Consider the following 576,716-nt stretch of genomic DNA (forward strand, 5'->3'; position numbering starts at 1 on the left):
CTGTCTGGAATAAATAAAGCATGTGATGGTTTGTTTTGATGGACCCACTTTTTTATCTGAAACTGCTGAAAGTTGAGTTGTTTTGGCTGCATAATTGTCAGACATTTACACAGCTTTGATTGTACCATGATTGTATCATAGATAGAATAAGATGTGGTGGGTATATAGTTCTGATTGTTATTGCATTGTGTAGGATTGGATCTGATAGATGTTGCATCTTTTGATGGAGTTTTTCTTTTCCATTGCAATATACTTAGTATGATATATAGTATGATATATAATGTATATTTTATATTAATAAATACATAATACATGCATATCTGTCAATCTATGCCTACTTATCTATCTATCTATCTATTTGTGTTGAATACAAAGCCATAGAGTGGATCCTCACCATGAACTGAAATATCACATCAATTTGAAGAGTTTGTTCGCAAAAACCGATAAGTCCATATTTGCCAAATGGAGATATTTGCGATTAAAGGTCAAGAAAAATAAAGTGAATAATAAGAAAATTTTTGCTTCTTTTGACCATAACTTCAAAAATGTACCTTTATATGTAGTGACAATATATCATTTAAAAGGCATTATTTTGTACTTTATGACAGAGACTGTACTTCAAAATCTTCAAAAATGGACTAATCGGTTTTTGCGAATAAACTCTTCATTTGCTAAGCTGTCCCTGACAAGAAGTATAAAGAAAAAGAAAAAATAATGACTAAGAAAACTGCATGTGTGACAATGGTATGTATCTGTGTGTTTCAACTGACATTCATTTTTGTCTTTCTGAGTCTTCAGAATACACCTTGATAAATTATGCCTTTACCAGAATGACTACCTGTATGGTCTGATTCCATCAATTTAATGGCAAAATGCATACCTGTGAATGCTCTTGGCCTGTGGGTATGAACAGGTGAAGGAGTACTCTCCTTAACATGCAATTTGATATATTTCTGAACTCTCATGGATGCAGACATATATTGTAGTGAGATATAAAACTTGTAATTCAAAACCCAGACTTGAAAGAACGGTGACTTATGGATTTACTCAACAAAGTCTTCAAAATGCTTTGTATCTTCTCCGAAGGGAATATAAAATATATCCAGACTTGTTTCTAAAACATGTAAAATATCAAATACCATGTATTGGAAATAACCTGGGAATGTTTAGCGGGAAATATGTGCACCTTTCTCGGGAGTCATAACAAAAAGCTGGAATGTCAAAATACTTATCTACCAGTTTATCAACAATGTTCAACCCTTCTCTGGATAGTTGGGATATTAGGAAATAGTAAATCAGAAAGAGGTAATTTTTCCAATTGATCCAACACTATGATCTTTTGGAATAAAGATGCAAGTGATACATTTGATTATGAAAAACAACAACAACAGCAGCAATACAACAACAGCAACAACAATAGCAACTACAACAGCAACAACAACAACAACAACAACAACAACAACTACAACAACAACAACAGCAAAACCAACCCAACAGCTGGGAATCTTTGTAGACAGTTTGTAAGTCATTCATTTTCCCCATTATCTAAATTGCTTGTTCAATATCAAACTCATTTGGTATCTACTATCATAATGTGTCACACACCCAGCTAGCTGTAAGGTAGAAAAAAAAAGAGTATATATGAATTTAATACTTGATGATAAGGCATTCTAGTCAATAGTTCAATCAATGGGAAGCTGTGTGTTGGTACTATTGGTGTAGCAGCACTGTCGTGTACATGGATGTGTTTTACAATGGTGATATAACAACCTTCTACTCACTGGGAGGATACTGTGTTATAATCCATCTCAAGGCCAAAGTTTGATTCATCATGTGTACCAAATGGAGGTAATCTAATCAATGATTCAAAGGAGAACAGTCAAATGAATTGATGCAGATGGAACAAGGTAGCCATTATTAATGATGACCATGCATCACCTCCCCCCCCCCCCAAAAAAAGAGAGCAAAAAACAAACACCCCCCAAAAAAACAAACAAAAAACAAACAAAAAACAAAAACAAAAACAAAAAAAAAAACAAAAATAAAAACAAAAACAAACAAAAACAAAAACAAAAACAAAACAAAAACAAAAACCAAAACCAAAAACACAAAAACACAACACACAAAACAAATACAAAACAGAAGAAAATTTGCTCAAGTTGAAGGCCCTGAAATATATGCTGTGGGTAACCATGGTCCTTTTTTAGTCACTTTTCATAGTTTTTTGTCTGAAACTATTCTACAGAGCTCAAATTTAATAAGTGGTAATATTATGATCAGTTTGTGTCAAGCAGTATTATAAAACTTTAATGTTTTTCTTCATATTTTCTACCAGGGCCCTGTTTTATGAAGAGTTATAATTTATTATATAGTTGATTTCTATCATAATATTACAAGCCTACTTTGTGCTTCTCATGATTCCGCCACTATCATATTTGACACCATGTATTTTTGTTTGTTTGTTTGTCTGTCTGTTTGTTTTAAATGCAAAGTTTGTAAACCAATTATGAAAGTGGAAATAAATGAAATGAAATGAAATGAAATAAGTCTATGGCAGCCTGTGTGTTAAGGAAATTCATAATCTATTATATCTTTTGATAAAATGGGGTCCAGATATTGTTTGGAGGTTTGCATGAACTTCATATAAATTTTTGCCAGATGGTCATCTGTTCTGCAGCAATGAAAGCTAAAAATAATCTAGTAGAATAATATTCTTTGAAATGACTATACCAAGTAGTTTAAGGAAAACCTGACCTTTTCTGCCCATGCAATGATTTTTGTAGTTTCAAATCCCTTTCTGTGTATATCATAGCAGAGAAGAAGTGATTATTGATATTCATTGATCATACATCTGGAGCCCTTTGGCTCACTGTATGATACTTTTCTGGTGCTTGGATTTTCCATATCTCATTTTTTTTTTTAAATTAGAAACATCTAATTTGGATAAGTTGTACATCATTTTAAGCTGAAAATCTTCTTGTCCAATGCTTAATCTAACATGAGAGAGAGGAGAAAAAAACACACAACCAAATGTTGTTTCCTTGTTTTGCAGTGAAGGTCACAATTTATCAAAAAGAAAATAATAGCTTATGCCATTTAGGAATGAATACATATTGCTTGGATATAGGATAAATTAATTTAACAAGGAAATCTAGTAGAGAATCAAGTCATATCCATTGGATGTGAGGCAGCAACATTATCTTGAAGAGTTGCTATGCTTTTGATAAATGGTAATTTTTCTTTGACATATTTATAAAAAATAATGTTCTGTGATTTTTTTTCCGTGTATTTGTGTAATTCTAATGGTTGTAATATGTGATTGTCAAGGAAACAGGGAGTCTGCCGTGATATCCTGGAGTAATTCTGCAACTATGAATTTTACTGCGTATCCATAACTGTTTTATGATCTGATATTACTGGTGAAATTCATAAAATCTAAAACAAAAATGAATAAAATCAGTTTGAGACAGAAACATGGACCTCATCTGTCTAAATGACCATTGAAATATCAGTCACAATTCCAGGAATAAAGGAGTTCTCTAAAAATGCTGCAATTGAAACAAAACAGTTGAGTATCACTACGAGTATGAGTATAGTAAAGTTCAATTCCATGAGAATTCCCTCTACTGTATGAAAACATTAAAAAAAAAAATAACACAATTTAAGTATGGTTCCTAGAAATTGAAAGAGTTACTCTAATATGAATATAACCCACAAGTAATGAGACATGATTTGGTAAATCCATCATGTGTGATGAACCCTGTCAAACACACTATATTCAGTTCATATTCCTGTATGATTATTTGCACATTCAATAGCAATATATTGATGTATAATCATATAATAAATACATGTATATAGGCCTATTCATACAATATTATGTTCATGTAGGTATATTCACATAATTCAACCATAATTTAATTCACATTATGTATCACTTTGTATGTAGTTTTAATGTACCTTTCAGCACCAAATTTGGAATAGTGTTTAACAGTGTTTTGGACCTGTCTGCTTGTGGAAATGATGAAAATGGCAAGAGCACTCTGCTATTATGGATAAAATGTTAAACAGCCAGCACCCCCCCCCCCCCATCCATCAAGTGTGTGTGTGTGTGTGTGTGTGTGTGTGTGTGTGTGTGTGTGTGTGTGTGTGTGTGTGTGTGTGTGTGTGTGTGTGTCTCAGGTTTCAGTGGAATTTAGTGGATGGAAACCATTGCTTGTTTTGTCTGCCAAAAAGGTGAGAACTATTCATAACACTCTTCAGTTGAAATCAAACTCTAAATTTCTTTTCCCCACCATTGATTTCTTTCATCTTTTTTTCTTTCAATGAATTAGAGAAGTAACTCAATCAGCATGTTTTTTTTTTTTTTTTCAACCATAGGAGATACTAAAGTAGATTGGGGAAAATCAGATGAACTAAGCAATGTCAGTGATAAGTGATGAGGGTGCACTCTACAAAAGGGCATCTCACCTTGAGACTGGGTATGTTTTGGCTGAAATGAACACATCAGATAAGCAATTCTTTTATTACACTCTAGTTTCCATTCAAGGCCCTAAAAGATAGCAAAACTTGCATATTTCAGGACTGATGTGAAACAAGATGGTGTGCTTGGAAGCCAACATGACAGACACTGAATCCTTTGTGTATTTTGTACAATTTTTAGGTCTTACATTTGTATTTTCAACACACATTGAGAGTATGCAAGAACCTTGAGTTTGAGTTTGAGTTTGAGTGTATTTTGTTTAACAGCAATAACAATAACAATGTTGAAACAGCAATAGCAATAACAATGTATCACATCAGAGAACAACTTCACATTTCTAGTATAAAATGTACAAATGTAACTTCTAACATTATAATATGAGGTGACATTTGAGGCGCTTCATTATTTAGAATAGTAGATATTAAAGGACAAGTTCACCTTCATAAACATAAGGATTGAGAGAATGTAGCAATATTAGTAGAACACATCATTGAAAGTTTGAGGAAAATCAGACAATCCATTCAAAAGTTATGAATTTTTGAAGTTTTTTTGCAGTAACCGCTGGATGAGAAGACTACTGCAGTGTATGAATAACTGAGATGTCACATGCGTACAACAATATAAGGAAAATATAAAGAGAATTTCACAAAATTCCATCTTTTGAAAAAAGTACACATTCCCCTGACTCGTTACCGACAAATGTTATGGGTAATATTATTCCCCCTGCCTTTAGAAAGAGGCAAGTCAAGTGCTCTTTTATTATGCGAGAAAAGTGAAAATATGTTGAATTTTCTTTTACATTTTCTTTATACTGTTGTACGCATATGACTCACAAGCTTTAGTAGTCTCCTCATCCAGCGGTTCCAACACAAAAATTTTTAAAATTCATAACTTTTGCATCGATTGTCCAATTTTCCTCAAACTTTCGCTGATGTGTTCTACTAATATTGTTGCATTCTCTCAATCCTTATGTGTATGAAGGTGAACTTGTCCTTTAATCATGACAAGGAAGAGTAACAGTTTTAAATCAGACATGATAAATCAGGCTATCTGAAAGATAAAACCATTCTCTGTCTATAAAGAAATGTGTGTGAAAATCACATCCTGTCAGGTATGAAATACATATTCACCTACCTCTGAAAGTTTTTTTTTTCTCTTTTCACTCTACTTCCGTTACGTCCCAGGCACGGATATCTGCGTGCCTAAAGTTTATCAGCCAGTCATTTCATCGGAAATCATTTTGCCATCTGTCACTCGCTGTAAGGCAGCACAAGTTCATGATGTGTGTCGTCAGACAACAATGACAACAGCAATGAGCATTAGGGAATCAGATGGCCAGAAGTAATAAAAAGAATTGCGATTGCTATCTGTAGCTGCAGATCACCCGATTTATCTTACCCCCCCCCCCCCCTTCGCTGTCTTACTTTAATATGTGTTAGGAAGTTTTTCACCATGCTTGAAGTTGAAGGTGACTTCAAAGGCCACATTTTGGGCATGCTTTCATGCCGAAGTGATGTTGTACATCCCCCTGTGCTATCCCTCCTTTGGTATGCAGTGTTGTATGGAGTGTGACAGATAATCAATAATACAGTGTCGTTCTTTTCTCCACTGACTGCAATTTGTTATTCATTGATCACATTGCCATTTTGCTATAGGGTGAGTCCACAACTTGAAAATTTTGCGTACTGCATGGAAAAAATAGTCTTAATATCGTACATGAATATAGTGCTCATCACAAGTGCAGAGTGTAAAGTCCCTGCAATACAGTACCGCGTAGGGTGTCCTGGGTTAAGGTCCTGAAATCTTAATGGGTCAGTGAAACTTACTCATCATCTATAGCATAATAACCCATTTATACACAAAGTTTGGCACAGGAGTGCTCTTTGAATACTTGGAGTTCGTTCATGATCCATTCCTGTGCATTCACTCTAGGTCCCACATTGGGGGAAAAATTCCTACTCCACAGACTTTCCCCTCCAAAGCCATACTGTGGACACCCACTCTGGGGACATCTCCCATGTCCCCATAAAGTTTGTCTGGTCAAGGGACAGCCGAAATTGTGAGCATGATCTTAACCCGTTGAAGACGAGGCCCGAGTATACTCGGGCAGATGTCTATGGGAAATGTGTGTTGTAGCAAAATCAGTCCATCCTCAACGGGTTAATTGAAAGCACCCATTTGAGTCAAATGTATGCATGTGAATCGTGCAGGACGTGCCTCAAACTGTGATTGCCCCCGCGCAGCTTGGAGACAAACGATAGCACTTAGTGCAGACGGTCAGTCGTAAAATAAATCAGATCTCTTCTCACTGTCCCTGTGACGCGGAACCGACTGTGAACGTGGGGTCTACCAAGTCACAGCCCGCAGAAACCACATACAATGTGGCTGAGTGTAGCATAACTAATACATGGTAACTTTAACACATGCAGTTGAACTTTGAACCCATGCATAGCATGTAACATGCTGCATCTCAAGTTTTTTAAATGGTGGTGTCCACGTATGTAGAAGTTAGAGTGCTTCAGGAACACTTTTGAACATACCCTCAAGGGGGCACAACTTTATAACACTGTGGACCTATGTTGTCTGTTCATACAGAGTTTAGAGCACTTGATGAGTGCTGCTGGTGTGTCCTAAATGCCCTGTAAAAATGGGTTAATATGAGTTTTCATTGTTCCAATATAAAGAGTGTTAACCAGACTTTTGTAAATTTGTGGACACATTTGACTCATTTGTAATTCCTCATTTCCCCACATGTCCTCAATTTTTAGGATGGCGCTTTAAATGTTTACACAGAAATTTTAGCATGTTACTACAACACTTTGATATCCTTTGGGAACCTTCTTGCTACCATTATGAGGACTGTAAACATGACCTTTATGGCTATAGATCCTAATCTCTGGTACTAAATATCTTCATTTTCTCATTTGTGTACCCACCTCACCATGATCATCTATTCATAACTTGCTGGAGGATCTCGTTTAATGATGCTTCTGCTGCTAATGGTGGTGATTGTAAAACAGGTCTGGCACCTGTGTCGTTGTCCGTTGAATAATAGGAAATGGAGGGAAAAGTCTGTACTTTGCTGACTGTTTGTCTGTTTTTTTTACGGGCATATTGCAGTGGCGGATCCAGAGGGGGGCACACCAGGCGCACGTCCCCTCTTTATCTTTTGTTTATAAAACAAAAGAAATAAAAAGAAAAGAATGGGGGGGGGGCACATGCGCCCCCTTAAATTTTGTAAAGGCGCCTCCGCTTTACGGAACTCATGGATCTGCCCCTGTATTGTGATAACAGTTTTGATGTAGTTCTGTTTGGGATATTAGTTTGTATGAAATAAACTCAAGAAATTTTATTGCCAGTTCCCTGCATACAGACAATTACAGCAAGACAGAAGGATTCAAAGAATTAAATGTAATGACTTTCAAAAAATTGTAATTGTCTTTTTTGAGCTTTAACCCGTTGAGCACGAGTCCCAAGTGTACTCGGGTAGGGATCTATGGGAAATGCGTGTTGTAGCAAAATCAGTCAATCCTCAATAGGTTAATAAATTGCACATGTGGTTATAGCAAGCATTTTAGGTGAAAGTATGTGTCAAAACATGGAAAGCATAATATGGAATAAAATTTACAGACATTATGAACTTCCGAAGTTTATAATAGATTTCTAAAAATCTGTAAGCTTGTATAAAATCTGTGAGCTTGTATACAACATATGTGGCTGTCACACAAACTTTTGTAAAAAGTTTGCTCTGGTGCAGAAGGTCGCAGCTGGAATCCTGCAAATTGCAATTTTCTAACTTTTTAGAGATTCAGCTCAGAAGATGCCTGTTTCCGAATTGGGAAGCTGTGAAAGTTTGAAGAGAGGGAACCCTCTACTTTCATTTCCTTCCTCACTGAGAAGCGGATACCCTGAGATAACAACTCTACTGTTGATATTGCAAAAAAAAAGAAGAAGAGAGAAATAGAGTGTTAAAACAGCGTTTGAAAACTACAGTAATAGGAGTGGGTTTAGGAAAGTTTAAGACAGCTGCAACTTGATTAGGCTGTTCATGTTTGCGGGGGTTTATCTAGTGGTCATCTAGTTTAACAACTCCTAAGTACTTCCTTTGATTATCTTTCCCTGGATTCTCGGAGCTGAATGTAGGACTCCTCTCTCTTCCTGTCAGATCGATTTGCATTTACGCTTCAACTGATGATGCAGGAACGAGGCTGGGTTCATTGCATGTGATGAAATATATTTTGGATTCATTTGAAAAGAAAGGGTGCCAGTTGAAATTGGCAGAGGTGTTCTACAAGTCAGGGTTAAAAAGGGTCAGTGGAATTCATAAGTACATATCAGTTCAAATATTGTATGTAAAATATCACTACTAACTGCATGTAGCTGTAATACTAATTTGATCTTAGGTTGAAACCTTATGCACCCAGACTCTTTGTTTTAAAACTTGCCAAACTTTTCCATCCGCATTGTGATCCGTCCAAAGTTGACCTAGTTTGAAAGTCAGCAACTCCACTCAGGTGAAGCAATGTGCCTCAATCTAACAGGAAAGTCATTTGAGTGACACAATAGGCAAGGCTCAACATTAGCACTTGCCCACTCACTAGGGGCAAGTCGAATTGTAAGTTGGGCAAGTAAAACTTTATATAAAATGCTAAAAATTACTTGCCCCATCGGTCAAATAAAATGTTGACTCTTTGAAAATCAGAAGTTCCTCACAGCAAATAATAATACACAAACAACTTTCATGGGCAAGTGCTTTTTCCTTTCAGGCAAGTACAAACTTCAGCTGTAATATGAATATGCAAATTATTTAACTGATGATATCATCACCTCACAATTTTCCATCGATTGTGCACAAAACAAAACAAAAAAACCTGACAGAAATTGAATTTTTCAGTTATGAAAGTGTAAAACACGATATTATTCCTGGCTGAATAACTTCAAAATAGTGATCAGTCAGATGAGACTGTTATGGGGCATATAATTGATTTGGATGAAAAATAGGAAATTTCAAGATTTTGTGTACAAACTGTATGGCAAGTTTTGAGGTGAGGGGATGACATCATCAACTCACTCATTTGCATATTCGTATTGACCGTTCAAGAACTGTTTTGTGAAAATTAGTGAAAATTCACAATTTCATGCCTCCCTGAATTTTGATCTGATTTTGATCAAATTTTCATTGTTGTGCTTGATATGGGATTTCACTCATCAGAATAACTGTCAACTGGTCTGGAATTCCCCTTTAAGACACAGGTGTGCCATTTGTGAAATTGCCATTTTGTTGTTCTTAATGACCCATACAAGCAGGGGTTAGCAACGTACTGATCTATGTAGCATAATCTAGGAGTGGTGTGTGTCTCAGAGGGTCAACCCTGCAGAAGAGAGCACAGAAATGTCCTTTGTTTTGGAGTTGATAAGAATTTGTCAAATGAAAATAGTTGTGATATGTTTTTAAATGAGTTATATGTCTGTCATATGATGTAGTTTTTGGTACCCTGGGTACCAAACAGAAATTTGCCATTTTGTTGAATCATTGCTTTTAGCACTGTACACTTGGTTACCACTAAATGGGTGACAGCAATTTTTTGGTGATTTATGGAAGAAAATTTTGTAATTTATACCTTAGCTCAGCAGTGCTGTAGCATCGTAACATCAGCTTTCATCTGACACACTAGCTTATACACCAGTGAAATAATCATGAGATGAATTCATGGATAAAAGGGATGATATAGTATTGGTGGAGATGAGGATTGGGCTTTTAACTTCTTGCGAGATACCAAGAAACCACTTATGACATAGTACAGAGCATACCATTCTAAGAGGAATTCAAAGTTTATTTGATGAAAATCAGTTTTGGAATGGCCAAGACATCCAAAAACAAAGCAAATAAAGCAATCATGATAAAAGATGGGTCACACCTTTTATTAGGATTGCTCTGTTTTGGATATTTTAGCCATTTCAAATCCAGTTTTTATCAAATAAATGTTGAATTCTTCACGGAATTAGATGCTCTTTTACATTTCATAAGAGGTTGAAATCTCAGTGTCTCACCAGAAATGTTAGAAACCTGAAGTTTGCTCAACCAAAACTATACAATCTCTTTAAAATGTTCTCATTCTAAATTACTCTTCAAAATTGTAATAACATGTTTTGAAAAAGAAAAAGTTACAAAAGAGAATCATTATTATTAGTGTGATATTGATGGAAAAGGTCATTTAAACAGGGTTGAATTGGCATCAGGATCATTATTACCAACTGCTATTGGCTGCCATGCTGGCAGAGTGACTACATTTCCTCTAGTAATTTTTCCTCTAAAGAGCAACAGCTATTCTATTCACCTGTATACACCCAGTCATTTCAGTGTTGACTTTGTTCTTTCAAAATTCTGAGTGAACTTGTCTTACACAGCTAGCTAACTAAGCTCTGCTTTTCTCAAATGAAGGGTTTGAAAGCTTTACTCTGCATTTCTCATTGTGTAAAATTGATGTCGGAAGCAATTATTCCTGCTAGACAAGATGAACATGATTTTTTTCTTCTTCTCCTCTTTACTTCCAACCACAGCCTGTAGAGTGATCAGGTGCGTGATATGAAATTTTAACAAGAATTTATCTAGGCTGTAATTATGCCAAAATTGTAAGTTGTCACCTCGTGTTTGGTGCACGCAGCTCTGAATCATGAAACATGTCAGCCTCAATAAAAGTGTGTTCACCTCTTTCCATCCATCTGCACTATCTCTATCCTTCAACATTCCCCACTTGGCATAAAGATTGCCTTTTTCTTGCAGAAAAATTAAACATTGTGAATAACTAGGTAGAACTTCAATATCTGTAACTTACCTTTTAACCCAAGTTGGATATTGACAACCATTAGAACACATTTTTCAGCACAATTTCAAGCAGGATAAGGTGAAATCCATTTTATATAAGAGAAAATATTAATCCATTGTGATCATATTTTGTTTTAAAATAGAAACTGAGTAAAAAATTTGATAGACTGCAGACATCTCCTACATCTGAAATTGGTGACTTATTACTATTATCAGTATTGTTATGATGATGATGATTATAATAGTAATGATAATAATCATCATCATCGTCATCATCATCTGTCTTCTTCTTCTTCTTCTTCTTCTTCTTCTTCTTCTTATTATTATTATTATTATCATTATTATTGTTATTATTATTGTTATTAAGTGTTCAGGAAAGCAACTATTCATGCCATTGTATTGAATCTCTAGCAACTTTTTTTTTCTTCTCCTGCTCTGGCCCCACCCATATACACATTTATGTAAACATGGCACGACTTGCCCCATTTTCTCAAGATGTGATGGTATCCCAGCTCATATATGGTCAATTAAAATGGATATCATGCAACTTTTACTGTCAATTCAGTTTTGAAAGATCTTGTCACTTTCTTGCCAGGGCATGTTAAATTCACTTGCTCGAGTAATAAGAAACTCCAAATGTCTGTTTAAAAGAATTAGGGCTCTTGCTCAAGTGCCCTATCATGAACTAGGCAAGTGGGAAGATAATGTCTTTAACCTTTAGACTGTGCTTTGTTCGTTGAGTGGCGTGAATAATGGAGCGCTTTCTTTGCCTCCTCATCAATTTCCGAGGCACTCATGATGATTGGCACAGATGTTTGTAAAATAATCGTGGATGAATAGAGATTACCTAATCCCTTAATCTCCAAATCCCTATTATGTCAGCAAAGGCCCTCCAGTTGGACAAAGACACATTGCATTTTTTATGAGGCTTGCTAATCTAGATAATTAGGTCAAGATTGATAAATGGGTGCTGATGAAAGATCCTAGCAAGCTCAGCTACAAATGCTTTGGCACTGACAGGGTTAATGCTCTAGAACACTTGTAATACTGTAAAAGTGGAAATTTTCATGCATTTCATGCAACCAGAAACAAGTGCAAAAATAAAAGCACGCAAATATCTTTGCTTGCCATAAGTTCCAATAGTTGATGTCTTGATTCACCATTCGGAGCATTGAGAATTTAGGGTTTCTGGGACGAACACTGAACTAGGGCTTTCTATAGCTCAGTCGGTAGAGCACCGGGCTAGCAATCCGGAGGTCTCGGGTTCGAATCCCGATGGAATCCCATGTTCTTTGCTCATTTTTCCACTAATGAATTAAAAACATGTGAAACTCTTCTCACCCAGCCAAGCGCGAAAAATTAGTCATGCGAAAATATCCTGTTTCACAGTACTGCAGGCGATAGATTGTAGTCTTTGATAGCAAACAGCCAGTCACCATTGTGGATGGGCCATCTGGTGGCATTTCAATGTGGACACCTTGATATGTTTTCATCTCTGAAATCTATAAAACTTGATTTGCAGGCGACTCCTGTTATAACCTGTTGAGGACGGTTTGATTTTGCTACAACATGCATTACCCATAGACACCTACCCAAGTATACTTGGGACTCGTCCTCAATGGGTTTGAATAATGAAGTTTTCGTGACCAGCAGTTTTCATTCATTATATTGAAATTTCATTATAAAGCTTAACAAATGAAATATTATACATGTTTATGATAACTTTGGGAACTGAATTTTTGATAATTTGTTGCAATGAAATTTTGTTGTAACCACATATTTGTGAAAACGGGAATGCACTGTATTGTAACTTCTGCTCTGTTGGGTGATTCTAAATCGCATTACACATACACCGTGACTATGTTCAAAACTTAAATGGTATCGGTACTGCGGCCACATACTGTCAGTGTATATCTCCAGCTTGATGTGTTTGTATGAACAAGCAGGCAGGAACCCCAGGGCAGGCAGAACATGATCGGAAGCTGATGATTGAGTGCAAGCAGTGCAGGTATATGGACCTGGCAGGAAGTTTTAGACATTTGGCCCAGTCACACACACCTAAAAGTAATGATTTTAAAAGTTGATTTTTGCATTGTGATGCAACACTTGATAATACTTGCATGTTGACACTCTTAAATAACCCATTGAGGACGGTTTGATTTTGCTACAACACGCATTTCCCATATCATAGACCCCTGCCCGAGTACTTACTCGGGACTCATCCTCCACGGGTTGGGTTAAAAAAAAAATCTGTTACTATCATGCTCTGCCCCTGTGATGGTGAAATTGGTCCATCTTGATTTTTGTTTTGAATCCTGTTATGATGATTTGCCTCGATTAGAGAGTGTGGATGGAATGTGAAAGCAAGGTGGATTTCTTATTTTCTCCTTATTAGTGAAATTCTCTACACTGAGCCTGATGAGGGGTGACCGAGGTCATCATATTTCATTGTTTTTACTATGTGCAGATCTGAGATTTAAATATTCTCATGTGCAGCGAAGTGATTTTTTTAATCATTTTTTTTTGCTGATATGTAAATGTGATGGATACAGTCAATTGTTTTGATTGTGATCCAAATGGGGATAATTTTGTGTGTGTGTGTATGTGTGTGTGAATGGGTCTGTTGAATTAGTAAAACTTGGATGATTTACAATATCAAAACTCCTGAGTGAAAACTTTTGTGATCAAGATCTAAAAAAATTCATAGAAATTTGCAATTGTTTTTGTTTTGTTCTTGTTTTTTATCTACATTAGAAAATCTCAGAGTTTTAATGCTTGGAAATTAGAAAACATGCTACAGCGTACCATTTGTATTTTACTTCACTTGTGAATAACCCCTACTTTGGGCTGGGCAGGATATAGGTATGGGGCATGACAGGGAGAGCTAGGAAAGCAAACAATTATGTTCAGCTCAGCAGCCCCAAACTGTGAAAGCTATTTCTACGTTTCAAGGTCTTTGTTTATATTCCCACTGTGATGCTGTTATTGTCTGGACTTTTCACAGAGTTTGTTGGGCGAGTTGGACCATACTGATCCCAGTTCTGATCAGCAAAAGGACTCATTTGTGAATGTGTATTTCAACACATTACATGCTTGTGGACCTGGCCAATCTATGGTCCAGAGCTAATTAGAGGCATTATCTAAATTTTGAGTTTAGCTGAGTTGTATGTGTGCATCGATCAGTTCTTGGAATGGCATGACCCATGCAACTTGATTAGAGGAGGCAGAGATACTGTAAAACATGATATATTCGCGAATTGGAGCTGACAGCCTTTTTTCGTGGCATGAAATTTTCGCGAAGTGCCACTGGCGTTCAATGCATATAGTGTAAACAAGAACTTTCGTGTGCATTTCAATTTCGCGAATCTTGGCGCTCGCGAAATTTGCGAAATTAAAGTGCACGTGAAAATTCCTCGTTTTACAGTAAGCCTCATCTTTATTTCCCTCTGTGGATGAACCAACTAACTTGGATTATGTGAGTATGGTGCATGCATCCATAGTGCATGCATTTATATTTACTGACTCTTGTGTACATGGGATTCTTGAAACTGTGTTTGGGACTGATGGAGTTTGCCATACAACTGTAGAATGGAATGTGTTTTGCTATAAGCCAGTTCACAGTTCCAATCTGAGCACGTAGGCCTACAGATATTTAAGTCTTTATTTCTATTTTTTCTTAAAGATATGACATTTAATGCGTATGTGTAGGTCTGTTGTACCACAAAACATCCTGTCATATAAAATTTTCATGATAAGGCCTAAAATGTAAGGAGATATCTGTATTTTTCTCAATAAACTGTAACTGTAGACGGTTTAGTCTGGAAACACTTTTATTATAGCAATTGTTCACATTTACTATAATCTTAATAACGATGTTCCATTTTACTGATTCAAATTGTTACAGTGGTTGTTTCTATCCCTAACGGACATTTTAGAACTATTTTAAAGCATTAATGCTGGGTTTTTGTTTCATCTGCAAATGGTAAATTATGCCTTTAACTAAAAATCCTTGTCTGGCGACTTTTTGTTGGTTTTGGGATCAGAATAGATGTCAATTTATGCTACAGTCACACACGGCCAGATTTTGAACCGGGTCCGTAAGGAATTAAAACCGTATTGACCCGCTTCGAGCCATAGAGACCCGCATTGACCCGCATCGTAACCGTGTCAATTCCTGATGGATTCCGGGGGTTACGATACGGCGGTGAAATTTTTTTTGTCATGTTCAAAATTTTCTCACAGATTAATTCCGTATTGATATCCGAATTGACCCCGGTTTGAACCGCATTGACTCGCATTGACCCGCTGCAACCCGCAGCGTAAAACCGCATGGACCCTTGCCGTATACCGCATTGCCTTCATGCAACGGATGATGACAAGGTTTACATCCGGGTCGAAGCGGATCGAAGCGGGTTGACACCCGGGTCGAAAGGGGTCGAAAAGGATTCAGTGAAGGATTTAAAGGGGATTTTTATACAATTCGATACGGGTCAATACGGGTCTCTACGGCTCGAGCCGGGTTGATACGGTTTTAATTCTTCGTGGACCTGGTTCGAAATCTGGCCGTGTGTGACTGTAGCATAAATTACCCTCCATTCTGGGACTAGTCCAGCTCATTTGCACCCGGATCAAATCCATTTTGTGACCCAGCCATGTGTGACTGTAGCATAAGAGTCCCAAGGACAAACAGGTTCTGGGAATGGGGATGTCAGAACGGCATTATTCACAGAAAGATTGTCAATTCAATGTTTCTCCTAAACCAAAAATGTTCACATGCATTTTAATTTCATGAATTTTGTGAGAGCCAAGATGCGCAAATTTAAAATGTATGCAAATGTGAACGTGCACCTCAAAACGAACATAAAGTCGCACACACTGATTTTGCGCGAGAACTGAAAACAAGTGAATTGGGTCAACCTAGCCGAACTTGACTTTTTCATATTTTCTGAAAGAGTGGGTCTTCTTTTACATTGTGCTAAAATTTGGTATCATAAAACGGGCAGGAAAGTGGTTTTTTTTAGCAGTTTGTCTCGAACATTTTTGGTAGAATAGTGTGATTAGGTGAGCCTTTAGAATCCCTTTTTCATTTCTGAAAAACCTTGTCCATACTCTTCACTTTCAACTCTAATAACTTTTGAAAGGATAGTGCTACTGCTTTGAAAGTTGGCATTGATTATAGACAGAATGTGTTAATGAGGCATGCTTAATTTCAGTTTAATTTAATAATCCCTTCATTGTTGTTACTCTGGTGGTTTACTCCTGTTTTTTGTCCCATTCATCGCACGGCCAGCATGGCTTGGTAAAGATTAAGCGCTTGAATAGACACTGCACTTCAGAGCCTCTTTTCTCAGTTCACACTTTTCCTGAGTTTGTGCTTTCTTTCCAATATTTAGATGGTTAGGAGAGTCTATTTGATTTGAGTTATACATCATTTTAAAGCTTAAAGTCTGCTCTTTTCAGAATATGGTCTTAACTAAAAATTCATGTCTGGCGACTTTTTGTTTGTTTTGAGGTGCAGGGTCACAAATGTTCTTGTCTACACCGTGCTTTGAGTGCCAGTGGCAATTCACAAAAATTTCATGCCACAAAAAAGGCCATCCGCTCTAATCCACGAAAATTTCATACTGCAAAAATATTGTGCCTTACAGTAGGGCCTACATGCAAACCACAATATAGTTTGCTGCAATTGTTGCTTTGCTTGTTTCTGTCAACAAGTCTGATGCGTTATGAAGTATATCCTACCATATTTCTTTATGTGATGTTTTCTCACTCATATAGGACGCTTCTTCCATAACATATATTTTTGTGTAGGGCTGGCATTAGCATGCAGCTCTATCCCTCTCTATTTTTTCCTGTCTAAAGTTCAGACCGGTTATCCCTCTCCGATGTAATAGAGGAACCAAGGGAAGATGGTAATCAGAGGAGGCACTCCCAATCGGCCAGGTCATCATTCATTTACGTTACAGACTGTCTCCCTCTTTATCTTAGCCTGTTCACACCAAACACTTTCCAAGTTATTGTTCTGGCTCAGTGGAGGAGAAACGTTCTGTTTTTAATAGGTTTTTTTTTTCCTCTTTTTGATCTCTTCTGTTTTGTTTTGTTTTGTTTTGTATAGTTTTTAACCTGTTGAGGACAGGCTGATTTTGTTACATCATGCATTTCCCATAGACACTTGTCCGAGTATACTCGTGACTCGTCCTCAACGGGTTAAAGCAGAACAGTTTTTGTTGCCACAGTGGAAAAAAGAGCTGGAGTTTGGAGTGCTGCATATGACATACAATGTATCATTTTGATTTTATTTTCTTGTGAATTTCAACCTTTAAGAACTTGGGCAACTTTTATATCAGTTTTGATTTATTAGTGTTATTAGCATAGTCATCTAATGTAAAATATAATAAGTTGTTAATTTTAATTCAGGAAGCCTTATAGCATGGATAACAAAATATGATTGTTTGTTTTTTTTTTGAGGATCTTGCAAGGAATGCATTTGTGACAACTTGAAACATGTTAGAGGACCAGTTGTAAATGGCTTATAAAAACAGATCAGGTATGGGAAATTGCTGAAGACTTAGTGCACATTTTATTTTTGAATTAGAAAGAGAGAAGTGGAACAGAGCTGAGAAGGAATTCAAAAAGGTGGCAAAAAAATAGATACATGTCAACAAGTGTGTCTTCTTTTAATTGTTGGTAGTATCTTTGTCATAAAAACTGTGTTGATAACAAATTCTACTCCTACAGGTCAAACTTCCCCTAATGATAATGAATACTATAAAGAAATTTACTATCATATCAATATTTTTCTCTCAAACTGCTGCTGCTACAACTATATTTATAATATATAATTATACAATTATACAATTATATAACTACAATTGTATTTCCAATACCCCTGTTTCTTTTTTTTTTCATTTTTTATTCAACATATATCAATGGAAGAAAGTATAAAGGTTCCTCACAATTGATACCAAGAGAAGGGGAAAGTCTTGATTTGGTTCTTTTCCCCTCCCCCTTACAAAAACAACAACAACAACAAACAACACAGAAAAGAAATTAATATCCTCCTTTGATTATTCTCGGTAGCTATTGAACGTACACTTTTTCCTTTAAAAAAAAAAAAAGAAGATTCCATCTAATGTGAACCAACACATGTGAACAATCCTGTTTTTATCTAATACTGTGGTCAACAGATAAAAGCTGGTCATGGTGTGTCAGAGTAGAATGCAGAAGTTGATGTAAGTGAACTTGAAGTTATGACGCATGGCGCTTGGGCTGTATTGTTTTGGCAAAGATTTATGAGTTTCGGGATCCAATATGAATTGTTATGTTGGTTTCCTGTTGGTTGTGTATACTGGGATATGAGAAATGGTGCAATATAGGATTGGATCCACGCATCACGCCGCTTGTAAATCGGAAGGTATTCAGTTCGGCATTTATGGCAGAGCAAAGGTACAGCGACTGGGCAACCAACCGTCTGGGCCCTGATTCAATATCGGGCCGCTCACAGAGCTCGTGATAAATTAGAGTGAATTAGGGGGATCGGATCAATAGAAACTGTGGCATGGTATTGCAAATTAGAATCTTTCCCTTTTCATTGTGTACGTGCAAAAGGTGAACGGGGGATGTTGAGAGGAGTTGTCCTTTGTGGTTGTAATGTATATTTTGTTGGTAGCTTGTAACCTGTACTGGTAGATTCAATGGTGAGAGTTTTTGTAAACTTTGGCCTCTATTGAAATGGAGTTACCAAAACTCTGGTGAAGATCTCCATCAGCAAAGCCAACTTGTCATTCAAGTATAAGCTGATGCATATCTGTAGCAGTGTTATTGACCCACCCACACAGTATGGTGTGTAATGACTTGATAAGATCACTTCAGGTCAATTCAAATGATTTTATTTCCATATAAAGTAATACAAAACAATGTACATAATGCTTACATGATTACATAATATTTTAAGGAACTTTGAATCACATAAGTTTCAACAAAACGTGGATACAATGTTATGATAATATCATCTTTGTTTTTTTAGATAAATAAACAAGTAAGCAATACAATACCATTATATTGAAAAGAGGAATTCACAAGAGAAGCATAGCTTGTAAATTTTGTGAATTACAAATTACTCTAGGAGATGAGGGCATCTCAAGATCCGTCAAGGAGTCCATGTATGAAAATTTTGATATCGTGATGTCCGGTTACTGCTCTTCAACAGTTAGTTTGATTTACTTAGTTTTTATTGATGGTGTAGCGCAATTGCAATGTGCATGTATTGTGTTTCAGAACACTGTTTTGTTTTGTTGATGATGCCCATTAATAACCCACACAATATGTGACAGTGCACCTCAAAACGAACATAAAGTCGCACACACTGATTTTGCGTGAGGACTGAAAATAAGTGAAATGGGTCAACCTAGCCGAACTTGACTTTTTCATATTTTCTGAAAGAGCGGGTCTTCTTTTACATTATGCTAAAATTCGGTATCATAAAACGGGCAGGAAAGTGTGTTTTTTTAGCATTTTATCTCGAACATTTTTGGTAGAATAGTGTGATTAGGTGTGTCTTTAGAATCCCTTTTTCATTTCTGAAAAACCTTGTCCACACTCTTCACTTTCAACTCTAATAACTTTTGAAAGGATAGTGCTACTGCTTTGAAAATTAGCATTGATTATGGACAGAATGTGTTAATGAGGCACGCTTAATTTCAATTTAATCTGATAATCCCTTCATTGTTGTTACTCTGGTGGTTTACTTCCTGTTTTTTGTCCCATTCATCGCACAGCCAGCACGGTTTGGTAAAGATTAAGCGCTTGAATACACACTGTACTTCAGAGCCTCTTTTCTCAGTTCACACTTTTCCTGAGTTTGTGCTTTCTTTCCAATATTTAGATAGGTTAGGAGAGTCCATTTGATTTGAGTTATACATCATTTTAAAGCTTAAAATCTGCTCTTTCAGAATGTGGTCTTAATTAAAAATTCATGTCTGGCGACTTTTTGTTTGTTTTGAGGTGCAGAGTCACATATGGTGTATAAAGTTGTGATAAATTAATTAAGTACTGTTGTGTAGTCAGTTTTTTCCCCATTTCATTTGTTTAGATTAGAATCAGTAGTTGGAGAAGAGATTGGGGTTAACATATCAGCTGTTGAGCCCATACTGGTCAAGTAAAAACTCTATAGGGGATGTGAGAATCTTATAGGGACCGGGTTTACTTCTCCATAAGATTGCAAAATAATGTATCTACATGCAACATCTTTTCCAGTAAATTGAATTTATTTTTTTTTTTGCAAACATACAGCTCTTTTGGTGTTTTTGTAGTCTAATAGTTCATATTTTGCCTTAGATGGACCAGCATCAATAATATGTTCAATGCAAATTGATTTTCATGGAACCTTTATTTTTGGAATAATATGCCTAAAGTGAAACATATGTGACACTGCACCTCAAAACAAACAAAAAGTCGCCAGACATGAATTTTTAGTTAAGACCATATTCTGAAAGAGCAGATTTAAGCTTTAAAATGATGTATAACTCAAATCAGATGAACTCCCCTAACTTATCTAAATATTGCAAAGAAAGCACAAACTCAGGAAAAGTGTGAACTGAGAAAAGAGGCTCTGAAGTACAGTGTGTATTCAAGCGCTTAATCTTTACCAAACCGTGCTGGCTGTGCGATGAATGGGACAAAAAACAGCAAGTAAACCACCAGAGTAACAACAATGAAGGGATTATCAGATTAAAATGAAATTGAGCATGCCTCACTAACACATTCTGTCAATAATCAATGCAAACTTTCAAAGCAGTAGCACTATCCTTTCAAAAGTTATTAGAGTTGAAAGTGAAGAGTGTGGACGAGGTTTTTCAGAATTGAAAAGGGGATTCTAAAGACACACCTAATCACACTATTCTACCAAAAATGTTCGAGATAAACTGCTAAAAAAACACACTTTTCTGCCCGTTTTATGATGCCAAATTTTAGCATAATGTAAAGGAAGACCCGCTCTTTCAGAAAATATGAAAAAGTTCAGTTCGGCTAGGTTGACCCATTTCACTTATTTTCAGTCCTCACGCAAAATCAGTGTGTGCGACTTAATGTTCATTTTGAGGTGCACGGTCACATATGTTGTTTTACTGCACTAACCTAGCCAAGCTATTGCTAGGCATTATTAGTCTTGATCAATGACTATGTTGATACAGCAACATTTTGTATAAAGTATCAATTTCAGTGTAGATCTAAATCCATAATGTACCATACTTTAATGAAATTAAACTTACCTACTGAAATTTTACTTCATTTATGCAGTGCCAGAGCAAGTATTCCTCAGCCTCTGGCGGCCAAGTTTTCAACAATAACAGGGCATATACATACAATTGGTACATGTTCACTTAACGCTGCAGCATAAAAAATGTGCACGATGAATGAATGACGTGTATGTGTCCCACAATGTCTGTTTCTGTTTGACACTTTGCCATTTGATTCTAACAAATTAAAGTCTTTCTACCTTTCTGATTCTAGTCATCTCTATGCATTCCCTCAAATAGAAATTCTCAAAATCGCATAGACTTTTTCAGAGGCCCTCTGGATTACTCATTTGCGTAGCTTCGTTAGAGCCCTGGATGACTTCATTGTATTGTAAAATTCTAGCCCAAAATATAGAGAACAACTTGGCGCATTACGACCAATTGCCGTATGCCCTCATTTGGGATATTTTGTAAGAAAAATCATATACCAAACCTGTTAATATGCAAATAAATTGAAATTCAAAACTATAGAATGCTCCCATGCCATGACAGACACCACATGGATTCATGTTCATAGTAATTCTGTTAATGTCTTCTCACATTAATTTGATGAATGAGCAAAATAAATGCTGTCATTGACATTTTCCGGAATGATCTCGGTCTGAAGGTCGCAAGGTTTTTTTCCAGCACACAGCCAAGTGGCTGTTCAGCAAATGGATGGGTAGGCCCCTACGTATGTAGCTAGTGGTACAGTATTTGCAGAATTGTACGCATCATATTTTCCACGCTTCATCATTTGGTACATCATAATTGAACTTCAAAAGTCCTCTCCATAGTGCTTTGTGCAACAGCTGCAAATGCCCTACCTTATCAAGCTGCTTGTGATGAATTTGCTGTATGCTGCAAGGCGTGAATAGAATGTGGTATGATATGAGGTGGTTTTACAGCTTGTGTTCTTCATATATAAGAAGCGTAGCAATAATCTGCAGCAAAGTGCAGATAAATGTTACCATAGGGATACAATTTATGAGAACTACTGATAAGCACATTGATGTGTGTGTGTATATGAATGCAACACACACACATGCACATATATGCATACATTTGTGCATATGTGTGTGCATGTGTATGTCTATCTATATGTTTATATATCTGTTATGGAATAGATGTATCTATCTATCTGTCTGTCTATTCCTGTTTATTTTGATTGATGCATGTCTAAAATATATTGGTGTAACATGTTTGTGTACATTGTGGAAATTATGCCATACAGAGCACAGGCACATGGGTAGCAGCAGCTGTACTAAATCAAGAACCAGTAGTTGATGTACAACCAGCATGTAATTGCCCACCCAAACATTTACACTAGAGAGATATCTTATCAGATGAATTGCTTCATTCCACCCAAATAATTCACTTTTAATCATGAGCAAATAACAAACAAGAGATTGCAGTAGATGCATCACTTAAGTATCACCCAAATGTAATCACTTTTCATCATGATCAAATAACAAACAAGGGACCTCAATATCTCAGGTGATGGAGTTGAAATCTCTGCAATGATAAGCTGGGGGGGGGGGGGTATATCTTCTGATAGATTCAATTGCACGGAATATCTTCCGCTGGCTCCATCGAAGACATTTTTTAATGAACAGAGTGCAGACTGGCATCAATATATGACGTTATTATGTTTCCCAGCTTGATGATATGAAATATATTACTTAAAGTTCTTCCGCTCCAATATGGTGTTTCGAATATGTGTCAAAATGGATGATTCGTTTCTGCCTGTTTCTGTGCAAGTGAATGGTATTTGTGAGTGTGTGTGTGTGTGTATGTGTGTATGTTTGTGTATTTGGGAGAGGAGAATATATTTTGTTTACGATATTAAAGGGATGGTATCAGGTTGGTTGAGATGGGGGATTCAGATTTTAACTTTTTTTGTGAGATAATTAGAAACCACTTATGAACTACGAAAGAGCATAATTCTAAGAGGAATTCAAAGTTTTTTCAATGAAAAATTGGTTTTGAAATGGCTGAGATATCCAAAAACAAAGTGGTCCTACCAAAATATGGGTCTCACCTCTTATTAGGACCTCTTTATTTTGGATATCACAGCCGTTTCAAAACCAGTTTTCATCAAGTAAACTTTGAAAATTATCTTTAGAATTGTATGCTCTTTCATATATCATACGAGGTTTCATAGAGGTTTCTCATTATCTCACCAAAAGAAACTGGAATCCCCATCTCAACCAGAACTATATTAACCCTTTCACTACCTTTGCAGCTTCTGTCATGACATATGGGCAAGTTTCTTCAGTGTACAAACTGTAGTTGTGTGTCACATGACAAGTGATCAGATTCTCAGCCTCAGAGGCTGATGTTAGAAGAGATGAATTATTATTATTATTTTTTTTTGTCAACTAGAAGCAGGATTTCCTGAAATACATGTAGATTCCACCGTGACTTTTCCATTGTATGGGGGCAAGAAAACAGATTTAGGAGAAGGTTTGTTGTATTTGAATACTTGGAGGAGTGATGGTGGTGATGATAGTTAGGGATGAAAATAATGACATTGATTTTCCTTTATTATAATGATGGTGATCAAGATGATAAAAATTGGGACAAAGGTGATAATATGGTGATGACTGATTGTGATGATGATGATGATGGTGATGGTGGTGATGATGATGGTGGTGGTGATGCTGATAGTGGTAATGATCAGGATGAATGTGATTATTTATGGTTAAAGTGGTAATATGGTTAGTGATGATAATGACGAAGATTGTAACCATGGTGACGATGATGATGGTGATGGTGATGATAATCCTGATGATAGTGGCCATGGTGAGTACATTCATCATGATTTTAATAACGACAATGATGGTGATGATGACAGTGATGATGAAGATGAAAGAATTGGTGATACGATGTTGGTGCCACTCCTGGAAAATCAGTCATAATCGCTGCAGGAAGAATAGCTCTTGATTGCCTGCCTGCATTAATAGGCACTGTATATTCTGAATGAAACAGGAAAAACTCAGTGGTAGATGAATCTGCTTTGCATTGGAAGTCAAGTGGAAATTGTGGCGGTGAAAACAGCTTCATTAATTCTTAAAACTGGTGGTGCCTCAAATATTGCTATTTTATGCATCCATGCTTCTGAGATGTTATGCAATGCCACAAGGGCAGAAACTTCTTTTGACGGAGAGAGGAATTAGGGGTAGCCTCGTACATGATCGCATGCTTTATACGAATCGAACAAGGGGAGAAATCCTATCCGGTGGTATTTTTGAATATCGATGCATTATTGAAACATTGTGAAAAAAAACACTGCACTGCTCATGGAACTTTTGCATTCTCAGTAGGGAAGGAACAGTCTTAGTAAATGATTACCAAGGTAGTGGTCCAACTCTATTGCTCTCTTATTGGTTGCTGATGTTGTTTTGTAGATTTTATATATATCCAGCCATATTCTGCTCAGGCCAAATGACATCCAGTACACATTTTTTTTTCTTGAGGGACATAATTTGCAGGTGGTGGGTCTTCTGCATTGTAAAAGTGCCAAAGTGCAGGAGAAAGGTCAGCAAGAAGCCAAATTTGAACCGACAGCGGATGTAGCACGGTGGACGTGTTGGTGGTGGACGGTGGTGGTGGACGGTGTGCATCATGAATAAATCCCGCAATCCCGACTTTGGAGGGGATGGAAGTGTGTGCGTGAGACCACACACTCGCGCTGCATAACTGTACGTGCATGAATTAAGGGTTTCCTCTCCACACCCACCCCCCCCCCAAAAAAAAAAGACCACCACCCCATCACACAGCTGGTCCATTCTCCCCACTAGCATTATCATGATGTGATGCAGCTCATCTCATGCATTCATGCTGGTCACTGTGTTAAAAAACAAAACAAAACAAAACAAACAACAACAACAACAACAACAACAACAACAACAACAACAAACTTGCTACTTAACCCATTATCAACCAACAGGAATTTTATGCAGAGTCTGCCGGCATTTCTTTATTGAGTATGCAGGGATAGGAATGGGGTTCAATGAAATTTTGGTCCTGGTACTGGGTCTAGGGCAATTACCCACTGGGCAATTACCCTGCACCTTTCCCCTGGCCCTAATCCTAATCCTAATCCTGAACCTAACCTTAACCCTAACCCGAACTCCTAACGCTAAACCTAACCCTAATCCTAATCTTAACTCTAACCTTAACACTAACCAGTATTTAGCCGGGGGTAATTGCCCTGATATGCTGGTACAAAGTACTAGATGTACTGCCTGAAAATTGAAGAAAAATGCATTGCATATATTGCAAGAAGATATTTGAACTGAAAATTTCAAGATTGTGACTAATCCTAGACACAAAGACAGTTTAAAAGTTACCAGTTTGTACTTGTGATGAGAGAAGAACTATAAAGAGAATATGTATTTGTTTTTTGTTTTGATCACAGAAGAAGTTAGTATCATGATGCAAAACAGAAATGATATGAAATTCCTTTGTTCTTGTATTGTACGTTGTTATTTCACAAATGTGGTGAGGATATTATGTGTTAAGATCACACTTTTAGACTGTGTTTTATGCAAGTCTCCTAGCGATCAGACCCAGTTTTCCTGCATGACATATTCTTTTTGCCTTATCTGAAAACTGCCTGAATTCCTTCTAGCTCTATCTTTCTAAAGCAGGGCAAAAACGGCTGCACTTTTGAGATGTGACCCCTTGATAACTATCTTCAGAACACTTGAGTTGTGTTGTCTAAGTGTAAATGGACAGTCTCTGATAACTGAGTGGGCAGCAGTAATAGCTCTAGCATTTCATGGCACGTTATCTCAACTCTTAAACTGTGGCTATACCCGTGATGGAGTGTTTTTCTGCAAAATGGTGCAGATATTTAAAAACTTACTTGCCTATGAATAGAGACTACCTATTGATGTCACTCATTGATTCATGGGGTTTTTCATTGTAATTACATGCCACCCCTTTGTCTCTGGTAAGAAGGGATTGAGACAAAACATTACTCACATACACGTATACACATAGAGAGAACACCTTCTTCAGTAAGCCCTGCCCTCTACCCCTCCCTCCCCAGCCTCTTCCCACCTTTACCCCCCTGCCCCCCCCCCCCCCAAAAAAAAGAACCCCCAAAAAGAAAGAAAGAATAACAGAAAGAAAGAAAAAAATTGCTACCTACATTGTAGTTAGTAAGAAAAGCCACCCCTGGAGGACGAAAATGTTCAAACTTTTTCAAAACTCAATAGGCATATACAATGTAGGCCTACATGTATTTAGGAGAACCTGTAGTATATCATTAACCCGTTGAGGAAGAGTCCCGAGTCTACTTGGGCAGGTGTCTAAAGAAAATGCATGTTGTAGCAAAATCAAACCTTCTTCAATGGATTAAAATACTTGCTATATTTCATCGAAACAGTCATGTTCATAACTATCCCACGCGACGATCCGACGAATTCCATCTTCCGTTAATGAGAACCGCACATGCCCAAAATACATTTCTTTATACCGGACCCAAACTTTGGAATAATTTAGATAATACAGTCAGACCATTATGTTATGTTACTCCCGCACGCAGTGCGCACGGGGCTGCTTCGTGCGGTTTCGCACGGGTGCGTGCGGCTCCGTGCCATTTCGTACGGCCTCGTGCGGGTGCGTGCGCTTCTGTACGCCCCCGTGCGACCCCGTGCGACCTCGTGCGCCTTCGTGCGCCCTCGTGCGCCTCCGTGCGGCTGCGTGCCAGTCAGTGCGCCTCCGTGCAGCTGCGTGCCACCGTCGAGTGCGTGGCACGGTACCGTGCGAGGTGTTGGCACGGTACCGTGCGTGGTGTTGGCACGCTACCGTGCGAATCCGTGCGAATCCAGCATCCTGCTAGTCCCGATGCGGGACTCTTTTCTTTTTTCTCATTCTCTCATACGCCATCATTGGCGGTAGCGCGAGGTCTTCTCGATCGCGACAGTCCTCGCATCGCGCGAGTCCACTAAGGCCCCCCCCCCCCCCCCCCAAAAAAAAAAAGAGAGAGAGAGAGAGAGAGAGAGAGAGAGAGAGAGAAAAGTTGTATTGGCGTAACATGAGATTTTCAAATAGGGTCGGGCGGGCTGATTTTTTTTTTACGTGCATTTTACGTGTACAACTCGTGCTCAGTAAACAGTCACAACTGCCGCACCGAATGTGCTGCGTTCCTCTATTCTACAAATCATTTATGGGGCCGATTTTACTGGAATTATACCCCTTCACAGAATTAAAAGATGTTGAAATCCCTATCCTGAATGTTATCACTTCATATTTTACTATTTTGAATGAGATAAGATAGGTGCAAATTGACCTCATGTGTACGATCTTTTCATCGCACACGGCGATCTCTATACAGTCCCACATATAGAGATGCGCGTAAGTTCTCCACAGAAGAACCTATGGCGAAACGCTGCACAATACTAGTACATTGCAGTCTGAATGCAAAGTATACACTGTATAAATCTTGATAGAACTAGCAGCACCCGTGGAAAACCACGGGTCTTAGGGGTTTTATTATTTTTTCCCCTCATAATAAGGATTATATACGATTTTGGACATTTCTATTGATGAAATAAAAGAAAAGTTTTCTCATCCTTTCGTTGGTAAAGTGTGCTCTCTTCTACCCATGACCACCACCCCCACACACACATTTCCACCCCCCCCCCGAACAAAATACAAAAACAAATATTCAGAGAAAAATAACCAAAACGACAAAAGCAAAACGGTATAGCTGAGCTGAGCAGGACCTCATATATAGACCCCTAGTGTTTTTGTTGCTATTGTACTGAGAGAAATAAAATATATTCGTCTTCATTTGCTCTCTTCTTTTTGTCATATTGAAAACTTTCGGTCATCTGCGAAGCCGCGCTTCCGCGCGAACGCTACAACACGTAAAACGGGTCAAAAATCGACGCATTTTTCCACAAAATCTGCCATAACTTTTAAACTATTTAAGAAGCAAACTTGGGGCGCCCGGATTCTGAATGTAGACACTTTAGGGATTATTTATGTGTTTATATCATTATTGTAACATTTGTAGTCGTGACGCAAATTTGATCAGAAAAGTACCTTATGAGTAGATTTGTCTATGGCGAACAGTCCAAATTTGACGAATTTGAGCACATTTTGCCGTCTTGCAATTCTTCCACACGGGATATCTCGAGAACGGAAAGTCGTACGAACTTGGGGCGCACGGTTTTAGAAAGTAGAGATTCTGCCCATTTTTGTGATATAAGAATCGTGTTCATTGGTTGAGCAGTCCTGACGCAAATAAGCAGTAAAGCTAGACTACCCAGTCACAATTGCTGTCATAGGGAACGTGTACAATCCACACAGAGCTATTACGTGACGAGACTACCAACGAAAATTTGAGCCGTTGACCTTCACTGTCTGCCGTCGTCAGCAGTGTGAATTCCTGTGATTTCAAGCTTTTATTTCTCGCTAAATATCATTTTCAATGCAATAACAAGATACAGTTGTATGTGAGACATTATCTAGATACGTAGCAGCCTTATGAGCAACATAACTGCTAAGTTTGGGAGCAAAAACAACCAAATATATTTCACATTCCTTCTCATTTTTCGATGATGGCTCTAGTCGGACTGGTGCATTTTCTTCGGAGGTGGTAATAACGTAAGTAGGTGCAACGGTCGCTTGCCACCTGCTGTCTGCAATCGGGTGCTTATATACACGTGTTGTGCACAGGTAATCAACTGAAATAATGTTGTGAAGGAGTGATAAGGTCCTAGATTATATCTCAACTGTAGATTTAACCCGATTTCTGCCGCCTACACACAACACACTACGCGTGAAATTATGTGAACATGATGTCCCTCCACGCACGGTGCTGCAGGCCACCCCCATTAATGTGTCGACTAGCCACTCGCCCCACACGCACTCACTTTCTCCAGCGTCTGCTACGTCGGATTTTCTGCGTGAATTAGGGCGAAAGTTTTCAATATGTTTTATCACCAAACCTTGGTTTAATAGATCATAGAACACCCCCCTTTTTTCCCCACGTCCGCACATGTCTTATGAATATGTATGTCTACATATTCTAACCCGTTTATCTCCTTCACCCTGTACATTATCATTACTGTAATTATTATTATTATTGTTACGATTTATATTATTATTATTGTTGTTATTATTATCATTATTGTTATTATTATTATTATTGTTATTATTATTATTATTATTATTATTATTATTATTATAGCAGCACCCGTGGAAATCCTCGGGTCTGAGTGGTTTTATTCTTTTTTCTCATGATACGATTTTGTACATTTTTATTGAAGAAATTGAAAAAGGAAAGTTTTCTCATTTCGTTAATTGTGACGCGCTGTCCTCTAAATGACCACCCTTCCCAAAAATTTAATATTACATTTGTAGTACGTGCCCTGCGATCCAGTCCATTGGTTGGGATCGTTCCCGCCATCATTATCATAGTTATCATTATTATTATTATTGTTCTTGTTATTGCTATTGTTATTTTGTGGGAGGGGAGATCATAGTCATTCGGTTTTATCATTTTATATTATTCATTGACATGGGGATGAATCAAGGGAATTAAGGAAAAAAGTTTATCGGTCAAGGATAGTGAATATCTTTTTTTCCGTCATGTCAAGGTTACTCTACGACTGATATACATTTCAAATAGCTTCATTATCATTGCAAATTCATTTTAAACATCAAAACAATCCTGTACCTGTTTGTGTCTCTTCCGCCCACTCTTAAGTTATAGATCATAGCATCCCCTCCCCATTCATTTGCATTGGCCTATTGTTTTATCATCATTATTTCAGTGTATTATTGTCATTGTTATTATCATTATTATTACTAAAATTATTAATATTATTTAGGGGAGAGGAGAGAGTAGACAGATGGTAGAGTCATAACATAGGAATGATCAACCAAAGGAGGCGGAAATGTTAATTTGTTAAGAATTGTAAAAATCTGTATCCCCCATTTTTCTGCTCTTGATAAAAAGCTTTTCTGAAGACAGTCCTGCGCAAACTGTCCAAAACTGCTCACTGCACTAACATACGTAATCTTGTGCTGAGGACTACTTCATATATAGACCCCTAGTGTTTTTGTTACTATTGTGCTGAGAGAAATGAAATATTTTCGTCTTCGTTTGCTCTCTTCTTTTTGTTTTTATCACCAAACCTTTGTTTGATGGATCATAGAACCACCCGCGTATCTGCTTCAGACTGTACATTTTTGTTATCATTATTATCATAATCATGAATGTCCTTCTTCTTCTGCTTCAGACTGTACATTATCATCATTATTATCATCATTATTGTTATTATTAGTATTATAACTATCACTATTATCATTTTTTTTATTATTATGATAATTATCATCATTATAATCATCATTGTTATATTTGAGGAGGGAGAGATCATTGTCATTGGAATCCGTGGGTCTCAGGGCCTCATATTTTTTCTTTAATATTTCTTTTCCCACGTTATGGGAGAAAGAAGAATATTTTTGTCGTCATTTGCTCCCTCTTTTTTATTTTTGTCACCAAAACTTGGTTTGATGCACCATAGAACCACACATTTGATGTCCACTTGTAACTTCAAAAATTGGCGGTCAGCAAAGCGAGGGTTTCCCCCGCGTCCGCTTGTCTCATGAATATTCATGTTTACAGCAGCCATGCATGCATGCAGTAAACGAAAGAACAGCGGCGCGTGTACTCTGATATGGAAGGGTACGATCGGCAAGGACAAAATTTAAGTGGATATTTAGCCGTCCTGAACAGTCTGAGTACAATGATACCCGACTTGAGAGTGAACAAAATGACATACCTGAGCTGCATAGTATCCTGCAGTTGTGCAAAATACAATAAAATAACAGCGTTCGTTGTTTTCATTTGGGCACGCCAATAATGGCGAACGTCGCTGTACGTAAATGCCCTTGTACTTGTATGACCGCGCCGTGTATTATACCATAATGAGTGTACATATCACGCGCACCCAGATAGTGTTTCGTGTGACCATCGTCAATACATACACAGGCGCAGGCCACACACTGGCATACCGTACCCACCCGAGAGTACATTGTGTGCATGCCTGCGTGTCCGCCGGAAGATGTCAGAAATTTCGCTGCACCCATTATCTTTAGTATCCCACTGTCTCTGCAAGCTAAAAGATGCACTACTGTGTATCGAGAAAGTAGGAGTCCAGCGCAGGATTGGTGAATATTAAAACATTCGGCTCTTTCGTCACGCACAAAAATGCATTATGCATCTATCTGATTAATTTTTCTTTTTCATCCTCGACGTCGACACGGAGGCTGAGAGGGGACGAAACCCGCGCCATTCGATGCAGGATACTCTCCTGCGGCCGACGGCACCGGTCGCAGCTGCCCGGAGCCGACGGCTCGGGAGGAGATAGACAAACCAGCAACGCCGGAATAAAACAGGAAATACAATGTACATAAGGTCGCGACAACAACAACAACTTCGCGTATTATATATATAGATACGCGTCCGTGTGGGAAACAGATGACATACTAGTACTTAGTACTGATCAAGCGAGGCTATGCGAGTCGAGTCGCAAGCTAGATCTCTTCCTCGTACATCCGATGTCCCCAGAGCCTTTTCCACTTCCGGGTTTTTGCGATCGTGATCGCAATCAACAAGATACTTGATATCGATAGCAAAAAAAAATAATAATAAAGAAAGTAGGGTCGGGTGTGTTACGCCAATACAACAATTTTTTTTTTTTTTTTTTTTTTTTTTGGGGGGGGGGGGGGGGGCCTAATTGCTGCCCTCGAAAAAAAAAAGATCTGCACGGGGTCTCTCCTTATACTACACGCCCTCAACGACGGTATTTCCGTGTGCGATATTGCTCATACCATACACACCATACTAGTACACACCGTATACGAAGGCAGTCCAGGTACTGGTAGTGGACTAGCATCCTGCGTGCGAATCCATTGGGGGCCGTGCGTGCATGCATTGTACATAAATATCCCCTTTGTAAGTGTGTGCTCATGATCATGACTACTACTACTAATAATAATAATAATAGTGGCTACTTGTATAGCGCACAGGTCCACTTTTCAGTGCTCATGGCGCTTCAAAAATGAAAAGATATCATATATTTACATGCATATACATATTCAAACATTTCAACAAATAAGAAAATGGTAAACAAAAACAATCCCATATATACCAAATAAAGAATACAACATATACCAATTAAAAATACAATATTGATCCAATATTAATGACATACAGCAATTACAGTCCTCAGTATGAAAGGAACAGATAAGTTTTAAGTTTGGATTTGAATGACTCTGTCGATGACAGTTCCCTTAACTGAAGAGGTAACTGATTCCACAATTTTGGTCCCATAACGGAAAAAGCACGATCACCATACCCATGTTTTACTCTGGGTGTTTGGAGTAAGAATGCATCTGCATCTGCATCTGCATTACTAGTATGTGTGCGCCTGCGTGTGGCTCCGTGCCCATGCCTGTTTGCCTGCAAGCGATCGCGAGAAGACGATACTGCAAATATATATATATATATATATATATATATATATAGATATATATATATATATATATATATATATATATATATATATACGTATGCAACAATATGTGTACATGTATGCATATATGTATATATATGTATACATACATATATATATACATATATATATATATATATATATATATATATATATACTATATATACTCCACGTGTTGGCAAAATTTTTAAATTTGTTTATATGAAATTGTCATATAATATGCTTTGGCCGGAAATGAAATAAAAATGAAATGAAATGAAATGAAGATGAAAAGATAATTAATAAAATTGCAACAGAGTTCATGCTGTATTCACCGATGGTTTATTTTTTGACACAAATTTTGACCTTTCTAGCACTCAAGTATCAACACTTGAGAAAGGGCGGCGAGACGCTCGAAAATTTGTGTCAAGAAATAAACCGTAGGGGAATATAGCATGAACTTTGTTGCAATTTTGTTACTCATCTTTATTTATATATATATATATATATATATATATATATATATATATATATTTGGGTGAGAATTTTGTATGTAAATACCTATAGTGTATTCATATATGACTGTGTATGCGTATACTCTGCTTTATATATATATGTATCGATATATATATGTATATATATATATATTCATATATATATATATATATATATATATATATATATATATATATATAACGTTCAGCGGTATGTTAACCTTCATTGTTAACCATAGATGAAGCATTCCCCCATCTTGCCTCAACACACACACACACACACACACACACAACACATCAGACATTCAGTGCATGCGACCTTACACCCAACAGACTCAGAGATGTATACTCGTAATTATTAAACCTTCTTCTTGGCTCCACCAATTTAGTTGATTGGTATTTATTTTTCTCATATCATTTCATAATGAATTCGAAATGTGCCTGAAATCTCAAATGCACATATTATCATTTCGACTTGTACATGTAGGCTACATACATGTATGTACTTGCATGTTAATTTTCTGTTCATGTTTTCTTCATAAAACGTCCATTAAACAACTACAGTGTAATAAAGAAAAGTATATAGAACATGTTTTCAAAGGACTTCTGTCTAAGTCACCCACTAGTAAGAATTGTGAGTATCTACATGTACACAAACATTAACTCAGGAACAACCATTGCGATTCACAGGTTACTTTATACGAAAGAGGTTTCGAATTATATCTCAAATTTATATCGATATTGTTAAAGAAAGGTTTGCTTCATTTTCAAAGTGAGGATACATAATTATATACAATATGCAGCACAGGTCTCTCATCCAAAGTAAGAAAAAGTTTCGTAATGAAGGATATGATTTAAGTGACATAGGCAATTCCAATACTTATCACAAGTAAATACAAGTACGGGCAACATCCCAACCTCGTCTCTCAAACCCGCACGTGCTACTTTATCTAATAATACATGTGAATTTCAGTGTCATAGCGAACAGATATCCACGATAAATGTACAGTAGTTTTGTTATATACATGTCATGTGTAGCCTCAGTGCTCGTGCGCAGATGAACAGTGTACAATGTAGAAACACACAAGACTAATGCTAAATAACTTGATTTCGTGAAAGCAATTTCGTTGGCTTTTCCATGTACACAAAGGTACTTCTTCTTAACTCATGTGCACCTTTACTATTGTGAATGTACTTGTGTATAATGCGATGAGTCTTTGCAGTAGTTTGTGCATTGATGTTTACCTTAGCAATTTCTTGTCATTCATTGCATGTATACGTAAACATAACAGTTTGCAGTTGTGAAACTTCTACATGTACAGTACTTCCGCCTGTCAATGGCTAAAGTCTTGTAACATGCCGACAGAAATGTTCTGTATTTTGATGGACTAAACGTTGGGTACTCATGCAAACACAGCTACCCTGGTCAGCCTGATACTGAGTTTCCCGGGCATGAACGTACAGAAATGTAAACAATCCACACATTCATCAATCGCATGCGAAATAAATTGTATCAAAGTTTCATTATGTTTCACTGAAAATTACGTTCATAACAGATTCGAAAGTGCAAAAGCAGCATTGTAAAATTCAACAGACAATTATGCCAAATTTTCGAGGAGTGATGGAAGAATGCTACATAAATGATAACACGTTCATGTACACAGTATACTACATTTTACTCATCGTAAGCTGTATAAAGTCAACAATCCACAATGAACATCTTATTGTACACTATAGTACAGGCTTACACTGCACGTCATACGTCGTAGTTTAGTTTACAACTCAACAAAACGCTTTTCCTGGTCAGTCAACAGGTTCGAAAGCAGAAGTATATCGTAGGCCTACATGTACATTGTAAAGTACACTTGAAATTCATATTGCACTACACGTGTACATGAATTTCCTAATCAGGTTCAAGACATACAGCTACATGTGTATCTGTCTATACATTATGTCTTTCTATCTATCCATCTATGGAGCCACCTCCCTACAACAACAAATATGTTTCATTACACTGTATAACAATATACGTCTACAAACACTGTTGGACGCACCCTTCGTTGCTGGTATCGTACATGTAATGCATACTGCGAATGAAGTTTGAATCACGTCATAAAAGTATATTACAGTTCATTAAAAGTACAGGAGAACAGTAATGAAAACTCGTAAGATACACATCGTCTTTCAATGGCAATAATAAGAATAATAAAGATTAGAATCAAAATTACCATAAACGTGATAAGAATACTAATAATTTGATGATAAAAATTGCATAAAATCACAATGTCATAACTACTGACATCAATTTCAACAATAACAATTATAATAAAGAAAAAAACTAGAAGATTCCTTGCAACTCGACGGAGTTTTCTCACATCAGCCTTTTGACTGCGTACAAAGTTACAATGCGGTAACACGTCATGACAAAGTGTATGCAAAAAATCATACATTCCACAAGAAAAATTCACGAAAAGTATAAATGATTCACGTCAGTTAATGTGTGCAAAGTACAATTGTGTAGATGCGTTTAACTACGCGAATTGTCCCTTAGAATTGAAAATGAGGACACCCCCTCCCCCGTCAATATTCTCAAGGAACAATGAAGGAAAAAACACTCCTAGTAGTGGGTGGAATCCCCACCACATCGTATTACCTCGGGAATTACATGACGTAAATTCCCGATCTGCCGATCGATGAGTTCTTGGGTGAGTACCTGCTGCCAGTACCTCTCCAGGCCAACTTTCAGTTCCTCCTCTGTTGTCGCCTTGACGTGTCTCCGCACAAACCACTTCATGTGGGCCCAAACATGCTCAATTGGATTGAGGTCAGGAGATTCGGGTGGGGTAGGGAACCATGAAATGTGGTTTGTGCGGAGAAATTCGACGGACTTTTTGCTCCGATGTTTCGGATCGTTGTCCTGGACGAGACGGAAATTCCCGTCAGGGAATGTTGCCTCGGTGAATGGCAGCAGGTACTCACTATATAACTTCTCGATGAGAAATTCCTTCCTCATTATCCCTGTGAAGATTGCCAGTCGCGTCGCCCCATGGTACGATATTCCTGCCCATATGTTCACCTTGCCCATGTGCTTTGGACGATCAAATTTCCTTGGGGCCTCTGTACCCCTGCGCCAGTAAAATCCCGACCCGGGGCGATTCCTCTCAATGTACACAGTACATTCGTCTGTAAACACAACGTTGCTGAAAGTTTCCTGCGTCTCCACCATTCTCAGGCAGTATGACAATCTCGCAGCCTTGTTCTTCTGGCGGATCAATTGACCATAACATGGGCGGGTCCTCTTCCAGCCAAGTTTCTTTCTGGCCTCGTTAATTGTCTGTTCAGCGACACGAACCCCGAAATCAACTTCCAACTTACGCTGAATTTCCTTAGCGGAAGTTTCGTGATCTTTTCCCATCATTTCGTCGATGAGCATCCTGTGCACCTCCGTCAACTTTGAGGGTGCACCGGATTTTGGACGGTCACCAGTTGACCCGGTCGCGAGGTACCTCTTGATGGTTCTCCGCACTGTCATTGAGCTCACTTCGACCAGGGATTCTCTTAGTTTTTGAAAAATCTCTTTGGCCGTCAATCCTTCGTGCCACCAGTGTATGACCTTCTCACGGTCGGCATTGTTCAGACGTGGCATGGCGGTGCCACGTATAAAAGTAGAGTATGTTTATAACATAGAAACGACAGAGTACACGTCACTCGCCCTGCGTTTTTCGATGAGCAAGGAAAAATAATCCACGAGGCACGCTGACTTCCAGATAATAAAAAAGAGTCACGCCGGCTTTTTCTTTACAAGTTGAGAAAATTATACACGAGTCGCGTTAGCTTTTACAAGCTGAGAAAATGAAACACGTGTCACGCTGGCTGAAACAAGCTGAGAAAATGATACACGAGTCACGTTGGCTTAAACAAGCTGAGAAAATAATACACGAGTCACGCTGGCTTAAACAAGCTGAGCCAATAATAAAAGAGTCACGATGGTTTTTACAAGCTGAGCAAATGATACACGTGTTACGCTGGCTTAAACAAGATACACGAGTCACTTTGGGCGACAAGCTGAGAAAATGATACACGAGTCACTTTGGGCGACAAGCTGAGAAAATGATACACGAGTCACTCTGGCTTAAGCAAGCTGAGTAAATAATAAACGAGTCACGATGGCTTTTACAAGCTGAGCAAAATCCCGGTAATTATACACTTGTCACGCTGGCTTAAACAAGCTGAGAAAATGACACATATTATAGTCACACTGGCTTTTACAAGCTGGCCAATTAGCGCTGTCCCTCGAATACAGTAAAAGGGCAATTGACTTTGAAAACGCTGTTTATAAGGTGTGCGAGATCACGAGAAAAATCCATTGTTAAAAGGTGGATAAAGCAGAGATGAAGAATCAATAGCGTCTTACGTGTAAGACGGCCAACAATTAGCTGGACAATGAGCGCTTTGAAGCTCCACTTTTTATACTCCGTCATACTAATACACTGAATGGGCCATTGATTTTGAATACGCTCTTAGGTGTCCGACATCACTATAAAAGTTCATTGGTGAGTGGTTGGTGAAACAAAGCAAAAAAAAAAAAAGTCAAAAGCGTCTTAGTTTAAGTCGGTCCCAAAGCTGGTCAATTAGCGCTGTACTTAAGATGCTGCACCTTTATTTCTCCCTTTAATACACTGAAATGGTAAGTGATTCGGAATACGTTCTTCGGTGTCCGACATCAGTATAAGAGCCTAAGCGAGTAAAACAAAAATAAATCAATTATCGCGTCTTACGTGTACTCGCGAGAAGGTAGCACGCTTTACCGTCCTCACAATGGAGGTGAACGTACACGTGTATCTACAGCGTCCGGCAATTCAACTGCTTATTTATATAATCGGTACTTATGTCCGGACGCCAAAAGCAAAAGAAAAACAAACAAACGAACAAACAAAATAGAACAAAACAAACAAACAAACATAGAGGACTGAATCTTGGGAACATGTACCATTTAATAATTGAATGATTCGAACTACAAATTTTGTTCGCTAATGTACGTTCATACTGCCTAATGAACACTTTTGATATACTATTATAAAGAGAAACAAAATGTTCGTTAACGTTTATCAAAGTCATGAATGGATAAGTGTTAAAGTTACACGTGATGAGAATTTCCACTCGAAATACTAATTCTATTCAGGGGCGGATCCAGGAATTTCATACAGGGGATCACGCCTTTGCAAAATTAAAGGGGCGCGGTCGCATCGGTCCTTCGTGTTTATTTCTTTTGTTTAAACCAAAAATAAGAGGAGTGTCCGCCCGGTGCACCCACAGCACTGAGTTCTGTGTGCGCACTTACTCTAGATCCACCACTGCTATGAGTAATGGAACAATAACACTGGACTACTCAGCCCGTCTGTCTTTTTCTTCTCATTTGTCCTTTTTTTATATTTGTGTATGCCTGTTCTTTGTTCTTCATTTTTTCTCCTTGATGTTCCCAATCTTCTTGTGGGTTGCTTATCCACTTATCCAACTTACCTGCCGGCGATGTATGCACTGCAGTCATGATTAGGGTGACTACAGGCTATCCGCAAAAATAAAATTCTTTCATGATTGAATGATATCAATAGCCACTATAACCCACTCGGCTGGGCTCGCTACACCATACAGCGAGAGGGCCTTGACAAAAGGCTACCGTGCGTGGTGCTGGCTAGCCTTTTGGCAAGGCCTCGTGGCTGTGAAAGAGACTAGTTGCGAGAGAACCGGTGAATGCGAGACTTTTTGGCAAGGCCTTGTGGCTGTGAATAACAGCGAGACAACGGATGAACGTGAGACCAGGGAGGTGGAACCCACCTCCCTGGTGAGACCGAGCGCTACTCTCTCTTGCGTTCATCCGTTTTCTCGCAGTTCTCGGTGTGCCGAATTAGACTCGATCTTCAGCCACGAGACCTTGTCAACACGCTAGGTGCTGGCCAAAGAGGTTCTAGCTGGCACGCTACTGTGCGGGTCGCGATTTTTGTTTTCCCCAGTATGGGAAAAGAATTTATTAGTCTTGGTGACTTGGATAGAGAATAACTATCAAGTCTTTGACTTTATTACTCTCTCTAAGCCTGACGGAATACAGCGTTACAAACTTAGCAAAAACGAAAACAAGATGTTGTGCAAAACCCAAACTGGGGTTCGAACCACCGTCCATCTTTTATTCAGTGGTAACTCCATGATCAGAGCCCTAACACAGGGCTCCACACTAACTTTTTTTTTATTTGGTGGCCCGATGGGGCCACCAAAATCATCAATGTCAAATTTTTGGTGGACAGAGAGAAAATTTGGTAGCCCCCAAAAAACAATGAAAAACATTAAAATTCCTGCCCCCCCCCCTTTTTTTTTTTTTTTTTTTTGATGTGTAGAATATTGAGTTTTATCATAGTAAGAATTGGAAGCTGGACATATCTACTCATAAATAAACCTTAACAAACTCGCAACACTCACTCTCACCTCCCTGCTCTCAGGCACTCATTCAGTCCTTTTCATCCATCCTTCTGCTGAATGAATCTAGTATACGTAACTTTTTTTTTTTCCTCGGGCAGGTCATCTTTTCAGGGAAGAATAACTGGAACCTGGTAAGGCAGGTTCCCGAGGGAGCAACTGATACCAGGTTCCCAAAATGAAGACAAGGGTGCCTGCTTTAGTGGCCTAAAGTCATGTTTCTTTGTGTTTTAATGCTCAGAAAAGTGGGTTTAATAAAAAAAATTAGAGTTAATTCTATTAGCATTTGTTCTCTTTCTGTTTGAAAATTGCGTGTTTCACAGTATTATGTGCCTTTTCCTGATTTAGTTTTTTGCTTGTTCTGATGTGAACTCGTACGAACATGCACATAGCGATCAAGGCTGAGATCAGTTAGATATGTGGGTTCGCTTTTAGTTCCCCAGTCACCTCTTTCAGGTACCTGGTTTTGTGTAGAACAAAAGATTCTGTGGGCTCATCAGCGCACGCTCTATTCATACCTCGCACCCGGTCGATATTTCCATCGTTCATTGGCACATGTTATAGTTGACCGTGGATAGGGGGATGCCATGTACCGCTTGACTACCTTCACAGCTGGATTACCAACCTGTCTGCCTCTTATCGACGGGCAAAAAGGTCTCGTTTCATGCAGGGAGGTGAGAGGAAATCGCCTCCCTGTTTCATGTAAGCACCCAGAGAATTGCGGAAGGAATGACGGCCCTCTGCATAACCGCTTCCTAGCTACATTGTTATTGTAATCACCGCTACATAGGATTGCATACTGTATAGTAAATCAAATCATTAATTTTCTTTTATTACCATTGTTTATGCAAGTCAAACGACTCTGTATTAAATTTACTTTGTATAATCATTTATTTCCAATATGTTACTGCTTATGTAAGTTAGGTATGCTGATTTGCAGAAAATAAATAGTATTATATCAAACAATCAAACAAAGATCACCTTACAAGCCTACATCCTTATCCTACAGACGTACGTATGTAGGTTATTAGCACTTTCATCATTATACAGATTGATTCAAACTTGAAGTTTTTAAAATGTCAGCAAAATACTTGCAAATGGGCCCATCAAGGAGCTTAGACACATGATCAACTATAACCTGCAAGGGTCGATGAATTCAATTAAAAATTAGCTTACGCAAGATTTAGATTTCAGTCGTTCTGGAAAATGTGCACTTTTATTCAAAATGTTTAATAGCTCAATGAATCAATAAACATTCATGCCTATTATCATGTTTACCGTGCATTGTATCTTATCTCTTTCTTGTTGGGAGCGGCTGCAGTGCAGTGGAGCGTGTAATAGTCTTGGCGCACACAGACTTTACTACACACAAGGGTTTCTGCCTAGTGCGCCTGTCGTGCCTGTAATACATTGGAAACTTGTACTAGGTGTTTCAGAAAACATCTTCCACTCGTGATTCTTAATAATTCATAAACTATATATCAGATAACACTAGGCGTTTTCACATCAGCCCGATGTTTCGAGATAGCGCGCTATTTTCTGACTTGGGAAATTTTCCCGCTAGCGGTATAGCGCACCAGTTGATACACATACACACACACACACACACAAGCACATTCACAAATTTTAAAATGAAAGAGCAAGCTTTATGGCACACTACAAAACGATGTAATCCTGTACAGTGGAACGCGGAACGGCAAACCCAAAAGTGTCAAAATTGGTAAAACAAGAATAAGAAAACACCAACACAACAACAACGCAACACATGCATTTGCCATTATATGCGGAGATGACGCTGTTCACGTCTGTCAGTGTTCCACACTCTTTCATAAGCTCATTCAATAAGGTAATGGCATACAAATATTAACTGCAGTTTTAGTTTTTAGTTTTGGATACATGACACTTCAGCTAGGAACCGAGTTTTTCAGTTTCTTATGCATATCATAATCACACACAGAACAAGCGTTCTCATTTCGGAATTGCGCGTAGACATCCCTATCTGCCTATAGTCTATACGTCACCCACATTGTTCATTGTAATTTGTTAGGGTTTGTTTTGTTTTTGTTTTTCCAAGTATAGGCTCATCTGCTCAAGGGTCACATTGATCTGTTCATTTATGTACATACATGATGTGAAATTGAAAAAATTGTCAGGACTGCCCCTCTAAAAAATGAGAGGAAACAAGAATCTCTCTTATACACTCCGTTCCGTCGAGAAGTTACATGTACAGTCCAACGTATACGTGCGCTTTGTCCAAGACAATACTTCCATTTGAACATGAATCCTTCTTGAAATACAATATGCCTAGCCAGCACAAGTATTCATCAATGATTTCGACAGATATGACAATGTTCAGTGTGCACAAATGAAAAAAAGGGGGGCATACATTATATACGCAAATTATTTTTCTTTGAAACCTTCTTTACTTTGTTCGCTTTTCGTGAGACTGGATCTCATCTTATTCTCTTGACTTGACTCTGCCACTAATCTTGATATTTTTATACCTTTTTTGCCAATTACATATACCCAAACTTAATCATGAATATGAATAAAGAAATGTTCTATCACGTGCTGCAAGTAACAATTATTCAATGAGTTACCCATTTGTATTCAAAAAGCCTCCTCATTGCAAACATTTATGAATCGTGTACGCCAACATCAATCTCTCAAGTCTCATTTGATATGAACCCTTTGCACTAGCAAAGTGTATGAACTTTGAATACATCTTTTTCCTCTGCTCGTTTTATGTTCTTTCCTATGTGTTTTATGTTCTTACAAACCGATTGCTATTTAGCCGTATCCCATTTACTATAGTGTGTTCGTTTTGTTAAATTTACCCACGTGTGTGCACATGTAATGATGCGATGTACAGCGACACAGGACTCCCTTGTAAAGCAGGCCTTTGTGGCACTGAATGGGACTACTTGACCTGCTTTTAAAGAAGACTTAATAAATGAATAAATAAATAAATAAATGACACAATCTTAATGATATTACCTAACCCTCACTAAAAGAACGCCCTGTGCGATACATTGTATGAAGGCGGGTTTACGCCTCTGAAAGCCGTCATTCGCGTCCAGCCTTCTAGAAAGTTTTGTTATTGGAAACTTTTCTGGAACTACAAAATTAATGCCTTACTCGAGATTTCCTCTTCTTATAAAGCTATTCCAAGTCCAACACAATGGACGATGTACACATACATGTATAGTAATACATATGCATATACGAGTACATACACATACATTATTTCAAGTGCTTTATAGTAAGTGTGAGCCAAATCGGCTTTGGGTGAAAACCAGCGTTGATTTTTAATAGTGCATACACTTATTGCTGGTGCGAACACTGCCTATGGCCTTATTCTGATACTTAGCCTCTAGCGAAATAACTAGGCCTACAATCTTCAACTCTCTATACTAATGCCATAATATTATGTTACCCTGATCGATTACATGTCTAAATGACTTCAGTTATTCTTCGAACTTAGGAGACGAACACTGACGACAACAACACACGAACACACAGCTGGGGAATATACATTGTGCGTGTGGTACCACCTCACTGGCGGCATAGTTCAAGGGTCCTTTTCTTACATCCCTGTGTATGAAGCTAAGGAGACCTTAAAATACTATTGATTGTTCATAACTCAAAATGTCTGATTAATTTTGTCCAAATTTTTCAGTATACAGCTGCATAGGGAATGGTTCTATTGGTATCATTTTGGGGGGCACAAGCATTTTTCATCTTTATGTTTATATGTTTTTTGTTGTTTTTCTTTTTTCAAATTAGCATCAGATTGATTGTATTTTGTGTTGGAGAAGACAGGCATTGATATTATGGTACAAGTTATCGTGTTTGTGGCTCACAGTTAATGCATTAATAAGTGTCTGTAATGGAAAAGCCTCAACATTCCTTAATCCTTAAACAAAAAGAGTTACCATTTACTATTTTTATGAAATATTTGTGTGTTCTTGAGAATATGTGGGATAATGACTGTTCAGTTTCAATTTGTATGAAAAATTGACATGGTGTTCCTGTCTTGCAGCAGCGAGGAGAGCATTGATCTGTCAAATGATATTGTCATGAAGAAGATTATTTTACAGATTTCAATAATGTGTGAACTTTTGTAACACTTTTCATCGCTTAAGTCTCTGCCCTAACAATAAATTTGAGACATTGCAGCCAACCAATTTGGAGTAATGTTGTAATTTTGATTGAGATTGTAACACCTGCTATGTACATTTTGTTTTGTGTGTTGTCTCTATGCGTGTGTGTATGTGTTTCAGCATGGATTTTTCGCATGTGTGTATGTGTTTCAGCATGGATTTTTTCGCATGTGTGTGTGTGTATGTGTGTGTGTGTGTGTGTGTGTGTGTGTGTGTGTGTGTGTGTGTGTGTGTGTGTGTGTGTGTGTGTGTGTATGTGGTGGACCTAAAACATGTGATCGGGGATCCACATAAACAGCAGTCCATCAATTATTGGTACATACATGTATTTACTCAACATATTGTAGATCTGCAATGGTATTGTTCAAACTACCTGGTACAAGCATTTACTTTTGTCTTGATACTGGGCTGCACTAGAAGAACTATCTTTTGAAATGTTTACTATACATTACTCAGTACTATTGTAGTTGAGACACACTGTCCTATTCACCAGACCGCTGACAGTTGTACCTTTCATAGGTCTTTTACATGTCCCTTGACCAGAGACTGAGCCCCAAACCACCACCAAACATAAATGAGTAAATGAGAATGAATGAATGAATGAATGAATGAATCAATCAATCAATCAATGAATCAATGAATCAATCACCAATCAATCAATCATCTATCAATCAATCAATCAATCAATAAAAACAGTTTAAACCACACTTGGTTATACTGCTAAAAAAAAAAATAGATAAAACTGTGGAATGCTTATACAGCTCTTACTTTCAGTAGTGTACGTATTATTCTTGTTATGTGTGTGATACATTGCCATGAAGATTGATGGATAGACTCTAGTACCGGGTACCTTGAAACTAAACTGCACTGTATTTCTGTCAACACCTACATGTATTAGATAATTGTTGTTATTAATGAAAAAAGAAGGTAACGGTATGGAAGTTACTAATTTATGAGAATATGGCATGTGTAGTAATGTATCTAGAGTTCTTGCCTGTAGTAGAAAAGAGAAAGTGTACAATGGCCTCCCATTGTAAAGGGGTGCTGTTCGTTATTCCGAAGGTTCGTTATTCTGAAGATTGGTTAATCCGAAAATGAAATTCGGAACAATGAACCTTTGGAATAACGAATTTTAGGAATAAAGAGCCTTTGGAATAACAAGCTGTAACCTTGTAAAGGAGTCCTTCGGATCATGGACCTGTAGGTCCATGTTGGGATCAACAGTTTTCTGTTCTTACATCAACTGCTCTAAGCCGAGTGAGGGCGCATAGCTAGCCAGTGATTGCGACAAGGACAAAAAAAAAAAAGAGAAAAAAAAAAGAAAAAAACGGTTCACTGGGTACCACTGTTGTGTGTACAGTAGTAGTCTTATAATGCGCAGACCTTTTTTTCGAACAATAAGATCTTGATCTTGTCGCTTCTAAGTGGACTGTAAAATTTCATGAACACCATAATTTGGAATCACATACTGCCTACGGGTGTTCCAGAGGGTCCAACCGACCACCCCATGCAGTCAAACCATTTCTGCGGGTACCGGGTTGGATCGAACGAAGGCATTTTTTCTGTGTCCCGCCTGCTTTTTTTTTTTTTTTTTTTTCCCCTAGACGGCACAGATTGGGGCATGGCGCATATTAGACCTATGGGAAATACGTTGGGTTATGGTTAGCGTTTAGGGTTAAGGGTTAGGGCCTAAGAGTCTGAGTGTTAGGGTTAGGGTTATGGCCAGGGTTAGGATAAGGGTTAGGGTTAGGGTTTGATGGTTAGGGTTAGGTTTAGAGTTAGGGTCCCCAATCTGTACCGTCTAAAACAAAAGGCGGGTCGACTTTAGGACTGACCGCAAATGCACCGTTAGCAAACCATACGGGACTCTGGATCAGATCTGCCCTTTGCTATGATACATCAATGCCATCCACAGATAAATTCAAAGCCGCTTAAAATAAGTTGTAAGTCAAATCTCCACCTGACCACAGCGTAATGGAACTTTCGTTCTGTTGCTGTGTATTGTAGTTATCCGTGCTGCTGCTGATGATGACGATTTGTGCGGAGGTAGTCCCATACATTGAAATTAGCGTTGCTAATTCGTCAAATGAAACTCCGTGGCCGGCGATGGCCGTGGCCCGTGGTGCCATGCCCGTGATCATTTACCTACTAAACCTTTACCGAAGATACTGGAAGATTGCTGTATAGCAGCAGTCGAGCTTCCAGGTCTATCCTCATCTACACTGTATCGTCAGTTCAAAAAAAAAAAAAAAAAAAAAAGGCAAGGCAGACAGGCTGGTACGCCTAATTACTGCTCATCCCACATCCAGACATCAGAATTGACTATTGCCAGTATTGGGAATAGGGGGAGAGGATGTGGGAATAGGGGGACAGGGGACATCATGTGTGATATTTGCATACATGTGTAATCTATGTGGCGATGGCATGACCGAACATCTAATTTACAATTACTTTAGCGCTGCTCATTAGCCGTACAGTGTGCAAAGATGTACTAGAATCTAGTACTAGTAGTAGTAGGTTAGATTTCATGCCAACTGCAACTCTCACTCACATTGAGAGTGAGACTCGCTCAACTCTGCTCATTTTGGTCCTTTCTCACAGCTCACTCACCTCATCATCCTCAGACTGACTGCTCAGTTTACACGTCTAAAGCTTCATTTCATTTGCATGCATTTCTATTGATCTCACTCATTTTGACACCCAAATTATAGCATGGGAGTCTAACACTGAACTACAACTAGATCTACTACTAGTTTCCAATGTTGGCGGCCCTGAGATTATGGATTGGATTTTACGGCTCATCGGGATCACCTATACTAAGAAAGAATGATCAGAATTACGCTGCCGCTGTATACTAGTATACAGCTAGGGTGCCAGTTTTCGTAACTGCAACCGGCAGCCCATTCTATCATGCACAGCGTAGATGCGTATGGGGCTGCTTGTCGTAGTTAGTTTTCGACACTTTAGCACATTTCCTTGTTTACCATCAAAACTGCACCGTTTTACCTGAGAATTTCGATATGAAATTGAGCTATTTAAAAGGCCAATAATGATATGCCTTAAACAAATTCCCATTTGAATGCGCTCCTGTTCAATTTTAAGCGATTTTTCGCACAATCATGCAGCACGCATCACACATAAAACACATGGTGCATACAGTACGCATACACTACATTGTAAACGCAAACCAGCAATCACACCAGCGCAAGAACTTGTTGTTTCATTGTCGAAATCTGGTGCCACATTCTCAAAGCCAACGCCTTCTACAAGTTTGCTCATTAATTACGAATTTCAGTCATGCAATTGCTTAAGGCGATTACAGAAATCAAACATCAGGATATGGCAAACAAATTGATACTAAAGTAAAATAATGGTCATGAGTGAATTTCATTTTACGGCGTTGTCATACAAAATGCATCATATTGTTTTGAACCCCTAAAAATGGCTGATATCAGCATTTCTGCTGACACTGTGTTGCTTTTCCCCTAAATATTCCACCATCAGATTAGGATGACAAGTGACAAACAGGGTTTATAAAAACTAGAAATGTGATTGATAACTTTGTTGATTGTTGAAGTCAGACGTTTGTATTGAGTATAAAATTTAATAAGAATTATCTGCTGGGCGTCGAAACCTGGGTCCTACCTGTAGATGTGGCAAGCTGGTGCCCTGACTAACGGTATAGATAATTTTCAGGAAATCATCGAGTGCTGTCCCTGTTGCAATGGACGTATAGTGACTGAGAACTGGGTGGGCTTTTTTAATTTTTCATATTTTAATTTTTAAGTACCCGGTATATTTGCAGTAAATCATAGAGATGTAGAGTCTTCCACACTTGTGACAATTAGGTTTAAGAGAGTGTAGTCTGAATTATTCTGGTAGAGGTTTCAATTACAAGGCGTGTGAGCTGAGTTATCAATTATTACTTTTGTTTGTTTGATTGTTTTTTTGCTGTCAATGACACTGAGATAAAAAAAAAAAATATGTTATGATTGATAATTCTCAGATCACACTCCTTGTAGGTAAATGTGTGTATAGTACGTGTACATGTTTAGTACATGTACATTGTACAATGTCTGTCTGTAGTTGCCTCTGCTTGAATTGGGGTTTACTCCAACATAATGTTAGGGACATGTTATTATGAATAATGGTTTAGAATATCATCTAATTATGATTAATTTTGAGTAATGGTTGGAAAAATTGTTATGCATTTTCTAATCCTTTCTCTATTTGTGTCGCATTGTACACTTGCATGTAGGTATCCCCAGTACTAACCCCGGCGCGGGGCGTCGTAACCAGTAGCGTTGGGGTCGCTGCTGCGGTTACCACAGTACAGTACCGGTACCTGACCGTGCATATTTATGATGATTCTCCTCTTTATGGCCTCCAGGATAACCTGCAGGACATAAACGAGAAGATCTACTTATCATATTGCACACTGCTATATTTTGTTTCCCTGGATGAACACCATTCAATCTCTGACAGATTTTATCAAGTACCGTAGAGCACTGTTGTTGCAAGCGCTTAATGACTTTCTAACAAGAACAGAAACATTGATTAAGAGACTTTGTCAGTTCATTGAAAAACCTAGAACAGCATGGCCGGCACAGCATTTTCAAAAAAGTGTGGGGGCCCACTTCCGGGTTTCATGAGCTAGCAAGCAGGAAAAAAAAAAAAACAACCAACAACAAGATGACAAAAAAAACACACAATATCTTTTCTTACCATCCACTTCCGGTTTTTTCGGCTGACAAGCGAAAAAAAAAAAAAAGGTCCTCGGCTCACCTCTACCAGTCCACTTCCAGGTGTTTTCGCCTGACAAGCAAGAAAAAGCTATTCAGAGAAAGAACATAACCTTACCACCACCATACTTCAAGGTGTATCTATATTTTTCTTAGTGCCACTTACCGGTACCTATTTCCGGGTTGAAAAAAGTGTGGGGCCCAAAGTGCTGACACCTTCTGTATGGTGCACAAAAACTGAGCCCCCACGGCCCCCATGGCTGCACCGGCCATGAACAGTATGTGATCACGATAATCTACCTCACAAAGGTGCTAAATATGTGGTATGATACAACAAGAAGAATGAAATTGATAAAACATATATGTTCTATCAACTTAATTCTTCATTCATCTTTACAAGAACATTTATTTTACTTTTTTTTTCAAATTTTTAGTAAAGACGATGGTACATTTATGTCCTTTGAAAAGCAAAAGGGTGTTGTAGTAAATGTGAAGTTCGACCATTACAGATATTCAATGCATGGAACTATGATATCCTTGATAAACGTTATGAAAGCGAGTACATTACTGTATATGAAGTAGTAGCTGCACTTCCAGCCAATACTCAACAGGGGGCATGTCTTAATTGCCGCTGAAGGTATGTTTGTACATCACCAATGAAGCACTATAAGAGGTTTAGTGAGTATTCATCTTGTATTGTTGATATCTGGGTTCTGACCCATTTCAGAAGAGGTTTCAAAGATGTAAGAATTCTGTTTTTTAACAGGTAAATACACAAGGTCTGTCACCAAAAGGAATTGAACGGTCAAGAAGGGATAAGGAAAATGAAGATTCTGACACAGCAGTTAGACAGATGATAATACATTACATGTGCAAATGTGTACAAAAAGTTTCCACCAAATCTGCCTGTATGTTCGCATGAACGAACTTGTTCTTATCAGTTATGTAGGCCAATTAATACTCCACAAGTCGAGTGTTGTTACTGGTAACGGGGTCAAATATCATTCACTTATTCATAAGGTCCATGAAAAAATGACACACATTCATTGTGTACATGTATACATGTATTTTAAATGTGTCTGATACTGCTTGTCCACATGTACTGATACTGTAAAAGTGGATATATATTTTTTAGCGACATATTGTTCGCATTTGGCCGGATAAGAAGAGCTTCACGTGTTTTTAAATCTGTGGAATCAGGACATCAGGCACAGAAACATATGGCAAGCAAAAATATTTGCATGCTTTTATTTTCGCGCTAGTTTCTGGTTGCGCGGAAAGCGTGTACATTTCGAACCACAAAATTTTCACTTTAACAGTACATGTGTATTCAGTTAATACAGATGTTTGGACGATTAGATTGCCTATGGACATTTCAGATAAGATTGTGTACAGTATAATGGTAAAGTTGGGATGAAAGATCTCTTCACATAAATATTTTGCCAGGTGCTACACGTATAAGGGTCACTTGTACTGAAATTTTTCTCCTTTGATTTCTAGTAATTATCGATGTTTTGAAGTGTATTCAAAGTTATATCCGTTTTGTTTCCAATAAGCATGCTTCATATTACAGACAACACCTTCAAAAATTCTTTGCTGTTTGGACTGTTGATGAAGTTCATATTTTTTGAACATGTTTTATTTTTTTTACAGTAAATACACTTCATATGTAGTCATGCACATCTTCAAATTTCTTTTGCAGCTGTTGGTTTATGTGACCCTCTATTTGATGTATATGTGTAACCTTGGGGGTGTGAATACACTGTACTAGTAGATACACATACCTGCCTTCAGAGTACTCAAGGGCATTTTTACCCCCTCAAACCTTTATGCAGTTTGGACTGTTATTGAAGTTATCTCTGTCTCAATTAAGTAAAACCTTGCCAAAAGTGCAGATGGCATGTACAATGTTGTAATTTACATGGTATTGCCTCAAAAGCATTTGTGATATTCTAGCTTTATTTTTCACTTACAAATATTCAAGCAATATTCAGAATCCTGTTTGTGTAACATGATATAGTGTAGTTTATTGCCAGTGTGAAAACTTGATGGCAAATTATTTGCATAGATCTGCTTGACACAGTGTAGCTCTGCAATTGTTCAAACTAGCTGGTACATGCCTTTGCCTTTGACATGAGCTGCACCAGACGAATATATACACGGTGTATATATATATATATATATATATATATATATATATATATATTTTTTTTTTTTTTTATGTTCACTGTACATCACTGTCGTAGTCGAGACAGACTGTTCCTACTCGCATTCCTACTCACAAGATCGCCGACAGTTGTACCTTAATTGCATAAGGGTCTTACATGTGACTTAGCTGGAGACTGAGACCAAGGCCACCACCAAAAAATTAATCAACAAAAATAAATGAATGAATAAATACATAGATGAGTAAATCAATTAATGAATAAAATAGTATAAACCACATTTGACTATGCTGCTAAAGAGTAAGAAAAACTGCTTATACAGCTCTTACTTTTGGTAACATACTATACATATTTTTGTTATGTGTACTGGTATGATACATTGCCATGAAGATTGATGGATACCTTGAAACTTTACTACAATGTAGTTCTTTCAACACCTACATGTAATAAATATATGGATACACGTGTATGTATATACATTTATAAAGGAAAACAACTCGTCGATTGTGCTCCTTTCTCTGTTATTAATAATAATAATGAAAAAGAATGTACTGGTATTTTACTAAATAATGATAAAGGTATGTGTAATGATGTATCAAAGGTTCTTTGCCTAGTTTCATATGTAGGCCTACTAATGTAGTGAGAATAGATACAATGGCCTCCCATAGTACCAGTCCTTGGGATCAGCAGTTTTCTTTTGCTACGTCAAAATGTTGTTTTCACCGAGAAAAAACAAACAAAACAAAAAACAATAACAGAGTGGATAATGTAAGCGGAATTTCGATATACGGGTAATGTAACTGTGTTCACGGAAGTGAACGGTATAACTAGTAGTTATAGTATACTGGTAATTGAGTGTATGCCTAGGATGCTTTGAATTGAGAGAGGGTGGACTGAATGATTGGTGGCATTATTTTCAGTGGGAATTCAATTGGATTTTCACCGTGGAGAAAGAAACTGAGAATCAGACAGCACTTCCAGTCGAAGAAATCATCAGGATTGACAAAAACAAACCAAATAAACATACAATGTATTATGAATTACAAGATCAAGGGAAGACAAACAATCGAAGAAAGAGAGAGAGAGAGAAAGAGAGAGAGAGAGGCCAAGAAAGAGGCAGTAGGCTACTTGTACATAATGCCCAACCACAGACACAAGTACAGTATATCACAGCTAGTAGACGCTTATAACTGACCATGTCAGTTACGCTGGGGTCGCTCATAACACACAAACAAGGGCATCCAGAAAACGTCAATTTCTATATGTGGGACAGTACGATATTTTCGCGATTTCGTGCAGAGTAAAGGCATGATATCCCGATATCCCTATGATTTCAGCTGGCTGTTGACCCATCTAATCATCACGCACGTCACACCTTGTAGGTATCATCTTACATAATCTTCCGTTTACATGTTACTATATACGTTCGTTGGTGCCCTACGATGAAAAAGAAGACTTGTGGGAGAATTTTAGACGAGTACGAGAACCCATAATTTCCGGTGCCGTACATCGGTAATGAATACAATGTAATTGCCATGCTCGAAGTTGATGGTCTTTCATGTCGTTCGTGGAAAATTTGAACAGTATTGCATTCAGGTTCTAACCGTAACCTGTCAAATCAAAAAAAAAAAAAAAAAAAAATCATGTGAAAACGTAATTCACTGATCATCTTCTGCGGGGTCAACTCGTGGTCACGCGTGCGAGAACTTGGATATTCTAGACGGGGTTTTCGGCTTGCCAACTGACTGGCAATGCGCAAATAACAACCCTTGTACGCACATATTGTCGGGAATCGTCTCATTTCATAATTATGCCGACCGAGGGGAATGGCGCATGGACTCGCACGCGGTACACGCCTGATAACACACACGTACTGTACATGTACCATGTAAGCACTGCGCGGGAACCAGGGAGGTTGGGATGGGATCATGCGGGAACCAAGCACTGGCGGCACGGGGCCGTGCGAAATCGCACCCCAAAGCCGCACGGGTCCGTGCGGCAGAGCTGCACGGGTCCGTGCGCCACACTCGCACGGGCCCGTGCGAGGGAGTATGGATCCGCACGCGGGCGTACAGATTCGCACGCAGGCGTGCGGATCTGCACGGGGGCGTGCAGATCCGCACGGAGGTGCACGACTACGCACGGGCGCGGGTACAGGGGCGCACGGAGCCATACGCTCCCGTGCGAGATCGCACGAACCTGCACGCAGCCGCACGAAGCAGCCCCGTGCGCACTGCGTGCGGGAGTAACATAACATAATGGTCTGACTGTATTACTTTTAAACTAATTTCACGTGTATAATGAAATGGTAGATCCACCAAAATGCTGGAAGAGTTACAACATTTAAAATGTTGATTTACCACTTCAATATTAAGAGTGTATATTGCTCTTGCTGTTTCTATTTTTATGACTTATTCTGTTGAATAATGTTGAATTTAACAATTAAAATGTTGGACTCACATATACCATCTTACTTTTAAACTAAATAAGTATAATGAAATGGTAAATCCAACATTTTAAGTGATGAATTTAACATTTGACAAAATATTGGAGGAGTGACAACATTTGAAATGCTGATGTACCATTTCATTCTTATAAGCAAAGTGTATATTGCCTTTGATGTGTCTATTTTAAGATCACTTATTCTGTTGTAAGGTTTCATTTCAAAATAAACTCTGCAAACCTTCATTAATATCCATGGGAAATTTTACATGCTGCAAGAAACATCTTCATCGAGTACAACGGGAGAAACGGGCATTTATCATTCTGAAATAGAGAAGCATGAAGGAAGAAGTTTGAAGTCACACCAACGGATTTTGCCGAGGAGATCGAGGTCTAAAACGCCGTGCTTTCAACTTACATCACGTCTTTCGATTGCCCATGACCGGCATAGTCGTATACATGTATCACAGGCGATCGGATGACTGAGGAAGCCCTATATCTGACAGCGAAATAGACCGGCGTTGACACCTCGGTGAAAGTGAGATAGGGGCGACTTGTCGATGTGTGGGGGACATCAAAATCAATAGCTGTTTACTTTGACGAGAATTGGAACGTTATTAGAGAGCCGATTTCTTTTCATTTCTTTTCTACAACTCTCACCCCCCCCCCCCCCTTCTAAGCGGTCTCGAACGGACAATGGTATATACTAAGAATTCACGGATCCGCGAAATTAGCAGTAACACCAACTGAAAGAAACTTCTGATTGCCAAGTCTCGAATCACCTTTATAGCTACTCACTGAGACACGTAACTTGATCAATAGTTCGCATACGTTACTTTACCATTGAGGCAAACAAAACAACAAAGGGTCCACGAGGTCATCAGTGCCGTTATGGCAATTCACATTTTATTCATTCGTTCATTCTTGAATTCATCAATCTATACATACATGTATTCTGATATCCATCAATTTATACGGACTTGTGTATTTTCTCTAGTCATCATTATAGTCATGATGCAATTATGCATTATTTCCTACAACTAATATTGATCGATTAATTCACTCACTCACTCATTCATTCATTCATTCATTCATTCATTCATTTATCCAACAGTGAATATACAGCTGCTTGCTTATGGAGAGCCTTTGCATGATCAACCATCGTTCCATATTTTAAGTAAAAAGAATTTACAAAGAAACAAGTAGAGAAGACTTCGTCCAGTCATCGTCCCTGCTGTCGCTCTTCATTCTAGCCCGACCAGACGCTGTTACGCTATGTACAGCGACTGGGCTGTGTATAGTTATCTTCATTCATGAGTTATTCATGCTTTATTATTCGTTCACTCATTCATCACCAACCGCTATTCATTTATTTATTCATTAATACGGCAATCATTATTCTGACAAAATTAATATGCATCGATTTATTCATCCGTTTCTTCAATAGTTCCGTTTTATTTCTAATCCTCAATATGAAATGAAATGGCGTAAACAATTTAAACATTATATATAAGGGAAGTACAATTGCATTTCTTTTATTTTTACAAAAAAAAAACAAACAACAACCACTACTTCGTTTAGCATTGACATCATTTACGTCGACTTTGAATAGCTACGTCAGTAAATAATGTGTACTAAAATGTATCCGTAAGAAATCAGGTAGGCCTACTCTCCCTGCTTAGCCTGGTCCAGGTCTCATGAATAAGGAATTACCTCATCAGTATTTCAAAACAAAGTTTCGTATTTCTCCTGCGAGGTCACTATAGATTATGCCTTCCGACGTAGCTGAGAAACGAATGTTTTGTTTTGGCCCTGATTTTAAGTTACTTTGAACCTGTTCTGAGACCTAACCCACATTTCTTTCCATTCTTCCTTCGAGTAAAGATGTTTCTGTACCTAATATCAGGGAGATAGATTCGTAAGACTGGAAATGGAGGTGACAGACTTTCCGCCAAAGAAGATGCATGTATAAGACAAATAAAAATGGCTTGTCAGTGTACGCCATATATTATTATAAGCAGGAGAGAGTGATACGGGCACATATTCTTATGAACAATACATGTCATATTATAAGAGTCCACGTCTGTAGGTCCTATAGGTGGCATTATCATCTTTCTGAAACACTATCACGAATCAGCTGACCCACTCCGTCTCCAATCTAATCCGGAACACGTTCCTCCGGGCGACGAAACTCTCAATAATTCAAGTCGTCCCAATTACTGCGAGAAAGAGAGAGAGAGGGGAAAAAAATACCTTGATCTTCAAAACTTTCATCCAAAAGGAATCGAGATGGGGATGAATGTATAATATGGGAAGACAGAATGGATGACAGGGAGGGGGGGGGGGGTATAGTGCGAAGCGAGGGCGTGAGGAAAAGCAAGATGGTTTGGATGTTGTATACGTGAGGGGTGAGATAATGACCGGGACCAAGAGGCGCTTCCGTATGCTATCCTGCCGGACACTGGAGACCACTTCGTGGAAGTAGTTTGCACAAACTGTTTGCTTGCTCCACCTCCAAAAGGGCCGACGTCGTTAGGATGTGATACATTTCACGAGAGTGTGAACATCCGACGCACCAAGAATCGCCCATGAGCCTAAATTTCTTTCGTATCTCAGCCGTCCCGCTTGCCAGTCAAGAAAGAAAAGATGAGATCAGCCTATAAAAAAGGGGGAAAATAGAGTCATTGAGAAAGTCCCGAAACACAAAAGAAACCGCACTTGTCTTCTTGCACGCTGTTTCGCGGCAAATAACAAAGTGTAAAGTCGCACAATTTCGCACTCTCTCGTGCTATTCGCATAGTCACGTTACGCTATATGAACGACACAACCCGTACATCAACCGGTATACAAGCAGTGACAAACTTTAAAAAAAACAACCAAAAACCAAAACAAAACAAAACACACACACACATACACACACACATACACACAACAAAAAACACGTATTTCACAAAACAAAACCTATACAGCATAATGGCAAAATGTGTTTTATTCATTCTCCCTCATCCAGGGGACATTAAATCTCAATTTTGAAGTAAGGATGACATCATGACTATAAGTTTTAGCGAAAGATCATTGCGTTGAACAGCGCAGTAAGTTTCAATAAAGTATATTATTCGATATCTATCACCATTATTTCGAACCACACAAAATAGTCAACGCAAATTAGTGACAAGTATTCTATATCGTGACCATTATGTTCCCCATTTATTATTATTTTTATTATTATTATCATTATTATCATTATTATTATCATTATTATCATCATTATGATCTATCATCATTATCATTATAATTGTTGTTATCAATATTATTATTATCTATTTATTTTTCAGTCAAAATTGCGTTTTCGTCAGACTCAATATTTATATCATTCTGTTTTCGGTGGTGATTAACAAGTCCCTTTATCTGGCGGAACACGGCAGGTAGTATTTTAGAAGATGGTGCTATCTACCCTCGATAGGAACTCAGGCGAAAGAGAATCATAACTTTTTGATCTAGCTGTAATATTGCGTCACAGTATCTCATAGGCACTTCAATTAGCAAATCAAATTGCAGAGAACCTGAATTGTCTACGTTTTATCTCTACTTTGTTCACAGGTACCTCAATGGAAATAACATCACAAGAATAAGCAGAAAAGATTTTGAAGGAATGGATTCTCTTCGAACATTGTAAGTGATATTTTCCTTTAGATAACTTTTGATGTTTTATCTTAAACCCAGCCCTTCAGTCACTTTCATTATTTTATTGTTTTATGCATTTTGTGTAAGGCATTTGTGTAAATTGCGGTTGATATCAATTTTTATGAGATGGATTTGAAATCAATTGCAAACTCTTTGCAATTGATTTGGGGAATTTGATTCCAATCAATCGCTATAATATAATATATTATTTTGTTATGCAGTCGTTGTACAATGTCTGCAAGAAGATATGAAAGACCGAAATGCATGTAATACGATCACTATAAAATGTTCGGTGAATATTACCTTTCATGTATTTGATATCTCGATCTCGTCGTCTTTTTCTATCTCTCTCAACAGACAGCTCATGGATAACCAAATCGTACATATTGAACGGAGAGCCTTCAAAGACTTGGTCAACGTTGAACGAATGTAAGTTTACTGTAAATTTGGAATGGCGATAAGATAACAAATTGATATCGATTGTAACCAGACTATCGTTTGCCTGCTGTCAAGCTCCTCAGCGTGTATTAAACTTTCGGCGGTTGTAGTTACTGCCGTTACTCCCTTTACTTAGTCCGACGAACTGCACACTAAGATCTAGCAAACTTAACATGTTCCTAATAGTGAATGTTTCACTCGGTTGAAGGAAATGACGATTCAATCAGTAAGCCTATTGATGTACCTATCAAGGATCCGGCGGTCAGGCCGATGAATATTACAGAATTTAGGACAAGGGCTAAATGTCAGTTTCACTCCGTCGAAAAGAAAAGAACATTTTCTTTCCGAGGTAAGTGGCAGAACTAAGTAATACATTAACTTGCACTTGAAATTCTATTTACCTCCCTTGATGATGTATAATGAGGGAGTGGTGAGAGAGAGTCCAGGGAGACAAAGAACTGTAGAATACTACGTATTTCTAACCCCTTAGGTATAGAGAATAAGACTATTTTTGTCCTTGCATTTTTTTGAATACGAGAGATTTGCATATTATGTAGAACTGGACCATCTCGATCAATGTGAGGTTTATCTGTTGTGATTGTATTACTATTATACCTGTTGTGATTAATTCAGTTCTCATGAACTGAGGAGTTCGTGGGTAATCTTGAGGGAGAAGTAAACTTTGATATTTCATGCAGTGGGCCAACACTGTCAATATATAATCTATCCTCATTAATCCAGCTTCAGTTCAATTCAATTCATTTCAATAGTTTCTTTATTTCCATCATCAAAAAAGAAAAAGAGAACATGATTCCAAGTGTTACAAGTTGTCGATCTGTCTTTCATTCGTCTGATAAGGGCAGTTGTTTTTTTTTTTCAAATACAATATAAAGTATATATGCACGAATGATGTCATAAAAAAAAGAAACAATGCACATTGTCATGGCAACAAAAAAAGTAAATAATCATAATGATGGAAAACTTCTGTCACAGAGATATCATGAATCAGTATAGGCTCCTATAGACCCTCTACTGATTTTGATTTTAAATGCTTCAGATTCAATAGCATATTGAAATATCACCAATTGCTTAATTGCAACTGGATTCTAGTTTGTTTAAATGACTAACTTGGCAGTGAAATGAATGACCTTTCTGAAATACATGATTATTAAAATGCCAAAAAAAGACGAGAAATTGGTACAAAGATAGAGAATCTTTGCTTCTATGCATTGATATTTCTGTAGGCTGTTTGATTTGTAATATGAACTGTCCTATAATTTGTGACCCAAATGTAATGCCCCCCTTTATTGGAAGAACTTTGATTGTGTCCCAGTGATAAACATATTTTCCCAGGGTACATTGTCATGGTAATCAAAGCAAAATTCATTCTGCTTAAAAGTGAAAATAACTTCACACACTTTGAAGAAAGAAAAACACGGACCACAACTGTATTTTAGGTTCCTTGAACATCTTTCCAGACATAAAAAAAGGTTGCCATGCTTGTTGAGGATTTACGTGCTTGGATTACAAGTCTTGCTTGATTTTTTTTCTCCCCCCCCCCCTTCTTTTTTTTCAATGGGTGAGCTCAAACTAAGATTGAAGAACTGACACAAAGCAAGAGAAAGAAAGCAGAGGTAAAGGCAAACCACAAACAGGTTACAGTGCAACAGTTTGCGGAGCCTTTCACGTTATTCAAGACTGCGTTTACATTGTCATGTTTACTGCTCTTAGGGGATTTGCATTGCAAGTCTGACGAGCGAAGTCATCAGCATACCTCAGGAATGCGCCCACAAAAGCTGAAATTGAATACCAAATTCTCATTGAGAGAAGTATTACAGTCAGAAGGGATGTCTGCGGATTTTATAGGGAGGTTTTGAATTAAAAGACACTTAATACTTCAAATATGTAAATCCTCATGGTAAATACATACTTGTGTGCCAGAGAGAATGTCAAACATGGTGAGTGTACTGTAGAACACACAGAAAATCCCAAGAACTTAGACAAGTGTGGGGAGCCGAGGTGTGTTGACTTGATTGACATTGGGTTACATTCCAGGCATTTATTCCTTTAGCCAACAGTTTCAATTACAACATTGGTATGTCAAAATCAAGCATGTGTAGGCCAGGATGATAGAACATATCATTGTACAAATCTACCCATTTTGTTGTTTCTATTAGAAGCTGTGCAGAAGATGCTCATACTTGGAATTATAATGAGATGTGATCGCGCAAACTTTGGTGTGTAAACCAAAATGTATAGACACACAATGTTTGTGTTGTTTTCTTTTTGTTGCACAAACTGATGGTGGATCCAGTTTCTGTATCACACAAAGGGTTCAGTGCCATGGGAGATAGAGTTTTCACCTTTTCTATCATATAACTTCACAGAAAAGTGACAATAAAATAAGTTAAATGGGAATGAAACCCTATATATTTGTGTGTGGACTGAGTGAATGCAGCAATTCTAGTAAAACACATCAGCAAAGTTTTGAGGAAAATCCATCAAAAAGTTATGAACCTCAAAAATTCATAACTTTTGAATGGAATGTCATATTTTTCTCAAACTTGGCAGATGTGTTCTACTACAGTAATACTGCTGCATTCATGCTGTCTACATCATTATCAAGGTTTCATTTCTCTTTAAGCCAGTCTAAAGCATAAAAGAGATGCTAATTTTGAAATCTTATTTACATGTTTTTATATTTTACTTTGAACTATGTATTGTATAAGCCTTTGAAAAAAAAAAAGAGAAAGATATTGGACATACTGGTACACTGTAACTATGCTAAGTACACTGTCAGACATTAATTGAGCTGGGATAAATATTATTGTTCAAATCATTTCCAAATCTTTAAAATGCAAGGGCTCTGGTTTTGTAGTCAATGATCAGCCTATGTGTTATCGTAGTCTGCAGAGAAGGACATAGTAGATTTTGTCACCCCTTTTCATCTCATTCTGAATCATATTTGTCATGTGTGGAAGAGCATGTGTCAGAAATATTCCCAAGACCAGTTTCCAATTACACAGAAAAGACTGTCATTTTAAATTGGAAGGGGGGGGGGGGGGAGGGAGGGTTTGGAGGTCATGGAAATGCAACTTATTTTTGCGGCTCACGAACTGGCCACGGTGTAAAATTGCAGTTGTCTCCAGGAGAAAGCGGAGCAAACCCATGCTGAGTCTCAAACCACCTCCCGCTCTCAGTTGGGGGAGATTTGGATAAAAGGGAAGCGGACATTCTCGCAGGGCGCGGGTAATGGACACATGCATTGACGCTATTAACGTATCCGTGGAAGTGACTGGCGAGTCGGCGATCAATAGTCATCTAGCGCCTAATTTCATTAGGAGAACTGCTATGAGAGAACCATGCTTTGGTAAATCAGGTTAGGAGCTGGGGACCGCTTTGAGTAAATACTGAGGTTACAGAGGCCACTTGGCCGTGTAGCATCTTGGGAGTTGCCTCGGTAAAAGGCGACACTTAGGTCGTTCACTTTGAATCACATGGAGATAATTCCCTGTTACTCATTCAAGGAATGCTCTCTGAAGAAAAATGACGAACATGATCCTCTGGTGCCTTCAACCCCCCCCCCCCCCCCTTCCCCAAGTGAATAATTTGATTTTACCCCCCATTAGTGGGCTGAGCAGCCCTAGTCGACCCCTGTCAATGGTTGTCAAAGGTAGGCTATCACCGACATGGACTATAAATCATGAATTGGTTTGAATTGAAATGCCTCAAAGCAACAATGCAAATGATAGGTCTCATCATTTGAGTATATTTAGAGATCACACACTTTTTATAAAACTTCTGTCATGAGATGCTGCAGCTCTCGAGTTATCTGTCAAAATGAGGTGTTTTTTTTACCCAAAGACTAAACAGTGTGCTCAAATCTTCTTTCCAACCCTTCTGTCTCCTCTCCCATCAATGAAGACACACTGGAACCAAAATTGACATGGGTGTGGTGCTATCTTCATATCAGAGACAGTGTAGCGCTAGCTCACTAGATCTCCAGTGTGTATTTAAGGTCATTATGCAGTTCTAATCTGTGTGCATGGGGACTTCTCTGCTTAATAGTTTAAAGGTGTCAAGCATCACATACAAGTAACCACCTATCAACCAGTTAGTTCTGGGCAGAAATCACTTGTAGTTATCATCTCTTAGAAATTATCAATAATGAATGTTACTTAATGGTTTAAAATGTAGGCCTACTTAGTTTATATCTAATAAAGATATCAGTTAACAATACTAGCTTGGTAGGTGCATATTTCCTATGGATATATTCACAGTATCGAAGTATAAATGACAGCAGTTAACCCCGAAATCTTTATACATTGTATACAGGCTGCATTAAAAATGCTGCCCATCAACACTGACTGCCACATGTCACCTCCCATGCATTAAAAAAAAAGTGATAAAATCTGTTCTTCTTATTCGAAGCAACTGCTAAAGCAACAAGAAAACTGGACACATGTGTCTGCTTTGAGGCTTGTGTTTTGAAAGATTTATATTTGTGTTCCCACAACTTCATTCCCAACAACAGGCATTTATTCTAATGAAAAATTATACAGGCTGGCTTTCAGAGTCCAAGTAAGTTATATATCTATTAACCTTAAAGCTCATTATATTGAATTTTTAACTGCTGCTGTACATGAGATATATAATCAAGAACATAAGATGCCTATTTCAGCTGCAGCTACTGCATATGGTCATCTGTGATATCAACATTACAAAGATATCATACAGAACAAAGACTGAATTACTGCAATATGCACTTGCATTGCAATTTTGATGACAGCAAAAGTCTTTTGTTTATAGATGGCACAAGGAAGGTGCTTTCCATTCAAATGAGGGAACAGGATTGAAGAGTTAGATTTCCCAAGAAATTTTAATCCATTTTTCATTTTCATGACCTCTTTTGAGAGTAGTTGTGGTGGTAATGCCATTTTCACACACTTAACAGTGGTTCAGTAGATCTCAGGCTTTTCTGTTTTCTTAGCATTGCCTAAGCACTGAATATGATACTTAGCCACAAATTGGTACAAATTCTTCCTGCGGTGCGATTGGTGAAATGTATATCGCAGTAAATGTCTGAAGGCCTGGGATCAATCAAGGTGATATGAAACAGAATTTTATGTCAGATGTCTTTTACTCTTTCGGTTAGGTTTTTGTCTACTGGTACCAGTTATACAATAAATGTGGCTCCATGTACATCAGAGGGTTGTAAATAATTATACCACACTCTGCAATATCCAGCCATTTATCTATCTATAATGTCATGTGCTATATATATATTTTTTTCAATACAAAAGTCTTTTTGACTTTTATTACATTTTTACTTTCTAATGATGGCCTGGTCTGTGTGATAATACATGTAGATATTTGATGAGATATTTTCTTCTTTTTTTTTCTTAGTAGATGGACCTCATGCATTACAAGAAAAATGAATAAAAAACAAACAGATGTTTACCTGACCTGTTACATGTACTGCAATTTAAATAGCAACTAAAGGCAAAGGCAAACAAGTTTATGAAATACTGTTTTCCTTGAAAGATTATCCTTCCTTATATTTCTCTATGAAAGTAATGGAGGTCAACTTTCTGCAGAGTTCTGTTTAGGAATATATGTAAAGGATAACTCTGAATGTGGCACATTTTTACTCCTAAACTTAGTGATGGAAAAAATGTGGGGGTGGGGAGGGGTTGTAGGAAAAATTAACTTTGACATTCGATGCATCAGAGGGAAATAGGATTTGTCTTTCAGAGTCCACCTGCAAGTTGTCACTTTAAATGATTTCTGGCTCCTTTGTATGGAGTTTGATATCATCAGCAGGGAATCACAAGAGTGAGAAGCAAAACTTGACTTGTTTCTCAAGGGATAATTGATAGCAACTCTCTTTCTATTGAGTTACAACTGGAGGGAGAAAAGATCTGATGAAAACCCTCTCGCACAATTAATGAGAGTTCAGCGTCTTTGGCCCAGTTGGTGCATGGCTCTCTGTTGATTCCCTCATGGAATCACAGCTTCTGGCGCTGTTTTAGTTCAGTTGTAACTTCGTTTTAAATGCTGCAAGATTTTAGTAAAACAGTGTCCCACCCAGCCCCCTGGATGATGATCGTAACATTGATAACAGTGGAGCTTGATGACTGTCAAGTGTCATTATTCATGTAAATTTTGCAGATTTTGATTGGAGTCATGTTGGAACATACTTGACAGGCAATAATCAGTAATTGATTCACACTAATCCATGTTATCCAAGTCAATCCCAAAGAGACTGTTTTATATGTAAGATAAATTTTAACAACTATAGTCTTTCTTTTCTGATTGTTATTCATCTCAAATGTGAAAATGTCTTTTATTCCATTAAGGGTAAGTTTGCAAGAAGATTAATATCCTATGATTTTGTTCTTTTGCAGGCGCCTGAATAACAACAAAATCCAGAGTTTGCCGGAATTATCCTTTGCAAGGATGGAGAGCCTGTATAAACTGTAAGTACCGTAATATATCTTACTTATACTTTTAGGAGCATTTGCAGTAGTTAATTGATGCTTCCCAAATGCGAACCATTCAGAAGAATACAGACACAAGTGAACCATGAGCGTCAGCTGATGGAAAGGTACAATAGGCCTCATGTAGGGTTTGATCACTGAGAAATGAGGTCTGTGTGCAGAATGTAAAGAAAGACATTTAGGCATCTGTCTGTGGGGGTTATCTGTATCACTTAAATGCGGTCCCTAGCTAAATGATAGAAACCTACCGCATGTATAAAGGTTCCTTGTTTGAAGGCCTTATATGTGTGTCTTTGTACAGTTTTATATGCATTTGTGTGAGTTTGTGTGTGTTCTTTGGTTGTCCTTGAGAGTTGTGTGGCTTTACTGCAAACGCCAGACTGACTGACAGTACAACTCCATGGATGTTACTTATATTTTGTGTAAATCAAACAAACAAACAAACAAACAAACAAGTCAGCAGACAAACAAACAAATTATCAGAGGTTCTTCCAATTCTGCTGGAAAATGGAGATTAATGATTTGGGACTGATCTTCCATAATCGGGTACTTTGAATTTTGGTCAGAATTCTCAAAAAAGAAGCTCCATTTTCATTATAACGTTTTGTGTTCCTTTCAGACAGAAGTAGATGTTCTAGGATCAGTTGCGATCTATAGGACAGAAGGATGTGAGTCAACACTGTGAAAAGCATCTTTTAAACGCCAGTCACATGGCATTCCATTAAAATGGAGATTATCGGGATGCCATATAAATGGACTGCTTCATCCTATAATCTTCCTGCTTTAATAGGGAATGTTTCCAGTCCTTGAGGAATAGAAGTCCACATCTGCAATTAGATGATTAAAGAGCTTATCCCTCGTGTAAGCCCTTTTTTATGTTCCCCAGATCAATCGGGGGGTGTTGATCTGGTTGACGAGACAGTGCCAATGACTACAAATGAGAACAGTGAATGCAAAGTCAGGAGATCAGATCCCTTTGTGCAAGTCACAGGCCAAACATCTTCATGTTGCTATCCCAGACATATCCACCTCAAAAAAGTAAATAAATAAAATACAGGAGAAAATCTTCTGGTGTGATATCTTCCTTTAACTTCAAATATTATGTAAAGTTCATTCTCTATACATGGAATTTTTTTGTTACTATTAAAACTTTTGATGTGTAGAAGAATGTCACAAATGTAATATGTGGATAACCTGATAAATGAAATGAAATCCAGTGAAATCAAATCAAATCATATTTACCACATTTGGTGTATGGATATCTTAAGACCATAATGAAGAAATGACTAAATCATTTGTTTCCTCCTGGGCCTGGCTAAAGTGGTACCCTTTGCTCTCAAACCTTTGGCATCTATCATTTGATTCAGCTGAAGCAAAAAAAAAAAAAAAAAAAAAAACACCCAAAAACACAAAACAAAAGAAGACAAAACAAAACAAAACAATACTTTCGATACTTTGAAAACCAGATCAATATGGCAGTGCATCTCACGAACAATGAAAAAAAAATTAAAGATGTGAAAATTTTATTTTTTCAAGCAAAAGTATTACTTCTTTTTAACCAAAGTTCTTAATTAAAGTTGTGCTACTTCTATTGTAATCATCACCTCATATGATCCTATGTAGTTTATGTTATTTTTTTTAAATTTTCAGTTCATGAAAAGAATACTGCATTTTGGGTTTTCTTGTTCTTTTGCATTTCATTTTTGGAATGTATCTGTAAAAAAAATAAGTTTTTGTTGTTCATGGAAATAAAATGAATTCAATTCAATGCTCCTTGACTTCAACTAGGGAAGAACGTCAAGCGATATCAGAGGTAGGTTGGTACGATGCCTTTGAAGTGTTTTCTGACTAGTTTAGTCTTGGCTGATACTTGCGAGGTTTCCTTTTGCTAGAATTGATTGTCTGTCGGAGCCATTAGTCTAGACGGATTTTATGTACCATCTCGCATGAACCATGGGGGACGTTAAGGAAAATAGCAGCGTATACACTGCTCTAAAGTTGTTTCAACAACAACAGCAAAGTACAGCCTTTTGGGCTTTATTCAGCCGTTTAACAACCAGTGTTTGTGTTTGCCATGTAGAGACACAAAATTAGTGGCTCAGCGGTTAATGGCTGGTCTTAAACTTGTCTGTCCATGTGTCTCTCTGAACTCGTTTTGTGGTGGAGACAAATCAGCTTGAAAGCACTGCGTGCTTTTGATGTCGAGCCTGAACACTGACAAATAAAATAGGCCAGAGAGACTCGCTTTCTTGAGCTAGGATGAGGATGAGTCACTCCCGTTCAATATGAATATCCTGCCCAAGACAAACACTACTGTTGTTTTCTTATCTCCCCTTACATAATATTTGTTTAAAGAACATAAAATGCATTGCAGGACGATATCATCTAGATAATTTACACAGCGTGAGAAGTTTTTTTCTGATTACCTGTAGGCCCTAGTGAATGAATCCTTATGAGTACAACAGCAGGAGATTTGTTATTTTTGTCCATATTGTTTTCAAGGAGAACACAGCTAATGACTCCATTGTACATACAAATGTACCTGGTATATCACTCTTCTTACAAGACATTTTTATGCACTTTGTGTTTTGGATGTATCAGAAAGTATATTGTACTTGATCAATGTGATGTCTTTAAACCTCTCAAGAGTCGGTGTGCTGAAAAATTCAGATGTTCAAAGTTTCCTTCAGAGTAGCATTTTTCGTGTATTGGTAATCAAGAAATCTGTTGAAATGTTTGATTAACATAAATTAAATTGTAGATCACTTACATATTTTAGTCAGGAGTTTTATGTTTTGTAAAGAAAGCTAACTATATATCATGAAGGATGCATTTTGTAAACTGATGTGGTGTTCTGTAGCAGTTCAAGCCAACTGTCCATATATGTCAGTAATTTGTCATGGTCAATGATTGTGGTGTGATCAGTTGTGTAGCGATCATGCTAGCTCATCAGTGTGATAAAAACAGTCATCATGATTGGAGGAAAAAAAATATAAATCTCCTCAAAGAACATGTCTTTTAGATCACCCACAGTGAAACTTTGCACAAAAGACTGTGCCGCCATTCCCTCAATCAGCTTATCGGGTGGACTTATTGATTTCCTTCTTCGATGCGAATCGTCGTCGTTCCAGATAAATCAATGTAATTACACTATTTTTACCCCCTTGGGGAATGTTAATGACTAAAAGTAGGACAGAAGCAGACAGGTTGTCTAGAAATAGGGATTTACATTCCAGAAAATTGTCCCCGCATGTTTTGTTTATCTTATAAAAAAAGGCAGTCATTGGCACATTGTATGTTGCAGCTATGAAGTATGTACCCGGTATTCACAGTGGGATACTCTTACCTGTGAAATTCACACTATACTGGCTGAAAGAAGGGCATGACAAATAATAAAGACATAAGATGATGTAAGAGTCAACACTGGTGAAAGTGTGTGTCAATAGGCGATGTTTTCATTACATTGCAAATTGTGACAAATGATCAATATCTCATTACTCACACCTGTTTTGTGTTGTCTTTTCATGTGAACTGCTATAGGAAACACTCTGATACATGTGGTAGAAGATAATTGATAAATGCTCTGTTTTAAAAATACTTTTCATTTGTCAGTGACCATCTGCTCCAAGTCAGTCAGAAGCAGATATCCTGTTGTCGACTTCTTGCAAATTGTTAACTTACATTAGTTATTTGTAAAATGCATGCTTTATGAAGTGGGAGGATGATGGAAGTGTTGACCAGGTACTCGTAATAGTCAACCAAAGGTTGAAGGTTTGCATCTGTAGTACATTGAGAACTCAGATGTAGACCTCCATGGAATTATTTGGACATGGTATGAACAAGTGGCCCAGGAGGATTTCGGGCTTCATTTTTATCAATCTGACCCCCAAGAAGTGGGTTTACATGCTATACACTTAACCACGTACAGGGTCCTCCATGAAGCTAGATGGGCTCCAGGTGACATTTTAAGATGATGTCCTCATCCCATCCCTGCCATAGGTCACTTGCTATAGAGTTGCAGACCACTGCCTCTGGCACTGTACATTTTTGAGATATCACTGGTTATGACTGATAAGTAATTCTCTGAAAGAACTCTTTGAAAGAACAGAAATTGACTCCTCCTGAAATGGATGAATGGTTGCATCTCTCCTGCACACGCAGGACCTCCATTGAAGTCACATCCTATCTGTTTCACAGGATTCTTATCTCTGAACATGGATCAGCCTTCATGAGCAGAAGCATCAGAGAGTTTGCAGTTTATGTGGGTAGCTGCTGGTCTCATGCACAACCAGTGCATCCTTACCAGTGCATCCTTAAATAAATTTCAGTTTAATCTATTTGATTCACTTTGTTTTCAGGCCTTTTCAATTTTATAGCAACCTTGAACTAAAAGACAATGTTACTGGACAGGACAGAAAGATTTACCATTTTGCATTGATATCTTTTTTTTTGACAATTTCAATTCTATAAATACCCATGAAAACATTGAACTTTTGATAAAATCCATGATGCTGACAAAAGTTCAGGAGTACATTCTGGAAAGTGTACACCATCAAATTGTAGGTGTGAGTGCATGTTCTCTTTTGTCTCACTACTGACTTCAAAATTTGGTTTACTGCTGGGCAACTTGATATTGAAATTTAAATTGTTTTAATATTGCCTGGTACTTTGTTGTATACTTTCCCAACAATCAACAGAGTACTCATATTATATTTTGATCCAGGGCTGAGTAAGAGGGTTCTGGCAACTACTGTAAAAGTGGAAATTTTCGCGGTGTTGAAATTTTCGCGCATTTCGCGCAACCAGAAGTTAGCGCGAAAATAAAAGCAAACAAATATTTTTGCATGTCATATGTTCCAGTAGTCGATGTCTTGATTCCGCAGAATTAAAAACAAGCAAAACTCTTCTTACCTGGCCAAGCGTGAAAAATTAGTCGCGCGAAAATATCCACTTTTACAGTACTTGCATCATAATGTGCAGTGTGAAGGTTTGCTAGAGATGGACATGGTTCAAAGAGGTACATTATACAATGCTTTATGATTACCATAGGAACATCATCCTGGCCTGCAGGTCTCTAAAGAATGTCTTCCCAAACATGTATATTACTGTCAGATATATTTTGGATGAAGAGAACCCTCCAGTTACAGAAACAAATTGTAGGTAGCAGGACTTCGACAAGTTCCAAGCTAGTCAATGTTCACTATACAAAGTGTTGTCCTTCTCCTATGCTTTATTTCAACTGCTAGAACAGCAACATGGTTGGGGGGGGGGGGTGTTAGAATCAGAAAGAAAGATCCAGTTTGACATCGCTGGCACTTGGAGGGGGAAAAAAGTTTTGCACTGAATAGATGAAAGGAGAAGCTAGACCCATTAGTTATCTCCCAGGTGTCAAGCAGGACAAAAGAGGACCAGAAAATCTCCGGAGATTACCAAACTCATTGGGCCGCACTCCTCCGCATCGAATGGCAGGACTATTTGAAAATCAGGCACCCCATTCAATCATGGGGTCTCTCCCTTCCTTTGTCCCACTCTGAGCCACCCTTTGCTTGTGTAAAGCTCCCATGAAACACCCTCCCTTCCCCCCTCATGTAGATCCTGTTACTCCCAATTGGTCAAAGGATTTATTTGGACTTATTCAACGAAGTGGAGAAATACCTAGGAATTTACTGTGAGAAATTTCGTATTTGTACTTTATTGTTTACTTTGGAAGACAAAAGATGGAGAAGACAAAGTTTGTTCCCAAAGCTGGAAATCTTGGATGTCAGATTCATTCCTTTTTCTCCCTTTCTTTTAATGAAGTGTTTGTGAGAATAATCTTAAGGCTGCACCTAAATTTTGATGCTTTGATGGAAATAAGGAAATGTTAACAGCGTGATTAGCGGTATTGTTGAATCTTTAAGTGTTGGATATTTACAACAGAATTAAATTAAAACTTATTCACAAAGTTAGCAATTTGTTTTAAAAAAAAAAAGAAGAAAAAAGAAAGAGTCTTTAAAGTTGATCCCTCCCTCTCCTCCTGCCCTGTCAATCCCATCCAAGTTTCTTCTCAACGTGGCTAGAACTTGATATATCAGAAGAAGTGTAACTTTTCACCTTGTATGAAACAACAAGAAATACAATTTCATGTTTTGATTTAATTCAAATCTTTCTTGGATGGTTGAGGTATGTTCTAGTATTCGAGGGATGCAGTATGTTTTCTAAAGCAACTGATTCATCCATGGATGTTGAGCATGTTAACTAGATGAGTTTACTAGATTGAGTTTCAATGTAGAAAGTTTTTTATGAAGATATGCCTCATACCAAAGTGTTTTAGAGGAGAGGACCACTTCCTCTGAGACAGAAAAATATGGTTTTACTTTTTTATTAAGACAAAGCACAAAAAACAAAAACAAAATGCTATCAAAACAAGACATAAGTAATAGATGATCTTATGATGAAATACACAAATGTGTCTAACATCCTGAGTCATTGGGTATACAAAAACTTTCTACTCCAAGAAAATATGTTTTATATATTTCTATGAATTGTACCTCAATTTAAACAATATGTCAGTACAAATACATACAATGTATTTGTAATTCCCATCTGCAAGGTATTTTTTTGGAGATTTTTATCAAGCAAACACCAGTACACAAGAAAACGAAAACCTGTGCAAAAACAAGAAAGAAAAGTATGTCCTTGCTAAAGTAATATACTGTATATAGTCACTTACAAATGTCAATGTTTTGATAGTGGGTTGTAGAAATATACACGTTATGTACATAATTTTCACTTTATAGTAAGTATGAAGAGCATCTGTTAGATGTAATGTGTAGTACCCTCCTTATACCCCCATACCAAACCTCCCGTTTGTTGAAGTGGCCTCATTATGTACATGAAGGGAGGTGTACCGTCTCACCTCCCTGGTACATGAAAGTTACATGGAGACTCTCTTCGTAATGGCCATCCGTTTGTGTAACAACAATCACTTATAATGATTCCAAAATTGAGAAAAACATTTTGGGGATCTTCCTCCTTGTGTTACCCCAAATGAGCAATAGAATAACCAGCAAGCAAAACACCTGTGTCTACATGACAGGGCAGACACTCTATGAGGGTGAATCGGCTGAGCAAACATTGGCTTCAATAGATCCGTGTTTAAAAGTCACTGTCCCTTACACATACCAGTAATGTCCAGCCACCCCTACTCCACCCCCTTTAGTAAACTTACATATTTCTCGCGAGTGGAGTAGGCAGATATACAGCCCGCTGGCGGCAGGGGGACTAGTAAGGAGGAAGATCTCTGCTGCAAACAATCCAAACAATTGTCAACTGATGAGTGTCAATTGTGCCCATCCTGGCTTAGTCCCATTGTATTGGTTTAAGAGTGGGTTGAAGAAGGGGAGTTAGAAAGCCTGCTCCTGCATAGCCTGGTGAAGTGACAGGAAGCAGCAGGGAGATCGTATAAATGACTTTGTTGCGGTTCTGAAGATCTTTTGGAGGGTACCTCAACATCAGATCAATATCCCTTCTTCAAGACATGCCAATCATGGCTAAATGAATGCTGTCACTTTGTTTCCGGTGAATTGTTTGGCAAACAATATATGAAAATAGATGCTGCATACAAAAGAAGATGGTAGTTAGAAAGGAGTGAAGAGGTATCATGCAGAAAGAAGTGTTTTTGACAGCTATGTAGTATCAAGACGAATGGCATTGATCCAGCGAAAATATCAGTTGTGAAGAAATACCACTCCTTTTTATTTCTGCTGTTTTCTCTCCATCTCCCATGATGCCATTTTTGACTCAACACTATTAACCCGTTGAGGATAATAGGCTGATTTTGCTACAACACGCATTTCCCATCCGCATAGACACCACTTGGGACTACTCTTCAAGGGGTTAAAGGGATAGTACAGTATTGGTGAAGATGAGAATTGGGCTTTTAACTTTTTACGAGATACCAAGAAAACACTTATGATATAGTGCAGAACAAATCATTTTAAGAGGAATTCAAAGTTTATTTGATGAAAATCAGGTTTGGAATGACTGAAACATCCAAAAACAAAGTAAAATAAAGCGATCGTAATAAAGTCTGGGTCCCACTTTTTATTAGAATCGCTATTTTTTTTGATATCTCGGCCATTTCATAACCAATTTTCATCAAATAAACGTTGAATTCCTCATAGAATTATAGGATCTTTTATATTTCATAAGAGGTTTCTCATTATCCCATCAAAAAATGTTAGAAACCTGAAATTAAGTCTCAACCAAAACTATACAATCCCTTTAAGAGGAACTTCAAAAGAAATGGCGTGTTATTAAACATGTTTGTGATGAGTCAGATGCTGAGAGCAAGCTTGAAATCCTGTGTTCCTACAGAATACTGGAACCCAAATCAGACCATGACGAGGCAAGAATGTTTACTGTGTATACTAAAGTGTGTGTAACTTGACGTTATGATATGTAAATCATGAATTTGAGCTTTCAGAATCTGTTTGGGTTATGGTGGTATTTCTGGAGATATGGTCAACTTTCATTTCTAAATGTTGACCATGAAGTATTCTGCTTCATATTTTGCACCTGATGAAAATGAAAATGGAGCCTCTGAAAAAGAGATGGAGGGGGGGGGGGGGGGGGGCTAAGGCATGAGGGAAGGAAAATTTCATTTTTTTTTTTCTTTTTGCCTTATAACCATGTGGCTTTTGTTTGGGAGAAGTTGAATGAATAAGAAATTGGAACACCCCAGAGGAGCATGCCTTACCTTGACCGTATTGACTTATAGATGGGCCATATTTCCCAGCTGAATGCAGGCATCCACTACAAAAACATGGGGGAAAAGTTATACATAGAAATTTGGATTGTGGATGGGGGTTACAGGGTGTGGAAGGAAAGTTTTGATGCCTTTGAGTTTCCTGTGGAATACCAAATCAGAGATTTCTGGGGGCTACGCCTTGTGGGAATTAGACTGTATCAAGCGTCAGCTCCCACCCAAAGGCTTCTCGGCTAAGCAGGATGGAAACTGAAATTTTTTATATTAGTTTGTATACAGCAGAGAGTTGAAGAGGAGTTTTGCAGAGAGAGGGAGAGGGAATGGGGTGGGGGGGGGGGGGAGAAAAATGCCAGGTAAGATGAATAACCAAGTGTGAAAAGGCACACCTTTTGAGAGTAATACATCATTTTTGTGCGTGACGGTATGAAGTCTTGGATGTTGGAGTGCCCAGCCAGCAGGGACACAGAAACGGAAAGATGAAAGTGAACCGAAGGAAAGATCATTAGAAAATTCTCCATGCAGATCATTGTCTTTGAGATGCTTCAGGTTGAATAAAAATAGAGTACTGGTACTGGTACATCAACTCTCAAGTTTGCTAATTACAATATGCAAAAATGCCAAAATGTGGGAACTGTGCATCACAGAACAAAAGCTGGTGATTTTCTTCTAGATTTGCAGTGTGGTGAAACCATTGCATCTGCAAGAAAGAAATCCTCATTCACAGCCACTAGAAAGTGATGTAGGAAATTACTGAATTTCTCATTCTAGCCAAGATGAAACAATACAGTTCTATGATGAGAAAAGTAACAGCATGTTACAGAATAATAAAAATTACTCTTTTTGCAGATGTGCACTATGCACAAATATGTATTAAATTGTGACATTTTCACAAAGTTGCTTGGGCTTGGAGTGCCTGCATCCAGTTTTGTTTTTTAATTATAAAAAAGGAAACCCTGAATGCAAGCATTACCTGAACTCTGCAACAGTGTCAGGAACTGAGTGGTGGTTTTACACATCTGGAACATGCCTCGGAGGAAATGATATGGCAGTCATAAATACCAGTGCCCATTGTCCGACCAGCGATGATGAATTTATTGCATGGACGTGGCATTGATCAGAGGTCATTTCATGATGTCGTGCTACCAATTGCAGAGAGAGGTGCAGTTCGAGAGAAAGGGGAGATTTAGTAGCTCTTGTTGCATGCACTTGTTTCTGGGTCACTACTCTAATGGTTTGATATCTGCTGTCATACACACACACACACACACACACACACACACACACACACATACATACAAAATTATTTTTTCTTAAAGATGAGTATCAAGAGAGGTGACCTTGTAATATTTATTCATAAATTCATCCTAGGACATTCTTTTTTTACAAATATGGTATTCAATCAATCATTAAGAATTGAAAAAAAAAACCACGCCATATGTGAAAAAAACTTGTTTATATTTCCACTTCAGTTTTTCCTTGCCATAGGCATCAATTTACCATGTGGCAATGGACACTTGGACACTATTGTATGATACGATTAACGGATGCATACTATTACCTTATTGTTGGAACAGTAGGGCCTACCTACTATTGATTGCTTTGGCTTGACATGTCCTTGGCATGGCGGGTTCACATTGTGAGATTAAATTTATTAATTCAGTTTTCATTGCCAGTGTTTGTTCACATATATTAATTTGTAGCTGGACCTAGAATAGATGGAATGCCAATGTTTTCCTGTTTTAGGGTGAAATTGTAGTGATTGCTCCTACCATATAAACAGGGACGAAAATTCTTTTGTCAAGTAAGACCTTGGACTATTTTTTCTCTCTTTAGCGAATGATGCAAAAATATCAGGGATTTGGCCTGTGCTACATGTACATTAGTAAGACTCAGGAATGATAGTATAATTGTTTGAAGGAATGGGAAAAGCCCTTCTAAACTTTCCTTGGGTAAGCTACAGCTAGAGCTCAAATAGTTTTGAGATCTTATATTTTGGCAATATTTTGGATCTTCAAGAATGCATGAGTTAAGGCATATTAAACATACTCACCAAAGGCTTGTAGTCAGATTTAGAAAAAGAGAAGAAGGGGAAAGGGGAGAAGAAGAAATGAATGGAAGAGAAGAGTATTCTCAAACTTAAAGTTACTTCAGTTATCAATGTAAGTCCTTCATGATGATGTACTACAAGATCAATTTGAATTATTTGCCTCATCAATCAGACATTCTCCATCATCCCTCCACAACAAGTGACTTTTGCAATGCTGCACAATGGCAAACAATCACACTGGGTTATTACCCTCCTCACCTTTACAGTGAGTTAGCCGCAAAGAAACTGTTCTTTTACCGATCAGGTATAGTGGTTTAAAGCAATCAATCTCTGCGTTGTATAGGAGACTCCTCCAGCATGGCTTTTGTTCAAGTCAGTTTTCTTTTGTGCACGAAGTCCGCATAAGACGATAATATCAACCAGCTAAATAAAAGAAACCCATCGCCTGTCAAGGACTACATGCGGGTCTAACTCCATCTCATAACCATCATTTTAAAGTGGTAGTGTGCCTGAATATCCTAAGTAAATTGATTAAAGCGCAAGAGGTGTATGATTTGAGGTTACACAGCCGAACACCATCACATGTACTTTAATATACAGCTAAGGGATGTTGATATCAGGGAGGTGGGACCACCTCCCTGTTGATATGGTTGCCATGGTTTTGTTCCTGTTTTAGAGAAAAATAGATAGACCTTTACTTGTGTTGTTTTAAGTCTGTATGTTGTAAATAGGATGGAACATCTCATCAGCTGGGAACCAGAAGGGCGCTACTGCATTCTAAGATTTGAGCATAAATAAAAATGAAACAATCAATTTTCAAGAAATAAAGAGTTCACTCAATCATAAGTGGGTAGATGCATTGTTCGAAATATTGGGTGAAATCAGTGCCTTTGTAGTTTTGATTTTTAACATTTTACTAAAAATGAAAATGATTTAAAATGGATACCATAATGTAGAGAGATGAAGCTCTACAATGTGATACCAATAATTCAATACCCCCTCCCCCCTCCAAAAAAAAAAAAAAAAAAAAATGCAGTAACACCCTTCTCTGCTGATGATGTTTACATGAGAGATATGTCTTGTGTATTGAAGAAGAACAAACAACTTTCTAGGGTATTGGAAGTGAAAATAAGGAGTTTCAGGCTTTTTATGAAAATAAACACTATGCTTGAGTTATTTCACAAGTTGTATTAATTATATAATCATAGATGAAATATAATTATTTGAGAAACAGAAGGAGGTTAATCTTGGTGATGTTGTATTAGGAATTTAATACTCTCCTGCATGTCAGGGCGATAATATAAGCATACATAATGTGCAGTAGGACCCATCATTAGAAAACAAGGTTAGAGGAGGTATAAAAGTGGTCCTTTAAGTTATCTGAGCCAATTGACTGTCATAGTCACTGGATAGCATGAGGTTATTGGCTCCTTTTATTACTGAAGTGTGTTGATTTATCGCACAAAAAATGTGTCTCGTGTTGCTACTCACAAGAGCCTTTGTATATTACACATGCTGGCGAAATCCAATTTATTAATGCAGCGGTGAATTCCAGGTTGTTCATCTGCATCACTGTACACAATGAGACGCCGAGAAATGGATTAGTACATCGAAGGGAAGTTGTAGCTTTTGCCTAGATCCTCTTTTTAGATGGAGACCATTATAGCACATCTGAGTGACTCAACGAAAGCAGGAAAAAAAAAAGCTTTTGGAAATCTTGAGATTTATTTGACAAAATTGTCGTAAATCTCTCTACCAGTCCATACAAACGTCAGTATTCCTTTCTCCAAAGCCACCTCAGCACTTCATTGTACTCCATATAATTTTAGGGGAAAAAAAGAAAATAGCTCCAGGAATTTGATCTTCCTGAAATCCATCATTTCTGGAGTTTCGTTTCCATTTAATTGCTTGTTGCAATTGTGAAGGAGAGGTGATCTGAAACATCTGAGGGAAGGGTATGCCAAAGACAGATCTGGGAATCTCTCGGGGGATCACATATTGAAGTGGTGGTAAAGGTGATACTAGTGATGAAAAATTATTCGTTTCTCACTCTGAAAGCTCCCTGTCACAGTTATCATAGAGCACTGGATTCTAGACAGAAGGTGTGCTCTAATTTCACAGGTACAATGTATATCATGAAGGAAGTGATACAGGATATGTAGGCAGGGAAAATTAAAGTGGAAATATTGCTTGAAGGCCAAATTTGTTTTGATGATACAGTTAAATCGTGCTGTTGTAAATATAATATGAATTCATTTTCTCTTGAGAGCTTGGTGTTCACGATCTTTAGCAATGTTATGATCTAAAGTTTCCCTGAAATTCACTGTTGCACATACCCCAAGAACATGGGTCATGAGAAAATCAATTGCTTAAATTGAGATTTTTTGTGTTTCTCAAACTTGTATCATGTTTCCTCAAAACTGTCTGTGAGTTCTATCTCCTTATGAGGAGAAGTGCAAAGGAGGAGCTAAGGTAAAGTTTTGAAAGTGTATCGCATTGAAACTACCATGCCTAGTGTTTCATCATCAGCTAGTGAGCGACCTGAGACTTGAATGCAGGGTGGATTTTCCCCTCTCTCCTCACTCGAGTTCCACGTTCGTCGTTGCCCACATTCTCTTGGTTCCTTTCTTAGATTTTCTGAAAGCTGCTTGCCAACCCTACATCTCTCCAAGTTTGTTTTTACTATTCCAAAAATGAAAGGGACTTGTAAACCAAGAGTAGTTTATTTAGATTCACTTGTGGATTCTTTGTGAGTGCCTTTCCATGGTTGAAAGAGTGACCTTTGACCTATAGACTGCTAACAAAAAAAGAAAGAAAGGAGTCCCACCCCGGAATCTGTCGTGGGCATCACCTGACATGGTAGATTTTCTACCTGAACTGCACACCTGTAAAGCTTGGAATGGGGCATGTGTGCTTGTGTTTGTATGTACAGCTTATTAGTTGTAAACATGGTAGATCTCAATAACACTTGACCAATAATTCTTTTTTCTTGCTCCCTCCCTGTGATTATTCTCTTGCACGTTAAAGTTGCGTGTGTTTTATAGATTGGGAGGGGGATCTCAGGTGGGTGGGGATGGCTTGGTCTAGAGGTCTGAACAGTTTTTTGAGTTAGTGAATGCATTTTATATGCGAAGTCCACCTACAAAAACGTGTGTGCAGTGGTGCTTAAATGCCTCATTTACCACGAATAGGGTAAGACATGTGATTGTATATTTAATTAGCAGTGTTCACAGTAGATAGGCCCATACATTTCTAGTTGTAAATTTCTGTGACAAAAATAAACATATTCAAGTAAAAAGTGATAATAATAATTATACTAGAGCAAATGCATTCAATTCATTTTGTTGTGGTGGTTACATCAATGTTGTCAGTGAATGATAGAAATCAAATTATTGATGTTTCCTATGAACTGGTATTTAGAGTGCACATTGTCAAGCAAACTATTAGATTAGTAGATTTTATGTGACCACAAAGAATTTCATCGCTAAAGAGATGCAGGGATGCCAAGTTCAAACAAATTTTATGAGTGAGATTTTCATGACTCGGCATCTCAGCATGCGAATGTGTGCGCGAGTGAGGGTGTGGGAGGGGTTTCCCCCCTGTGGCCTCCTACGGTAGGGAGCTTTTTCAATTTTTAGCTCTTGATGGTGCGATCAGGTGCATACTTAAGTGACTATTTTTTACTTATTTTGAAAGAAAAAAGGGAAATATACCTTCAATTACAACTATCACTTTAATCTTTTGAGCTATGCTCATTATCATAGGCCCAAGTTGCAGACTTCGCCCGATGCGTGAGAAAAATGGGCGTCATGGGTGAGATCGTGAGATGGCCCCTAAATGCTTGAGTCTCACGCAGAATGCATGAGACTTGGTAGCTCTGGAGATGAGAAAATGATCTTAAATACAACACTATGAACTAGAAATTTCTGTTTACTGTCGTTTTGCCAACTTATGTATACAACCTATTGTACTTTGAATATGAAATTACACTTTTCAGTAACAGGCTGTTCTTAAGAATCATGTCTTTGCTGATGTCAAATTTCTGTGGTAAAGTTTATGCATGGATAGATAACATATATCAGTACATCTTTACATGTTTTGTGTTCAATGAAAATATTAATTTACATTTGTAGATCTAAACCAAACATTACACAAGACATGGATGTCTAAGTTCATCTATCTCTGTTGTGGATTGTGGTTTACCAGTTAGGAATGCTGTGGTAGATAGATTTTTTCCCCCTAATTTTAGGATGTAGTGCAGTCTTCAATGTATAGTGGCATCAAAATGTACAGTGAACTGAAATGTGATATGAAATTGCTGTTCTTGGCTGTTCAGAGACAATATTAAACTACATCTAATGTGTGTCTTTCCCCATGCATTGTAGTCAGTATGCTGTTGTGGACTACATTCTTATGCTCCCTAGGAGCATCACGCAGTTCATGATCCAACATCTGTTCTGTATCACGACTGCATGGCACATTTGTATGGCACAAGTGTTGTTACTGTTCCAGCGGTGAACAATTCCTCCAAAAATATGACAATAACATGGCATACAAAGCCTCCAGCAAGCAGCAGCATTCCAACGCTGTTGAGATAAATGGCCGCAGCCAATGGTTAATGGTGCGTGTTAGCGCTCTCTTTGTAAAACTTAAAAATGAGCAAATCCATCGGCAATGTCTGAGTTTAATGCATGTCTCTGGGTCGTCTAAGTTCATTTTTCCTCCCTTTATGATGGTTACCTGTCTTGCTAAACAGAAATCTTTGCTGCAGTCCATTTCTGTTTTTTCCCCCTCTCCATACACTGCTTGTGTGTTCAATATTGGCAACCCCTTACGTACTTTATACATTGCAATTCATAGGGAAAGGGCACTGGCAGTCAATGCAGAGTTGGGCAACAAAATTTCTGACTTGGTTTTACTCAAGGCTTGTTAGGTGATCCGAGTATCCTCTCGGATCACCTATTGTATCTGTACTGAATCTTTCTTCTTTATTTCTTTCTCCTCAAATGTTGTGCAGCGATTAACTCAAAAAGTCATTCACCTATGACTTTTAAACTTATACCATATATGTATCACGTCATAAGAACGACAGATCTAATGTATCTTTGTGATCAGTCAACCATGACGTCACTATGACGTCATTATCTGAAATCACGTTCACATTCGTATCTCATTAATGAAATGGAATTTCTCAACGACATTTACATATAATATAGTTCAAGTCAAGTTCTATCGATATATTTAATAAAATTTCATCACGACCCTGGTAAACGAGCGCGTACGGGCGCGTTGAAATTTTAATATGTTCCAATCGAGCTCAAAATTGTTTTGCACACGTTTCAGGTCATTTGGAGTATTTCAGAAAAAATCGACGGACGCGTACGCGCGCGCGCATATACGCACGCACAGCTCATATGCAATAGAAATTTCCCGTTTTTTCACACTTATCGGCTGCCTGAAATGTCAAGGAATATTTCTACCAAGTTTCAAGTCAATCCGACTCAATATGACGTCATACGGGCCCGTCAAAGTTGAAATTCCGCGCGCGCGTCAATGGCGATATACAGTACAACTATGCCAAAAAACTGCCAATTTTAAATCCGATTTTACTCGTCAGGATGGACGGTGACCCCCCATTTTCTGTACATATTTTGAAAGCTGATGAGTTGTACATGTCATTTCATGGGGTGGCAATGCTGACAAAATGATTAAAAGATATCAAATTTCTTAATAAAGTAAAAAAAGTAAATTTTCAAAATGACGTCATCAAATTTCAAGTTCATTCGAGCGTATCTCACTAGTCCTTTGTCAATTTTCACCCATATTTCAGTATGATGTAGCTCATCTAATGTTCTTTCAAACATAAAATAACAAAATTTTGATTGGATATCGGTATCACCTCGTAAAAATTGATTGAAAGTAATCTTGTCAAATTTGACCAGTTTACGTGTTATCTCTATGGGAGTGCAGTTTTTCTGGAAATGAAAATTGACATGACTATCTTTATCGAGCACTAGCTCACTTAAGCTTCGGTAAATTTCTCCCAGATTTTAATATGTTGTAGCTGAGACTTTACACTACCGTAAGTGTGCCCTTTGTTTTTTCATACGATGTCAGAATCACGTAAAAAAATTGGGTTGAAATTCAGGCTTATCTTCGATGTATTGAGATATTTCTTTCTTTCTGCAACTTTCTTTGCAATAACTCAAGAAAAACGACCTCTGTCACTTCCATATTTTGCACATGTTTAGTTCATGTCACGTGCATTATTTCATAAAATAACAACTACTTGATCGGACACCATCTTGGGTATGTAAATTAGGGTCAAAGGTCATAAGTGTTTCACCCTGTATCTTAGTGAATACATGTCCTATCTTTCCCATATTTTGCACACGCAAAGACCATGTTACAAGGATCATTTCACAAAATAACCACTTTTTACTCAGATGCCATCTTGTCTGTGCAAATTGAGGTCAAAGGTCATATGTACTTCTTTTTGTATCTTCGTTATGACGTGTTATCTCTATGGGAGGGAATTTTTTTAAATGTGAAAATTGACATGATTGTCTTTATCGAGCACTAGCTCACTTACCCTTCGGTGAAGTTCTCCCAGATTTTAATATGTTGTAGCTGAGACTTTGCGCTATCGTTATGTGCCCTTCGTTTTTTTCATACGATGTCGGAATTACGATAAAAAAACTTGGTTGAAATTAAAGCTTATCTTCTATGTATTGAGATATTTCTTTCTTTCTGCAACTTTCTTTGCAATAACTCAAGAAAAACACGCCCTATCACCCCCATATTTTGCACATGTTTAGTTCATGGCTCGTACATTATTTCATAAAATAACAACTACTAGATCGGACAACATCTTGGGTATGTAAATTAGGGTCAAAGGTCATAAATGTTTCATCTTGTATCTTAGTGAATACCTGTCCTATCTTTCCCATATTTTTCACACGTATAGACGATGTCGCGAGAATCATTTCACAAAATAACCACTATTTCATCAGATGCAATCTTGGGAGTGCAAAGGTGGGTCAAAGGTCATATGTACTTGTTGCTGTTTCTTCGTTATAGTGTATACAGAATTTGGTACCTAACATGGCAGATATGACTCCCTTTGCTAAATGAGAATGCAAACATCACACGGCCAATGTCTCTAAACAGAGATGAAACTTGTATGGTCATGCCTATTGCGATCAGGACTCGAATCATTGATAAAAAAAATCGGATCACCTTAATTTGTCAGTGATGACAAATTACAATCTCTAGTTTTAGTTGAGTCTAAATACTGCGTAACAGTATTTCTTTACTAGAAAAGTGAAAATGAAATTCAAGAATAATATTCAATTTCTATTTCACATCTAGCATTGAAGGCTAATTAGGAAAAATGATGAAGATATTTGTACATACTGAAAAAAAAAATTCTGACCCATTCTTAGATTGCAGCTGTATCAGGATTTTGAAAAGTGTCTACCATTTCATGCTGAACTTGTTAAATCTGGATGTGTGTGTGTGTGTGTGTGTGTGTGTGTGTGTGTTTGTGTATGGTATGTCTACTTAATTCTCTTTTCTAACTTTGATGTGTAGGTGTATATTATATCATAATAATGTTATACACATGCACAGAAGCTATGTGATGCTTACCTCGGCCCTATCTACTCTTTGTTTTGATGGAGTACATCTCACTTGAACTTGCATTGTCTGTTTGTTGATTCTTTCCTGAAATGAGGATTGTGAAGTCAAGAGGTCTCAGTCAGAGCCATTTATCCATCTGAATTTGATAGTTTATGGCTAAAGCTAGCTCTGCAGATAGTTTGAGGTTGGGTTTTATGGTCAGAGAGTGGTTTTGTCGTGTATACGCGGCAAAAAACATCAATCAGGTTATCTTGCTCTGAAGAAAGTGGGAGGGACTTTCGATTGTTGGACATTTTTGCTGCTATGCGTATTACCTTTTATAAGCCAGAAGTGGATGTTTATTTTGAAATGCTGCCCCAGTTAAAATGTTGCAACCTCAAGTATTTGTCAGTTGAAAAGTGGCAGCTTTGCGTGGAAGGCAAAGTCCAGATATATTGTGCGTTTTCCACTATTGGCATAATGTGGTATTGAAAGAATAAGTCACACAAAAGTAGTTCCCAGTTTCACATGAATAGATGAAAGCACCGTCTCTCGTGGTTGTTGTTGTTTTTTGAAGAATTGTTGATGCCTTCTCAGAAATAGATATGAATCTTATCAGCCTGCAGTTTTTGTATCTTTGTGACAATAGCATTCACAATGCCCTCTGTTATGTTACAGCTTACCACACACCCTAAAAGAATTCAATAATATACACTGTGAGCCTATAAAGTACTCCATTACTCTCTTGTCTTTTTGTAATCACTCCCACACAAATGTTACTTGCCTTTATTATTATGGTTCACATATATTCGATTGACTGAACATACATTTTTTCTTTTTCTTGGCACACAATGATCCTTTGATCTCTGTGTATGACTGGATCTTCACTGCAGAATAGAATCATATGGAAAATATTATATTGTGAGTCGGTTGTTAAGTCTTGTGAGATGAATGTAATATTAAAGATTAACTGATATTGAATGTAAGCACCACCATGAAAACCAAGTTTGCATATTATATCAAGTTTCTAATCTATTCATACATGGGCCAGATGTTAAAAACAGTTATTTTGATAATGTTCTTTCAGCATAGATATTGAGCATTAGAAAAGCGTGGGATTGAATATGTTTGAATCTTAATGCAACATAGAGATACCTTTATTAATAGTGTGTACCAAAAAGGAGTACATATATTATGTATTCAGTTCTTCATTTCTATAGTGTAGTGTTTCTTGTTATAGGAAGATGACATGAGTTCACTACCTTGATGCCCATAAATGCCATCTAGCAGCCTTACTTTGAAGGAATATAGGAGGAGCGTCCAAAGGCATCAGAACATTGTCAGAAGAGGAGTAGAACTTTAATGCATCAAGCTACAGCTTCTATACAGTAGATAATCTCTTGATATAACATACATCTCTACCTAAGTCAATATTGGAGTTTCTGCTCAAGTCGTACAACTGAGCAAGCAGATGAGTGGGCAGTGAAGGCAGTTTATGATGTTTGAGGAAAGGCCCGTCAGTGGCCGTTGGCTACTTGCAAGAGATAAAAGGCATAATAGGTTTTTATACTGAGTGGGAATTAAATGGAAACACTTACACAATCAGGTTAATTAACACTCAAGGTGTCAAGTTTGCTGATCAAATAGAGTATATTACCCTACTTTGGCAAAAACAAGTAAGTGACAAAAGTGTGACTTTTTTTTAGTACAATGTAGGTCTATTTGTCCTTTGCAAATTGCCATCAAAGCATGCCAATATCACTTAGATGTCTCTCTGTAGGCTTAATGTTTCTGCTGAAAATCAGTTATGAGAGTAGGATATGGTATCAAGTGCAAATCCCAAATCATATTTAAAACAGATATGAATAATTTGTCGCTTGCTTCCTTTTGCCAGAGTAAGGGAGAACTAGCTGGGCCTGCATGAGGCAAGTACAATCATAGGTCACATGTGGGAGCAGTTGAAAACAATGTAGTAGTATTTCCACAAATTTCTGAAAATATTCTTTGTCTCTGTGATGTTTCTAATTCAGCTAAATAAGGTCACCTTTTATTTTTTCTGCACAAATGCCTTATTCCACATTGAGGTTAATCTTGCATTCTTGCTATATATATTGAAGCCTTCTGTGGGATCACGTAGGTAGAAGAGGTCCACCGCTCTGGTGGGATCTAACATCTTGAGTTTGTGGCAGATTGTTGCTACATCTATCAAGTCATGAGTTACCAGTGAAGGTCGGAAAAATTTTAAAGATGGTTAGATACTGAAAATGTTATTCTATAGATGTCATATAAATGTTGCACATTATACATAATTGCAATTTGTAGATTCATTGCCCCTTCCACAAGTTCCTCTAAATCTTACTAGCCTCTGCTTTTGAAAATTTGAAGGATAGCTCTTTTGAATACCCTGTATCTTGAGATAACCTCTATGAACCCATGCAGACAATTTCTAACCAAGACATTCCAACGATCTTAAATTTATCACCAAAATGACTAGGGGAACAAGTTTATCAAGCAAATAGCATCAGTGATAAAAGGGGATTTAGTATAGCACTGGCCATAGGGAGAGCTGTACCCCCCCCCCCCCCCCCCCCCTTATTTGGATAGAGCACTATTTTCTATAAACACAGCTTACTGGCAAGGTTATCACATCGTCAAATAGAGGAATTTCTAGGTTTCACATATTATCCTAGGGCAGCCACAGAAATGGGGGCCTACCACCAAGAGAAACCATTTCGTCTGAACCACCTAGGAATAGTGTACCTTCACTGACGAGATGAAGTTCTTCAAAAGAATAATCCATGCTGCTAATTGGATTCTTTTAATGATGATTAATGTCTTAATATGTTTGATCTCTCCTTGAGGAGGGTAGACAGAGATTCTACCATTACATTGTGTGCTTTTGATGATACAAGCCTGGTTGAACATCTAAATAATTCGTCTTGCTCTATGATCAAGCTTGCCAAACTTGTATTTCCGAGAAGTTCTGGCCTTGTTGATGCTCCAAGATACACGTAACTCTGTTATCATGGTACATACCTGTCCCCTTGTACAGGCCTATGCTACACTTTTCTATATAGTCACATGGATGTGTAGGAAGTAGGCCTACATGACAACTACAGGATTCAGCTTTGAGTTTTGATGTCTCGAAAGATTAATGGAACTAAGCTTAGAAGATCGATGGTAAACTACATGTATTTTTGTATCTTCTAGCTAGCCCCCTCCCCCCAAAAAGAAATTTGTTGTATTTATATTGACACATCACTTGTCTAAATTACATTATTGTTAACCATCGTCACCATACCTGTTCACTCACTTATGATTATCACAGACAACTATGTTGGCTATGATGGCACCGAGTATAGTTATGGTAGGAGATCTGGGTGGGATACAACAATTACATTTGTTAACTTTATGATATAATTATGAAGATCCTGCATCTTGTAGAGCAAATACTTTCAGATGACTCGATACTCTCAGCTGACTCTGCTGTCAGCTGAATCCAGATGCGCACAGCCGTGCATCATGTGTTGCTAGTCATCTTGGAAGTTTGAATATTGTTTTGACTTTGAGCATAATCTGTGGAATGTTGCAGCTTTCCTCTCTGCAACACATGTGAACAACAATGTCCTCAAGCAGGTGTGCGCACAAGTATGCATCAGCTACTTCACTGGACTACACTACATGCTTTTAAATACCCACTATTCATACAAGCACTGGAGTTTATTGGCTAATACCTGAAGAGTTTTAGTCGGAATTTAGTGAAACAGATGAAGTCTCCATGCCTTTTTTTTTAATTAGAAAGTTTTAGCTTCATCCAAATGGCATTACATTTCTAACATGCACTTCAAAAAAAAAATGTAAATCTGTATGTGATTTGCCTATAGATTGCAGTCGAACATTTCAAAGAGAGCTCCAATCTGAAATGACTGTGAAAAGCAATATCATGTTTTTGATTCAGTGGGTATCTGAGCTTGATTGTAATTAAAGGGGCAAATCCTATCTTTGACTGCAGCAATACATCAAACCCTGATAACTAACAGAAATTACTTTCACAACTGGTAGTGTAGTGTTTGAGAAATATTGATACTGCAAACAGGAAACTTCTGTGTTGCAGCAAGTACAACACAGCAAAAGTACAATAGATTGTGCAGGCTCTGGGCAGAAAACTTACTAACTTATATTTAATTGATTAATCTACACTGTATCTCACATTCCTGTATATAGGCACCTGGTTTCTGAATCCAGCCAATATGCTGGTTCACTATCATATTCCAACTTTTATGTGTATTATTACAACAAAGGTTATTCCAGAAGGTTGCTAAGCTTGCCAAGGGTTGCCAACATAGCAAAAAATGAATGCATACAAATCTGATTTCAAGAATTGAAACATATTTAGTGATAAAAGGGAAAATTTCCATAATTTTGACTACTTAATAGAAGCCTGTAAGGAGTGCACACACACAGTCAATGGAATACAGGTACTTTACCTTTAGTGAGGTTTCCATGTCATATCTTAGCAAGAAGTATGCTGCCAAAGGAAATCTGAAGAGTGTCAGACTTTGCAGATAATTTGTTTTGACCTTCACTTGTCCAAATATGAAACTATCCATATGTGCAGGCTATCTCATTGACAAGGATTTTCCTGTGTGATGCTACAGAAGTGAAGCATCTGTAAGGGACACACTTGTAGATATACCAGGAAGAATGACCCACTTGAACTGAGATAAACCTCAAATCTTTTTGGCCCACATATGATGGAATATTAATCCAGAAAGCCGGTTAAAAGGTGATTAAGATCTCTTCTATAAGATATGATTTTTCAGACCAACCATCAACAGTCATCAAATTCTTAGTGTCGTAGGAAATTGCAGCAAATGCCTGAGGGAAAATGATTCCTTAGATGTCGGATCATTTCAGGCATATCTGCAATTGTGCCTTGTTGAAAGCAAAGCTACAGTGTATGATACAAATCATAAATGATTCCATGGTTTCCATCACTCCAAGGACTGGGATTAGTCGTGAGTGGATAAAGAAATAGATATAGCAAGTACTGTCCCAATATGAACTATTGCAATGGGACCTGGCACTGCGCGAGGTTTCAAGCCTTTGATGTGCAGTTCAATTTTCTGCGGGACAGTCTGATATTTTGATACAAGGAATTTAGTTTTGTTTTGTTATATTTGTGTATTTCTTTTTTTTCTCTTAGAAGTACAGTAACAAGTTACATGTATGCAAAACAAAAAGTTGAAGATACAAATCAATATAAGAAATGTCAATTTTGTAACAATCTTATCCCTGATAACATAAAATGTAGGAAAATAGCAACATCGCATTGCATACTGTAATGATAGAATGATAGCTCTACCCTATATGATAAAACCTATTTAGAACTTTGACCGAGTATACTGTGAACTTAGGAATGTCAGGATAGTAGCATATGTTTAAATATTTCAAATGAGAGTCAATAAAAAGACTTGTCATAAGAAGCAAACATAAAACATCCATTTGCCACATCAAATATTCTGGCCCATTTAACTTTGGATGACAAGAATGCCTGGTTGTTTCATATCATGGCGAGTTGGTAATTGGTTTTGAAAATGAATGATGTGTAGTAGGTGGAAAAGTTTTTTTTTCTGTTGTGAATGTATGTAACTGAAACATGAATGAACCGCTAATGACACTTGTTCTTTGAAACAAGAGCGATAACCTTTAAATGTTAGCATGAGCAGGATGAGTTTGATGGCACTTGCCAGAGTTGTGAGGAGATGAGAAGTCTCAAACTGAGATTCAACACATGACAAGAACTGCAAGGTATCATCAGCAGCAGGATGGAATCAGGAAACGAGGTTGCCTGTGACAGTCTACTGGGGCCCCCACTGGCATTCCCCGATACGATGATACGGGGATGAAGTTGTTGCAAAATATTGAGGATGATGGGTGATGTTGATGCGGTCCTCACCATCCTGACAGCACACGCCAAGGAGTTTAGCCATGTTTCTGAGGTCAAGTTCAGCTCGGAGCAGGCTGGTATGTTCATCAGCGTCGTTTCCGATCAGGGTGGATGAACGGAGATCATCTTCAGGCTAATTGGGAAGTTTTCCCAGCTGCTAGGAGGCATACCTCGGCCGCAAGTCACCCCTTCTCCAGCCCAAGTCAGTTACAAGAGGAATGGAGTGTGATGATTTTCCCCTAGATACATGATATGGTTTTATTATTTTTGTTTGTTTGACAAGAATTTCACAGATTTACTTCCAATAGTTGAATTTAACTGTGAAACATTCAATATATCAAAAATGCTAACATTCACAGACTGATACCAAACTGCATGATCTGATGAAGATGTGACCAGCATGATCAACTTTGATATTACAGGTGAATTAATCTACATGTGGATTGTGGATTAGAGAGATAAATATTCAAACAAATCAATCAGTATTTCAGGTTGATTAGCCCATTTCATTTAGTTTTATCTGTTTTACACTGTCTTCTGTAAATTGTACAAAACCAAAGGACTCATGATATGAATACACATTATATGTAACACATTGATTGATATTACCTGTATGGATTCACAGTAGATTCCAAAGGTATAAGCTACCAATTTGCAAGGAAGTTTCATTTCTTATACATGACAGTATCATGACTGTGTTAAAGGATAAATATGCATGTAGGCCCTATAGGAGAAAATGGGCATATAAGCTAAATATTATGTGAGTGTGCACATTAAAATAACTGTTAATTTTATAATAATCTCTTTGCTCCCTCAGCAGACAAATCTGAAAGATGAGAGAATATTAGTGTTGGAGTTATCATTTTGAGAGAAAAAAAAAGACTTTCAAGAGCTGTGGAATAGATGTTGGCAGAGGATGGTCAGGTATGAACAATACAGATTGTTTATCTCTTGACCCCCTCTGAAAAAGATGGAAAGATTTTCTCCCTGTAGTTTGGTCCAGGAAGTGTTTCATTCAAACAACAGTTTTTTGGGAACGTTTGTGGGGATTAATCTCAATTTACCGCATCAGTCATTGGACAGTTTGATCCTACCCGGCAAATACTCCCCTTGAGGTAGGGAGAGAAGAGGGATTATCGTCACCCAACTGATCAATCCCCAGACATCAATCACCAAATCCAGCCCTCCACGAAGGTTGAACTCGGGACCAGTCTTTCCATAACCTTTTTCAATTAGCGGAGCAGAAAGCCATCTTTAGTCTGTTGTCCAGACAGCAGCCTTTCTTTTTTCACTCTCCCGATGTACGCAGAGACAAAAAAAACCATAATTAATCTGATATCTGGACTGTGACTTTATTCCACATCATCTGTTCCCTGTCCAATTTGTAACATCAAGAGCAAATTTTACCCTCTTTCTGAGTAGCCTACATCCAGCCTGTTTGAATCTTATTTGATTTACATTGTGGCATTGAGTCATACATGATAGAGACCTTTGTGCACGAGAAAAGCAGCCTGCAGCCTCAAAGCAAGGCTAAGCCATCACATACAGTCCATTTATTGCCAAAGAGTCTTTTAACGGATTTCACTCTGGAGATCTTCTACAATGAGTATGTATTTTCAATCATCATATGAATAGTTTTGATCTTAAGTTCTACAAATGGCTTTTTCAGATTATTAGTCTACCCTGTCACCTAGTAATGTCCTCTGCAAGATGCAGTACTAGCACAAGTAGATCTGACCCGCACCTCACTTTTGACCCTAAACATTATAAGAGGTGAAAATGTTATACCACTTGTGAATTGTGGCTCTTTATAGCTAATACCCACAATACACATTGGCTGCATTTTCATCTTTCCCCTGTGTGAAACCGCTTTCAAAAGCCGTTTCCAAAGCCCTTTAGAAATGGCTTCCAAAATAGTTGCGTTTATCAACTCATCGCGAACACGAAAACTGGCCTTGTCACTGCACAGCTGCATTGCGCATTTTGACCCGAGGAGAAGGGGTCATATTGAATAACCGGAAACGCATGGTTCGTAACCGCAGTACAAAGCCGTTTCAAAACAGCTTTGCATTTATCTCGCTTCAAAGGCCTTCTAGAAACAGGTTTCTGGAAACCTGTTTTGGAAACCTTTTTCGGAAAGCACAAATTTGAAGTTTTCAAAAAGGCTTTCCGAACTCCATAATCAAAACAGCTTTACGTTTATCATCTTGTAAAAATTCCCTGAAAGCCATTTGGAAAACCTGTTTCTGCCGAGAAAAAGAGTTGATAAATGCACCCTTAGAAACAAACTAGTTAGTTATCACTTTGCAGATTCCACAGCAGGAGCTATTATTTGTGTATATTTAGTAATGAATACATGTATGTGCAATGTATGTTATAAAGGGACAACAACAACAACAAAAATCCTTTAAAAAAAAGATAAATACATGCTCTACACCTCTGCAGTATCCATTGTTCAAGCAATTTGGATGCTGCTGATTCCTTCCAACGGTGCTGTCATGCATTTCCTGACTTGTGGGAATAATTGTTAGTCATACTTTATCATGAAAATGTTTCCTTTTCCAACAATGATGTGGAGGACACAGCCATCTTGTATCAATTCTGCACAGTGTTTTCTGTCTTTACCCAGCACTGTTCCTTGTGTTACAGAGAGGGCAGTACCTAGCTGCCAAAGTGTAACCAATGCCAAAGATTGAAGATGATGGACCTTGGATAACTCATATTTCCTGCATCTCAAACTTCAAGAAAAACATTTTTTCCCCTGACATGTATGTTTCTAGTCTTTTAGGCAGCCTCTGAGATGGGCTCCCAGATCAAACTTCCTGAGCAAAGAAAAAAAAAAGAGTTAGGTAAAAGAGAAGAACAGAGATGGAGATGGAGGGAGAGAGAGAGGGAAATGGAGAGAATTAGAATTCCCTAACGGATGCTGCCAATGCTCTTGTTTCGCTTCAGCTGGGGAACAAGAATGTCAATTTAATGCCAATGCCCCCACTGTCAGTCGCCACACGCACACACAAGAAACACCGGAGGGGGGAGAGATGGCAGAAAACCACTTCCCCATTTCTCAGGACCTTAAATACTCCAGAGAATCTTCGCAAACATTTGGCATAAATCCTGGTGAAGTTTCTTCCCCCGTTCAACAACCACCTGAACAGATTGGACGACACTGCGCAACTATTTAAACTAACTGATTTTACCCTATTTCTTTATTTTTCTTCTCTTGCCACACACTGGTTGAGAAACTTGGAAATCTCTGCTTGATGTGTTGGCAGGATGAAGGCCCTGGAGGTGTTATTTCTATGTATGATGGTATGAATGGGGGCCCTGTCAAATAAAATTGACCTAATAATATTAGTCAATCTTTCTCTCAGTTCATCCTGCGATGCGTATCGCACCCTCCATTATTCCGCGCCCATTGTGAGTGTGACGGGGCGTCTAGCCCGCCGAGACGCCGTGGAGCCCCCCAAACCTCCCGGGTGTCAAAACGCGCCATGAAGCCACCACCATCACTTTTTCAGCCACGGAGGAAAGCACAGGATTCTTTCTCTCTCTCATTCCTTGTGTGTGCTAGTGTGGCAATCGCATTCAATCAGATCAAATACTGTAAATACTTTCCTGTCAGTCGCATCTTAATCTTCACTGTGTGCAAAGGCATTTGACAGTTGAAGTCCATAACATGCAGTAGGTCTGAAACAGTGCAATACATATCTCCTGCTTGAAAAATTCAGTCATGATTATATTCTTTCTTAGTTTAAAAAAAAATGAATGGCTACAGATTTTTCTTTTTACATCATGAGTTGTTTAAAATCAATGGATTTTTTTTTTTTGCTATTAGAGAGAAGTAAATGATTGGTAGATTCCTATAATATCATTTGTTTACATCACAGTGTGAAATACTTCCAGTGGAGTATTTCTTAATGTAGGAAGTGGGGAGGAATGCAGTTTGAATAGAGTACTCTATTTTTGAAGATGAAGATGTGAAGATTCTCTGCTATGATAGGGACTTTTGTTAGTTACCTTTCTTTGCATTATCCCACCTTGAATATCAACTGGCCAGCTTGGTTATTTTTCTTTGTATAAGATCAGTGCTCTGCCTTTCTGTCAACAATCAAGGCTACCCCAGACCCCCATGACAGCTGAAGGCCATTACCAAAGTTAAAATCAATCTTCCAACTCAAACACACAGACCTGTGCTTCTTCAGATCAAGAGTGTCTTTGCTTTGTGTACACACACACACATATCCATTTTTTTTTTCTTCTCAGGGAAGTCTCAAGATATCATCAGTCAGGCACAAATGATGAAAAAAGGGTGAAATCTGAGGGGGAAAACTATTTGCTTTGCATTTGAAGTCATGAAGAGGTAGCATGGTGTGCCTTTGTGCTTGGATGAAAAGAGCCCTATCAGAGAAGCCCTCAACTGTGGCAATGATTTTCTACATTCTTTCTTGCAGCCTACCAGTCATGGATCATGACAATTTCTCAAATGGTGTGAAGTAATGGCAATAAATGTATTCATGAGGTATTATTGCTAAGTCAGCCATATGAAGTAAAGCATACTGTGTGTATATGTGTGTGGGTGTGTGGATGTGGGGGGGGGGGGGGGGGGGGGGTCAGATGAGATTCATCTCAGTCATGCTGGTATGCAACTCATGGTTTTCTCTCATAGTAAAGTCAAATGAATGATTCAACAAACTTACAATATAATAAGCCTTGACAGAGACACAAGTAGATTCTATGTATTTTGCATCATTTATGGAATCTATATAACTCATGCTTTGTCTATAAGAAAACTTTATGACTCCCTGTGAGTGTGATTATGATCTATAGCCATGAACAAGCCATTTTCCTTTCAGTGAGGCAGAAGAAAGAGAACATGAGTCTATTTGCCAAATTGTTGGCATGACAGAAATCAAATTTATTGACTGTGACTGAAATGTGTGAAGTAAGTATCTTTGTTTTGCAGAAGCTCACAAGAACCACTCCCAATCCCATGTATTACATTTATTATCCTGTGTGTCATGAGTAGTGAATTAAAATTCAAACTGAAAAAAAGAAAGATAATGTTCAAAATTAATATTCTAGCAGGATTATGCAAGACAGTGGGAACATGGGCTTGTCATGGTCATTATACCACTAGCCATTGCCGTGAAAGAGCAGGTTCATTCATTGTCTGGTATTTGACACACATGATGACAACTGAGTTTCTCCTCCCCCTCCTCCTCCTCCTCCTCCTCCTCCTCCTGGACACAACCACAAGAACCCAACCTTATGGCACTGAAAGAGAAAGCAATGATCTGATGCCCTGAGTTTTCCCTTACCACACATAGCAAAAGAAGAATCTACCGTCTCCAATATTTCTCTCCCTCCCTCTCGCCCATTCTGTCCTCGTCTCCCTATCTCTTTCTTCACCCTGAGGCCAAGCTATTTTGCTTGGATCGCCCCCAGAGGACAAGTCAGGATATTAGAGCATTAGGAAGCAAAACTGTCTCCGAACTCTCTGCTTATTCAAGCCGGGTGTGTGGGCTGTCTCTGTGTGTGTTTGGATCCGTCTCTGTGAAGCCATCATTTGCTGACAATGAAGTGAAATGCTCAAATTTCAGAGTATCGTTACACACTGTTATGTGGCAGCTTCTGTTCACTGGCTGCACACCACCATATGTGACAGTTACGCACAAGTTGCACCATTTTTGGCCTGCTCTTTGGTGTCTCTGCGTTGCTCATACTGGAGTATTTTATTCAATTTATTCGATCATGATATCTTCACACCCCATCATTGTTATGGTCATGTGCTTTATTATCAGGAAATGACATGCAAGTGTTGCATCCAATGCATGAAAGATGTAACTATACTTAATTGTGTTTGATTACGTAATCAAAACAATACAGGCAACACTCCTTGTTGACAGTACCTGGTACTGTCCGATAGAAATAAGTGTACCCATACATACTCCAATATCCTGCAGTTATCAAGCTACAGTATATGACTTATAGCACTTGGTAAAGGAGATGAGATCATTTCAGAAACAAAACCAAAATCTGGGCAAGCTAAGTGGATGATACAATCCACCACCCCCCCCCCCCCAAAAAAAAAAAAAAAAAAAAAAAAAAATCAAAGCAGAGCAGTGAAACATAAGTACCCATTGATTAAGGACATAGTGCTTTTTACATAGAAAGTTACATCATGATATTCACTGAAATCTATTTCAGTGATACTGATTTGATTTTGATTTTTTTTTTCAGTAAGATTCATTTTCATGAACTTAAAGAAATATTTCATCTTTCAACACAGCCTACAGGTGTGAAGAAGATTGTAATTTTCATATGTTCCACAATTAGTAGTTGACCATCGGTCAATGCAACTTATGAGACTAGCATAGTGGTTTTTGCAACTGCTCATTTTATATTTTTGTAGGATAGCTTTCTTCAGCATTTCTGCATTGATGTCATGAAGTGTGTGACAGAAATTTCACAGAAAAAGAGCATTTGAAATTGAAGTAGCTGTTCATTCTTTGCTAGGTGGAAAGACATTCTCTACAGTCCATGGAGACTTGAATTTGCTTTCGTAAGGAGTTGGGTTTTTATTCCTGATTTGACATTCATCCCACATCAATCCCTCCACGGCAGCCAGCGGAGTTGTACCGCTCCCTGCGTGTTCCCGGGGAACCCTCGCATAACCCAAATGTGCCAACCTCCCTTGTGCTTCGCAACCCTCAGCTCGAATCTCCAAATGTCTCTGAGCTGTGGTATCTCGAAAGAGAAAAAAATGAATAATTTAAGTGTCTCTCATCAATCGTACATATCCACTTATGAATATTTCAGTACTCTGCGGTATATCCCTCGATTGGTGTCCCTCAAATCAAGTCCAAATGAGAACAAACAGCAGAGGAAATGAGGCCTCATCCAGAACAGAACAGAGGCCTGACAAATCTTGTAAATAAATCATGAACAAGCCAAAGCAAACATAGAGCTCTCAGCTACCATCTGGGTTTTCAAAGCTCAATGAATTACTTATGAATGGTTGTGAGGGTGCTAAAGAGCTTCTAAAATTTCAATCACTTTCAGGCTTTGAATGCAGATATTTTGATACCAGGAAATGTTGGGTATTGTAAACAAGCAAATTATTTGCACATCGAAAGAAGAGTAGGTCACTCAACTGTCTGCATATTTATAAGCTGCAGTGAATGGCAATTGCAAGATGACATTTACCAGGAAAATGCCAATTTTGATAGTTTCTGTTTTCCACAGCCTCTATCCCTCCCCAATGTGTTTTTATAATGTCCATCAAAATGTTTGTAGTCTAGTTTTTAGGGTAACACAACATTTGCTCCTGCAATAGTTGCTCCGATCTTATTTTCTCCAAGGACTTAAAGTTAGGGTTAGGGGTAGGGTTGTGATAGGGTTTTAGGTTTAGTTTGATGTGAAGATTAGGATTAGGGTTAGGGTTACGTTTCATGGAAGTAATTGTTGCAGGGGCAAATGTCGTGGAACCAGTTATTGAAACATGATCTTTCCTTACATGCTGTTTGGATTGTTATCATATACATACAGAATGATTTAGTTCAGACATAAGACTGTGCACAAATCAAATTGCGTCTGACTTGGGTGGAATAATGATAGGTTTTTTTGTTTATTTTTGTTTTTTCCCCTGGAAGAGATAGCATTCATTCATCACCCCATCACATATCTCTCAAAAGCTTCGTCAATGAGCTGGATACCGCACAATCGATCGGGATCTTTTTTTTTTTTCCTGCCTTGCTTCCAGGTGTCATCCTCGTGTGATGAAGGGGGGTCCTGCCAATGCCATTAAAATTCCAGCTATCACATTGGATAATGTGGCATGTTGATATGATGGCATCATTGCCACATTATCACCTAGATTGTCAGTTGCAGCATATGTCACGTTCTGGGCACAGCGGGGAAGGCAGTGCACGGTGGCGAATGGATATCTTGTGTCTGTTTTGCTCTCTCCCGCTGCACTCTTTCTCTTTCACTCTTAGCTTTAAAGACAGGAGCCCTCCTTAAGATGCCAAGAAAATGGTTCTCTTATGAGCCCAAGAAGGGGAGCAAATAAAAGAAATATTGGATGCCTTAAAGGGACTGTACAGTACTGGTTTAGGTGGGGATTCGTGTTTTGAACATTCCTAAGTGAGATAATGAGAAACCTTGTATGAAATATGAAAGAGCATGTACTTTTAAGAAGGATTCAACGTTTGTTTGATGAAAATTGGTTTTCAAATGGCTGAGATATCCAAAAAGTGATAATAATAAAAGACTACAGGCCATGTCTTTTATTAGGATTTCTTTGTTTCACCTTGTTTTGGATATCTCAGCCATTTCAAAACCGATTTTCATCAACTAAACTTTTGATACCCCTTAGAATTGCATGCTCTTTGACATCTCATAGAGTGGTTTCTGAATATCTCACAAAACGTTAAAAGCTAAATCCTCGCCTCGACCAGAACTGTACACACCCTTTAAGTAGCTCAATCACTTGCCCAAAAGAGCAAGTATTTCTAGAGTAAGTAAAATACCCATTGGGTGCTTTGTCTGCTGCCTCATGTTGTGCATTCGGTGCCATCAATACCCAAATCAGTTCATAAAGATGAACAAGGAATTTTCTCTCCAATTTCTTGAGGTGAACATAGTGTTTTATAGCAGAGTTGCTGGTTACCGATGGCAACAGGTATGCAGCTTTTTACCTCTAACCACAGATTAGATATAATTTCATAGATATATATACTTCTAGCAACATCTGATTTCAAGGTGTGTCTTATATCAGATCAAACTGCCCTACAATTTTAAGGTAAAGATATTGAATTTCTTTCCAATTTAATGTGCACATAGAACTTGAAATATCTCTCACATACTACACTCTGTTGCGGAAGGAACATCCTCATCTCCTCTGCATCACAATCTGCTGACCTTGGAATCAATTCTGTGATGCTTTTACGGAGTGAGTCATCATTTTTGCCTTTAGAATTCGTCCACATCTGTTGAAGACTCAGTACAGGTACAATGTACGTAGGCCTAGAGCAAAAGGGTTACCATTATCAAATTTAGTGTCTCAATAGAATTTGAACAAAATTTGAAAACTTTTCTTGCATGATTAAATGGGTCATTAGTCATGAATGTCTTTTTATTTTCAGGAGTGGAATGTAATGATGTGTGAATAGTCAACCTGGTAATGGCACCAGAATTAGGTCATACCCAGATGTTGATTATTTCACAAGTGCTGATGTTCTTTCATCCATACCTATTTATTTTTGTAACCTCTATGCCATGTTGTCATCCTGCCGGCATCCAATGCTATGCTATCAGGTTAAAACACAAACACCAGACTGAGATGCAGATTGGAGGATGTGTGCTGTTTCAGTGTCTGGAGAGGCAAAAGTTCACCTGACTGTAACATTTCACTCTTAGAAGGACATGTACTAGAATGTCTCTGTGCGAAAAGGACGCATGTACCATATAATGCAATATTTCGCTGTGATGCAGAAGTAGATCTGTGGAGATGAGTACGAGTGTGGCATACATTGTAACAAGACACTGGAAACATGGTGTGTCAGTGGATGGTAGGAGAGTCAGGTGTGTGGACTCACACTGTGGCAGACACGACATGATTTCTGTGTCACTGTTAGCCCCTTGCCTCTTTCTCTGGTGGTAAACATGTTTTCTAGCGGTTGCTTTCTGAGAATCTTCCTTTTTGGTATTTATCCCCCTGTTTTGCCCTGCAGACAGTGTCTAGATCAGTTACCAAGCTGTAGAATATCAGTTTTTTTTTTTAGGTTGCCTTCACTCAGCATGCATTCATGTGAAATGTGTAAGGTATAAATGTGATTGCAGGAGGAGAATATATATGACTTCATGCACCTGCATTAAAGCATTTATATTGCAACAATATTTTTTTTTTTCTATTTGATAATGTTCCAAGTTTATTCCATGTATTTCGAGCCATCTCGAATTATACTAAACAAAAAAGTAAGTTTACATTTAAATGCAGAAACATTTATGAGGCCAGTGCAAGGCATAACCAAAGGGAAGTCAATAGAAGATTACCGGTATATGAAAAATGTTGCTATTGTTTCACATTCCTTTGATGTGAAGGATATATGTATGTACACCTTTTGACATTGTTGAAGAAATGTAAAGTCAATGGTTAGGATTGCTGTGTTACCAGTGATGAAATATTACCTTCCTAACTACCTATGGATACCTATGGATGATTCTGAATGCAGGCTTTAAGCCTTTATCATTCAGATCCAGAGTTGGTCCTGCTTGAAGTAGTATGGACCATTTACAATGATATTATTTTTTGTTTCAAGTTATTTTTTCCCCCTCAAACTTTACAATTCCAGAATTCTGTCATATCTTATGCAGATACTACTTTTACCATGCTCTTTGTTTACCATTAATGTAACCAACATTTGCTCTAAAGTCTTCATGGCATATGACCATTATGGCAAACTCAGATCTTCCAAAGGGTTTGATGCAGGACAGGTGTATTGCCTACATCCTGTTACCGTCATCATTGTCCATATCGTACAGGTGGAAGCTGTTGTCTCTTGATGCATGTTGGATCATCAGCCTGTATTTCATTAGCTCAAGCTCTGATCCAAGGATAGTGGTAAAGGGAGCTGAACTGTAGAAGGGCTTACTGATACGATTGCCCTGCTATGGCAAAGACATCTCCTTCTTCTTCTTCTTCTTCTTCTTCTTCTTCTTCTTCTTCTTCTTCTTCTTCTTCTTCTTCTTCTTCTTCTTCTTCTCCTTCTCCTTCTCCTTCTCCTTCTCCTTCTTCTTCTTCTCCTTCTTCTTCTTTTTTGTGGTCTTCCTCTTTATCTAAAACATGCTCAGGAAGATCCTTCTGTAGTTGGATTAAACAGTGCAAGCTCAGTTATATCATTGCAGCTTGGGGAAAAAACAAGCGTGAACTGCTAAGTGACAAACTTTTCTCTTCGGCATTCAAGTTCACCCAGAATGGTTTAATTTTCAAAAATATTCAAAATATGTGGATAATCCTCACCGAGGCACAAAAGAACAGACATGGTTGAGAAGGGATTGTGAGTGGTTAGGTGGGGGTATGTATGGGTCAGGGTTGACAAATGGGAGCGGACTTTCTTGTCTTTCATGGGGCTTGGGCCACGGGAGGTGGGGAGCAAATGTTACATTGTAGAACTTGAAAGAACCAGATTATGGTCACCAAGTCCATGTTAGCGCTTTCACAAGACAGACTGTGCAATAACACTGTTTATAAAGCTACATGATATGTTTCATGGCTGGCAGTATCTGAGCAATTAAGTCCAGTACATTCTGGCTTGTGTAGACGGGCAGAAATTCAACTCACATGTTGTTCTGACTGTCATGTCCTTGGAAGTACAGCATTGTGCAGGTGTTATTTAATTTCTTAACTTCACCTGTTTATTTGGTTTTTTTTTTAATTTCTGTTATATCATTCTGACATAAAAGCAAGCTTCTCATCATTCAGGGAGATTTTCCAGTCTGTTGCATCTCATGCATCATACATAACATACAGTACAATCCCTGCAATAATTTAGAGCTGTGTTTCAAAACAAAAAAAGTAGTTCCTTGCAGGATTGTATTAAATACAACCATCAAGTGTGACATTTAGAATTGACACAATCAGAAGTCATTTCCAAGTGCACTTGACCAATCTTTTACTTGCATGGAATACAGAAAGCATATAATCACTTTTTTTTAAAATCAAGTGTGTTGCTCTGGATAAAGCTACATGTAAGATATTCATATGATTGCAAAACATTTATGTTGTATTGTTATTGAAAGTAAAGTAGCATTAGGGAGGTGTTCCCACCTCCCTGGTAGCATTGTTAACTTGTGCCAAATGCTAACAAATATTAGGCTCATTTGTATAAAAAATTGATTACTTGTGTAGAACGTACATGATGCAAATAGGCCCTAAATGTTTGGTATTGATCTACTTCATTCATATCATCCATACCATTCACTCAGGGAGCGGATATTGGGGGAATACCCCTGTGTCACACCCTTGGCTCACGTGTACCAGGGAATAGTCCTAAAAGGGTTAAAAACTTTATTCCATGCAAATACAAATGGAGGTGATGAGTATTCTGATTAGTGTTTTTTTCTTCTTCAGAGTTTTAAGGTCATGTGAGTGCTAAGTCTGAGGGTATGTGATTGATTCTGGCACCTCCATGTTCCTCCTCTCACAGACAGTCAGTCTGGTCCTGTGTAATCCCTCTAGTAGGATATAATTGGGATCATCCTCCCCATCCTCCCCTTTCAAGGGGGTACAATCCGCCCCCATAATGAGGAAGATCGGGATCAAGAGGTTTGTTCCCTCTTCCAAGGAAACCAGCTGCAAATTAATATGACAATGCATGAAACAAGCAATGTGCCAAGTGGTGCTTCTGATCAGATGCCTACAAACAGTGACAACCTTGTGACAAGAAGCTTTGTCATAACCATATTGTTTTTATTTTTATCATATTACATATTTTATAAAAAGATGATATCTCTACTTTGAGCTCCACCTGAACACTTAAGTACAACTTAGCTTTATTTATACATTCATGACAATACCTGACATTCAAATTCATTGTAAAGGACTATGTTAACAGGTTCCCAGAGTCTTTGGATTTTATGACATCAGCAAAAAATTATAAGTTGACTGTAAAAGGTTATCCTTTGCGCCTTATATATGTGAGGATTAGCTCTGTTAGCTTTGATGGAGAATGCACTAGGGTCAGGGTGTAGTCTGCTCACTGGGATACTAGCCACCATGAATGAAAGTTTGATTATTAGCACTTTCTTTTTATGTGAATACTAAGTTCATACAATCTGCTAGGTTTCATCTTTAGAAAAAGATTTTGAAGAAAAAAAATCCCCAAATCTGATACATTCAAAACTGTCATTTCTTCCTTTAAGTGTGAGCAATATTTAGAAAGTGGTTCAATGTGGCATGATCAACCACAACCCACTACAACATGTGCATAGAATGGAGCCATACCTGGGACAAGTCAAGTGCGACAGACTGGTATACGGTCGCTGATGAGTCACATGCTTCTCGTAATGGGAGTGGATTGCGCTGGAAACCTGTGTCGAGTTAGCTATTTACATTTGCTATCATCACAACCATTTCATGCAGACATGCAGGAGGGACTGTCTGAAATACAACCCCCCCCCCCCCAAAAAAAAAAAAGCTCTCCAGAATCCTTCAAGAAAAATGAGAATAAAACTACAACAGAGACCTTCAAGTGGTGTGTTACAGTATGATACAAATATACTATATCATCCAAACTTTGTGTACTATGCAGCTTTTGTGTTTTTTTCCCCTTCTGTCAACTTGAAAGTGCAATCACTCTGTAAATGTGATGTCCCTTTCACAATCGAAATCTAAGCTGGCAAACATAATGTCACAATGCTTCAGGATGTGACCCATGGGGGCATTTTCTTGTGCAAACAAGTCTCTTGAAGGTCTACTGCACTGTGCTTCAGGGATCATACTGAGGTTGGTAATTTGGTGACATTTTTTTTTTTTGTCTTTTTCCCTTTTGACCCCTGTCACATTTCACTTTCTCTTGGTACATACCCTGTAACTCCTAATCATGCAAAGAAAATGCTTTCTAATATGATCTGTCATTGGCCTGCTTGTAGACGAGACAAGGCATTGTAATTGATGGATACATCTATTGACTGATTCTGTGACGCGCTATGTGTATTTTTGGCACTGGGCGCAGCCATAGTGGGTGTCTCAGCCGACCCCCCCCTTCCCACTCCCCACCCCTCTCCCTACATTAGCACGCGCGCAGAATGAAAAACTGCTTTAGCCAATGGGCGTCTCGTACTGAGTGCGCGAATGCTTGCTTAGTGCGCGAACCTTTGTTACAAGTGCGTGATAAACATGTTGCCCGGGGTGGGGGAGAGCAGGGGGGGTCTGCTGAGACACCCACTATGGCTGCGCCCAGTGCCATGACATGTCTGCTGCCCTCAACGAACCCGAATCGGTCAATAGGGGGAGGAAATAAAGAACAGTGATGACCTCTGAAAGTTTTATCGAAAGTTTTAATCACAGAGAAAGTTGCCTCCTGCATGATGAAAGAAGGAGAAAGACAGTGAGTGTGTGAGAGAATGAGATTGTGCATCCTGGTTATGCAGAGTTTGCGATGAAAATAGAGTTCCTTTGAACAAAAGCAATGAAATCAAGATAATATGTGACCCGCTACAACAAAAGGATCCTAAAGTCGTTGACGGCTGTGCCGAGAAAATCGAGTTTGAAGTCACATCATCAAAATTGGTCAAAACAATCAGATTTCTGTTTTTGGCATAATTTTGTAGTCTAATGTTTTGTCTATCATCTGCCAAATTTTCGAAGCTGAATGATCAAACAAAAGGCAAGAAATTAGCGTTTTTCTGGGCCATGATTTTCTGAATTTCAATGTAACAGAAACGTGTCCGAAGATTTGGATTTAGCGCCGCAACTAGACTCCGCCCCTAGCAATGAGGGAGTGATCTTATTGGTCAGTGCGTGGCATCCTGATTACTGATTGGTCGTGTGTAGACCGCTGGCGCTAAGCTTGAATGAACATTGCGGAGGTCGCTAGGATCATACCTTCTATTGTCAAGCGGTGAAAACTGTCTTGCCTCCCCTTGATCATGTTAGCATCAGAAGGAAAACTTTCAAGGCGTTTTTGTCGAAACTCTTATTTCCTCAACCACTTGACACGCGCTAATAAAATCATTAATATTTCCGCAACCGAGTACTTTTATGAGTTGTGTTATATATGAAATTAAAGTAGAAGAGTAAGGGAACTTTCTATGTCATGCCATTTTAAGAAAATTGTCCTCCCCGACTTTCTGATCCTTTTGTTGTAGTGGGTCACATCCACATGACAACATGACAACATGAGAGCTGACAGGCAATTGCAAAATTTAAAGGGATGGTATAGTATTGGTGGAGATGAGGAATGGGCTTTTAACTTTTTGTGAGATACCAATAAACCACTTATAGAATAGTACAGAGCATAAGTTTATTTTATGAAAATTGGTTTTGGAATAGTTGAGACATCTAAAAACAAAATGAAGCAAAGCGATCATAATAGAAAGGTGGGTCAGCCATTACAAAACCAATTTTCATCAAATAAATGATGAATTCCGCTTGGAAGTACATACTCTTTCATATTTCATTAGATGTTTTTCGTTATCTCACCGAAAAAAGTTAGAAACGTGAAGTTGGCTCTTAACCGAAACTATTGTAAAACACAGTATTTACGCGGCATGAAATTTTTGTGAGTTGCCTCTAACATTCAATGCATATAGTGTAGACAAGAACTTTCGTGTGCATTCTAATTTCGCGAATCTTGGCTCTCGCGAAATTCACAGAATTCCTCGTTTTACAGTATACAATTCCTTTAAACTATTTGTGTTGTCATTGTTAAAAATGTAAAAAACAGTGGAACATACTTAATTTTTAAAAGGAGCATGTGTAAAAGGTGAACAAGTGCTCTTGGTAAGCTTGTAATCTCATGTTATGGAAAAGTGGGAACAGTAACTGTCCTCTTTTAGAAATCTGATATTAACAAGAAGAAATAGTTGAACTGAAAGGGGCTGTGCCAGCAGCTGTATTGTAATAGTGGTTCCTGACTACTTGTATACAAATATTTATGTTCACCATATCTGGGTAAATAAGTACCTGAAGGGTCAAAAGGTCTTGTCTGACCTCTGGGCTAAAAGCATAAACAGTTCTCAGAAAGACTTTGTGACCCTTTCACATTTTCCTCATTCATACTAAAAGAAGATATAGAGTGGGGGGGGGGGGGGTGAGGGAGGGAGAGAGGTTGGAGGTGGAGAGAGGTTTGAGTTTGATATAAGGCCTACCCAGTGACACTTGTCAGTTGACTTGTCAGTGACGGAGATTTTTTACCTTCATGTATTTCAGTATGTGGTACATATAACCACTGTATAGGCCTACTGCAGGTACTTGTTCTTGTGGCTTTTTTTTTTCATGCAGGCTGTTGTTATCAATTTGTTTACAAGTTGACATAAGGTAGGGTATATAAATGTTGTCACTAGATAAGAAATTGTTTGCTCTGACAATGCATTGCAAAATATGCTGCTTTTGCAAGATATTGTAGAGTCTTTAGATTGTTCCCTTTCAGTCTTCTAGATACCTTGATTGGTGAGGTTAAACAGGACCAGCCTGTTTTGATATAGGCACCTATATATAGGTGCTTAAAACAGGGTTCCCAGCCCATTAGGGAAATCAAGGAAATCAGGGGAAATTATTTTACTCTTTTCCAGTCAGGGAAAAGTCGGGGAATCTTAATTGGCCCAACAGTGAAAGTAGTCAGTCAGACTCATTGGATGACTGGCTATGTGAAACTTGAAATGAGTTGAAATAATTATCATGGAATTTTGAGACTTCATCATTGAAAAATCAGGGAAAAATCAGAGAATTTTGTATTCTTGAAATGCTGGGAACCCTGTAAAAGAGCATGAATGGTTTCTGTGTTTCTGCTCTTGTTTGTCTTTTTCACCCTGCATGATTTTAAAGCACGATTCATTTACATCAACTAATTGATGAAATGAAAATTAATTTTGATCTAAAACTTTGATACAACAAAGTCAAGTCATGGAGAAATAGGCTCTACTTATTTATCTGTCTGATATTCTGACTTTTACCCATTATCAAGTTATTGATGCATGATATTGATAAACTGCTTAACAAGGGACATAAAAGCATCAAGACCACTATGCAAACTTTATTGGAGTAGTCGTCTACATCTTCAGTGGTCATTCATCATTACCGTACTTGCTCATCCACTGCACCCTGTTCAAAAAAAAAAATGCCCGCCATTTTGCAGCTAAAAAGCCTGGAGTACCCACAAGTGATTTATCATATCTGCTGAGGCATCTCCTGCCTGAGCACTAGTATATGAGCCCCCTTCCCAGCACATGTCCCCTCGTCAGCATATCCCTTTCATGTCGAGGGAGATCAGGCTGTGTAAGCCCGTCTGCCTCCCGTTTTTTGTGGGAGGAAGGAAGAATGATGAATCTGCCATCCATTTCAAAATGATAAATTTAGTCATGATCCTATCATCAGCAATCCTCGCAATTCATCAAGATTCCGAGTGTCCCCTGCAACGCGAGGACTAAGGGTGTCTGTCATGGCAAGAGTAATGATGGGGGAAAGGGTTGGGTGGGAGGGAGAAGAATGAGCAGTTCTTCCTACAGTATATCTTTCCCTCATTTCAGACTGTAGAAAAATCTCTCTTGTAATCACGATTATAACCTCTATTAGAAAAAAATCAAGATTGCAATCGAGTTAATTCTTTTGTCTGAAAGCAAATTATTTTAATTGTGATTCTAGAATCACGATTAGTAAATCGGAGTCCAGAGTTGTTTTCAGGTCTTGATATGCTTGATTTGTGGTGCTCACTTCCCTTCTGAAAGGCATGCCCTCCAGAATGTCATTAAGGAGGTGGAGCTTAGCTTGACCCTACACTTACTTTCATCCACAGACTGCGCAAAATGTAATGTGATCTTCCCGTACTGCACTAGCTGAACGCATATTTTGCAAGTGTATCAACAGGTCATGAACTCGTACCTCCAAAACTCAAATCAAGTTTACAAACATGATTCATAAACTTGATTATAAGAGAGATTTTTCTGTCATCTGAAAGGACTCTATACATTCGAGCTTTGAGCATCTGAAAGGCCTGAAACTTTAATCATGATTACAACTGCAATTCATGAAGATAATTTCAAGAGAGTTTTTTTTTTTTAATCATGTGAAAGGTCTGCATATGTCCTTCAATAAATGCTATCCTTGGTATTATGCAACAGAAGGGGAGGCCAAAGTCTTTGATGCGGGTACAAAACTATACATAATCATCATTATCCATGATAAACACTTACCAAGGATATTTGAATGAAGATCTACAGCCTATACCATGTACAAGTGAAATTTCTTTCTGTGCAGACAGACTTGCTGTTTTTCTTGGTTCTTTGTAGGTCAACAACTATCTTGTCACATGATACCCCCAGTCTTCTATCTCTCATTCTTTAAAGCTTTAAAAAACCCTCCAAATCTCACAAAAAACACCAAACTAATGTGGATCATGGTTTTAAAGTTAATCTTCTCCCCAAATCTCAACTAATGGATGCACCATACTCAACTTGAGTTTGTATAAAAATATCAATTAATCAGTCTGAACATTTTTTTTTAAAACCAAAGATTACTCTCCAAGTCCTGTGATCTGATTTGTCCATGTCCCTCTCCCGTGGATTTTTGCCGATTCATCTTTATTTTGTATCATGGAGCATCATATTGACACTGTTTCTTTTCATGCATTGAAGCTACCATGACTATTTCATCAAGGCGACTAGGGGATGGATAAGCTGCTTTAATACGAGAAATTGCAACAGTGAGCCAGCGCTCATTTATCAATCCATGTTTTAAAATGCTGAATGGTGCATATAAAACAAGCATTGTATGTTTCTGGGGTTTTGTTTGTGCTATACATCATTCCAGTAAGATATGTTTCTTCCTCAGCCAGCCTTTCAATGTTGACTTCAGGAGAAAAGAACAGAAGAAAGAAATCCAACGAATCGGTCTATTCTTCAGTATCTTTTAAAAGCCAGCTCTTGAAAGAGATATTTCTTAGTGTGTCGTCTAACAGTGAAATACAATAGGGAAAATTGCAAATTCCCAAGTGCAGTTTAATGAGCTGGGAGGGGTTTAGTGACAGCCTCAAATGAAGAAGCTGAATGGTATTAACCTTCCACAAAGGAGCTTGTTAGTAATGGTATGTTTATTTCTGTCCTTTTAATGACTATTTTACACCTGACAGGAAAGATGTATCACCATTTCTTTGTAGGTAAATGATTTATTTTCACAAAAGTGTCAACTAATTTTATGTGTTAGGATTAACACCTGGTTCAACATTTCTTTTTCAAACTGCTGTATCAATACCCTTGCCATTGCAATATCTTAGCAAGCTGTGTTGGCATAAATCATCAAACTATACACAGTTTGATCTTTACATGAATCAATGTGAATTTTCATGAAAGCAATGGAGTGCCAAAAAAAAAGAATCACAAGAGAAAAAATGTTACTGAGAGTGTTTTGTAAAGTAATGATAAAGCCGAAAAAGGGGGGGGGGGGCTTACAGGTGTAACTTTTTTTTTTTAAATCGGCGAATTTGAAATTTTGGTGGCCTGAAAAAAGAAATGTAGCCCAAAATGAATGGAAACTTGATAATTCCTTGTGAATCTGAAGTGCCTGATCAGGCCATCAAAAGATAGATTTTTTTTTTTTTGGGGGGGGGGGGGAATTTGATGGCTCGACATCGATTTTTAGTGGCTCTGGACCTCTGGGCCATTGCTGATATCGAGCCCTAGTGCAATTTGTAATTTAGTTTGCTGATAATTTGATTTTGACATTAAAAATGATTAAGAATTTTCCCTTTCTTCTTTACTTCTTTTCAGAGACCTGAGTTTTAACAGAATGGTGAAAATTGACAGGAAAGTATTCAGAGGAGCATCAGCATTAAGAGATTTGTAAGTATGAATTCACTCATTCTTCTTTCTTTATATACTGCAACATATTCCCATTCCAACGCTTAACACTGGCGCTGGTCCGACAGTCCCAGACCGGTGAGTTGGCTCAGTCGGTAGCCTCTGCCTCACGATCACGCGGCCCGGGTTCGAACCCGAGTCTGGACTGAGCAATGTTGTGTGTAAGCATACCGTCCCCTCGAGCAAGAGGCAAAACACTCTGTCCCTCGGATAGGACATAAAATGGAGGTCCCGTGTATGAGACAGTAACAACTCATGCACGTAAAAGATCCCGCTTCATTCATTCATCGTAAAGAGCATGGTGTTTAACCTGGTGAAGTGGTCCCACCACAAATCCAACTGGACCCCATGGAAGACCAGCTTAACGTAGCTGAATATGGGCTATCCAGCCATCTTCTCAGATGGAAATGAACAAACAAACCAGTAAAAATCACTGTCAGTAACTTCTCAGGAATTGCCAAATTTGCTTGTCCAACATGACCTATATAAAAAAGTTACATTGTTGGGGCCAGTCAAAAAACAAACAAACAAACAAACAAATAAAAAACAAAAAATACACAGGACTAGTGGATTTTAGGTTCGGACCTATAAAAATGGAAAAATTGGCTATTTACTTGTCTGACAGGGACAGTTCGGACCAGTAGGGTTAGTGTGCAGCCCTACCCATTGTTAGTACTATGATAGCATGAACATTTTTAGGTAATAAAAACACGAACAAACATATTTTATTGATTTTGTATGAAATGTAGATGATTTCAAAACATAGTGGTACATGTATGCATTGCGGGATGTTATTCAACAAATGGATTTTGTCCATAGTTTGTAGAGCTACGCTGTATGCATAGTTTGTAGAGCTATGAAATCTTTGTGAATATATTTTGGAAGTAAAGCCACATGTGATTTTTTTCTTTATTATTGCATTGTGTAAAATGTATGCATGTGTATAAACTGATATATTTACGTGTTCATACAAACAGTGAGTTATGTCAGAAACTTCTTCACTACCATTGCAGTGATCATAAAAATTAGTGTTAAAACTCATATCTTGGGGTATGTCATTAAAATGAACTTTTAATGTCTACAACAATGTAGTATGTTTACAAAATTTTCTTGTGCTTTTTCTTGAATGCAGAAAATGCCTCAAGAAATTGGATATGGCATTATATACTACATTGCAACTCTAAATTAGAACATGAATTAGACTTCAAGTGATCAGTTTCTGTTTAAGAAGTATAGCTTTACAGCATGTAGTTACCGTAAAACCAGAAATGTTTGCGTGCATTTTGATTTCACGAATTTAGCGAGAGCTGTCAGTTCCAATTCGTGAAAAATGTCATGCCATGAAAATATCTTGCATTGCAGTAGCTTTCAAAGTCATTGACATTGGTACAAGGAAACAGCTGTTTGTGTTTGGTAAACCACCAGAGGAAGGCAAGTGTAGATGTTTTAGACAATACTACTGATGGTGGATTTAATGACAGACACATGATTGCGATTACCTGCCAGATGTTGATGTTTTGTAGGTCAATCATCGTGTCTACCATCGAACAGCAATTTACTGGTATCTAACTTTACACAATGGCATGATTCCCCTAACAAACCACAGAGGATTTATGTGTTCATAAAGTGTGTCAATGAGATCAACTTTGAATCATTGTATTAGAACACAATCAGTGCGGAGGTATTTGTGCATCATACATTGAGCTGATAGATTACACACTTACACTGTGAAAAAATCAAAAGCTGGCTCAAGCATCCAGGGATGATTATGAAAATATTCATACACATTGATTTTCAACACCAGGGCCCCATTTCATATTTAAGATGTTAGGATAGTAACTCTTGCTGGAATGGCAACTTCCAATAGCAACAGCCAATCAGGAAGCTGGATTCTCGTCATTACCATGACAATTGCCATTCCAGCAAGGGTTGCTATCGTATCAACTTTTTATGAAATGGGGCCCAGGTGTTGATACTACCAGGGTAGTTTGAGCTGATGTATTACATTTTTGATCCAAGGCCAAATGCTGTCTCAAGACAGAAAAGCAAAAATTAGACAGTGATATGAAGTGCATTGCTTCTTTGTTGTAAAGAAACACTCGAGCACAGATACTTCTTTTTTTGGAGGTATTGTTGCTGTGTGGCCAAGGTCTATACTGATTCAATAGGATGGATTAATCCTCTTCCGTACATTGCACTAATACCTGTCATGCAACCAAACTTTCTGAAGGCTCGGGAAGTGAATTCTGTGTGAAACACGGATTGCACTTTAGGCAAACTTTATGAAGGAGAGGGCAAGCAGAAAGTCCCATCCATTCACTAAAATTCTTGATCAAGTCAATGATTTAAACATAATGTACCTGTATGCAAACCATCTTTTTAGTGAAAAAAAAGGAAAATGGGCGACTATGCAGTCTCTAAACTTTTTTCAGTCATTGCCCTTTAAGAAGCTGGTACAATAGCTTAATATGAAATAAAAGCTTTATTTACTCAGAAATTATGAAGCTTTTTATTTAAGGTGTGTAAATACCTGTATTCAAGAAACAGTATTCTCCAGGTTTGAACCAGCCATTTCCAATACAGTTTATTCCAGACCACTTTGGTACTTTTTCCATATTTTCGGCACTAGTTTTATTCAAAACATGGCATTTCCTGAACTTCTTTAATAATGTCATCATGAGGTGTTCAGAGCACATGATATCAGACTAGTGCTTCAATGTATTTTCAATGTATTGAAATGTCATCAATATATTTTATCTTTCAGACGGTTACATAATAACCAGATTCTGTGCATCATGGGCGGTTCATTCAGACCACTGCGGCTGCTGGAAATATTGTAAGTCTTCATTTTCATCAGTCTGTTATCTTGTAGAGTTTATGAAGCTCAGCCATCAAGTTCGTTATTCTCATTAAAATAAGGATTGATATATTAATGAAATTATTTGTTAATCAGCTGCAAAAAGATTAACAAGTTTTAAACTTATGTAATTTGCACTTGGATGTCTGTGTTATTACTTGTACCCCAGCAAATATTTCAAATTGGATTTAGTCATACAGTCATGTCCTTTTCATTTCTTATTCAAGGTCTTGTCACATTGAAAGACTCACATATGTGATATTAAATGATTTTTGTTACTACTGCAACAACTAGAAACTTTAATATGTTGATTAGTCATTTCTAAGTTAGTTTCAGCACTTGGAAATTACTCATTCATCTTACTGTAATCAAGTGTGAATACTCGGCACAATGCTTATCTTGCCATGCTGCTGTAGTTTCACAACATTTACTAAGTGTTGCTCATTTTGTCCTTCTTGTACAATTGTATTTAATGTTTCATGCTTTATCGTATGAATTAACTATTTATAATATTGATCATTACTGCTAAGTTTTAACCGTTTGAAACTAGCAGAAATAATTCAAATCCAAAATCCAATTAATGAAGAAAGTCTTTTGTGTTCCAGGACTCAGATTCTTTAATTTGTACAAATTCATTTTTGGTTTGAAAAGCTGTCTTCCTGTCATGTTCTAATTGACATTTGCATAGCCTGTCACATTGCACTTCATTTCAATAATCTTTACCTGGATCCTCCTAAATCTATAGTAGTGACTTTTAAACAAAAATGATAAAATTTGCTCTTACGTAGTTGTGGTTGTTGTTTCATTACACTAATGATGCTCGAAGGAGAATCTCATGGACTGTGGAGAGATATTTCTTTTGGTTCCTCCCTTTCCGTCACTCCAAATTAAGTTCTGCATCGTAGAGCAGATCAATGCCACAGTGATGCCCCAGCGATCTCTTCGCTTATTGACGCTATCGATTGATTTTTAGCGGAGGAAGGATATAGGAGGAAGTAATTATGATTATGGGGCTGGACGTATCAACAAGAGTTGATCCGTGTGGTATTGATTTGAAGCACAATGCTGAAATAATCTCAAAGACCTCTTGTGATGTTCACACAAGTGGAAATGTCACTGGCAGCAGGAGTTCAAAGAGCAAGAGAAGAGACTGATATCTAAGAAAAATCAATTAGTTCACAGGGAGTTCATGTCACATTTGATTAAAGTCTTCAAAATGATACATTTTCAAAATGATAAGCGAGAGTCTGGTTGGGCCTGTGAATCAATACTCGAGGCAGTAGGTTGCCAGTCTCAAGGCGAGGCAAAAAGAGAAAGCAAACATCGGACGTGATGTGGTGAAATTAGATACAGCTGCAGGGTTTGGGAGATTTGCACAAGCGTACGAGTTTGAATTTCACAGAGACAAAATGATACGTTAATGTACACTGTGTTTGCATATCGCCTGAATATGAAGGAGAGCTGAGAAAAGATGCAGTTACCTCCATCTTTCCCTGAAGTTTGCGTATCTACTGTCAGTCGCTTATCACTCACAATCTCATTTTATCTGTCCATCAAAATTTGATCTATTGGTCAGTTATACTCTTTGTCTCTGCCTTGCTTCACTCTGACTCTCCCTCTCTTAAATCCTTTAGCATTCTGTCTTTGTCTGTTGTAATTCTCAGGAGTTGATAAAAAGTCAGCAGAATTTTCTATGTTTTAATATCTAACACAGACCCCTTTTCCCCATCTCTTTATCTGCAGATATCTGAATGACAACAATCTCACAACATTAAGCAGTAGTAGCTTCACGCATATGAGTTTTCTGAAACAGCTGTAAGTATACTACAGTTCTTCCTGTCTCAATTTTATAAGAAACGAAATAAGTCTTTTAGGGCTTTACTAAAATTTTGGATACCATAGTTTTGCTATTCTTTCATTCTGTAGTGCAAAAACCTGGATTGTCCCAACTCTGAAAAGAGCTCTGTGGAACTGCTTTGATCCCATTGATTACTGTAAACGCAGAAATTTGCGGTACATTAATTTTCGCGTATTTTGTGCTGTAGCACAATTCTAAAACACGCGAAAATATATACACAATTTTCTCAGCTTATTCTGAATGGGTTGACAAATCATGTAGAGCAAATTCAAGAACCCGCGAATATGTTTTTGAGCCGATCAGAGCGAAGATTAAAGGCATGATTTATCATTTGCAGATGAAACTAAAACCCAACATTAGTGCATTAAAATAGTTCTAAAATGTTAGTCAGGGATAGAAACAACCACTGTTGAAATTTGAATCCATATAATCGATGTTAAGTATTGTTAAATACGCAAAATGAGAACAATAGTTATAATAAGAATGCTTCCAGACTAAATCGTATACAGTTATGGTTTATTGAGAAAAATCCTGATATCTCCTTGTATTTTAGGCTTTATTGTGAAAATTTTATATGGTGGGATGTTTTGTGCTATAACAGACCTACACATATGCATCAAATGTGATATCTTTAAAACTTTTGAAATCACTGCTCCCAAAGGTAAATTGGACCTTTAATCATGCGAAAATATCGATGTTTACAGTATCAGACAGTCTGTATCCATACTCTTTTGAAAAAGCTCTGAAAACATATTATATTCTATATCCACTCTGAAGGTCTGTACAGATATTATTTTTACCTACAAGAACCTACATTGTTCTGTATGATTTCGTCCAAATGATGTATTCAAGCTTGGTCAAAATTGTTTTCATCATTACTTTGAATCACATGTATAAATTTTCTATTTCTGTGATTTTATAAATGGTCTTAGCCTTGTGCGAAGAGAGAACTAAATAGTAATTGTATTGTTTCATATATTATCATGTTGATATATCATAAGAATCTGGAGAAGAGTGTGTTTATCTAAATACTCAGTTTAGTGCATAAAACATTAAATTGATTAGGTCAAGCTAAACCAAATGATTGTAGTCGGGATTATATGTAATCACTATGCAATCTTGTAAGGCGCCAGATAATAATGGCATTATTTGTTGACTTGCTCTTTTTCCTCTTACCAAGAGGCAATAACAATGCATATTTTATAAGGAGAGGCTACAGTGGAGGAAATGTGTCCTTATAATGAGATGAATTATTGATTTGATGCGCAAAGTATGTAGGAGGATGGATGAGGTGTCATCAAGGGATGGAATCAATGCTGGAGCAGGCAATGTATCATTTATGTGACATTCCAAAATACAAGCAAAATATCTTGCAAGAGGCATATATCGAATCCAATGTTTCACTTTTAAAGGGAATATACCCCAAAGAGATAGAGATAAAATGAAGAATTGTTCTAGAAGTCAAAGCAGCAGACCAGAGCCATTTTTTAAAAAGTCATTTCAGACTTGCAAAGTAGAACAGAATATGAAGTGTTTTCAGTCATGATGCTCTGGTTTGAAAATGATACATTGGGATGTTTTGAAGTAGAATTATTGGAAAAGCATTTAGTTTTAGGTGTAGAGTCTGTCTTACTACCTGAAAAAAACATTTTTCAAAGGATGATATTGCTATTTATGTCAGCTTCACACCATCCTGAAAAAAGGTTATTTGGAATGACAAATTAATGGACATATACTGTCCCTTGCTTTGAGGAAAATATATATGTGTGTCCAAAAACAAAACAATATCGAAGACGTAACTGTTGAGATGCCTTTAACTTTAGGAGGTGACTTCCAGATCTGTACTCTGTCACATTTTGTTTCACTGCTTTTGTGAAATATGCATGTCTCCCTTGGGAACATTCTTCTTCGGAAATGCTTCCTTTTTGTGTACCAAGTTCAGGCTACAAAGAACTTACAGAGCTCCAGAAACACATAGGAATTTTATGCAAGTTTCACTGCAAGGTAGAAATTCAAGCACTCTGCAGAAATCATACATCTATTCAGATCTCTGTGAGTCACAAGGATTTTATGGCTCGTAAAAATTTAGCATGACCAGTATGTTTTGAAAATAAAGTTTCAGCTCCCCTATGGCTGTCCTGTAACAATGGAGGGGTGACTCCGCCTTCTAAATGACCTGGCAGCAGTATAAATAATGCATGGTTTCCACACGTATGCAATGTCCCAGGTAGTATTACCTGACACTGAACTTTACCCACGTCATGTCTAGCAATTGATGGTAGAAAACAATTATGCATGTGCTACATGATGAAAAGAAAAAAGTTAAATGTTTATTTGATGCCAGTGATTGATGTAAAGTACCAATCTATACACTCTGGAAAGAAAAGAGAAGTGTGAGAAGTTATCTGTGATTTATGATTTGTGCTCCAGACAAGACTTGCAGTGACGTCAGCGAAACTGACTTGTAATCCGATGCAGGAGTTTGAATGCAAGGGGGCTGTTGAAAACAAGTTTTGGGAATGGATGTCACTCAATATGCTGCGTGAAAACTGTACCCTTATAGCATAGACTTGAACTCAAGGGAAATACATCCGTGATTGTTAGATTACCCACTGATTGGATCGTTAGAAATAGGCAGTGACATATAATTGTTTCTCTTGAGAATTAGCAAATTTGATTCTATGAAGTGCATTTTTCTTGATGTCATATGTAGTTAATAAGGACATGACATTGATATGATATAATTGTTGTGATGTTGCAATAAAAAATAGAGTGTTTATCAGTGCCACAGTAATTCAATCATGTATGAAAGGAAGGAAACTTGCTCTTTGGTGGAGATTACGACAAAATGTGTTTTTGTCAATGTGTCAGTGTCAGAGTGTTTATGTGTTTTAACCTGCATTAAATCAATCAAGGGGATGAACAATGTGTGATGTTGGTAATCATAACAAGGTGTTCTTTCTTACAGGACAGTTATCTAAAAAGAAGAAGAAGAAGAAGTGAACATTATAATGAAGTAAACAATACTTAAATGTAATGAAGCATCACTTCATAATCCTTTACAGCACAGCACCCAGTGTCCTATAAATATCACCAGCAGACAGTATATAACTTTCTCTTTAAGGGTTATTTGCTAATACTCATTAGCATCATCCAGTGGTCCTTAAATGAAGATTTAAGTCACATAGCAAACATATTTGGACTTTGGATTGAATTCACAAATATATTTTCAAAGCAAGCTGTCATTTCTAGGCAGCAAAGAACCAATATAATATCTTTTTGATAGCCCATTATATATATTTTTTTAAATCAAAGAATTTAATTCAAGAGTATATTTGTAAAGCGCGCTGTCATTTTTGGGCAGCAAAGAACCAATACCTTTTTAATAACTAGTCATAAAGTGTTTTTTTTTTAACCACAGAATTGAATTTAAAAATGTATTTCTAAAGTGACCTATAATTTTTAGGTATCAAAGATCCCAAATCTTTATGATAACCCATCATTCAGTGTAACCACAGAGACATACTACAATGTATACAGCTGAATGAGTTTGTTGATGCTTTAAATTGCTTTTATGACATGCAAAGTATCACTTCAGAAAAATTTGAAAATTTCTGTATCTAATCATATGAGAAGCTCAAAGGTACTTCTGCTTTCAAAGCAGCTTGCTCATGAAATAGGTTTAGTAAAAGATCAGATCTGTATAGCTTGCCATTGGCATTTGAATGATATATGCCATATGATGTTTATCAACTGCAGCATCATCTTGCTGCAGGAAATTAAAGGTTTCCTCAGATTTTTGCCATTTTTATTAAAGAATAATTTCAGGTCCCCACTGTTTGTGACCCATCAACGTATTACCTTGTTAAAGATGCTATCATTACAGCTAGGAAAAGTGCAAAATAAGGCAAATTGGCTGAAAAATAAGACATATGATACACGTATCTGTAGAAAAAAAAGAAGAATGTAAGTTTGACATTTTACTTACCTCCTGTCTTAATTCCAGGCCAAGAAAGTGGTTTTGAACTTTTCTACTTTTAAGACAGCATAATTTTGGAATGATGTTAAGTTGACTAATTACATATATGTTTTGAAGTCAAATCTCCTTCGTGCTCGACACCATGTAAACTTCAAAGCTTACCTTTGTTTTTCTCGAAAACAGTGTATGTTATTGCCTGTTTTTGCAGCATTCTGTGATAAGTTTTTGTGAAATGCAGTTTTTATCTCACCAGAGTCTGGAGAATTACAGCACAGAAATGAGAAAATTAACTTTTGACAACTTTGGGAGGTTTTTGTGGTGATAAGTCACAGTTGTCCAAGAGTTCATGTGTTATAACTGTTAGAATGTTACTTTCTTTATAACCAGTCAAAGTTATGCCATAGTAGATATTCTCAATGTGTAATTATATGTATGCAAATGTGTGATAGACTTAAAATGCACATATGTATAAGATACAAATGTAAGTATAATCATTGGCTCTGGTGAGCTGTTTGATAGGGGTCCCAACATAGAACTGAAAATAAGAATGCTATGGCAGTTTTATAATCCAGAGCAGACCAACTTATTTCATTGTTTCTGCTACCTTGTTGCCTCACAGGAGACTGTCAAAGAACCCATTGGCATGTGACTGCCACTTGTCATGGCTGGCCCTTTGGCTGCGACAACACCCTCAACTGGGTCTACTGACCACCTGCGAGACTCCACGCCAGCTCCACAGCCTCAAGGTGGCTGAACTTCAGACTACAGACTTCAGGTGTACAGGTAAGAGCCCTTTCAGCTCCTCCCAGAGATTTTTAAAGGGCTTATACGGAATATTATACTTTCTTGGGCACCTCGTTCAGGACAAGTGACTTGTTAGAACTCAAGGTACCTTGGTGAGGACAAGAAGAAAGCTTGTAAGCACTCACCACAAGTTTCTCTTCAGGATAAGATGGAAAAAACATAACTTCATTAAACATGAAACAACATGCCCCAGTGTCTTCTTCTCCTCCTACATGAGAGGCCTTAGGCAAATTTAACAATTCACCTTCTTGCTGCCTGTTTGAGGTTCTGCAGGTTTGTGATTCAGTTATAATGAAAAGACAAAGTATCAAGTAATATAATCTAAATTTTAGATTATGGATATGACTTTTATGCTAATGTCAATGCTTAAAAGTGAAATTAAACAGGAGCCTGTTCATAAGGTCATGGTACTTCTCCACTTATTGATTTCACGTCAATTTGCTTGGCTGTTTTAAAGGGTAAGGGAATTTGGGAAAAGTTCTGAAGTTCACATTCTTTGATGGCCAAGGAAGCGTCACCATTCACAAATCTTTTTGGCAACCAAATCCCAGTGGTGGTGGCATTGTGTCAGTTTGACTCACATTTCAGCCAACTAGGATGAGCGAATTCTGATCAGTCCGTGGAAATTTTTCTTGCAAATGGTTCTTTTTGAGTATCGAAAAATAGACTTCCTGACAGAATGACCTTTTTTACGATTGATACCTCGTTGTCTGTTGAAACAGAAAAGTTGGCACTTGCATTTCTTTTGCTCTTGGGATTGTGGTTTTATGACTGAGTTTTGCCCATGCAAGGGAGAATGAAATGCCTGTGTCAGGCGTAAAAATGGCGGCGTTGCCATGGCACCCAGTTTCCAATGGCATTGGGAGCCAATATTGTGGGTTCAAAGTCATCAAACAAGTGCACTGAGCAGCTGTTGTGAGAGGGGGCCAAGTGGCGGTGGTCAGATGGGGAGGCAGTGGGGTGATGTGGCAGCCAGGAGTGGTCGCCTTATTTATAGCCCACTCCTGGCAGGAGCTGGGGCGTGAAACTTAATGGATTTCCGCAAAGCCGCATTCCAACGGCCCAATCAATTTGTGGAGAAAAGACAAGAGAACTTCTCAGAGAATAATATGTCAGTGGCAACCAGAATATGGTATCCTGATCATATTATTATGCACGTGATATACATGTGTAGAATCAATCATAACAAAATATGCCATGTAAAGTTAGGCCTTAATGACTACCTGCCCCCAAGTCCCTGGGAGTGGCAAAAAAGTGTTTTATCTCGAGCAATTTCGATGAAGATGCTCACAGTTGTTGCCCAAATGAACAACTTATTTTCCCTTTTACTCACACACACACACACACACACACACACACACATGCACACACATAGAAAGATTAGGCAATTCAAGTTAATTTTAATTTTTCCTGAACAGAACAAAAAGTACTAAAGATTTACATCATAGGTGCTAACTGACAGGTTATTTTACAAAGAAAAACAATTATTTTGTAAAAAGCTGCTCAAAGAAATGAAGACTTCTGAAAAATATTAAACATGTATATATATTTTCACAAAGCTTCCTTCAAAGCATGCCTTTAAAGTACAGAAAAGTGATATATCTCCTGTCCACATATCTGTATTGATATTGATTGTAGATATTAAGATCAAAGAAAAATTTTCCAGAATGTAACAAATAACTCAATAAAAGCCATCCAATAACAGTAAAAGAGGGAAGGAAAAATAATAGGTTGCCCAAAATTCTTTTGTTTGCTTTCTCTCTTTTGTAAGCCTTTGGCATCTCTTACACAGTTAAAGAAGATTAATAGGAGTGTGGGCATGATGCGTAAAAAGAAGTACCAACTAACGATTAAATGCTTGTGGCATCAACATTCTTTTGGTCGTCAGTATAATGTTCACATCACCTTTCAAGGGCAGCTTTCGTAAATCTGCCGTGAGATGTTACATATAAACATGAATGCTCTTTTGACATCACTCCAGGTGGTTTGTGAGAGTGTTCAAGATCAAAGTCCTTCTGGTTCATATTGCAGCCAAGGTCATAAATGTCTGAAAATGTAATAGATATACTTATCAAAGTGACAAGAAATTGTTCCGCCATGAAAAATATGTATGTGTGTGTGTGTTTTTATTTGTCCACTCTGTCCATAAATTCAAGTGCATATTTTCATCGGCCAACTTTTTCAGCAAATTCAAGCAATAATTGTACAAATCTGTTGAGTATGAGGGAACACAGAGTAGTCTTTTATCACGTCCTGGTCTCCGATGGAATATCAAAACCTCAGATATTGCCCTTTTGAGGCAGAACTCTGTCTCGGCTTCTACAACCTTTGCTGATCAGGGACACAGGTGATAAAATGCAAGTACAAGTGAGGTTGTCACATCAGTGAACTTTTTCATGTCTCAAGATTATTTCTGTTTGAAAGGGTTACTTATATGGTGTAGATATCTCTTTGTCTTTTTAGAGGAGAATTCATTCCATGGAAAGAATTATTTGAAAGAAAGCTGCGAAACGTAAGCTGAGAGCTGAAGAGAGACATTAGACTAATGATATTAACAATAAAAGCCATACAAACTTCTATGAGAGGGCTCTGTCTATTGCACTTGTCAAAATGATATTTGTGGCCACATGACTTTTTCTTTATTAGGGTTTTATGATATTACATGAACTTTTTTATTTAGAATCAAAAGTCACTAATTTTGTGTTCTTTTATTGGAAAATAAATATTTTGTCTGTTACACCTCAAAACATATAGGACACAAATTTGATGTGGTTTAGAGTATTCGTGTAAGGGAGTTTTTAATATGCATGTTTTTAATACTTCAGACAGTAGTAATGATAATCAAGGTACTTTTGTGACATGTCTCTTTTATGGTACTTGTTTTAGATAAATATCTTTTTCCTCACATAAAGTCTGCTTCACAGCATCTAACAAAAAGCAACAAGACACAAATGCATGATTTTCTGAAGTTGCAATGAATCTTTCCCTGAGGCACGGGTCTAACATTGTGAATTTTGATACATTTGACAGTATGTGTAGAGTAAGTGATGAAGCTTTGAAGCAAACAAGAAAATCCAACAGAGAGGCAGAGAGAGAGAGAGAGAGAGGGGGGGGGGGTATATTTCAAGCACTATTATTGATGATATTTTGAAAAGTCAGACTTAATAATGGCAAGGAGCTCTTCTCAGCCCTGTCACCTGCCATTGGAAACATAATTTGACACTAGGATTAAGCACCTGAAGGGTGTGTGTACCTGCCAAAACGTTGCCAATTCGTTATAAACTAAAGTGATTGATGGACAGTTTCAGTTTCTTATCGCACCAGGAAGGCACGGAGTACACTAAAGAGGGTGAAAAGTAGCGCACATTGCAATTATCGGCAGTAGTTGACCATCAGCACGATAAAGCTGGGATGCAGTTGAAGATTGCATTACTGGTATTGTTGAGAAATCAGGTTACATGGTGCTGCATGAGGCAGTTTCAATACTTTAAAAACAGTAATAATCCCAATCATGGTTGTAAGTAAGCCATCTTTGGTTTCCTTTTTTTATGGGTTTACATGGAACTTGTATTAATTCTCAGCAGGAGCTCTCCATGACAATAATTTTCTGAGTATAGGTTACATCCTGTAGGCTTGTGCAAAGTAGCAATCGTATCAGCCACCATGCTTTTGGCTGTTCTGCCTGTGGTCAACTCTGCTCCTTATTATAGGAAAACCAAAAAATATTTGTGGTAAGTTTGGTTTTTATTTTTTAAACTCTCCCTCCCCTTTCTCTCTCTCTCTAATTGTGGTAATAATGATAGAAAGAATGATAATTGTGGTATTAGCACTGTTGAAACCTTTATTACCATTATCATAAATTCACCATCATTGCAATTATTATCACATGCTTCATGTGCAATTTGTATAATCTTTCAATACCAATGCATTTTGAGTGTGTGCATATAATTTTGTAATTGCACAGAGCACCAGGATTGGTTGCCAGGATGTTTACGAAGTCATCCTAGTGACTATCATGGTCTGCAGACTTTTCTCCTGAACATAACTACTGTAAAACACAATATTTTCACAGCATGACATTTTTGCGAATTGGAGCAGGTGGCCGTTTTTGCGGCATGAAATTTTTGCGAGTTACCACTAACATTCAATGTGTATAGAGGGGACAAGAACTTTCACATATGCATTTTAATTTCGCGAATCTTGGCTCTCGCGAAATTCACGAAATTAGAATGCACGCGAACTTTCCTCGTTTTACAGTATGGGGGAATGTTGACAGGTGTATAGGCTACCTCTACCTGTGAGTCACCCTCCACCAGTCACCCACCCCCTATCCCTCATCATCCCCTGCCTGCCTGCCTGCCCTCCCTCCATCCCTCCCTTCTCCACCCCTCCATTCCCTATCCCTCCTTAAAGTCTCCTTTAGTCTCTCTGAGAAGTCACCAGGTCAGGTGAGGTTAACCTCCCCAGCCTCCCATCCATAGCCCCCAGCGGCCCCCATCTGGATCCCACCTGGCCTGGCTTGACAAACCCAGGACCAAGGGAAGGATCGGGATGACAAAATCAAGAGAACACCTTTTTCGGGGGAACAAGAAAGATGGAAGGATGAGGGAGAGGAAAGATGAAATGAAAGGAAGATAAAGAAATCGGTGATAAAAGAAAAAAGTAGGAGAAAAAAAAACAACTTGCAGCACCATAAATGTATAGCACAAGTATTGATATAAAACAAACATTGACAACATTTAGTGTGCACACCGAAAACATGGTTAAGGGATGGTATAGCATTGGTGGAGATGAGGATTGAACTTTTAACTTTTTGTGAGATACTAAGAAACCACTTATGAAATGTTATAGAGCATACTATTTTAAGAGGAATTTAAAGTTTATATGATGAACATCGGTTATGAAATGGCAGAAATATCCAAAGACAAAGTATAATAAAGTGATCCTAATAAGCAATGGGTCCCAACTTTTGTTAGTATTGCTTTGTTTTGGATATCTCAGTCATTATTTTCAAACCAATTTTCATCATATAAACATTGAATTCCTCTTGAAATCACATACTCTTTTATATTTCGTAAGAGGTTTCTCATTATCTCACCAAGAAAGTTAGAAACCTGAAGCCAAGTCTCAACCAAAACTATACCATCCCTTTAAATCCTGTTTCCATTTGCATGAACTGATGTCATACGTAATTAGCATCATCGATGTGGTAGTGATGTTTCTGCAGACAAGTACACACAATGGTTAAGATGTGGATAAGATGCGTCAAATGTTTAAAACGGTCTTTATATTTTCAAGATAGACACAATGTGAAGGGATGATAGTTTGATGAAAAAGTTTTTTCTGTGTCAGAGAAGACGCTGAAATAGGAGTTAAAAATTAAGCGTGACCAAAGCTCATCTCCAGAAAACAACAACAAAACCCAACAACAGTCAAGGGTAGTTTCAGAAAACCACCAAGAAACTGCATTGCAAATTTTTAATAGCACTTGTAAAAGGAAAGAAAGAAAGGAGATAGCTCAACTTTTATAATCTACAATGGTATACAAACAAACATATAAACAGAATGTAAAAAGGAAACATATGAGATATATGAGAAAGAGTTTATCATGATTTATATTGCAACTTGGAATTAAATATGCATAGATATGTAGAATTACTGTGCAATGGAAGAACTATGTAAGCCCATGCATTAGGATATTTTCTGGAAAACAGACTGAGTGAGTAAGAGAGATGAAAGGAGAGAGGGAGAGAGAGAGAGAAATCAGGAAAAAAGAGAAATCAAAATCCTAGCTCCGAGCCATACAGGTTCCATAACGGCTACAACAAAGGAGCCTAGCGTTCAAATCTGATTTTAGCTTCTCCCCTGCTCGACCCTGCATTCTATGGGCAAGGAAACCTCTAAGGCTGGAAGCTATCAGCTTTCCTCTTCCTGCACACAAACGGACACACACACACACACACACACACACACCTACACAAGCACATGCATACAAAAATAGTAATATTCAATGAAGCATCCTGTCCAGATATAGTATCATGATATTATTTACATGATATTATTTAGATTACAATTTGTGTACCAGTATGCTATTCAGTCCTCTTCAAGGCACACCAAAATTTGAATTCATGTAAATTCTGTAACGTAGAGATTGGACGGGACAATCAAATCTTTAGCAAACTAGTATCTATCACTCATATGTTTTTGTATTTCCTCAAATATATATATATATATATATATATATATATATATATATATATATTATAAATTTCCAACACAATGTCAATCTGAATTCTATATGTCATGGTTACATAAAACCACTATCAATATGGAAATGTTGTAATCCATACTGGGTCGTCTAATTTCTGATTACACAAAACTGACATTTCAGTATTTTGCTAAATTTGTAGATTGTCAGTTAATGATCAGAGATTCAGCAAATATTGATTAAACGTTCATAGTATCATGATTTACATTTCTTTTGATCTTCTTCAGAGCATTGTATTTAGAACAACAAGTGCAATTGTTGATTGTTGACATCACTTTGATATGTCATGTAATTTTGGGTCAAAATTTGAAATTTGCAAGTTCCTAAAAGGGCATTTGAAAAAAACTAATGCAGACTTGTTTCAGTTTTATTTTTGATAGGGGTTAAGTGTATGGGCTGTTCTGCAGAAAGTTCAGCTTGGAATATTGTCATGTCCATTTGAATTAATTTATTTTGTTCTTTTTTCACATATTTTTTTATGTCAGCAATTTGAAAACAATGCAGCTGAGTTAGGAGTTAAATTCGTTCAGGCGAATGCAATGTTGATGCGCATAGATGCATTTTTTACAAGAAAATGAAAGGTCTCTAGAGGGGAAAAATACATGCTCTGAGAGGGATGATTTCATAATTTTATTTTCTTAGATACATCACTACAAAATCACTTTACACCTATCCGCATGGATGACACTTGTGTTACGTAGGACACCACAAAAAACAACAAAAAAACACACCAAAAGATACAAAAAGCTTTTATACTTGGATTTTTAAAAATAATACTTGTAGCATACAACCTTCGGCATATAAATCATAGCAAATGGTAACATGAAAAAGTCTGATGTTGAACCTCCCCCCCCCCCAAAGAAAAAAAAGCACCTCCCCAAAGACGAATGCAAAGTTTTATCATTAGGCTCGAACTCTTATGGGATACAAGAGTATAACCTAGATTCACATGGAGGAGTATGTGCCAAACTCCCATTCTGCATGCGATACCTTGCCTCTCGGCAAAACAAGAAAGTTAATCGCTAGGGCTGTGAAAATGTACAATCTTGGTGTGAATAAAACGATTTTGGCCACTGAAGGAAAAAAAAAAGAGTATTGACGTTGTAGGAAAGCCAAATTGGCAGCAAGGTTAAAGGAAAGAAAGGAGGGATCAGATGACGATTTTATTAACCGGCACAGACAACGCACTTTGCTCGCCGCATTGACTCAGCATTTTATTCACAGGAACTTTCACAAAGGAGCCACAAACACCATCCGAGTCGGAGTTGTATCGATCGCCGTGCACCCGATACCTTGTTTCCCAGCTAGAATCAGATTGGGCAGAGGCAGGGGAAGAAGGCGCTGCGACTGGGAATGCTCGGGAGAACAATAGAAATGGCACACGATATTCCGCCTGCATCAAATTCTCCTTTTGCAAGAATTGTAGCCAGTGCTTGCTCACTCCTGAATTCAGAAGGACATGAAAGTTGATATAAAGATGACACAGAACTCTATGCATGGTACACAGACAGTCCACTGTCATGTTTGGATTTTTTTCTCTGCCACACAGAGACACGTATTACTCATTATTTCATTTCCTGACTGATTTTTTTTTTTAGGTCCAGAATTAGATTTGATCTTATTTCTTATGCATGCAAATGACGAATTGAATGCATTGTCACAGAATGTATCTTGTCAATAGAAAAGTGTAATTGATGTTTGAAAGATTTGTAGCCTTTTATGTAATCAGTGAAATGCAATGAATGAAGACTGAAAATGATTTTGTATCTTCAGTGAAGTCATAAGGGCAAAACTCTGTTGATCAGATGTGACTCAAAAGTGTTGCAATGTAACAATTTGTTCTACATACACAGTAATCAATACATTTGTATACATTTTGATTTTTTTAAAGTCATAGTTTTGCATAAAAAAGATGAAGGTGCGCTTTCCCTGCATTGACATGTATGTACCAGTGTCATTGTTTTTGTTTATCTTTTAGTAGTAAATGAAGACTGGCCTTGATGATGCCATTGATCATACAGAAAACTTTGTCATTGATGTGTTGTGATTCCAATTGGTCGTACTGCAGGTAACGAAAATCACGAGGCAATGTGCGAGATTGAAGCCTTATGTCCAGATGAGTGCGACTGTACATCACGTGTTGTGGACTGCAGGGGAAGAGGGCTCACCCAGCTACCGGCCACATTTCCATATCACATGGTAGAACTGTGAGTATCAGTGAATTTTGTCAATTACTTGTAGTAATTGTCTTCATGCAGCATATTTCCACCAAGTCAGGGTGCTCAAAGCAGGAGACTACAGACCCAGTTGCTCGGGGCAGCTAAACTCCCTTTGTGGCAAGTAAAATGAGCAAGCACTTGTGTGTTGAAAATATTGGGGACCTTGCATGTTTACTCATATGGGCAAGTTGAAGAAATATCATTTGTAATGTCTTTGCTCAAGCACTATCTGTTGCAGAAAAATGAGGTACAATGATTCAGCTGTGCACCTCAATAGGAGAACGAAGAAAGAGGGGCAAATATATTTGATGGGTATGTTGCACAGACCTCCTTTTCAGTAGATACTTGCTGTAAACAACAGTCCTTTACCTTCATATTCCACCCGTAAAACGACAACAAACAGACAAAGAAAGAGGAAAAATTCTTGAAATTTTGTTGTTGGATGTCAGATTGCAGAATAATTTCTATGAAAAGAAAACAAGATATTGTTCAGAAGGGTGAAGGTTCAGGTATGTGATTCTTCAATTTGTCTCCCTCTATGAATGATATTTGTGATCTATAAATTAACAAACATGTCTGAAACAAACATGCCTGGCTGCCGGCAGTGACACCCCTCTGAATAATATCTTGCTTTCATTTAATATGCCTTCTCCGCCTTGGACTACTTTGACATAACAGTGTCGGAGTTTTGGAGCTTGGGTATTTGTTCCAAGTTTATCGTGTCACTGCCGGCAACCAGGGACAGCCTGATGGTAGTTTCGCTGTCCAGAAAGCAGTAGATGACAGGTTCAAGTCCCTCTGGTTCCTTTTTTCCGACATGTTTGTTAATTTATAGATCAGCAGTTGCAATCTTAACAAATATCATTTGTAGAGGGAGACAAATTGAAGAAACTCACACCTGAATTTCTATGACATTTGTAAAAGTAAGAGTGCTTCACAAGGGCATGAGTGTCTACACTCAATATCTGAATGTGTGTCACATGAAATCCATTATTCCTGATATTGTGTGCTGGTAGGCATGTGGTAGCTTGCCAATTAGCAAATAGTTGAAGTAGCACCTTGTTTTGCCACCCCGGATGAGGATGATTTGATCCTTTCTTCCGGTTGGTGGAAGCTCCAGGTGCTCTGTTTAAAAGGAGGGAAAACATTTGAACAAGCCACAAGAAATATTTTCAGTAGTCCACAAACACAGCAAGCCATTCATGAAATTTCCCCTGTCAGGATGTACGATGCAGAAAAGAGATGACTGCCAACCTACTGCCATCCAAAATATCAGGCCAATATTTCCACGAAAACATGCAGCAGCAGCAGTGATATACGGAGCAACTGTCGACAGTCGCAAGCATAATTGTTTGATTGAGAGCGGGGAGGCTGTTTGCGGAGGGCATATATGAATTGGGCAAAGACAAATTAGCTTTGATATCCCAGAAGGAAATGACAATATTAGACGAGAATGAGCGCAAGAATGGGGGAGCCCTTTGTTTCCGAATATGCGCCAAACTCACACCTGTTCCCTGCCTGCACGTGTACCGCCGCTTCGTTCGCAAGTCCAAAAGGCCACGTCAATTATCTGGACCAGAATCCAAGCAACGCGCAAATCCCTTAAACTCTGGGATTTGTGAATGAAGCTTCTATCACGCGCTTGGCGTTCAGACCGTTTGTAAACTTCTACACTTGGCTTTCTCTTCAAACTTCAAACTATTTTGAGAGAAAACTGAATTAGGAGAGGAAACATACAATGGGTAGGCTGATGTGCCATCCTGTTTCATCGTGGGAGTCCCAAAAAGTGCATGTGACATTCCAAAGAGCACACACAAGTTGTGGTATTGGCACAGAAATCAGAGAGATATTATTCCACATAAATCTGTCCAACTTCAACTTTTTGTCCAACATCCAGTTATAAGGTTGCTCTATGTTGCATAAATGTCAAAGTGCAAAACTATGATTGTATGATAATAATTTATTATGATGATTCACATAAACATTGTTTCATGTGCAGCTTTCATTACAAATGAGTGTTTGTGTGTCTGTATATATCATGTGTGTGTATCTCACCTGAAATCCTTGTAAAAACTAAAAGAAACTTTGGTTTATTCTTCGTGCCATGCCTGATCTTCCTACAGACCTTAATGCCCCTTTAAAATTGTTTCCCAATATTATTAGCTTTAAAAAATTGTGGTTTCTAGCCAAACACTTTTGATAAGTCTCTAACACTTCCAATAGTATGTCCTCATTCTATGGTATTGCAGAGGATTATTTGAGTTGGCAACTCTTCTGCTGGGAGAACATTACACATTAGTATCATAAGTGGACAGATATCTTTTTCTTAAATCTTTAAAATTTTTGTATCACAAATTTTTTTGTTGGGCAAGTAGGAAAGCTTATAATAGTTTTTAATGGATATATGTAGCCAAGAAGCATGCACAAATGCACAAAGATAAAAAACGAATGAAGTAAAGACAAAAAAAAAACTGGATTTTTTTTTTTAGAACATTACCTTGTCTCTCAACCCTCTTAAAACAAATTCAGAGTAATACTTCTTATCCTTCTCCTTTCTTTTCTTTTATCATGGAAAGGGAAAGTAAAATGTAGCCATACCATAGGTGTAAAACAAGATATAAAGTTTCGATGTTAGATGGGAGTGTACATTCCATATAGGCCTATACAGGCCTGTTTAACATCACTAGAAAAGGAAAATACTAATGATTGCATAATGGACTTGAGAGTGAGAATAGCATGACAGCCAAGCCATACAGCATTAATCCTGCTGATTCCCCACAAAACTATACGTTGGTAGGGATATAGATGTGTAATTCTCTTTGGTGACACTTTGCCCTTTGCCAACATTGTGGCAAGTCATTTAGCATTTGAGGATTAACTTGAAAATGCTATCAAATCCGAGTTTTGATTTATGGGACTGCAGTACCCATTTTTCAATGTGGTTTAAGTTATTGTCATTGGGACAGTGACTCTGTTGTTGCCTTTCTGTCTGATTTTGTTTGTTTCCCGTTAGTGCTGCCGATCAGATTTTCAGGGAAGAAGCTTTCATTGGCGGGTTCATCCTGACCTCGTAAAATGGGTCCCATCTGTGCCCTGCAGAATGGGGACTGCTTGGGCTCATCAAACCTGCATGAGAGTCGTCATCTGGCTTTGTTGCATACTTCATAGAAACAGGATCAGATGAAATTCCCCCAGTGATTATATAGCCTCCTTACAGTACCCTCTTCGCATTCATATTTTAGAAAGTACTCAAAACCGTTTTATGCCTGAGGGAAGAGAAGGGGGCCTTTTCTTTTTGTAGCATCCATCCCATTAACCCTGTGAGTGCCCATGCTCTTGCCTGCAACTTTCTAGCATATTTCTTTTCTCTTTCTTTTTTTTTATATACATGGCAGTTGGCCATTTACCCCACATAGGCCTATGGATGCAATGTAAGTTTGATAGACCTACTTTACGATAGGTGAAATGATGCAATATCCCACAGGTACAGTAGACTGCTGTAATGCATTTCCAGGGATTGATTGTTTCATGTCTTGGCCTCATAAAGTCAAACCCTAGATACGCCTTTCTCCTGATGTGGCAATTAGAAGCAAGTGAATCCCTCAAACTTTCTGAGAAATGAATAAAAGATTAAAGCTTTTGTTGATTTGCTTTTTGAGGAAACTCATCAAAATTGTAAGATGAATGTCGCGGGATGTTACAATGTATGGTAGATAATTGGTGGTCATGGAAGGCTGTTATAAAATAGATTTCAGATAGCTTTCGGTACACAGAGAGGACTTCATAGTCATTATCCTATCAGCAGCACTAACATCAGAAACAAAGATCCTCTTCCTTCTTTGACAAGTTTTTCATGAAAGATATGCTGATAGTCATGTTATGAGAAAACACTTCAAATTTGTCCATAACTCACATTTACAAATGAGTTATGAGCTCTGTCTATTTATGTGGCAGTGTGATTCAATAGACTCAAGATTTAAAAGCTAGGGAAAGCAAAGAGGAATTATTCTAATGAATCCTAATGTCTATCTAAATGTGCACATCAGAAAGTTTAAAGGATTACAAACTGATTGCTGAGGCTGTGGGGTTTTCTGAGGCAAACTTTTAGTAGAATATATTTAGGTTATTGTGATCAGTAATATGTTGAATTTGATTTGTTTAAAAGCATTTGAATACTGAGAGCTCAAAATGGCTTCTCACTTGATCATATAGATCATCATAGATATCCACTGTTCCTCATCACCTGCAAAATGTTGAATAAATAAATCATCCAATCTGTAATTGTTCATTTGCCAATCAATACTAGGAAAAAAAAATAGAAAAAGACTTCATTTCACCTGTATCTGACAACATTAACCAAAAAAAGAAAAGTAATGCTTGAATTCAGACACAGTGCAAATATAATTGCTGCAATCATCTACGGAGGTGACAGATTTGAGTGGAGAGAGAATAGTCGCACAAAAAGAGGGCGGGGTGAAAAAAATATATAATTTTTTGTGGGCTTGTTTTCTGTGCAATCTGATCTTAAATCAGATAAGACTGGAACAAGAGAAAAAGTAGTACCACCTGTGTGACCCTAGCATACTTCTGCCAGCACCTTGGGGGCAAAAATGAATTGCAAACATTTCTCTGTGTATTATCTTTGGCATAGGTCAGCGGCCGAAAGGCAGTGGTCAAGACTCAGAGTGAGCAATGTGTCACTTTTTGGTTGTTTCATGCCTTGGGGGAAAAGTGGAGATATGAACTTTGGCGCTGTGGAAGCCTTCATGAGACTTGTGTCCTGAGTTGAAAGTTTATATACTCGTGTGCTGATGCTGGTCTTGAAATAGTTGACCAAATATCTTTTGAAGATTGGTGTCGATTGTTGGCTAGTGCCCAGTAGGTTAACAGTGATGAGCTGTGTTTACTAGTAAGGCACGAGGTTTCAATCAGCTGTAAAACAACAAACTGGTATGCATAGCCCTAGGCACCTGCGCAACACATAGAGATGAGAGCAATGAATAGACAATTGGTGATTATTCATTCAAACTGTTTCAAAATTCAATCACAAATACTTCATTCTGGATCACCAGATCCCACAAATTGTTGTTATCCTGATCATATTTACAAATGAACAAACTTTCTGGATACAGACAGTGATCAAGATTACTGCCAAACACTTATCGCCATTTTCTTGGCCTGTTTCTGAACTTCTCAACAATGTTAAGTCAAATCTCCATGCAACTTGTTTTATTGTTTAGAAAAGCTGCTAGTTGTCAAGCAAATAAACAGGAGTAAAAACTATTACTTGGCTTTGTTTTAGGGAGAAATCTTATACCTCTGTCATTGACATTGATAAATTTCTCTGAGATATTCTTGCCTGCAGTTGGATTTTGTTTTTCCATTTAGAGAAACTTTAGCGAGAAATCCATAGGTGCCCTTGTCACTCTTCATCATCTTATTTTTGTCAGTCATGCTTACATAACTGTTACTGGATATGTATATTGTCAGTAAATATGTATACTAGTACACTATAGTTGTATATGCTTTCCTTGGTTTCTATTAATCTATGTATATCCTTTGGCATACATCGAAAAATACAAAAATTGAAGATTTCACCCCATCAGCACGGTAAAATCCCAAACACTTGCTCCCCATCCATTTCAGCAGTCAGTCACTCCACAGCTACAACAAACTGTATTCCTTCTCTCAGTATTAAAATCTCCCCACTCCCCTTCTCTCTCCCCCCCCCTCCTTTTTTTTTCTCTGTCTATTTCTCTACTTCTCAGCAGAGACATAATATGTAATCCTAATGGAAGTTTGGTCTCTATGTGGGATTACGGTCACCTAATCTGTCTAGGGTTCTCCAAAATCTCAAAATTGCATTTGTCTTGCATTCACTGAAAAGCGATTACTTGGTTCAAGTCAATTGCCTCCCATACTGCGTCCCAGAGGAAAAAAGATATCAATCAAATGATAAGAAACGTGGCTGATCCATTTCCAATTATTACCACTTGGTAATTTCTTCGTCTTTCTATTGTGTGGGGGTTTACGTTATTTTCTTTATTCTTCGAGGTCTTAAGCTATCTATCCTCGAATCTTATCAATGCGGCTGAGGTAAAGGGATCGCTCATCACGTTACACTAAACCATGATGATTAGTTTCAAATTCAAATCATTGATACAACCACGTATTTGGCCAAATTTTTTGTCCCACTGATGGCATGCTGAATACAGTATTACACTTTCTGATGATTTAGTTGAAGTGATTGCAGATTTTTTTTTTTTGACACAATGCTCTTGGGTTTGGGATTGGGATTCCATTCTTATCAATCATCATAAATTCTACTAGATACTAAATTTTGACATAAGATAACTTGTTCAACATTGTCATTCAAAGTATCCTACTGGTTAACAGTGAAAGAGTGGACACTAGTATAGTTTCCTTTAGTTTTCTACATGTATGCTTGAAGGGGCAGAGTGGTAGATTGGAATGAAATATGATGAGCCCTATGAATCATTATATTCCTGCCAAAATAAGAGATTATAGACCTGCTCATGATGATTGCATTTTGATGTTTGATGGAAATTAGCGAGAGGTAATGGAGAGGAAGAAAAGCCCATTATATTCTGACTTCCTGCAAACAAATTTTTGAAACTCAATCAAATGTTAGATAACTAATTCGTTATCTTAAATTTCATGATTGCTTATGACATTGAGCAAGATTTTTTTGGACATTTTTTATTTTGGCAAGAGTTTATATGATATGATTCATTTTAAAGATTTTTTCATGCGCTGGTAAAGTTAGTTGATATAGTTTATAGCAGAAAATATTGAATTTCCTGAACCTCCAGTTTTCACAAAGGCATGTCAACTTGTGGCAAAATAAAATTATGAAGTTTTCAGAATGATACCAGTATATGGTCATGGAATAATGTGACATTTTAGATCAGACAAGGCATCACTTTCTAGCAAGATTGCAATAAACATATTTCCTCTGAAAGACCCCATCCTGTGTGACAAACTTTGAGATATCTATCCCGAGACATGGGGGGGGGGGGGTGAAATGGTCACATATTGTATTAGATTTGAGGGGAAGGAAATCAATTCATTTTATACTGGTTCATGTGAAGTGTTCATCAGCACTAAGCCCGGCATGAATGGAGGGCTGCCTCAATCAGTGCTGGAAATCAAGGTCTGGAAATCAAGGTGGACAAAGCTGTCCTTAGCCTCGAACAAACCTTAAGTGACACCTAATGGAGATTGATGTTCACTTCTTGATGGGATCGCTGGTGACAGCCCCCTATAGTTGATGGAAAAAGCGAGCCCCCTCGCAGATGACGCGGTTGTCGTGGTAGCAGCCTCCAAATCCACAATGGTGGTGTAATCTTGTTGCCGTGATTGCGCCCAATCAGGGTTATCCGCCTTTGTATGTTCAGTCCAATCAATCTTAGATCCATCTCGATCAGGTCTCATTTTCTAAAGGTGGATGGGGTGGGGACGCTTCCTCTTACCTCCATTAGAATTTTGGACCAGTGCAATTCAAGATGCACATTACAGGCAGTTCTCCGCTTATTATTTTTGTTATAATTCATCTTTTTACTGTCCCAGATTTAACTTCACTGAAATCAAGGGTCACTGACATGATTTTTTTTTCTACTCGTGCCCATGTTTCCATACGACGACGGAGGTCAGTGGAAGAATTGATTTGCCATCTCTCCATTTCATTGAATGTTGGTATGATGGAGGAACGAGAGTGTAATTGGTTGTGACAAGATCAGACCTGCACCAGCTGCAATACATTCTCTGAGGTTACATGTGTGCCAGAGAGAGGCTTTGAAGCCCTCCACTGACTCAAAGGAAGAGATTTTGAGAGAAGAGAGTTGAATTCAGTTCAATTCATTTCATTTATTCTTACTTGCACAAAAACAAAAATGAATGGCTTTGTATGCATAGATCCAACCATAGCCCCTCCCCAACCTTCAAACCCATTGGAAAAATGTTCATGAAGCAAACAGATTCTTGGAAAGAAGCTGCTATGTTGCATTTGTCAGCTTACGGTCATTGAATACTGAAAAGACCTGAAAATGATTACATTTACAAGAAAGAAGATGGGATAATCAGGAAGGTAGCCTAGATCAGAATTACTGAAAATTAGATTTCTTATCTCTCATAGAGTTTGTAATTTACTCAATGTAATTGAGTTTGTCCTTTCCTTCAGGTACATGTGTATGCGTAAAGACCATTACAATCTAGACATTGTGCAAGTATGAATGTTATATTGTATACCACCAGAAATTAACCAGGTGAGGATGAGTCCCGTGTAAACTCGGGCAGGGGTCTGTTGTAGCAAAATCAGACTGTTCTCATTGGGTTAAAGTGCTATATCAGAGACACAGGTCTTTATTTCCTTTAATTACTGAACCATCAAAGCAATCATGACTGAGATTTCAGACATTTGTATGCCACGATATTAATTCTGTGGATGATAGAGAGACTTACGCCTGCACGAGAGTGTGCGTGATTTCATCACAGCTGTTGCCGATGTAACTCTGTGTGTCAAGTAGAATTCTGTCTACGAGCACTGGTAGGATAAGAATTTCTGCTGTCACCACACTTGTTTGGGATCTTTCCATTTTCTTTGTGTGGAATAAGATGGCAAGAATTCCTCAATACACTCATGTGCATACACACATACACACACACACACACACACACACACACACACACGCACGGGTAGTTACCGGCATGCTCAGTAAAATAGGAAAGTACTCCATGCACCAACCAAAAATATTTTCATTTTTCACTTGAAAAATATTGACATTCTGCCTGCAGACAGAGTATCCCGGAGCCGTGTTGGAGTTTTCTGAGGACTGAGGATATGCTAGCTTGTCACATACATTAGTTTCTGTCCATACAGTCTTTCTAAACATTTATTGAGCTGTACACAGTTTCCAATGGCCTTTGTGGTGGAAAAAATATAATCTGTGATTTCATAAATGCCAATGCCTTCAGGTGTTTATGAAGCAGCTCTCTTTCTTCCTGATTTTTCTTGCAAGTAACAAAGTTCAGACGCTGGTCTATCTGCAATTTTTAGCGTCTCCGAGATCCCTTTCTTAAAGGTGTTGTTCAGGTATTCAGGTATGTGTCCTTGAGTCCTTGAGTGATGCTAGTGAATTTAATAACCAATCCAAAACCAAAATGACATTGCCAAATGGTTCCCTGAAAATGTATAACAAAAAGTGAAAATAGGTCAAAAACATTGGAGTACATAACTTTGAAAGTGAAGTATAGATGTTCCATATGAAACTTCAGACATCTGGCTCGTAGTTGATATATGGCATGGGTTTAGTAATCTATTAAAAAAAAAAAAAAAAATTGGCAGCATTTGCCCAGAAAGTATATAAACAATTGATGAAGATGTTGGGATAAAACCATTGAACATCAATTTCATCCAAGATAGTGGCTTCATGCGACTGAAAGCATTTGTGTGCGTAATCAATTCAACGGTGTTTCATTTTCAGAAATAAAAGACTGGTATAATTTTTCACTAGATTATCATGAAGATTTGTATAGGATGCAGCTCATTGATGTTAAGATATATGCACTCATCCAACATTCCATAGCTTTCAGCTATTGTGCCAACATTGTTTTGATCTACGTTGTATTTCAATCCAATTTGACAGTCTTAAACCATGTCTTCTGTCGAAAATCATGCAGGTGTGTTTAGATACCAAAACTCGAGCGAAGGATAAGCATAGTTCTCAACTTAAATCCTGCCTCTTCTCTCTCTCTTCCTCTCTAGCAGTATGATGCAGAAAAGAGCAGGTGTATTGGAAGGATAAGTTGGGTACTTAATACTGTTTGTACATGCGCCTCAGTCATTTGGAGCTCAAGATTTTGATAACCCCCTACTTTGCTGACCCAACGCCAGGAGCAAATTGTAGATGCCAGCAGATACACGACACCCTGTGAGTGTCGAATTATTTTGTCAGAGTTGTCATCATCAGCTGTACAGTATCCAACAAAATTTCTGTTCTGCTGAGATGTATTAGTGGAAGTCTGGTTTCCCTCCGTCTTACTGAGCCAAGAGAGACAAGAGAGACTTGTTTGGATAATATTTTCAAATTTCATTACACAAAAAATCATACATTGTCAAAATTGATTAACTTCACTTTAAAAAAAAGGCCCACAAGCCAGTCCAAGGTCATAAATGCATTGTTTTTACCTATTTCCTGAATGTTGATAACTGAAGTAGCCTGAAAACAAAAGCACCACACATAAAAGCACAAGAATGTTACAATTCCCTAGAACTCTGAAACATAAAACATACTGCACAATGTATTTAAAAGATAAAAAGGAAGTCCTGATTCATCTAAGTTGACATATCCTGATTTAATTTTTGCATGGGATGTGCATCATATATACTGTTTTCCTCCATATCATTGAGAGAGTCTCTGGTCATGTCTCAGCCAGTATCTTTGTCATTCTTCTAATCTGTGCTGGCTTTCTAGAATATCTACTTTCATTGTATTTTCATATGTGGATGGGACTGGGTATTATCGCATTGAGGATTCCAGTTCAATATTTGCCCATTGTGAGCCTGGTTTCCTTCCTCTTTCCTCATTCCATGACATATTAGATTCATTCTGAAGGTCTGTCTTTTTCCATTTCAATTTAATTTCAATTATACTTTTGCTCTCTCTGCGTGCATTACCAGGACAGAGTTAATATGATGTTCATCCTTCACGACTTTGATCAATTTCTGCACTTTGTTTAGGGAGCATTATCCCGACCATCATATATTGTCTTTATTCTACGTAAACTCTTATCTTAGAAATTAAACAGAAAATCTCTAGCAAGTTGCACTCAATTGAAAACGTGTGTGTTTTCTGAAATGTGGCAGTGATAGACACTCTACATAATTCTCTTTGGAGCTTAGTCTGCAAACGCCCTTTGTATGTATTCAATGTTTAGTCTAGATCCATTTGGGAATTCAGAGGCAAAAGGAAAGAAGAAAAAGTATGCAAAGAGAGGAGATTTTTTTTTTGAACCATTCAAACAATAGTGCAAGGTAGCTGGTGATTGTTGTTGCAAAAGTTTACTAAAGGTTTCACACCCGTGTGTGAGTCCTGGAAGACTTCCTAAGCCCACCCTTGACCTGCAAAGTAAACTCACCAAACTCCTCCGATGATATTCAGTGTCACGCAAGGAGAAACGCGAGAGTTCATTGGCCGAGCGTTTGCAAGCATTGTCTCTCATACAGGTGAAAAATTATGAAACCACCCAACTGTGTTGCAATAGTATCTGAAATTTGTATTTTTGTGGCAGATTGCCCCTACTTATCTTTTTTTGTCTCTATCTTCTGGCTAACCCATTCTTTCTCTCTCTTTTACACGAACACACACACACACACACACACACACTTACCAATTACCCTTTCAGATGAATGCTAGGACATGCTATGTTCAAGCAGAATCGTTTGTTGAGATGTGTGTGATTTGCAAAATATATTTTGTTTCAAGCATCTTTGTCTTGCAAAAGTGTTGGTTCATTTCTTATCTCTTATTTTGAGATAGTTTCTCCTGATTAATATCTTACGTCAATTTCACCCATTTTTCCTGCCACAGACGACTTGAACAGAACACAATATCAGTCATCCCACCAAGGGCATTTTCACCATACAAGAAATTAAAAAGGATGTAAGTATATGTCAAACTGTTGAACTGAATTTCAATTGTTCGATCATTGCATATACGATTTATCTTTTTCAGATGAAATCAAATCGTTTGTGCTATTGTGTAATCTTGGTGTAGACCTTTTTTTGTCACTGTTATTTCATGTGCACGGGATGTTAAATAAGGTGCGGGCAAATATTGAATTAATTGTTTGGCCTTCAAATTAATCTTCATGTATTCATTACCTTTTTTTTTTTTACCATTACGTCTAAACAGTGATATCATATACTTTCCATGTGTGGCTTAAAGGAAGATAGAGGTGTGTAATGTATACAGATGAATGAAGGATTGATTGGAAAAAAATGAATAACATTGTGAATGAACTTGGGGAGATATAAAAGTGTATGTGATAATAGATACCATTTAGCAACAGTTTGTCAATGTCGAGCAATAACAGTCAGCGATACACACTGCCTGAGAAGTCATGTTGTAATGTCCTAACCAGACTACTAGCCCTTGGAAATATTTCCTGGCTTTTATGTTATCAATGCCTCCCACTTCACCTGTGTGTTATACTTTTCTTTCCAGAGACCTGAGTAACAATGCGATAGAAGTGATCGCCGAAGATGCCTTCAGCGGCCTAAGAAAGCTGAATTCTCTGTAAGTACCGTGCATTATCTTTCCATCTACAAACTTGTGGTTCACAGTACACATCAAACATTTCTCACAGAACTGCTGAGATTATCTCAGCTTGTTGGCACTGAGCCTGTCTTCAGAAGATGTTAATGTACTATTTTACCAGCAGTAACTGAATTCAATCATAGTCATATTCAAGACCATCGGAATGTATGTATGCCAGACACCAGATATGTAAAAGATATATATCATGTATTACTGTAGCTGTGTTGATGATGCATATTGACGAGGAGTATACATTTTCCATCGCATACATGCCTCCTCAACCATTGGTCATATCCCCCTGCGATGACGCAGGGTGCTAACAAGGCCATGATACGACGGCTATGCTGGTTATGATGTTGCAGGCAGCTGTAGTATTGGCCCTGTGCAACACTACCCCTGCCCATTCACTGATGCTGAAGTGAGCCACGTGTTGAGGATACGGAAGAGACACTAACATGTCATCATCTGTGTTCTATCAATGCAATTGTCCTTGAGACAAATATAGTAAAATGAAATTATGTGGCTACTCGCTCACACAGATGACAGCACTGGATTGTGTGTATGAAAACTAGCTCACTATTTTTTTTTTCTCATTCGATACAGTCATCATTGCACATTCTCAACTATGTAGAACTAATAAAACATGTAATGCACTGTCAAATGCACATTATATTTTGGCTCATAAATCATGAAATAATGAAAAGAAATCATAACAACGCTAGGCTTTTACTTTCCATATGTATCAAAGAAGACATCGGGTTAATGCAGTGCATGGCAATGCTAACCTGACACTGATATTCATAATCAAATGACAACTGCAGTTTATAGTCCGACGTAACCATTTCTATGTTAGCACTGCCTAGGATACGCTTGTTCATCTGCAGCTAGTCCTTGTTAGTTGATAAGTTTTTGTAAGGACACAATTCTATGAACTTTCAGAGCTGATCAAACCGACTGAATTCAAAGGCATGTGGCATCAAACATGATCATAACTGTGAGGGAAAAATGTCAACTCACCTAAAAACCATGAAAATATGGCTTATTGACAACATTTCCTGTATGATGAGTAATTAATTGCTTGCCTTACATAATTTTCCTCATTGGACTACCAAGTTCGAATAGAAAATACTGATTACTTTTTTTTCCTTACCTTTAAGCAGTTGGGCTTTTAACCGAACAAATGCTCAAACTAGCCATTTTTTAATACCAAATTGAACTATCATATGATATGAATTATCAGAAACTGGAAAACACTTTCAATTTGAAATCAAATGATGTGATTTCATAAGCAGTTAGCTATAAAAAGGATGATTTCAAGCATTATGTACAATTTTATTTAAAGCTGATCAGAACAAGGCCTTTAGTGGGCCTCTGGCAAGACAGGAAGTATCAGCTATCTTCTGTACAATGTTGTAATGCAGAAAAGATGTATGTCATCAATTCAGTAACGTGTTACCTACCATGGGTCATTCCAATAGAAATGATTTGCTTTTATATCTGATTCTCCACCGCCCAAATATTTGGTTGCATGTCTCTTAGATATGCTTTGATGACTATTTGTATTAAAGTTGTGGCTACCTTTATGAGGCAACCTTGTATGTACTTTTATTATGATGTTTCAGAACAAGCAGATGTACATGATTTGTCTTAGACAGTTCTTAGACTATCTTTGATCTATCTGAGACAGACCATAGTAGCAAACCTTCCCTTTTAAGTGAAGTGCATGAAACCCCTATAAGGAGAAAAAAATAAATCATTCAAAACATGAGATTGATTATTGCCATGGTAACATCACCCCAAGCTCTAAGCTTCACGAGACGATATGCTTTGCAATGGGGACGTTAAAACAGGCACTACTATTTAAGAAGGCTGGCTAAACCACCAGCTGTAGACAGGCCCCCCTTCAGGACACTGCTGAGAAGCAAACCTAATCATACTATTTCCATATCAAAACAATGTTTATTCCCCATCTGAAGACATGAACACATGAGGTATGGATTACATTTTTTTTCCAGCAGCGCATGATAAATCTTTTCACAAGATGTTTAGGAAATTTCTTGTGTAGTGTTAAATTTTATAGTTTCATCAATTTTGAAGAGATCTTGAGAATATAATCTGCTCTGAGTGGTTATTGTTAAAGGGAGGGTATAGTTTGTTTGAGATGAGGATTTAGGTTTTAACTTTTTGTGAGATAATTAAAAACCTCTTATATGAAGTATTAAAGTGTGATCCTAAGGAAAGGTGGGACTCATCTTTTATTAAGACCACTCTGTTTTACTTTGGTTTTTTGGATATCTCAGCCATTTCAAAATGTATTTTCATCAAATAAACCTTAATTCCTCTTTGAATAGTATGCTCTGTTATATTTCATATAAGTGATTTCTAGTTATCTCGCAAAAAATTAAAATCTGAATCCCCCAACTCAACCAAAACTAATATGTGTTTGTTGGTACTCAAGATGTCTGATTCTTTGTAATCTATATACCTGATTATATCCATATCATCAATTACAGTATTATGACATTTCGTAAGCATGCCATTACAATGCCTTTCAGATATATGACATAATGAAATTTGTAAACAGCAATTGCAGTGTGTGCAGTTTAAGAATCTAAGTAACTGTAAAAGATCTTCACTGAAATTGTACGAAAAGATCAATACCCTCAATGATTTAAAAGGTTCATACTTTTTCAAGGTTTGATATCAATACTTCATGATTCCAGTATTTGTCAGTAGATTGATATTTTTGGATTCAGTTACAGGTATGTTGGAAATGTGGATAACATGGCATCTTTCTTTTTTTCAGTCAAATTCTTTTACCCCCTCCTCCCCCCCCCCCCAAAAAAAAAAGAAATTTTGGAACCTCTATGCAAATAGGAGTCTATCTATCTGTCCATGTTAGAATGTGATATATTCACAGTTCACCACCAATGATGAATCAGCCATGTCCAAAAAGCACAGTGTAGTGTCAGTTATACAACATTCTGTGTAATTCAGCTTGTACTAAATTTAATGTAAGTGTACTACAAACCACCAGTGCAGTAACATACAGGAGGTTTATAAGTGTTCAACATGAATAAGCATTTTTGTAGCTTGAGGCCAAAAATATTTTTGTTGACGATGGACTGTTGGAATATTAGTTCTTAGTGCGCATTCCAAATGTAAAGCTTTCATCCATAGATGGTTTTTTTTTTTTTTTTTTGGGGGGGGGCCTTTTTTTGGCCTTTTTTTGCCTTCGTTCATATTATCACATAGTAAAAGTGAGGTGTTTACCACGTATAGTTTAGTCCTGAAAGAAAGAAGAAAAAGCCCTAGGTATCTCCAGTATCTGCCAGTATGTTGTTGCAGTAAAGATGCAGAAGCCTGTAATTGGACATGACAGCCACAGTGAAACCAGATTGAAGCTGGTTAAGTCATCACTTTGATAGCCTATACTACTGCCCATGGCGATTGCCACACCATAGCATGATGTACAAAAGGATGAAGTGCAACGTGGGCAGCACAACATAAGACAAATATTCCAGACCTGTATGAATTGAGGAAATCAAGTGGGTTAACACACATATATGAAGTGGAAATTATACTCAAATAAATCTCATTTTGTAAACCTTCAGAGTTCCTCCATTGAAAAAAAAAACCTAAACAAAGCAAACAAACAAACAGCAGATTATCTTTTTTTATTCCATGGGTTAATAGATCAAGTTTGGTATATATGCATGCATATCTTATGCCAGCTGTCATCTTCTGATGAATTGTGGTGAAAATTAGAGAGGTTTTACACCAAGACTTCTTCATCAGAAGTCATTTGATACACATTCAAGGCCCACATTCTACTACCTGATGACCAGCTGAAATTTGTTTAAGTACAATGCGACCATTATTTGAGTCTTTTGCAAAACATTGACATTTGCTACTAGCCTATTTCATAAGAGCTACAAGTAAGGTCAAATTTCATGCAAGTCTTGAGGAATATTTGTTGGGAAAGGGCATAAAATGCAAACTTTTAAAGCTTCCTTTGTAATGTGAGAAGGTTGGTCAGGGGATGAAACAGTTGGATAAAGTCGTGTTGTTGTTGACTTTTTCTCCTGCTAGTTTCATGCTGGCATACGTCAAAATAAGTCTTCGAGCTAACCAGCTACCATACTGGGCAAACATCCGTTTGAGCTCTTTACCGAAACGGAAAAGATCAGGACGACGCAGGGAGTAAAAGTGAGGAGAAAAGTAGCCAAATTGTGTGCCGAGGAGGAGCTGCAACACTTACACGTTTTTCTGGTGTGAAATAAAGTGTGAGCGGGGGCAGAGATTTTTGCAGGGAAAGAGGGACAACCAAGAGATGTAGGAAATAAAGTAGGGAATAAAGGGAGATTGTAGAAGAAGATAGAAGGGGTGGAATATTTGTGAATATGATGAAAGTTATGAACAAGGTTTTAACCCATGCTTTCAATATTAGCTGGATAGATTTATACCCTGATTCCAGTTATTTGTTTGAAAATGTTCCATTCAAATGTTCCAGTCATCTTTAATTCAGTAGTTGTTAGTGTGCACTAATGTAGCCACTGTCATTTTTTTTTTTTGTACAGGGAGTTATTTTACAAGATGCAGCAAAGACAGAAAGATTGCCATACTTGCCTCTTTTGTTCCTTTATGGTATTAGCAATGCAAACAGAAATATTGATTTTTTTTTCAGTCAAAACATGTTCATTATGCTACTTTCGCCTTTGTACTGAACTGTAATACTGCAGGTGCAATTCATGCAAGTAATTTTTGTCAGTAGTTTGATCTCTAGATGCTCTTTCATAGGGTTGTAGGTTCAAATCCTAATATATACATTATGTCATGTAGTACATGTTCAGCATATTATACTGTTTTCACAGTCACATATAGCTATAAGCATGAATGTGCTTACTATGGGTGGATAAGTTTTCATTTGACTTGCTTATGCTTTATAATTTTCAAGTACTGTAAAAGTGGATATTTTCGCACGATCAATTTTTCGTGCTTGGCCGGGTCAGAAGAGTTTCGCATATTTTTAATTCCACGGAATCGAGACATCACGCACAGGAACATATGGCAAGCAAAAATATCCGCGTGCTTTTATTTTCGTGCTAGGTTCTGGTTGCGCGAAATGTGCGAAAATTTCAACACCGCGAAAATTTCCACTTTTACAGTATACTAGCCAGGCTAAGTCTGAACTTTAGGAAATGTGGCTGTGTGTACGCATGTGTACATGATGTTGTCTTGCTTCAGCGTAATCAGTGTTAGGATGTAGCTCAGAGTTGTTTCTCAAGACATCCACTTTAAGAAATTAACCAAGATAAAACTTAGAAAGGAGGGGGAGGGGAAACATTTCCCTCTTCCCCCCCCCCCCCCACCTCCCCAACTTCTTTCTAGTTCCTCCACGCGAGATTTGTGGTAATGACCGTAGGTAAAGAGCATGCTGTGAATTAGATGAGAAAGAAATTCGATTAGGGAGCAGCAGTGCCGTTATTGCAGCAGGGAGGCGAGGGGGACGAGAATTCCCGACAAGACGGGGTTGATACAGTGAATCTTCCTCTGTGGGGGCCTGGCTTGTCATCCATCCTTGCCTATCATACCAGCTAAACCAGGATACAAGATTAAACAAAACAACAAAAAATGATACCATAGGGGCAATATCGGCATCTTAGCCTCTGTAAATGTAGAGTATCTTAGTATGACACTTTGGAAAACACATTTTCACAGAATTCCACTGTTTGGTGTGTTTATTTTCCCTGAAGAATTGCGTGATTTCACTTAAAATCTACTTTGAAGAAACTGCAATGTGTACGCTGCCCTGTCTTCTATTGTAGAAATAAAAAGCTTGTAGGTGTTTTGTGGAAGTGAAAACAATACTTCCCCTTTTTCCCACAATGAATACATTATTCTTTTTTTCTTCAGTTTCAAACAGAGGGCACTTAATGGAATGAATCGTTGTAGTTTTGACCATGATTTGGCTACCTCATCAGCGTAGCCAGGAGCCTCTAGAGGTGTATCAGCCCCCCTACCTGTGCGGAAATTATGAGCGGAGAGTTAGAGCTCTTGATCCCGTATCATTTTGGATATGCAACAAAACAACTTTCGTCACAGCCTTGCATGGCCTGACAAAGAATGAAGGTGCTACTCACCATCCGAGTGTTCCCCCCTGCCCCTGAGCAGGACTAATCCAACATTCTCCCTTTGTCTGAGGAGGATATTAGAAACAGCAGCTATGCATTTGTCAGGCTTTCCTGTTTGTAGTGTCAAATAGGAAAATCAGAGTTGACGCTTCAATATTTTCTCTTACCTTTCCTTTCCTTTTTTTTTTCAGGGAGAGGTGGAGAGGGATGGGAAAGAGGGGTGTATTAAGCTCATTGACTTTTCCTGGTAATCAACAGTTTCACAGTGGAAATGCTTCCTTCTTTTGTTAATGTGTCATTTGTCTACTTTCACTTCAATTCAGTTCAAAAGGAGAAAGATGTCACCCTAGGTGATTATGAGACCTTTTTTGGAAATCTTGAAAGAAGTCTCATGGGATAGTTATTGGACTTTTGGTAACTTTGAAAGGGCAAAGAACTGGTATGGCAGTAGTAGTTGGAAATATCAATGAAAGGATGTAATTGATGCTTTTCTTGTTGCTCCGTAAAACCCCCAATATCAGCGGCAATTGATGCAATCCTTCTCCTTCATGTAGCTGGTACCCCACCCCTAACAAGTTTCACAATTTCAGTGAGTGACAAATTATGTACTTCTTTTCGCCCTATATGTATAATTCTGCTTTTGTTGATGTAAACCCTGTTCAATATTGAATTTTGTTCAATCTTTTTAAACTTTACCTTATTTTAGTCAAAGGGAGTTTGTCAGTGAACAGTGTACAGTGACAGAAAATTTGCAACCTGTTGTATGTGTGTCATCATTCTAATTCAACTCTCTATGTTTCTTCCCTATGTCTTTCACCCATCATATATTCTATCTCCATCTCTCTTACTCTCTGTCACTTTGTTTACTCCTTTCCATGTTTTTCTTCTTCTGTCACTTCTGCCTTCCTGTCTTGTCCTTTTCCTCCTATTTCTTCTACTATTTCTTGTTTTCCACTCTGTGCTCCTGTATTTCTCCATCTCCGCATCCTCTACATCTCCTTCACTTCTTTTTCTTCCTATTATTTTTCTATATATCCTTTATTGCTTCCTTCTTCTGGTCCTTCATGTTTACTTTTTCTTTTGTGTTCTTTTCCATTTGTAACCTTGCTACATCTCCTTCTCCTTGCCTCTGTCTGTCCTCCTCGCTGTATTTCTCGCTCCCCCCTCTCCAGGACCCTGTATCAGAACAGGATTGCGGACCTGCCAGAGGCCATCTTCAGGGGGCTGACATCACTGCAGCTGCTCCTCCTCAACGCTAATCGCCTCACCTGCATCAGGGGCAATCTCTTCAGGGACCTGGTCAAGCTTCACCTCCTGTGAGTAAAGAAAGAAGTCTTGCTGGGATGACGGGATAGATAGATGTGTGGATAGATGGATGGATAGATGGATGGATACATGAATGGGTAGATGGATGGATAGATGGATGGATAGATGAATGGGTAGATGGATAGATGGATGGATAGATGGATGGATAGATGAATGGGTAGATGGATGGATGGATGGATAGATGGATGGATGGATAGATTGATGGATGGATGGATTAGAAAAGGAATGAAAGTGTTTAGTTTTTATGGAAAGTTGCTGATTGCATCATCTGCATCAAAGGCAATCTTTTCAGGGACCATGGCCAAACATAGCCCCCTGTGAGTAAGAAAGAAGTCTTGCCGGGATGAGGGGATACATTGTATATAGATGTTTGAATGAATAGATGGATGGATGGATGGATGGATGGGTGGATGGATGGATTGATGGATGGATGGATAAATGGATAAATGGATAAATGGATAAATGGATAGATTAATGAGAAAAGAAATAAGAATGTTAGTTTTAGGGAAAGTTGCTGATTGCATCATCTGTAACAGAGGAATTTTTTTTTTTTCAGGGAACATGGTCAAACATAACCTGTAAGTAAGAAAGAAGTCTTGCTGGGATGAAGGGATGGATAGATGTGTGGATAGATTGATAGATGGATGGATGGATAGATAGATGGATAGATGTAGGAGAAAAGAAATGAAAGTGTTAGTTTTAGGGAAAGTTGCTGATTGCATCATTTGCATCAGAGGCAATCTTTTCAGAGATAATGGTCAAACTTAACTCCCTGTGAGGTAGAGGAGTCAATGTTGGTGAGACTGAGGAAAATGATCGAAGGACAAGTAGCTTAAAGGAAGGATGGACTGTTAGATGAAAAGAGAATTTAAAGCATTAGTTGATAGGTTTATGGATAAACAATGCCTACAGAATAGATGGAGTAGACAGATAATATTTGGATGGATAGTTAAATGGATCAGGAGATTTATGGAAGGATTGAGAACTAGATGAGTGGAGAAATGAAAATGATAATTGGAGAGTGATTGATGTGGTAATAAAGGAGTATTAAGTGGAATTGAGAGAATAGATGGACAAGTGGATAGAAGGAATGGAATGATACAGGTGGAAAAAAAGGATAGACTGTTTTATATATAGAATTTGTATGAGTGAAAAGAGTGATTAATAAAGAACTTAAGCACAATGGGGAGAATAGCATATTGCTTTTCTAATGGTCAAACAATCAATATTTTCTTTGGCTAGAAATAGATGTAACCTGACAAATCATACCATATGACAAATTATACCAAATAATCAGCAAAAGTAAATGACCCGTAGAAATCTAGTGTAAGAGGTACATTACACACACGTACTGGTAATACGTGTGTGTTAGCTGAAGGATTATGTACACAATGTGCACCCTAATTGGGCGTGATGTGAGTGAAGGCTATGCACTATTCAGCCACTCACATTTTCACTCAGCACTAGTGTGACAAAATAGAGTTGGAGGTTACACTGATCTATTCTCAATGAATGAAGGGTCATAGGTAGATCGACATATATAAAATCCCCTCTTGATTTTTCAGGTATACCCAATCAGTGACCTTAAGCCCACAGCCGGTGATACTTTCCCTGAAAGCATTTTTAAAAAAGGAGGGATGAGGCTTTTGATTAGCCATCCATAATCCTGATGATTATGACTTTGAGTAACCTCAAGGATGGGGATAGATTCCCATTAGTCAGCTGTGCTTTTCACCATCAATTGGAATGGCTTATTTCTGGATTGTGTGTGATATAAAGCTAATGAACTGAAGCAGCCTTTGTGGATGACTGGTGTGGAGGTGTGATATACTCAAAGGATACATTTTAGCATCTAAACTGCAGCCATTGCATGTACTAAACGAGGTAGATGTAGAATAAGTGGTACTGCTTGAGGTAGTAGTAGTAGTAGTAGTAGTAGTAGTAGTAGTAGTAGTAGTAGTAGTAGTAGTAGTAGTAGTAGTAGTAGTAGTAGTAGTAGTAGTAGTAGTGGTAGTACTGGAGAAGATGTAGGAATAGTAGTGGTTGTGGTAATAGTAGTATAGGTGGTGTTGGTAGTAGTAATAATAATAGTAGTAGTAGTGGTGGTGGTGGTGGTATAGTGGTAGTGGTTGTGGTAGCTATAGTAGTATGTAGTAGCAGTAGTAGTAGTGGTGGTTTTAGTTGTGGTAGTGGTAGTAGTAATAGTAGTAGCAGTAGTCATAATAGTAGTGGTAGTCGTAGTGGTGGTGGTGGTGGGGATAGTTGTAGTTGTAGTAGTAGCAGTGAAAACAGCAGCAGTAGTAATAATATGGTAATATGCTTACATTCTGATTGATTGAAAAAAACATTATAGTTTCTAAAATCCATTTCTGGTGCTTAATTGTTTTCTATACAATAAAATCTTATTTTCATTTACATTGTTAACTCTATCTGCTATGGAATCTGTAACTAAAATCATATCACTTGAGCAAATTGTTATGGTAAACATTCAGTATTGTCTGTAAAGAACACTTTTATTTTGTATAAATCATGAACAACATCATCAGGTGCATTGCTTGTCAAATTTTTCGTCATGCTGTCATTTCAGAATGCATTACTTCATTTATGGAAAAAAAAGATGTCTTCCACATTTCTCTTTCCAGCTCCCTGTATGATAACAACATCCGGTCGCTCTCTAACGGAACCTTTGATTCACTCAGACAACTTGAAACACTGTAAGTTGAGAAGCAATTTATCTTATTCAATATCTGCAGTAAAGAAATGAAATGAAATGTATTCGTATTCCACATTGTGGACATTTTATACGTACAAAATATTGTGACATTTTCGCATATTATATGATTACAAATGTGAAGGTGACTACTAAAGAAGCAGTGCTTGTGAAATGTACACTCTCTATGGCAGCGGTAATTTATTAGAAAGAAGCAAGGTTTTGAATTTGGGGGCACTCTCCTTTCATAACCTATACCTGTGCCTCAGACTGCTTTATGTAATTAAGTCTATTTTGCAACTATCTGATTATAGGGAATATACAATACAGTTATCATGACTATACCCAAATTGCTTCAACATAACATATATATGTTTCATAGTGTTAAGTTTGTGAAAACATAATTGCTGTCATTAACATAGAGACTTCACGTTCCAGCAGATTGTAATATGAATCACATTTGCATCCTGCATAGGGATTTATTTTTCACAAGATGCTGATGATGTTTTTTTTTTTTTTTTTTTTTTTTTTTGGGGGGGGGGGGGGGGGAGGTTTCTGACCATATCTATGTGTGCCAAACAGAGCGCATACCATACATTCAATGGCATATTTTGTCCCTGTTCCTCACCATACCAAGGATACCCATGTCATGGTGGAATATTTTGAACCAAAATCCTAAGCCATTGAGCAAATTTACCCAGGAAGAGAGGGGGAGAGGGGAGAAAAATCATGGTAGAAAGACCGTTCTCCTACCTTTTTATTTTCACATCCTCAAACATTCTCTTGCCAACACTGGCAAACTTTTTTTTGCCACTGTGCCATGCTAGTTGCAGAGTAAACTTTTTTTTTCTTCTTCTTGCTATTTTTCTCTCTCCTCCTCCTCCTCCTCCTCCTCCTACCCCATACCCTTGTCTGTCGTTTCTTGTGATGGAGTAACTTGGATCGCACTTGTTGAGGGATTGTGAAGGGAGTGTGAAATCTAACACCTCTGTAATCAAGGGGCTCACAAAGAGGCCTAAATGATAGAGGTTTGAAGCACGGCGTGACGAGGGTGGGCAGGGCTGCCAGTCGGGGGAGTTTGGCCCAACGTTTTGTCGCGGCGAGAGGGGCGGTCGTCACGAATTCCTATTCATGTGCCTCTATCTAAATTTCTTCTTTCAACAGAATTAGGCTGTGTGCAAGGTAACAATTTAAGCTCGGAGCGTGTCTCTTCGGAGTTTATGATCAGTTGTGTCCATGCGTGCGACTGTGATGGTCGGAGATGGGGGAAGGAGGATATATGTGTGCTTGCTGAGGAGGGGGGGGGGGGAATTGCTTATTTGTCAGATATTGATGGGTACAGAATAAAACGTGGAAGCTGTGTGGACACAGATGATGCTCAGATAGAGTGAATTATGGCTCTTGGGTGTGGCTGGGGAAACTGGAGAGGTGTTTGTGGTCATAGATGTGAGATGAAGGAGAGCCGAACTGGACTGAGTAAACCAGTCATACATCACAATAACCATAGGAAGGGTAGCTCTAGATATAAGGACATCTTACAGAATGCATAATGAAGCAGCCATCGATCAACAGAAGAGATTTAGGGTATCAACCTTCTTACAAGCTCTCCCAGGATCTACAAACTTTGATGATGCCATTTTTCTACTAGAGTGGCATCTATTAGATTTCAGCCCAAAGTGTGTGCACATTTAGCTATATCATAACAGTCATTCGTCAAAAAGTCTTTTATTTGAATAGCAAGGCATCTTTAAGTTCCTTGGGGAAAGAACGGATATCCTTTGTCTTATAACTTGAGAATGGAAATGGTGATGTTAAATGTTATGATACATCTGCTGCCAAATCCATGACATTGTAGCTACATTACGAGACCAAACGAACAGACTAGAAAAATGAAGTCTAACACCTGCATAGTAATACATGAGCATACCTTCAAATCACACAGTGAAGAGAAGCATCCCAGAAATTTTGGATGTCAGTCTGAGTGTTCAAATCTAGTCATTGTCAGAATTTTTTCATTGTGAGTGTGAGCTTTTCCTGATCTCAGCAAAGAATTTCCACCTTTACCAAGTTTTATGATGCATGATTGATGAATTACTGAAGCAGAGGAGAAGAATAAATGTTGGCACTTCATTACACCTATATGGATATATGCCTGCAGCCATTGAGATATAAATGAAACTTTAGAAAACGAATGTGAATGATGAGATGAGATCACCCCTATCAATCCACTGACCAGATTTCATATATATGTTTCAATTTCTCCTATAAAATGTAAATGCAACTGAAGTGTTGCCTTGCCAAAACACTGAAAGTGTCACCTTAGCTGGTTTCCCTCAATCCATTTCTTCCACAGCCCAGCCCAAATCCTTATTCTGTCATTATGTGAGCAGTAAACAGTTATAGTTACCTTTCAACAGCAAGATGAAGTTGATGATTGGTCCAGTATTATTTCCTGTCCTGGTTGTCATGGTGACCAGTATCAGTTTTGTGCTGACCCTTAAGTCTGTCTGTGGTTGACTCATGCAGTGTTTTCCACTCATGTGGCCCCATCCCATCCCAGTCCTACCTGCGAGTCTGTAACTGCCTTTTATCACCTAGGACTGATTCTCAGATCCTCCACTCACATATGAAGGAGTAACTACCTTTTGTCACTACATCTAATGTCCTTCCACTTGTATCTTCTTGCAAAATTGCCTTACAAGCCATTGAGAAGAAAAATTTGCTTTTATACGATGCAGTTTCCAACATGTGTTCACAGAACAGAGAGTTGCGAGTGACATTTCTGTGGTTTTCATAGAGGTTGTTACATGTGTCGAGATACCAGAGACGAAAGGTTAAGGAACCCTCCATCCTGTATACAGCCGAAGTTAACACAAAGCTGTGCATAGAATGGAGGAGTTGGTGCTTATGGTGTGGAATTTTGCCTGGCCAGTATTTTGAACTTTTTTGTCAGTTCAGCTCAGGGTATCCTAGCTGGGGCTTATTTTCGAGTCATCGATCAACAAGTGTGCACGTGTGAAATCTGGGTCATATTTCATTCGCGGGTCTGACCGCTATGTCGGGTAGATCTCCTCCGCATTTGCAACAACAACTCCCCAAGATAAATTCATAAATATTCAGAATTTCACCCCAGTAATCCCAGACTTACAGGCCTATCGGCAGCATAGTTTCTCTCTCGCGACTCTTTTCTTGACTCGGCTGTTGATCACGCTGAAAACATGTCAGGAGTTGGGCAAAGTCTTAAGACAGCAACTTGAGAAGTAGGAGTGTATGGATTAGAGAGGCTAAGCTGTGTTGTTGATGTGGTGTAAAGGAGATAAGGCAGCAGGAATGGCTTTTTAATGGATACCTGAGATTTCGATGGTATGAGTATGTCTCATATTGTAAGGAAAAAAGGACTTATTGTTCGACCTGGTGCACAGAGGCCACTGTCCTTATCAAAGTTTTGCTCAAGATTTGCCGAATGTCTTTTGAGTCTTCTCTCTCCCCTGCTTTGTCTTCTCTGTTTTTAATGGAAAGTTTATAAATCTGTCCACTTTATGTTTCATAGAGTAGTGTATGGTTGAAATGTCAGGTTAATTTGTGGAAAAATTTAAACATATTTTTCTCTTTCATGGCCCCCAACTTACTCATTTCTTGTGGAAGTTGTAAGCTGTTTAAGAGTTCACGCAACAGGATGGTAGTCTAGACGTGGGCCAGACACCATAAAGACAGGATGAAACATTTTAATGAAAGTGTATGATTTTTCTATGCAGTCTATGTGGCATCATTTCTCTGGGCAGTGAACTCTCCACAAGCTCATTTTAGGAAGTACAAATCACACTTCTCACCAATCGCAAGAGATTGGCAGGATGAATGGTAAATAGGCATAAAATGTCTAATTTCTTTGAAAAGGTGAAAAGAGTCAGGATATAGGGCTAATTGCTTGTTACCTGCATGACCTGCTTGGCCCCATTTTACCCCTGCCCTGCCAGCGTATGTCTTGGACTTAACAAGAGGCGGCTACTCAATTTTAAGTCTTGTTTGACTATAATCTAAGTTTGAATGCAGGTATGTAATTCTCTCTGTGATGCTGTGTCCAGTTGAATACCAATTTTGTAAATGTATGAATTCATTGTTTAAGATATTCATACGTATTTGTGAATTTTGTTTGCACAAAAAACAATTACATATCAACCCTTCGAGAACCATCACCTGTAGAAGTCATTGACTTCTTGATAGGCACAGAAGGGCTACCCTTGGTAATCTCAGGGTTAGCATATTGTTTCTGTTTTAAACAAATGAAAGACCTTCCGTACAGATGGTCATATTTCGTACAAACTCTGTAATTGCCTGTCTTGGCTGTTGTAGTCAACCTGTGAGTCAACCTTCTTGCCAATTGTAGACTTCAGAATGTACCAGTTAGGATGAGAGTCAAACTCACTGTTTTGGTACATGCAAGTGAAAGTACAAGTGCACCAGTTAAGCTAGCCTCCTGCAGCTCGGCAGACCTGTCAAGAATGGCCCAGAATTGGCGGAAGATGACCGGAGCAGGCCCGTAAAAATCCTTGACCATCTGAGCAAGAGAAAGGACAGATCTTCATCTGAAAGACAGCCATCTTAGTGCCACTGCACTTTTGTGCATAGGCAAAGAAAAACATGATCACAGGAATTGGGGGGGGGGGGGGTTAAGAAAATAAGATGTTATGGTGAAGAAATGTGGAAGCACCTCATTTGAATAGCATTGACCACAGATTAAGAGCGTACTTTTGCATACTTGGGAAGAAAGAACAGGGTATGAAGGCGAGGACAGAACAGCTGTTGTCAACTCATGGTTCAATGTTCTTGTGGGGTGGGGAGCATGGGATTAGAATGTCAATTGTCAATTAAAACCTCATGTCAGGGATTCTTACATTCACTCCATTGGCACATGAGTGAAGAAGTTTGTGAGGCTTCCATCGTTCTTTGACCAGATCAGTGAACAGCAGACAAAGAATCCTCACGAGCCATTCCCTCAGCCGGCCGGCCGAGGATGCTACATTGATTCCACAGATTGACCTCTTTTGACCTGGGTCCTAACCCCCAGCCTCTTCATTCACACCTGTAGCTGACCTACCCAAATTGTCCCTCTAGGGTTTATATGATGGGGGAATTCTTTTCATTTTTGGCCCATCTTGTCTTTTGAGGGGTGTCATTAAATATCCTGTTATTAGGTGTGAAAATCTTGTGGCATGGCATTGGTGTTGGAGAATGAGAGCTCTCTGTCAGTACCCAGATGTCTTTCCAGAAAGTTGGCATAAACCATCTTGCCCATTGCATGCATTTTGAACAAAGTGACTGTTCCTTCAATCCGTGTTCTTCATATTTTCTGAATCCATTATGAAACTTTGCTGCTTTTCTTTCCCTTTATCCAAATATGTAACTTCACATCTCTTGCGATCCTACCTCTATCTTCAAATTACGAAATCTTATTAGAGCGTAAGAATATGAGCTATGCAAAACACTAGTGATAATGACTTCATTTGAAATGGAATACAAAAGTTTGACCTAGTTTGATTTAGTTAGAATAAAATTGTGATGTTGTGTATTATTTCACAAACAACTCAAATAAGTCTTTCATTTCCCTCATCAAGATGGTCTGAAGTTTTTTCTCTAGTTTTGTTAAGGTACTGTCTTTGCATATTTGCTGCAGGTACATTTGTATTCTGAACATATTGAGGGTTACAGTGATAACAGCAACTATTCCTTCTTCATAGTAATGTGAGAATCAAGATTTTCCGTTCTCTCAACGCGCACACACACACACACACACACACGCTCTCTCTCTCTCTCTTCATTTTCTCCCTCTTCATCTGCTCTGTTTGTGTATTCTATGCACGTGAATCCAATCCATGTTTGTCTCACTCATTCATTGTCTCCGATAGCAGTTAGCAGTTGATCATGACATGCTGTAGCAGCAATGGAAGGGGGGGGGGGTTTGAGGGGGCTACTAGCTGAGAAAAGGAAATGGAGAGAGAAAGACTAAGGGTCTGAAGTGGAGGGGAATCAGGTTCCACAAACACCAGAGATGTAGATGCCTGTATCATGAGTCCCTGGGAAGATCTGTTTACACTGACAACAAATTAAAAAAAAAAGTTAATGAATAAATGATTGTGTAGACCCATGGAGATAGCAAATGCAGATTAGGAGATCAAGTTTGGTTCCCATGCACTGATGAACTCACCAGTGACAGAAGTTCTCAGCGATGGATTGTTTGTAGGCCTCATTTTCGAGAGGGATTTGCGTCCGCCTGATGAGTACGACTGCTTCCATTCCCCAGAAAGGATCCAAACTGTGGACAGGGACGGTGCAGTTTCTGAATCAGACGTGGTCGGTGACAGATGCGAAAGATGTTTGATCATGCTGCGTGCTTTGAGTGCCAATTGTCACAGAAAATCCCATAGCAGTGTACACACTGTCCAAAGTCCCTGGCACAGAAAGGGTTAACCATTTGTGTACTCCAAGTATAGATTGCACAGAAAACCTTTAATATAGTATTGTACACATTGTCCAAAGTCCCAGGCAAAGAAAGGGTTTAACAGAGCCCGATGCCTTCGAACCAGTTGTCAGGAATACTGATGATATGAAATTGGACACGTCTGCGTACAAGTAGTACTAGTATGCCTGAATGAGATCCATGCACCCATCTATCAGTTGTTTCCTTTTTATGTAATTTTAAGCTGTGTCAACCAGTAGGTTCATTTCTGCAACAAGCACTCTGCATGTGCCTTGAGCAAGACCTTGAAACTTGAAACTTGAAAGATCAATGGTGTGTAATTGCTTTTATTGCACTGTGGTACATGTCATGTATGGCTGGATCTTTTGAAGTTTGTAAGTAAATTTCATATCTTCAGAAGATTGTTTGAGACAGGTGCATCCAAGATCATCTGCAGCACACATAGATGTTAGTAGTCATATTGCAAAAATAAAATAATCTGTGGAATGAACGGTTCCATGACATTTGCTCCTGCGACAATTGCTCCCGTGACAATTGCTCCCGTGAAATATCTGCGTGCTAAGCCAGATATAGATTCTACCCACAGCAATAACTCTAACCCAAATCCTAATCCTCACATCAAACTAGACCTAAGACCCTATCACAACCCTAATCCTAAGTCCTTCAAGAAAATAAGATCGGAGCAAATGTCGTGTCACCTGAATGTACATCATTATCATCATTACAATCAAAACAATCATTTCCATGGTTGGATTTTCACAGCTCTTCTGTGTTCAAGGATCGAAACAGTTATGTATATATCTCATTTACAGCATGTACATCTTTTACTGTAGTTAACTGATGACCCATGCAGGGCAAAGCAGTGAACACATAGCCCACATGTGTCAAAATGTGGCTTTAATTGGGTTAATCCTGCATGAGCCGACGCAGGCAAACAGCACGGGTGTTAAAACCGTCAAAGACCCGCTAAATACGTCAAGAGATTAGGGACAGGCCTTTGACACTGCAGAAGCCATAGAGATGAAAAGAGACCTTGGGAATGTTTAGAGCTTTGCAGTCTGTAGCAGCACCCTAAGATCATCAATACCCTCCCTCCCCCCTTTTTTTTTCTAACGCTTCCCAAAGGTGGGCCATGTATAGGGCCCATTAAAAAGGTCTGCTTAGAAGCTATGAGGTGTGAAACGATGGCCCATCAGTAGAAGGGTGTTTGGGATTCTGCCAATTCCCTCATTTACCTTTCTTTAAGCTAGGCAGGAAGGTTCATCATTTTTGCCCTGTGATAACTATGACTTTTCAAGCAGTTTTAAACGACAGCAAAAAAAAAAGAAAAAAGAAAAAAAAAGTGGTACATTCAGATCTCATGAAGTGTTTATATTCATTCTGGTCTTTCTGTTTGCAGTTCTCTACTGCTTTGTGTGACACACATGTATATCAAGTTTTAGTAGAATACTGTAAAAGTGGAATTTTTTGCAGTGTGGACATTTTCACCCATTTTGGAGTCTTGAGTTCATCTTTTGTAATGTAATCTTTATTCAGATTTCAGTGATCTTTATGTTTGCTATGTAGGGCATAGCTGTTTGTTGCGTTTAAAGATGACGGTAAAACTTTTATTTCTTGTTCCAATCCCCTCTCTTTTCCTCCTCACTATTTCCTTAATTCTTGTCATTATGCTGTCATCCTGTGTGCCAACATCTGTTCCATCCATCCATCTATCCATCCATCTGTTCATCCTTCTATCTTTCTGTCCATCCCTCCATCCTCATGGCCTTCACCGCTGCAGACACCTCGCCCGTAACCCCCTCATCTGTGACTGCAATCTGCGGTGGCTGGCCCAGTACCTGAATGACAACCCAGTGGAGACCAGCGGCGCACGGTGTGCCGGTCCTAAGCGCATGGAGCGGAAACGCATCTCCAAGATGAAGACCATCAAATACAAGTGCAAAGGTACAAGCAAAACCATGTACACTGCATATGTGAATGGACAAGGAGATTGTAGAAAGTGCCCATATCTGTAGATACTTGTATGATTTGTAAAGATGCAATTTTCAAGATGTCCTCATCTTGTCTAAGTACTGCACATATTTTGACTCTGTGTTGTTGTTTTTTCTGTCCTCTCCTTAGATATTCCATTTTAGTGCCTCACAAAAAATAAGAATGTATAAGTGATGGATGTTTTTGTTATAATGTATTGTAAGATAATATCAAACTTGATTTTATGATAGCCTTTTTCTTGTAGTTACGTGGATATAAAACTTCATATTTACATTTTAAAAAAAATCATTCAGACAAAAAGCATGTAAATTAAATCTGTTTGACTGGACTTACCTGGATGAATCAAAATCTATCTGTATCAATATATCATTCAGATTAGTTTACAGATATCATATTCTTGGTTATTTGAAGCATTGAAAGCCTTGATGAACAAATAAAGTTTCCAAAATCTTCATAGATTAAATTGAATTGAATTTCTCATATTTCACATCAAAGTACAATACACATCACTCGGCAAAAAGTATTCAATTTTTAACATACAATTTGAATCGTAGAAACTGATTACAAAAGTAGATACAATGACACTGTTTTACATACAGTATGTAATGAAACATAACCATTTCTGTCCCTCCTTATTACTGCATGTCACAAATGTGGACATTCTTTTTCTCTGCATGACAGTACTTCAACATAGTTCTTGTGATAAGAAGGTATATGATAAGTCTGAAATAAAAATGACATGAAAGTAATATGCATTGATGATTCTAGGTATGTATTATTTCAAATGGAAATGAAGCACTCTTTAACCCATTGAGGACAAGTCCTGAGTATACTTGGGCAAGTATATATGGGAAATGTGTGTTGTAGCAAAATCAGCCCGTCCTCAACGGGTTAATGTAGTGCAGTTACTGTCCCTACATGTCTTCCTTTCCACATTTCTCACAAAGTCTTGAATGAAGCTCATCTCCCTCACTAAAGCTTTTTGAAAAGATACCGTCATAAACCTCCCAAATCCCGCGTTCATTTCCTTTGCCTCTCCCCCACCCTCTCACCAGCACGTAATGTCCTCATCAATTTCTCGAAGCTGGATGCCGTACCACTTTATCCGGTCGTATCAAAGGCTTCCCGGCGAAAACGTTCCCCAGAACCATACCCTTGATCATATCATCTCCCCCCCCCCCCCACCATCCAGTGTTCAGCGAACTCACATCTAGATAATGGGGAGTAGAAGACGCATTCCGTTCTGCGAAAAAGAAGGGTTTTTGGTGTAATTTGCATCTATATGGATGGCAAGTCCATTTCCTGATCTGATGGAAACGGACAAAACATGCTCTACCACTCTGCATCCTGACAGAAAAGTGAAGCAAAAGAGAATGGAAATGTCCAATTTGTATTCATTAGGTTTCCCAGCCCGCTGTGGGGCTTTAGTTCTAGTGCAGGTATAATGCTTGACGAGAAGAGGAAATGGTTTTTGAGGAAATTTAGTGCAAATCTGAGGAGTCTCATTTGCCGTCCAATGAAAGAGACTGATGAATAATCTCAGAGGAATTGAACACTTGAATTCTGATTGAACCAAACTTTGAGATAGTATAGAGAGTGTGATATGAAGAGTTGTTTGTGGCTAAATTCTTCTTAAGTATTGCTGCATAGCTCTCATGATAACTCACATGTTATGCTCATGTATCAAGTTACTTCTCCTTTGTTTTGATATTGAGTTGTTGTTCATTACTTTGTAGATTTTTATAATATTGTATGATAGATTTACAGTGATTGAATATTGCTTTTCATGAAGCAGTTCCTTGTAGGTAAAATGACTTGATAGAGTTTTTTGTTCCCATAGAGTAAAAACAAACCTCACCCATTTGGGCAGAGCCACAAAAACATGTGTTTGCTGAATCAAGAAGTGTCAAAATTTTTAAATTACTTTGCTATTTGAAGCTTTTGACCCAGACACATCATGGTCTTTGCTCACGCCCCCCTTTTTTTCACCCATTTCAGACTCGGAGTACTACCGTACAATGCGTGCTGGGGAGTGCTTCATAGACTTTGACTGCCCAGACTCATGCAACTGCCAGGGAAGCATTGTGGATTGCTCCGGCAGGGGACTCCCCACTGTCCCTGACAACATCCCTATGTACACCACTGAACTGTGAGTGATGATGATTTGCATAACATGGCATCCTTTCTTCCCCACAAGCATCAGTTGAAATTATCACCCATAGCCTACTGTCTCAATCTGTTACCTTTTAAATCAACACAAATATGTTCTTTTGAATCTTTCAAACTATACCACATATGTAAAAAAAAAATGGTATGGAGGATATGGAATTTATTATATCTTGATAACGTCTTTTCTAACTGAAAACATTGGTTGATATCGTCATCTACAGCCTGTTATCTAAGCAGTGATTTAACATTCACAATTTCATTTATTACATATTAGTGTGGATGATATGTACTGACTTTCTTTTATTATACCAGAAAAGTCTTCTCTTTTATACAGTTATTTTTTTTTCAAAGTATCACATTTGACCCAAAACTGACTTAATTAATGCCCCTGTCTTTATAGTAATTAAGGACAGCACAATTGTATTTGTCGTATAAGGATGCTGTATGTCTGTGAAGGAACATCACTGTGTTTACTCATCCTATACTATGTGGTATCTACAGAAGTATATCCACTTTATGACAAAATATATATGTTGGCACAAGGAAAAAAAACCACATCATATTACCACTGTAAAATTGCTTGTAAGTTTACCTAAAGTATGCATGTCACACAGTGTTCACAAAGGGGCCGAATTTCCTTCACAAGACATTTCCGTCAAAGTCAAATTTTCATCAAAAATGTAAGTATATTAGTCACATAAGAAGTTACAGTTACAAAATCAATGAAGAAGACCCCCCCCCAAAAAAAAAAAGAACCAAAAAAAAAAACAGTAATGAAGCATGTTTTATTGATTTCTTTATCTTGCCAGGAAGTTCAATGGGAATGAGATTTCTCGCATCTCATCTGATGGAAAGTTCAGCAATCTACCAAACCTTAAGATCCTGTGAGTATCATGTATAAAGTGTACATCAATTTGCTTGTCTCTCTCAATTTAATGACTGAAATGCCCTACTTGTAATCTACTTATACATTTTCTGTTATGAGAAATTGGTTGCTTCTTGTTTTCGTGGTGAATGTTAAAGTAGAACACTTTTCCCTTGTTGTAAATTTGATATATTGTGAAATTGGCTTATTCCTTAAACGCTGCATTTACATAGAGTTTCTTTTTTTTTTCATTTAAATCATAGTCAGTCCACATAAAGAGGAGCACAGTGTATATCTTTACTGAAGAGGTGATTTGTACCTACCATCTACAGTGCAAACAACATGTATTGGTGGAACATTACTATATTTCTATTCATATATGTCAGTGTAGATTACAATTTCATCTACAATCTAAACAACAGTTGTTTACCAGTGTGTTTTCTACAATAAGTAAACTGAAATCCATTTGTCAGCTGCCCAAAAACCATTCATTTTTCCTCCAGATATACCAAAGTTTATCAGTGTTTGTAATTTAACCTGCAGATGTGTACATTTATGATTTGGTACCTATGGACAAAAAAACAAACAAACAAACAAACAAACAAACAAACAAACAAACAAACAAACAAAACAACAAAACAAAACAAAATCCCAGACTTTCAACTCAGCCATGTCTACATCCTAAAAAAGAGGGAGAAAATTCCAGATCCCCAAGGAAAAAAAGAGATTAAAAGTTTTCTACTCTTGATCGTGCTGCTTTGTTCCTCCCTCTCACACAATCCCTCTTTCATGCTCTAATCAAATCAGATCAGTCCATGCTTCTGCCAGCCAGAAAGGCACGTAATGATGATAACTCTTGGCCGGGTTTTAATCAGGGATGGTAGCAAGTTTGGAAAAAAAAAAATGTCCCAATTAGACAGTGTGTCTCCTCATGTGTAGAGAAGCTAATTGGATTAGCATACTTGTGTTTCCCAAGCAGAAATGCATGTAACGATGGTGTGTGGACTGATTACCTGTGTAATGAGAAGCTCTCAGTGTTTGAATTTGTGTTACAAACATGGCGCATTGTCTGTTCAGCCGGTGTCATGCATCAGAGTAATACTCTCGAATTGAGATTTCAAGTTCAGAGGATGTTATTGCTGTTGTCCTACTGGCGTAACTGTTTGAATTAATTTTTTTCATTTTGTGTAAATGTTTTTCTTTGTTGTACTCAAGACAGTCTACGTGCCATCTATAACATATTAATGGGCCCATGTTACTTTTTTTCATCTAATCTAAAGTGCATATACATCTCGTGCTTATTTCATTTATTTTCTATTCATTTTCTTATTTTTCTACTTATTTAGTTGTTTGTACGCCACTCTATTAAAAATTTTTTCCCCCCGTAATTTATTTGCTAATCTATTTGTTGATCAAGTAACTAATTTATTATGTATCTACGCAGCCAGAAGTGTCTGTTTTTTATGTACTCTGCAATGGCCATGGGGAGATACTATAAGCTCACACATTATAACATGGAACCAATGTTTGTGTTTTGTTCTGTGTATTGTCCTCACGGAGGGAACATCTTATACCTCAATATGCACACTTTGTCACCACAAACTATGCATAAGTCATCAAGAGGTTATTATCCTCTGAATATTGCATCCTCTTTGTCATCCACCCTCCCAGAGATCTCCGTGACAACCGCATCTCGGTGATAGAAGATGAGGCCTTCCAGGGAGCGTCGTCCCTCGTGGAATTGTAAGAAATTCTTCTTGTCATACCTGTGTTTAATTTTTTTTTTGCTCTATGTATATATGCCATCCCATTGCTTTACTGTGAGTTCTTACAGCTGTGTGGCAATAATTAATGTTTCCCTTATCTGACAGTGATAGTAACAAAATCTAGTGAGAAGCATTGTGTTGTAAAGTATTGTTAAGGAATTGCTCTTTGATTAAACAAGGATTGCAAATTCAATACAATGTAGCAATTCTGTGAGATAAAAAGCTTTATATTACCTGATAATGTGTTGATGGTATAAATTATGTCAAGAATTTGAAGTTTGAATACAAACCCAAATTGATATCATTTTTTCCATTGTGACTTGTTCTTACATCTGAGTCGTGCCATTAATCATTCCGTAACAATTCCTTCTTTCCAACCACTTTCAAACAATGTGCAATTTACTACTTCAAGTTGAATTTATGTTGTTCTTTTTTTCCTCCATGTGTACGTATATTGTCCTGCTCTTGACTAAGTACCTGTTTGAAGCTTGTGTAGATTTTAGTGCATGCTATATGTTTGTCTGTTTTGAAGGTTGTATGAAGTCATGTCACTTTTTTGTGATGTGTAATGCCACCAATCCTACACTGCTACATATACCTGATGATTCAATTAGATATTCAGTCAAAACTATACTCTGATGAGATAAAATGATTTGTAACAGAACACTAATATGATTTTCAATAGAAAACTATATGAAACGAGATGAAGTACTTTTTTCCTGTGAGCAAAAGAAGAATGTGTTTCTAGTTTGTTTGCCTTGACATATTGCCCCTATCCCCATGTCCTGTATTTGTTCTCTGTGCATTCTTGCATAATGGCATTTGACTACATGTTGTGCCCCGTTTTTTTTCCATAAATTTAAACTTGAATAAAATGTGAGTGTATGAACAGTTTATGTGAAAGCTCTTTTTGTTTTAAAAGCAGTAGTAAAAAGCAAACATTCTCCCCAGAAACTGAACAGTGCACTCCTGTCACATGTCATTAGAAAGAGTAGACTGATTTGTGAAGCTTTTATGTTTGTATCGAAAATCAAGTTAATCTCTTTTGTTTCGTATCGTAATATCTTCTGTGCTTTACTATACACATATATACATATACTCGTGTATTTCTTATTTTTACGTGTGCTCGTTGGAAACGTGAAGAAAGCTCACTAACAACAAACTGAGCAAAGTGACGGGGCGCTCTTTCGTAGGACTGAAATACCTTCGGACGCTGTGAGTATTACCTTCCAGTCGACTGTTACGTCAACCTGACAGCAGCCTCCATCATAGCCAGGCACATGAGACTCCATCTCTTCTTCATATAACCCTTTCTTCTGTTTTTTCTTTCAATTTTTTTTTTCATGATATCATTTTGTGCTGTTCATGGGCATTATGACATATCGCTCATTTTTTTCCTTTTTTGTTATCACCATGTTTTCCTGCGGTATACAATGGAATGCACTTTTTTTCAGACAGATTATTGATGAGTTGAGACTTCTTAGTTAACCTTCATATAAAAAAAAAAGGAAGAAAGAAGGATGATATGTTCAAAATCTGTATCATCCCATTAAAGATTTGTGAATTGTCTAATGATTTAAAAACAAACCAAACATGATTAGGGGTTTCCGTGCAGGCATTAGTTTTTCTCTGTACATCAAAGTGGTGATACATCTATCAAAGGGGATTTTTAAAAAATGACTTTACAATACCATCAATACCATTTGTCCCCCCCCCCCCCCCCCCCCCAGTTTGAAAAAAAAATCTTTTTCTTCCTGACTGCTAGATATGAATATTAAAGATGAAAAAAAGAAGAAGAATGCCAAGAAGTGATTTCTGATGCAAAGTATGTGCAGGTAATCTGGGAAGTCTTGGCCCTGCAGGAAACGTTAATGTATTAATCACATATGCAACCGTATTAACCAACCATTGCAATTTGTGACTGCACAGAAGAGAGGTATCAGAAGCAAGTGCTGTTGAATATAGTCTTATATTGCCCACACCATATTATTCATGTTTGACTTGCTGTGAAGTTTCACTGCCATTCCTTCTCTGACAAAGTGACAGAGGCAGCCTGTGTTTAGCGATTCATGGTGAATGAAATTCTGTTTGTGTTGATCCACTGAATATCCGTTTTCACCCTTTGCTTGTTGGACACTATCAAATGTCACATGGTATTTAGATATATCAATCAGCAAAATAATGAAATGGAATCCCTATAAATCACCAATTACATCAACTATTTGTACTGATTGCTTTTGATGTTGAAAACACTGCAGTACATCTTTTAAGAGAATAAAAACAAAGCATTTTGCCCTAATGTGACACAGATTTCTGTGGTGTGTATCAAAAATAAAATCTGCTAAATACATTCTGTCCACCTTGTGTTGTGGGAATTTTTTTTCTCTTTTGACTCTCACTGGTTCGTATTTTGCTTCACATCTCACTCTGCGCAGTCACAAAATGCACCATCACATAATATCTACCCTCATTGCTCAGCATCTAGTCTATTTGCCTGGCATGGTACACTAACTCTCGTCTTCCGATGTGCAACATCTTGGCTTGCTTACGAGAGCTCCCAACATGAGGAAACATATGAATGCATCTTGAACCACCCTCACTAACAGAGAACTCATTTTTTAATTTTATTCTAGGCCCACTTGCTCACTTCACTATATCATCTTTAATATTAACATATCCTTTTGCTTATATTTCCTTTTTAGTTTCTTTTTCTATTTTGTTCATTGTTCCTCCATTGCAGCTAACTCATGCATTTCTCTTTCAGGGCTGCCCAGTATGTGTGGATTTAGTTGTTGGGATTTATTAAGATGTCTGTAATTGCCTGATGCTTTTTAAAACCATTGTCTTGATTCTCTTTCCTACAGCACCTTGTTGATATTTTGTTTCAGAAAATATTTCATTTTGACATGAATGATCTTTTTTGTTCAATACCTTATGTGCTGTTGTATTATTTGTTTGAGGCACAATCTGTTATGATTTTGACTGTTGATTAACTCTGGTACTTGTGAATGGAGACTAAAGAAGCAGAACTTACCTTGTCAATGTGCACGTGATGTAGAGGAGACTTGATTTATATACATTTGTATAAGCATATTTATTTGTTTGAGCTTGTCCATCAAGTACAGCATATGGGAATCATTGTAAACCTGTGTATGATTATATATTCTATATTTTCCTGTCTTAAAATCACATATATATTTTCATCATAGCCTGGTCATATCAATCATGTAAACAGAATGCATTTATTGAATATAAAGTTCTTGAAAGCACAATGTCCTGTGGCATAAAGATTGATGTAGGAAAGCTATCTAAATAGCTGTTGAGTGTTAACTGACAAGGTAGATTTCTCAAAGTTTGGAGGAACTGTTATTTTCTATTTAGAAATGTAACCTCTAAGTTAAATGTGTGATATAAAGTTGAATGCATTCATGCAAATTATAAGTTGCCTTGAGTATGTAAATGAGTCTCTAGACTAAAAGGAATTTTAAGATAAAAAGAAGAATCTGCTATTTTATCACAGTGTGCAATCCAAGTTGCCACTTAGCACTACAATTGTAACTTTTACACTTAGAATTGTTTTGTTTCCAAATATTTAAGTGCACACTCATGTGTGAAAAGTGATCCATAGGGAATAGCATATATTGTGTAGAAGTTATACAGAAAGGTGAAGAAACTATATTTGATTTTTTTTTTTTGAAGGAAAAACCTGAAAGGCAAATGTAAGAAAACCATATTAACCTTTTCATGAAAGCCTCCATAGATGGACTCCTTCTGCGAGAGATTGGTGTCATTTAGATATCCCATCATGCCAATTCAGCGACATTTATTTCATTCCAACAATGAAGCCATTTTCCAAACACATCTCACGGTGACCCCCTATACCGGTCTCAGCTTGCCCCCTATGCCCATCATCAGCTCCAACAATCCTTCCCCGCTTTACCCCCACCTGTTCCGGCTCGTCTGGATTCGAACCAAACATTGCCGAAAAGAACTCCCATACACTCTTCTCCCCACCCCTCTCTCCCCCAAGTCTGACGTAGTCCCAAGTTCCCCTTCTACACACAGACGACTAAACCCCTTTCCATCATCACTATTTCATATGCTTCCGATTTCTTGTAAAAAAAAAATGAAAAAATGAAAAAAAAAAATGCTTAGGTTTGCGTTTGAGGACAGAGATCTTAGCTATATCCAAAGCTCCGAGGTGGGACTCCCCTTTTTCCTCTCTCTTTCTGGTGGAACCTGTGTTTGAAAGAACAATCCCCCGTGTGAGTTTAGATTATTCGCTCCAAACATTAGAGCCATAATTATTGTTCTTCGATAAAGCTTCCGTCAACATCAGCTTGCCTCTGTTTGTATGTGGTGCAATCCCCAAATTTGAGGTAGTGATTGTAAAGAGAAGTCCTCCGATCGCAAGGAGAAAAGGGGGGGGGGGAGAAGTAAACTGTCCCTGCCTGTAGGGACGGGCAAATAAAATGCTATGACTGAATGGAGTTACCATTTTGATGCCAAGTACAATGTTTTTTGTCAAATTCTTCACTCTTATCATGCCTGCATTCATCAAGAATTTGCTACATTGCCTTTGCGTTTAGAACAAAAATGAGATTCACCCCACTCATTCGCAGATGAAGAAAACATCGAGTGCCAGGAATGCAGTAGTTTTCATTTCATATCATCAACTTAACGGTTAATAGAAAAAGCAATCCAACATTATCATTGTGTCACCTTTTATCATTCCATAGTCATCATCATCATCACCATTGTCCATAAATGAGAACATGTATGGGAAGACAATCATGTTTATGATATTATTGAGTGGATTCATTTTTCAGTGCACACATGCCCAGTGAGCTTGAAGAGGATGATTTTCAGCATTAGTTCACAGTGAGTCCCCATTCTAGATGTGTCAAGTGACCTGCAAGACTGTCATTTCTTGACCATCCCATTCTCATAATGAACACAGTGATTTCTGGGATAATTTGCAACAGATATATATTTCGTCATTATATTGGCATCGCTGAAATTCACTACATATCTTGATTTTGGAGAGATTAGATAGCCTTGGTTGATATCTAAAATCTGTACCTAATCAGAAAATTTAATACAAATCTTGCTAATTTAACAAAGAGGAATTTCAGGCATCAAAAGTAAATTTTGCAATTTAGAGGTTTTTGATAAATCTGCAACCTACTGTATATAAGCAATAGTATAGAGAAGTTTTAATTCAACATATGATATATTATCAATAAATAGTAGGCCTACCCCCCCCCCCCCATGTTATAAAACAAATACAGCATCAAACCCGATATTTGTGGTCTGTGGGACCTAATGGCTTAACATCATTTCTAATCTCTATTGCTATAGGATTCTGCTCCAAAGAATGGAAAGGAGGTGTTAATTAACAGGGATCTACAAACAAACATAATGCGGGCATTGTTCACCTGTGCATGTACAGTGATGTGGTTGCAGATTTAAGAATTTTGTGAAAGATTTACCTGGCACAAATCATGAAATGAATGGTAAGGTACCAAGCCATGACCAGGCTCTCGTCAAAGCCCTCAGTGTATGATGAGTTCACAGCTTCCTCTTCGATGCAAAAGTCATGTGACCTATGTGAGTGACCATTAAGTCAGTCATACAACAAAGTCGCTGCTGACAGCAGTATCCCACAATGCACTGCAATATTTTGCTTATAATTGGGTGACTGCAAGCACTGATTAATGAATCCACAGAATTGTTAAAGTATCATCATCCTCATCATCATCATCATGAAAATTGGTTGAAAATGTTGAATTTTCCCATGAAATTATCACAGCAAACAGAAATTATGCACATCATATTTAATATTATTCTTTATTAGGTATTGGTCATTTCACTCCATCCTTTCATTTATCCATTGTGCCCACCTTGCATAGCATGAAAAATTTCAACCATCATTTCTCCATATGATATAAAAATGAACACTGCATCTTGAAAAAAAAATTAAAGTATATATTCTTCCATGATCACCTTTCTATGGAAAATATTTCATTCATCATTAAAGGTATGATGCGCAGGTCTTGGCAATATGTCCCTGGATATATTCAAGTAGGACAAAACCTGAATTGATGTACATGGGCACATTCGTTGTAACCTGTTCAAAACTAACAACAATATCTAAAACTGATGGAACTACATGTATCTGGAGGGGAAAAAAATTATGCTATGAGTTTATAATTCCATGAGGTGAATTGCACTGTAAAAATTTTTCATGCCAAACCGTGTTTCACACAAATGTGTACCATGAGTGCAAGTTACGGTTACATGCAGAAATTGTTTTGAGGTTAATAATGAATAGTGTGAATGAGGTAATGATGATATGACCCAAGGAAACTAGGTTCAGTGGAAAGTATTTGTTTGCTTCCAAAGCACTTTATATAACTATTTGCATATTGACCTCAAGCAATTAAAATGTCATCTTTAACACTGCTTTATACTTCTTGGAGGAGGTAATGCAAATTTAGGCCTATTGATCAACAATTTTATGCACATTCAGATATGCTATGATCTTACAAGAGTCATTTCCATGCAGCAACTAGTTTGTGGTATTTTTGTTTTGTATATAATTTACATCTTCATTGTGTAGCTTCTATTTTGACTCTTGTTTGAACACAAAAACTTTAGTAGAGGTACATTTGCCGTTTGGAGGTAGAGAACTCTAGGTTTTAGAACAGTTGACATTGTAGATTTGTAATTAAAAGGACCTGTTGTGTGTTTTGGACACATTTCAAGAATTCAGTAGAAACCCGCTTCATGGTATACAAGTGTCGGCATGCATTTACTAAAACACAGTGACATGCATATGAATATATAAATATATATATGTACATACATAAATGGGCAATGTACTGATTCTGGTCAACTGATTTGAAGATCTTTGTGGTTTGGGTATGATGGTAAATGCTAACTAATCACCTTGGTACATGCAGTGGTGAAAACATGATGCATCTTCACTGGCACCGTGTGAAGCGCTGACTAATGAAAGTGTATTGTCACAAAAATTGGTGAAAATGGTGGGAGATTTGGTCTAGGTGGATGGTTTAAATTTACTTTCTGATTTCTCGAGTGAAATTTTGTGGCATAAGGATTACACATATACAATGGAGTGATTAATCCAAAGTGAGTGACATAACTTATTTGTTTTCAATTTACTTGCCATTACCGATGTCTGTGATCATGTCATGGGTCATATTAATCTTTCTTTGACCATGATATTAAGAAAAAACAGTAATATTGAGGGATTTTCTGTTTCACATAATGTTTTTTTTTTTTTCCTGTGTGTCACAAAGTTAGGAGTCAATTTCAAACTAGCTGAAAAAATGTTAACCATGTTTTGCCATAGACTTCATACACATACACATATACATACACATACACATACACATACACATACACATACACATACACATACACATACACATACACATGCACATGCACATGCACATGCACATGCACATGCACATGCACATGCACATACACATACACATACACATACACATACACATACACATACACATACACATACACATATGCATACACATACACACACTCAAACAAAATCCTGTTTACATAAGAGTTCTTTTTTTCCACAGTCCTGAAAAGTTAAAGTTCTGAAATATCGATGGAAAAGCAATAATTTAATGAGTTACTACATTGTGGTATCCAACTTGTTCATACCAAGAGTTGTCTGTTGATCATTATCGCTTATTTTTTTTTTCATAAACTATTGTGACATTGGGAATGAAGATTCAAGTGACATTGGGGAAGGGAAGATTAAGTACAAAGTGTAGTTCAGTAAAAATAAAATAAATTTATAATTGATTTGAAGCATATATACTTATGGCCTATGAAAGATTTACACATTAAAAAACATTTGAATCAAAAGAGTCACAGGGATTGTACCACAAAATATTAGCAAAGTTTTAGATTTAAAATCTTTTAGGATCTAATCGAGTCAGAGGAGTAAGCATAAATCTTGTTACAGATTTTTGTTTCTTAGCTTTCAATCATCATGATGGTAAGTAAGACAAAATGACTGTCTTTTGGAATGTGACACACAGACATTCCACACTTGGTCCGAAGGTGTTTGTGGCAATGTATGGGATCCTCCATCACTCCAATCTGTGGTGAGGTACTTACCCTGGTGCTCCTCTATGTACCTTCTCCCCCAGGATGCTGAGGAGCAACAAACTGACTTGCATCACGAACGAGACGTTTACCGGCCTGAGATCTGTCAGATTACTGTGAGTACATCTATCTCTTTCTCTTCCGTATCTGTTTGTTCATAATTGTGATAATCGGTTGGGTCAGTTAGGTCCGTATTTGTTGCAATGTTCCTTTTCACTCATTACATTTGTTGTCTAAGTATGTATTCATGTATATCTGAATATTTTTCAGTTTATTTGTTGAGTAAAAAAAATGAAGACAGTCAAATTTAGGAATGATATTGCCTCTGAATTTTAAACAAATATCTTTTCTTTTTTTGTGTACTGTCATGTTTTATAGATCATAACGTTACAAGAGAGAGTGTGTTAAATTGTGTGTCAAGTCACATGTTTGTACAGATGTGTGCTTATATTTGCCAATGTTATGCGAGTGAGTGCAAGTTCTTGTCTGTGTGTGCATTTCGTTTCTTTTCATTGGTCTGTATCTTAATTTGAGTCTTTGTTGGTGTATCATACTGTGTCATACTGTCTTAATGCAAAAATCAAGTAGATACTTGCATGGAGCCACTTGCATTTCTCGCTTTGACTACTTTGAACAAAGAACTGTAAATTTGAAAAAGAAAATATTCTGATATGCACACATTAAGTGGTATTTAGCAGGATCTCTGAAATGTTTCTGAAATGTTGCATCTTGTTTGTTCATTTATGTATGTATTTTTGTCTGTGTAGGACACTACGTAAAGCAGAGGAAATGTGAAAGAAAATATTCGAACACCGGAAATGTCTATCAATAACTTGGTTTTGTAGATGACATTTACATCAGTGGAGTTAATGAGGTCAGCTTTGTATGTCCCATTCCTTGGAAGAGTTGTGATGAGGATGCATTTGATATTGCTCCTTGGCCGAGAAGTAGGCCACAATATATTAAGGAACTGGGATTCTTGTGAGATGCCTGATTGGGGAAAATGGGTAGCCCCACCGCTCCCCCTCCCCCCCCCCCCCCCCCCATAGCCTCTGGACGTGGAATTTCATATTTCCGACAATTTCCATCAAGCGGCCGGGCATCAATCATGCAGTGGACGCTGACCGTCTGCCTGCCCGGCCCTGGCCGTATGTTCGCCACGGCATGCTGCCTCTCAATGGTCCCCTTCCTGTTTAAATCCTGGGACACGTCATCGCCAATTAAACGGTCTGATGTAGGGAGGGATCATCTCTTACCCACCCTGACCTAAGGACACCAGTGAAATTTTGACCAAGTTTGACTGGGCTTATGATTTTTTAGGACTGGAATGCCATCAACAGTTGATGAGTAGGCAAAAAGATAAAGAAAATGATAAAGAAAACCCATAGGGCAAAGGATATTACATGGTGAAGGTCAGAATAGTATGACTCTGAACTTTTCTTCTTTTTCTGAAGGGGGGGGGGGATAAGTGAACTTGAAAGGTCATCTATCTTCTAGGGTGTGTTGACCCCCTTTCAAACCAAAACCCACAACTTTTGAGTAGCTTAATATGTAGTTTGTTGCATTTATTTCAGATTATATTGGATTTCTGGTTGTGGTAACCAGATGGTGTACATACAATTTCAACACTTTAATGTTAACTAGTAATCTGATGTTTGAAATGTTTACAATAGTATACTTTAGGATTTCAACAGAGCCATGCATTATCAAAAAAAAAAAAAATAATAATAATGATAACAAATACAAAATGGAAAAATGCAGAATTGCACACGATTGATTGCAAACATGTCTTTAGTCAGAGGATGGCAGGGCAGCTAGTTGCTAGTGGTTTTGCAACTTTATTAGAAGTGCAAACATTTGCAGCCGTATGACGATGGCATCCAACGAAGGAATAAGCCTGGCTCAGCTGCCGTCATCCCTATCAGTGGAGACACTGGGTTGAATACCAGGACAAACAGAGAGGGGTGAAGAGATGACCCCTTGAGGTCAGAAGAGGTGTCTTGTCACTGTTGTATCTCTCGTTTCCATGGTGACATCCTGTCCAACAGATAATGTCGCATTCCTTATCTTCCTTTTCTTTTCTTTTCTTTTTTTTTTTTGGCCAGGATGATGGAGGGGAAAAATAATGATGAAGAATATTGAAAGAGTCTCAATGGCTGTGTCAAACAAGACTTCAAACATGGTGCACGTCACTGAAAATAGAATGAATGATATGTCAATGTTGATGTGCGTGTATGCACAGGTGCACGTACCGACCTTGATCTACGCTCCTCTGAGAAGGAGTTCACTTCTCTTCTCTTGAGGCATGCATTATTCCAAAAGAGATATGTGTGATAAAAATCCTCGTATCATTGGAAAGATGCTACCATTAGAAATAGAGAGAGAGAGAGAGAGAGAGAGAGAAATAAAAATGTGGGAAACAGATGTGCGATTTAGATGACTCTGTTTTGATTTCAAATCAGGGGACAGAAATGTTCATTGCAAGTGTTGACATCCTAATCTCTACTGAAAAAGGGGAAAAAGTTACCCTGTGTTCATGCTTCATGAGAGTTTAAGCATATCTATTTATCCAACAAATGGCGACATTCTTATCTATAACACTGTGATTTGTAATAGACCTAGTCTTTATGTAAGGAGAATCAGTTGGATTTTATGTGAAGTGTATGACTGGTAACCATCTCCAATGACCTATCCGTAGATCTGATTATCATAGAGATTCTCATGCATGTGTACTGTTCTATGATGATCTCTGATGTTTATCAATCAAAAGCTATAGTATTAAACAAAAAGATGCCATCTGACATTAGGGGGTCATGTGTGGAACATTTTCATCCTAATAATAATAATAAGACTATGGAACAGAGGGTATCTTTTTTCCTCTCTCAATCCCTTAATTCTACCTATCTATCTATCTATCTATCTATCTATCTATTTATCTATCTATCTATCTATCTATCTATCTATCTATCTATCTATCTGTCTGTCTGTCTGTCTGTCTGTCTATCTGTATATCTGTCTGCCTATCCATCTACCTATCTATATATTCCTGTCTTTCTATCTGTCTGTCTATCTATTCATGTATGTATGTATGTATCTATCTATTTATCTATCTATATATCTTTCCATCTATATCTCTCTTTGTCGATTTATGTATATCTTTTTTATTATCTATCTCTATCTATCCATCTAATTATCCTGTATCTTATTGCAACCTGCTCTTATTTTCTTTAAGGCACAAAGATACCCATGCTTTGTACTATCATGTGCACTATATGATAATGGTTGTCATGGTCCTGTGATGAAGTTTCTTTACATGTATCTCGTCTCTTGCTTTTCTCTCATAGATCCCTGTATGACAACAGCATCAGTACCATCATGCCCGGCTCACTAGACTCCATGAAAGAACTGGCAACCTTGTAAGTCATCCTTTACAGTCAGTCTGCCAATAATTTGGGGGAAATCTCCATAAAGTTGCAAAATTTCTTCATTTATCCAAGTGGAATGTAACACACCATGTTGACTTTCATGTGCCCATCACACAGGAAAGAATATCATATTTCATATCTTTATCCAAAAAATGAAATGTGGTATACTGCAAGATCAGAAAATGTATGTAACACAACAAGAGTATTATTTTGATCCCTCCTTTTCTTGAGGGAGATCTTAATTGTGGCATTTTTGGGGTAATATTTAAACAAACTTGAGAAAACGTTTGATAAACCTCCTGGGGATCTACTCCATTATTCTGTCATTCATTTTCTAGTCTGAAGAGTTTTTTGTCACTATCACTGTAGGTAGATTCCAGCACTTGCCCGAGTTTCTGCATCCTTTTCAGTGATATGGCCAGAGGGTATGTGTTGTTTTGAAGGATGTTAACAATCAAACACAGTACCCAGGATCTACGTAATATTCCTTATTGAAGGCACTATACTTCTGTGCATTAAAGTAAATACAAGAAAACAACAGAGTAAAGGAAGTCTGAGAGAGGAAAATTCCTGAAAGCGATGATATTGCGGATATGACACATTTTGTAATTTCATTAATTCTTGGCAAATGTGCTCATAGGAATTCATATCTCACATCTGCATTTTGGGAAGAAGAGCTTGATCTAATTCAGTGCTGGGAAAATGACAACAGCTGCTCACATCTTCCGGGGGAAGAAACAACATTGACATTGTTGTATTCTAAGCTAGTTTACAGAGTAAAGAACAAAGAAGGAATTGGATTAGGAGTGGGATGACAAAAAGGGGAAAAATTCTGTTAAAAGTTTCCTCAGATAACTAGCAAAGAGCGTCACTTTTATTTTTGACACTTTTTAAGAATGAATGCTGAATCATCAGAGCTTGGGTATTTGACCACGTCAGGAGTCCATGCAGGAGAGTGTCATTCACAATCAAGCATGATAACCTGATAATGGGTTCTGACCTATGCAAGAGGCCCATCATAGGTCATCTTTGGATGTGACAACATACGATCGTAGCAGAGTTGGGAACTTCTGAACCCCTCCCCCCCCCCCCATCTCCAAATACAATGCCAGGCTTAGTATCCCCATCCCAACCTCCTCTCCCGCATTAGTGTAGTTTTATGCAAACTACTGCTGATTTCATACCAGATGAAGAAGCTACATCATTACAAGAGATCTGGGATGAGTTTGTAGTCAGATTAGAAAATATATATTAAAGTAGAACTGAATATTCTGAAGATTTTCCTTCCATACCTTTTTCTACAAGTAAGAATTATCCTAAGATCAACCAACAAAAGCTAAAGAAATAGAAAAGTGAATCAGTCTATTCTAAATGTACTATCCTGGCCTATACCAGAGGCCTTTGTTACATGTGCAATCAGGGGGATCAGGGCAGGACACTGGTGATATTTGACCACTGCTTTCTGTAACTGGCAGTGCTCCCCCCCCCCCACCCAAAAAAATAGATAAATAAATGAATGAATACAAGGAAAACAATACACACATTTCATTTCATTCATTTTATTTCATTTATTAATTTTATTTTATTTATTCATATTCATTCTCAGCAAAGGATATAAGTGTACAAAACTTATCATACCAAACAAAACAAATCATTCCTATGCACTTGTGACCTCTTTGAATGTGCAGATTTAGTTTGTTTGATGACAGTTATGCTTTATTACATCTGCAAGAAGTGTTCTCAAAATTATGTGATTGCTTTGATAGCCCAGTTGACTTTACTGTCAATTCATCGAGTTTGACAACTTGTTGTTTGCCATCAGAAATCTGCTGGGCAACCCACTCAACTGTAATTGTCACCTGTCCTGGCTTCCGGACTACCTAGCGGCCAGACAGATTGTCACCGGTGAACCCCGATGCCAGGAACCACTCGCCTTCCAGGACACACCCATACAGACCCTGCGCCGGGACCAATTCACCTGTGAAGGTGAGAGAGAAAACATATATAGAAACAGAAACCAATTAAAAATGTTTCCAAGAAGAAACATATAGGAATATATCAATTTTATAATTCAAGAGAAGCATTAGGTACGAAAATATAAATATATAAAACATAAGAGACAGACATATATACCAGAAGCATATAAGAACATATGAAATATAAATTATACAAAAGAGATTTGCTCTAGGTAGAAACATATAGTATACAAAAATAATGAGAGATGATAGAAATATGTAGCAAGTGAGAAATAGGACACAAGTGAAAACATCTTTGATGTGTCGGAAAGAAATGTCTGAAATATGCAGTGAAAGTAAATGGCAATTCAAGACAAAAATGCTACCACCTTTGCAAAACTGTGACGTAAGTTGGATCTCCAGCTGTGGACTTTCTTCGTAAGATTCAGATTCCATCAATAGATAAAACTTATGAGGGCAAAACAATGACAAGGGACTTTTACCATTCGATCAGGGTAATGTGGTCATAACCATTCCGATAGCCATGTGTGTTGTGCATCTTCCGTGGTTACTTTCACATATCAAACACTTTTTTGCCTTCATTCAAGAAGAATAGAAAAAAGAGTCTGACATCAAAGAATTTGCTAGATATGTGGCTAACTGATGTTATGTACATATCACCTAATATGCAGAGTTTACTGTTCCTGTGAAGGCTTTCAAAAAATAGGTTTCCATTTTGACAGTTCATGTCAGGGCTGCATAGTTTACGTTCTGAAGACGTGTTCAATATTACTGCTTGAGAAGTTAGTGCGCTGAAAATTAGGGCCTGTAAAACCTTACAATCAGTTTGTTACTGTTTACTTATAATGCATATTGATATGGGGTAGCCGATTCGTGGCAATAAGGCATATTATAAGTAGGATTGATGTGTGTTATTCGCATAGGCCAATAGAAGATGAGTCGGCATATACCGCCGAGGCCGTGAGTCACTCATTGGACGATGACAGCCCGGTTATCCATGACAGAATGTGATAGTGCCTGACAAGTTGTCTATTCTGGGTTACGTCTGGTCATGGTGTCAGACAAGTCCCCCCTTATTCAGCACTTTGATGGGGTTCCATCTTCTTGTTCACGTGCAACCATAGCCATTCCTCAGTGAAAATTTGTAGAATCATTTCAGGAGCTAATTCCTGTGATAATCCTACGATGATTCATACAAAAATGTTTGGATCAAGTCTGAAGAGCTATTTTAAGTCATCTCCTTGCTTGATAGCAGTTTAGGCAGATGTTCCATTACATGTGCTTCAGGTTTACTTAAAACAGTTGATAAAACCATGCATACACTCTGTAAACCTATCAATCTGTTGAGGACGAGTCCTAAGTATACTGGGGCAAGTGTCTATGGGAAATGCTTCTTGTGGTTAAATCAGCCCGTCCAGTCCTCGATGGGTTAAAGAGAATCAGTTTTAAAAATCTTTGGCATGTATTCTCTGTCATTGTACAGATACACTTATAAGTGTACTGTAAGTCATCCGTTCTCCAAGTAATTGTACTGAGAGAATGGTTGCAGCAGTTCAGAAAATTTCAAACCTTTTAGTCAGTAGCATTTTTGATGGAATGCCTGAAATGGCACATGGCCATAATTTCTTGACGAGTTGCCATTATCAGTGTATTTTAAATGACCCATGAAATCACTTCCGCTCCTCTCATATATATGTTTTGCTGTTGGGCTGTGTGTGACCTAGCGTTGAATTACTCAATACAGACATGGTGAGGAGAATGCTCAAGGTCTAGAGAGTCACTAAGTGCCAAGAAAAGATAAGGGGTTGATCCTTGACAACTGTGGACAGAGATTGCTGCCACAATCTCCAGTTTATGGCATTGACCTCTGCTGAAAGCTATATGCTAGCTATCTACTGTAGAACATGCTCTCCTTTGTGTGTTTGTGTGTGTGTGTGTGTGTGTGATTCCCAAGGGTGAAACATGACATCATGTAGGATATTTAGAAATCACTATGGCAATGAGAGAAAAATATATCCGAGGAGTGCATTCTTGAGTAATATGTGTTTGAGAGTATGTATGTGCTGTCTTTACGATTCATACAACATTCAGTGTTGAAGAACAGGTTGATGAAAGTAGGCTCTACTCTCACTCCATGTTCAAATGGATGAGAATAAATGCAAAAATGTCATTAAATGTATACCCAGTTAGTTTGCTGATTAGTGGCCACAATAATAATTGTGGTATATGCAAAGTTTGAAGGTTGTGCACATTACCAGTTCAACCATGTTCTGAAAAGTCTTTCCTTTCTGTACAACTACAATTTATAGAAATCTCGTACTATATTTCCTCAGTTTAAATCAAAATGCATTTAATTTCTAATGAGTTGGTCCTAGTCACCTGTCAATTGTAAGAAGAAGCAAAACCTCAAGGCTTTCATCTGATGGAGAATTTCTAAGCTATACAGACTATCTTCATAAAATATCAAAATGTTCACAATTTACTGGGTAGACATTTTAAAGTAGTTGTGGAGGTATGTATTTACAGATATGTACTTCCATCGGACGATTAAGTGACTACAGACCTCCTACATAGATTTAGCAAGATGGTACCTCAAGCTCACATTTTGTCATTCTATCTCAGGCAACGATCACAACAGCTGCCTGCCCTCACTGGCCTGTCCGAGAGAGTGCGCCTGCAGTGGCACCGTGGTCCGATGCAGCCGCAAGGAACTAACTCTGCCTCCGCGCAACATCCCATCCGGCGCCACAGAATTGTACGTCGGCTAAGTAGTATTAATTTGACGATGATAAATTGATGGATATTGATTTCTTCGGTTATTTGCACAAGTAAAGACCTTGACAACAGTACTTATTCAGTGTGCGGGAAACGTCAGAATGGACAAATGATAGAACCAGGGGATCAGACATTACATAAATTGCACAAACAAGGTTCAGGAAGTTGTCTGGAAATAATGGATGGGATTATTTGGGTATGTCGTCTGTGAGTCAAAATGCCATCCCCATATATATTCCAACTGAATTTAAATAGACTGAATCAAGGGAAATTTTAGATGGAGAAATGACATTTGATACTTTTTTATTTTTATTTTACTCCCATCTTTTTTCTTTTTTTTTTCTTTTTTTTTACTCATATATGTGTGTACGTGTGTAGCTAAGTGGGGAAGAAATTGATACTGAGACGGAGCCTGTTAACATCAGCTTTCAAAATAAGAGATAAAACGTGCATGAAGTTTAATAGTTGAAGCCTGTCACTGATCCTCTTCATTCATCTTTTTTTCCAATATTTTACTCAGATGAGTGTAAGATATTTTATTAAAGCATACATGTGTATGTATAGTATTTTTCATTCACATGTTCATTTGATTGGATCTTGCTCAGAAATTATCTTGCTGTAGTAAGGAATGACAGTTCATGTGAAAGATATAGAAGTATCAAACTTTGCAATTACAATGCCACTGTAGCACGTCAGTGGACTCAAAAATGACCCCAACAGAGTACAAAGAAGTTCATAAAGTGAAGAACATCAAGGAAAAAAAAAATCTTGAAGTCAAATATTGTAAGAATGGGAGTAAAAGTCTAGCATACTGCTCCAAGACCAGTTGCCAATGATAAATGTGTATAAGTAGAATTACAATCAGGACGAACGCACACTCCTCCTTCTATCAAAGTAAACTGCTTGTCATATACCATTTTTTTTTTGTCCCGTCTGGTTCTGTCTTTGCAGGTACCTTGATTCCAATCAGCTGATCACGATACCCGACAGGTTGAGCAGTCTGAAAAGCTTACACACACTGTAAGTGAAGTTTCCACATACACAATTAGCAGTTCTGACAAATTAAGGCTCATCTGGGCCATGTTCCATTCAGTGCTTATTTTGCTGCAATGGCAGCACAAAATAATCAGAATTACCATGACCACATGAATATCCACCATTGTGAATGCAATTTTTTTTTTACTGTTATATCAAATGGGCCACTAAAGTTCCTTCTTCCATGCAGACTTGTAGCCATTTATTTCAGAAACTCTTAAGAAACCCCCCAACAATTCTTGATACAAAACACAGTGGTAGGTAAGTACCATATTGTCAGCCTGCCGTACAAGTGGCACATGGAGAGACTAAAACATGTTTCATGTTAGTGCTGTCTTTGTTAACACTCCTATGTCATCACTGCGAAAAATGTTGATTAGTGCACACTCCCACAGGAATCGATTCTTCTATTAGTTGTACTGTGTGATTAATGCAGTATGTGTAAGATTTGGGTGAGTACATTCATGAATGCACTGATGACATGCACGTACGATGTCGTACCAAATTGCAGCTCATATTCTCGGGAATGACAATGTGACAAGTGAAATGTTATCCTTGAGAGTCATGACAAACGATGCAATGACAACACCATCTTTTTTAGATACTTCTTCGTTCACATCATCACCTGGTAAACTCTCGTGACAAAGCCAGGAGAGGAAGAGTGTCTCTCCTGACCACATAATTATCAAGTTATCAGAAGGGAAGTGAGTTACCGAAACGGTGATGAATTATGCAAAAAAAAAAAAAGGGAAAGAAGAAGGATCCTCACTTAGGTTTCAGCACCTGAGAAAAAAAAAATTAGCAGAAATCCACATCATAATGAACCTTTCAAACACAATTAGGGCTGATCCTGACCAAAATGATGATGATTTCTACAGTCCCACATGAAGTCAATTAAGTCTGCCTCAAGAAATGATTCTGGCCGGGAATCGAGACTTTCTCCTGTCATTCCCATCTCCTGGATGGATGCCGGTTTAATCCATTCTGTAAAGAGAATCCTCTTCACTCACTCACTTGCCCCATTCATAATACTGTAACTGAATTACCTGATGGTGGTTTTGCATCTCAGTCATTCAAGGATATAGCCATAATTTCATGAGATACACAGTGAGACACATGTACCCGAGTGACCCATCTTCAGTGTATTGTTCTCCCTAAGTATGTTTGACTGGAAATTTGGCTGATTTGATTATAAGTATGTCATTCATTAAACTGTCACATCAAAGAGATTCTTTCATACTTGCATGTGACAGTTTCAATGACAGTTGAGACAGAAATGTGATCAAAGAGATAAGTTTTCTTTGTGCATTTTATCAAAAAGATTTAGATATTTGACAGACATTGTTTAGACTGTTTATGAACGAGGCGTCAAGCACTGAACCTTGCCCATGGGAGTGTTCATTGGTGGGATTGTCATCAAAGATATTATCAGCAATACTAAACAAACAATGCCTGGAAATTCTGCAGCTAGCATATTACATTAAGTTTATAGGTCTTCATTTCTAAGTCAAATGCAATTTTTGTGTTTGTCTTAAGTTATTTTGAAGAATTAATCAATTTGTTTGTTCCGTGTCTATTTTTAGAAGGGAAGAAACAAAGGGAAGTAACTAATTAAGAAAGATGGATATCTTATGTAGGATTCAATCTTTACTGAAGTAAAGCATAGCGTATAGAATAATGAAGACACTATGTGTCATTCAACTCCAATGTTGGATGAAAAGGAGAGTGATGTTCGCTGCCCAAATTATTGTGAAACCCTTAAAGAGGAAATCCAGTCCAAATATAAGTTAGTCTGATAAAAAAGAGTAAAATCTTATGAGTTCAGTGGTAAAAAATTGACTGAAATCGGATGAAAAATAAGGAAGTTATGACATTTTGAAGTTTTGCTAATTTCTTCGAAACAGTTCTTGTACAATGGATATGAATATGCAAATGGTGAGCTAACCATGTCATACCCCCGCAATTTTCCTTTGATCGTGTACAAAAAATGACAAAAATTCAATGTTTCTGTCACTGAAGTCTGAAACATGATGTTATTCCTGGTTGAATAACTTCAGAATAGTGATCACTTAGATATACAAGGATTTGAGCCTTGGGCATAATTGCATTTTAATGAAAAGCTGGAAATTTAAAAAATCTTATGTGCAAACTATGTGGTAAGTTGTGAGGGAATGACATGCTCACTTTGCGATTTGCATTTTCATAATGAAAAAGTGAAACTTCAAAATGTCATAACTTCCTTATCTTTCATCCAATTTTGATCAAAATTATACCGTTGAACTTGTAATATTTTACACTTTCTTATCAGACTAACTTATATTTGGACTGGATTTTCCCCTTTAAATTTGTTATCAGGAATTACTGTGACTGGACTGATTTCAAAGATGTGTTTAATGGATAACAAATTCATATAGGACTTGCCATCAGCCGTAGGGTTATCATTAAATTTGTATGTCATAATTTCTCGTGAACCTATGCAGGCATTCATTTTGATTTTTCAATTGTTTTAATTTGTTTGGATATCACAATTTATTGTTATCATTATCAGATGTAAACACACTTCAATTTATGGTATTGCAGGAATCCTTGGAACATCCTTCAGAGTAAATATTAATGTACAATCTTAGATATTTTAAACATGTAAATATTTGCGATTTGCCATTCAAGCTGCAATATATGATGTTGAATGAGACCGCTTTTGGAATATACTGAATTACATAGGATTGGTTTACACTGATTTGGTGAAGTTGAACTATTTTAAACTTCTTCTTCCTCCACTTGGCAGGGATCTCAGTATGAACCAGATAGCGATGCTGCCCGACTATGCCTTTGCCAACATGAGCAAACTGTCCACACTGTGAGTCACGCGGCCGCGCCGTACATCTGTCTTCGGCGTTCGGCCACTCTCGCAAGCGGGAGAGTCATGCTCCTCTTGTCTCCTCGCATCCCTTACTCCCCAACCGAAGCCCTTGATCCGTGTGCTTCTCCTTTCCTCTCTCCTCTATGCACTTCCCTCGTTTGGTCCCACGAGATAAGCCAATCCCCCTCCCTCCCCCCACCCGCCACCCACTCTACATCCCCTCTATCCTATCTGTCTTTTCCTTCTCTTTTATAGTAAAACATCTTTTCATCTGCATTTCGTTGCCAATATAGCTGCTTGTGTACCTGTTGCGGACTAATCCCGAGTATACTTGGGCAGACTTGTTTTTAGCAGCAACAGCTCATCCTCATTGAGTTAATATTTGCTCAAAGGTATACATGTACATGTTCTTCAGTCCATTCGACTCTAGTTTACCAATATCTTAGCAAGTTAATTTCATTTTTAAATTAGGCAGGATTTCAATATCAAAAGACTTATCCTGAGTAGGTACACAGAAACATCTACGATTTTGTCCTAATCACACTGAAAGAGAAAAAGAAAAAGGGGTCTTTGGTCAGACCAAAGTAGGTAATATTCAGTCAAGTCTTGGGCTGCAAGTGGTAAGTCAGTGACCTTATCAAGGCTCGTCAGCCCTTTGTGTAAAGGTGCTATCTGTGACCTTTATCAAGAGGTGAAAGGCAGAGGTGACAAAGAAGAGTTAGTTTTTGACGTCCGGGGAAGGGAAGTAGAACCCGTAACAGACCTCGGCTGAGCTGATGAAAGTAGTGATAATCAAGTGTGGTGCGTCAAGAAGAGCCCCCTCCAAAAAAACCGGAGGAAGGGGATTTCCCCTCTCCCTGGCTATATGTATGTGAGTAACAGGGGTGCACTCTTAACACCCTGTGCTGAATGGGATTCATTTTGAAGCTCCCCTGGGTCTGTTAGATAATCTTTCTTGTAGTAGAAGCAATTCATGGTGTAATCTCCACCTATCGTTGCAGAAAACTAGGTTGGAATTGTCTGGGTGCTTTGAAACAAGTAATTGAGCATCTTATTCACTTGTCTAGAGTGCGAATTATTCGGGGGGAAATTGCTTCTTTATTTTTTATCAATATTTATTCAATACATGAATGATTCTATAGCGATAGTTTTTCTCCCCAAAAATCAAACAAACAAACAATCAAGTGTGATATATGTCACTGTGCATCTTCTTCTTGAACGAATCACATCAAATGTTCACCCTGCCACTGCCGGTGCAAGCACGAGTTTTGTTATCACCGCCTTGTAGTTCTGTGAACCCAAATTAGTTGCAAATTGGATTAGGATCTGCCGATTTCCTGGCACTGAGGACAACGACGCTTATCCTCCTCACCGGGGGTAGATGTCACTCAAGAGCCCCCTCTATCTCTTTCCTATCCTGGTCATGTCATGCAGTGCTGTTCGTCCTTCTCGTGGCGCTAACCCTTCACTGTGGTCCCTGTAACACACGTCTCACTGCAAATTATGGATTGCTCTGTTCAACTCTGATTGTTCTTTCTCTCCCTTTCCCTATATATCTTTCTATCTATTTCTTTCCCTATATATCTCTCTACCTCTCCCTTTCCCTCTATATCTCTGTATCTCTCCCTTTCCCTATATATTTCTCTATCTCTCCCTTTCCCTATATATCTAATCTCTCCCTTTCCCCATATATATCTGTATCTCTCCCTTTTCTTATATATTTCTCTATCTCTCCCTTTCCCTATGTATCTCTATCTGTCCCTTTTCCCATATATATCTCTATCTCTCCCTTTCCCTATATATTTCTCTATCTCTCCCTTTCCCTATGTATTTCTATCTGTCCCTTTCCCCATATTTCTCTCTATCTCTCCCATTCCCCATTATATATCTCCCTTTTAATAATAATAATAATAATAATAATAATTGCATTTATATGGTGCTTCATACCTTTTCCTATATGTATCTGTCTATCTCTCCCTTTTCCTATATATATATATATATATATATCTCCCTTTCCCTATATATCTCTCATCTCTCCCTTTTCCCATAAATCTCTCAGTCTCTCCCTTTTCCTATATATCTCTATCTCTCCTTTTCCCTATATATCTCTCTCTCCTTCTCCCTATATATCTCTCTATCTCTTCCTTTCCCTATATATTTCGCTGTCTCTCCCTTTCCCTATATATATCTCTCTCCCTTTCCCTGTATATATCTCTCTCTTCCTTTCCCTATATATTTCTCTATCTTTCCCTTCCCCTATATATATCTCTCCCTCTCTCCCCTTCCAATATTTCAATGCAACTTGCTTTGCCTTCTTTGTTTCATTTTTTTTTTTGCTTGCTTGCTTGCCTTTGAAGAAAGTAGACACTAATGTGAATCCAATTTCTGCACTTCATTTTTCCTTTTTCCCAAATATTTTGCCTTGTGTACTGCTTTGTCTTGGTAATGACCAAATTTTTACTGCATTGAGTGAATCTGTTGAAAAAAGGAGCAGCACACACAATAGACTATAGAACTATTGATGAAGACTTCATCTAAACAATTGCTCTTAAGTTCCTTCATGAAGCTGGTTAAATACACAGATACTCGTGACTTTTTCCTCTGCAATATCATAAAATAACATTAATGTCCTGAATTAATGCATTCTAATAATCATGCTGTGTTTATGATTATTATTTCTTGTTTGAAATGGATAGATACACGAAAACAAATGAAATGAAATGACATTGAGAAATCAAGTCCTTGCTTTTGACTACCAGACAACCACTGGTAAACAACTAGCAACAAATCTCTCTTTTTTAATCAATGTAGGCAAGTTCATTCTCTTTTCTTTAAAACATAACAATCTGTATGCACAAGTGGATGAAAACATAATGGCTTTACGAAAAGCGTCTGTCTCACAGTAAACCAAGTAAAAAGTCATTATCAACACGTTCTACTTTTGGAATGATCACAGTTGAGATGGGGAAGATATGTTGTGTATTAAATTCAGCTTTGAATGTGATACTTTATTTTTTTGATTCTCTTATTTCTAATTCTCCAGCATCCTGAGTTACAACCGAATCAGCTGTATCCCATCGGGAGCATTCATGGGTCTGACATCCCTCAGAATACTGTAAGTATTGATCGCTCAGCAACATCATTAGCTTTAAATCCTATAGGGAGGGGTTTATCGAACCATTGATCAGCCCAGATAATTAGATTTGTAAATTGCTTCTGATTTCGCCCTAGCTCCTGGTCTGTAGCATCAGTGCCCCCGAATCAAATTGCTGGAAGGGTTATGGTTTGAAAACATTCAGACCAGAATTCTCAATGGTAGTATCACTTTGGTACATGGATTATTCTCATTTTGACTGCGCATATGGGCTTGGCACATTACATAACCTGCTTGGCATCCAATGATAAAGCACACCAACTCATGCATGAAGGTACACATATTCTGTGCTTGTTGGAGTTGCTGGACTAAATCTCAATCATGGATTAGATTTGCACGACGCTTATTGTTGTCTGGAGTACAGGACTAGATTTATTCAACTTGACAGTTTCTTTGCATTGCAATCGGCGAGTAAATTTCATTTCTGCGGCACTTATGTCTTTCTAGGTGTTACTTGATACGTGGGGAAAAAATAATCCAATCGCACTTGCACTTTCGACATGTGCATTGTATTGAGTTTTGGATTTAGTTACTGACACGTTAGCAATACCGTTGGTTTGTGCAAAGAGTGGTTGGGGAAATATACTTATTTATACTCAATGAAGCATTCTATTTTGAGGCGGGAAAACAAGCACAGTTGCCATCTTCTAGTCTGAATCATTGTCAGTGCAAACAGGATAGGAGCCTGTGGGGAGCCAAGCTCCATTCGTTTTTTCTGGGAGATTGCGTGTGGACAAACCGTGAATGATGACGTGCTGACTCCGATCCGCAAACATGCTGCTCGCGAAATTGTTTGGAGAGTTTTAGTACAAATTGTAGGATTAAGAGCATGCCTGTTGATTTTAAAGGGACAGTTGGTCAAGATCATCTAACTTGAAAAGATTTGTGCATAAGATTGTCCCCAAGTGATATCATTGGAAAGTAACATAAAGCGCACATAACTTGAGGTAATTTTGCTCATTCTGCTGCCCTTGGTTTGGTCATAGATTATTCCAATGAGTACCACTACATCAGTGTAGTCTGAGTAATTGCAAAGGATGAAATGCAAAGTTGATCTCTTTTGTGGGAATCATTTTAATGTGGTGTGTGCATCTCAACATCTACAAAGATGAGGCTCATTCTTTGAAATTTGTCATCAACTATGTCAGCATTTCTCAATTCTCAGCCCCCCCCCCCAAAAAAAAAAAAAAAATGCTCACTACAAACAAGAATGGGACAACGAGAAGGGTTTTCCTCTTCTACAAGTAAAGCGCTTGAAAGTACCACAAAGTTTTCAGCCAACTAAAATGTGAACTATATACCATGGAGCTTAGTGTCGTGAACCCTTTGATAGAAGTCCCAGATTCCTACCAGCGTGATGTGACTCATTGCACTACAATTCAAGGAAAATATTGGCGTGCATGCAGCAGTGAAAATGTCAGCCATCTATCACTCGTTTTTGGCACACGGGACGAAATTATTCCATGCCAGAAAAGGGGTTTACTTCACATCACCGCAATTCTCTGAACAACTTTTGTTGGAATTTGTCTTTTGTTTAAGTTTTGGAAGTGGGATTTAGATAAAATTTGTTTTTGGCATGTTTCCTGTCCCCTCATATCTGTCATTCTGCCCGAGGCATGCACAGCTGCTGATATAAGCCAATGAAACAAAATATTGACATTTTTTTTTTGTCTATAGAGTACCAAAGTGTGATGTTTTAGCCATTCATTGCCATGGAAACTGAATGTAACAACTGCACCTGGCCCAAATTTCTGTGAACACTATTGTTGCTAATCATGCTCACACCTGGTTTGCACCCAAGCTGTGAAGAAAAATACTGTGACATCATCACTTTGGTACTCTATATGCTACCATTTCACCGAAAAAGAAAACAAATGAATAAATAAAAATATAACAAAAATAACCTCAATTTTAAGCTGTGGCTAGCCTCTATTATTATCATTATTTGTGTTTAAACTTTGGTCTGGACCTCCAGCTTTAATCTGCAAACCAAGGGCTCCTTACTTTTAATTGTAACAGTATATCAAGTAAATATGTTGGCCTTCTTAGAAAGTGTTATCACAATCTTCACAGCGCATCGAGTGAGAAAGCTATTTTGATTGATAGATTGCTCTTTCAGTGAATGACAAGTTGTGGTTTGTATCAAGTGGAAGTAAAAAGTTGTACACCCTTGGGTGTCAGGAGATGACTAAACTATTAAGGATGTGTTAAAGTCTTAAGTGGAAACACCTTTCAGTATTCGAGTTCAAACTGAGCAGACCCCTACATATCTCATTATCTCTCTTTTCTCCCATTTTGTCCTCTGTCTGTCTTTCTGTCTGTTTATCTCTGTTTCTTTCTTTCTCTCCCTCTCTCTCTCTCTCTCTCTTTCTCTGTAGTATCCCTAGACCCAGCTATCTATCTGCATATAATTACAGATCTCTTTTATCCACTATGAATCTCCCGACCCATTTTCCGTGGAGCATGATATCTGTCATCATTCCTGCGAGTCCCTAATAATCAGATTTGGATGATAGCTGTTATTAATCACATATTAAGTGAGGATTGATGTGATAATCCAAGTGGGCCGCCCGCTCCCCCAAGGGGGGTGGTGAGGACATCGAAACAAAGCTGTGTGATAGTCATGGCCTGTTCCGAATGAAGATGTTCTCATCTGCGTAGCTTCACACCCAGTTTTGCTCTGGAGTCCTGGCTCAGTGCTTGTGTATGGAGTCTGCATTCACATCATCACTAATATTCTGTATATGGATATCGTAGTGGTATAAATTAACTGACCTGATTTTATCGTGGTCACAATGGTTTGAGAAGAACTTGATGCGCAAGTTCCTTGTCAAATACTGTGTTAAATATTTTGTTTTCTCCCCAAATCTCTTGACTTATAATGAGTAAGGTATATTTGCATATAAAGAGACAAAAAGGAGAGATATGTGTAGATGAATTGAGATTGTGAAGTTTCAGGGTTTCATAATTATGTCCTTTGATCTTTGCATCGGCCACTTTGAAAGTTACATCATTGTACAGAGACCATGTTAGGATTCAGTTTTTTGGCAAAAAGATTCCAAATTATCTACTTTTTATGTTTGGCAGTTGCACCACTAGGCTAGTAATAGTGTGATTTGCAACATGTCAATTTTCATAGGTGTTTCAGATGTCCCAAATGTTTAAATAAGATTGAAAATTAATCAAAAGGGCTATCTGTACATCAGTATAAAGTGGAATAAAGTTTGATTGGAGACAAGCTTCTTTCCTTTCACAGTTTTTTTTTCTTTTCTGGAAGTGACATCAGTTCTCATTGATTAACCCATTGATGACCAGTCCCGAGTATACTCGGGCAAGTGTCAATGGGAAATGCGTGTTATAGCAAAATCAAACCTTCCTCAGCGGGTTAAAAGAGATGAAGTGTAAAAACCACATCATAAATTCCAGACATTTGAGCAATCATAAGGATGATTAACAATCAGTGTTCCAGAACTGAGTGAACAGAGAATGAACCTGTCAATCATGAGGAAGGAAATCTGCCCCAAAATACCACAAGAAATCGTAATAACAGTATGTTTTCCCTGAATACTAGCTGAGCAGCTTTTAAACAAACGAGCCTCATCTTATTTTTTATCTGATATCTATAGAGTATATTTGTCAGCATATCGCTAGATGTTTTCCTTTGCCAGTCAAAATCAAATTACCGGCAAATTGTTTGCATCCCGCCGGCTTCTGCTGCTTCAAAGTTATGGTCATTAAAATCCTTTGCCCATCAGTGAATGCTAATCAGCAATGGCACATCACGCGTGGTAGTTAATGACATCTCTATTGTTTCATGACTCAACATGGCATCCGCACACTCTCTCTCGAGTGTTTACCCTCCACATTGTCCGTCGTTAATGACATGTGAATCACCTCAGTAACGATTGACGATTGTCATCTCTCACTGCACGCGATCTTCGATTGGGGGGAAAACACAGGAGTGTGTGAGGGTTGCACTCTGCATAACATTGAAGGAAATTAATGTCATACGTTCAGGAAGCCACTGTTATTGTTTTCTTTTTGTATACTTTGCATACAGTTTCCCACTTAGAATGTCATGTGGAAAAGCTTATACAAGCACATCATTCATTCAGTGCATGAATAAAAAAAAACAGTGAGAGTTGGTCATGTGTAGATTATTGTACTAATGCTTGTGTATGGACGGGATAATATTTGTATTCTTTGTTTTCTCTGTAAGTCAACTTTTCCAATTGGGAAACAAAAGTTTTATGAGTTTTGTTGATTTTTCTTGGTATTGTTTTTATTCAATGACATATTTCCCAAGCAGTATTATAACCCTTGAACAAAAATGATACTTTGCTGTACATAGAGAGAAATGAATCTAATGAATATACTCCCATCTATGCAAAGAATTGCCTCATTAAAGTTGAGTTATTTTATGTTGCTAAAATTCTCTAAGGCATATTGTGAATAAAGACTATCTAGAAGTGCATTTCTTTAACAGCGATGTTTGTTTGATTTTGTTTCTTCCCAATACAGCTCTCTCCATGGAAATAACATCTCGGCCATCTCAGAGGGTACCTTTGAGGATTTCAATTCTCTCACACACTTGTAAGTAACTAAAATGGAAACTTTACAAACTGTGACATTCTTTTCATTTCTGTATCCCATGTCATTGGAGACTATGTGCTGTGCTGGACCATATCCAGCAGAGAAAAAAAAGTTTTTAAAAAGAAAATCCTACATGTGAATTATTTGCTAGGTGTTGTTGTACCAAGAAAAGGGAAAAGAAGTATACACATTCGTGACCATGATTACTTCAAAATTTGTATTTTCAATGTAGATTTTTAGTGATTTTTTTGGTGGAAATAAAAAGGATAGTAATTTCCCAGTATTTTCAAGATACAATAATGTTTATACTTACACATATTCTCAGCAAAAAAAAAAAGACTCTTAGTCACCTACCCAGTACATGTTAAACTCAGAAGGAAAATTCAGAGACACTTGCATGGCATGCAAATAGTTTTGATGTCCATAGGAAAAGTCACCATGATATTATGGAGACAGGTCGAGTACTAGACACTTGCCAAGTAAAATCCCAAGTTGAGAGTTCACACCCCTGCCCTGTGTACATGAGAGGTACTGCCTTTAACATTTAACAATCAATGCCTATAGTGACTAAGATCAAAACTGCCAAAACGTCTGCTTCATAGTTCCTGACCCTCCAGATGGCGGCACGCTCGCAGCTCAGCGTCTCCAACAATTCCAGCACTCAGTCATCAGTCCCAACTGACCCATTTCTCTCCCGTCCACATCATGAAAGAAAGATAGGGTGAAGAATTTTTAAAAAAAGAGAAAGGAGAAAAATAGAAAGTTATTTTTTTCCCCAAACTTTTGACGTACTCTGTTGTTTGAGTAGAATGCAAATGGGGGGCAGGATACTGCTGATTCGTGCCTGACCACTCCAATTTCCCGGCGAATCGGCGAATTTGGAAGGCCATACGTCTGAAATTGGGTTTGACAGCAGCCGTTTTTCCCGCTCCCGTTTGAAGTCCCGAATATTGAATAGTTCCTGTGGAATCTGAGTAGCAGAGAAAGGGAATGACCACATTCTGTAGATATTGGCCTCTCTTCGATGGATTTAGCTTCCGGTTTCCAGTCATGGATTCAGCAATGAAAAAAGAAAAAAAAAACATACTGTATACGCCATATATTTAGCCAGTCTAATTTTTTGCGAATCAAGACTTCCTGATAATTATGTGAGTGATTAAATTTGCGATCATAGAGCACAGTAACAAACAGAGAAATGTATGCGTGCACGTTGTGTTCATGTCGACATAAGAGTTAATAATTTTGTGCATTGTTAAATTTGCAAATAGTACCCAACTCACGGAATTCGCAAAAATAAAAACCTCACAAAATATACGGAGTAAGTAGTAATTTTGATGTCATGGAAACTTCTTTTCCTGCGTTGAGAAGTAAAAATACCTTGACTTATAATGCACCCCATATTCCATCAAAACTACAAAATATGAATTTTCTTCAAGCCCAAGTAAAGCTGTTGAAACCAATCTCATGAGAGATTCCAATTTTTCTCCACAAGTTGAACATTTTATTTCCAAAGCTTTCCAAAAGCTAAGGCTAGAAGGCAAACCATGCACTCATACCAGAATGTGTACTATTACTTAATTGATGTTTGTTTGGTAAATAAAAGATATGTCACTGCAGGGATATCTCAAATATGCACCTTCTGTGTTTTGGTAGATAAAGCGTCTTGAGTAACTTTTTGATTGGACAGTGGTTGTAAATGTGGGGTGTAAATGTGTCAAGAGCTCTAATTGAACAAAGTAATTTTAACTTTGTGTTCTCATCCCAACATTTCCACTTCAGATTAATTTTTTCTCCATATCCCTCACCCTCTCTGTGTTCCTAGCATTTTGTTCCCTTCCCCTAAACATAGCAGTGGGTGTACTGCATTGCAAGAAAAATATGGAGATGTAACAGCTCAATAAGAATGATTTTGTACTCAATATCAATGAAGCATATCTTTGGCTGCCAGAACTGTGTACACATTTGCTGTTTTGGTGTTAAATGTTCATCTGAGCTGGAAGCAGGCAATAATCACAGTTCACAGTTGAGTGAATTGCTTAATCAGTGCCTTGTAGATGGGAAGGGAATGAATTTTGGCACCTGATGGTATTCTCTGTATGAGATACAGCATTCTTCTGCCAGGATGTTGCGTGACAGGATATTTCAGGCCCCTATATATAAACTGCCTCGGATCACGACCAAACCGATAGCAATTAGTGGGATTGCGCAATGTTGGGTGTAAATGTGTCAAGAGCTCTAATTGAATGAGGTAATTTTTATATTTGCGTTCTCACCCCAACATTTCCACTTCAGATTAAAATTTTCCACTTATCCCTCACCCTCATTCTCTCTCATTTTTTCCTGTCTTTCTCTTTCTTTCTCTCTCTCTCAATCTCTATCTTTGCCTTACCTATCAGCCTATTGGCCTGTCTTCTGCTTTCTCACTCTTCATTGTTACCTCCACCAAGAAGGTTCTGTTTTTGTTGGTGTTGATTGTTTGTTTGTTTGTCTGTTTGCAAAATAACTCAAAAAGTTGCGAACAGATCTCAATGAAACGCACAGGAAAAGTTGAAAATGACATCAGAAACAGAGAGTTAAAGTTTGGTAGTGATCTGCACCACCCTGTGGATCCAGGAATTCTTTTTTTTTGTTTTTTTGAAGGATTATGTCATTGGCAAATAGAGCCTTACCCAAGAAGAAACAAGAGCGCACACTTTAGTGCGTGTATGCAAACCTCAATAAATGTACAGCTTTAACTCCAAAGTTCATTGTCCCTATCTGCCAAAATAGCGAAAATCCTTCATGGATAAAAAAAAAATCCTGGATCACTACCAAAGTTTAATCATCTAACCCTCTTCCTTTTGTCATTCTCAACCTATCCTGTAAGTTTCATCCAATTCCATTCACAACTTTTTGAGTTATTTTGCACACAGACAAACACACAAACAAACAAACACCGATGAAAACATAACCTTCTTCCATGGCAGAGGTATAAAAAAGTATTACAAATAAAATGCATACATTTCAAAATACTGGTAGTTAACATGCAGTTCCAGACCGCTTTCAGTTATACGACTAGAGATCAAGGTCTTAGACAGACTCCTGAGGGGAGAAGAGAGACTGAGAAAAAGTGGCATGGAGAGTGAGGGAAAAGAAATAGGAGGATTTTAATAAATCTTGTCCCCTTGAGGGTCTGAAAGGGATATTGGACTTATTATCCAATTGGTGTTTAATACTGGGACATAAATTCTGGTTAAATCATTTCAAAGATAAAATGTCACTCGTAAGATTCGCCCTGAAAATTTGCAGTGGCATTCGTGACGGGGACTGGACTGAGTATTTACTAAATCCAATTTCTTGTTTTGCAATGCCTGGAGCAAAAAATGAATGTGATAGGCATAGGCAGGAAGTCACAGTGGTTCTGAGGAATGCCGAGGACGAGGATGGTTGAAATTCTTTGCAAGATGGCAAGAAATTTTCAGGTTATATATCGCATCAAACAAAAATTTTGGAAGTATACTTTGCTTGATATGGTCCCCCAAGGAAACTTATGGGGCATTTTTCTGCTCTCAATTTTTATTTGCATGTGACTGACATAAATTTTCACAAAGTTCTACTAAAAAAAGAAAGAAAGAGAGAAAGGAACTTTGCTACCTGTATATGGGCCAGTTTACATTTAAATTTTCTTTTGACATAATCTGCATTGACATACATAGTACGTGCAATTTGTTCAAGGAAACTTAATGCACAGCAAAGGCTTGCCTGTCATAGCCATAACCAGCATGGTCATGTATAATCAACATGACTTCTGCTTTTAAAATGGTGGTGAATGGAGCTGATGAAACTAAAGGTCTATTACAAGCAGACATACTGGGCAAGCAGCATTCATTTGTCTGAATAGATTTATAGTAGAGTAGTATATTATCTCATGATTGTGTAATATTTTGTAATATTATATGACCTATATAGATATCAACGTGTGATTGGTCAAAATGCAGTCACGTGACCATTGTCACAAGGATGAGAAGCGTTACATTTCCATAACATGACGTAAATTACGTACAACCATGGAATATAACAGCGACTACGTTAAACAAATGCGTCATATCAGGAGGGGTGACGTCATCAAAAACCAATTGTTATGATGCGCGCAACATACACAGAGACGCTTTGCACACACACGAATGCAATCGCAGTGACCACAGTACACAGCACACTACTGTAAAGCGTTAGCGGTAGACAACACTTCATGCACAGCATACACGCGCTACAAGCGAGAATTGCGAAATTGCAACAGATTTGTTTTTGTCAAACTGTTAGCAGTGTTGTAACTGGTATGGCAGCTTGAGAGAGAAACAAACTGGTGAATGTGTTGGAAGCTATAGATCCTACTACTCCCATTAATGTTAGACAGTCGTGACAGGGCCGGAAGGCAGAGGATTTCCCATTCCAATTAGTATTACCACCGCCTGAACTGAGTAAGTTAACTGAGTAAGTTTCTTTGACACCGGTAGTTCTATGCTACTAACCGTTAGCGCTGGACCTGGACCTGGGCGAGGTCCGTAGTCTACAGTTCATGTACCAGTGACTGCAGACAGAAGAGATTAGGCCCTACATTGTTAGAAAGTTCACATTCTCATACATCACCACAGACACTTACCTCAACAAGCTTGCTTTAGACCAAAAGCGGCAGTTACGGTAGTCTTCTACAATTTTTAAAAAAACATAATTTTACAACTGGCATTACAAAATCTAGCTCTAATAAGTCTAACGTTACCGCTACGTAAATAGGCCCTCGCTACAGGCCTGCGTATGATTGAATAGCGACTGTTCTAGGAATGCTCCTGCACGGCTATATGCCACGGAAGAACGAATTACCGATAGTAGGGCCTACGCGAAAGCCATCATAGTTATGGCTCGGTTTGGCTCGATTGCATATCACTAACAGTGCCGAGCATTGTCACGCGCGTTCATGAATTTGACTGTGGGTTTTAAAAAGGAGAAGTCGTGTTGCTTTATACAGCAGTTTATTTCTTGTACTGTAGGTCATATAATATAACAGATATTGACTTTTTTCCTTCGGTAGGAATATAACATTTCATTTCCCTTGGGAAGTTATATTTTTGTCTCGAAATATTATATTTTTCCTCAGCGCTACGCGCTTCGGAAAAATATAATAATCCTCGACAAAAATATAACTTCCCGCGAGGATCTCAAATGTTATATTCCACCTCTGATAAGTCAATATCTGTATAATATACTCACTGTGATAGAAATGTATAAATCTACAATGTAAAATATTCTCAGAAATAAACTTGCTGTCTTAGACCAATGAGATTACATCTATGAAATCACAAAGTACTGAGAACCTCCTATGCCTCATTATTACAGGGCATCCAAAGAACATAGCAGAAATTGTCCTGTAGATGGCGCTATATACATCGTAGTACAAGTTGTAGTTGTGAAGAGATATTTGACAAACATGCATACAATGTACCAACATCCTGCAAATAAATGTCATGCTCTTTTTGCACTCTTTGGCCATTCTGTTGGAGGGGGGGGGGGAGGAGGAATGTTGATAAATATTAAAAGATTAATCATCAAACATTAATTGCCCATTTTCTTTTATTATTATTATAGGACAACACTGTTTATTGCCGAAATTGATGAGTGTCAGATTATCTCTGTTAACTGTTTTTTTAGCATTTCTTTGTCTTTCAGTGTATTAAAGTGTGTGTGTGTGTGTGTGTGTGTATGTCTCTTTGTGTGTGTGCATGTTATCATTTTTATCTGCTTTTGTTTGCTAAACTACCAATTTGACTGACTCAGTGTCCTTGTCATGTTCCGAGACAGGATTATGTGATTACAATTCTCTGTGGGTTTTTCTTCAATTTCCTGTGGCAATGATTGACATGAACTGACGTACCCTTTTCCCATCTTCTCCTTATTGTCCTGGCTGTCACCTGCATATAGGGCTCTCGGTGGCAACCCGCTGTACTGCGACTGCAACCTGCGCTGGCTGTCTGACTGGGTGAAGGACGGGTGGAAGGAGCCCGGGATCGCCAGCTGCTCGGAACCCTACGTCCTCCGGGGCAAGCTCCTCCTTACTGCACCATCCAGGAAATTCCTCTGCACAGGTATATATTAGAGAAGGGTCAATGATCTGTGAAGCTTTAACCCATCACATCCTAGGAGAAACTTGCTGCAGAAATTAGCATCTTGTCATCATGAAATTGGCAACTCTGAATACCATTGCACATCGATCTTACATTAGAGAGGGATTAGGTGGAAGTGGTGTATTAAATCTGCACAAAATCAGAAAGAAATTTGCCACAAAAATTGCCAATTTTGTAAAGCAACTTTGATATAACAATTTTTAGGGGTCTATTTCATTTTTTTTTTAAATAACAAAAGAGAGAAAAAAAAATAATGAAAAGTACCTGTAGTGTGTGAAAACAGCAATGGAAAATTGTCAAGGAGTGGCATTTCCAGTGGCAACAGATCTTGAAATGTGATGTACATTGGACAATGTTCATTACTGGATTCATATCGAGTCACCTCATGTCAGCAAAGAGTCTGGATATGGATATTTCAAGAAAGTATGAACAAATTCTCTATATTTGACGATAGGATGTTCTTGGTAAAGATCAGTGTTTAGGCAATTTGTGAGGACATACTGATAACATACTGGCTCCATGATGCTCTCTATGCAGAGGAACCAGATATCATGATCCGAGCAAAGTGTGACCCCTGCCTCTCATCGCCGTGTGAGAATGAGGGCGTGTGTCTCACCGACCCCATCGAACGCTACCGCTGCCAGTGCCCCGCCGGGTTCAAGGGCCAGAACTGTGAGGCTGAGATCAACGAGTGCGACCAGCGGCCGTGCATGAATGGCGGAGTCTGCGAAAACCTGGCTGGTGGGTTCAGGTGAGTGACGGAAATCTCCTTTACCATCTTGATGCGGCACTCATCTATTCTAAATGTCACCTTTCTACTCACATTAAAAAATGAACAATAAACCAACTAAGCAAGTGTGTGTGCGTATGAAAAATTATGTAAAGATATTTCCAGATATTCATATTGTAATTTATATATACTTTTGGAAAAAAAAAATGCATAATTGTTTTGTTCATTTTGTTATCAAAGTGATAGTGTAAAATTGATTTATTTGTATTACATGGAATCAAGACTGAAGATTACTAGAAATAAAAGTGTGTATGTACCAGGTACTGTACACGACATATATTCAACAAGTCTAATTTTTCTCCACTCAGGACTTCAAAAAATTTTATGAGAGGTTGAATTCAACAATCATGGAGTACAGCAATGAACAGAGAAATGTATGCATGCATTTTTGCATTTATTTTTATTGTGTGCTGTTAATTTCTGGAATAGCAGACTCGCAAACTTCACAAAAATAAGAACCCTGCAAAATATATGCTGTGTCCAGTATATCTTCATCTCTTGTTACATATTGCTTTTTATTCCCACTCATCCTTACAGATGTGACTGTGCAACAGGGTTTTCAGGCGACATGTGTGAGATCAACGTGGATGACTGCCGAGCCCATCTTTGTCTCAACAACGGCACCTGTGTGGACGGCATCAACAACTACACCTGCAGGTGTTCGCAGGGTTACAAAGGTGAGAGGTGACACTGATAGTGGGGTCAAAGGTCGCCAGGGATTACTGTTCAGAGAAACATATAATGCCTTTGCCACACAGGTAATCAGTGTCAAGCAAGTTGGATTGACCTATGTATTTGTGGGTTTTTTTGATAACTTATTATGTTATTCATCAACCAGCAATGTCTTTCAGAGGTATGATATCCAATCCATGATATGTTCCCACTCAAAAACAAAAATATAATTTTTAATCTCCTTGTGCCCTGTTAATGTCGGCTTGTCAATGGTTAAGCAGTATACGCCAAGCCTACATATCTGAATATATGCTAAAAAGTGCCGGAAGTTCCCATATTCCCACTACCTATCTTCACACAACCATTCTCGCATAGAACACTTTACTTTGTACATTTCACGGAGAGAATAGCTGTTTTCTCACTCAATCAAGTACTCCAAATCACAATCTAACATTTGAAATTCTGCATAATGTAACTTTTTCAACAAAATATGAGCCTCAAGCAGGATGATATGGGCATGACTACATCAGCTTCCCAATTTTCATTTTGATTTGGTACTTAAAGGCTTTAAGACAAATCCTGCAATTCATGTTAAAGTGCTTTAGGAGAGCTGAGAGAAAGCCAAGTATGCTATTAAGATGAGACTATGAATTATAATTGTTATTATTTATTTATTTATTTATTTGGCACTTCAATATCAAATACAAATGGAAAATCATATTACATGATATAATATAGAGAATATGATGATATGATATAATGAATGGCTGGTGCTTGGCTGATGCCTTCACATTCTGCACATTTTTCACTGCAATTATCTTTAAACCCTTTTCGTCCCGAAACAGGTGACTACTGTGAGGTAGACATTGACCTTTGCCACCCCAGCGTGGATCCTTGCCAAAATGGAGGGGTCTGTTTTGATCTCGGTCACTTCTACAGGTAAGAGGCCAGCTGACTGTGAGAAACTATCGTATACTTAGGCTTGTTGGATGAGACTCTAGATTCTTATTGGGAAATCAGTGGCCCCGCCTATCGTATGTATGTTCGTGGACACATGTATGTCTGTGGACAAGATACAAAATTTGCTGAAGGGGATTGAAATGAAATATTCTGCATATTTTGATAGTGATGTATGGGATTGCTCTGGTTGAATTGAAATGAGGGGTATGAATCATTCAGCCAGCAGACTGTGTATTTTAGAAGCAACTTTTTGTACATTTAGCTGTCACAAGTTTGTTTTGTATTCAAATACAACATGTTAGTAACATAATTTTTTGACATTTAGATCTGAAGGATTTTCTCGCATCAAGCTGACGTTAACATTTCTTTGGAGTAGGTAGATATTTTGCCACCATTATTTTTTTTTTTAAATCAGCTTGAAGTGTAATGTTAAGATATTTGGTTTTTACCAGCATAATGTATGATGCATTAGATTTCTGATGAGTAATACTAGTTAATGGCATTTTACAATAATAAACTTGCTCTTTTTTCCAGATGTGAGTGTCCTCCAGGTCACCGTGGGGTCAACTGCACCGAGGGCTATGAGGACTGCCGCACTCGGACCTGCCAGAATGAAGGTGTGTGTGAGCAGGACCGCAACCAGTTTGTCTGCCGCTGTGCCCAGGGCTACATCGGTCAGTTCTGCGAGATGAACGCCAACATCTACATCAGCGACACGCCCTGCAACTGCCACAACCATGGCCAGTGCTACGAGAGCAACATCACCCACTCCTTCGAGTGCATGTGCCTGCCGGGCTTCTACGGGAGGAAGTGCGAGGTGTCCACCAGCATGAGCTTCAGGCCGGGAGGGGAGTCGTACGTGGAGTACTACCGGCCCAGCAACCTGCAGATCATCAACTTCACTCTGGTCTTTGCCACCACGGAGGAGAACGGCGTTCTCCTCTACCTCGGGGTCATTCACCACATCGCCGTCGAGCTGTTCCGCGGCCGCATCCGCGTCAGCTACGACGTCGGCAACTTCCCCGCCGCGACCATGTTCAACCAGAAGAAGCTGAACCAGGGAGATTTCCACACCTTGCAGCTGGTCCTCAACAAACGCAACGTGTCCATGTCCATCGACGGTGGACCCTGGCAGACCAAGACCAATGCTGGCGAGAGAGACCGGCTGGACGTCAACGCCTTGCTCTACATCGGAGGTCTGCCGGTCAGTCAGCAGAACTTTGCCGTCAACTCCTGGCATCTCCGCAACAAGACTAGTCTCCGTGGTGAGTTCTGATTTCCTACCTTGATTTAGACAGCTGCTAGATACATAAGTATCCATACCAGCAAATCTGTGTCTTGAAAAAAAAAATTAATTTGCACTGTCCCTTCACTGTAGTTAATGCTGGCAACAGTTCTTTTCATTGAATGATTTTGGCGTATTGCTTAGCCTAAGTAAAGTGTGATTTCATGGATTAATCAGAATTCATTTGCTGTGTGCAATCACCCATGATAGGTTGCATCCGGGCATTCTTCATAAACCACCAGCCGATGCCCCTGACGAGTGCCAAGAACCGTGTGGGCGTGGTAGAGGGTTGCCCTGCCCACGACACACCCAACCCCTGCCAGGAGCACCGGTGTCGGAACGGCTTCTGTCTGGTAGAAGATGAGTTCACCTACCGCTGTGACTGCCAGGATGGCTGGATGGGACCCATGTGTGACCAGGGTAGGCTCAAAGATTGCTTCCAAATTTCCTCCCTTTTCACTCGAGCTGTATTACTATGAGATGTACAAAAGTCATTAACCGCACCATTTCACCTGTGAAATATCCATTTGTACTCTTGGATTTTAGCTTCGAATCACTGGAGCATAGCAAAGGTTACATGATTATAGCCTTAAGTGTTGGGCAATCGGGTACATAATTAATCTACAGTTTGATCTTCCTCTAAAGCTCTTGGAGGATGGTTAAATATTATCCATGATTTAAAACCAAGTAGGTCATTGATCAACTGATGTCTTTTTCATATATTCTCTTTGCACATACAACTATGTCTTTATGATGCACTACATAAGTTGGCCTCTTTAGGCTTGATATAATGGTCATTTTCGGGGGAACATCATCTTCTGAAAAAAAAAAGGTTTAGAATGACTTTTGTTTCTATGGAGAGAGTAAAATGGTAAGGTAAATGTTATTGACATGTCAACTATGAGAAATGGGAAAGATGTAGGAACTGGGATATGAGGAGCTTATTTGCTATTTTAATCTTTGTCTATTTTCACACCCGTGTAGAGACAACCTGTACTGGACTCAAGACAAACGAGATATTTGAGATGAACGGGTGCCGCACATTGCGACCGATTCGCAACAAAGTCTGCTCTGGACAGTGCGGTCCCTCGTGCTGCCGGCCGCGCAGCGCCCACAGTCGCACCGTCCGACTCCACTGCCCGGACGGCTCCACCAACACCACGCAGGTCCAGATTGTCACGAATTGCGCTTGCCAGGGATGCGCGGGAGGTTAGATCGGTCCTGCCTAATCCCGTACCGAGGGCCCAGAAACCATCTCACGGCTGTTTCTTTACCCATTCTCTTTCTCTCTCTCTCTCTCTCACTCAATCACTCACTCTTGTTGTACCTACATTGTAAGCATTCACTCATGTATAGAATTGATATTGAAACGCAGTGCTGTAAAATGTGTACAGGATCTGTTGATATATTTGTATAGTAGGCATTAATATTCAACAGTCGTGCCATTTTGTTAAGTTTTGCTTTTTTGCAGGTGTATAGTGGAGCTATTGATATTTGAGTGTTTTAAAGTCATTCAATTAGAGACAAATTATTCAAATGTTGTTCTTTAAAATCAAAAGATGCTGAGAAAAAAAAAATATAATGACACATTGAAGTGAAAAATTGACACCATCATGCGTGTATCCATTTTCAGAGGCCATACCAAATTTTAAACACTTTTTCATGCCACTTTAATGCAAGATTTTCTTTTACTTCTTAGTATGCCAAGATGTATTGTATTTATTTTTGTGACATATACTGCTGTCTCTGGTGTGAATTCACTAAAAGTGGCAGTGTTCATTGAGCCTCAAGGGCTGCTTTTGCCCTGACCTGTGTTCATTTTATAAGAATAAAAATGTCATGTTTGCCATTACACAAGTATTATGCAGTATCTACAGTGTTTTGATAAAATGTAAGAACACACACACACAAAAGTAAGCTAAAGGAGCACAAATCAAGTAATTGCTGATTTTGCAATTACAGTAGTTCAAATTATTTTTGTTAATGGAATGTCATCTCGACACAATATGTGGCCCCTCTACCCTCGTAAACTATTGAATTGAATTGAATTGAATAAAAAGAAGTGCATTGTACAATCAATGTGAAAATATAGACAAGCATACCGATTATATTTTAAAAACTGTCAGTTGTACAGTCCGTTTGCACCAAAGCTTACTGAAGTAATGCTTATTACAACATATTTGTCTTGAACTCCTCATTTGATGGAGATACAGCCTTTTTGCATCGATCATGTCACAGTCATCAACGCTTCTGTGGTTAAGTACACATGCACTGCCACCCAAGCTTAGCATCTTTGTTTTGTGGTGACCATTTGATTCTCAGAAATGTTGTGGTACATTGATATGTTGTACATAGGTAATCAATCGGTAATGTATACTATGATAAGTAAAGTTGAGTTTACGGGACGTTGATGTCTACACTATGTGTAGCACGGCTCAATAACAAAAAGTATTAGGGAAGATTGTGGGCGTGATATATATGTGATGTTGTATAGAGGGATATATGTCATCCTTATTTGAATATTTGTATATTTATCTTTGTGAAAACATGGATTGTACATAAAAAGAATCATGCACGCTGTTGAGACGACATGCTTTTCCAGTTTCGCCGATGTTTTTTTGGAACGAAAGACACTTTTACATTTTGAGATGCTGGGTATGTTTGAAATTCCCTCTTGCATCAGAAATCTAGTCTACTAGTAAAAGGGGAGAGAACCAAAGAAGAGTTTCAAATCTCATTTTTGCAGCACCCAAATTGGTCTGTTAAATTGTGCCACAGAGTCTGTCACTTCTCACTGGAAGGGAAGTGTAGTTGGTCAGAATCACTGAACTTTGCATGTGGAACTGTATGTAAAGGAACAAAAATCACAATGTAGGAAAACATACCATTGATCTATAAAGCTGTTATTGCAGGTTAAACAGACTTTGTGAGATGTGAAGATAAGTGTCCTTTCAAGCCAAAATGAATGATAAACTTCATGCGAAGAAACATTTCTTATCTGACAAAGAAAATATGTAAGTGTAAGGTATTCTGTGTATTTTTGTCATGTGAATCGCAAACCAATTTGAATTTAAAATGGTTAGAGAGGAGGAGATAATATTGAAGGGAATGATTATCATTTCCAGCATTGCTTGATATTGCCAGTAAGAGAATGGTGTCAGATTCAAGTCTTGAATATGCACCAACATCGCTATATTATATATATATGTAAATATTGTAAGCCAATTACTTTAATTGATTGTAATGAAAATGAATTCAATGTTGTCATGTTGCCTAATATTGAAAAAGAAAGAAATCTTCATACATTTCATCAGGTGATTACATTACGATGATTGTGTATTACATGAGAATGGAGTTGAATTACTGATGCCTCCATATCTGTGGTCTGGCTGTTTTGATTAGCTTTGAAAATCAGCCAGATTATGCAAATCCTTCAAAGGAAGAAGCTCCAAAATGTTTTTGGATGCCACAACGATATTACTGCAGTCTACAGACAAGCACACACTCATGCCTGCATGATTCAATTTTCTGCTCATGTTGAAAAGATGACTGACAGAGATTTAAAATGATACTGTATTCAGCGAGCGGTAAAAATTTGATTTATATTTTGCTAATGTGTAAAAGAACGTAGATATTGAGGAGAGCGTATAATATATATTTTGTCTCATGGAATAATGTTGAGTGTATTGTGTCCATAGTAAGGCGTCTCTGTTTAAATATGTTCTTGAAGTGCTGGAATGTTGATTTATAGGACAAGTTCACCTTCTTACACATGTGTATTGAGTGAATGCTGCAGTAAACTAGTAGAACCCAACAGTGAAAGTTTGAGGAAATTCAGACAATCAGTTCAAAAGTTATGAATTTTTAAAAGTTTCTGTGTAGCCACTGCCAAATGAGAAGACTACAATAGTTCATGATGTCACCTGTATAGAACAATATAAGGGAAATATGGAGGGAATTTCACAAAATTTGATTTTGTCAAAAAAGGTCACATCCACTTGACTTTGCACTGACATATGTTAGGGGTAATATTATTCTCCCTGCCTTCTAAAAGAGGTGAGTCAAGTGCTCTGTCATGCGAGAAAAGTGAAAATACATTGAATTTTCTTGATATTTTCGTGATATTGTTTCACACATGTGACATCTCAAACTGCAGTAGTCTTCTCATCCAGCGATTGCGGTACTGAAACTTCAAAAATTCGTAACTTAGGGATTGACCAATTTCCCTCAAACTTTCACTGATGTATTCTATTGATATTGCTGCATACTCTTAATTCACATGTACTTGAAGGTGAACTTGTCCTTTAAGTTCTGCCAGTCACCAAGAGTCAGTTCCTGTCCTATAGCACAAGAAATTACACTGTTAATTGATTTTAAACATTCATTGTTGGCTATTTTATTCTTGATAGTAGAGCTTGTAATTTTTATTCATCAAAATATGCAATTAGATATCAATGTAGGCTATTAAAGTACATCTTTTTGTTTTTTAGTTGCAGATTCAAATAATAACAAAATTGTTTGAAGAGGCAGAATTTTTGAACAAGTTTGCACTCATTCTTAGGGCCTCTTTTCTTAATTTCTTTTGTATGTGTTTTATGATTGATTCTTATGCTGATATAAAAGTGTAGACAACAAATACCACATATGCAATTGCAGTTTATTTGGCATGGTTGCACACTCCTTTACAGCAACAGTTTTGCAATTGCATAATGAGATGCTCACATGCCTTTTTTAGGACATTTATTTATGTATTTGTTTATTATTGTTGTTATTGGTGTGTTGTTGTTGTTGTTGTTTTTTTTGGGGGGGGGGGGGGGGGGGGGTAGGGAATGCCCTGATCGTAATGGAATGTTCATTAGAGTTCATTGAGTACAGGATATATGTTTTCTTTAACAGCTTTGTACAGTTCCTAGTCCTGTGCCACATTGTAGACAGAGGCATCAAAAACTTCTTTTGAGTGTTGACCCAGCCAAGTCTTTACTTGTTGTTTTAACATGCATTTTGCTAATGAGATATCAGAGAAGACATGAGCAGTACAAGAACACATTAGTTCAGGTAGTGCCATTTATAGATATTAACCTGATAGGTAATAGTCTCTGCCTAAGGCATTCCACTTGAAAAGTCATATCCACTGATTGTAACATTTTGTGACAAGTAAAGTCCTTATGCAAATTTTAACCTGTTTTGGACAATGTTTCAGATGAAATAAAATCTGAAAGTCTGCTAGATTAATAATTTAACCTTTAATACCAGTTTTGGTAGCCACTCTTGCATAGGAGTTACCCTAGAATTTTTGACATCCTTCCTTTTTCAATATTTCCAAAGTACTTCCAACAGCTGCACTTTGTTCTTGCATGTCATTCATCTGGAAATTGTTTTGATTTGCATGTAGTTCATTCATTCTCTTTTGGTCCAATGCGACCATTTTGCATGATCAGTTGTTAGATGTATTCAAATGGAGCAGCGATTACCCTGTCAGAACATCAGATTTAGGGTGGTTGAATGTGGAGAAATCATGTGCATCTTGTTCAGAAGAAAAGAGCAGAGCAGCAATTTTGAAGTAATTCATAATCACACACAAAGCATGACTTTCATTGGAGCAGTTTGTGATATCTCACATTGGAAGCAATCATGTGAAATGTTTCATTGTGAAACAAAGTCTTGCCAATGTTGTTGCCACATTCCGGCAAGTCTTTTAATTTCTGCTACATCTCACAGTATGACCCCTTGCTTCATGTCAAATCTAGAAAGAAAGCATTATAGGAAAAGGAAGAACACCCATAACTTTTGTCTTAATTTCTTGTAGACGAAACCTTGCATTTCTGTGGACAAAACTTAAACTTTAAAGCAAAGCAAGATAGTTGAGTCATAGTGTCATTTGTACCAGGTGATGGTGTATATTGCATGTTTAAACTGTTTGGATATTGTTTTTGCTCTAAAAAATATTTATGGAATAGATATATGCATACAATTTTTTAATTTTGCAATTACATACCTGTAATGTTCGTTTCTTTTGTAGTGTTGAAAATGCTTCTTTTTTATTGTCCCATATATCATTTTGTACTTTTATACTATTTATTTTTTCTATCTCATTCATCTGTCCTTAAAAAAAAAAAGAATGTTTAGAATTTGTTGAATCACGTTCAGTTTCAGATTGTAGCTATTGATTGCCAAATTTTCATCCCACTGATGATCTCTACTTGAGTACTTATCATGAGATTAAATGCTTTTGTGTGTAAACTCTAATTGCCAAAACAGAAAGATGGATTATTTTAAATTGGAAGTTACGGGAGCTGACTTGGCTGTCACAAGCCAGCTCATAGCCAACACAACAGAACCCATCTTTAACCAGAGGGGTATTTTTAAAACTGTCTTCTGGATTTGAAAGATTAGACATAATGGGATCCATCTTATCAGGGGTATTTTTAAAGATGTATTTTGTTTGTATATCAGTTGTTTTTTCATGTTCAACCTATTTATATATACATATATATATTTCATATCCATAAGTCTGTTGTGACGAGCAGGTGGTAAGTGTATGCCTATGCTAGTTGTATGATCCAAGCCGGTCATGTTGTGTCAGTAATTGTAAATAATGCATCGGTGTACTGCCGTGTCACTTCAGAATATGTTTTTGGATTAACTCTGAATTGAAATGTGATTTGAATTATATTTGCCTCAAAGTATCATTTTTCTCTAACTAATGCCTTTGGATCTTCTCTGTACGGATCTTTACAGTGTAACCTCCTGTTGTTGTTTGTGTAAACTCTGCCTGTTAATAGTATGCTGCTAGTCAACATAATGAGGTCTAATAAAACAAACTAATGTAAACTCAACTTTTATCAAGCTGTTTGTTATTATCTGTGATTTTAGAGATTTTGCTCCAAGGTGTTGTGTCACTGTGTATGTTTGGTTTGGCTTAGCTTTACATCAAATGACTATATTAAATGGGTTAGTCAAATGCCGGTTAGTGATTTGCTAAACACAGTCACGTGATGGAGGCACATTGGTTATGTACGCCCATGGGCAGAGCATTTTTGTAATGTGAAATGGGAAAACATTTTCACGCAACAAATGACAAACGATACCAAACGATTGAACGATCATATTTTTCACGCAATCGATATGATGAATTTGCCTATTCCATACAATATGAAAAAGCAGATGACCAATTATTGTAATGCGTACGAAAGTGTGATTTGAAGGACCCGCGCACAGTGAATTTGGCTCTGCGTGAGCGATAGAGTGCATTGTGCTGGTGGTTGACGTTGCGAATTGAAGGTAAGTTTTCTCAGATTACTTTGACTATAATATCAACCCATAACAGATGATGGTATTTGACTATTATAAACCCATATGATATAACAGATGATGACTTTTGTTGTCGGGAACATGTACCAAACGTTCCACCCTCAGGGTTTGAAATGCTATTTCGGGAGGCTATAAGTCCCTTGACTTCGTCTCGGGACTTATAACCTCCCTCAATAGCATTTCAAACCCTTCAGGTGGAACATTCGGTATGTTCCCTCCCCCGCCAGTCATCATCTGTATAATGTAAGCTGCATTTGTAAAATGATGTGTGTGTTCAGCGCATGTTGTCTTTTACGAGACTTGCTTAAAGCATGAAAAATACATACATAACACACCCTCATCCATACACACACATATACATATCTATCAAAAAGATATATATAGGTGCATAAAAATGTTAAGAAACCAAATAGGGACTTGAGGATTTGAATTCATCAATACATGAATGAATATGTGAATCAGTGAATTATTAAGCAAGTACATGAATATTAACTTAATGGATAAAGGTCGCCAGTGATAGATAATCTAAATATATTAAAATGTAGATATCGTGTGAAATTTCCGTACACCAGAACCAGAATTATCAAAGGCAAAAGAAAAAAAAAATATCCGCATTGACAAGATTACTCCATAATGTGCATACATGTTCACTAAGCACACCTACACGAGGAGGAAATTCTTTTAAAAAAAACAAAAACATGTGGTTGATATCACCTTTTATTAAAAAAATCATATCACAGCAACTTGCCCATTAACGTCATCATTTTTGGTTTGATGTAAAGTTAGAAATCATAATCAGCATCATACATCCAAATATATCTTGGGCAGCATCATGACGACTCCTAACTCAACACCGAATAATCAGTGCTTATTTACAAAGATTAAAGGGCACTTTGTCAATCAGTTGCAGTTAAAACAACTCGACACAAGAATTCATTAATTTGAATCAAAACCAAGATGTTTTTAGAGAAGAAATCAGATTATGCAATCAGAATTGAGTCGAATTAAACTGAATATATTGCTCATCTTTCACAACAAGATATCACTGGACAAAACAATAAACTCATCAAAGTGCAGTTCAAAATACAGAAACAAATTACAAAGGTAAATGCAATGATGTGACCAGCAGGTAGGTAACACAAAATTGCATTTAGATAGATTAATTCATTTATTCATTCATTTTTTTTTCCATCTCCAACAGAACTTGTAGATATTTTTTTTTCACTTAAAATATAAGTACATTGTACATAATATATGTGTCAACATTACAAAATGTGATAAATGAAATTTATGGATATACAAAGGATAGGGTGAAAAAGAAAAAGCACAAAGAACATTCTGAAGTTTAGAAAATGCAGGAGATGGGGAGTAATGCTGAAGAAGCAATGCTTGTAGGATGCATTCCCCCCAAACATAGTAAAACAATTGTACATATTATATCATTGATCTTCTACTTTGTACATGAAACTAAATTTACAAAATGAATTACACAAACTATGAATAAAAACCTAACTACCCCTAGACAAACACCCAGACAAATTCAAATACTAAGTCGCTGTCATGCAGAAAATAGCACAGGAAAGGAAAGACAGAGATGAAGAACTGATAACATGGAAAATTAAAAAAAAAAGACGTTGATTATGAAGACAAGAAGTAATGAGTTAACGCAGCTGCTAAGCCACACTCGTAACATTAAAGAAAGAATGAAAGTGAATATTCCAGTACTTCTACAATCCTTGAAAAATGAGCAAAATTTTATCCTTTATCAATTTGAATATGAAAAAATACATGGACTTAATAATGACATTCAAATGAATTTCTATAAATATCTTTTTAAAAATTCTTTAACTTGACTTTCAAACTATTAAAACTTGGAGCCATTTTAAATCATCACTAGGGCTATTCCAAAATTTTGGTCCGACAAATGTAAATGTTGATTGAGTAAATACAGTCCTGGTTAAAGGCAAATGAAATTCACTGTAATGACGAGTTGGGTATCTGTGGAAGGAGTTGAGGTAATAAGTTATTACCAAATTTATACATGAATTGACCAAGATGGTTACCGTACCTTTAAAATCTCATTTTCAAAAATAAAACATCAGTACGAGATCTCCAAGATACATTGCAAATTTTATAAAGGGCTTTTTTCTGGAGACGTAACAGTCTATCAAGATGCACTGAATGAGTGTTTCCCCAAGCTATAATACCATAATTATGATAAGGCAGAATCAAAGTTAAATACAACATAAGGAGGGTGGGAATGGGAAAATAAAAGTTAACTTTATTTATTACACCAATGTTACAAGATATTGTATGACAAATGTTATCAATATCTGTCCTCCACAAACGTTTATCATCAATTGTCAATCCTAGGAACTTTGTTGATGAAACTACATCTATAACAGTATCATCTTGTATTCTTAGGAAGAATATTCAAAGAATGACTAAGTAATATTCATGCTTGAATCATCTGTGAACAACAAGAAAGATAAAACATGAGAAGCATTTATCATATCATTTATATACGTTATAAACGAAAGAGGTCCCAGTAAACTGCCTTGAGGAACACCACAATTAAGTGACTGATTTCTTTATGGAACTTTGACCAGATAAAGAAACAAATTGTTTGCGATCAGTAAGGTAGCTCCTGAACCACTCCAAGGCCTTCCCACAGATACCATAGTGACACAATTTATAATTTATAGATAACAGAGCAAAAGCTTTAAGTCTGTAAAAAAAAATAAAGAGTGTGAAACACGATGGAACCAACCAAAAGCAATGCTTGTTTGTACTAGTTGGTTCCTTTGCTTTAGTGCAGCCTTAGATCATAATAAAATGGCTGAGATATTGAAAAAGAGAGGAAAACAAAGCGGTCTCACCTTTTATTAGGATTGCTATGTTGTGAATATCTCAGCCATTTCAAAACCTATTTTCAGCAAATAAACTTTGAATACTCTTAGAATGATATGCTTTTACATATCTCATAAGAGATTTCTCACTATCTCCAAAAATTATTTAAAAAAAATGCTGAACACCTGCAGCCCCATCTCAACCAAAAACTGTAGGCTCTACATATCCCTTTAAACTGCATGAAAAGTGCACCCCTCCTCTTCTCAACAACTCATTCACCAGACTTACTTTTAATTAATTAGCAGTTTTACCAAGGGTTTTTTTTTCAGCTGCACAGAATCACCAGATACCCTGCCCCCCCCCCCCCCCCCTCTTGCTCACCCTTTTTCTGATTCCTTGTCAGCTAGCTTGTAGGCATTTACAGTTTCAGTTATGTCATATTGTTGTGTTTTGAAGTTTGAGTTTATGCTTGTGTTTGTTTATGTGTTTCTGTATTTCTTTTTTTTTTGAATGTCTGGTAATGTCTGTCCTGTCTCGGATTATTTTATAACTTTACTTTTGTAATCAATATTTTTTTTTTCATTGTTTGTTTTAGTTGTCCACAATGTGAAGCACTCCTTTTCAGAGGACCCCTAATCTTTTTTTTCCCTCTCAGAACAGAGTTAATGCTATATGTTCAGTTCGAAACTTTGTATACAATACTTTCCATTTGTTAATTAGAGCCAATTTTCACCTTGCAGTCAACCAATGTATATTATTGGTCCTGTTTGATTTTCTTGTTTTAAGTTCTGGGGAGAAAAAAAAACAATAAACAAAAATGATGAAACAAACATGGAAGGAAGAGGGATGGGATAAGCAAAGAATGCAGCTAAAAAACTACTTTGGACATGAAATAAACCAAACAAACAAACAAACATGCAAGCACACTTTTTACATATAGGTGTACATTCATGTTGAGCAACCAAAAGATTTGTATACAATTACATGTCGGATATCTGTTGAGATGAATTAGTTGGTTTTTTTTTTTTACTTTTTTTGGATGAAACATAAACTGTAGTAAATAACTTGTTTTATATACATAAGCAATAATAACAGAAATGAAACTTCAGAAGTTGTTTGGAAGTTGGTGTCCTTTATGAACAATAAGTTACTAGTACACAAATAACTTTGTGGCCAGCAAGCATCTTGTGATGAAAATGAGCAATATGAATGATCATGGATGAAAACTAGATATTAGAGTGCTACAGATTTGACTGAAATATGCAATGTATACATCTTTACTATTAAAGGTGTAACATGGTTTGAAATACTTCTACTCTTATTGGGTAAATCATTACAACCAGGGTGTCTGTAGTGTTACACCAAAGTCATACTGTATATGCCATATTTCAAAAGTTTCATCTCCCCTTTATTTTTTCTCAGAGAATGCCTAAAAATTAATGCTGACAATCATGTGGTGCAGTTTTTCACAAGATTAATCTGATTTTTTCCTCACTATGTCCATGATGGGACAATGGTATGCCAGGTCCAGTGTTTTTTTAAAGCATAAATTAAAAAGTTTTCTTGCACATAAGTCTCTAGATCAATGATGAAGTTATATTCTTTATATTTACCAGTGAAATTTCCTTATACTTGTACCTGGTTACTTCACGATTACAGCTGCCAGATTTCTCAGAATATCTAACGGTATCTTTGTTGCACTTTGAGTAGTCATCCTGTGAGTCCTTTTTTCATCTTTTTTATGTACTTTTAATGTTAATATCCATGCTCTCTCTCTCTCTCCCCCTTTCTCTTCCTCCAAGCCATTCTACTCTTTATGCAAACATACGTTAAATCATTATTCTACTTGACTGTGTTTTAGCAGTTCTCTAATCCCTGAATAACTCGTAATTGCATTTAATACTATATGTATTTATTTGTCAATTTTTTTCCCCTATACATATAACTGAGGGAAATTCTTAACAAGCCTTGCTTCCCAAAGGTTTCCTCATTGGATCCGTTTTTTTTTTAATGTACCATTTGCTTGTTATACAGTGCATATCAGAAAAAGATATTCCGACTTTGGAGGGCTACTATGTCATAATCGTCAGCTACGGAGAGCGCGATGTTATTTAGGAGGAAAGAAAAAATCTTCCTCTTCCCATTGGTACCTAATTATGTTGACAAATGTTTTGCATGACTCATCTGAGCACATTAACTATAAAGACAACAATGACAAATTGCACTTTTTCCAAGTTTGCATGTTATAATGAAGGAACAATGAATGTCTTGCTGAATTGATAAGAGTTGTCAATAAAAGTGGCCAAATAAATAGGCCAGCCTGTATGATTAAGTTTGTGTTTAGGGTGTCTTCTAACATTTTATGGTCCATAAACTTCAACTTGGCCACCTGTCCGATAACTTGGTCACTCCCGCAAAGGTCAACCCACACAGTCAATTTTTCTCTGTTCACATTTAAGTGATCGGCGAATTGTAATGCAAACAAACAACACATTATCAAATGAACAGTGTATTTCTTACGGGGTCCCTCAGGGATCGATATTGGGGCCACTGTTGTTTGTCATTTATATAAATGACATGGTAAATAAAGTTGATGGATGTAATATTCACCTGTATGCCGACGATACAGTATTGTATTTTGCTGACACAAATCCTCAAAAAGTTGAAATGATGTTGCAAAAAGACCTGAATAATATTTTCGATTGGATGTGTACAAACAGACTTAGTTTAGATTTTGACAAAACAGCTTGTATGCTAATTGTAATAGAAAATTGTTTAATAAGCATAATGAGTTAAATTTGAGTATAAATTCCAAAAGTTTTGAACAGGTTAAGTGTGTCAAGTATTTGGGTATTACAGTTGACAAAGAGTTAAATTGAAATTTACAAGTTGATAATGTCTGTAGGAGAGTGAGTAAAATGATAAGCTTTATGGGAAGACTTAGTCGTATTATTGATGAATGAAGTTTAAAGATATTATATAAGTCTTTCATATTGCCCCATTTAGATTACGCTGATATTGTATGGGACTCTGGCAAAAAGAAACAAATGGATATGATTCAAAAACTTCAGAGTAGAGCAGGGAGAATCATTATAAAAAATTGACTCATTTTCTCATACTTCTAACTCTAGGTAGCATGATCTTCAGTGGGATTCCCTTTTCTCAAGAAGAAGACAGTATCTTCTTCAATTAGTTTATATATCATTGAATGGATTGGCACTGCCTTACTTGAGTGAACTTTTTCAAGTTAAAGAGAACATACATGATTATATATTCCTTCAATCTGATTATAACATAAAGATTCCAACACCAAGGACTAATTATTGTAAGCGAATGATTTCCTATAGAGGGAGTTTTCATTTTAATGTAATTCCTTTTATTGTAAAAAGGCAACAAAGTTTAATATAATTATTTCAAAATCATATTAAAGAGCACATTCATTCATCAATGGGTCTTACGAGCTTAACGATTTGACTTGTGTTTTGTATTTATTAGACTATTATTATACATATACACAGAATAAAAAAGGTAACAGAGTATAGACGGGTAACAGATTATAGATAGGTATGATGCTATATGCAGGGTTTGAGTTAAATTAAAATCAACTATGTTGGCTTTTTTATGTTGGGGATGGGGGGGACGTTTTTGATTTGTTCGTGTGTAATTGTGTAATTAGTAGTTTTATGCAGTAAATGATTTGTAAATATAACTGGACCCTCCTGAAAAACAGTAAGCCGTGTTGGCAATATTTACTGAGTGAGGCTTATCCAGCCGCTCTTAACATTGTATTATTTTTATATTTGTATATGCTTGATTGATTGTGATGGAAATAAATAAACAAACAAACAACAAACATACACGTAGCTTGCAGCAACAAACCATGTCCTGAATATGAAGAGAGAAAATGGATAATGGGTTAGCCTTTATGAGAGCGACCAATATCAACAATGTTGGCCATGTGGAAGGTTATGGACCACAAAAGGTCAGAAGAAACCCTAAACACGAACCTGCAGTTGTGCTGGCTGTCCTGTTAGTTTGAATACTTTCCTTGACAGATCTCAACCATTCAGTGACTGTCAGTGAGACATTCATTGGACCTTCATGATAACACTCAAAGTTGGAAAAAGTGCAATTTGTCATTATTGTCTTTAAATTTCATTTGCTCAGCCATGCATGATATTTGTTAACATAATTGGGTATCAATGGAAAGAGAAAGAATTCTTCTTTCCTTGATCACAATTAACATTGTGCTCTCCATAGCAGACAATTACTGTACGAGCTGAAATTTTCGTGAATTTCGCGAATCGCCTTTGAACCATGAAAATAACAACACACGAAAATAACAACGCGCAAATAACTAAGTTCAGCTATCCCTCACAACCACGAAATTAACAAGTTGCAAAAATGTCCTCCAAGTAGCTATTTGCGAAAATATCTGTACGCGAAAATTTCATCTCGTATATACAGTATGAAATAGTGATTACCTTGTTCTTTTTAGACACACTGTAGGCCTATGTGATATGTGCATTTGAGATACGGAAGACAAATGAAGTTCAAGTTCATGTTCAATACTGCAAAAAACAGGAAAACATTTGCTGGATAGATGATTACTGTATACCGGTTTAGGTATTGAATAGATAGATAGATATAAACAGATATAGATAGATAGATACAGATAGAAAGATAGATAGATAGATAGATAGATAGATAGATAGATAGATAGATAGATAGATAGATAGATATATTGATTGATAGATAGATAGATAGATAGATAGATAGATAGATAGATGGGTAAATAGATATAGGTAGATAGATATAGATAGATTAATAGATATATAGATAAATAGATAATTAGATAGAAAGATATAGATAGATAGACAGATAGATATGTATAAATGGATAGATAGACAGACAGATAGATAGATAGATGGATAGATAGATAGATAGATAGATAGATATGTATACCAATAAGATAGAGGCCTATTTAGGTAGAATTAGTTAGTGTAGATTGATTGATAAACAAAGATAGATACTTGTACATGTCTTACTTTTTTTCAGTGAATATGCAAAACAGTGGCTATGCAAATAAACATACATTTTATTCAATTCAACTGTATGAGTGAACCAGTATTTTGTGATCATTGCAGGGCATAAGAAGTTGGAGACGGGTAGTCGGATCGATTGGGTGTAACTAGTATCCGCAATCCGGGTGCCAAGCATTGTTTCCAATGATGATACACACGCTCTCCGATCCCCACGACACACACACTCAGCGACCGTACATCCATATACCATGGCGTTGTACTTTCTCAATCTACGCGAAGTTAGTAACCGATTGGCAACGCTGCTCTGAACCTCCATGTTTCGTGCTGAACCCGGGCTAAACGTACGTATAGAATACCCCTTTAGTCTAATATATCGTCCGAGATATTAAGTTAGAAAATGTATCATGCACCTGGCCGGAGTAAGATTGGTTATTTAGGACATTATGTCCTTGTTTTGAGAAGTAATTGAGTGGTATTTATCGTGTGTAAAAAGGCCGTGGGCCGTTGAATGTGTTGTTGTCGTAGACCCATGCGGACAAAATGAGGTGTGTAGATGAGGATATAGACTGAACGTTAATCATGGGCCTGTACAGTTGTAGCATTAAATTTAGTGTAGACCTAGGCCCTGTTAAATTACCTTTCACAGTCGTCTTTATCGGACAGTGATATCACAGACATGTCAGCCGTTTGCCTGCTGTGGTCCAGTGTGTGCAATGGAGACTGTATTAGATTCTACAGTGAAAAATAAACTCTTTTTACTTTGCCAAGCAATGGCACTGCCACAGCCACACCCAAAAATATAAAAAGTTCCTTGTAACAATGTAAAGTTTAACTAATGAATGTAACTTAGTAAGTAGATCTACTGTACGCTATAGTATTGTTTTTACCTATAATTTTACTCGGTAGTTAGATTTACCAGCATGTACATGTACATGTAGGCAATATCTTACAGCACGTGAAAAAAAAAATGCAGGTTGATTTATACAAAGAATGCATCAACTGATCAAAGTCAAAGATGTAGATCTAATTCATTGTCACCAATGCCTAATGGTCACTGTGACTACTATATTCTGCTGCCTTCTGTAAAACTTGTGCATCCTTGACACACTGAGATGATGTTGAATACTGACACACATGCACACTGCATGTGTAGAACTGCTCTATGCCATCATCATGGGCATGGCACTACAAAAGTGGATATTTCTGAGCTGCGTGACTAATATTTCACGCTTGACCGGGTAAGAAGAGTTTTGTGTGTTTTTAATTCCGCGGGATCAAGACATCATCCACTGGAACACACAGCAAGCAAAAATATTTGCATGCTTTTATTTTCGCACTATTTTCTGGTTGCGCAAAATGTGTGAAAATTTAAACACCATGAAAATTTCCACTTTTACAGTATCAGACCCGCCAAGTGCAATCATATTCACATGTGAATCTGGTGTTGTGTAGTATTTTAGATATTTGCTAAAAATTGTCAGCATGACTGGGTGCTATGCTACAATGTACATGTAAGGGTACAAACATCAGACAATAGTGAGAGTGGATCACTATCGTTAGGGGCGCGATCAGGGCTCTGAATTATGGTTGACATCGGATCGTGACTGGTTGTCATTCAAAGGTCTCAGATTAAAAGACTGAGCTAAGCCTCTGTTTGAAAAAAAAAAAAAGTTTCTGTAGATAAATCTTCATAACTCCTCTTGTTTGCATAGAATGTCCCTCTTCAAGATTAGGGCTTCCCTAAATGCGCTGTCAAAAACTTTAGTTTTTATCTTTTTTTGACACTTTTAAGCACACCATTAGAAAATAGCTCAAAAGCAGCATGATGTGGAAATAAAATGTCATAAATGATATTCGTCCAGCTAGAGTTCAATACTAGATCTGCTCATAGATGCGGCTGTGTGCGTGTGCCACGGTAGCACGTGACGTCATGCATAAATAATCATATAAGGAAAATAAAGTGTAATAAGGAAAATTTTGACATACAATTTTATCTTTTCTCTTTGCATTTAATGAAGAAAGAAAGAGGACACTTGACTTGCTCTGTACAACATTGCACTTCTTACAAAAAGAAGATTGAATAATACTACCCTTCACGTACACTGTATATCAGTAAACAAATTGTGGGATTGAATGTATTATACTTTTTATAAAAATGAAATTTTGTGAAATTCTCTTAATATTGTCCATGCATGTGTCACAAACTGTTGTAGTCTTCCCATCCAATGATGACGGCTCCTAACCCAAATTTTGAAAATTGATACGTGTAAGTCTTGAATGGATTTTGCGATATTCGATCATGGTTGCTGCATAATGTTTTAGAATCAATTACAAATCAAGCCATGTGTAGCTCAGCGGTGTCCATCCATCTTCTATGCAAGAGTGAGTCACATGCAGCTTGTTGGGAAATACATGTACATACTGTACTACTGCTAGGGCGCGATCCATCATCATGTAGCATTCTACCTGCCCACTTGTGAACAGGGAGGGTGCTTCAGGAATAAAACTCATGTAGTGTGCTACCATCAAAACTATTCTACACTTTTGATGTCATAATACTCCCAAACTCCCAAACTTGTCATCCTGGCAAGCAAACTGCATTGAGGCCAGACAAGTTTCTTGATAGACCCTTTTGATATTTTGTACATTGTAAGCAAATTCCAAATTGTGGAAGGGCAATTCCACAGTTTAGGAGGACATGAAATCGATAAAAGAAATGTGCCCCTTTATTTTAATTTTTGATTTAGGTATCAACTAATGCCATTGATGTTCAGGAATAATAGCGGTCTTTCAAATTTAGTATACAAATGATGCACAGGATAGAGTGCGTTAGTGTAGGCGTATAGTGCACTCGAGGGTATTTACAATTGTGAAACATGCACGAGGCGAAGCCGAGTGCATGTTGCACTACATTGTAAATACCGAGAGTGAGCTACGCCTCCACTAACGCCACGAAATAATCCTGTGCATCATTTGTTTTATAAAATGGGTCGAAAATTCGAAAACTAACAGCATTTTTCAGCGTTTTTCACGTACCTTTGTGGGTCAAGACGTCCGAAGATGTTCGTCCCAAACATTTACGCACGTCGCACTCGGAAATCCCGCACATACAGTATAAGTATGATGGGGGGTTGGGTTTCCGGACACTTAAGTTCCCGCAGGAAAACTTACTTATTTTACATAGAATATGCACCCTTTACCTTAAAGACTTGATATAGACTCCTCATATAGGCCTGCTAGACAACATACTCTGAAAACGGCGTGAGAATTAACCTGCTAAATCGTTGGATTTGCCCTTCAAAGTGACTCCATGTAGGCGTCCGGTCCCACAACGCTTGGTCTACTGTACTGTACAAAGTGTATGTATACGTACGCCACACATGTTATGCACAAGGGAAGAAAGGCCGGCCGGCCGGCAGCCCGAACTAGAAGTTGTTTACAGGATTGACAGCGCGTATGCATGCAATTCAAAGGAGCCGCCGCGCGCACAGACGATCGGCAATAGGATTTAACACGCAGTGCAATGGGACTGAGGAACCAAAGCACATGTGACTCATTTCAGCGCTTCCTATTGGCTACATTCTTGAACCCATTTTATAATAGATTTTATTTTTACTTTTCATTGATTTTGTGAGATCTTGAACCATCATTTGAAATGTACACGTGGGACTGGGGACAATTAAATTCACTTGAATACAAATTACAGTGGGTTCCTCCAAATTTTGCTAAAGGGAAAAAGATGAATAAATTTTCTGAAGTATTCCAGAGGTCATGTGATATTCTATCAAAATATTACAAAAGGGTGAAATGACATGCTGAATTACTCTGCACAAATGTAACGTTGCTATTAACAGTAACCTTACTAACCACACTTTAGGGGTCTAGCTGGAAAATTAGCAGTCAAAATGCTAAAAAAAATTTGCGGGAACATTTGTCATGATGCATAGATTGAAATTAATGCAACACTTTGTAGTAACTGACATTTTTGCACACTTTTTGTCACAAGATATTTATTTTTCGTCAAATCCTTTTTTTTTTTTTTTGGTAACATTACTCACCAACCCTTTAAGTTGCCATGACAACTCTAATATTTGTTGAATTGTATTCATTCTCTTCTATTATCATAAACTTAGGAAGGATGAAGATATTTTCAACATAATTTTGACTTGAGCTGTATAAATGGTGATTCAGTAGTAAGAATAGAAATGTAAATTTGCTTAAATATAACGTTAAGTACTATTCTAAACCATGGAAGTGCCCAGAAGATGAATGTCAAGCCCTTCTGAGAATTATATTTTACCTTTAAAGCCATCGTATGATCACCCATGGAGTTTCTCAGTCTCTACCATCAACTTCATAAGCAGTTTGGAAGAATCCCTGTCAATCCAAAAAATTACCAGCAGACCATCGCCAAGGTTCATGTGTTGAATCTGTGTGTTCATTTTGCCTTTGCAAGGCCACAGTACTCTCAATATGACAATGTGTAGTCATAAATGGCTTTCTTGTAAACTTCTTTTAAAAAAATCAACATCTTCATGTTAGACTTGCAATTCTCTGGATAGTCATAGATCATATTACATGCCATTACAATTTACATGTATGTTTAAAGTATGATGATATAAAAGTGAGCTACACTTCTTGCTTATGACTACAGATTATATTTCTGCATTGTATTGTACATGTACAATGTACAAATCCACCTACATACATTGCACTTGTATAATGTAGGCCAATAGTTTTGATTGATTTGTGGAAAGGGGGATTTTTTTTTATTGTATTCTAGTCTGATCGCTTTGATTGATCGTAGTATCTGAAGTACCATCATGCCGCACCCCGGGGTACTGTCATACCTCGGATTATGGCATTGTGTAGCGCCATCTTGTGTTCGTAAGATGTATATGTACAGTTACACATTCCCATTTGTGGTGGCCAAATTGTAGCTGGCGGGTATAATGATCCCAAAGCCAATTTAGCCCTGTTTATATGACTGTTTAAAACGTAATTAATGCAATAATAATGATAATAATGATAGTAATAACACTTTGCAATATCTTTCTTTTTAACGTGTTTATTACAATTTAGAACAGTATTTCAGGATTAGATCATGTTATAAGCCATGAACATGTCCCATGATTGCTTATTTTATATCTTCCATGGAGTGGTAATACATTGTGCGGTGTTGCTGTTTGAGTGTAACACTGAGAGCACTTGTGTAGTGTGTGATGAGCACTCATGTTGTACAGTGATGATGCTGCTGCACTGCTGAGCTCATTGTTTAAAAAAAAGAAAAAAAAGTTTGAAGTACCTAATCCTAAGGCACCAAATAGTACTGTCACCCCTTTTTGTGGTAACCCAGGTTATGATATCCCTTCCCCTAAAATATAGTAATTCAAGAAACTGGCAGATTTTTATTTGGTACCCCAGGGTACCAAAAAAAGAAATTTGCCATTTTGTTGAATTATCATTATTATCATTCTTTTTTGGGGGAGGGGGGGGGGGGGGAGGGATATTATAACCTCCCCAAAAATATATGGTAATTCAACAAAGTGACAGATTTCTGTTTGGTACCCCGGGGTACCAAAAGTCGCATCATGTGTAGGTTATGTAATGTCTTTACGTACAACTAACATGACCGATGGGGTATGATGGGGGGGGGGGGGGGGCAAGAGATCAATGGTAGAGTCAGTCAAAGCTTTGCCATGATAAGTGCATGGAATATTCATTCATACTCTGATTCATGCATAATATAAGCAATGAGCATTCACATGTCAGAGAGTGTAAAAATACTGTGTATGTAATATTGATGAAGATGCTCTTTGAACATAAAAACCTAAATTTGACATTTCAGCAGTTCATTTAATATCGTACCAAAAGACAGACACACACACACACACACACACACACACACACACAGAGGATTCCTTTGTAAAGAAGTATACTGTAGTACAGCTTGTTCTTTGTTCTGTATCAGAGGATCAGAATATGTGAGATTTCTTTAAATAGCTCCACTGAATTTGATGTGTACATTATATTCAGTGTACACAAGTATGACAAGCGAGTTTCGTTCTTCAGTCTTCCTGCTACACTGTGCATGTACATCAGTGTAATTCGTTTTACAGCTTTGTTAGAGCAGAGGGGGCTTGCAGCTGTGACCAAGAATGTTTTCACACGAGCCAAGAAACGTATTGCCTGCATATTGCAATGCTGAATTACAATTATGCTATTAGAATAATCATCTATACACAGGAACTGAAAAAGGTGTCAGGGATTCTGCAGTTTCACTGAGAGGTGGAGTGACTTCTTTCTTGGTACCCATCAATTACTCTTGAACAGAGCTCCGGACTCGATACGAGCGGCAGATTTGAATTTTTTTTTTTGCTGTTTGGCTGAATTCAGTAGGACTGGTAGTAGTAGCAGTATAATTATATACGAGGGGTCTCTGACTCTACTGATACAAGTGGTATTACTTCTTGTGTTCATCCTGTCTTTCGTGAAGAGGAAGGTACTAAAAAGGCTTCTTCCATTGACAAAATGTTCATACACACCTGATGGTACCAAATATCAGGCTCGGCCTCCTGCGAGGCCTTATATGCTATTACATCACAGCTGCATAGCTTCACATGCAGTGCGTGCATTTGAGGGGCGTGGTTTTTTTTGGTGTTTTTTTTAAAACAAAAATAGTTGAAACGTGGAAAAAAAAGAACAATTTGGGGGTCAAATGAATGTTTTGTGCCATCATTCTGGGTGAATTGTCATTTGAAAAAGAAAAAAAAAATGAATTTGGACCGTCCTTAGAATTGCGCACTTCAGTTTAGCCTTCATGATTCTAGTTTGCATACACATGGCCAAAATTGTCTTCAGAATGATGATTCTAATGAAGCATCGCTATAAATCATCATTCAAATGGTGAATTCTCTGCCCGTGTGAAAACGGTCGAAGATTTTCCTCGCTTTCCATAGGCATGAAAAGACTGAATGATGTGAAAATCAGATGGCAGGTTAGAACGGGGATGGGGGTGGATCGATGAGGGTGGGGAAGATGTTGAATGGGTGGAGATGTCTGGAGATCCTGCATGAAATGACCCAAGGAAGCGCAGTACGCATTTTACAACTACAGCTCATGGTCTGGTGCCAGATATGTTGTGCCTTTTACACTAGCAGGAGCATAGCAAGCATATCCAGTAAGTTTCTACAGTGTGTCTTGAACAGAGAAGGAAGTTATCACGTACACATGTAACATTGGCTGGTATTTTGGCAATTATGAGCTTCTTTGCTGTTGGGAGCTGGTCTGTGTGCATCTCTTTGGCAGTGGTAAAGTATTGTTTCTGCAGGCAGTAATGAGTCATCTGTTGTATGGTTTGTTTTGTACTCAGTGTGTGCAGACATAGGCAATTCCAAGTACCACAAAATGGAGAGAGAGAATATTTTGTCTGGCTCAACTGTTAAGTGTTATTGTGTTGATTGTATAGAAAACAAGATGTTTGCAACCTGTGGTGTACATGTGCACATTATCACAGTCATCGTGATGGGATTGGAAGTGCATTGAACTATGAATCATTGTTCAGTACAACACTGTAGAGAGAAAGACAATTTTGTTGATTTTGTCACGAAGAGGAGATACAAAATTATTGACTATATTGAGCTGTTGTCTTGACACACATTGTAGTTCACTTGTATGCATGTACATGTACAACTACTGTACAATTGTACCAGGTACATGTATCTATGTGAATGCTGCTCTTCATTGCAGAGAAAATGGGTCACTCAGTGTTAAAATTTTATGAGGATATCCCATAGTGTCCAGCAGGCCATGCCAGTGAATTCTGGATATGGACCTCACCAAATCTGTCAATGAGTAATCATATACTTGTACATACACACTGTATACTCTAAAAGCTGTTATTTTCACTGTACATGTAAATGAGGAGGTCACAGACATTTTCACGAGATGCTTTTTTGTGTGTGTGATTTGACACAGAGGCCATTTTAAGTGCCCTAATGCCTCTCCGTTTGCGGTATTTTCGCTTGTTGCCACTTGATGAATTTATGGCCCAACAGTGATTCACAAAATTCATGAAAATTAAACCCTTGCGAAAATAATAGCTTTTACAGTGCTCTCAGAGACCCAAAGTTACATGTAGGTATGAAGATGTGACTCTCTAAAATGGACCATATCTCAGTCACGACAATTTCCAACTGGTACACATGTATACAATTTCAACAGGATGTCCATTAATCCCACAATGCACTACAAAATGTTGCTTTGTTTTTATGTGTGTTTTCATCCAAGGAAGTAACATGGTGCTAGCATCGAGCTGTCGTGATTCCACCAAATGAGTCGTGTGTTATCAACTCTCTCTCTCTCTCTCTGAGTAGAAACCTGGAAGTCATGGGCCAGCTTAATATCCTGTGTGTGTGTGCGAAGGTCACGGTCGTGCTCAGTTTCTACCTCGAGCGTGCCAGTCACTTGCCAGAAGTCGGTTATCGTGTAATCATGACATCGGCAGTGTTACCTTACGTGAAGTGTTGGCGCATTGCTGCACTTCCTTGGAAATTGAGTGGCATTTAGTTTGTGGTCTGGCACTGTGTTAACGATGTTGTACTATGTTTGAGTCAAACGAATCGCTCCATTACACCCTTCAAAGGAGCTTCCTCTATGCAGTTTTCATGAGCATCAGTAAAACTTTGCAAGGATGTATATTGATAACTTGTAAATTAGATGAAGAAGAGCTTGTGGTTATGGGTGATCCCTAGGTGATAAATCATTCTTTTAGCTTTTGACATGGAAGTTGGTTTCTGTGCTTTGCTGTGAAACATGTGATACTGAGGTACATATCTGGCGAGAAGTAACGCAAAAGTTGGCATGTGGTGGAAAATTCTTGACAATTAGCCAAATTGGGTACAATTTTTTCTTTTGACAGTTCAAATAGAATTCACTTAAACACAATAGGGGCTTTGATCAGTAAGAAAATGATATCAAAGAAACACACACAAAACATGTCCACTGAAACAGTGAATTTTATTTTCTTTTGCAAGTATTTTTTTTTAAGGAAACAAGAATCAAAACTCTTACATGTTTGTGTTTGTTTTTTTCTTCATTGCTGTTTTGCAATGTATGCATGACTAAGAACAGAAAGGGGGTGGGGATGTACAGGCTCCACCTGTTGGCTTCATCTAGGATAAATCCGGGAGTGTGTTATATTAATGACTTCCTGTACAAAAGGCTGAAATGTCACTCTGCTATGTAATCCATTTTATATGTACAATACCATGCCTCCTGTGGTAAAGTCTATAATATGCAGTACGGTAATCAGGAATTTGTAGTTTCACATTAGAGTGAACAAGTATCGGTATTATTCAAATTTATTTATATACGTCGATGTAGGGTAATTTGTCAATCAGTTTGCAGTAGTACCGGTATTGTTCACTGTTTGACCACTTGATTTGTACACAGTTGTTGCTGCCTGTAGATCAGGAAATGAATTGTTTTGAAATTGGATCTCAAGGCTTCATACTCCACTTGTGCCTATTTATGATACACACTACAGACACACAGTGGGTCAGTGTTATTAGATATCAAAGGGAAGTGACCCTCCAAGGTACACGTTGTACAATTGTATATACTTTCCATATATGCCCATCATGTGCAGTATACCCGGGCAGGAGGTCATTCTGCCTAATAAAAGATGCTTGTAGCTACATTGGCAGACTCCGTAAAAACATTTAAACAGAATCTCAAGTTGAGAATACGTTCCCATCTTGTTTTGGTTGAATGTTTGTTAGATCTGTTTGTATATTCCTATTTCTCCCTTTTCCTTTTAACTGTAATACTGTAAAACCAGAAATGTTTGTGTACATTTTCATTTTGTCAATTTCGTGAGAGCCAAAATTCGTGAAATTGAAATGCACGTGAAAGTTCTTGTTTGCAATCTGTGCATTGAATGAAAGTTGCAATTTATGAAGGTTTCATGCCGCGAAAAAGGCCGTCAGCTCAATTTCGTAAAAATCTCATGCCAGGAATATATCTTGTTTTACAGTACAGCGCTGTATGTATACACGTTGTAACTGTATGCAATTTGCTTTACATCTCCCTCTGGCCCTGAGGATAGGTCACCAGATCGATGGTGCACTACAATGCTGTATTTATTATAATTGCTATTAATTACATCATATATTTTTTGTCAAAAAGAGAAAACTTATCTTGGTAGTATTTACTAATATCAACGAGTGCTACAAAAAAAAAAAATGTGTCATTTGTCCTGAATGTACATTGTAGCACTGAAAAGGCAACATTTGACATATTTAAACCATATATGTATGAATACTTTAATGTTATTCTCTTTCTGGGCTTTGCATGTATGCTAAATACCATTGAATTTTGTTGTTGTTGTTGTATTGTGATTATTGAACATACATTGTATATGATGAATCACTGTTCCATTTTGTGTTACATTTACTATCTTTCATAGTGTTACGATTTCCTGACCCACTCCAGAAGACTATCTTCCACGCACATCTAGAAGAGCAGAGGGATTTCTCCCACAGACATCAGGAGGTGATTGATTGCTGTCGTTGCAGACTTGAACTAAAAGGTAAATTAAAGAATTTAGTCAACATGTAAATGGTGCACAAGTCTGAGTTGCATCAGTACGAATTGTGTGCATGAGGAACCTATTGACTTCTTATACCCACGTGGCTTTACCACGTGGGTGTAGACTAGTTACTGCGTGCACAATAAGCCTACCGACACACAAAAAGACATGTAGTATGTGCATTATCTGTTTTATAGAACAGTGGACAAATTTTATCTGAAATCCATTGTTTAAAATCGTGTATGCAACAATAAATAATACTGATGCCTGGCAAATCTATTTGACGCCTTTCTTTTTGGCTTGCCATAGATATATGGCTAGCCGTACCATTCATCCAGTAAATAAGTTTAGCTAGCCAATTGCCATCTCTTGCTAGGTGCGCAAACTTTTGCTACAAGTACGCGATATGCATGTTTTCCGTGGCTTCCATCAGAGATTGTAATGATTTGATGTTGAACATGTGGCTGGTAAACTTAACACACAGCTCGTAACCAATGAGATTTGCAGAATTTTCTCGGCCTGTTCGTTATTACACCTTCAACGTAAGTTTTGACCCATGTGGACCAATAATATGTAGTGTTGTCATAAGGAAATGAGTCAGTTCTGCAGACACAACTGGGTTTGGCTCTTGCAACACAGCATTTGGTTGTTGTTTAACATGTATTGGCTTCATTAAAAAAAAAAAAATTTTCAGCTTACCTATTCTAGGCGAATGGCTCAAGTGAGCTGTTGTGATCGTTCAGCATCCATCGTGCTGTGTCTGTCATCTTGTCATGCATAAACTATTTCATATTTTCATTTTCTTCTTGAAAGCTGGTGGCTGGATTTTGACCAAGCTTGGCAAAAGTCCTTTAATAGTGGGGAAAGGAGATTGTATTGTCACTATTGCAAATGGTGGTGCCCCAGGGTAGGGGGTTAGGGTTAGGGTTCAAATATCCCAACTGAGCCAATGTTCATGATCATTGACATTTTAGTCTTTTTGCATGTACATATTCATATTGACTGTTCAAGAACTAGTCTGTAAGGATACATTGTGTAACTTAAACTCCACAATTTCCTAACTTACTTAATTCTTATCCAATTTTGATTTAAAAAAAAAAAAAATCTTTTCAGACTAACTTTCAACTGGTCTAATACCCCTTTGAGAATGTGAAGTGTTTCTGTTGAGTGCATATGAAAAAGTACATACTTTTTTTGGTAACTATTCAAGGGGGGGGGGGAGTGCTGGTTTTATTTTGTTTTTTCATCATGAGCCATTTGCACAAGCAGGAAAAAAGTATGAGATTTTGGAAAACATTGTGAGGTAGCTGTACCAATTGCCACCCAAAACATCAGAAAAATTGCAATCGGGATTGTTTTTGTGAAGTTTGTGTGAAGTTTGCTGAATCATTTTGCACAGTTTTACAAGACTAGAACATGCAGGGAAATATTAGAGACAAAAAATAGAAGAAAATCTGGAGATATGGGGTAATTAGTGATTGCAGCATAAAGGCAGTAGCAACAATGCAAGAACTTTAATAGACCCGAACAGCATATTAAGCCCAAGCTGAAAAGCATTGTTAGCATTGATCCAGTCAGACACATGAGAAGAATTGAGAAGATATACAGTTTCCCTGTGAGATATTGTACTTGTAACTATGGGCTTACAGTTCCAAATTCTGACCAATGGAAAGAGAATGCATTGACCTTTGTAACGTACATGTACAGTCATTAGCATATTAAAAACTACAAGTGAATGTGAAATGGAGGAAGTTTAAAACTGTCTGGTAGTTGAGATATTGATTGCCAGTGAAATACGAGACGACCATGATGTTATCTTAATAGCCTTTAAACAGAAAAAAAAAATCAGGATGTAGAATAGTGTAGTGGCAGTGACATCATACTCCTGTTGTTGTTGTTGTTTTGTTTGGTATGTGTGTGCATGTGTGTGTGTGTGTGTGTGTGTGTGTGTGTGTGTGTGTGTGTGCGTGTGCTTGAAGGTAGGTAGCTCCTGCCACTCAAAAGGCAGCGTAGGAGTTGTAGGTACACCAAGGCAAGAGCTGCAAAGTTGTTGGCTACCGGGAGAGAGGAAGCCCTATATAGTTAACACATGCACCATTACCACTCAGCACACACACGACAAGACAGGCTGTCTATTTCCCCTGGACTTCCTGTGTGGCTAAACACAGGGAGAGCGTGTGCAGTAGTGCTAGGCAGTGGCGAAACCCTCAACCAGTCCTATGTGCCCACGCGTTTCACACAAGTAGCAAGAGGAGTTTATTACAGGAATTATCCGTTTGCACTTTCTACGTATATCTGGGAGATTCCTTTTTTTTTATTCCTTCTTCTTCGTTCCAGTTTTGATTTTTTTTTACTTTTCGTGGACTTTTGGACGACGCGTAGTGAAGGGGCTTGTGAAGCCTGCTGCTGTGAACTTGAACTCAATCTCCGTAATTAATTGGTTTTTAGTGCCATGAGTTATCAGGGGTATTATGATTGTACGTCAAGAGATTGGTAAGTCTTTCTAAATGACTGCGTGTATGTGTGTGTGTGTGTTGTGTTTTTTTTTTTGCATGTGATTTTTTTTTGTTCTTCATGTGTGTGCATAAAGCATGTGTGTTTTGCAGCATAGAAAAATCAATGTTTGCTTGATAGTATAAAATGGTTTATAATTGAGAGTTTTCAGTGTGTAATTCACATCAGTGTGAAAACAGCGATTCAGCCTGTTGGCTGCTACACGTATGTTTTACTGTAAACTTTATCAATAAACTATCTCAACAGTAGCAATAGTAAAAAAAAAAAAAAGTCTAGTTTGCTAGTATAGCCTTACCATATTAAGCTGAGCTATTTTCTTTTCAATGGATATTGTAGTTCCTATTCCCTGTCAGCTGAGCGGGTTGTAGGAAGTTTTGACGTAATTGTTCCTTTCCTGTCCTGTCCTGGAAGTGAAACTACACTCTGTGGTCAAGGTGTTGTCAGTAGATGATAAATATTGAGATGAAACAAACACACCCGTAGACGTTTCTGTGAAGTGTCTCTAAACCATTGATGGTACGTGTCTCTGAGTGATGACATCATTCATTGCCTCATCTAATTTGCATGTGTGCATTTTTTTTTCAATGAATATCTCTGTTTTGTAAAAATGTGCATACATGTAATCAATGTAATGAATTTGTTTAAAAAAATTGTACTGTATGCCACTGTAGTACACAGTCATTCAAACCATCATAAATTGTTTTCTGTGCAGTTGTATGTTATTTTGAGTATGGTACAATAATGAGTCAAGCAGCATCCTTTAGGCCCTTGTGTAAATGCACGACATTATTAGGACAAATACTGTATATATGCTAAATATTTCGCAAGGTTTTTATGTTCGCGAATTTTGCGAGTCAGATGCTAGTCACAAAATTAAAGACACACAAAAATATTGACTCTGATCCCCATGTGGATGTGACGTACGCGTGTACATTTCTCCGTTCAGTACAAGACTCCATGATCGCAAGTTTAACCACTCACGAAATCGTCGGGAATTCCCGATTCGTGAAAATTTAGACTCGCGAAATATATGGCGTATACAGTATATGAATTTAAAGGGACAGTTTATGGTGATACTGCTTCTTCACAGAGCAAATGCTGTAATTGCAGGTAAATATGAGTGTCTTTGGGGTTTGTGTGTGTGTACAGCCCAGCTTTATGAGTATTAATGGGAAAGTAATCATATCAGGAGTCCTGTTACCTGTGCCATTGTTAAGCTGGTTCATATTTCCTGTCATAAGACTTCCTCTGTTTTTAGTGTGTTTTCTTTGGTTCTTCTCATTTCCCCAAATTAGCAGCCTGGCTATTTGCTGATGGCTGCATTATTTGTAGCACGTATGTATTCTGGTGTGGATACATGATAAATACTGTAGTACAGTACGTACAATTGAGGGGGTCGGTGCAATATAGTGCTAACCCACACAATAGTCATTTTTAGATAATTGCTGTTGAATGTTTGGAAAGTCCATACATTGTACATTAATTAAACATGAATGCATGCATTTTTTACCATCTTATTGGTTGAATTCAAATATGATATTTTCACGGAGGTTAGAGTGAAGGATAAGGATTATGAAAATGCATGTAACTCAATTTTGACAAGAGTGTGGGTTAGCACTATATTGCACCGACCCCCTCAATTGTGTGAATGTAAAGTAGTGAACTTAGTACAACAAAACGTATAAAGTAAAACAAAATTAAACAACTTAAAACAAGATTTTCCCCAAATCTCTGAAAGCCATACACTGTATGCATACATGTACATACACATTGCACATATGCACAACTTATGGTGTTTGCAAAATACCAATTTACATGCATGAGCCCCACATTTTAGATTCTTTTTTGTTGTTTTTTGTGTAAAAGAAATATAGCAACAAGTGCAATAAGTAAAGTTCTGTTATTCCCATGGAAATTTGATATTTTCTACTTTATTTAGCCACAATAGTACCTAGGGAAACAGTCCATTTATAAATTTCCAATATTAAAGCAGAATTTTTATTGATTACTTGTAGTTTTAGAAACTTTTGCAAGAATTCAGGGGCCCGTCTTATAAAGCCTTCAAATCAATCACAAGTCCCCAAATCAATCGCAACTTGCATTGGAGCACACACAAAACTTGTGATTGATTTCTATCGCAAGTCTTTATAAGACAGGCCCCAGATATGACTCGAGCACTACATATGTACAGTATACGTACATGTTTTTCTTTGAGGTCAAACTACAGGCTGTAGGTTTTGGCATTAGTAATTCTGGGGAAAACAATTCAAGATATTTAATGCACAAGGTCAGGGAAGATGGTTTTCCCCCACGGATGGTGTCGATAGATCCTGTGATTAAAGTCCACCATTGATGTGCGGGGGTTGAGGTACATAAATCTTGTGATTCAGCAAGAAAGCTAGTATGTCAGCGTATCATGACTGGTCCGCACACTCCTTAAGCTGCTTGTAGGTGCTTTCACATTTGAATTTAATGCGGTGGAATAAAATACCATTATAGTAATTTGTAGGCACTATTCTCGTAGAGAAGATGTAATTGTACCATGGCTGTGGTACACTGTAAATAATACAAAAGTACCTTATGTAGAAGGGGTCACAAAATTCTGCAATCTTTATTGTCGTGAGTTGTGTGGCGATTTTTATTAGCCGCACATTGCCTCACTGACTATAGCCACTGTAAACATGTTATCGTGCACTTGTTGCAAGAGTGTTCCCTAATCTCAAAAAACACATTGTCATTACCACTGCATTGCCATGTACCCATTTGTACAGTGGGTCCAAGGATGTGGGTGCACCGGTTGCACTGTAGGTGCTACACAGGATGTGAACCATGGGTCTTGACTGAGAGCCAAAGGCCTTATCCTCTGTTCTACTGTAGTGCTTCCACAAAATGAATATGTGACCTATGTAGCGACATCGCTTTCATGCCTCTTCTCCTCTCTTTGTCTTCCACTGACCGCGCCCTCGACCCCGCCCTTTCCCCCTCCCCGTCCCCCTCCCCGTCCCCCTCCCCCTCCCCCTCCCCCTCCCCTTCCCCTTCCCCCTCCCCTTCCCCTTCCCCCTCCCCTTCCCCCTCCCTTTCCCCCTCCCCCTCCCCTTCCCCCTCCCCTTCTCCCTCCCCTTCTCCCTCCTCTTCTCCCTCCCCTTCCCCCTCCCCTTCTCCCTCCTCTTCTCCCTCCCCTTCCCCCTCCCCTTCCCCCTCCCCTTCTCCTTCCCCTTCCCCCTCTCCTTCCCCCTCTCCTTCCCCCTCCCCTTCCCCCTCCCCTTCCCCCTCTCCCTCCCCTTCCCCCTCCCCCTCCCCTTCCCCCTCCCCTTCCCCCTCCCCTTCCCCCTCCCCTTCCCCCTCCCCTTCCCCCTCCCCTTCCCCCTCCCCTTCCCCCTCCCCCTCCCCTTCGCCCTCACCCTCCCCTTCCCCTTCCCCCTTCCCTTCCCCCTCCCCTTCCCCCTCCCCCTCCCCATCCCCCTCTCCTTCCCCCTCCCCCTCCCCCTCCCCTTCCCCCTCCCCTTCCCCCTCCCCATCCCCCTCCCCATCCCCCTCCCCATCCCCCTCCCCCTCCCCCTCCCCTTCCCTTCCCTCCCCCCTCCCACCCCACATCCAGGCAGAGCAAGATGTCCTCGCACCAGAACATGCGCAAGGTAGTGGAGCAGCTGAAGATGGAGGCCGACGTGAAGCCGATGCTGGTGTCCCAGGCAGCCCAGAGCCTGCGGGACTACTGCGAGAAGCACCACTCCAGCGACATGCTCCTCACGGGGATGTCACCCACCGGGGAGAACCCCTACAAGGACAAGGGCAAGTGCCTACTGCTCTAGTCGCATCCCAGGATGGTCAGCCGCTGAAAAAAAAAAAAAAAAAAAAAAAAACATACTTTCACTTCCCTTCTAGTGTCTCATCTTCTCTCTGTCTCTCGCCTGTCTCTTCTTCTATATCTATCTCATGTATTCTCTTCGCTTGTTTCCTTCCCACAATTTCTCCTTTTTTCCAAAAAAAGTTTTTGTTAGTTTTTTTCTTTACCGTAACTGCCGGACTATATTGTGATAATCTTCTGCTATGCTTGAAATTTCTTTCGGAGTTGCTCTTGCACGAGCACTGTATTGTCGCTGTGTCTTGCAAGCTGAGCTGTACGTGGAAGGAAAAAGTGTGGTTGTGCCTGTCGTAAAAGGTTTTCTGCACAAGATGCGTTCACATTGATAGGGAGGAGTTCAGAATTCTTCAGATGTCAGTCCTGTTGATTGATCATGTCTGATTCCATTGAAAGGTGTCATTTCTCCGTGCGTCGTGTCGGATCTGTACCACTTGCGAATTTGACTGATGCATTTACACAAATGCAAATAGCAAACCATGTGTCGAACAAATACTGTACCCGCTATACATTCTGCGTGGAAAGTATTTCCTACTGCTGACCATGTGTGATGATCAGCATGCCAGGCTGCCAATTTGATGAGCATAATGAGCAATAACAGCAATCCTTTGCACTCCTGGCTGCTGCCACAGAATAAAAATCAGTCATAATTCTGATTCTTTCTGAAATGTCTAGAAAAGCTTGAGGTTGTGTTATCTCCTTTTTGAAGTGAAATGACAAATAGGAAATCTCTTTTCTTGGTTTTGGCTCTTTGTATGGGATTATGGATGCGTCATATGCATAGTACATCGTCGCTGGGGTGACGAGACCTTGTATCTGCAATTTTGGTGAAAATGACTTTTTTGGATTAATGGTCAGTTAAATCAGTTAAGTGATGTCCTGTCCAAATCCTAGATGTCTTACCCCAAATATGAAGCCACCACAACATGTCAAAGGAATGTCTATCCCATTGGATACAGTGCTTTGGCTGCCATCTTTTTTTGCTCTCCTGAACATGTAACATTTTGTAGATACGAGGTCTTGTCGCCCCAGCGACGGCATGTATGTTAAGCTCGCAAGATGTCAGTACAATGTATTGCTTGTTTAGTCCACCTCCAAAATCATTTGCAAGTCCATTTCTTGTCATTTTTTTTCTCTCACTCTTCCATGTAGTATTTATTTTAAGCCTTTCTAGAGAGGCTGTAATATATCCTATTTACTCTTTAAGTTTGACCTTATTTACCCTGTCTACTTACTTGACTTTACCACCTAATGTACTCACATGGTGTTCTGAGAATTTTGTTGACTTTTTTGTACATAAAACATATGTATTGCAAGCTAGGTTTTTCTCTTTTTTTCTGTATGCAAGAATTCTGAACAGTATGAAACATGCTGTGATAATTTACTTCAAAACAATATAATTTTTATACTTTCACTTGGTATTTGTAACAACGTACAGTATATGTTAATATTCCTTCCCCCTACAGATTAATTACTATGAAATATTACATTTGAGAATAGTTAATCACACACTCTGTTCAATAAATCAGCCTGTGATAACAAATTACTTTTAAGAGTTTATACTCCATTGTAGAATTCATAGGACTTCCCCATTGGGGTGTGCATAAAACTGTCCTATCTTTTGCCAATTACCACATCAAAAATTTACTCCAATCCATGTCGAAATACATGCTGAAGTTAACGTACAACCATTCTTCAGGTTTAATTATTTAAGATGAAGAATGGATGCACAATGTATGGGTGTCTATATTTTCAGTCTGTTACACATTTTTTTCATGTTCACATTTTGTTTGTCTTTTTCAACTATTTATACGTGGAGTGCCTCAAAGCTCATTGATATTTCTCTGTTGCATAACAGTACGAGTCCATGTGAAGCGTGTTATATTGTGCCTCGTAACTCACATGCTATGAAGTTCACTGCAATATTGTGGAATCTGGTATTTTTACTCCTCTGCTTATGTAATATCTATTCTGTGGTTGTCACTCAGATTTTAGTGTGTTTTTATTTAATCACTCTTAATCATACCAATTCTTCAAGTGTTGCAAGAGTCCAATCTGAGGTTCGCAAACTGGTGAATAAGTATTGTCCAACTTTTAGAGCGCAGGTGGTTTAATCTGTGATGCATTCATGTAATTTGATGGACCAAGATTTAAAACAGCGTGAGAAGGACTAATGTGGTCTTCTGTTACTGTAAAACCTTCACTAAACTCTGAGGATGATAGCAGGTAATGAGAATGATCAGCCTTGGCCATCTGATAAGAAGTGAAATGCATGCTGGGTAGAAAACATCATAGGCAGGATGACATCACAGCAAAACTGAACGGATCCTTTGAAACATCTGCATGTAACATTTACATAGCAAAAACTCGGCAGGGATATGTCCCAGCGATCTGTCACAATGTGGTGTGGATTTGCCGCATTGCAAAAGGATGGGACCAAACATGAATGGCACATAATCCTCTCTGTTCGCTTGTCGTCCAAACTTCCTAGTTTCTGGACAAATTTACAGACATTGTAAAGCTTGTTATAACTTCCATCAGGGAAAACCCTGATTTTTAGTATGTAAAATTTCCACTGAATATTTTTTTTGTGGTATTAGTGAAAACCTGACCAGCCAGATGAATGTATTAAGACAGTGAATCAAGACAAGATTCATGCAGTATTGACCAATTATGTTTGGTGTTTTTTGAGAACTAGAAAGGCTAAGAAATTCTCATTCACACACACTGTACATCGGAATATTCTTTCAGAGGAAAAGATGCTACCACTTAATCTGTATTTCCATCACTCAGAATCTTCCTATAAGCTCTACAGGAAGATTTTCATGTGTGCTGTCCCATTTCCTTCCTGAAATTGATAGATAGACCTGTAGCTTGATCGTCTCTTTATGTCAGGTAAATTAAGTCACTGTGTAGGAATCTATGGCAGCTCTGTGGACTTTGTAGTGATTGCATGGTTGCAGCTTTTGTACTAAAGAAATCCTTCCGTTTTTCCCACAGTAGTAGTATTCTTCTTAAAAAAAAAAAAAATGTATATTCAGGAAATGGTGCATTACTGAGTAAACCAGATATCTCTGATATTGAACAAAGGTATGAATGGCTTCCAACTTTGAATGAACTTTTTGTAATGATGCTGTATATTACTTTTCGATAGGTATATTCCTTTTTTTGGTAGATTTTCACAGACGAATAGTTGGAAGTAATTTGATTAGAATATTTAGAGAATGGAATCATGATTAGGAAGACAAACTTTCTAAAATTTGTGTTTTTTTTTTTTATGACTTCAAAAACACACTATCATGTTACTAGTACACTGTAATTGCTTATCAATATATATCATGAACCATTTCAAATGAGTAATCATCCTTACATATTATGGACGAAACATCAAACCAGCCAGGCACTCACTTCATCCGAGTGAAATATGTCATTCATATCAATTTTCAACCCCTTTCCCTTTTAAATTTTTCCCTTGTGTCCCTCAAAATATTGTAATGTGAATGAGTGTACACATATACCATTGTAGGAAACTTGTGTTAATTACTGTAGCTGTGTATGGTTTCAGAATGATGGGTTGTGACAAATACCTATGGGAACAGTGAGCTTAATGCACTGGATGTGTCACCACACACTGCACACTAGTGGTTGTTTAATAGACTGTTCGTACGAAAATAAGAAAATATGGCCGTCACACATTTGTGTGTTTAAATTACATCATTGCGTGTATGAATTGTTTCTGTGAGCTAGTCCCATGCTTGGTAATGCACAAACAAATCCCACTGGTGGTGATAAGCAATGAATTTATTTGTAAGCTGACAGCCGATATCCTGGTATGCAAGTCAGTAAATCTAAATTGCACCTACCACATTGTTTAATGAATCAAAGCTCACCAGATTTACTGATGACAGGTTCAAATAAGTCTCATTGTCGATTGTATTGAGTTTCATACCATTTTGCACCCAATGAAATTGCAGTTTTCTGTGCTGTTGAGCGTTCACTCAGAATAAATGGTAGAATTTTTGTCCACGGCACGTGTGAACCATTGTTGTTATTACCTCCAGCGAGAGGGCAATCATCTTTGCCAGCACTTGTTTGTTAGTTTGTGTGTCTGTAAGCAATATTACTCGACAAGGCATGAACAGATATTATATTGATAAGCAGGTTGGACTGGGGTCTCAGCCATGTCTAGGATCAGGTATTTGCAGCCTAATTATGAAGTCGTATAAAGTGAAAGAGCACAAAATGTCAAGGATGATGCTGATAGCAACTATACAACAACAGTGATAATGATAATTATAATGATGATGATGATAATTAATAATTATAATAATAGCAATAATGATACAATAATAATACCATTATTATTATTATTATTATTATTATTATTATTATTATTATTATTATTATTATTTATTATTATTATTATCATTATTACTATTATCATTATTATTATCATTATCATTACTATTATTATCATTATCATCATTATCATTATTATTATTATTATTATTATTATTATTATCTTCATTATCATCATTATTGTCATCACTAACAGAAGTATCATAATGATAATTATCAGGTAGCATTCCTGTATTTGTGGAAATGTTTTAGGGAGTAGTATTTGGTGGTTTAGAAATAACCATATGCATAGTTGACACACTGTAGAAATAATGTTTAGTTTGTGGTAATTGATTTGTATAAATATGGAAATTTGTGCATACTTTGCATAATACATATTTACTAGTGCGATATAAAACTAGCACAAACATGAAAATGTGTTTTTTTTTTTTTTTTTTTTTTTTGGGGGGGGGGGGGGGGGCTTGTTGCATGTAATACTATTTTATATTTTGGTTCCATGAATTAAAAACACAAGATATTCATCTCACCTGGGTGAGCGTGAAAAACTACTCCCAGAAAAATAATCAGTTTTACAGTAATCCAACATCCATCACACTAAATTTGACCAATGTGTACAAGCAACTGTTCAAGATCCCTACAGCATTCTGTTGAAATAGAGTGAATGGTGTGCTTTTGGTCTTCTGAATTTCAGCCAAAGTTTCTTACATTGAAGATTTCTACTCCTGACTAATCTACTAGATGATATTTATACAAATTAACACAATTATTTCCACAAACATTACTTATGGAACAAGTACAAGCACAGCCTTTTTTTTCCTTGATCAGGACTCATCGTTTCAATAATGCACCTCCATCCAACCATCGACCATGTACCAGGGAATCACACAAACACAGCAAAAAAATATGAATAAATAAAGAGAAGGGCATAAGATTTTTTTTTTCCACATGATTCAGACATATATCTGGCAGTATTTTATCTTTCTTAATTGAGTTGGTAATGCTTGCATAACAATCTCTTTGTGTGTCATAAATCAACATTCTCTATAGCATAAAACATTTACACTGCATCCACAGAGCCTTATTTTGGAGTGAAAACTTGGCAAACTTCACTCACAACTCAAAACTTTGAGGAGTGCTGGTTTCATTTTTTGCTTTATTTGCATCTCCTTGATAATACATAACTAAACTACTGTGCATAACATGACCCCCTTTTATCTACCCATGTCAAGCTCCTATATTCAGAATGTTAATGCATGCCGTTGTGCCTTTTGCCTACATTACTACGGGTATCCTGTTTGGTTCACTGCCTTAAATGGATTCTGTACAGTGGACAACATCAAACAATTCCTTTACATTGAATCTTAAAATAGTTCTGTGTTTTCAACGATGCGGGGAAATGGCATCTGATTACATTCAAGGTGGAGTGAAGCCCGATTTGTATCATTCCGTGTCCTTGCCTTTATCATGTTGCATGATCTAGTTTCATTCAAAATGTGTCTCATCCATGAAACATTGATTCTACTCATTTTAACTAAAAGTCTGACACTTACCTAATGTATCTGTTATTCTCGTCTAATATGAAGCTAGGGTCAACATCATTCTAAGAAGCAAGTATGCATATTCTATAAATTCATCCCAAAATAGGAGGGGGGTGGTCTATTCTACAATCTATCTGGATCCCAAAGTTACTACCTGTAGAATCAGTTTTCCAATTCATTTTCATCAGTTTCATCCACTTTCTAGCAGTCTTTATATTTTTAGGTTTTTTCTTCCTTTTTTTTTAATCATCATTCCCCACATGCACCACTTTGCAAAAATACTCATACAAGCATATATATCAATGAAATACAGTGCTTTGCAACAATAACATATCTTACAAAAGCAATACACTATCATTTAGAAATACTTTAAAAATATCTATGTACTTTCTGCAATAGATCTTTACAAGTCAAGCAGACAAGAGAAGTGCTGTGAAGAGATTAGATCACGGCAAATTAATCTGAACTGACAAAGTTTGAGCTCACAAACACACACACATACACATCTTTGTGCTGATTACAGAGTTGCAATTGATCAGAAGACATGTCAGTTGTCAGCCAATCAGAATTTGACTTGAGACATGGGCATGAGATACTGTAAAACACAATATTTTCACGGCATTAAATTTTCACGAATTGGAGCCGACGGTCTTTTTCGTGGCATTAAATTTTCGCGAGTTGCCTCGAATATTCAATGCGTATAGTGAAGACAAGAACTTTCACATGCAATTAAATCTCGCGAATCTTGGCTCTTACGAAATTCAAATGCACATGACCATTCCTCAGTTTACAGTAGCTCATTTATTATCAATCATACCTTCTTGTACAATATCTTCTCATTCCTGCCTCAAGAACAGGATAAAATCATTTTTGATTATAGGGATGATACAGCTTTGGTTGAGATGATTGCAGTTTTAACTTCTTGCGAGATGATTAGAAATCACTTATATGAAATATTACTGAGCAGCTACCAAGTTTATTTGAAGAAAATTAGTTCTGAAATGGCTGAGATATCCAAAAATACAGAGATCCTTATAATAGGTGGGTCCCACCTTTTACAGTATTAGGACCATTTTTTGTTTACTTTGTTTTTTGGATATATCAGCCATTTCAAAACCAATTTTCATCACATCAACTTTGAAGTACACTGCGCATGTATTCTTAGAATTATATCGTCGTGCGCATGGTAGATTGTCGTTAGCGCGCTTCCCTGCGCCTGGCAGATTGTCGTTACAGTGTGGGAGTGCGCATGGCAGATAGTCGTTAGGGTGTGGGAGTGCGCATAAGGTTAACAACATTCTGCCATGCGCACGGAAGTGCGCTAACAACAATCTGCCATGCGCACGGAAGCGCGCTAACGACAATCTGCCATGCGCACGACGATATGTTCTTTAATATTTCATATACATGATTTCTGATTATCTCGCAAAAAGTTAAAGGCTGTTTTTTGTGTTGTTACACATACTTCTACATCAGGAAATGCGAACACTGCTGCCTATGATGCAAATAATGATTGATGACATGGAAACAAGCTACTAAATTTACTTTTTTCCTTCTTTTTTTTGTTTTCCCTACAAAGTCCACATGCTTGATCCATCAATTTGTATGGCCAATTTTAACAATATTTTAACAATATTGATTACTAAGCTTTCTTAATTTTTTTCTTTTTTGTAATTCAGTGGGCATGTCCAGTAGGGATGGATCAAGAGCTTGATAATCCCATTACATTAAAAAAGAGAGAAACATGACATCAACTGCTGAAAACCTAAGAGGATCATTACAGGAAATCAAAACACTGCATTGCATTTAAAGCCACATTTGTCAATTCACAAGAGGCTTAATTCTGTCACTACCATGGAAAACCTATTTGTATATGATGTCAATGCCATTTGGAGATAATGGCATTTAGAGACTTAATTATCTTAAAAACTGTGCCTTTTCCAAAGATATAGGTCACATGATAAAGAAGTGTCATCATTTTTACACACATGATTTCCCATGAGTGTCTTCTCCTTCAATTCTTCTCCAGCAGGATGTAGGAAGGTACATTTACTCGATGCCAAACTGGTGTTAGCTTTTCATCAAACTGAGATGGTATTGAGACAGAATCACACAGTTCTCAATCTCGTCTGCTGATCTGGTTTCATATGTCAATAACTTTGCGAAAAATCTCACAACTTGTCCAAGACGTTGGCGAGAAGGCATAGGATGGCAAGGTATATTCCACACTACCAAGTGGTTCACTCAGAGAGATTGTGTCTTAGGAACCTATTCAACTTGTGGACAGATTTTCTGCACGCGAGTCCACTTTGCACGATTCAGAAATTGTCTCACTTTCTATAGGACACTCTGCAAGTTTCTTCACACCACAAAACTACCAACAGGATGTCTAAATGTCATTCACATTAGTAAAATGCATGTTAAAGTGTTTGTTTACAGAAGGGACTGAATGCCAGTGGTGATATGCGAGAGTTTCATGCCACAAAAAAGGTCCTTGGCTGCCATTCATGAAAGCTTGATGCTGCGAATGCTTCTGGTTTTACTGTAATGTGCAGCAGGCAGATTTCATCTGCCAGTTATTCATTGCAGACTATCATATGAATGGTATACAAATAATGAAATCAATGTTTATGAGTGCAATGGACAGAATATTTCACGAAGTTAAAGATGAAATGATCCATTCAACGAGGTGCAGCCAAGTTGAACGGATCAATAATTTCATCTTTCCCCGATTGAAACATTCTGTCCATTGCACAAATGAAAGAACGTTTATTATTTGTTTTAAATAACACCTAAAAATTGATCCTTGTCATCTGATGTTTTATGAATTTAGAAACAAGAGAAATGGTGTGAGATCTGAGATCAGGAGAGCGCTGAGCACTACACACCAGCGCGCTGTCCGTCAATATGCTTGATCACATGCACACGGCAAACGCAAACGTTTAATGTACGTAGTGTGCCAGGCTCTCGGCATGAGTGCAAATGGAGCAAAATCTCATGGATCCAAGACTGCACGGTAAATGGAGCCACAATTGCACGAATGATGACGTAAAAGTAAAACGGGAGAAATGATCAATATCAAACAACCAATCAAATGACTAGGATCTATTTACGTGTTATATAAATAGCAATGAACACAAGTCCTAATTTCTCATCAGTTAATGAAACTGGAGCTGATATGGTGTGCTCAAACTAGTCTGGGCATCATTTTGACATAATGATGACATCCAGATCAATGCAGAGAAATACATGCATTGAAACAAGCAACTGAACACTGTGAACAAAGGTATAATTGATCTACTCCCAAGAATGAGCTGAAATCAATCCTAATAAGATGACACTGTACATTCAAGAAGAAAAACATACCAAATCACGGTGATAAAAACAAAGAATTCACAGTTCTGCTTCTCCAATTACATAAAGAAAGAAAATATATCTATCATCTGTCACGCAAGCTGAATGAAAGCACTACGAAATATAAATACAACATTTTTTTTTATATGCATGACAACATAAATACACAAACAGAAACTCAAATATCTCTTTCTGTGCGATATCTGTCATGGATGTACGCAAGGTATTTTCGGAGGAGGTAGTTATAATGAGAATGGTTAGATGTGATTGATAACAACAGTCGCATATCAAATGCAATGGAGACAAATTTTACGTGTCCGCCTAAGCACTTTTGAAAATAGATTGTGAATGTAATTCCTCTGTATGTTGGGGGTACGCAGAGAATGGAAACATCCACACTTTTTCTCACCATACTACTTGATTATTCTCATTTTAATAGTGCAAGCAAAATTCAAGGGAGTATGTGAATGTTGTGCCCTCACTTTCACATTTACCCCATTTTTCTCTGGGAAGAATAAGAAAGCAGTCACTTGTACCACACTTTCACTTCTGCACAGAATTCCATGAGTTGCCAGCAAATAAATCTTATACAAATCATATTTTTTTAATATTATGTACAATTTTGTATTATTACAAATATTTTGTTGATATAATACAATAAATTATGTTGGAAAGAAAAGGCAAGTAATGTGAAAATGATATACTTGGGAATCCATGTGACAAGTTGCGTGCAGTTTTATCACTCATCTCTATGTACATACATACATGTACGTAAACACACAATCACAGACTCTCAACTGGAGGCCATTACTTCCGATGAGCGTATGCTTTGATGCGCATATTCACTGATGGGAACTATTCTTGGTTTTCGTATGTACCCCCACTGGGCAGCAAATGACAATCGTTTCGATCAGGAAACCCATGAATCCCCACTATCGGGTCTGTAAACTTAATGCAGTAGCGGATCGGGGGGGGGGGGGGGTTGCACTGGGCACATCCCCCCCCCTTTAATTTTGTTTTTATAAAAATGAAAAATTTAAAGGGGGCGCACCGAGTGTGCCCACCGCCCTTTAATTGTTTTTTTTTTTTTTTTTTGGGGGGGGGGGGGGGGTTGTCAGCTGATGAAACCGGGAAGTGGCAACAAATTGCACTGAAGTTTTTTTTTTTTTTTTTTTTTGCTCGTCAGCCGACAAACCCCGAAATTGGTATGGAAAAATACCTGTTAAGGCCTTTTTTTTGCTTCTTTTTTTTGCTTCTCAGCTGAATAAACGCACCAGAAATAAAAACTACTTTGCAGCCCCCCCCCTTAACAAAATCCCTGGATCTGCCCCTGCGAAACACCCAATTCTGCACAGAAATGCCAACCTTTTGCACAACCATATCATTATCCCAAATCCCTTCGCGCTGATGATAATGTTCCCAGCATCAATACATTACTGTTGCACACCAGAAGACAAGAGACCATTGCTACAAGTCCTGTCTGCTCTGTGTTGGGAATTGTTTTTTTGATCTATCAAGTGAGGAAAACTGACTTTATGAAACTTCAAAATGTTGATCCACATTGGGCAATGATTGGAAAAAAAAACGACTACATGATCACGAAACATCTTCAACTCTTTTATTTCAGTGGCATTGCAACTCAATCATAAGATCTCATATTGTTACTAATCATGATAACAAATTTGGAGCAAGACATATACACCATCAGTGCGTAAATATCTACAAATCAGAATTAAAACAAGATAAATCAAATCAGACATCCAAGTTACAAGCCATCTGTTTGTTTGTTTGTTTGTTTTTTTTTTTGAAATGTTAATTCTACATTCTGCCTCATGATTAATCTTGACTAAAGCCAAATGTGCCTTTAATCCTCTGCGTGATTTTCAGGCTTTGTCTCAACCTGCTGCATGAAAAACATCTTTCAAATCCGCAAACTGTGGTAGGAAGCAACTCATCACCCACCCTGACTCTTTTCTCAATATATACATTTCCATTTAAAATGTACCAAACACATGGTACCAGTTGTTCTGTCACTTCACAGCTTGAATACAGAATAAAACTGTGGATGCATACACGTTTTTACAACTTCATTCTTTTTTTTTTTCTGCCAATTTAAACACATTAAAAATAGTAATATTACCTGCTATCAAAGCAACATTTAGCCATCTGTATACATCACAACTGCAAGTGCTAACAAGGAAAAAACTAGACAGGAATTGCAAATATAAAGGTATCTAATCTCTGTTCTTCATGTGCTTCGGACCAATCCTGCATATCATATGTGAATAAAATTTGCATGACACTGTATCCTGCAACATCATTACACATATTCTCCATCCTGATTTTTTTCTGCAACTCTCCTCTTCTCTTTTGCACATAAATACCACCATAGGCGACACTATTTCAAAGAGTTCCTCCTACGTTAAAATCTCTTGCGTTTCAGGCCACTGAGGATTATTTGGAGTATGTGGGGGGGCACGGAATGACGTTCGGTTTGCCGGAATCAATCGTGTGTGTCGCGGTCGCTCTCCTCCTCTGAGCTCTCCTCCGCCTCCGGACCCATGTTGGTGATGCCTTCCTTCAGCATCGGCCTACCCTGGTCCTTCCCTGTCATTTGGATTGTCAAGAGGTGTATAAGAGAATAGTTAGATACTTAAGCACTTTTTTTTTTCTTTCTGCAAGCCTGGTAGCAAGGCTAATCAATTCACCTGTTGATGTGAGAGGCCTTTTAAAACTTATGGGCCCGAATTCACGAAGGTGGTACAAATGAAACCATGGTTTAAACCATGGACAAAAACCATGGAGCGCCAAGTGTCGCATGGAATATTTCATTATGAAATCAGTCATTTGGTCAATGAAATGATTATTTTGTAACGAAATGACAATATTTTGTAACTAAATGAACATTTCGTCCACAAAATGATAATTTCATTAACGAAACGGTCATTTTGTCAACGAAATGACCAATTTGTAACGAAATATTCCATGCAACACTTGGCGCTCCATGGTTTTTGTCCATGGTTTAAACCATGGATTCATTTGTACCACTTTCGTGAATTCGGGCCAAAGAGTTCTGTTTGCATGCATTAATTGTTGCTATTAATTGCTAGCTCAAGAAGTCATAATTCTGGTTGAAAGATGTTGAGTCATCACTCACTGAAACACCAAATTTTAGGTAGAAAAAAAAAACACATCAAAATGAAACTGAAATGTAAGAGCTTTCACTCAATGTTAAGATATTTGACAGAACTGAGACACATTAATATGACATCAACACGAATGGGAGTATATAGAGAAACTAGATTCCATGTAGACCTGTGTAGATATTTCATATGGTAATGACATAGCAGGCCATGGCAGTGTCTCAGCAAAAAGCTAGTAACAATTGCTCAATGCTACTACTATGTCAAACAGTGTTTGCTGCCCCCTCTTGGCAGGTCTCTGACTAACCACCCAAAGTTCTTGACTTTGGCAGTCACTGTGTAAAAACTGTCATACTGTGCTCTCATATATCTGAATCAAGTGTTTACTAATGGGTAACAGTAAAACATGAAAATAAGGTCTAAAATTTGCATAGGTTTCAAGGAAATAATCATTCATGAACATATGTAAATGAGATAAATCTCGCTTTTTCTTTACTTAAGCACAGAATGATGCCATGCAGGTATGAGTATGACAAAGCATGAAATGTAAGGTAATACATCAATTTATGTAGATCTCTTTTGTTACAATACTCTTTCACTTTTTGCTTTACATTTGCCATTTCAGAAGCTCTGGTAGTGAATTCACGACTTTCTTATTTCATGCTTCTTGGTATCGATTCTTCAGCGGACCAGTCTTTGACAACGCACTGATGCACAACTAACGGTACTGCCCTGATGTCCAGATCTTGTTCATGAGCATCGTAAACTATATCCTTGATATCATTATCTGCACAGAGGCCATTTTGCCATCACATCGGACCTTACCTAGTAGTCTTGCTCTGAGAACAACCTTGACTGATCTGCCATCTTCCTCCAGGGATTGCAGGGTGAACGGTTCGGAGAGGATGCCCTCCTTGTGTGACAGGAGCTCTAGCTGGATGTCATGACCATCATCTATGCAAATGAGATAACCAAACAAACAAAAGGATGTTTAGAATGGTTTGCAGGTACCATAGAAGCAACCTTCATGCTGAAAGCTGATTGGCTACTGCAAAGCTATTGCCACGGTTACATTGTAACCGTAGGCTCCTTTTAACAGATTGTGCTTGGTGTAAAGTGTCTTATGAAATGGGGATCATGTGATGGTGTGATCTAGTAGTTGATGCACTCAACTAGTAGTGCATGCAGATCCTGGGTTCAAGACCTTATAATGACACTAACATCAATATGTGAGGCTTGTCTCTATCTGTTTTGCGGTTGTTGTTTTTTTTCACTGCCTTGAGATGCAACAGATTCCACTTTTGAGGCTGATTAAGCTAAATCAATGCTCTTTTGCTTATGCTTTCTAGCAAGTGGGAAATATTTCAAAGACAAGGCACATTACAGGCCTGTATCTTCACATAATACCAAGACAAAAGAGTAGCACCATGAGATATAATACAGGCAGATGCCACTCTCTGAACGGGAAACACTCACATTTTTCCCCTCAACCCTTTGTCTTCAGCTTATAGAATTGCTTCTGTTCTGTAGGCATAGATTCGTTCATTTTATGCACATGCTGACAACTAGAAAAGCACTCTGAGAGCGCAGACCTCCTCCAAGCAGCTACTTTCCACCGATGATCTTGCTCTTCCATAGAGATCAGTGATCCACCCACTGAAAAATTGCCCGATTTCCCTAATATAGAAGCCTTTGTTACATCATAAACCCTCAGCTGCGCGGCACACCTTGCCCTAGCAGAAACTAGAGCATGCACTTTACTGCGCATATGAAAATCTCAAAAATGCGCAGCTTGAACTCCCAAGTTCATTGACCCTACCTGCCAAAATATTGAAAATCCTTCATAAAATCCGTAAAAATTTCAGAATCACTACCAGAATGTAATCATCTGTTCCTTGTGTCATTCTCAACCTTTCCTGCAAGTTTCATCCAAATCCGTGCACAACTTTTTGAGTTATTTTGCACATGGACAAACAAACAAACAAACAAACAAACAAACAAACCAATGGTAATGAAAACATAACCTTCTCCTTTGGCGGAGGTAACAAATGTTTTCATTTAGTGACATTGATGATGGAAATAACTAATCCTTGCCTCTGATCAATATCATTGAAGTTACTTCTACCTCGCACTCATTCTGCATGGCTGCCTATAAAACATAATGGTACCATTTATTCTAATAGAACTATTGGTACCATCATGTGATGATGGTGACATGAACATGCTTCTGTCAGCATTGACGATGAAAAAGAAACCTGAGACACACCCCAGTATCAGCAAGTATTATAGAATGTATCTCCACGTGGGAAAAGGTTATTCACCCTGTGTCAAAATCTATGGACTTTGGGATCATTGAGTGATAACCATAACACTGTGAGGTTTTTCTCGGACCAGTTAGGTAGTTCACATTTCAGTATTTGTTTAAGCAGAAGTAAAAAAATAATACATACAAGGACAATGCAAGTATTAAATAACATACACGTATGACTTGGTAATTGCAATATCTTATTACATATCCCACTGAGGAAGGGCTGAATTTGCTACAACATGCATTTCCCATAGACTGTGAGACCTACACTTTATAAAAAGTATTCACTATATTGTCATAAAAGAAAATATAATTTCGGAGACTTCAATTCACACTTTCAGAGGTGCAAAGTTAAGTTAAACGCAGCGTTGATAGTGCGATGTCGCTGCCATTAGTTCCACCAGTATTTTCTTTTTTAAAATCTTTTTCTTGCTGTTTTCTCTTCTAAATTGCGCGATTCTTGAAATTAAAACACAAACGCAAAGAAAGGATTAAATGGAATGGCAAACTTACACTTTAGTAATGTGATAAATATCAATAATTTTGTCGAAAATAGAAAAGATAATTCCTGACTCCCGAAGTCATTTCACAAATGCAGCGTTGACAGTGCAATGCCGCTTCGCGAGTTTCATTATTTTTCTTCTTTCTCTTCTTCATTTCCTCCCCTGTGTACGTCTTCAAAATGGCGTAATCTTGAAAAAAGAGAGAGAAATAGACGAAAGGATAAAATGCGATGCAACCATACACTTTAGTTACATGATAAGTATCAACAATGCATATGATCTGTTACAAACGGAGGGATGATTTCGGACACTGTTAGTAGCATTTTTTAGCTACGAAGTTGTAACGTTACAACGCAGCGTCGACAGCGCGGTGTTGTACCAATTTTGTCCCTTTCCCTTTTTTTTTTCTGCATGCTTCTCACGCACGCACATGTCGGTGTGTAAGCGCCCTTTCTTCCCCCGACGACCCGACCACGTGTTCAGTTTGAACCACCACGCATAAATATTTCAAACTACCTGACAGCACTTTTCCGCCACGCGCACTTCATTTTTTGGCGAGGACGCTGCATAGACACCTGCCCAAGTATACTCGAGACTAGTCTTCAACTGGTTAAGGTAAGGTTAGATGCGTCTGGTAAAAAAATCAATCCCTAATTCACGGCATTGTGTTTGATCACATGTCAGTGAACTATTATGAGTGAGTCTGATGGAACAGGGGAAAAACCTAAATGCCACTGTTTAAAATTGCAGTACAAAAATAAACAGAAGTAAAACTGCACTTGCAGAAGGCAACCTGTAGCTTCATTCCAGCTCAAATTATTTTACCATCTGTTCAGCAGAGGTTCTTAGTAAGTAATACAATCTTTCTTTTATTTTGATACGAGTATAAGTAGGAGAAAATGCTGGAAGTCAAACTTGTTCTTCATTTCTCAATCTTCAAAACAAAAGTAAAATTTTGATGAGCAGTCAAGTTTTGGAGAAAATCATGATATACTTTTCACAATCCACAGAATTGCTCTCAATTAATTAGGAAAACACATCTAGAATGATTTTTTAATGATCAGACTTTGTTTTTTCCTTAATTCAGATTTCATGCAAATCCTTGTGCAGGATTTATTTGCTCTTGATGAATAAAACAAGAGACCCGCGGGTCTAGCGCTCACCTGAGTATCGCAAGTTCACCTTTCACGCAGTCACTAATCTAAATTATTCACAGCTCTACCAAAATTTGACCAGGCATTCTCAAGTAGAAGATGAAACTGTACAATAAGGGCCCAAATTTTTTAAGATTCCTTAATTTTTTTTTTGGGGGGGGGATTGGGGCCCCCTGGGGCCCTCTGGGTGGGGCATGGTGCCCATTTTTATAAATTGAGATCCTGACCCCCTAGGGATGCTACCTGCCAAGTTTGATGAAAATACATCATGAGGTTTTCAGGAAGAAGATGAAAATGTACAATTCAGGTCCCCATTTGGACCTTCCCAACCAACCCCCCCCCCCCCCCCCTGCCCCCAAGAGGGGCACCCCTTGATCTCCTATGAACAAACTTGAAAATACAGTCATTAATGTACTCACTCATAGTATTATCTTACCTCTATAACTTCTGATTCTAGAGAAGATTTTTAAAGATTCCTTCATTTTGGGGGTTTGGGGCCCCCCTGGGGGCCCCCTGGGTGGGGAATGGTGCCCATTTTAAGAAATTGAAATCCTAACTCCCTAGGGATGCTACCTGCCAAGTTTGGTGAAAATGGGTCATGGGGTTCTCAAGAAGAAGATAAAAATGTACAATTTAGGCCCCATTAGGACCCCTCCTCACCCCCCTCCCCTGGGTCCCAAGGGGGGCACCCCTGATTCTGCCATGAACAAACTTGAAACTACAGTTATCAATGTACAAACTCATAGTATTAACTTAGCTCTATCACTTCTGGTTCTGGAGAAGAAGATTTTTACAGATTCCTTAAGTTTGGGGCATTTGGGCCCCCTGGGGGCCCCCTGGATGGGGCATGGTGCCCATTTTAACAAATTGAGTTCCTAACCCCCTAGGGATGCTACCTGCCAAGTTTGGTGAAAATGGGTAATGGGGTTCTCAAGAAGAAGATGAAAATGTACAATTTAGGCCCCATTAGAACCCCTCCCCACCCCCCTCCCCTGGGTCCCAAGGGGGGCACCCCTAATTTTGCCATGAACAAACTTGAAACTACAGTCATCAATGTACTAACTCATAGTATTAACTTAGCTCTATCACTTCTGGTTCTAGAGAAGAAGATTTTTACAGATTCCTTAATTTTGGGGGGTTTGGGCCCCCCTGGGGGCCCCCTGGGTGGGGCATGGTGCCCATTTTAACAAATTGAGTTCCTAACCCCCTAGGGATGCTACCTGCCAAGTTTGATGAAAATCGGTCTTGGGGTTCTCAAGAAGAAGATGAAAATGTAAAAAGTTTACGCACGACGCACGACGGACGACGGACGACGGACGACGGACGACGGACGACGGACGACGCACGACGGACGCCGGACGAAGGGCGATCGCAATAGCTCACTTGAGCCTTTGGCTCAGGTGAGCTAAAAATATTGCTAAATAATTACCAAAGTACACAATTTTCACATTCACATCAAAATCTGCTTCAAATCTACAGTAGCATTTTCTTACTATTTCTATGCATAATTTAGTTGGAACAATACAACGAAATGACAAAATTAAGGTTTATGTGTCAGTGACATAAATTTTGAAAGCCCATCTACAAACTCACTTTGGAACAATGCAAGTGTACTAGTATTCATTTCACATACCCACATATAATTTTTATGGCACAGGCTTCATTATGGTTCGGTGAATTCATCGTATGAAGTGGCAAGGATGATGCAAATTGGATTTAGTATGGGCTTCTGCCTAATTCATGGGAGGCTTACACTCTAATAATTGGGGGAAAATAAAGAAAAACATAATGAATTCAATTTGGCTTTCTACTATGACCCCGTTTACAGCCCGGCCTCAATTGCGCAGCCGAGCCCTGCAATTTTGTCCGTTTACACTGCTGGGCTCGGACGCGCTTTTGATTCAAACCTTTCAATATTTTGTCATAGTGGTGCTCTGCTTGTAAACAAACGCTATTTGGTATTGTCTGGTTTTCAGACCCTTTGCCAACTGAATACCGTGGCAACGAAGTCGCCGTTCGGGCAAAAGCCTTTGTCGAAGGAAAAAATCCTTTGCAGGACAAAACCACCTTAAACTATGCTAGTTTTCGACGTTGAGGGGGTTGATATCCTGATTAGCGAAATAGTACAGGCAGAGGGTTTGGAAGCCAGACTAAAATTGGCCGCGCATTTGGCCCAGTTTGCGTTTACACTGAGAAAAGGCCGGGCTCGGTCGTGGCCGAGCCGCGGCCGAGACCACCTCCAGAGCGAGGCCAAATGCGAGGCCAATTTGAGCCTCGCATTTGGCCTTTTGCGCGTTTACACTGAAGCGGGGCTGGGCCGGACCGTGGCTAGGCCACGGCCGAGCCTCGCACTGTAAACGGGGTCTTAGAGACTATCCCCAACTCATCCAATACCACTTCAGTTCTGGTCTGCAACACTAGACTACAGATAATCAGGCACTCTCCTTAAATGATTGGTTGCCATATATTGCATTGACTGTGAATAATTTAGTGACACAGGATGGAAGTAATTGTTATGATTAGCAGTTTTATAATTTATAGGAGCTTTGATGCCCTGGTGGTTTCCATTAGCCAAATAATAAATCCATTATTAGTATAACACAAAACATTTGTACAGCAAAAACAATGCAAAACATTTGTGCAGTAGTAACATACCATTAACACAGATAAATAAAGTATACAGATGTACACAGCTGTAATCACACATATGCAATGAGACATTACCAGAGTGAAAAACAGCACAGAGACTGTAAAACGAGGAATGTTTAAGTGTGCATTTTGATATCTCGAATTTCGTGAGAGCCAAGATTCCTGAAATTAACATGAAAGTTCATGTCTACACTATGCGCATTGAATGTTAAAGGCAACTCGCGAAAATGTCATGCCGCAAATATATTGTGTTTTATAGTATACATTTCTGAGAAGAGTGGGTCACTTTAAGAAACAAACTTATTAATAATTTAACCCTATTAAACAATAATAATAATACAGTTTGTTTGGGAGAGAGAAGAAGAATATGAGGAAAAATAGAAGAACAGGTAAAAACATAAACTGTAATACAACCACTATTTAATTAAAATGAGAATATACATTGAGTGAAAAAAAAATGTGAAAGATTGGCAAGCATGTTTAAAAACTACTTGGAAAAAGGACCACTAATGCTCATAAAAACACTTTGCCACTGAATGTTCACAAGAGAAGCACCTTTAATGTAACTCTTATTTCTACATGTCCTATCAAAGGAGATAACGAAAGGTATCTGAACAATGTCTATACCCATCTTGTGCCTTTGTGAACACTTCTGGGGATACTGCACGGGCCTAAAAAAAAACTTCACTAAATTGATCATCTGTAAAATGTTACAGTGTGACCACATCACCTCTCCTCGATAAAAGTAGATTATTTCAGTAAAGAGGAAATGAAAATCTGTCTTGAATGGTCTTTTGCAGGTAGAAATTTGGTTGGTTCAAAGTAGATTTTAGCAGACAATGGTGTCTCACAGAGCAATTTTCCTGAAAATACAGCTCAAAGTTGTGAACATGCAAATTGTAAACTAAGTGAAATTATCCAAATACATGTGAATGTTAAATGATGAGAGAATAAACATACAACTCGAAGAAGTCAGAGGAAAGACTGCCCTGATCTGTGGAGACGGTCGCCATGGGAATGGGACGGGTAACAAAATCACTGTCCCGTGCAATGGACCATTAGAGTGCCAGTGAATGCACCTCAGCTATTTAGCTTTCCGGCCCACATTAACTTCTGGTCCGTGAAATGCAAACAAGTGGGATGAAGATAGAGACAGAGAGATAGAGAGAGGGGGGGGGGGGTGGTGGATGGAGAGGAACAGATTGAGAAGGGTAGACAGACAGACAGACAGAAAGACAGAGACAATAAGGGAGAGAGCAATGCAACTTTCTGGCTCACTGTACTCTTCTGCTCCATGAAATACAAACATGTGAGTGAGATGGAGAATACCAATGAGAATGAGGGAGTGAGAGAGACAGACAGACACACAGACAAAGAGACAGACACACAGACAGACAGAAATTGCGGTGATATTCACTTTTCTGGATGAAATATTGTCACAAAACGAAAATCACAAGATTTAATTTGTGACGCAAGGAAACTGTATGCCAACCGAATGCTATCAGAAACAACATCAGAAAAAATTGTGAACCAGAGTGTGATTTTTTTAACTTTGTGTGAATTTGTGTGTAAAGTTTTTGAAATGGGAATGCTTATTGCAGAAAAAATAACAACAAACAAACAGTTGATCATGTGACCTCTACTCCTACTCCCTGCTTCCAAATATGAATGAAATAAGCAGTTAGCCAGCCAGGCTTTTTGTTGCACCATAATGAGAGTAACATGCAGCAAATTTTTGACCCAAATGCACATATACTATCATGGTGCACAATATTATACAATTAGCGCATGCTCCATCGCAATCATGCTCTATACTGGATTATAAAACAACAAATACTAAATTACCCAACTGCCACTTTGTTTCATCAAGGCGGCAGGCCAAAGTGAAATAGAACTGAAAAGATACTGATTTAGTATTTGGAGTTCTGTAGTCCAGTACTGGTGCATCAATGGAACATGCACAAATTGTTACATTAAAGGACCCCTCGATCTACATGAATTTTCTGTTGGTCTACGTCCTACTAGATATACTACTGGATTTTGTGCACGCAGAGTATAATGATAATCTTGTTTATATACAGCCATGTAGTGCTGAGCAGACTGGCATATACACTGCATGCATTCTGCATTGTGTTTTCCGCATATATGTTGAAAGTAGGCTTTGCCTTACGTCCCCCTGCTGCATACATGTGGTTGTAGATAAGTAAAGCGTAGGTGCATGCACTATACAGAAATTTTCACAAGATCATGTGATGTAATCTAACCAATCGCAGTGCTTACTTTACTTGACCTATTTGCTATACCATAATCTTTATAACCTCATAATTTTTCATTGCAGTGTGCATGGAACACTGAATTGGGATGATTTGTATATCATCATTGGGAAAACAAGACTTTGTATCTCAGTAGGTACATATTCAAACACAGCTCAACTTTTATATCAAAAATACTGATTTGAGTTTTAGAACAGTACAAATGTTAATGTGATCCAAAACAATGTTTCTACAGCTGTGACGTCAGCATCGATGCTATTTTGCAAAAATGTTTATGAACCTGAAAAAAGTTTTACTACTCCCCAGAAAATTCATGCTTTTGAGAGTGTGTGTTTTTTTCTTTAGATACATAGTCTTTTAACCCCCAGGGACAATATGTGATATTTCCTAATGAGAATGAGCTTACAGAAATAGAGAAAGAGGAAAGGCATATGAGAGAAAAGTAATTCAACTTTCTGCCCCACAAACCTTTGGTACAACATTATGCAAACAAATGGGTGAAATAAGCAAAACAGAGAGAAAGGGGAAAGAAAGGGAGAGAAGGAAACATATATTTGCTGATGAGGACACATTTGAGTTTTCTTCTGCTGATGTGTTCTATCACCCCAGGGAGATTTCAGGAAGAGCGGAGACGAACCAAAGATACTGGGTGACTGAAAAAAGCGCCCTGTCTGATGGGGTTCTTACCGCCATCAACATCGGTGGAGCTAAAGCAAGCTTTCCCCGCCTCCATTTAGATCAAGACACGTCCTCCTGGGAGTCTAAAAAATCCCCTATTTTTTACAACCACTCTTCCTAAATTTGTTTATAGCTTTTTCCTTTTCTATACGCAGGGCTTTTAGTATCACTGCCACATACCGTATGAAAAGACCTCGAGACTCTAAATTCCAATTCTATTTCTGTCCTATTTGTAAGGAATTGATATTGACCTTTATAGTGAAGAGGTTATTTTGTTTGCATAAGATTTTATGAGGATTACGTCAAATTTCTTGAAATGAAATGACAACCTCCATTCGTTTAAATGGGTATCAAAAATATTTTAAAATCTACAACATGTTAACAATGAGGGGTTTTTTGAAAATCAAATTTCTCATTGTTTTGCTATATCTATGCAATAATCTGTTGTCTTTACTCATAAGCCCTGAAGAATGGTTTCCATTGCAAAATAATGATGAGCAACGAATGTGAAGGAGAGAGTGTCTATAAAAGACCTGCATAGTAGCACAGGTTTTTTTTTTTCATTTGTTTGTGTGATTGTTCACAGTTATATGTTTCGTTGTTGCTGTTTGTTGGTTTTTTTTATTGGGGGGGGGGGGGGGGGGCCAGTGGATCTTTTGCAGACTCACTGTCTTAACTTTTGTTTAAAATCCTCTTTCTTGAGTTATCAGCATATCTTCTGTTTCTATGTAAGTGCCAATATCATATGAATATATATAAACATGTAAATATATATATATATATACATATATATATAATGTGTGTCTTCAGAAGCCATCATCAATGTCAAACTACATCTCTTCTAGAGGCTCATCTCCAGCAATATTTAACATCTACCTATAATATCATGATAGACAATCACATGCTCGATAAATGATTGGTTCATGATAAATGTATTGGTTTTGCTGTTTCATACAATTATTTGAAATCATGCTCCAATTTCTTTTGGTTCAAGTTAGTAACCCAAGCAGATCTATGTTTATGTTATTTCAAATGAAGAAATGAAATTAAATGAGATGAAATAAAAAGAAAAGAGAAACTCTATCGAGCAATAACAAATGTGTGCATTCATTCCAAGCAGTACAACTGGGGTATAACAGAATACAAATTGTAGTACACTCAACGCTATTCAATTCAAGACAACTCAGAAGTAATACCTTTGCCCCCTAAAACTATAATTGACACAATGCTAAATGGAGTGCAAGAAATCTGCAACAGATAATGGATGGGGAAAATAGAATATGGAGGCTAACACTAATACCAAGAGGTGTGTTCCATCAGAAAACTAATTTACCCTCAAATACTTCAGGCTGGTCTCCACTTCCTATGCATCAAGGTTTAATCTTGACTACCATAATGCTTTTGAGGCAAGCACTAAAATAGGCTGAAGGCCATTTCGATATTTTAGGAGTTAGGTTCTTCTTTTGTTTTATGTTTTTTCTCATTGTCCTGGATTTAGGTTTCCATGACGCAGCTGACAATTAAGAGACAGGCTCATATACCTGCATCAAAGTTTACCAGTGCTGAATATTCTTTTTTTTTTCTCCCCTGGATCTGTTTGCCCCCAAATCTTTGTCCGCAGATAATTTTAAAATGTCATGAAAATATCTGACATGCAAATTTGAGAAGGGAGATGCAGGTGGGCGGATGAAAACATTGGTCCCCCGGAAAAAACAAGGCTTACGCCTCGGAGGGGAGATGATAGACAGTGTGGGGCGGTTTGACCACAAACGGGAGAAAATAATACTCCCATAACCCAAAGTGGCTGCATCTCCTTGATTAAATTTTCCAATAAGACGGATGCGCTCGCAAAACGATGCAATCACCAATCACCAATCAATTGGATTGATTACAGTGTAGTTGAAGGACAGGTCACCAAGAATAGATTTCCATCATTAATGTTCAGTCATGATGCCATCACAAATGAAGCCAGCATTCAAACTTCATTCACCTGTCATGTTGCCTTCATGCCGTATCTCATCAACATGACATCATGGTAACGACAATCCGACAAGCTTCAGTCATCGAGTGTCAAGACACAGACATTATGCGTGCAACCTGATTACTTCCCGAGCCGTGTCTGGCTCTCGGTCACAGCTGTACACCAAATTTTCTGTGAGGTATTAGAGCTAGCTGAGCTATCAGCTCTTCGATCAGCAGAACAGCGCCGAGTCAACAAGCAAATTCCTAAATACCTGGTGTCCATGAAAAGATGACATTACAAGACTGATCGAGTTGGGCCTGCCAGTTCTCTGGTCACAAACTACAAATACTAAAACAAACAAATCCTTACGGAACCTAAACTACTTATCTCCAGTGGAAATTCAATTACGTCGACATGTTCTGAGTAACTCTCGAGCGCAGCGCAAGCAGGTGGATTGATCGGTCAGCACAAAAACTTGACCAAGATGGCCATCGTGTTCCTGCCACAGGGTGAACTCATATTGGATATCTCGTGGAAGATCATATTTCCATTAGTCGTACTACGGGTGGCGCTCTATCGGTATACCTGAGGGAGAGGATCATGGGATAGGATCATTGGATGAAAATCCTTTTTGCTACAGACAATGGATCCTTTAACGTGACACCGTTTCTAATTGGGACAGCGTAAATTAACTCCACTGGGCAGGAGTCCGCTGATGAAAGGTTTGATGAAATGGAAAGGCAGAGACAACTGGGTTATCGTAAATACGACTTACTTTCAGGCTTTATGATGTGCACTTGCACACCTAATATTCCATGACCCTGTATCCAATACTCATACCATGGGAGCTTAAGGTTTAAGGTTACACTTTGACGAAAATAAGGTTTTTTGCACAATATCCCCCAAAGAAAGGAAAAAAATTAAGGTATGCTATCCACAAGTGTCTATGTCTTATTTTTACACCCTGGTATTGATCTGAAAGAAAGCTAATGTCAGAAAATCTAGAAAAAGGCTGCTCGTTGGCCTAACACTTGAATGTTCAAACACACGAAGCCAGATTATACCTGTATTAGGGTCATTTCGTTTTAACACAATTAATGTATATAAATGCATTACTATGTGTGTGCATATGTGTGTGTATGTGTGTGTATGTGTGTGTATGTGTGTGTATGTGTGTGTATGTGTGTGTGTATGTGTGTGTATGTGAGTATGTGAGACATGTTTACTACTGAGCACTTGTGGGACTGTAGAAGTATTGAAAACAAGATGGAGGCAAACAGACTGATGTCAAATGAAAGAAATATAGGCCTATACATGTAAACATATCTATTTATGTCAAGCCATTTTGAGGCTATCTACTGAAGATATGGAAGTATATTTCAGAGAACAGTCATCCCGTGTCCTTAATCAACAACACTTCAGCTGTCAGTAGTCAGCTGACACATATGCCCTCATCCCCCCTTTCAGGGACCCCCCCCCCCCCCCCCCTCCCCCCCCCCTCCCCCCCCCCCCCCCCCCTCCCGACAGGAAATGATGTCAGGGGTGCAATACAGATAAGCATCAGCTAACAGTCCTTTCTGGCTTTTTGTTAAACTCTTACTTTATTGGGGTTTTTTCACCATATTTTTTTTTTGTAATTCTGTGGCCCTGGTGCACAACAGCAGTACAAAAACACTAATCTCTATCTAATAACACTATTTTCTATCTATTTAAAGTAAATTTGAAGCAGTGGTTACAAGTTGCAAACACTAAATAAAAAAAGACAAGGCATACTGATATCCATATTTATTCCAACTAAAGCTTTAACGATGGTCCTTTGTACATGTACATGTACAGTAGCGTGGCCAACATTCATGAAACAAACTCACAAAGATTAAAAAGAGCAATTTGGAAAATACTTGTGTAATTCAGGCATCTCAGTAGACCAAAATTACCCTGCAATCTCATCAGGGCTGCTTTTTTATTCTATAGCAAGGACATGAAGAAATCATTGTTTTCAGGGGGCCTCATGTAGAATCATGGAAATGTGGCAGCTCTAGTTCTGTACTGATGAAGAACACAGAATATTCAGTGTCAACTTTGTGGATGATGGTTGTATGGTACATTTACTACAAAGAGTAGTAAGAATATATCCTGTTTATTTCTATCTATACGATCTCAAAAAGGTGGTTGTTGAGTGCACAAATGGTTCTGTAAAAGTGGATATTTTTGCATGAGTAATTTTTCCTGCTCAGCCGAGTACGATGAGTTTTGCATGTTTTTAATTCCACAGAATTATCAAGACATAGACTACTGGAACTTACAGCAAGCAAAGATATTCACATGCGTTTATTTTCACGCTAAAGTCTAGTTGCACGAAATGCGTGAATATTTAAACACCAAGAAAATGTCCATTTCTACAGTAATTAGGACATTCACTCAATACATGTTACTGCGGAACAGTGTCTGTATGATGCTTTTAGTGCACAAACCAGATGATAAATACACCCTGTCATTACACATGGCATCCTTTTCTATGATGGTTATGTGGTCCATTCATGACAGTGGTAAAACCTCTATTCATTCCACATTTATCACTGGAGAAAGGTTGTCTCCCGTTACAATACACCACACAAAACACACACACACACACACACACACACACACACACACACACACACACACACACACACACACACACTAACCTGGCTCAGAAAAGACAAGAAAAAAGAGGGGGCCTACGCAAAAAGGGAAACAGTTTCCCTGAGACCAAGTTATCTTGCTGAAAATTGAAGGATGCGAGAGAGACGGAAAACATTAATCTGTGATGATGCCATTTCTTGATGGGCAAATTTTGTGCTATTAGGCACCAGTCTGCAGACTGAAATGGAAGGGAAAGTTAAAAGATGGAGAAATGTGTGCTGGAGTCTGCGCTTTATATCAGCTTCCATCCTCTCTCCCTATAAATCTGTCTTAATCATGTTGTCTGCCGAGAACAAGAAGGGCGCTATAACGTTCTAAGATTTGAGCATAAATAAAAACAAAACTATAGAATTTTATGAAACAGAAAGATTATTTAATCAGAAGTGGGTAGATTAATAAGCTTTTTTCCAAACATTGGCTAATACTGCCCTTGGGGTATTGATTTTACTGAAATTTTACATTTTATTGACAATCGAAACAATTTAAAATTGAAACCATAATGTAGAGGAGATCGAGCTCTCCAATGTGATACCAATAACTCTATATCCCAAAATTGCAATAGCTGCTTTTTGGTTCTCAACCGACAGCATGATCTAAAAGGATGGTTTTCATGTTAAGATGCATAAGGCTCAAAGTCTACAATGCCCCATCCCACCCCCTCCTTCCTTTTTTTTTTACAAAGTGCAGGCACTGTTTAAAGAATGGGGGGGGGGGAGCTTAATGTAAACAACTGCCAACATTTGCTAAGCTGTATAATGATGTTCAAATGTATAAAGAAACGATCAGGCATAAAAAAGTTAAGAAAAGTAAAATATCTACTACTAATTTAAAAAAATATCACAAAGCTAATCCGTATGTTGCACATGGTTCAATCAAACTCAATCAAAGTTCCGTGATCAGCATACTTTCTCACATTGTACCAGATGGCTCTTTTTGTTGGAGGCTGCCTGTCGCGGAACTGCACCCGAAAAGCCTCTTGAACTTCCACGAAACTTCTTGTTTCCTGGTATGGAGTTACCAGGAATACTCTCTGCTCAATTGTCAACTGTACCATGTTTGGAAAGCATGTGAAGTGTGAATGTGTCAGGAACAACCTTTGCTGAAGTTGTTATGTAATCATAGGCCTAACATGTGACAAAAATTTAACTTCAAATATGCCCTGAATGCATGACAATAGCAAGAAATAACTTGCCACAGTGATGATTTCACACCCATTCACTAAGTTGAATCATGCTCAGTCATGCATGAGAATTACATAACCTACATGGTATCATTGGATAGAGGACTTATTGGACTATCTAACCATTAAAAAATAATGTGCAAATATTTTATAGTTTTCTGAAAATTTGCTGTTGAAGTTGGGTTTACTTTTTTTAGAGACACACTGTATAGTTTACTGATTGTGGCAAGTCCAAACACTCACAAATCTGCATTTTTTTGTTGTAAGCAATGCCATCATCATTTTAGCTGTAATTTCTTTTTATAGCTTCAGTTTAACTCATTGGGCACAAGCTGCTTTTGCCATAAAACAGACTTTTCCTAGATACCTCCGTGAGTATACTCGGGACTAGCCTTCAACGGGTTACTGTAATGTTATAGACACTGGTATCACATAATATCATGCAGCTCAGACTCCTCAAACTGCAGGGTATTGTTTTACAATGCCTTCAATTGTCCAGGTACGTCTTATCCCAAAATTGTTTATAATATGCCTTCATCATCAAAATATGTGCATTTCACATATCCACACATTTCTCCAAACGATTTGATTGTAACATCACAATACAATATCTGATATTCATTGTGCACAAATTGCAAAAATTGCAGAAAAATATTCAAGAAGTTCATGCTGCATGTTAAGGTCATCTTGAAAACCTTTATCATTTTTTTTTCCATTTGAATCTATTCAAATGGATTTGCTGTGACATTTCGGGTCAAAAGAGAATAATACTTTGAACTGATGTTACAATTTCAGGAGCACAAATTTCAAACATTTTAATAGTAACTATGATATTCTCCATAACCTTTTGAATTCCATGTTATTACCCCTCCCCCCCCCAAAAAAAAGAGAAAAATATGAAAATGAACATTCTTTGTTAAATATCACAGTTGCATACAGCACTCGTGGGGATATTGCAGGAATGCATTCACTGAAATGGTAGACCCAAATCTGTATTTTCGTCTCTGTGCCAGTTCTTGCTGTCAATATTTGCACTCCAATTTTGCTGCCAGCGTTCGGCAAACATCTTTTTGGAGGTTCACCTCAGCACTCCAGCTGAAGCTGCTCACGTTGAGCCTCCTCCTAAATCTCTTAATCCTCCACAACGACCTGCGTGCCTCGACATGAATACGTCTGCACGTTGTGCGACGAAAATCCTACACAGAGAAACTGGGGCCATATGCAGATCGTACTCTTCATTATCAGGCAATACAACCAACTGCAATATATTCCCTTTGGTTTTTTACATCCCAATCAGTACACAGTGTCTTTGTAGTATGACTAATACTGATAGTGTTGTACTGCAACCCAGCTGTTGATTACCATTACAAACTAATGTGCTGTTAATATTGTATGAGGTAGCATGAAAATTTAATGTTTCATTTGAGCATGATATCGGTCATATACTATCCTATTCATTTCTGATACATAATTATCCAAAGCCTCTTAATCACGGAATCTACAGCTCTTTCCTCCATTGGCAACACGTTTTCAGGAGATTAAACTACACATTTCTGTCTCGAATTGGCCAAGGTTTGTTGTTGTTTTTCAATTTGTGGAGATTTGATTAACTTAACAAGTTCCTGTTAATCCTCCTCTAAATATGACATACATTGTAATTCACTTCTACCTAATCTTTCCCTGATGATAGGAAAGGCTGTAAAATTTAGACTTGCCGATAAAACATGGACAATGAGATAATTTTTGCAGCAAAATTACAGCCACAGAACAAAAACATGGCCACTCTAAATTGATACAGTGTTGCATGAGATATACATCACAAATTTTCATTCTGAGTTCACAAACAAAAAGTCAATCTATGGGACACCATAACAGGTTTCTACATGACAGTGATATCAATATATCACTTCTCAGCTTTCAAGCTTTCAAAGAAAATTAAAGACAAAACGCTGCAGTTACACATGGTCGCTTGAACTAAAAAGTGTGATCATATCAACCCAATCTTAAAGTCCCTATACTGGCTACAGATCTATCCGAGACAGAATAAATCTTCAAATTTCTCCTTTTCATCTTCAAAATCAACCACAACTCTGCACCACCCTACCTTCAAGATCTTGTTACATGTATCAGAAGGGCGGGTACTGCAACAGGTAAAAGAGTTTCGAGTCCCATTTATCAATTCAAATTCCTCACATTGCAAAATGAATAGCATGTTACAGCACTAATCAAACTGAGAGTTTGTTTGTTTGTTTGTGTGTTTTTGTACAAAGAATATTTTTTCTGGCAAGAGTACTCTTTTTGATCTCAAATTGAGCCGCTCTGTTGCTCTCACGCAGACCATCCTCACATAGATTTTTTGCATTTGGCAGAAATTCAGGTGGCTTCCCGGCGGAGTGCTACCCTCTCTATAAAAGAAAGATGATGGTAGCCTATGCGTGGGGGAGAGACCACGCTCCACTGGACTGTGAAATAGCAGCTCCGCCAAATGACCCAATAACCATTCCCGCTTTGTCCGCTCAAGCTCTCCCGATTTGACAGTTTAAAAGGCCATCTGTTTGGATCCTTTCCTCAGCTAAGTGAAAGTGAGGAGGAGGAGGAGGAGGAGCAGGAGGAGGAGATAGCAAGCACATTATTTTTTTTTCCACCTCATACAAACAGACACTCCACAAACATTTTTTTTCTTTTTGTTTTTTTCGCAGTTGATAATGCCCTGTTGCACGATTTCCAATTGGCAATAATGACAGCATATTACGGCTCCATTTTGATGTAATGAACTTAAATATCAAGTGATTGACCACTTTGAGGCAATGAAAATTTGTTTGTTCATTTTCCATCTGAGAAGACGGCCGGATAGCCCATATTCAGCTACGATAAGCTGGTCTTCCATGGGGTCCAGTTGGATGTGAGGCAGGACCACTTCACCGGGTTTGGACACCCTGCTCTTTGGGATGAATGAAGCGGGATCTTTTATGTGCATGAGCTGTGACTCTCTCACACACGGGACCACCATTTTATGTCCTATCCGAGGGACAGAGTGTTTTGCTTCTTGCTAGAGGGGATGGTATGATTACACACAACATTGCTCAGTCCAGACTCGGGTATCAAACCCAGGTCGCTTGGGTCAGAGGCAGACGTGCTACTGACTGAGCCAACTCACCACCTATATCGTAAATATCAAGTGATAGAGGTCAACTTCTGCTTTGCATTTCTCTTACTCCTTGTATGCCCAGTTCACCACACCTGACTCAGTCAATGGCCTGCCAACTTGCTTAATGTACAACCACACACAAACTGATAGATAAATTGCAATATACCACAGAACACTGAAAGCATCACAGCTGTAGCCCTTTTTATTGTAAAATTTACATCGCAGCCAGCTTACAATTTTTCTACAACTTTGCTGTACATCTGCACTTCATTTCTAGCATAAATGCTTTTATAAAAAGTTCCAGCGTTTCAAACAGAATGTTTTCTACAGATGCTCATGTGCTATGGTCTCAAAACACTGTGGCACACGGGGGGGTTTATACTGTGGCACATAAGGAGTTCACTGTCCTCGACTGTTTTCAATTATCATCCTCAGTTCACTTACCACTCCTGATTTAAAACATGATTACAACCAAATATCACATATCACCATTGTCAACAAATACATAGGCACCTTCCTTTGCCACAATCACAAACAAAATTACTCTTCTTGCCATTTTTGTTCTTTCCAGCATAATATGATATGATTTCAAAAATGGAATGTCAACAGCTAATTTCACTAAATTACTAATGAACGATGTCACTGTCAATTCAAGCACCATTACTGTCACTGTCATTGTCCTTACCACGTCAAAATCAAATCTGATTAATGTCATTTCATTATCACTGCAAAAATAAACAAATAAACAAACACATTTTTCAGTTTTTTTCCAAATACTGTAACATAAACAAATGTAATTATTCCAAATGTCAGTGAATAGTGTTTCCAAACCATGGAAACACCACTTTCCCTTTCTTTTTATCTTCAGATACCGCCCCCCCCCCCAAAAAAAAAAGAGGAAAAAAGAAAGAAGCTGTGCACATATGCAAATTCCCAAGCCTCCGTATCAATTTAGGTTGTTTGTGTTTTGGAGGTTAATCAAGATGACAAGGAACGCCAATATCACATGCATACCAAACAACAAGCGGGGCAGTAGCTCCAGTTGTGGGCGCTACGTTTGTGCAAGTGCAGCTGCTAAGGTAATTGGGGATATAAAAATAACACTAATCAAGCCCTAAAAGACTGTTATTACCATATGGTCCCCACAGAAAATAACAACAATCGACATTAATCAATAGCAGCATATACATACATGCACACCATCTGGAATATAGGATAATTTTTTTGTTTTCTCTCTCTCTTTCAAGGAATGCTATATTTTGGATGGTTCTGCATTTTCACTTGTTTTTTATTCCTCCATCTAAAACACCTTTTCCTTGTACACCATCTGGAGTATTCGTATGTGAGTCTGCCATATTCAATTTGGTGGTGTATTCTCTTGCTGTTCTATCTGTTCATGTTAACGTGACTGCTAATTTTTGAAAATTATACATTGAAAATGTGCAAGATATGCCATGAGTTGTTATTGGATAACTTTGTCAACAATCTGAGGCACTGCTTTGCCATGGGGGACAGGGAAGTGAGTGGGTGAAACGATTAATTTTCCTTAAAAAACATCGTGGTACTATCATTACACTATTGCACCACAGCATATTGGCAAGGACTTTAATATAATACAAGGTGTATCAAAGCAATACATAATGTAGTGTGTTGCAGTTCTTCATGACAGTACCTGCATTTACAGATATGTGTGTATAATATATTTTCGCATATATATTACTGAGTAACATACTCAACTCTCTCTCTCTCTTATTTACAAATATATTATTTACTAGAACATGGAAAATGAACAGGAAATTTTCTATATCTAGAGTGCTCCACCCATAATACCTTTACACAAAACATGGATATTTTTTTGCTTGAAAAAAAAAATCAAAAAATCAAAATATATTTCAGGTCATGGGGAAAACACACTTATCAACTCATAAATATGCATAAATATGTATGAAATCTATTGTGATATATTTCTTCTCCTTTTCTTTATTTTACTCCTTCTCCTTCAAGGCATTGTTAGGGCCATAAATAAAAAAAAGGTCTCCATCATCAATCTAAATGAAAAGTGTAGCACTTTTAATATTTCTCTGTGAAGAAGAAAAATAAATGCTTTTTTGGTCAAAAGAGCATTATTGGTTTACACTATTCCTTGCTTGATGTAATTGAACTGGTTTTCTTTTCCTTTACACTGATATATCACGGCTTGCAAATACATTCCAGATACCAAGAAATTGGACTTTGCAACGAAAGAATTCTAAGATCAATATAAAAAAAAAAAATCTTCCTGTTCATAATTATCATGTATTGTATTACAAAATATCCCTGCATGAATAGAATAAAGTAATCAACAAATACACACTGTATGAAAAAAATTTTTTTAAACCCTAGAATCCCCTCTCACTTTGAGCAACATCAGTGTCAAGTTTCAAACAGTAATGAGTACATGCCTTACGTACCATAATACAAGATGCGCCATGTTAACTACACCAGACATTTAAGTGCAAGAGAAGAAATATCTGTTTGTGCATTTGCCTTGAGGTAGAAACTTCACTAAGTTTCCAGAAAAAAAAGAAAAATGCTGGCAAAAGCAAACATTGGTGAAGATTGTAGCTGTTGGTATAAAGCTGTGCACAAGTTTGCACGTTAACCACCTTTTCTATAAAAAACAATCATGTCACTGATTAGGCCTACAAACTTTGGTAGCTTTATCATCCCATAGGACTGGGAATGTACTAATTTGAGTGCATATACTGCATGTGGCAAACTAAACTTCCAGATGATTTAGCCTTAAACTTGTGCTGAATCAAAAATCGAAAGCTCAAGCCCCCTTCCCCCCCCCCCCAAAAAAAAAAAGATAATCATGGTAAATGAATGAATAAATAAATTTAGAAATAAAATAAAATGAAAAAAATATATTCATGGACATACCATGGTAATGACGTCATTCCCTATGAAAGGGATTGCTGCTCTTTGTTGTAAGTTGACTTCCCAGATGTATTGAAATGGCCAAGAGTCAAAAATTTTGCCTCAGTTATAATTACTGTCATGGTAACTGACGTTACATACTCGTGTATGACGTTTCGGTAACTGACGTTACACATTTTGTAGTGATCATTTTGACTCTCCAGTATGCCAAGTATCCTTATTTCTGATATTGAAATGAAGGTATATGGGCATACATTAGAAATCCCAAGTTACATCATAAAGCTCACTTTCTTTGATGAATAAAGTTAAAAATTCCTTGTTTTTGGTAACTGACGTTACATCCATTATTGTCAAAGTAATTAAAAGTTTTTATCAATTTCTTTAAAGCAACCAGCTTTTTTTTCTATCGTGTGGTAAAAGACTTCTCTGGTAACTGCATACATATAAAAGATTGTTGTTTAGAGTACTAATAAAGTGGATATACAGAGAGTAAGTTATGCCACAATCCACTCTTTTCACCATTGAGTTATAGGCATATTTTGGCAGCCATTTTGAAAATCAAAATGGCCACTTTTATTGAAAAACATAATGATTCTTAAAACTTCAACTCAAGTACTGTCTGAAAATGTATGGTGTTTGAAACAAATATCATTTTGAATTTTTGGCACCTGTGTCCTAGTTACCGTGGAATTGCCCCAAAGAGTATTAGCATGTTTCACAGTTGAAATGAAGGCTGCCTTATTGAAAAGATCTGAATGGTGCCATTAACACTGGAGGGGTCTTTTATGCACAGCGTCCAGTAATCTCGGACACTAAAAATACCCCTCATCTTCATCTCCAAAGAAGTACATCCCTTCGCAGCATCCCGCCATTGCTTGATAAACCGAGTCACGATTCACAAGAGAAAGGCAATGACACCGTCGTCAGTCTCTTGCTTACAGGTGTAGAAGGACAAATGGCTTTATTAGAGGGAGAGGGAGCGGGAATGGGGAGCTCAAGGAAATTGCCTACACTCGACAGAAATACAAGGATTGTTTTATGTTTGTCTGTTCGTTTGTTTGCTTTTTTCTTGAAGGGACGGATGTTCACATCAATTGGTTTCAACTGCCATTCATGTTTGACATGAGGTGTGAAGCGTCCCTAGCCCATTATTCTTTCAGTGTCTCCAGACGCTATTTCTCATATGGGGCTCTCTGACACACTGAGTTATTGTATATTCATACGACGTATGGATATGCGACGTATTGACACGAAAGCACTGAGACACAACGTCCCCATATACGATAATTGTATTGGTAACCATAATGTCAGACCTCGCGCACTTTCAAGAGAAGCTCCTGTAAGCTCCCTTGCACAGATGAACTTTAGTATGGGCTTGGTGCGATGTGATTTTTCATTGGCTTGCATTAATTTGGCAGTTCCCACGAACCCTAGCCCTGTGTGCTCTGAATAAGCCTCGCTCACTTCCATGACGTATGGCTACGGAAGCTATCAGACACAAATGTATGTCATATAAATGTATGTCGTACATTGAAATGACGCTCAAAACAATGTTTTAATATATACAATATACATTCACATGGCATATCAATATTTAACATGGCTATTCAGACACATATTTATCTTTTTGCCCCATATCCATACACTGTATGTATCCAAACCAGAACTCTCAAGTTTTAAAAGAGAGGTACAATGTATATGTGTACAACAATCACATTGGTTGAAAACCAGAAGGCCTTTGATACAGTACACATCCTATGGAGTTAATGCCTTTTGCCTCACATGGGCCACACATTAGCTGGGTTTACTATAAAACGTGCATACTTGCTCTATCAAAGTTTTGTGACAGGATTAATTCATCACACTAAGAAATTACAGTGGCATAATGAAACAATGATTCTCGACAGCTACGAAAGCATCTTGTTATTGCACAGAACATAAATTGCATAGTAGGCTTCAATTACGTATACTATTTGATAGCATATTGATGACACATCTACATGTACATGCCCCCCCCCATATTCTCCTGAATGGTAAAACAAAGGAATGACTGCACAGAGAAATTCCTCATTAGTTCCTCACACAACACATAGTGCAGTGAACCCCCAAAATATATAGATCCCTTATCAATTTTCCTGTCATTCCTTGACGCAAACCCCCATCCATTATTTATGTGTTGTACGTCTTCACAATACTTTCTTGCCAAGAATTGGGCCTAGCCCCCCGTCCGTTCCCCATATTTTTTTTTTCTTTTTAATTGAAACTGGTATTTTCATCAATCTCTCCGGCGGCTTTGTATCAGTTTCACATTGCTGACAAAATGCTTTACAATCTTACCCAACAAACAGAAGTGAAGCAAAAGCAGTCTAGCTGCGACGTAAATCTCATGGCGGCTCGAAATGGATACGTGTCCAATCAATTGAATGAAAGGCTCCTTTTAGGCTCTACAGCGCTGCTGGAGGCAGTAAGCGATCTCGCACAATAAGAAGCTTTAACCCACATGATTCCAGCCCACAATGGCATTCAGCTGACGGCATGACAAGGACATTTGCAATTCATATCACAATCTACTCGTCATGATGTAATGTCAAAAGAACCGCAAAAAATTGATTGACATTCAGACTTTCTTGTCATCCCTAAACAATGCCTCGTGCATGCACACTCACTGCATTCAGCATTTAGCGGAGTTTAGTGGCTTGTCTGTCTAAAACACATCATCGATAAATGGTTGACTGCAAAGTACTGGGTGTATGTATCTCTTTGTCTGGTATCATACCCACACGATTGATTAGAAATGAATAATTCACTGCCACGAGGGATGAAAACTCAGTTACATTGTGTAACAACACCCGAGTCAGGCTGGCTTTCTTTTCTAGAGTTCAAAAGAGGATGATGTACATGTAGGTCAAGTAAAAACAGCTATCTGTATGAGTTCAAGATTGGAAAGAAAAGAAGCATAACGAAAGAGAGAAATTACAAAGGAGAAAGTGAGGGAGAGGTAAAAAATGCCGATGTTCTTACCTGTGTATGCATGTGTGTGTGTGTGTGTGTGTGTGTGTGTGTGTGGGTCTGTCTGTGTCTATGTGTATAGTGTGCATAGATATAATGTGTGTGTGGAAGTGTGTGTGTTTGGGACATGGGAAGAATATGTGTAGGCCTATATACTGTAAAAGCCGTTATTTTCACGTACAGATATTTTCGCAAATGAGGAGGTCTCACACATTTTCTCGAGATGTTGTTTATGCCAAGTGAAATGGAGGCTATCCTAAGCGCATTATTACCCTAGCGCATAGTGGTATTATCGCATGTTGTTAAATTTGTGGTCCAACAGTGATTTGCGAAATCCATGAAAACTAACCCTTGCAAAAATAACAGTTTATACAGCAGCTAAGTGAGAGCAAGAGACAGAAAGACAGACAGACAGAAAGACAACGGAGATAATAAGTGACAAACAGCACTCAAAAAGTGAATATACCACATCAGAAGAAACACAAACGTACAAATAATCACTTGTTCTCAGTCATAAAACAAAAAGATTATCTAAAAGATTTCCACACACCAGCACAAGTAATGCAGAACTCAATAATGCTTAATGGAATTGATTGTCTGTTGCTTTTGGCATTCAATTAATGTAGATACACCATCTCAGCGTCAGAGGAGTGGAGGCCTGTTATGTTTAAATTCTATATTTCTGCACCAGTACGTTGTACAATGATTTTGCGCCTTCTCCAGATAATCTTCATTTACTCAACATCTTCTTCATACAGACTGAATAAGCCCCAAAGTTGTGAATCCTGTTGCTTCTTGGACGGGATAATATGTAATCTCTGGCTGACATCTTACACAGAGTCTGGTCTGTATGGAATCACAGGCATTGGAATATGAAGCTGAAAGCGGAGATACTGCCCTGGAGCTGGATATCTTCATATCTACTCAAGATGATTACGATGGACTTAAGTGTCAGCAGCATGCATTCAATGTAGGTCTGATGGAAAATGGTCCTTTCCTCACTAAATGAAATTATAATGAGTGATCACTTATATTGAATTATATGTACAAAGCAATCAAATGGTGGTATCTTTCATCTATGTAACTACAACATGAATAGGAGACAGGACATGCGCACATGGATCTTGAGCCAATGATAAGTCTTATATTTTCCACATTAAAGAAGTATTTACATCCATGGAACAGAACAAAATGCAATCATGTATTTGAAACGCCTATAAAGCTGGACTCTAAAATATCAGAGCTTTATGAACCTTAGGTATCATACAGTAATGAATACTCATCTTCTCAAAGGCCAAATTAATATCATAAACCCACCATTGCCAGGTACTTGTTTTACAATACAAGGTTAAGGGGTATACTGCGGACTGAAAGCACCTTTTTTTGAGGACATCCAAATGAAGCAGGCATTGAACCCAGGGACTTCCAGTCTAAGGTCCCAGGCATTAGCCAGTGCTCCTCCATTGTTTGTTTGCCAAGGTGACAGACGATTTAAAAAACATTACTGGCCGTAAAAGATTTTTTCCCCCTCGAATTCAAGAGTGCAGCCAAATATAAAAGTGTTGGGTCTAATTGCCTTCACTGCACACAGCAGCCCACCTCTCAACTGGCTGTGCAGGCTGCAGGAAATTACCCCGTAATTGTCTCATAAAAGGCCACTTAGCAACACCCCATGTGATCGAAACAGCAGGATACGGCAATATCATCGTAAGACAACCCACGTACGGCCGATAACGTGACAGCCATGTTCGGCTCCCCGTTGAGACTGCCTAGCGTTCACATTACAGACACACAAACAGCAACACACACACACAAACAAATACTCACACGGATACAGACAAACACATGCACTCACACACACACACACACACACACACACACACACAAACACAGGAGCAATGCATGCCAGGGCAAAATAATTACGGTTACCTGGTAATCAAAACTGCGAAGAACCTCTTCAGGACTTGATGACCAAAATCATACAATGTGACAGTTTGATACCATGATACAGATAATTGTCCTTCCTCGATAATAGCATCATTTCAAACACAAACTCACTGTTTTGTTGCTTACTGAGGTTCAGAAAGAAAATGCAAAGAAAATATCTATAAGTACAGTTTTAAACAATGTATTCTTCATCACAAGGTTGCCAAATCATATGGCTAAAAGAAAGAGCAGAGTGGGACTTGAGCACATGCAGCATTTATTGCAAACCTTATCTATCTATCTATCTATCTATCTATCTATCTATCTATCTATCTCTATCCATCTATATATATATATATATATATATATATATATATATAAATATATGTATCTCTCTCCATGGCATATAGAAAAATATTGAATTTCTGAGGGAGCCTATCTATCTATTTATCTATCTATCAATCTTTATATATATATATATATATATATATACATATATATATATGTTTCTCTTTTCACTGAATATAGAGAAATATTGGATTTCTGAGGGAGCCTCATGCAGATTCAGGGACACTTAGGCATGTCTGTGAAAGTTACATAGATGCCAGCACATACTCACATGTATGGAGTCAGGTTCAAAGTCTACTTCATTTTTTTTTTTTCGTTTCAGACAGCACAGATTGCGTGCTTTCCTACTTCAAACATGTTTGTTTTGTCAGTAAGGAGAGTATGCTTTGAAGGAGCCATTCAATCTCTTCAAACAAATCTCATGAAAGCTCCAATATGCTGGACACAGCCAGAAATAGCCACAGTGCCTAAGGTCAAGCAGCAATCTGTAACAAAAATATACACCAAAAGTTCAAAGGTCAAAAGTGATGTCTGAGTGGAGGATCTGTTTGATGAATTTATCATGTCAATTTTATAATGAACCACTTCGCCTTTGAGGAAAAAAAGAGAGAAAAAAATATGACTTTCACGACTCGAAAGAAAAGCATCTTTTTTTTTAACCCATTGAGGATGAGTCCCGAGTATACTCAGGCAGGTGTCTATGAGAAATGCGTGTTGTAGCAAAATCAGTCCGTCCTCAACGGGTTAATTGTTCTTTGGATCTGCAAATTTGACACATGAAGACACAGCCAAGCAATCTTTTACACTGCCCGGTAGTCAAGGTGATAAGATGTTTGTGTTAGATTCTGCTGAGCGTGTTGACAGGGAATGCAAAATAATTCCCTCCTGTGAGGGCTTCTTCATGATACAGGTTCTGAGATGCGATGACAGATAAAGATCGCAATATGGCACAGCAGAAATGATTTCGTAAATCATGTCCTTCTGCTGTTACACCAAAAACAGATATGACTGAAAAACCTGTTTTGGCTTACAAAATTTTGTATGTAGCAATTGAAGCTAGTTCCCCTATTTGTCTCTACATTCGTAACAAACAGCTCATGTGGATTTTGGGCATCATACATGTACTCATCTTAAGTTTTATTGCAAGTCATCTTGAATGACAAACAGTTACATTACAAAAAAAAACAAATGACAGCATAACATGACATAGTAAGGTATCTAACATGAGCCTATGAAAACATAATTACATAATTTATACACATTAAAGTGTTGATGACTTATTGCCAGGATGTAAAAACACATCAATTTTTCAGTGCCGCATAATGATGATGATAGTAATGACATGAATAATGACAATCATAACCATGACACACACACACACACACACACACACACACACACACACACACACACAGAATGATTACAACACCATATCTACTGAGGGCATGATGGCTAGTGCAAAAATAAGAACAAATTGATGCCAATAAAATGCATTTATTTTTATTTTACTTGTTTATTATTGAAGATACAGTCTGCGATCAAGCATGGTGTTCTCCAGCCACTTGATATAATTTAGCTCTCAGAAATTCCCAGGTCTTGAAATTGGCCTTGTTTCCTTGAATCCATTGGGTTTACAATATGGCAGTAAAATATTGTAATCCCACAGGAGTGTATATTTCTTCTCTTTCTCAGATAAATACACACATACACACACACACACACATATAACACTCACACAGGTACTAGTACATACACACGCATCTCTATCTCTCTATCTTTCTAATATCATATCTCTCTCGAGAAGCGCTGTGATGCAGCACACAGTATAGACTGACCTTCCATGCAAGATTCCCAGAAAACTGGTCTGGATATCTCCATGGCAACAAGACACCTGCTGATGCCTATTTATCTCCTTTGGGAAATAAGGTAGTATCATATTCCTCTCTCATTTTCTCAGCTCATGCAACAACTTCACAATTATGGTTCTGATATACACTTCCCTACACATCAACTGTCAGCGTTACATCCTACTTATACTCACACATCAGTCTAAAATCATTATTCACTCTTTCTGTATTCAGGAATACCTTCTGTATTATTAAATGACACTACATTGCGTTACTCAGTACTGCTATTAGCCTCGCAATTCATACTTGCTTTCATTATATGATTTGTAATCAATTCCACCTACTTTTGTCTGAAACACGATCATTTCATCATCTCATCACTACAGTGAAAGCACACTGAAATAGTGACAAAGAAATTCATGAAGTGGGCATCTGATTGTAATTGTTGCTGTTGTAATGGTGTGAGAAAAGTTACAAGAAGTGCCACTTCTCTGCTTAGAAATTGTTGCTCAAATTTGCTGCTGTAAAATATTTCCAACATGTTTCCAAGGACACTATTAACCTGACCTCAGTGGGACAGATAAGAAAATGATTTTAAGAAAAAAAAAAACAGTGAATGTATGACAGACCTCCCAACCTTTCAGACTGAAAAATAGGGATGGTTTGACACAAAAGTAGGACAGAAAGAGTAGTTCTCATAGGAGTGTGTAGTAAAATTATCAACAAAAATAGGAAAATCCTATTGAATCAAGAGCTGGGTATGATAGAAATTCAGATTCTTTCCTCCAAATTCAGAACGGTTGGGAGGTCTGGTATGATAACAAAATTAGTTGTTGAGCAGAAATCTGGAACCAAGCTAGAATCCCACCTCATTTGGTAAATACATTTTTACAAAAAACAAAACAAAACAAAACAAAACAAACAAATATGAGAACAACAAACACAAAATTTACACAAACAGCATTTTTTCCATAAACTAGTCATTTCTGCAATCTAATGAAAGGGAGATGTTTAGGCATTCAGAGGAAACAGGATAATCTTCAGAAATGCTATTATTACATGCTACAATGCCCATTTGTTGACCTGAAATTTGGGATTTTACATCCTCAGGATGCACAATCCTGTCTTCACGTCATTACACGGAGAAGAAAAGGAAGTCGGAAAAGCTACCGCAATTTTCTTTCAGACACATTACTCATCCTTGCCATGTTATTGATGACTGCCATTTCGACTTCTTTAGTTTCCATGGCAACAGACATGCAGTGGAGTGGTACATCTTTTTTTTATGAGCACATCTGAGGCTCACCAGACATGGAGTTACGGGCTATGAAATAATCTTAACAAGGTGGGGGAGGTATGGACGCCAGCGGGCGGAGGAATAAATGCACATGGACAGCCGACGGATGGATCATATCTCCGACCCCCCGCGGGGGACAAATGTTAAACCAGGGATGAGAAATGAACTTGCAGACGCTGCACAAATTTGTCGCCCGAGCTTGAGGGATCATCACGACACTGGCCCCAATGCACTCCAAACAGTAAAAGCTTTATGTGCATTACACATATCACCTCACCAATGTTGGAACACTAAGAGCAGAATATGAGAGCATTATGGGAATATCTGACAGCAAGAGTGGTGTGAACAATCCCAGCCATTATGCATCTGACCTAGCAACCTAGCAAACTAGCTCAAGAAGAAAAAACAAAATCTACAGAAATAAAAACACCTTAATTTGACTGAGATGTGAAAAAGGGGAGAGGACCTGTGCATTTAAGGAAAAGTTTCCTAAAATATTCATGTGGATTGAGTGAATGCAGCAATATTACTTGAACACATCAGTGAAAGTTTGACGGATACTGGACAAGTTATGAATTGCTGAAGTTGTGGTGCTGCCATAGCTGGATGAGGAGGATGCAATACTAGTAGTTCATGATATCACTACAGAACAATACCAATAAAATGTACAGATAATTCATCCAAAAAAAAAAATCGACTTCAATGAAAAAGCAATGGACTCGAAACCTCGTTTAGAAAGCAGGGGGAATGATATTACCAGAAGAATACATGTATGTCAGTATTAAAAGAAGTCAAGGGAATGTGCAATTTAAAAAAGAAAATGTGGAATTCAGTTTATATTTTGTTTATATCATTGTTGTGTACTGATGTTACAAATTGTGGTAGGCTTCTCATTCAGCAAATGGCAGAATCAAAACTTTAAATATTCTGAAATTTTGAATGGATCGTCTGATTATCCTTAAACTCTTACTGATGTGTTCTACTGTTACTGCTGACTTCACTCAATCCACATGATTATTTGGGGAAAATTCACCTTTAAGTAAGGACGGTCTGAACATGGAATGTCATAGAGAAGCCAGAAAGTGATACAGCAAGAATGTCTTATCATCCGTTTTATCACAAGCTCAATTGCAATCAAGGATGATAAATCTTATCTCATTAGGAATCTTCAAATCAGCAGAACTGCGTGTGCCATGAGGAGGAATCGAAGGTACTGACTCTGGATTAGGCGGTGAAAAAATAGCAGTCGCTGCCTTTAATAACTCAAAGCACAAAGCATCTTAACCCCCACCCAATGTCTGTCGATTCCAGACACTTGTCGCTGCTCAAACGCAGCCTTCCATTCAGCCCACACACTGCATGACATCAGCGGGTTGCCCTGGCAACAGTCCCCCCCAAAGGCAACCCACATGAATGCATAAATAAATAAACTACACCAGGGGTATCCACAATTTTAACAGGTTTTGCTGGCAAGTTGAATGTTGCACATAGGAGCACATTAAAGTCATGAGACATTCAATGTTGCATAAAGTGCAACCCATTCTGAATAATACTGATGGATGAATACAGGTAAATGAAATTCAATGTCACATTATCTTCCCCATTTTAATGTTAGTTTTATTTCTTTCTTATATGAGTAAATTGTACTAGACATATGATTTCAGTACCAGATATACAACTTCACTCTTCACTGGCCATTATATCATACAAACTATGGGGTTTCCTTGTCAAACAATGATTCTTGTTCTACAGTAGCACTATGAAAAACACTTTGGTGCCTTTACCTGAAGGAATTTTCTAATCTCTCAAATAAAGCAACCATGAATTTGACAGTGTGAAACTAAAAGCTAATGGAATTTAGTTGATAGAGGGGTACCGTTTACATTCAGCCCAGGCAATCACGTTTAATAGGAACAATGACTGTTTCATTGAGTGTGCAATGATGAAATAAACCTTCTACTTCACATGCCTGAATCCTATTCTCAACAGACGAAGTGAGTGACAATCAAGATAAATTGACATTCAATCTAAATACTGAGATGTTTCCATCTGATGTTGCCTTTAAGGAGAAGAAAAGACTGACAGGTTTCCGCGGTAACTTACCATCTGGTCTTTGATGCGCTTCTACAGATTGGATAATGCTACTAGAATTCTCCTTAGCTATGATATCTCCCTTTAACGTGTCCATCACTGTACACCTGTGCATTGGGTAAAAAGAAACATACAGAGTTACAAAATACCAACATTACAGAGCAACACAACAAATTGAGAAATGTTCGTCCTATTTTCCATACTGGCCTTCATTTCACAGAAAGATAAAGCAAGAATTCATTGTTGTACATGAAAAGAAAATTAAACAGGTTATTGATTGTGGAAATTTTGTGGTTCCTGAACAGTGATCTTTTGAAGCAAAGTGAAGACACTCGCAAACACAAATGCTGAAGAAACACTGGGAAAATTATGTCTCAAGCTTGATTTCTGCTCATTGGTACAGAAAATTAAGCAGAGAACTTCAATTCAATTCATTTATTTTCATTCTCTTTTTTTTAAATTACAATAAGGAAAAAGAAAAAAATATGAGAGATAAGTGGCATCCCTTTTGACTAGATGTATACAATTTCATCAGAATTTCACCATGTAGCCATCGTAATAAAACCTGGCAAAACAGAAAGACAAGACAGTTTTTGCCTCTCCAATCTGATGTGGGTTTATTTGAAAGAGCATGACACACTGAGACCCAAAAGGTCGTTAATGCAAGACAGAACCAGGTGGAATCAAAGCTCTTTCGCTGTTAAGCTAAAAGTAGGATTTCTTCGCAGCAAAATCTCTTTTAAAGGCTAAAAAAAAAAGAAGAAAAGATCTTTGATTTGTACATTGATTTTACCTTTGATGTAAATTTATACTTTAACCTCCACATGTCTTGATAGTTGGCTTGCCATAAATTTCAGTTGTTGTTGGTTTTTTTTTCTTTGTCTCACTATTAAAGATCTATCCAAGGGTTATTTGCAATATGCCAGTTTCCTTTTTCTTTTCCTTAATTTACCTATTTAATCTGATCATCTTATTCACTTATACATGTACCACATTTGTCTTTTCATATTAGAATGGATTCAATGATTTGATTATAGTAACTTTGATGTATTTCATTTCTGGTAAATAGTTAATGTGAATATTTGGTAACATTTTTACTGCAATTAGCCCTTTATGATCTATTCCTATTATTGTTTTTATTTGATTGTCAGTCTGTTTGTTTGTTGTAATAGTATGTAATAGCATTACCAGTATTGTCATGTTGACAAGGGTGAATATGGGCAATCCATCCATTTTTTTTCATTGTTTTATAAAAAAAAAAAAAAAAACTTCTACCACTATTAAATCCAGCTTTATACACAAACATCAGAAGTGGAGCGGGCTGCACTCGACCCACCTAATCTGGTATCTGTGGTCGGTCTGTAGGAATCCCAGATTGACGTCGATGGCCGAGTCAATCTCTCGCGAGATGAGGATCTCGGTGTGGTCAGAGACATCCTCCGGGAAGTGGACCTTTGACCTGGACCGCGGTCTGGTCTTGGTCTGGCTCGAGGTCTGTTCTGGAGTCAAGAATAAAATGACCAACAAGAAAACAAACATTTAGACACAGACTATTCAAGAAAACAGTAAGATGATAACATTTGTTTGTTTGTTTTTTATCTCTGTATTTTCTTGCTTAGCCTCTCTATTGAATGAATACACTTCGAGCAGAAATAGCGGGAAATTTCATTTGGCTGTCATGCATTCTAAATATCAAATGTGACAATTCAGCTATCTAGGATCCTTCTTAAAAAGGTCAGGGAGTTGATGTGCATAGAGAAATATTTCATAATCTATTAAAATTCATAATTCATCACATTCACAAAGTGCCATCATAATTCTGAAACTCACTCCCTGTATATACTTCCACAGAGTGGAGTAATCACATGGAGGGAAAAAAAATTGATCGCTTCCCTGGATATCCAACAAAAATTATCATTATAACTGAGAGGGGTTCTCATTGAGATGGCGGACAAATGTATACTTGAAATGCCATTTCACATAGTAAGTATGGGGAAATTGTAGCATTGTTAACACCATCTTGTTACAGTCATCTGGTAACTAGAATCCCTTTTGTTTTTTTTCAATGATGTTGATGGAGGACTTTGACCTAGCCCTTCCAAAAGGCACTGGATACCAGTTTAAGTGACTGTATACTTTTCAATAAGAAAGGGAGACTGTGAAATTCCTTTCTTTACTTCACGCTATTACTGTGACATCACAAATCGCTGTAGCGTTCTCATCTAGTGAGGAAAATTCATGGAACTAACCAAAATGTTCAAACTTCATAAGTTTTTGATGGACTGTCCAATACCTCAAGCTCTTAGACTATCTCTTTAATATTTCTGCATTTGCTGGATCCACAAATATGTATATATTCAAGAAAACTTCCCCTTTGAGGCCATATCATTCCCTGAAGGGTTGTGACATTTTTTCCCCCTTTAATGAATTCTAAATTCGTCTGAAAATGCTGAAATATGAAAATCACAGCAAAACTTTGAGAAGTTTACAATGGCTCATCAAAGCAGGACTGCTAAGTAGGTGTTTTCTTATTTTGCTTTCATTTCTTCAAACTTGAGAGCTGATTCATATCTATCTTTTCTAACATCACAATTTTCATGCATATAAAAGAATGGTCCAGATTGTTACATCAAAAGAGGTCAAAATTAAATTTGGCTGCCATGAAAATACGACCCAGTAGCCTACTTATTTTACGTCAAACTGTTCTGTCGGCTTCTTTTCAGCTTTGTTTGCAACCTCTAACGACTCCCAAATCCAGTAGGGAAAAAACCTGAATCAATTTCTAATAACTTTCTGCCTAGACATCGCTCCCCAGATTAGACTTTTTGATTGAAAGTTATCAAATAATCCCACATGAATTTTATTCCTAATTTTTTTTTCCTATTACTGTTTTTGTGCCACAGTTATTTGGCGAACAATTTTCTCTTGATGAATTTTTGTGGAGGGTTAATAGACAATCAGACTGCTTGCATTAATTGGATTTGTGATGAAATTCACTGCCTGCATGAATGCACCTGAGTGTGACTCTCTCTGCCTGGTTTGTCTTTCTATACCAACACTGCTGTTATTGTCATGTGACCCTATAGATTGTGCTCTACGAATGGGTGCCCCCTTGGAGGGAGGTTAATTTGTCAATCCATACACAGCCATGGATCAAATCCCAACCTTAGTTTTCTCAATATAAACACTCTCAGTTCATTCCAAAGTAATGAATACGTAGACAATTGCAAATTTCTCCCCTGCCTAAAGGGTAAGCTAAATGGTGAATTTTTATGCAACATAGACAAAGAAACAACAGTAACAATCATTAAAAATGAGCAAAATTGGGCAAATAATACAGTTTCTCGTGACAAGTGAAATCAGTATGCATATAATAATGTTTGCCATACATCACAAGTTTCCGATCGGATCATTAAACCACAGATGCATAATGCTTAATGCTCATTAAAGCATATTGGCATACACACGACAGAAATTTCTCACGCTCTAGGTGGAACATCCACCAGTTTAAAGGGACAAGAAACAATACATTTTCTGTGGTTTCCTTCCTTCAGCCGGCCGAGTTCCTGTAAAAGGCTGACATGTCACAAAAGTGACTTTCAAAATAAACAACGGGATCTTCCTTTATACCCCACTGACCCACAATGACAGATGAACTGAAAGATGAATTTGTTTTCAGAATGATAGAGAGACAACCCCTGGAGCAAATCAATCAATCAAAAAAAAAGTAAAAACTTTTACTCTAACTTAGAAGAGATATATCTACAGTTGTATGGCAGCTGTCTCAAATCTCTTTTTTTGTGTGATAAATGTGTGGGGAGACATGGTATTAGTGATTTGAGAGATGTCATAAGTGTTGGATTTCATGGGACAAATACCCATCATGAGGAATGCCAATCAGATTTAAGATATCTTCATGACAATCATCATTCATCACTGACACCATAGCCATGCCTCAGTTAAGGAATTCTTAGTACAGAATGTCACTTGCTCTATGATCACATCAAGTTCTTTGCTCGTTTTTCATTTAAAGGGAAATGAAAACCCAAATATGTGGATTGAATAAATGTGGCAGTATTAGTCAAACACGACAGTGAAGTTGGAGGAAAATCACTAATTCCATTCCAAAGTCATGACTTTTCAAAGTTTCAGTGCTGCCATCACTAGATGAGACGACTACAACCATTCCTGATGTCATGCAATGGACAACAATTTAAAGAAAATATAAAGAGAATTCCGCAAAAGTTCATTTTTTAGAAGTACACATTCCCTCCCTTGGTACTGATTGTGAAAAGTAATATAATTCCCCTGTTTAATGACAGAGTTAGGTCAAGTGCCTTTTCATTAAGCTAGAAAAATGAAAATCTGTTAAATTCTCTTTATATTTTCTGTATCAGTGTCCATGTGTGATGTCATGAAATGACATACCCTTTTCATCCAGTAAAGGCGGCACCTAAACTTTCCATGTGTTCTACTGATATTGCTACATTCCCTTAATCCACATACATGGGATTTTCAACTTGGTCTCATGATCTCATGCAATTAGATGGAAAAAAAAAGATCCATCAAGTTTCCCGTTTGTTCAAACAAGTACGTCAAGAGTGCACCAGGGTTTTAATTTTGATCATGATTTGCCAAAATGGATTCAGAGAATCAGGTCAGAAAAATATCTGAATCATGTTGTCGAATACTTAATGCTGCAGCTGTACTCACAAGCCAACAGCATACGACAGGCTTGTATGGTAGTTCCACTTTCATCATGCAAGCCTTAATACCCACACTGTCATTCATTCAAATTTACGCTATCTATTCACATGTGAATTACAGTGATGCTGCTTGCAAAAGAATTACTCATTTCACTGCTTACACACCATACAAAACTATGAGTTTTATTTTGGTTTTGTATGGAGGGTCACTCAACATACCTTGAATCAGCAGTTACGTCATTTCTTGTTATTTTATGAGTCAGTCAGTAGTAAAATATCTCAGCACCAAATCCTCTAAATATGCTAGGTTCCCTATACTACCAGTCAAACTATCCATTTCATCAGGATTTTGTAATCTCAATCATCATAGGGTGGTCTAAAAAGAATAGCATACAAATGATTGAAAGATCAATCCAATATGTATATTGTACCGTGTTTTGCATCAATGGTGGCAAAACGATCGTTGCCTTTCATTATGGTTCTGAAAAATTCTAGCATTGGAAACACTTTTGAGTTGTATGTACCAGACAATGAAAATATTAACTCATGAAACAAACTTATTAGACTGAAAAACAGTTCATTACTGCTATTATATGGAGAAAAGTTAGTTCCTCGAGTACAGAGACCCTCACAGGTCTTATTTGTCACGTCAGAATAGCAAAAAGGTCACAGCTTCCTCCCGCCCCAGAAATGAACCCAACATGCGTCTGTCCACGGTCCAAGAGACTGCTACGGATATTGATCATATTTTTGCCACAACAAAAAACTGATAACGGAATCGGGTCACAAAAATATCAGAAGCATGGTGCAGAATACTTAAGTAGGGAAGCTGTGCTCCAAATTCAGCAATATATACAGCTAACATGGTAATTCCATTTTTGTTTCTATGCGTGCCTTAAATATGGAGATTTAGTTTATTTTTCAAGTAAATGTGGGAGTATCAACTACCAATTTTTTTTTTTCCAGGTGTCCTTAAAAAATGAATTTCTTACTTCAGAGGCATGAAGTACAAATTCATTTTCTTTTCTTCTAATTTTGGAGTGAGTACAGCTATCAACTTAGCTTGCAGATCTTGTTTTAATACCACAAAGAGTCAATACAAAATATGATGTTTTCTTCACCAACCTATCTTAAATACAGCAAAAACACAACAACAAACAAACCTCATACTTTTGACAACCAATTCTCTGAAACAAGGATATTTCTCACATTTGTGTAATCTAGCAGGTAGACATACCTGTATAGTGGGCAGAGTTTTAATGTGTACCTCATACACAAAAACAGTAAAAATTCAGCGGCGGCAGAAGGGAGGTTGTGTGGATATATGCAGTTACATCAGAATCGTTATTGCCTTGCTCTGGAAAATTTCATTTTTGCACTTGGCCCTTTTTATTCTCAATTATCAATTTGACAAGAAATAAGCAGCAACCTTAGTATTTCACGATATTTCAACAACAAAAAAGAAAAATGATTGAAAACTGAGAAGAAAGAATCGAGAATCAATTTCTGGACGATGTTTTGGGGTTAATTGAAAACTTTTGTGCAAAGTAGGTTAGCTGCTGGTTGATAATCTTTTGCTGATCTGAATCCCACCCCAGGCTATACTAACAATAATGCAGTCGTGTCTGCATAATGCATGTCATCTGAGAGGTAAAGTGACACAATTTGGTGTTAAGATGACTTCGGGACATCCGTCTGATGCAGGCAAAACAACTGAGGGCAGGGTTTCTGGTGCATGACAGTTGAACAAATGATAAAGAGGGAAAAAAAGCAACCAAGGTTAACATGCAGTATATATATTGGCATACATCTGAGTATTAGTAAAGTATAGTGCTGGTTGAAAACGAACAGAAAAATGTAACTAAAAGGGAAAAATATGTGACGTAATGACAAAAAAAGATGGTTAAAGTTTGTTATTCTGAAAGTTTGTAATTCTTAGGGTTTGTTATTCCAAAGGGTCGTTAATCCGAAGGTTTGTTAGTTCAAACACTAAGTGAACTAAATTCGTTATTCTAAAGGTTCATTCCGAAGGTCCATTATTGTGCAGATTCATGAATCTGAAGGTTTGTTCATCTAAAAATAGAATATGATTCATTATTCGAAAGGTTTGTTAATTTGAAAGTGAAAAAAGTTTCACTAGCACCAACTTTACTTCATTTTTGGATTAACAAACCTTGTTTCCTTTCATGATTAACAAACTTTCTGAATAACAAAATTATTTCATTTCAGACTAATAAACCCTTGGAAATACATACTTTACTTCATTTTCAGACCAACAAAACCTTAGGAATAACAAACCTTATTTCATTTTTGGAAAAACGAATCTTCAGAATAACAAACCTTATTTCATTTTTGGACCAACTAGAAATGTCGCTACAGCGACTGGTTATACCCCCGCCAAACAACATTTCATAAGCTTTGGTCAAAACAACATTTCATAAGCTTTGGTCAAAAAACTGAGGAAGTAGTTAAATCCGCAAGATCTTTCCTTGATCTTCTGCCATTAATATGCCGTTACCATGGCAACGTACTTTCGGGTACTGTCGAAAAATGCGTCTTGCACATCTACAACCAAAGGCACACATCTGTACCAAGTTTCATGGAAATTGGGCAAAAACTGAGGAAGTAGTTCGCAACACAAAATTTTCCATCATTTTGGCTCATAATATGTGAGCTGTTACCATGGCAACATACTTTTTGTCACTGTCAAGAAATGTGTCATGCTGACCTATATCCTAAGACAAACATTCAATATGAATTCCATGAGAATTGGAAGAACACTGATGAAGCAGTTTTGCCATGAAGCATTTTGCCCTATATTTTACCAATAACATGCCGTTACCATGGCAACGCACTTTTTGCCACTGCGGAAATATGTGTCTTGCACATTAACATATTCAGATGAACATCTGTACCTAATTTCATAAAAATTGATCAAAAACTGTGGGAGGAGTTCGCGACGCAAGATTTGTACCCATTTTTGCCCATAATATGCCGTTACCATGGCAACGTACTTTTGGGTACTGTCAAAAAATATGTCTTGCACATCTACAACCCAAGGCACACATCTGTGCCAAGTTTTATGGGAATCGGCTGAAAACTGAGGAAGTAGTTCGCGACGCAAGATTTGCAATGGACCGACCGCCTGACCGCCCGCCCGCCCGACCGCCCGACCGCCCGACCGTCCGCTGATTCCTATATACCCCCTTCAAACTTCGTTTGGCGGGGGTATAACAAAACCTTCCAAATAACAAACCTTATTTCATTTTCGGATTAACAAAACCTTTGGAATAACAAACCTTTGGTTTAATAAACCTTCAGAATAGCAAACATCTTCCAGAAGACAACCAGTAGGTGGTTAGAAGATTTGACAAAAATGGACATGGTAACTGTCCAGAGAGTGCTGCTGAGCCCACATGATTATAAAGACATCTCATGTGCTTTTTGATACAGCTGCCTTAAAGCCATGCGACCATTTATGGGGAACTCCAGTGCAGTTGAAAGTTAGTCTGAAAAGAAGGAGTAAGAATTTCTTAGCCCAACGATGAAAATTTGATCAAGATCAGATGAAGAATACGGAAGTGTTTGAAGTTTTGTACATTTTTCAGCAAACTGTTCAACACATAATGTGAATATGCAAATAGTGAAGTGATGTCATCCCCTCACAACTTGCCAAACAGTTTCTACATAAAATGTCAAAATTCCAATTTTCCACTGAAATGCGATTGCATCCCAGTCTCAAATCCTTATATTATTGATCTGATCATTATTTTGAAGTAATTCAACCAGGATTAACATCATATTTTACACTTAAATAACAGAAATATTGATTTTTTGTCTTTTTTGTACATGATCAACAGAAAATGGTGCGCTGATGACATCACTAGCTCAATCATTTGCATTTTCATATCATCTGTATGAGAATTGTTCTGCAGAAATTGGCAAAACTTCATAATTTCATAACTTCCCTAACTTTTATCCAATTGTGATTAAATCATTATTGTTGTACTTGTGGGATTTTACTCTTGCTCTACCTAGACTAATTTACTCTATCAGACTAACTTACAACTTGACTGGAATTCCTCTTTAAAGTTTATCTGCTTAATACTAATATTTCTCCTTGATAGATATAAGAGTAGAAGGTTGCAAAGTTTTGCAAATACTTGACGTATTTTACTCATACAAAATGTTGGTAAAATTATATCATCATGAATCCACTATTAAAGATAATTTCATCATTAGAGATTCACACACACACACACACACACATACACACACCTACACAAATCACATCCAGCTCATTCTATGGAGTATTATTTATATATGAAAGGGGAAGTATGGATACCCGATTTTGCCAAGGTTTGAACATGTCGATCAACTCTGTTGCACGTCTTTTCCTTTTAAGAATAAAGTAAATGTGCGTAAATTTATTTTGGTATTTTTTTTATTTTCTCATTGAAGATATTGTTGATCTTCTTATAGAAGCCTAACAAACATAATTCTTGTGCAAACCACCCCCCCCCCCAAAAAAAAAAAAAAAAAATCTCAGGCACACAGGAAGATATCCACACAACACAATGCTTCCAACACACTACGAGAGTAAAGCCACAAAAAGTTGCAGTTACTTTAACCAACCTGATTGCATTGATTTTTTTTCACTCATGGTTCAATAGTTCAAGCTCACAAACAATCTTGAACGCTTTTGCCTGTATACAAAGAATATCAAAATCCATGCACAATTCCTGACTAATTCTTTCATGACAGAAAGGGGGGCTTCAAGTTTGCATTGAATCTGCAGGCAAAAATTACTTCCCTTGACATTTTCTGCAAACCAATTTTGGTTATCCATCACAGCAAAGCGCGAGGGAATGAAATGCGAAAAGTCACATTCTAATGGGAGAAAGTGAGCGTTGCTGATTAGTCCGAAATTGGAATAACTCTCTGCCGGGATTACCGGGGGGAAAATATGACTCTCCGCGACCACCACGCACCGGCGATCTTTGCTGGGTTAAATCGTAAACAGCAAAGAAACGGGATATCCACCCACAGACTGGCAGTGAGAACGCTGCATATAAACATTCATAAGGGACGTGTTTTCGGAAGAACCACTGGGAATGACGAAGTTGTGATTGGAGATCGGTGACAGCTTCCAGAGACACAATTGGTACCAGGGGCTGCGCTAAACATGACTACTTGGTGACGCGAGCTCTCAAGGCGGGACACTGGAAGATGGATCGCACACATTAGAAACTGAAATGACAACATTTTTTAGGTATATACAACAAATGTCGCACAGAATTTAAAGGGAGCCATCAATGTGCCAATTTGGTGATGTGAGCTTTAAGGCTGACTGGGATTGGGGAGAGGGTGAATGAGATGAGGGGTGGAGCGATATGTCAGCTATATGAGGCAAAAATGTACTGGTTTGTTGTTGTTATTTTTTACAGGCACATTTAAAACTTAAGATTTAAACACAAAAAAATTATGCAAGGGTACAGGTGGGGGTATGCACCAAGGGCAAGGCAAGGACGTAAAATATGCAAGAATGAGATGTGGTGTTCACAGAAGCTAGAATATTTCTACAGAATTTGAAAGTTCAACTTCTCAACACCAATATATGATTGCTATGTATTTGGCCACTCAAGTAGAAATATATAAGATATGTTTGGAGTGATAATGTCTTCTTTTCTTCATATGTTTTTTCTCTTTTAAGATATTTTCCTCTTTATAGGTATTTTCTTCTTTATTGATGTGTTTTTTCACACATCGCATGAACAACAAGCAATCCAATTAACCTGTCTATAATGATGACATTTCTAGGGGTGAAATTCAAATTGGAAATGCCAATTGTCCCCACTTCTCCACAGCCTAGAGGAAGTCTCTGACAAGCTTTGGGGTTGCCATGGAAACTAGTCATGACGGAAATGATTGCGACACCCGAGGAAAGATGACAAAAATAGTCCATTACACGAAAACTATGCCGAAGGAAGACAGTGAAAGCTTTGAGATTTGTGCTGTCGGCAGGCAATCAACCATGGGCATGCTGGCTATGTTTATGTAAGCTGCTAGAATCAAACTATTTCTTATGAAATCATCAATGATACCTGTCTTGCCTAGATTATTGCCAAGAACTTGCAAAGAGAGGGAGGGGGAAAGACTGACAAACACCCACACAAGTGCACACACACACACACACACATACATACAAACATGATTAGATACCATTAAAAAATCTAATGTGCTACCCCTTGTAATGGAAATACAGTCAACCTCGCCTAAGTCGACCTCGCATAAGTCGAAAACTCGGCCAAGTCGAAGCTCCAGAAAAGTCCCGATTTTCTCTTTACTTATTTCTTTAAAATAATCTTGCACATGTCGAAGTTTTACAAGTCGAATTTCGCCTATGTCGAAGATAATTTCGAGTCCAGATTTGTGTAAATACATGTAATTTTCATCGCACAAGTCGAAGTTTTTTTTTTCCCGCACGTCATTCAAACATTTAGTGAAGCATTCTTTCATTCTTCGATAAATAAGCGAAGGAAAAAAAACCCACTACTTTTGTAATAAAATACTCCCAAGGGTCGAATACAAGTTAACCCTAATATCCCTTGTATCCTTGATGTCCAGCTGAGAAGAACATAAAAACCAAAATCTCAGAAATGAAGATTTTGGTGGCCCGCTAAAAAAGTCGGATGTTTGCCATTACTTTTGGAAATGAACAGCAGTAACAATCGGCTCCGTAAGAAGCTAAAATAAATGTCAGATGTTTGCTGTTAATATTGGAAATGAATAACGGTAATATTCGACTCCGTATGATACTAAAATGAATGTCGGATCTTTGCTCATACTTTTGGAAATTAATAACGGTAAGATTAAGCTCCGCATGGTGCTGAAATTAATGTCAGATATTTGATTTTGCGTTTGGAAATGAATAAGGATAACAATCGGCTCCGAAAGATGCTGAAATGAATGTCAAATGTTTGCTTTGACGATAGGAAATGAATAATAATAGTATTCAAGTCCGTACGATGATAAAATTACTGCCGGATGTTTGCTTTTACGTTCGAAAGAAAATAACAATGACATTCAGCTCAGGAAGTTGCTATTCCATAAAAGTAAATGTCGAATGGTCACTTTGACGTTCGGAGATGAATAACAATAATATTCAACTCCGTATTTGTACCATGATTTATATAAATGTCGGATGCTTGTTTTTTATTTCGAAAGTAAATATAGCAATAACATTTGGCTCCGGAAGACGCTGAAATAAATGTCAGATGATTGCTTTTACGTTCGGAAATGAATAGCAGTAATATTCTGCTCCATACGATTCAATACATTTCAAATTTTGAAATGAATAACAGTAACATTTAGATGCGTTCGATTGTGAAATTAACGTTTGATGTTTGCTTTGACGTTCGGAAATGAATAACAATAGTATTCAACTACGTACGATGATAAAATAAATGCCGGATGTTTGCTTTTACGATCTAAAATATATAGCAATAACACTCCGCTCCGGAAGATGCTAAAATGAATGTCGAATGGTCACTTATACGTCCGGAGATGAATAACAATAATATTCAACACCGTATTAAATTTTGTACCATGATTAAATAGAATATATGTCGGATGCTTGTTTTTACTTTCGAAAGTAAATAGCAATTACATTCGGCTCCGGAAGATGCTGAAATAAATGTCAGATGATTGATTATACGTCCGGAGGTGAATAACAGTAATATTCTGCTCCATACGATGCTAAAATAACTGTCGGAAGTTTGCTTTTAAATTTCGAAATGATGCGTTCGATGGCGCAGCGGAAATTCACGTTTGATGTTTGCTTTGACGTTCGGAAATGAATAACAATAGTATTCAACTCCGTATGATGATAAAATAAATGCCGGATGTTTGCTTTTACATTCGAAAATAAATAGCAATAACATTCAGCTACGGAAGATATACTAAAATAAATGTCGAATGATCCCTTTGACGTACATGAAACGCATTTCGATTATTACAGTCCAATAACTTAAGTTTCTCGAGTTTTTAAAACTCAAAACAAAACAAAAAACACTAAATACTATATGTATTGCTATACCGTCTTCTGTATTTCAACTGCCAATAAAGACATAAAAAGACACTGCATTATAAAAATTTATCGGAGAATATCGGGAAACATGCACGAGACATTCTCCGAAGAAGCTTCGGGGTCTGTTCGATGTTTCACGAAGATTTTGCGAACATCGCGCACGTCTGGCGAAGGTCAAGCGCTATGTCGAGACAGTAAAGACATTTTCAAAAGCAAATCACGACGAGATCATGACTCATTGTGCGGAAAAGTTCAGTGAAAAAAAAAAAAAATATGTATCTAATTCAAATTCTTACCGAAGTAAAAACATCCCCGAACAAATAACGGCGCCCCGAACTCCCGCGTTCATTTCGCGATCTTTTGCAGAAATTACGTGCGATTATCGATTATCACAGTCCAAAAATTGAGCTCCACGATTCTTTTTTTGAAACGTAAACAAAACAAAAATACTAATTACAACATAATACTACCGTCTACTGTAATTTCACGGCCACTAAAAACATGATAAGACACTGCATTATGAAAATTCGTCTGGAAATACAAGTCGAAGAAAAATTCGACTTCCACGGAAGTCGAATTTCGCGTAAGTCGAAGTGTTTTCGCCGGTCCCAATAGATTCGACTTAGGCGAGGTTGACTGTATTGTCCTGACTTAAAATTGAACTCTGTACCAGCTGAGATTGCCTAAAAAGTAATTTGAGTAAAGATTTTTAAGCCCAATAGTAAGAAATTTGATCAAAATCAGATAAAAATCAGGGAAGCTAAGAAATGGTCCAGTTTCACTTTTTTTTACGAAATGGTTTTTGAACAAACAATATGAATATATGCAAGAGAGTTGATACAGTCATTGCCAAATAACTTGCCATCTACTTTGTACACAAAATCTAAAAATTACATTCTTTTTTTTAGTGTCCCAACACATGTATGCTCCTGTCTCAAATTCTATATGTACATGTATCTGACTGACTATTATTTTGAAATCATTCATTAATGGGATAACATGATTATGTTTTACACTTTACTCCTAAAAATCTTAATCTGTATCATTTCTTTTTTTCTTTTGCATGCATGTGTGGGAGCGCTGTGGCATAGTGGATAAGACTCCCGACTCCCGAACGGAGGACCGTGAGTTCAAATCCTGCCCAGTGCTTACATCCTTGGACAAGATGTTTTTACCCACAATGTCCCTCTCGACCCAGGTGTATAAATGGGTACCTGGCAACGCTAGGGTAATAATAATAGCAGGGCCCTCTGGTAGAGCAGTGGCAACACTGAAGAGGCTACCCTGGGTAAATAAGACCTTATTATTATTATTATTAATCAATGGAAAACTGTGAGGTGATGACGCCATCAGCTCACATGATCTGCGTACTTGCATCAACTGTTCAAGATCTGCTTTGCATAAATTAGCAAAATTTTACAATTTCATAACTTTCCTAATTTTGATTAGATTTTCATCAAATGTTCCCTATTGTGCTTGTAAAAATTTACTCTTTCTTTTCAGAAACCTCTGATCCCATAAGATCTGATTTTGATCTTTGGTACAACTGGAAGGAAAATATAGAGGAGGATCAAAGATTTCTGGCTGGTATATTTTACTTTATATTTTACTTCATATGCCATACCCTCCGTATTCAACATGCATTGATGGGATCATCAATTGCAATGCTTTGTTATATCAAGGAGGTACTAGTACCTCCTTGGTTATATCAAATGAATACAAATTTGTTTGTTGATGTTTCTTTTGTTAAACAGAGGACAACTACTTTTAAAGTAATGGATGAGCAAGTGAACTTACCCAGGGGCATATACATGTATATCTCAAATCATATTATTCATCATTTTCAGTATTTAGCTCCACAGCCATGCTCAGAATGATCCATCACAGTCCACAAGCTGAATGCATGTGAATATGTAATGAGCAAGCTGTCCACCAAATATCATTCTTTCTACAAAGTCTTCTCACATTTACAGTAGATTCCTTCTCCAAAACCCTCTCACGCAATATCGACATCCCTGCAGGGAAGGAAAAGTAGATAATTGTTGATGGCTGCCCCTTCGGAGTAATATTCATTTCCACGGGGTGTAAGTTGACACGAGTGTTCACGAACATCGTGTATCATACCCAGCATTTCAAACACATACAAAGAGAAAAACAAAACAACCAGTTGATTTCACAAGGAATTTCAAATCCTTGTTGAGTTAAGGACATTGCCAGATATGGAATAAAAAATAACTTTGACATTATAGAATTGCTTGGTTTCTGCAGTATACCACTGTGTATGTGTAAATAATTTCTGACCATCATTCAATGTCTTCTCTCTGTCAAACATATTTTACCTGCTCTTATCCATTATTGCATTATTATTATTATCTATTATTGCGTGTACAGATTTTATGGATTTGATCTTTTTCTTTACATACACACACATGCACACACAGAGTGGCTACACAATGAATTCTTATTGCTTTACTGTATACACTGAACTTTTCGTAGTGGTCTTCTTAGTAGAGCAAATTCCACAAATTTCATTTCTGGATGAACAAATATTTGGAATGACAAACTTTACTTCATTTTTGGATAAATGAACCTTTTTCATTTTCAGATTAACAAACCTTGGAATAATGAACCTTTTTTCAGCTTTGGACTAACCAACCTTTGGAATAATGAACCTTCAGAATAATGCCATAAATGATTGGATTAATCTTATTTTTTATCTTATTTTTGGATTAACGAACACCTAGGTATAGGGAATGTGTGTGTTTCATGATAAGAACCTTCAGATTAACAAACCTTCAAAATAACAAATATCAAGTGAATAATCGGGGGTTATTGATGTCAATGAAGGGCAATAATTTTCAAAATCAAAAAAGTGGAAAGTATGTGTATATCGTCACAGTGGAGGATAATCAGTATATCTTGTCTCTGAAAGGGGGTACAGGCACAGCTCATTCCTCTGCTGTGGTACTAGATCATGAATTCAGCCGCGTCTTGCAAAATCATCTTACAAGTCCCATTGAGCAAAATGAAATATACATCATATATAGTAGTAGCAGTTAGTAAATAAACTCTATATTGCAATCAATTCCTCCAATCATGGAGACTATTTAGTTTGAGAATTTTCTTTGTCTTCCTTATTCTTACACCTTCTTTTCTCTCTGTTGTATCTGTATGCTATTTTGTAAAAATTTGCCTCTTTTTAGTAATCTATATCTTTCCCTCTACTTCCACTTTTCACTCTCTCTTTCTTGGTGTACTACCTTCTACACTTTATACTTTGCAAGTATATATTGCAAATTTGGATTTGTACAACAATCTTTATAGCGGTTGAAGTGGTTATAGTGGTTGAATTCATGATCAAGAATCCACACTTGCTTGAATGAGAAAGAAATATCGTTATTCTGTAAAACAGAGAGTAGTGATTTCCACCTTGGATACAAAAGAACACAGCTGTGGTGCTGGAGGCAATATTTATACAAAGTTGCCATATACTTTCTTGAATATCAGTAGACTCACAAATAAATGAAAATAAAGGCAATGTGATACATACAATGTATAGAGTAACCTGCATTTCTATCCATCTCAGAAATGTGAGACTTTTCTTTCTCTCTGTCTGTCTGTCTGTGGCATTGTGGTTAAGACTCTCGACTTTCAATTGGAGGTCCCTAGTTCAAATCCAGTCCAGTGCCTATGTCCTTGGACAAGATGTTTTTACCCACAATGTCCCTCTCGACCAAAGTGTATAAATTGGTACCTGGCAATGCTAGGGTAATAATAATGGCAGGGCCCTATGGCAGAGCAGTGGCAACACTGAAGAGGCTACCCTGGATAAAGAAGACCATTATATCATTATTATCATTATCATCTGCGCCTCTGTCCATTTGTAACTGTCTGTGTCTGCATGCCTCAGAGGACATTCTCATATAATCTGGGTGTCTTGTTTTTCTGTTCATCTGCTTGCTCCCCCCCCCCCCCATCTTTGTCTCTCTCCCACTCTGTCTTCCTTTCAACAAGTTTAAGGGGATTGTATAGTATTGGTTGAGACCTTATTTCAGGTTTCTAACATTTTTTGGTAAGATAATGAGAAACCTCTTATGAAATATGAAAGAGCACGTAATTCAATGAAAAATTCAACATTTATTTGATGAAAATTGGTTTTGAAATGGCTGAGATATCCAAAACAGAGCGATTCTAACAAAGTGTGGGACCCACCTTTTACCATATACACTGTTATTTTCGCGTACAGATATTCTCGCGAATGAGGAGGTCATTGACATTTTCGCATGATGTTGTTTTCGCGAATTGACACAGAGGCCTATATAAATGCACTACTACCTTAGCGTATGGTGACATTTTCCCCGTGTTGTTCAATTCACGGTCCAACTGAGATTCGTGAAATTCGCGAAAATTAAACCTTTGCGAAAATAACAGCTTATACAGCATTACGATTGCTTTGTTTTACTTTGTTTTTGGATGTTTCAGTCATTCCAAACCCAATTTTCATCAAATAAACTTTGAATTCCTCTTAAACTGGTATGCTCTGTACTATTTCATAAGTGTTTTCTTGGTATCTCGAAAAAAGTTAAATGCCCAATTCTCATTTCCACCAATACTGTACCATCACTTCAAGTCCTGAATACCGAGTCACCTCCAGGAAAGTGAGGAAAACATCTCTGCTGGTATCGGTGTTGAAATCAAGCTGTCTGAATTGGCAAAACCAAATTAAAACACAGAATTAGATCCTAAATTCCTGCCAGTGAACGTTTCAGACTCGGAGTTACCTTTCTATACTTTCCCCGCAAATGCCAGGGTAGTAGGGAAAAAACCCCAGAATTCGGAGCCGTGTTTACGATCATTTTTGCAAACGAGAGTGATTTTCTTGAATTTGAGTATGAGTCCACAAATGAAATCAAAGTGAAGATGAACACTCGAGATAGCCGTCTTCTGGAGTGCGCATCATCTGTTTAGAAGCAGAAGGCCCTTGATGCTATAATGCAAACCGGGAAGAGGCTGTAATGGCCTTTTGCTTTCAGTTACACATTCTACAAGCATATCACTGAATTGACAGCTTTCCAATATATCAAGGGTAATATTATTCTCCCTGAAGGAGGTAGGTCAAAAGCTGGAACATTATGCAAGAAAAAGGAAAATATAAATTCTCATGATATTTTCCTTACATTGTTGCCCTGCAGTGACACTTTCTATGACCTGTTGTAGTCCCCACCCAGCAATGGCAGCAATGAAATTTTAAAAATTCATAACTTTTGAATGGATTGTCCACTTTTTCCTCAAAATTCACTGATGTGTTCTACTAATATTGTTGCATCCACTCAATATACATATTTGAATAGCATTCCCATTTGGTCTCATTCTTAACTTTTAAACTGAATGTCAGATTTCCCCCAAATTTCACTTCTTCTGCAAATACTGCTGCATCTACTGAATCCACATTATACATATTTGGGTAGCATTCCCCTTTAATGTCATGTTTAGCAAAAGTGCAGTTACCTTTGACCTTGGGGATATTTGCCCCAATTCTAATCAGCGCCCCATCTACACCTCACTGTAACTTTCCTGGGCCAGGTACTAAGAAAATCCCGTGAGCACTTTCCCCTTCTTTTCATCTTGTGGAAATCACAATTTGGTGATTTCAACAAGATGTGGGAAAGATGGAAAACCAAAATGTAATGGCTTTAGCATCTGACAAGGCAGAGGAATGAAAAAAAAAAATCATTCACATAGAATATTACATGGACCTAACAAATCACACAATACCTTTTATGGATATGAATATTTCCCTTGTTCCTATATCATAATGTTGATAACATCAATAATATATCACCACAGCAATTAAGAAAGTGATGATATTTTTGCTTAGTTATTTTTCCCTCTTCCCTACTTCCAAACTCTGTATGTCCTCCCCCTTTCCTGCCCTCTATAAAAGATAAATAAACCTAAATATATAAACACAAATTTGTAACATGATATAGTATAGTTGTGACTGTCATTCGTGCTCATCCACAGCACAACTAGTCATTTTATATGTTTTGACCATAATAATTCTAACCACTCTAGACTGCTACCAGCCAAATTCTATACTCAAGAACAACATACATGTTTAGCTCTGGCTAGTGCCAGTATCATCGATCGGAAACATTCGGCTCGGAAGTAAGCTGACCCAATTTTCTTGTTGTTATGACTGGATTAAAAAGTTTTTTTTCAGGGAATCCATAATTCATCAAACTAATAACCTGATCTCAAAGCATACCTACTGCTCTGCATCCATTATCAATAAGATGCTCCCCTCCACTCAGACATAAAGAAATGCTAATGCAGTTCAAAATGGACCATCCAACAGCATCAGTGAGAGCGTACAAAATGTAACGTTAGTCATTCGAAGGAAAAACAACAACCTCTCCTACTGATGTTCGGCACATTTACCGAGCTCCATTTTTGTTTTTCAGCTTTTATATTTAATCATTTCTCCACTTCATGTCGGCAAGCTTGCACTGGGCCCTATCAAATGTGTCATCGCATTTCTGGCGTGTGTGTCCTGCATAATTCATTTTGGCAAGGCATTTGAAGGTACTCTGATAGAAAAAAAAATGTTGAGAAGGGAATGTACTGGCTTTGGTGGATCAGATAAGAACTAGGAACAGATGCAAACAATCCTCTCCCACCCCACCCCCACCCCCCCCCCCATCCCCAAATTTGTTGCTTTTATTTACTTGCATGGACACTCATATTGATACCATGAAACATGATACATGGAATATTTTGTTCCAATTCTTCAAATCATTTTCAAATTGATTCAAAATCAGGATACTGTCCCAGTCATCACACAGGATATCAGTGCAGGCTGTATGTTGTGGTTGTTAATGCACTCCCCCCCCCCCCCTATTTTCCACTACAAAAGGTGACATAAACAAAAACACAGCAAAATCTGTAGCAGTGAGCCGCTAGTAAAGATCACACATTTCCAATCACGGCAAACTGTGCATTTAATACTGCATCAGAAATATGCATCTGCCATTCCTGCAAATGAGGTTTCTCCAGCATGTTTCAAACTTATGGTAAGTTGCATGTCTACATTACACGGGATAAAATGTGGTGTTCACCTTATTTTGTTGTTGTTGTTACTGCTGGACTTGATCTAACAACAGTCAATGCCAAAGGCAACATCTTTTATGTATGTTACCCTACTCTAGTGAATGCATGAAAGCCAAAGAAAACACACACACACACACACACACACACACACAAATCAGAAAAAAAGAAAGAATATCACTTTTGAAATTACTGGGGGAAAAAAAATTCACCTGAAAGGCTGGGGTCAAAGACTAATAGACAGGGCTGACAGTGATAAAGGATTACGCTCTGCTTTCAGGCTGCAGAAGCGATACGTCAGGCAATCTGGGTAGGAGTGATTGGATTGGACATAAGAGGGCTACGGGGGGTGGCGGCTGGATTGATCGCGATTGATACGTGAAGGGGACACCTCTTATTGCTTAAGCTCATTACCATTTTCTCTTTTTTTTGGTACAAACTTACTAAAATCATTTCTATCCAGAGGCTCTCACAAGGCTGAAATTTTTGGACTCTATATCTTGGGGCTGATTGCCTATTACAATACAGTTGAACCTCTCTTATCCGGCCTCCCTTTATCCGGATCTCTCTATTATACGGACGCAATCTCGCCGTGATTTTTTTTTTTTTTTTAATGATTACGGGAGGAAAGGGGGATTCCCAACTCCTTGAGAACTCCTACACAAACACACATGAATTACATATACTTGATACATTTCTTAATAATCATTTAGATAAATCATCCCAAGAATTTATAAAAGAAAATGATTTCATTCTTGCAAACACGAACCTCTATTTTGGGGTCTGTTAATGAGTGTAACAATGAAAAGGTTGCAGGATGCACATTACTACATGTGGTACTACAACGGGCTACATCAGTACATGTGTATGTATATGTACATGTATAAAGCATTGAGTCTCCCGTATCCGGCCAAATCCCTTATCCGGATGAGCCCCGGTCCCGACTTGTCCGGATACGAGAGGTTCAACTGTACTACTACGGTGTTTGATTTGATGGGACTTTAGAATGACCATGGCAATTCAAACATATTACATGTCAATGCTTCCCAGCCCCCCCCCCCCCCCCCCCCCCCCCAAAAAAAAAAAAAGAGACCGAAAGTTTTTGGAAATAGTAAATATAAGATGGATCAAAATTTAACCTTTATTTTGAAAGTACTCTAGTAGACAGGATACTACTGATGAATGCTAACTTAAAGGGATGGTATAGTATTGGTGCAGATGAGGATTGGGCTTTCAATTTTTTTGTGAGATACCAAGAAACCACTTATGAAATAGTACAGAGCATACCATTCTAAGAGGAATTCAAAGTTTATTTGGTGAAAATCAGTTTTGGAATGGCTGAGACATCCAAAAACAAGGTAAAACAAAGCGATTGTAATAAAAGGTGGGTCCCACCTTTAATATGGATCGCTCTGTTTTGGATATAAATGTTGAATTCCTCTTGGAATTGATGCTCTTTCACAATCTATAAGAGGTTTCTCATTATCTCACCAAAAAATGTTAGAAACCAGAAGTTAGGTCTCAACCAAAACTATACAAACCCTTTAAAGATGGGGTTGAAAGGTTTTTCAGAAGGTGAAGTCATCTTCCACATTTTTATTTATGGCACTGCAATCTCTAGTGGAGAGAAAGATATGTTTGCTGACAAAATTTTGGCAAGAAAATGCATTAGCAACGTCTTCAAGCGGAATTCTATTTGCACCGCATGATGCTGTTGAACCCGTGTACATATAATGAAGTCTTGAGACCTCGAAGAACATCTTAATTGGATTTGCACCTCATCTGCTGGAAATTTGAGCATTTGGTGACTTCTCTCCAGCACAGACTGGAGGAAATACATATTTATAAGAAAACCTCTTTTTTTTCAGGATTGCCGGGGATTTGTAGAAGGGATGTTTTAGCTCACGGCTGCTGCACGCATGGCAAAGCTTGGAAGGACTACCTATATGAACACAAAGTACTCTCATGGCCATGAAATCTGGCATGAATTACAAAATGAAATGATTATATACACGTACCAGCTCTGCTTCCACAACAACGTACCTCCATTTCCATGGCAACATGCTATGTGCGTGTGGCACCATCAGTTTGACAGATAATGCAGTTTCCACTTATGAGAAGACCATACAAATGTGCATTTATTCACACATAGAAATCAAATACTATCAAATCAAATCAAATGTTACAACAGTAATATATTGCATAACATTTCACCGTCTTCTATAGAAGCAGGGTAGTCCCATTCAGATCCATAAAGCCTGCTTTACATGGGAGCTCTGTGTCAATGTACATTACAAAGTGTGCAGGATTGAATACAAAAACAAAGTGAACATGAATATTTATGGTACACTTAACAAACAGCTGTTTGGTGATCACTAATGGAAAACAAAGATCTACATCAGTGGTAACAAATACAGGGTATGAGTCTGTAAGGTGATAGCAGTAGTATTGCATCAATGAATTGAAACTTGCTGTGCTACTGGGTCTATATTTGTGTCCATGCAGCCATAAGATATGGGTATCACATAACCAAGCCTATTAATAGGAAGCTTTTTTTTTTTTTACTCTTGAGTTTAGAATGCATATTTTTCTTGTATACCATTTCAAGTGACAAAAAATATCATTTAGCTTTCCGATATGCCAACGCCTTTAATACATCATACTACCTTCAGCGTGAGAAATCAACAATGGAAACCTAATCAATGATCAGAAACTTAACTGACAATACTGTGGACTTTGCAAGGAAAAATCTGATGACATCTTTATCACATCATCATATTGTTCACAGTTTGTGAAATGCGGTGATTTCAGGCTCCCATGTGATTCATAAAGAAATGTTAGCAGCAGAATAGGTCTGAGCTTGATTCCAGGGCTTCGTCACAGCCGTCATTACTCTCAATTCTCCAAAGCACTAAAAATTTCCTAACGATGGGGTTTCACGAGAACCAGGCAGGCGGGGTGAGTGACAGGGTAATGGGAACTCTCTCGGCATGATTGCCATTTGAACACTCCAAAGAGGAGTGGGAACCACTCCCAGACTGTTTATAAACACAGCGGGGAGACATTTACAGGTCAATGCTTAGCTTTAACTCTCTCAGCACTGCAACTTCAAAACATCCATTCACATCCTGTGCAGAATGGCTGCCAGTAGTCATGAAAGACCTCATGCACAGCTGTCTCAAAGCAGACAAGTTCTTGTGTCTGAACACAGAGATGGCCTTAGCACAAGACTCTAAACATCCGGACTCTTTCACCTCTCCAGGCATGGAGACGGTAGCAGTGAAAAGAGAATATGGATGGGTGAATAAAATAACATAGGAAACACAAAAGGGATGTGTACACACTGAAACACGAAGGCAATACCAAGGGATGTTTTAGCGGGGGAGAGAAAGGATGCTCGCTACCTGGTAGGTACATGTATACCGCAGCATGTATGAATTTGTGGAATGCTAACTACACCGTATCATGGGTCTAGGTTGTTTGGAGCTCTAGACCTCATATAAAAAGGGGACAATCTACTCAACATCGCAAAGAATTCTGAGCAAAATCTTTGAAAAAAAATGTTTCGAGGACATCTATGGTTCACAAAATAATTACATTTGGTCTCTTTGGTGAGGACAAAATATGCATGTGCTTCTGTACTTCTCTCATTCCTTACCCATGGCATTAAGCCTCATGCAAGAATTGTGTCTCTTACTTTCTATGGCAAATTAATGCCATCAACACTAAAAAAAAAGAGAGAGAGGAATGAATACAACATTGAAGATAACAATGATAGAAAGACAAAACAGCAACAGAAAAAAAACATAAAAGAGGGTACAGATAAAACATAAACAATTAACAGATCTAATAAATGCTTATTTAAAATCATATAGTAAAGGAGAGACACAAACTTGCAAAGTGCTAGAGAGCCAAGGAAACCTCGAAAGCAGGTATCTCATCACTATTTTGCTTTAGAAGAACATATTAAATAAATAAAACATTGCCCTGTTGCATAAAACTATGGTTACTTTAAAATCAATGTGACTCTGCAATCAATGGAAACAAACATAGCAACACTATGCTATTCCACAGCCAATCAGAGCCACAAGAAAGTGCTGATAGGTGCCACTGATTGAACAGTTACCACTAACTGTTTTATTGTAAAGTCTCCATAGTTTTGTGCAATGGCACCCTTAACTTCTTCCTTTAATTCAACCTTGTAGCACACAGAAATCAAACCTCCTGTATCCAACACATCCTAGTTGCCATGGAAACCATAAGAAGAAGGGGAGGGACAGTTCTAGATACTTTAGAATTCCTCTCCTTCATCCTCCTTGCCCCTTCCTGGAAGGATGACAGCCGATGCAGACATGGGTACCAATGCAAGAACACTGCCCCCGACAAGCTAACAAAATCCACGACTTCCATTAAAACTGTCTGAGGAACATTCCGGCAACAGCGCTAATGTCCGCATGCAGAAGTCAATTTTCCCGGCGGCGTGTGTGCTGCGCCACTTCTAAAGATTTCATGCCGGTGCATGGGGGTCGCCGGTCTACCACTTTGCATCTAACCCCAACCCCCCCCCCCCCCCCCCCAACTGATCCCCATCCCTGAGGGAGGATTCTTCGAGATGCGGTTGGGGGCACCGAATTCGGTGGGTTTCACTCATCCGATTACGACGGCAGACTTTGGGAATGCCATATTGCGAGCTAGGGCTCAATCAGGACGAACTGAAAAAAGGCATTCATGAAAGACTTCCGCTCAAAGGCCTCTCCATCCAGACACCATAAAACTCAACAACCTCTAATTCTCCTGAGATATATATGTCTCATAATAAATGCATGGCCTTCACTCTTTTCTGATGCTTAAGGATGAAAGATCCTGGGGCCAGTTTAAGAGAGAAATTTGCCATAATCTTAACTTGGAACAATCCAGTAAACACCATCACCAAAAAAGAATTGAAAATACTCACCTCTGATTGGTTGTTATACAGCCACTGCCCTAGAAACTGTAATAACTGATATCACTATGGTCGCTAAGTGCTGTATAAAACTAAGTCCACATTTTTGTTCCAATTCTGAAAGCAGTTCACGATTTCGCCATACATTTGGTGAAGCTGCGATAGTCGGCAGTTTGGGGGAGCAAAGTATTTCAGCTGTTGGCATGGTAACTGCAGTATGCAACTACAGCAACTTGCATCAATCGTACACCCTCCTCATGCAATGGGCATCCAGAATGCCATTGCCATGATATGAAGCAAATTGTTGACAATTCAGACTAAATGCCATCATCTGCAGTTCTAACATGATCACAGTCTCAGAGAACAAGGGGAAAAAATAGCTTCTTTCATTCTGGATGATTTACATGATTCTCAGTTCAGAAAAATTAATCACTAATTGTGACATTTCTTCACAAAATAATATTTGTGAAGACTGAAAGGAGGAAAAGCAATGTAAGTTTGCTTTGAGAGAGTTCATTCCGGACGGATTGTGAGTATGTGAGAAAGGCACACACATATCATCCATCCAGATGCGGCATGACTTCCTAGCATGACAAAACTTGTTTCTTATTTCCCTCCGGTGCCTCTCTCGACATCTGCCTGGCCTGCAAAAGGCCATCCACGGGCAATATTGGCTAATCCTGCATCGTGCAGGGGACACCATAACTCGAAAAAAATTAATCAAAGTCTGCCCTTTTGGGCATGCCTAGATGTTTTTTGTCGGTGACTAGTCATGATTCAGCAGTCAACGCAAAATTTCGACAGCATATGCTGCATATATTGTGTCATACATTTCGGTTATCTTATAACTTGAGAGACTCCATACAGAATATAGAATGATATTAGATATTCTCTCAATACATTTGACAACAATGTATGGAGTGTCCAAACATTGACTCAAAGACAAATGGACTTCCAATGTGTGTTCTCTTTAAATCTGGATTGAAATGAATATCACCTGATCTGACATTATCTGCCAAGAATCTACTGTGGACAGATTTTGAGCTTTTACCACAAGAAAGCACTTCAGGGGGTATTTCATGAAGCATGAAGCATGAAGGATATTTTTCTGACAAACTGTTACAAGCTTCTGAAATCCTTGCATCTGATTGGCTGAGAGCAAATTTGTCTGACAACTTTGTCGGACAAAATTCTTCATGAAAGGCCCCCCCCCCCCCCTGGGCCCCATTTCATAAAAAGTTGATATGATAGCAACTCTTGCTGGAATGAAAATTGTCATAGTAACGACAAGAATCCAGCTTCCTGATTGGCTGCTGCCATTGGAAGTCGCCATTCCAGCAAGATTTGTCATCCTAACATCTTTTATGAAAGGGGGCCCAGGTTGTGGCGCCTATAAAATAACGCATCTTCACAAAGTGCACCCCCATCCTAGTAGTTATGCTTCACACATAGGGACACACATTGAGTCGGAATCCCCTTCTTCTCACTGTCATTGAACCATCATATAAAGTACACTCCAATAAGAGACGCCATCTGTCGTGGATAAATGACCTCAGGACGGCTAGCTGAGACACAAGCATACGTCCTTCATCAAAATGCCTGTGATCCTCAAATTGGCAACCCCAAAATAGCAAGTACTTGATTTCATATATGATGCTAACATTTCCTTTGAATGAATAAGGTCACAGAGTCAGAAAACAACACTAAACTTTTCACTTTCCTAGGAAACATTTTTAATGACAACAGATTTTCAATTTTTGTTTGTTTGTTCAGTTTGTAAGGGGGAGGGCAGTGGTGAGAGAACATACATGTAAATAATCAATCCAACCCTAGTGATACTAGATTTTACAAATATAAAAAAAATATGAGCTGACAATATCAGTACATCAGTATGCTTATATCATATTTCATTGCAACTAAAAACTTAGCTGATATCAACATCTTGTTGATGGAATTGCCACAGTAGAAGAAAGGCATTCAGTTCATTCACAGCTCTTTCTCTCTCTTTCTCTCTCTCTCTCTCCCTCTCTCACAGTAATTTAGCTAGCAATGTCGGCAAATATCAGCACTTTCCTGGATCTGAGACTACAAAATATATAACAACTAAAACATGCTTTTATTTAGCATGTCATCTTTATTATTGGAGAATACGTGTCAGAGAGTGCAGGATATTAAAACATCCCATCTTTTCAACAAGAATGAGCTCGTCAGCAACTTGACATTTAAAAGTGACATAAAACCCTTGCATATTGCCATGAAACTGTCAGGTAAGTTTTCCCAAACCACTTTCTAATCAGGTGTTACTTCACATCTTCAGGAGACAGGCTTGGCAGATGAGTAGTCTCCAATGTACAGGCTTTTTCATCCAACTACTACTTTGCAATAGCAGCTGAATTCATGCAACAAACCACAATGCAAGTGAACGTTGAAGCATAGCCAAGAGCAAGAAGGATCTTTCCCAGACACACTAGATAGGCAAAGATAACAGGAAAACAACAACAAAGTACTTAGTCTTGGTGACTCAGACTCTTTTACAGTTTGACATCAAGATTTGTTTGCTTTTATTTCACTGTTTAAATGGCTCTGCTCTGTAAAACATGGGACTGGTCAACCAATACATTTCCTCTACACTTCTACATTCTCAGAACCCTAGCCTCCTCACTATCCCTAGAGTGCACAAAAAGGGGGGGGGGACAAACCTTTGCTCATGCTGGGTCCTTTTTATGGAAACTCACTCCATGAATTGATCAAGAATAGTAATTGTGTTGAAGTATTACACAATAACCTCAAGAAGTACAGTATTCATCGCATAATCGGGCATCTGATAATCGGGAACCTCGCTTAAATGACATACGCTTCCCAGAAACATTTCCAATGCATGTTATTTTCACTGGATAATCGGGCGGGGACCTCTGATAAACAGGACAATTTTTCTTCAAGCAATCTTTGATTTTGTTGATATTTTACACAAAAAATCTACCAAAATACCACTACAATATTTCAAAGATTCCCTATCAGTTGTCGTTTACATCGAACTTACAAAGCAAGCTTCGGACTGGTGTGTTTTGACCTCCGTCCATCCAGTACACGTACATGCATAGCCACGAAAGCGCCTTGTATAAGTATCCATGCCATTGCGAAAGACATGCTTTCGCGAACATTCTTCTCCCCTACATAAACAAGCCATGTGCTCGCTTGCAATTCCTACTCACATCCAATAAAAAACATGCCTCGCTCACACAGCTCAGGCTGTGTACGTTGTTTAATCTCAGTCATACACTTTGATGGCAAAGTCCAAATTCCTCGTCTCTGAGTGTTTCAACTTTCAATACACTGTGATCTGTGTGTACATCACAATCTTCCTCAGTTGTGAATGAGCTAGAGGGTCGCGCCGAGGGGTAGCGTGGTTGTGTATTCATGTACATGTACAGTACGTCAGTATGCATGTGTGTGTGTGTGTGTGTGTGTGTGTGTGTGTGTACACTACATGTACATGTCGTATGCCGTTAGTGTATGGTGAGTGCTCATCGTGAAATCAGGCACCCCGCTTAAAGGGGCTGTGTTTGCTACTCCCAACCTGTCCCGATTATGCGATGAATACTATCTGTTTAGCTTTGCTTACAATAATTGATTGCCACTGTTTTCATAATGTACTGTACTGTTTCACTTTGTCCTCTTTCTTTCTTTTGTGCATTTAATTCATATTTAGCACAAGTTGTGCCTGGAGCATTTAATCATTAGATGGATTTGTAGCCTTATGAATTCCATACATGTGACCATGCATCACAAAACGAACAAAAAGTCGCACACACTGATTTTGTGTGAGGAATGACAATAGGTGAAATGGGTCAACTAGCCGATCTTGACTTTTCCATATTTTCTGAAAGAGCACATCTTCTTCTACATTATGCTAAAATTTGGGACCATAAAACGGGCAGGAAAGTGTGTTTTTAAGCAGTTTATCTCGAACGTTTTTTGGTAGAATAGTGTGATTAGGTGTGTCTTTAGAACCCCCTTTTCATTTCTTAAAAACCTTGTACACACTCTTCACTTTCAACTCTAATAACTTTTGAAAGGATGATGCTACTGCTTTGAAAGTTGGCATTAATTATGGACAGAATGTGTTAATAAGGCATGCTCAATTTCAGTTTAATTTGATAATCCCTTCATTCTCGTTACTCCAGTGGTTAACATCCTGTTTTTTGTCCCATTCATTGCACAGCCAGCACGGCTTGGTAAAGATTAAGTGCTTGAATAGACACTACACTTCAGAGCCTCTTTTCTCAGTTCACACTTTTCCTGAGTGTGTGCTTTCTTTCCAATATTTAGATAGGTTAGGAGAGTCCATTTGATTTGAGTTATACATCATTTTAAAGCTTCAAGTCTGCTCTTTCAGAATATGCTCTTAACTAAAATTTCATGTCTGGTGACTTTCTGTTTGTTTTGTGATGCAGGGTCACATATTATCATTACAATTTACAACAAAGAAGGGAGCATCATCTAGACGTGTTTATTGCTGCCAGGAATGCAAAATCAATGTCTACAGTTCCTTTGTTTTTTTCCTGCACTGGGCATTGGCTGGGGAAAACAATGGTCTGCATTTGTCCTGAAGCCAAAAGGAATTGTCGATACCATGACTTGATTACACTGGGTTGTGATGGCAAAAAGGAAATAAAGAAATTGTAAAGAATGAAGGGGTAGGCTCCTTTTACGAGAGATGCTAATTGCTCACTCCTTCTCTACTTACTTAGTTATCAGGCATTTGCCTCTGCACTTTATTGCTAGTTATCGCCACCTGTCTTTTAATCACCGTGCAATGAAGCAGTTCAAATCCGGGAAAAAACACATACCACTCTTCAGACAGGCTATCCACTCCAGCAGTGCTCGTCACCAAAAATGGCACAAGCAAATATTGACAGGGGATGCTACTCTCAGTGAACCGTCCATCTTATTTTTTCTGGGCTTTTATCCTTTTTTTTTCTTCTTCTTTCCACGAGATAGAGTGGAAATTGGAAGTGCATGGGCACTTCAAACAATCCTGGCAATAGTGCGAATCATGAGGGTCCATTGTCGGAGCGGATGCCTTATAAAACCACCAGGCGGATTTAGTGTTTGCTGATTGGGAGCTGTGACTCCAGCCTGGCAACGCAAGAATTTTTTTTCTAATGGGACACCCGCCCGCTGTATCACCGGCTTCTCTCCGCTCTGATTGATTGTATTGGACAGTTTGCAAATCATGAACAGTCTCATAGCCTGAGGGTGGGTTTAATAGCCAGGGTTTGTTTTATTTTTTTTTCCAAAGCTATTTCTTGTTGTTTTTTTTTCTTTCTTTTGGGTCCTCACATTATGGTGTAGCTTTCAAGGAGGGAGTGAAATAGGAGACAGACATGTCAAAAGACATTAGTGTTGCAGACCTGTTTCAGGTATGATTTAATAGGTGAGGAATTTGCACAATCACAATCCTAGCCAATCACGAATGCTATCTTGATGTCAAGTTATCGAACTATTTATGCTTGGCAAGACACTCACCATATTTGTGCACATTGTGGGACAAACAGAAAAATCTTCTTTTTTGCATTGTATTATATAGTAGAAAGTAAATTTTACTTTGGAGAGTAAACCTATAGATGGAAAATCCCTTTCTTCTCTTTAAAATCAAGGCAATACACCTTTAACCTCATTGCTAAATGTATTCAATCATTCTAAATTTATCAAATGATACATTTTATTCCATTTTTAGCTTGCCATAGCTCACGAGAAAAGGTCAGTGTTACAGCACAGCATGCCTTAGTTCTTCATTTCCTCAGCAACCATCTGCAATTCATGACCTTGCATCATACAACCAACAAAAGGCCACCAGAAAAGATCTTTCAGGTAAGGTCAAACACTGAAAGAAGAGATTATCAGCTTTGAAACGATACATCATCTAAAGTGGATGTTTCTAGCCCACTATGGTATGAGAATTAAGATCCGACTGCAAGGAAAAGGACTTTTAAAGATCTACAAGGATGTATAATGACCTGTGCTGGCTCACTAACCTACTAAGGTAAGAGAATTAAGATCTGACCACATGGAAAATAACTACTGAGAAAAGGATTTCAAACTACAGATCTACAAGGATGTATAATGACCTGTGCTGGCTCAAGTGCTTCTTGCGCCAAGGGCAAAGTGGGGCTGAATGTGACTATAAAAACAACTACAAAGGGATTATCCCATTACCCTAAGCTTGGCCTTTACTCTGCCATATGCATTACACTATTCACGATTACTCCAAAGTACTAATGCCACTGCCCCCTGTTTTGCAGAGGTCTCATACACACTTTCATCTATCACATGGGTAGAAACTGGAGAAATAAAAGTCCAATCAAAAATAAGATTTTGCAAAACCAGTAGAAAACACCTTTTCTGCTTAATTTTATGATTCATACTTCCAAATATAGATTTTCCGTGACTGAATACACAATTTGGAGAAGAAGGCCTGATATGCCAGCACGGTGTGAGCGATCCAAAAATGGCCTTGGGAGGAGGGGATGCTTCCCTTTTTTCTTTCCTCATCCCGCAGATGGACAAGATAAACCCTGCCTCTCTAAGTTTGGCAGGGAATTCATCAAGGAGCATTTGGAGAGGAGGCAGGGGATCAGAGAGTAGGGTGTAATATTCAGATTGGGATGGGTGGGGAAGCTAGAGTGATGCTGATTGAATAATGGCGGCTGGTATCCTTGCTGACTATGACATTATAGAATGTGAGATGGAGACAACCTTTTCATTCCCTTGGCATCTTTCTCTCCCCATCTCTCCCCCTATTTATATCTCTATACAGTCAACCTCGCATAAGTCGACATAATCGGGACTGCGCAAAACACGTCGACTTACGCGAATGTCGACTTACGCGTAAGTCGACATTTTGTCGACTTATAAATGAAAACTAATTTCCCCAAAACAGAGTATAGATTTGGATCACGATGCGGATCGCTACCCAAATCTTATTCATTTTGCCGCCAAAACATGCCTACTGACATCAGCAACAATAATGTTTTAGTTCATGCATAAATCTCGCGCGGGTTAGTAACGACAACGCACAATTTCCAAATCTCTAGAGAGATTTTGAGAGAGCGGGATCGGAAACCTAGGCCCGTTTCTAGACACTTTACTTTTTAAACTTGATTTGAAATATCAAACGCAAATTCCCCAAAATTGCATTAAACTTTGCGATTTAAATTCAAGTGCGTTGCTGCGGAAATATGCGTGTGATTTTGCATGATTCTGTCGAGATAATTTTTCAGTGCCGACTGAGTTGAAATATGTGTGATTTTCCTTCCCTAAGTCGCCATATTTGTTCTGTTTAAAATTTGTATTGCCATACTCTGAAAATGAATTGTTCTCGCGCTCCGATTCGTAACAGTACCGCTCTGTACGGCGCGGACCCGTCTGAAATAAAAAGAAGAAGAAACTGAGTTTGTTTGAAAACGACATCTTTCGGACTACTATAACTTTCGTAAAAACAAACCTCTTTCAATTGTCGGACTAATTTAACTTTGGACTGAGATTTAAACCTTCGGCATAGCGAACTTTAACAATAATTCGTTGTCGTTTTTTCATTGACATTTTGTGAAGCAGCATGCGTTTCGGCAGTTTGAAACGTGTGAATGTTGCGATGTCTTTCCCCTGCAAGTGCAGACTAAGATCGGTCACGGCGAAAGTTCCGTTACGAAATAAAAAATAATGCGAGCCTTTTCAACCATAACTCACTTCCGTAAATTTTTATGCGTTTAAACGCAGTTTCTAGTTTCGGACAAAACCCGCAAGTCTTTTCTGCAACGCTTTTGCTTTTTGAATACAGCGTTGCTTGTGATTTGACGGACTTGCATTTGATTTTTAGAGTTGCGTTTAAACGCAATTGAGTTTAAATTTCATACAATTTTCTAGTTTCGTATGATTATCAAACGCAAGTCTTTTCAGCGTTCCGTGTGATTTGATGGACTTGCATTTGATTTTCAGAATTGCGTTTAATTTTTAATTTTGCTTACGAAATGAAAAATAATGCAAATCTTTTAAATAACACACTTCCGCAGATGTTTAGAGATGCGTTTAAACGCAGTTTCTTATAGTTTCGTACAAAAACCGCAAGTCTTTTCTGCAACGCTCTTGCGTTTAAATACAGGGTTATGTGTGATTTGATGGACTTGCATTTGATTTTTAGAGTTGCGTTTAAACGCAATTGAGTTTTAAAAAGTTCCCTACAATTTTCTAGTTTCGTAATTATCAAACGCAAGTCTTTTCAGCGTTCCGTGTGATTTGATGGACTTGCATTTGATTTTCAGAGTCGCGTTTGATTTCTTATTTTGCTTACGAAATGAAAAAATAATGCAAGTCTTTTAAACAATAACACAACTCCGTAGATGTTTAGAGTTGCGTTTAAAAGCAGTTTCTTATAGTTCCGTACAAAAACCGCAAGTCTTCTCTGCACCGCTCTCGCATTTAAATACAGCGTTACGTGTGATTTGATGGACTTGCATTTGATTTTTAGAGTTGCGTTTAAACGCGATTGAGTTCAAAAAAAGTTCCCTTCAATTTTCTAGTTTCGTATGATTATCAAACGCACGTCTTTCAGCTTTCCGTGTGATTTGATGGACTTGCATTGGATTTTCAGAATTGCGTTTAATTTCTAATTTTGCTTACGAAATAAAAAAGTAATGCAAGTCTTTTCAACAATAACGCACTTCCGTAGATGTGTAGAGATGATTTTAAACGCAGTTTCTAGTTTTGTACAAAAACAGCAAGTCTTCTCTGCAACGCTCTTGCGTTTAAATACATCGTTGTGTGTTATTTGATGAACTTGCATTTGATTTTTAGAGTTGCGTCTAAACGCAATTGAGTTTCAGGTTCGTACAATTATTTTCTAGTTTCGATATGATTATCAGACGCAAGTCTTTTCAGCAACGCACTTGCGTTTAAATGCAAAAGTTGCGTGTGATTTGATACACCTGCATTTGATTTTTTTTTTTAGTTGCATTATTAGTTGCATTGTAATAAATTTTCTAGAAAGGGCCCAGGTTTTAATACCGCTTCGGAATAATTACCGTCAGAATATTCGGATTTACAAAAACATTTCATGTTCGGATAATGAATACCTACTGGGACATAGTTAAGTGTACAAAATTTTTGCGTTTTGAGAAAAACGTGAGGGAGAAAAGGGGTAAAGTGAACTGCCTTGGGTACTACATGTAATACTCCAGGTGTAAATGAGTGTATGCCCTTTCTATTCTGGCATACAAGACAATGGACGCATGGCGCGAACGCTACCGCGACGTACACTAGCGAATTACCGAGTAGAAATGCAGCGAATCGGAGCGGGAAAACAATTCTTTTTCAGAAAATGGCGATAAGATTTTGAGCGAAAAATTATGTCGACTTAGACGAGGGAATTAACACGTATTTCAGCTCAGTTGGCACTGAAAAATCAGGTCGACTTACGCGAGTTGTCGACTTAAAAATGTCGACTAAGACGAGAAAATTTTCAAGGAATAACAAAGGCAAAAATCGGGACTTTTTTATTGTGTCGACTTAAGCGAGTTGTCGACTTATGCGATGTCGACTTAGGCGAGGTCTACTGTATATCTATATTTATCTCTCTCCCATCTCTATCTCTCTTCCTGTTTTCTCCCACTCTTCATATATTTTTCTATCTTAATTCTATATATGTCTCTCCCTCAACAACTCTCTCTCTCTATTTATCTCTATTAATATATCTCTCCTCTCTATCTCTCATGGCATCTTTATCTTCCCATCTCTCCCCTATTTATATCTGTATACATCTATATTTATCTCTCTCCAATCTTATTCTCTCCCCCTTTCCATCATTTTATATACTTCTCTCTTTTTTCTCTTTAATATATATCTCCATCTCTCTCTTTAATAATCTAATTCTCCTCTCTGTCTCTCATGACATCTTTCTCTCCCCACCCCTCCCCTTATATATTTATATCTCTCTATATCTATATTCATCTCTCTCCCTACCTGTTTTGTAACACTCTCTCTATATATTTCTGTCTCTCTTTTTTTCTATAATATATTTCTCCCTCTCTCCATCTTTCTTTCTTTACTAATCTATCTCTCCTCACTGTCTCTCCTGTCTATTTTCTGGTGCCATTCCCTCATATGCTTTATGAGGCGTGGAGACATAACATGCTAGAAGGGTCTGATTGATTCGATTCTGTGATAAACGAGTCACATAATTCTTGAAGTACTCTCTCTCTCTCTCTGTCTAATTCTTTCTGCTATAAATTCAAATAAAAGAGAAAAAGCCATGTCTGTCATCAATCCATTTTAAATTACAGCTCGTGACATCAAGTGGGACTACAGAAACATCAAAATATGCAATCACTGCTAATCATAGTTTGGTGAAATTCTATATCTAAATATCCCACATTTTAAGGGACTGTACAGTACTGGTTGAGGCGAGGATTCAGCTTGTAACATTTTGTGAGGTATTTGGAAACCACTCTATGAAATGTTAAAGGGCATACAATTCTAAGGGGAATCAAAAACAAGGAAAAACAAAGAGATCCTGATAAAAGTCATGGCCTGTCAATTTTAGTAGGACTGCTTTTTTTTTTTATATCTCAGCCATTTCAAGGCCAATTTTCATCAAATAAACATTGAATCCTTCTTGAAATTACATGCTCTTTCATATTTCATAAGAGGTTTCTCATTATCTCACTGATAAAAAAAAATATCATAAAACCTAAATCCTCACCTCAACCAGTACTGTACAGTCCCTTTAAGAATACACTGTAGGAGATATTTCCATGGGCTTGACTTGCACAAAGTTTGACTCTGTGACATTCACCATGCACACACTTCCTAGAGCACCCAGACTGCAAACAGAAATACTCCTCATCACTGAACTTGCTCTTCGCAAATGATTTAAAGGTTCATACAATAACAGCACATGGCCAGCTACACTGGAGTAACTGAGGGGATTCTGCCTTTTGTCAATGAAATCAATATCATATGGCATAGTTATGTGGGTTTTAGGAATACATGTACATGTATTTCACCCTGCATCCATGACATACAGCAGACCTATAATTCCTGAGGCATATAGTCTTATTATTAAATCATAAATGTCAGTCCAAGAACATTTCCATCAAGTAAATTACTGTATCTTTGTAGATCTCAGAGATGGTAAAAGTCATTGGTAATATCGCAGCCAGAACTCATTTCAATTTTATAGGCGACATGAAATTTCACACATTACTCTGGATGAGTTTGGATCTGTAGCACTTAAAGGAGTGATAGTTTTGGTTGAGGTAGGGATTTCAGATTTCAACTTTTTGCGAGATGATTAGAAACTACTTATGAAATGCAAAAGACCATACAATTCTATGAGGAATTCAAAGTTTATTTGATGATTACAAGCTAGTTTTGAAATGGCTGATATATCCAAGAACAAAGTAAAACAAAGTAGTCCTAATGAAAGGTGGATCCCACCTTTTATTAGGACCTTTTAATTTTTGGATAGAATCTATCTCAGCCATTTCAAGACCAATTTTCATCAAATAAACTTTGAATTCCTCATAGGATTGTATGCTCTTTCATATTTGATTTGATTTGATTTATTCACAAAATGCATATACATACATTATTTACAAAATATGCACATAGTTTGTACATGAAACATATTACACATTTTGTCTGGATCGTCATAAGCTTTGAAAAGCTTGACTGGGACGTCCAGTATGGATAACGTACACATATTATGTACATAAACATCATTTTCATAAGAGGTTTCTCATTATCTCACAAAAACAGTTGGAAAACCTGAAGCTCCATCTCAACCAAAATTATACCATCCCTTTAACATACATTTGCATCCCCCATGTCTTTAATACGAAAGTGCACTTAGAGGCACAACACACAGTACTAGCTCTTAGCAAACATGGTGTGAATTTTATTTGTGAGCTGGATTCTCCTGAAGTTTGCTCCAGTGAAACACAATATGCAATTTACACATCACATGTATTTGGCATGCTGACTATTCCTGAGGCACCCAACTACCCAGTGTATTGTGGGAGTGAAGTAACCGGCAATACACAACCCTGGTCATATGATTTAAATATCAGTCAGACATATTATGCCTCACATAGTGGGTTTCTTTTTTTCACCATGAAGAATAATCGACCTTCAATGAGAACCTTAAGGGCCCCAGCAATCCTTGTTTACTGCCAAAACATAATCCACTTATGATTTATTCTCGTGAAATTGCTAATGTGCCTCCATTTCTTTGTAGACGTGAATCAACAAGAACATTTTATGGATATATCAAGGCTAAGTTTCAAGAATTTCACATGATGCACTCACACATGATTTGGTATAATGACTAGATCAATTCTTGGCAGTAGAGGAACATGACCTTTCCCTTTCTATGAAATTGGAGGGCAAAATTTTGCATGAAATTTTATAGCACAAACTATTCGCGATTCAAGACCAACTGTGACACCAGCTGTTGTTTTTTAATCATTATCATAAGATTCAAGCTGTTACCACAGGAAATCACTCCCTTCATTTTGAAGATAACATGGAGATACCTTTGGAGAATTGATCAGGGCTAAAGATCAACTGGATAGCAAGAGATGATCCTCTTTTCAATCCTCTCAATACCATCTAGGCTTGCCCGTCACTTTTAGAGCAAAAATAAAAGAAGAAATGGCTGCAGCAGGTCATCCAAGATGACCAAAGAATCAGAATCGGGGTAAGTTTCATTCACGGGGCTCTGGATGGGGAACCATACACCCCCGACTGTAGCACCAATTACGTGGCTCCCAGGGAAACAGCCAAGAGTGATGCCCTCCCAGCCAATATCCGTTGCTATGGACACAAATGCCAAGCATCAATCGTTGCCAGCTGGCTAGATGACAGTCGTATGAAATATTTCCCATGAGGATCACCAAGATCCCCAAGGTACAAAGTTTATCAAACTTTTTTCTTTAACCTCAGTCATTTGTCATTGATCATTTCAAAGTAGTAGCCCTTACTTCAAGATCATTGCATGAGCCACGGATCTCATCAATATGTGTGATTTTATATCAAATATACACACGTGGTTATGCTAGCTTATCTTTATAAGCTCATATAGATAAAAACTCATATAGATTATCTCATTATCTCATATAGATAAAAACTTACTGACTTTGATTGTGTGACAATAGTGACAACAATCAGCATCTTTTTATCATATCATATTTGCTATAAATGACTCACCATCATCATCAATTATGAAAATCTCAGTGTAAATAGAAGCTGATATGAATAGGAGTTCATGCAAACTTTATTAAAGAAAATGTATGGAACCATTCCATTTTTTTTCATTATGAAAATTTGGAGGGATACATTTAAGAAATTTTGACTCTTTTATTGTATGAAATTAGGCCCATACTGTCTTCTTCTTTTGCACACACAAAAACATGATAATCAGATAATTGCAGAATAATTCTAAAATGATGCACGGGATCTATGAAATAATGGCTTAATGAATTAAGCAACATTAAGATCGGGCTTGGACCCGTAACCAATTACCCATACTATGTTTTTGCCCAAACTTATCATGAGCTGAATGCCTTTTCAAGAAACCTCCATGGATCAAGGCCGGTAAAATACAGTTATTTTATCTTTTTGTTAGTTCTGGCATCATCATTACCATCACCTTGATTGTCATCAGCATCATCATCATCATCATTACCATCACTATCATTGTCGTTGTCATCACCACCATCACCATCACCATCAACATCAACATCACAATTTGTGATCACCATCACCATCTCCATAATCATCATCATCATCATCCTCACCATCAATCATTGTTGTTATCATCATTACGACCATCAACTTCATGATCATCATCATCAGTAATCATCATCAGTAATCATCATCATCATCACCATCAGTAATCATCATCATACCATCTTCATCACCATTATCAGTATTATTATCACCATCATTGTCATCATCATCGTCTTCATCACCAGTATCATCATTATACTTTACCATTTATTATCATTATCATCATCATCTTTGCCACTATTCAACCGTATCATTATTAGCACTATGCAAAATCTAGGGCAGTCAGCCCTACTTATGGTCATTCAAAGATTTTCTTGGTCCACACGCAGTAAAATCGAGCTGGCAGTCCAACTTAGTGCAGAAGAATGAGGTGCATCACAATGAAAAGGAACAAAAATTATATCTTTAATTAGCCTCGCTGTACGGCATCTCTTGGCAACTATGGGTACATGGGCAAAGTCCATCAAGGTGCAGTGCTACTAATGAGCATCAACAGAGCGTGAAAGCAACATATCCGGCTGTTCCCTACGGGAGATGAAATCACACCTGCTCCATCGCCAAGGATCCAAGGAGGAAAAATGTGTCGGATGCATAATGTATTGAATCAAGAACAAAGACTAACATTTTTTTTCTCCCCTGTGGCTATTGTTGTTTAATTATGTTTCTTGTCTCCTCAAGGACACTCGACTTTGGGTCTGATGCTGCCGTTGCGTTAATATACATACACGCTTCTCGCAAGTCTGCATAACTGCCTGCAGCCGGTCTGTATAAACTACTAGTAGTGTGTGTCTGTGTGTACTTCTTCATATGTGTGTGCATTTCAGTGTCTGCGGGCATGAATGTTGGGGAGTAAATGCATAATACATTTGTCACATCAGGGGAAACAACAAAAATTAGGCAAAGTTTGTCAATGTCCTTTTTCTGGTTTCAGTGTATGTGATGATATTCTTGCCTGCGTTCCACAGAAGAAAAGTATACAATGCAGGATAAGGAAACTGCCGTGACTTCAACTGAATGAAAAAAAAATTGTGACTAGTGCAACAAAAGCATTTGAACACATTCATCAGTCATTACATTCATGTCATGCACATACTACCCCCCGCGGATTCAATTGCGCCTCCCTGTGATATAATAGGCACAAAGAATTTCTGTGAGCATTGGAGAAATACGATCCATCAGAACCTGATTGAATGCGTGGAATGGATCGAAGAAAAAAAAGAGAGAAAGCCGGAATCATGTCTGTCTGAATTCCTACCCATGTACTTAAAGGGAATGGATGCATAATAATTTGAAGGTTCCCATGGTTAAAGAACATTATGTGGTTGGTGGTTTTACAGTCTACCATGCATTCTCAGTCAAATCCAAGAAACATAAAGTGGATATGGTGTTCCCATAAAACTCCCTACCATCAAATAAAACAGATATGCATCAATGTATAATATGAGGGTGAGGTGATGTACATATCAAATTACTGGTCACCTCTTAAAAATGGATAACAACACACCTCATAATATGCACAAGGTAGTGTCAGGAGAAGATAACAACATAAAATGAAAGCATTATGAAGTTTCCCATTTTCATTTGATTACAAATCTGTATAAATACAGTCATGCAGTCATAGTCTGAAAATTTCATTTCACAATCAATTTCACTTTTCTGAATAAGTGCCCCAATTGAAAAAAAAATGGTTGCATTAAAAAAAAAATGGTAACAACATGTTTCTATTCCATCATTATTATGTCTGACAATTTAGTCTTGAAATACATGCAGATTTCATTTATGTGAATAAAAAAAAAATCTTCTTGAAATATCCATATTCAAGTAATCGCATTGAACAATGTTACTTGTGATAATTGATTTACACTTTTGAATAGGTGCTTTTACTACTATGTGTCTCTACAAGAAGTAAGGATGCAGTATTTATGTGGTTTTGATTCTTGCATTCATGATTGAAATAGGTGAAAATTGTTACCCTATTAATATCACTCCTCTCAATACATACAATAAAGGACACATATCTAATACTAAACACTCAATGGTAATTATGGTCTCCCTTTTATGATTGATACTTAAAAGTATCGGCAACTCATCGGTCACTTGGGAAACCACATTCCTACGTGTGCAGCAATATGCCACTGCAGGCCTTTCTTAAATCCAGACCCCTGCAAAAAATAACAAGACCGCGAAGATTGGTGCCCCTGCTCGGATACCTGGCCACGGTCCAAGGTAAACACGAGTGAAAGGGATGCCGCACGCAAGACTGAGCATAATATGCATCCCCCAACGGACGCATTCACGGGCAGGGGGCCCACGCGCATTTTGTTGATCCGAACTTGGATGGCGGGAAGTGATTCTGCTAGGAGAGAAGACGCCGGAAGCTTATGCTGCAGAAGATTAAAACCACAATCCTACATGAACCCACCGGCACAGATTGATTCGTCTTTTACTTCCATCCTTGTTTTTCTTTCCTTTCCGTGAGCGACTTTTATACAATTCAACAAGAGATTATGGCGGGCAAAGAGACAACAAGTACATGGAAAAGACAGACAAAAACAGATCAATATTTACTGATGCAAGTGAAATTGACAATCTTAGAGAGCGTAGTCCCACCTCAAAAACAGAGAGAGTTCTGTAGATCTGTACATATTTACATATATGCCCAGGAATCAGTGGTTACACACAAATCTATTTATCATTGTTTCCACAAAAGACAACCAGATACCTGCTGTGTACACATATTAAAGATATACCCCCCTTAAAAATATGTGTGGGTGGGGGTATAAAAGCCCACTACATCACTTCTTTTCTGAATCACAAAAGCAGGTGGAAAAGGAAAAACAATGTTAAAAAACAACAGTACAGGACAGCAGATGCTAAGCTACTGGCCTGAAAACTAATTGGCACAAATGTTTACTTGTTATATGTACTATTATTTTGTATCATTGATTTCAAGGTAGGTGTAATTGTAGTGATATGATTGTGATGTTATTGTAAGTTTCTTCACGTATACTAGTCCTGTAGCATGAGTGACTTTGCTGCCGTAATGCAGACCAGTTACTTTTTCCCACAGCATGTGCTGCCAAAACCCTTTCTTAATAGCAGCTAAGGCAGCAGCTTGCTTTATTGTCATGACCACTCACAAAATATAAAAAAATATATGCAAAATTCATATTACCCACCTGAGCACTATTGTGAAAATTTCCACTTTTACAGTTTGCTACATGTGTAGCTGCCTTGCAGAGACTTGGTTCACAATGTGCGGTGTTCAAATAGCACATAGAGGCAACACTGTCACTTACAGCCCTAATGTATTAAACCCACAGGAGTTTCTCAGTTTTGCAGAGGAAAAAAAAAGAAGGAAATTGTTGTGTTCTTAACATTAACGGGGAATATATGGGAGTAAATAAATAGCACATGAACTATAATACAGGAAATGTACTAAATGTTCACACTATCACACACATTTCTAGACTGCAGTATGTTGAATTCTTTCAAAGTTAAAGGACAAGTCCACCTTCATATACATAAGGATTGAGAGAATGCAGCAATAGTAGAACACATCAGTGAAAGTTTGAGGAAAATTGGACAATCCGTTAAAAAGTTACGAATATTTTAAGTATCTACATAGTCACTGCTGGAAGAGAAGACTACTACAGTGTATGATGTCACATGCATACAACTATTTAGGAAAATAAAAAGGGAATTTCACAAAACTTTACTTTTTGAATAAAGTGCACAGTTCTTCGACTTGCTACTGATGTATGTTAAGGGCAATATTATTCCCCCTGCCTTCTGAAGGAGAGAAGTAGAGTGTTCTTTTGTTATGCGAGAAAAATGGAAATATGTTGAATTTTCTTTATTCTTTCTTTATATCGTTGTACTCATATGACATCACAAGCTATAGTAGTCTTTTCATCCAGCCGTGACTGAGCAGAAACTTCAAAAATTCATAACTTTTTAACGGATTGTCCGATTTTGCTCAAACTCTCACTGATGTGTTCTAATAATATTGCTGCATTCACTCAACCCACATGTCTATGAAGGTGGACTTGTCCTTTGATAGTGATATATGATTTTTTTTTCCTCCGTGTTTTTTTTTTAAAGAAAAGAACACATAAATGCACACACACATGATAATCACTAGAAGAATCATGGTGCAAAAGCATCAATTACCCCCTTATCTTCTGTTCCACAAAGTAGTATTAAGCTGGTAGAAGCATCAAGGATTTCAGCTAGAGGGCTTTTTCATGGAAAGCATTACCATGTTTATGGTAATAATTCTGATGGAAAAGACAAACTTTGTGCCTCATAAACCATCTTTCATTTGGAAAAGCATTAACAGAAAAACCACACACACACACACACACACACACACACACACACATACACACAAGAAATAGTTATGAGAATTCCTACCACTGCCTCTCATCTCAAGGAGAAAAAAAAGAATCACTACTTTTTATGAAGGATTCAGTAAAAAGCACATCACTATTACATTCTAAGACAGAATAGAAAAATGCTGAAAAATTATTTGAAATGTATGGTGATTAATAATGACATATTAATGTTTCTTATGAATTTCCATATGTTTGGACATGTACATCATAATGGCTGCTAGGCTGCAATGCCAGGCTTTAGGATTCTTCATTTAATTGTTGTAACAAAACTAGATGTGAGGATAAACACAGCAATAAAAAAAAAACAAGTTTGGAATCATAAAATGCCCTGAGGTGAAATAACATAGAGCAAGATAAAACAACACCAATTTAACAATACAAACCAAAAAATATGTACATTCTGGGATGAGAGAGAATTCAAACAAATTTTAAGAGGCTACGATGAAAGGAAAGTAAGAAGAACCACACGAGACAGCAGTTACTGATCAACATAGGAAACAAAACGGTGGATAGCTGAAGGAGGAGACACCGCAAAGTTTAGATGGTGAGAAGGTAAAGGCCGATGATGACAAGATAGATGGGATTATTTTGTATTCCTCCTTGACGATTAACAGATGCCTACAGATATATTACGCTGGCACGAGAAAATGAGAATCAGCCCCGCATGACTTAACGAGCACGCACCGTGGATGAGATGGAGCTGGGGCGACTTTAGAAATATTTTCCTGAATGGAAAGCAGCACGGGGAGCCCTGCGAAAGTGATGAGGAACCAGCGATCACCTGGTGGAGCGTGAAACATGATGTGACTCCTGATGGTCTCTTTCAAGGCGCGGCATGGCAGGGTGGGATACCTGCATCTTTCTTCACCATCATCCTACCTCTCCAGTTGAGAATGGGATGGGCGCTTTAGATATCAGTCAAGTTCTATAAATATGTTCATCTCACCATTCTGCTTTTTACACTATGATTGAGTTTCCAACAAAAATGCTGTATGGCAGGTAGATCATCACCTCTCATGCATTCTCCATTGAACGTCTCTAAAGATACGATGGTATACAATCTGCAAAATTTTTATCCACACTTGGTTTCACCACATCTCTTCCAATTCTCCCTTTCTATGTCTCATTATTTTTGATCAGGATCGCAGTTCATCAACTTGACATGTTTATCTCTTCTCTCACTTTCTCTTCTTCTCTCTAATCTCTGCTTTAGGTATGTGTATTCTCTACTATTCCTCATGGTTCTTTCTTCGTTGGAATATTTGAATGATTTTTTTTTAATGTCCTTGCTTAAAAACTACTAATATAAACCTGAAACTGCATTCTCTGCTGTGTTTTTCCTCTACCTCAACATCACTTTCTCTGTCTTCATTTTCTTCTCTCCTTGCATCTTTTTCCTCTTAATCATAACCTCTATCTATCTATCTATCTATCTATCTATCTATCTATCTATCTATCTGTCTACCTATCTGTTTATCTATCTATCTATCTATCTATCTGTCTAACTATGGATCTGCCTATATCTCTCTCTCTATCTAATGTAAAACAGGGAATGTTCGCATGCATTTTAATTTCGCGAATTTCGCGAGAGCCAAGATTCACGAAATTAAAATGCATGTGAAAGTTCTTGTCTACACTGTACGCATTGAATGTTAGAGGCAACTCGCAAAAATTTCATGCTGCAAAAAAGGCCGTCGACTCCAATTCGCGAAAATTTCATGCTGCGAAAATATCATGTTTTACAGTATCTGTCTGTCTGTCTGTCTATCTATCTATCTGTCTGTCTATCCATCTTTACATCTATCTATCTATCTATCTTGCTATCTTATATCTGGTGTTTATTCACAAATCTCTCCTTTCCATCCATATTTTCTTTACTTCCTTTCTGTATCTCTCTCTTCTCTAGGTCTGATCTGCATCTCTCACCATTTCTTCTCAATTCCAATCTTGGCTTTATTCCCATCTTTCTCCCTATCCTCTCTCCGCTCTCCACTCCCCACCCCCCCCCCCCCACCCCACTCTCCACCCCCTCCCTTTTCCTCTCTTTCTATCCTCTCTTCTCTCTCTCTCTTTCTGCTCTCTTTGATTCTCTGGGAAGACATCTTCCAAGCCATGGCATCAAACAACTCCCGGGGTGAGAATTGAGCGATCCCGCATCCGACAGGTGTTTGGTACCCCTTTGCCCACCGGAGGAAGCAGGCCACGAGAGAAGGGGGGGGGGGGGGAGGACATGTTTGCACCAAAGGAAATCGAGCAAAGGCAAGCAATGAAACAGTAGCAAGGAAACATAAACGAGCATCGATGTCACGCCTGCATAAAACCTGCCTTCCGTCAGAAAAGAAAAACCCGACACAAATCTATACTGCGCTAATTTCAATCAATATGTCGCAACACAATATCTAAAAATAGGTGGAAGGCAGGCCCTGGGATCTTTAGCATCATTTATTCCTGTGATCACCTGCACAATGGATGCTGTATTCTGATCTGATTCAAAACTCTGTAAGCTACACTTTGTCTTTGGGAACAAAAAACAATTTAATCAATGATTCTGGCATTGCACACATGATATGCCCATTACCTTTTTATTCATGCAACATTTGATCTACCTGCCATAAAACAGACAAGCACATCCCCATATCTTATGCTGCACGACAAAACAGGCCAACTTGGGCAGAAATAGGTGTTGTCATCCATCATCAGATAGAGCAAAATAAAACCTTTCCACTGATACATCACCTGTAACATAACAAGGAACATCCTTGCAAATTTATGATCAAAACTATCCCATATTTTCTTATAATTTTCTCTGTTTTTAGCTGTTTTAGTTGCAAATATATCAAATTAAGGTGAATGGAGTTTACTTGTTTTGATACATCTATATGTGTCTTCATACCCCAATATAAATCATCTTCACAACAAACGAGTATCAGGTTATTGTACTTCTGCTATATATACCACAGCACAGTGAAGTAGAGATCTAGATACTGATCACAGGCCTTTGAAGCATGTAATCTGAGATGAGCATTTTGGGCCTGTATGACTCTACCGTATCAATGCGTGACTGCTCATGCATTCCAGCCTATACAGTTCATTTTCCTTGATGGTAAAATTCTCTCCAAAGCCCCATCCACGTACATGAATAACATGGCCACACTCAACCAGCTGTAAGCCTTTAGCACATATACCAGTGAGACTCCACAGCATTTCTCAGGCTCTCCAATTTCCTATCTCTGATTACCGATAACATGTTTTTTCAGATCTTGCTTTTCTCATTGCATAACGAGCAGAATAGAATGACAGTTGATGCATACATATCCTCTTAACATTTCAAGATGGTGCACTCTTTAATACTAACTACAAAAGATTTGCAGAACAAAATTAGCTTTTAGTAGTAAGAATTTGTTTGTAGAAATGACTGTCTGTTTTATACTACGATGTATTCTGCAATGCTTTGTTCCTTTCTGAGCTAAGTGAAGTAAGAGTAGTAACATAAATCATGATTATTCTTGTAAATCACACTGGCAGCCAATGTACATCTGGGATGAGTCCTGAGCAGTTTAACCCGTTGAGGACGAGTCTCGAGTATACTCAGGCAGATGTCTATGGGAAATGTGTGGGCAAGTCCAGCGTCACGGACATTACATTTCAGACATTTTTTGACACTTTATGAGGTCAGTTTTAAAAGAGAAAACATTTATTTGAAGCTAATACTTGGTGATCACACACCACTCATCTAGATAAAACAACACTGTGAATATAAGAAAAAAATATACAATCGTTGTTTAATTATGCCAGAAAATGTTGTGCGTCACGGACATTACATTTTTTGGACACAACTCTTTACATGCCAACAAATAGTTTACAAACTCTGTGAGTTTAATCATCTTAATAAGACATTTTTCCTTTACAATGAATGTTTTGATATTGCTGTAACATAATAAACAAATTTAAATTAAAAAGTGTTTCAAATGACAATGATGGAAAGAAATCTGGCGTCACGGACATTACATTTTGAGCGTCACGGACATTACACTTTTGTCCACTTATTAAAATCTGAAATTAAGGTTAGTGAAAAACTATTTTTTCTACTTTTTCTGAAGCAAAATGACTGTAGGGTACATAAAGATACTGTTTAGTCCATTCTGTGAAATAAACAATGTTTTTCAGTTTCCATGGCAACAATAAACAACTCAATATTATTTAATAAATGTATATAGATATGGTAAAATGAAAGTACTTTCACAATTTAGACTATTCTACATGGTATGTCTTCTACAATCATCTGAGAATACATAAACACTGTCATTGAAGCAATCCCTAAAACTTAAACTGAAAAGAAAACTCAAAGAGAAAAGTCTTAAAACATCACGGACATTACAATCTTATGCACTTTGAAAATATATGAAATATCAGTCTGTTACTTACTTTCTTTTTCTTTTGTTTTCATTTTTTCTCATTTTTTTAAACATACAATGCCATGAAATAAATCATGTCAACTTTAAACAATTTATCTGAAATATTTATGTCTTCTCTTTTCACCTTCCAAGGTAAAAATAAACATGTTGTGTATATGAATGATGCAATGTAATAATACAAAAATGAATGATATCAAACAATGGCTCAATACTGACAAATGAAACAATCTTCATAAGTAAATCATAAAATGAAGAATACATAATCAGTAATATTGATATTTCTCTCTGATATTCGAATGATATTGATGATACATGTACAACTTTTTGCATAGGAACAAGCCTATGGATGTTACAGATATTATACCTTTGATGAACCTTGAACATGATAAGTGATTAACTTTTTGTTTAGTTCTTTCTGCTGACATCTTTTTTGTATGAGCTAGCTTTACAACATATAGCATTTCTTTGATACATGATTTTCTTTAATAAGTGGCAATAATAAACATGAATGTACAATCATGGTACAATACAGACTAATTTAAGTGGTTCATTATACCACAAAATTAAGTACAGTTAAGAGAACACATAACCAAAGCAAAAAATGCCTAGATGCAATTCTTCTACAGGGAAGATTGTGAGCTACTGCTATTTTGTAAAAAAGTTTAGTTATTCAGCTTCAAAATTTTGTTTAAAGAAACATCTATTTCGATCGTCCATTGTTAGAGAAGACAGACACTCAATAATCTGTCTTCTCGATGAAAGACTCTTCTTCATTGCTATAGACGAACAGATTAGATGTACCCTGTCTTTTCATGAATGTAACAGTACATCCATCTCCATGAACTGCAGTGATTTGAGCTACAAAATATTTCACTGACTTTTTGGTTAAGAACTTGACTCAAACGAACAACCCAACTGCAGGTTGGTGAGATAATGAAAGTAGAAACAGATTAAAGGCAAGGGTAAAATTTTGATGAACAAGGTATTACCCTCCCCCCATATACATGCCCCCCCCCCCCCACACACACACACACACATTCACACTAAGAAAGAAAGATTACAGGCAATATTAGAAAACTTCATCATTATTAACAGGTATTTCTAAATTTTTCATACTTCGTAATGTCCGTGACGTCAATGGGATTTATAACATTGTAATGTCCGTGACGCATTTTACTGGAAAAGTATTCATGTGTTTCAAAATTTAATTGATAGTCTTGTGTAACAGATTGATTAATAATCAGAAAAACATTGTTTAATTACAAAACTTCAGCATTTTTAAAAAGTATTTCTAAATTTTTTATACTTAGTAATGTCCGTGACGTCTATGGGATTTATAACATTGTAATGTCCGTGACGCATTTTACTGGAAAAGTATTCGTGTGTTTCAAAATCTAATTTGTAATCTTGTGTAATACCATATTCTAGCTTTGCAAACCAAATTTTAACTTACTTAGATCAATTTTAATCTCTGTACAAAAACTTTTATACCTAAAACGTCACGGACATTACACTTTCAAAAAGGTAGAAATCACCAAATTTCAATACGCTGTGATTTTCTTAATATAATATATTTTTGAAAAATTCTTTTTGTTTCATTTAGTGCATTCCATGGACAGTAGAAAAAAAAATAAAATGCAGGCAAGATGGGCTTAAACATTCTAATTTTCTCTCATTAATAAAATGTGTGCAAAACAGTGCTTTTGAGCACTACATTCAAAATGAAGCTAAATTTAGTTTGACATGGTGAAAAAATCAATTTCGCTAGATTTTCCCCAAATTTTCTTTATATTTATCTAAATATAGGCTTTTCTGAATACTTTGAACATAAATTGAGTTAAAGTCTGTGAAATTTATTTTTTCACCCCCAGGTAACTTTTTTCATGGACTTGCCCGTGTGTTTCTTATATAGCAAAATCAGCCCATGTCCTTAATGGGTTAAATGTATTAAGGTGAAAATGTAGCCAAACCACCACCTGTGTGTAGGGACCAATTGTTTGCAGTTGCCACCTGCTTTGAATATCCACCACTAACTCCCTCATAGAGATGTGTGTGTTATAGACATTAACTTGTTTATACTTTTGTATTGCATCTTTTTTTTGCATAAAATATATGTGTGTTATCATTGTATTGTTCTTTGGAAATGCCAAATAAATGATAGTAATAATGATAATTGCTTAACATTAACCCTAACATAAAAGGAAAAATTATTACATGTTTTTTCATCGCTAGTTACAAAGCCCTGTAACACAAGAATCATATGCGTAAAAACAAAATCAACAAAAACAAAAACAGAAATGCGTGTATCGTTTAAACAGGTAGAAAAACAGACAAAGCATAAATGAATTGAAGCTAAAGATTTTCAAGAAGCTTCTTAAACTAGCGAGCGCATCTGCATGACATAACTTCAACTGACATGGTAGAAAAACAGACAAAGCATAAATGAATTGAAGCTTAAGATTTTCAAGAAGCTTCTTAAACTAGCGAGCGCATCTGCATGACATAACTTCAAGCATAAATGAATTGAAGCTAAAGATTTTCAAGAAGCTTCTTAAACTAGCGAGCGCATCTGCATGACATAACTTCAAGCATAAATGAATTGAAGCTAAAGATTTTCAAGAAGCTTCTTAAACTAGCGAGCGCATCTGCATGACATAACTTCAACTGACATGGAAGATTTTTGAGTTTGGGGCAAAAGTAGAAAATAAATGATCACCATGCATGTATGGTGACCTTTAGTCAAACATAGGCTAACAACTACCTCCTTTGTTTCCTTTTGGCAACATCTACAACTGCCACAGTCGCGAGGACGAGCCTCATCTGTCAGTGTGCTAATAACTTGCGATTCTTCCGCGAGAGTCTCTACATGCTATCTCACATAACAGCCATGTTTAAATTTTCATGTTAAGGCCATCAAAATTGTTCACCAACTGGGAAAAAAACACTGACAGAATACACTTTTTGTGAGCTCTCATATCTGAGACGTTCTTAATACATGTACAGACAACTGATAATGTCTTGAATGACATTTTGCACATGCACACTGAGTAAAAGGAAAACTTCATGGCATATATCAAAGATAAATTGTGTGATAAAATCATGAGGATTGGGAACCTGTCTAGAATGATCACCCATATAGAAAGGGCACCTAATATATTAATCATGTCTCCCTAGAACCATTATTACATATGTGGGTTTGATTGTGCAGTGTGCTGATTGTGGATTCTGGAATACTGTAAAAGCAGATATTTTTGCAAGAGTAATTTTTCGTTCTCGGCCGAGTAAGATGAGTTTTGCATGTTCTTGATTCCGCAGAATCAAGACATCAACTACTGACACATATGGCAAGCAAAAATATTTGTGTGCTTTTATTTTTGCACTAGCTTCTGGTTGCACGAAATGCGTGAAAATTTCAACACTGCAAAAATTTCGATTTTGTACAGTGCACTTATAAATGTAGCAGTTCTATTATCTATTCATGAAGTTTGAAATAGGGTTTCAAGTTCATATGAAAGCAGATTGCATACTCCCCTTACCTCTCAACTCCCCACCCCAACCCCCCCCCCAGCGCACTGACACATACACTGACACAACTGACCCCCTCCCCCCCCCCCCCACACACACACACCCCACACCTGCACACAGACAAACTTATAGTAAGTTCTATATTTAGCTACCGCCAGGCCCAAATCACACACAGAATTCACATGTGCACTTTTTTTTCTGCCTGTGTAAATTGATACCGGCGGGGAAGGAGCACGTAAATCCGCTTTGTGGGTATCATGTGTAAAAGAGGTCGAGTACTGCCTACCAGTTCATTTGGCCGATCCATCCACGCACTTTGCCACTCAAGCTGTTAGTGCCTAGCATTCCATTTTTTTTTCAATTGTACAGGTTACATTCTGACTCTAGAAAATACACACACACACACACACACACACACACATACACACACAATGCACTTGCCACTTCACTGTGATAGCATTCTGATTTGGTATACAAATGCTGCACAACCGCAAAATGGCCAACAGATCCATAATATGCTGTTGAGTAAAAATCGAATTGAACACTGAATGTAGTGATTTGAGCAAATGCTTTCAGGGTAAGATGTGAGAAAACTCACTGTTATCTGATGTCTGCTAGCAGTCGGGGCATTTTAAAGGAACATGCAATTTTGTTAAATGGAAGAAACCTTCATGGCACAAGGGAATGAGTAGCTTATGTTCTAGGTATGACTGATTTCAATGAATGTCCTTTTTTGGCTTGCTCTCTTTAACTCAAAGTAGCAGACAGTGAAATGAAGCGCCCTTATTTCTGTTGTTCCTATCCTGCAGTCATTTTGACAAGAACATAATATACCGATGCATCTTGACAAACATTAATGCATATTTTTCTTTTTGTGGGAAATTACTCAATATGACATCTTCCTCAAAGACAAAATTCACATATTTCATTTTTATTGACATGAATTTTGAATAAAACATTAATGCCAAGTGTGTATTTAAAGATTAGTTCAAAGATTAGCATACAACCATTTGTGTCTTTGGCTGGCTTATCTTCTATTTTTCTTGCAACTACATACACTGTGCAAACAATGCATGACAAGCTTTGCATTGTGTAAGTACATGTCTACTTTAATAACATGCAGTGAGAATTATCATATTGGGCCTTTACATTACACAATGGAAGAAGAAGAAACAAAAAGGTACCTTGTGGTATAGAAGATACAAAGCTCTGGATTTTTAATTAATCATAAAGCAAGACTCAACATTAACAGTAGCTCGGTAGCCTGGGGCCACTAAAAACCAGTATCGCGCTACCAAATTTATCTTTTGGTGGCCTGATTGGGCAGCTAAGATGTAAAATGGAATGTCAGTTTTCCTTTTTTTCCGGCCACCAAAATTTCAGATTTAATAGAGTTTAGCGGCCCAAACAGACCATCAGAAAAAAATAGTGTCGCGCCCTGCATAAGGTCTTTGGTTCAAATCCCATCCAATGAGTACCGGTACATTCTTGGACGAGATGTTTTGCCCACGATATAAATGTCCCTCTTGACCCAGGTGTATAAATAAGTATACCATGCAATGCCGGGGGTAATAATAACAGCAGAGTCCTATGGGAGAGCAGTGAAAACACTGAAGAGGCTACCCTGGGTAGGATGACACCACATCATTATTACACTACACCATAGGAGTAAGAACAGACATGAATTCTCAGCAATAAGTGAGGAGCGAAGATAGCAAAGAAGATGATGTAATTTGGGTCAAGCATTTTAACTGTAAAAGTGGAAATTTTCACTAAATTTTGCATTCAGACCAGAATCTAGGATGAAAATAAAAGCACACATATATATTTGCTTGTTAAATGTTCTACTGATTAATATCTTGATTCCATGGAAACAAAAACACGCAAAATTCATCTTACCTGGCCAAGCACAAAAAATAACTCATAATGCGAAAATATCCACTTTTACAGTAAGTAGAACTCTATACAAAAGAATTAACGGATGGATAATAGTCTAGTTTAAGGATGTTGGCAAAAATTCATGCATGTTTCTAGCCAGAGCTGATGAGTGATGACCTTCATTCCTCACTTTCTTCTGTCTACACTATTGCATTCCTGTATACACATTTAGCACGTACAGGTTGTTGCTATGGCAGGCAGGCCTCTACAATGTTTCCAACAAGGCTATACAGGTCATCATATTACAGATACACACTGCTTAACACCAGGGTTGCTCCATCTTAACATTTGTGTGGGTTTTTTTTGAACAATGAACTTTACTGCCTTGCTGTATGTTCAAATGGTTGATTTAAACATTCAAGTATAGCTTCAAATTCTGAAAATTAAGCATCACAATGCTAGCGAATTGTTTCTAAAAAAGTTTATTCCAATGCAACTGTCAATGGGGGGTGGGGGTGGTGTGAGGATTGTGAGTCTGGTTACACTTACTTTTCAGTGCTTGAAACAATCATTTCTACCAGTGTTTTTCTTTGTATTAGCTTCATTTGGATACAATATCAAAGATGCTGATAAAATGAAGAGCCACACAGCTCAGATTTTTCCATGTGGAAACACTGCTAAATGACACCTTTAAAGGTACTGTTTACCATTGAGAGCAGTGATATCAGAAAATGTTCAAGATATCATACTTGATGCATATGTGTAAGTCTATTATATCACAAAACATCCTACCATGTAAACGTTTTGCAATAAAGCCTAAAATATCATTATTCATATTTTAATTTTTTATTCTTATTTAGATATCATTATTTTCTCAATAAACCATAACTGTAGATGGTTTAGTTTAGAAACATTTTTACCTTAACTATTGTTCACACTTTGTATACTTAACAATACTTCATATTAATTATACTGATTCAAAATTTTACAATAGTTATTTCTATCCCTAATTCACATTTTAGAACTATCTTGAAGCACAAAAGGCAGGTTTTGGTTTCATCTGCAAATGGTAAATAATGCCTTTAAGAAACCAACCCACTAAACATTATATGCACATACGGGCACACATCTCGCCCATGTGCCAGACAGTCATGCATAAATCGCTGTCGGCACAAATGCGCAGTTCATCCGGCTCTGGCAGACACACGATGGCTATGTGACGTGAATGACACAAGGTTATCTAAGCAGCTCTACCATCCACATTTTGGAAGGAAAAAAAATGGAGTAAAATAGAAAATGACATTTAAACCTTGCATGTGCACGGTACATTTTGTATACTAGTCTTTGAAGCTTGAATTCCACATCACACAGTAGAACTAATCATCCCTTAGATCCCTCAGGCAAAAGAGCGGTTCTGCAATGTATTCAGATCAGATTTTTTGCATGCTTTGTTCACAAAAGCTGCCCTTATCAACCACAAAGCTTGCTGAAGTCTTGCCCTACTTAGCAACAACTAAGTGAATTCCTGCCTTTTGGAACTTAATGGGAGGGAGCATGTGAATTAAATTTTTCGTTACTAGGCTATAAGAAAAGATACATCCATAAATTGTAATATATTACTGAAACAGTCTATTTACTTTAACTTCATCAGTATATTATATCACAATAGAAATTTGCGATATATGTGCAAGACAAAACACTTGCATTCATTCCAAAAAGAGCATTTACTAAACATGTAGAAAATACATACAACTTGCATGGGTTGATGAAAGTAGTTTGTGATTGGATTTCTTTAATTCCAAATTGCTCAGAGGTCTATGATTTGTATGTTCCTGTTTATAAATGGCAAGTGTACTAAGTTTCAATGTCATCACACACATTTAGAATATTGTGCAACCATTTAACAATGGATAATGCTGCAAAATAAAACCAAAAAGAGTGTAATGCCATATCACGGCCACATTAAATTTTGCTTGCAGCTATGACGCATCTTTTCATTGTGCTGCAGTGAAGGCAGCAACAAAGCCAAATGCTTGCACGATTTTCGAGCACTGCTCTCACATCCGATGAAGCCCCCTGGGAAAAATTACAACATTCTCTCGTCTGGATGAGGGTTTGTCCCCTGTTCAACATTTCTCTATGAATTGATATAATGATGCTGTTAAAATTACCCACATCAAGGTTAGAGGTTGTATACAGGATTTACACAGATCATGCGTATTATTATGTAGTATACAGACAAGTAGGTCCTCATTGATGAATATGATTGATACTAAACTGTACATGCTCTACAGAGCTTGAGAATTTGAACGAGATTTGATAAATATCATGATACCTACATCCACCAGAATACATACATTTGTCCATAAGTGAATGTTATGCGATGTTTCACGGAAACCTTGAAAAATTGCACTTCATTATGTGACTATGATATCACTTGCACTAAATTCCTCTTATTTGCTTCGTCGGTGAAATACCAGTTCCGGTAATTGCCCTCATCACACTCTCACAAAATGCAAATCATGTTCTTTGTGATTCCACACTACATCAATCAAACCTGACTGTCACTCTACTACACTTCTACAATGAAGTGATTTTATTCCCTTCTTGGGTAATTTCTACATTTCTATATTTAGAAGGGAAGATATCAATTTCATTCTGAATGACAATAAGGGCAATTCTGAGGAGAAGCAATTTGATCTTTGGCCATTACAGGAGTACAAAAATGTTATCAGTCATAATGATGGAAAAAATGGAGGGAAAATGTTTGGAAACTCCTGGTATATCTCTACAGATATATGCCATCAGCAGGCACTTCAGTGTTACTTTCTTTGCAGGAGCATTTCTTAATGTATATGCATATTATAAGTCTCAAGGGAGTAATGGTCATATAAGTCTTTTGACATGCACGGCTGGATGGGGGGGGGGGGGAGGGGGGGGGATATTCCTCTGCAGGAAATTGCTGCATATGTCATATAAATGAGAAGCAATTAGCATAGCACACTGGGGGATGCCGGTTTAATTACAAGCTCACCTCCAATATATTTCTGTCACGCACCCTGCGCAAAGAGTGCATTTAACCAAGTCCTCGTAAACTGAGCAACGCATGCTTGTACTGCTCTCCAGTCCTCACTCCAGTCTTGCAAGATGCCATCTGGCTGCAATGTACAGCTCTATATATTTGCTACATTTAACCCTTTAAAGAGCCAGAAACTGCATTTCTATGGCTTAGTCTACTAAGTCTTTTCATTCAGTCATTGTTATCATCTTATATCAAAGGTTATGAAATATACCTGCTTCATTTACCGTAAAGTTCCGTGTATAAGACGCACCCGTATATAAGACGCACCCCTAATTTCGGACCTAAAATTAAAAAAAAAAAAAACACACGAAAATGTCCACGCAAATATTGCGTGTGTCATACATATTATTTCAGCTCAATATTTCCCTAGAATGCAGCATGTATTTGCTCTATTTTTCGTTTCCTTTTATATTTTCTTTTAACGGTATTCATCGGGTATCAACAAAATATGGAAGACGCAAAATGCGAGACTTGTCTCGGTACTCACTTGCTATTGTTTCGCCTTTCAATCGTGGTACATGTGTCATGCATATCGTACTCATGAGTATACAGTACGATCTTTGCTGTCATACATAGCAGAGGGTGTCTCGCATATTGACGCATGTCAGACTGGAAGGTTCATCACGAAAAATAAGAAAAACATCAACAAGTGTAGCAGAGGGATCATACGGCAAGACGTACGGTGCGTACGGTAATTACACTCATGCACTGTTACCAGTAACATGTGTGTCTATTGTACCATGCTTGTATGCACAGTGCTAGCCTTTTGCAAAAGGCAGCTCGCTATAATTTCAGCACACGCACACAGAGAGCAATGGACTTGCACACACAGCGCGCAACGGGTTAGCGCGCTTCGATCCGATCGCTGTGTGCACGCGAGTCCATTGCAAAAGCCTCTCTGCAGCTGCTGCCTTTGCCAAAGGCTTGCTACTAGCTAGCTACAGCACAGTGTAGCTATGCTATCCTAGCTAGCTGGTCTCGCACTCGTGAAATGAAGAGCAAACGAACGACATGGATATGCATGCATGCTTCACACATCGTTCATATTTACGGTGACATAGTGTCGATCCTACTCCGTATTTTACAGCTTTTGTCTATGGTCATATTGATACTAGTACATTGATAAGTTTTACAGTATCGGTAATTTACTGTAGTGATGATACCTGTACATCGCGTATTCCAGCTACTAGGTTGGCTGTTGGTAGCTTGGTAGACTGACATCGGTAGCATACAGCAGTGCTGTTACAGCTGTTGTCTATGGCCAGATTGATACATCGTTACTGCACAAGGCCGATGTAAGTGTATCTCGTATTTGCAGCTTTTGTGGGTGTCCAGATTGAAAGATCGCTCTTTTATCCGTAAGTTCTAGTGATTGCTTACCTTCCAAACGTCGATGGGCATACATGGCCCCAAGTTGGCCTTATAAAATTGGGTGTACATGACGGATTTTTTTCCTCGATTCGACTGTACCCGTGTATACGACGCACCCCCGATTTTCAACGTTTTCCGACGAAAAAATAGTGCGTCTTATACACGGAACTTTACGGTAAGTTGTTTCTTTTTTGTTTATTAAATTCATTTGTTAGTGGCAGTTGCAAGTTTTCAAAAGCCGCTTTATTGCTGAATTTGTAAGAGTGGTGACTAATTTTGGAAAATTATAGCTCCACTTTATTATTCAAACTGCTATATTTTTGTCCCCGCCGAACGAGTTCGAGCAGGGGACTATGAAACGGGCTCCGTACGTGTGTGTGTCCGTCCGTCCGTCCGTCCGTGTGTCCGTCCGTGTGTCCGTGTGTGCGTCCGTGTGTGATCAAAATCTTCAATTTGCTACTTCTCTGTCATTTATGAGCCAATTTTGATTCTGTTTGCTTTATATGATAGCACTACATGGGAGCTTTGAAACTTCTACACAGAATTTCAGTCGTGACCTTTGACCTTGACCTTTGACCTATATTGTACATTTTGCTACAAAATGCTACCCCTTCGCCATTTCTAACCCGATTTCGATTCCGTTTGCTTTATATGATGGCACTAGGTGAGGGCTTCAAAACTTGTACACAGAATTTTGACCTTTGACTTCTTTGACCTTTGACCTTGATTTTTGACCTATATTGTACATTTTGCTACAAAATGCTACTCCTTCGCCATTTCTAACCCGATTTCGATTCCGTTTGCTTTATGTGATGGCACTAGGTGAGGGCTTCAAAACTTCTACACAGAATTTTGACCTTTGCCTTCTTTGACCTTTGACCTTGATTTTTGACCTATATTATACATTTTGCTACAAAATGCTACTCCTTCGCCATTTCTAACCCGATTTCGATTCCGTTTGCTTTATGTGATGGCACTAGGTGAGGGCTTCAAAACTTCTACACAGAATTTTGACCTTTGCCTTCTTTGACCTTTGACCTTGATTTTTGACCTATATTGTACATTTTGCTACAAAATGCTACTCCTTCGCCATTTCTAACCCGATTTCGATTCCGTTTGCTTTATGTGATGGCACTAGGTGAGGGCTTCAAAACTTCTACACAGAATTTTGACCTTTGACTTCTTTGACCTTTGACCTTGATTTTTGACCTGTATTGTACATTGGCTACAAAATGCTACTCCTTCGCCATTTCTAACCCGATTTCGATTCCGTTTGCTTTATGTGATGGCACTAGGTGAGGGCTTCAAAACTTTACACAGAATTTTGACCTTTGCCTTCTTTGACCTTTGACCTTGATTTTTGACCTGTATTGTACATTGGCTATAAAATGCTACTCCTTCGCCATTTCTAACCCGATTTCGATTCCGTTTGCTTTATGTGATGGCACTAGGTGAGGGCTTCAAAACTTTTACACAGAATTTTGACCTTTGACTTCTTTGACCTTTGACCTTGATTTTTGACATATATTGTACAATTTGCTACAAAATGTTACTCCTTCGCCATTTCTAACCCGATTTCAATTCTGTTTGCTTTATGTGATGGCACTAGGTGAGGGCTTCAAAACTTCTACACAGAATTTTGACCTTTGCCTTCTTTGACCTTTGACCTTGATTTTTGACCTGTATTGTACATTGGCTACAAAATGCTACTCCTTCGCCATTTCTAACCCGATTTCGATTCCGTTTGCTTTATGTGATGGCACTAGGTGAGGGCTTCAAAACTTTACACAGAATTTTGACCTTTGCCTTCTTTGACCTTTGACCTTGATTTTTTACCTATATTGCACATTTTGCTACAAAATGCTACTTCCGGCGGGGACATATATTACGCACCGCGTAATTTCTACTTTTCCTTGTTTTCTTCTGAATTTGAGTATATTAAATCAGGTACAGTTGGAATGAAAAGGCAAAAAGGGTACAGTGAATAGCATTGCTATTTTCAGTGTTGCTTTGGAATAGTTTAGCTAATCACAAAACTCACTGTACAGCCTCAATGATTGTAAAAGCAAGAGAAGAAATCCCTTGAATACTGTCTAAGATACCAGTCACTAAAGTTTGATTTTGTCATTATACATATAACAGTGCTCCAAAGATATGGACACATATAACATGAGACATTTTCAGGGGGTGGAGTCTTTTTACCAACTAAGAAAATCAACTCATTATCTGACTGAAACAAAGAAAACTGAAAGCCTACAAAAATGTAACTGTATTGGAAGTCTTGCATTGCCCTGAGAAAATAAAGATATTATGATGAGCACCTTATCTTGGTGATATGATGATTTCTTGCAAAGTTAAGAGGGTATCTCTTGGTTTGGAGACTCGGTAGTGACCTGGTGGCGACTCGAGTCTCGCTGGTCACAGAGATGTCTCCTGGAGACTAGCCAGGTCTCCAAAGAGTCGTGAGAGAATCGAACATGTTTGAATTTGGGGGGAGACTTTTTCCCAATCTCCAGCTGGTCTCAGAAATATCTCCCTTGAGACTTTGCATCCAAGTCACGGAAATGAATTTTGTTCACGACATCTCAAGAGATGTCTCCGTAACCTTGCAAACACCAATGGCAACCTACCGGCAACAATGTGGAGAAGTAACAAAGACATCTCTATGACTGAGAAGACGTCCCGGAGACATCACTGTGACATCCTGGCAACTTCCGCGTGAATAAGTTGTCACCTTGTTTGGAGATGCCACAGACATCGCCCTGGAGTTGTCTTCTTGGTGAGAGCGCAAGCAATTTTATTTTGGCTTTCGAGTCGCACGAGTCACGACGACAGATCAATCACAGCACTCGTAGCATCTCCTCCAGTGAGATAGGCCCTCAAGACTTAGTACTCCAATGTATATTTGTCATTACACCTGCTGTCTTGGGCACCTGCTAAAAGTGGCATCAACTCATTAAGATACTGGTGTAAGGCGATTTTAAATACATGAGATGCAGCGAAATCTCGATGGAAGCAATCAGTCTGAACAGCAAAGCCATCAACCGAGTTCTGTCTGCCTTTTAAACTAATTCTCTGTACATGGTATAGCCTGGAGCACTAAGCATGTTTAACCCATTCAGTGTCACCATCTCGACATGCCATTGCTGTACTGCACACCAGAGTTTTACCCATGGCCATGACAGGGTTAAAAAGGTACAGTCTGACATGTGGAGCCCCAGATTACGAATGATGTAGCAGCATAATGCAGCTCCTTCAAACAGTCCAGAATGTACCATTGTAGCTACACATCTCTTTATCTATATAGATCTATCAATAACAATCTATCCATTTATCAATCTATCCTTCGATCTATCCACTATCTATCAATCCATTATAATTGATTAACCTATTTTAATGCCTATACATCTATCAATATCTCCATCTATTATCTATCTCTATTTACACGGCTATAATCTACCAAGCTACAAGGGCTGTGGAACATTGGAGGAGCTGTAGGTTGTTGGCAGCATATCCCAGATTTGATGGGAAGAATGTAAGGTAAAATTTAGAAACCTTCGGTATTTTGTTTTGTTTGTTTGTTTGTTTGTTTTTTGTTCTTTTTGGAGGGATAATTTTTTCCCAATTTTTTTTCCTTTTACAGACCCAAAAGGGAGAGGGTTGTGGCCCCCTAACCAGCCCTAACCAGAGGGTTGGCCCAGCTGAATCAATAGGCGTGTCTTCATCAGCCCGAAGTTCAAACTAGCGGGACATTTTGCGGTCTTAGAAAATAGCCCGATACAGCGAATGTGCGTCTTCATCAGCTCGAACAGCCTGCTTCGGGAAATTAGTCCGAAAATTGACGCATGCGCACTTTGCAATATTACTCTGCCTGGCTCGCGGTTCGAAAGTGGATTTCCCCGCTCAAAATCTCCTGTATCACCGTATATACGATTCTACAACCAGGGAGGTGAGCAGTACAGCAAATTCTCTCCAAAGGGATATTAATAACGCTACTCTTTCTTCTGTCCAGTGAGGCATCTTATATGAAATTAACGAATTGCAATGTTTGAACAAATCCAAAATGCACACAATCTGCAAGAATCTTCAGCTAAGGTAGAGTGGACCAGAAGAAGAAGTTTACAACAAAAAAAAAAAAAAAAAAAAAAAAAAACAGCTGGCATGCACGGCACTGAGTTTTAATAGGGAGGTGAGAAAAATAACCTCCCTGGTTTTAAAGATGACAAGAACAGTAGGCCTATACTACACACATTGTGATCCTTGAATACACCGTGCGTGTAATGTACTATACACAATCACTAGCTGCTGGCACATGCGCTTTCCATTGCTAGCTGGCTAACCAGAAGCGTGGAGGGATCGAGAAAATTTCGGGCTGATGGAGACGCGCCCAAGATAGCGCGCTATTTCACGAATTAGCGCTCTAGTTGACGAACTAGACCAAGATTTGGGGGGAAATTTTCCCGATCAAATAGCGCGCTATCTGCGTCTTCACTACACAGATAGCGCGCTATTTTGACATCGGACTAGTTTGGTAACCGCAAGATAACGCGCTATTTTGAAACTTCGGGCTGATGAAGACACGCCTAATCTGCATTCAATGCCCACCAGGGAACACTACAAAAACCATGACAAGCACAGGTCTGACAGAATAGAATTGCCTATCAGTGAATTTGTGCGCTAAAGCGTATGCTGATTGGTAACAGCCAAGTCCAGTCGAGATTCTTCAGCTGCATGTGTGCTGCATGTAAAGCTAAACATGGTCTAAGTATAAACATGGTCTCCCCATCCTCCTAATTCATAAATCAAAGCATGATCTCTCCTCAGAATCACAAGTGCACAACATTCGGGGGGGGGGAATTATCTATGCAATGCTGCAGTTTTTTGCCCTTTTCCAAAACACTAAAAAACAAAAAGCAAAAGATAAGAAAAATCTATTCCTATCCTCATGATGATAAAAGTCATGCTGCTTACAATAAGACAATGAAATTTTCCCATCTACCTTGTCTCTGCTGTCATATCAAGAGTATTGAATACCAGTACTGTTATGATTTTCAGATAATTTTGCTTAAAAGCCTTGCAAGAGAGTTATTGCATGACTGTGAAGTACACCTGTACATTCAAACTTATTCCCTTTGTGCCAGAACACTCAAGGTTTACATGTTTTAAAATGGCTTTACGATATTGCCAACCCCTTGACACTCTTGAATATTAGATGAGTTTCATGTATACGAATGAGAAATAAAGCCAAACAGGAAAGATCCGATCCAGGCAGGCAACAGGGCCCGATCAGGCAAATTGCAGCCATTTCTTTCAATCGAACACGCTCCAGTGGCACTGATCAATGCTAACTGGCTTAGTTCCTGAGCCGCCTAATGTCAGCATGCAACCGCGTGCATGCCACGACCACAAGCAAACGAGATTGGAGACGGACTGATTTGAGATGGGGGCGGGAAGGAGGAGGAACAAGAGGAAGAGGAGGAAAAGGGAAAAAAGTGTAAGAAAGTTTTCGAGAGAGACATCTGGATGAGGACATTTTAGATTTGAGGTATAGAGGCAATGGCAAAAGTTTTGACAAGTGATCATATATTTAAAGGAGGAGACAACAAATTTGACTGAAGATAAAACTCATTATATGTGATGGCTCTTTCTTTCTTCCACTTACTTGATCTACAAAGCTTACAGATTACACAAAGAGGTATGTTTCCAGCTCCTATGCACAAATAACGAATATTTTTTTCATAAAATAGGAGAGAAAATGATTTGTAAAGGGTAATTATATTTCATCAGTGCATTCTCCCCCTAGAAGAGGAATCACATTGGAGTGGTGATTAAAGGAGACAAAGCTCCTTACACAGCCACATGGGAATGTGACACAATAAAAGCACATGATGTTATCTATGTAGTCTCTAGATTTACTGTATCCTGTTGTCAGGACCCACTTGCTGCCTGAAATACGTATTTCCCATGTAATGTCACACTTGGCCACATGATGACTCCTTCTCTCACAATTGTCACCTTTGCTTTGCAAATATTTTGCCTTGCAGAAATAAGACGTTTATGGCAGAGATCAAGCCCCTATGACAGAGTTGATTGACCTACACATTATGTGAATTCATGGAGCTGAAAGCCCTGATTAACGTTATTTCATTTCAGATCAAGTAGCAAAAGTAAGCTCTGCTGATTGCACGTAGTATTAATGGTGGCTTGATATAAAATTTATGGCCTTGTCATATCATCATACAGGGTTCTCGCCAGGAATTTCTTCACGCTTGTCGGCATTTATGCGCTCTGTTCTGGGGGTTGGTACGGGAGGGGGGTTCCCCCTCCCGCGCGAAGCGCGGAAGCCTTCGCTAATGCTCAATATAACACAGATAAATCGCCGCTAAAATGCCACTAAATGCGACATTTTCACGGAGATGTAATGAACGTTGTGAGGGGCATATTCTCACAGAAACAATGCGGAAACTCCATACCTTTTGTTAGCGGCAGTTCCTAAATAATAAATGAAAGAGAAGTAGGTGCCGATGGTGAAGGTTCCGATTTCTTTTAGGCCTTTCCTGTTTCACTGTTGCAATAATTAGCCGTCTCTGCATCGCAACAACGCGCGCCGTGTTGCTTTCTCGCCGTCTGCTCGACCACGTGGTAGGCCTACTGCATGCAGATGCGCGAGAAGCGATCGAGAACTTTTGGGGACATCGTTGCACTTTCTTTTCTGGGTATACTGCGGTAGTTTGGTCGTGACATCAAAGAGATATCATACAAAAATGTAATGATGGTCATTATTCCGAAGGTTTGTTTAATCATAAAATGAAACGATTCATTACTGAGTACTTCGAAGGTTTGTAATCGAAAACAACAACAACACCAAAGGTCGGTACTACAGATGAATTTTCAAAATAAAACTGATTTCGTTCGGAGATTAACAAGCATTTTTTCTTTATTATTTCCCGATCAACGAACCTTCAGAAAGGAATCTATCATCTATCATCGTTATTGTTTCGGAATAACAAACCTTCAGAATAAGAAAACACCGTTTGGGGGCCGTTGTTGTATTCCGAAATTATACTGGCAGAACATTCGAAATAACAAAACTGATTTCGTTTGGATGTTTAAACGAATATTTTCTCCGTTATCATTTTTCTATTAACGATCATTCAGAATTAAAAATGTAGAGTATCATTTTGCCATTATTCTTTCGGAGTAACGAACCCTCAGGGTAAGAAAGTTTTCATTTCTTCTTTATTGTTTTCCGATTAACGATCGTTCAGAATTAAGAATCTAAAGTATTTTATCGTTATTCTTTCGCAGTAACGAACCTTCAGAGGTAACCGTTTTGGGGCCGTCGTTTTATTCTGAAATTTCGCTGACAGAAACGTTCGAAATAACAAAACTGATTTCGTTGTGAAATGAACGGACATTTTTTTAAAATCATTTTTGGATTAACAAACCTTCAGAATAAGGAATCTAGCATTATTTTATCATTAATCTGTCGGAGTAACGAACCCTCATAGTAAGAAAACTGCCACTGTTTTTTGGGCAGTTGTTTTATTCCAAATTTCACTGGCAAAACGTTCGAAATGACGCACTGATTTCGTTTTGAAATTTACGGACATTTTTCTTTATTAAATTTTCGGTTAACGAACCTTCAGAATAAAGAATCTACAATTTAATATTTCATCATTACTACTTCTGTCGGAATAACAGACCCTTAGTATACGAAAACACGCTGTTTTGTGCCGTCGTTTCTCCGAAATTTCACTGACAGAAACGTTCAAAATAACAAAATTGATTTCGTTGTGAAATGAACGGACATTTTTTCTTAACCATTTTTGGATTAACGAACCTTCAGAATAAGGAATCTAGTATTATTTTATCATTAATCTGTCGGAGTAACAAACCCTCAGTATAAGAAAACTGCAACTGTTTTTGGGCAGTCGTTTTATTCCAAAATGTCACTGGTAAAACGTTCGAAATGACGCACTGATTTCGTTTTGAAATTTACGGACACTTTTCTTTATTTGATTTTCGGTTAACGAACCTTCAGAATAAAGAATCTACAATTTATTATTTTATCATTACTATTTCTGTCGGAATAACAGACCCTTAGAGTACGAAAACATGCTGTTTTTTTGCCGTCATTTTATTCCGAAATTTCACTGGCAGAACGTTCGAAATAACAAAACTGATTTCGTTGTGAAATGAACGGATATTTTCTCTTAATCATTTTTGGATTAACGAACCTTCAGAATAAAGAATCTAGCATCATTTTATCATTAATCTGTCGGAGTAACGAAAAAAAATGAACCTTGGTGGTGATAACTGATGCTGGTGTATAGAGAAAAACAAGACAGCTCGCTCAAAAGATGATTCCTTCTTTCAGTTTATTTTCTCCCCAGTCATTCCTATCGTTCTCCTCCCATTTATGAACCCCTGCCATGCACGGACGATGAACAAAACAAAATGTTACCGATGCTGCAATGAAAAAAAAAAAAAGAATCACGTCCTCGAAGCAAATTATCTACTCTTTTCAAGTTGAACAAATTGATGTTTGTAATGAAGAATAAAAAAACACGACCACAAGCAGTGGGGAAACTTGATATCATGGCTTGTGGAAATTTCCACGAAAGTCTGGTGTCAGATAAAGGAATGCCGCGCGTACTGCCACCTTGCTTCAGTGGTCGTAAACAGCGTGTACATAGCATGTAAACCAACTTGGAACATTGATGAATGATCATCCATTTATTTTCTGTCCATGAAGGCCCCCTAGCCCACCTTTCAACAAACCAAGCCAGAAGCACGTGGAGCATTACGTACGTTGAACTTGAAAGACCATCCATCATGACAGAATTACTATAAATTTCGGCCCGGAGAAGGAAAATGGAATATTCACGAATGACGTTTACAAATCCATGGAAATTGAAAAGGCTAAAATGGAACGCATGGCTTTTTAGATTAAAAAAAAAAAAAAAAACCACTGAAACTAACCCTAAATAACAATTTGCATTTGCTTACTCCATCGCACGTTCTTTTTTCTTTTTTTTTTTAACGAAAGATGGAGTTAATATTCTCTCTGCGGCAATGCTTTGAACGCATCTAATTTTGCGTCATTGCCGATGGCCAGCTTCCTAAAGAATTGATACGAATCCTTTCAAATATACGAAACAAAGTCTAAAAATCCTGGATCCGCCTGGCGGTGAATTCCGGTGGTATTATAAATCCTGCTCACTATCAAAATTTAATCATTATGTTCCTTGCGCCATTTTACCAACCAACTGTTCCTGAAAATTTCATCCTAATCTGTTCCCAAATTTTGACTTATTTTGCGAATACTAGAGAGACAGACAGGCAGACAAACTAACAAACAAACCAAAGCAGCCAAAAAAAAAAAAAAATACCACTTTTGGCGGAGGGGGGCATGCATTTCATATCGTTTGTTTTTGCGTAACCCGACAACAAGCGTGACAACAAGCGAGCACGAGCACGTGTCAGCCTTCCTCAGCCTCCTTCGGCCTCCGACCCTCTCTTTCCGTCCTCCCTCTGGGTGTTTGTGCATATTGTGTGTGTGGATCCCAAATCAGAGCGCATGTGAGTTAGCAAGTGTGTGATGTGGTGTGTATCAGCTAGTACGTCGCCGCGTTGTTGTGATCGGTGCGGTGACTGCGTGGGCAACTTTTTGCGCTTGTAAACTGCTGCTGCTTTCAACATCTAGCTTCTTTTCTAGCCAGATAATAAAGACTGAAAAAGGCGAGAAATTGGTCCGAACTTAGCTGGGCCGAACTTAGCTCGTCAAGCAAGTTACCCTTGTCGGCAAGTTCACGCGTGGTGTTACCCTTGTCGGCAAGTTTTACCCTTGTCGGCAATTGTTTCTTCAAACCGCACGCTTGTCGGTGCCGACAAGGGTGATATACGCTGGCGAGATCCCTGATCATATATCAGAGATTCATGTCTCAGTCCAAGTTTTGGTTTACAAAGGGACAATGCAAGTGATTGATGACTACTTCCATACTAAGCACAGTCATGATTCTCACCCTCCCCCCCCCCACACACACACTGACGCTACACTATAGGTGTTATTTGTACGACATGCAAAAATATGAATTCTTATCCCAACATGATTGCGAGTTGCACGCATACATTTCCCCATTAAGTGCTGTACTCCATGATTGCGAATTTAACCACTAGTGATATCGTCGGGAGGTCCAAATTCGCGAAAACTTATAGTCTCGCTAAATACATGGTGTATACAGTACTTACCAATCTCCTCTCTCTCACAAACATGTGCATATAAAAAATGTTAACGTTCTATCAGGGCCTGTCCATTGTGTCAGTATTCAGCACATGAATCAAAGCTGGCACACAAGTTGATCATATTCTACGTAAAGGCTGTAGTAGGCAGGTGAATGTACTTTCAAATATTGGTCTACAAAGGAAGGCATAATACAAACACGCACACAACACATATGTCTGAAGCAATCATTTGACCTGGACCTCTGCATTATATACACTGTAGGACTTTTCACACCTCCAACAGGGAATTAACCTGCACGGCCTCAGATTTTATGCAAGACCACATGCTTGACATGTATTTGTACGGTACCTGTATTAGAGTGCATTTACATGGAACATTACAACTACAAGGTTCTACATCACAGGGACCAAATTCAAGGGTGCTGTGGTCTTGTGAAGGCAAACTGTTCTTTCAGCTCAGGGGTTCAAGCCATGCTGCAGTTTCTTCAGCAATTTATGCACTTTATCATAAGTGAGGAAAGCTTAAGGCAATTGACATAGTCATAGAGGTTCAGAAATGGGATCTTGGTAAGAATAAGGTCACATGCATCAACTAATCGAGTCCCAGGGGTATTATGGCAACTCTGAATTTCATGGCATATTGTACACTGGAGAAATTTAGGTAAAAGTGGTTGAATTCATAAATCTACACGAAATCAGATGAGAACTGACAAATATTTGCCAATTAGAGAGAGAAATTGGACCATAATTTCTCTAAATTGTGCTGCCAAATTAAAAATGCATTATGAATTCTAAAGTATTTGTTTTTGAAAAACGAAAGGTCTCAAATGAACAGTAATTTTGTACTCAATTTTATGAACCACTATATTAAACGATGGACTTTAAAAGTCTATGATAACCGAAAATGAAGCACAAAAACCACAGAAATGTGGTTTCGGTGACTCGAGGAGCTAATGTTGTTGGATTCATCATGAACGTGCTGCATGTACAAGTAGCTACTTGGTTGGAGTATAGTCCCCATGGTACAGTGTAACAAAGAGAGTGCACTGATGCATGGCAATTTAAAGGGATCGTATAGTTTTGGTTGAGACCTAACTTCAGATTTCTAACATTTTTTGCTGAGATAATGAGAAACCTCTTGTTTAAAATATGAAAGAGCATGCAATCCCAAGAGGGAGGGATTCAACGTTTATTTGATGAAAATTGATTTTGAAATGCCTGAGCTATCCAAAACAGACCAATTCTAATAAAAGGTTGGACTCACCTTTTATTAGGATCGCTTTGTTTTACCTTGTTTTTGGATGTCTCAGGCATTCCAAAGCCGATTTTCATCTAATAAACTTTGAATTCCTCTTTAATAGAATGGTATGCTCTGTATCATTTCTTAAGAGGTTTCTTGGTATCTCACAAAAAGTTAAAAGCCCAATCCTCATCTCCATCAATACTATACCATCCCTGAGCACTACAACATGGTAGATAATCTCTTTAGAGATACATTTACAACAAAGATACGACTGCTATTTAAATATCATCTCCCAAATTTGTTCCATTTCCACAAACCGAGACTGTCCACTCCTAGAGTGTGTCCATGGAGAGCCACAAAGGACATGGTCTGCCAAAGGGTAAGCTATGGTACAGAAGATGATTTACCAAATACTCTCACGGGTACAAATTTCATGTACCTCACACGATCTCCTGACCTAGACCTCCGTCCACTCTGTTGATTTCTCACCTCCAGACAGTGAGTTCACAGGTCCTGAGATTTTATGCAAGACAAGAGACCTTAATTGTTCAATTGTGCCATTGCACACTTGAATTACGGTATTGCATCTAGGATACTGAATTTAGATCACAAATAATATACGGTACCTTTCCCACAAAAGTTGCTTTTCTTGGTTACTTTTTAAGCTGTCCACACCTTGTGAAGGTTTATGATTAGCAGAGGCAGCTAGGAATGCATACTATTCCAAATGGGTGACAATGCTTAAAACGTCCTGAATCTAGGGGGACGTGAAATCCTTGGAAGACACGTTCTGGATTCTGGCATTGGACATGCTGAAGAACCTGGAGCATGCGCAGTTCCTTTAAATGATGTCATTACCCTGATGTCTACATCCAGGACACGGAATCGGAAAAAATTGGAAAAATAACTTCCCTGTTCCCCACATCTTGTCCCACATTACATTAACCCCCCCACATACACACACACATAAAGACCCACAAACATTCATTATCACAGTGTAAGGCTGAATACCATAGTTTACAGTCTATCACTAAAAATTCTATGACTATCTGTTTCCATTCATGCAAGCCTGGATATAGGATGAATTACATTGTATGCTTCACAGAACCATTTCAAGACAACAGGCCAGTACTCATGAAAAAGCCCAGATCACCCACACTTGACATTTGATGCTGGATCGTACGTGACTGAAATCAGCAAACAGCAGCATATAATGTTAACAGTAGGCCTACAGTGGGCAATACAGGTGTACTGTAGACGATCTCAGAACTCAGATCTTATGATAATAGGGCCTGATATAATATGGAAATGAGCTGCTTGGTGGAGGTCTGTGCTCTCCGAGTGCTATTCTAGCTTTTATTATCATTGTTGTTATTATCAATATTATCATCATTATCATAATCATTATTATTATTATTATTATTACCATTATTTTTATTATTGTTGTTATTATTAGTATTATCATCTTTATATTATTATCATTATTACTATTATTATCATCATCATTATTATTATCATCATCATCATCATTGTTATCATTATCATATTATCATTATTATTACTACTACTACTTTTACTAGCCTGTATATAGTTATTATTGCCATTGTAATGAATAATAACACATTGGCAAATCTACTCATCTGCTACGGTTGTAAAAAGTCTATTTTAACAGTGACTGTGGCCCATGGGCCTCACCACCCGGTATCAGTTGGTTTTTGTGGTTTTGACCACCATACTTCACCAGGATTTCTCCATACTCTTTACAAAATCATGAGGGCGTTCTTTAACGTGCATAAGATATTTTAGCTCTCCTACATACGGGACTCTCCTCCAATAGACTTGGCAATGAGGATAAAGTGCTTCAGGAAAGGATAGCACTACCAGGCAGTGGCTTGAACCTCATTCATGCAGGGAAGCCCACAGGTTTAACCGCTCAACCACCACGGTTCAATATCTAGGGCAGCAATAGCAGCACATGGTAACAGAAGGGTTAACTATATGATCGCCTGTCTCAGGACTCTGGCAGGATTTGTGTAAAACCAGAAAAATGAAGACCAAGGTGCTGATTGCTAGCTTTTGCCTTGACATACATGTAGTGTGCACATATAACCACACTGTAGGTATTTGACTAATCACACACTGTCCTGGGCCTCATTTTATGAAGATCTGAGTTAAAATTGATTTTATAGTTGATTTCAACTGTACACTGTAAGTCTATGGCAGCCTGTGTGGTAAGGAAATTTAAAATCAATGTTATCGTTTGATAAAATGGCGCCCAGGTTCAAGCTGAAATTTAAATCACGGATCAGATGGTTGCAGCAATGTTCAGTATCAAAGAGTAAAGCCCAAAGTTTGCATCAATCATTTACAGCCTCACAGCTTGGGTATGAGAGAGAAAAATTTATACAGTAATACAAAAAAAGAAGAATATAAAATGCTGTCTGACTTCATTTGAGTGCCATAATACAGAAGAACTCAAAATTTGTTTATCACCATAGCTGAACAAAAAATGAAGCAGAATAGATGAATGAATATACATGTACATATCTTGGAACTTTCCACGTGTTGGACTTCGAATGTTGTAATAATTAGAAGAAAGAGTCTCAAGTACGCCATGGATCCAACGATTACAATTTTTTTTTTTTACAATTTTTTTTTTTTAACAAAATTTTTTATTACCAAAATTTTTTTTTCTAATCGTTGGATCCATGGCATACTTGAGACTCTTTCTTCTAATAATTACAACATGTATTACATATATATATATATATATATATATTTCAAGAGCAAATAAGACCAAGTGCTGTGTAATGAGCTGCACGACTAGCAATCTTCACAAGCCTGCAATTCATCCCAACTGGTTTGTCGGGAAAGCAGGCAAAGTGAATCAGTTTTAGTCCATACAGGTATGCAGAAAAAAAGAGAGGTGTAGGACTGAAGCAGGGTTATCCCTGTGCAGACTAAAACTGATCAGCAAAAGAATAAACTTTCAGATAATGATATCCAAACAAACTTCATGTGAACAAGGTCAACATTTAGAACATGCTGTTTACATTGAAAGTATATTGCTATATCCCTCAGTCTGAGTAAACACAGTGGGTGGAAAGTAGACTTTATCAAATTTTCATTCAAGATACATTGGCCTTTGGCAAGACCGATGTCCAAGATTTAAACATATTGGAAATTCTTACCCCCCCCCCCCTCTCTCTCCTACCCCTCTCATATTTTCATTTTTCATTTTTTTTTTGTATTAACTGTAAGGCAAGAAATGTTCGCGGCATGAAATTTTTGCAAATTGGAGCCGACGACCTTTTTCGCGGCATGACATTTTCATGAATTGCCACTGAAGTAGATGATGCGTTATAGTGAAGACAAGAACTTTTGCATGCATTCTAGCTTCGCGAATCTTGGGTCTTGTGAAATTTGCAGAATGAAAATGTTTGCGAACATTTCTGATTTTACAGCATATCAATCCATTTATGGTCTTCATCCCCAACACACATTTATGTAATGTATACGGTGTTATTTTCGCTTATATTTTCGTGTATATTTTTGCAAAAGAGGAGATCACAGACATTTTCGCAAGATGTTGTCTTTTTGCGAATTGACACCAATGCTAACATTAACGTACTATTACCAGAGCGCATGGAGACATTTTCGCTTGTCAAATTCACGATCCACCTGTGACTCACAAAATTCGCGAAAATTAAACCCTCGTGAAAATAACAGCTTACACAGTACACACATCAGAAGATGTAATGACATTCAGTTCAGTGATTCAAATGTGTTAGAAATGCTTTATGCATGCCCATGATTTCTTTGTTATATAAACAAATCGGTAATGGTAAATGTAATCAGCATGAAGGAAGATTGTGCTCAAAAAATATAATGCAAATAAAACAAGGTAAAAAGAAAACTTATGCATGTGTAGTCCATCATGGACATTGAAAAAAAAAACTGACACAGATGATGTATAATTCAAGGAAAGTCAGTGCACTCACACATTTTTTTGCGTGTGTTATATAATGTTCATGTTCACAGGAAAACAACCTTCAAATTGACTCAAAGTCAGGTGGCAATTTCATCCGACGTTCAGAAAACACCACACCTTTTCTTTTTACACTATATATCTTTTGTCGAATTTCTGTTTGTGAGAGTTGGGCATGCAGAATGAAGAGAGCACACAGCTCTGGGACGTAATTACTTTCATATTCGGCACGCTCCCTCGGGATATTTTGTCACGTCGTCGTAAGAAGTGGCTCGAGGCAGGATTGATGTCTGGTACATTATGTCACTGGAGCAGGAAGAGTCATTTTGGAATGAGTGGCACGGACCCCGTTTTTACAATATGGCCTGCGGACAAATATTCAGGGGTGCATTATACCCCCCTGAGAAGAGTTGGGGGGGGGGAGGGGAGGGAGGGGAGAGACACAAAACAAAAACAGAATTGAATGGTGACTTGCGAGATCGTTTCTGTGAAACGTGTTTCAGTTGTCAGCAGAGAATATGGATTACTTCCTTTTTTTTTCTATTCTTTTCATTTCCTTTCTTGGTCTGTCCGTCTGTGTCTGATTCTCCCCCCTCTCTCCCTCTCCTTCTCTCAGTCACAGAAGTTCAAGTAGGGAGTAATTAGATTTGAGGGAAATTTTATCTACGTCTTCCTGCTTTAGCCGCAAGGCTTCATTAGACATTGTGACGGGAGGAAAAAGCACGGGAGTTCACGGGAGGGGGAGGGGGCGAGTGATGAGAACGTGGAGAGCTAGACAGGGAGAGTCATAAGAGAAAAGAGGGGTGTGGTGGGGGAGGGGAGAGGAAGGTGACAAGACCAAGGAAGGGAGAGGGATAAACACAGCAAGCATATTGACGAGAACAATGAAGGAGAAGTTAATGAAGTACCGGTACTCTACACTTTTACATGGAGGTATGCACACAGCGGCATGCCGCCCAGGGGGATCAAAATCTGTGAACCCTAGAAAACATCTAGACAGTTTCGAGGGTATTGCTATCAAAAGTGTACTGGTATGCACTGTGAGTGACAAAGGAAATGCTTTTCAGCAAACATCTTTCTTTTCTTTTTTTATCACATGCAAAAAAAAAAAAAAGAAGCTATAATAAAGAAGGTCCCAGGATAACAGATCATCTTAAACTCTTGTTAACTATTGAGCATCCAAAACCCACAGATATGTATGTAGCATGAGTACTCTTAAAGTTGACACTTCATTCCCTAAATAGTCACCTCAGACTGGATCACACAATAAGCAGTCGAGTCGGATGATCAATTACTGTAAAAGTGGAAATTTTCGCGGTGTTGAAATTTTCGTGCATTTCGCGCAATCAAAAACTAGCGCGAAAATAAAAGCATGTGAATATTTTTGCTTGCCATATGTTCCTATGCGTGATGTCTTGATTCCGCGGAATTAAAAACACGCGAAACTCTTCTCACCCAGCCAAGCGCGAAAATTAATCGCGCGAAAATATCCACTTTTACAGTAGTAAAACATAATCAAACAGTCAGTACTTAAAATGGGCAAAATCACAATTCCTGATTGCCTTGTGGCTTGTTACCCATGCAGTCATTTCGTACAAATTTCAGTATCTACTCCAGTATGATTTCAACTCAATCTTGTCAAAATACAAGTAAATCTAGATAATGATTACAGTAGCATTGACAATGATGGTGAAGATAGTTCTGGAAAAGGAAATCCTATGAAAGTAATTCTCTGTTTTATTAAGGATTGCAGAAGTTTCTGGCTGAGGGTACAGGAGCCAAAAAAAAATATGTGACAGCTGAAAATGGAAAATGCTAATATGAAGGGAGTCTCTATTAGGTAGCTGAGCATCATTGCAAATTAAAGTTGCCATCAAGTCACTAATAGGATAGACCCTGTAATGACCTTGATAGCAAAGTCATTATGGTTGAGGTTGCCATAGCAATGGTATCAAGGTTGGTAAGAAAGAGGCCCATTCTACCAGAGAAGATGGAATAAACCTGGGGCATACACTGTACCAGTGTACCGCTCATCACCAATCAGGCACAAATATACTGTATACCCCATATATGCTGTATTTAGCAAGCCACTGAATTTGTCACAAATTGGGACTTCCCAACAATCACAATCAGGGAATGCAGTAATGAGCAGAGAAATGTATGCCTGCATGTCACAGTCATGTCGGGATATCAGAGTTAATATTTTCATATGTTTTTAAATTCCTGTATAAAGCACCAAACTCACAGAATTCACGAAGATAAAAACCTGGCAAAATATATGCCATACACCATACCGCAAAACCAGAAACATTTGTGAATTAGAATCAACTACCTTTTCACAGCATATGAATGAAACTTTTGCAAAACGCCACTGGCATTCAATTCATTGTGTAGGAAAAAGAAAAACTTTCTTGTTCATTGTAAATACTTTTGCCAATCTTGACTCCTCACATAAATTTTATGCACGCACAAATTTTTGGTTTTACAGTAAAGAGCCCTAAAATGATGAGTATGTCTTGCAGAGTTTTGTATTTATAAGCTAAAGACAGTCGTGAATGTCTTATTCTGTTCCAGTCTCAATTTCTTTTTTCCAATCAAAGCGCAGGGGCTTCATGAAAGGACCACTGAAAGGTACTCACCAACGGGTAGATCTGAATTGGAGGAAATGTATGACTTGAAATACCATGTACAGTATCCATTATCAAGACAGCTGGTACCGGTATCAAGAATTAGTGTTTTACAGATTGCAAAGGAATCACAGTATTTGTGTGGTGGCTATAATGTGGATTAATCCTCCAAGAAATGCTGATTTCCAGTCAGCTATCTGCACTTTAGTGGAATCATGTTTTTTGTCGTTTTTTTTTTTTGGGGGGGGGGGGGAGGGATTGAGAATAAGCCTACATCTGGAATACTATCAAAGGCCGGATAAAAATCAAAAACCTCAATTAAGTGAATTATTGGGAATGGCTTTTTTTTTTTCTTAAAACTCTATTGAAAAATAGTCAAGCCTGTTTGACCTGAAGATGGCATTATCAGAACTCAAGCCTCCTCATAATAATTATGCATTATCCAACTTTTTTTTTTTTTTTTTTTGTAATCATAATAATTTTTTCCACTGGCACTGCCACTGACCTGCTACATGTACCCTATGATAACGCAAGCAACTGTGTTTTAATAATGCAGGGAAATCAGCTCAGGGGAGCTCGCCAGAGTAAAGAGAATATAACTTTAACTAATATAAGAAACTTAGGTGCTGAACATGTTTTTACCCTACCTCTATTAGCCTCTTATACACAGCTTTCAACATCAACAATTAATAGCTTTGAACCCTATCCTCTCTGGCAATAACAAAGAAACAGATTTGAGTTGCTGGTGCTGAGCTGAGTGCTGCTGAAGTGAGGGCCGAGAGAGAGAGAGAGGGGGGGGGGGGGTTAGTCACACAGACTGAATAGCCAGATACAGATGTGGAAGTATAACGAGATGAAAACACAGTAATTAGCTTCATCGGTTTGAAGCACTGCCATGGGGATATATGTAATTTATGAACTTCCTGCCAACAGAACTGGTCGACAGCTTTGGATGTCAATGCGCGAGGTCTACAGCTGCATCTAAAGTGATTTGATCGCAAACCGCAGTATGTGATATCGCGCCCCACGCTTTGCCAGCGAGTTTCCGCCCACTTTCTCACGGGCACCCGCAGGCGTCGAAATCGTCAGCTCCGCGCTGGACACTTCGAGCTCCTTCCAACTCCTCCAAGTCACAAAGGTCTTACCTTCTGATTCAAGTCGACTGGCTTCGGTATCCATCTTTTCAGGCAGAGGCGCAGGGTCACTTTCCACATCCATTGATGAGTCAATGTCAGTCTTTGGGACTTCCATGTTAATATCAACAAAAGGAATGGGAACCGATCAAGAGTTCCGGTGTCTGACGTTGTTAGACAGTGATTACAGATCTGTCCAGACAGCACAGTAAGAAGCACAACGCAGAGGATACATACAGGATGCATACGGCTACGGTTGCGGCACGGTGGGCGATGGGATGCGCGGCCAGCTCTGCACGTATCGGATGCAGTCGCACGTAAGCGCGGGTTCGGTGTGTCGATTGAATATGGAGAGAAACATCAATACAAGAAGATACGTCGGATCGAGCTGAATTGTGTTGTATGTCAGTCGCAATTTGACCTAAAAACACACAGCAGTCTGCGGCAATACTTTTATACATTGCCTCACACACAAACTCAAAAATTTCAAAATGTATGGTGTGCTCTGGCAATTAATCAGACTACATACACACGAACATTGACATAAAGATATTTAAAGGAAAGGAGAAACACCTTCCTGCTTTTTCAAAATTAGATAAATAATGCAGAGAGAAGGAAAGAATACAAAGGTATGGTGACCACTTTTTTTTTGTGTGCTGTGAGTCATATATTAGACAGATCATATTTGGTTACAGTTAAAGAACAGCACCCTGATCTTATTTTTTTTTTCTTTGCACTGTTTCACAGTAAACTATATTCTGATAAAGTTCCATTGCTTTCTTACAAAAGAAAAACATGTTTACTGTATGATCAGAATCTTTATTCTTTTCTCCAAAGGTTTGAAACATAATTGCTTTTCCAGCTTGGGGTAATTTGTACACAGGCTTTGCGGAAAATGTAAATGATTCTTCTTGGATTGTCTACCAACCTGTCAAGTCTTTCGCTGCATCCATTCCATATCCTGGCAAATTCCTGGAATCTTCTTTCCTCATACCTATTTCTATGTCATCTTGTGTTCATCCTTCTATCTCCCTCAGTTTTCTCATTTTCTTCCTCTTCTCACAATGTGTCTACTAATCTATGTATCCCCACCCCTATCTCTCTTTTTCTAAAATGTATACATTCACCTTTCTATTCATATCTCTCTCTCTACCTACTACGTATCTACCTATACAGTTATGTACTTATCTCTCTCCCCTATCTCTCTACTATGCATCTACCTATCTATCTCTCTACATGCATCAACCTACTTATCTACTTGTCTATTAATTTCTCTACAATACATCTATTTCTTTACAATGTATCTACCTTTTTATCTCTATCTCTCATTCTATCTGAATGTAATACTATCTACCTGTATCTGTTTATCTCTCCATCTGCCTCCCGCTCTCTCCCTTTATTTGCTAGCACTTTGCAGAGACATTCAAATTTGATAATGTGCCATATAAGTATTGTACGTGGATTATCATTATTATTAAACCTACAAAGTATCTACCTATCGGGTGCTGTTCGTTATTCCGAAGGTTCGTTAATCCGAAACACACAAATTCCCTATACCTAGAGGTTCGTTGATCCGAAAATGAAAAAGGGTTCGTTAATCCGAACATTTGTGGCATTTTTCCGAAGGTTTGTTATTCCGAAGGTTAATATCCGAAAATGAAATAGGGTTCGCTATTCCGAAGGCTCATTTATCCGAAAATGAAATAGGGTTCGCTGTTCCGAAGGTTCATTAATCCAAAAATGAAATAGGGTTTGTATTCCGAAGGTTCACTGATCCGACAATGAAATAGGGTCCATAACGAACCTTCGGAATAACAAGTTTGTGTCATTTTCAGACTAATGAACCTTCGGAATAACGAACTTTATTTCATTTTTGGATTAACGAACCTTCGGAATAACAAACCTTTAGCAATTTCGGATTAACGAACCTTCGGAATGACGAATCTTCGGAATAATGAACCTTCAGACTAAAGAACCTTCGGAATAACGAATCTTCGGAATAACAAACTGTAACCCTACTTATCAAGTTATCTCTTTCCCCATGATGTATCTACCTATTCATATCTCCCTCCCTCTCCACCCCCCTTTATTTATCTACCTAACTAGTACACATACATACAAACATACCATACTAGACATACATTTCTTTTACTATCTCTCTTGTTCATGTCACATTTTATTTGTGTGTGTGTGTGTGTCTGTTTGTCTGCCTGTCTGTCTCTGTCTCTGTCTCTCTCCCTCTCTATCTCTCCCACATTTATGACACTCCCTTTTTTGACATTTTTAAAAATACAGCGTACTAGTATATGATTTCACTCTTTCCCCCTACTCTTGCTTCTTTTACCATTATTTTGAACATTTCAATATGTCATTGTGAGGTCACTGCAGGGCAAGTATAAAAATGCACAAGGGCACTCTGAGCTCCTGTAGTACGAACAACATACAATATATTTGGCTGCTAAATCGTGCTTGCTTGGCTGTGCATGAGCAGGCAGCAAAACTCCTTTTATACATCATCTGCACCATACGAAGAAAGACACAACATAAACAGCTTCAAACGTGGGGCAGCAAACTTCAGGCAGAGGCTTATCTTTGCTTTTATTCATCTAAATTTCATGGAATATGAGTTTAGATTTATTTTGTAAGGCACATTAACCAGGAGAAAGTTTACATTTCAATTCTGGACAACATTGCATGATTTAAAACTCTAAATATACGGGCCTAACAAACTTAATGAGAGTACAGAATTACATGCCCATATACCGGCTATGCTAGCTATACACGAGACACAGCCTTTCACTTTTCTTAATGGACTTGGATTCTACATTTCTTTCTTTCCAGAATTTCAGCTAGTATTCAAGCTCTGCAAATCAGGTAGTTGCATAATATCCAAATCCTGCATTGCACATCGCTCCATATCAACTATCTATCACGGCATTTTATAATAATGCCGGCCTTTAATTCGAAATGAAATAAATAATAAATCTAACTAAAGATTTTCACTCATACTACGCAAGAATTTTCCTATCTTTTCATAGCAACAGCAGAGATATTCTGATTAAGTAAAAGTCAACTTGCTACCAAGATCGACTATGTCTAGATCTGAGTCACTCATGTCTGCAAAATTAAGCATGCCTTCATTACTGTTCCTCATTTGCATAAGAGATGGCACAACTAAACACTGCTGGCATAGCAGAAAACAAATGTTTGTAACATACTTTGGTATGAAACTTTCGAGATGGTACATGGCACTCCTGTTACAACAAACACAGTTGTGGTGAAATTTCATTACAGCAAAGTAAAAATTCAGGTCTTGAAATTATAATCATTAAAGTTTATGGTGCAAAATTCCCTCCGTCAAGAGGAAATTTTGATATAACAAAAGAAAACTGCTGGTTCTGAGGACTATGAATATCATAGCAGGAGTCAATGGAATATTTTGCTATCATTGTCAGCAAATCAGAAACACAAATGGTCTTCAACACAAAATTGATATTTGAAGAGTTCCTTTCCAAAAAGCGTTAAATCCACTTGTAATGGAAAGGAGAAAAAAATAGATTTTTATTTCACAATCTATGTCTTTCCATTCACATGCAATTACTTTTTGTTCCATTGGAGTACCCAATAAAGGGATGAAGAAAATATGCCTTGGAAAAATCTATGAGTCTACACTGCTTTTTAAAGAAATATCAATTTGGGGGATTTTGTGGATTTAGCAACATTTGGAACTAAAACTTTAGCGCAATGATGTGAAACACGTAAATGTTATTTAAGTGAATTTAAGTTTAATTTATTTAAGTTCCTTTGTGGAATGCTTTTTTAAAAAATCTCTACACATTCTCCTCTCATTTTCTCCAAAGAATTAATGTGCATAGATATGAAACATTTCATACCTAAATAATCAAGAGATATATGGGTAATTTGCAAGTTACACAGCTGGGAAAGCCAGTCAGCCTAGCCTACTGTAAAAGTGGAAATTTTCGCGGTGTTGAAATTTTCACGCATTTCGTGAAACTCGAAACTAGCGCGAAAATAAAAGCACGCAAATATTTTTGCTTGCCGTATGTCCCAGTACTAAGTAGTCGATGTCTTGATTCCACGGAATCAAAAACGCGCGAAACTCTTCTTACCCCGCCAAGCGCGAAAAATTAGTCGCGCAAAAATATCCACTTTTACAGTAACTCTGGGATCAAAGTGCAGTCAAGCATGCACACAGGATTCTGATTGGATCTAGCTGGATTTAGTACCTTTTTTTGACCAAAACAGAAACTGACTGAGCACATTTTAGTACAAATCTTATATTTCATTGCCTGATTTTTCTACTTTCTCACAAGAAAATGAATACTTCAAAGAGTTTACTGCTTGAGACTACTAAAAACGAATACATCTCTGTAAAAATGTCAAATTTGATGATAAATGGATTTAGCACTATTTTGGAAAGGAACTCTTGATAATATACTACAGATAAATCCTTACTTTATTATAATCTTGTAATCCAACTACAATTTCTATAACAAATCAGGAAGTTCATATCATGTCTGAAACTTCATTGTGTCAAATACATTGTGTCAAATAATATTAATCACTGTACCATAGAAAAGGCATGGTCTCTTCATGTGATTAGACCATGCGGGTATATATCATTAATGCCACAGAAAGGAGTGTAGTCCCATACAATACATTTATCCCCTTTCTACAACACTATTACCCTACATTCTTAGGCTGACTTTGGATTTCAGGTGGAAAGTAAACATTCCAAAATCCTTGACAATAGAGAGACCAAATTATAAAATGAGAACTTAACCTGTTGAAGACTAGTCCCGAGTATACTTGGGCAGGTCTCTATGGGAAATGCATGTTGTAGCAAAATTAGCACGTCTTCAACGGGTTAATATAAATGGAAATCCAATGAATGTCATTGCACATTCATATGAAGCAGACTGTTCTGGCAAACAGATCGTGGAGCTCCAGTATAATGAGATCACTAGGGACTTCTCGATAGCGTCGTTGAAAGCAGTCAATGCATCAGGTGAGAGAGGTGTTGACATACAGTAAACATAAGCCGTTGACTGAGTTGGAAAACTTTCCGATTTGGCACAACACATTCATACGTCAACTATAGTCACCACTCACATGTCCAGCTATGAATTTCTGTGGACACTGTAAATAAACAACAATAGTTATCGACTGTTAATGCTTCATAGATGGATGATGAAGCCATTTCACAGATTTAAGAAATAAGGATATTTAGAGGACAATGAGTAATACTTTCTATACAGAAAATGTGCCATTTCCTTTATAGGTATATCCCTGAAAAGAATATACAAAAATGTTTACCTGTTGTGCACATCTATTGCACAACATAATCTGTACATGCTCATCGTAATGGTACATATTGGTCTACTCATATCATCCCTCTGCACATACATTGTACGCGAAAAGCTCATACTGTAATAACTCCAGCTATCAGTGTGGCGGCCTTCGTCAGGGCAAGACAGGGCCATGAGCTAATCAGAGTAGGGCAGTGAGAGGCAGTAAGCAGCATTCAGGTCACCGGTGAAAAGTGGGGTAAGCATGTTTTTTAAAAATCTGATTCTCACTGCTTGGCGCATGCGCAGTAGTGTTTGTATGCGATGGTCACCACAGCCAACAAATAGGTAGCCGCGAAAAATCAAAAAGTCCCTAATCTTGATCTCTCATCTCAAGAAAGCCTGTTCCCAAAGAGAGAATATAAATCAATAGATAAACAAGTCAGTCACATTATTTTGTGTGAACGTCACTCTGTATGACGTTTGCTGAATTTTTGGTCCTTGGTCGACTATTTTTTTTTTTCCTTTAATGTAGATGTATAGATTTGTGAGATATTTCCATTCCCTCTGTAAAAGTCTGTTCAAATGACAAGCTGGCTTCAGGAGGCCAGCTGGACCCGTCGTATACTGGCATCCCGTTCTGACGTCTGAGGAGAGGCGGGCTCATGAGTCGGTACCTGTGGCAACTCCGAGAGAATATCCCCCTCACCTATGTTGGTGGAGACAAAATGGATGCAAAGAGACTTTAGCAGACCAGCGACTTTCTGCATACTCTTGAATTTATGCCTGTGTGCTATAATAGATGCAAAATTCCCTATCCACTGTTACCAGTAAACACAATAAGGAACAATGGCTAAAGGTTTGTGTGTCCCATTGCAACCTTTGAAAATGAGATTTGCTTCACAAGCTGGAATATTGTAGAGGTTGGTAATTCAGACCTTTCCAAAGAATAACAAAACTAGAAACTTTTTTTATGATGGTAAAGAAACAATACTATAGATTTCTGGTGAATTTATTTGGGTCAAAAAACAATTCAAACCATTCTGCTCGGTACAAGAGAAGAGAAGAGAACGTTCTTGAGTGACATGGGATCAGTGTTTCATTTCTATTTGAAGAACTCTGTGGTGTTTTACCATAAGTGTTTATACACCATGTCCGGAGACATTATTCTTCAACCATGTAAAATTTTGTGACTTTTCCAAAAGCATATTATGACCTTCAAATGCAAGCATTTATATAAATGATCTCTCTGTGAGCAGCTGATCAACACAAAAATATGAAGCAGCTACAAAGCTCAAGTAAACATGATGAAAAAATTCAAGCAACAAAATGTCCAAATAAAACCTTGTCAATGATCTGACTGTGAAACTCTAGACTTAGCACAAACTTCATATGCATAGATGAAAGGGAGACAAGGACAAAATGATTAACTTTGCATGGCAAAAATCTGCTATGTCAGAAAGTAAGGCACTGATCTAGACATATTGGTAGCCCATGTATTTGACAATATAATGCAAACTGATAAATCATAATGCAATTGATTGACAAATTGCCCTTTACCGACATAAATGGACACTGATTATACAGTGTTTAGAGTAATAGCCATGATAATAATCAAGGGCATACATACTCCGGTGGTATGAATGCCCATAATTTTTATCATAGCTATTACTCTGAACACTGACAAATCATTCATTTATGTCGCTGAAGGGCAATTTGTCAATCACTTGCAATAAAACAACTCAATGCAAGAATCATTAATTTGAACAGGTAAATCATAGTTTGAGTGGTTTTCCACACTTTACGGAGCAAAATATTAACTGTATGTGCTCTTGCATTGTGCATAAGCCACGCATGTTTTTCTACCTTGTGTTTATCTATATTTTGACAATAATGGTTATATAATATAATGGCAACAGAGTAATAATCAAGACAATCTGCATGCACGACCTCTGCTCTAGTTGTCAGAAGTTGTCAGAAAGACCCAGGTAACGTGAGCTGTATCGAAATTCCATGTCTTACCGCTGGTGTGGGTGTCTCCTTCAGTTGGACCTTGTAATGTCGTCGAGAGGTCGCCATCACAACGTAGGAGGGCCTCTAGCTCAGAGTCAAGGTCGTCCACATCAACGTTGGCCCCAAAGTTGACCGTTTCATCAATGGCTTTGTTACCCTGGGCTAATGTATCGTCCAGTTCATTGCACATTTCCATGACCTGAGAAAAGCACATCAATCATATTTTGTCTTTGCCATGAAGCATTCATAACAGCAAGTAACCAAGAGATGTCAATTAATAATTAGTGGTACTAATGAAAGTAACATAAACATTACATTATGTTCAGCTTCACATCATGCTCATTTCATGATGTGTAATGAAGTGACATATTCAGTATCCTGTAACCAAATCGACGGGCAAAAGAGAAGATATCATCAGACATGAATCTGCCCACTCCTCTCCATTTCTTCTAACTCCTTATGACCTGTCAAAATTGGTCTGTATTAGCCAAATCCTCCTAGACATGTAAGTTCTGTCATGTGCTATTATTATTATATTATTATCATTATCATATATCATCATCATCATCATCATCATCATCATCATCATCATCATCATCATCATCATCATCATCATCATCATCATCTTCATCATCATCATCATCATTGCATCCCCATGACCATCAGCTCTGACCTGCGATATGTTAAAAGCACCTTCGGATATATCAAAGGCATCTAAACTTAATGTAAACATTAACTGAAAACACAGTCAAAGAACCGAGGTTGTCAGAATTAGTCCAAATGTATACTGTTTACAGGCAGAGAGCTAATCTGCATGCAGATACAAACTTGGTGCCAATGAGACACAGAAGAAAAATAGACTATGAAGATTCAATGTTCCCTTTCAACACATCATTGATGTCTGAACAGCAACATGCATATTTCACCTCAGAATCACTTCTCATCAAATAATTTACCTCTTGCACATCTGATATTGTTTCATCCATGGCTTCTGGTGTCAAACCATTGTTGTCTAGGGTCTTTCTCAGAGCTTGAGCACCCGTCTTAAACGCATCCATGATCTGGTGAAACAAACAAGAAATGAAATAATTTCATGACCTGAAACTAAATTAGGGTCACTGTGACTTTATATGCAACAAAAAACTGAAAATGTGCTGTCACTGACGTCTCAGGAAAAATGAAATCATTTCATCATCTGATAAAAGGGCTTTACTTTCAATGATTCAGAACAGTCAAGTGATTCGATCAATGAACTTCTATTACATTTTTACATCACTCACATTATTTCATAACCACAGATAGATTGACAGTATTTCATTAACATAGGTCACATAAATATGGACTTGCAGACAATATTTTTGCTTTTGTTTGAATGCCAGATGTTTTTAATGTCTTGATACACCGATTCCTGAAAACACCAGTGACTGCTAAATATCAAATTCAATGTATTAACAGCACATTAAAAAGAATGAGAAAACATTGCAATGTGATCCTAATGACCTCCTCCCCCATCTTATCACATGACAGATGTAAGAGACCATGTTTTGTTTTTATTGTTGTTTTTTTCCTCCTATTATAGATTGGCTGCTCTTGGGGGGGGGGGCAAGAGGGGAGAGCAGCACAAAAGTTTAGGGTACTTGGTTCAACTTTGTCAAGTCAAGTATTCTTCTTCTGTTATGAAGGCACCTTCCCCTTACCCCTCTGCATTTTCAATATATTATTTTCAAGTTTTATCAGCCATGTTTACAATGGTAGATGTTTTCTGTCATACAGCTACCAAACTGTTGATGGTGATGCTGCTTGCTACTGATGATGATGATGATGATGATGGCAATGATGAAGATGAAGATGATGATGATGATGATGATGATGATGATGATGATGATGATGATGACGATTGCAATGATAACAATGATGATAGAATATTGGAGACAAATGATGGTGAACATGGTCATGAAGTAATTGCTTTCTTATCAGGTATGGGTGCCAAAGATTAGCAAAATTAGATTAATTCCTACAGATAACTCGCTTGGATTGCTATTGCTGAGCACATGTAAATATCAATTGTTGCTAATCTCTGCTGGTTTTTGTTAGTTTGTTTGTCTGTTTGTTGTTGTTGTTGTTGTTTTTTTCAACTCCAGGAGCAGCTGGATACCTTCTGATTTTCACCAGAATTGCTGTAAAACCAGAAATATTCACAGCATTAGACTTTTGCAAATTGGAGCTGACTGCCTTTTCACAGCATGAAGCAATCACGAATTACCACTGGCATTCAATGCATTGTGTAGACAAAGCCTTTCTTGTGCATTTTACTTTCACAAATCTTTGCTTCTTGCAAAATTCGCGAAAGTTTCATGCACGCAAAAAAAAAAAAATGTTTGGTTTTTACAGTACACCAGGAGGAAAACGGGACTTGCAAGTCTAGGAAAGAACATTTACCATTTTCTCCGATTCGGAAGACTGTAGCCTGTCTTGGAGTTGTTGCAATGTGTCCAGAGTAGCTTCTGTGTTCTCCAGCCGCTTCTGACACAGTTTCTTTCTCCTCAGGGCAGTCTTTGCCTGGCGTGGTAGAAATACGAACAGACAAGTGATGTACTATACTCTTACAAAATCAGGCAAAACAGATGCAGACATACAAAATGTATCACAATTTTTTGTGGTACTAACTACCCCTGTGAAGACAAATTTCTTGAATGAATTACCTTCAATCTCTACTTCTAACAACAAAATTTGCTCAAATCTACGCTGTATACTTAGGCACAGTTTAACCCATTGAGGACGGTTTGATTTTGCTACAACACGCATTTCCCATAGATGCTTGCCCAAGTATACTCGGGACTCATCCTAAACGGGTTAATTACAAAGACAAAAGTCAATACTTTGCATATAATATCTGTTTAGTTGGCTTTGCTCTTCATTATAATTTGTTGCAACACACCGAGCTTACTGATGAAATGTATCAACATGAAAGCTTGTGGTATTCAGCGAAGTGCTGTTAAAGGGTAACAGCGGAATAAAACAAAGGAGTAACATTTTATGAATTCTCAAAAAAATATTTCCACTACCAAATGCTTCTTGGATTTTAATTTACAGTGTTGCTTCTTGCACTTCAAGTCATGCTTACTATTAATCAAAACAGTGTGTCTGTCTCTGAGACATATATGTAACATGGGGAGCATTTATGGCAAACTTTTCTGGGTAGAAACATGGTTTTGAAACTGTGTTTTGTGGTTTGCGGTGAACTATAAACTACAAGTCATGATAACACAACTATCTTTTAAAAAATGGTTTTAAAATGCACTGTGTGATTAAAAACCGTGTTTCACTCGGAACAAGGTTTTGAAAATCTTATTAACACAACCACAATATCAAACATGGTTCAAATGATATCACAGTTGCTTTGCAAAAAATATGCTGCTCAGCTCAGCAGTTGCTCTAGATCAAAATATGCAATCCCTGTTTGACCTAACTGCCAAGGGACAAGCTGCTCATAGTAGGGTGCGCAGTGGCACAGTCTGAGTAAGCCAAAAACATGCTCGGGAGAAACTCTCATAAATGCTCCTCTATCAACCAGGTTTCAAAACAGTGTTTCAAAAACATTGTCTCAAAAGAATATTTCTCGGTATGCAGTCTTATATACACAGCCATGGACAGGTGTATGCAAAGCATGGCAAACTTACTGAAGATTTCATTCCTTTGTGAAGTAACTGCCTTGTCTCCTTGTCCTGTTGCTGTATGCTGGCTGTCAGTCTCTCTATTGTTCGCTGCATGGTGTCGATCGTTTTCTTCAAACTAGTCATTAGAAAACATGGAAGGAATTGTATAACAGGATATAAAGGTTTGCTTTAATACCACTATATATGCACTGTACAATTGTCTGGAGCAAGAAGAAATCAGAGTCAGGAAAGTGATATACATACATCTCAAAAACTGCTCACAGTAAATGAATGTAATAGTAAATAGACGTCCAAATATAGTTTTGAAATAGAAGTGGGTATAAGCAAACGGTCACAATCATAACTTTAAGGAAAGTATTTTCCTTTCTACAGTATGGTGCTAAACATTATTAGTTTTCCCCTTCTTGTAACATGAATGTACCATTAGAAACTATGACACAACACCCTACAAACCAAAGAGTTTCTATCACTATTAGTATCTTTCAAATGATTACCTTTTAATTTCACCCCATAGCAATGTAAACACTGTCCAAAGTCCCTCGCACAGAAAGGACTAACCCCATTTTGTCGATGTGTTAACACAGGACACTTTTAAGAAGGCTTTCAATATAACAAACGTCATTGCAATAATGAACACTCAAGCGAATGATAAATGACAATAGATTTGAAATCAGAAAAACCAAAGACACTTGAAATATGTATTCAACACCAGCATAGATAATCAGATTCAGCCAAATTTTACTTTTAACAAAAGAGATTGTTCTTACGCAAGTGTGCCTAGTTCTGCTGCTGTGACTGGTGTGACAGCCTTCTCGCCCTTTGAGGCAAATTTGATGATCTGCAGAAATTAAAACATCACAGCAAAGTGATAATTTGAGACGAGCAAATACAAAATTTCATCTTGCAAAACACAACAGAAAATGCATCTCCAATAATTCTTATCTCTATCAATCAAATCTGGATTATTGTCATGAAAATAGTCTATCTTCAAGAAACAGAAAAAGAGGGAGTATAAATTTAATTCTTAGGATCACAAGTGACTAAATGGTCATCTCTGCCAGGTGCATGATGGAGATTTTGCCCTGATGTTAATTTCAAGCTCTGTAAGAGGGTCTCTTGTTAGAATGTACACTTTTCTCAGACAAAGCAGGAGCTGGAAAACAGTCACTTTGTAAACATCATTGATCTGACCAACCATATTAACTCATGAAATAATACAACTGATCTTGTGAGAGATACATTACACTTGTTGAAATTATTACCTTATTCCCAAAATGTTGAGGTATTTGCATCACAGCATCACAGGCAGTAGAGTTTTCCCGTTATATTTTTTTTTCTGTGTATACAGACCTCATCTCAGTTCATCTAACTTATTCTTTGGTGTTTGTCTTGATGATGAATATATTCAAAAAATCAAATGCATAGAGAACAAACAAAGACTTTCTCTGTACTACATGGAATGTACAATATCAGAATCCAATCACTCTAATCCATTATAACAACCAGCAGTAGAACAAGTAGTGGTGCTTCATGATTATTATCATTAAAATTCATCATCCTGATTAATTTACCTCCATTTGCACAGGGTAGGCTCTCAAGTTCAGACACTGTTTTCACTTAAAACTCTGTCACTATTATTATCCAAGCATTACCAGATACCAATTTATACACCTGTGTCAAAGGGGATACAATGGGTAAAATTAACTTGCAGAAGGATATTTATTGCCCTAGGCACTACTGGAACGCATGACCTTAGAACTGTCCAATGGTCTCAGATGATTCTCCTGTTCTCATACACAAGCAGTAGTATGGCTTTCAGAAAACTTTCATCAGTTGGGAAGATCATACAATAGGAGATTCACGCTTCTACCAACCTTCGGTGATTTGCCGGCTAGCTTTCATCCACTCCTGTGTACCTTAAAGCAGAACATGTCCTCAATACAGGACACAACATTGGATGGGAGGATGCAAGGTTAATATTAGCCTATGAAAGGAATTTTTAGAATCAAACTCACACTCAATAGGGATACTGGATACAGTTTATCACCAATCTTCGGTCTTATGATCAAGAAACAAGCAGGCAGTGCTAGAGAAACATTGCAATCACTTGGCCTGAAGAAGTCGCAGGAGTGGATAAAAGCTAGCCAGCAAATCACTTGAGGTTGGTGGTAGAAGCCCGAATCTCATATAGTAGTATGGCTTACCTTTGTGCCTTCGTTGGTGGTGACAAGGATTTCCTTCCTGCGCTGCAGATGGAGGAGGACTAAATCAAAGGAAGCCTGGTCCCTGCACAGGTCTGCGCACTCCTCGCGGACAGTGGTATAGTCCACCACGTGATCTGTGCTGGCACACTGCACACTTTGGTGATGTCTCTCCAGAAGCGCTGCTGAACATTCCTACACAGAATATGACAGGAAGAGGTACCCTTTAACAAATATTATGCTATACATCTAACTTGGTATCATGTTTCGATTATACCGATGTGTTGGCTCAGTAAGTAGAGCGGCTGCCTCACAATCTGGAGGTCGTGGGTTCGAACCCCGGCCGCGTCATACCAAAAGACGTTAAAAGATGGGAGTTGCTGCTACCTTGTTTGCCGTTCAACAGTTTAAGGTTAGAGCAACGTCGATCTGGCGCTGCTCAGTGGCTGCCGGGCCCACGATCAATTGGGCAAAAAAGAATTTCCATTTTCGGACAATAAAATTAGGAGTTCATATCCAAAACAATTACTGTGTATTATTCAGCAGTATCCATTTGCTAGTTGTCAATTTGAGTCTTGACTTCAATTGATATCAAAATAAGAATCTCTCTTGATTTCAAAAAAATAATGGTTTTTAAAATTGCACTCAGACTTTTTTGTTTAACAAAACTTGATTATTATTCAAATTTTTCATCAAATCTCTCACTTCTTTTTCCATTCATCAAAAACTGGCAACTGGTATCTTATTGGAAAACTGAATCAAAGCCATAATCATCGATGATATCCACTGTAAATCAAAGCAGGGATTCTTTATTACCGGTAGCTTAATATTCATTTTACTATGGATGTTCAGTGAGTCAATGAAATGAAACAACTCAACTACTATGGGTAGGCTCATTTTCACCTTCATCATTTCAGCCATCAACACTGGATTTTTGTAAACACAAATACAACTGAGATAACACTACACTCATTCTCACCTTCAACAGTTCAGCCGATACATATTCAACCTGGGAGGATGCATCTCCTCGAGGAAACACAGAGGTCATTGTCCATCTTAGTGGTTTTCTGATGAATGTATTGACACCCCACGACAGCCAGGCAGAATCTGCTTTCAGATCATCGACTCTTATGAGCTGACCATTTCTGTAATTTATCAGAATACACACAAAAAAAAAAACACCCACAAAATGAGTACAGATTTTGGTAAGTTATTGAGTAAGGTACAAGTGTATAAATCTGTACTGTAGAATGTCCTGTGTTAAATTACACTAACAACTTTTCACTGGAAGAAAATCCATTCATACCTCTGTTTTCAATTCATAGGCCTACCCTTCTACTATTAAATTTCAAAGACATGGGACCTTCTATTGAATCTACACAGACATGCAAATATAATGCAAATCAATTTTCCATTCACATAATTCACATTTTGATTTTGCAAATGGTTCAATTTGATGCACGTTTTTTGCGCGTTTTATCGACGTGAAACAGTCCCACTTGTTTAAGGTAGCAGTATATTTTAGTGTAGATCATTATTATTGAACAATTTGCCTTTAAAATGGTATAATTCAAATACACTTCTAGTATTAATTCTTTTCACTGAATATCAGGAACGCGACTGAACCCGAGCGAGCTTAGCTCGCGAGGGGAGAGGGGAGGGAGTGGGAGGGGGTGTCCCCCTCCCACAGTAAGAACTTTTTGCATTTTGATTTTGCAAATGGTGCAATTTGATGCATGTTTTTGCGCGTTTTATCGACGTGAAACAGTCCCACTTGTTTAAGGTAGCAGTATATTTTAGTGTAGATCATTATTATTGAACAATTTGCCTTTAAAATGGTATAATTCAAATACACTTCTAGTATTAATTCTTTTCACTGAATATCAGGAACACGACTGAACCTGAGCGAGCTTAGCTCGCGAGGGGAGAGAGGAGGGTGTGGGAGGGGGTGTCCCCCTCCCACGGTAAGAACTTTTTGCATTTTGATTTTGCAAATGGTGCAATTTGATGCATGTTTTTGCGCGTTGAACCATTTTGCAAATGGTTCAATTTAATGCATGTTTTTGCGCGTTTTATCGACGTGAAACAGTCCCACATGTTTAAGGTAGCAGTATATTTTAGTGTAGATCATTATTATTGAACAATTTGCCTTTAAAATGGTATAATTCAAATACACTTCTAGTATCAATTCTTTTCACTGAATATCAGGAACGCGACTGAACCCGAGCGAGCTTAGTTCGTGAGGGGAGAGGGGAGGGTGTGGGAGGGGGTGTCCCCCTCCCACGGTAAGAACTTTTTGCATTTTGATTTTGCAAATGGTGCAATTTGATGCATGTTTTTGCGCGTTTTATCGACGTGAAACAGTCCCACTTGTTTAAGGTAGCAGTATATTTTAGTGTAGATTATTATCTAACCATTTGCCTTTAAAATGGCATAATTTAAATACATTTCTAGTATTTATTCTTTTCACTGAATATCATGAACGCGACTGAACCCGAGCGAGCAGAGCGAGCGAAGGGGGAGGGGAGGGTGTGGGAGGGGGCGTCCCCCCTCCCATGGTAAGAACTTTTTGCATTTTGATGTTTCAAATGGTGCAATTTGATGCATGTTTTTGCATGTTTTAACGAGTTGAGGGGGGAGGGGCGGGCGAGCAGGGAGAAGGCGTGGGCGAGTGTCATCTCCACCCTTCCCTTCCGATGGAGCTTTTGCCTTTTTAAGGTTGAAATTGAGATATCTCGTATACGCATGAATCAACATTTAAGAAAAAAACTGATGGGGGGGGGGGACTGAGGGATGAAAGGGTCGATTAAAAGGGGAAATTCCCCTTATACATGAGGGAACCTTGAGTTTTCGGAATATAAGTGATAAGTCTTGTGCACTCAGAATTATTCATAATTTTTTGTAAATCTGAAAAGTGTACTAAGTACAGGGAAAGAGGCACAGAGGGGGAGGGTTTGGGAGGGGGATACCCCCTCCCAAGCACGAGAGATTTTGCATATTTTGAATTGAAATTCAACGATCTGGTGCACACTTTGAGTGAAATATTCAAAAAAATATCTTATTTCATGAAAGGTTGCAAAGGAGACCCGCTTCATGTGCATGCATACAGTATACACGCATTTTTTTTTCCGCCTCCCAAATCCCCGGTCCAAATCTTAGGGGGGGCGACCGCCCCCGTCGCCCCCCCCCCCCCCCCCCCCCCCCCCCCCCCCCGGCTACGCCAGTGAGCACAACCAGAAACAACAGCTTTCATTTGATGGACACCACTTACAAGTAAACAACTTCATTACATGTATGAATGATGTCTGCATAGCGCTGGGATCCAGTCCAGGGCTTGCACTGTCAGTGTAGAATTATAGATGCTCCGAACTCTGGTGCTATCTTAGGCCTTATTCTTTAAAATATTTACCGGTATTACAAAACTGAAGTTGGTGGAAGTAAGCTAAAACACACAACACATCTGGAGTGTAAGAAATTCAAATTGCATGACAAGTTTCTAGCAATAAGATCCATAATGAAGCATTTTTTTTTTTACACTAGCAGAAGCCTGCATACTGTAAACGTGGAAATATTTTTGCATACCATATGTTCCAGTAGGTATATGTCCTGATTCCACGGAATTAAAAACAAGCGAAATTCACCTTTCCTGGCCGAAAGCGAAAAATTACTTGAGTGAAAATATCCACTTTTACAGTACCGTGTGGTACCCCGCAATGTACCACATTTGCTGGATAATTTCAGCAGAATGTGCACTTCTACTAAAACTAGCATACATGTGTGCATGCAATGAGTGGTGAGTGTATCTCGAATTGGTATTCAATTATATTTCTGCATGCACATGGCAAAGTTTCCATTGCAATAATTTCTGTCACTGTGTTCATGGCCAAGTTAAAAGTTGAAATGTGAGTACAATGTAGGCCTACTGAGAATACAAATTCTGCAAATTTAACCCAAAAACATCAATTAGGTGAATGCTAAAAAGTCATTTTGAGGTCAAATTGTGTACCGTAGTTATGGGTAAACTCGGCCTAGCGGGTAAAGTCGGCCACCAGCGCGCGCAGTACAAGCAGTTGTATGGTAGGTGTGCAACACACCGACCGGGTCCATATCGACCGACCGCGCACTATAATGGAATTGCGTGTACAGAAAGAAAGTGTATGCATGGGTCTACGCGCAACGGTGTTCGATTCTCCACTGGGATACGCTACCGAGTAAAATGTGGCGAAAACAACTAAGTATTCCCTCTAAATTACCGAAATTTAGCAAAATCGAATACCGGTTTATCGTGTATAACTAGGCCTACCTTTGCTGACTCATTGTTAGATGTAGAGTATCCTTCCGTAAAAAATTTGACGATTTTGACCGCAACATTGTCACCGCCGCTTGTACGATCGTGCACACACGTTACACATACACATGACATAAACATTTTGTCGCCCGCTACGACCGTACGAGTTGATGCAGAAATGAGAAATGAATGTGAAAAAACAAACCGACTCATCTAATTTATTTCAATTACGATGAAAAGTTACCTAATGAAAATCAATTCAAATTCATCAAACAGTCCTTCAAAAGTAATATCGAAGGATTCAAAATATATTCAAATATTATTGGAGGAAAAATGACGGCTAGAAAAAAAACCAGCGGCCTGTCGAAAAAATCATTCAAGTGCCCTTTATACGTATTGTCAGGGTGGTCGGTTGAAATGAGCAGGGCAACTGAGTGCGGAAAAAATGACACCCCACGCGTTCGAAGCCGCCATCTAAGAGCGCGTGCCTCAGATCGCATTTTCAGTGCGCGCTTGTGAATCCGGAGTATTTTCTCCACACGTGAGTAAAATTTCAGGCAAATTGCGAGATTTTTCACGTTTCTATTGATAGAAAAACGTTAGGTGGCCGGTACTATGAACACCCAACCATACTGCGCGCGCTGGGGGGGGGGGGGGGGGGGGGGGGGGGGAGGGGGGGCCGACTTGACCCGCTAGGCCGAGTTTACCCATAACTACGGTAGATATAGGCACCTAGTGCGTAAACTGAAGTGTAACCGTAATTTTTATACGGAAGCGCCCCAAACCATTGCACTGGATTGCAATTGCCGAAACAAATGTCTGTAGCATGTTGTTATTAATATTGTTAGCACTTTGGGTTGACCGATCGGTCTGTATCTGGTCGTCGGGGAAATGTTCCGCGGAGACTGCGTCTGGCTTCACGGATCCCCTCCTTAATACTATACTAGCCTGACCAGACCGCTGTGCATCTGACATGTATTAGTGTTCAAATGTTGTAAACGACCGTCACTATTGACAGCAAAATCACATAAAATGCCTTTTATTTTGTTTGATTTTAGGATGGTTGAGTTGAATTCGGCGTTTTGTTGGTATCCAGACCTTACTGTTGAATTTTTCGGAGTAGATTGTGCGGTGGCATCTTTTCCTTTGAGAGCTTCACAAAATCAACAATCTACCACGCATGCGCAACCGGAAGCGGTTGCGTTTTACGTACGCCCGTGCGTTTTATGTTTTACGTACGTAGAGCTACAGCACTCGTATCCGCGCGTGCTGCGCCGGCAATGATTTGACCTTTTTATGGGTCACCCCGACTAGCTCATCACTTCCGCCCCGACTACCTACGTTGTAGTATACGAGAGTGAATGCCATTCAAATAGCACGCAGATGAGGAGTGAAGCATTACGGACGTTTACAGACCTGACTTTAGCCACGGATTTCAGTGAGTTTTAGACGTAATTAAACAAAAAATTGCATACCGATTATTGAATGATTATCATAGCTTGCGGTGATTCCTTATATTTTAGTTATCCACAATTAATAAAGATATTCATGAAGGAAACGTACACCCTCCGCTGAAAAATAACAACGTCTGCGAAGGAATAGACGTGCAGCCGCTGTCGCTTCACGACAGCGGCTGCGTGTAGTTAATACTAGATCTATACAAACTTAAATTTGCCGACCTAGGGCCGTGAATTAGAGGCAATCGAGAAGGGTGAGGTACCTCACCCAATTTTCCATAGAGACAATGGTTAAGACCATCCACACAGCGATGTGTACTATCAACTTACGTCCGTCTACGGAGGAGAGCGATAACATCAAAAAAATAAAAGACTCCTCCGAACAGACGAATCTTTCTGTCTAACGTTAGCACTTGGGTTACCTGGCACTCCTACAAAATGATAAAAAGTGATTTCGATCTCTTAAACTACAGAGTAACACCACAATTACCTATGCATTTCTTTGACAACCCCGTCAATACAATGTGGAAGGACTCCTTTCCTCTCAAACTTTGCCAGCAGACTGTCCACACTGAAGATGAATTGGTGTTCTATCCGTCCCACCTTCACTACCAGTTCTGACCAGAATTTCAGCTTGTTGTCCCAGTCACGGGGATTCACCTGGCGGTTTGCTCGAAAGCCAGAAAATAGGTAGCCCATGCGCTCATCATCATCCCAACAATCGGGCAGGTGACTTGACGAACCCTTCTCCATGATGGGTTAGTCAAAAGTTGCTGCTCAATACCTATTTAACACCTACAGTCAATAAGAACAGTATTGTTTACACTCGCAATGTACGTACGACGCAGCTGGCTGGCCTTTGCCTTCGTATGATACAGCTAGCTGTAGTAGCCGAAACAGATGTTTGTACACACCATCTGTGTGCAGTCCGTCGACTGAAGCCGCCCGATGACAGTTAGCTGAACGACACTGCTATGGTGTCCTCCATATGGTAAACAACAAATAAGTCACGATTTTTTTTTCTCTCTGTCTCTCTGTTTCCTTGTGCGTACTGTTCCATGGCTATTGAGTCTTTATCAAGTTAGTCTTCCCTTTCTTTCCGTTCTTTCACATTGCCTTTTCATTTATCTGACATAATATCTTTCTACACGTTCCTCCTCAAAACAAGCACGTAGGTCGAGTTCATCTCTTCGTGAAAGCTACATAGCCCTTTGAAGAAGAAGACAGCTGTATATATCAGTAGAAAAGAAAAAGGAAAATGCACACATCAGTAATGAAAATATGAGGAAAGGTCAGCAAGAGATATGAATCGATCAAACATTTTTTCCTTAAAAGAAAGCAAAAGGTGGAGTACTGCAAGTGGCATTTTTACATAACAACTATTTTTACAAGATCCTGCAATGTTTAGTACCTATAAGAATGGCCACACTCATTTCATAATTATGTACATAATGTGACCTATTTCAGTCATATTTTACTCAATTATTATCGTTGTTGTTTTCATTCTACACTGGAAACCAAAGGCACTTTTTAAGTTATGATTTATTATTCCAAAGGTTCATTGATCTGAAGACAAAATTAAGCTTTTTGTTTTGTTTTGTTTTTAATCTTAAAGGTCCATTAGTATGTGTCTTCTTTTCATTTTTGGAATAACATACCTTATGCTATATTCAGATAAACAAATCTTCAGAATGTTGGGGAACCTTATTCAATTTGTGTATTAATAAGCATTCAGAATAACAAACATCACCTACTTTTTCATGGTGGCTTTTCCATTCATAGGACCCCCATTTACAAGTCCTTTAGCTTTATCCAAACAGATCATTTCTTTGAAGATGACCTTATACATGAAGAGGTCAAATCTTATCAATTCTCAGATAAACTTTCTTTTGCATATGTACTGTGAGTGAAGGTAAAGTTAGTGTGATGGGCTAGTTACCCTCTGTAGGCCTACACATTTTTTTTTCGTGAGTTTTATATATGAAACATTTATCATACTGCATATAAAGCATGATGATTTTACTACAAAAATAAAGCAGCAACAACTTTTTTTGTGCATCTACAGTGAGTGATGTTAAATTATGTATCCATACAATGTCCTCTTGTTTATGCCAGTTACCTTCAAAAAAGGGGAAAATGGTTTGCTTTATCAGGCAAATGTTACATACAAATTATTGAATGTATGCCATATCTGCTGCATGGAACAGATGTCTTTTAGAATCCCAGGGATGCCAAGTTCAAAAAAGTTTTATGAGTGAGATTTTCATGACTCGGCATCTTGGCGAGCGAATGCACGCGCGAGCGAGGGTGTGGGAGGGGTTTTTCCCCCCTGTGGCCTCCCACGGTAGGGAGCTGTTTCAATTTTTCGCTCTTAATGATGCGACCAGGTGCATACTTAAGTGACTATTTTCTACTTATTTTGAAAGACAAAAGGAAAATATACCTTCAATTGCAACTATCATCTTAATCTTTTGAGCTATGCTCATTATTATAGGCCCAGGTTGCAGACTTCGCCCAATGCGTGACAAAAATGGGTGCCATGCGTGAGATCGTGAGATGGCCCCTAAATGCTTGAGTCTCACGCAGAATGGTGAGACTTGGTAGCTCTGGAATCCATTAGTCAATTTGTAATCAATATACCTTCCTATAGCATGGATCTTCAGTTTGTAAATGAGGATTTATACAACTTCTACTGAATTATAAAATTGTGAACATTCAGAGATTGATATATATAAATCTGTGATTTCTTTGGTATGTTGTCAAACATCCCCTTGAAAAAAAACACAAACACACACACACACACACACAAAACAGATACACACACACATGCACACACACATGCATGTGTATACACATCCAAACAACATTGTCTCAGGGCTTATACATTTTGGCATAGTTATCAAAGGCAATATAAATATTATATATAATTATTATCTCCCATATTTCAAACAGGAAATAAAAGGCCACCTTTTTTGCCTGTTCTAGCATTTCAGATTGAAGAGAGCAAGAGAGAGCCAATTCTGCCACATGCTAGTGTAAAGTAATCACCCATGTGGACATTGTTTGTGACATGCATTTATTTCTGTGATAAAATGATCTCTCTTATATACCCTGTCTCTCTCATCCACATCCTCCTTGAAATATTTGAACAGAACTCTCTAGGATCTTCAGCAAAAAAAGAAAAAAAAAGAAAAAGAAAGAATCAAAACAAAATTTGCTTGTTGAAACCAGATTGTGTGGGTTTTTTAAACAAAAATAGAAACAAAATACTGTATTTCTCCACACTCAACAGTAGCTACTAAAGTAAATCGACAGCCAAATGTCATTGCATAGAGAATAGCAAATTAAAATATAAGGAGGATAAAGAATGATGAATACCATGAAGGGTGAGTCTCTTTTATGAAAAGACTTTCCTAAAAGACATCCTTCATGTTCTTGACACAAGACCCGAGCAGTTAAAATGTCCTTTGTTCAATTTTTGCCAACATGCCATTTACTGAAACATGCCATTTACTGACAAGATGATTCAATTCCTTTTTGAAAGCACTTAACTCTTCACCAAAGACTGAGAAACAAAAAAGGTTAACATATCTTAGAATATTGTTTCCAAAAACAAATCCCAATACACATTTATTGTTTTGTCTTTCTTGTTATTTTTCATTATATATTGTATTACTATCCAAATCATATATAATTGCACAGATTTTTTTGCTATTCACTGTCCAATCTGGGGCCCGTTGCATAAAAGTTACAGGGTATGGTAACTTTGCCATCCAATGGTACCATGGCAACAGTACTCAACAGCCAATCAAAATCAAGAATTTTTTGGAAGTTACCATTAAATGGCAAAGTTACCATACCCTGTAACTTTTATGTGTTTTTACCTCACCTGTTATTGTATATGTCCTACATCCAATACTGTGCAAATTATATTGAGCATTTCTTTGCTAATCACTCACAATGCTTTGAAGAAAAATATCAATGATCTTACATTTTCTTTTTATTGTTTCTTTTAAATTGTTTGTTTGATTTTGGGGGTGTGCTCTGAAAAGGCAGGTGAATTTTCCCTCCCTGTCTTAAACATAATAATATCAGAGATCACATTTAACACCTCATTAACAATGGCGACTGCACAAAATTTGATATGCAGAACTATAACCATCAATGCAAGTGTAGTTCCATCTAAAATAGCAGATGAAAAATGAAAATGAATGCCCAGAAAATTAGTTGAAGGGCTGGTACAGTTTCAGTTGAGATGGGGCTTCAGGTTTCCAACCTTTTTTCATGATATATATTTTTTAAGGTAATGGAAAATCTCTTATGAAATAATGAAAGAGAATATAATTCTTAAAGCAATTCAAAGTTTACTTGATGAAAATTGGTCTTGAAATGGCTGAGATTACATCCAAAACAAAGTGATTCTAATAAAAGATGAGACCCACATATTTTATTAGGCTCACTTTGTTTTACTTTGTTTTTCAATATCTCAGCCATTTCAAAACCGATTTTCATCAAATAAACTTTGAATTCCTCTAGAATTTATTGTATGCTCTTTAACATTTCATGAAGTGGTTTCTAAGTACATATATCTTGCAAAAAGTTGAAAGCTGAATCCTCATCCTAAACCAATACTATACCATCACTGCAGTCTCTAGCTAAGATCCAATGAAATCTTCAGTTCTTAGTGTTTCTTTTTGTCATTGTCTTTTTTTTCTGAATGATTGATAAACAAAATTTTCAAATTTGATTAGTCTGCCCGGACAGAATAGGATGTTAAAAGTTATGGTCAAATTGCAGAAATGTCTTAAATCAGTTGCCAATCATAGAGAATTAAATCCATTAAATGCTTGTGATGTTGATGATGCTCCTTATAACAGTTCTGATTTGTCAGGTTGACTTATTGCTGGAATGTATATTAAAGATGCTATAAACAGATTGCAAAGTGAAGGTCAATGCTTCTGGCCTAATAATCATGCAGTTGACCCATGGATGTGCATCTTAAAACAAACGAGGCTTCATTTTCTCATTCTTTGAATCATGGGAGAAAATATAATTGAATATGGGAGTAAGTATAGGGCCTGTAATGGACATATACTTGAAATATATTTCTTTTCATCGTATTTCCTTTCTTTTATCCTGCATCAGTGCAGCTAGGATACTGTAAAACGAGGAATGTTCGCGTGCATTTTAATTTCACAAATTTTGCAAGCGCCAAAATTCGCGAAATTAAAATGCATGCGAAAGATCTTGTCTACACTCTCGCGATGCATTGAATGCCAGTGGTGGTTCGTGAAAATTTCATGCCGTGAAAAAGGCCGTCGGCTCCAATTCGCGAAAATTTCATGCTGCGAATATATCATGTTTTACAGTATATAAGAAAGTAGTATCTCTTGTCACTGAAATCATTCTGACCAGATAAATCAAAAGTTTTCCCTACACAGAATTCAAACATTTTGCTCAACCATTCAATCTTTATATAACTGCCTGGACACCCACACACCCCACACACATTTTGTTTATTCCTAAGTTAAAAGCAATTAAGAGTCACTCACAACAGCTGCATTAGTGAAATCACTGCCAATACAAGGCAAAAATATTACATATCTGCATAAATAAGTAAATTGATTGTATATCTATAACTTTATGTCAGGTGCATGCAGTGGAGATATAAAGATGTGGGTCAGAAGGAGAGAGACACAGAGAGAGGAAGACAGATTCAAATGTGAGATTAAATTATTAAATGTTAAACTTACAATTGTAATTCTTTACATTTGTTGTAATCAATTCTTACTGCAGTAGTGATGCATGGGGTGCCTTTTCTTCCACAACAAAGTGTGTATCAATATGGTCTGTGATGTAAAAATAGTAAGATGCACCACTCGATCTAAATTGCTACATACAGTCATAAGATTTATATTCAATATGCATTTCAAACATTGTGAAATTTGTAAATGGCAACAATTTTTCATGATTGAAGTAGATATTTGATATGAGGTAAGTGTATTCTTAGGCCCTGTGTGTAAATACCTTGATAATGGACCCATAGCTCTACCTACACTATAGGCCCTATAATTGAAAACATTGGCAATTTAACAATTACAAAGAGCATTCAGTTTTCAGTTGAGGCATGTAAAATTGTATTGCAAATGCACATGCCAATGGGTTCACTTATATGTTACACTGCAATGTTACAGGAAGGAAAATAAGAATTTCTTAACCGCATGACCATATTGACCACCTTCAGCGGATAACAACTAGGAAAGACAACAGCTATAATTATGTAACACATCATTACAGGGCAAAGGATAGGCCTAATATGCATATAGATAAAACGAAAATGCAGAAGAAAATGTGCATTAAAAGTCACACTGACAAGACTTGCTGGAGACAACACATTTATGAAATAGCATTTGATATTCTTTTTCATGATATTATTTTTACAAAAATGGTGGTGTTTCTGTACATAAAACAAATCAGTTTTCGTTATATATTTGCCTGATCATACATTTAGTGCAGCTGTAGCTATAGCCCATTCAAATGATCTTGGATTATCTTGTTTATCACACAGCACATGAATTTGCACAAATTCTAGTAAAGGAAATGTTTCTGAGTACCTCATAAAGGCATGAATAAACCTGATAATGAGTGAGTGATTTATGGTATCAAAATCTATCAATAGTTGGTGAAAATTAACAACAAGCAGTCAAAAATATACTAGGGCCAATATATTGCACAGACAAAGGAACCCCACAGCGAGTCCACAACCGAACGAACTTCGGAAGAATCCGTCACCTTTCGGATCTGACATTCCGAAATGATCCACCAATGGCTGAAGGACAATATTTCGCGCCGCCACAGATCGTAAGAGTTCGTCTCAACCCAGGTAAGCCTGCGATGCGTGAGTACACAACGGCGCACGACTGACGCGGCTTGGGGTTTCAGCGCTCGCCACCAGGCAAGCGTGTTATAGATAGGCTATACAATTGCGTGTATAACGTGTGGCATTTACGTTCATAAAGGCTACTGACTTCCACAGTGACGAAAGGTTAGTAAAATGCTAATATTAAGCCTTACGCTTCCTTTTACAGTGGCTTTCGAAAGACTAGATATTTTTACCTTTTCTCCTCTTTACAGATATTGTAAAATAATGAATATAGTGTCATGTTGTCTAAAATTTTAAAATTACATTCATTGCTCTCTGCTTGTTGGGTGAGCTAGCTGTGCTGTGGTGTGGTGGTAAGTCACCACAATGTTGCAACTTCAACAAAGGTGTGGATGCAGTGCTGAATGCGCTTGCTCTGTCGGCGATTGATATTTTAGTCAAGACCTTTTGTGTCCTTGTAGCTAAATTTATCAAAATGTTATAAGATTTGTGCAGATATTGTAACCAGATGTGGGAAAAAGACACTTGAGTGGTGTGATGTTCTTATATGAATTTTGAGGCAAATTTCAAACAGAACAAGTGTTGACGCCTAAGCAATCACCAGAAAATGACCTAAAAATTTTCAGTAATGTGTAGGAGGGGTCCAAGTATCAACACAGTTATCAAGTTACAAATTTCAAAATGAGTCAGTTTCTACAGGACAAAACCCTACTTACGTTACTGTGAGCTAACATGTAAAGTAACGTTAGATGTGTAGAATAATTCAATTCAGATGCAACTGCTCTACTGCTCTGCTGTCTAGTAATTTTTAATGTCTTCATATTTTAATTATTGATTTCATCTGTTTCAAGGATGTCTTACAAGGGGGAGGGAATATCGACAGTGATTTGAAGTCTGAATTTTGTAACTTGAATTTGAAGTTTGATGTTGGCTGTTGAGTAAATGGTAGAAACAATGGTAGACTACAGATGTATTAGTGGCTATGATGTTTTGGGTTTAAGGGGCTTATAATATAAAGGATGTTATGTACGGTAACTAAGCAAGTGAAGTAATTTACCCATGCCATGGATGTCAGTAGTCGCATCTCACATACACACAGACACTGATGGACAGTTTCACTCACTGACTGTGGACCCATGGTCTCACCAAACCTGCACACCAACAATCCAGGTCTGGCTTATTTTACCAGCTCCTGTATACGCCATATGATATATTTTAAAGAGGTTTTTATTTTCGCAAATTTTTGCTAGTTGGTTGCCAATCGCGAATTTAAAAACATGCAAATTATTGACTCTGATCGAATGTGACGTGCAGGCATACATTTCTCCGTACAACTGTACTCCGTCGATCACAGATCTAACCATCTGTGAAACTGTCAGGAAGTCCTGATGCGCGATCAATTAGATTGCTACAATTAATACAACGCGACTTAGACAATTTTAGCTTCTGCATGGTTAAAGGCAGACATTGGCACTGTAATGCGACATTCACAGAATTTTGTGAACCATCCTATTTTGACACATAACGAATTCGGGGATGTTCAAATGAAATAGTGACATAAGGACTTAATGTAAGACAGGCACAGAAACAAATGTTTTCTCCCCCTTCTCCAATTTGCCATTGACATTCTACTTTTGTTTTTAATGTTAAAGTGCTTCAGCTTCCACTGTGTGTTGATGAAGGAGTCGTGTCTCATTTGGTTCCACTTCTACTCGTTTTGTGTGTGTCTGTGTAATCTGTGAAATGGACGTAGTGTGCAGGGTCAACTCAAGGTTTTCGTGTCTGTTGCCAGATAATTTTAGTCACAGCAGTTACAAGACCTTTACACTTCTAGCTTTACAATTCTAACTTAGTCTCGATATCAATCTGAAAAGGATTTTCAAATGGGTCTAAAGTTGTGTTGTTGGACATGGTGTAATTGCTCATTGCATGTACAATGTATGCTTAAAGACTTCTGTCCATCTACACAAGGCAAAGTCTGACAGTTACAATACAGATCCTGATAGTATCAAGTATATGCAAGATGCTGAGATGAAATGCTTCTTATTTCACACAAACCCAATTGGGTGAAGTTTGAATGCAAATCTGTTTATCTTGAGCTGGATGTTAGATGTAGGATTGAAATATGAACCAGGAATTCATTCCTTTACTGTTCAGGGGATTAAGTGTAGTAGTATATAACATAGAATCGCACAAGGTTACAAGTTTCATTGACAGTTTACTGAGTGTATTTGATTGAACTTTCCCTTCCAGAGCTCTCGTTGAAAGGGAACAGAGGAGTCCATGCAGGAGGAATCCAATGAGCACGTTGCTCTGAGTAGGATGAATCCGTCAGATCAGAGGGAACCCCTGCCCCCTCCTCCCCCTCTGTATAGCAACACACCTCAGCGTCTTGGCAACCCGGCCATGCAAACTATTAACCCTGTGGGCTCCCTGAGTGGAACCCAGTCCTACGGTCACATTCCAGTCAACCCCATGCCAGGGCCGCCATACCACAAGATAGCACAGCCGATGAGGCAGCTTGAGCCATCTCACGGCCAGTCACTGACATTCCCTCCCCCAGCCAACCAGCAACCGTACTTGGCCCAGCAACAGCAGCCACCACCACAACAGCCCTACCCGCATCAGTCCTACTCACAGCCACCAGTATACAGGGAGCAGTTTCAGCACTCCATCCCGCCGATGGTGCAGTCCGGGATGCCCCAGGCACAGTACCCCCCAGCCCAACCAGCACCCCACCCGTCAATACAAGTAGTGCAGGACTCAAATCAGTATGGGATGCCCTATCAACAGTCCCATCAAAATCAAGTTATATCAATCCCTTCACAGGGGTCGCCTGTAAAGGCCCCTCCAACAAATCTTTCGCAGAGCTACACATCCTCCCAGACTGTCAATGCTAACAGGCCTGTCCAGGCCCCTCCAGTGCATCCTCCTGCAGTGCCACCTCAAACTGAGCCACAGTTGCAGTTTTCACCGCAACCTTCTGAGCAGGCCCCTGCACAGTGCACCCCTCCACCCCAGAACACTAGCCCAGTGAAAGGGAACTCTGTTATGCCAACCCCTCCCTCGGATTCCACACCGTCTGAGGCGTCTGATCCGGCATCTCCCGAAATAAAGATCAAAATTAAGAAAACTGTCAGTCAGGGCAAACCCAGCTTGACATCAACGCTGCTCAGCAGTGAGGCACCGTCAAAGCAACCCGCCGCAGTCGAGAAAATGCCAACCAAAAGGCAGCTGGCCATTGCCAAGTCAGAGTCCCTTGCCCAGAATGAAGTCGCTTACAAGCCACCTACATTTGCCCAGAGGAAAGACACTGCAAAGGCAGCCAAAGTTGGAAATCTCCTCAAAGGCCCGCAGCTGAAGCAAAGTGCGCCCTCGGTTGATGAGAAGCCCTGCGAATGGCTGGTCGGTGATCTTGTGTGGTCAAAAGTCAGCGGGCATCCATGGTGGCCTTGTATGGTGGCTTATGACCCAAATTTGGGAATCTATACCAGGATGAAAGGTATTTGAGGGGTTTACCATCAAAAGAGAAGTCATTTATGGTTGTGGAGATAACTGGTCTTGTCATGAAGTAGTCCATAAACATGTTTTTTTTTTCCTTGCAGTAAATGGTATATATCATTGAAGTCTTGGAGAATCATATGTGCAGACTTACGAATACTTGGTCTGCAATGATAGGATGATGCAATGACAGTATCATGAAAACTGCTGTAATCGCAGGTGTGCATATGTTTTGCACACACGACAATATGGCATGTAGTTATATTTACTTCCGATGCTATTATTAATTCACCAAAGCCTACAGGACACTTGTAGTTGGACTTTTCACAATCCTGTAACATAGAATCCATGTGGTTTGCATTTATTAAGGTAGATTATTTTTTTTATAATCCTGGTTTTCGCTGTGATTTTTTATGTGCCTTTGATGAGTAGTCATTCCTAGTTGCATTCAGTGTGGAGCTTTGGGGGATATTGTGAGATTTCCACTGTTCTAAATTGTATTGTTAAGTGATTTGGAAAGAAGATGGCAATAAGAACTTCTTGGAACCTTTCCAGGACAATTGCTCTTGGCATAGCACCGAGATGCCAAGCTGCTGATCAAGACATTAACCCTTAGGGAGACTCTGAGTAACAACTTTATGCAATATTCTTTCTTTGCAGGTTCTATTGGCAAGACATACAGAATGTACCATGTGCAATTCTTTGGCGAGGTGCCCGAGAGGGGCTGGGTCAGTGGCAGCAGCATGAAGAAGTTTTCGGGGCGCGATCAGTACGACTCTCTTGTCCAGGAGATGGTCAGCAAGGTGCGCAAGGCGGAGCGGTCTCGCATGATGACCAAGTTGGCCGTGCGTCCGTGCCGGCGCCAGGCGTGGGAGGCGGCCATAGTCGAGTGCGAGAGAGCCCTCCCCATGAGCAGGCACGAGCGGAAATTGAACTTTACCTTCAAGTACGACATGTCCAAGGCAGACTCGGCTGCACAGTCAATTGACGTTGTGTCATTGGGGGACTCGCCGAAGATGAAGGCCAAGCGGGCCTACAAGAAGCAACGGGAGGACGAGCCAAACAACGAATCCGCAGCAGAAGCCAATCGGCCGCTTGCAAAGACTCCGAGGCGGCAGAAAGAGGACAGGGCTGCGGCAGAAACACCAAAGAGAAAGCGCGGGCGCAAGACGGCGCAGTTCCTTGAGTTCTCAAGACATTACAAGGCACAGATTGTGCAGGAGAATCCTGGAATTGGCCAACGGGAAATTTACTTCAAGCTGGAGGAGAAGTGGAGTGCTCTATCAGAGCAGGAAAAGGATCAGTATGCGACTAAGTCACCCAGTACTCCAACAACACAGAAGAGAGGTAATCAGTTACTTCACTAGAGATAGAAGTTTTGCTCTATTTTGTCTGTATGACTTCCAAATGTTTAGAATTTTCAAATGATACATCTCCTAACAAAGACTGCAACAGAACTAAATCTGCAGCCCTCTTTGTGGGTTATAGGAGGAGACAATGTAGCATGTGGCATGGAGATCCACAGAGTGGTATACTTCAATTCCAGTGAGCTTTCTTTGTCTCTTTTTTTTTTTTTTGCATTCTAGTGCTTTGTTATGGTTTTGTGCAAGTTGTTTTTGTCAACTTCATGTTCAGATAAATGTATTTGTTTTTCAACGTAGAAAATCATTTCACCTCAACTTTACAGTTTATGCAGCTCAATATTCTGAGATTTTCTTTTTTCATGCCATGTACCTTGATACAACAAGATACATATAATAGCTTGATCTGTTTGGGTGCTACATGTTTATTAATGAACTATGTACATTGCAAACTGTACTCTTCTTTACTGCTGCATACTGATTTGCAACCATCTGCAGAGAGGAAAAGGAAACTGACACCAGGTCAAGACTCGGAGAGCCCCCCAGTTCTGAAGAGGTCCAAGCGGGAGTCCAAGCCCTCCAAGAAACTCCAGGAAGCAGACCTGTCCAGCTTGGGGTATTCCCCTGAACTGACCAAAACCCTCAAGGTATGCATCATCTGTGCCTCATGCAGTACATTCTTGATTTCTGTCCAAACTTTAATATGTTTTTTTCAAGTAGGCAGCTACACAGTTATCAAAGAAGGTTGAATTTTCTATCCAAATGCCTATAGGAAGTATATCTTTATGACTGTCCATTTGTCCATCTATCCTTCCAGTTTAAAAAGATATGTACTAGTTTCGTTGAGAGCCTTATCAAACTACTGTTGAGACATTGTTCGAATGCCATTATTGAAATATGTTTTCATATCATTCATCCATCTGTCCTTCAAGATATTTATAAGTAAGCATTTATTTCGGACTTATTCAAATAAACGTTGATACAGAGGGAAGAAATGTGAAGAAAGTCATTGGGTCAAAGTCAAACATCAACATTTTAACATATTTCCCTGTTCACGCAGTGACTAAAAAATGCTGCTTTTATGAAAGAAATGGGTGTCGTACAACAGAAATATACATAGTACTAGAGATCAACGCTCACATTGTCAATGCAGTCTTCTTGCAGTAAATGAAGTATTAGTACACTTTAATGGAAGTGTGGACATGGACAGGGTATTTATAGGCAATGAAATAGGAGAGTTCTGCAATCATGTTTATGTCATAAACCGCTGAGTATTATATAGCATGGCTTATGTTCAACAGTTAAAAGTCAGCGTTAAAGTGTAATATTGGAGTTGTAAGAAAATAAAAAGGAAGGATCATCATATGTGCTATCAAACAGCTAAAGATGGAAAAGACGTCTGAAGAGCAGGCTAAGCACCAAGAACAAGCCCCAATCCCTAGAGGGAGGTCATCGGGCACCCCTGGCAAGAGGGTGCGGTCAAGGAAGGGTGCCCCTGCAGCCACGCCCTCCCAAGCAGAGACGACACCAGTCGAACATCACTCTAAGAGGAAACGAAGCCGCAAGTCTGAAGGCCAGAGCAAGAGAGAGGAGAGCAGTGCCGCCAATAAACAGCAGGCCATCACATCAGATGTAAGGAAAGAAAAAAAACAAAAATAAAGCGATTCGACTCTCTCAAACTCTGTGGCATTGAGGCACTGCATTTGTTATGAAAGTCAGTTGTAGATTTTTGTAAGGAATTGATTAATTTGCCATCTCTTGTTACAGGACATTATCTTAGACAAACTTTATGATAGTTCTGACTGTATTTAGACATGCATGCACGCCACTTTTCCAAGTAACCTCACATGTTAATCTCTGTAAAATCGTGTGTGGTGATAGTATTGTTTGATAGAATTGTCAGGTTTTGTTTCTGCTGTTGATATATTGCATGTGTGATTGCTTTGGTACTACTAGTATCCAAAGATTCTGAAAGTGCTTAGATGAATTGCTTATGCAGTTTAACTGAAGAATGGGCATTGGCACCATTTTAGGAAGCAAACCTAATGAGTAATTCATCTTGGGGCATGCTTTATGATCTTTGGTACTATCTGACCGACAGACACAAGTTGATTGCTTCCTTATGCTCCTCACTTCACTAGTATTTTGTTTCATTGCTCATCATAAGCACAGGCTAACTTGCCATGGCCTGCTGTTGTAATGTGTCATCTAACCATTTGCCCCTCTAAATTAAACCCCATTCCCTGACCTCTTGGCATCCATTCTGCAGATGAGCCAGGACTTTGCCGAGATGCAGGAGGACGATGACGAGGGCGGTCTCATCATCGACACCGACCTCATCGCCGGCGCCATCCAGTCTGCCGGCGACACCAACAAGAGCCTGGCCCCAGCTCACAGCGGTAATAACGAAGATCATTCCTCTTTCTTCCTAAACCTCCCGTAGTCGCAGGGTATCTTATGCTGCCTTCAACCGGCCCATCATGCTCTCAGTTTAATCTTGCCAAAAAAAGCAGATTCAGAATTCATGTCTACATACCCTGCCCTACATGCTGCCTCATGTAAATGTGAAAGAACCCAGAATCTAAATCTTTAACATTAAATGCTATCATCGGTTGCTAAAAAATTGCTGTCAATTTCTTTTCCAAATCAAATAATCAGACACATCTCCAAATTAAGTGACATGATTAGTATAAAGTTTCAGTATTATAGGGCCGAGGCTATCTTCAACTTTTTTGTCCATTGCCACTATTGTCTCAACATACCATTACACATTTGTCCCTGTCTGTCCTCTTCGGTTCTTTCAGACAGATGGGGGGGGGGGGGGGGGGGGGGGGGGGGGGGGGGGAGGGTCCACTGGATTTCAAAATTGAAATTTGATATTTAAAGCAGACACATTAATTTCATTCAATTTCAATTAAGTTTCTTGTTAAAGGGCTACACAGAATATGTAGAACACAACATAGATAGTGGCGTTGTGATTGCCGAGATATTGACGTGTGTTAGCCACTAAGGCATTATTATCGTGTGTGTAGCTGTCTGTCTGTATGTCTGTCTGTACTTGTGTGTGTATGTGTGTGTGTGAAAGGAATAGAGATTTGGTAGTGTCCATCTTCTGATGTCAGAGAAAGTTTGATGTCTAAGAAAGGTTATGCTGCTAAGTGAGAGAGAGAATTTGTGGTACAAGTGCATTTCCTGACTGTTTGTGGCAAGGTTTCAATTTGAAAGCATCAGTTAGTTGGTAGCTCTGGATGCGTGCTGTTGATTCCTGAATTTTTTTCTGCCAGTTTTCAGTCGTGCGTTGGCTTTCGAGAATCAAAGTCTGCTGTGCTTCACTGAGTAGTTGCCATCAAATGGAAGGCTTTTGTAAAGGTGGTGTCATGTTTGCCTATTGTAAAGTTGTTTTTCTTACAACTAGGAATGTGTTCAGGAGATTGTGACAGTAAGCTAGATAACCTAGGTAACCTTTTTTTTTTCTTCTTTTTTGTATTGGCGTGGGTGGTATTCCACCATATATTTGATATAAGAGGACTTATTTTTCTTGTGCCATTTTTTGAGATAGGAGAAATCATATGGTGTGTGTGTGTTTGTTTGTCAGTAAGCGTACATGATGTGTAAATCTGTTTGTAAATTGACCTCTGTGTGTACCACCTAATCATAAACACAAACACTTTGTGATGATATGTGATGACTGCGGTTCATGTTGAATGCGATTTTCTTATGTCATAGATTGTACGCTTTGCAGAAGGCCTTTTGTTCTACATTATGCAGATATAGCTGCATTGAGTGCCCACTTTCATGTGAAGTCGGTGTGTAGAGCTGTTAGGTTTATAGACATATAAAATATGATCAAGTGCATACAAGTTGTACCTGCATTTATGTAATCAGTGCATATGTGAGTGTGTGTTTTTTTTATGTGTATGCCTGTGAGCCTGTCATTCTTTGTAGTGTGGCAACACTGGCCACCTGCACCACACTCTGCTTGCTTGGCAGTTTTGAACTTGAAAATGGTTGCGTTGTAAGCGAGGCATTGCTTCGTTGTTCTTTGTTTCTGGTTATCCGAGGCAAGTGAAAGTACCTTACTAGTCCTTCTAAACCAAGAGACCACGAAAAAACAAATGAAACACCCTTTGCTGTCTCTCTAATTTTTTTTTTTTAATGTAGCTTCGTAAAGATTTAACAAAGACTCTTAATTCCTAGAGAGACAGGATTCTGCTTAAAATAAATTAGTTATCAGCATAGATGGTTATGGGGAAAGGGATGTTCTGTTGGGGAATAAGACTGATGAAAGTGGCCCTATCAAACATTACGGCTTTGATCATATTGGATGTATAGATGCTTTGTAGTAGGTATGTTGTGCACTTGTGTTAGTCTTTTATTTGAGAGTTGAGAACAGAGTTTAATGGAGAAGAAATAGAAATCATGCCTTTTGAATGAGGACAATACTAAACTAGCGTTTGACATCCTCACTCATGTCGCGAGTGCACCAGTTCACTCCGAAGATCTGGAATCTGTTATCAATATGAGCTATATTTCATTTCTGAAATCGACAGCAGGTAACGTGTGAGTTGTGTGTTGAGTTTGAAAGAATTTTTTTTCCATTATTTGAGTGCATGTGTGTGTTTGAGCACTTTGTTCTTACAAACTTAGATCTACCTCTATCCTGCTGTCAAGATTTAGTGGCCTTTTTTCAAAAGTAAGTATGCTTTCTATGATGTATGACTCTGTCTATGCAAGGTGCTCTGTGCGTGCATGCGCTTTTCATGCGAAAAAGAAAAGCCAAAAGCAAAGAGAGAGAGGGACAGACAGATAGACAAACATCCTGTTGGCATGTTGATTCGCAGCTTAAAAGATGGGTATAGGCATTGGCTTGGAAAGTGGGTTGATTTATTATGAGGTGTCTTTCAGATGGTGATACACATGTTGATACATCAAGCAGATATACATTTCTTAGTTTTTTTCTGTCAGAATCTTTGTAAGTGCGACGCTGTAGTTTGGGCTTTCTCTACATGATGGAAAAGATTCACCATTGCAAGATCGCAAAGCGGCTTATCACACAGTAAATGGCTTTTCTCGTAACTGGAAAATATATAGCACTGAGAAATGTGTCGTGTCTGTTTTTACCTTCACCCAGCAAGTATATGTGGGCTTCAGAAAGTGGTAGATTAAACGTAAATTGTAATTTTTCTGTAGTTATGACATTTTTTTTTTCTTCTTGTGCTGTTAGAATGTAAGCATCTTGGTGAAAATTTTAGTTTTAGCTTATCAATAGATGGTTTCATATGATATCTGTAAATAAAAGATATATGTCTAAAAACATGTGGACATATGCCCATTTGGCATATCTAACATTTTTACTTTCCCCTTTCTCATTCTCTCCTTATTTTTGTAGATATGTGTTCATATTCTGGTAGACTGTTCAGTGTCTATGAGGTATGCACATAATGGAGATATGTACAAAGGTAGAGGTACGGCAGTCCGTGAAAATGATTCTTCATTATCGTGAAGTTTTAGTAACAGAGTAGCCTGAAACAGTTGTGTTGAAGTAAAGTTGCCTTATTTCATTGCTCATTTTTGGATCAGTTGATTGAGTCAGTCTTATGTTGTATCATGTTGTAAATTAGAATATGCTAGGGATAAAGGAAGTATTATTTCTGTCAGCTAGATATGATAAAAATCATTGCAATATGCTAACTGAAGTATATATATCATGTAAGTGACATTAGCAAAATGCATTGATTTATATTTTTAGCAGAGATTCAAATATTGTGAGTTACAAATTTAAGTAGTTTGTATACATTTCAGAATGCTTGTAAACAGAGTGTACTGTTCTGTTTGGTTTCACGGAATTGTGTGCTTGCCTTCATTAATTCACTTCTGTATGTATTTGTACATAAACCCATTTCATGTTGATTCTCGTCAGATTACAGGCTCTTAAAATTATCGTAGTTTTAAGACATTTGTACTATTGTGCTTAGGTTGTAACATAGGCATGTCCACACTGAAAGTCTAGCCATTACATAGCCTTATTCTACTTATTTATTACCAGGTATTGTGGAGGTGTGATGAAATGCCATTGTAATGAGGTTGTGATAAGTGCACAGTACAGCAAGCGTTGCGTAATGACTGGTACTCTGTACAGTAAGGATAGTCTTTCAGATTCTAAAATGTGAAGGAATTCAGAAATAATATGAGGATTTACAGGAAGTTTATCTCAAGTGTCCAAAGTTGACAATGTCCTTACAGAACTGATGATCTAGCCTGGGCCATAGTGAAACCCCTCAAAGCAGTCTATTCAGAAATTTTGTGCTTCCAACCTAAAAGTTAGAAGTGCTGGATATTCTCTGTGTATGTCTCTTGAGCCGACATATCATTATTATAGCACCAGATTATTTTAACTTATTTGGCTGTTGGTGCTAAAAGGAAGCATGTCACTATTTTGATCATTGTTGCAGAAGATGTCTTAATATCGTTAAGGGAGAAAATTTCAAAGCGATTGCTAATGAGACAAATTTGACTTATAAATGTATATTCTTGATGAAATTGGATGTAACACACGATGTGTGCACGGAAATCAGGTCTTAAGCTTGGCATACATTCGGGAACGCATTGTGAACTCGAAGGATAAACTTCCATTAAAATTCTTCTTTTAGATTACATAATGTGACTAGTCGCCGTTGCCTTTGTACGGTTGTCTCTCCCTCTCTCTCTTTCTCTCTCGATCTCTCGTTTACGTATTTGGTGTTGCATCACAACAGGGTGATTCTTGACGTAACTATTGTAGTTTTCGCTGGGATCTTGTGTGCCTGCCTGCATTCAGACTTGTTGCTTTGTACTAATTGCCAACTGACTCACTGTTTCCATGCATTATTATTAGCTCATGCATGTACTCTCTCATGGTGCCATGTTGTCTCTCTTGTTTTTATTTGTGTGTGTGTGTGTGTGTGTGTGTGTGTATGTGAATGTGTGTGTTTTGCATTTTGTTTTTGCACTGACCCAAATTCGATAGATGGGGTATAAACTTGCCAAACTGGTCAGGATGTGTGGTAGTATACCATATATTTTTGTGTCAGAGCTCGGTTTCTCGAACATTAGGTCCTACTTTTCAACTTCAAAACTTTGTGGAGGGGTTTTCCCTGTGGAAAAGCAGTAAATCATGTGCAAATTGAATCCATTTGACTTTTATTCGGAAGAGGTTTTATGACATCTGCCGTGTCGCACATTGCTATGAGCTCTCGTACCATCAGCCAAAGCCGAGATTTCAGGTAATGCAATGTTAACTGTAAGTTGTAGTTGTGCCAAGTGGTTGACAGACACTGTCTTGGCTATTCAAACTTTTCACAAGAGTGAGTTATGTAGGTTTATGTAGGTAGCTGCGAGTAGCATATCGCAGCCCATATTAGTTTCTCCACCACATACTTTAGTTAATGTTCATCATTTTGTCAAAGTTGCCATGGGGACACTTGTGTGTAGACAGACCATCTGTTAATTCATCTGTCCATCCATCCATCCATCGTCCCATCTGTCAAGCCATGCATCTCTTCATGCATTTAATTTCCATCTATCTCAAGCATTGCATCATAGGGCATGGTACAAGTAAAAACCGGCCATAAGTGACCATAAGTGGTATGATCAGCTTAGAAGTAGGAGGGCGTTAACGCTGTACAAAGTGTCCAGAGTTAATGCCCTTCTGCAGCTGAGCTTTTAGTATGCATAGTGCGTGGCATCACATAGATTTAAAAAAAAAACGATGTATGGTGTGGTTCTGTCCACCCCCCCCCCCCCATAAGAATAAGATAGTAGCACCAAAGTACCTAAGAGAGATTAATTTCTCTGTGCTGTTGTAATGGTAGAAGTTCAATGAAAGTGAGATTACAGTACAGAAAGTAATCTCTTTGGAGTAGATGATATATAAGGCACTGTTAAACAGCATTTTCTAAAAGTGTTGAGTTGCTTGATCCTACATGCTACGAGAGTCTCTAATATTGTGTGAATATGAAGCTTCGACAAAATAAGGGGTAAAATGAATGCCAAGTAAGTTCTTTTAGAAAGAAATTTGTGAGTGATCAGATTTACTTTACCGGGTATATTCAATAATTCCCATAGTTAGACAGTAGTGTGTGAATGATATATTATGTTGAGCATGGTGGTATTCATTCATTGATCTCTTGATTGTAACAGCATAATTATCCAGACTTGTTTATACTGGGGTGTGTTGTCAAGCATTGAACACATCATACACCACAGCGGTGTCAGCAAAGTTGGAAACATTCTAAAATTGAGCCACCTAAATGTTTAAGTGGTAAGGAGATGCAGATATCGGTACTCAACTCAATGTGTTATGTCGGAGTTGTGCAGAATTCAGTGAGGATGACAAAGATTTAGTGGATGAGTAGTACACGTGGTCCTGGAGTGATATTGATGTGACTGGCACTGTATTGCTCACTTCATTGGGTGTGGGGTCATCTCTCATTTTCTTCATTTTCTATGATACCCCCTTTTCCTAAATACAATATCGATAGACTCTACATTGGTGCTGTGTGAATTGCTGGGTCGTGCTGAGCAGATTTTTGGTGTGTTAGGTGTGGATTGCGAGCTGGTGTGGTGTGAATGGCAGGTTTGTGTGGTGTGGTGGTAGCAGGGTTGTTTGCTATACCCTTATTTTACAATTTGTGTAGTATCAAGCTCTTTGGAAAGTCCTGGTATTAGAGTATCTCATAATATAATTTTCAAAGGCAGGGTTCTCCCTCATGGCATGATTGACCTTTCTTTGGGATCAACATCTGCTGTTGTTGCATGAGCATGTTAACTCATTTTTATTTTGCTGGTATGCTGTGCTTCTTTTCTGCTTCATGCTTTCTTGAGCGTGCCATTGTTTGATTTCTTTGTGTTGTATGCATTTCCCGCAGATTGCATTTTAATTTCATTGAGTTGAATTGAATATTAGGGAGGTTGACCCTCAAATCAAGTGCAGTTGCATAGTAACTTAGATACAAAAACTATTAACAAAACCTCTAAGAATCTAAAATGCTTGACATTATTAGATCTATATTTGTATGGATGCATCAAATTGGGATGTGTTTAAAAGCATCAGATTAGGAAGAAAACTAGATGATATTCAATTGTTTGAAAACAAAATCGTGTTCTGTTGACCTCCTTCATATAGCTTGAAGGTACAACAAGCAATATGTGTGTGAGCAGAATACACCATTTTGAATTCTGCTCAAATGCAGATTTATTTATTTTTTATTTTTTATTTTTTATTTTTTATTTATTTATTTATTTTATTTTATTTTTTTATTTTTTTATTATTTATTTTTTTATTTTTTTATTTTTTTTTTTTTTGGGGGGGGGGTAAAATCGCAGAGCCAGGTTCATGAATAGGCCAAGGTTTTATGATTTGTTTGATATTGACCTGCCTCATTAACTATCTTTCATTTTTGTGTATTGCCCACTTTGTGGCGTACAGATATACCAGTCTTTGTTTGCAAAAACATACAGTAAGGTGATCATAAACCAAACTCTACTGACTGCGATGTAGCAGAATTTTCCGCAATGAGGTGATATGAATGAAAACTGATTGATGCAAGTGATGACCATCAGGCAGATGGTCAACTGCAGCTTTTTCCAAATGCATGACATTATTTTTACTTGCCTCTTTGTGCTGTCTTGGTCTCACTTAGAATAACTTTCTCTTCTATTTTTTTGCGGGAGTAAATTTTGTGTAAAACTACATTGGGACTAGAATGGAATATAGCAATGGACGGATAGATTGCAGAGTTGGAAGGATAGCTGTATGGAGTTCAGTGATGTGTGTGCAGGGCTGGTGGAAAGGGAGAAAGATGAAAGTGAGAAATGAATGGAATGATAGAATGGGATAGATGGATGGCGAATGATAGAAGGATGAATGTTTTGCTGTGGGGGAGATTTAGTGTGTCTTTATTGAACATTAGAACTCATGTGAATTGGATGAATGCTGTAATCATTTGAATAAATCAGATGAAGTACTAGGTGGATAGTGAATGATAGAGGATTAATTTTTCGTTGGTTTTGAAGATCTGAGTGTGTACATGGATCTCTTATGGATCAGAGGATGGTTAATTGTTCGAATGAATGAGTTGAGAAGGATGAGTGGTACTGATTGCCATTGAATAAGAGGGAGGGATCTTCAATTTGAAGCAAGTTACCCGGTATATACTGGATAAGTTTTTGATAGCTTGTGATATGAGCACAATTATTTGTAGATGCGGGAACAGTGGAGAACAGAAATATAGATACATGTATGTGTTAGGGATTGTGACAGATTGTGGAATGTGTCAAGTGCAGAAGCATGTGGGAAGGCTTGGAAGAATTGAGGATTCAGAAAAATGAGTGCATTAGGATACATGCGTGGAGGATTTTAATATGTCTTCAGATTTGATGGACATCACAAAGACAGATGGGCCAACATGAATGGTGAAGGAGGGAAGAATATTGTGCTCTGACTCTCAATGAGTAAAGTAGAAGATGTGTATAGTTTTATGTGTTGGTAGTAGTCTGGTAGAGTTGTATTCTTAGTAAGCTGAATGACGCAATATTGATTGGCGTGATCTGTTATGTGTAAGGTGTTTCAAGACGTTGATAGAGGAAAGTGTGGACATGGATGGATTCATGAATGAAATATGTTGCTACTCAGATTTGCAGCTTGGTTATTGAGTACAAGGGTAGTTCAAGCACCATGGCTATTCAACAATCAACACACACACCTGTGTCAAGAAAACAGGGAAAAACAGGGCAAACATACTTATGGAAATGTAATTTAGCAGTAATGACTGTCTGGGCTCAGTTGTCTGAAGCAAGAATCAGGGTACTAAACTAATGTCAGTAAGAAGAGAATGCTGTTAAAAATTATGAAAGGGGCTAGAAATGCTAGTTTATTTCGAAGTGAAGACATCAGCCAAGAAAGACAGCCACGCTACTTTAGAGCTGTATGTCCACACTCAACAATCACTTAGCACACAAATATCCTTAATATGTAGACTTCAAAATGCACTATTTCCCCCTCCCATTCTCTTCACATAAGTGTAGAGCTGAGAGATCATTCTGAATGAAAGAAATGAAACCGAAATAAAATATTTTTTGTAAATGAAAGTGTAAGTTGATTTTTGTAGTGTCATTGTCAGTTAATCATGTAGATAGCATTATTCTATTTTACACTCTTTTTCTATGTTGCTGTAACAAACATTTAATCAATGATTTGCATGTAATTTGTGCGCATACATTATAAACCTATTTCACAACAGCTAAATGTAGACCCCTCAGACAGATTGAAAAAAACTTCACACACTTTTTACCATTGCAAAATAACAAACACACAGATGTATGGTAGAAAATCCCTTTGAAGTGATCGTGTAAGTTCATGAGGACAATAATACTGTCCAGAGAAGGGCTTTCCAAAACACAGAGCCTTGATGTGACAGTACTCCATTCCACTCCGGTGGTAACCCATATTCAAAGTACACAGTCAAGCACTTTTGCTGCAAAAAAACAGATGTGCCACCGAGCGACAGTGATTCACCATGCCCCGATGTTTTTCGCTTGTCGTGTGATTTCAGCAGCTAGCTCAGAGGCCGACGCTGCTTCTCAGAACGGGAGCAGCACCACCAGCAGCGTGAGTGGCAGCAGCTCGGGCAGGGACCGCTCGGCCCCCGGAGGGGGAGCAGCGAAAAAGGAGAATGTGTGCCAGGTAATCGCTTCATTCATTGCAAACATGAGAGCCATTATGTGATCAAAGGCATGAAATGTATTATGTCATGTACTACTGTAATGAAAATGAACAGTATAGTCTTACCTACATAGGATACTGTATACGCCATATACTTGAGAGCAAGTCTAATTTTTTCGAATCGGGACTTCCCGTCAATTTTGCGAGGGGTTATATTCGCGATTGTGGAGTACAGTACTGAACAGAGAAATGCATGCGTGCACATCACATTATGTCCAGGATAAGAGTTAATATTTTCGTGTGTTTTTAAATTGGTGAATAGCACTCGACTCGCGAAATTTGTGAAAATAAAAGCCTCGCGAATTACTCAGCATATACAGTAGTTGCTTTCTTCATTGTCTGTTATGGAAAGGGCCCTGCTATTATTAATTTCTGTAAAAAGAAATGTTTTGCGAAGTGGAAATTTTCACACATTCTGTGGACAAAAAAGTAGCACAAAATGCATGAGAAATTTGTTTGCTTGTTATATTTAACATTTTTGTATGTTTTGTTAATTCTGCAGAATGAAAGACAAAATTCATCTTACCTGGCTGAGTACCCACAAGAATAATCAGGGTGAAAATGTTAGCGGTTACAATACCTAGCACTCCTGTATACCAATTTTTAATCACAGATAGAGGGACATGAATAGATGAAACGTTGTGTTCAAATTTGTGCCTACAAAGGTTAGGCAGCAGTCAAACTTGGGATATTATAAAGGTGTAGACCCTTGTGTACTAAACCTCAGTGCTGCTAATTTATTACGGAAGTATGTACTTGGATGCAAATCACATCCATTAGTTGTAATGATGCTGGGTTTTGAAATCCATTTGGCCAGCCTTTTAGGCATCATTTTATCTAAAAGGGATCAAGTCTTGATAGCCATTTCTATAGCCACCAGTCAATCATTGTCGTGTGTTTAAAGATATGTGGATGATTCTCATCTGCTGTGATGCAATTCAACTTTCTTCCTGACAGTACGAAAATGTTTTTTGATGGATATGATAGAAAATTTATTCCTAGAAAAATGCATATATGCAGTAACTGTTGGAGATTCACCATTTTTGTGACATGACCTTCGACATGTTTGATGTGAGCCTAGACAAGCCATCTCAATTTAGCAATCTGTTACTGCCTTCTTTCCTGTGGGGAAGGTCTGTGAACGGCCAGGCCAGCTGCTGCTGTGTGAAGGTGGCTGCTGCGGGGCCTTTCACCTGGACTGCATTGGACTCCAGATGGCGCCCTCTGGGTCTTTCAAATGTGATGAATGCATCTCAGGTATGTCAATTGGGTAAAAACTCGCAGCCTGAACAATTTTGTAATTGTATCAAAAGTGATATTCATCTGATGATCATATGGAATCGTAAAGCATCAAGGATGTAACGAGAAATAAATATACTGATATAGAATTTTCTCTCTTTTTTATACCCCCGCCAAACGAAGTTTGAAGGGGGTATATAGGAATCAGCGGACGGTCGGGCGGTCGGTCGGGCGGTCGGTCCGTTGCAAATCTTGCGTCGCGAACTACTTCCTCAGTTTTCAACTGATTCCCATAAAACTTGGCACAGATGTGTGCCTTGGGTTGTAGATGTGCAAGACGTATTTTTTGACAGTACCCAAAAGTACGTTGCCATGGTAACGGCATATTATGGGCAAAAATGGGTACAAATCTTGCGTCGCGAACTCCTCCCACAGTTTTTGATCAATTTTTATGAAATTAGGTACAGATGTTCATCTGAATATGTTAATGTGCAAGACACATATTTCGGCAGTGGCAAAAAGTACGTTGCCATGGTAACGGCATGTTATTGGTAAAATATAGGGCAAAATGCTTCATGGCAAAACTGCTTCATCAGTGTTCTTCCAATTCTCATGGAATTCATATTGAATGTTTGTCTTAGGATATAGGTCAGCGTGACACATTTCTTGACAGTGACAAAAAGTATGTTGCCATGGTAACAGCTCACATATTATGAGCCAAAATGATGGAGAATTTTGTGTTGCAAACTACTTCCTCAGTTTTTGCCCAATTTCCATGAAACTTGGTACAGATGTGTGCCTTTGGTTGTAGATGTGCAAGACCCATTTTTCGACAGTACCCGAAAGTACGTTGCCATGGTAACGGCATATTAATGGCAGAAGATCAAGGAAAGATCTTGCGGATTTAACTACTTCCTCAGTTTTTTTACCAAAGCTTATGAAATGTTGTTTTGACCAAAGCTTATGAAATGTTGTTTGAAGGGGGTATAACCAGTCGCTGTAGCGACATTTCTAGTTTCTTTTGTTTGCCGTTTTTCTGTAGTTTGCTCATCACTGTCATTATCTTCATCATCATCTATCTAGGAGTCCATTCATGCTACGAGTGCAAACAGTCGGACCAAAACGTGAAGCGATGTCATGTGCCCGTATGCGGCAAGTACTACCACGAGGCGTGCATCCGACAGTTTCCCCTCACTAAGTTTGATCACCGCGGCTTCACCTGTCCGCTACATTCCTGCCATGCCTGCTTCGCCGAAAACCCTAAGAGTGCCAAGTCAACCAGAGGTAAATCACCGGCAAAGTTCACCCCATATGTTATAAACTCTATAGAGTACCAAGTCGTCTCAAGGTAAACTACCTCTGACACTCACCCCCCACGTCTTGAAATATCCCAGGAGCTGAAGTCAATCTAAAGTAAATCACTAGTAAAACTCACCCCTCCCCCCATGTTTCCAGCTCAGAGTGTCAAGTCGTATCGAAGTAAACTACCAGTAACACTTGCCCCTCCCCCTTGTCTTAAAATAATCCCAATAGCTTCAAGTCATTCAAAGGTAAATCACCAGTAGAACTTAACCCTTTCCCCATGTCTCAATGCTTACAATCTTGTGGAGTTATCAGAGGATGTTCAGTGGAAATCATCAGTATAGGTTAGGGGACTTGCTCATTGATTAAAAAAAAAAAAAAAACATTTTATTACTATTCATTTTATTGTGCAAAAATTTTGGATTCTACTGGGCCCCCATTTGTGAAATGTAGCTTGCTGTTTCAAAGTGTTACTGGGCCACCTGATTTGTTTCGCTTATTCATTGCTACCTCCAAAAGAAAAACAAATTATCTTTTTCTGATTAAACCCTATTCTTACATCTTACATCCTTGACAATCAGGCCGATTGATGCGTTGTGTCCGCTGCCCGACGGCCTACCACCAAGGGGAGACCTGCGTCGCTGCTGGCAGCATCGTCTTGGCGGCTAATTCCATCGTCTGCAGCCGCCACTTCCAGCCGCTGAAGTCCCAGAAGCACCACTCGCATGTCAGCGTCAGCTGGTGCTTCACCTGCTCCTCAGGTAGGGGGCGCTGTCACCTTTCTTTATTTGTTTTGTTACCTCTGCCAAGGGAGGAGGTTATGTTTTCATGGGCATTGGTTTGTTTGTTGGTAGTTTGTTTGTTTGTTTGTTTGTTTGTTTGTTTGTTTGTTTGTTTGTTTGTCTGTTTGCAAAATAACTCTCAAAATAACTCAAAAAGTTGTGAACAGATTTGTCTGAAACTTACTGGAAAGATTGATAATGACACAAGAAATAAATGGTTCAATATTGGTAGTGATCTGGGAATTTTTATGGATTTTATGAAGGATTTTCAATGTTTTGGCAGTTAAAGTCAATGAACTTAGAGTTCAAGCTGCGCATTTTTTGAGGTTTGCGTATGCACACTAAAGTGCATGCTCTAGTTTCTGCTAGGGCAAGGCGCACAGCGCAGCTGGAATTGATGACGAAACAAAAGGCTTCTATATTGGGAAATAAACGGGCTATTTTCAGCATGCATACGTAAGGGTTGAAATCACTGATCTCTATGGAAGAACAAGATCAGTGGTGGAAATGAGCTGCATGGCAGAGGTTTGCGCTTTCAGAATGCTTCTCTAGTTTATTCATATTTTTGAGGGAGGGGGCAAGGATGAGACTAGGAGCTCAGTCCTTGTAGTTGACATTTTGTTTTGCTTTTTCTGGAGGATTCATTATGTGTGCAAAGAATCTGATTTGTTCAGGATGTGATATCTGCACATTTTGCAGGTGCTTTTGGTATGATTATTGCTGATTTTCTGTTGATGTGATGTCGTATTCTTGTTTTCAATGTTGTGGATAAGGGAAAAATTTGGCAAATACATTTTTGAAAAGACCCTATTTCAGGCATGTTAAGTTACTTTAGGAGCTACAAGGTGTTACCAAGTCTTTGCAAACTTTTCACCCCTCTAACTTTCAATTAAGAGTTGCTTTCCAGTTTCGTTGATTTGCTTGGATCTTCCTCATCTCCTTACTTTCTTTCATTGTCTTTCAGGAGGCGACCTCATCTGCTGCGAGAGTTGCCCGGCAGCCTATCACCCCAAGTGTCTGGGCTACGACAGCGTCCCGGAGGGCAACTGGTTCTGCCGGGACTGCATCAATGGCAAGCGGCCCCGCTACGGCGACATCATCTGGGTCAAACTGGGTAATTACAGGTGAGGAAGGGAGGGAAGAGGGGGGCCTGTCCGCCAGGGGAAAAGGTTCACCTCAAGGAGCACCTTAGAATCAAGGTGTATGTTAAGAAGCTATACCTTGTTTGAATGGTCTGCTACAGATAGAGTTAAACCTTATTGACAAACAGAGTGGAAGAAGTTTCATTAGAATATCAATGAATAAAATAAGAATATTATGGTATTACACATGTTTGTATATGTAACAGATGCAGATATCATCATGCTAGATGTATATTAAAGAAGAGAAATTATAAAATTATATTTATATTAAAGAAAGGAGAAATTATAGTTGTTCAACACAACAAGTTTTGATAGCTAGATTCTCTACTTGACAAAATTGTCTGTCAGCATGATAATTTTTTCCCCCTTGTTCACAAGGTGGTGGCCAGGAATGGTGTGTAACCCCAAGGACGTTCCTCAGAATATCCAGGAAAAAACTCACCAGGTGGGGGAATTCCCCGTCAAGTTCTTTGGCTCCAACGACTACTTCTGGACCCACAAGGGGCGTGTGTTTGACTACCTGGAGGGGGACAAGGGGAGTCGAGAAACGACCAATGCCAAGGGTCTGGCAGCTGTTTTCAAAGCAGGTTAGTCGCGTCAAAGGCACAATGCCATAAATGCATCACTAATAGACTGCCTTATTCAATATACCAACACAAAATATTGGTAAGTTGAATCCTTTGGTACATTGATTTGTGTACCTCAAAAACTTGTCCTCAATTACATTTGTGCATTTTACTTTTCATACGATCGCAGGAGAAGTGTTGAAAATTGGTGTATGCATGTTGAGATGATCCATAGAATTCTCAGTAATTTTGTTTGACATGTGGTATCCAAAAACAATACAGTTTTCATTCCATTGTAAAAGAAGTGTTGAAGATTGGTTTATGCATGATGAGATGATCTGTAGAATTTCACTAATTTTGTTTGACATGTGGTATCCCAAAACAATACCTTTTCTTGAATCACGGTTTTGCATGTATGTCTCAGACCAGCAGTCAAATCTATAGTACTATGTTGTTTCACTTATGTAAATTAATGTTTCCAGAGTAAGATAGGTTTCTCTTTTTCTTGTCATGACAGATATACTGAATAAAACACACAACAATGTAAAACCACTGTGAACATTTTGAGGTTCCAATCTGTATTTTTGGAAAGAGAGTATATTATTGATAGGATGCATAGCATTATATCTCACTTGTTAATGGGATCATGAGGAGCATGGGTTCAAATAGGATTCAATATGAATGGTAAAGTACATATTTAGTTTAGGTATCATTCTTTGACATACAGAAATAGACACAGGGAATGTGCATGTTTTCCCAGTGCAGTGAATAATAAGCTACTGTTGATTCATGTGTGCTCATACCTTCAAAACTTCTGTCTGCCCAGCTCTGAAAGAGGCATCAGAAAGGTACAAACAGTTCAAAGCGTCAAAGGAACAGAAGATCGCCAAGGAGCTTGAGAACAGCAGTAAGAAGCCTGCGCCCTTCAAATTTATCAAGGTAAGCACTGGATGTTGATGATGATGATGTTGATGATGATGATGATGATGATGATGATGATGATGATGGTGATGATGATGATGATGATGACGATGGTTGTGGTGGTGATGATGATGATGATGGTGATAATGGTGATGGTGGTGATGATGGTGGTTGTGATGGTGATGATGATGGTGGTGGTGATGGTAGTGATGATGATGATGGTGATGGTGGTGGTGGTGGTGACGATGATGATGATGGTGCTGCTGGTGGTGGTGGCAATGATAATAATGAAGAATATGATGATCATGGTGGTGGTGATAAATGTGGCTGTTGATGTTATGGTGATTGTGATTGTAGTTATAACCATCATGATGATTGATGGCTATGATGATCTACACATAATGATGACAGAGACTCCAACCCCAAGCACCTTCTGATCTGGAGATTCTCCCGCCTGAAACCCCTAGCAAACAGGAGACTCAAACTTGATGTGCGCGAAGCGCAAAGTTCCTGTGGCCAGGGTCCAGGGCCAGCTTAAGGGCCCTGGAAGCTTTAGCGTTCTAGATGCTCTCTCGTGCTATCTCAGGCTTATTTTTCAACATACGATGACGTTAAGTAAGAAATCATTTCAAGCGGGAGACACAGAGCCAGGGCAGGAGAAATTAAATCTCAAGCGGGAGAACGGGAGATTTAGCAAAAAATGGGTTTTCGGCGGGAGAGTTGGAGTCTCTGTGATGACAGTGTAACCTGTTGAGGATGGACTTCTTTAGCTACAACATGCATTTCCCATAGACACCTGCTTGAGTATACTCAAGACTCGTCTTCAATGGGTTAATGGTGATTTTGACAGCCATGTGTTGCTTGTACTTCTGTTATATGATGGTCATTCCATAAACAGATTCATGTGTGCTGTAACAAGCATTCCTAACAGATTGTTTTTCCTCCCAGACCAACAGACCAGTGGGAAATGTAGTGATGCCTGCTTTTGACATCAGTCAGTGCCAGGCGTGTGAATGCACACTAGACATGGACAACCCCTGTGGGCCGGACGTCGACTGTCTCAACAGAATGCTGCTTATAGAGTGCCATCCACAGGTATGGCAACTAACACCGTTTGACACACACGCAGTTTCATTTATCCAGTACAAGGCAGACAGGTCCTTGAAGATTTGAGCAAGTGTTAAGTGCCAATGCATCAAGTATTTAATTGCCACTACACAGAGTGTTTAATGTTAATACATGAAGTGTTTACTGCCTATGCACTTCATGTTAAATGTCTTTACTTGTGACATTTATTGCCTCTTATACAGGTGATCCTCAAGCATCTTTTCTTCAGTGAATCTAGTAGTCCTGGACTAGCTGGCATTCAATTATATTGGTTGGAATTCCTGATGTTCATGTAGAGTGTAAACGTCTTGTCTGAGAGGGAAGTGTAACAGCACATAAGGGCTACAAATAATTGCATACTATAAAGGCATGTGAGTATTGAATCTATGTAGCGTGCAATCAGAGTGTTAGGATGATGTTCATGGACTCATTTCATTAAAGATGTTATAAAAGCAATGATTGCTAGAATGGCAACTTCTTGTAGCAACAGCCAATCACAATTCTTGTCAGTATTATGACACTTGGCATTGCGGCAAGCTTTGCTGTCGCAGCAACCTGTATGAAGTCGAGCCCTGCTGTTTACAGCAACACGAAAAATAATCGCTTTCATTCTGTCGAAGGATTTGAAAACATTTGCTCGTTCTACCGATAGTTTTTGATTGGCTGTCCAGCTGTTTCAAGCAGTTGCCAAAACGGTTCAGAGGAGCGCCGGGACCTTTTATCATTCGTAGTGAGAGATCAGAACTAGATTTACCAATTGATGTTACAATTGTATGTGCAGGTGTGCCCAGCCAAAGAGAAGTGTCAGAACCAGCGATTTCAGAAGAGGCTCTACCCAGACTCGGTGCCACTGAAGACAAGCCAGAGAGGCTGGGGTCTGGTTAGCATGGTGGACATAAAGAAGGTAAGTATACTCACTTAGTTGATCCTTTTTTCTTTTCTTTTTTTGTGAGGGCGTGGCTGCAGAACACCAGCCAAAGACAGCAGCATGCATGACAAGTGTTTCCCAAAATATATCTGTGTTGTGATGCATTCTAGAGCATTTAAGTATTATGCAAATAAGACTCAGAGAAATCCTGCCAATTTGGTTACATCCTTGAACATGCTTCGTTATCTGGGATGTCCCTATCAAGCTAGTTGTATGATTGGGTACCTATTAATGCTGGGGTGATGATAATGACAGCCCTTCGGAAGAGTAATATTTATCATGGCCGACTTTCTTCTCATTAAGCGAGTCTGTATTATTATTGTCATTATCTTGCCTGTTCCTTTTATCCTTTGAAAAGCTGTTGTGTCCAGTAGTATCATGCCAGGCTGGAGTAAATGAATGTAATGGCAGGACCCTCAAATAGCAGTGATAACAGTGATGATGCTATACTGGGTAAAGAAGATCACATCTCCATCATAATGCAAGCTCAATTCACTTCTCTTGGGTCATTATCTTTGATGCCCTGTCTGTCGTGATGATCGTCCATTCCAAATCTGGCTTCCTCATGCGATAACCACCAGGGCGACTTCGTCAACGAGTACGTCGGCGAGCTGGTGGACGAGGAGGCGTGCCGGCGGCGGATCAAGAAGGCGCACGACGAGAACATCACCGACTTCTACTTCCTGACGCTGGACAAGGACCGCATCATCGACGCCGGCCCCAAGGGCAACCTGTCCCGCTTCATGAACCACTCCTGCCAGCCCAACTGCGAGACGCAAAAATGGACGGTCAATGGTGACACACGGGTTGGGCTCTTTGCCATCAGGAACATCACGGCAGGTAAGCAACATCTTGTCCAATCCACAGTGAGGCACGTTGTCCAAAGGGATTGGGGGGGGGGGGGGAGGTGGTGGTGGTGGTGTTCTGCTTTCGTCCAATCCACAGAGATATCACTTTTGTGTTCTGCAGTAGACTGGATCAAAGGGGACAGTTTGTGTAAAATAGCTTTGGAATATCATGACTAAGCCAGGATTGTCCGCATTGTTTTATGGTGTCTATTCCAGCATCACCTGAGCATCATTTGTGTCGAGGACATCATATTTAGTGTAACTTATTGCATTTGGTCTTTCTTTTCGTTTGGTGTTCCCGTACTGTCAACTAGTAAGTTTTCACTGCATTTTGTTGTGAAATATTTTTTGTTGGCCTCATTTACACCCAAAATGAGAAATGTATTGTTTAAAAAGAAAATTATTCAGCAGGCATATTTTGTACCGATACCCCCATGTGAACATATGTGGGCTTTTGCCCTCAGTTTGTTTTACCATGCATCAATCTGTTTTTTGTCTGCCCAAAATGGTAGCCCTTGTTCTCCTATATCCAATTTAGAGCTATCTTATTTTTTTTTTAATTGGTTTGATTTATAGTTACAATATTGTTTAAAGGTTTTCATTATCACTCTTTGCTGGATAGGAATGATCAGGGGAAGAAGTGTGTAATTGTAGGATTCTTTCTACAAATTGTCTTTTTCTCTGAAGAATTTGCATGCTTTAATCTCTTACCTGCAAAGTTCAGTAATAACCCCATTACGGAACAATTTGTTGAAAGCCTGGAAAATCTTTGAATTGGAATGCAGTTGCAATGTGCACGATAGCCCTGTATGAAAGGCATTTCCTATTATTATTTTGTGAGTGGTGATGTGCAGTTCATCCTCTGGTTTACATGGACATGTTGCTCTGACCCCAAAACATGTTCGGTTGACCTCGAGGAAAGAGAAAGACCTTGACCAAAAGAATACACAGCCATCTCCGTTGTCTGTGTATACTCTGTCGAGGAACAACTTTTATGACCATGTCACTTTTAATCACTTCCATCCTAATGCCCATCACTACCATGCAGTGCATTTCCCGTCATCACATGCACCCCATCCAGAGTACCTCATTTCTCTATCAATTATACTGATTCCATTGATGTACAAACAGGTGCGGAGCTGAGCTTCAACTACAACCTGGACTGCTTGGGAAATGAGAAGAAGAAGTGTGAGTGCGGAGCTCCAAACTGCAGCGGCTTCATCGGAGTCAGACCGAAGGTGAAATAAGTCTTTCATGCTCTTCTTTTACATACTTTCATCCTTTTGTTTTTCTTTGTTAACTCTTTATGTGCTACGTTCGCATATTCTACTCAAACCCACAAACCCATCGAAACAGATCGATAAGTCGCCAAATGTTTCAGCACAATGGAAGCGTCTGTCGCAATTCCATTCCTGCCTCATGTAGCTGGCATTTTATGTGGTGATTGACTATCTAGCGGTGCTCCATACTGGATTTGCAAGTAAATTCTAAGTTTCTTTCACTGTTTTGTGTCCAAAAGTCATGCCTCTACAATTATGTGTAGCTACTGGTCACTTGAAAGAAAAACAATTATAGATTTGTCATACAATCTACATCAAAGCAAAGTTTCACATTTTCTCTACAACTTTGCGCATTAAATTCCCAGGGTAACAAAAATCTATAAAGGTTACACATATTTAAAAAGCAGAATGTTTTCCCAAAGCATGACTATGTTGCTGTCTCAGAATAATGTGGCACACAGGGGGTTTACACCATGGCACATAATGAGTTACCGTAAAGTTCCGTGTATAAGACGCACTATTTTTTCGTCGGAAAACGTTGAAAATCGGGGGTGCGTCGTATACACGGGTACAGTCGAATCACGGAAAAAAAATCTGTCATGTACACCCAATTTTATAAGGCTAACTTGGGGCCATGTATGCCCATCGACGTTTGGAAGGTAAGCAATCACTAAAACTTGCGGATAAAAGAGCGATCTTTCAATCTGGACACACACAAAAGCTGCAAATACGAGATAAACTTACATCGGCCTTGTGCAGTAACGATGTATCAATCTGGCCATAGACAACAGCTGTAACAGCACTGCTGTACATGCTACCGATGTCAGTCTACCAAGCTACCAACAGCCAACCTAGTAGCTGGAATACGCGATGTACAGGTATCATTACTAAATTACCGATACCGTAAAACTTATTAATGTGCTAGTATCAATATGGCCATAGACAAAAGCTGTAAAATACGGAGTAGGATCGACACTATGTCACCGTAAATATGAACGATGTGTGAAGCATGCATGCATATCCATGTCGTTCGTTTGCTCTTTATTTCACGAGTGCGAAGCCAGCTAGGATACCATAGCTACACTGTAGCTAGCTAGCTAGCTAGCATGCAAGCCTTTGGCAAAGGCAGCAGCTGCAGAGAGGCTTTTGCAATGGACTCGCGTGCACACAGCGATCGGATCGAAGCGCGCTTGCCCGTTGCGCGCTGTGTGTGCAAGTCCATTGCTCTCTGTGAGCGTGTGCTGAAATTATAGCGAGCTGCCTTTTGCAAAAGGCTAGCACTGTGCATACAAGCATGGTACAAGAGACACACATGTTACTGGTAACATGTGCATGAGTGTAATTACCGTACGCACCGTACGTCTTGCCGTATGATCCCTCTGCTACACTTGTTGATGTTTTTCTTATCTTTCGTGATGAACCTTCCAGTCTGACATGCGTCAATAAGCGAGACACCCTCTGCTATGTATGACAGCAAAGATCGTACTGTACACTCATGAGTACGATATGCATGACACATGTACCATGATTTAAAGGCGAAACAATAGCAAGTGAGTACCGAGACAAGTCTCGCATTTTGCGTCTTCCATATTTTGTTGATGTCCGATGAATACCGTTAAAAGAAAATATAAAAGGAAACGAAAAATAGAGCAAATACATGCTGCATTCTAGGGAAATTTTGAGCTGAAATAATATGTATGACACACGCAATATTTGCGTGGACATTTTCGTGTTTTTTTTTTTTTTTTAAATTTTAGGTCCGAAATTAGGGGTGCGTCTTATACACGGGTGCGTCTTATACACGGAACTTTACGGTAATGGTTGATGTAATATATGTGATGCCTTATGAACCATAATATTAATAGTGAATAAGATGCACTCCCATATTCACACATTAGACATTTCAACATCAAATTATACCATCATACAGTGAGTAAAGAGTACTGTAAAACCAGAAATGTTCGGATTCATTTCCATTTCTCGAATTTCATGACAGCCAAGATATGCAAAATTTAAATGCACTCGAAAGTTCTTGTCTACATTTAAGGCATGGAATGCCAGTGCAATTTTGTGATAATTTTGTGCCGCAAAACAGGCTGTTGGCTCCAATTTGCAAGAATTTCATGCCGCAATAATATCTTGTTTTCCAGTAGATTATTTCTCTCATCATTAATCCAGTATGATTACATTTTAAAGTTCTAAACAGATGGACAACATTCAGAAGGCATTTCTCTTCGTTTTCCTCAAGGTCAAATGAAAGTTTTTGTTAACTTGTACCAACACTTCTTGGCTGTTTTCAGACGGCTGCCGCTGCCGCCCAGGAGGAGAAGTCCAAGCAGGCCAAGGACAAGAAGAGGAAGCGGGTGAGGAAGAGGAACAGGGCGGGGCCGCCCAAACTCAAGCACGAGGACGAGTGTTTCCGCTGCGGCGAGGGCGGAGAACTCATCATGTGCGACGTCAAGACGTGTCCCAAATCCTACCACCTGGACTGCCTGGGGCTCGTCAAGCACCCTTACGGTGAGACTCCCTCGTCCAGATTGACCAAAAAATTTCTTGTGCCGTTTAGTGCATTCTTGGATCTTATTAGTAATTCCTAAGGCATGAGCATAAATTGTTTTTTTAGTTTGTAGTGATTATAGGGTGTTATTATAGTCATATTTTATCTATTGTAGTAGACAGCTTTTATGCACTAATTTCATGCTTTCAAGAAAGTGATATTGTTGATCTGTGCAATAAATCAAATCATCAAAATGATCAACTCTGTTAGGAAAACACTGTATTTACTTTAGTTATTGCATTGACAATCACATAATACTTTCATAAAACTGATTTTGATCAGTGCAGTCAGTCAAATTTGTGAATTATCAGCCATCTATTTGCAAGTTAGATTTATTAGGTGCAGGACAGTGAACTTGAGCTTTGCGTAGAATGCATTTCATGCTAAGATCACACATGATAAGAAAATATGTTAAAATTGCCCTCTTGGTAGACAAGAAAATGTCGGTACTTTAACAGACATTTTCAGCTAACCGTGAGGAAAGAGAAAGACCTTGACCAAAAGAATACACAGCCATCTCTGTTGTCTGTGTATACTCTGTCAAGGAACAGCTTTCATGACCATGTCATTACTTTTTGTTTTTGAACATTCAGTATGAATATGTATATGAGTGAGATGATATATCATTGCCTCATAACTTGTCATATACTTTGTACACAAAAGTCTCGAAATTTGCAATTTGTTTTTTTGTTTTAATGCAATCGTAACCCAAGCTCAAAATCTAATATACACCAATCTGACTGATCATTATTTTGAGGTTATTCAGCTATGAATAATATTTTGTACACTATATAGCATAGAAATTCATTTTCATCAATTTTTTGTACATGATCAGTCGAAAATTGGGAGGTGATTACATCAGCTCACTCATTTGCATACTCATATCAACTGTTTGAGAACTGTTTCGCAAAAAATTAACAAAACTTCACAATGCTAGAACTTCCCTTTGTTCAAATTTTTGCTAATAAAATTGTACTCTTTTATTTTTTTTTTTCAAATGTGCTTGTAACTGGTGCTTAATTCCCTGTAGGAGTAATTTCTGTCTTTTTTACATTCCTGCTGAATTCTCTCTCATGCAGGGAAGTGGCAGTGTCCATGGCACCATTGTGACATCTGCGGGAAGGCCTCAGTTAAACTCTGCGTTGAATGCCCCAACTCATTCTGCAAGATCCACTCGGAGAACGTGACGGTAATCGTCAACGAGCGCGTCTTTTGCAAGGATCACGACCTCGCAGAGGTACAGAAGGCTGAGGAGGAGCGAATGAGGCGCGAGGCCGCCAAACTCGAGCAGGAGGTGGCGCTGCTGTCGCAGCAGCGCGACAACGCGCCGGTGAAGCGGGAGAAGCGGAAGTACCGGAGGCACGACAAGTCGGCCGAAGCGAGCGAGAACCAGCCCAAGGCGAGGCGGAAAAACAAGCTGAAGAAGAGAGAAGAGAAGCGAGCGAGGAAAAGACAGAACAAGGCAAAGGATGGTGAGACTGCCAAAAAAGAGGGAGTGAAGGAGGAGGAACAATTGGTGAACGGAGTGAAAGCTGAAGAGGAGGAGAAACCAGCGGAAGACGTGAGCGAAGGCAATGGACTCCAGCCGCTCAATAGCGACAGCGAAGCGGAGCTTGTCATCGACGAAGGTGCTGCGGAGAAGAGGGAGAAAGCCAAGAAGGAGAAGCAAGACAAACTCGAAAGCAATGGAGTCGACGACGCCAAAGAAATCAAGAAGCACAAAAAGAAAGAAAAGAAGGAAAAGAAGGAAAAGAAACACAAGAAAAACAAAGAGCATAAGAAGGAGAAAAAGGCCAAGGTCGATCGGAGAAAAAAGGAAAAAGTTGGCAAAAAGGACAGTAGAAAAGATGGCAAAATCAATGGTACTCATTAAAAGTGAGGGACTGTGAGGGGTGTAACATCGTACAGAGGCATGTGAAATGCACTTTGAATTTTGTGTATGAACACTTTTTAATTGGGAGGGAAGGGAGAGCATAGGTGTGTATGTTTTAACATAATTTTTGAAGTACATTGTAACTAGGGGCATTTTTCCGTTGTCTTAGTTTTTAACATGTTCATGTCCATTTTTTCATTTCACTCTCCATGTGTCCTTCCTATCCCTTTTCATCCACTCTTCACTTTTTCTTGCTCCGTCTGTAATTGATCGATCTATCTATCTATCAATCTACCTATTTCATTCTATCTCTTTGCATTTTAGTTTTTGTGTGCATCATTCATGCGATGTGACATTTCTGCAGCTGACAATGTTGAAGTTGTAGCATCTGTGGTTTCCCCACATTGACATTTCCGATACCGCACGTCAGAAGTATCGCCTTCAAAATGAAGCCATGCGCTCAATTTCTGCTGGATGGAAGCACTTACAATGCAAATTGCTGTTTTTCGCATGCCAGACAGTTTTGAAGTCTGCATGAATCGATCTCAGGTACTAAAAAAGTATCATCTCTTGGTCATGTGGTCTTGTCTCCTCAAAAGGCTAATGGTTTCATTTTCTTTTCTTTTTTTCTGCAGTTTACTTGAGTTGACATTTTAAAATTTTGATGCTAAAAGAGTTTTTTTTTAAAAAGAGTTACTGTGATTGTATTTGTGTGTTTGATGGTAAGAAAGGAGATCTAGTCCGGTGCGTGATGTAAAGAGCTGTAATTATGCGGAGGCCCTGTATTCAACAAAGATTAATAATGAGGGTCAGTGCATTAACATGCAAAGTAACCAATTGAATAGTTTCGTTTTTTCCAGTACTAATGAGAATGTAATGATTGGTTTATTGATAATGCAACAGAAACGATATGTCAGCTGGCAAAATGACCCACCTAATGGCTGTGAGCTGCTTTTTTTGTTTCTTTTTTTGGGGGGCAGAGAGAGTAAAATCATGTACATTTCAGTAAATATATAAATGAAATAATGAGAAAATGAATAAGAGAACTAACAGGTACATGAATTGGTAATAGAAATAAATGAGTAAGGTATACAGAAAATGTGGGTGCTAAAGTGAATTGCCACACCTTTTTTAAGGTACATTGCACTGTAGCATTCTCTTGTTAGCCATGAAGGCATCTCCCACATCTCTCATTTGCATTTCTTAGAGAAGTGGTTCCTAGTACTCGTGGGTTTGGCACGAAGAGATGGAGGCATACATCAAATTTAGTCTTGTAGTTTTTTTTTAACCACTAGTGAGGCATTTTGCTTCTGACTGATGTGGTTCAACTTGATGATGTTCATCGTACGAGTCATATTGTGTAATACAGTACTCTCCGCGTAATCGGGTATCGCTTAAGCGGGTACTCCGTTTAATTGGGTAGTAATGTCAGAATCAGTTCCAATGCACATTAAAATTACCTGATAATCTGGTTGCCTCTCCGCATAAATGGGTAAATAATTTTATTCTTATCTCATTTCTACCCACATTTCATCACATATATAACACTATAAGAAATCACGAATGTCAAATTTTCCACGGCTAATCGCATTCTCTGCTTAATTTGCAAAGCAGACCGATCATTATTTTGGGGAGTGATTAAACATGAAAGCACGTGTACACGTACCGACTTGTCACACGTAAACGAACATTGCACGTGTAGCTGGCACTCACAATTGCATAGACAGACAGGTGTTTAGTGAAGTGTACACCGCCTGTACATGTACATACACATTGTGTGTGTCCATTGTGTATGAGCCGGGTTCTTCTGTTAATCGGGTACTCCGCTTAATCGGGTAAGAAACGCTCTGCCCGAGCCTACCCGATTATGCGGAGAGTACTGTAGTATTTTGTCCCTCTTCAATCCCCCCCCCCCCCACACACACACACACACATTGACCAACCAACACAGGGATGAGTTGAAAGTTCAATGCCCTCCCTGTCTTCTTGTTACACATAAAATCCCTCTGTTGTATCTGATGTTTGTTATATTATGAACTATGGACTTTGGTTGTTATTGTTTTATTCTAACCTAGGGAGGATTGCATTTGGAGTACGAAAAGAATCTATCTCATCATTCAGTATTGAAATGACTACACAACAGTAATAGTAAACGAGATGAAATATGTACAGTTTTTTTTTTTCTTTCAAGGCCCATGCAACTTCTCTTGACCATTACATTAATTTTTTTCCCCTTTATGCATTCAGAACGAAAGGTAGTGAGATATTCACTTGATTTTTATTTTCACTGATAACAGGTATCCTACAAGCACATTCAGGAACAACTGTTCTAGGTTTTGCTTTTGCCAATCTATTCAGAGAATTCACTGGAATCGTGTAATAATGTGGGTAATTTTGGTAGTCAACTTGTCTTCATAGCACCGTATATCTCATTATGAACAAGATCTGATTTTAAGTATGGTCATCATGTATGCAGGACTATTTCAATTCATGCTTGTCAGAAAGTAATGCTCTCTTGCTTTCAAATTTACTAAATATTCAGGGAAAGGAAATGCACGAATGGTACACTGGCCTTTCTAGAAGTCAAAGCATCTATAATGCACTGTTTGAGGCGGTGGCAAAGTGTGAACAGGTAACAGCTTTTTACTGAAAGCAGCTTCTCATTGGCTATGCACCAATAATGTACAAATTTGACATCACAGAATTTGTCATGCAGTGACAGATGTAGATTGGCTCATATGGACATGGTATCTGCATTCATTGAAATAAATATACAGTCAACCTCGCATAAGTCGAATAGTCGCCTGAGTCGAAGTCTTTTCAAGTCCTCTCTTTATATTCTGATAATTTTATTACCTCATAAGTCAAAATTGTCAGAGCTATTTTTTGCGGCCAAATAAATTCGACTTGGGCAAGATTGACTATGAATAATGCTGCATCCAATATTGTGCAAATTCCGAGTAATTGACACTCACACTACCTACGACTTGCCACTGTACAGCTGGAGATTTAGGCGCTCTGTGGATGAACTGCTGCAAATGTACAGGTGTGCACTGGTGTGTTAATTACTTTCTCTTTTTTTCTGGTGTGTGATTTCTGTTTCCCCCTTTTTTTTTGTAATTTCTTTTCAAAATGTGCTTGTTGAACATGAATTCTTACAATAGGCCTAATTACTTGGACACCGCGTTCCAGCAAAGACAGGATAAATTCAACACTCCTTTTATTTGCTGAGGCACCTAGCTTAATCTGCCATGCTTTTTCATCACATTCAGTAATCCATCAAACCAAACTGGACCTTGTTGTAGATTAGCAAGCCCACTCAGGTTAGCAATGAGCCTCAGTCCAACAGGAAAGCCATAGTGACACAGCAGGGATTAAGGGGATTAGGTAATCTATATTTGTTGACAATTAGTTTCCAGACATACGTATAAGCTCCAGTTGGCAAAGAAAGCACTCCTGCATGCATGCCAGTTCAAAAAACAAAACAAAAAGCACCGTAAGGGTTGAGAGAAGCATTGTCTCATGTAATGTCACGATGAAATTCCAGTGTCGACATTTCAAAGGAATCAGTCCTTGCTTTAAGACTATCATGTGTACAATAAGCCACTAAGGTGGGTGGTGGTGTTGTTGTTGATGCACCTCAAACACAACAACAACAATAGCCACCTCAGTTTTATTCTTTCTCACAAATAGGGCAACTGTAAGGTGACATCATGTCAAACAATTTGTTTTAGAAAAGAATTGAACTAGAAACATGTTACTTGTGTTAAAGTGGAAAATCAGAGCACATTGTGGGTAAGAACAGTATTATGACACTCGATGAGTCTTTGAATCTGATTGTTCTGGTCGTGTTAATGTGTGGGATAAAGCTGAATGATGTATCGGACTACTGCTGCTTGGGTGTCGGAATTTGCAGGTGTAACTTGGTATGTTCTTGTCGATTTATGTCGCAGGCAAAACAAATTCTTGATTCACTATTCGCCTGCATTAAATGCTTGTATTTCATAATGTATGTATAAATAGATATGTTAAATTTTCATTTTGATCTTCAAACAGTAACTAGTATGTACTCTTCAAAAGGACTAGAAAATAAATCTTCATCTAATGTTCAATGCCATTACTGAATTCAGTTTAACATGAAATGTAAAGTGAAAATATATTGACTATCTCTCAAGCTTTCAGATGCGAAATGAAATATTTTTTAACAGCGAATGTATCAACTGTCATCCTCGCCTAAATCAAAATTGAGTAAAAATTCACACAAGTCGTAGGATTTTCTCCGATCTGTTTGAATTTGACTTTGGCGAGGTTGAATATACTTTCTTGTCTATCTCTCACATGAGTTCAACTCTTAGATTGGCTGCATGAAGGGGGTTGAAAAATGGGAGAAATTGCATCCAATTTGTAAATATGAGAGAAAAATGGGTGATAAAAATATGACTACCATCACATTGAATGCGAAAGACAGGGATCTTGGGTGTTAGTGTAATTGTTCTGTTGTCATTTTGAATAGGCACAAATTGTCACTATTACTTGCAACATGCTGGTGTTTTCTCCTCATCACAAGTGTAAGTTAAAGGAGACTTTCCCCACAAAATGAGAGAGGCTGCCAATAGATAACAGATTGTGAAGTCAAATTAATTATCCAGCATATTTTTTATTTTCCAGTGAGCACCTCAAACAAGTTCAGAAAAACTGCTGTGATCATGTGATCGTGATGTCACTTCCTCCTCTCTAACCTTGCGAGGACAGGCCAATTTAGCTCTAGCACGCATCATCCATAGACCCCTGCCCAAGTATATGAGCAACCCTGCACACTGGCACTGGTCCGACGGTCCCTGACCAGCACAAATCACTGTCGGGACCAGTAACTTTTTCAGGAATGGACCAGTAAAAAATCGAAAAACTGGGAAATCTACTGGTCCATGAGAAATGTCGAAAAATAGGTTAGTGTGCAGCCCTGATATGAGTACAAAGTGTGATGTCATAGCCATTCATCGCCATGGAAACTGTTTCTAAACGACCTCACCTGACCTGGTCTGTGAACACTATTGTTGCTAACCATGCTCACACCTGGTTTTAACCTAAGCTGTAACAAAAGACTGATATCATTATTGTGGTTATCAAAGTTACACTATTGAGATTCTGTTGTTAAGCAGTTTCTAAGAAATCGACTGCCTTCTTTGAAGAGAGACTAAGAGTTTACAGTTTACCAGTAGTTTTTAAGCAGAATCATTACAGATAATTGGCACTAACAAAATATTTGGAAAAGGCAGAGTATTCGATATAAACAGGAAGTGTTTTTGGTCTTATGACCTAAGATGGAAGGGTACACATTTGTAGATGTTCCTCATCATGACTGCTAAGAATAGCTTATTTTCATTTGTAATTTGTTCATATTTTCACCAATACATTGCTGTTTTCTCTTGAGAAGAAATGCCATGAGTCTTGTGTTTGCCATATTTGCCCATTTCCTTGTTTGTTTTACAAACTCTAGAGATCGAATGAGGCAGCTGATTGTCGGGATTTTCTATCATTTCGATTAGTCTTAAGAAATCGAGAGAAGCACCAGTTTGTGAAACTGATGGTCGTGTGTAGCTGTGCTGAAAAAGATGCTTGGGAGTTGTTTGTTTGTTTGCCACAAAGCATCCCTAGAATGTAACATTGTTACAGATGTGTACATGATTGAAGCCTGTTTTCAGTGTAAATATTTAGATTAAACTCATCAGCCACATTTCAAATCAACAATTGTCAATTCTTTATTATTTTCTTTTCACACAGTTGTTCAAGGCTGTGTGAAGGATTTTTGTGTACTAACACTGGCAGGGTTTGTATCGATCACTGTAGTTATTTGCGAGATTGATCACAATTTGTATATGAAAGCCATTCATACTTATCCTGTACACATGTGTATAGTTCTACATCATTAGGTGGGTGGTAAATTTTTATTAGTATTATTTCTTTTTTAATTCAGTGTTGGTAAAGATTGTTTGTCTGCCAAGACTGGGGAATTGTGATGCATTTCTCGATTTGTGACAGAAGAGGTCGATTAAAGGAGAAAAAAAGAAAGTATCGGTTGCAGATTTGTAGAAAAATATATGATTGTTTCGTGCAGGTTTCTTTTGTGATTCCAGACAATAGCCATATGTGCAATGCACCTGCTCGTAATGCTTACATGGAGAGAATTGTTCAAGGCTGTGTGAAGTGTGAGTAAGCGCGTGTATGTGTGTATATATATATATATATATATATATATATATATATATATATATATATATATATATATATATACAGTATATATATACAGTTAACAACAAAATTATTCATACCCCTGAGAAATTATTAGTTTTGAGCAGATTTCTTACAAGTGAAAGATGGAGTGATAGTGATAGGGTGTTATATCTCAATATTTCTATTGTTATGTAAATGGGGTGAAACTGGAATGAATGTCAATTTATAGAGGACAAATAAGAGTAAAAAGTTAACACCCAATCACCATCACTCCATCCTTCACTTGTAAGAAATCTGCTCGAAACTAATAATTTCTCAGGGGTATGAATAATTTTGTTGTTGACTGTTTATATATATCTTGGAATTTTCCACGTGTTGGACTTCGAATGTTATAATTATAAGAAGAATGAGTCTCAAATACGCCATCTGTAGATCCAACAAGAAGGTTTTTATTCACAAAATTTTCAACCCGCCTCGGGCCTTCGTCAGTGTAGTGTATACTAGGACAATGATAAGTTTTTGCAAACATGAATCATAACAACATAACAATGCTCTGCGCGTCATGAGCGCAGAGCGTTGCCCTGGAGCGTTGCCCTGGAGCTGTTGCCAAATCTGTGCCCATATGCTCACATCTGAAAAAGTAGAGCTAACCCCTGGCTTCTCTGTTTCTACCCCTCACGCCACATGCGACACCCAAAATGTGGTTTACTGCATTTCATGTTCCAAATGCCCTAACGCGAAATACATTGGAAAAATACTAGGTACTAAGTTCAGACTTCGTTTCAACAATCACAGAAATTCGATTCAGCACAACTCATCACTACCAGTTGCCAAACATTTCAACTCAGGCAACCACTCAATTCAGGATCTGCAATTCTGTATCATCGGCACTAATTTCAAAGACAGAGAAGCCAGTAAATAAGCAGAAATGAAATTCATCATCCAAACCAGGTCTTTTGAAACAGGACTCAACAAGGACCTTGGATGGCTAAGCAATTTCACCTTCTACAAGAAATGAAGCTCTAAGAATTTGAGACTGGACCTACATATGTATATTTTTTAATTTAATGGAATTTTGATTATTTATTAGAGCTAATGTTGAGGTTTCACTATGTTTGCATCGACTATTTTCATGCAATTACCTATTTATGCTAATTATGATATCCTGATTATCCGCAAATTTGTCTTAATCTTTATCATCACAGTAAACAGATGCTCTGATATTTTCTTACAATCTCTTCTTTATTTGTAATTAATGCTTGATATGCATCATTACATACTTTTCTTCAATGTTTCTCTATGGAAAAATGGAGTCGTAAAAGTCTAATATTACATGGACGTATAACAATATATTTGTATATAGTATATATATATATATATATATATATATATATATATATATATATACATATATATATGTATATATATATACATATATATATATATATACACATATACTCGGAACTTTTGTTGTTTGAGTTGAGTTTTTGTTGAGATTATACTGTACATCATTTTCTACCATACCCCTATTCTCCACAAGTGCTGCTTAAGCTATAGGCCTTTGAGATGTATCAATGCCCTCCTTGACAACGCTCCAGGGCAACGCTCTTCGCGCATGACGCGAGAAATACGGATGAACCTGCAGTCAACCGCTTGAACTTGTTTCAATACTTCTGTCTAAAGCTCTTCCTTTGAGGATATCGAGCACTCTTCATAGTAGGATAGAATTATATATATATATATATATATATATATATATATATGATAGATATTTTATTATATTATATTATATTATATATATATATATACATATATATATATATTCATCCATGACGAAGGGGAAGGCTCCCGAAAATTTGGATTTTGAATTAAAATCATGGCAATTGGCATTTAATGCATTCCTCTATTGTGACATTCTTACTATTTCTAGTACTGCCAATACGCAGAACAAATACTAATGTGGTACATGTAGTATGTGTAGATTGAGGACTGTACCATCAATCCAATTTAGGGGAGATTGGCAGCAATGCAAAAAAGTGGTTGTACATGTACAATATATGGGATGTGCATGAAAAACGGGTTAAGGGGGGGGGGGGGATGTGCGTATACATTGTATTTGCTTTTTCTTGAAAAAAGCTGTATTATCTCATTAACATACAGAACTTAGTGGCACAAAGTGCATTTTGTGCTCTTGTCGAGTCAATGCTTCATTGAGCCCATATTAACGCATAATTTTTCATAAAGGGCAATATTTGCATTTTTTAATATCTTTTTAAAGCAAATCCCCCTTAACTGTCATTTATTCCACATTTCCCCTTATGGCTGGAAATAATAATATATATGTACAATGAAACATGTACATGTATATCATTCACACACAGGACCTTCAGTTTGATCTATGCCTATGTCTCGGTTTAGAAAGAAGGAATGTTTTTGCCTTTGAAATGACATTGATGGCATAGTGACCCAACAAAGATGGCTCTGCTGGTTTCTCTTGAGTCATGAACCAGGGACCCACTCATTGGTATACCAACTCTGGGAAACTTGCAACCTACAAAGTTCACATTATGGACCAGTCAGCGAGGCGTAATGTTTACATAGCCAGTCACACATGGCAGCCATTTAATAAGTTCATATATCTTATTTACAAAATCACATATTTAGGAATATACAGTACATCATCATCACTGTCATACATTGTGGATGGTCACACCCCATAAAATTATACATGTACAATGTATAACTAGAGAAGCACTCTAAGAGCGCAGACCTCCGCCAAGCACGCAGCTCATTTCCACTACTGATCTTGTTCTCCCATAGAGATACATGTATCAGTGATTTCCACCCATACGTACTTATAGCATTGTGTGCTGAAAGTCGCCCGATTTTCCAATATAGAAGCCTTTGTTACGTCATAAACCCTCAGCTGCATGGCACGCCTCGCCCTAGCAGAAACTAGAGCACGCACTTTAGTGCGCGCATGCAAACCTCAATACGCGCAGCCTGAACTCCCAAGTTCATTGACCCTACCTGCCAAAATGTCAAAAATCCTTCATAAATTCCCAAAAAATTCTCGGATCACTACCAAAATTTAATCATCTGTTACTTGTATCATTCTAAAACTTGCACTTTTTGAGTTATTTTGCACACGTACAAACTAACTAACTAACAAACGAACTCACAAACAAACGGTAACGAAAACATAACCTCCTCCCTTGGCGGAGGTAATTAGGAAACAATAATCTGATGAAGTGTAACATGAATTATGGCAAATACTTTGGATACATATTTCATGAAATGAAATCATTAAGAATGTCAAGGTCTCAGATAGGTGGAAATAAGCATTACAAGAAACTTGTCTCATTTGATTGTAATTCTTGAGTCTTCCCTGCTTTCTTTTTTTTTTAACATTTCTAATTCCACACATTAATTATTATGCAGGGAGCAAAAAAGAAAAGAAAAGAAAAAAACAAAAACAAAAACAGCATACGTGCTGCAATTTCAGCAGCTTGTTTGTAGGGCCTACAATGTACTACATGATTTGCATTCTGTTTGAAGCATTATGAAGCATTGCATACACTGAGCTCTGAAGTTTCCCCAATTCTGCAGGAGACTTCCCGAATAAATTAGATGCTTCTTCTTGTTTTGAGAAAAGAACATAAATGTCTCGCTGATTTAAGTACTGAATTTGCCCATCACACATCCAATCATCCTTGGATGGGACTTTATCACCAACCAGAATGCATTCAATTCTTCTGCATCATTCAACATGCCTGGTTCCATCATCCCTTTCATCGACCGGCAGCAGCGTATAGGCCTACCAAGCCCCACTGAAGTATAAAGTTTCTTGTGCGGGACACTCATATTTTGCCCATGTGTGAAATCCATGTCCACGGAAAATTGGCTTCTCTGCAGTTCGACATTGTACCAAGAGACTACGATGGCTACTTTGAATCAGCTACACAAGATCACATTCCTGTCATTGGTGCCAGATCCTTGCTTAAGCCTCAGGATCGTCTTATTCTGGTATGTCTCGTTAACCCCTCGAATGAAGCAGCGAACTTGCCTGCAGACACATGTCTTGGACAGTTTTTCTCACTGACAGGAAACAAAGAAGAGGAGTACGAGATCATGAATGTTACTGCCGATACAGAGACAAAACTGAGGGACAAGTCACTATCAGCCAGTGTTCTCCCTTCTAAACTCTCAAAGTCAGAGTACGAGAAAGCAGAGCATCTACTCCAAGCCTATAGTGACATTTTCAGTGCAACATCCCATGATATCAGCCGGACTGATCTTATCCATCACCACAGTAACACGTCAACCAAAACTCCCATACGACAGAGAGCTTACCGAACTTCTCCAGCAATGCGAGTGGCAAGTAGAAATATACAAGTCAGTGAGAATGTGGGACGGCCTAAGAACCTACAACTGTACATGCATAAAACAAACTGCACTTCATAATGAACTGAGACAGCCAAAATCAGATTTGCTGTCTTACATCATCATTATTATTATCATTATTATTATCATTATTATTATTATTATTATTATTATTATTATTATTATTATTATTATTATTATTATTATCATCATCATCATCATTATTATTATTATTATTATTATTATTATTATTATTATTATCATTATTATTATTGTTGTTGTTGTTGTTATTATTACTACTATCATTATTATCATTATTTTTGTCTCCACTGGTTTAAAAAAAGGGGGGTCCGAAGAGAATTCTTGACCAGCAGCCCCATCCAGTGGCGGCTATAGTGACAGAGTCTTAGATTTAGGGTCAGAGAGAGTGAAGCAGTCTTACCATCAGCTCTACACAGTGCACTCTATTTGAGGTGAATTTTATCCTCACAGAAAAGCCTTCCTGTATTTCTGACATGACAGTTGAGAACCTAGAGTTGTCCCCTAGCAGTGCATATACCTGGATGATTGATGATTGAAACCGCATGTACATGTACATGATCGTACTGTGATAGTGCACAGAATACACAGAATAGAAGCGTGCAGATCTAGGCTGTACGACGTTTAGTTCACTAGTTGGTGTGGCAGAAGAGGAAATCCCAGTGGAGGGATTCGTCAAGGCCTCGGTATTGATTGGAAATCATTGTGCTATGGTTGGGTTCATCATAGTGAACAAAGGAATTGTACATGAACTGGAAAGTAAGATTACCTTATCTTACTGGGGAGTAGTGCTCTCACGGTGCTATTTGACCAGGAGATAAACAGGGATTCTGATCTTGTGGCTGCCCGCCTCAGATTGTCAGAGCAAGATTGCCATGACAGGACACATCCGTAAGTCAGAAGAGAGAAGTGTTCACAGGGTCAGCCCTGGAAGTAGTCCCACCCAGGTTGATACGATGACTTCGGTGTCATTTTGGCGACTGTGAGGACTTGGACAATGTGAGGACAAGGACAATTCACTGGACGGTGAATTGTGGCTGATAGGGTCAGGGACAGTGCCAAAGCAAGAAGCACTAGAAGACAGTGGAAGGCTGCAACTCACCCCGCACCCCTGGCACACATTTGTTAGTCATCAATAGCAGCAAGAAGGATGTAGTGTTGCATCCTAACACAATTTTGACCAATGTAGATGAGACTGTTAAAGTAAAGTATCTGAAGTACTCGTGGCAGAACATTGAGGGTTGCCGGAACATGATGCGAGGCCAGCTATGACACCAATTGAGCATGATGAAGCCAAACTGGAAAGTGGGCACAGTAAATCAGAAAGAGAGAGATTTACCACTAAGAATGGCTAGGCCATTTTACTATCTGCTGGTGTTTGTCAGCAAGGGAACAAGATGAGACACAGGTAATTGCCTTATTACTCCAGGTGTAGCATTGCAAAAGTGCAGCAGTAAAGTTGTCCCCAGTATATTTGACCCTGCAGATGCCCCCTTCTGATAAGTAACCCCCCCCCCCCCCCCCCCCCGCCCCATCATCAAGAGTGGAGTAGTCTGCAAGTAGCTTAATTTGCATATTTAATCCCAGGCCAGCTAAGAGCTGCTAGAGAGTTTTTTGTGGGTGCACACAGATCCCAATAATTTGCCATTGTTCTAGCTGCTCTACCAATGTGAACATCTCCCACTGAGCATCTCCCCAAACCCGAAATGTGCCCAGAAACTCTGCAGCCTGAAGGTTCTGCAAACATGGAGTCAGCAGAATTCTTGTAATTTTGTAACTGGACACCCACACACCAGTTACTGTGCATTCCTTATGAGCACAGGCTAGATAGCCAGGGTTTATTTATTTCTTAGTGGAATAAAAAGAGATGAAACATAACTTTGGCCTATGAGTGCGTTTATCCTGCATCACATTTTGGCGTAGTCGGCAGGTTATGCCTGACACTCAACTCAAACCCTGGCTGCCGGTGAGCGGTGCGTGACCCCTGATGACTCCCTGCTGTGACACCAACCGATGGCCTGCAGTGACTGCTGACCCACCTCCAAGTTTCCTGTGATGAAAGTCTGAGGGAGGCTGACTTCTCGCTCTTCTGAAGGATGGTGCATCAACAATGGCTGAGTGTGTGACTGATGGCTGGTTCCCTTCTACTCTTCCAAGAAAGATGACTCCCTAGTTACTGTAGTCTATAACAGTAGTTGTTTATCTGTGTACTCAAATATTGTTTTGAGTCAGTTGTGTTTTCCATTTTGTTTACTTTTGTCCTGTTCTCCCTTTCTTTCCATTATGTCTCAAGATAAGCCGGATTTTGAGAAATGGCTGGAGGAGATGGTAAAGATGATGGAAATGATGAAGGCTGCCATGGACAAGAAGGAACAAGAAGCAAAGGTGGAAAAGGAAGAGTTAGAAGAGCTGAAAAAGTCAGCCAGAGAGGATGCTCCATCATCAGTAGGAGGTGATCAAGCCACTCCGAAGTACATCCCATAATCCACTACCAGACCAGTCAATGACGAGGACACTCTACATTTCTGCAGGTAGGAAGCTGGAGAGGTTCAGCGGTCGGCCCGAAAGGTCTGGTGATCCTACTGCAGAGGATTGGATAGAAGATGCCCAAATGGTAATGGCGTCCAAGAATCTCCGGCCAGATGAACAAGCAGCGTTCATAATGGAGCATCTCTTTGGGAAGGCTCGCCGTGAGATCCTGGGTAGAGGTGAGGATATCAAGACATGTCCCCGTAAAATTTTCCAGGTACTGTCCAAGGTTTTTGGCGATACCAGTAACCTAGCTCAGCTTCAGCAAAGGTTTTATGGGTACCGTCAAACAGAGGGGGAAGATATTGTGTCTCTTTCCCTCGAGCTTGTCAAGCTGTTTGACAGGATGGTTCTCCTTGATTCCACCCTCAAGCACACCAGGGAAACCCAACTCAAAGATTGCCTGGCAGAAGCGGCTAGGGATGAAGGGATGAGGATGGAGCCGAGGTGTCTCTCTAGTGATCATCCACAGATATCCTTTTTTGACACCAGGGATCGGGTCTTGGAACTCATGGGTCGGAGAGAGGAGAGAAGAAAGGGGAAGCGAGACATCACAGTGCAAGGCATGAACGTCAATGACAACACAGAAGACACTGTCCGCCAACAAGCCCAGTAGATCGCTGCTGAGCAGAAACACATTGAGTCCCTGCGCATCCTTCTTTCCAAGCTGCAGCGACCATCATGACCTAACGAGGGAAACATACAAAAATGTTGGCTCTGCAAAGAATCAGGACATTTATGAAAAAAGATTGCCCCAAATCACATGCATCCAGAACAAATGACCAAACTCCAGCCTCACATCCTTCTTTGCAGACTACTCAGCAGTCGTCAAATTAGGTCGGCCTGCTACTGAGAGCCAAGTGGTGGGCGAGACAGTGTTAGAGGGAGGCTCAATTATAAAACGAGCGGTGGGAGACTGTCCGGAGGTAAGCATCAAGCTTGGTGACACAGAGGTCAGATGTTTGATAGATACTGGAGCTGAAGTCTCTACGGTTTCTGCAAATGAAAATCTAGCTCAGGATTTTGAGCTAGTGAATGTGTCGTCAATCACCCAAATCTCTGCGTTACAAGGAGCAGTCATACCCTTCATTGGATACATTAAGCTCTCAATTACAGTCTTCAGTCATGCACGATCAAGCAGGTTATCAAGCGTATGAGAAGGTGTTTGCTCTCGCAAGGACCAGGTGCTATTGGCCAGGTATATCATCAGACATTTCAGACTACTGTCTGAAATGCCAGAGATGTACTTTGGCCAAAGCAGGGAAGCGTCTCCATCACACAATGGGATCTCTAACAGCTACAAGGCCCCTTGAGATACTTGCCATAGATTTCACAATGCTGAAATATATAATCAATCACATCCCAGCATCATGGCAGATGTTGCTTAGTCAAATCTTCTTATCGTGCAGATGGGTTATGTGGGACACAAACCCTCAAGCAGGGAAGTGTGTAACATTGCAAAAGTGCAGCAGTAAAGTTATCCCTAGTATATTTGACCCTGCAGATGTCCCCTTCTGATAAGTAATTCCCCCCCCCCCCCATCATCAAGGGTGGAACAGTCTGCAAGTAGCTTAATTTGCATATTTAATCCCAAGCCAGCGAAGAGCCGCTAGAGAGTTCTTTGTGGGTGCACAAAGACCCCAATAATTTGCCATTGTTCTAGCTGCTCTACCAATGTGAACATCTCCCCCTGAGCATCTCCCCAAACCCGAAATGTGCCCAGAAAATCTGCAGCCCAAAGGTTCTGCAAACATGGAGCCAGTAGAATTCTTGTAATTTTGTAACTGGACACCCACACACCAGTTACTGTGCATTCCTTATGATTACAGGCTAGGTAGCCAGGGTTTACTTATTTCTTAGTGGAATAAAAAGAGATGAAACGTAACTTTGGCCTATGAGTGCGTTTATCCTGTGTCACACAGGCCAATGAAGATGTATGCTCGTAAGATGACCACGCCGTAGGAAAATATGAAATGATACTCCATGAAATAAAACTATCTTCAGAGAAGATAATTTGGATGCCATACATACAGAAGGATCGATCCTAATCAAATGACAAGAGTGAGACAACTTCTTCAAGACCTTGTAGACAGAGGTATCATCCGCAGCTCTTCAAGTCCATTTGCAACCCCAAAAGTGTTGGCCTGTAAGAAGTTCGGCTGCCCTCAGGCTATGCATTGACTATATGCAGTTGAATGTTATCACAATTAAAGATTTGTTCCCGCTCTCGAGAACTAAAGAGACTTTGGAGGCTTATCTGGAGCCAAGTACTTCTTATTCCTAGACTTGTCCCATGGATTTTTTCCAGTAACAATGCACGAGCAGTCCATCCCACTTATAGCATTTAGAGTCCCTTGGGGTCTATACGAGTTTCTTAGCCTTCAACTTCAAGGTCTACTTAACAGTCTGGGACCGTTCCAATGAGTAATGGAGCAGACCTGTTGGTCCTGTATCCAGATGATGTGGTGGTGTTTTCCACACATTTGATGAGCATTTTTCTATGCTGAACGAGGTATTTCAGAGATTGACTCAAACTGAAAGGATTAAAATGAAGGCTCTTCAAGACAGATGTCTGGCATCTGCATCATGTAGTCAGTACAGAAGGTTTTGCATTTAACCAGGAGAAAGTGGAACACACAATGAGTTGGCCTGTGCCCCCGACATCCACTGAACTGAGCTCCTTCACCAGGCTAGCCTCACACTACGGGTAGCTTATGAGTCGGTTTGCCATTATAGAAGCACCCCTACAACAACTGGTTGGAAAGAGGTTGTCTCATTGCAAAGCGGGGAAGAAAGTCACGAACTCAAGAGACATTACAACTTTCCAGTGGGCAGATGAAGGACAGGAGGCCTTCCAAATGCTCAGGACTATGCTACCTTAATCCTCTGTCCTTGCGTATCCACACTACGACAAAATATCTTTTTTTGGAAGTGGATGAATCTCTCAAGGGTAAGGGAGCATGTCTCTCACGGGCTGATGAGAATGGAAAATTGCACCCCATCTCTTACGTAAGTCAGAGACTACTGGAGGGGGGAGGGGGAGGACTGGAAAGAAATATCCAGACTTCTTGAGTTTTAAGATAGAAGTGTTAGCTTTCAAGTGGGCGGTGACAAAGAAGTTTCAGAGATACCCGCTCTATTCTCCATGCATGGTCTTCACTGACAACAATCCCCTGGCTTGGTGCTACTGGACAAAGGTGGGTTGCGCAGTTTGCTCTCTTCCATTTGCAGATCTGTTACCAGCCAGAACAGCTGAATTCATGAACAGACGCTCTTAAGTCATCAACCCAGCAACAACAAAGCAATATGGCATTGCTAACCCATGATGTATCGCCTGGCATGGCTGTTGAGCCACTAGAGATCCTAATACTCATGAGGAGTTGGCAGAGATGCATCAACAGGATGAGCATCTGGGGATTGTGTCTAAATGCTTAGAGGTGGGTTGGAAACCAGGAGATCCAGTAGATCATCTTCTCACTCGGAGGAAACAGGATGGTTGCGACAGTTTCCTAGGTTAGTTGTCACCAATGGTGTCATGTACTGACAGGTGAAAGGTGAAGAGATGGACCCACTTAGACAATTGTTGGTACCTAGATGTCTCTGCTGGAAGAAATTAGAACAGGCCCACGACCAACCATGGGGGCACCAAGGAGTCTACCGGACTACCAGCATCCTGAAGACTAGATTCTTCAGGCCTGTGTTGCATCAAGACATGAAAGCCTATGTGACGAAGTGCTTCTCTTGCACCATTGCTAAGGCTCCTAGTCTAACTATCCACACTCCTTGTAGACACTTATTAGCATTTCAACAAATGGAATTACTGGCCATAGACTTTGATTTGAAACAAATACTGGCTGGAGCAAATCATTTTTGATAGGGCTCCATTTCATTTGCATCTTCTTCCCTATGAGAAATACAACAACAAAATACCTAATTCTTAGACACAAGCATTTCTTTCAATGGAAACAATACCCCCAAAAAGCATACAAGTATCTATTATCGTAGAAACAATGCCATCTGTTTTCGTCATTAGAATCTCTTCCATCTCCAATGTCTGCGGAAAACGGTCACAACACATCCACATACTGTTTGCTGTCCATGTACCTTCAGCACAAACGATGAACGAAACTCCTTCACAAAAGTTATGAGATGGCATTTTGAGATGTACAGTAAGTCATGTTTGAGCTTTCGGTGCATGGCACTGGTCCATCAAAAAATCCTCTTCTTCAGGATGTAGATGACCGTCGCTAGAAAGAGGGCAAGGGCAAGGAATATCAGCAGCTTGTCGGTCATCTCCCTCCGGCCGTACTTGGTCAGGAGGTTACGGCTAGTGTGGATCACCCCGGCCATCCCTTTGAATTCCTCGTGCGTCTCTTGCAGGGTACCGGATGATTTGACTGGGGGGAAATATTACACAGAGAGGAAGAAAACTACAACGCTAAGACCTGGAGCTAAAATTCTACAGGGCTAAACGTGTTTTACTGTCTACATAGATTTCAAGTCGTTATAATTCACAGCTTCACTAGCATGCATCTTGCGGGATAACATTTTTCTTTTGTAATATAAGCATTCAAACCCATTTCTTTGCTATAATTAGATGTAATGACAAGAAATGTGAGGGGCTGCCTTCATTGACACCAAGTTTTAAGATCATCATCTCTAGAGTAGCTTTCAAAGAAGAGAACTTGTGTGCACTTATCTTGTTTCACACATAAAGTACTGCTCAATTACTACCATGTTATCCATTGTTCAGCATTGAAATGTATTCAAATTATCAGAAACTCCCACATTCCTTGTGATACAAGGATAAGTTGTATTAGAGAAGAGCCAGATTCAAGACAGATGACTGAGTGCTGTGTCAAAAAGCATGTTTTTGATGTATCACTATTCTTTGTGGCAGCCCACTCTCGCTTATTCAGTTTTCTTTTTATTTCTTTTTGCATTGAAAGTCATACGAAAGCATGCTACTATCCTACATACATGGATGAACCTATCTCTATCTCTGTTAAAATGGTCAGTGAGTTCTGAACCTACCTAATGTCTGATTGGTGATGTTGCTTCTCTCAACGTTGGCTGCCATCATCCGATTCAGACTCAGGAGGTTTTCTGTGATGCTGCTCGCAGTCTTGGCAAGATCTTCTTTATTCTTCCTGTTGGGCAACAAGGAAAAAGGCAAGTCATAGTGGTCTAGTGTGCTGTGGATACCTGACTGTGAGTTGATCCTTGGTTCAAGCCCTGGGCACAACAACAGTATCCAAGCACACTAAATCCTCTTTTCAAGAGGATGAGTGGGTGAGTAAGTATTCTCTGTAGTAGATCCAGATTCTTAAGGATCACTCTTTTAAGAGAGCCACACTGGCTCCCAATTTGCCAACGAATATCTTAATAAGATCTTGCTGATTGTATACAAGGCACTCACGGGTCAAGCCCAAAGTCATTTTATAGGACATTTAGTACTCAAATCTCCCAAACACACTCACTCAAAACCTGTGCAGTTCTGAAGATATCTACTATCACAAATCCAAACATGTAAAACTAAAATAACATAAGGAGAAGAAGCATTTGTCTGCGCAGACGCCCCAAACTGTGAACTTACCATTCACACTAATACTGAGAAACACATCCATTCACTTTTGCTCAAGCTTTATCAGGAACTCTTGCAAATTGTTGTTGTTATCATCATCATTATCATGATTATTATCATTATCATTATCATTATTATTATTATTATCATTATTACTATTATTATTATTATTATTATTATTATTATTATTATTATTATTATTATTATTATTATTATTATTATTATTATTATTATTATCATTATCATTATTATTTTCATCATCAACAGCATCATCATCATCATCATCATCATCATCATCATCATCACTACTGCTACCCTTATTATTATTATGGTGTGAAAATTTTCACAAAAGTGATCTTGACCACATCCACAGCAGCAGGTGGTAGGGGAAATAGTGCACATTACCAAGTAGGTCGGCACTGTATGTACCATACGATTACGGGATTCCCCATGAAGTTGAGAGTTTCCCTCATTTTGCTCCAGCAAAGGAACCAGAAGGAACACAAAAGACTGGTCCTTTGTGAATACTGTTCTCACCTCTTCCTGACTTGTGGGTCCTCCTTCGCTCTCAAGAGCTCATTCCTCTGGTCCCGATCTATCTCCATCTTACACGTGAGATTTGCTTTCCTGATTGCAGTCTGTGTGCTGAAGAATGCAGAGAGAATAATCGTTTCATGACTCCTTCACATACACCATGTATTGCAATTCTCAATTCCTCAGCACCATTTACACAAGTGTATTTGTAATTGAATCATTTACATCAGTAGTAACACTGATGACTGGTACACAGCATGGTATTACCATTCTGTGTATCATACTGTGATTACTGTACCTATGTCCAACTCCATTTGTACCCACATGTTTCAGTCTTGAGTAATTCCTAGGTGTAACACTTAGGCCTTACAATGTACTCAAGACTGCAACACCGCGTGGGTGCAAATGGGGTTGTACAGAGATATGATACACAGAATGGTTACAGATACACTGTGGGTAATATGCTACACCAATGCAGAGAGAGTGTTTACACTCGTAATGTTACACAAGAGTAGCAGAGATAGTAGAAAAAAGTGATTTTTCTGATTTGGGTTTGAAAGTGTTTTCGCCAAATCAAACGTTCCACTTCCAATGTCTTACATTGTGAGTCACAAATATCTGTGGTCAGCTTTTCCCACATCTATTTCCTATTTCCAACTATTTCCAAACTGCAAAACTTTTCATTTTCATAGTATATTTCAACTACCGGTATACCCTTCCGGCTTCAAACAGAAACTGAGATATCAAGGCTGAAATCACTGGGCACAGCATGTTGTACATAATTTTAAAAAGGGGGAGCATATTATCAACAGGTAATGGGAGAAAATCTTATGCCAAACAAAAAAAAAATACAAGTTTTGCCCATCAGTAGCAAATTTCTGTGACATGCAGAAAGGTACCACGTACCAGAAGTCATAGCAGGGACAAACCTGTACATAGATACTTACTTTAGAAGCTGTTTGTGGTAATGTTCAGCTTCTTTCAGTAGTCCGATCCTGTCTGTTTCTTTGTCTTGTTCTTTGCCAATTTTCTCTAATTCCTGGACAGACAAAATAAAGAAATGCAGGAGAATGACACATTTGGGACCCATTCTTTGCAGATCAAACTTTTCTTATGTACATGTAGATGTTTCTATTTCCTGAGTTTGGCAACATATAAAAAAAAAAAGAAAAGATATACAATGTGTATCTGATCTAACACTTAAAATCGTCGGGTGAGAATGAGAAGGGCGTCAAGTTGCCGCTAAACCCAGTGTTCAAGACAACTTAACGTCCTCATCATTCTCGGCCGACGAAATTGTCTCTTATCGATTTTTGAAACTAGACACATCATTACAGTTCTTTATTCATAATCTAAAGGCAGTTAGTGAAAATGACAAAACAATATCCACCTCTAAATTAAAATGTATGGTAGGTACCAGGTAGTACGGTAACTAGTATGAGTAGTTGGATGACAAACCTCAATTCTGCTCTTCAGGACTACAGTCTCAGCTTTTATTCTTGCATTTATGTCATTTAGACCCTCCATCGTCTTGCAGCTGCCTCTCAACTCCTGTTTAAAAAATGATACATGCAAGACTATGATTTATTTGTACACGAGAAGGGAAAACAAAGAAAGCTATGAATAAATACTGGGTGAGGGATCTTTATCTTTCCGGTATGAATAACTGTCCATGAACTGCCTCTGCAAATGTGCAGGAGTTAGAGGACAAGAAGTAGTCCATTTGGTGGAATGTTCTGCGTTATCCAGGTGGATGTGATAAAGGAAATAATAATCATACTAAACTAGAAAAGCACTCAGAGAGTGCAGACCTCCACCAGCTAGCAACTGATTTCCACTCATACACGCATGCAATTTCCCAATGTAGAAACCTTTTGTCTACATCATCAGCTTCCAGCTGCACAGCGCCTTGTCCAAGCAGAGTACGTTTTAATAGTGCGCATTTGTTAACCTCCAGTACGCGCAGCTTGAACTCCAAAGTTCATTGACCTTATATGCCAAAATATTAAAAATCCTTCAAAATCCATAAAAATTCCCAGATCACTACCCAAATTTAATCATCTGTTCCTTGTGTCATTACCGACTTTTCCCGCAAGATTCAAATCCATTCACAACTCTTTGAGTTATTTTGCACACAGCAAACAATCAAACAAACAAGCCAACATTGATGAAAACATAACCTCCTTCCTTGGCGGAGGTAATAACACTATTTACGGTACTTACATAATATATTCATAACTAATATGGAAATTTTGAAATGGAACTTTTTCCTCTGGGCCCTGCCCAAGACACAAGTCATGAAGTCTACATTGTCAGTTTGTTTCTGCTGACTCTGAACACTAACTGCATGTCTACCCCTTCTGATGTCCCCTAGGAGAGTCTATTTGTGTATAAATACTGGACATTTATTTTTCATTGCTCAGAATTCAGTCCTCAGAGGATAAAAATTTCGAGTAAAAATAACATTATACTCATTCACCAAGTCCTTCAAATTATAAATTTTGCCAGATTATGTGAATATTTCTTCTGATTTGTGTAATGTCCAACGACAATTTGTGAAAAATATACTTCAAGTTAACTCCTCTACATATACCGGTAGTAATCTTTTAGCACAGTGCAAAATTGCATTATAATTCTGAACACGATTTTCGTAATGGAATAATTGACATTTGTCACATCTTATTCATGAACCAGAATCACTATTCATATGGTACCGGTACCTGTACCCATGATTCACCATACACAGCAGATGGGGCTCAAGTTTTGTATTGTATGGTATACCGTAGGCCCTAACCGCAGCAGCGACCCCATACGGACAAAAATAATTCATATAATCATTACAATCCAGCTGAGCACCAAAAATGTGAAAAGCGCAGCAACTTGAGTAACGCGTGTTACTCTACGTGCGCCGATGTTGACAAAAAGTCACAAACGCATTTGATACAATCTGATTTTGTTCATAATCATTTAACACTTTGATTCACAAACATTCAATTCTTTTAAAATGGTTCTATACACGAAGAAGAGATAGGAGTACAAAGCATCACAAATTCGACCCTATAGTGTACTTTCAAGAACGCATACTTGTAAGATACGGGAAAAAAATTTCGGAGGAAAGTTAAAAACCGCATTTCAGTCCCTTCTTTTTTTTTTACTTCCTTTTCGTATCAACAAATCAATTCACAAATGATTCCTTTTTGTTCCTTCTCAAGGAAATGATCCATAAACAAGGCACTTGAGTTTACAAAATATTTATTTGCAAAATGTATTTTTTTTTTTTGGGGGGGGGGAGGGAGGTAATATTATTGTCGACAAAAACATGAAAATAAATTTGCAAGCCAGTTAATGCTTTTTCAGGTTGTTGTTGACCAGTAAATTTTCTGTTCCGACCAGTACAAAAATGGGGAGGAAAAATGGATATTTACTGATCCGACAGAGACAGGTTGGACCGGCAGAAAAAAAAAATGGGTTAGTGTGCAGCCCTGCTTTATCCAACTTCCAAGATTTGGTGATGAAACCAAAGCAAGCACTCTTGCCAAACTCAGTTGGCAACATTAGGAAGGTGTCATTCTGTTTCACTGCGTTCTCGATAATTTTTATTTACTCCATTTTGAACTTAATTCTTTTTGCATCCTCCTCTACTTCACTTAGAGCATCTTTGAACTCCATGATACCTATGGTATTGGTACGAACAGGTGTCCTTTATTAAATGAGACCGAGAACCAAATACGAGCAACATTGTACATATGGCAGATGACGTAAAATATGAATATTCATTTGCGCATGCGCAGATCAGTATATTTACGTGATAGTTCAAAACGGCGAACGGACAGTATCTCGAGTAGACGGTTTCAAAGTTGACTATTTATCTTGTTTTCGGAGGTAATGGTGAGAAATACATAGTCGCCTCTAATATTCAACAATAATGGTTTTATATCATGTGGCTTTTCGTTGCGAATCCAAGTGTCCTTTTGAGCGGTGAGTTGTTTACGTGTTGCAGTGCATTTGAGTGCTTCCTAAAATTGCATGGGTTGCTTCGGGGCGCTGTTACTGTGTTACAGCGCCCCGCGACAGGGTTACCGTAGGCCCTAGCAAAAGGTCAAAAATGAACATTTCAAACAATTCATGCGATAAAATCTTGAAATAAATCTACATCTTCTAAATTTGAGGTAAAAAGTTAATTTCTTTGCATACTTTTTACATTTTTGCGTTGCACTTTGGCAATTTTGGCCCATACAACACTCAGCAAGCAAGATAGGTCTGCAAAGTCCCATGCCCATAGACCCTAGTCATAGAATGTCATTATTAACAAAGAGATATATGTGTCTGGAATAGTTGCATAGTGTCCAGTAACTATACACACACAGCCCTGTCACTGTACACAAGTGTCGTGTGGCATCTGGTCGGGCTAAATATAAGTGTCCCAGAGCTACCAAGTCTCACGCAGAATGCGTGAAACTCACGCATTTAAGATCCGTCTCACACGATCTCACGCATGGCACCCATTTTTCTCACGCATTGGGACCATAGCAATTGAAGGTATATTTCCCTTTTGTCTTTCAAAATAAGTAAAAATAGTCACTTAAGTATCAGATCACACCATTAAGAGCTAAAGATTGAAAAAGCTCCCTACCGTGGGAGGGGGGACACCCCCTCCCACACCCTCCCCCCCCAGAACATTTTGTTTTATTTCCATTGCATTAGGCATAACACGAAGAAATAATTCTAGATCTACAACACTACAGTGTAGCATCTATCATAGCAGCATGTGGCAGATTAACGATTAATAGCAAAATCTCGAATCTCATTGTCCGGATCAGGAGGAGTTTTTTATTGCATTACTAATTAGGCCAAGTAAAAAAGATAGGTCTAGTATGGTAGGTGTTCAACCCACCGACCGGGTCCATAATGACCGACCGCGCATTATAATGGCATTGCGCGTACAGAAAGAAAATGCACGCATGGGACTGCGCGCAACGGTGTTCGATTCTTCACTGGGCTACGCTACCGAGTAAAATGTGGCGAAAACAACTAAGTATTCCCTCTAAATTACCGAAATTTAGCAAAATCGAATAAGGTTTATCGTGTAACTACATATAACTATACAGGCCTACCTTTGCTGACTCGTTGTTAGATGTAGAGTATCCTTCCGTAATAAATTTGACGATTTTGACCGCAAAATTGGCACCGCCGCTTGTACGATCGTGCACACACGTTACACATACACATGACATAAACATTTTGTCGCCCGCTACGACCGTACGAGTTGATGCAGAAACGAGAAATGAATGTTGAAAAAACAAACCGACTCATCTAATTTACTTCAATTACGATGAAAAGTTTACTAATGAAAATCAAGTCAAATTCATCAAACAGTCCTTCAAAAGTAATATCGAAGGATTCAAAATATATTCAAATATTGTTGGGGAAAAAATGACGGCTAGAAAAAAACAGCGGCCTGTCGCAAAAACGCATTTAAGTGCCCTTTATACGTATTGTCAGGGTGGCCGGTTGAAATGAACAGGGCAACTGAGTGCGGAAAAATGACACCCCACGCGTTCGAAGCCGCCATCTAGAGCGCGTACCTCAGATCGCATTTTCAGTGCGCGCTTGTGAATCCGGAGTATTTTCTCCACACGTGAGTAAAATTTCAGGCAAATTGTGAGATTTTTCACGTTTCTGTTGATAGAAAAACGTTAGGTGTCCGGTATTATGAACACCCAACCATACTTAGTAGAGTAGTAATGTTAGCTGCTCGTCCTCGCGCGTGTCTATTTTGCAACTTTGGCCACCGCATGCTTTTTTTTTTGCTATTTACTATTTTTTTAAAGTGGCTTTTTATCAAAAACTGTTGTTTCTCGTCCCCGCCTGCACCCCTTTTTGATTGCCGCATCAATCACTAAAAGATACAGACCGATACGTAGATGTGTGATGAAATGTGCAGACAGACAGCAGTGCTATAATCCACAGACTGAATTACATTACAACTTTTACAATATACGGGACTGCACATATTGTTGGCAGTATCATAATTACGTACTATTTCCTTCGTCGTCACTTCCTACAAACACGTCGACAATCAAACATTAATTATAATCACCTCGTAGATAACCACTACATGTTATTCTTTATAAGTATACCTGAGCATAAGCATTCAGCTGTAAGTCGTGCTTGACGATTTCTTGCACACATGTTCTGATTCTCACTGCGTCGAGAGCCATTTTTGCTCGATCTGTACAAGACGAAAATACATGAAATTGGCAACTAATTGTCTGCTTACTCTTTGCATAATTTATTAAATTCAAGCTTAATTTTCTACAATATACACTTTTGTTATCTTTTTTAAGAGTTTTTGATATTGAATATATACAAATTTATAAAATGTATATTTTTACTTTTTGAATATAGAACTAATTCTTAGATGTTTACTTTACAACGTTGCCGTAAACACGCTTACACAGCTACAGCTATTAATCGTCCACGTACACGTACACTGTACTCTATTGGTATACCAAGTGCTTTTGGCTGACACACAGCTAGCCGAAGCCGAAGTTACACGTCGCCCAGCAGATGGAGAATGCCGGTGTCAAATGTTGACTTGTTATCGGATAGGTAGTAGCACTTTGCTCATATTAATCTGCTCAAGCACACCGGGAACTATGATGCCTGACAATTATTTACCCAGCGGCTGAGACCATCTGTATTTTATTCAAACTAAACAAGATATTTGGCTCCATCACGAGTATGGTTCGGTAAGTATTAAGTTCCAATAAAATGCCCCTCGGCCGGCCGGCGGCCTCGCTAATTGCATTGCATCTCTTTAATATGCTATGTAAATTATAAGCGAGCAGGGACACAAGCCTTCACGTTGAATGTCTCGACATTGATTGATAAATTTAATGGTAAATTACCAGGTTACGCAGCAGCTGGATGAGTCGCGCTGGAGCGGAGGTGTGAGTGACTAGACTCTAACGTTAGTACAGAGAAGTCAGTACAGTAGCCTTCATCCCAGTTCGGGAAACCCACTCACAAGGGGGGCCCCTCCTTATAAGTAACCCGTCCCCCTTATAAGTAACCCCGTCCCCCTTATAAGTAACCCCCGGGGCACCCCTTATAAGGAGTCTCCACGCTTTTTTGCAATGCAACGCGAAAATGAAAGGACTGCGGCAATTCGCTTGATTATGTCCATAAAGCTTCACAAGTTTCCTAGTTACTCAGGAAATTTGAGCAAAATCGGTTCGAGGCATCATATCTAAAATCATGGATTTAAATGCGATGTCAAACGACCCATGCAAATGCTGAAATGCCAGCGATTACTGGCGTGAGTGTCGCCAGGCGCGGCGGCGCGGCAATGCTTGAGTGCAGACGTGGCGACTGAGTACGGTACTCGGTCGCCACGTCTGCACTCAAGCATTGCCGCGCCGCCGCGTCTGGCGACACTCACGCCAGTAATCGCTCGCATTTCAGCATTCGCATGGGTCGTTTGACATCGCATTTAAATCCATGATTTTAGATATGATGCCTCGAACCGATTTTGCTCAAATTTCCTGAGTAACTAGGAAACTTGTGAAGCTTTATGGACATAATCAAGCGAATTGCCGCAGTCCTTTCATTTTCGCGTTGCATTGCAAAAAAGCGTGGAGACTCCTTATAAGGGGTGCCCCGGGGTTACTTATAAGGGGGACGGGGTTACTTATAAGGGGGACGGGTTACTTATAAGGAGGGGCCCCCCTTGTGAGTGGGTTTCCCGAACTGATCCTAAGAAAATCAGATTTTCACCGAACCATGAAATGAGATCAATTATCCATAGATTGATATGTAACATACACATAAACAGTGTTTAAATCAGTCCATCTTTTGCATTTTCTTGGAAAATCTCGCATTTTAATAACTTTTCGCGTACAAGTAGGCCTGTCGTAGCGGTGGCTTCGATTCGCCCATCATCATATTCATAAGTAGAGAGCTCGCTAGCGCCGAGCAAGCGCGCGGCCGCCGCGCGGCGGCCGTGGGCAGTCGTAAATCACACAACACCTATAGCGACTCCCATGGGAGCAACCGCGAAGCTCTCCATGGGCTGCGCGATCGGGCAGCCAATTTCACTGAAACAGGCATTGCAAGGTCCATTTCGTGTACCGTTCTTACCACATGGGCTTACTTGGGGTCGATAAATCTTCCTTTCAAAAAATCAGAAAACACTTCAATTTTGAAATAAGTTAAGTTTCAACACTGCCATATTTTGCGCAATGTGGATTAAGTACAAAATACACCAAGGTCACGACAAATACGTGCGAAATTTCGACTTAGCATGCTAACAGATCGTCCTCCTCGGGCTTCCTTGTAGCGGTTCGTAGCAGACCCAAACCAACGTACAAGGAAGGCAAAAGTAGTTCAGGTTTGTGATTCGAACATGTCGTTTGACATAGGGCCGTATTACTTTTGAGAAAAATGATATCAATGCACCCTGTCATAACTGCTACAGCTAGCGATCTTCGCGAAGAGTTGAGCACTGCGTGTGTAGAAAACGATGTACTTGCGCGAGAGCGCCATCTAGTGCTCAATGACGCCAGCTAACGTTAGTGAAAAAAAATTACTAAGTGTATACAACCACACGCATGTGTCTTTACCATCCAGCCACACGAGTGTGGTTGTAGCCATGGCCTGAGTCACTGGATACAGCCACACTCGCATGGAGAAGCTATATTAATTATTATATTGCGTAGCAGGGAACAAGCTGTGTATGGCCACATCAACACGCGATATGATGTACCAGTACCACTGCAAAGCGATGAACCTACCTCCTAGATTAATTTCATTTAATATTACTTCACCGTCTAGACAAATTTACTTTTTCATTTTAAACTTATCTAATTCTCATTGTCTTTATTTGATAAGATAGATTTAAAATCAATAGCAAAGTTATAATTGATTTTGCACTTTGGTTTACGATTGATCATGCATCGTGTCGTTATTGAGCCTTCGTTCGGGTACAGTAACTCGTAGTCGCAGATCGCGCACCTAGCGTACACAGGCAGCCGGCGCGCGGGTCCCTGCTGGTGCGAGCGGCGGTGCAACTGCGCTGGCTAGGCTGCTGCTGCTGCGCTGAGCAATGAGCGATCACTAGCACCCGAAGTCACGATTGTGGGGCCTACCACCAGCAGTCTAGCAATGTCAATCCGAAGTCCCCCAATGTAGCGGCAGTTGTAACTTTGCTAATAATTCTAAACCCACCGTATCAAGCAAACACAATAAGAACGGAGTGAAAAAAAAATATTTGTAAGAAAACAATATTAGAAGGTATGAAAATGAGGTTACTTTCATCGCTTTGCGAGCAAGCTGGTTGTGTGGTGTTCATGTGCTTGACACGCACGGCGTTCAGCTTCTCCATGTGTGTGTGGATATGATGTACACACTGTCCATCATACACAAGAGTGTGGCTGTATCCAGCGATGTGGGCCATGGCTACAACCACACTCGTGTGGCTGGATGGTAAAGACACACGCGTGTGGTTGTATACACTGCCTTCTCAATTTAATGATAGATGGAGTTTCTCACTAACGGTTAGATTCTAGGTAATTTTAGGTTTAACTTAGATGTCTAGTCATGTTTGACCACGACAGTCCATGTTGACCTGAGTCATTATCTGACATTACATTACTAACGGTTAGACTCTAATAATATTAATAATTGTTGGGTCTAGACTCTCGTCTCAGTTTGTGAGAAATTTTGGACGGCTGCCAGCTCAGCCAGCCAAGCTTTCGTTTCAGGAAGTGTGTCATCATGGTCATATATGGCATTATATTTAAATATATATAATCATATTTCCGTTACATAGGCTTCTAATTTTGTTGCGGAAATCCTAGAGTTTTGATGATAGTAGTCGTTACGGAGCCGTCGTTACTACTAGTAGTACTAGATCTAGTACTACTGACATTACTACAGGAATAGTTGAAACTCAAGCACCTTGTTCATGTAAATTTACTGATAGTGTAGAGTCTATACGCTGTTATTTTTGCGAGGGTTTAATTTTCGTGAATTTCGCGAATCACAGTTGGATCACGAATTTAGCAACACGTGAAAATGTCTCCATGCGCTTTGTTAGTATATTGATAGTGCATTAATGTAAGCATCGGTGTTGATTCAAGAAAACAACATCTCGTGAAAATGTCTATGACCTCGTCATTCACGAAAATATCTGTACGCGTAAATAACAGCATATACAGTATTAGTGTTGATGCTAGTGCATGTAAAATTTATTGTAAGACTAAAGAGAATTAGAAGAACCCACAAAAAACAAGAGCCTGAGCTTAGGGCATTTGCTGCAAACTAAAATGCAATGGAATATAAATCTAACTTTAGATCTACATGCTAGCCAGAAATATTATGAATAATGATTTACATGAAGCATGGCATATTCATCAGAAACAACATCATCTTTCCCCTTCACTATGACTTTCATAAGAACATGTCATGTGAACAACAATCATTAGGATTCACAAGTGACCTCCACACAAGAACACGGATGAAGGATGCCACAGCAAAACAGATGGCACAATCATGGGCTTTTTGAAAGCCTTTGACGTGAAGGTTGGGCATCAACAACTCTTGCACTAATCAGATTTCTTATATATCTGGTTATCAAAGGGTGCGTTTATAAGACTTTTTTCCTGGCCAGAAACAGTGTTTTAAAACACTGTTTCTGGCAAAACAGTGTTTCTAGCAAGAAAAAAAATCTTATAAACGCTAGCTGTAAATTAAAACAGTGTTTTGAAACACTGTTTTGAAACACACAAACTAGTGCGTTTCAAAACAGTGTTTCTGTAGAAACAGTGTTTTAAAAATCTTATAAATGCGACCGCGATCTCAAACACTGTTTAAATGACGTCACATTGCCTTGCACGCACCCTGTTTGACCTTTTACTGAGGAACAAACTGCACAGAGTGAGCTGCACAATGGCACAGTCTGAGCAAGAGCCCCGACACGCTCGGGAGAAAAATCTTGTAAACGCTGTTCTGACAAGACCGTGTTTCAAAACAGTGTTTCAAAACAGTGATTCTCAGCACGCAAAATCTTATAAATGCAGCCTTAGGTGGATCCAAAGCTCTCTCCGTTGAAGGTGTCAGAGGGTCCCTTTGGATAGCATTAAATCATCACCAATACTAGACCAGTATAATCTGGAGTGCCACAGGGTCGGTTCTTGGACCTTGTCTTTTGCTGTTGTAGACTCTACATCAATGACATGACAAGTGGACTAGCATCTAATGTTTGCCAATTTGCGACATGGCAGCCAACGTCATACACAAAATTTTCAACAAGATTTTAACAGGATTAGAAACTGGGCTGAAAAATGGACGATGGTTTTGAACACAGACAAATGGAAGGTACTAATGTCATGATCTCCAGGTGAAGAATCGAGGTTCAACATGTAAATCTTGTGAAAGATGCAAGAATCTTCAGCAAGTTGAAAGAGGCAGACTAAACCAAAAGAAGAAGCAGTGCCCTGCAAGATTGTGCTTAATGTGAATGAACAAGTGTTATGTCCATATTGCCATAGCAGTAACACTGCAGTATGAAATCTGTTTTCAGTTTAGTATCGTCAAGTACAATTCAAGCACAAGCTGCATCTGTGGAAGTACTGTGATGTGTCGTTACTAACAACATTGTTTCTGATTTAATCATGGCAGTTAGTGACAATAGTGTAAAATAGTAACAGTTTATGACCGAGGGCCCTAAGGCAGACTATAATGGACATTTTATGGGAAACAAATACAACAGAGTCGAGAGATAAAGTCATGTAGTAAGACTTGTTTTATGAGTGATGCTAGTTTGTGTCGATTCTTAGAAGCAAAATGTGTTTCTTTCTTATCCAGGTGTCCTTGCCTCCTGCCCCTCCCAGCGGTGTGGCACATCAGTTTCCGCCTCACCCACTGCCGGAGGCAGACGGCATGTCTCGCCCTCGTCATGTGCCTCCTCCTCATCATCAGCATCGCCCTCATCGAGACCGGCGCCTACTCGCGGTCGGACCGCCAGCCCGCCAACTACGAGCGCTACGTCAAGAAGTACGAGCACGTGGAAGCCACCGACACTGACAACCCCAACTTGTACTACGGGGTGGTTATTGATGCTGGCTCCAGTGGCACGCGGGTCTTCGTCTACTTCTGGCCCAAGCACACGGGCAAGAACAACGAGCTCCTGCAAATTCACCAGATGAGAGACTCTGGGAGGAATCCTGTCGTAAAGAAAATAAAACCAGGTGAGAATGTATGTTTGGGACTTGTACTTTAGCTAGATGAGGATTTCTGAAATTACCTACAGGTGAAAAGTCAAGACCGTTTCCCAGGTAGAGACATGTCAAATTGATACATGTAACAACTGTAGCTGTTCAAGTTGTCAGCAATGCATACCTGTTGATCTGTTCAGAAGTTTTTTTCTCTGGTAGCAAACATTGATTGATTTGCCACAATTATTATACGTTAGATGCAGGCAAAGCTTTTCACAACATATGACAATAGTACAATTTAACATGTGATTCCTTTCTGAACCCTACAATGTTAATGACACTGTTTGCACTGGAGAAACTTGCCTTGGTGAATAAAACCATATCTTGACAAAGTGACATATCACCAGTTTCAACATGAGCTCTGCATCCCAACCAAACTTCTTGAACCACAGGCCTAGCGGAGCTGGCCTCCAACCCCCAGGAAGCCAGTATCTACATGGAGCCCCTCCTTGACTTTGCAGTGGATCACATACCAGAGTCCAAGATTCCGGAGACGCCACTGTACATCCTCGCCACAGCTGGCATGCGCATGCTCCCAGAGAGGTTAGCCAAAACTTTTGCTCTCTCTTCTCATTGCAGATTCACAAGCATGAAAGATATTTGCTGTTTTTCTCTCCTGGGCATCTTACTTCGGTTCTGTTCAGAACTATGCTTTCCACCATATATACTCTTCTTCCTTTTGTAAACTCTCCTAGTGGTTCTCCTTATATTTTTTTGGTGAAGCAATACCTTTCTCATCTATTTAGTGTGATATGCCTGGCTTCTTCACAGCTTATTCCATGTCCGTGTCCGAATAGAAAAATAAGATTTGCTCGACAGTTCTTTTTGGGAACACAAATCTTTGTTCCCTCCACAAACATGCTATTTGTGGTGAATTGCTGGTACAGAAGTGTAAGAGGAAATTGATCAAATGAAGTACGAATTTAGAATAACGGCCAAACACTTGGACCTTTTTCCCCCTGTAGACAGCCCATGTACACTTGATGTCCATAAATAACAGAGTAAATAGAGCAAACTTTCATATGTACCATGGATGAAGTTGTTAAGGATTGAAAGTCAAGACAAAGAGCTAGTTTGGGGGCATACACAATGTATTTTTATACCTCTTCTGCTTTGAGAATTACCCAGTCCTTATTTCGTTGTTATTTGAGCTCCATGATTAATTAACACTATGATGAATTTGTTGCACAGAGGAATTCCATGGTTTGACCACTTGTTGGTGAAAAATTATCAGGTGTTTTATATAATGTATTGTATCTCCTACATTTACACTGTGTTCACAGTCAATCACAAGCCATTTTGGAGGACCTGCGCAAAGACATCCCTAGGAACTACAACTTTCTCTTTTCGGAAAAGAATGTTGAGGTGATCAGTGGCAAGCAGGAAGGGGTGTACGCGTGGATCGGAATCAATTATGTTTTAGGACGCTTTGATCACAGCAATGAAGGTAAGCAAGAGACTTAAACGTCCTGTTTACCTCTGGGAGCGGTGATTAAAAAAATGTTCAAGATATCACACTTGATGCATATGTGTAGGTCAGTTGCATCGCAAAAGCATTCTGGGATATAAAATTTTTGCAATAAAGCCTAAGATGTAGGGAGATATTACTGTTTTTCTCAATAAACCTAACTGTAGACAGTTTAGTCTAGAGATATTCTTATTATAACCATTGTTCACATTCTGTATATTCAACAGTACTTAACTTTGATTATACTGATTCAAATTTTTGCATTGGTTGTTTCTTTCCCTAACTCACATTTTAAAACTATTTTGCAGCAGTAATGCTTGGTTTTTGTCTCATCTGCAAATGGTAAATTATGCCTTTAAGTATTCACCCAAGTACTAACAGGCAAATGAAAATAGCCAGTATTGAATGTAGACCACTCACTAGATTTGTTCAAAAGAAGAAAGACAAAAAAAAAAAAAGATTGCTGTGGCCTCTAATGCGTAACCCAAGATGCTAGTCTTGTGGACTCCTTATTTATTTACTGTGCCTTGACTTGATCACATGCGGTAAACTTCTAAAGTACCATCTTTGATAAAAATATTGTTAAGGGCTATATAGACTTTGTATCAAGATATTGTATTTTGTATGGTTGGTACCAAGTTGTCATTATGTGTGCCTGTATCATTGATTGAAATGTTTCCTCTGTGCCAAAGACATATGTGTGTAATGGCTGTACCTGGGTGGTGAAAGAACTGTAATTTATCAGTGTGCTGTGACAAATTTTCTGGAATGAGATCATGAATTAATGAATTCATGTCGCTTCCATATATTCATCACATTTCCAGATGGAACATTACAACTGTATAGATATTTCTCAATGCTCTGTCAAGCAGTTTGATATATATTTTTTTCATAATACAGGAATGAAAACATTGATATGAAAACTTGAATAAAGCTAAATGCCTTTCTGCAGTAACTTTTTTTAAAACATTAAGTGCAATTAATGACAAATACATGGGCAAAATGTTAAAGCAACTAAAGCAATGTGCTTCTTGGCCATAGGATGCCTTGTCAATGCTACTACATTATTAAATATGGCCCAAGACAGACATGTTGGATGATAATTTGTGATGAACAGACTTTCTAAATCATGCTTGTTTTTAGTCAACCGAAATATGAAAGTCAATGCTATGTTTTCTATCATACGGTATTCATGAATTTCATTATATGTGGACAGAACCTATTTGAGCTGATATACATAACATTTTGAAATTGTGTACCAACATGTGCATATTTTACATTGTAAATGATGGAAACTGAATTGTTGTTGATATTTATAAATCATGTTGTTCATTCTAAACATATTTCAGATACCATAAACTGAATTGTTGTTGATATTTATAAATCATAATCATGTTGTTCATTCTAAACATATTTTAGATACCATAAACTGAATTGTTGTTGATGTTTGTAAATCATAATCATGTTGTTCATTCTAAACATACATTTGTATTTCAGATACCATAAACTGAATTGTTGTTGATATTTGTAAATTATAATCATGTTGTTCATTCTAAACATATTTCAGATACCATAAACTGAATTGTTGATATTTTTAAATCATGTTGTTCATTCTAAGCATATTTCAGATACCATGAAGAAACATTCTTATAAATCTTTGATTGTATTTTCCTATTCCCCCCCCCCCCCCCTTCACACAGATGAGCCAGTCGTTGAGGTCCAGTTACCAGGAGCGGAGGCGTCGCCCATGACTGTCTCCCGGAAGCGGACGGTCGGGGTGCTGGACATGGGGGGAGGGTCCGCCCAGATCGCCTACGAGGTTCCCCAGACTGTAAGCTTCAATCTGGCTAGTCCTAAGGTGTATATCATGTCGCACAAATTTTCACCATGTGGAGTAGAGTAGAAGCAATGATAGTCTAGTGCTATTAAAGGACAAGTTCACCTTCATACATGTGGATTGAGTGAAGGCAACAATATTAGTCGAACACATCAGTGAAAGTTTGGGGAAAATTGGACAATCCGTTCAAAAGTTATGAATTTTTGAAGTTTCTACTCAGTCACGGCTGGATGAAAAGACTAAGTTAGCTTGTGATGTCACATGAGTACAACGATATAAAGAAAGAATAAAGAAAATTCAACATATTTCCATTTTTCTCGCATAACAAAAGAACACTCAACTTCTCTCTTTCAGAAGGCAGGGGAAATAATATTACCCTTAACATACGTCTGTAGCAAGTTGAAGAAATGTGCACTTTATTCAAAAAGTAAAGTTTTGTGACATTCTCTTTTTATTTTCCTTATTAGTTGTACGCATGTGACATCATACACTGTAGTAGTCTTCTCATCCAGTAGTGACTGCGCAGATACTTAAAATATTCATAACTTTTGAACGGATTGTCCAATTTTCCTCAAACTTTCACTGATGTGTTCTACTCATATTGCTGCATTCTCTCAATCCTAATGTATATGAAGGTGGACTTGTCCTTTAAAGACCGCTTGATTCAACAAGTCGTCCGTAGCTGCATGTTGCATGATTTTATGTTTTATTCATGGCTGTGGATTTCCTCAGTCACTTTGGGTACATATGTGTGTATAAATTTGTGTTGATCACAATCTGTCAAAGTTGTTCACAATGAATTGATTTTCATTAGTTTGTTTTTGTTTTGTTTTTGTTTTTTATATAATGAGTCAACCCCCCTTTTTATGTGCATATACTCCGTGATGCTGGACCAGTAAATCATACATGTAAATGGGCTGTCGGGCTTAAATGACTTCATAACACGTACACTGTTCCCCTCAGGGCTTCCAATTCACTGCGAGTCAGTACCCACCCATTTCCTGTCACATTTCTGTTATGCTCACCCAGACCAATCCTTCTCGTCACAGTTATTAAGTAAAGAAAGGAAGGAGAATTACTTTGTGTTGAAGGAAGCGCAAGAGCAAATCCTCTTTGCGTGTCTGAGTCACACTAGGCAGGGGGTTGCTGAGGAATGATGGCAGAATCCTCTCAATGCTATTATTCCCTTTTTGTAAGCCTTGTTTAGCTCATCTCAGCTGAAGTTGGCATTCAGTGGAAGAATGACACATGTCACATTTTAACTTACACATCCACTGCATTGCACAGCAAGCTGTTACCTTGTCCCATATGAATTTGTTTTTATTTTGTTTTGAATGCCTTTTGAGTGTCACGCTTTTGCCATCAGATGAACAAGAGTTTTCTGCTGCAAAAAAAATGTCACGTTTGCACCATATGATGATTGCTGTTATATGCGTTACATGTGAAACTGTTGTTAGAATCTACAACAAGCTAATTTCTTTCCAACACTGTGTTGTCACTCAATCAATAATCCATCTACAGAATGGACTTGTCTTTCGCAGTAACTTTTCTCTTGAATGAATATTTATCTTAAAAGAGCCATTCTCCTAAATTGACTTCTTACACAAGAAGAGTCTCTCTGAAATCTGTTGATTGAATGAACTTGTTCCTTGAGTGAGCCTGTCTGTTCAATAGTCATGTCTTTTGAATGGCTACATGTATATCTATTCAGTGAATGTATGTCTCTTGAATGGACCCACAGGAAGCAGCAGCTAAGGACTTGATAGCCGAGTTCAATTTGGGCTGTGACCAGCATGAATCTGACCATGTGTACAGAGTCTATGTCACAACGTTCTTGGGATACGGAGGCAATGCAGCGCGGGCGAGATATGAGAGCATTCTAATCAACTCCACTCTTGCAACTCTTGAGAAAAGGTAGATATAGATGATCTCTTAACAGAGAATGACACCCAAATATATTTGTGGATTGAGGGAATGCAGCAATATTAGTAGAACACATCAGTTAAGTTTGAGGAAAATCAGACAATCCATTGAAGAGTTATGAATTTTCTAAGTTTCAGTGCCACTATCTATCACTGGAAAAGAAGACTACAACATTTTGTGACATCATGCATGGACATTGATTCAAGGAAAATAAAAAGAGAGTTCAACATGCTTTCATATTTCCAGCAAAATTAAAGGAGCATTTGACTTACCTTTTTTAGAAAGCAGGAATGATAATATTTTCATAACATATTATATCAGTAACAAGTTGAGGGAATATGTACTTTTGTGTTAAAAAGTACGTTGATGTAAGTTTGTCTTTTGTTGTTGTTGTTGTTTTTTTTTAGAACTTCAGACAAAGTAAAAACACCAAGAAGACCCGGAAAAATTTAAACAACTTCAGTTGCCCTGCAAAGATCAGAGTCAATGGAACTAGCAATCTGGAAAGGAAGGGTCTTTATACTGTGGATGGCACATTATCAAAGTGAACAACACAGTAAACCATATCAACAGACAATACAAACACTGCTTGTAAGATCTTACATGTGCTTGTCCCAGTAATATCGTAGTGGGAGAAGTCTGTGAAGAATTGTAGGCTGGCTAATTTGCTTATCTTTCTTGTTCTGTGTTGTCTTTTTTTGGCAGTCAAACCGCAGTTGGGCTGAGCCCCTCCTCCCCATTCCTGGACCCCTGTCTACCCCTGTCCCTGACCGACACCATCGTCCGCTACGGCCACACCTTCCACTTCAAGGGGACGGGGGACTACATGGCATGCCAGGAGGCCATGACTCCGGTGCTGGGGTCAGGCGCCACGCCCTGCCAGAAGGAGCCCTGCTCCCTAGGCGGGGTCTACCAGCCTGACATCAACTTCGATAACTCGGAGTTCTACGGCTTCTCCGAGTACTGGTACTGCATGGAAGACGTGCTCAGGATGGGCGGGGTCTACGAGTACCGCAAGTTTGAAACTGCAGCCAAAGTAAGCCATAACCTTGTGCATCTGCTTGCCTCTCGAGAGTTGGATCTCTACAGATCTGTTATCATGTCTCTCAGTGATTTGCTGTTTACAATGTGCTGAATTCTATCAGAAATGAACACTGTATAAGTGGAAATTTTTGTGGTGTTGAAATTTTTGTGCATTTCATGCGACCAGAAACTAGCACGAAAATAAAAGCATGCAAATATTTTTACTTGCTTAGGTTCTAGTAGTTCATGTCTTGATTCTTGCTAATAAAAAATGTCCAAAACTCATCTTATGCGGTCAAGTGCTAAAAATTACTCACGTGAAAGTATTCACTTTTACAGCATCAGTGTTTAGCTTTTATTTGCCCAGGCACTTTGCTTAACTTGCCAAGCTCTTTCACTGGCATTCAGTAATCTCTCCAAACTTCGTTGTAAAGTAAGCAAACCCGTTCAGGCGTACCAGTGTGCATCAGTCTAACAGGAAGACCATGGTGATACAATAACAATAAGGATAAAGGGGAAGTACGTGATCTGCATTCATTTACAACCAGTTTCCAGACATCAGGGCCAATCAGTAACCTCTCCAAACCTGACCTAGTTGTAATGTTAGTAAGACCACTCAGGTGTAGCAGTGTGCCTGAGTCCAACAGGGAGGCCATGGTGACACAATAGGGATTAGGGGGATTAGGGGGATTAGGTAATCTATATTCACTGATAACCACTTTCTAGACATCTATGCCAATCAGTGAAGAAAGCCTTGTAGATTGTGAGCCAATTCCCGACCAAAACGCGGTCGTTTCATGAGGACTAAAACTCATCCAGGAAAGTGCATTCCTGTTGACAGGACTGCTGCTCATTCTGGATTCTGGATAGAATTAGGTACACAGTGAACCGCCAATCAGTGTAATTTTACTATCTCAATATAGAAACATAGCAAGATTCTTTAAAACTGGGTCTTAGAAATCATGATAATTTTGCTCTCTGTTTTTGGTGGGGTTTTTTTTTTTTGGATATGTTTGCTCTGTTAAAAATCAACATTAAACATCATGCTGATGGATTTGTCATTCTTCTGCTCTCAAGCAGTTGTTTTTATTGATACAAATAAAAGGTTACATTTAGCCATGCTGAATTGCTTTCTTGCATTTTCTTAACCTATTGATGCAACCTGTGTAACAATTTAGATTTTTAGGAGTAGAATCTCAGCCAGAGTGTGTCCATTATCTATGTTGGAAAAAATAAATGTATGTGTATGCATTTAATTTATGTACATTTGTAGTGTGCTATCCCAGTGTAACATTATTGCAAGACTGGTTTTGAAACTGAGAAGACTGACCATTTCTCCATTACACCATCTAAAATTTATCTGACATATGAAAACATCCCTCCTGATCCCTTCTTGCACATAATAGATATGCCTGAGGATTAGTCGTTGAGTCTATACCTTGTTCATTATCTCTCATTTTCGTGAATAGGGAGAGTCAGTCTGAATTCTCTATGTTCATTAAGACATTGCTCCTCACGTTGTGACGAATAACACCGCGTATTACATTACAATTTCTTTCTTTCCATTTTCTTACAGAGTTATTGCGCCACCAAGTGGTCACTTTTACAAGAGCATCATAAAAAGGGTTTATACAGCAAAGCCGATGAGCACAGATTAAAGTAAGTCTAATCTCTTCTAAACAAAGCTAAATTTTGGATCACATGCACTCATTTCCTTTTCCCCTTGTAAAAATGTACAATGTCTATGAATCAAACAAATGCATAGATTTTGGGCCAGTTGTCATGTTGAATTTTTTAGTCAAGTGTCCTTGAATACCTTTGGCATTTACTTTTTTTTTGGGGGGGGGGGGGGGTGGGGTTTGGTTTTCTACAGACGAGTCAGCTATAACAGTTCTCAATGTGCAATATTCTTTCATTTGACTCCAATTGCCAAAGATTTTTTTTAAAAATGACTTGTTATTTCATGTTTCTTATTCATTTTTTTTTTCTTATAACATTTATTTCCACAAAAACATTTTAAGGCCAGAAAAGAACTTTAAAAGATGAAACGATAGGTCCCATTGTATTTGCGTTACAACAAGATATTGCATCAAATGCTGTTTTATCATTTCCTTCCTCTGTAATGTTAAATTGCATTTGGTACCGTACATATTACCAGTAGCGTTTCCTTGTCATCAGTTATATATGACCATTGTAGAAGCAGAAGGATGTAACTTCGTCAGGTTCAAATTTTGCAATGATGTCCTTGTGGTTCTTAAACTGAATAGCAGTAACTTCCACAGACTAGTGGTAATCCTTGAAGTCTTGAGCACTAGTCAGCTTCTTGCCACGGCTTTTTATTACCTAGATCATCAGAGTGGAAATGGATGCATGGTCCTTTGATTATTTGCTTACAAGCATTTAATTGCTTTCTTACTGACTATGAAAGAAACATCCAAACTCAACTTCAGCTTAAACTGGAGGGAAGATATGAACAAGGTAATAAGTTTATATTTGTGATATTGGCAGCATGTTTCATTATGTTTCAGTTGAACAGAACAAATTGAAATTACAGTGTAAATTCATTGAGAATAGTTACTAAATCAGATGCCACAAAGAGCTAATCAGTTTGCATACATGCCATCTCATCATCTACAGATACCAGTGTTTTAAGTCAGCGTGGATCACAACCGTGCTCCATCAAGGTTTCAAGTTCCCCAAGGACTATCACTACTTACGGTCAGCGAGTCTGATCCATGACAAAGAAGTCCAGTGGACATTAGGTGCAATACTCTACAGAACTAGATTCTTGCCACTGCGGTGAGTTTGCTTACTTGTTTGCTTATTTGTTTGTTTGTTTGTTTGTTTGACTTTCTGTTCAAATTGTACACTACCTACCTTTACATCCCTCCATACCCAAATGTGATCAGCTGAGTGATATTTTTAAATTTGTCACTGTTTAGAATTGCTCAGTGTATTTGGCTAAAGCTGTCCTCCTCATTGTTATGTTTGACAAAAAAAGGCAATGTATTAAAGAAAAAAGGGAAAGCTATTTCCATTCACTGACCAGCAGTCAAATTTTTTGTTGGACAATGAATGCCTTAATTTGATACTTTGTTTAGCACTCTAAAGTATCACAGTGTTCTTACTGCAGTCATTGTTAATTGTCTTCCGCAAATGTTAAAGGATGAATTGTCTGTTCACCAAATATATGCTAAGTTTAAAGTGTATCAACTTCCCATCAGGTATGATGGGCTGTGCAGAAAGTAGAAAGATAAATGTGCTCTCCGTTCTGTTGCTTTACAGAGAAATTCAGCAGGGGGCCTTCCAAAAATCCTACCGCCCCCCTTGGATGCGGGCAGCGGCCCCCTGGCTGTCCAATCAGTACCTCCTGGTCGTCTGCTTCCTCGTTGTCATCGCCTTCATCTTCGTCTACTCCCGCTGGCTGGGACGGATGCAGTCGCCGCGGGCAACGGGCCTGAAGCGGGTGCCCACCATGGCCTACTTCATGACGGAGGAGGACCAGGTGCAGGATGGGGTCTACGAGATGCCGGGCCTCAATCTCAGCTGATTGGGCTTTGGTCAAAGCCCCCATCCCACCGAGACAAGACTGAAGAGTGCCAAGCCCACAGCACAGCTCCCTCTGTTGGTGAATGCAGGAGAAGGGACCAAAGGAGATATCACTGGTTTAAAGGAGCGGTGAGAGATTTCCTTTATAGCAGTCTGTTTGATGTAATCCTCAAAATCCTGTGGTGGTCCTGTGATGTGGTCAGTGTGGAGCGAGGTCGTAAGAGATTGATTCAGCTGGTCAAGACTTCAGTATGGTTACAAGTCTCCTGTATTTCATCAACAAGATAGATAGAGTTGCCTCCTCTCTGTCCCTTGTGTCCAGCTATGGTGCACTTTATAACATCTAAGTATGACAGAGACTGCTCCAACAGAAGGATTGTGAATTGGGTAGTGCCATGCCTTTCAGCATGGTATGACATTTTGTTGCTACTTGTAGGTACGTTCCCTTGATTTATGAGCATATTTGACTGTTCATACATCTAGTCAGCTGTGATCAGTGGGAGATATCTAGAAGATGGACACATGGGATATTTGTTCTCTTTGTTCTTGAGAAATTTCTGTGGCGGGATTAGGTTTCTCAAGGTTTCCTTGAATTGGGGTCATACCGAGGTATATGATTCAAGTTTGTGTCGATTTCAGTTTGATATTTTTATCTCTTTTTATATATATTGAAGCTATGGTGGGATTCATAAAAAAGTCATGCTTTTTTAGAAGAAAATTGATGGAAATTTTTGTGGTATCATATAGCACCTATTCTCACAGGGCTTTTATGAATGGGCCAGATACATGTATGCTTGAAAAGATTGGTGCCACTGTTGAATGCTCAAGCCAGAACTGGATGTCAAAAAAAATCCTCTGAATTGCTTTTTTCTTTTGTGCATTCAGTCTTACGACTGCGAGATATAAATATCTCAATAAAATATCATGTATTTACTATCAAATTAAACTTAGATTTTGCCACATCGAAATGATGAAGGGGAGGAGTAGCACATGTAGCAGGTCTGTGCTGTTTGGAAGTGGACAAAGTATGAATGGTCTACATGCAAGAAGCTTTCTCCGATGCATAATCATGCCAACTTCCAGATTGACATAGGTCATGTAAATGTCCACTTGATGAATGTAAGGCTGACAGGGATAGGCTGATCGCTAGTGTTGCTGCAAGAGTCGACTGTGTTGATTTGCCAATGAGGAAGAGCCCTGTAGGGTGTGGCGGTGTTGTTTGTAGCCGTGAAAAACCTTCCTGTTGTTTGTTTGTTTGTTTTTTCTGTACTGTGTGTGGTTGGTGCCACTATTGTATGATTTTGTGCAAGGGGTTTGACCGAGACTGGGGAAAACCCCACCAAGCTGGGGAAAAACCCACAGGGAATCTTGATGAATAGGCACCAGCTTGGGTCATGATCTTGTTTCTGAATTGTATTCACATTACTCAGTCTGTGTCATTATCAAAGAGAACATTATGCTAATGTGAACTCTAAGTAATACTCTTCATCTATACAATACAAGTGGAATAGCAGTATATATCACTATCAAGATATTCTTTTATGAACAACTCACATGCAAATGCATATGTATGGCATAAAGACATTCCTTCGCATTGAGTAGTGTGGTGTATGGTGACAGGGTTAAAGCCCTGGTGTGGTTTTAAGAATGAAAAAGCTCTTTCTTTTTAGAAATAGAAACTGTTGTTAGTTTCTGAATGGTCTATTACTAATATGCAAATTTCTGTGTGTTAGTATTCTGCCCTGTGTGGACCAGTATGAATTAAACATAAGTACAAACAATTTACTGACAGATTATCAATGTTCTAGCGGTGCAACACATACATAAGTAAATAGGATCAGCACTTACATATATGATTATTTTTTTGTTGTTGTTGTTACAAGAGATAATTATGTTTCTATATGATAACGGAATTCTTGGTCTTATCACACCGTATCATGTTCAAACCTTGCCAGTGCACAGTCTACTTCATGACTTTCATGTGATTAGTGAAATGAAAGTAAGGCTTTGTTATGCCTGGCTAAAGTTCCTGGAAACTGTACCAGGGCTTTTATCTATTTGTACTTCAATGTACAAATGTAGTTTTTGTTGTTGTTGTTGTTGTTGTTGTTGTTGTTGTTTTTTTTGGGGGGGGGGAGGGGGATGGGTAGGGGTAAGTGGACGATGAAAGTCCAAAGTGCAAAGCAGAGCGTGAATGCATGCGTGCCAAATTTCAGATTTCGAATCTATGCTGAGGTCTTTTCTAAGTTACACGTGATGTCTTCATGCAAAGTTTTAATGGTATTCAGCAAGCACTCCTGAATTTAGACATACCATGGTGTGCATACCCTTTGGAGACATGTTTGTGTCAGTTGGTTGCAATTGTACTTGTGGTTTGTGTTTGTTTCGTCATTTTTTTTTTATTCATCACAGGTAAGAGCTAGGGGAAAAATGCAGTTGTATGTCATATAGTTTTCTTTTGTGGTAAATACTACTGGAGTATAGCAGCAACTTCCAGGTAAAATAGCAGGCTTTTCACTTTTAGTATTGAGTGTGACTGCTCATTTGCCTTACCCCTCTTTCTTAGAAAAAACAGAAAAAAGAAAGGTTGCTTATCGATTTGGGAGTAACCTAATATGAATCATCAAAACAGATAAAATGTCAATGTTATGAGATAGACTTCATGCAGATGTAATTGGTAGAGTGTAATTTCAGGCAGCTAGGCAAAAAAGAAAGAAGAAAAAAAAAGAAAACAGTAAAAGCTTCCCAGGGAATCTGAAGTTACACTAAGATAACATCTCCTTAGAAGCATGCCATGATATGTAAGCACTACGAAATGTTCTCTAATGCACTGTCACTGTGTCATGTGACCAGGCATTGCACAGTCAATACTGCTGCTACCACCATCTCGGCTTTCGTCCATCATGAAATCAATGATTCGTGCAAATGTGCCAAGACTAGGAGGATGGTGGAACCAATTGATATCTGCTGTAATGTTTAACCTTTTCTGCACCAAGGATTCAAACAATGTGTACAACACTAAAGAGTTTATTGTGCTAATCAGCACTCCAAGCACACGTGGGAGTAGAAAGCATTATGCTAACCACCACCATGTTATCTGAGGAAGTCGCGTGCATGTGACCTGAGAAAACTGCCAAATGAGACCACTAGTGGATCAAACATCAGAAATTTGAGAGTAACTATAAAATTCTAATGTTTTTGTGTCTTCATTACCTCGTTCCTTAATTTCAGTGTCTCAAGATGTTGTGAAATTTGAAACTTTTCTGTGTTTATGAAGCAAGGCATAAAAGTGTTTTGATTAATCTGAATGTGTTTAGGTGTCAAAGCTTCTCCACACATGACTATTTATCCAGACATCAGAGCCACTCTAGGGCTTTAGGGCTTCTTGAACTTTTCTGTCCTGGCGTTGCAGTGTGACAAATTGAATGTCATTCAAAACCTGGTATAGATCTATACGAGTAGTTCAGAGAATAAAGTTTGTAAATCAGGAAATAGATATATCGAAACTTTCTTAGACTCTGCTCATGGTTTGTGACGTGGTTGTTGAAGAACTTACCATTCGAAATTAAGAAATACCAACTGTTGCAGTTTTTAAATCAAAGCTCAAAACCCTTTTTTTTTTCATCTATAAATGTTTATTATGATTTATATCAGGATTTCTTGCAGTGCAGAAGAATTTGCACATATAGGTTCTGTCCTTTTTAGATTGATATCATTATTATCAGTGGTATTATAATTATTAGTTGTAATCTGAATCAAGGTGCCATAGCACACAAACCATGACTGATATCTCTTTGTACTTAGTTTTTGTTGCAATTGTTTTTGTTTGGGAGTCCTGTAGAAGCTATAGATAGATCCATGCATTTCTGTGGTTACTCCAAAATGTCAATCAAGTCGAGCCACAGTGACAGATCTGATTGTCTGTGGGACCTTGGCCACTTCTTGGCCTCATGTCGTTGAGATTTGATAGCGCCTTTATTTGATGCACACCCTACTGAGTCACAGGTGACATCAATCCAAGGTGATCTTAACTCTGTTATATACTATCAGGCTGTCAAGGAATCCTTGAATCCTTTTATTGGATACCTTCAACAAATTTCCCTAGGTCTTTGGCTTTTTGACTGTTTTACCAGTTAATTAACCACAGTGCCATTTCCATATTTTACTCTTTTCTTGCACCTGATATTTCACTTGTTTCTTTTGTGTGTGTCTGTGTGTTGGCTAACAGAAATAGTGAATTGCAATATGTTAAAGACAAAGGTGCAGATGGTGAAATCTGTCCCGATCTATGAGACATGTAAGAATGATTATTTCCATCCCTACCCAAAATATTGTATATGCCATATATTTAGCAAGTCCAAATTTTTTTGCGAATCTGTACTTCCCGGCGATTTTGTGAGTGGTTAAATTCGCAATTGCAAAGTACAGTACTGAACAGGGAAATGTATGTGTGTATGTCACATTCATGTCAGAGTCAATATTTTTGTGTGTCGTTAAATTTGTGAATAGCACCTGACTCGCGAAATACGCGAAAATCAAAACCTCACGAAATGTTCAGCGCAATTAACAGTAATCTAAAGTTGAGTAATAAGTCAATTCTCACCAATGCTGGATAAGGGTATCATGTAGAGAAATAGACAATCAAACTCATTGTTATCATGACATGGATTCAATCACTCTCCGGCTTTTACATGATGTGAGTGTTGTGTGTGTCAATCGATGATTCTGTCTGGAAATGTAGACACCCATGCTTGAACTATTAGAAAAAATAGAATGAAATTAAGAATTGGGGGGGGGGGGGGTCTTATCCAAGATTTCAATTGATGTATTATGGTATTTTGATTGTTGGTTTGGGGTTTCAAAATATTTCATATGTCTATGTGCTACTGCAGAAACACTCTAAAAAGGTAACTTTCCCCCCCAAATACTAACTTTGTAGCTTCCTTTTACAACTTTTTATCTCTCAGCGTTTGTCATTGGTGCTGTACTGTATGAGTAGCGACATAACAGAGCGACTCTTTTCTTTCATTGCTCGTGTTTATTGTTAGATGACCATGGATCATTTCTGGAACCACCGTTGCCTTTTCTTGTCCTAGCATTAAAGCTTATGTAGAGTCGACTGTACTTCATGTCTCAGGACTATGGGTACTGGTGATAAGGTGGTCATGTGAAGTGTACTTCTATCTTTTTGTGGTCATTTTTTTTACAGATCTCCCAATCCATTCTGAATTTGGAAGAAAGAATCTGAATTTTGTCCATTCCCAGCACTTGTTTCAACAGGAGTTTCCAATTTTTCTTGATAATTTTTACTACTCATTCCTGTGGGAATTGCTCTTTCTTTCCTAGTTTTGAGCCAAATCATCCCTTTTTTCCAGTCAGAAAGGTTGGGAGGTCTGTTTTTAACTTATTTTGTGTTGTTGTGTGAAAAGTACATGTATTGTGAAAAGATAAAGCCCATGAGAGTATTTTATAGTACCTCAGCATTGTCATGACTTTCTAGCCTTTAACTAAACTCATCTCCTCTGTACAAAAAAAAAAAGAAAAGAAAGGAAAATGTCTCACATGTATTTTGCGTTGCATGAATTTCTTCCAATCATTTTTCATTATTTTTTTTTTACATCACTTGAAATCTAGTTACATTCTTCAAACACTTTTAATACTCTTCTATCAAAACTATTGACTATTGCTGATGTTTGGTGTAGGGAAGTGTGTTTCCACATTCTTAGGACAAGGCCTTTCATGATATTGGCACAGGGCAACAAAAATGTTGTTGCCATTATCTGCATTATTGTCACTTCCAGGGATGACCCTCAGCCCAGTGCTTCGAAGAAAAGGGTCAGTCCTTTTGCATTTTCAATTGATTGGACATCGTAACTGTACTCCAAGGCTGCTATGTGTTTTGCATCCTACACCTTCAAGGAGCTTCGTAGAGTCTCAAATTGAGGTTGTGCGCCTCTTATTTTAAGTCTGAATTTATCCCATGATGTGGAAATATTTGTGTTTGAACCTTTGCCTGAAACTCTTCCAAATCACTTGACTATTATGTTTCAGATCAATTAGGAAGGGGAAAAAAAGATAGAGAGTAGATCATGTTTGATTATAATAATTGTCATATATTTGTATACATCCTTGTTTAATTGTATTGCAGACTGCACCATCAAAATATAAATATTCTAGTGGATCCTAAAATTGCATTTAAATATCAGTATGTAATCTTACCTACCAGATATATACTGACATTGTATCTTGTTGGTGTAATATCTTCACCTTGAATATATCTTGATATCCACCTGTGATAAGACATACATGTATTTATATATTTCCTTCAGGTCCCAGCTATGCTATGTTAACTTTCTTTTCCATAAATGGAGCAAGATTGAATAGAACAGTGAAAACTTAGTTATAATCAAATCAAAAATCCAAAAATGAAAAAAAAAAATCATTTTTACAAGAAAAATATGTTTTAAATTTGAAATTCAGTCAAATATTTCTTTTTTGTATTTTAAAGGATACTCGCTTCTCTATTTTTTATTTCCATCATCTATCAAATACATCATGAACTCAGAATGAAGTGTCACTTAAAGCAGAGGATGTCCTCCATGCCAAGGGTATACTATATATATGTGTCTAATGATGACATGCAATGCACCAATGTACTGTAGGTCTTACAAATGGATCCTAGAATTCGTCTCAAACGAGTCAGCCTGTCCACAGTGACTTTCTGATGCTGAGGACAGTCATCCCTACAGTGGACATGTTAAAGGGATGGTATATTATTGGTGGAGATGAGGATTAGGCTTTTAACTTTTTGCGAGATACCAAGAAACCACTTATGAAATAGTATTGAGCATACCACTCTAAGAGGAATTCAAAGTTTATTTGATGAAAATTGGTTTTGGAATGGCCGAGACATGCAAAAAAAAAGTAAAACAAAATGATCGTAATAAAAAATGGGTCCCACCTTTTATTAGGATCGCACTTTTTTTTTTAGATATCTCAGCCATTTCAAAACCAATTTTCATCAAATTCCTCTTGAAATTACATGCTCTTTCACATTTCACAATAGGTTTCTCATTATCTCACCTAAAAATGTTAGAAACCTGAAATAAGGTCTCGTCCAAAACTATATGATCCCTTTAAGTCATGAAATGTGTTACAAAGAGTTTTGATAGACACAATTAAGATGGCACTTCCTTTCCGGAATGTTATGTGGTTACCGCTGTGCCGTACTGTCTTGTTTGAAATGCCTGACACAGCATTTAAATGTCAAAACTTTGGAAGGAAGGAGTGGAGTACCAGTCGCATTATTTGTCTGCTAGCGCTGTCAGATGACAAATTTTCTTCCTTCATTGTCTCAGTATAGTACATGTCTTTCTCCTCATGTGATGAACCACTGCATGTATGTTACATTTGTCAGCATTAAATGGAGTATGGGGGGATGCACTTGAAATATTGAAGTGGAACGTATTTTGATGTCGAGCATATTTTATATAATTTTTCGTTTATTATTGTGAAGCAGCAATAACAATCAGAAAGAAACGTGATTTGATTGGGCCTTATGTCTCAAAATAGCACATAAGAATCTTACACTTGGAGGCATATGTCGTCAGTTGAGAACTGGAAGGGTGCTAATCACATTCTAAAATTAGAGCGTAGATAAAAATGATTGATCAATTTTCATGAAATAAAGAGTTAATTCGATAAAAAGTGGGTAGATCTGTAGGCATTGTTCCAAATCGCTAGGGTAAAATAGCACCCTTGTGGTTTTGATTTTTGACATTTTATAGAAAATGAAAATAATTCAAAATTGACACCATAACGTCGAGGAGATCGAGCCCTATAACATAATACCAATAACTCAATTCCCCACCCCACCACCACCCTGGAAAAAAAAAGAAAATCGATAAGCCCTTCTGGTTCTCAGCCGACGATGTGTGGACTTTAAACTCTGCACAGCTTGAATGTTCAAGTGTCTGTCATCTGTTGTTGGACGAGAGAATCAGTTTCAATGTGCATACTGTGTGCAAGATTTTCATTCCAATGTATGCATTGCAGATGAGTAACTTTTAACTGTACATGCATTAAAGAGATAGATGGAGATTTCTGTGAGAAATCATGCATACATGCTGAAAATTAAGATATTGTATGGGTAACGCAATGCTATACCAAACTTGTGAATAAAGAGTAACCTTATTTATACAAATTGGTGTCAAAGCACTCTGTTGTAAATTTCTGCAGTGGACAACTTTTGTTTGGGTTGTTTGTTTCTGTGTTTGTTTTCTGATGAGGTGTGAAAAAAAAAGAGATAAAGTGTGTAAATAGAATGGGGGCTTTGTTTGTGAATCAAGCGATGTTGGATAATGCATTCAAATGTATGAATATTTGTCTTTGGAGCAGGTATAGTTACTTGAGTATTCAAATTTAAGAATGACTTTCCTCAGGTTATGTGCTAGTTTGCAGGCACAAACCCTTGTTGGTCGTAAAGGAGTCTGTGCCAAGACTTCTACATACACCACTGGCACTGGCCCCATAGGCTTTAGTTTAGTTGGCAATAAGACATAGGAAAGATACTGGGTAAGTGAATTCTCCCTGTGTATTAAAGGTGCATTAACCCTTTCACAACCACAAACTCAAACTGCCAAAAACATTGTATACAAACAGATGGCCAGAGATACTGTATTGTCCTGGAAATACATGGATGGCCCCCCTAGGAGAGCCGTTTCATCTCTTGTTTAGATGTGGCATCACGATGATGAATGTGGGTGTTTTGTGAGTCAGGCTGAGTCATGTTCAGCAACACTGGGGTTATATCTTCATCATCTCCTCCTCCTTCTCCTCCTCCTCCTCTTCTTCCTCGTCCTCTTCCTCCTCTTCCTCCTCCTCCTCCTCTTCCTCCTCTTCCTCCTCATCTTCTTTCCCTTCTCCCTCCTCCTCATCCTCCTCCTCTTCCTTCTTCTTCCTCTTCCTCATCCTCTCCTTCTTCCTCTGCATCCTCCTCTTCTTCTTGCTCTTGGTCTTCCTCGTCCTACCCTTCCTTCTCCTCCTACTTCTAATCTTCATATTTTTCCTCATCCCCTGCCTTCTCTTCCTCCTCCTCCTCTTCTTCCTCCTCCTCTTTTTCCTCCTCTTCTTGTTGTTCTTACTCTTCCTCCTTGTACCCTTTCTTCTCCTTCTCCTCCTCCTCCTCACTCTACTCCTAATCCTCATCTTTTTCCTCATCCCCTGCCTCCTTCTCTTCCTCCTCCTCTTCTTCTTCTTCTTCCTCCTTATTCCCCTCTTCCTCCTTCTCCTCCTCCTCTTCCTCCTCCATCAATTAGGTATGATCATGACCAATTCGATAATGGCTTCTGTTCCTGTAGACCTCATGGCAAAAATATTTTTGTCACTGTCGATGTTATGAGAAAGTTACTGAATGTGTACATTTTACATGCACTGTACTTTACATTTCTACTGTGAGAAGAACTTCGCACCTATTCAATCGTGAAAATTGCACTTGACTTGCGCTTTATGGCTGACTAGCTCAGCTCAGTGAAATACAGGAATGAACAAATCTGGATTGTGGTATGATGAGTTAGGAAAAAAAAGGAGAGAAAAGATCATAACAAAACACCATAGTAGTGTATATGGCCTTCTATGATATATCAATTGTCCTCACAACCACACCGTGGGTTTTTGTTTTTGTTTTTGTTGGTTTTTTGCATCACTAGACACTGATTACTATAAAACCTATAAAACAAAACAAACCGAAAAAAAAAACAACACCAATGGGAACATGACAAGTACTTATAGTATTTAGTCACACCGCATACAATGAAGGCCTACATACATTTGTGTCCTTCTTATCTACACTGTACTTGGTGTTTAGATCAGTTTGAGGATTTCCTCATAGAAAGTGCGATGATCTCTGGGGGGGGGGGGGGGGGTGGAGGGATCCAATGACAAGCCTCAGCCACACGATTTACAGCCTCTTTCATGTTTTCTATGTCATTGTTTACAGAGTGTAAGTTGCACATTTGTTTATAAATTTTTTCTTTGCTTGATTGTTGGTTTTTTTTTCCTTCTTCTTCTTGTTCGAGAAAGCCTTCTCTCCAGACTGAGTTAATTGGTAACTGAATCAGATTGTTATATGTGCACAGTCAGTTGGTGGGGGGGGGGGGGGGGGGGGGGGACCCATAGCCCCGAAAGGCGGGGCTACATGTACTTGTACAATCTATTGCTCTTGGCTTGCGGGCCAACTCGAGCTGCGGTATGCTCAGGAAGTGGATATAGTGTTTTGCTCAAGTTTTTTGAGATGTCATGACCCAACGCCCTCCGAACAAATCGAACCCAAACCTCAAAACGGAAGACATTCTGTCAATTGTCAGCTCCTCCACATACACACAGCTGTCAATAACTTCATGGGTTATGGGTCACGTACAGCTGGTACAGTGCCAGGCTGTTGAATAGCCCAGTAGTCTTGACTCCAGACACTCCTTCCTCACATCAGCTGCCACCAACTTGCAGCTAGTTATTGCCTCTGCGGAGGCCATCTTTCTTGCCTGCATGAGCTTGTCTTAGTTCATGGGTTTTACTTTGATATTACTGTAAGCCAACATTCCAAACCACCGGAATATTGAAAAATTTTTCTGTGTATTCATAATTTCTGTGACCAGAATACTAGGATAAAATAGTTAGTTGTGTAAAAATACCAGTTCAGATTCACTTTTTAGTATGATAAAATGTCGTACACAGGTCCTGCATGTACCTATCATAATTCATGTTAAATCAATTTCTGAATTACAACATCTCTTGTAATGGTTTGCATTCGATTCAGTTTTATAGCTGGGCAAGTATATTTATATAGCAATGAGATTAGATTCTAAATTGGGTATTCTATTGACTTTATTGATGATCAGATACATTTACTGGTACTGTATAAATGAGAAAAAACAGAAAAAAACAAAACAGATTTTCTGATGTTTTCAATGTGTTAAACCACACTTAACCTTTAAGCAGCATATTTTTTCACCAAGTCAGATGCAACTGCAACAAGGTACACTATCCCAAGGGTGAAAGTTGTTGTGTTTATTCCAAGTGCAGTATCATGAGGCTATGTGTGTAGCTCAACATTTATATGTCACATGAACTACCACATGCAAGGTCGTGCACCAGTTCCCAGGGACATGATTGACAGGGATCAGGGGCGGATCCAGGGATTCTGTAAAGGTGGGGGGGGGGGGGGGGGCGTGCAACTAATAATTCTTGTGCCACTTTCGGGTTTCATTTCATTTTTCTTTTTATTTCTTTTATCTTTTACGAAAAATAAAGGGGGGCGTGCGCCGGTTGCGCCCCCCTCTGGATCCGCCACTGGGGATGACTGTTATCAAAACTCCTCATGGCAATCGTTAGGTAGGCCTGCTACTGCCAAATACTTCTCCACTGTCGGAGTGTAGCAAAAGGTTTTGATTATCAAGATGTACCCTGATGCATGGCAATGGTGTCAGAGTGTATTTCCATTCGATGTTCAAGGTGAGTACACTATTAGGCCCTCATGGTATACAAATAATGAATGTTTATGAGTGCAATGGACAGAATATTTCACAAGGTAAAAGATGAAAATAATCCATGCAATGAGGTACAGCCGAGTTGAATAGATCAATAATTTCATCTTTCACCGTTTGAAATATTCTGTCCTTTGCACGAATGAAAAACATTTATTATTTGTTTTATGTAACACCTAGAAATAGATCCTTGTCATTTGCTGTTTCATTAATTTAGAAACGAGAGAATTTGCAAGATCTGAGAGCGAGAGAGTACTCACTGAGTTCTCATATATATATGCTAGCGCACTGTTCGTTAATATGCTTGATTGCATGCACACGTGACTACAAACGCAAGCATTTTACGTACGTAGTGTGCTGGCTATCGGCGTGCATGCAATGACGCAAATCGCATGGATCTAAGATTGCACAGTAAATGGAGCTACAATTGCACGAATTATGACGTAATAGTAAAATAGGACAAAATGATCAATATCAAACAACCAATCAATCAAGTTGTATAAAGTTGAATTTAGATATTATAAACCATATTGTTTGTGTAATGGTTATTCTACAGGCCGGTTCTCAAATGCCGGAATTAAAAGTATTTTACAATTGTTATTTGTAATGTGATCAAAAAAAAAAAATTACCAATAATTCATTTGTTTGTTGCCATGGACACAGAAGAATTGTTTACTCTCCTGATATTCATCTTTGGGTCATTTTTTTTTTTTGAAACAGTAGTTAGTATTATTTTATTGTTTAGTGTTGTGAGTCTTAGGTTTTTAGATCCAGACTTTTTTTCCCAGACTCATCCGCTTTCATTGACACTTTCTCTGACCTGACTTTTATTCAATACCAGTGTCATTAACAAAAAGAAAATCAGAAGGAAATAAAACGTCCCCTTTGAGACAAAGTTTGTCCTTCAAGCTTTTAATAGCTCTACATATTTGTGTGTGATATTGCAGAAATGAAATAAAGATAGAAAGTGTATATCATATCCTGCCGGTCAAGGTGATTTTCCAGTGCTTTTGAGTTTCTCATGCTGAGTTATCAATGATTTACAGTAGGTCTCCATTAAAGAGATATGTGATGGGAATACATGAATGTATGTAGTCATGATCAAGGAGTATTCATGTTTGTGAAGTAATGATCCAAGCCATAAAAGGCCTTAATTGTGTGTGTATAAGAGTGTTATGTTCCCTAGTGCCACATCAAGTTTTACGCAATGGGTGTTGCATTTTTAGAGATATTGTCTGTAAAAGATGTGGACAAGATGTGAGTTACAATGTATTTGTATTGTCATCTGTCTGTATGTATTTCTACATGCAGCTATATCGGGTGTAAATACAGCTTCAGATTCATCAAGTCCCATCATTTTTCCAAACAAAATTCAGCTATTTCCATTGCATTGTTGATAGCCTATATAATCAGAGGAGATCAAGATCGAGACCCACCTCACACCAAATTTGACTGACAAAAATATGTAAAGGATGCAGTTTGGGTTCTGTGCAGTCTGATTCCATTTTCACTTTAGAGTGAAGTCCCCCCCCCCCCCCCCCCCCCCAAGGAAAAACATCAATATTAGGGTACTTCCAAATCAAGAACTTTATTCTCGTATTTAAGTAGTCAATAGCTAAGTTGTAATGTACACTACCAGGATACTATCACAAGGTCACCTTCACATCAATAGGCCTACCAGCTCTCTTGGTTCAATTACTTCACACCAGGAATGTCCAATGCAAAATGAGCAATGCTAATTAGTCTTTCATTTTAGACCTGAACTTGACAGAAATGTTCAACTTAAGAGTAGCCACACCCAAACTGTGGCAGCAATCATATTGTATATTTCAGTCCCTGTGTGGTCCATTCTGATTACTGCACACAAAATCAGTCTGTCTTACAACTGTCTTTTTTTTTTTTGTCTAATGGCAGAAAGATACAATGGAGGGCAAATTCATTGAAAAGTCTGAAAGTCAAGACTAAAGTTTTGCAAAGATTCCTAGCTTCAAGACTAAAGTTTTGCAACGATTCCTAGCTTTAAAACAAAGAAAGAAAAAAAAAAGGAAGGTATAAAGGACTATGGTGAAACGGTCACAGAGGGATAAATGAAAAGAATTGAGTACAGGGTAGGCATATATACCGTTAAACATTGATATATGCACTGTGATCACAAGAACACATACATTGTACATCCCTATGCACCCACACACATACACAAGCACACACACACAAGGATACAACAAACTGGTAATGTATGAAATCTGCAACACCCGAGCTGGAAATTCATCTGCGACAAGCTCTCTGAACTACCACACACACAGAAGCACTCTTACAACAACAACAACAACAACAAAATATGTATATATATATATATATATATATATATATATATATATATATATATATATATATATATATATATATATATATATATATATATATATATATTTATTTATTTATTTATTTATTTACATTTATATACAATATATCTTTATGTATGGTAATAAAGTGAAACTATGATATGGACAAAAATAAAACACATCAAAGAAATTAAAGAGAGAAGATGCCAGAACTCTTTCATTGCTTCAGTGCAGCCAAATTAAATGTTTATTCTTTTTTTTTGTATCCAGCTATTTTGAAACATGAAATATGTAGTGAAATATATATTATGTACATATATAATAATAATTTCTTCATGACATATTTATAGTTTTTATAATTCACCTCTTACAGCTTTATACAGCCATCATAACCTGAGTATACTTCGGTTTGAAGATGTTTTTATTAATACATACATTAGGGCTTTGTTATGAGAGTCACACACATACAATTCTAGCACTGCAACTAAAGCTTAGTTCTACCTACCCACCCTGATGAAACTGTTATCATAATGAAAATAATAATAATAACATCAATAATAAACAAGTCAATTAAACCTGCAAAATATATTGTGTAAATATGCTAAAATTCTCTTCCCTGCCACTAGACACATTCTAGAATGGAAAGGGTGTAAATTTATGTGATATTTGCATCACTGAAGGAAGAATCCACATTTATTCATGTTATGGTCATTTGTTTGATACTTTTCAAACCAAGCCTGAATACAGTTTGGCATGGTAGATATACACTTTGAGGGATTTTAATGATCAGTTTCACATCAAATACAAAAAAAGTTTCAAGTTTCCATGTTGTACATGTTGTATAAGATTTGTTAGACTTTCCATTAGATACGTCCATATAATATGTACATGGCTGTCAATGCTATTGTATTATGACTAAGATTATTCATATTGCATATTTTTGTTGTGGGATGATTTTAGTAAAACTTTTACTCTTCTCCTATTCTGACATTTATCCTCTTTCAGATTACCGGTAATGATGAATTTCAAAGTGACACTTCGGTATTTCTGTGGGCTATGTTTTACAAACCATAATACATGGGTTTTGATACTGATTCATTTACTGTCACACTCTGTTTACGCTCATTTGAATATGAATGATAACCCTGTCTACCCATAGCATCACATGTAATGTCCTTAGCGGAATACACACCTCGTCATGCACAAAAACTGAGAATATTTGGAGCCATAATCTAAATTGGCTGCCTGCTTGTTTTGGTTCTTTTTGTGTGTGTGTGTCATAGTTGCTATGATGGCTCTTGAACTCTCAATGACCTTTGATATAAATCTGCTTTAACAGGCTCTTTAAATCTTTTTTTCCTCTCTTTCTTTTGCAAATACTCCTTCCTCTTCTCAGTTGAGCCTGATTAAGTTTAATCCATGCGAGATTTTCAAACACAGAAACATGATCTGTACAGTCCTGTTTAACAATTGCATCAAATGTGAACAACAAAAACACTGCAACGAAAATAAACCATGTCTAAACCGCAAGGCAGGGGATTACAGAAAAAAAAAATTGTTGAACAAGATATTAAATGTTACACAATCTTCATCAGACACCAAGTGAAACAACACTACAAACACATCACTGTTTCTCACACATGGAAATGTACTGAATTCTGCATAATTTACCTGACATCACTGCGCACAGCAGAACAAAATGATGGTTCACATTTTTTCTGTCTTTTTTTCTCTTTACTTTTTTTCTAACTGTGTTCCAACGATGAATACACACAAAAAAATATAGAGCAAGATGTCTGTCAATAGTAGAACGTACATGTACATGTGAACACGTAGCAAACTTCTTATCTTGCATGTGCATATAGACACTAAATGTATTTACATACAATAAAGTGCTGTTAATATTTCCTTTCTGCCAGTCAACCTCCTGAACCGCGGTCTATTAAAGCAATATGGCCGCCAACCACTATCACCCCTCCCTTTCCCGAGGGTCTGTGACTGGCTCACCGAATCCGACTCAATATAACATTGATTGGGGAGGGTAACACACATCAGGTTGTAAGGTAAAGAAGAAAGTAAGCTACGTCTTCTTAGGATATAAAATAAAATCATACAACATCATGCATATAACCCGTCGAAAATTCATGGACAAATACAGATGACTGGAATATATTCCACTCCCTTCTAATCAATCTATCGCTCCTGTTAAGAATCATGCAAAAGATCACATCAACATCTCATGGGTAGGAATAGTTCTACTGGAAGAAATCTATCAGAGGCCATACAATGTGTCACATGTTCGGCTTGTACAGCAATCATGCATTATTCGGGCATTCTTCATGCAAACTTCAGGGTCTCTTATTCTAAAGGTTTAATAACAGGCATACAAAATATCTGTGAACAGAGTGAATACACCCCCACATCCACTTTCTTTCACAGGTACGAAATCATGTGCTGTATATAATCATCACTTCTTTTTCAATCAATGCCCCCTTTGAAAATTAACACCCCTCAAAAATGTCACCGAAACATACATCACATGCATTTCAGTGCTGCTCATATGACAACATCATCTCTAAATGGTATCACATACTCTTTTAAAGATCAGCACACCTCTTTTTGTGCTTTTGACATCATCTCTCACAAATTAGTCACCAGAAAAGTGGAATAAAGGCTTCTAACTAAGACTCATCTGATTCATCAACGCCCCTCTTTCTAGAAATTGAGACACAAAAATGATTGTCAAAACTGAAGATCCAGTCTCCAGTTTCTTCATTTTTCATGGGCACACTATTGACCAGCAGATCTCACGTACAGTAAGTTAATACAAGAGGGAAGATCATGCAATACAGAATGACAACGTGGCCTGCTGTGAGTGAGAGAAATAGGTTAAGATTACAAGCTTTTCCCTTTGGTTTCTACTGGCCACTGTCTACGTCACAACTCGGTCTAGAACATAATACTGGGAGAAAGGCACGCAAGATATGATAACGGACATCTCATCACAAAAAGGCATAGCAGTCAAATGGAACAATAAATACAAAAACTCACAAAACTCTTCAGTTGAATCAAACTATCTCCACGAAGTCATATCAATCTCAGTCAAATTCTTCTAAAGATTCTGTAGAATATTCACCGTCAACAAGATATAAACACTAAATAGACATCTCTGTATTTACAGGTATATACACCAATATTTGCAAACTTATTTACATACATGTACAATGTACATGATTACCACAGGATTACACACAGTAGCACCTATCTTTAATTTTCTGTATGTGTGTACTAAAACAAAAGGTTATATTCATGAAACTTTTGCCCTCAACTGTACTATGTGCTACATATATGAAAAAAAAATAACTAATCAAAAAGGTATCATGTATTCAAACTGCTTCACAAGATTTTGGCACAACATCTAGGGACCTCAAAAACAACAAACAAACAAACAAAAAAAGGAAGAAGTCAGAAGCTTCCTATACAAAGGTCACTGTTGCCATAGCTACAGCATCACAACAGTGGCCTTCTTGCACTGTACTTTCTGAGTGAAACAGTTTAACCAGCTACACCTGTCAGCCCTACTACACTATCCTTCAACTACATAAGGCACGGACTTGATTCTTCAGTATCAACTAGGGGGAAATAAAATGTCCCTGGGGGCAGGCACCATTCCCAAGAGCTCTCATACTATTTTAGAGGTAATACTTCTCTTTTCATTTGTTATCACACTTTAACAAACTTTATATTGATTCAGTAAAGATTCTAAGACTACGATCATGTTTAAAGCTTCTTTACCAAAGAAGGGCGTGGACAAAAATCTTTCTTTTTTTTTTTGCCACATGTGGGAAAGTGTATGGTACAACATGTCAATACATAAAAAAGGACCAAGATTAAAAATACAAGATTTTTTTTTCTTCTTTTCCTTTTGCTCTGCTCTACTGTTAAATAGATGTCTTTCTGGTTAGTAAATGATTCTCTATCTAACGCGGGACTGGTTATATGTAATGTTTTATGTCATTACAGAAGGGGGCTACAATTCAGTACAGTATAAATGTGTAACTACCATACATCAAATCAAATATTACAAGTCATATATATAACAATCATTTTGGGGTATAACGAAGCACTTTCCCAAAAAAGAAAACTGGGATATCAGAACCCACACAGGAAAGAGGTAATGATACATCAAAAGGGCAATGCACTAAATGCAATTAATGCAATGTTATACGGACTAACAAGGATTTCCTATCTCCCAGAACAGCAAATACACAAACAGGAAAAGATTCAACATGCTCTGAAACTGTAGCTGGGAAGTGACATGAAAACTGACCCATGTGGCACTGAACGTGACAAATTCACTTTCCTCGCTACGGGACATCCCACATCTCTGCTAGCCACGGACACCGCTGAACAGGAAACGGTTATGAGATCTTATAAGAGTGCGGACTCTGTGATCTGAGCCCTTGTCATTTGTTAGTCAGATATCATGGCAGATCACATGACAAGATCACATGACAAAGTCACATGGCAGGGCAAACACAAAGAATGTACTCTAGAAGGGCGTGATAATTGGCTCACACATTCACGAGTCCACGAGCTAGGTCAACCACTTTTTGTTTGTGTTTTTGTCACTGTGTTTTAATCATAACCAAACTTTGATAAATAGATAAGACATTGTAAACTGGACAAATCAAGGCTAATCGCATTAACAATCCTTATGATATTTCTTGAAATGCCAACAGTGAAGCTTTTCGAAACACAAACTCATACCAGCTCCTACAATGTTCATATTCTCATGATCGGTGCAACAGAGAGAATTTCAGGAGTCTATTTCTCATTTTGTTTTACTTTTTTTTTTTCTTGAATGAAGATGAATACCAACACAAAGATGCCATTAGGCGATGAAACCACGGAGAAACAAAGTTCGGCGTAGATGTGCGACAAATGGACAATAAGTTTTGCACCATCTCCTTCGATGATCCTTTGAAAGCGTACGAAGGTCAATGGAGAGCCGCTGTGACCAGAACTTGATCACAGGGCATCCAATAGCCGTCTCTTCTGTACAGCCCTTCATTTATGCTCTGGGATTACCAGCACAACGCCAAGGTTTTGGTGGACGGTGGTAAGTGGACTTGTCTGTCAGCGGCTGGCAGGTCAAGGGTTCAAGCCTTCATGCCGGTAAGCTTCAGACTGGACAGCGGAATGCCCTTTGCTGTCTTCTCCAAGACAGAGTTCACAAACTCTGAGGTGTGACCAGCCACCATGTGACCTACAAAGATGAACATAACAACACCAGTTAAAATGACGGGAGTCATTCTCTATTCATTGTTAAAGATTAAAGGGATCTAACTAGGAAAATAGTGCCTCTACCTCCCTTAGGGGTAGAGGCATTTAAACAAACTGTTTTGGAACATTGAGCAAGGACACTTGTTCACTGCATATCTCTGACCCCATTGCACAAGTATAGTATGTAACTACACAACTGAATTATGGTCTGAATATATTCATGTTCCAAAAGAAAGAAATGCATGAGTTTTTGTTGTTTTATTTCAGAGGGTTTTGATTACTTTGCCTTTTTTGCCATTTGTCATGCAGCATACTCTAAATTGTCATGCAGCATACTCTAAATTATCATTAAGTTTCAAAAGGAAAAATTCAGAGGAATCTATAAATACAGACTCACTTGCATGATAAAAGGAATATTAAATAGAAGGACACGCACAAACTTGCGAATAATGTCGAGCATGGGTGACTTACCAAGTGACGTCTTGATCATGTGATCCAGCTTTGCGCCAAGGCAGTAATCCCAGTGCACTTTGGGTTTGTCGATCCGAGAAGCCATATCCTCCCGCATGGCTTTCAAGACTACCTTCAGTTGCTCTGCGGAGAACAAAGCCAGTAAATACAGTAGTACCAAGGTCAAAAGTATGGCCATACTTGTGACTTGTAATAACTTCCTGTTTTGATGTGAAAAGCCCCATGCATTTGTGGCTGGTTACTAACCTCTTAGTTTGTTGCAACAAGTGTCAAGATTCATCTTTCCCAGCTACAATGATTATATTAGGGCCAATGATGGATATGAGAACAAATACATGACCAGCATTCTTTGTATAATGTTAGACATTATATGACAGGAATTAGAATGATGACTAGTCTTCTTTTTAAGTTTTCTTTCAAGTTTTCTTGCTTCTAAAGCTGCAACATACAAGAAAGCAATTTCATCATGAGCAGCTGTTCTTTTCTGCTTTTCTGCGAACAAGTATTATCATGGGAAAGCGTTTTGACGAAGGAAGTTCTTCAAAATTTCACAGAAACCATAGTTGTCCAAAATTGAATTTGTTGGACATAGCATACGAGCTCTCCTTCAAAATTTCACAGAAGCCATAGATGGCAGAAATTCAATTTGTTGGACATAGCATACAGGAGCAAGTCTGTTTCAAGACGATTTTAAGACTTCTAAATGTGCCAGAAAATATCCTATCAGAACGTAGAAGCCCGCGAAGATCTATGCATTCAATCGCCAAGTATCCATCAATGCCACAGACATCGACAACGAATGCATAAACTGCCGAGTGTCTATGTTGGCTCTGGCACTAACGCAACGAGATCAGATAAGTTGGCAGTTTTGCCACAAATTGAAGAGAGAAAAGCGAGATGGGAGTGAGAGAGGGAGTAAACGGCAAATCAGCCGCGGTATCTTACTTGCTTCCTCGACTAATCCCCACAGTTTGACTTTGTTGGCCTCGTGCTGGGCTTTCTTCTTCAGCCGACAAGCCCTGGAAAGACAAATGTGAAAAGGGCAAAATGATGACAGTTAAAAATCTTGTTGCTACAAGTCTGATGTGGGTATCCTGATATTTTAGGCTTCTAAATACAAACATGAGGCTGTGCACACTAGCCCCAATCAGCACAGATAGTCATGTGCTAGAGTTCCATTTATGAAACCAAGCTACCTTATGATTTTGTCTACACGTATCTGCCCACAACAAATCACCGTCAAATTCAGTCAGGTTGATACATACACTCTGCAACAGAGTCCACATTCTCAAAGCAGCAAAGCGGAAAGGATGGAACGCTGAAGAAGAAACACACCAACATACACACCCACAAACACAATATGCCAACTCCTGTTATTTGTGCATTTTTTTTTTTTTTTTGAGGGGAGGTTAAGCACCATGAACACGGAAGGAGGTGGACCTGTGTGCTATACAAATAGCCACTATTACTATTATCATTATTATGTTTGCTTATCATTGCTGCATAGGCAAGGATAAAGTTTTGCTGAATATATCATACAATATAGCCCTTTTTACACTTGTGTTTCTTAACCCCGGACTTTCTCTGACCCAGGACTATCGTTAGTCCTGTACCAATTTTTTCAGCTTTTTACACTGGCCAATATTAGTCCCGTACTATCTCTTGTCCGGGGCTAAGGAGAAAACTGACCTTTTTACACTCGTATTTCTTAGCCCCGGACTTTCCAAACCACATGAATATTCATGATTACGCTGTGCACTGTACACGTACACGCACGCACCAGGCAGCACTTGATTACCTGGGGCCGTATTCTGAGAGCTTATTAAGTGTCTGATTAGCACTTAATTACCGAATTGGTATTCTGAGAGCATGATTAAGTAGGGGTTATATTAACTACCATAGCAACAAGCGTTTTGGCGGGAAGGACCTACGCGTTTGCGCGTATCAATGCGCGCGCACCTCTGAGAGGACTTAATCACAGAGTTAATTGCGAATCGGTATTCTGAGGGTGTAATTAAGTATGAAAGTTAATGAAAAACTTAATGATACCAAAGAGTGTCATTAACTACTCCGATATCAAGCATTACATCGCGTTTTCTCTGCCACAACGATGCTTACCGTCTTCGGTAACCGAGGAGCGGTTGAATCTTGTTATCATGGTATCCATAGAATTCAGAGAAAAAAAGAAATAAAGCCGTTTTATGTCATTTTATGTGAGCAAAGAGGTTGAGATCTTCGCGTGCGTAGGTGAGGGGTTGCAATCAAATACCGGAGCGTGCGCACGGAGCTCTTGGGTTGTAATTACAGGGGGCGTGGAGGAGCGCGCATTGAGGGCATATTTGCGCGTGTAATCATCATTTTGGCTTCTAACAACGTGTCTGATTGGATGGAATAACAATTAGATGGGAGGGACCTAAGATAATTACAGGGGACTTAATCATACCTTAATTACGTCCTCAGAATACCGATTTTGCTCATGATTAAGGGCCTATTAACTTCACGACTTAATCACGAAGTTAATTACAGACTTAATTACGACCTCAGAATACCACCCCTCGTTTCTGATTGGTCAGTGGGGGTCGGACTTCGTCTCCGTCACTTAGCCCCGGATTATTTTTTCGTTCTGTTTACACTCACTTGCTTGGCACCGCAATTGCAGTGCTAGCACCACCAATTGCGGTGCTAACCCTGCTATTTTGCAGGGCCAGATAGTACGGGATTATCGGTGGGGCTAGCCCACTTTGGCAAAAACGAGTGTAAACAGAAAGTGGGCTAAGGATAGTCCCGTACCAACGGTGGAGCTAAGGCCCCCCCTTAGCCCCACCGTTGGTACAGGACTAAGCAAAAATTTACACGTGTAAAAAGCCCTTATTAATTAGGGCCTACTGTTCTTCACAAATGATACGTCCCTCATGATGCTCTTACTGCTTTGTAATTGTATTTGCACTGAACAATGAAAATACTGAACAATGAATAGATCAGAATTCAGAGACAGTACATTGCATTTTAGTCATGCTTTTAATAAGCACAATGGAAAAAGCACAATTAATGCTCATCTCGGATGCATGGTTTCACTGTCGTCAATATTATACATGCTATTTTAACAATACATGCTATTGTGAATCTCACAGCTTGATCATGTTTTGATATAGTCCCTGCCACTGCAGCAAAATGAATCATTTCTGTTGACAATTACGTGCTGACGATACAAACATCAGTGTATAAAGTGATCACATCGATGCACTCTACGAGCTCTCTTGTATTTGACAGGACTGCTGGCGGCCTTGTGTGGCAGCATTAGAGCATGACATACTGTCAGTACTTATCAACCTGTCATATAATGTCGTCTGCACAACTTTGAGCTTCATTACTCGCCACCCCCCCCCCCCCCAACAAACACACACACACACACTCAACTGGCATCGCTTTTGAACAATCCTGACCTCCATACACAGACTAGTTCCTAAATAGACTTTTATAGTTCCTGCTTGCACACCTGCACTCGATTTGACTTATATGTAAATCTTTGATCACTATTCAATTCATTCTGGTCTACCACACTTGAGCCATATTATACAGCAAGTGGCAAAGAATACCTCTTCAATGCCAATTTGTTTTCAAATATTTAATCAGCAAATACCTCATGAAAATAATGATAATGATAACCAAAATCTATATAGCACCTTTTCTATACAGACTCAAAGTGCTTCAACAACTTCAACTACTTCAGCAAATAGTGGATAGGTATGTGGACTGAATTAGATAGCTACACTTAATATGAATGACTCCAAGGAATTTGCATTCTGCATGCACCACCTAGTACACCTGTATATCTATGCCAGTTCTTTCCCATCAGTTAAATCAAGTGCGGACAAAACGGTAAAATGTGCTGGTTGTTTGATTAAGTACATACATAGGTACGTGTCTTCTGGTACACTGAGGTAACACAAAATTTATGTTTCTTGTTTTGAATCACTTCTATGAGGAAATCGTGCATTCTTTTATTCACACTAGTTTCTGTTTGTTTTGTGAGTAAGCTAACTGACAAAGAGCAATGTGCCTCTGGTACACGGGGGGAGGAGGCATACACAAATTATGCTTTAACTTGTCAAACAATTGTATTGCATGAAAACCGCCAATGACAACAAACAAAATTTCTGCTATGTTGATGCTTTGCTATGCACAATGGTACTAAGCTTTATTTGCAAAGTTTAATTATCATGTATGGCCTTGAGCAAAAACTAACATAACTTATCTCTGGTACAGCTTTGATTCTGTCTTTATTGTTGCTTTTACAAATTGACCTCCCCCCCCCCCCCCCCAAAAAAAAAAAAAAAAAAAAAAAAATATATATATATATATATATATATATTATGAGTGTTAATTTCTCTGTAACATGGAAACTACATGTATATTACATATTACATGATGGCAGTGATAGTGTATTACTTCCTCAAAATGAGCAAGAACTCAATCCCTTCTAGTGTATTCTATGTTGTGCACAATACTGCTGGCATTATCTAATTGGATTACCGTACACCATGAGATATGCACAGCACCCATCGTTTCCATGACTACCAACTCCACTATCTCTGTTTCCAGGCTACATCTAAACTAGCTTGGGTTTGGCTTCCTTTTTTATTTTCCAGTTGTGTTGGAGTCCCATGAAATTTAATGGTCACAGAAAATGGAATATCAAATTTACTGGTTTCTGGCAACCCAAGCCAACATACCTCGACGCCAGCTTGTTCTTCTCTCTCCTGGTCTGGTTCTTCTCGTCGTTGGACGCCTCGCTGCCCGGAGTCAACTCGCTGATGGCGATATTCAGCTTGTTCAGCTCGTGGCCGATGTGCAGGAGCTTGCGCGGGTTGGGGGTGAAGTCGTCGTACTCGCTGCGCCGCGTCTTGAAGCGCCGCCTGCCCGATTGGGACGAACCCTGGAAGGACCGGGAGGGGTCTCTGGGCTTGGTGCTGGTCGAAGGCAGACCTGCAATGCACAAGAACCATCCAATATCGATGACTCTGACAAAATTGTGCATTCATGTCTTCACAGGGCATGATCTAGTAGAGCTGTCGGCATGACATTCACTTGTGACCTAGCTATCACACCTTAATACTCAAGACTTTAACAAAATAGCCATGAATGAACAGGCTATCCACAAAAGTGATAACATGACACCCACCTTTTCTTTTCTTTTCTTTTTTCTTGTATGGTGACTATCAATTTAAATGGAAGCATTCTTCATTCATTATTAGCATTAATATTTCCTCAAGAACATCAGCTGATGAATCTTATATGAATTCACACTAATTCATGGATCCTTAGAGGGAAATATGTATGAAGAAAGCTCATCTACAGACATAGACAATAAACCTCACTTCAATTCAAGACACAGCCATGACTTACCGTGGTCGTCCGAGAGATCGCTAATGTCATCTGGGATGTCGTCGTCTTCCTCATCGCTGGCAAAATCATCATGGTCCTCATTCTCACTACCCAGCCCCTCGTCGTGGGAGTCAAAGCCAGGATCACTGCTCACGTTCGTCCTCGACGATTTACTCTGTCAAAAAGACGATGATTGAGGAGATACGTGTAGCATGTCATATGTTCAAATCTCTGACGTATCACACAAATTGTGAGGTACACAACAGTCTCACAAGGGCAGTTTTAGACAAACAGGCAACTATGATTTCTATTAGAAATAAAAAAAGCTGACTCAGAATGACAATACGTGAATGCAATAAAGCAGGGTTGAATGCTTGGAACAAAGAGATCAGCATTTCATTGATTGTCAACACTGATACTCAGTGGTATAGGCCTATGGTTATCATGTCTGTAACTTCCAAATAACATCTTTCACAGTTCTTTAGTTTTGTCTATTTTCTTTCCAGTGACCACATGCACAAGGAATTCTGTGCACGCATTTTGGTCACATGCATCATACACCATTGCACACATCACTCTACGATCAAGTCAGCATGGAGAGCTGGGGCTATTATGAAGTTTACCAAACATGCCAGTAAAGTTGTTACACATACTACCTTCACAAAGGTTAGGTTTACATATCGTTACTCTTAACATATTGCTATGATTTGCAATAGGCTTGCCCTACATGGTAACCAAACCAGAGTACATTGGAACTGATTTCATGTACAGGAGAGGAAAGTACCCTACAAGTATATGGTTTATCATAGCATATTTATGTTGGAAATATTCTTGTGCACGAACACATCGCAAAACATCTAGACAGTATTTAACACAATTGGCATACATTAGTTGTCAATGATTATGTAAATGACACAGCTGTTAACCCATTGAGGACAGACTGATTTTACTACAACAAGCATTTCCCACAGACCCCTGCACAAGTATACTCAGGACTTGTCCTGAACGGGTTAAAAAGAAAGGAAAAAAACACAACTATAGCTGCAGCAACAGGACAGGAGAAATTACACCTATAGGTTTGTACAGCTGCCACCTAAATTTGCCTATCAATGACTCCAACATCCATCATAATTGATTAGGCAGACATTTTACTCTCTGCCAGCATACATCAGCCATGACATATCTGTGTGCACTAAAAGAGAAACTATTTTATCGGTACATCAGGAAAGTCAACTGAACGTAACGTGTGGAATTACAGGATCTCTTTCAACAGCACAGACAAGCAAACAATTGGACAAATTACATACATACCTGGTCTACATAATAGTTTCCTAGTTGAAATGTCAACTGACTATAATTTGTACCAACTGAATTCACTTTTACCACAAGGATCCATTTTTAAGTTTAAACATGTTTTAGTGCTTTGTTTATTAATTTGTTTGTTAATAATTGAGCTAAAAAAATACTGAAAAAATATCTATCGTACTTCAAATTTGACAAAAATACATACTCAAGAATATCCAATTTTTAGAGTATTTTTACAAACTGACAAGAACATTCATAGTGAAGATGAAAAAATACAGAAAAAATATTTGTCTTATCTGAAGACTTGAAAAAATACCCCCAAAATAAGCTATTTTCTGGGTATTTTTTGAAAAAATGAATAAGACATGCTATTTTTAGAGTATTTTTCAAAAAAATATCAAAAATATACAGTTTTTAAAAAATTCTCAAAAAATGTCCGAAAAAATAATATGTAAAAATTATATATTTTCAGTTGGGAAAAATGACTAGGGAACACATACACTGATGCACACACAAGAATGGAATCTTGCCAGTCATCATTGATATTTTTTTTTTTAAAAATGCTTATCACAGGGGGAAGAAACTAGCATGATTTGAGGGTTTCAAGATATGCATCAGAGGAAGGTAAATAAGTAAACAGATATCAGCATTATTATGCAGGGCTCGACATTCGCAGTGGCTGGGTGGAAGAGGACCACTAAAAATGGTGTCGGGCCACCAAATTTATCTTTTGGTGGCCTAATCGGGTGACCAAGATTCAATTTGGATTGTTACTTTTGCTTTTATTTCAGGCCATTTAGGCCATTCCAGTCTCTTTTCAATATCAACATGCTTGCAACTCGTGCAAACTAACTACCAGGAAACATTGATGTTTACAAACTGTTACCAATGGCCGAAGACCACAGTCTATAGACTTACCGACTCAGACTTCACATCGGGATCAGACAAGATGGTCCTGTTGGGGGTATCTTTCTTGCTGTTCTTGGTCTGTGTGTTGTACATGAATTCTTGCAAGTCCTTCCACAGTCTATCCTGACTGGAATCATCGCCTCCATCCAAAGAAAACACATGTCTGGGGGTCTTCTTCTTAACAGCCTGTGGCCTCACAGGTCTCACCTTAGTCCTGGTCCTACTTTTCTGCTGGACCATTCTTCCACGTGGCTTGTGGGAAGAAACAACCTTTGGCAGTGTTGTGTGGTGGTGGTGGGGTCGCTTCCCTGATTTTAGTAACGCATTGATGCCAAGGAATCGTCTATTTCCGAAGGGATTGGGAGTTCTGGCGATGAATTCACTCCGCGTCATTTCCTTGGTGGGGGACGGAATCGAGTCATTTCTCCTGCTGTTGTAGCTCTTCAGGAGCAGTTCTGTGAAGTCAATCTTGGATGGCTTCATCTTGCCCATGGGCTGTTTTGACAGTTTCTCTGCCTTGGCAGAGTTTCTTGATGCTTCACTTTTTGTCCTGTTGGATTTGGACAGACTGAGTCTTGATGGCTTACTGATTCTGGATGATTTCTTGGGTGCATCATGTCTTTGACTACTTAGCCTTGCCAATGATTTTGTGGATTCCACATTGGCCATCTCCGCAACCTCAGTCTTGACCCGTTTCCAACTCTGCGGTGACAGGGACATCTCCTGTTGGCCACTGAGAACCTTACTGATGGGCGGACTCAAAGGAGTTTCCTGGACACTATCCCCTTTTCTCTTCAGACTCATCCCTGCATCTGTTGACTGAGAATCCTCCAGGTTGAGCTCTGCCAGGGTAGGAGCTGAGCCAAAGGAGCCACCTGTGGAGCTCTTACACAGGGCCTCCTCCTCGTCAGCGGTGAGTTCCCAGCTGAAGCAGACTCCACTGTCATTCAGGGACCCATCCAGCGATCCCGCCAGGAGCGGGGTCTCCGGCCAACAGTTGTCGATGAGTGGACTGCAACCCAGCTCTGCCATCTCCTCAGGGTTGGGAAACTCGAAGATGTTGTCCGACGGACTGGATGCTACCAAATCATGCTTGCTGCTGGGGGCACCACAGTCTTGCTCGTACATGAAGATGTTCTGCGCGTGCGACAGCAAGACGGCATCAACAGACTGGAGGGCATGCTCCGGATTGGACAGGTTGTTGAAGACGTCAATGTGACCATAGTCATCATAGGACTCCATGGTGTCTCTAAGTTACAAAAGAGACAACAAGTTCATAAAGAATATGTCAAATTTTCATAAATTAATATAGATGTCCTAAAACATATCCATATTGTCATGAAGTTGTCTGTTGAGAATGAGAAGGGGTTTAAGTCTTCTCGAACACTACGGGTTTTGTGGTCACTTAACGCCCTTGTCATTCTCAACCGACGAAGTTATCTTGAATTTATTTTTGTAGTTATCTCATTTGTGAAATGAGTGATAACTACAGCTACACATTAATCCTGTCTTTCATGCACTGACAATCTTCTTCACTCTTGCAGGGTGTGTTAAAACATTAGTAAATCGACAGAGATCTATTCCTTTTCTTTTTTCTTTTTTCCTTTTTTTTTTTGCTCTCTTCAGGTTCTCCTAACTTACCTCTCTCCTCTTCCTCACTTGTGTACGGCTCATGTAGCACCTCACATTGGAAGAATCTTGGTCAGTCTTCTCTCGCGCAAACACTCAGCTTTGTAACAAACTTGTGGGTTTGTTTTTTTTAGAAGTGTTCCCTTCCGCCTGTAACCAGTGTTGTGTTCGTAACTCCTTTAGCGTTCGATGTCATCTATGATCTCCTGTGAATGTAAGGTAAAATGAGAGTCGGTCATTTAGCAAGAATGTCAAAAGTTTATCTCATCCAACTTGTTTGATTATATTCCACAATGATAAAGAGGTATAAGTTTATCTCACACATGCATGTACAACATATGCGCTGAAAAAGTAATGTCAGACAGTGTTCATGAATGCTTGTACAGTGTATGTCTCTCTCTCTCTCTCTCTCTCTCTCTCTCTCTCTCTCTCTCCTTAAAAAAAAGGAAGGCAGAGTAAAATCACCTAATGCCCAAAACTGACTACATCCATTGAAAATTACAAAAATAAGATGACATGAATTTAACTCTGTATATTAAAAGTATCATCAGCAGTTTGTCCAGGTATAATGTCCATGGCTTCTTGAGGTGTGTAGTCCTGTACCACAAGGTTCAGCGGAATATTTCAAAGTCATAGAGGGCAGGGGAACCTCATTACAATGAGGACTTAGAAACCATGACAATTTAATTGTTATAAATGGTTTCTCACTACATCAGCATACAAAAAGAACCAATATAAAACTTTATTGTTACAAGGTTTTGCTATAAAAGAGTTTTGACTGTATACCTCCACTTCTATGTACCAACATAGAGAATGATTTTGTGCATCATCTGTTTTATCAAATGAATTCAGAATGCCTCCCGCACCCTCTGGGGTGGAGGGATCAAAATCAATGGATGCATGTTATCTACTTGGTCAGTAAAGTCACACCAGGGAGGTGGAAGAGAACTTCCACCTCCCTTGTCACACCACCTGCATGCATTTGGCTCTCTGCCTAACAGATTGCAGACATTTCTCTGCCCCTTCTATGGTCCCAGATGTGCAGAGAGTGTTGACAATATTTTTTTTTTTAATTCTAAAAATGATGCAAGCTCTTGATGACATAAAATTATGGGGCCCAAATGAAAGGACTTAAAAGTCTACCTCAGAGCACACACGAAGAATGCAACGATATTAAACATTTACAAAAAGAAAAAAAATAGTCTAAAACAAATACATACATGTACGGAAGATATTGCTCCCATTGACCAATATCGTCCTCATGGCAAGGGCTGTAGGTAGCCTATACATAAAGCAGGCAAGAACCTTTTTATTTCACTTGACCAACAGTAAGTTTTACTTGCCCCCTGCGATCATGTCAGTAGATTTGTGACACTCTGCAGTATGTACAAACAATTTTAATTGCTGGGTTGAGTATGTTAAATCTTGCATGTTTTTAGATATAATGCTAGATACATGTACATGTATGGTATTGGGTAGGCCCTAGATAAATTCATGCAATCAAAATATATGAAAACAAAGTATCTGCAAATCTACTTTTTCACATTTGTTAATATGAAGTCACAGAAAATATTCTTAGCACATTCAAGATATCACAGACATTGTCAACTGCTTTGAATCTCCACATTGACCATACTTGCTCTCATTCCCTTTTTTATCACGCTTGAAATTTGTGATTTTGGTATGAAGTCAATATAGATGTTCTTTGTAACAGCTCACATGATAAGTCATTAGTATTCATAGTGAAATGCTGCATGCGCAGAATTGTACTTTGCCTCTAATTCACCATCACATCGTATGTACATTACAAGACACATTTCCTACAGATCATCACCTACTAATTCTTTGAAATCACTGGTTAAACATGTCACTGCCAGCATGCCCAGGGACAAACATGTTATCATGAGTTGGCCACTACTTGTAAAATACGGGTCAGAAACATTTACATACAATCCATTCCAATGCATAGAGCACTAGAACATTGTTGACACAAACCTCAATGGCCTGTAAATGCTGTGTAGTCATCACTGCCCTGGTTTTTATGCCCAGTTATTGACATGGCAACAGGGCAATGAAAATGGCCTAGCAACAGGGGGAGGGAATACCCAGTGAGTCATTTGCATAATTGGTTGGCAGAGAGCCAATGGCATATAGCCTCTTCTACTCTTTCTCCATTCTCCACTCCATCCTTTCTTTCTTCCTTTCTCTTTTCTTCCAGCCTCGAGTCATAGCTCCAAGATATTACAGAGGTTCCATCTGCACTCACTCTTTCCTTTTTTCTCCTTCTATCAATCCTCTTTCTCTCTCTCGCTCAATCTCTCTCCGAGTTTTTTTTTTTCTCACAAAATACAAGCCCTATGTTTGCCTCATGAGTCACACAGCATACACACATACACACACTCTTTCTTTCTCTCACAGTTGCTTCCCCCTCCCCTTTCCTAACCTCTATAGATAGAGTATAAATAAAGAGGCCTGGGTTAAAGATAAACGAGGCCAAATTATGATTGTCACAAGAGTGAATACAGGGAAGACTAGCTTGGGCAAAGGGTATCTATCGACCCACTTTAACAGAAAAAGATGAAAAGTCTGTTGGGAAAAGAGGCCCACTGAAGTGTAAGATATTTCCTGACAGATCTATGCTTTGCATTATTATTTCAGTGACCATGAAGGGGAAAAACAACTCCTTTGCCAGTATGTTTGGTTTACTACCTTACCATCACAACTAAACTGGGTCAATGTCTAAAAAGTGTTTCAAATTACATGTAACAAGAGAAATGTAGCCTCATGCACAGTATCATATAAACAGTAAATATGATGTACTATATCATGTGCATCCACAATACTTTATATGCACACAATGTACTGTAAAAGTGGAAATTTTCACGGTGTGGAAATTTTCGTGTATTTCGCGCAATCTGAAACTAGCGCGAAAATAAAAGCATGCAAATATTTTTGCTTCCCATATATTCCAGTAGTTGATGCCTTGATTCCGCGGAATTAAAAACATGCGAAACTCTTCTTACCCCGCTGGGCGCGAAAAATCAGTCGCGCGAAAATATCCACTTTTACAGTACAGTGGACTACTGTTATAATGAAGTCCCAGAGACCAACAGTTTTCTTTGGTAATATCGAAATTTTGATACAACCAAACAAATGAACAATAGAAATATACGTAGAGTGGATTATGTTGTGACCTGAACTTTTACTTCAAATTACCTGAATTTTGTTATAACCATGTTCACTATAATGGAAGTGCATTGTATACAGGACAATATTTGATATTGATCAATGACAGAGAGGAAGAGAGATGTTGACAAACTTAAAGATACTATAAATGATTCAAATCACAAACAAATATGCTTTTTACAGATCTCATACCTAATAAAAATATTTCATTTCCTGTTCACTATCATGAATGTAATACGCCTTGTCAGTGTTCTTCTTCACCTGGTGTGTTCATAGTTCAATAAAAAAAAAAGAGTATCTACCAATATATTCATATGCCCTACTAGATCCAAACACAAACATATAGATCTATGATTATAATATTTCCACTCTTCTAGACTTATCAAGCAAACTTGCACAATAATGGGTAGGGTATTTTTATAAACATTGAGCTTTTTCCTCATTGATTGTCACACCAAGTTCAAAGAACAAAACATGGGTGGCATTTTCAGATCTTTCCTTCTTTATCTCCTTTTGTTTTTCAACAAAATGATCAATATTGTTAAAATAATTACTCTTTAATAGTGGAAAGGTACATGTATGATGGTTTCAGGTGTTTCTACGCTGCTTTCTAAGGCATTGTCTAACCTTTATGTGTGTGTCTCTCTCTCTCTCTCTCTATTCATTGCACATCAAAGCTAAGAATAGCTGAGGGTCATGATTGTTTCTGGGTAGACAGATAAGTCAGAATATTTCAGGGCGCTGATCATATACCGGTAAACATACTACGAGTTGTATGAAACACCTTCAAAGATTTTTTTAATAAAAAATACACATTCCCTGGACTCAAGACCGAGAAACCTTTTGAGACATATTTTAATCTCCATGAAGCTTGGTCAGGAGCTCCTCTATACTGTTCTGGATTACAGTGCACTCCCGTTATAACGAACACGGTTATTGTAACGAAATTCCGGTTATAACGACGTAAAAATTTGGGCTGCAATGTCATCCACTCTATTTATTTCTATTGTTTATTTGTTCGTTTATAACGAAATTCCGATATAACGAAAGAAAACTGCCGGTCCCGAGGACTTCATTATAACGGGAGTCCATTGTAGTGAATTTGTGTGAAATTCTCTACAAATTATCATAGCATCATGGTAATGTTGCGACATCACAAATTGCCATGGAGGTTATATCTGACGAAGACAGTACATGTATGTGGAATGAATACAATGTTAGAGTTGCGCAACTTTTAAATGGATCATCTGATTTTCCTTAAATTTTTCTGTGAGTGTTACATTAACTTTTCAGCTTTTACTAAATTGACATGTTTCAGGGAAATTTGTCTTAAACCCTGTCATTACACAGGATTTTGATGTTGTTGTTTTTGGGGTTTTTTGTTTTGTTTTATGGGAAGGGCGTAAATGCGACATTTTTACATAGTTTTCCTGAACTAAAGTGTATACTGTAAACCATGATATATTCGCGGCATGATATTTTAGCGAATTGGAGCAAACTGCCTTTTTAGGGGCACGAAATTTTCGCAAGCTGCCACTGGCATTCAATGCATATAGTGTAGCCAAGAACTTTTGCGTGCATTTTAATTTCGCGAATCTTGGTGCTCGCGAAATTTGCGAATCTTGGTGCTCGCGAGATTCGCGAAATTAAAATGCAAGCAAACATTCCTCGTTTTACAGAACCTGCTGCTAAAGAAGTGCAGATGTGCAGGTAACTTGTCTCATTCAAATTGAACAATTGGGGCAGGCTAGTATGGCATAACCTTTTGCTTGTTATCCACGATGTCATTTGTATTGTGTGAAAATCCAGTCCATGATTTCACCAGTACAAAATCCAGTGAATCATAGCGAGTGGAAATGATAGGTCTATGTGCATCAAGTTTGAAATTATGTTTCTATATAGGCCTATGTATTATATAGAATGTGTTTTCTCACGTACAGTATGTAGGAAACAGCCCAAGACTAATTTTCATTTATCACCTGAGCTGACAGGCAAGACTACAAACATTTCAACCATCACGGGGTGTTTATAGTTCATGGGCCTATCACAACCAATTCTACATGTTTTGTCCTCTGTTGATTGACACAGATGAAAACAAAATCATGCACCCATTGTTTTGGTTACATTTCCTTGCCTGGAAAAGCAGAGAGAGAAAGGAAAAGCACACAGGAGTGGTAGGTAGCTGGAAGCCTGTAGATGTCAACAAAACATGACACTGTCCAGCTGAGAAGGGCAACAAACTTATCCAGTGAAACCCGGCCCCTCACTCTAACCGCCCCCCCCCCCCCCACACACACACAAACACACACACACACATACTCACAGCCATTATGCAAAACAGAATTGCACAAGGCACACAATACCATAATAACCACACAGATGATATTTATACTCAAGCATCTGGTACATACACACACATGAGAAGAGCTTGGATGGTGTTTATGTGTGTGTATTGTGTGTGCTGTGTGTATTGTGTGTGCTTGCATGTGTTGTGTGTGTATGTATGGAAGCACATTCCCACACACAATGACCTTCTCCTCTAGTGTAGTGCTCACAAAGGGCAATTGAAGCCAAGGCAGACAGCAACCCATTGTCCAATAACAGGCCCAGGCTGGATCCAGCTGACCTGGTGAACTCTATTCTCATGCAAATGTAAGCAAAGTAACTGCGCTCAGCTGGGTGAAGGACTTCTTGGAAAAAAGGGAAACAGGATGATAAAGGAGATAGAATATACTGGAGAGGAGAGAGAAGAAAAAATAACTTCTACGTTGGTTTACAGGAATGACAGAACAGGGAGGTGGAAGAGAGAGAACAAGTACAGTGGTTGGTTCACTGGTCAAAAAGGAAGGTATAATTTACAAGGGAACACTCATTTATTTCAAACTGGAAAAGTCCCTCTGAAATTACCATTATCCACCAATGCACCGAACTTCCCAAAACTTAAACAAGCAACACACCAAGTAAGGAAAACTTCAATGTCACACCTTCAGGGACTGGATATGATTTCTGAAAGACAAATGAACCACTTGCATCGAGCTACATACCATGACCTATCGTATTAATCAGGATAATGAAACATTCAGTGTGCATAGTGCGAGGCAGTGACAAACATGCAAGCGAGTCCTTATCTCAACAGCTGACCTGAATACAAATTTCACCTCATACACAATACACTTTTCTCTGCTTGATATTTTACACTTCATACTCACTGCGCCCCGTTGTTTCAATGGTAAACACACACAAAAAATGTCAACAGCTCTTCAGCTATTTTCGTTTCTGAAGATGAAAAATGCTCAGTATGTCTAAAAACAGTAAAACATCTCTGGCATCTGTCCAGATATGCATGATATACAAGCAGTGTACCTCAGCCTTACTTTCACAAATTAACATGCATCATAGTATTAACGATAAAATGTATGTGGTCTCGCGAACATCCTACGGAAATGAAATAACTAAATTTGGGATGGACGGATGGATAGAAGTGCAAAAATTTCATACATTTAATACTGTACCTCTCCCTCACATCCGTTATGGCAGAGGCATAAAGAATTGTATTAGACTTTACAAATACTGCATATACTGCAGCAGCTCATCATCCATGACACAAGACCAAATATTGAAAGCTCAGCATTTGGTGTACGGTACAAAGCATTCGGGGAAAATTTAATAGCAAGATGATTACCTGGTATATTAATTCCTTGGCTAACACCTTTAAAGGACAAGTTCACCTTCATAAACATAAGGATTGAGAGAATGCAGCAATATCAGTAGAACACATCAGTGAAAGTTTGAGGAAAATTGGACAATCGATGCAAAAGTTATGAATTTTTAGAATTTTTGTGTTGGAGCCGCTGGGTGAGGAGACTACTACAGCTTGTAATGTCATATGCGTACAACCGTATAAAGAAAATGTAAAGAAAATTCAACATATTTTCACTTTTTTCGCATAATAAAAGAGCACTTGACTTGCTGCTTTCTTAAGGCAGGGGGAATAATATTACCCATAACATATGTCGGTAACGAGTCAAGGGAATGTGTACTTTTTTCAAAAGATGATATTTTGTGAAATTCTCTTTATATTGTCCTTATATTGTTGTACGCATGTGACATTACACACTGCAGTAGTCTTCTCATACAGCGGTTACTGCACAAAAACTTCAAAAATTCATAACTTTTGAACGGATTGTCCGATTTTCCTCAAACTTTCAATGATGTGTTCTACTAATATTGCTACATTCTCTCAATCCTTGTGTTTATGAAGGTGAACTTGTCCTTTAATACACTTTGTATTCATGTTGATCATGAGAAAAAAAAAAGAAATCTGAAAGTTCATATCAATTTATGAACAGGAAGTAGTTGAACATTAAAGGCATTCACACACTGTAGACGGTATTTACATGTAACCATTCAACTAAAACCCAGTTAAAGTACAACTTTTCATTGCATTAAAGGCATAATCTACTATTAACAGATGAAACAAAAATCCAGCATTAGTGCTTTAAAATAGTTCTAAAATGTGAGCTAGGGATAAAAACCACTGTTAAAATGTGAATCAGTAAAATCAATGTTAAGTATTGTGGAATATACAAAATGTGAACAAAACTGTTTCCAGACTAAACTGTCTACAGTAACGGTTTATTGAGAAAAATACTACTATCTCCTTATATTTTAGGCTTTATTGCAAAAATGTTATTTGGTAGGATGTTTTACGGTACAACAGACCTACGCATGTATATGCATCAAATGTGATATCTTGAACATTTTTTAATCACTGCTCCCAAAGGTAAACAGGACCTTTAAAGTCTATACTAAGTAGCTTTTAATTGTGCACCATTAATACCTGTTCCACATCAAATGCCTATGTTCTTGCATAGAAGCAGTAATCGCATTTAATAAAAGACAAAATGCCACTCCCGGAAAAAAAAAAAAAATCCCCTCGTGCCTGTCCCTTTTCCCCCACAAATAATAGAAACACACAATGGCCTCTCTCCCGGCCATGGGAAAGAATAGAACTGTCAAATAACTCCACCCAGCCAACAAAGGCCATCTTTTCTGTTTGTGTTTAGTAGCCTGGAATGACTGGCGATGACATGTCACACAGTGAGTGAGGTTACTGGGAGACATGCTAAATAAACATCTATCTCTTCATCTGATCTCTCTCCCAGTCTTTCTCTTTCGCTCTTTTTTACTTCCATCTATGTTAAACCACAAATCATGCTAACAGTACTCAGTCCAAGGAGCTTCAAACAGAAGCTCCTTGCTCAGTCCTAAAGAAAAAAACAGGTTGTATCAAGTTTGTTCATGATTTATGAATGTCAACAATTTCCAACCAGATAGAGGGTGGGATAAGCTGTTGGTGTCAGCTGAAATAAATCTTCCCACTTCCAAGAAAGCATGGCTCTACAGATACTAGATACATATTTCTGTCTCACAAATTCATACTTCCATTCCAGGGATCATTTTTAGCACTTTCAAACATTTTCATGTGACTGTATCAAAGCTCTAGGCCCTTCTCACAGTTTCTTGTGTGATGATGGGATATTGTATACCAGGTACACAAACCATGGGCACTTGATATCAAATATTCCAGGTGATGCTCATTATTCCAAAAGTTTGTTAATCCAAAAGTGAAATAAAGATTGCTAATTATTCTGAAATATTCAAATTCCCTGAACCTAGAGGTTTGTAATCCAAAAATGGGGAAAAAAAGGGGGGTTTGTTAATCTGAACATTAGTAGCGTCATTCAAAAGGTTTGTGATTCTGAAGATTTGTTCATCATATGAATGAAATAAGTATTATTATTCCAAAGGTTCGTAAATTTGAAGGTTAAATTGAATTCATTATTCTGAAGGTTTGTTAATCTGAAAATGAACAAGACGTGTGTACTAACAAACCTTCATAATTTAAAAACCTTATTTCACATTTGGATTTGAAAACGAACCTCCGGAATATAAACGAACCTTATTTCATTTTTGGATTAACGAACCTTTGGAATAATGAAACTGATTTTATTTTCGATTTAACGGACCTTCGGAAAGACCAACCCTTAGAGCAACAAATATGTAACCAAATATCCTACAAACAGTTCATAATCTCAAAAGACAAGATCCCTCAAAAACACATAATACATTGAAGTTACTCTATACAAATAGCACAGTAATAGTCAGTATAGATATGACGCTGCATCCCTCTGTCGACCTGAAAACAAGTATGATACCGGTACAAGCTTGTCAAGTTGCAGGGGGCACCCTATAGCTTCTGGTACAACTGATGAAGCTACCATGGTACAGTTGTAGATCTACACAACAGGATATCATATGCAGGCAAAGACAAAGTGGCCCCACATCCCTTCTTAACCCCCCTTCCCCCTTATGGAGTCTACAAAGCCTATGCTCACATATTTTCTTTGATCATTCTAACTCTTCACCTGGTAATTATTATTATCCCTTGCACAATGTCCATACAGAGACATGATTTGCCTACATGTCTCTCCTCACTCAAATTGATAATCAACCTCAATTGTTTACTTTCGCTATTCTTATATATATTATCATAACAAAGGAAAGACTTCTCAAAGTTGATCACTACCATCACACCACCCCCTAGTTTTATATGAGATGGCTTCAGCTCTGTATAGAGATTATAAGTGATGACCCACACACAGTAGCTCTGTAATTCTTTGTGGTGGCGCGATTTCTAGTGCAAACTTTTTGGAACCTCATATTTTCATCTTGAAGGTACTATGAATTTGTGAATACAAGAAGGAAATAATTATTTTGCTTGATAGTTAAGTTTTTCCCCATTCCCCTTAAAATATCCATTCATAACCATCGAGTTGACTCCAACACATACATAAAATGCTGAGTAATCACAACCACAGGGCCCATCCGTACGAACTGAATGTATGACCTTCCTCTACACGTAGTGAAATTGCATTCAATGTTTACATTGCATACATGTAGCTATAACTAAGTCACGCACAAAGACCATAACAACATTGCCCATGCACACGTCTGGTGCCTGTACAACTGTGCGTACACTGTACTAGTTTGATTATGAACAGATGACAGAGTACAGTACAACTGCAGAGGCGCTCAATAATAGACAATGATCTGCAGAACCTTAGCACGATGTAGATCTGGCCAAGCTCAATATCACTGGCCCTACAGAATGACTCATCCACATCTAATCCTGATCAACTCATCAGGGGTCTTCCTTCCTGGACAAACTCAGTCCTACTTGTAAACAGAGGCTCTCCATACAGACACACAAAAACATGTACATGTACACACATAAAGACACACACACACAAACACTCACACACACACAAACACACACACACACACACACACACACACACACACACACACGTATACATATACTCACACACGTGCACTGAGTCACAGATAGCTTCCCTATGGTCAGACATTCTGTATGAAAGTACAGTAAAAAAACAGAAATGTATATACATGCATTAGAATTTTGCAATTTTGGGGAGCAAAGATTAGCAAACTTAAAAAGCATAAGAAAGTTTTTGTCCACGGGTACACTATAATGCATTGAATGCCAGTAGCAATTTGCAAAAATTTCATGCTGTGAAAATTTTATGCAGCAAAAATATCTTGCTATCTTGCTTTACAGTAGTTGCTAGACAAGCCATTTTTTAATGTTTGTTCTATCAACAATGGAAGAAATCCAGGGTTCAGCTAAAACTTCTCGGTGTCTTTTATTCATACAACATACAAGTACCCTGGTACTTTACCACAGTGATAGGGCAACATTTACTTGACAATGAATCAGAACTTCTGAGAAGAATGGGGGAGAATTTGGAAGGGAATCTGTAAGTGTAAGAGATTTAGGGATATTATACTTTAGTTCTTTGAACAAGGCACTGGAACCAGCAACATCAATATCAAACAGCAAATTTTGATAAATTGGCATCGTACATAATGAAACAACTCAGTATAATCAGGGAGGCAAGTCTCACCTCCCTGGTTAATGCATTGAATGCATTAACAGCATTATACAGAGTAACAATAATGCATGACATGACATTTGTCCAAATCTGTCACATTATGTCTTCTTTGAATGCATGAGTTTGTATGGTGAGGTGTATAGAGGAAATATTGTGATGTTACCATTCAGTAGTGATACATTGTAGTCCTGAAAAGGACTGTTCATATTCTGTCTTTTATCTACTAGCTCCAGCAAAAGCTCAGCAAAAGCTCAGCAAACTTGGCCTCTTCTTCTCGGGACTCTTGCCTTGCAAGACAGAAAACCTCATTCTACACCCCAATGACATATATGTTTACTTCTTCTATAGGCCTACACCATTCCTGTCTTCAAGCATGGTATATCGATGAAAGACGACTACCCTGAAAGGCCTGGCAGAAACACTAACGTCAATGTCAAAGTCCATACAATGAGTCAGCACCTTCCAAGATAGGTACATTCCCAGGCACCTATTAGTCTATAAATTCAGCCCCTACTATGACTTATTATACATACAGAATGTTGGCAAAGTGGACAGAATCCGCAGTAATCAATGTGTGATATCTTTCAACCCCCTTGAAAACGGCTTGAAAGATGATTCCTGCCCAGCTTTAAATGTGCAGTCACTTCATATTAGCTTATCAGCCTTTTTCCAGGATGATGTGTTTCGATAGCAAACAAAACCAAACAAAAATCTGTTACAAAGTCCCCAGCCCAGGAGGAATGTTGACACACCTCCAAGAATCACCATGCACATTATATACAGTATATGCACACAAAGTTCACTTGCCTTGACAGCCAGTTTTTATTGGCACACATGTGGTTTCTACTTTGGACCCACTGAGGTGGAGATACCACTAGTGCTACACCCTGTGTATCACAAAACTGTCCATCCCTGTCACCAAGTGAACAATACAGCAGTCTTCACATGCTCAAAATTTTTCATAGATCGTGTACAAAAAGTTGACAAGATTTAGATTTTTTCTGCCATAAAGTGTACAACACACTGCTATTTCTGGCTAAATAATGTCAAAATAACAATCTCTCAGATATACCGGTATTACTATTAGGATATGAGACAGGGGTATCATTGCAGTTGAAGAAAAGAAATGGAAATTTGAGTATATTGTCTATAAACTATGATAGAAAGTTGTAACTGTGATGATATCATCAACTCACTTATATGAATATATTCATATTGACTGTTCCAAGAAAAATGTGTTCGTGAAAATTAGCAAAATTTCATAATCATAACTTCAGATTACTTCCATAATTTTACATCCAAGTTTGATCAAATGTTCGCGGTTGTGCTCAATAAAAATTTTCTCCATCTTTGATATTATGTGACTAAATTTTACTAGTCTGGAATTCCCCTTGAAAGCTGCAATGTGCATGGTGGGTGCACAATGCTATGAGAAATATGCCATTTTGACCTCGCAATAGGTTTTGTCAGTTTACACTGAACTGTCAGGATTACCTTGAAATGCAAGTTTAAAAGTCAATGTCACACGTAGACTAATTTGGAATATCATTGAGGTAAAAATCACCTAGGTACAAGTACTCGAAGCTGTATATTTGTTGAATTAAAGTTGCTCAAAGAAAGAACTAGAAGATTGATTGGCGGAGCTACTGTGTACCGGTACTCCACATGCAGAGGCTAATAAGCTACAGCCATCAGGAAACTGGCAGCTACTGTGCCACGAACTACAGCAGGAGGCAGCCATGTGAACAATAGTGCCAAGGTGGGCTGCACACAGGGTCATCACCTCTATTGAGAGACAATGAACAGGGGAAAGGAGAAAAAAAAAGGTACAAGGATATATAGAGCACCCCCAGGAGGTCAACTCAAAACAAAAACATTGGCACTATGCCAAACCACCCATACTGTATACTGGTCTATACCCACAAGTATATCCATGGAGCTCCATATTCATCAAAGTTTGCCACGAAATACTAGGAATGTAATTTGGCTTTTGTTGTTTTCATGTTATTGTTTGCTGTCAGCATGCCAACCATACATGAAGGAGAAAATGTAGTACATTTTGTATGATGTACATGGTATCAAGGACTTCTACTGGTATCTAGTACAGGCAAGCATTCTTGTGCTGTGAGTCTTCCATTTCAAAAATTGACTGACCTCAGTTTTGGAAAACCACCAACAATAAACAAGGTGGTACAATGAATCAATGTCTTTTCATCAAACAAAGAACACATGTCAAAGAACACAGAGACAGGTAAGACCCAAAACTTAACTGACACATTCTGACATTATTACTGTAAAACACAATATCTTCATGGCATGAAATTTTCGCAAATGGGAGTGGACAACCTTATTCGCAGCATGAAATTTTTTCGAGTTGCCTCTTACATTCAATGCATATAGTGTAGACAAAATATTTACAAAGCGTGCATTATATACTATAATTTCGCGAATCTCGGCTCTCGCGAAATTCGCGATATTAAAATGCACACGAACATTCCTTGTTTTACAGTAGGCCTATGTTTGGGAAAAAGAAATCTAACCTGCACTACAATGATGATCAGATTCCAATGAACTATTAGCACTATGCAGATGATTTTGTCTCCCCCCCCCCCCCCAATTTTTTTTTTTTTCCATGTAAAATGTCCGAGCAATACAAATGCTGAGTAAATATATACTGTCTGTATTTACTACTCATCACATACACATTTTGTACACTATGGATCGTATTTTCACAAAATTTATGTATTGCTACCATTTAAAAAAAAAAAAACTTCAAAGAAGCCATTACTCAGAAAAATTGTTTCGCACGACAATCAACTTCCAGGTGACATCTGCTCAGGGATATTGAAATGGTGAATATAGATATTTTTTTTTCATATAATATTCCTGGAAACATAATCGTTTGATCAGCATTTGATTAGCATTTGACTGATCCTAAGCAGACACTTCTCAATGTTTGACAACAATGACACAGCAAGAATTCCCAATAGCTACTGCATGATCACAAAAATGCTATACATTATCAATTTCAAAATTTTAAAACAAATTGGGCACAGATTTTTCTCCAAGAGTTCTGAAGTTCATACACTCCCAAACATCCTCCACTATAGGAATCTGCAAAAATATTTTTCTGTTATTTTTTACAGGTATATGGTATATAAAAAAAAATGACAGAAATATTTGACACTGAGAATTCAATGTGATCTGCTACAACAGCTACAGCCTTGTATCGGTTATGCACTGGCGCAGAAGCGTTAAAAAAAAGAAAAAAAAAAGAGCCCTGACTAATTATCTTGAAAAGGAAATACTAAAATAGCCCTGCAAAAGTTGACTGAGTCAGACCCCAAATAAAAAGGCCTGTTCAGGGTTGATGGTAACAGGCAAGTCTTGCAGTGTGTTGCAGTACAAGGCATGGCAGATCATCAGGTCACAGTATACTGGTAATAGCGGGTGAGGGTTGGCATGCATGGAAAAAACCCTATTTACAATACTGTATGTATACATGTAAGTGTACCCTCATACCTTGCAAAGTTAATCATGTTTGCTGATGCATCTATTAATCTCATGAAGGGCATACTAATGGCATTAGCGTTCACCCCAACCCTGCACTACAAAACACATACACGAAAGACAGACAGACACATGCTACACATACACACAATCACAAAAATTAAGGATTCAGACCAAATCCTTCATAAAACCAGCAACCTCATGTGAGCTTCCTGATTGTGTATGTAATTACCCTTTATCTGTCTGCACACATGACACAAGGCCGGTTTTATACCAACGTATAAAATAAATGAGACATCCTACTTGTACGACTTGGTCTCAAGCCTTTTCCATGTTCTGTATAATGCAGATCACACATCTAAGAATCTAGCTTGCATGTACATCAGTTAATGCTATGTCAGGCAAGCTTTCTGGTTGTAAGAAACAGCATCATTTTGATATTTTAAGCTACGGATAAAATTTTAGTACGGGTACTGAATAATGGACCGGTCTGTTGTAGATACTTGTAGAAGTATTTCACCAATTTTGATATCAAGATAGCAATGAAAATGACATTGTTTAAAGAATTCTTTGTACCCGGTACTTATCCTTAACTGTGCCAACGAACTAGCAGTATTACAAGCTCACACTATGCAAACACGTCCACCTGTTGTATTATATGTGATCATAGGTTAGCACTCTGTGAAAAAAGGGCCAGTAAATTTCTTCATCATAAAACGCATAACATAATGAATCGCAAATTATTAACACTATTTGTTTTCTCCACGTACAAACGTGACATGAACCACATGGTATGAATTTCATAATCAAAGTACATGGCACAAATAAGTGCATGACCGGTAGCTTAGAATTGATTTCACAAAACAATATACATTGTAGCACGTTTCCTTTGCCCACTTGGGAGTCTTCACTACTACCGTTGAGAAAATATCAAAGAAATGAAAATAGACTAGAGATCATGTTTACAAACCGCAAGTATCCCGGTACCATAACATCCATGGTTTGCCCTATTGAATGTCATGAAATGAAAACAGGGCGGGAGTGTTACACCCACTGTTTCCATACAGCTGATTGCTTACGAATTATTTAAACCTCTATCATCACCAAGTACATTTTTTTTTTTTTCTAAACAAAAGTGGTTGCATGATTCTAAAAGCAGCTGGCTAGATTCCCATCATTCTTTTTTTTTTTTTCTTTTACAACACAACAGCATATACAATGTAGATGTGAATTTTCTTATTCTGGGGGATGGACTGATAAAAGACAATATTGGCTATTTTCCACTTTTTGGTGTTAATGCCCGCTAACATGTCTGTTCATATCAGGACAACTTTTAAACAAACTTGGCAAACAAGATCTATGGCTGTTTTAAGGCAAATTCTCTTGGTACTCACACTAGCAGAAATCTTGGCATTGCTCAATTGGCATTTAGATTTGAGGTAAAGTACCGGTACACAGAGAACGTTTTTTTCTACAGCCAAATTTTATCAGGTCATTGACCTCATGATTTCAGTGGATTTTAGAAGAAGCAGCATGTTTTCAGCTCCTTTCTTCAAAGGCCACGCATGGCAATTCAAGTGACTGTCCAGCTATACACGCATGTTTGGACATTAGACATGTGTGGAAATGTATTGGCCATCATTCATTTGTGACAGTGGGCTGATATTGGCCAACAAACGGAGAGAGCAGCTTATCAGACTTGGCATTCTGCCTTCTCCTGGGCAACTTTGGACTGTTCTGGCATGAAATCAAGAGATATGTTCTGAGTGCCATTTGTGAAGATTCAACCTACCCACCTGGTTTCTCATGCTAAGTCATGTACAGTAGAAGAGTATGCTTGGCAATTTGTCAAACACATTGTTTGTGCAAGGATTGCTCTTACAGCAGTTCACAGATAAATAGACTGTAAACTGCTGAGCTCTGATTTTTACACTTTTAAGAGTTTCCAGATGAAAAGTCTGGGAATAAAGCAACTAATTTTCAAGGGTAGATATAAGCCACTTTCATACACACCCCATATCATCTACTTTTGACAAATGATTTTATAGAATTTGAGCTTGAAGCATTCCTGTGTGTGTGCACACGAAAAATGGTAATGATCGCGATTCACATTGATACAAAAATCAGTCCCTCTTCATTATTTTTGAATCTACAGCGATAATTTGCCCTGCACAGCATGTGTGAATGGTGGCAAATAAATTACATTTTTGCATCGCTATACAAAAAAAAAAATGTCAATTCCTGTGTGTGAATGCGACTTTTAGAGTGCAGCAATTAAGCACCAAGAACTCAAATTACATTACATGTATATATTTTGAAAACCCGTTGAGGACGGGCTGATTTTGCTACAACATGCATTTCCCGTTGACACTTGCCCGAATATACTGGGACTCATCCTCAACGGGTTAAAGGGGAAGGCTAGTAACTGATCAGTGGGAATCAGTGGAAATGCTGGGAGATGATTGTTTCAATCCTTATGGGATTCATTCAAGAGTACATTGTATATCTATTGTTGTGTGAAAATGATTTGCTTCAGAACGGTCTCATATTCAAGTAATGTGCAGATTAATGCTCCGTCACTGACCAGGGACGCTAACCTGGAAGCATTAAACTGCACATTACTTGAATATGAGACCATTCTGAAGCAAATCATTTTCACACAACAATAGATATACAATGAACTCTTGAATGAATCCCATAAGGATTGGAACAATCATCTTTCAGCATTTCCACTGATTCCCACTGATCAGTTACTAGCCTTCCCCTTTAAGCATGCAGCACTGAGCTTTCCTCATACAGGGAACTCTCATCAGAACCATGGCAATTGCCCCATTACATCAGGTTTTCTTAGTACCGTACATCAGGTTTTCTTAGTACATCAAGGTTCAAAAACACAGAAACTGGATACACATGGTTAATACACATGTAAATTGGGTTATCACCTAATTTCAAAGTTCCACCTACAACTTGTACTACCAAACCAAGTGATTCACTCATTACAGAAGTCAGGTCTACATGTATGTAACATGTACATAAAATACATAGTGTATGTGAACGCAAGTGTCAAACTAACAAAGCTTTCTAACAATAACAAAGAATCTAATGAAGTTGATATACTGTACACTGTAACATGTTAATACCACTTGACAATAGGACATAGAGTAATGCATGCAGCAGTATCCCTTATGAAAGAAAAAAGAGAGAGCATGAAAATGTTTTGTTTTTCCTCCTGACTGCGTCTCTGCTTGCTGTCTGCAACACATGGGCGCTGCACAATATTACATCAACTGCATCCTTGCAACAGCTGCTTTAATAACCTGTTTGTCATTGATGCATCCCATGGCGTAGCCGTCTGGTGAAGTTTCCAATTCCAAGACAAACAATGGGATCAGGGAATATTAAAAATAGGTCTCGTCAGCTGGGTCTCGTGCACATTGCTGATTGTGTCACGTAGTCTTGACACAGCTATTATGTACAATAGATGTAAATGTAGGATCAAGTTCAGTACAACCTAGCTACCTTTATTAGCCTCACATCATCATCTATAGTGACATTCACACTGACACAAATATAAGCAGGATCCAAATCTGGAGATTTGCATCATGATCCATATCTTAGGATTTTTGCCAGTGAGGACATAAAGATCTCACTAATAAATAGCGCAATCAGCATTGCGATCTAATTCCCAAGAATTCTTGCAATTCATTTCTAACTACCGCAATTATTTGAGAAATAGTGCTATGTTGCAGTGTGGCAAAAGTTTGAATGCTGAAGCAAACAATCTTGAGAATTTTTATCCCGTCATTCAAAACACACAACAGCGTAAAAACACGAGAGCAAGTGTAAACATTTTAGTTGATTTCAGGCGTGCACAGTTTGGTAGACAAATTATCGCCATCAGCAATTAGCAAAATTTTCTGTCCATCTGAACAGGAACAAAAAATGTCAGTATTTAGATCACAATTACCATCCAACTATTCTGTCTGTGTGAAAGACACTCATGTAAATTGTACATGTACAGTACGACCCTTAGATTAACTTTCTATGGCCCATCAGTGCATTATTTGTCATACATAGCATTGAATGGCAATAAGTGTAATATCCTTATCTTCCATTGTCAGACATACATGTGGTATGTGTATACACGAAAGCCCTATAAGACTACAACAAACATGCCTTTCAGTCTGTTAGTGTTAAATTACCATTTGCAAGTTGTCTGTGTGCAATGCCCATGATATTTTTGAGATGATATTGATAGTTCTGAGGGAATATTGTGGTCTTCTCTTTGGCCAGTTGGTAAAAATATTAAAATACCATGATGAACAATTCTCGACTATGACATCATACGTAATGAAAGTTAACTGAGGTTCACAATTACTGTGTTAAGTTGCCATGAGAATTTACAATTCCCCTTCCTCTATACATGCACATTGAATTCAACACAAATACCTTATGATTTTTGAATAAAATATAAATTCAAATAAAACTACAAATTCAAATTTCTTATAATATGCAGATCTATACAAATACTTTTCTGTTTACTCAGACCATGAGCATTTCAATATGATTCCTTGTGTTGCCATGACAATTAAATACTTTAAGACATTTAATCTAATGCCAGACTTCTATAATAGCCTTGGCTCTATTTCATATTTATCTCATAGAATGCATCTTATCCAGAGAATCATGCATTTTCTTCAATAACTAGTTGAAATTGCATTCTTATTAAGAGCAGGCAACAGTCAATTGTGAGATAATTTGCCTTGTCATAGCTGTTGACCTTGCCCTTATATGTCATCAGCATGTATACAGCTGCAGTACAGATGACACAATGAAGCCATCATGGAACGTACTGTAAAAGTGGATCAATTTTAACGAGCTACTAATTTTTCGCGCTCGGCCAGGCAAGAAGAAGTTTGCATGTTTTTAAGTCCGCAGAATCAAGACATGAACTACTGGAACATACGCCAGGCAAAAATATTCTTGTGTTTTAATTTTTGCACTGGTTTCAGGTTGCGCGATATGCGTGAAAATTTCCACTTTTACAGTACGGTATCTGATTGGGATGTTTTTGTAATAATTCAATCACCATTTCAATGTTTCATGCTGATATGCAGGCCATCAAAAACTTGACAGGAAAGGGTTATTCACATACTTGACATCATATCAGAACTCATACAATGTACTGCCACATCGCATAGATCTCTGATGATCAGCAGGGAGAGTTAATACCTACTGTACCATTAAAAAGATTTAAAATCGTTGCTGTAGGGGACGGGCTACATTGACAAGGATATGTGATGCCATCCCTTAGGTCTGTAATGTTGAACTGTCAAACCAGGAATTTTTGCCTGTATGAAACTTTCATCAATTTCATGAGGAGCTACGAGTCACGAAAGTAGAATGCATGTGAAAGTTTTGTTTAGACAATAATTATTAAAATACATGAGTATTCTTGGTTGGCAATTCATGAAAGTTTCATGCCGCTCAAAAGGCCATTCGCTTTGATTAGCACAAGTTTTATGCCTTGAATGTTGGGCGTTTTAGGTCAAGTTAGCTTAATCTTCTCTTGTAGAATTGTCATGGAGGTTACACTAGCCCGACCAGATGCTGTGCGCAGCACGGAGTTTTGACTTGGCAGTATAGTACAGCGACAGGGCTGTGCATAGTTACTACACCAACTCATATAGACATTTTACTTCCTAAATTAGACAGTTCAGTGTGTCTAAGTACAATGTAAATTAATACTACAGAAACTGCAAATTGTTCACACAAGAGGAAACAGTAGCTAGTAATATCACAGTAGCATGTAGACAGAAAAAAAAAGTCTGTACGGAGGAGTTTTTTATCATTTTCATACTTTTATGACTCTCTCTCCACCATTATAGCAGGGGATTCCATGAAGCCAGAAGTATATTAGTCTCAGCGGGACATTACCCCGACAGCAAGATACACATACAGACTGATCTTTCGGTCACAGTAACATGATATGAACATTATCACAAATGTTTTACCAACAATGTATTTTTAGTGTCTGACTTTTGTTAATTGTTATCTCTGTGTGCAATGTGATTAATCAATTAATTACACCAACAGGCCTAATGTGTGATGGCAGCAGGTGCTTGTGTAAACTTTACTTGCCTTATCACAGTCACTCTACTACTATTACAAGTACAATGGATACATTAGTCATTATGAATATGATCAGCTCAGCCATGTTCTGACTCGAGTAAGGGAGAAGGCTACATTACATGCAGTGCCAGTAGACCACGTGTGTACTAACAAACCAAACAGAACAGAAGTGTTCGCAACACAATAGAAGCCTGCACCTATGTCCTAGGCCTGTCTGGTTTAGATTGTTATACAGTTTGCGGGGCCGTTGGCCCCTTTTCGACTGTAGACACCTGTATCTGTAATACCATTGCAATTTGAAGAAGAAGAAAAATATGTACGGCTTGAGCTGAGAAAGGAAAGGTTAAAACCCATGAAAGATACTGCACAACAGTACGCGAAATCATAGAGAATCAACTCACCTAATAGTATACTCAAGCCATTTGACAGAGGAAGTGCAGCCATTCATTCTGAACACGACTCGAAGAATTCACTGCAGGCACAATGCACATCAAGCGATAGAAAGTTCGTGTGCAGCAGCTCTGAACATGGATACCAGGCAATCGATTCGTGTTGTGTGTGATCCAGAACAGCTTGGTCATCAACAAGCAAAACTCGATAAAAACGCACAGTATTTGTCCAATTTATCCGATAAACGTTCCTACTGTTGGAAGGTTGAATTCAAGAAAGGTAAATTTCACTCCACAGAGACAATACGAGCTCGCTGCTTTATGCTAAATTCCAAAATTGAGAGATATCATTCCAGGTGGTTTTCCACAGTGCTCGAGATCTTGGTCGATTTTGTTTTGGAACTGTCAGTTACTGCTCAAGGCTGTACCAGGAAACAGCAGGGGGGTAAAAACAGCCAATCAAATACTACAAATCGTGGAGGCTCGCCCTTTTAGGTCCGCCTACTTATTCTATGCAAATTTGTACACAGTTGGGAGAATCTACATCAAAATACAAGAATTTTTCCAAATGATTGCAATATTTTTAGGATACTTTCAATATACAAGGTAATGGATCACCTTAGATATTTATTTTCAAATTGTTAAATGTTGATTTACTCCTTGTTTTGGTCTGAAAGAAACGTAAATTGTGAATATATTTCACCACCCTTTCAATTCCTAAAACGGCTTCCCGAACCAGATAAAACCAGACCGCTTGCATCATCGTAGTCACATGGTGTGACGTCAATACAATCCGTGGAAAAATCCAGAGGGGAAAAAAATAACCCATCGATTCTTGGCAGAGCGCCAATGCAGCCTCAGCTGCTTTTGATACCCCACCCTGAATTCTTGCCAGCTGAGGAGAACAATGTTTAGACACTGAAAGGGCTTGCTTGAGGACCCGGATGAGGATATCTCAGGGGCGTCACCAGCTTTTTTTCAAGGGGGGTGCGTTTTGACACTAAATGTTTACGAGATTTTTTTGACAGACATTTGGAATATAGGAAGCTCTCAATCCCCAGACTTTTACTGTTTTTTTTAGGGAAACCAAGCGGGGAAAGGGCACCGGCGTAGCTAGGATTTCATCTTGGGGGGGGGGGGGGGGGTTAGTATGCGAAGGAGCGAGCAAGGGTGGGGGGAGGGTGTGGAAGTGCCGGAGGGGGTTGTATACCCCTATAAATGGATTATGGAATGACGGTGTGAAACGACAAATTACTGGCAGCGATATCAGGAGAATGGCATAACGACTACATGCGAGCGAGGGGAGCGAGCGAGCTTGAAAATTTTGACATTTTACAGTCCAAAAACTGCCGTTTGTAGCCATATTCATTTGCTTTGTAAATTAAGGGGGGCGCACCGGGCTCAACTGCTGGCAATTACTGGCAGCAACATCAGGTGAACTGCATAGTAATTAAATGCGAGCGAGCAAAGAGAGCGAGTTCGGAAATTTTGACATTTTACAGTCCCAAAACTGCCATTTGGAGCCATATTTTTTCGCTTTGGAAATAAAGGAGGCGTGGGGGCGCAACGGGCGCAACTGCCGGTAATTACTGGTAGCAACATCAGGAGAATTGCATAACAATTAAATGCGATCGAGCGAGCGAGCGAGCTTGAAAATTTTGACATTTTACAGTCCAAAAACTGCCGTTTGTAGCCATATCTATTTGCTTTGGAAATTAAGGGGGGCGCACCGGGCGCAACTGCTGGCAATTACTGGCAGCAACATCAGGTGAATGGCATAGCAATTAAATGCGAGCGAGCTTGAATATTTTTGACATTATTTTTACAGTCCAAAAACTGCCATTTGGAGCCATATTTCTTCGCTTTGGAAATAAAGGAGGGGTGGGGCGTAACGGGGCGCAACTGTCGGTAATTACTGGCAGCAACATCAGGAGAATTGCATAACAATTAAATGCGAGCGAGCGAGCGAGCGAGCTTGAAAATTTTGACATTTTACAGTCCAAAAACTGCCATTTGTAGCCACATTTTTTTTTTTTTTTTTGCTTTGGAAATTAAGGGGGGGGGGGCGCACCGGGCGCAACTGCTGGCAATTTTACTGGCAGCAACATCAGGTGAATGGCATAACAATTAAATGCGAGCGAGCGAAGAGAGCGAGCTTGAAAATTTTGACATTTTACAGTCCAAAAACTGCCATTTGGAGCCATATTTTTTCGGGGGGGGGGGGGTGGCGCACCGGGCGCAACTGCCGGCAATTACTGGCAGCAACATCAGGAGAATTGCGTAACAATTAAAATAATGCGAGCGAGCGAGCGAGCGAGCTTGAAAATGTTGACATTTTACAGTAAAAAACAAACAAACTGCCGTTTGTAGCTATATTTCTTCGCTTTAGAATTTAAGGGGGCGCATCGGGCGCAATTGCTGGCAAATACTGGCAGCAATATCAAGAGAGCATAATGATTACATTCGAGCGAGCGGAATGAGCGAGCTTGAAAATTTTGCATTTTACAGTCCAAAAACTGCCGTTTGTAGCTATATTTTTTCGCAGCAACATTAGAAGAATGGCATAAAGATTAAATGCGAGCGAGCGAAGAGAGCGAGCTTGAACATTTTACATTTTACAGTCCAAAAACTGCCGTTCTTAGCCATTTTCGCTTTGGAAATTAAGGGGGGGGGGGGCGCACTGGGCGCAACTGCCGGCAATTACTGGCAGCAACATCAGAAGAATGACATAAAGATTAAACGCGAGCGAACGGAGCGAGCGAGCTTGAAAATTTTGACATTTTACAGTCCCCAAACTGCCGTTTGTAGCTATATTTTTTCGCTTTGGAAATTAAGGGGGGGGGGGCGCACCAGGCGCAACTGCCGGCAATTACTGGCAGCAACATCAGAAGAATGGCATAAAGATTAAATGCGAGTGAGTGAAGAGAGCGAGCTTGAAAATTTTACATTTTACAGTCCAAAAACTGCCGTTCTTATCCATATTTTTTCGCTTTGGAAATTAAAGGGGGGCGCACCGGGCGCAACTGCAGGCAATTACTGGCAGCAACATCAGAAGAATGGCATAAAGATTAAATGCGAGCGAACAGAGCGAGCGAGCTTGAAAATTTTGACATTTTACAGTCCCCAAACTGCCGTTTGTAGCTACAAGTATATTTTTTCGCTTTGGGTACACTGCGCACATCCTGCTTATATGCAGAATGCCAACCAGGAATCACAATCTTTTGTCGGGTCCGGGCTTTTTGAACAATGTTTCACACTATATACCTATTTAATTATGGTTAAAAGAAATCATAGAAAGATATCTTATTTCTGGATCACCCTTTCATTCAAAAGCAGTTTACTAACACTTGAACTACTATTTCGGGAAATCCTTCTTTTTTTTAACCAGCGGATTGGGAGGGGGCGCACCCCCCCCCCCCCCCCTCCGTAGTTACGCCATTGCTTTTGGGTGAAATAATTGGACAGATTTCTTGAATTCTAACAAAAAGGCAAGAAAATCTTTTCATCGCGGGAATTATGATTATGTGGGGTGGGGCAAATGGTGCGCTTGCCTTCCAATATTTTCATGGGGGCAACATTTTTGTTTTCTTTCAAAAGCAAGAAAATCTTCTCATTTCGGGAATTATTAATTACGGGGGGGGGGGCAATTAATATGCTTGCCCCTCCATTTTTTTTTTTTTTTTTTTTAATGAGGCTAAGGCTCGCTCTTGGGCTGGCAATATGGATTGGTCAGAAGTAACGTACATAGACCCTACATACTTGTAAGTAGCACACGTACATGCAAACGTGAATAAGTGCTCCGTATCGTACGGATGTACAGTACGGTCGATAAATAGTAAACACTGTAGAATACCAATAGATATGTATAAAATCAGTGCTGCCAGAACCAGGGGTGCGAATTGTTTTTGCCAACGAGTTGTGCGTGTGTGTGTGTGTGTGTGTGTGTGTGTGTGTGTGTGTGTGTGTGTCCCTGGTGCAAAATATATTAAAAAAAGTAGAAAAGAATAATTATTTAGCGTCCGACGTTGAGGTCGCTCGCAGACTGATTTTTTTTTTTTTTTTTTTTTTTTAAGGATCTGAAGGGGGGTGCGTTCGCACCCAACGCACCCCCCCTGGTGACGCCCATGTATATCAATATTTCAAATTCAGAGATTTTTGTGGTGTGTGTGTTTTTGACACAGCGCATAAAAAGTATTGTTTCGTTCGTATTTTCAAGGTGGTTTGACTTTAATAGATTTATCACCATCGTAAATTTGAAAGTGAGAGATTATAACAGTAATAGTGCAAAACTATGTAGATTTCTTCCACTATAGATATAACCTATATGAGCAGATTTTGAATGATATTTAGTTACGTAATAATTGCTTGTGGGATGGTTATTATATGTTATTCATTTCGGATATAATATCCTGCCATTTTCATATTCATTTTATTTTTGCCGGTAATTTGCTGTACTTAGGCCTATTTGCGTTGCATTTGTAGCAGTGAAAAATAAATCTCTCTGATATTACGTTTGTTGACTTCTATTTCTTGGAAAGTGTGGAAATGCTTATGATGTAATCACTGATTTATTATTCTCTGTATGTTTTGCTGGAAGAAAAATGAGAATGAAAAAAAAAATAAAACGAACAGAAATTGAATTGAATGAATGTTACACACTAAAGTAAATATGTTTGTCATGTCGTAAAATGATACAAAATTAATAATTGTTTTTGGTTTTACTTGATTAAAAGTGAATAGATATTACGGGGGGGGGGATCCCCTCTCTTTCTCTTGATGGCATGCTTTGATTAGATGCACTGGACTCCAGCCAACATTGTTTTTGTATAAGTTTTCAGAACAAAATCTGAATAAACTCCGTGCGTCCTTCGAACACTGACATGATACGGCTTTAAGCACCGCGGCTATTACAAGAATTCTTGGAATTATCAAGCCGCTTCTAGTTGGTAAACACGAATCAAAGATAAGAATCTCGCCATGCAACAAAAGAGAGACAAAATGTTCAGAGCCTGCAAGATCCTTCCTTCACAGTAAAACGTCGCTCTTTTGTCAAGGAAAACGTGATGAAAACAAGTAAGCCTACAAAATTGGAAAAGACTGTTGAACCAATTCAAAATAGAGAGTGATGCCGAATCGCCAGTAATGTTGTAAAAGCTGGTGTGATTAGGGGAATGATTCCTTGTTTACCCCAAAAATGACCACAACATCATCAAAAACGAAGTTATTGACAAGTACTCCATTTCTATTCCTGTGCAGTATTATACAGAAAAGATCCTAAGAGCGCTTGGTTATAAAAAATCAAAAATCTGGAGTTGTGCACTGCACAAAATCACCCAACAACAGTTTACTAATCGTCACGTTACAGTACCTCTTTGAGCCTTGAACATTGGCAAAGACTGATCAAAAGGTGGCGCACGACGATATGCTGCAACACTGCCGTATACGGCACTGTGCTGCAGCATCCTTCGGAACACTATCTGAGTTTGCAGAGTGTCAAGCGATGGCAATTTAACATTCCTATCCCTCACACCGCGTATGCTTGGTTTTCACAAAATCTTCTTAAAATGCAGTTTTAAACCGTTTCAAGGTTGACTTTGATTTCTTTAAAAAGACAATTCAGATAAAAAGAACTGGAACAGCTTCATCAAAATTGGACTTGAAAATAAAATCATGGAAATTTCTGGTTTCACATTTTCACCAGTCAAATTAATCGCAACCACACAGTGCAAATTAGTGAAGATCATTGTGTCTTCATTGAACAACTTACACTTTAGTTAAAAGATTAAAACATCATGATAATCCTTCTCTTGTACTGTAACCTCAACCCTTTCACTTTAGATATTAGTATTATTGAATTACTATAGTATGATGACAACTTTCATAGGAAGGATTTACATGAGAAATTTAGTGAAAAGTATATATCTATTTTTTGTGTGTCTGTGTGTATAATATGTGTGTTTTGATCAATTGGAGATTTATCTGGTCATTACAACATACATACTTAGTATCTCACATAATCTGCATATGTCTTTGATATTTGCATCATTGTCTTGTATAAATGTATAATTCTTAATTTCTCAACCTTCAATTTTTAATTCTTCACTCCATTTTTTTTTTTTTTTTTGGGGGGGGGGGGGGGGGGCAATATCTATAAAATCCCTGCTACTGTTTTGAAGCAAGAATTTTCAACCCGAGTTTTTAGACCCTGTAGCATAGATCTGTTTGTTTGTTTGCTTTTAAGTGGAAACATTCTCAAACAATGCCTTTAAACTTTGTGTTCATTTTCCCCTACCATGCACTCAATTAAATCATCCTTATGTGTTGTGTGGTTTGTGTGTGTATGTGTGTTTGGTAACTTGCAAGTGTATATTATATGAAGATGAGCTAAGAGCCATTTTTAAACATTTCAAAGTAAGTCCATCATCAGATAGAGCAATATTAAACCTTTCCGGTAATACCTCACTTGTGACTTAACAAGGAATATTCTAGAAGTTATTAGAAATATTCCGTATTTTCTTATTATTTTCTTTGTGTTTCAGCAGCTTTAATCACAAATATAAAGAACTCTTCATATATGATATATATATATACACACATATATATATATATATATATATATATATATATATATATATACATACATACATTATGTTGTTGTTTTTTTTTCAAATGCAGCTGAAAATATTTGTCACCAGTATTTTGGAAAGAAAAACAAAAGATTGGAATTCCACACTTCTTATCAAGTCAAAGATGTTTTTTTTTTTTTTTTTCAGAATATGAAATTCACTGGAGCTTTTGTTTCATCATCAGTTGAGATCATCATCATTCCAAACAGGGATAAACATGAAAGAGATGCGATGTTTGCTGACATATAGATGTCCATTTGAGAGGTCTTCATGATATGCTTCATTATTCACCAACAACCCAATTTGGCTAAAATTTCCAAAATGAACATTGGTGTACTATGCCACAGCCCTTCCTCAAATTTCATTTTTCATCAAATCATTTCATTATCTAATGGTTTTTTTTTTACTTCTTAGTCACAGTACCTGGTATATGACGCACTTTATCATACCTACCAATTTTTTCACACATATTGTTTACTATATCATTTGAATGTTTTATTCAATTAATTTCGTTCTTAATGTTTGTATTTTCTTGGACCACCAGATTTCATTATCGGCCCATGAAAAAAAAAAAGAAAAAGAAAAAGTTGCTGTTAAGCCTTGCATGCATACATACATACAAACATTCATACCTATAAACAATATACATACAATCGCACTTAGAAACATACTTTATACATACATACACGCATGCATCGGTATATACATAGATAGAGAGATAGATAACATTCATATATATATATATACATGTGCATACGTGTGTGTGTGTGTGAGTGTGTTTGTGTGTCGGAGTGTGTTTCTGTCCATCTATGTATGTGCATGACTGCAAGGACTATTAAAGGCACACGGTCCCGGTGGTTTAGTCAAATGCGTACGCGGGGTGCACGGCGCAAGTTTCCTATAGAGACCTACGCTATTGACTCCTCTTTAGTGCTTACGCTTTGGCTCATTTCCCCGAGTCCGAAGAAGTCCGATCCACTGTAGTCAGTTGTGCGATCACAGCTCCGCTCATGATTCGATTGAAGGGGATGACAGCTTTAGCAAACTTCTTTTGTGATGTCATAAGAAGCACATATGCACGCACCCTGGCAATACTACAGACTGCATGATGCGCAGAGAAGACAACGAAGACAATGTTACCTAGCCACACCTACGCGCGTTACTCTTGATGACAGCTCAACTTCAGCAATCTTCGTATCATGCTCACGGTGATCGGCAGTATAATCCAACAGCGCCCTCTAACCCACCGGGACTTTGCGCCTTTAACATCACTGTCACTCTGTGGAAGGCTTATTTGAAGAAGACATTCTCCACTCATTTGTATCCATCAAATAATATACCATATATACAACAACAACAAAAAAAAGACATCAGCACTCATCACACCTACATCATCAAAACAAATGTAAATGCATGATGCAAATGCTTACTGAAAAAACAAAATGGAATAAACAGTATGTATAATATATGTCATGGCAATGTCCGTTTATGTTTATTTACACTATTGGCAATCCACAATCTACTGTTGATGACATATGAAGTCATACAATGTATCAAAACTCATTCTGCATACGATAATGACACTAACTGGAACACATACAGTAGGAATCATACCTGCTTCTTCACTTAGACTGACATGATAGAAATATAAGTGTAAAATAACTATTACAACCATGTCCAACACATTTGGAAGGAGTGATGTCTAACTACATAATCGGTACAATCAAGTTCATGTGATACACTTGCGTAAAAAAAAAATACATACATAAAATCATGTTTGTAAGGACACTTATTCAGTGAGCTAGTTTGCAGCCAGCATTAGTTTGCATGACCTCTGGAACCACACACTTGTCAAAACATACAAATAATCTCTTGGAAGAGCAGTTGAAAACAGCTAAGTAGAAAGTCGGAATTTACACGGAAGCGCTGCATGAAAGTCTTTTGTTTATTTCGTTGAAAAGAATACACATTCACCTGACATTCCAAAATGCACCGTGTTCATACATGAATATTTAAAACGTAGGTAAATGCCTCAGTTACAGTAAATTTCCGGTAAAAGTCTGCAATGACCAATATCTGCACATGCTCTGATTGTATCTGTGAACTAGCTGACTAATGTCTCTTGGGCATAATGACTGGAATATATTTCCCGAAGAAGCAGGCACTGTGTATGGAATGTTTTTCATTTTAGCATTGACTGAGTAATGGAATGCAAGGTGCATATTAAGTCACTAATTCCCATTGGCCATCCATTTTTACATTATAGAAATACAGGCATTTTAAGATGGTGAGACCCAGAGGGTTACATACAAATATTCGCAAATATTCGGCCTTCCTGGGGGAATGCATTAACACAAAAGGAGAGCAAAATACACACTGGCTGATTACCATCTCACAATAATGATGTATCAAGTATGCATGCATCAGTACACAACTACAACAAAGTAATGATGTTCTTTCCCATGCAGCATGAAACATATACTACAGTCAGCCTTGCAACAACAACAAAAAAAGTATCAGTAGCAACATAAGAGCTTTGAAAGAATTAATATCATGCTTACAAAAAAAAAGATCATTTTAAAGATCCTGAAACAGAGGCAGGTTTTTGTCAACTGTTGATTTGGTGCAGTAGTTAATTACGAAGGGTCAACTTCACCAAAGGTGACCACTTCTAGATTTCATAGAAGGGAGATTTTGGTGGACTAGTCAAGCAACATCCTACTTGACTGTTTACTTTACTCAATGCACTACCGACAGCCCAGGAGTAATGTGTAGAATTATAATTACTGTACAATTACTTTAATGCAGCTTTTTCATTCCTTTCTGCATCATTCAGTATCAAACACTAGTTATATGCCAATGATATTGTAAGACTACTGTGAAACAAATAGTAGATGTTACAGAATAATATCTGACTATTCCTGTAATGTATATTATACATATTATGTCATTACAAAAACAAAAATCAAATGCAAATACTGTTTACTGTCCGTGTTATCATCACTAAACTTGTCATGTCTGACAATGTATGGCAGTGTTTTGGCTAGAAGTACTCAAGATAAAGAGAAGCTAATGTGTAACAGATGATACTGAAAATATCTGCAAATACATGAAAATGTACATATGGAACTACACTACTAAGCTCTGTGTATGCAATTACAGCATGCTATTGTTGTTGTTGCTTCCACCTGTTTGTTTTTTTCTCATACATTTGTAGCTACTCATGTAGATATATCACTACTTGAGCCCTGTGCACTGTTATCTATTTTTTTTTCTCTACAAATAAACTATCCAACCACTTCATATCGTCGCTCAGGCCAGGAAGGGGAAAGCATGACTTCCACCTTCCTCCTCAGGCTTAACAAGCTATAGCATTACAAACTCGGTGGCATGGGGACAGAAGGTTGGTGTTGTGTTTAAGACATATACACATTATAATGTTTATTACTATAGAGGGCGCTTACCCCTATATGTAAAAGCGTGTGACACCGGAGCCATGTTTACCCAGAATAAACCTCAAACTATCCTCTCAGAAAAGGCCTGATGTTTTGTTTATTTGAGTGACTCCACAGTTGGCCTGATTGATCCTCATTTGCTGCCTACCGGAGTTCATTCCAAAACCATGACTAGTTCAGTTTTGCTGGAATAGGACTGCCTGTTGGCAAACACCAGTACATGTATGTGCATCAAAGTGTAGGCTCGGCAGTAACGTTTGACTTGCGTCACCTGCATACTTAAACAGAGATCAGTGACAGAGTTGTACACAATTTGTTACAGGGATACTCAAATAGGTATATATCCAAGTTGGGCCAGCCTTCCAACTCCATGGTATCCGACCCACACTACAGGGTCTTTAGTCAATGATTTAAAGGACAAGTTCACCTTCATATACATGTGGATTGAGTGAAGGCAACAATGTTAGTAGAACACATCAGTGAAAGTTTGGGGAAAATCCGACAATCCGTTCAAAAGTTATGAATTTTTAAAATACCTGTACAATCACTGCTGGAGGAGAAGACTACTACAGTGTATGATGTCACATGCGTACAACGATTTAAGGAAAATAAAAAGAGAATTTCACAAAACTTGACTTTTTGAATAAAGTGCACATTTCCTCGACATGTTACTGACTTATGTTAGGGGTAATATCATTCCCCCTGACTTCTGAAAGAGAGAAGTCGAGGGTTCTTTTATTATGTGAGAAAAGTGAGAATATCTTGAATTTTCTTTATACTTTCTTTATATAGTTGTACTCATATGACATCACAAGCTATAGTAGTCTTCTCATCCAGCCGTGACTGAGCAGAAACTTCAAAAATTCATAACTTTTGAACGGATTGTCCGATTTTCCTCAAACTCTCATTGATGTGTTCTACTAATATTGCTGCATTCACTCAACCCTCATGTCTATGAAGGTGGACTTGTCCTTTAATAAGTGATTGCTGGCCACTGGGGAGAGGGGAGAGAGATATGGTGGTAGTAAAATGAAAAAAAAAAATAGAGTGGAAATATGATTGCAGCATCCCTGCAAAGAATGATGGAAGAGCTACAATTATTTACGATTATTTTCTTTTTAATGGCACGCTTACCAAGATGGATTTGCATGATTTACTGGAAGAGCGTTTGCATGTTTTTCACTGTTGTGGGACCTGAAATTTTGCTCGCTATGGCCCAAATCTCATTGTAAGAGATATGCGCTAAATCATAGAATCACACACAAGTTAACTGCGGCTGGCGACTTACAGTTCATAATAAGCTTTGCCATAAAACCCAATCTCCCACAAGCAATTATTGCTTGCATCTCAGGTTTTCATTTTTCTATCTTTTTTAATATAACAAATTTATTTATATATATTATATATATTTATGTATGTATTTATTTATTTATCTATCTATTTATACCTATGAAATGTGTAAGTGTTTGAGTGATACAGATTGCTTGATTCAAGATTGGAAGCACAGTGAAAGACAGCAATGACTGGACTCAAAAGTAAATAAAGATATTTGCATAGATCCTTTCATATATATCTATTCATAAGTGTAAAAATGCTCCATGTACAAACAAATAAAAAAAAAAATCTGTGGATAAAGTGAGTTGTCAACATATCTTGCACTACATAATTTTTTATTCTTGATATGGCATCCAAGCTTGATTGAACCATAAGAGAGACTCAAATTTGTGTATATGGTACCAATTTTGAAGCTTCACATATTCTCATGAAACTCAAATGAGTATCTATTTGCATATGCAAATTAGATGAGGTAACAACATCACACATGTACAATTCTCCCACTGACCTACAAATGTACTGTACATTCAAATCTTTGCCAAATTTCCTGTCCTACACATGGAAAAATTGTATCACTGGCATGAGATCTTTGTTCCATTGCAATAACCTATCTATGGAGTCTTTAAGGAGGAAAAGGCATGTGGTGGCCAAGTCATCTACAAACTCCCCCCCGCCCCCCACCCCCCCCCCCAAAAAAAAAGAAGAAAAAAAAAATGAAATGATTTTCAAACTGAGTGCCTATTCATGCAATCTGCTCTTTTTGGTGTAGACAGCAAGCAAGAGAGAATTGTGAGCAAAGTACAGTAGAGTATAGGTTTAGTCTCCTGTACTTTCTTTGTATTCCTAAATCATCTTCTAGTTGTCTTGTAATGTAATTCCTGCTTTTATGCATAATTGCACAAGATGAATATAAACAATGTATATCAAGTGATCAACGTGAAATTTTCAATGTGCTATGTTCTTACAGTAGGAAAAAAAAATGTATTTGCAACTCCACTCGAGGTGTCTGAGTAATAGGAGATGACATCCCTTCACGAATATGAAACTTTGCCGATTTAATTCTCATAAGCATGGATGGCATGAACATGAAATGTTGAATGGAAGAAAGAAACGGAGCATGCTTCTTCTCTGCTTGATATCGGCAAAAGTATGAGATTTTCGAGATATAAAACCTTTTTTTTTTTTGATCCAGCACTCACCATCTGTAATATCTGTGTTAGTCATTTAATATCAAGCTTGTAACCATCTGATGCACTCCCTGAGATAACTTACTGTCTCTTCCTATTTATTGTTGTCATTATCTTCCTCCTCCTCCCTTTCCTTGTCCTCCTATTGGTCCTCCACCCCCTCTTCCTCCTCCTCCTCCTCCTCCTCCTCTTGCTGATCCTTTGGCTACTTTGAATTTGATTTGATATGATTCGATTTCTGCATTTTTTTAAACAAACAAACAAACATGAAAATATACATCTCATCATACATCATAAAAAAGGAATGCTACAAACTATGAACCTGCAGCATAGAACAAATGATTTGTGAAACACATGAATTGATTTGTCTTGAGACTAAAAAAAAAAAGTTGGTTGCTATGATTGCAATCGGCAAGAGAAAACAATGCATAAGACCTTAATCTTAAGCTAATAGTTGATCTTGGTGGAGGCTTCAATAACACAATGCTCCTTCAGACAATCATTCTCCACCTCTACCACCACCACCACCACCACCTCATCATCATCATCCTCTATCAACACCACCTACTCATCCTTATCTATATCCACCTCTTCCTCCAACTTTCAAACCTTTTCCTCTTCCTTCCAGTACTGTTATTCTTTATCTTCCATAATAACCTCTTCCACCTCTTCCTCTAACAATGAATACTACTCCTCCTCTTCCCCTTCCACCACCTCCTCTTCCTCTTACCCCTCCTCCTCTTCCATCACCATGCCTTCTTTCTGCTTCTGCTAACCCTCCCCTTCCTCCTCCTACAAATACTCCTCCTTTTCCACCAGAACCTACCCCCCTCACTGCTACTGCTACTCCCCTTCCACGACCCCCTCTTCCACCTAATATGGCCACTCCTCCCCTTCCACCACCACCTCTTTCTCTGACTCTTCCTCCTCTTCCATCACCGTGCCTTCCTCCTGCTATTGCTACTAATCCTGCTCCTCCTCTTCCACGACCGCCTCTTACTCCTACTCCTCCTCTTACCCCTACCACTCCTTCTCTTACCCCTACTCCTCTTACTCCTACTACTCCTCCTCTTACTCCAAATCCTCCTCCTCTTCCTCCATCACCTCTTCCTTGTACACACACTACTCTTCCCCTTCCATCACCACCACCTCTTCTTACTACAACTCCTGCCCTTCCATCACCACCCCTTCCTCCTATTCCTCTTCCCCCACCACCCCACCCTCCTGCGACTGCTAAACCTCCTAATCCTGCTCTGCCTCTTCCACAACCACCACCTCCTCTGAATATGACCCCTCCCCTCCCACCACGTCTTTCTCTAACTACTAATACTTCTCCTCTTCCACTACCACCTCTTCCTCCTTGTACCCCTCCCCTTTCATGAAATACTCCTCCTCCTCCGCTTCCTGTACCACCACCACCACCTCTTGCAAAGCTACCTCTCCCTCGAACACCTCTTCCTCCTACCACTGCTACTCTTCCCCTTCCACCACTACCTCCTCTTACTACTATTCCTCTTCTTCCACCACCACCACCACCTCCTACTACTACTACTCCTCCCCTTCCACCACCAACACCTCCTCCTACTACTCCTCCCCTTCCACCAGTACCACCCCCTCTTACTACTCCTCCCCTTCCACCACTACCACCCCCTCTTACTACTCCTCCCCTCCCACCACCTCCTACTACTCCTCCCCTTCCACCACCTCCTCCTACTACTCCTCTTCCACCGCCACCGTCTCCTCCTACTACTACTCCTCCCCTTCCACCTCCTCCTACTACTCCTCCCCTTCCACCACCACCTCCTACTACTACTCCTGCCCTTCCACCACCACCATCTCCTACTACTCCTCCCCTACCACCACCACCACCTCCTACTACTACTCCTCCCCTTCCACCACCATCACCTCCTACTACTACTCCTCCCCTTCCACCACCACCACCTCCTACTACTACTACTCCTCCCCTTCCACCACCATCACCTCCTACTACTACTCCTCCCCTTCCACCACCACCTCCTACTACTACTCCTCCCCTTCCACCACCACCTCCTACTACTACTCCTCCCCTTCCACCACCACCTCCTACTACTACTCCTCCCCTTCCACCACTACCACCTCGTCCTACTACTCCACCCCTTCCACCACCACCTCCTACTACTCCTCCCCTTCCACCACTACCACCCCCTCTTACTACTCCTCCCCTCCCACCACCTCCTACTACTCCTCCTCTTCCACCACCTCCTCCTACTACTCCTCTTCCACCGCCACCGTCTCCTCCTACTACTACTCCTCCCCTTCCACCTCCTCCTACTACTCCTCCCCTTCCACCACCACCTCCTACTACTACTCCTCCCCTTCCACCACCACCACCTCCTACTACTCCTCCCCTTCCACCACCACCTCCTACTACTACTCCTCCCCTTCCACCACCACCACCACCTCCTCCTACTACTCCTCCCCTTCCACCACCATCACCTCCTACTACTACTCCTCCCCTTCCACCACCACCTCCTCCTACTACTCCTCCCCTTCCACCACCATCACCTCCTACTACTACTCCTGGTACCCCTCCTAAAGTTACTATTTTTCCACCTCTCATTACTAATGCTACTCCTCTTGCTCCCCTTACTGGTAGTCCTACTCTCCTTGTTCCCCTAACTGCTAGTCCTACTCCTCTTGTTCCTCTTATTGCTAATAAAACTCTTCTGGCTCCTAATCCTAATCCTCTTTCTCCCATTCCTGCTAATCTTACTCCTCCTCCACCTATTCCTCCTCCTTGCCCACCTAACCTTCCACCACCATCATTACCACCTCCATCACTTATGTTTCCATCCTCACTTCCTCTTCCATCATTACCACATCCACCTCCTCCTCCACCAGCACTATCAGCTCCTCCCTGCCCACCTCCTCCTGGTCCAACTCCTCCACTTTCATTTGGTAGTTCCCCTCCTTTTCCTCCTCCTTGTCCTCTTATTCCTATTGTTTCTTCTCCTCCTCCCTTTTGTCCTTGACTTCCTGTCAGTGGCCCTTTACTATCTCCTCCTCCCCATCCTCCTGCTACTCCTTGTCCACTTCCTTCAATATCATCATCATCATCATCATCACCTCCTCCTCCTTGACCAACTTCTCCCCTTTCAAATGGTTTTTCATCTCCTTTTACTGTTCCTTCTACTCCTCCTCTTCCTTTTTCTTGTCCCCCTATTCCTACTGCTTCATATCCTTCACTCTTTTGTCCTTGACTTTTTCCTAGTTTTCCTTCATCTATTCCTTCTCCCAAGCCCTCTCCTACTCCCTGCCCACTTTCTTTTTCATCACCACCATCACCTCCCCCTCCTTGACCAACCTCTCCCTTTTCAAAGGGTTTTTCATCTCCTTTTACTGTTCCTTCTACTCCTCCTTTTCCCTTTTCTTGTTCTCCTATTCCTTTTGCTCTATATCCTCCTCCCTTTTGTACTAGACTTACTCCTAGTTTTCCATCATCTCCTCCTTCTCCCAATCTACCTCCTACTCCCTGCCCATCTCCTTTTCTATCATCACCACCTCCATCACCATTACCTCCTGCTTCTTGCCCAACTCTTCTCCTTTCAAATGGTTCTTCACCTGCTTTTTGAACTCCTTCTACTATACCCCTTCCTTCTCCTTGTCCTATCCCTCTTGCTTCATTTCCACCACCCTCTTGTCCTAGACTTGCTCTGAGTTTTGCCTCATCTCCTTTTTCTCCCAACTCCCCTTCTACTCCTTGCCCACTTCCTTTTCCATCATCACCTCCACCACCACCACCACCACTATCATCTCCTCCTTCTTGCCCAACTCTTCTCCTTTCAAATGGTTCTTTACCTACTTTTCCTGCTCCTTCTACCCCTACTCTTCCTACTTCCTGTTCTATTCCTATTGCTTCATCTCCTCCTCCTCCCTTTTGTCCTAGACCTCCTCCTAGTTTTCCTTCATCTTCTCCTACTCCTTGCCCACTTCTTTTTCCATCATCATCCACATCACTACCTCCTTGCCAAATTCCATCCCTTTCAAATGGTTCTTTGCCCCCTTTTCCTTCTCCATCTACTACCAGTACTCCTCTTTGTTCTCCTTGTCCTATTACTTGTGTTTCATCTCCACCATCCTTTTGTCCTCGACTTCCTCCTATTGGCCCTTTATCTCCTCCTCCAAATCCTCCTCGTACTCCTTGCCCACTTCCTCCTCCACCATCACCACCTACAACTCCTCTACCACCACCGCCATCTCCTCCTCCCTGCCCATTTCCTCTTCCATCACCTCCTCCTCCACCACCATCTCCTCCTCCTTGTCCAACTCCTCTTCCATCATCAACAACACCACCTCCACCTCTTCCTCCTCCTCCTCCACCACCTCCTCCCCATTCAAACGATCCTTTGCCTCCTCTTCCTGATCCTTCTGCTCCTCCTCCTCCTCCTCGTACTTCCTTTCCTCTTGCTTCATCTCCCCCTCTATATTGTCCTTGACATCCTCCTAATGGTCCTTTACCTCCTCCTCCTCCTCCTTGCCCTCTTCCTCCTCCTCCACCATCCCTGCACTCCTTCATCCACTTGCTGAAGATGCTCTCCATCTCCTTGCGGGCTCTGGGGTCCCCGTTGTTCACAGTAGGCAAAATTCTGTCTGCCCTCAGAAACTGGACAAAGCGCTTCATCTCGGAGTAACTACTGTGTTCACTATATGGGATACCTGGGAGGAAAGGATAAATCCTATCAAATTCGGGTATCATTTCCGAAGGGCTTACTCTGGTTCACTGCAATTGTCAATGTCATAAAAATTTAATTTCAAACAGCTGAGTAGCTAATTAATATGGTAGCTACTAATATAATACTAGGTAAGCATTCAGAGCCTTAGTCAATCCTAGTATCATTCAAGACTTGTTCCTTTCTATCTCAATAAGACAGACAAACAAAGAGTTGGGAAGTACACCCATTTCAGAGACTGAATGACTACCTCTATTTTAGCTGCTGCCTTTACTAGGGACAATGATATAAGACAATCATGTTATGATTTTAATAAATACAATTATGCAACAAGTGGCTGGAATGTAGGCAAGGCAAATTTAGACGCTCCCTCGCAAAACAAAAAAAAGAGAAGAAAAAAAAATACAGTCTACTGATGCTTGAAAGAATCAAGAAGGATGCTCTGTATCAGAGGCTAGATCATGGATAGCAAAGCAGGTGATCAATAAACTACCAAAACTTGCCTTCACTTTTTTCACTCCAGGTAAATGATCTGTTCATTCCCTTTAAAAGTTTTAAATTCACAAGGGTGATTGCGTGGTAACTCACAGGAAATTCTATCAGAAGTTACTGTATCCTGACATTCTTTGATCCTGTTTTCTTAACCCATTCCATACTGAATTCTAAAATGCCCATAGCGTTAATACACAAGCCACCAGGTTCCCGTACGGAACGGGTTAAGTTTATTGGAATTAGGTAACTTAATGAAAAGGTCAGCCGGGTATTTCATAGCATTTGGCATGTGGTTTAAACATTCTCCTGAACAAGGTTATAATGAGACTCTCACTGCAACGAAGTAAAAATTCAGGTCCAAAAATTATCATGTACCCATCTCTATATAGTTTATTGTCCAGCTATAACAAAATTTTGATATTGCTGAATAATGAAAAAGACTGCAAATCCCAAGGACTTTGTTATAATGTGAGTCACCTTGCGTTACGTCAGAAATGTTTTTGGTCTATTATCATACCGCAGCTCATACATTTTTAAGCTTACTTCAGGTATGAATTCTAATCATTCAATTAAAAAATTTATATCATATATATACTATGTTCGGTCTAGATAGGTTGAGCTTACCATACATACAAGAGTTGCCTTTCTTAGATGGTTTGATATCACTTGGAGACACAGTCTTGCTGCTGTGTGTCCATCCTGTGGGCTTGAATGCCAGAATGTTGTCATATCTTGGGCCAAACTGCGATAGATACCCCTTCAGTTTCTACCATGAGAAATGGTAAGGAGAATGCATTCATCAGTCTTGCAAAGGGCGAAATGTTTGTGTGATCAGAGTCACATGAGAGTAAAAAATCAGTCACATGACAGAGTCACATGACAAATGAGATGATGATGGGAATACATATTACATATCTGCATGGTGGGGGGGTAGGAATTGTTCTCCATATGACCTGTTATGCACCTGTGTCTCAAAACACCAGTCTACCAGTATGCTGCTACTCCATATGGTGGCCTCTACTTTATTGAAAGAAGAAGAAGGAAAAAAAGGTCTGTTTTACGACATTTTTAGACATGACATGTACACTGCAGGCATTGTGTATTGAATACAATCAAATCTGACATTTGTTTATCTGATTTTTATATTATATTCCACAAAAGCATTGTTTTCAAGCTTTTTTCCAACTATCGTAAGGAGCCTTCATTCAATACGCCATTTACTGCCTTGTATTTTACACCACAATGAAATATGCCATGTGGAAAAATGAGCAAAGAAAAAGGGAATGTAGGAATGATGGAAAATAGAGTATGTGACGCAACTGGTGATTGTCCAGTTTTCCTCAAGCTTTTAATGAGTCCTCCACTAATCTTCCTGCGTTTACTAAAGTCACATACATTTTTGTGGGATTTTTTTCCCCTTTACCCTTCCCTGTACAGGAAGGGGGGGGGGGGGGGGGGGTAGGGAGGGCAGAGGGGAGAGGAGAATAAAAATACTGAATTTTCAATTAGGATTTGACTTGTTTGTCTAACTCTTTATGTGCCATGGTGGAAACCCCTGTGTGTGCCACATTATTCTGAGACACCAATGTCATCATGCTTTGGGAAAACATTCTGTTCTTTCAAATTTATGTAACTTTTACAGATTTCTGTTCAGCTGGACATGAAATGAGCAAAGTTGTCGAGAAAATCGCCAAGCTTTGCTTTGATGTAAATTGTATGACAAATTTATGACTGTTTTTTCTTTTCAAATGACCAGTTGCTACATTATTGTAGAGGCATGACTTTTGCGCACAAAACAGTGACAAAAACTTAGAATTTATGGCCAAATTCAGTAGGGAACAGTGCTTGGTAGTAAATCACCACATAAAATGCAAGGTACATTTGACAGGAATAGAATCGGGAGTAACTTCCTTGTACTGTGGCATTTGGCGATTTATCAATTACTTTGAGCGGGTTTGTGCATTGAGCAGAATATGCGGAGTTGGCACGCCGTCGGACAAGGTGGGCTTGCCAACTTGGCACATAAAGAGTTAACAATATTGCAGACACACTCACAGAATGGCTGAAGATATTCATGTTGACCACATGGAGTTGGGTGGCATCACGATCCCTTGTTAGAATTGACGCCAGTTCCTGGTCGTCCAGACACTCATAAACTTTCATCTTCTCCCCTGTCACGTACACCTTGCAGCGCAGAGCTCTGGCAATGGCTGTTGACAGCAGAAATACATGTGAATTCAGTGGTTGACAAGATAATTGCACAAATTAACAACACAGCAGAATACGCCTCCCGTTACACGGACACAATGTATTTCCCTTGAAGGAGGTAGTTTGCATGGCATATTGAATGTTAGGTGTAGTAGATCTCAAATGATCTGCGTAGATAGAGACAAGGAGTAAGAAGGTTAGAAAGATAAGAGACAAGGCAAACGCAAGGCGATGTGTCACCCGGGCATCAAAATTCATGATTATAGTGTTTTTCAATGGAATTTCCTTGACCTTTTGACCTTTGACCTTGTATGACTCAACCATTATCTAAACTTGACCAGCATCTTAAGGTAATGTACCTGCAGTGTGAGTTCTGTGGTCATGGTTTAAAGCTGTACAAAGTTGAGAGCACACAATCCATTGCACTTTAGTAAGGCAAATTTCATTGACATTTTGAACTTTGACCTTGCCAGAATTAACCATTATTCGAACTTGGCTGGCATTGTTGGGTGATGTACTTGTACCTGTGGTGTGGATTTGGTGGTCATAGCTCAAAGCTGTGGAAAGTTATTGAGAGTACACCACAATACTGTGCATACAGTGCTTATATCAGGGAAAGTTCATAAGGTCAGTTAGATGCAAGGCAAAGGAATAGTGAGAGGAGAGGAAAAGAAAAGGTAGAAGTACATGTAGTCAGTGCAGACCAGGGCCCCGTTTCATAAAAGATGTTGGGGTGGCAACTCTTGCTGGAATGGCAACTTCCAATAGCAACAGCCAATCAGGAAGCTGGATTCTTTTCGTTACTATGACAATTGCCATTTCAGTAAGAGTTGCTATCATATCAACTTTTTATGAAATGGGACCCTGAGGTCATTCTTTGTTGAAGAGTCCTAAAAAGGACTGTGATGGAAGGGAGGAATCGTGCAGAGTACAAGGTCTCGACATTTCAAACAGGTAGACTGTCTGTCTTCCTCCAGAAGATGGACTTTACTTCTTGAACAGGGATGATGCTTCTTGCTCATCCAATCACAGACTTTGTGTTTCGCCACAAATTTGACCACTTAAAAAGTTGCCTTTCAGGTCAAGTCATGATTTGTGGACAGTCATGCTGATGTAATACAGTGCACTCCCATTATAACAAGCATGGGTAAAACAAAATTCTCTTTACAACAAAGTAAAAATTCAGGTCCCAATACCATCATCTATATATCTTTATATACTTTACTGTTGAGCTACAACAAAATTTGCATATATGACAGAAAACTGCCAATCTCAAGTCATAATGGGAGTCACCCATATATGCCACACACAGCAGGGTGCTACATAACTTTTTTTTTTACTGCTTACCCACTCAGGCAAATAAATCCTCTAATTGTTTCAGAACACTTCCCCAAACATGAAATTTACTTGTCTGATAAGAAAGGCCCTCAAAATATGAAATTATACAGAAAATTACTTGTAAGTCAAGTGCTTACTCAAACACAATGATTTAAATAAACATTGGAGTAACAAACTTGGTTTGATCGAGTGTTGGGGTTGCATTGCACTGGGGCTTCTCCACCTAAGTGTTGGCAAGTTGCTGAAATGAAATCAAAGTACGTCAGAACTGTCATCATCTTTGGGCCTTTGTATGGTTGACTTCGTGGGTTTGTGCAAAACTTTTTGCTTGCCCAATTTGGGCAAGCATTTTTTCCTCATTGTTCCAAAACACTTGCCCGACTGATTTTCATTTGCCCCAGACAATCGGGCAACTGCTTATGTAACATCTTGCACAGTTCTTGAGACTGACTTGCACTGAACAGCTCACCTTTGAAGACTTTCTCTTTGCCGATGGTGTACGTTCCACACACAATGAGCGTCCTCCTGTTTTGTCTGACGGCTTTCTCTGCTGTTGTCACGGCAAAGCGGATGACGTCTTGCTGAGAAGGGAATGTGTATTGTGGATCGCAGTATCTGCAATGAAAAATGTGAGCGGTAAGTCTCTTGGGTACACTCTTTTAATGCAGTTACACACGGTAGCACTTTAAGCTATCAAGGTATTTCTTGAAAACTTATGATTCAATTTGGAAAAAAAACACAAAAAACAAAAGACTGACTAAAATTAAGGATGGAATGAGGGAGAAAGATTTATGATGGATCAATTTTTTAAAGATTTCATCTCTATTTAAAGGGGAAGTCCGGACAATTATCAGCCGCTTCGTGTGTAAAGAACAATATTTCATGAACCTATTGCCCTTTTCCCGACGAGAAAAGACCATCAGATACATTTACTATGATTTTTTTTTTTAAATAAGATAATTCTTCATGTTCGAATCCGTCGCGAGCAGCCCTTCGTACTATCTGTCCCAGAATGCATTGCGCATGACGTATCGGGCGCAGTTTCCTCAGCTGAGAGCACCGCGAGCGAAGCCCAGCTACGCATCGATCTCCCATTGCACTGCTGACTGCGGGCGGTATCTGCATGCCTGCATAGGTGTGCCTTGTCGGCGCTACTGCAGGAGACCGTACACCGATTTACGAGTGCTGTTGCCAAACGCTGTATTCCTTTATTCAAATAATCTTCGTTATATATCTATATAAAATCTTCAAAGATTAATGTAAAATAGTTGCAATGCTATAACATTTTCGTTTAAATTGAAATATGTATGTATTATAATACTGCCGTACTTATTAGTGTCCACCCCATCACTTACAATGCATTAGCTGTTGTCGGGCTGTTCAGGCATACATTTACGTCTGCTGCTGCCAAGTGCTATCACAGTCCGCGATCGTTTTTTTCGACTTCTGAGTGTGAACAATCTGAAATCAGTCTGTCAATGTCAGAATTATTGCCTCTTTTGTTGTCCGAGACTGTTGAAAAGTGTGTCTGACGGTGATAAAATACGACAGTATACATGTAACTTGAACCACGGAAGAAACGCCAGCGCCAGCTTGGTACCGCCGCCGCGCCGGTAACTACGACCAGCAGCCCAATACACACAGGGTAATGGGGCTGCGTGTTGTAGCATTCAGGATCATGATAAGGTAGTATCGTTAATAAATATCAATTTAAAATCGAAATATTTCTTCAATTTGAAGACTTACTAGTAAAGTTGAAGTATTGACAACACCCTAACACTTGACACATCGGCATTTTTTTAATGAAGCAATAGATCATGCCGCGTGCATCCGCTGTGTGGTCAGAGACTGTTGAGCGGTACGCTACTACCGCTTGCTTGGCCCGTATCACCGTTGCTCAAGCAGGGCTCCCCCGATGCCAGCTGACGCTCCAAGCAAAAAGCAATGTGAGGAGGATACGTCACGCTGTCACGTGATCTTTCTCGCCGGCGTACAGAAATCGAACAGTTACGATTCAAAATTAGTGATGCTAAAAAATCGATTGTGGCGAGTTGGGAGGGTCTTTTTCAATGAAACTTAGTCATTATGGTCCTTTATTTATGTAGATTTTGGTTAATTTTTTTCAAAATCGTCCGGACTTCTCCTTTAATAGAATAGTGACAGCATCTTACATTACTGAACAGAGTGCTTTTTCACACTATTAGATACAAAATAGACTAAATACTATGTTATGAAGTGAAATATAAACACAAAAACAGACATCAGTTAAATTTTCTTTGTGGTCCCAAGGCTTCCCCCATATTTTTAATTTCATTTATCTATCTTTTTTTTGGACGGGGTGCATTTTGCCACAAGCGACTTCTTTCATCATCTTTCTGCTCATACATAAAGAGAACTCACGTTGTGTCCAGGTACAGCTGGTTGACATGGCAACCGACCAGTTCAGGATACTCTTCCATCTTGGCATCTGCTCGGAAGTCTCCCGTGTGAAGGTATGTTGCGCCTGTCCTCAGCTTGAAGAGGAACATGACCGAGCCAGGGCAGCTAAGATGGGGAGACATTTCAAGGGGAGAAAAAGTTGACTTTAAAGACAAAAGTTGCACATAGGGGAATAATGAAGATAAATGCATATTTCAATGAAAACAAAAGATGAACATAAGAAGAACCCTTTCATGGGGTGCAAATGCTCAGCTTAGCTTCAAGATCATACCTTGATGCCACCTCCCCATGGTACCCAATGTCACTGACTAAATTAAACGCAACTACCTTATCACAAGGTTTCATTTAAAATTAATTTGCTACAACACACATTTCCGGTAGATACTTGCCCGAGTATACTCGGGAGACACGTCCTCAAAGGGTTAATACCATCTGATGTTTTCAACAATAGGATGATAAATGGAGAGTGAAACTTCCTATGGCACTTAATGGTTTCTTCCTTTTTTATTTCCTTTTTTTTTCCTGATTTAACACAGACAGAACAATGGACATTTATAAAAGCATAAACAGACATCTGTGTCTGAAAACGAGACTACTCACTGGTTGGCATCAAGAAGCGTCACCTCCACGTCGTCTATGACGACTGGGTTGTTCATAGGCAGGCGGTTGATGTGCTGTTCTCTGACCTTGATTCTAGACAGCACAAGGTTACCTGTGACCTTCAGAATTGAAAACAGATGCAATTGATAATCAGTCTTCTTCTTCTTCTTCTTCTTCTTCTTCTTCTTCTTCTTCTTCTTCTTCTTCTTCTTCTTCTTCTTCACTGATAGCACTTACAAATATGAAATAAACAAACACTGATGATAATAAAAGACATAATTCTCGAATTGGAAATAAAAATTCCCTCAACTTGTCACTATCATATGTTAAAAGTAATATTATTCCTCAGCCTTCTAGAAATAAGTGAAGTACTCTGTCATTATGCTAGAAAAATGAAAATATATTTTTTCAGGTTGGTCCACTTCTGTGACATCACAAATAGTTGTAGCCTTCTTATCCAGTCATGACAGGATATAGATTTTAAAACCCAAACTGTAGAATTCACAACTTCCAAGTAGATTGTTTAGTTTTCCTCAAACTTCACCAGGTGGTTTATACAATTCGAAATATTTCTGCATTCACCAAATCCCACATAGGTTTGGGGTAAATTCCTCTTTGAAAAGTCAACTTGAAAATAATGAGTGATTTTCCACTTTACAAAGAGGAAACACCCCTCACCTTGCTACAGAAGAGCTTCTGATTGAAATGCTTGGACAACCCTCTGTAGTGGTCGTAGTGAAAGTGGCTGAGGAAGTAGGCTGTGCAGTTGTGTATGACCCCAAAGCTGAATGCATCCACAGTGAAAGACGTACCTGCGAAAATGTACACAGAGGCACATATGCCAGGAGACCTGGCTACTTATTCAAATTCATGAAATTCTTCCATCAAGATTTTTTTCATTGCGACTGATTAACGAATGCCCTAAATTGACGTAAATAAGCACTCAATTGATCAGTGTTTTAGTAGTAGCCATGATAAAAGAAATCATAAGCGTACATACTCGAGCAGGATTCGAACCTACCACCTCCTGATCTCCGGACAGGCGTCATCTCCACTAGACCATCGAGCTTCTGCCCAACAGCAAGTGTTGGTTCTAATCCTTATAGCATGCAGCGGGTACTGCATAATTATTCAAATTCATGAAATTGCTATTGGGCAGCAGACAGCTATTTAATACAATAATGATAACATTTAATAACTAGAGAAGCACTTTGAGAGCGCAGACCTCCGCTAAGCATGCAGCTCATTTCTACCACTGATCTTGTTCTTCCACAGAGATCAGTGATTTCCATCCATACATACTTACAGCATTGTGTGCTGAAAGCTGCCCTATTTCCCAGTGTAGAAGCCTTTGTTACGTCATAAACCCTCAGCTGCACGGCATGCCTTACCCTAAGAGAAACTAAAGCACGCACTTTAGTGTGCGCATGCAAACCTCAAATACGGGCAGCCTGAACTCCCAAGTTCATTGACCCTATCTGCCAAAATATCAAAAATCCTTCATAACTTCCCCAAAAATTCTTGGATCACTACCAAAAGTTGATTCTTTGTTACTTGTGTCATTCTCGACCTTTCCTGCAAGTTTCATCCCAATCCGTTCACTACTTTTTGAGTTATTTTGCACACGGACAAACTAACTAACACACAAACCAACGGTAACGAAAACATAACCTCCTCTCTTGGCGGAGGTAATAGGGAGGAGGTAATAAAAAGTAGCTACCTTATGATAATTTGAGTACTGCAAATTTGGTCATGAGCTATCAATATTTGTCTAAATCTTACACAAGGAAAGGTGATGTCTTAGTTATTTTCTTTTACAAGATATTGGAAATTAGTACAGAAACTTCAGAAATCTTTCCTAGACAACATAAAAATGTAAGTGTATCTAAAGGCGTGGTCAGACTGGCAAAAGATCGCGAAGTTTAAGATCTCGAAGTTTTGCCAGTGTGACCGCAAACTTCCCGCGAAACTTCTTGATCTGTTTACGGGCGGTGCCTCCGAAGCGCGAGGCCATTGTCATGTACAGATGTGCATTGTTACGTCACAATCACAAGCCATCGAACGGCGCACTCTTGCTTGCGCGTGGACCAATGGCCCAAACTTCGCGATCTTAAACTTCTCGATCTTTTGCCAGTCTGACCGCGCCTTAAGTGAAATATTATAAATACCTGTCATTTTCTTGTAGAATGGGCATGCTCTGCCACTGACATTGACCCATTCTTTCTCCCCTTGATTCCTCGGCTCAGCCTGCTGAGAAAAACTAGCTTGCCCTCTCCGAGACCTCTTTGGCTTGGTGTCTTGGGGTGGCTCTACCCTTGGTGCAGGCTTGCACCCGAAGAAAGCATCAAGTGTTCCTTGCTTGCGCCTCTTTGAACTCTCTTGGCTGGAGGACTGGCTCCCTTTGGTTGTCAGACGAGAAGGTGAAAGGTCAAAACTCTGAGCTGCATCACTTGCTGTACCGATTTTCTTTGTCCAAGTGCTATGCAAGTCGGCATCATTATCTGATTTTGCCGCATCTTCATGTCCATGTGGATGACTGGCATTACTCTCTTGATTCTCTTTTGGGTTTTGTACTTGTATCTGAGCAGAGCTCTCTCCCGGACTCTTGCCACACTGGGTATCATCATCTCTCCGATCATAGACCTGACACTCTGTTTCGGTTTCATCACGACATGCTTCCGGCAGTTGGTTGCTGCTATCACCTGAAGTTTTAGTTGACAGAGGATATGCTGGAAGCTCCTCTGACAATTCAAGGGAATCTGATAATGACGTTGGCGGAATGGGGACTGCGCAACTGGCGGCAGAAGCACTCCTTGAACCATCTTCAACACAAGCGTCTTCATGCTCCTCAGGCAATTTTGTATCATTTTTGGCTCCTGCAACAACCAAGAGGGATTCACTCTCCTCACTCTCACTGCAGAGATCATTTGAACCACTCAGGAGATCAAAACTTGGGGAATTTCTGCCAAGATCTGCGGGCTTGTCAAGTTTGATGGCTGTGTGTTTCCCTGCTTTGGTCTTTTCTTTGCCAGGATGCTGCTGGAGTTTGGTTACACCTCCACCAATCAGGACGGACTCGTTTTCCATGTCCTCACTTGCAGAATCCACAGACTTTGAGGTCTGTTCTGCCTTCACACTCTGACACAAGGGAGAGGATTGGTCACTATCCACCAAAAATATGTCTACATCACTATCATATGGTTCTTCCTCATCTTCTGTGCATACTGGATTATCCACAGTATCATCCATGCATTTTGCAACTTTGGAAGGGGGAATGTACGTGAGTGATGATGAGGAAGATGGCACTGGCGACGATCCGCCAAAAGCATTACCTCTGTCTTCTGCCGCACAAGTGCTTGCGTGATGAGACTTCTGACTCGGGGAGAAGTAATGGTGCAATGTCCTTGTATTGTGGATGTCATCCCTTGTTCTCTTCTGACCTCGCTTCCCGGATGTGGGAGTGGACGGTGTCATCTGCTTGGTATTTGGGGTGCTTCCTTTTGTCTCCGTTTGACTCATCTTCATTTTCCTCTTGGCAGTGAGAGAAAGTCTACTTTTGGTCCTATAATCAGTTGAGGGACGTTCACAATCCCCGGGTTCTCTGTGCCCAGATTTCTCAAATGCATCGTCTTCAGAATCTGAGTTTGTCAGTCGACTGCGGTTTTCCTTGACGCTAGTTACCTGTTGTGACCTCCTGGGGTGTGCTGAACAGTGGGCTGAATTACTTTCATCTTTGGTCTTTGGTCTCTTCTTCTCATGCTCTTCTTTGTCAATGTCTTTAACCTGAATAGAATTTCTACTCCTCTGATCACGAATCACTCCCTTGCAGGACTTTCGAGCAGTGTTCTTTGGTTTCTTTGCTTGAGGAGCACTCTCCCTTTTGACATTGCATTCTTCATCTTGGATGGGTGTGCATAGAACCCGATTACCCTGTACCTCAAGGCGATAGTCTTTCCTGGTTGGCGTGGCAACTTCATCTGTTGATGATGATGGCTTGAGTTTCTTTGCTGGTGAATAAATCTCTTTGCTACCATCCGAGGACAAGTCTTCCTCTTGAACATCTTCTCCCTCCAAAGTGGATGTTTCTACCTGGCTGTGTTCGCTGTCTACTGTCATAGCTCTGTGACAAGCCAGGATGCAGTGGCTATATTTCTGGAAATGTTGAGGGATGGTTGAAGTGCATGTATCCGCATCCGGACATTCTGAAAATAAAACATCAATACACACGTATATTGTTATTAACTAAGAAATGTGCTGATTGCATTTAAACTCTCTTTTTTTAGTGAGGGGAGGGGGATTAGCAAAGTGACCAAATCTTCAAATCTGCACAAGCCAGCACATCATGTATGAACATACATCCTGATAGAGAGATGAAATTTATGTGTTTTTTTGTTTGTTTTTATTTTTTTGTACAATTTTATACAATTTCGCATTTTTAAACGATGCCAATTTTCTTTACTGCCCATACTTAGCACATGCTGAGCCACAAGCTGTCAGCTCTTGAACACATTCAAAGTGAACATCTGGGATGGGACTGTTCCCCATAAGATAGATATATGGTGTGGAAGTGTGCTGCTTTGTGTTTGGTGGTAAGGTTTGAACATGAGTCCATTGATGTTGGGGGGGGGGGGCATTTCATGAAGCGTTTTGGTCGGAAATTTTTCTGACAAATTGTTATAAGCTACTGAAATCCTTGTATCTGATTGGCTGAATGCAAATTTGTCCGATGAATTTGTCGGACAAAGCGCTTCATGAAATGCCCCCAGATAGGTTGTTGCATGATCAAGCCTGAGTAAACTCTGTTTATATAAAGTATGATAACTTGGCAAATGGAATTTTAATCATAGAAATCTGAACAAAATTTCCCCACATTTCCAAGAGCCTACTTACAATCACATAATTGTACTGTACTACAAGAGTCATTGCACATTTTTGCTGTCCGCAGTTGATGCAGAAGTTAGTTTTTTATATCAAATTGTGTGGTAGAGTGTTAACAGAATATGACTGAAATACATTTGTACATAAATTTTATAGAAAAGGGGAAATGCTACACACAGCATGACAAGAACATTTCACATTTTTACTTTTTTTATTCTCAAAAAATTTACTAGATTCTATGCATGTGATTTGGGCAGATTTTAGGGGCAAGGTAAACATTGCACTTTTGTCCAAGATACCTCAAGGGCTCTGTTTATTGAGCTAGTACATGTCACTAGAGCATGGTGGTTGGATGCTTGAACATGACTGAATGACTGAAAATCTATTTCTTCAACAACTAGTTGTCATAAAAATGTTACTCAAATTGCAACTATGTACACTGCAAATGAAAAGTTGCCCCAAAGGCCCAAACTGGTACGGTAAGAATGTCAATATTAAATCAAGATGACATTGAAGCTACAAGGTGGGTCAAGTGAAACTATACACAGCCCAGTCGCTGTAAAAAAATGACAGGGCTGTACCTGGGTGGTGCACAACAACAAAGCAAACACAAAGCGAACATGACGATCACATTGAGTTTTGATACTTGACAGTTTTTGTCACCTCAAACTCATTTTGTAAAGACAATTTTCATTAATTGGACTTCATTCATGCTAAATCGATATTGACATATACACAATTCACAACTTACCGAAAACGAAGATTATATGCAGCATGTGCAAATGATACATCATCCTTCACTAGCTGACGGCCATTTTGAATAATCAGGAGTTCATGCGATCGAAAGTGCAACTCCGATATTGCATGAACTCCCCATTATTCAAAATGGCCATCAGTGAAACGATTAACCGTTTGCACATGCTGCATATAATCTTGGTTTTTGGTAAGTTGTAAATTGTATATGTCAATATCGATAACATAGAAATGAAGTCTAATTAATGAAGATTGTCTTTAATGAGTTTGAGGTGATAAAAATGATGGAAAGTATCAAAACTCAACGCGATCGCCATGTTCGCTTTGTGTTCGCTTTGTTGTTGTGCACCACCCAGGTACAACTCTGTCGCTTTTTTACACTGACTGGGCTGTGTATAGTTAGGTCAAGTGTAACTGCAACCAGCAACCCCATACGCATAGCGTAATGGGGCTGCGGACTGTAGCATTCAGGATCGTGACTAGGTATTATCGCGCCCAAATATCAACTTTAAATCGAAAAATTTATTCAATTTGAAGACTTACCAGTGAAGGTGAAGTATTGACAACAGGGTTCGTGCAACGTTTGGTTCTGACGATAGTAACTTTCTGTTCAAATTGATGACTTAATGTGACTCGGTCGAGAGAAACCTGGGAAAGCTACACTGAATTGACGGCCAGCGCATGCGCACACAGACATCTTATCCTGTCAATGGATTAGAAATTTGTGCGCATGCGCTGGCCGTCAATTCAGTGTGGCTCTCCCAGGTTTCTCTGTCTTACATTAAGTCATCAATTCGAACAGAAAGGGACTATTGACAGAACCAAACATTGCACAAACCCTATTGTCAATACATCAACTTCACTGGTAAGTCTTCAAATTGAATAAATTTTTCAATTTAAAGTTGATATTTGGGCGCGATAATACCTAGTCACGATCCTGAATGCTACAGTCCGCAGCCCCATTACGCTATGCGTATGGGGCTGGTCGCAGTAAGGTCAAGTGTTAACAGAGATGTATACCTTCACGAGAATGATCAACAATGTCAACCTCTATGCACTGTTGGACATGCTCCTCTGGAAATGTTCGACTATGCTGATATACTGCAGCAAATGGCACTTGACAAATGGGGCAGAATTCATTCATTTTCGATGCCGACTCCGATGAAGTTGCATCAGCTCTTTGCCTTCCTGTGCTGGTTGATGATGAGGATGCAGACTCAAACTCGTCGTGCTTCCTTTTAAGTGATGTGGACCTTCCCATGGACATGGTAGGTGTATGGATGCGGCTCATACCCGATGTCAAGGATGACGATGACGATGTTGTGCCTGTGGGTTTTGACTTTGAGCATTCATTTGTCCTGCGATCATGATGACAACAGGATACCTTCTCATTTTGGCTCCATGACCATTCACTCGTCTTCAGTGAGTTCCGACTGGGCTTATCGTGACTGTCACCTGTATGTTCCCGCGAATTTTTATTTGCTGGTGGGCGGTTAACTTTGCAACTTTTTGTGTCAGTCCAGACAGAGCGACCACCGTTCTGGGGAATCCCCGCCGACGGGCCTCCTGCTCCAGCTCGGCCACTGCTGCGTTGAGTTGTTTGTTGCCTCCCGCTCCTCGATGAAACTGAAGATGCTTGCGACAAATTTTTGCCTTTCTTGGCTCTACGTAGTGGTGCATGCGTGAATATATCATCGTCGTCGTCGGTGTCGCGCCCAGTGTCGCCCTTAGTAGCGGGCATATTGACGAGGAGACATGAAGATGAAACGTTTTTGGAGTGTTGTCGCTTCTATCCTCCCACTATTTTTCGGCCCTATCTTTCACACTTGGCGGTCATTACGTCACGCTGTTAGTTGCGAATTTTCTATGCAACCTCGTTCGTATAAATAAAAGAAGTCATAGATTTATGTTTGATAGTACTATTCTCACATTCTTTTTCAGAGCATTAATATCCATATTGTTCAGCTAATTTTCACAAAAAACATTTGATTCAATAAAATTTTCATAATGATATATCTCTTATTTTTCATAGCACTAAATCGGTAAAGTTCTAGAGGCGAGGATGTGTTCTCGGGGGTGATCGGAGGCCGAGGAGACTCGAGAGCCAGAGAAGGAGGGTCAAAGAGTTAAGCTGGCTGGAGCTAGCTGGTGCACGGGACCGGGGGAGTTTGCTTCGGAGCGGAGGATCAACTGTACTAATCAATTGCTAATCAAGGCATGTAGGATGCGAGCTGATTCGGATTGAAGGAGTAAGCGGATCGGGGACAGGATCGCATTGCAATGTAATCAAGTTGAACTTACCAACTCTAAACTGTACTACTAGTGACATGGTAGTGTAAACGTGCAGATAGACGTAGAAAAGCTGCTGAGTAGTGAGGAGCGTATCCTAGTAAACCTACCTGTCTAGCCCGTATTGATTCGCTTCTGTGGTTTTGCACGGTTCCAAATCATCGAACCTCCGGGCTATGTAATCAACAAAGTGTAGACTCTAGTACAGCTGACATGTATACAAACAGACACTTGTTCTGAAAACGTTTTACGTGCTACGGGGATTGAACCGTGTAACAACGTCAACTTTATTGGTGCTTCATCGCATTGAGTTCATTAAGGGTTTATCATGGTACGGACTACGGTATAGATCTATAGTATAGGCAACATCAAAGTTCGGGTGCTGCCTGGTGAGTGGCGTTTCAACCTGGATATATCTACCAAATGGTACATTGATAATAATGGATTTAATGATCTCCATCATCTTGAGATAATCTACATGTTTGCATCAAATCATTATCGTCACACTGACTAGATATTGGTAGTAGATTTCTAGTCCCTCGTTTGCATAGCATAGAGCTACGAACGGTCTATTGTGCCGTGCACGCAACATAAGTACGAGCTGGGGGTGGCCAAGTGCAGAACGGTGGAAAAACATATCCGACGCCCCCTGACATACTGCTGATGAGGAAGGGGAGTCAGAGCAAGCCACGCTTGACTTGTTGTACCATCTGATGATACCATTGATCCAGGACCTTTGATGTTCTTATTCTCCTGCTCTCTGAATGGGATTCAAGCAAGCTACCGAAGTGGATTCCAGCCTTCTTTTCAACAGGTTGTGAGCTTGGCAAGCTGTTTTCACAGCATGCAAGAGTGACCCTTTCAAGCAACAGAGAAATATTTCTGCAAGTTTTCTCTTCTTAGTAGTCTCAGCTGATTGGCTCAGCTCAGACTGTTATCTTTCATTCATCCATATTACTGGACTACCATATTAAAACTGCACGCTGATGCTGTGATATCAAATAATGCTGAATGAGTCATGACAGACCTTTGAATTTCATAGCGATAATCACATTCATGAATGTGGCAAACATCACTGGTGGAGCAGTAGATACATGTAGATACTGGTCATCTCCAACATGTCGGAAGCGGTTCAACGCATGGATGAACTGATCAGAGACTATATGCTCTACAGAGGTTTGACAAGTACTCTCAAGAGTTTTGACGCAGAGTTGAAGAACGACAAAGACAAAGCATTTCGGGTAATCTCTCTTTTTGGAGGGAAAGATATTGCGTGTAACCCTGTTTGAATTCTCTCAACTATTTGGTTTTGTACCTTAGGTTAGAAACACTGTAGGTATGGTAATTCAGTGTTTTCAGAAGATCACCTTTCTACATATTAGATAAAATTTTAGAGGATGAACAAGCACTGAAAGTACCATGGCAGACTGTAATATAAAATACATGGACAGTGTTTTTAGAGTTTTGTGACGCCAGATCCAATAGTTCAATTACTAACAGAAGCTGAAAGGAAAGAATTGAGCAAAAACTGAGCACAAAAACTTTCTTTGCACTTTGAACATTTTCATCTCTTTAGAGTGCAGTTTCCAAATCAATGATAACATTCTTTATATAGCAGTAATATTTTCCTTTTTTTAGTGGTGTAGTAGGCATATAAAATGACATTGTGAAAGAAGCTGGATTTACTTAGAAGTGTATAGTGTAATAAACAGAGGCATCAAGTTGGAAGGTTCTTTTTTTTTAGTAGGTTTAGCTCATTTATTTCTAAGAATTGCATTATACATGTATTTGTGAAGTTGTTTTTTTTTTGTCGAAGTGAATTTTATCATTTATGAAAAGCTGTAATTTTCCCCATAATTGCCATAATCAAACAATCCCAAATATATTCAAACAAGAGGATATTATGTACAGCTTGATATTAAATGCCTCCCTGTCAGACCACCACATTAGCACATAGGTGGGTTGAAAAAACTTACATTATTCATTCCAGAAAGAAAGCGCTTAACTGTATGCATGATGGTACTGCTTAAGTCAACCTTGCATGAATCGAATAATTGCCTAAGTTGAAGGTCTTTTCAAGACCTCTTTTCCTGTAGTTCCATTGATTTTAATCCCTCATAAGTCAAATTTTGTTGGAAGTTAAAGCTTTATTGTATTTCTTTAATCCAAATTTGACTTAGGCAAGGTTGACTGTACATTGTATATTCAATGTAAAAGTTGATGTGTTTCTCAGCCTGCTTGCTATTCCAGGACTTGTTTGATGTAGACTGATAAATAATGAGAATTTTCCTTCCTGTTCTGTTGTTCCTATGGCCTGCAGGCAGACAAGATTCTTGATCAGCTGCTTGGATATATATCGACCTATGACCTGTCAGGCCTCAAGTCCTATTGGGACCACCTTGAGAGGAGGGTGTTCTCCCACCTAGAACACACCCACGCCCACAATGTCAACAAACTGCGCATCAGCATCCTGAGGTCAGTGTAGCTTCTGACATTTGGGTATCTGTTTTAATCGTTTGCATCAGGAAGCTTGAGTTCGAGGTTTTGTACAGGTGACTCCCATTATGAGGAAGTCATCGGGACTAACTTGTAGCAGTATTCTGTCATTATATCAAAATTATGTTATAACTGAACAATAAAGCATATAAAGATATTTAGATGATAATTTGGGACCTGAATTTCTACTTTGTTGTGACAAAAAATTTGTTATAACTGTGATCATAACATGAGTGCACTGTATTTGATTTTTTGTTTTTGTTTAGCACGGCTACTTGATCAATGATTAAATGCTTGGAAACAATGAGAAACAAGACTGACTGTGTTACCAGTCCTATCTAAAGGATTGAGTAATGAGGATAAGGTACCTTGTGTGAGGGCACTATACTGCTACTCCCAAGGAACTTGAACCGTGGATCCTCAAGAATTAGACCCCTTGGTCTTATCCACTAAGCCACTTCAATTTATAACTCAGGGAGAAGGGAAGGGAAAAGATTGGATATGATTGCACAGAAGTGAGCAGAAAAACCACCTAACTAGCCAGGCGGACTACTTAGAATCAATTTTAACACTGAAGCAATACTGTAAAACGAGAAATGTTCGCGTGCATTTTAATTTCGCGAATTTTGCGAGCGCCAAGATTCGCGAAATTAAAATGCACGCGAAATTTCTTATCTACATTATATGCATTGAACGCAAGAGGCAATTCGCGAAAATTTCTTGCCGCGAAAAAGGCCGTCGGCTCCAATTCGCGAAAATTTCGTGCCGCGAATATATCATGTTTTACAGTATTTTGGCAAGCCAGACGGACTAGTAACTTCAGAATTTTACGATTTTTAGCTAGTCCGACGTGATTTTGGGTGGCCAATGGCCAGCGGACCATCGCCAATTTCGAACCCTGCAAAGTAGAAAATTGAAAGGTCGCCCAGTGATAATATCAAACAGTATTTGCAGGAACACATGATAATGAGCACCAATGCAGACTCTTCAATCCATGATCACTGTCATGACCCGTATTGTCACTGACCAGGTTCATTATTTGCTTTCTGTAATTCATTGATTACTCCCGTATATGCATGATTTCATTAGCATTTGCTATCTTTTGCAGTTTGGTTGTTTGAATAAAAGAGGGTTAATATTACACCAAAGAATTCAGATTCGCATGTTTAAAGAGAAAGCACTTTGTCATTTGTACCTATTTATATATAGGAGATCTCTTGCGAAAGCTTTGATCTGAAAAAGGTCTTGCAGTTATTTAGTTTTGAATTACTATAGCATTCAATCGGACAATGGAAGACCTGATATATAATTATGAATAGGAGGTATTGAATGCTGGTAGAATGATATCTGAAAGTGAAACTTACACTCTTTAGTGTCTTGTTGATTGATAGGATAGTGTCCTAAAACACAGATAGTGTGCACATCGTGAAAGTAAGACACTTCTGGTGTGCAGTTGCAGAAATCAGTGCAAATGAACACATCGTGAAGAGAAAAATTGATATACCAAACAGGGATGACAAAATAGTACTGCATGATATATGTAGACAAAGTGATTGATCTTAAAGTAGAAAACTATGCATGTTCAATGGCATTTTGGGTTGTGTTGAACATGAGTCTACTCTTGTGGGATGCGTTTGAAGAACTTAAGGGATTTTTACCTATGGAGGGGTTGGACACTGCACTAGTAGAGCAAGTTTGGAAGGCTACTCTGTAATGCAAAACGTGTGTGTTAGTTAAAGGACAAGTTCACCTTCATAAACATAAGGATTGAGAAAATGCAACAATATTAGTAGAACACATCAGTGAAAGTTTGAGGAAAATTGCACAATCGATGCAAAAGTTATGAATTTTTTAAATTTTTGTGTTGGAACCGCTGGATGAGGAGACTACTACAGCTTGTGAGTCATATGCGTACAACAGTATAAAGAAAATGTAAAAGAAAATTCAGCATATTTTCACTTTTTTGCCATAATAAAAGTGCACTTGACTTGCCTCTTTCTAAAGGCAGGGGGAATAATATTACCCATAACATTTGTCGGTAACGAGTCAGGGGAATGTGTACTTTTTTCAAAAGATGGAATTTTGTGAAATTCTCTTTATATTTTCCTTATATTGTTGTACGCATGTGACATCTACAACATTCATACACTGCAGTAGTCTTCTCATCCAGCGGGTACTGCACATAAACTTCAAAAATTCATAACTTTTGAACGGATTGTCTGATTTTCCTCAAGCTTTCAATGATGTGTTCTACTAATATTGCTACATTCTCTCAATCCTTATTTTTATGAAGGTGAATTTGTCCTTTAACAGTGATTATTTTTCTTTGGATATCAATATGTATCGTAATGATTTGTTGTTGTTGTATGTCAGGATGTAAAGGTGAAGAAATGTAGGGTTTATCACTAGAATAATTTCTCTTATAATGTGTTTTATATGTGTATCCTAGGCTGTATGTGGTGAACGCTGTGCAATCGAATCGTGGAGACAAAGTCAATGACTTCTTTGACAAGTTGGTGCCGGAGCTGCAGAATCAGCCGGAGTGGAAAGAATGGTTCGGTAAGTAGGATGAGACAATGAATAGTGGAAATGAGTTTGGGTTGGACACTTCGACCAAATCAAACAGTTGTTACTACAAGCATGCTTGTTTGTTCTGTTTATTTATCCACGTACTGTAAAACACAATATTTTCGTGGCATGAAATTTTCATGAATGGTAGCTGACGACGGCCTTATTCCCAGCATGAATTTTTTGTGAGTTGCCTCTAACATTCAATGCATAAAGTATAGACAAGATCTTTAGCGTCCTTTTTAATTTCGCGAAAATCTGCTCTCGCGATATTCTCGAAATTAAAATGCATGCGAACATTCCTCGTTTTACAGTAGCTGCCACGCCCCTTCTTTGTTACACCTTACTTCTTTGTACCTTCCCTCAACAGTGTTGCCGTACCTGAAGAGCCCAGAGCAGAGTCCAACGTTCACCCTGTACTTCACCAAGCAGTGGGAAGAGACGCTCAAGATATCGCTCCACAACTTTCTCAGCATCATCTTCCACTCCATGCATATCCTTTGACATGCATTAGGACAGGGCAGGGCGGGGCAGGGCGGGGCAATGCGGGGCAGGGTGGAGCAATGTGGGGCAACGCGGGACAGGGAGAGACGAGACATCAACCTTAAAGGGACACCCCACTCCATGTGCAATGTGCATGTTGACTTGGACGAAATAATGCAGTCAAACAAGCAGCACAGTCGAGTAATGAAACATAGGAAAGTGTCACTTCTTCTTTTTTTTTTACAATTATGTTGGCCTCGGTAACCAGTGTGATTAGATGAGGATTGATGTCATGGTCTCATAAGTCTGTTCTGTTCTGTTGGTATGAATATGGAGAATTTTGAAACCATATTTGTCAATGATTGAGTAGTGAGAACCCACTTCTCCATGAGCATTTTCAACTGTGCTTTCAACATTATTACAATATACAATACTTTTACAAAAAACTGTCCTGATTTCTTCTCTATGAATCTGTTTTAAAAAAATGGGAAACTTTGCATGTACTCCTGAAGAGTGTGAATATGAGAGCCATTTATAATTTGTGTGGTGCAACACATATTGATGCTCATTTCTATTTTTTCACTGTAGGGAAAAGAGGATTTGACATAACTGTAAGTTCTTCTGAATCAAAATAATGCAAACACCTCCAAGCATTATCTTTTAAGGTGATTTTTTTTTTTATTGAGATTCTTGAATTCACAAAGCATACATCCATGTTCTCCCTAAAATGTATTTGTTCCATAAATGTTCTCAAGAGTTTAAAAATTCACGACCCTTGACTGCTGTTGCACCCTTGCCCATTCTTCTGAGTTTCGACACTGAGCATCAGAAGATTGTGGAGCTCCAAGAAGACAGAGGTAAGCTCCAAGATGAAGTTACCAAGCTACAGGACCAAGTCAGCAAACTTCAGGACCAGGTTGGGCGCTACCAGGAGCAAGTTGGCAGATTGCAAGAACAGGTGAGTATTCTTCTCTTTTTTGGTTTGTCTCAGATTTTCATTATTTCATCATCTTCTTGTCATGTTTGTGCTTAATTAAGAAACTCACAGAAACTAAGCATGATTAACTGATCATGATGTCTGAGGAATAGTCATTTTGATAGAATGATTGTTTCCAAATGTGTTCTGAGCAATAGATAAATCTGTACAGAAAGGCCACTCAAAGGAGGGCATGCGAGTGACCTTTCTAGAGAGGTAACTTTATGTACAGCATCATGATGGCCAGACCTATTTATGCATGCTTTAGAAAGTCATGCAGAGGCTGGGAATTTTGCTCAGTGTGGACATTTGTGTGTGTGTGTGTGTGTGTGTGTGTGTGTGTGTGTGCACCGGAGATACAGAGTGATATAAAATGGATACAGTTTATTCATGTATCAATTGAAATGCACAGGTTTCTCATTGTTGACTGAAATGCAGTTTTCACTCATTAGCTGAAGGCTACAGAAGTACTATGTAATATGAATATCTGCCCTTCTTTGCATCCTGTTGTTGGCCCATGTTCTTCAGGAAGTTGGTCTCTTATTCTGTACCCGGTGACGACAGTTGCATCATTGTTACTTGTCACATGCACTAAGAGACTTTTGAAGGGAATATGATCGCTTGAGGTGGCTGCTTTTGACCAATAGCTGTTGTGTGAGATTATGATTGCTTCTGCACAGGTTTTTACATTTGGGCAATTTTATGTGGCCATTAATGATTAGTGGCTGATTTACGCCAACGACTCCTAAATCAGGTAAAACTGTGGTATCAAGTCAAAATCAAAGGTTAACTTGTTTTTGTGTCTTTTACATAAAATGTTAATGATGATGTCATTATTTCACATATTTTGCCATTTTGTTATGCCTCTGTTCATGGATGCATTATGGAGGCTTTGCTCAATGCAGAAAAAGAGACACATATGAATTCTCAGTGAGTTTTTCTTGCTTTTTAATAATAGGTGAAGCAGCTGTCTCTGCAGGAGAGAACTGAGTCCAGTCTCACTGTACCTGATGGATCAGATCACTCCAGTATTTCAATAGGGTGAGTTATTTTTTTAATTTTTTTAAAAAATCTTTTTCGAGCACTAGCTCACTTATGCTTCAATGAATTTCTCCCAGATTTTAATATGTTGTAGCTGAGACTTTGGGCTATCGTGAATGTACCCTTCGTTTGTTCATACGATGTCGGGACTACGTTAGGAGGTTTGGTTGAATTTAAAGCTTATCTGTAATGTACTGAGATGTTTCTTTCTTTCTGCAACTGTCTTTGCAATAACTCAAGAAAAACAGCTTCTGTCACCCCCAAATTTTGTACATGTTTAGTTCATGTCACGTACATTATTTCATAAGAAAACAATTATTGATTGGACATCATTTTGGGTATGTAAATTAGGGTCAAGGGTCATAAATGTTTCATCCTGTATCTTGGTGAATACATGTCCTATTTCTCCCATATTTTGCACACGCAGGGACCATGTTATGAGAATCTTTTCACAAGATAGCCACTTTTTGCTCAGATGCCATCATGTCTGTGCAAGGTTGGGTCAATGGTCAAACATACATGTACTTCATTCTGTATCTTCGTTACGACGTGTTGTCTCTATGGGAGTGCAGTTTTTCTGCAAATGAAAATTGACATGATTATTTTTTTTGACCACTAGCTCACTTATGCTTCAATGAATTTCTCTCAGATTTTAATATGCTGTAGCTGAGATTTTGGGCTATCGTGAATGTACCCTTCGTTTTTTCATAAGATGTCGGGATTATGTTAAAAAACTTGGTTGAATTTAAAGTTTATCTGTAATGTATTGAGATGTTTTTTTCTTTCTGCAACTTTCTTTGCAATAACTCAAGAAAAACAGTTTTTATCACCCTCAAATTTTGCACATGCTTAGTTCATGTCACATACATTATTTCTTAAAATAACAACTTTTTGATTAGACATTATTTTGGGTATGTAAACTAGGGTCATAGGTTATAAATGTTTCATTCTGTATCTTAGTGAATACATGTCCTATCTCTTTCATATGTTTTACATTGATATAGCTGATTCTGGGTGCATGCACTGGTCGGGGAGGAAGGTCTCGAGAATCGGTGATTAAGTTTGCCTTTTCCTCCCCTGGCAACCAGCAGCATGCACCTGGAACCACCACAATTTTTATATCATGTATTTACGATTTTCTGTTTGTATTTTATGTCAGCTTGTATTGTATATTGTATATTGAATTGCCGAATAAATAATAACAATAATAATAAATTGTGGTAAGAAATTTGACCAAATTGAGTGGAATGGTAAAAATTTGAGTTCACATCTTTAACTGTACATATTGCTCTGTTTTAGCAGTGATACACCTCTTTTATAAGTGGCATACTACAGCTGTTACTATGTTTTTCTTACATTTAGCTTAACACCTTCCATATGATAAAATGTGAAAGAACTATACCTCAACCAATTACATTTCACTTTAAACATAGCAGTGACCACTACTGGGAAGACTTCCTCTTGGAAGTTAACAGCTGTAAGGTGAAAGATGCAAAGATTGCATGAGAAAGTTATTGTGGAAGTGGTAAATCAATAGATATTTATCAGATATTGAGAAATTATGGAAATACAATTTATTGATTGAATGGAGGATTAAATGGAAAGCAATAGAATACTTTTGCAGATTATGGAATGTGTTTTCAATCCTGCCGTAGTACATTCCTGTGGGTATTTTATCCAAATGTGATGCCCTTCAAACCTATAGACCTCTGTATGAAGTCTGTCTGTCTTCAGTGACCCACTTTATAGTTTTTGTCAGAGTATGGCCTCTTGAAAAAGATTTGATTGCATGTTTGTGTTCAGCTGCTGCAGGAAATGAGTCAGTTTTTGTTTTGACAACTTTCATGGTTCTTATTCCCCTCAAAGTGAAGTGCAGACCAATCAGCTTAAGAGTGCCTTTAAGGGTTCCAAGAAAGCCCCCTCCCCTAACCCGGGCCGGAAGTCCCTCCTGCCCTCCACCCCCTCCGTCCCACCGGCAGTGAGGGGGGCCTTCTCAGCCCTCCTGGGCCCCAAGAAGGACCCGGACCATTCTGGCCAGAACCAGACGAGCAGGACCAAGGATGGAGGAGTCGGTGGTGGTAGTGGTGGTGGAGGAGGAGGCGGAGGAAAGAAAGTTGAGTTTGTGAGTTCATCTCCATCTTTAGCATCTCAGCAGTCGACCAAGACATCAACCCAATCTCAGGTGAGTATAATTGACTTCCAGTACCATCATAGACTCTGTTTCTTCTCTTTTGTTCTCTTAAAAAAGAAAGATCTAGAAAGAAAAAATATATGTATTAAGCTAGCATTACCATCTAATCTTATTCTGTGGACATCTGTCCTTATAGCATTTGCGTAAGTTTGTTCAGATGAGAGCATTCCCTCCCTCCTCGCCCCCCCCCCCCCCCCAACAAAAAGAAATTAACATTGTCAATGCTAACCAGGTCTTATGACGTCTAAAGAGTCACACATTGGCTGTCTCCAGTCTGTCTTAACTGCATTTTGAAGTGCTGGTTGTTAGTACTGCTGTTGTTATTGTGATACCAATGATGATTTTGATGATGATGATGATGATGATGATGATGATGATGATGATGATGATGATGATGATGATGATGATAATTATGATTTGAAGTAATGCTATGATCATCATCATTATCATTACGTATTTGCATGGATCCTCAGCAATTCATAACTTCACACAGTACATCCTTCAGGCATTTGCAATCCATGCCTATGTATACCTTTCAATGAATCATATTGCACACCTGCACTTTAACTATGAATGTGAAGTACATGTACTCTTCAATACATTGTGAAGAAAACATATTTTTGAAACACATTCAAGCATTTTTTGTTGTTTAGCTTGATACTTTCAGTAGTATACATCTTGAAATTGAGACTGAACCATATTCATCTTGATCACTTGATGGTCGATAAGTGGGTCAAAGAGCTGATAAAGGCTGTAACATTGACAGCTGAAAATTCCTTAGGTAAACAGTGTGTATTGAGATCAAAAGTTTCACACTGATTTCAGAATAAATTTATCCCAATATAGATGAGTTTCTACTCTAGCATATTTGTTGTAATCGTGTAGGTCAAGCTAAGGCAGCAGCAGCAGCAGCTGGCGTACGACAAAGAGAGAAAAGAACTTTTCTCCAGGTCTCAGCAACAGACGCTATCTCCGAAGCAGACTGAGAGACCTCAAGGTCAAGTTTCAGGAAGGTGAGAGCAAGTTCAGATTGGTGTGATCAGTGCCTCAATTGTAGGGTGTTCTTGTTCTTATTCTTTGCCACAGTGTTGCAAAATAAACTCACAAGCGCATTATTCAAATACATGAAATTTTTCCATCAAGATGTTTTTCATCGCAACTGATTGACAAATTGCCCTACATCGACATAAATAAGCACTGAATTGATGTTTTTGTAGTAGCCATGATAAAAAATCATGGGCATACGTACTCCGAGTTGACGCCTGTCCGGAGATCAGGAGGTCATAGGTTCGAATCCTGCTCGAGTACGTACGCCCATGATTTTTTATCATGGCTACTACTAAAACACTGATCAATTCGGTGCTTATTTACGTCGATGTAGGGCAATTTGTCAATCAGTTGCAAGGAAAGCACTTTTTTTTCCCTCTGGTCTTCATTTTTCTCATTATTATACCATGTTCTCTACCTATGTGGGAAAAATGAGATGTCAGATCTATGTTCATTCAGTGACAAAATAAGTTTCCATGATGACACTAGTTCTTTAAAAAGAGAACCAAGATATGATAAGTGTATGCTGTCCTATGTGGCTTATCTAAATCCCTCTAGAGAGTTTTTAAAAAAAAATGTTATGAGATCAAGAGTTTTGTTCCTGTATTATCTTACATGATATACATCGTAGTGAAATATTCATCCCTGTTGAATAAGTCATTTCTTTTTCAGTAAATGTTGTGTGCCATTAGGATAGTAACAATGCATGTAGATTTTAAAAAAGAGCACCAGAAGTAAAACTATTGGAATGATAACAATACATTGTGTAGATTAAAAAAATACCATCATAGGTAAAATGATGGAAACTTGCTGTAATATTCACAAAACTTAAAGGACAAGTCCACCTTCATATACATGTGGATTGAGTGAATACAGCAATATTAGCAGAACACATCAGTGAAAGTTTGGGGAAAATCGGACAATCCGCTCAAAAGCTATGAATTTTTAAAGTATCTGCGTAGTCACTGCTGGATGAGAAGACTACTACAGTGTATGATGTCATATGCGTACAACCATATAAAGAAAATAAAAAGAGAATTTCACCAAACTTTACTTTTTGAATAAAGTGCACATTTCTTCGACTTGTTACTGACATATGTTAAGGGTAATATTATTCCCCCTGCCTTCTGAAAGAGAGAAGTCAAGTGTTCTTTTGTTATGCGAGAAAAGTGAAAATATGTTGAATTTTCTTTATTCTTTCTTTATCTCGTTGTACTCATGTGACATCACAAGCTATAGTAGTCTTCTCATCCAGCCTTGAGTGAGCAGGAACTTCAAAAATTCATAACTTTTGAACGGATTGTCCGATTTTCCTCTAACTCTCAATGATTTGCTCTACTAATATTGCAGCATTCACTCAACCCACATGTCTATGAAGGTGAACTTGTCCTTTAACATTTTATGGCAGAAGAATGGGCATTTTCTGAGCATTACATGGCTCTGCACTCTGTCACTCAAATCAAATAAATGGCAATGTTCATATCACATTGAATATCTCTATAAAGTAGCTTTTGGGAATAAGTTTTATACAGCATAAATGATGCTTATTTCATGTTTTTTCTAACAGTGACATAGACAATCACATCTCTATAATTATAGAAGACAAAAGATGAAGTAGTTAATGTATTTATGAGTTTTAGAAACAGACAGTTGTAAAACTTTGCCAGCCAATCTAAAACGATACTGATGGTGTTATAAAGAAAAGAACATTCTGACAAGCAACAATGTTATGTGTCATTTCTAATGCCACTAAAATACTGCACCCCCTTCAGCAATCATCATGAAGAAGTGGAGGTTACATCCTTCAGCAGAGGTGACGGGGGTCAGAGTTCATCTGAACAACTGAAGCTGTCCAACATGACAACAAAGACCAGCACAAATCAGCTACCAGGTGAGATGAATGTAATGGTTGTAGCCTCAGGGTTAACAAAAAGTTAAAATGTAACATGTGAAAATGGATATTATATGAAGGTTTTCACTGTAGACATGATAACTGCACAAGTACTCCACATGTAGGGAATTTGAAAGATTTTCTCTTTGCTCTGGGAACCATTGTTTAGTCAAGCTAAAGTTTGTTGGTGTTCTGTGCTCTGGTTCCATGACATTTGCTCCTGCGACAATTGCTCCCATGAAATATCTGCACACCAAGCCAAACATAATTTCTACCCACAAACATAACCCTCACCCTAATCCTAATCCTCACATCAAACCAAACCTAAAACCCTATCGCAACCCTAATTCTAACCCTACGTCTTTGGAGAAAATTAGAACGGAGCACTTGTTGCAGGAGCAAATGTTGTGCAACCCTGTGCTCTATTCCCAAGTAAGTCATAGCGCCCTCTGTTGTTGTATGTCACAGGTGCAGAAGACAGCCTGGGTACCTTCCTCATCCTCAGCCAGGATGAGTACACAGAGCACCATTCCTCCATCACCCACAGCCGCTTCTCACCGTCGTCCACCAGTGTGGCCAGCATGGACATCGATGGCGTGGTCAAGTGAGTGATATGAGTCTGCTGTGAGATGTCTGTCTCTGTTTTGTCCCTGTCTGTGTCTGCATATGTGTCTGTCGCTGAGGCTATGTCTGTACCCATATCTGTAGAGTATCTGTGCCTGTGTCTGTGCATGTGTCTGAGGCTGTGTTGATTTCTGTCTGTGACTGTGTCTATATTGGTCTGTGCCTGTATGTGCACCTCATTCTATCTGTGTGTCTGTGTCTGTGTTATTTTCTCTCTTTTCAACAGTTTATAAAGAGCATTTGTGTCTTTATCTGGTGAGTGTGTGTAAGGCTGTGTGTGGGATAGGATGTTAATGTTTGTGTTTGTGTATAAGTTTGAAAAGTAGAAATCAGGTAAATTTTGTAAGACTAAAGTTATCAATTTCCTTTCTCTATCTGAAAATGTCAAAGGTACATGTAGATTTTCCCTTTGTTTAATTAGGTGATACGCTTTTAGCGTATCACCTATTGTGATTGTCAAAATCTGTCTTTTTTCTTATTCTTCTTTCTTTCTGCCACATTTTGTGTCGTCAATATCTCAAGAATGACATTACGGAGTAACATGACATTTTCAGTCAACATGTCTCATGACAATATCCAGCCACAATAAGGTTTTCATGACAGTAACGTCTCTATGACGTCATCTAGGCGCCATTCTGTGATTTTCGGACCATGTTACATGATCGATCATAACTTCATAACTAAAGGTCATTTCTGTATCATTTTTTGTGGACATAAAGTTCAGGTCACGCTCTATCTTTCTTTCTCTGATGCTAATTACCTAGGACGTCATCTAGGACGCGTAAGCGCGCGTCAAACTTTTAAAAGGCTCAAAACAACTTTCCAATGGGAAATCTCGAAGTTTCAGACAATTTTAAGCGTTTCAAACAATTTTGCGCGTGCGCGTCCGTCCGCGCGTTTTAGCGCGTCAGTAACATGAAAATGCACTTTTTTTGACTGATTTGGATTCCTGATACTTTGAGTAACAATATCCATTGATTTCTGATCGATTCTGACAAATAACAAAGCAATGCACTGGCGTCAAAGTTGAAATTTGGCGTTCGCATCTATGTGCAAATATAGTGAAAAAACATGTCTTTATTTATTTCGCCATAGCTCTTTAAAACGTCAGGTGACCCTATTTTTTTATTGCATATTACAAAAGCATATAAATTGGACATAACGTTTCAAGTATCATTATTTCCATAAATACATTATGACGTCATCATATTGTCATCTGAAATCAAAAAAGTGGAATTAATTTTTTTAAGGTACTGTTTCTGACATTCATTTGCTCGTATCTCTGTTGTTTAAGCTCAATATTATCCCAAATTCAGATATGTTGTACTTTGAACATTTGCCTTTTAAGTCCATGTCATGCTTTTGATATTTGATGACGTCATCATACCTTAAATTGTGATTAAAGGTAAAGACGCAAAATCGGACAAGTTTACGTGTATTGTCTATGGGAGGTGATTTTTTTTTAAACCATGCATTGACTTAACAACGTTTAAGCACCTTTATCTCAGCTGATTTTGCTTCATTTCCTCTGAAACTTTAGTATGTTGTAGCTGAGACAATAAGCTGCAGTAATCATGCATTTTATTCTTTGAAATCTTCTCATCAGATTGACAATTTTGCAGTTTAAAACTGAAAATGAAAATGGAATGTGGACAAAACGATTCCTCATGTATCTTTCACATACATAAGTTTACGTTCCCCATATTTTCTCGTCGAGACGTATGGCCGAGTGGATAAAGTCGACGTCTCAGAGACGTGAGGTTGCGGGTTCGAACCCCACAAGATCACGAAACAAAATACTTAGCTATTTTACTTTTTTTTTCTTCAATTTTGTATTACATATTCGTCCATGTAGAAATCACGTTCGTATATAAACGCACCTATACACACACACAGACACACACACACGCCATATCCCTCTTTTTTGTGTGGGACGTATTTTTCCCAAGTTGCCAGAAATGGCATAGCGACCTCAGTCGTTACAAGGCCGCTTTTCCGTCTAGCAATGCAATAGATGTTCACACGGCCACGTTAGTTGAGTGGGCATTGACTTTCCCCCTGTTATATCTATACATTGTTGTTGTTTTTTTGTCTTACCATTTCCGTGGATGACCCGTGGCCGAGTGGTTACAGAAACGGTTTCACATGCACGCTCAATATAACTTCAAGGTGCCTATATCACATTCTTTTCTTGTCGATCACAGATGACCGTCATCTGATGACCACAAGCGTATCACCTAACTCGTCCTCAATGTGACGAGTTTTCATGTCTCGTTACATTTTGTAGTTTGACCAACCTCATCAAATTTGTCCTAGAAAGTGCCATTTTCATATCTTCACCTTGCAATGTGTAAAGTCAGTGCTTGTCATTTTGCTTCTACGTAGAAATAAAAATATATCAATAGACTACTTCATAGTGGATGCTGAAGTCCATTTTGATAAATTTTTGAAAAAATGATTAACACGAAAAAGCATGCCCATGTCTTCCTTTATTGTGTGTATTGCAGAGTTTGGAAGACCACACCCAATCCTCTCACCACCACAACCATCATGTTTAAGTCACCTTTACTCTCACTGGAGTGGGTCTCCAAATCAGACAGAATGGTAAGTTTATTTCCTTGAACCCTTTGAACGCTTGGAGTGGTGATTGGCACAGAAAACCCCATAGCATTGTACACACTGTCCAAAGTCCCTGGCACAAAAAGGGTTAGTCCATCAGACTTGACTTTTCACTCTATATTTCTTCGTACACCACTCAATATGCCTTGACAAACATTTTGAGAGTTTTCAAAGGGTGATGTATATTTTTTCCCTTTTCTTTTTTTTTAAAGGAATTTGTACATTTTTTCCTTTTCTTTTTTTTTAAAAGGAATTTGTACATCTGCTATGGTATGTAAAGTACAGTAACATGAAAATGTAAGCAGTATAGGTTAGATGTATGTAACCTTGCATGCAGAAGTACAATCCCTCATAATGTTTTTGAAGGGCCTGAGTACTACAGTGCTGTGTCATTTATTCTGTTGTAAAGGAATTATGTTATGATCTTATCACAGAATGACTTGTTTTGGTTAAAAGCATGAACACTGCCAGTGTAGAACATGGGTAAGGAAAGAGTCCCAGTCAAAAAAACAACAACAAAAAACAATAATAATAGCAATAAAATAATGGAAGTGCTTTCGGCAAACCTGGGCAGTATTTCAGTAAAAAATCAAACAAACAAACAAAACAATTGATAAAAAACCAACAACGATGTATTGATGATTAACTTATTTCAAAAAGAGCACAGGCACTCTTTTAGAGGGAATGCCAAATCATTGGGACAGTTTCCATTTTGTAACGTTCCCTAAATTTAGTTAGTGTACTTTGCTTTTCACTGAGATGTTTCACAATCTGTTTTCACTTTGCAGTGACTTATACGTGATTATTGACCTTGTGTTTTGATTACCAGCTTTTGCTAGGAAGTTCTGTCGGCTCCGTGAAGCTCTATGACTGTGAAGGGAAGAAGCTCATAAAAGAAGCTGAAATAGACTCTTCATTCCCAAGGTAAAGATCTCTTGACGCTGTCTTCATAGCTGGCTAAAATCTCCTCTGTACAAAATTGGATTGAATTCTTTCAATTTGGTGTCAACTACTTTCAAACATTAACAGTGTCCTTCATCAGATTGATACTGCCATGGAGAGTGGTAAGACAGCTGGCAGAAAATGTGGTTGACTAAGTCTGCGAGATTGTGTTAGCACCTTGTTATTCTCATTTATTGTGTTTGGTTCCCATGTGGATGGACTTCTTTAGCCAATGATTTGGTATAAGTAAGCAGATAAGGTACAGAAATTTTCATTAGGTCGTTCAAAAAGAAGTTGGCACCTTACCTTCAACCAATCAGATGAGAGTTTTGAAAAAGCTTTTTCAGGTAGCATGATGACAAAGTAAAATCAGCTGCATTGATCTATTTAGAATTCTTTGAAGCTGAAAATGTGTGTGTGACAGAAATTTATGTGAAAGACTAAACTTGATGTGTTATGCGTCTAGAAAGCTTTTGACAGTGACTGTGATTACTTTATATGCAATATCTCCGACTTTGTATCTGAGAATTCATTACTAATGAAATGCTGGAACAGTGAAAAGTAATAAAATATGCCTTGGCCTTGTTTGTTGTCATAGTGATCTGGGTAATCAAAATGTACATTTTCTGTTGTTTTTAGCCCATATACCTGTATGTCAAGCTCCTTTAATGTGTTTTCATGAAGTAAACAACCAAAGTAATGCAGCATGATTATATTTGCATGTTTTGATTCTCATATTCTCTGTACTGACACATCACGGACAACTCTTGGCATGGGCATTTGTGCTGAATGTGTTTATTGTACGCAAATTTAAACATTTGGTCTGACGTTCACATTGCTGTAAATTCTTGTATCATACTCAAACACAATGAAAAAGGAGGGCTGAGGAGATCTGCTATTTACCACGAGCATCAAAGGGTTAATACACAGCACATACTTTTTTAGTATTCATCATACCGTTGTCCCCGAAAAAATTACAACGGGTTCCTCCATTATGATAACTTTAAAAATGGTGAACCGATCCAAGTACAATTTCAGGATATGAAACTATAACTCATTTGCCACATCTCACAGAAAACCCCGTTCGATTTGCTTCAGTGGTCAAAGAGAAATAAGGAGTTTTGTAGAGCATGTCAGGAATCCCTTCCCTCCAAGTTCTGTCCATTGTGTTCACACATTAATTAGCAGTTCCAAAAGCATTCAAATGCTAAACTTGTAAGAATCAGACCCATGACATGCTTTGTAACAATCCACATTTCGCTGTGACCACCTACCCAAATTGAATGGGGTTTTCTGCAAAATAGAGCTAAGATGTTATATCTTAAGACCCTGAATTAGCATTTACATAGTTTAATCATATTGGGGGTTATCAATGTGGAAATCCAATTGTAATTTATTTGGGGGGATATACTGTATAAAGCACTCGAGTAAAAAATGTGTTAATAACCCATTTGTGGTCAGGGTGGTCTCAACGGCCTGCAACCCGAGTGGGTCAGCCTTCGTCTGTTCATCGGCCAGCCAGGTGGCAGACTGGGGTACTGACCTCAGTAAACCCGGGTCACCCTTACACGGAACATGCAAACTGACCAGCTGGGACCTCAAGACCCTTAAGCTACAGGTGCGTGAAAGTGATCTCATTTTGGGGGCCTTTGTCTCAAGTCAAGTCTGGGTTTCCATTGTTAACCTTTGCAATGTATACATTAATGTATTTTGCAGTAACTTGCCATGTAATTTCCCTAGTATTAGGTGAACTACTCCCTCAATTACATAATAAAACAAAGCAAAACAAAAGGCTACTACTGACAAAAATGAGACAAACAAAAATGTTCCTTGTGAAATTTATCATCCTGCTGAGATGTAGCTGACTATCCCAGACAGAGACCATTCAGTAACTTGCCATGCAATTTCCCTCGTATTTGATGAACCAACCCCATAAGTATGTAATGAAACAGAGCAAAACAAAACACCACCACAAACAATAACCAGACTAATGAAAGTTTGCATTGCGACATTGATCATCTTGCTGAGATGTAGCAGACAATCCCATATAAAGACCATAGTTGTGAAATGTGGATTCACAGGCTCATATTAACCACATTCATTTGATGGTTAGATTTAGAACATCGGTGCCAATTAGTAAATAGAGCATGCCATCATATGTGACCATGGACCCAACAGTGCTGTGAGGGTTAGTGCAACATACAACATTGTACCTTTAGTCTGGAAAATGTTTGTCTTTCACAAATTTCACCTTGTTATGAAGAACTCACAAATTCATGCCCACCACACCTCAAAGATGGAATTTTGTTTAAAAAGTTAATTTTGACATCCTCCATTCCAGAGCGAACTACCTCTCACCAAAAGTGCAGGCTGTGTCAACTGTACGTCCTACAACCACAATGGCAACCTCCTCGTCACAGGGGCAGCTGATGGAATGGTCAGATTATTCGGTCAGTGAAACTAAAGATGTCGGTGTGTTGCTAGGTATTCTGAGATCTTGTTACAAAAAAATAGGTCTGAGTAGCTATGTTAGATGTTCTGACTGCAACAATATAGACAATGTTCCCAGCTGATTACCGGTAATTGTTGCACAACTACTGCTGTAATAACAACAATCATTGCATGTAGACATAGGCTCAAACCACTTTATGAAAAGGGATTCTGCTCCACTTTAGAAATCATAAGTGATCAACTTGATACATGCATGTTTTCATGCAGTTAATGGTTTGTTAACTTCCTTGTGTAAACATAAAGATATTTTGGCCGTAGATGTTGCTCACTGGGGGGAATCATAGCAAGTGGTGTTATAAAAGTTTTAGTGTTTTGTTTGATGTCTTGAAAACAAAAGTATCGGCATACCTGAAGGGTGCACATTGGTCAGGTGTAAAGAAAGTTTACTGTAAGGTATTTCAGTCAGACATTCAAAGATGTAAATGTCATCACAGCCAGAGAGTACACAAGGGTCATGTATGACGAGAGTTAGGTGTTTTGTGTGGTGTAAATGTGTTATGTCAGGCATTTGAAAATGTGAGTATGTCTGCTAAACAGGAGAGTGATTGCACACAGGTCCGGTGTAGCAAAAGTTTGGTGTTTTGTTTGGAGTAGATATTTTCTTTCAGAGATATGAGTGTTTGCCGTGGAGGAGTGGCACTGGTCAGGTGTAACAAAAGTTTTGGTGTTTTGTTTGGTGTAAATGTTGTCGTTCAGACATCCAGAGGCGTGAGTGTCTGCTTAGCTGGAGAGCGCACAAGGGTCAGGTGTATGCAGCCCAGTTCAGTCCAGACGAGACATCAGTGTACAGTATGGGATCTGATGGCAAGGTGAGATCCAGTTTTATGGGCAAACCTTGTGTAATCCCTTGCAGTTGCAGCACTGTTTGAACCCTTAGCTTTATAAAACACTCCATCCCTCACTGGCTTAACCCATCAGAAAGTTGCATGTTGAATACTGAATATAAGTCATACATTGTAGTTTGGCAGATCATTTCTGTTGGCAGATCATTTGTGGTATGAAGAATGGTTCAGCATTTGCTGATATGTTCAATGAAATCTACCGATATCCCCCCCCCCCCCCCCCCTTGAACCTGGGAAGAGGCAAATCACCAGTTACTCAATGTATCCAAATACGCGCAGTCCGCTTTTATTAACAATGGGTGTTTCCATGTCTGGTGAGCCTCACACAAGCCTCCTTCTGTTATGCCATCGACATTTCAGTAAACTCAAAGAGAGTAAAAATTTGATGGACAAGAAGCTGATTTTAAGTTTTGGGATAGTTTAGCCGCAGAAATTATTTTGTCATTAAAGTTCGCAACTCTAAATTTCACTGCATGTCCTGCATTGGAGAAAAATTACATGGACATGGTTAAATGCATTCACTCTTCGTGGGATCAGAAAAAATTTACCAATTTGAGAGGAAAACATGAACTTTAATTTTTCTCAAATGTGTTGCCAATTGAAGGATCACTTGAAACTTTAGTAATACAGAAACTTCTGATTGTTCTGAAACTTAAATAAACAATAGGTACATGAGCCAAATAAACGTGAAATAGAAGAGAATTTCTCATTCTGCCTTGTGAAATATTAGGAAAGAAATATGAAATTATACTTATGAAAATGCACTGCCAAACCAAACAAATATGGTTCTGACAAATTTGATGGGTCAAATGTTGTATAATTTAAAACTCATCACTTCCCTGTGCCACCAATCCACCAGTTTGCCCAGTGGAGTATTAACAAAGTGGGTGAGAAGTTGAAGGAGCTATCGATCCACGACGGCGCCACGGGACCCTTCGTCGTCTCCGGGTTCGGCGGCTACCGGCAGCAGCAGAACCCGCGGGGGAAGCTGTTTGCCTTCGACACCAGCGGCAAGTACGTACTGACGTGTGCCCCCCACGGTGGAGTCATCTATAAGGTGAGACTGGAATCATGAGTCATATTTATCAATTGAGGCAGTCATAACCTTTCTTTGTATCTTTATTCCTTCATCTACTGAGTGATTCATCTGTACAAATTTCTCATATGTTCTTGTAGTTTTCTCTCCATTCATCAATTATTGATGAATTTGTTACGTATTCGTGTATTAGTTTAGTCATTCTGTTCAATATTTCTTCATGAATTTGCTTACTTTTGTTTATTTGTTTGGTCCTTTATTCACAGGTTTGTTTCAGCTTAAAGCTTCCAAAAGCAGTATTACCTTTGACATGAGGCAGTCTTTCTATAACTTTCTTCCTCTGATACTTTAACCAATACGACTTCATTACTTGAGTGTAGAGTGATAAACTACACACAGGTTTCAGGTTTGTGTTTCAATGACATTTATTTCCAGCAAACAATATATTTAAGTACAAATAACATTGCGTTAATCTTGGAAGTGCTGGGAGCACATCTTTAGAAGTAAAGAACTTGTTGATAGTATGCCCTTAAAGTACCATGGTAAATTAATATAACATGCAGTTATGTGCAAAATTATGAGAGATAAAGATACAGAAAAACAGATAGGGACAAGGACAGAGATATCAACGAAAACGGAGACATACATACAGTAGAACATTGACACACGCACACAAACATCCAAACACAAGATTGTGCAGGACACCGATTGTGTGATGCCTCATACAAAATTGTAGGTACTGGTAATACTGAAACACGTGATATGCATTTCACACACTAGGCTCTGTTGAGTCTTGTTACATCTTACACCAATTTTCTCACATGAAATCCTGTGTGTAAACTTGTCAGTGTGATACACCAGATGATGGTGTTATATAATAAGATCATCATGGTTGTTGAACCCCTCTACTGTCTTTTCTTTACACAGCTGCACAAGATTGTTGGCATGCAGAGGATGCTGACCATCTTGGGACACCGGACACCAGTGGTCAGTGTAGACTGGTGTACATCCCTGAACACCGGTGTATGCCTGAGTGGATCTATGGATGGGAGGGTTCAAGTCACCACGTTGCTCAGTCAGTAACCTGTAAAAGTGTGGTGTGTATTACACTACAGGCAGGTGTAATAGTCCTACACCTTTGCAAAGTCTCTCTACTGGTGCTGCATAGTGAGCATGTGTCTGTGTAGTGTCTGTGTATGTGTCTGTGTCTGCAGCTGTATGAGTGCCTGTAGATGGTGTATGTTTGGTGTTTACTGAGAATTGATCAAAAATGATCATGTTCACCTACGAAACTTTGCTGGGATTCTAGCTTGAAAACACAGTGCATCATAGCTGGAAATGAGTGTGGCATTCTCACCATGCAATGTCCGTGGAGTCAACATGTACTGGTTCCCAAGCAATGCGGCGAAGGTTTTAAAGTTTGAGCGTCTTAAGAATTTTTTCAGCCTTGCCTACAGGCCACTTGTGAACAATATTAACTCATTTTGTGGCTAGGTGCATGTCTTGTCACAGTTTAAGCTGGTGCATTCAAATCATTTACATTTACAGAAAAGTATAGACAGATGGTGCTTCTCAGAATGATATTTTCTATTTTTGTGGTTTCATATATCATGAGAGCTTGGATAACTGCAGCTATGATAAACTGGACAAGCGGGGACAAGCCTCATGCACAGACTGATTTTATTATGCAGCTAAATGAAGAATACAAATAGATACAGATTGGCATGTTTGGATGCCATCCTCATTTCCATAACACCCTTCATCCTGAAAGAGTTTAGTTTTTGCCCCTCTCTTAGCTGTAAAGGGGCCTGGGGGGGATTCTGCCCCCCCCCCTCGATGTTTCGCGCTATGATTCTGTAACGCGAGAAGACCTTGTCGCGAGGCTTCGTGACTTTCTTTGTTCAAGTCTCACGCAACTTTTGAGACCAAATTTGCAATGTCCACGCATATTTTTACGAAGCCACGCCCATTTTTTGTAATGCCATGTCGCCCCAAAACGGGCACGATTTTGTGATTTTTTGTACATTTCCCATGGAAAACAGTGCTCTGTCATGAAAGTCATAAAAACCTGATTATTTTTACACATTGGCACAATCTTGTAGATTATGACGTGGGTGTCACGCATGCCAATTTTGTCACAATTGCACCTCTGATATCCGAGATCCCCCCCCCCCCCCCCCCCCCCCCTCTGGTCTTAGCATAGCCAAAAAAGCCCAGCCTGATTAGGGTTAGGTAAAACTTGAATGGACTATCCCTTGATATGCCCATGGCATATTTCAGCCCTGGGCAGTGTATTTGGAGACTTGCCCCATCAAGCCCTAGGAACCATTTGGGGATCAATCGGTCTTATGAGATAATTTCAGTGATCCATTTGGGAACAATGCCCAGCCTGAGATTGAACCCAAAGATAAGGTTTCGTCAGATCAAGCCTAATCTGGGAAACAACACATTCAGACGCATAGTAAAACCCCTGTCCTATGATGAGTGCACTATGCAGGGGTACCCCAAGTGTATGTTTACTCATTTGTCATAATTTCTTGCTCTGAATCACAATTAGTAACAAAAACAGGAATGCCTGCATAAGGTATGAAATTTCCAATGTAAACATACCAGTGAAGTTCTGGTTTAAGGCTTTTAAAGGTTTGTCCCATTGCAATATTTGGCTAGTTTTTACACATGGTATGAATGGTGTTTCTCTTCCACGGGTTTGACAACGTCGTGTGTCATTTCTTTTTGTCATCTCGGTCCTGCACGAACAATGAGTACAAATTATAATCACAAATTTACCAGCTGCTGGTAATCACATTTTGCAGATACAACTTTGTAAAACATGCTGCAGAGAGTCGGCTTTATCATTAGGAGGGAACACAAAATAGCTAAACATGATAACGCTAAGGATTTTTAGTGTATACAAGACTAAGAAATAATTTGGGAAACAGATTCACATGTAAACCAAGGCTAAAAAGGTGATACTCCAACTTTGTCATTTCCACTTTATGGTTAACAGAAGCTAAAGCAATTTACGATAGAATAGTGTATAATTCAAAAATGTTACAAGCAAAATACAATAGTTTGTCAAATGGTATAGGAAGGTGGCTAGGGCTTTTTTTCCGTGGCTATAAATATACATATGAGCTGTTGTCAATGATAATATCCCTGGGCATTGGACAGATACAGCATTTTTAACACAATTTATCAAGGTAGAAACTACTGTGGTGTAACAGACAATTCTCAACAATGAGTAGGAGTAAAAATACATTGAAGTATTGTATACTTTAGACCTTTGCATTAGCTCTGACAAGTTGTATAAATCTGTTTATGCATTCTTTTACACTGTTGACGCTTATTATGTACCGTGGAAATGATAAAAATCTGGTGTGAGTTGAGAGTAATGTGCAACGCTTTCAAATAGTGATCAGTTTCTGACCCTTTGACCTTTTTAGCTTGTGTCTTGCCAGGAACCAATGACTGTGCTACATACTGTATAAGCTGTTGTTTTCGCAAGGGTTTAATTTTCGCGAATTTCACGAATCACGGTTGGACCGCGAATTAAACAACAAGCGAAAATTTCACCATGCGCCAAGGTAATTGCGTGCTTATGAAAGCCTCTGTGTCAATTCGTGAAAACAACATCTCACAAAAATGTTCGTGACCTCCTCATTCGCGAAAATATCTGTACGCGAAAATAACAGTGCATTCAGTGCATTTTGGAGGGACAACTGACTGTACATGAAATGTAAAGAAAAGGAAAAGAGAAGAAAAAGTCAAAAATTCTTTTTTAGGTATATGCCAAAAATGTTACTATAAATGTAAATATTGCCAATGTCAAAACAAGCAGAATGATTCTGTTTAGATATGTTTTTTTACGTTTTCAATGTGAAGAGTACATGAAAAGAAATGATATTAGGACATCAGTTTACATTTTGTATGTGAATAGCATCAGTTACGTTTTTGTATGCTGTACAGTGTTGGGTGCAAACGCAAACTCTATTTTGTTATGACAAGATGAATTTGTGGAATTCGTTTGGTGACGAAATGTGAATAATTTTTGAGAAAAAACAACTCTTTACTTAATTTAATCTTGGATGATATTTAGTACATGTGATGGTGAGACTGAAAGAGTGTTTCTTTGGGAAGAGCTGTCTCAAAGATTTCCCTCTGAGCACTGCCTTCTTTCCTTCTTTCTCATATACAGAAAAAAAAAAAGATATAGATATAGAAAAACAAACATTCCATGCATATTCCAGAACGATGCTATTGTGATTTGTTTTCACACTATGACTCAGGGACGAATTTTGATTCCTCTCTTCTCGTGCACTCCAGAGACTGGAACCAAGACTATATTTTATCTCTCTCTCTCTCTTTCATCAGAAGACTTGTCTTTTAATGCGTTAGTGAAAGTGAACTTGAAATTTTGTGAGGGTTTAAGCTGAAGCATCTCACAAGGCACCACCAACTAAGCGATGTAATTTTGATTTTTATTGGCTCCTCACTTGCACAATACAATATCAACCATTAGAAAGCCCTGTCCATAAATGACAATATCATCCAATTAAAAACAAAAACAAAAACAAACACTCATGCAGAACATCATTAACCAGTCAGGAATGATCATATGTCAACTAATCAGAAGACACTACTCATGCAGAACATCATTAACCAATCAGGAAACATCATTCATACAGAGCAGCATTAACCAATCAGAAAACATTACTCATTTGAATGAATATTAACCAATCAGGTGACATCACACATACAATATGATGTTAACCAATCAGAAAACATCACTCAGTTGGAACAATATCAGCCAATCAGAAAACAGCACTCATTTTGGAACGATATCAGCCAACCAGAAAACGGCACTCATTCAGTGATATCAAACAATCAGAAAGCAGTGTTCTTCTGAGGAGCTGTGCAAAAGATTCTCAATTTCACACTTTATGGCATTGTAGATGGTAGGGTTGTCGAAAATGAAAGAACATTGCATTTAGTATTACTGATGTGTGTGGTTCAGTTTTTTTCATGTCCTACGGCTGGATTTCATTTACATTGAAAACAGGTTTGAAACGTAGATGCGGTGTATTTGCATCTGTTATAGCCATCTAAGTACTGCACATTATTACAAGTGTGTAAACCTGCGAATAGTCCTTGTATACATTGCTTTATTTTATTTTCAGTCACTTGAATGCTACACTCCTTGGTTGAGTGTGAGAGGTGGTGATGTCTCGGCTGATGTGTTTGAGACATTGCCCTCGCACTTTCTGTTGCCACTCTTGTTTTGGCCAAGAAGAGTGAACAATTTTGTATTCAGGCATTTTCATAGGCAACACTATCAGTGACAGTGCTGAAGCAGAAATGTCTTAGAAGCAGAAATGTCTTAGAAGAAATAACTCCCAAGAGTTCTTAGAACACTGAACAAGAAACAAATGTGATACATTTGTAGCCCTCCTACTGGAAACGAATTTTTGTTTTGGACTGGTATCTCTTTCAGGTTAATGGTAGTGGTTGATGTGCAATGTTTTGTTCCATTGACACTACACATCAGTTTTTATATCTGTGCGAAAGTCTAGCTGCCATCATTGCATTAAGTCTCTCATCACCAACGCCAACCCATTTGTGTACAATGTAAATGGCACTTTGAGTTGGTGGTGTTGAGAGGGTTAGACCAGGTCTGATATAGACTTCATATTAGTAAGATGCATAGAGACTGTCCATATTTCTGATATGTTTGATATTATTATCTCACCCTCTCTTCATTGCAAGGAATAGTAAGTCAAACTTTGTAAGATGTAAGCTGTATAAACTAATTTTAACATAATCTGGATGATCTGTGTCTATACAGCATCCAAGATATTGATCGATTGTATTTTGCTTCAGGCAATGAGCATTTCAGGGAACCCATAATAGTTTCTCATCCTATAAGGAAAAAAGAGCATCATGGACTTCAAGCATTTATCCCAGAGAATCATATGAACAAAATGATTATTATCATATGTTCTATTAAAATGGAATAGCAATATGACGAATGTGCAAAATGTTGCAGTTCAGTGCAAGAACAACTATTGGCTACCACTGGACTGTTAGTTATAATGGGAATGCACAGAAATGTCTGTCATTCTTGGAGTTGCACAGGTTGCAAGTGTCTTTATAACTTGATGACACCTTCACAATCTTTCCCAGTCATGAATAAGAATGTGCATCCTCTGTTATACATGCATACAGTACAGTGAACTCTTCTTTCCCAGAAAAAGGACCCCCCCCCCAAAAAAAAAAAAAAAAAAAAAAAAAAAATGAAATAAATAGATAAAAACCAACCCCCAAATAGAACAGATGTCCTTGCTTTACCTACTGGACAAAAGGTAGCTCAATGAAACAATTCTTTTCTCTTCCCGCTAAAGATTATCATGCTATGAATATTCCCAACTGTATCTTAAATTCTCCACATAGCTGAGAACTGAATAAACCTCTCATGTGTTTCAGAATATCTTGTTTTTTTTAATTGAATTGTAATGACATAATCCTGTTACCTTTTTACAATGACAGTGGTTTGGTTTGGGATCCAAACATGAGGAATCAAGGGCTATTGTAGTGTTACTTGGTAAATTATCATTCCAGTCTTGCGATTTTGTCAGTACCCCCACCCCTGTACTGCTGTACAGATGTGGGCTGTCTGTAGGGGCATATCATCAAGTGTTGGTGGTTTTCACTTACAAATTTGCTCTCAGCCAATCAGATGCAAGGATTTCAGTAGCTTAAAACAGTTGTCAGTGACTGACAAGTTTTATGAAATGCTGCCCTGATTTACTTCAAAACAAAACATTTTTTTTTGTTCAAAAAATTCTCCTGGAACTATTGCAAGGTTTCTTTTTTGCTTTTGTAAAGACATATAGCACACAGTTTTTTGTTTTTTGTTTTTTTTTCTTTTTTTTTTGGTCAGTTAGGATTCAACAGGAATGTTTCACATGCCAAAATTTGGTGACATACATTGTATAACTGAAGTACTATTCTTGTGAAAATTCCTGATATCTCTGTACATTTTCACACCAACCTAGTCCACTGTTGGAAGCTTGTAGAGTTACAATTTGTACTTATGTTGTGGCAAGTTTCCACAGTTTTATTGACTCATATCTGACCAATCAAACCCCAGAATTTATCAGTTATAGTAACACATGTACTAGATAATCAGTCATGCAGGACAGATTAACAGCAGTTTCTACCAAAAATACAATTTATCCTCACCAAAACTTTAGTCGGGCCTCAAGTGCCTTCAAAGATTTGCTACATTGGACTTGTATTGAGAGAAGGATTCAACAATGTATATTCTCAGCTTTATTGCAAGATATACTGTACAATGTAAAGGTGAAGGGCAAATTAACGCTAACTTTGTACTTTTCCCAAGCTACATGTCATGATGATTATTTTGGAGAGCCTTTCATTTTTGGAACTCCATCTTTTTTTCTTTTTTTTTGTACTATAAGCCTCTCTTGATTGCACCAAGATCTTCATAAAAATAAGTTTATATGTGACTGATTTGTATTTGTAAGGAATGCCAAAATTGCCATTTGTTAATTTCTTGTCCAAATCAACAATTATTGACATACACAAAGATAAGAGGTGTTGAATTTCTGTCATGTTTTGTTTGTTCTTTTTTTTCCTGGGTTTCTTGGATGTACATGTTTTTTAATGTGATTAAAGATCTTGGGAATTTGTTTTGTGCAAAATTAGAGGTAATGAAATTACTTTGTATGAAATACTTTCTATTAAAAGACTACTATATAACATGGTGGCATTTTGTGCCTGTTGTTTTATTTTGTGTGTTCTTTTGAAGATAAGATATTCTTCAGTTTCATGGTGTGATTCTGCTCCGAGTTTGAGTGTGTCTGTTGGAATAAGATGTATGGTTAGCACAATTTCAATTTTCACTATTGTATTTTTCTGGATTTTTTGTCATGTCCCAAGCATCTGGTCAGAATAATGAGGATATCTTTGCAACTCCCCAAATAATTTGTAGTTTACCAATGCTTTCCTTATTCAGTAAGTCTCACTTCCATAATATCTGACACCACAATTACAAACATGTCTATACCAGACTCACATGAAATGAATTTTGCCCGTTCTCCACCTTGAACTTTCGTTCTCTGTATAAGTCTTGGCCTACCTTATTTACGACAGAATCACCCTATAAAGTGCATACCCCATCATTTTCAAGTAGAATTAGCTCATGAGATTGATAAATTATTCTTATAATTACATTATGGAAAAGTATAGTACACACAAGGCCATGTCAACATATTTTATTTTTTGTACAGTTATCTTCATGCAAATAATTTATTGTCTACTCATTGCACATTCTTAGCTGAAGTTATGTCATGATATCTGTGTGTGCGCAAATGCGAAGTATAGTGACGTTTGACCTATGAAAATAACTGCCTATTCACTTTTCCTCTTCCTACCAAATCATATTACATACACCAATGGACATTCCTAGGTAAAAAGTTAAGCTGGAAAAAGAAAAAAAAAATTGTAGCCATGGTGTCAATAACCTTTAATCTTGAGGGAAGTTGCCTAAAATCTAATCAGTGCATCTGCACTTCGTGCAGCACACCTGGGCCAGGTGTCGAGAGAATCCATAGAGCATTTTTTCTTTTTCTGAAATCACGCTGAGATGTGGCATGAACAGACAGATAACTGTCAACCTGAAAACATAATGTCTCCAGCTCTTTTTGGGACAAAGGCATGAAAAGGAACCTACTGCAAGATTAATTCAAGATTTTGCAGTTGTACTATGAGATTAAAAAATGAGGGAAAAGGGGGAAAGCGCTATTAGCAAAATAGGCATTCATGCACGCTGAATACAATCACAAAAGAGTGTTGATATTTTCACGCAATTGAGGTACATTTATTGGTTACATTTCAAACAAGGTACAGGACAGAGTTTGGTTTGGCAAAAATTTTGAATACACTCCAAATGCTCAATTAGAATACAATCTTCCTTTCTTTTTTCTTTACAGCCGTTTGTTGTTGATGCTTAAAGATAAAGTACAAAGAACATTGCACAGACATTTTTGCAAGTGCAAGATGATGATTTACACATGAACAGATAGAAATGATCACAAACTCAAATGATAGTACTCTATAATCATGTAGGTGGAGTAAAGCCGTACAGTACTGTACAGAAATGTGTACATCACCTGTCACGTGCCATTCGAATAACCTTCCTTCCTCATGCAAAGGGTCAGCAAAAACAACTTTTAATTAAAGTGCATTTCCAATTCATGTTCAAATGGCTATTAAAGGTCAAGTCAAATCTAATGAATTAGGATGGTAGAGATTTCATCAAACCCAGACCTCGACTAATAAACAAAAGTTGTGGAATTCTACGGAATCACATTTGCCATGAAACAGTGATATTCATAGCATCCACATATGCAAATTAGATAAGATGATGACATCACAGTATCACAAGTCACCCACTGACCAACAAACAAATCTTCAATGATGTTTGGGTTTTTTTTCATAAATTTGTAAATTTGTGTATGTGTGTACTCATCTGCACATGAAAACACAAGCAAAACCTTGAATCATAAGCATCAAAATTCTGTTTTGTTGCAAATGGCTAGTGATCATGACTTTCATTGGGAGAAAGGCTGGATTATCACCAAAAAAAAAGAGTGTCTTCACTGATTCTTTCTTCACAAACACGTAGGTGAGTTGTGACATCATCATCTCAGCTTATCTGTGTAATATGTGACTGGAACCACTCTTGCTATCTGGTGAAAACACTTCACACTTTGAACTCCATAACTTTCTTTAATATTTCCTATCCCATTTTGATGAAACTTTTACCATATTTTTGTACTCTTTTATTACCAAAGTGAATCTTAATTTGGTCTGGCATTGCACCTAAATGTGGGTGAAAGTCTCAGCACAATGCAGAAAATAATTAAGACCATTAAATCTCCTGCAAATGACATACACTGCAAATGCATGTTCTAGAAAAGATAACACTCTGTAATACATCAAGCTATTAAGAGTGTGCCATTTTCAGTTCATTTTTCTTCCAAAGCAGATATATTTGGCCTGGTAAAATCCCAATGTTTTACCTTCAACTGTGTCAGATATCAAGTCCATTAAATATACATGTATGTAAGTGGTAAAATTCAATTTTTATGTGTATGTCTAATACATTTGTGTGTATGATTTCAATAACAAGAATAACATCTATGTAGTTTCAAGGACTTGATATCCGTCATGGTTGAAAGTTGTTGATTCATGGATTGTTTAGACCTCAACGCAACATGAATCTATTTCATTTCAATTTGACCACCTGGTAACGTACTAGACTCTTCAAACCTCATCCAAATAGATTTGCTCTCCACTTCAGTAGCGAAATGGATGCTGTTACTGCCCGATGGCCACACATTCTGAAATATACACATTTACAAAACAAGGATGTGTCAATCAAGAAGCAATTATTTCATACAAGACTGATAAATACCAAAATATTTATACAATAAAATCACAAAATATAGAAGTATACACAGGAATGCACAGTGTAGTACGATAGGCTTGATTCTTTTCTCTTAAAAAACAAACATATAATCATCTTATTTACAATGACAGATAACACACTCTAGTCACCATTTTTCCCCTCTCCTATGTCACTTTGTAAAACTATCAATGCATCATCTCACATTTACATTCACAAAATGAAGCTGCATTTGTTGCCATGAATGCGAAAAACTAATAACACCCCCTCCCCCTCCAAGAAAAAAAAAATGAGGAATGGCATCCTATCATATCAATGATGTAAAACAATGTCTTCAGAATACCAAATCTTTCTGCCACAGGGCCTACTGACTACAGGACAGAACCCTACTGTACAGAAAAATTGCTATCTTTTTTATACACTGTATGTAGCAATTTACAATGATAATGACTTTTTGATTTGCGCATTGACAGAATAGACTGAATTCACAATTCAGCCTCGGGCAGCAAAGAATGATTTTTAGTGAATGAATAAAGATTAGATACCATTAAAATACACAGCTCAACACTAACTTTTCTGTTTGGTGGCCCATTTGGGCCACTAAAATCTTAAAATTCTGACATTTTGGTGGCCCCATAAGATATGTAGTTGCCCAATTTAATAGCAAAAGTAACAATCCATTTTGAATCTTAGTTGCCAATCGGGCCACCTAAAGATGAATTTGGTGGCCCAACACCAATTTTTAGGGGCCCTGGGACACCAGGTCACTGCTAATGTCGAGCCCTGAATAATAATAGTGATAATAAGAAGAAGAATTGCACTGCATGGATGCTTCAAAAACCGTGTTCTTTGTAGCACCATGGTACAGGAGTGCTTCAAGTGTGATAAGGGCCACAGTAAACCATGGCATTCTTAAATTGTTACATCAGCTGACCACACACACACAACAGAGTCCAATCCATAAAACAAGATTCACAGAAGTATGAGTCTCCCCTCTGGAGTACAGGCTCGGACATAGAAGGGGAAAGGTGATAGTTGTGACATATTCAGTGGAATACATGAAAGACAAAATCATACATAGTACAATTAATCTGTTTTCTTCTATATCTCATTCATATTTACTCAACTCCTCCTCGTAAAGGATGTCCGACAGTGACTTTTATCCAATCTGTTCATCAGTATTAGTGTCAAAAGAGATTTCCCAAATTTTGATGCACACCTTTAGAAAATTCCTTTTGCCCAAAATCACACTACCATTCTACTATCCTCCATCCTATAGGCCAATCCAATCTGACAGCAAAATCCTCCATTACTGTGGTGTCCCATAGCAAATGCATGAACTAAATGGCGACTGGCTCACACCTGCCACAATATATATCATGCATTCAGTACATGTGCGCGCAACTGGGACATTGCAGTTAATGGTGGGTGTTCTGCCAGGTCAGATTGGTCTATTGGTTGACTGCATTTAATTGGGGGAAATTATTTTTCAAAGATTTTCCACAGGTCTGTCAAAGTTGGTTCTCTCTGACGACCGATAATCATCCGTTCCCTGAGTAGTTCAATCTCTATAACTTATCTCACAAGATCTAATCTTGTCTTTGCCTGTGCTCTATGAATGGTATTAAAAAAGTGATGGAATGAATATTACAGAATTTTGACATTTTTCTCCCTTTCACACAGTTACACATTTTTGCTATACAACAATGTTTAAACTGCATTTTGAAGATGGGTACTGTCCACTGCAAGATCAACATTTTCTTTCTCAATGTTAGTGTGAAAAAACATAATGTCCACAGATTGATTGTCCTCCAACTTACAAGGTCTTGCTATGAAACCTTGTTTGATAAGTCATAGAAAAATATTCATTCGAACAAACAAAGTAAATACACACAGCTTTACACTGTCCATCCAGAATCCAAATGGGATCGCATATCCTCACGAATCAAATCACAAATCTGTCACATTGTTGCACATTTTCAATAAACACACAAAAAGTATAAATTTAGCATTGCTACCTCTTAGATGTACTAGTCCTCTTGTCGCAAGCATTATATGAAATCAGGGATGAAGCATTGGCTTTTCACATCTCAGTGGGAGGACTAGTGTAGTGACTATCACCTTAACAGAATTCATTCTCGGTATCTCTTTGTGAAACAGCTTCCAAAAGTTATCAGTACGTAACCACATAGACACCATATACAGGGAAACCTTGTTACTCTGCTAGTATGTACACCTTGGTCAGCTGAATTTTTTTTTTCCCTGTATCTTTTTTCTCCCAATCTGTGCCTGCCTCTGTCTGTCTCAGCCTTTGTCTGTCCATCTTTCTGTCTGTCCATCTTTCTGTCTGCCTATCTGGTCTTCTCTTTGGCCTCCCTTTCTTTCTCTGCCACCATTTTGGTGCAATTCCACCACTAGTTCTTTACGAGAGATTGGTACAAACACAGTCAAAACTGATGCCTACCCTAAAGGTATTATATCCTGTGGTCATCTTGTGTCGTTGTTGCAGGAGCGAGTGGGAAGAGAGAATGGGGTGGGAGGATTGGAGAGGGCCGGTTGTCAAGGACAGAAACAGGCTCGTTTTTTACTCAGTGACGACTAACCATGACTGCTCACTGTTATCCTCTGATACCTGTAGTCAGCTACGACAAACATTTCCTACATTAGATGTTGACAAAAAATGACAACGGCAGTCTAAAGAACAACTTATAGGCTTGATTGCAGAATCGCTAAGATGGGACATACAGCATACTTGTTTGGTGGGGGGGGGGGGGGGGACATAAAATGGGAGATTTCTAAAGGAAAATTTGACATCATCACATCACACAAAACAATGCCCTGGTACAGGGAACGGCCAGAACAAGTTGTTCCTGCACATGGTAAAATCCTCAAAAAGGGCAGCAGAGGGCATGAGATTCACCTGTAGATACGACGACCTAATGAATTGCTGAGTGACGCTTTTGGTTGGGATAAAGCTGAGGGTCCAGCCGTGGCTCAGGCTACTCCATTTCTGACCAATAGCGCGATTCCGAGATGCGACCTCATACTGACATCCACCAAACAGCGCGCTATTGTGTCTTTGGAGCTAGAAAGGTCTTTGTCACAATGTCCTTCATGCACTGGGAGAGGAGATCCACTCACTGCTGGGAATGTCATGTGACCAGTAATGTCAGGTGACTGGTGTCACATGACGGCACACATGGAGCTCCGCGTGTGCGATGATACCGGCCTCGGCGCTGGCTCTGCCTTTGGTTTCAGGACCTCTGCTTTCACTACTCGCTGAGGGCAGAAGTGACGAGTTAAGGGCAAGTTTGTTCCTTTTTCTCTTATTTCTTTCTCCCTTCATGCACTGTAAAACTAGAAACATTCGTGACATGAAACTTTCAAGAATAACCACCTGCATTTAATATATTACTAAAGTATGTATACAAGATCATTCTATACATTCTACTTCTGCAAATCTTGGCTCCTTGCAAAATTCACGAAAGTTTAATGCACGCAAAATTTTCTGGTTTTACAGTATATCATCTTTTATAGGTCAAAGATATATGTAAATCTTCAGCTTTCCATTTGTCTTGGGCAATGTATTGATGTAACATTATTGTTAGTTCTGTTGTATTGTTACGTCTGTCATGTTTTCCTTTGTTGTTGTTTGATTATTTTGAAGTGATGATATACTACTTGCAACCATAGTTCCATGGATTGAAATGGGTTGGGGCATTCTATAACTGTTTACAAATTGCAACGCTTTTGCTAAATGCAATGAATAAGTGATATTGACAATGCCAGCAAAATTGCCTATGTTCCCAAAAAATCAAAATACCCTATGATAGTAAAGCAACACTTTCATAAACAAGAGCAAAGGTGTTTTGGCAGAGAAGTCCTGAAAGGATTATCAAGGTTTAACAATTTGCAAGAGTTTAACCCCCATATCTTTCCACCCCCCCCCCCAAAAAAAAAGCCCTCAATAATTTCTTTTTCAAAACATAAAGGCTTGGACTGACAAGGGTAGTTAAAATCATAGCTCACGCAATATGAAAGTGTGCTTTGCGACACATCAGGTACTTCAATGAACATCCAATAATTAAAGCACTTGTGCAAGGTGTGCTTATTTTGTGCCTCTTATATTCCATGGATCACATTTTTGTCATGGATTTGATTTTAGACTACCCTTATGAATGTGGGCCAATATTTCAACATCAGAGAGATTTATCTTCTTCACAAAAGCATGGCTTCTGCTTGCAAAGGATACACTGTTGTGTTCTATTTCAGCTTTTGTTAACTTGACACCCAGAATATCAGCTGCTATCCTCTGGAAACATAGGTTTACCTGGAAGAAATAAAAATAAACCAAATACAATGACACCTGACATTTGACAAATCAGACACAATCTCAGTCACCATTTTACCTCTCTGACAACAAGCAAATAATATGCGCAATTTCCAAGTTCACTTTGGTCTTTTAGCCTTCATTTGAAGGAGCCATGAATCATTTGAATTAGAGAGATTATAATCAGTGATATAGATGCTGATCATCATAATGATTACACTGGTAAAGAGGATTACCACCATCATCATTGGTATTCATTCAGCATACAAAGCACACAGTTCAAAAGTTGCAATACATAACAAGAACACCAAAAGAGAAATTTTCTTGGTTGGTTGCTAACGGTTTCTCTTATGTTTCTTTCAGCGCTCATCCCCAAAAAGGCAGGAGTAGAAAAAGCGATCCCGTACACTGCTATAGCCCTTTGGGTCTTTCCCACTGACTTTATAAGGAACATTTGAAAGGCATCTGATTTTTAAGATATGACTTTAAAATCTTTTTTTTTCTTTTACTTGATATAGGCAACTCTCCTTAAAACAAAGTCCTTGGGACTGGCAGTTTTCTTTCGTTATATCAAAATTTCGTTTTAGCCAAACACTGGAGTACATACAGACATATAGATGATGATTTTTGGATCTGAATTTTTGATTTGCTGTAATGAGAATTTCGTTATAACCATGCTTGTTATAATGGGAGTGCTCTGCGTGTAAATTGTGGAAATTCAGATATTTGATAATTGAATGTGATTTGGGTGGAAGGCTGTGAACTCACCGAGTCTCCAGTCTTGGCTGAGACAAAATGGCTGGAGAGACTGTGTTCCTGGGCCAGCTTCTGATGCTTCTCAACCTTCACTGTCCTCATGTGCTCCAGGTCAGCTGCAGGAAAGTGACATTGCCGAGATTGTCAAGAGTCAGCAGAATTTTGAGAACACATCAACTTGTGACAGCACTCATCATCTTAGGTTGATCAGCACTTTGGTACATGCCATGGAAAGCTATTTGGGATAGATTTTCTCTTCAAGATTTGTGTGTGGACATAATGGCACAACTCTGTTTTTGACAACTGTCCTGTGCTTCAAAACTGTGCTTCAAAACTGGTCTAGACCATCCACTCATGAAAGTTTCTTCTTTTCTTTTTTTCAATCAGTTAATTTAATAGTCAGGTTACTGGGTGTAAAATATACTTGGTATCTCTCTTTACTTCCTCCCACAGTTAATTATGAAACCTGTATTTTGTTTATGAGCTTTTACACATAGTCATTTAAAACATGGGAGAATTACCTCAGCCCTTTTTTTTTCCGAAGACATGTTGAGTAGAGGAGCCGACACACATTGTTTCACCTAGCTTACTATGTTCACAAATACTCCAGTATTCCCTTGCTCGTAGAGTTTGCTCTGCCATACCATCAGTTCAGAACTAAAGGGACTTTAACTCTGCACAAAATCCATGGAGTTAGTGCCTTCTGCTTCTGAAGTAATAACATCCTCCTGTGATGTGATGCATTACTCTACATCAGGGGCCCGTTGCATAAAAGTTACAATTATGGTAACTTTGCCATCCAATGGTAACTACCATGGCAACAATACTCAACAGCCAATCAAAATCAAAAATTCCATGGAAGTTACCATAATTGTAACTTTTATGCAACGGGCCCCAGGAATAGGCACCATTATAAGAAGACACCCACCTTTGTTGCCCACAAGTGCTATGTGAGGAAACTTGTCTGCGTCTTTGAAGACTTCTCTGATCTTCTGGAACCAGTCCTCCACGTTCTCAAAGCTGCTATAGTTTGTGATGTCATACACGAGGAGCACGCCCTGCCAATCAAACAGAATGTTCCATGGTCAGAATGATGAATTAGCCCTAAGAGTTGCATTAGACATAGACTACTAAAGTAAAGCAGCTTATTAACACTCATTACTGGACTTGGGTGTGATTTGTGGGGGTTTGTATTGATTTCAGTTTGCAATATGAGAGTAAGGAGTTTTGCTGAACTTACTGTGTTATTTGTCAGGTTGTTCATTGGACATGGGCTAAGTACAGTAAAGTGGGAAGTTACCCTGGCCTTGTGAGTAACAAGTGAGTTTTTCCTTGTTGGATGTACTGATGTGTATATACATACAACCAGAACTCAGACAGTTGTGCCTAACAAATGGCAGTCTGCACTGTCAACACACACATACAAGTAAAGACAATCAGTTAGTAGACATCGTCCACGCCGTGTCATACCTCAACAAAAACCGAGTTTTGGAATCAAGAAGTTGATAGATTTGACAGACTGCAATTGTTCATTCAAGAAACATATAAAAATGAAGACATCACACTATTTTACAAACACAAACATACATATGTAGTATAACAGGTTGAATTGTCCTCTTCAATCTCATTTGCAATCATCTCCCATCTTGCATGACACAAAAAATTGGCATTATAACCACTGAGTGCTTACCCAAGTATATCTGATGGCAGTTGAATAAGATGCTTCTTTAATATTTGAAGGGAGCTAAAAAAAAAAGTGAGTAGATACTTACATGTGCTCCAAATAGATAGTTGTCCAGCATTTTCCCTCCGAGTGTTTGACCTCCAATGTCCCATACTTGGAGGGTAACATTAGCACTCTCTGAAATATAAACAAAATTAAGACGACAACCTTGTTAATAAAAACTATTTCCATCCAAATCAAGTGATTTAATGCACTACCAAAACTTGGCACAAGGGTCATCAATGATCTGTATTTACAGTCTTATCGATAAAACTCAAAAGGTATCGGTAGACAATAACTGAAATCTTTTTGGAGATTTACATTGTATATCATCCAAGAGAGTGTGAGTGCCTAAGCATACTTAGGCTTTACTTCGGATAATGCATAACTTAGTCACCACAGTGGCTATATTTGAAGAGTTTTAGCCCAAAATGAGCTACAGTAACTCCTTTCTTGTTCAGTTGAGACATTTACCTTTTAAGCTGCTGAAAAAAAAAAAGGACAGAGAGAATAACATAAAATATGGGATATTTTTAATCACAGCTTCAAAAATATTCCTTGTTATGTTACAACTGAGGTATCACTGTGCAATTTTTATTTAGCTCTAAAATGGCACGTAGCCCATTTTGCAATCATATTTCTAACATCTATCATTAAGTTTGTGTGATTTGACACTATTCAATAGTGTCAGTATGAAAATGGTGCTGGAATTTTACTTTACATTCATACCTCCAATATTTATCCGCTTCAGGAAGAAATCCAGCCCCACAGTCTGCTGGTACTGCTTGCCAAACTGCTCCTGGGAGTAGCGTGTTGCCAAAGATGTCTTGATGGGGGGAAAATGGAAGCAGAAATCTCAATAAAAACAAAATGAACACTGAGTCTATTACTAACTATCACTGTGCTACTAACTCAAAGCAGATAGGGTTCTCTTACTTGTACTTTAAAAGCATTTATAGCCTACGGACTATGGGAAAAAGGATCATAGGAATTTGAAAGTAACTGATAAGCATGTTCTCTTGCCCCTTGCTGGTGGTACAGTATGTGCTTCAAAACATTTACTAGAATACTGCCCTACAGTCTCAGCAGGTATCAGGTGTGTGACACAGACTACTTTTCAGAGAAGTTCTATTTACAGTATGTATTGTGCCATGTAGTCTCTATCAAAAACTCAGTACCCGTAGCACGAGAAAATGTGGGTGGGACGTCTGATTGAATCGATCTTCATTCACTGTCTGATGGGGCACATTAGAAAAACATTCTGATGAGTAGCATCCGTCAGCGAATATGTGCATCAAAGTGTACGCTCATCGCTAACAGTCGAATCCAGTCGAGACTCTTTGGCCGCGTGTCTACTTACTACATTGAATACTTACATAGAGATCAGTGATAAAGCTATGCACAATTTGTTAAAATGGATTCTTGAATATATCCGAGCTGGGCCAGCCTTCCCGCTCCATTGTATCCCATGCTACCAGGTCTTCAAATTGATTATAATAAAAGACCTAACAAACATTACCAATCAAATGGCTTCAGTTTGCAGGTAGGGTTAAAAGTAATGACTAGTTAGAAGTCCAGCGAGTCTTGCTGAACAATGTTGTGCATTATCATGCTGTCCCCCTCTGCCTGGTAACAGACAAAAATACTCTGTCCCTTGGACTTGGATAGGATATAAAATGGAGGTCCCATGTGTGAGAGCGGGTTAACGCACTCACATAAACTAAAGACCCTGCTTTATTCATAACTTCGAAAGGCCGAAGAGCAAGGTGTCGTTGACCTGGTGAAGCGGTCTGGCCCAAATACCAATGGGCCACAATCAGTGCCCCAGCTAGCACACCCATTGTACCTGGTTGGTTCAATGTGGAATATTCACTTAGTGTCGTCTTGGGCAATCTTCCAGGAGAGGAAGACTTGTACTGCAAGTTCTGGGTAGATAAATGAACACTAACATTCACCAAAATCTCCACTGAGCTCCCTCCTATCCTATCAATAAAATGGATGGCCAGAACTATACACATGTCTACATACTATACGAGCTGAAATTTTCGCGTAGGCCTACAGATATTTTCGTGAATTGCTACTTTTACTTGGAGGACATTTTTGCGTGTTGTTAATTTTGCCGTTGCGAGGGTCTAACTGAACTTAGTTATTCGCGCGTTGTTATTTTTGCGTGTTGTTATTTTCGCGGTTCAAAGGCGATTCGCGAAATTCGCGAAATTAAAACTGCGAAAATTTCAGCTCGTACAGTAGTAGTTCTAATTGGTGAATGCTTCAGTGTCTTAGTCCACGGGATCACCTATACGTTATGCTGACGTTGGCAACTTAATGATTTAGAACCAGGAGTAGGACAGCCTTTCAGTTTCGGCCTTCGGTTGGATGCTGATGCAGAATTAACAACGACAAACACTGTGATTGACTTGCTTTTCATTGACATGCAGTTTCAAGATGTCCAACGTCTTTCCATGACCATTCCATATCAGTTCGGGAAACCCACTCACAAGGGGGGCCCCTCCTTATAAGTAACCCGTCCCCCTTATAAGTAACCCCGTCCCCCTTATAAGTAACCCCCGGGGCACCCCTTATAAGGAGTCTCCACGCTTTTTTGCAATGCAACGCGAAAATGAAAGGACTGCGGCAATTCGCTTGATTATGTCCATAAAGCTTCACAAGTTTCCTAGTTACTCACGAAATTTGAGCAAAATCGGTTCGAGGCATCATATCTAAAATCATGGATTTAAATGCGATGTCAAACGACCCATGCGAATGCTGAAATGCGAGCGATTACTGGCGTGAGTGTCGCCAGGCGCAGCGGCGCGGCAATGCTTGAGTGCAGACGTGGCGACTGACTATCGGGTTACTTATAAGGGGGACGGGTTACTTATAAGGAGGGGCCCCCCTTGTGAGTGGGTTTCCCGAACTGATATTGTACAGCTGACATTCAGAATAAACAAGTATTTCGTACTTCATTCAGAGCAAGCAAAGTTATGGGATGGGGGCTCCTTAAAAAGCCCGTAACACTAAACAGTGTTAAGTAGATAACGTTCCACGTTTAGTTTGGTTTTGGCAGGCAATGCAGTGCAGTTCAGTGTAGTGTACTCGACTGTGAGCTGCCTGTATCTGTAGCTGTGCTGTGAGCGCAAGTACACACTTCTCTACTGAGTAGATCCCTCTACTGTACGTACCTTTCCCGAAGCACCATCGCCGACTATTACAATCTTTAATTGCCTGTGGTTGTCCCTCTCTCCGGATCCTTCATCTTCTGACGAAGACATGTTCTCAAGCAAAATAAATCGTGGTTCTATGTGTGGAATGATATCTTCTATAGGCCTTTGTCCGTGCAAAAAGGATCAAGGACTACGAACGACTACTAGTATCTACTGCAAGAGCCATGTATGGGAATATCGTGTACGCAAACTTTCTATAGACTCTACAAATTTTCCCCTTTATTATATCGCGCAGATATGCCGTATCTAACGTACACAAACTGAACGGGATCTTAACCGTGGTCATTAGTTTTTCCATTGAAGGGATTACAGCGCCATCTATCGCCTTCATTATGTATAATGTAAGTGAATCATAGTACATGTAATAAGAAAATTAATTATAGATGTCAACATAATCAATGTTTCGTCGCATGCCGGCACTATATGATACAGTATATATCACAGCTGAAAAGATGGTTTGATCTATTATTTTTTTGGATTAATTTCATTATTCTTAAAGTTATTATCAGAAACAATTAAATACTCACAACTGATCGACGGCTATTTGCTGATTGATTCCATGATAACTGTCAACTCTCGCAGTTTCTATACAGTGATTACAAACTCCCTGGCTCCTGAATAGGTCCTGAAACTGTCATAATACTAACACGAACTGAATAACTTATATATCATATAACAACAACAACAACAGCAACAACAACAGCAACAATAATTATAATAATAATAATCATCATCATCATCATCATCATAATAATGATAATGATACATAGGAGAAATGATATAACTTTGGATGGTTACTAATACCGATAATAATATTGTCAGCTATGAGGAGCGCAGTGTTGGTTGTGAGGAAAGAAGAACTCTTCCTCTTTCCATTGTAGACAAATTCATGTAATGCATGACTGAGCACGTGGACTTTAAAGACAACAATGACAAATTGCACTTTTTCCAAGTTTGAGTGTCATAATAAAATGAAGGAACAATGAATGTCTCACTGAGTGGATGGGATCTGTCAATGAAAGTATTCAAATAAACAGGCCAGCCTGTACGAATGCAGGTTTGTGTTGGGGGTTTCTTCTTACCATATGGTCCATAACTTTTAACATTTTTTTTTCACTTTGAGCTATTATGTGTTGAACATGAACAGAGCAAAAATTGACTGTGGATGGGGATAGGTTGGCCTTTGTGGGAGTGACCAAGTTATGGGACAGGTGGCCATGTTAAAGGTTTTGGACCACAAAATGTGAGAAGAAACCCCAAACAAAAACCCTAAACGCAAATATGCATTCATATACAGGCTGGCC

At 38.5% G+C, this 576,716-nt stretch overlaps 10 protein-coding genes and 2 long non-coding RNA genes across 14 annotated transcripts; 6 read left to right on the forward strand and 6 right to left on the reverse strand.

The window, feature by feature from the left end:
* Positions 1-57,185: 57,185 nt before the first annotated feature.
* Positions 57,186-200,959, forward strand: LOC139719306 (slit homolog 2 protein-like). Its single transcript, XM_071630729.1, has 32 exons — positions 57,186-57,251; positions 57,621-57,692; positions 64,109-64,180; positions 108,053-108,124; positions 110,907-110,978; positions 112,743-112,814; positions 117,456-117,619; positions 125,977-126,115; positions 137,737-137,808; positions 138,373-138,444; positions 145,772-145,915; positions 148,568-148,639; positions 156,891-157,054; positions 159,101-159,251; positions 160,081-160,155; positions 161,808-161,879; positions 163,046-163,117; positions 170,110-170,181; positions 173,410-173,481; positions 175,313-175,476; positions 178,089-178,221; positions 179,193-179,261; positions 182,062-182,133; positions 185,180-185,251; positions 189,812-189,883; positions 195,836-195,999; positions 196,576-196,789; positions 197,366-197,505; positions 198,346-198,439; positions 198,995-199,725; positions 199,956-200,165; positions 200,730-200,959. The coding sequence occupies exons 1-32, from the start codon at positions 57,232-57,234 to the stop codon at positions 200,957-200,959; spliced, it is 4,086 nt and encodes a 1,361-aa protein (XP_071486830.1). The 5' UTR covers positions 57,186-57,231.
* A 14,274-nt stretch (positions 200,960-215,233) lies between these two features.
* LOC139719287 (uncharacterized) lies at positions 215,234-232,698 on the forward strand. Of its 2 annotated transcripts, none has more exons than XR_011710093.1 (3): positions 215,234-215,292; positions 225,420-225,542; positions 231,655-232,698. It is a non-coding gene; the product is annotated as an uncharacterized lncRNA (long non-coding RNA). The 2 variants fall into 2 exon arrangements; XR_011710094.1 differs by having other exon boundaries at positions 215,236-215,292; positions 225,446-225,542.
* Positions 232,699-242,481: 9,783 nt separating this feature from the next.
* Positions 242,482-353,047, reverse strand: LOC139719295 (adipose-secreted signaling protein-like). The gene is made up of 5 exons (XM_071630721.1): positions 352,893-353,047; positions 277,621-277,783; positions 276,297-276,391; positions 245,135-245,263; positions 242,482-243,773 (listed from the first exon to the last, which is right to left on the reverse strand). The coding sequence occupies exons 1-5, from the start codon at positions 352,996-352,998 to the stop codon at positions 243,670-243,672; spliced, it is 597 nt and encodes a 198-aa protein (XP_071486822.1). The 5' UTR covers positions 352,999-353,047; the 3' UTR covers positions 242,482-243,669.
* Positions 353,048-362,623: 9,576 nt separating this feature from the next.
* Positions 362,624-372,652, reverse strand: LOC139719711 (charged multivesicular body protein 7-like). The gene is made up of 6 exons (XM_071631109.1): positions 372,316-372,652; positions 367,060-367,225; positions 366,084-366,275; positions 364,647-364,717; positions 363,883-363,994; positions 362,624-362,761 (listed from the first exon to the last, which is right to left on the reverse strand). Exons 1-6 carry the CDS (start codon positions 372,576-372,578, stop codon positions 362,624-362,626), a joined length of 942 nt encoding a protein of 313 aa, XP_071487210.1. The 5' UTR covers positions 372,579-372,652.
* Positions 372,653-378,749: 6,097 nt separating this feature from the next.
* Positions 378,750-409,876, forward strand: LOC139719720 (histone-lysine N-methyltransferase NSD2-like). Its single transcript, XM_071631116.1, has 19 exons — positions 378,750-378,870; positions 380,962-382,210; positions 382,870-383,556; positions 384,069-384,217; positions 384,951-385,202; positions 385,840-385,969; positions 395,174-395,292; positions 396,465-396,588; positions 397,654-397,854; positions 398,454-398,633; positions 399,619-399,778; positions 400,175-400,383; positions 401,189-401,301; positions 402,232-402,378; positions 403,172-403,294; positions 403,900-404,158; positions 405,298-405,404; positions 407,747-407,963; positions 409,083-409,876. The coding sequence occupies exons 2-19, from the start codon at positions 380,992-380,994 to the stop codon at positions 409,874-409,876; spliced, it is 5,190 nt and encodes a 1,729-aa protein (XP_071487217.1). The 5' UTR covers positions 378,750-378,870; positions 380,962-380,991.
* Positions 409,877-427,267: 17,391 nt separating this feature from the next.
* On the reverse strand, positions 427,268-435,397 carry LOC139719316 (vesicle transport protein SEC20-like). Its single transcript, XM_071630738.1, has 6 exons — positions 435,317-435,397; positions 430,635-430,727; positions 430,124-430,215; positions 429,180-429,287; positions 428,093-428,208; positions 427,268-427,455 (listed from the first exon to the last, which is right to left on the reverse strand). The coding sequence occupies exons 1-6, from the start codon at positions 435,395-435,397 to the stop codon at positions 427,268-427,270; spliced, it is 678 nt and encodes a 225-aa protein (XP_071486839.1).
* A 363-nt stretch (positions 435,398-435,760) lies between these two features.
* LOC139719328 (ectonucleoside triphosphate diphosphohydrolase 4-like) lies at positions 435,761-451,458 on the forward strand. Its single transcript, XM_071630747.1, has 10 exons — positions 435,761-435,928; positions 441,045-441,427; positions 441,847-441,997; positions 442,738-442,901; positions 444,623-444,780; positions 446,501-446,673; positions 447,388-447,718; positions 449,282-449,364; positions 450,343-450,504; positions 450,991-451,458. Exons 1-10 carry the CDS (start codon positions 435,921-435,923, stop codon positions 451,253-451,255), a joined length of 1,878 nt encoding a protein of 625 aa, XP_071486848.1. The 5' UTR covers positions 435,761-435,920; the 3' UTR covers positions 451,256-451,458.
* Positions 451,459-468,003: 16,545 nt separating this feature from the next.
* LOC139719858 (uncharacterized) lies at positions 468,004-480,503 on the reverse strand. Of its 2 annotated transcripts, XM_071631245.1 has the most exons (7): positions 480,134-480,503; positions 478,502-479,741; positions 476,300-476,453; positions 475,627-475,879; positions 471,839-471,912; positions 470,894-471,016; positions 468,004-470,405 (listed from the first exon to the last, which is right to left on the reverse strand). In XM_071631245.1, the coding sequence occupies exons 2-7, from the start codon at positions 479,732-479,734 to the stop codon at positions 470,299-470,301; spliced, it is 1,944 nt and encodes a 647-aa protein (XP_071487346.1). In that variant the 5' UTR covers positions 479,735-479,741; positions 480,134-480,503; the 3' UTR covers positions 468,004-470,298. The 2 variants fall into 2 exon arrangements, with proteins under 2 accessions (XP_071487346.1, XP_071487354.1); XM_071631253.1 differs by lacking the exon at positions 480,134-480,503 and having other exon boundaries at positions 478,502-479,817.
* Positions 480,504-516,584: 36,081 nt separating this feature from the next.
* Positions 516,585-533,137, reverse strand: LOC139719731 (uncharacterized). The gene is made up of 10 exons (XM_071631124.1): positions 532,355-533,137; positions 527,872-529,905; positions 526,382-526,515; positions 525,704-525,822; positions 525,065-525,208; positions 523,134-523,279; positions 521,174-521,328; positions 519,743-519,884; positions 516,670-518,612; positions 516,585-516,599 (listed from the first exon to the last, which is right to left on the reverse strand). Exons 1-10 carry the CDS (start codon positions 533,073-533,075, stop codon positions 516,585-516,587), a joined length of 5,553 nt encoding a protein of 1,850 aa, XP_071487225.1. The 5' UTR covers positions 533,076-533,137.
* Positions 533,138-533,800: 663 nt separating this feature from the next.
* On the forward strand, positions 533,801-556,642 carry LOC139719740 (WD repeat-containing protein 91-like). Its single transcript, XM_071631133.1, has 15 exons — positions 533,801-534,864; positions 535,944-536,098; positions 538,569-538,678; positions 539,058-539,159; positions 539,202-539,371; positions 544,264-544,391; positions 546,198-546,316; positions 546,785-546,920; positions 549,448-549,544; positions 550,389-550,483; positions 551,963-552,119; positions 552,843-552,951; positions 553,709-553,821; positions 554,714-554,911; positions 555,818-556,642. Exons 1-15 carry the CDS (start codon positions 534,742-534,744, stop codon positions 555,971-555,973), a joined length of 1,968 nt encoding a protein of 655 aa, XP_071487234.1. The 5' UTR covers positions 533,801-534,741; the 3' UTR covers positions 555,974-556,642.
* On the forward strand, positions 539,919-543,250 carry LOC139719338 (uncharacterized). The gene is made up of 3 exons (XR_011710099.1): positions 539,919-540,128; positions 541,105-541,187; positions 543,054-543,250. It is a non-coding gene; the product is annotated as an uncharacterized lncRNA (long non-coding RNA).
* An 11,920-nt stretch (positions 556,643-568,562) lies between the features above and the next one.
* On the reverse strand, positions 568,563-575,577 carry LOC139719346 (ras-related protein Rab-28-like). The gene is made up of 7 exons (XM_071630764.1): positions 575,371-575,577; positions 572,918-573,014; positions 572,238-572,326; positions 571,394-571,523; positions 570,478-570,581; positions 569,632-569,709; positions 568,563-568,658 (listed from the first exon to the last, which is right to left on the reverse strand). Exons 1-7 carry the CDS (start codon positions 575,458-575,460, stop codon positions 568,563-568,565), a joined length of 684 nt encoding a protein of 227 aa, XP_071486865.1. The 5' UTR covers positions 575,461-575,577.
* Between the last annotated feature and the right edge of the window lie 1,139 nt (positions 575,578-576,716).

This window comes from Diadema antillarum, unplaced genomic scaffold (assembly GCF_040938485.1).
Source record: "Diadema antillarum isolate AM-2024a unplaced genomic scaffold, OU_Dant_1.0 scf00000009, whole genome shotgun sequence".
In the NCBI taxonomy this organism is placed as follows: domain Eukaryota; kingdom Metazoa; phylum Echinodermata; class Echinoidea; order Diadematoida; family Diadematidae; genus Diadema; species Diadema antillarum.

Coding starts and splice junctions, on each gene's coding strand:
- LOC139719306 (XM_071630729.1), top strand. CDS start 57,232: ATGGATTCTCTTCGAACATT. Junction 126,116..137,736: donor CCATATCACATGGTAGAACT/GTGAGTATCAGT, acceptor TTCCTGCCACAG/ACGACTTGAACAGAACACAA. Junction 178,222..179,192: donor CCATCCGGCGCCACAGAATT/GTACGTCGGCTA, acceptor CTGTCTTTGCAG/GTACCTTGATTCCAATCAGC.
- LOC139719295 (XM_071630721.1), bottom strand. CDS start 352,998: ATGGAAGTCCCAAAGACTGACATTGACTCATCAATGGATGTGGAAAGT. Junction 245,264..276,296: donor AGCGCATCAAAGACCAGATG/GTAAGTTACCGC, acceptor TCATTTGCATAG/ATGATGGTCATGACATCCAG. Junction 243,774..245,134: donor TCTCAGAGCAAGACTACTAG/GTAAGGTCCGAT, acceptor TCCAAATGACAG/GGAAGGACCAGGGTAGGCCG.
- LOC139719711 (XM_071631109.1), bottom strand. CDS start 372,578: ATGGAGAAGGGTTCGTCAAGTCACCTGCCCGATTGTTGGGATGATGAT. Junction 364,718..366,083: donor CCACCAACGAAGGCACAAAG/GTAAGCCATACT, acceptor TAATTTCTGCAG/ATCATCAAATTTGCCTCAAA. Junction 363,995..364,646: donor GCAGAACTAGGCACACTTGC/GTAAGAACAATC, acceptor TCTAATGACTAG/TTTGAAGAAAACGATCGACA.
- LOC139719720 (XM_071631116.1), top strand. CDS start 380,992: ATGCAGGAGGAATCCAATGAGCACGTTGCTCTGAGTAGGATGAATCCG. Junction 382,211..382,869: donor AATCTATACCAGGATGAAAG/GTATTTGAGGGG, acceptor CTTTCTTTGCAG/GTTCTATTGGCAAGACATAC. Junction 398,634..399,618: donor GTGCTTCACCTGCTCCTCAG/GTAGGGGGCGCT, acceptor ATTGTCTTTCAG/GAGGCGACCTCATCTGCTGC.
- LOC139719316 (XM_071630738.1), bottom strand. CDS start 435,397: ATGGCTCTCGACGCAGTGAGAATCAGAACATGTGTGCAAGAAATCGTC. Junction 430,728..435,316: donor AGCTGAATGCTTATGCTCAG/GTATACTTATAA, acceptor TTTTTTAAACAG/GAGTTGAGAGGCAGCTGCAA. Junction 428,209..429,179: donor GACCCACAAGTCAGGAAGAG/GTGAGAACAGTA, acceptor GTTGCCCAACAG/GAAGAATAAAGAAGATCTTG.
- LOC139719328 (XM_071630747.1), top strand. Junction 444,781..446,500: donor TCAATCTGGCTAGTCCTAAG/GTGTATATCATG, acceptor ATGGACCCACAG/GAAGCAGCAGCTAAGGACTT. Junction 449,365..450,342: donor GCCGATGAGCACAGATTAAA/GTAAGTCTAATC, acceptor CATCATCTACAG/ATACCAGTGTTTTAAGTCAG.
- LOC139719858 (XM_071631245.1), bottom strand. CDS start 479,734: ATGGAGTCCTATGATGACTATGGTCACATTGACGTCTTCAACAACCTG. Junction 471,913..475,626: donor AAGAACAAGCTGGCGTCGAG/GTATGTTGGCTT, acceptor TTGTCTTTCCAG/GGCTTGTCGGCTGAAGAAGA. Junction 470,406..470,893: donor CATGATCAAGACGTCACTTG/GTAAGTCACCCA, acceptor TCATCTTTGTAG/GTCACATGGTGGCTGGTCAC.
- LOC139719731 (XM_071631124.1), bottom strand. CDS start 533,075: ATGCCCGCTACTAAGGGCGACACTGGGCGCGACACCGACGACGACGAT. Junction 525,823..526,381: donor AGAAGCTCTTCTGTAGCAAG/GTGAGGGGTGTT, acceptor TCAATTCTGAAG/GTCACAGGTAACCTTGTGCT. Junction 518,613..519,742: donor AGGCAACTCTTGTATGTATG/GTAAGCTCAACC, acceptor CTTTCCTCCCAG/GTATCCCATATAGTGAACAC.
- LOC139719740 (XM_071631133.1), top strand. CDS start 534,742: ATGTCGGAAGCGGTTCAACGCATGGATGAACTGATCAGAGACTATATG. Junction 534,865..535,943: donor ACAAAGACAAAGCATTTCGG/GTAATCTCTCTT, acceptor TATGGCCTGCAG/GCAGACAAGATTCTTGATCA. Junction 546,921..549,447: donor GACATCGATGGCGTGGTCAA/GTGAGTGATATG, acceptor TGTGTATTGCAG/AGTTTGGAAGACCACACCCA.
- LOC139719346 (XM_071630764.1), bottom strand. CDS start 575,460: ATGTCTTCGTCAGAAGATGAAGGATCCGGAGAGAGGGACAACCACAGG. Junction 571,524..572,237: donor ACTATCTATTTGGAGCACAT/GTAAGTATCTAC, acceptor TTTGATTGGCAG/GGCGTGCTCCTCGTGTATGA. Junction 570,582..571,393: donor AGCACTTGTGGGCAACAAAG/GTGGGTGTCTTC, acceptor ACTTTCCTGCAG/CTGACCTGGAGCACATGAGG.